The 488,508-nt window shown below is 36.3% G+C and overlaps 18 protein-coding genes, 1 long non-coding RNA gene, 32 other non-coding genes and 2 pseudogenes across 65 annotated transcripts; 22 read left to right on the top strand and 31 right to left on the bottom strand.

Moving 5' to 3' along the window:
* The first annotated feature begins 22,102 nt into the window (after positions 1-22,102).
* On the top strand, positions 22,103-28,038 carry LOC128209437 (uncharacterized). Its single transcript, XM_052913462.1, has 2 exons — positions 22,103-22,243; positions 24,926-28,038. The coding sequence occupies exons 1-2, from the start codon at positions 22,209-22,211 to the stop codon at positions 25,617-25,619; spliced, it is 729 nt and encodes a 242-aa protein (XP_052769422.1). The 5' UTR covers positions 22,103-22,208; the 3' UTR covers positions 25,620-28,038.
* Positions 28,039-30,130: 2,092 nt separating this feature from the next.
* Positions 30,131-31,988, top strand: LOC128208809 (uncharacterized). The gene is made up of 2 exons (XM_052912430.1): positions 30,131-30,269; positions 30,889-31,988. The coding sequence occupies exons 1-2, from the start codon at positions 30,235-30,237 to the stop codon at positions 31,547-31,549; spliced, it is 696 nt and encodes a 231-aa protein (XP_052768390.1). The 5' UTR covers positions 30,131-30,234; the 3' UTR covers positions 31,550-31,988.
* A 17,480-nt stretch (positions 31,989-49,468) lies between these two features.
* Positions 49,469-114,937, top strand: LOC128208806 (TNF receptor-associated factor 3-like). 7 transcript variants are annotated; one of them, XM_052912422.1, is made up of 12 exons: positions 71,800-71,858; positions 72,096-72,643; positions 87,522-87,831; positions 88,759-88,863; positions 90,190-90,360; positions 90,869-90,949; positions 92,371-92,445; positions 93,271-93,390; positions 93,636-93,728; positions 94,582-94,789; positions 107,167-107,405; positions 108,484-114,937. In XM_052912422.1, exons 3-12 carry the CDS (start codon positions 87,607-87,609, stop codon positions 108,817-108,819), a joined length of 1,653 nt encoding a protein of 550 aa, XP_052768382.1. In that variant the 5' UTR covers positions 71,800-71,858; positions 72,096-72,643; positions 87,522-87,606; the 3' UTR covers positions 108,820-114,937. The 7 variants fall into 7 exon arrangements, with proteins under 7 accessions (XP_052768383.1, XP_052768382.1, XP_052768385.1 ...); XM_052912423.1 differs by lacking the exons at positions 71,800-71,858; positions 72,096-72,643 and adding an exon at positions 49,469-49,653; XM_052912425.1 differs by lacking the exon at positions 72,096-72,643 and having other exon boundaries at positions 71,806-71,858.
* LOC128208808 (F-box only protein 44-like) lies at positions 112,136-123,175 on the bottom strand. 2 transcript variants are annotated; one of them, XR_008256893.1, is made up of 7 exons: positions 123,077-123,175; positions 119,180-119,515; positions 118,693-118,797; positions 118,300-118,426; positions 116,749-116,902; positions 116,304-116,564; positions 112,136-112,270 (listed from the first exon to the last, which is right to left on the bottom strand). XR_008256893.1 is itself a non-coding variant. In XM_052912429.1 (6 exons), the coding sequence occupies exons 2-6, from the start codon at positions 119,496-119,498 to the stop codon at positions 116,379-116,381; spliced, it is 891 nt and encodes a 296-aa protein (XP_052768389.1). In that variant the 5' UTR covers positions 119,499-119,515; positions 123,077-123,175; the 3' UTR covers positions 116,083-116,378. The 2 variants fall into 2 exon arrangements, 1 of the variants encoding a protein (XP_052768389.1); XM_052912429.1 differs by lacking the exon at positions 112,136-112,270 and having other exon boundaries at positions 116,083-116,564.
* LOC128208807 (protein farnesyltransferase subunit beta-like) lies at positions 123,168-136,726 on the top strand (annotated as a pseudogene).
* Positions 136,727-138,689: 1,963 nt separating this feature from the next.
* LOC128207188 (protein max-like) lies at positions 138,690-144,756 on the bottom strand. Of its 3 annotated transcripts, XM_052909973.1 has the most exons (6): positions 144,603-144,756; positions 144,431-144,493; positions 142,387-142,500; positions 141,963-142,058; positions 140,641-140,764; positions 138,690-139,883 (listed from the first exon to the last, which is right to left on the bottom strand). In XM_052909973.1, the coding sequence occupies exons 1-6, from the start codon at positions 144,639-144,641 to the stop codon at positions 139,723-139,725; spliced, it is 597 nt and encodes a 198-aa protein (XP_052765933.1). In that variant the 5' UTR covers positions 144,642-144,756; the 3' UTR covers positions 138,690-139,722. The 3 variants fall into 3 exon arrangements, with proteins under 3 accessions (XP_052765933.1, XP_052765934.1, XP_052765936.1); XM_052909974.1 differs by lacking the exon at positions 141,963-142,058 and having other exon boundaries at positions 140,641-140,769; positions 142,386-142,500; positions 144,603-144,755; XM_052909976.1 differs by lacking the exon at positions 141,963-142,058 and having other exon boundaries at positions 144,603-144,755.
* Positions 144,757-149,297: 4,541 nt separating this feature from the next.
* Positions 149,298-208,597, bottom strand: LOC128209415 (cytoplasmic dynein 1 heavy chain 1-like). Of its 3 annotated transcripts, none has more exons than XM_052913438.1 (85): positions 208,283-208,597; positions 203,528-203,630; positions 201,757-201,930; positions 201,267-201,522; positions 200,918-201,104; positions 200,522-200,742; positions 198,962-199,182; positions 198,540-198,693; positions 198,158-198,249; positions 197,749-197,965; positions 197,444-197,530; positions 196,070-196,225; positions 195,502-195,636; positions 194,490-194,696; positions 194,212-194,295; positions 193,799-193,978; positions 193,406-193,558; positions 193,046-193,192; positions 191,065-191,202; positions 190,417-190,517; positions 189,889-190,192; positions 189,399-189,638; positions 189,084-189,207; positions 188,414-188,559; positions 188,030-188,140; positions 187,635-187,844; positions 187,272-187,418; positions 186,822-186,988; positions 186,452-186,625; positions 186,004-186,169; positions 185,546-185,731; positions 185,138-185,338; positions 184,730-185,012; positions 184,372-184,472; positions 183,894-184,050; positions 182,000-182,240; positions 181,605-181,788; positions 181,203-181,415; positions 180,919-181,071; positions 180,637-180,722; positions 179,851-180,007; positions 179,399-179,614; positions 178,806-179,009; positions 177,568-177,735; positions 176,993-177,226; positions 176,629-176,803; positions 176,335-176,488; positions 174,865-175,030; positions 173,018-173,181; positions 172,556-172,742; positions 172,028-172,291; positions 171,614-171,826; positions 170,617-170,708; positions 170,152-170,437; positions 169,610-169,789; positions 169,271-169,424; positions 167,624-167,819; positions 165,414-165,531; positions 165,011-165,226; positions 164,587-164,725; positions 164,283-164,383; positions 163,905-164,089; positions 163,602-163,671; positions 163,250-163,396; positions 163,003-163,092; positions 162,412-162,726; positions 162,153-162,284; positions 161,580-161,674; positions 159,517-159,619; positions 157,716-157,787; positions 156,469-156,544; positions 156,061-156,221; positions 155,723-155,834; positions 155,219-155,517; positions 154,833-155,003; positions 154,491-154,592; positions 154,137-154,252; positions 153,784-153,919; positions 152,643-152,780; positions 152,327-152,341; positions 151,509-151,701; positions 151,204-151,343; positions 150,782-150,892; positions 150,419-150,573; positions 149,298-149,915 (listed from the first exon to the last, which is right to left on the bottom strand). In XM_052913438.1, the coding sequence occupies exons 1-85, from the start codon at positions 208,518-208,520 to the stop codon at positions 149,744-149,746; spliced, it is 13,935 nt and encodes a 4,644-aa protein (XP_052769398.1). In that variant the 5' UTR covers positions 208,521-208,597; the 3' UTR covers positions 149,298-149,743. The 3 variants fall into 3 exon arrangements, with proteins under 3 accessions (XP_052769398.1, XP_052769397.1, XP_052769399.1); XM_052913437.1 differs by lacking the exon at positions 167,624-167,819 and adding an exon at positions 167,216-167,411; XM_052913439.1 differs by lacking the exons at positions 152,327-152,341; positions 167,624-167,819 and adding an exon at positions 167,216-167,411.
* Positions 208,598-210,702: 2,105 nt separating this feature from the next.
* On the top strand, positions 210,703-210,784 carry Trnas-acu (transfer RNA serine (anticodon ACU)). The gene has a single exon. It is a non-coding gene; the product is annotated as a tRNA-Ser (tRNA).
* Positions 210,785-211,348: 564 nt separating this feature from the next.
* Trnas-gcu (transfer RNA serine (anticodon GCU)) lies at positions 211,349-211,430 on the top strand. Its single transcript has one exon. It is a non-coding gene; the product is annotated as a tRNA-Ser (tRNA).
* Positions 211,431-211,996: 566 nt separating this feature from the next.
* On the top strand, positions 211,997-212,078 carry Trnas-gcu (transfer RNA serine (anticodon GCU)). The gene has a single exon. It is a non-coding gene; the product is annotated as a tRNA-Ser (tRNA).
* A 555-nt stretch (positions 212,079-212,633) lies between these two features.
* On the top strand, positions 212,634-212,715 carry Trnas-gcu (transfer RNA serine (anticodon GCU)). The gene has a single exon. It is a non-coding gene; the product is annotated as a tRNA-Ser (tRNA).
* Positions 212,716-213,311: 596 nt separating this feature from the next.
* Trnas-gcu (transfer RNA serine (anticodon GCU)) lies at positions 213,312-213,393 on the top strand. The gene has a single exon. It is a non-coding gene; the product is annotated as a tRNA-Ser (tRNA).
* Positions 213,394-213,949: 556 nt separating this feature from the next.
* Trnas-gcu (transfer RNA serine (anticodon GCU)) lies at positions 213,950-214,031 on the top strand. The gene has a single exon. It is a non-coding gene; the product is annotated as a tRNA-Ser (tRNA).
* A 1,167-nt stretch (positions 214,032-215,198) lies between these two features.
* Trnas-gcu (transfer RNA serine (anticodon GCU)) lies at positions 215,199-215,280 on the top strand. Its single transcript has one exon. It is a non-coding gene; the product is annotated as a tRNA-Ser (tRNA).
* Positions 215,281-215,845: 565 nt separating this feature from the next.
* Positions 215,846-215,927, top strand: Trnas-gcu (transfer RNA serine (anticodon GCU)). Its single transcript has one exon. It is a non-coding gene; the product is annotated as a tRNA-Ser (tRNA).
* A 1,478-nt stretch (positions 215,928-217,405) lies between these two features.
* Trnas-gcu (transfer RNA serine (anticodon GCU)) lies at positions 217,406-217,487 on the top strand. The gene has a single exon. It is a non-coding gene; the product is annotated as a tRNA-Ser (tRNA).
* A 1,169-nt stretch (positions 217,488-218,656) lies between these two features.
* Trnas-gcu (transfer RNA serine (anticodon GCU)) lies at positions 218,657-218,738 on the top strand. The gene has a single exon. It is a non-coding gene; the product is annotated as a tRNA-Ser (tRNA).
* Positions 218,739-222,382: 3,644 nt separating this feature from the next.
* Positions 222,383-235,748, top strand: LOC128207337 (uncharacterized). Its single transcript, XM_052910189.1, has 20 exons — positions 222,383-222,743; positions 222,996-223,078; positions 223,368-223,488; positions 223,771-223,899; positions 224,143-224,265; positions 224,518-224,636; positions 225,225-225,329; positions 226,465-226,591; positions 227,474-227,675; positions 228,260-228,404; positions 228,618-228,782; positions 228,934-229,001; positions 229,274-229,367; positions 229,517-229,586; positions 229,987-230,215; positions 230,445-230,535; positions 231,331-231,453; positions 231,776-231,888; positions 235,303-235,419; positions 235,610-235,748. Exons 1-20 carry the CDS (start codon positions 222,399-222,401, stop codon positions 235,726-235,728), a joined length of 2,688 nt encoding a protein of 895 aa, XP_052766149.1. The 5' UTR covers positions 222,383-222,398; the 3' UTR covers positions 235,729-235,748.
* A 49-nt stretch (positions 235,749-235,797) lies between these two features.
* On the bottom strand, positions 235,798-246,475 carry LOC128207338 (uncharacterized). Its single transcript, XM_052910190.1, has 7 exons — positions 246,365-246,475; positions 245,648-245,751; positions 238,650-238,774; positions 238,108-238,248; positions 237,694-237,843; positions 237,235-237,330; positions 235,798-236,739 (listed from the first exon to the last, which is right to left on the bottom strand). Exons 2-7 carry the CDS (start codon positions 245,734-245,736, stop codon positions 236,174-236,176), a joined length of 1,167 nt encoding a protein of 388 aa, XP_052766150.1. The 5' UTR covers positions 245,737-245,751; positions 246,365-246,475; the 3' UTR covers positions 235,798-236,173.
* A 7,924-nt stretch (positions 246,476-254,399) lies between these two features.
* On the bottom strand, positions 254,400-254,485 carry Trnas-gcu (transfer RNA serine (anticodon GCU)). The gene has a single exon. It is a non-coding gene; the product is annotated as a tRNA-Ser (tRNA).
* A 774-nt stretch (positions 254,486-255,259) lies between these two features.
* Trnas-gcu (transfer RNA serine (anticodon GCU)) lies at positions 255,260-255,341 on the bottom strand. Its single transcript has one exon. It is a non-coding gene; the product is annotated as a tRNA-Ser (tRNA).
* A 769-nt stretch (positions 255,342-256,110) lies between these two features.
* Trnas-gcu (transfer RNA serine (anticodon GCU)) lies at positions 256,111-256,192 on the bottom strand. The gene has a single exon. It is a non-coding gene; the product is annotated as a tRNA-Ser (tRNA).
* A 769-nt stretch (positions 256,193-256,961) lies between these two features.
* On the bottom strand, positions 256,962-257,043 carry Trnas-gcu (transfer RNA serine (anticodon GCU)). Its single transcript has one exon. It is a non-coding gene; the product is annotated as a tRNA-Ser (tRNA).
* A 762-nt stretch (positions 257,044-257,805) lies between these two features.
* Positions 257,806-257,887, bottom strand: Trnas-gcu (transfer RNA serine (anticodon GCU)). The gene has a single exon. It is a non-coding gene; the product is annotated as a tRNA-Ser (tRNA).
* A 770-nt stretch (positions 257,888-258,657) lies between these two features.
* Trnas-gcu (transfer RNA serine (anticodon GCU)) lies at positions 258,658-258,739 on the bottom strand. The gene has a single exon. It is a non-coding gene; the product is annotated as a tRNA-Ser (tRNA).
* A 773-nt stretch (positions 258,740-259,512) lies between these two features.
* Positions 259,513-259,594, bottom strand: Trnas-gcu (transfer RNA serine (anticodon GCU)). The gene has a single exon. It is a non-coding gene; the product is annotated as a tRNA-Ser (tRNA).
* A 768-nt stretch (positions 259,595-260,362) lies between these two features.
* Positions 260,363-260,444, bottom strand: Trnas-gcu (transfer RNA serine (anticodon GCU)). Its single transcript has one exon. It is a non-coding gene; the product is annotated as a tRNA-Ser (tRNA).
* Positions 260,445-261,213: 769 nt separating this feature from the next.
* Trnas-gcu (transfer RNA serine (anticodon GCU)) lies at positions 261,214-261,295 on the bottom strand. Its single transcript has one exon. It is a non-coding gene; the product is annotated as a tRNA-Ser (tRNA).
* A 762-nt stretch (positions 261,296-262,057) lies between these two features.
* On the bottom strand, positions 262,058-262,139 carry Trnas-gcu (transfer RNA serine (anticodon GCU)). Its single transcript has one exon. It is a non-coding gene; the product is annotated as a tRNA-Ser (tRNA).
* Positions 262,140-262,908: 769 nt separating this feature from the next.
* Trnas-gcu (transfer RNA serine (anticodon GCU)) lies at positions 262,909-262,990 on the bottom strand. Its single transcript has one exon. It is a non-coding gene; the product is annotated as a tRNA-Ser (tRNA).
* Positions 262,991-263,752: 762 nt separating this feature from the next.
* Positions 263,753-263,834, bottom strand: Trnas-gcu (transfer RNA serine (anticodon GCU)). Its single transcript has one exon. It is a non-coding gene; the product is annotated as a tRNA-Ser (tRNA).
* Positions 263,835-264,605: 771 nt separating this feature from the next.
* Positions 264,606-264,687, bottom strand: Trnas-gcu (transfer RNA serine (anticodon GCU)). The gene has a single exon. It is a non-coding gene; the product is annotated as a tRNA-Ser (tRNA).
* A 775-nt stretch (positions 264,688-265,462) lies between these two features.
* Positions 265,463-265,544, bottom strand: Trnas-gcu (transfer RNA serine (anticodon GCU)). Its single transcript has one exon. It is a non-coding gene; the product is annotated as a tRNA-Ser (tRNA).
* Positions 265,545-266,312: 768 nt separating this feature from the next.
* Positions 266,313-266,394, bottom strand: Trnas-gcu (transfer RNA serine (anticodon GCU)). The gene has a single exon. It is a non-coding gene; the product is annotated as a tRNA-Ser (tRNA).
* A 769-nt stretch (positions 266,395-267,163) lies between these two features.
* Trnas-gcu (transfer RNA serine (anticodon GCU)) lies at positions 267,164-267,245 on the bottom strand. Its single transcript has one exon. It is a non-coding gene; the product is annotated as a tRNA-Ser (tRNA).
* A 762-nt stretch (positions 267,246-268,007) lies between these two features.
* On the bottom strand, positions 268,008-268,089 carry Trnas-gcu (transfer RNA serine (anticodon GCU)). The gene has a single exon. It is a non-coding gene; the product is annotated as a tRNA-Ser (tRNA).
* Positions 268,090-268,859: 770 nt separating this feature from the next.
* Positions 268,860-268,941, bottom strand: Trnas-gcu (transfer RNA serine (anticodon GCU)). Its single transcript has one exon. It is a non-coding gene; the product is annotated as a tRNA-Ser (tRNA).
* Positions 268,942-269,712: 771 nt separating this feature from the next.
* Positions 269,713-269,794, bottom strand: Trnas-gcu (transfer RNA serine (anticodon GCU)). Its single transcript has one exon. It is a non-coding gene; the product is annotated as a tRNA-Ser (tRNA).
* A 763-nt stretch (positions 269,795-270,557) lies between these two features.
* Trnas-gcu (transfer RNA serine (anticodon GCU)) lies at positions 270,558-270,639 on the bottom strand. Its single transcript has one exon. It is a non-coding gene; the product is annotated as a tRNA-Ser (tRNA).
* Positions 270,640-271,407: 768 nt separating this feature from the next.
* Positions 271,408-271,489, bottom strand: Trnas-gcu (transfer RNA serine (anticodon GCU)). The gene has a single exon. It is a non-coding gene; the product is annotated as a tRNA-Ser (tRNA).
* Positions 271,490-272,251: 762 nt separating this feature from the next.
* On the bottom strand, positions 272,252-272,333 carry Trnas-gcu (transfer RNA serine (anticodon GCU)). Its single transcript has one exon. It is a non-coding gene; the product is annotated as a tRNA-Ser (tRNA).
* A 2,097-nt stretch (positions 272,334-274,430) lies between these two features.
* LOC128209411 (two pore channel protein 1-like) lies at positions 274,431-292,845 on the bottom strand (annotated as a pseudogene).
* A 7,385-nt stretch (positions 292,846-300,230) lies between these two features.
* On the bottom strand, positions 300,231-304,479 carry LOC128209774 (uncharacterized). The gene is made up of 2 exons (XM_052913974.1): positions 304,323-304,479; positions 300,231-302,509 (listed from the first exon to the last, which is right to left on the bottom strand). Exon 2 carries the CDS (start codon positions 302,429-302,431, stop codon positions 301,073-301,075), a length of 1,359 nt encoding a protein of 452 aa, XP_052769934.1. The 5' UTR covers positions 302,432-302,509; positions 304,323-304,479; the 3' UTR covers positions 300,231-301,072.
* Positions 304,480-305,847: 1,368 nt separating this feature from the next.
* LOC128207157 (serum response factor-like) lies at positions 305,848-318,957 on the bottom strand. 2 transcript variants are annotated; one of them, XM_052909933.1, is made up of 9 exons: positions 318,594-318,957; positions 317,812-318,075; positions 314,755-314,887; positions 314,330-314,455; positions 312,550-312,657; positions 311,786-311,878; positions 311,332-311,463; positions 310,477-310,538; positions 305,848-309,910 (listed from the first exon to the last, which is right to left on the bottom strand). In XM_052909933.1, exons 1-9 carry the CDS (start codon positions 318,912-318,914, stop codon positions 309,821-309,823), a joined length of 1,329 nt encoding a protein of 442 aa, XP_052765893.1. In that variant the 5' UTR covers positions 318,915-318,957; the 3' UTR covers positions 305,848-309,820. The 2 variants fall into 2 exon arrangements, with proteins under 2 accessions (XP_052765893.1, XP_052765894.1); XM_052909934.1 differs by having other exon boundaries at positions 314,330-314,452.
* A 6,153-nt stretch (positions 318,958-325,110) lies between these two features.
* Positions 325,111-343,754, top strand: LOC128209727 (polypeptide N-acetylgalactosaminyltransferase 2-like). Its single transcript, XM_052913901.1, has 14 exons — positions 325,111-325,395; positions 327,027-327,169; positions 328,260-328,361; positions 328,933-329,000; positions 329,141-329,206; positions 329,703-329,909; positions 330,137-330,206; positions 330,464-330,567; positions 337,434-337,560; positions 337,946-338,038; positions 339,237-339,320; positions 339,606-339,732; positions 340,329-340,445; positions 342,117-343,754. Exons 1-14 carry the CDS (start codon positions 325,261-325,263, stop codon positions 342,285-342,287), a joined length of 1,614 nt encoding a protein of 537 aa, XP_052769861.1. The 5' UTR covers positions 325,111-325,260; the 3' UTR covers positions 342,288-343,754.
* Positions 343,755-356,949: 13,195 nt separating this feature from the next.
* On the top strand, positions 356,950-358,238 carry LOC128207160 (post-GPI attachment to proteins factor 4-like). The gene has a single exon (XM_052909938.1). The coding sequence runs from the start codon at positions 357,016-357,018 to the stop codon at positions 358,231-358,233; it is 1,218 nt and encodes a 405-aa protein (XP_052765898.1). The 5' UTR covers positions 356,950-357,015; the 3' UTR covers positions 358,234-358,238.
* A 3,706-nt stretch (positions 358,239-361,944) lies between these two features.
* Positions 361,945-366,838, top strand: LOC128209099 (uncharacterized). 2 transcript variants are annotated; one of them, XM_052912954.1, is made up of 6 exons: positions 361,945-362,016; positions 362,412-362,557; positions 363,885-363,912; positions 364,233-364,445; positions 364,853-364,965; positions 365,493-366,838. In XM_052912954.1, the coding sequence occupies exons 2-6, from the start codon at positions 362,417-362,419 to the stop codon at positions 365,646-365,648; spliced, it is 651 nt and encodes a 216-aa protein (XP_052768914.1). In that variant the 5' UTR covers positions 361,945-362,016; positions 362,412-362,416; the 3' UTR covers positions 365,649-366,838. The 2 variants fall into 2 exon arrangements, with proteins under 2 accessions (XP_052768914.1, XP_052768913.1); XM_052912953.1 differs by having other exon boundaries at positions 361,969-362,026.
* Positions 366,839-370,520: 3,682 nt separating this feature from the next.
* On the top strand, positions 370,521-387,192 carry LOC128207770 (MAM and LDL-receptor class A domain-containing protein 1-like). The gene is made up of 20 exons (XM_052910894.1): positions 370,521-370,659; positions 371,014-371,124; positions 371,458-371,577; positions 371,837-371,888; positions 372,233-372,367; positions 372,539-372,583; positions 373,520-373,690; positions 374,551-374,637; positions 375,221-375,493; positions 375,596-375,745; positions 375,881-376,035; positions 376,249-376,465; positions 376,753-376,902; positions 378,193-378,306; positions 381,264-381,413; positions 383,306-383,472; positions 383,708-383,906; positions 386,097-386,237; positions 386,504-386,664; positions 386,921-387,192. Exons 1-20 carry the CDS (start codon positions 370,567-370,569, stop codon positions 387,116-387,118), a joined length of 2,889 nt encoding a protein of 962 aa, XP_052766854.1. The 5' UTR covers positions 370,521-370,566; the 3' UTR covers positions 387,119-387,192.
* A 37,481-nt stretch (positions 387,193-424,673) lies between these two features.
* LOC128209156 (stAR-related lipid transfer protein 9-like) lies at positions 424,674-448,398 on the top strand. 2 transcript variants are annotated; one of them, XM_052913057.1, is made up of 7 exons: positions 424,674-424,809; positions 426,618-426,687; positions 429,981-430,094; positions 435,074-436,035; positions 439,386-439,502; positions 440,294-440,311; positions 442,411-448,398. In XM_052913057.1, exons 1-5 carry the CDS (start codon positions 424,763-424,765, stop codon positions 439,489-439,491), a joined length of 1,299 nt encoding a protein of 432 aa, XP_052769017.1. In that variant the 5' UTR covers positions 424,674-424,762; the 3' UTR covers positions 439,492-439,502; positions 440,294-440,311; positions 442,411-448,398. The 2 variants fall into 2 exon arrangements, with proteins under 2 accessions (XP_052769017.1, XP_052769018.1); XM_052913058.1 differs by lacking the exon at positions 440,294-440,311 and having other exon boundaries at positions 435,074-435,142.
* Positions 448,399-450,492: 2,094 nt separating this feature from the next.
* On the bottom strand, positions 450,493-453,476 carry LOC128209157 (uncharacterized). The gene is made up of 2 exons (XM_052913059.1): positions 452,560-453,476; positions 450,493-450,913 (listed from the first exon to the last, which is right to left on the bottom strand). The coding sequence occupies exon 1, from the start codon at positions 453,408-453,410 to the stop codon at positions 452,565-452,567; it is 846 nt and encodes a 281-aa protein (XP_052769019.1). The 5' UTR covers positions 453,411-453,476; the 3' UTR covers positions 450,493-450,913; positions 452,560-452,564.
* An 853-nt stretch (positions 453,477-454,329) lies between these two features.
* LOC128209428 (DNA-directed RNA polymerase II subunit RPB9-like) lies at positions 454,330-458,388 on the bottom strand. Its single transcript, XM_052913452.1, has 5 exons — positions 458,244-458,388; positions 457,848-457,902; positions 456,630-456,703; positions 455,780-455,906; positions 454,330-454,878 (listed from the first exon to the last, which is right to left on the bottom strand). The coding sequence occupies exons 1-5, from the start codon at positions 458,306-458,308 to the stop codon at positions 454,816-454,818; spliced, it is 384 nt and encodes a 127-aa protein (XP_052769412.1). The 5' UTR covers positions 458,309-458,388; the 3' UTR covers positions 454,330-454,815.
* Positions 458,389-458,564: 176 nt separating this feature from the next.
* On the top strand, positions 458,565-460,193 carry LOC128208747 (saccharopine dehydrogenase-like oxidoreductase). Its single transcript, XM_052912294.1, has 3 exons — positions 458,565-458,867; positions 459,241-459,347; positions 460,173-460,193. The coding sequence occupies exons 1-3, from the start codon at positions 458,696-458,698 to the stop codon at positions 460,191-460,193; spliced, it is 300 nt and encodes a 99-aa protein (XP_052768254.1). The 5' UTR covers positions 458,565-458,695.
* Positions 460,194-464,374: 4,181 nt separating this feature from the next.
* On the top strand, positions 464,375-481,444 carry LOC128207253 (uncharacterized). Its single transcript, XR_008256669.1, has 5 exons — positions 464,375-464,412; positions 478,169-478,288; positions 479,006-479,062; positions 479,998-480,203; positions 480,565-481,444. It is a non-coding gene; the product is annotated as an uncharacterized LOC128207253 (long non-coding RNA).
* Positions 481,445-488,508: the final 7,064 nt, after the last annotated feature.

The following is a 488,508-nucleotide window of genomic DNA, read 5'->3' as shown; positions in this document are numbered from 1 at the left end:
GCTGATCCGATAGTAAACTTGGCTCTTGAATGGTTTATGTAGAGCTTCCCTGCATAACCGATGGTCTTCCTGGTCCTCTTGTGTGGATTGAGTGCTGCTTCCCTGCAGAACCGATGGTCTTCCTGGTTCTTTTGTGTGGATTGGGTGCTGCTTTCCTGCAGAACCGATGGTCTTCCTGTTCCTCTTGTGTAGATTGAGTGCTGCTTCCCTGCATAACCGATGGTCTTCCTGGTTCTCTTGTGTGGATTGATTGCTGCTTCCCTGCAGAACCGATGGTCTTCCTGGTTCTTTTGTGTGGATTGGGTGCTGCTTTCCTGCAGAACCGATGGTCTTCCTGTTCCTCTTGTGTAGATTGAGTGCTGCTTCCCTGCATAACCGATGGTCTTCCTGGTCCTCTTGTGTGGATTGAGTGCTGCTTCCCTGCAGAACCGATGGTCTTCCTGGTTCTTTTGTGTGGATTGGGTGCTGCTTTCCTGCAGAACCGATGGTCTTCCTGTTCCTCTTGTGTAGATTGAGTGCTGCTTCCCTGCATAACCGATGGTCTTCCTGGTTCTCTTGTGTGGATTGATTGCTGCTTCCATGCATACCCGATGGTCTTCCTAGTCCTCTTGAGTGGATTGAGTGCTGCTTCCCTGCAAAACCGATGGTCTTCCTGTTCCTCTTGTGTGGATTGAGTGCTGTTTCCCTGCAGACCGATGGTCTTCCTGTTCCTCTTGTGTGGATTGAGTGCTGTTTCCCTGCAGAACCGATGGTCTTCCTGTTCCTCTTGTGTGGATTGAGTGCTGTTTCCCTGCAGACCGATGGTCTTCCTGGTCCTCTTGTGTGGATTGAGTGCTGTTTCCCTGCAGAACAGATGGTCTTCCTGTTCCTCTTGTGTAGATTGAGTGCTGTTTCCCTGCAGAACCGATGGTTATCATGGTTGTATGCAGCTTCTCTGCTTTACCGATGGTTATTGTGGTCCTCTTGTTTTGGTCTGGTTGTATTCAGCTTTCATGCAGAACCGATGCTTATCCTGGTTTTATGCAGCTTCCCTGCTGATCCGATAGTAATCCTTGTTCCTCTTATGTGGGTTGTGTGGAGCTTCCCTATAGAACCGATGGTTATCCTGGTCCTTTAATGTGGATTGTGCGCAGCTTCACTGCAGAACCGATGGTTATCCTGGTCCTTTAATGTGGATTGTGCGCAGCTTCACTGCAGAACCGATGGTTATTCTCGTTGTATGCAAATTTCATGCAGAACCATGGTTATCCTGGTCTTCTTGTGAATCGAATGTAGCTTCTCTGTAGAACTGTTGGTTATCTTTGTCTTGTTGTACTGGTTGTATACAGTTTCTGTGCAGAACCGATGGTTAAATGTGTCCTCTTTTGAGTCGTAGGCAGCTTCTCTGCAGAACCGATTGCTATCCTGTTCTTCTTGTGAATTGTATTCAGCTTTTCTGCAGACCGATGGTTACCCTTGTGTCCTTGAGCTGGCTTGTGCATAACCTATGGTTAAGTTTGTCATTGTGGGTCATTCTCTGCAAAACCGATGATTTTCCTGGTCCTCTTGTTTGCTGTGTACCGTGTCCTAATCCGCTCATGGGTTGTACGCAGTTTCTCTGCACAACCAATGGTTATTAGGCTCCTCTTGTTTTGGTTGTAATAAACTCCTTTGCAAAACCGATGGCAATCCTGGTCCTGTTGTTTGGGTAGTATTCAACTTCACTGCAGAACATATTTACTGTTGTTTTTATGAATGTTTGACATTGCACCAATACAACTTTTATTACTTCACCAATAAACTATTCGAGTATTACGGTAGCGACTAAATTCAGTCATGACATAGAAAGACAGGCGAACGGACCGACGGAGCTAGTTGACAAAATGTCGAATAGGGAAATACACAAATGACTTAAATGTAACTCTATACTAGAACTGTTTTCCTTAGTTCTTATTCCAAACAGATTGAAGCGATAAGTCCAGACCTAAACCAGAAACAGACGACCAGCAAGTTTGTGCTGAATAGACTCAACAAGCTCCGAGACTCTGATCATGGATGTAACTGGAACGTTCAGCTGATCAATTATTTCATTTTTCAGCAAAGGAAAACTACAAGAAACACAGACTGGTAATGTCATTATTTATTTTTAGGCTCTGATAAATGTAAATGATTACTTCAAGTTAAACTTTACTTATTGATTTTATTGGGATTAAGATAAAATGCTGTTCCAAGAAAAAAATACCATAACTTGATTTCATGAAATATATTTTTATTTACCAGATATCAGAACCGCATCAGCACGAGTTGACGAACTCTAGATTCACCATGCCAGTCTCGCGGACACTCAGAATGACTTTCCAAAACAGATCAACGAGATCAGGGCCCGGATGTGGGAGATGCAGCAAACATTGCTCGCTGTACAGACGGACGATTCCAAACTGCGGGAAAGGTCAGGACAGACAGACAATGGAACAGAAGCTGTATCTGAAAAACATGCTGCATGCGCCTGCTATACAAACGGTGCCGAACATTCGGAGCTGTTACAACTGGAGTTTGAAAACTCCGAGAAAAGCCGTAAAGCAGAACTAAATTTTAAGGCAGTGAAAGTGAACACTAAAACAAATACTGACTCTGGAACAGCACTGGCGGCAGAAGATAAAACGTTTGGGCTACTTTGAAGAAAAAAAACAGGGTCTGCTGAAGACTCTGTTACAAAAAAACTCACTTACACAGTCTGCTATGCTGAAGCATGTTGGGGCAGAATTGGTGCATCAGGGATTATGTACATAAGAGGGCCATCAAAAAATGCTCTAACCCTTTTTAAATAACTTATTAAAAGTATAATGTAAAAATAATAAAACAAATCTGAACCAAACTTTCAGAGAATCAAGCTTTTATTACCGAAATGAATGGTAGATTTGAATGACCCCATGTTATGGACGGAACAACATGTTTTATAATTAACCACAACATTTTTATTTCTGAAAAATGTTCTGCTCCAAAGTTCTATACATTTACATACAACGTGTTTATTCGTTTAAATGTAAAAAATTGTTGTTAGACAATTTCTGCTTTTGAGGATACCCCAAGTGCAAATTGAAAACATGACGTTTATTTCAGCGTGCTGTTGTTATTATATGCAAACATAATATTTTCTTAACAAAAGGAGCTGGGTGAAGGACAAACCTTTCGACAGCTATTTCGTTGAAATATCCTTTACTTTTTAGTCAACGTCTTAGTTAAAATTACAGAAAAAAAACTGTAAATTTTAAAGCTGAATAATGGTATGTTGGCATACATGAAACAACATCATCTGACGTCATAGGGTTGCACCGTCTTGCTCAACCTCAACTGTTTTAAAATATAATTACATCAAGAAAACTTAACAAATGTTAATGACACGTTGCACATTAAAAGAGAAGATTTCCGTGTTATGTTTAAATATAATCATTACCTCTATTCTTTTTATGTATAGTGTCAATGTATTTTTGAAATAGCTCTCCAAAATATTGCCCTCGTTTTATATCAAAAGCCGTGGCAAAGAATTTCTAGTTAAAATAATTATGTGTACTATTTTTCACATCTATTGGATGTGCTTGCTTTTTACAGTTCGGGGCACAAAATGATCAGTTGCCCAAATTTCCGCTCGAAACCAGTCCAGTCAGCAGAACAGAACAGAACAGAACATAACAGAACAGAATGTTTATTCAACTTAAGCTTACATAGCTCATCGTTATAAACACAAAAATAAATACACATATACAATAAATAAATATTGCATGCATGAAAGAACAAAATGAATAATTTTGCATTCTACTATATACAATAATGTTATACAATACCGTGAGAAAAAGAACAACAAAAAACACACTTAAGACTACTAATTTAGCAGTAGTGAATGTGATGTCAGCAACGGAGAAGGCTGGAAGCAAGTGTACAACTGGGGAAACAAACAAGGATGAGGGAACCGAAGGATTGCAAGGTTGACCATCCATTGCAATATATGTAAAGAATTTCAAGAATACACTCTTTAGTAAAATACTGATAACGTACATGTATACAGTAACCGTTTTTACTGTGGTATATATTACTGCCGTAAGATAACAATATAACGTTCTCGAATTTTCGTGTTAGCCACTTTATTTTTGCGATAATTATCTAGCTATCGTTAATATTCGCGAAAGTTTTTTGGTAAGATTAATATCATCAGACTAAAAACAGACTTGACGAAAGTGCCCAGAACTGCCACCTGTTACCCTACTCCTACTGTACAACACGAACAGGCCATCTAGTCATGATTTGCGCATGCAGTTTTATAAGTAACGTAATAACTGGTTAACTAGATAACAGTGTGTGTATACCACGTGATCAATTGCGTCATAAAAATATCATAAGTAGATAACCAGTTGTATGCATCTATTTCAAGATAAGTGGTAACACGCATCTCATCAAGTTAACCAGTTATTGTGTTATTTATGAAGAGGAATTCGCAAACCATAACCAGTGAATCTGTTAATGTTATACAGCTAAAAACAGGTAGCAGTTCTAAACAGCTAGATATGTATCGCGAAAAAAGTGGTTACCACGAAATAATTCGCGAACATTAACCGGTTATCTTACGGCAGTAATATACCACCATAGCCTGTCATTACGTATTACGTATTCATCGTGTTACTTGGAAATGTATTTATAATGGAACGCCATAGCTGGCTGATACTGAGGAACTTTCTATGGATGGTTCATATATAGTTCTCTGTATCTGCCACTAACGTCCGTAATTGGCAAATGGGTGTGTACACGTGGACGTGTGTATCAGTGTAGTTTTCCATCACACGAGCCGCATGGTAACCAAGAGACTGAAAGATGACAAGTCCATGTCAATAAATGGATCTTCATGGTTGTCATCTGTGTTTTCAGCAAAGGTGGTTTGCCAGACGCCGAAGGAGTTCGTGCTCTTGGGATAATCGGGCTTGGATTCGGTGGCAGAGACATTATTTGATGAAGGAAATTTAAAGTGGAAGCCATGTTGCATTATGTTTGACCCAGTTCACATCATCAGCAACAGCATCAGCAGCTGTAGCACAACCACCACCACTACAATCATCATTGTAATCATCAGCAACAGCAACATTAGAAGCAACATCTTGAGGGTAAGATATATACTTTTTTGTTTTGCCTTTGACCTCTGTTCGTCCCTCCGCCCTTATGTCTCCACCATCTTGAGGAGCAGTTATAAAATATTGTTGTTTAGTTTTCGACTAATGTCCGTTCGTTCGTCCGTCTGTCCCCATAACCTCATGGATTTTCATGATTGAGGCTTGTATGTATCCTAGTTAATACATAGTCATAGGCTAGGATATTTGACCTTCAACCATGACCTTGAAACAATTTGTTTCATGGTAAGGAGCTTATAATAAAAATTATAAGCCTTGAAAATGCTTGTCTTGCAATCCACTCAGAAACATTTTATATATTATTTATTTGTACATTGTGCATTTATTTTTTTGTATTTCATTTGACTGAATGATATGTTTAAACTAAATATTTTTTGGTAAAATTGCACATTAAAAGTGAAACGTGCAGAATTCTATTTTAAGTCACATTAAAAACACTGAATTTCACAGGAAATGTGTTGTGTAATATATGAGATCCTTTTGGTAAAATTGCACATTAATAGTGAAATGTGAAGAATGCTTTTTAAATTCACATCAAAACGTGCATCTAACGAAGTCTTGTGTCGTGATTGCTCTGTTTTTACCATCTTTATTTCAAGAATATACAATGACGGTCGAAAGCACTAACACGTTTTATAATATGAAAAAGTTGCGATTTGAAAATATAAATATTTGTTTGTGTGTTTTTTAAAAGGCATGTAACTATGGTGTTCGGGGATATTTTAACTATTCAGCGAGGTCGAAGATGAACGATTTAAAGGCTGTGAACGCCGTCATTCGCCTTGACATCTTTGATAGCAAGGTCACTGGAAACGCTTGAGCGCAGACGCGGACATTCGTTTGCAACTACTTAACAGGTGCGAAAGATTTTCCTACGAATTTTGCGAATCCGTTGTTTAGTGGTTACAAACAGGTCTGTCAATCCAGGATCGCATGTTCGATTCCCCGCCGCACCACTAAACATACTGATCATCTTCCGGGAGGGACGTTAAAGTGGGGTCCAGTGTCGCAGTGCTATACACTGGTGCACGTTAAAAAAAACCCAGGGTAGCTCTAACCAGGTTTACATTCGGTCTGTGCACTTTGCTCCAAAAACCTAATTTGACTAAAAATCTAAACGGTTCACTTGCCGAATGTGCTTTGCCCGAGTGCGAGTATGAATAAACTCAAAACCATCTTTCCTGCAATTTGCTTCCTATAAAACAACACGGTAGAACACGATATTGACAACGAATAAACAGTCATTAATTTATTAATTTATCAAAGAAATGATAAGAGGTCAGGTGACTAGTAATGACTATATGCAATAGCAGCGTTCTTTTATCTCTGTCCATCCTCAGGTCTTCAAGAGTACGGACGAGAGTACGCGTCACGAGGGCTTGAGGCAACGAGACCATGATCCAGACACTCTTCACCAGCAACTACAGCAACATCAGAAATATCCTTGGTACCTACGAGAATTGTGTTACAATTTGCGACGTGGAATAGTGCAAATAAGTGCATATAAGTGCATATTTAACTGTTTGCAGTCCTCGCAGTATGCTCGTATCAGTTTATTACAAGGAGAGAGGACTACACAACACATATTTTGCACATAGTGAAAGCAAGGGGTAAATGGAGTACCAAGTGGCTCAAGCGTACACTTCTAACAACATTAAGTATACACTTATAGCTACAGCTGTAATTTATAGCTTTAGATGTTTTTGAAAGTAACGCTGCAGCTGTTTATTTATATACAGTCTGTTTTTAAATGCATGTATACAGCTGTAGCCGTGTTTTTGCTCCAAAAGTATTTTCAGCTGTATTATATAGCTGTAGCTATTATGTTTTGGAATACAACAACAAATGTAAATTAAAATGCTATAGATATAACTACTCTGGTGTAGCTATATTTGAAATGTCACTATATATTGAAACTATAGACCATAATATGGTGTTTTCATCTTGACATACTAACAGAAATGATGGTGTTTCGGGCTTGTAGAAAAAGAGATGATGACACACGGGGTCATAGTGAACACGAAGAATATTCTGGTGACGGACGGGCGACCGACAGAGCTGTCGCTGTCGCTCATCGCCGGCCCGGATATGCCCTATAGCGACATGGACGCGGTAGGAAGGAGTGGAGGGTTGATGTTTAGTACATATTTTCCTACATATCTCAAAGCTGCATACTGGGAATAATTCTTCGCTGATAGCTTGTGGAGGTCAAGGTCATATTTGCGCACGTCTAGCCAAAGCTAGTTGCAATAAGGTAAAGTAAGAAACTGTGTTGTTAAATAAAGAACAATATGTTTGTCAAAGCTAAACATAAAATATGAAACCGTGTTTCAGAGGAGGACAAATATTCTGCGGACGATGCAGGAGTACAACCATCATGACATTGAGATGTTTTTATTCCCGCGGAAGACTGCGACAAGGTATGGCGGTGTGATGCCATATTAAAGAGTAAAAATGCCATAAACTATCTAAACTTCTGCACAAATTAATTGTCTTGCTTATGAAAGCGAATTAGAAAAAAATGTACGTGTTCAAAGACGTATTTCAAGCTACCTTTTCCTTTTCCCCAAATAATAGTACGTCAGAGACCAGACCCGAGTTTCTCGAGAATTCTCAAGTATTTACTTAATTGAGAACGAGGATCAGTCAAAAATAACTGAGCCATTGCTCATAACTGTTTATATTAGATAAACAGAACGCTCACTTGTTTATAATCCCTCAAAGTAATCTCCCTTGGACCGAAGTACTGAATTCCATTTTTACCGTGTATTAAATAATGAAATAAATCATGAGGTAGGGCTGAGTTATTTTTTTTACTATTCCTCGTAATAAATCCCAAATTCAATGTTAAAGCTGCACTCTCACAGATATACCATTTTTACAACTTTTTTTATTTTTTGTCTAGGGAAGGGCAAATTTTTGCCTAAATATCTGCAAACAAGGGATATAATATTGCTGACAAAATCGCCGATTATCATATTTTCTTTCAAAAAATAATGTTTTATGGCTTAAACCGTTAACGGTTTAAGAAAAATGCTTAAAACATCAATTTTGAACTTAAATATAAACATCTGTGTTCTAATTTTTGTCAGCAGTCTTATATAACTTGTTTCCATTGATTTTCGCAAAAACTGACAAGACAAAAAATTAAAAAGTTGTCAAAACGTTCAATCTGTGAGAGTGCAGCTTTAAGGGGAAGAAAAGTAATTCTTGTAGTATTTCCTAAGCCAAGAGGAAACATACAGTATATGATATAAAGATGTTAAAGGTACGACTATGAGTAAAATAAACCCGAACAAGCCAGAGTTTTTAGCTCAACCGTTTCTTATTTTTAGGAGTTCATCGAGCTGATGAGCACTGTTGCTGAGGGAAAGGTAAAGGACTTCACGTACGGTCGAAGTCTCGCTGGACGTTTCCTCTGTGTGAGTATTCCCAGCTGAAATATCTTAATGCCATAGCTATACAGGGATGGTAACAGAGCCAGGTTGCCAGGGTTCAGGGGACAGCTGAAGGCCGGGTCCTGGGCAAAGCCCTGGTGGAGGGCAAGGGTAGCGAAGCCTTCAGTATTTAAGGGTTTCCATACCCTTATTTGCCTTAAAATAGTGTCGATTACAGGAGACAGCCTCGACCAGAACAATTACCATGCAACTTAGCAGTGAAGGTCAACACCTTTGTCAATTTAAACAAAATTTAAAAAAAAATGTTTTTATCTGAAGTCACAGGCAGAGGACATGGACCTGAAGTGTTAATCAACTGTCGACTACCCATAAAACTCGAATGACTATGATTAGTCAACAGTCTACACTGTAGGATATTTAATGTATTAATGATAATGTACAACACGACAATTATCAAGCTTGCAAATGTTAATTGTACATGTTTTCACTGAAAAGTTTTATATATTTAATATCAATAATTATTTTATAAAAGTATTTTCCCATTAACTGCACATTTTAATAGCATATATGGCATTTAAAAAAATGATAACAGAACATTTGAAAAGCAAAATAATATTGCAATAAGTACATTATATTAGGCTAGTGCCATATCCACATCACATATTCAGCATTTAATATCAATGCATTGAATCACATGAAACAATACATTGTATATTTACTTGTCCACATTTAAATAAATCTTTAATCATATTTCATATTAGTTGGTATAATACAGCTTTTCAATAAAAAACACTAAATAAAATAGAATTCAGTAGACTTATCAATTCTGAATGTTTGAGTGGCAGTATCAAGTTTGAATGTTGCCATATATTGATGGTCATCAAAGCCCATGAACGTCTTGGGTAGTAGTACATAAGAGACCAGCTCGGATTCCTTTAACTTCTTCACAGATTTAGGAATCTTCCTTGGCCTAACAAAGAAAACTAAAATTTGTCCAGCAAGTTCACCTGGCAGTTATGGAGAGTGTGGATCATTGGCTGTTTTCCTTGAAACGGAGCGGGGTATTTGGGGCATTCCATGGCTGACATGTGGATGCCAAGGAGCATTCTGGTCTTTTTGCGCAGGTCAAAAAGCTTATTGGTGGCTTTCTGTTTCCGTTCTCTCCCATCTTTCGTCATTCTCGTTTTAATATCGAAACAAAATACAATAAAAGTGTGAACAAATATTCTGTTTTAAGTAGGGAGCGAAACCACGCCAGTTCCGTAAAAAAGTAGAAAAATGACGCCTTTACCACTCGACAACAAGGATTGATACAAAAGTTGACGGATATTTTAACCAACATCACGTGATAATGTCCATCAACCTACAACCTTTTGTTGAATCGCGTTACTAACAATTTTCCATAGTTGTGGTCTTTAAAGACACTATTTGAGCAAATATCAACATTTGTTGGTTAGTATCTTAGTTTTAGCACTTTTAATGATTTTCCACTCTTTTTTGTATTTTTGTTTTGGAAAAATAGTGCATTTTATAACCCACGAGCGTGCATGCATACGTGGACGTCATGAAAATAACCAATACTTCTACTAACAGGAGGATACGAAGGACATAAAAATGTGCGAAACGCAATCTCATGAATCTCTTCACCTCTGGGATCAAGTCGGATGTGACGCTGCTTGGTTTGGGCGCGGGGCGGCTGTCGGAGCTGCTATTCCGATTCCGCCCCCTCTCTGAGCAAGACAAGGTAAAAATACCAAATTTACTTTGAACTTATGATAAAACGTAACGGTGTTTCTCATCTCTACAAAACGAATGATTTTGGAATATTTCATCTTAGACTACTATTGCTGATTGATACACGCTGACATGTACATTTCGCATGCCAGTTTTAGAAAGAATATCAAACGTGCATGCGTACAAGCACATAACCAATACTTCTGCTAACATACGGATATGAATGCGATAAAAAATACGCGAAACGCAATCTCAAGAAGCTCTTCAGCTCTTGGGGCAGGTCGGACGAGCAGGACTAGCATAGAGACACGGAGAGCAAGTTACTTCCGGCAGTGGGGCCGCGGACCAGACTGGAGACATATAAGAAAACAATGCGGTCTTGCAGCATTGCATTTCCACTAGACGTTACCACTACGTCGATAACGACGAAATCTTTCAACAAAATGGGAAGTCACTGTATGATGCAAAAGACCCTTCTGGCATTCATGTAAATAATGTCGGCGCTGAGCGTCTTTACGACAACTTAGCCGCTTTTCTGGTAGATGATATGTCGGACGAGCTTGATCTCGCCACCCCCAGACCAAAGAGGCTAAGAAGTCAAGACTCTCATCCGTCCCCGTCTAATGATAGGCTCACCAAGCAAGGCAAATTAGATAGTATATATTAACTTTGATATTCCCTTATATTAATGTACGTGAAGTTAGCGGCCTAGCGGCCTAGCGGCCTAGCGGCCTAGCGGCCTAGCGGCGTGAAGTTAGCGGCCTAGCGGCCTAGCGGCCTAGCGGCGTGAAGTTAGCGGCCTGGCGGCCTAGCGGCCTAGCGGCGTGAAGTTGGCGGCCTAGCGGCCTAGCGGCCTGGCGGCCTAATTATTTTTTCTATGTCCAAGCAATTGTTAATGCGTTTTTTTTAAAACAATGATAAATCAAGGTTTTTTATTCATATAGTTACATAGCGGCCTTAAATTGTTATTTATTCAGAATATTTTTCTTTACCTTTTATTCTTAAACAATTTAAAATTAACTGTTTTATGCACAAATTATCACTCTGAAGCGTTTTTCAACTTTTTTTCAAAAAAGTCGATCAAGCACTTCAGCGGCCTAGCGGCCTAGCGGCGTGAAGTTGGCGGCCTGGCGGCCTAGCGGCCTAAAATGGTATCCTATTTCAAACCATGTATACATGCATTTTCTTCTAAAACAATGACATATTAGCTGTTTTTATGCACAAATTAACACTTTGAAGCTATTAGCGATTATCAACATTTTTTTTTAAAGCGTCGATTAAGCAGTCAGCTATTTCAAAGCATTACGCATGCCTGATCTTCTAAAACAATGATATATTTACTGTTTTATGCACAAATTATCACTCTAAAGCGTTTTTTATTTTATTTTTTCAAAAAAGGTTGATCGAGCACTTCAGCGGCCTAGCGGCCTAGCGGCGTGAAGTTAGCGGCCTGGCGGCCTAGCGGCCTAGCGGCCTAAAATTGTTTCCTATTTCAAACCATGTATACATGCATTTTCTTCTAAAACAATGACATATTAACTGTTTTATGCACAAATTAACACTTGGAAGCTATTAGCGATTATCAACAGTTTTTTTTCAAAAGTGTCGATAAAGCAGTCAGCTATTTCAAAGCATTAAACATGCCTGTTCTTCTAAAACAATGATGTATTTACTGTTTTTAGGCACATAATATCACTCTGAAGCGTTTTTCAACTTTTTTTCAAAAAGTCGATCGAGCACTTCAGCGGCCTAGCGGCGTGAAGTTAGCGGCCTGGCGGCCTAGCGGCCTAGCGGCCTAAAATGGTATCCTATTTCAAAGCATGTATACATGCATTGTTTTCTAAAACAATGATATATTATCTGTTTTAAGCAAACACTATCACTCTGAGGCGATTATCAACCTTTTTTTCAAAAAGTCAACAAGCAGTCAGCTTTTCAAAGCATGTGAACATGCCTATCCTTCTCAAAAATATGTTGATAATCGCCTCAGAGTGATAGTCTGTGCATAAAAACAGTTAACATATCATTTTTTTAGAAGAAAATGCATGTATACATGCTTTGAAATAGGAGAGCATTTTAGGCCGCCAGGCCGCTAGGCCGCTAGGCCGCTAACTTCACGCCGCTAGGCCGCTAGGCCGCTAGGCCGCTGAAGTGCTCGATCAAATCTGGAAAAGAATTGAAAAACGCTTCAGAGTGATAATTTGTGCATAAAAACAGTAAATACATCATTGTTTTAGAAGAATAGGCATGTTTAATGCTTTGAAATAGCTGACTGCTTTATCGACACTTTTGAAACAAAAAACTGTTGATAATCGCTAATAGCTTCAAAGTGTTAATTTGTGCATAAAAACAGTTAATATGTCATTGTTTTAGAAGAAAATGCATGTATACATGGTTTGAAATAGGAAACAATTTTAGGCCGCTAGGCCGCCAGGCCGCTAACTTCACGCCGCTAGGCCGCTAGGCCGCTGAAGTGCTCGATCAACTTTTAAAAAAAAAAAAAACGCTTTAGAGTGATAATTTGTGCATAAAAACAGTAAATATATCATTGTTTTAGAAGATCAGGCATGTTTAATGATTTGAAATAGCTGACTGCTTAATTGACGCTTTTAAAAAAAAATGTTGATAATCGCTAATAGCTTCAAAGTGTTAATTTGTGCATAAAAATAGCTAAGATGTCATTGTTTTAGAAGAAAATGCATGTATTCATGCTTTGAAATAGGATACCATTTTAGGCCGCTAGGCCGCTAGGCCGCCAGGCCGCTAACTTCACGCCGCTAGGCCGCTAGGCCGCTGAAGTGCTCGATCGACTTTTTTGAAAAAAAGTTGAAAAACGCTTCAGAGTGATATTATGTGCATAAAACAGTTAATTTAAAATTGTTTTAGAATAAAAGATAAAGAAAGATATTCTGAATAGATAACAATTTAAGGCCGCTATGTAACTATATGAATAAAAAACCTTGATTTATCATTGTTTTTAAAAAAAAACGCATTAACAATTGCTTGGACATAGAAAAAATAATTAGGCCGCTAGGCCGCTAGGCCGCCAACTTCACGCCGCTAGGCCGCTAGGCCGCCAGGCCGCTAACTTCACGCCGCTGATTATTTAGGTTATACAATTTCATGTCAAAAAGTATATCTAACGATACCAGATTTTGATTTGCGACACTAAAGTATGTATGCATGTGGCATACAGTCTTAACACACACACACACACACACACACACGCACACATACCAAAGTGATATTCAAGATAGTTTATCAACTGTCTCTTTAACATTGCCTAATGTGGATTCATTTTTGAGAACATCGCCGCTGTCCCACTCTTTCTTGCCCGTTGAACTCCCGTCTTTACCTATACCACAGTGTACATATATGTTGATTTCTCACTGCATTGTTATAAGTGCGCGTGTGTTTGCGTGCGTGTGTGTGTGTGTGTGTGTGTGTGCGTATGTGGTGTATGCGTGCGTGCGTGTGTGAGAGTGCGTGCGTGCGTGCGTGTGTGTATGTGTGCGTGCGTTTGTGCGTGTTTAGACGCTTTACTGTTGTTGAAGGCTAAATTAACTGTCGGTCCGTTCTGTTCCATGGCCTTTTTTGCTATATATCAATGGCATGTACATATCTATTTAGAGAGAAACGGAGAAAATGAGTGCTCTACAGTAATGCATAGTATACCAGACATGTTGGAAGGAAAAAAAACTACAAGGTCAACAATAAGTAAGTCGTAGTATCCGTTACTGTAGCGATATGAATCCGTTTGCATGTCCGCATCCCACTCAACCCATACCCGGGCGTCTGTACGAAAACAGGAGGATTCCGACATTATGGCGACTTCAATAAGTCATTTACCTCTATTTGTCTTATTTTTTTAAGAATATTCCATAGACATATCATTATCACTTATTTGTTAGTCATTTTTATAGACACATCATTTCAATAAAATATATGTCAACATTTCAGTGTTTTAACTCGAAGCTTAACGTTTGAAAATAGCCGAGGTGGTCCGACGAAATCTCGCATTGTAAACTGCACAAACATACAGTATCCGCAAAAAAGACTTTACTAGTTCCAACTCATATCATAATGTCAAATCGTAATTTTATATTTAATATATAATACTGTAATATATTACTGTAACTCAAATTGCATACTTATCGACGAGATATGATAATTACACTTATGCCGAGAACGTGTTGTAAACTTTACCACGACGATAACTGTCCTATTAAGGTTCCTGGTCCAGTGGTGGTGGTGTTTGTAGTTTATACTCCAGGTCCCGGCGTGAGCCAGTGAAGGGTCCCAGAGTGACAGTTCAACCACCGCACACCTATCCTGGGTAGACTATCAGGCGGTTAACCAGTACTAGGTGCCTTCACCTCTGCAAGGAACTGACAACTTTTGTACATGCCAGGCATGGCAGTGGTACAGTGCGAATGGAAGGATTTCATAACCAATCACAACAGAAGTTACCTGGTCCGCCCGGGAATCGATTCACAGTCCAACGCTCTACCGATTGAGCTAACCGGGCGGACTCTGGTTCCTGGTCCATCGTTGTATGTTTTCTTTTCTTTCTTTTTTTTTTCTTTTTTTCTTTTTGAGGTCTCGAGGACCCCTTTTATTTGCCCCGTAATAGGGACCATGGGGTCGGGGCCATCCCCATGGGCCCTTACAACATTCAAAAACAGTAATATTCAAAGTGCATGCAGTTATCAAGTTACAGTTTTAACAAAAATGTTTAGATATTTAAAATAGCAGTACTATATATTGCATATGTTTAATAAATCTGAGTTTGAAATGTTTTTACCTTCGAAAGCAAAAGTGGTAAAAGCATAGCAGCAGATACAATGCACTTCAAAAGTTCCTTTTTAATAATGGAGATCAATATAAAAATGTACATTGTACTCGTATGATTTTGTTTTTCTTATCCGAAATAAGATATTATTTTACTCTCGAAAGCAAAATGAGTAAAATAAGGCAACGGATGTTTATCAACAAATTACAAATAAGTAACAGCTAAAGCTTAATAGTAAAGCTGGTAAACACTTAAATAAGTTTACACATGACAACAGTCCTTAATGTGTCTGAAGTGTCATACATTCTGAAAAAAAGAGCCAAAATGCGACATCAAATAATAAAGTACATTTACTCTTTAACTAATTCTACTGACCGGTTATTGTCAGACCATTTTAATTGGTCTATAGTAGATAGTTTAATGTCCAGTAACATCAGCTTAATATCTGTGTATTTCTGTTCATAGTTTATGCAGTTTCTACTTTTCCACATACGCCACTTTGTTTCTAACAGTATAGTGTTTATTATTTTGCATTTTGTTGGAAAAATAAAGAGTCCAAGCAAGGCTGTTGATAGTTGGTTTGTTATTTCTATTTGTAATGTGTTTAAGGCTATATTTTCGACAATCGGAATTATTTCCTGCCAAAAGTTTTGCGCGTGCTTACATTTCCAGAACAGATGAGTTAAATTTTCTTGTTCACTGTTGCAGATTTTACATAGTCCGTCTGAATAATTCATTTTGCTAAGTTTTTGCTGCGTGAAAATCGTTTGGTGTAATATTTTGAATTGCAACTGTTTTGCTTTTAATGACGCTTTTGATTTGTATAGACAACTCCAAATTTTGGTCCACGGAAGGGAAATATTTAAAATATTATCCCATTTTCGTTCACTTCCTAACTTTGAAGTTTTACTATTAAACAGTTGGTGGATGTCTTTAATTTTAAATCATAGTAGTTTATATCTTTGCCTGTTTTTCGGCGTAGTTGGATGTTGTCAGCTATTTTTATTTGTATGTTTGTAGTATGTTTAGCTTTTTCGGCTTGTAAACATTTTGTAACTGCCGTTTTAATTGTGGTCCATTCTGATATCCAGTTTCGTTTGTATTTTAATTGCGTGTATAAATCTTTATCATCTAGAAATTTTTCCTGTTCAGTATTCCAGATATGTTCGAGATTTATTAATTTACTCTTTGTGAAGGATGAGAAAAATAACGGATTATTGCGAAAGGTTATTATATGATTTCCGAACAGCCGTGTATTCATGTTTGAGTCATTATTTGTCAATAGGTGGACAAAATCACACCAGTCACTAATAGCCTTTATATAGAAGGGATTATTTCCGAGTGACAATCTCATGTTTTTTAATGACGAGCATTTACATAAAAAATAGTTTTCTTCGTATCTGTCATCTTCTGATTGCAGATAAAATTTGCCTATTGTGTTCCAGTTTTGTGGTTCAGATTGAATTAATCTGTAAATAGATTTAACATTTTATGTCTTGCAAATTACGGTTATACTTGGCATGTTCAAGCCGCCTTGATCGCGTTGTAATTGACAAGTAGTTTTGTTTATTAACGGTTGTTTATTTTCCCATATAAAATCCGAAATAATTTTATCGATCATTTGCGAATACTTGTCCGGTATACCGTTTATTTCGATTTCATAAAGAAGCTGAGATATAACAAACGTTTTTACTATCAATACTTTCCCTTGCAGCATTAAGTTGCGTGATTTCCAAATGTTAATACAAGATTTTATTTTAGCGATGAAAGAATCATAAATAAGATCGTGGTTAATGTTATATCCATGGTGAATTCCAAGGGTTTTAACGTTGTTTTTTGTCCACGATATGTCCTTAAACTTCGGTGAGTTTTTTTAATCTACCTATAAGCAGACCTGTTGTTTTCGATTTATTTAGTTTAGATCCGGATGCCTTTTCATAGTCCGATAAATTGTGAAATATTTGCGGAAGAGATTTTTCATTTCTGCAAAAAAGTTGAGTATCATCTACAAATTGGCTGATTCGCGCTTCTCTGTTATCAGTATTGCGGGAGGGAAGTTTTATACCCTCAATATTGTTATCCTGGCGGATCGCAGTTGCCATGGCTTCCGCTTGGAGGATATAGATCAGGGGGAGGGGGGGGGGGCGATCGGGCACCCCTGCTTAATAGAACGAGACAGACTGAAAAACACGGAAATGAAACCGTTGGTTTTTATTGCAGCTTTGGAGCCGTATAGCATCATTCTGATGTATGACCTAAAATTTTCGCCAAAATTGAATTTTTCCAGGCATTTTTCCACCCATAACCACTCAACCCGGTCGAAGGCTTTGTTTTGATCGAGAAAGATTATAATGCTTTCTTCATTAGATTCATCGACGTATTTTATTACATCTTGTATAAATCTGTTCGCCTCACTAATATACCTGCCTTTTACATAACCTTTCTGATCGGTGTGAATAAGTTTTGGAAGCATCGGCTTAAGGCGCTCTGAAAGACATTTTGAAATTATTTTATAGTCAACGTTAAGCAATGTTATCGGCCGCCAATTTTTAAGCAAGTCTCTATCGCCGTTTTTATAAATTAATGATATAATACCTTTATATTGAGAGTCAGTAAGTTTTTAATTATCACATATTTCATCAGGAAATCTTCTCTTATAATATCCCAGAAAAATCGGTACCATTCGGCAGTGATTCCATCCTCCCCGGGGGATTTCCCACGTTTAAAAGTTTTAATAACGTTGTCAAGCTCAGTTATGTTTAAATTTGATTCTAGTTTATCTTTATCTGATTCAGAAAGTTTTGTTGGTAATTTGTTTATAAGTCTGCCCATTGAGACGGATTCAGTGCCTTCAGAATTTAATAGCTTTTTATAGTATTTTGTTTGTTCTTCTAATATCGATACTATACCATATTTAATCGTCCCCGAGTCTGTTTTAATGTGATGCCATAGTTTATTTTTGCCGCGTTGTTTCTCTAAACTAAAAAAGAAGTCTGACGACTTTTCGTTGTGCTGAATTAAATTAGCCTTCGAGCGTAATTTATGGGCTTCTAACTTTGAATCATAATAGTCCGCTATGAGCTGCTTAATGTTTGATATTTTCTCAATTATTTCGGGAGTGAGGTCTTCAGATAGTAATTCCGAGAGCTTTTGTTCTAGTTTTTTTAATATTTGTTTTGGAGCGGCTTTTTGACTGGGAATATTCTAAAGTGATAGCTCTAATTTTATTTTTTGACATTTCCCACCATTTACTGCAACTAGCATATGACGTTTTATTATGTGTCCATGATGATCAAAATGTTCTGATTAGAGAAGCATATTCTGTGTCGTTTAATAACCTTGTATTGAACATCCATAGTCCCGGTCCGCGAGCTACATTTTCGGTATTTATTTTTCAATTGTATTGTGGTCTGTAAAAATACAAGGTACAATTTTGCATTGTTCAATTTCGTCATCAATACTTTTTGAACTGAGAAAGAAGTCTATACGGGACTTTGCATTATTTCTTATAAATGTGAAGCACTTGGTGCCCTGATTTCTTCGACGCCAAACGTCTTCTAAGTTAAGTTTATTGCACAGGGCTTTTAATTCTTGACACCCTTCATCTGCTTTTACATCGCCAGTTGGAGCCCCTTTCCGATCGAGGCTATTATCGAAAGTACAGTTAAAATCGCCTCCAATAATATGGTTACAATTGTTTCCTAACGAGTGCTTTAATTAATTGAAAAAACATTTCCGATCATTGCCGGCATTTGGCGTATATACATTAGTAAGTTGATAACACGAGCCTTCCGAGAGAGTGGCTCTTAACGATATTATTCTACCGTGCTCGTCATTATAGATACTATTTTCAACTATATGTAGGTCAAAAAAAATTTTAATTAAAATTGCGACACCTCTTGATTGGCTACTGCCATTATTCCAAATAATATTTCCCTCCCATGATTTAGCCCATAGAGAAGCTTCGGATTCATTCGCACAGTGCGTTTCTTGCAAATATACAATATCATAAGACTTCTGCTTGAGATAGTGAAATATTTTCTCACGCTTAATTTTATTCCGTATTCCGTTAACATTCAATGAGCCTATGCGATAAGCCATTTAGTAATATAAGATGTACGTGAAGTTAGCGGCCTAGCGGCCTAGCGGCCTAACGGCGTGAAGTTAGCGGCCAAGCGGCCTAGCGGCCTAGCGGCCTAGCGGCGTGAAGTTAGCGGCCTGGCGGCCTAGCGGCGTGAAGTTGGCGGCCTAGCGGCCTAGCGGCCTAATTATTTTTTCTATGTCCAAGCAATTGTTAATGCGTTTTTTTTTAAAAAAACAATGATAAATCAAGGTTTTTTATTCATATAGTTACATAGCGGCCTTAAATTGTTATCTATTCAGAATATCTTTCTTTATCTTTTATTCTAAAACAATTTTAAATTAACTGTTTTATGCACATAATATCACTCTGAAGCGTTTTTCAACTTTTTTTCAAAAAAGTCGATCGAGCACTTCAGCGGCCTAGCGGCCTAGCGGCGTGAAGTTAGCGGCCTGGCGGCCTAGCGGCCTAGCGGCCTAAAATGGTATCCTATTTCAAAGCATGAATACATGCATTTTCTTCTAAAACAATGACATCTTAGCTATTTTTATGCACAAATTAACACTTTGAAGCTATTAGCGATTATCAACATTTTTTTTTTAAAAGCGTCAATTAAGCAGTCAGCTATTTCAAATCATTAAACATGCCTGATCTTCTAAAACAATGATATATTTACTGTTTTTATGCACAAATTATCACTCTAAAGCGTTTTTTTGTTTTTTTAAAAGTTGATCGAGCACTTCAGCGGTCTAGCGGCCTAGCGGCGTGAAGTTAGCGGCCTGGCGGCCTAGCGGCCTAAAATTGTTTCCTATTTCAAACCATGTATACATGCATTTTCTTCTAAAACAATGACATATTAACTGTTTTTATGCACAAATTAACACTTTGAAGCTATTAGCGATTATCAACAGTTTTTTTTTTCAAAAGTGTCGATAAAGCAGTCAGCTATTTCAAAGCATTAAACATGCCTATTCTTCTAAAACAATGATGTATTTACTGTTTTTATGCACAAATTATCACTCTGAAGCGTTTTTCAATTCTTTTCCAAAAAAGTCGATCGAGCACTTCAGCGGCCTAGCGGCCTAGCGGCCTAGCGGCGTGAAGTTAGCGGCCTGGCGGCCTAGCGGCCTAGCGGCCTCAAATGGTTTCCTATTTCAAAGCATGTTTACATGCATTTTCTTCTTAAACAATGACATATTAACTGTTTGAATGCACAAATTAACACTTTGAAGCTATTAGCGATAATCAACATATTTTTTTTCTTTCAAAAAAGTCGATTGAGCAGTCATCTATTTCAAAGCATTAAACATGGCAGATCTTCTAAAACAATGATGTTTTTGCTGTTTTTATGCACAAATTATCACTCTAAAGCGTTTTGTTTTTTGTTTTGTTTTTTTTTCAAAAAAATTTGATCGAGCACTTCAGCGGCCTAGCGGCCTAGCGGCCTAGCGGCCTAGCGGCGTGAAGTTAGCGGCCTAGCGGCCTAGCGGCCTGGCGGCCTAAAATGCTCTCCGATTTCAAAGCATGTATACATGCATTTTCTTCTAAAAAAATGATATGTTAACTGTTTTTATGCACAGACTATCACTCTGAGGCGATTATCAACATATTTTTGAGAAGGATCGGCATGTTCACATGCTTTGAAAAGCTGACTGCTTGTTGACTTTTTGAAAAAAAGGTTGATAATCGCCTCAGAGTGATAGTGTTTGCTTAAAACAGATAATATATCATTGTTTTAGAAAACAATGCATGTATACATGCTTTGAAATAGGATACCATTTTAGGCCGCTAGGCCGCTAGGCCGCCAGGCCGCTAACTTCACGCCGCTAGGCCGCTGAAGTGCTCGATCGACTTTTTGAAAAAAAGTTGAAAAACGCTTCAGAGTGATATTATGTGCCTAAAAACAGTAAATACATCATTGTTTTAGAAGAACAGGCATGTTTAATGCTTTGAAATAGCTGACTGCTTTATCGACACTTTTGAAAAAAAACTGTTGATAATCGCTAATAGCTTCAAAGTGTTAATTTGTGCATAAAACAGTTAATATGTCATTGTTTTAGAAGAAAATGCATGTATACATGGTTTGAAATAGGAAACAATTTTAGGCCGCTAGGCCGCTAGGCCGCCAGGCCGCTAACTTCACGCCGCTAGGCCGCTAGGCCGCTGAAGTGCTCGATCAACCTTTTTTGAAAAAATAAAATAAAAAACGCTTTAGAGTGATAATTTGTGCATAAAACAGTAAATATATCATTGTTTTAGAAGATCAGGCATGTGTAATGCTTTGAAATAGCTGACTGCTTAATCGACGCTTTAAAAAAAAATGTTGATAATCGCTAATAGCTTCAAAGTGTTAATTTGTGCATAAAAACAGCTAATATGTCATTGTTTTAGAAGAAAATGCATGTATACATGGTTTGAAATAGGATACCATTTTAGGCCGCTAGGCCGCCAGGCCGCCAACTTCACGCCGCTAGGCCGCTAGGCCGCTGAAGTGCTTGATCGACTTTTTTGAAAAAAAGTTGAAAAACGCTTCAGAGTGATAATTTGTGCATAAAACAGTTAATTTTAAATTGTTTTAGAATAAAAGGTAAAAAAAAATATTCTGAATAAATAACAATTTAAGGCCGCTATGTAACTATATGAATAAAAAACCTTGATTTATCATTGTTTTAAAAAAAAACGCATTAACAATTGCTTGGACATAGAAAAAATAATTAGGCCGCCAGGCCGCTAGGCCGCTAGGCCGCCAACTTCACGCCGCTAGGCCGCTAGGCCGCCAGGCCGCTAACTTCACGCCGCTAGGCCGCTAGGCCGCTAGGCCGCTAACTTCACGCCGCTAGGCCGCTAGGCCGCTAGGCCGCTAACTCTTCAAAAACGATATCTCAGTATTTCCTGCTCGGAGGAACCCGTTTGTCTTCGGTAAACATCGGTACTTTATGAGATATGCCGATAACTCATAGATTGTGCATTTTACCTCACAGTGAGATTGTGTTATTTGTGAAATTAACTTTTATGATAATAATTTAAGCGGACGTAATGTACAAACAAACATGAGGGTCGAAGAAAGCAGACTGCATATTGTCATGTAAGTTAACGAAGATTAAAATTAAACCAGGAAGTTGATTACTTTGTTGGTACATGTAAGACACAACGTAAGATATGCTGTTGGTACCTGTAAGACACAACGGAAGATATGCTGTTGGTACCTGTAAGACACAACGGAAAATACGCTGGTGGTACCTGTAAGACACAGCGGAAGATACGCTGGTGGTACCTGTAAGACACAACGGAAGATAAAAGCACTCACTTTCAGATTGGCAAGCAACTTTTGCGGGAAAACTACTAAAAGATTGCAGCAAACAGAACATTTCCATACAAGTGCTGTTGGTACCTGTAACATACAACGGAAGATACGCTGGTGGTACCTAAAAGATACAGCGGAAGATACGTATGCTGTTGGTACCTGTAAGACACAACGGAAGATATGCTGTTGGTATCTGTAAGACACAACGGAAGATATGCTGTTGGTATCTGTAAGACACAACGGAAGATATGCTGTTGGTACCTGTAAGACACAACGTAAGATATGCTGTTGGTACCTGTAAGACACAACGGAAGATATGCTGGTGGTACCTGTAACATACAACGGAAGATACGCTGGTGGTACCTAAAAGATACAGCGGAAGATACGTATGCTGTTGGTACCTGTAAGATACAGCGGAAAATACGCTTGTGGTACCTGAAAGATACAGCGGGAGATACGCTGGTAGTACCTATAAGATACAGCGGAAGATACGCTTGTGGTTCCTGAAAGATACAGCGGGAGATACGCTGTTGGTACTTGTAAGACACAGCGGAAGATACGCCCATGGTACATGTAAGATACAACGGAAGATACGCTGTTGGTACATGTAAGACACAGCGGAAGATACGCTGTTGGTACATGTAAGACACAGCGGAAGATACGCTAGTGGTACCTGTAACATACAACGGAAGATACGCTGTTGGTACATGTAAGACACAGCGGAAGATACGCTGGCGGTACCTGTAACATACAACGGAAGATACGCTGTTGGTACATGTAAGACACAGCGGAAGATACGCTGGTGGTACCTGTAACATACAACGGAAGATATGTTGTTGGTACATGTAAGACACAACGGAAAATACGCTGGTGGTACATGTAAGACACAACGGAAGATACGCTGTTGGTACATGTAAGACACAACGGAAGAAATGCTGTTGGTACCTGTAAGACACAACGGAAAATACGCTGGTGGTACCTGTAAGACACAGCGGAAGATACGCTGGTGGTACCTGTAAGACACAACGGAAGATAAAAGCACTCACTTTCAGATTGGCAAGCAACTTTTGCGGGAAAACTACTAAAAGATTGCAGCAAACAGAACATTTCCATACAAGTGCTGTTGGTACCTGTAACATACAACGGAAGATACGCTGGTGGTACCTAAAAGATACAGCGGAAGATACGTATGCTGTTGGTACCTGTAAGATACAGCGGAAAATACGCTTGTGGTACCTGAAAGATACAGCGGGAGATACGCTGGTAGTACCTATAAGATACAGCGGAAGATACGCTTGTGGTTCCTGAAAGATACAGCGGGAGATACGCTGTTGGTACATGTAAGACACAGCGGAAGATACGCCCATGATACATGTAAGATACAACGGAAGATACGCTGTTGGTACATGTAAGACACAGCGGAAGATACGCTGTTGGTACATGTAAGACACAGCGGAAGATATGCTGTTGGTACATGTAAGACACAGCGGAAGATACGCTGGTGGTACCTGTAACATACAACGGAAGATACGCTGTTGGTACATGTAAGACACAGCGGAAGATACGCTGGTGGTACCTGTAACATACAACGGAAGATACGCTGTTGGTACATGTAAGACACTGCGGAAGATACGCTGGTGGTACATGTAACATACAACGGAAGATACGCTGTTGGTACATGTAAGACACAACGGAAAATACGCTGGTGGTACATGTAAGACACAACGGAAGATATGCTGTTGGTACCTGTAAGACACAACGGAAAATACGCTGGTGGTACCTGTAAGACACAGCGGAAGATACGCTGGTGGTACCTGTAAGACACAACGGAAGATAAAAGCACTCACTTTCAGATTGGCAAGCAACTTTTGCGGGAAAACTACTAAAAAATTGCAGCAAACAGAACATTTCCATACAAGTTTAAGGCGTCTATGGACTTCGTTACTAACCCGATTAAATTAAAATTAGAATTTCACTCTTGGTAACGTGAAAATACTGTGGATGCTTCTGCTTAATTTGAAACGGGTTTCTCATCAGTCTTGGTTAGGTTTGCTGGAATATATCATCATAAACATTATTGTAATTGAGGACAGATCAATATATTATTTTTCAGTGTTCAATGTTTATTATATATTATCTAAGTGGGTGTTAATTCGTTTATTCTTTAATGATATAAACTTCTTAAGCCTGTCACGCTGAAGATTGTTCTTTATTTGTTGTCAAATCTAAGGCAAACAAAGAGTTATCGAAGGCTTGTTGACTTCTTTCGTTGTAAAGAAACACACTTTATGGGGCTTATTACTTCTTGCCATAATCTTATTTAAATTATTAATAATTACTTACTGATGTAAATGCACCAGCCCTTTTCAATCGAATAGCTGTAAGTGTTTTTTTTGTCCCGTATATAAAATGTGAGATCGCAAATATTATGACTATTCTCGAGAAAATGCTGGCTCATTTCAGACAAGAAGCTGTGCTGTACAGGGTTCTTCGAACCGACGAGAGTCCCCATATTGAAGGCATAATCGCAAAAGACCCGTATGCTCACTGTGACCTTGAAGATCATGTTGCGTCTGGGAGCAAGCGCGGCCATCGGTCCCAGTTTATCACCTTTACAACAGATTTCAAAGCAGCCATTGTATACGGAAAAAGAAATATTACAAACAGGAAAAATATTAAAGCAATAAGGGTCGTTGTTGTTGACCAAAACCAGTTACAAAGAGATTATAACCTCAGTATAAAAGATGTTTCCACCGGTGTAGGTTTAAACACTAGAAGGGCAAAAAACTTCGCCAAAATGGCCAAGGAGGTTGTTGTTGAAGGCTTTATCCAGCCTGAATACGTCATCGCTGAGTTAAGAGTTACTCCATGTGATTGGGGTATACTGGACATTATAAGTATCTATGAAAGGCCCAGCTGGGCGGTAACAATGGCGGATCCCGTGATACGTATTTCAAGGAGAAAGCCACACAACCAACCTACAAACTACAGCACATGGGGAAACGGTCACAGACAAGGAAATGGCGGGAAAGAAATTTTAGCTCTACTCGGCATCATGCTCTTTGCACTAGTAGTATGTGGTTCGTCAAATTCGGGGACTGTTGCCCTAACAGGGGGTCTCATATTTGCATTAATAGTGTTTATATGTTTAAATTGATTCATCAAAGATATCGTTTGAATAACTGCAATGGATTAATAATAGTATTACAAGTGTGTGCTTTAACAAACGTTGGGGAGAAACCTTCCATTGATAAGATAAGATAAGATAAGATAAGATAAGATAATCTTTATTTAAAGTCGGTTATGATAAACATAAACAACACTAGCTGATAGCTATTTTCCGACATAATAGATTATCCAGTAACAGACAAACAAAAGACCTGAAAATATTCAAGATCATAATATCACATGTTAATTAAAATGTTAAGACATAGGTTATAATGAGATTATAGGCTTCATTACCAGATACATCAAAAGTTACAAGATAAGACATTTTTATGATTGAAATACTGGTCCAATGCATTGAGTGAAATTTAAATAAAAGCAACAGTAAGACACAAAACATGTAATTTAAACAGCAATACATGTTTAAGTGATAAGATAGTTGTTAGCGGCTATTACAAAGCAATTCAACATATAGGACAGATTTTTACTATATACACAAATAAGATGCTGGAGGTGAACGCTAACCGTTTTCTAAAAAATATATAAGACGAAAAGAAAATAAGACACTGAAGAAAAATCACGCATAACGATGCATCTATAGATAAAAAATGGGTATAAAAGATCCTATCATCACCTCGGTCAGATCTGTGGTGAACTGATTAGCATTCACTTCAAGCATAGGAATAAAACCAGACTACAGAAAAGCAAAAGCTTTTTGCTAAGAAAAAGATGATGCATTACTTACATACTAAAACATTCTTCTAATAATAAAACAGGAACACACAGAAATAATATGGCTATAAGCTATGAAGAGGTTATTATATTGGTCATGCACATCATTTGGAGAGTATATAAACAGATAACAAAAGCACATAGTTCACATTTCATGCATAAAGCAACTAAGACACATTTCATCTACAGCTATACATTTGTTATACAAGCACAAGCAGTGGTTAGTAAAGCTTACACGCACATAAGGTAAAAGGAATAACAGAAAAGCGGTTAAACTATACACACATAGAGCATTTACATTTGCTGCCACTCCAAGCATGGATCAGTCTCTTAAATTCTTTGAAATCAGTAGTTGTGCGTAATTCGTTTGGCAGACTGTTCCATACTTGGGTGGCCTCAAAACGAAAGCTTTTCTTACCATAAGTAACTGTATTTACACTTGGAATGTCGAGCATGTTTTTATGTCTGAAAGAGTAATGTTTAGATTTAACAGAGACAAGTTCTTGTATGTAAATGGGAGATAACTTATGTAAGCATTTGAAAACTTCAACAGCGATTTGTCTTAGCCTGCTTATATGAAGGGTTGGCATATTTACCCTTTCTAAAAGCTGTTTATAACTCGATGTGTAATCATTAAAGACTAATTTCAGAGCTCTATATTGCAATTTTTCTAGTTTTTCAGTGTTTTGTTGATTACAGAAATGCCATACTAAAGGGCAGTAGTTAAAATTGGAACGGACAAAACATTTGTAGATAAGTAATTTTGTATCTTGTGTGAGATACTTAGACAATCTTGACAGGACATTTATTTGCCTGGCTGATTTCTTACAAATAGTTGCAACATGAGCATCAAAGTTTAACAGTGAATCAATTTCTACTCCTAAGAGTTTAACACTTTCTTCACATTGTATTTCTGAGTTTTCAATTCTGAAGGAATCTATTTTACTTAATGTGGACCTTCCGATACATATTGATTGAAATTTATCAGGATTTGCTTAGATCATCTTCAAACCACTTAATTAGGATAGCACTTTCAGATTCAAGAACTTGTTTTAGGTTGTTGATGTTGGAATCACAGTGAGATAAAGTAATGTCGTCAGCATAGTTGTAAACTTTGGCTTGATGAATGAAATAAAATATATCATTGATAAAAATATTGAAAATCAACGGTCCCAAGATCGATCCCTGTGGTACGCCTTTTGATATATCCATCCACTCACTATGAAAATCGCCCAGTTTTACTCTTTGCTTGCGGTTAGTCAAATAATCATGCATGAGGTCGGCAGCTTTTTCGGAGAGCCCATAGGCTTTAAGTTTTAGGACAATTAGATCGTGGGGGAGGCAGTCGAAGGCCTTGGACAGGTCCATCAGTATAGCCGCTACATACTTTTGGTTGTCCAGGGCCCTCTTCCAATCCTCCATTAATCGGAGTAGAGTAGTTTGGCAACCAAAGTTTGTTCTAAAAGCTGATAAAAAATTATGAAAAATATTTTCAAAATGAAAACAGAGTTGCTCACTAACCGACTGCTCGAAAACTTTGGATATAGTAGGGAGAATACTGACAGGTCTATAGTTTTTCTTTTGGAATGGGTCTTCTTTTTTAAATAAGGGTGTAACTTGAGCAAGTTTGAGAGCATTTGGGAAGTTTCCTGTTGCAAAAGATGTGTTGACAATATTTGTAAGGGGTTCTGTCAGTGAATCTGCACCTGCTTTTATAACCCTTGGTGGGAGATTATCCACACCAGTGGCTTTCTTAGAGTCAATACTGCATAACAGTTTATGAACATATTGTTGTCTACTGGTTTAAAATAAAAAAAAACATTAACATTTGGATTTTCTCTTATGATAGCTTCTATGCTGGGGTGAGTATTGTCTACAATAACAGAACTGTTAATACCAATATTGTTTGCTATATTGACATAAAAATCATTCAGAATATTACAAACAGATTTTGGATCAGATATGAGAGTGTTATATTCATTCAATATTACTTTGGCCTCTGATTTTTGAACATTTTTATTTGATAAAAAGGGTTTGATAGTAGGCCAAAAGTGCTTTGATTTTGGTCCGGGCCCAAACATTTCTTCGAAATATACCTGCATAGACTTTCTTTTAAGGTTTGTTACTAGATTTCGTTGTCTTTTATAAGCATTCCAGTTAAAATCATTTTTACATTTGAAAAAAGTATTTCTAAGTTGTTTCTTTTTAAAAATAGCATGTCTCAGAATTCCATTCATGAAAGGGGGTGACTGTTTTTTTACCTTACGTTTGTTTTAGAGGAGCATGTTCATTAACTACATCTTTCATTAACAATTCACTGGCCCAGTAAATGTCATCAATGCAGAGTGCCATTATTGCTTGCTACATGCGAACTGGAACACTCAAAGACATGCTTGGGCTCATCACTGGATACCCACTTGCGATCCATTTTCTCTATATTCCATACAAGAACTGAGTATATTTCGTGAAATACATTATGTTTGAAATAACTAGTGTAAACTTTTGACATGTAAGACTTGAACATGTGCGCGTTATTAAGCGACGCATTATGCATTTAGCACGGTAAATAATCGTCTCCGTGGCCTAATGGTTAAGGCGTCCGCCTACGGAGCGGGAGGTCTAAGGTTCGAGTTGCAAACGGGACTTGTTCTGACATGGCCGATTGTCGATCCATCAGCTAGTTAAATTGAGGGGTACCGATTGCCTTCTTGCCACTTTACATTAATCTTTTTTTTTTATCGCTGATGTAAATGAAATATGTATTCTTTGTAATACAAAACGATTTTTGTTTAAACATGTTTACTAAAATTGATACAAAACACCTAGCGAAGCCTCGTTTTTTAACTTAAGAAAACACGTTTAATACATTCCGTATTTATTGACCACTCATGTAATCTCCTCTATGCAAACGAATGGATAAAGCGCGGAAATCGGACGAACAAGGCCAAATAGTGAAACAACTCTCGATAACTTTAATAATAAACATTGATGTTCAAAGTCGGCGCAACAAAGATGTTTTAATAAAATATTCAATATATGGATGACAGGCCCGCACATTTAAATTCTTTTAACTACGCCCTTGACTGATTTGTGCTGATTCTTTTTTAACTACGCCCTTGACTGATTTGTGCTGATTCTTTTAAATTCATTTTTAAGATAGGTACATGCACATCAGAGAAGCTAAAACAGTTTCAGACCTAAATTTGATTCTCGCCAATAACCGTTCCAAGGAGCTTACCCCAATATTTAGGTTTAGACGAAAGCCGGTATTTGTTTATAAGTTGTAGCGGCTACAAAGTCTTTGTATGATTGGTCCTAGTGAACTCATCTGACTTCGACTGCTACCCCAAAATGGAGTGATTAGTTACTATATGCTTGCTTTGTTTAAGCGTTTTATCCATGTGCATTAAACAAGATCACAATAAAGTGTGTACTTCTGGAAAACTGCCATTTCCGTAACTGTAGGGTTCAAAGATAATCTAATTGTTATTTAAATATTTCCTCCGAAACTAGCAATGCTTGGTGAATATCAAAACGACTCAGACATGAAAAACATATACATATAACGCCTGGACCTTTATTGATTAATGGTAAATGTGCAGACATGTATATGGCATTACCACCTATTGTTCTTACGCCATATCATACCTTTTGTAACAAGTATATTGCCCGCTAGAGTTATCTTTTGATTGTAATCGGCCGACTTTGAATAGCTGATATTTGTATAGCACAAAAACCGACCTGAGCTATGCTCGTTTGCAGTTTATTTACAATCAGTTTGATCAAAATGGATGTCACATTGTTTAAGAGAAACTTAAATAGAGTTCTTAAGTTCTTATGATTGAAACAATAGAAGAGACCAAAATAATCAAACCATGATATTTGACGAGGATACACTTTATGTAGTAAGGTAACTATGCTCGTTTTATTTCAATCAATGTAATCTTTTCATTGTATTCAGAATATTGAAGTGACACTCTTATTCATAATCAATACACGCACATGTAGAACAAACATAACTTTTGAGTGCATTTATGGAAAATATTAATGACTGATAACAAGATTGTAACCGTGTATTTAATAGCTGGATACGCATAAATATTAAATGATTGGTGAATGCTATAAGATTTTCTGCGATCTACTACCATCTTATAATGTAGAAATACCGTGTTTTATGCAACATTCTTTGAAATTAAACTCGGTGACCTTTATAAGAAAACATGTTTTCGACATTTATTCATCCTTTTTGGTATATTAAAACAAATATGTTAATTGTGGTAAAATGTTTTTGGGAGTAATAGTACATCTTTAAGAATATTAAGAATTAATGTTATAATAAATGATTGACACAGGTAAACATAAATATGGTACTTGAAGTGTTCTTTGACATGTTTTCTTTTAGTTTATACCAATTCCTTCATCGCGAAGGTGACATCTGGGGTGAGAGGCGGACACAAATACCACTATGCCCCTCTCACCATCGGAACACTTGTAATTTATAATTATTTGTTCTGTTACCCCTTCATCAGGTGTGCAGAAGACAGGTTTCTGTTCCGGGTTCTGCGAGACGAGGAAAGGCCAGAGAATGACGGTATAGTTGCCAAGGATCCTAGCGCCGCCATTGGGTTGACGCAGCACGTAGAAAACGGAAGCCGACTGTCCCATAAGTCCCAGTACATCTCATGCTCGAAGAACTTTGAAGCCGCGATACAGATTGGGCTTCGAAATATTGAACATTATTACTCCGACCATATTAACATTGTGCTGATTGATAGAACAGGACTAGACAATGATAAGTGTGTAGTAATACACGATACATCCAACGGACAAGGCCTAGTGACTCAAAAGGCTCAGCACTATGCAAAGAATGCGAAAGAAGTGGTTATAAAAGGTCACGTAAAACGAAACCATATTGTTGCCATTTTATACATTAAACCCCGTGCATGTAATTCGTACATAACTGTTGAAAGATACATTCATAACTGGTGGTGTATGTCAAAAGCTGGACCTATAATTACAATTGCCCAAAGACCTGACATGCCATCCGTCAGAAAAACAGGAACCGCTAATATTACTATAAATATGTTACTTTGCATTTTTGAAGCTGTAGGTCTTGCTTGCATTTCCATTTATGATGAGATTTATCAAATTTTTGTGTGCATTAGAAAAAATGGTCGTGTACGTGATTAGAAGGTAATGCACCAGTCAATCGTAACCACGCCCCCCCCCCCCTCCAGGTCCGGGGTATACCGGTAGATAGCCGGGGAAATGGGCCGTGTTTTTACTTTTCAGGTGGCCCCGCACTGCCGGGTGAATGTGGTGGTTTTATCTTCGCTTAAATTATAGCGGGGAATGGGCCTTACCTAGGGTCCCTGGGGTGCGCGGGCATTTGGCGGGGATTTTACCATCTGTTCGTCCCCGCAGGGCGGGGATTTTAGCCGGGGTTGGCTGGACCGAAAGTCAAAGTCCCCGCTATTTCCCGGACCTGCGGAGGGGGGGGGGGGGCGTGGTTACAATTGACTGGTGCATAATTATTTGCAGTGTTAAATTTTGCGGTATTTCAATTGAAAGATAAACATACCAGGTTGTTTCTTTATTTCAATCGACAGCCTACTGGCGGTGCAGAATCCAAGCGGATCCACTATCTATCCAGTAAATATCAATTTTGTAAATAGTTGAAAACACATTACACCGGAATGCACCAGTACCCGGCATTTTTATAGCAACATCTAATAAACGTATTTGTGTCACTTTCATTTGACTGCTATTCCGACTTTAGCACCAATACACTCATTCCTAGTAAAACGAGATGATTACAGTGTATTTTGACGAGAATTAAACAATTTCACAGCGTTGTTTGTTGTGGACTAGGAAATAACGAGATTCTTGCTAGAGATCAGTTGTCTTTCTAGCCGAAAATTGTACACTTTTAACTAAATATCTAAATATTTGTTGTTTTCAAAACGTCCTGACCTTTAAGGCCCGGTTTAAGCCTGTATAGTACATGTTCTGTGTATTGATCTTAATCTCTATTGCCTTATACTGTCCATCAGATCTCGGATCTGAGTATCCTGCTGGGCAGTTTAAGGTTTATTATAAAAATAGTCAACCCTTTATGGCCCTGAGCCAATCAACAAATACACTGGAAATTAGCCCCTACTGTGACACCAGTGCATTTAACAGGGGATGCACAGCAGGGGATCATCATGCCAAACATTCCTTAAACTAGGCCTTTATACCGATACAAGATCGTTTCATTGGTGCGGGGTGGATCTCTCTGAGACTGGGCGTACGGAAGCAAACATGGCAGCATATTTGCTTAAATCTCGTGCTGATTGTACAAAATAAAAGAACTCGGTGTTTGAAAACAATATGTCTTTTGTGCTGCAAAGAATATTAAGGCATAACCTGCCAGTTCAACCACTGTAACTCTCTCTATATATGACATTTATTAGATCAAGGAAAGTGTGACGTATTATTTCTTCTGCAATATATGCTATAAAGTGAGTGCATTCAATTATCAATTTGGAGGATCCAAATGTTAAGTATCTGGGTGATGCAGCGAAGAAGCTTACATCTAAACCTAAGGGAAGAATTGACGTTATTGACAGTGTCTTTCTAAAAGTTTTCAAATGATTCACGTCTTACTTATGCATGAGATTTAGCAATGATATGCAATGCGTTTTAATGCTATGACGAGATTGGATTGTTCAGATATAAGGTTTTAAACTGATCATATTGTTATAAGAATAAGACGAAGCATGGCAGAAGTCTACTGAGAGGGTCGAGAGGTCTTAGTCTTGTTACATGCCCGCACAATATGATTCAACGCCATGTGAAATTAGCTAGTTTGTCAATTTTGCAATCAATATGCCTATTTTTCAGTCTAAAAGCGTACATTTCTTGATGTATAAAAACATGAAATTAAGTTACACTAGGATAAACGTATGTATCGTTAACACATTGTATTTTGTTGCACCCGGTTTAAAATTGGGAACGCACACTTTGCGTGCTAGTAGGGCAACCTGCAAAGGTTACATGTCTGTCTGATAGATGCATTAAAAGACATGGCCCTAATAAGATGGACCAGGCTATGGATGGCTATGTTATTATCTAGCAAGAAGTTCATGATAACATGTGGTTTAGACCTACAAGTCATTTTGAAAAATTTACATGACAGATTAATTGAATTTGAATGTTTCTTCTTCTAAAATGTTTTGTTAAGGGTGTGTCGAGACATTTGTTCTTCACGGCAACATCGTTTAGTGTATCTTTGTCTCGGCTTGGCTACTACAAAACTAGCCGTTTTGTCACGTGTTAATTCGAACATTCAAATTCATTTTCGTTTTTAAAACACTACTGAGTATCTTTATTAAAACATGTTTTGTTATTTACTTTGCTGGGCTGTGGACATATCCGTTGTCTTATTATAAAAAGAATAGTCTGACAAATGCAATTCGCGCATTTGTTACGGAGACAGGTATCCTACCTCACAAAAAATAATTCCCAGGCGGACAGTGTTTTGATGACATTAAATGACGAATAAGATCCCATTCGTTGTTTTATGTTTAGTTTTCCTTCTGACAAAATTTTGTGCATAGGATGGAAAGATTCGAAAAGAACAGAGAATAATGTTTATTTAACTTAAGCATAAACATCTTATCGTAATAAACACGAAAAGAAAAATAAGGTATGCCTGGATATTATATGCCATGCATAAATAAATAAAATAAGTAAAAATAAATAAATAAATAAATAAGAAAAAAAGAATTGCTAAAATAGTATAGTAAATAAATAAATAAATAAATAAATAAATAACTAAATAAATAAATAAATAAATAAATAAATAAATAAATAAATAAATAAATAAATAAATAAATAAATAAATAAATAAATAAATAAATAAATAAAATAAGTATAAAATAATTAAATAAATAAATAAGAAAAAAAGAATTGCTGAAATAGTTCCTTATTTTCAATAAATAAATTATAACTCATAGCTTGGAGTTTATGTTTCACTTCTTCATACAAATACAATGCTGAGTGTGTCTCCATAGCAGCCCTCCACCCTGTTATAGAAATAACTCTTTGTCTATTTCCAAACATGGTGACAAATGCTTTATATTAACAGACTTGGAAAGCCAATTGTCAACAAAACCGGCCAACTGAAGAATATCTTAACATTCAGATACCCAATTTATAAAAGGGTACATAGAAAGTTTTGCTAGAGCAAATTGAAAAGAAAGCGCCCCACTAATTCATGTTCACTTAATGGAGAGCGAGGTAGATTTCCATTGTAAATTGAGCGTTATATCCGTATTATCAAATACTTTATGAAATTTAACAATGACAAAAGTGGTAATTGTATTTCCAGACCAATGAATGCTACAGGATCAATACAGAGACTTAATACATTAGCCACTTTTTTCTCATACTAAATATTACACCACACTTCTGAGTTATAGTTTAAAATAAAGTAAAGAAAAGCGTCAAATAAATCAAAAATAATATCTATAGGGGCCTGGTTACACTTTATTAAGGCATTCAGTGAATTCATTGGGGGTGACTCATTTGACTTAAATGATTAAAACCAAAAATAAACAACACATGATTTAGGCTCGGATAAAAGTATATTAAAATATATAGTAACATGGCTACAAATTCCCCAGTTAGAAGAACGCCAAAATATCGCTAATATGAGAGCGTTATACTTTATTATCATCATAATCTCATTTCTTTACATCCCTTTATGTAAATTTTGCTATATATTTTTATGAAAATGATTATTGACGAATATACTTAAACTGAGGAATACATGTGCTTCGAAAAGTGTTCAGGATAAACGACTTCCACAGCGTTTTTAAAGACTCTTAGTGTAGTTTGATTTAAAAAAGTTGCAGATTGCCAAAAGTTGTTTGTTTTTTTTTCAAAAAAAAATCGTTTAGTTATGCTGTCTGTGTATTTAATATATACCCAATTATTTATTATATAATATTCTGCTTTTTTACAGGCGTCCGATTTCATGTCAATATTGTTGAAATTGTGTGTCAAAGCGGTTTCAGTACAAGCAGTTAAATCATTTTCAATTGTTTTTTAAATGATATATATTTTTATTTGTTGCAGTTTTTCAATCTAATTTGCACAAAACCGTTTTGACACACAATTTCAACAATTTTGACATGAAATCGGAAATGCCGCTTTTGTAATGACTTAATGGAATTTGAGCAGGCTGAAAATAGCTTTCCAACTCATGACGGAAAATCTTAATGCCGCGGTAAAGGTTTATCTTGTTAAAATTTTCATCGGCAGTGTTTTTCATCAGTAAATACTGAATGATGTACTTTATTTTTTTCAAATTTAACATACCAGTTATGTACAAATAAAAATGATTATATTACTCCACGACTATATCAAAAGCCGAACAATTTTGGACAAGTGAATTGTGAATCCGCCCGAAAAAGAATTTCCAAATATACATAGTTGAGACTTTCACTGTTCATACCCGGTACTTTATTTGTGTAATGATGTTCGAATTTAAACAATTCGACCAATTTAACAGTTTTTGTTTCTAAAATAACATGTACATGACCGATATTGAAGTTTCCAAAACATTATTTGCGGACGACTAATGTGACGCCAGCTTTATCCTGTACTTGACATCGGTCGGATAAAACAGCAGCCATGTTGGCTTGTACGAAGAACGAAACAGAACAAAGAAGCATTTAGCATGAATTTATACAAGTTCAAGAATCAAGTGAAGTTATTCAGCATAAGCAGATATTGAGTTTGGCTGTCCATGGAATGATATACATTATCATATGGTTTAAATTACACTTACTGTGAGTAACATGGGATAAATGACACGAACAATTTCATGCAATTCAATTTCGTGGCATGCAGCATTGGATATTGCAAATGGAAGTCGAACGGAATTGGAATAGAATTGACTACTTATGCGTACGCTTTCTGACATGCAAACTTTGCGCATGCATTTCAAAGAGAAGCTTTAAGTATCATCCCTATCGTTGTGTACTCGTTGAGTAAGACGCGTTTTTATCCAAAGCGAACGTTTTTTGTTGCGGTATTTCTACTTTCACTTTGGACAACATTTGAAGGCTTTTCCAATTACATCATTTAAACCAGGAAAGTCAACGATAGCCATACAATGAAAACGCTCTTTGCATTTAAGACATGGTGCGAGAGCGCGGTCAAGGTCCCAACTTGCAAGAGGTTGATTCGAAGTGAAAATAGAAATACCGCAACAAAAACGTTTGACAGTTATACACTTTAAGTAGGTTATGTCATCAAAACACCTTTATAACTCCCTGATCAGCAGCAGAATTAGTCATACACGCTTGCCAAATGGTAAAAATTAGTTGATCATCGAGCCTGCTATTGCAGAGGTCAAATTGTATGACGACAGATGTTTTACGATTTGTGATATCTCAAATCCTGAATAAGAAGAATCTCGTATAACACATCTATTATTTTAGATTAATGAAGAAACTTGCTTACAGCTATACTGCCTGGTAGTGTTCTCGTTTGGTACATCAAAGTAGACTAAATCACTCCCATTGGCATGACATAATGCGAGAGAGTTGTCTTGTGTTATGTTGTGGAGAAAACTGTAGACAACTCACTTGTCCCGCTCGATGACCAACCAATTCAGCCTCATGTAGTGGTCCTTCACCAAGGTTGTAAAAAAAAAAATTGCCTGTGGTCAAAAAAAGTCCCTGTCTAAGCGGTCCCTGGTTTCCGTTTTATTTTATTAGTAAGAACTTTCCCTTAAGCACATGACCAAGACTTTTAATAATTTGTTATATCCTAATGAAGTGGCTGTTAATTAAGACAGTTCAAATTATGTTCCTGTGGTCGAAGTGTGCCTTGCCTTGGGGGTCCTAGGATGGTTATTTACCCAGTTGGTTCAAATGTTCTTAGGGTCCAAACTGGCCCTGCCACTGTGGCACAAGGTTTTCTATATGCTTCTATATACTAATAATATTAAAGTCTTATTTTAAAAATATTTTCTTATTAAAACTACATTTCCCAGACCAGTCTGATGTTGTGGCTCTTACCAAAAGTGTTAAAAAACTTCCTCAGCAGGCAGATAATACTGAGCACCAACTTACTTACTGTATATTCAGTATCATTAACAAACCTATCGACAACCACTCACATCCTGGACAAGCTAAAGAACCTTAATAGCCAATGATCTCAATAGGTCATTTTCATTAGGTGAGCGATATAGTGCCATTTTGACACTCTTGTTTTTGTTACATGAAAGTTGAGCTGAAGCGACATACAACATTTCACACTAAGAATCAAAGAGATCGCGGCATCGAATGTTGAAACTACAACATTTAAATATGTACTAATGGCGACATTATAAATTTTGTATTTTGTTCTTTTCGAAAGATGCTTTAACATTTTTGACAAAATTTCCTTAACAAATACAGTCGAAACCCATTGCCAATGTTAAATTGTTGTGTCTACAGAATTTTCATAAAAGAATATCGACTCAGTCAAAATAATACATATTATTGCACATTTGAAATTCTGATGTCGCCACTTGAATCAAAGGTTTTCATGATGAAAATTTTATGTCAATATAATTTTCACTTTTAGTAATCAAACAAATAAGAAAATCAAGGCATTGCCGCATTCAGCGCTTTCAGTGCTTTGATTTTATTTATCGCCATGGTTTGATGGGATTCCCCGAAAATCTAATAATAGATTCACTGTTGTGATGGAATTCCTGACTGATGACGTTCCCGCTTAGTTCTACTTTCGTTTTTGGAGTTTGCAATAAACACTTTTATCAGAAAAATGTATGTGCGAATAATGCAATGTTCATGTGCGTAATAATATTTCGTCCCTTTTATATATTCGTTATTTTGCTACATACTTGTGTGAATATGACTCAAGCCAGCAATGAAAACGAAAACAAAAGTTTGATCAAATTAACAAAAAATCAACTAACTAACATGTTTGACGCTTTGTCAAATTTAAGATTATTGAAGAACTTCACGAATAAACGGCGTTTAGTCAACTTTTAATGCGTATTTGGTGATACCAATCTAGTTTAGTTTTAGTTTCAAGGGTTTGGAAAACTATTTTGGAAGTTAAGCTTGAAGTAACAAATACATGGTTTTGTGTAGGGTTTAACAACATGGTGGAGCTTCTGCATGAAGCCATTACTTCTTAATTTCTTTAAACCAAGAATACCGTAGATGGCCGTTTGCTTGTTTCCACTAAACGGTGTTTCAACACTCGTGGCGATGTTGTGTTTTTTTTTAATTGAGCTTGTTTTCAAAAGGAAGGAACCGCCGAAACCACCTCGGAGGAACGGTTTCAAGAAATACACAGTTCGTGAAACAAAAATATAAGCAAAACTTGTTTATTACCAACAAAATGCCCTTAGTGTCATATTTTCACTATTTGCTACATATACATGTATGTGTAAATAAAATTTAAGTCAGATTTAAAAACAACAACAACAACAACAATAAGTTGAACAAATCGATGTATTGCCACTTTTGACGTTAATACAAATCTAGAAGTATTGAAATTAATACTAAAATCCTTTATCAGAATAGGCCTCTGAGCTCGTGCACATATTGCCATATGAATGCAATAATCTATACACCTAAACTATTGCTTTGCTTGATGCTTTTGAAACAATCCTCAAAAAGTAAGAAAATTTCGTATGGGATTTCTTCAAATCTATTTAGGAGGTTTTCTCATTCATTTCTATAAATATCAAACTATAATATTTTTAGACCTAACGTACTATCTAAATATAATATATTCTAAAACAAGCGTGGATGGTTTTCCGATATTTTTGCATGGGACATTATCCTTAAAGGGACTGTAAACCAGATTGGCACCAAAAAAAGTTTTTTTTCTTTAATGAATCTCAGGACAATTATTTAATAGAATGTGTTATTTGCTTTGATATCATAATTGTAAAAAAAGTACCAAAATGTAAAACAAATGTGTCGGAGACCGGGTTCGAACACATGTCGCCTAAGTGTAGTATCCACTGTGCTACGAAGACTTAATTTGAAAGTGTGGTATATTTAAGCTTTATACCTAACTTGGTAATATCACGTGATAACATCGACCTTCCAATCACGCATAAGGAATGAATTCTACTAGGTAGACATACCCAGTAGTCGTTTTTAATGGAAAAATACGAAATAACTGCTAAAGTTAGATAAATTGTAAACTATGTGGTACTTCAGTTAATAAGTTTCAATGCATTGTACACATTAATACCAAGTTAATGTCAGTTTTCGACAATTTTCTTTTTTTCTTACAAAAGACAAACCTCAATCTCAACCTCAACTCATTTTACTACAATAAAGCATAGTATTATTTAAAATTTTGCATTTTTTTTATACTTTTTGGAAACATATCTTTTCATAGAATGTGTTATTGAAAGATTTTGACAATATTTCAAAGAAAACTAATGGTAGAGCAAAAATATACATGAGAAATTGTTTAAAGGCAATAGATTGCACTCAAGTACATTTTTGACTGTAGAATATGTTTCCCTTGGAATCTAGACTCAAGGTTCAGTGATAGAATGCAGTTTATAAATGTGTAAAAAGCATAAAAGCAATTCGATAAATTTTGATGATATATGGTAAAATAAATTGAGATTGAGTTTAAGATTAGACTTAAGTGTTTTCGTGATATCGGGGCCTGGTGCACAGTTGCTTTTAAAGCTTTACACGAAAGGAAGGTTTGGTAAACCACACAATTATACTTATATCATAAGATTGTCGCTAGCGGGTACTGACGCTTGTCTTTTTTTCTTAGTCAACCAAGGGGTTCACCCCAATATGCCTATTGAAATTACCTTTCCGAATATACTGGATGCTGCATTTATGTTCACATGTTCCATGACGCGATGACAGCCCCTTTAACTGTGTTTTATGATTATTTCTTTCAAATTCAACTCGGTAACCATTGTTCGACAATTATTCATCCATTTTGGAATATTTAAACTAAAGTTTTAATTGTTGTAAATCTTACATGGGAATAAGAGAGCATCTTTAAGATACGTGCGCGCGCGTGTGAACATATTCATAAAACGTTACTCGGAGCTTGGAATATATGTTTTATTTCCCCATTCAAATACAATGATGAGAGTGTCTCCATGGCAGCCCTCAACCCGGTTATATAATATATCTTATTCTATTTCTAAACATGGTGTTTCTATTCAAAAAGTCATTTTGTACGTATGCTTATGATGTGTATTTTTTAATTTTAATGTTTTATTTCTTGTTTAATTCATTTGTTGTTTTGTTTTGTTTTTATCATTAAAGTCAAATGAGTTATACACGATAATGCATTACAATTATAAAATTTATTTTATTGCGAGCATTTAATTCCCTATACATTTCTCCTTTTCACAGCACAGGGGCGGTTCCAGGATTTGACGTTAGAGGGGCGTAGGTCAGGGAGTGTCACCTTTTGACTTGCACCCCTCCGAAATGCTGCACCTGGTGTATTTAATTACTCTTTTTTGTTGCAGTTGGTTTGATGGAAATTCTCAAAAATCCTAAAAATTGATTTACTGTTGTGATGGAATTCCTGACTGATGACATTCACTGTTTGGATTTTTCGCTTAGTTTTACTATCGTTTTCAGCATGTTTATGTTTTGTTTGTATTTCTCTAGCTATATGACGCTATAACCCTAACCCTCTTTAAGAAGTTTTGTGTTTGCAATAAACCCTTTTACCTGTAAAATGTATGTACGCATAAGGTAATGTTCTTGTGACTTATGATATTGCTGTCGCTATATAACAGTGTGTGTATACCACGTGATAAATTACTTCAAAATGCTACATCGGACGGCAACGTTTTGCTTTGAATGATGACTTAATACAAATATAACTTCTCATTATCTCAGTTACCATTTTAAATGAAACAAAGGGCCACGCCTTCGATTTATTACCGGAGTTTGGTTAGTTTATTAGTTCCTCAAACACTTCGACAAACCTTTTTCCAAAATTATGTTTTGACAGGCGGCGGTTTTGTGAAAAGGTTTGTCGAAGTTTTTAAATAAACACAACTCTCAATCAAACTCTAATGAAATACAGAAGGCATGCCTATGTAAGCGGCGTAGACTATACGTCGTGTTTTATTTGTTAGGATGAATAAATAGTAAAGTTATCTTTTTAAAGGGGCTGTACTCCGTATGATAAAATAGCGAAAAAAAAAATTGTCGAAAACTGACATAAACTTGGCATCGATGTGTACAATGCATTGAAACTTACTTACTGAAGAACCACATAGTTTACAATTTATTTAAGTTTAGCCGTATATGTTGTATTTTTTCATTAAAAAGGTTACTGGGTATGTCTACCTGGTAGAATTCATTCTTTATGCGTGATTGGCTAGTCGGTGTTATCACGTGATATTACCGAGGTAGGTTTGTAGCTTAATTAGGTCACCCAATTTGATTAAGCCGTCGTTGCTCAGAGGATATGACGCTGGACTGCACTTAACTCAACTCAACTCAAAACTCGTTTTATTTACTAATTCAGGTTACAATGTATGCAACAACATGGATATGATATATATAAAACGCATGTTAAATTGTGTAATTTTGGCGACACGGGTTCGAAACCGACACATTTTTTTTACATTTTGGTACTTGTTTTACAATTATGATATCAAAGCGTAACACATTCTATTAGATAATTGTCCTGATACTCGTTACAGAAAAAAACTGTTGTTTTTTTACCAATCTGGTGTACAGTCCCTTTAAAGTCTGTTTTGGAAGACAAACTTTGCTTTCCGACGTATTGTTTATACATATAAGCATATTTTCGATATTTTGCTTCATACTTGTGCGAATTTTAATCACAACGAAAACAACGATTATAAAAAAAAATACATATCGACATGTCTTACGATTCGACAGATTTAAGATTATTGAATAACATTACGACTTAAGATTATTTCATGAAACTTTCCGAAGGGGCCGTTTCAATAAAGATCGTTGTGGATTTTAGCAGTATATTGAACTTACCTTAGTCACTTTTTTGCTACATATATGTGAGAATTAAACTGAAGTCATCGTTAAGAATGAACAAAAAGTTGAAAAAATTATAAATCGATGTATTGCCATTCGTGACGTTTATACATATTTTAGATTTAATGAAGTTGAGAAAAATATCCTTTATTAAGACGCACTTCTGAATTCGAGCACACATATTTGCTTATGAATGCAATAATGTATGCACCTTGATTCTTTTTAACACCCACAAAAAGTAGACAATTTTTGAATGAGATTCCTTGATTTCTATTTTTGGGGAATTATCTAATTCATATCTATAAATATGAACTTATATCATTTTAGACCTACATTATATATTTAAATAGATTATATTCTAAAACGAAAGTAGGATAGCTTTCCGACATATCTAAGCGTTATTAGCAAATTTACGGAAACTGGTTATCAAAGCATCGATTTGCACGAAAAGTAGTTTTACACAATAACATATAGATAATAAGATCGTCGTAAGCGGGTACTGACACTCGACGTTTTATTTTCTCAGTCGACCAAGGGACATAAGTTCACTCACAAATGTTTATTGGTACTACGTTTCAAAATATATTGAAAATCAGCAAAACGCACAGTAAAATGTATGTTTATATCAGCATGTATCAGGGTTGTGTGTCCGAACTTAAACTTTTAATATTCTAATTGTTTGAACATAATGCGCGTTTCTTATTATATTTTTTTCAAATTTTATTTAAAGTCAACTGCATTACTCGTAAGAAAGGCGAAATGTTATTTAAGATGAATTTCGGATGCCTGATATTTTTCCTCGGCATTGAAGATATATGACAATTTAGTAAATTCTGTTGAACCCATTGGAAATAAGTTGTAACACGTTATGGGCTATCCTATAAAAAATATATGTCTTTATGTTGATGTTTGTCCCATTTTAATTGTAAATCATAATAACTCTATGAAAATATCTTCCTTTTGTGATATTTTTGTGTGTGTGTTTTTGTGATATTTCTCTGTTTCCGAGTTCTTACTTAGGCCAATACAAATAAATTGCTATTTATTCATCCAGATTTTTTTTAAATGGAGGAAGGGGATAACATTTTATTTCTTATTTTTTCTTAGATGACTTTTTAACTCTGAAATTTGTGTTCATGCGTATGCTCTTTTGTAGTGTATAAGGAACCATATACAAATATTTCTAGATTATAAAAACCCGCAAATCATGTGTTTTGCTGCACCCTATATATCATCGGTGAAGAACAAAAAAAGTCATGTTACCACAATTGCAAACGCAAGTAGTATTTTGGCTCGATTGAATCCATGTAAGTTTCTTATCGATATTTTTGTTATACGCGAGAGTTCGTTAAAGTGACTGAGCGCAAAAAAGAATGCATTGTTTTATCTTTCGATCGGTGTATTGGTCACTATTCATGCTTGCATAGTTTCCAAGAACACTTCGATACAAATAGTGTCCAGGAATGTAAACGCACGTAGCTAGTGTAAAAATGTCATAGCTTTAGACAAATAACCCACATCGTTTTCAAATGTATTCCTTTTAAATGCTCAGTATTTATTTGTTTTAATTGTTATTGAATATTTTATACGATGCAATTTGTACAAAAATGCATTTTTGAGGTATTATAAATTTGGCAAACGCACGTTGGTATTTTCATGAGGCAAACGTACGTAGTCTACCTAAAAAAAATCTAAAGACTAAAAGTCTTATAGTAAGGAGTTAACGTATTTGTCGTTAGCCTTTAACAACTAAAAACGTGTTAATTATAACATATCCATTGTAAAGAAAATTGTATAAAGTAATGATACGTTACAAACATTGGCACGATATTGTGCAGGAGTGTTGGGCCATTTTTTATTAATTGGTTAACGGATTTTTTTTGAAAAAATGTTGGACGGGTGGTGTGAAAAAAATAACAAAAAAGGATTTCATACTCATACTATTTTTTTTACAAATAATGTACATGTTTTTTTCATAGCAATTGTGGACAAACCCAAAATCAAAAGATCAAAATAACAACAAACAGGAAAGACATGTTCATAGATACATGTGAATGACATTTGAAATGCTTAAGTACGTTTTGATTTCTATGCAACGAAATGTCTTCAATGCCTCAATATTATAATGAATATTGATATTTTGGAGTTTCGAAATAATTGGGCGGCGGATCCATTAACCAATTTATTAAAAAAAGGCCTTGTGGGAAATATGAGTTCACGAACAAACTCACATCCAGCCATACCGGTGGTATACAGAGAGTCAAATAACTATGCAACTAAACAGTGCTTGTTAAATGTTCATCTCCATCATTCAGCTTTTGTAATGTCACATTACAGGAACCACACGTTTGATACAAAGAGCCGGATTACAATAAAAAAACGGGCCTGTTTCGATAAATAGACAGAAGAGGACCCTTTATGTGCGCTGGGAGCGAGCCAGACGCAAATCTTCTAAGATGCTCGTAACAGATCGCATGGGGATAAACGTTTAAACATATTTAAACATGTTTGATGAACTTTTTATTTTATCATCCTTCATGTTTTGTGATGATTATACTGTCATGATAATTGCTAATGACAGATATTGTGATAATGATAACCATAACAAGTCTCATGCAAACACACGCTTATTAAAATCTTAAAATGATGACTTATCTGGTTTAGTAAAACTACATTAAGCGTTTCACTTTCCCTTATGCTTATGACCATAATCATTATGATAATAATAATAATATATAAATTAAAAAATCTTATCGCAATAGTAATGGATATTAGAATTAGAAGAACAAAAATCCTTACTTTTAAAGGCCAACGACAAATACCTTAAAATATTTATTATAAGACGCCTACGCGCGTTTGCCATTTTAGGTAGACTACGTACGAAAATGCCAACATGCGTTTGCCAAATTTGAAATACTTTAGAAAATGCATTTTTGTACAAATTGCATCGCACAAAATACTCAAAAAACAAACAAATAAAAACCACTACAGAGCATTTAAAAGGAATACATTTGAAAACGATGTGTGTTTTTTTGTCTAAAGCTATGACATTTTAACACTAGCTACGTGCGTTTGCATTCATTGACACTTTTTGTATCGAAGTGTTCTTGGAAACTATGCAATAATAATAATAATAATAATAATAATAATAATAATAATAATAATAACATCTTTATTTTAAGAAGGTTACACATTATGACATAATTACAGTGTCAACTATAAAACATCATATTTTCAATATGGCCTTCTAAATCAAAACATAATGACATCTTTACACAATTCACTCATGTATACATACTAGTATTCAAATATCATCAAATACGATAAACAACAAGTAATATAAAGCATTAATGCATAATTAAACATGTTAATTATGGTAAACACATGTATACAATTCACACGTGTATACTATCATTCAAATAGCAAAAGGATAAAATAAATCATCATATGAAACAGTAATGAAAAATAAACTGTGGTAATTACCCAAATTTCAAGCCCTTACCGACAAACACCCAATTTATTTTACAATAAGTTAGAATTATAATAATGAATATATATATATAACGTTTAAACAAAGTGTTTACATATATTCAGTCGGAGTTCAAATATTAACTAGAATGTTTATTCAAAAGGAAAAATTTATACTTAAATTTAACGTTACCAATTTATGGACATTTCTTACTTCTACAGGTATTTCATTCCATTCCTTTTTGGAAACCGAACTAAGAGTATAGTATTCATCATTTGAAAATGTTAAAAGATCTGACATGTATGTTGGTACCATATCATGTATGGTTTTATAAACAAGAACGGCAGTATGATAGTAACATATATTTGTTAAAGTTAACCATTTTAACTCGTGCAACAGTTTAAAAGATGAAGATCGCTTTGGTCTTTTTAATATTATTCTTGCTACTCTTCTTTGTAGAATGTTTATTTCATATACATTTGAACCATTGCCTTTGCACCAAATATGACAACGGTAATCAAATAACGGAAGTATATGTGAGTTATAGAACATATATTTCATTTCATCAGTCAGATAATAGATAACCTTTTTAATAGCGATTTTTTTTAATTTACCTTTTTACAGATAAATTGTGTCTGGGAATGCCACTTGAGATTATTATCAATGTAAATACCAAGAAGTGTTTTGGCATTAACATTTTCTAACGAAGTTCCATTTATTAACAAATGCAAGTCAGATGATCGTTTCGTTTTAAATGATGTTCCAATGACCATGTTTTTTTATTTAATTGGATGCAATAACATACTATTTACCTTGCAGCATTTTTCTATGCAATTTAGATTAATTTGAAGCTTATGTTCAATTTCTAACATTTTCAGGATTGGCAACTTGGCCCTGTTATCATCCCTGGTAACAGAAAACAGTTAGTCAAAGTCGGAGATCCACAATCTCCAATTACTCACTGTTACTTCTGGTGTACCTCAAGGGTCCATATTGGGTCCATTATTATTTGCATTGTATATATCAATGTTATTGCTACATGGAATGATAAGATATATATATATATATATATATATATATATATATATATATATATATATATATATATATATATATATATATATATATATATATATATATATATATATATATATATTTATCTTATCATTCCATGTAGCAATAACATTGATATATACAATGCAAATAATAATGGACCCAATATGGACCCTTGAGGTACACCAGAAGTAACAGTGAGTAATTGGAGATTGTGGATCTCCGACTTTGACTAACTGTTTTCTGTTACCAGGGATGATAACAGGGCCAAGTTGCCAATCCTGAAAATGTCTGCGTGGGGTTCAGGGGGCCGCTAAAGGCCCCCGATGGGTCCCGGGCAAAGCCCTGGTGGGGGGACAAGGGGGGCGAAGACCCCTTGAAGCTTTCAGTATTTCAGGGTTTCTAATACCCTATTTTGCCTTAGAATAGTGTTCAAGGAGTACACCTTTCGGTTTGGTAGATATAATTATGTCCAACAGGAGACTTCCGCAATCAGAGCAATTATCAGAAATGAAACAATATCTGCAATTCCAGTCGATGGGTCACACTCCCTTTGATCGCACTTACTTCCACAGGAAAAGGCACGGGTACGGGAATTAAATGCATTGTTTGCTATGGACGATTTGTATTACCAAATTAACCCGACAAAATTCATTGTAAAGGTCAAGCAGTGTGTGCTCGCCCGAAGATGCACATTCACACTAGTCTATAAGAAATGTGTCCTTTTTAGACTTGAATCACCACGAACACCATTGTAACAATTCTACTTTTTTTACATGTGAATACATCGACACTGGCTGATATGAATAAATGCCGTTCCCGGACAATACCGGACCGATACGCAAATGCAGAGCCCAGTTCAACAATTTAAGTTTAGTCAATTAATTAAAGGGGCTGTGGGTAGAAGAAGAGGCTCGGGCGGCGATGAAATTCTAGCAATTTATTTAAAGTTGCCTAAAAGAAACCAATTAAAAGCACTTTAAAACATGCGGTAAATTACGAAAAAGTAAACTGTAAAAACGATCGTCTAAACCACCATTTTTATGCAGATGACTCCCAACTCTATCTTTCGTTTAAACCAACTGACCAAGCATCAAAGGTAGTCACAATCACGCGAGTTGAACAATGCCTAAAAGAAATCATATCATGGATGAATTCAAACATGTTAAAACTGAATGCAGACAAAACTGAATTAATTCTTTTTTCAAGTCAAAAACACTCCAAACTTGTTGAAAATCTAGAACAGGAAATTGGCGGTACGAGCATAAAACCATCAAAAACTGTTCGAAACCTTGGTGTTACGCTTGATTCGAACATGCACATGGACCAGCATGTTAATTCGGTGACTCGAACATGCTATGGTCAGATACGACAGATTGGTCACATTCGGCCATATTTGACCGCTGATGCCACCAAGACTCTCATAAACTCGCTTGTGACATCACGGTAAGATTATTGCAATGCTCTCTTGTATGGCGTGCCAAAATCAACAACGAACAAACTGCAAATTGTTCAAAACACAGCTGCACGTATCATTACGAAAACAAGCCGTTTTGAACACATAACACCAATCCTTAAAGACCTTCACTGGCTTCAAATACAAGATAGAATTAAATATAAAATTATCATTCAAACTTTCAAGACCTTGCATGGTCAGTCAACGGTTTACATGAGCGACTTAGTAGAGGTTTACGTGCCAACTAGAAACCTGAGATCAGCAAGTGCAGCAACCACCCTTGTGCCACAAGAATGTCGACTGGTCTCTTGCGGTGATAGGAGTTTCAAAGTTGCTGCCGCAAAACTATGGAATTCTCTCCCGGACACTCTCAGAAAAGAATCATCACTTAATTCATTCAAAAGAGCTCTCAAAACACAACTTTTCAAAACTTCATACAACGTATAGATAACAACTGTGACTGTTTTTATCCCTACTTATTTTTACGATACAGAACTACAGTAACTCTCTCTCTCTCTCTCTCTCTCTCTCTCTCTCTCTCTCTCTCTCTCTCTCTCTCTCTCTCTATATATATATATATATATATATATATATATATATATATATATATATATATATATATATATATATATATATATTTGGTTTCATGTTGTTGATTTCTTATTCTTATTTTACTTTTTTATGCTTATTTTATTGCATATAACATTTTAAGACACTTTATGTGTGTGTGTGTTGTTTTTTTACAACATATGAGTTTCACTTGAATTGGTTTGATATGTTAAAATATGTCACTTTTGGTGATTTCCACATATCTGCGATATGTCACGTGTTTAATTGTAAAGCGCCCTTGAACGTATTTTTTTATGAAAAGGGCGCTCAACAAATCTGGTATAATAATAATAATAATAATAATAATAATAATAATAATAATAATAATAATAATAATAAATAATTTGGAATGTGCGGTTTTAAAAGGGAAGAGCAGGTGATAAACAATCTGAAATGATGCTCATTTCAACATCGCTCGAAAGATAAACCGAACTAGAAAAGTTTCAACAGTCTGGAAATATGCAGATTTATTGTAATTTAATATAGATGTTAGTTATAGTTCAGATATTTTTTCAATCCTGCGTCTTACTCTCTTGTTAAATTATTTATTTTCGTTGCTTTGAGAATTGTACTTTCGGTTTGTTAAAGCCAATTGAGTCTTCACTTTGCTGCGCTATCAGTTATTATTTCAATCGTGAATTGGAGGCATACGCTTAAGGTAAGAAATTCTTACGCCTAATGTTTTTTTCAGCGTGAATAATTTTCCATACGCCGTGGTTGCGAATCACTACTTGTACGGGTACGTGTATATGTGCATTATGTCATTACGGCATGTATCCATTGTTCAATATTTAATATGACATGTACGAAAGCATGAAGAAAGTGATCTATGCCAGTCTCAGACAAGTACAAGTTTGAAGTGAAAATTCGCATGCACGTGTAGCTACATGTAGAAGTTCACGTTCTCGTGATGTTTCGCAACCTCTTTTTAAAAATTAGATATAGCAGTATTATGTCTAGTAAGATACCATCATCATTTTTGACAGAAAACCGTTTCATTGTTTAAAACTAAAATTATGTTTTTTAATTTAGACTAAATATAACAAGGTTTTCACGATGAACGGATATCAGCACGTTTCAAAAGATGTATACATCCATATTTTATTTAAAGGATGCTGAACCTTTAAATAAAATATGGATTTATGCACAATTGGCACCTAGCGTAAAACTCCCCATTGCATTAGTGAATAACTGCAATTGAAAATTTTGAATCCAGTAGGTGCATTTGTTCAAAATTTACATACCTCGTTGCGTGTTACCTATTGCTTGTATTCATATGGATTGTTATGCCAATACACTGAAACGGCTTTCGAACATAAATAATTATTAATTACCTCCATACCGATGGTCTGACGAGTTAATAATCTCCGTCACTGAGAAAACCACATGGAAATAGCTAAACTGGTTTGTACGAGGTGCAGTCAAAAAGTTCCCGGACTATTTTTGTACTGTTGTCAGTTTTTGGATTTGAAAAAAATAAGATCGCATCGAACGAAAGCAGAAACTATTTTCTACAGGACTGTACATATACTACTTTTTAATCACACATGAAACAATCATTTTTACATAGCAAATAAACATAACTCACATTGTACGGATCATTTCTTACGGAAATGACGTACTGTTAACGTTCACTAATGAAATTATGTCAGCGTAGGCGCTTGTATGCTGGTCAATGTTTTTCAAAGTATTGCCTTTGAAATTCAATACCTTTTCTGTGTCAATCTACCCACTTATTAAACATGTCTGCGTACCACGTATTAATCTAAATCAAACGCCAGTACCGATGACAGGTACCAATATATTCGTTCTATATATAGCCAAAATAAAGCGGAAATAGAAATATAATGACATCACTATCACCTTTGACATCAATATAACTGTTCGGCCCTCATCGATGAAAGGGTTGGTTTCAGCACAGGCACACATAAACTGTATGTATTGTCATAGTGTTTTGTTATTCGCCAAGATTACAAGAAGCGTTTGGCACATTTCCAGTTATAACCTCATAGGAAAAAAAACCCTACGAAACATGGCACTGACACTGGTATAGTTTTAAACGCCCCTCGTAGGTAAATGTTGAAATTACCAACTACGCACTTAGTATCTAAACGTAGTATTATTGCGTGTTAATTTGGAAAACCAACAACGCACAAGGATAACGTAGACTAGTACATGTATTATTGCGTGTTAATTTGGAAAACCAACACCTCGATACTTACTTTATTACGTGTTACATGCCATAACAACCTACATGTAAAGTCAGTGGAACGGTAAAACGGCTATTAAGTACTACGCTTAATCGTTTTAAATTGCAGATATTAAGCAAAATCTAACTGGTTAATACGTGTCTTAATAAATAAGATGCAACGTAATATCTTTTAACTATGTAAACAATACAAACGTGATACAACAGGTAGACGAAAACATTACTGAAACTAAAACAATATAAAATATATGACAATACCAAGTCGTAAAAATACAGTCGATCAATTCAATTACAAAGGAAAGGCCAAAATACTGTCTGCATTCGGATTGCGCTTGAAAAAATCATGACATCTCGATCTTAGCAGCACAATTATTTTTTGGTCGTGGTTCTTCACGATCCACCAGGGTCACATAAGACTACAACAATACACGCAGATGTTGTTAGGCCTTTTTACATAAATTGGTTAACGGATCCACCACCCATTTTTTTTTCGAAAACTAAAAAACATTTTTTTTTGTTCTGCGGACGTGGAAATAGATTTATATTCATGTAAACCCTGTTGTCTGCTCTATTGTTACACTCAGTAGGATGCATTTTTGAAAATTGTTTTCAAAATGGCAGCCTGGAATGAAACAGAGATCGTACATACAATTAATTCTCAATTTTAACACACCATCTGCATTTACACGAAATTTTGTAATAACTGGCAACTCAACTGTAAGCGATGTAATCGCCTCAGCCGTAGGTGAAGCAAAATTACACACTATTCATGCTTCAACCGATGAAAAAGACTGGACGGAGATATCACCAGAGATGAACTGCCAGGAAGTCTTTGATTTCGGAAACCGGTTCATCAAGGCTGATGTCGGTATCATTGGTAAGAATATGCATATAAATCAGTGTTATTATTTAAATATATCGGCCTGTGTTGTTATAATATGCCATATATGCACATTTGTTGTTTAAGTGTTTTCTTGTATCAAACATTATTCAGAGTTTAAATGTATAAAAATCTATTTTGGAATTGACCAGATCAAGTGTATTGCTTTATCACACAGGACTTCAATTAAACATACCTGTCAAAAACGTGTTTTTCTTTTTCTTTTGCAAAGCTGGAAGCCAACAACTCACGGATTGACAGTCATTGCGTGTTATTACTAGAGCACAACTTGACACTTGTAATACTCATACTCCTTTGAATGAGGATTGACTTTTATAAATGAGTATAATTTAATGGGCTTCAGATGCACCAACCCTCGATCATGACGCAACTGGCTAGAACGGAGCATTCCCAGCATCCACAAGTAATTTAAAATATTTTATTTTTTAAATTGTAGAGTCGAACGCTGGTGAAGCCAAAGATAAGGAGTCTACAACTGATGCCTTTTAAACCCGTATGTCGGTCCTGAAGGTTTACAACAACTTGCCAAATGAAAGGTACATTCTCTCACTACTCATTTTGAGCAGGTTTTTTAATAATAGTTGAATAACCAGTACTTGTTATTAGCCTGGATGTTATTATCTTAAGACTTTTGATATTTTTCATTTACTTTGGATGATCAGCTGAAACCAGATGGAACAAAAAACACATAAACAAAGGTTTATATATATATTTGTATATTAACAGTTATAACAGTTCTAAGCAGGCCCATTTAGCACAGTTGGTAAAATGCTAGTATACCAATTCAAAGACCCCAGGTTCGAACCCGTAGTCTGCAGGCGTCAGTCACTGTCGTGATTTGATACATTTAAGTGAAGCCGAGGAATGTGCTGGTTGTGTAAGCCAGGTAGACCTGTGACCTTACATGTTTTAGTGTGTTTACCCCACTTTAACTTTTAAATTCTTATTGCAAATTTTATTACTACTTTCTATGTATAAATCTGTTCTTTAATTTGTGGCCCAGGTTCAAAGCTTCACTCTCTGTTCCAAATATGGATAAAGGCGTGTTGTTTATTGTCAGCATCACCTCGAAATGAACCAGGCGAGACGCTGGTTGGTGTTAAAGAAAAATTAACCTAATCGTTTGGAGCTACCCTATTCCTAGACCCAGGCCCATGCCGCGACACCGTGTGGTCCGAAAGGGCATTATTGTTGAACATATATGGAGCGACATACTATTCAAGTAATCAAAATCTTGGTTTAGTAAACTTTTGCTAAACCTGCAGAAAATAAATATCTTAACTTCGAAAATGCATTGCAGAATACCAATTCATTTTAATCATTTACATTTCCTTATTCCATTTAAAATATAATTGAGTCTGGGTGCAAAGTAAACTTTATAAATAGTATGTTTTATTCTGAAGATATGGCAGTGAAATTTGCTGCAGAGTGCTTTTCTGTGGAAGAAGATATAGTTTGAGGAGCCAATTGCTGGTCAAACACAGGCATATTTCATTGTTGGGTCGATGTTTGGCAACTGTGATGCACATGTGAAAACTCTTGCAGTCAGGAATGCTCTTTAAATAAACAACAACATAAAGTGACATTAAAACTGAAATTTTGTAATTATGTGATTTTATGTGAAATGATTTCAATGTGAAGTGAATGAAATGCTTATAGCAATATTACATTAATTTAAATCTGAAATTTGTAGGAAAATTGGAGTGTAGAGCCAAACCCTTGTGTATGACTAAGTGAGCATTTGAACATATCAATATGTATTATTATATTGAGGCATTGAAGACATTGTGTTGCATAGAAAACATAACATATATAAGCATTTTTTTATCCTCAAATGTCATTTATATGAGTTTTGAACATGTTTTTTTCAGTTTGTTGACATTGTTGTTTGTGTTTCGGGTTTTGACGCCAACACTATGATAAATACATGTATTGTTAAAAACTGAATAACTTGTCTGGGTTCCTTTTTTCCTATCACCAATCCATCTTTTTTTTTCAAAATTATCCGTTAACCAATAAATAAAAAATGGCCTTATGAATGTATTCACGATTAAATTATAAGCAACCGTAGGTCTGTTTTTCGTATTTTCCGTCGTGGTACATTAATATTTCTTATTCTCACCGTAAGGTAATCGTCAGCATTCGTACACAAATTGATAAATGGAGCCACATATCCCCGATCCATCACAATTAATGCCTAAGTTTAAAACAGGGGAGAGGGTCGCGATCGGAGTTTAACAGATTAGTGCCGGTTCAAGCAAGAATCTCCCAGCTCTCAAGACGTTATGGCATATCATCTTTCTAGCATCGCTTTATCCGTGCAGTTTGTTGGTTTGAGGGAGGCATATTCCATGGTTGGATGTTCATAAGTCAATAACATCAGATGAGCTTGAGCGTAATTTCAAGCGTTTTATTTACACACTAGTAATCATCAAGTATACCCTTTCAAGTAAAACCAACATTGTATGGGGTTACCATGTGACAAAATGTAACGTTATTGTTAAACGGAGACATCGGTAAGAATAAAACCTATACTTTCTGCCAATAAAAGTTTAGATCGACAATACTAAGTACTAGGCTCAATCATTATGAATTTCACTCAATCGATACAAACTCTCTGTGTCAGAATTCGCATCGACAATGTATCAGCCAATGAGGTTGTATTCTAAGTCAGTCACTCCACCCACTCTTAATTATTCAGAGTTTACTTCATATCATCTAACAATTATATAAGCTCATTACTTTCAACAGCCCATTGTATAAAACTTTGATAAGTTGTCCACAGCTTATCTTTAGGCTTGTTTGCACATTTTATTAATTCCATTGCTTTTCATTAATTTTCGGATATATATTATATTGACCAAGTATATATTGACATCAAAACGTGAAAATTGTAAATATATCAAAACATATATTGACCTAAAAAAACTTTGACCAAACCAAAGGCTGAACATTAAAGCATTGTGGATAATCACCTGACCCTATATTTTGAATATGTAGTATAGGGCAATGAACACATAGTTGCATTTTTGAGCATCATCATCATCATCATCATCATCATCATCACCACCATCATCATCATCGCCATCGCCATCATCATCATCATCATCATTCACGACATACATACCACACATGCATAATGAAATTATTAAATTATACCTCCCACTTGTCCAAACGTTTGTCAATAATTGAAACTTTATCAAAGTACGGAAAGTTCTGCAGGGGACAGTTGGCAAGATGACACAGTGCTTTGTCATGTTGCGTGGAGAGGCAAATTGAATTGCTACCAATGGTATGGATCTATTCACAGCTAATGAAATGTAACATTATATAATTTTATAATGTTATAATATTTATTCAACTGGCTATTGAACGCCCTTACAGTTACTTTTTCTGCAATGCCATAAACGTTACTTTTACACATACTCATAATAAAACTACTAAATGAACATTTTCGCAATACCAATTTTTATTTTGTAAAATGCACTTTTTGTGTATGGAGTAATAACGTGTTGCAAATCATTAGGAGTGTTAAAACTTAGCTATAATTTGGAACCCTTCAGCAAATGTTGATAATTGCTCAAATATCGTTTTTGAAGACCACAATTTTCACATTATATAGCGTAAAGAGGTTTGTTGTTGTGTAATTGGCTGATTGACATTTTCACGTGATGTTTTCAATGTATTTGGAAGAAATGTTTAGCAAATACATGTCGTGTTTTTATTTTTAATAATGTTTTCTTTGTTTGTTCCCAGTTTAAGTACAATGAAGCTTTTTATTATGAAACACTATGATCACACATTTTTAAACCTTTTAATTACTAAGACAGACTTTGTGTGAGGTGCATAGTTTCAAACAATAACTGCATCGTATCTTTTAAAAGTTTTTGCATTAGGTACTCTAAATTGTATTCCTTCTTCTGCAGATAGAGTTGGGATCCCTAATCTTTGAAGTCCTTGAGGTTCACCTATTAGTTTATTATTATTTGTTTTATTATTAAGTTTCCGCAAGTTAATGTATACCTTGATAAGATTTTTACTTTATTCTGGATTGTTGGGATAATAGTGAGCTTGTACACGCCAAATGGTTTAAACTCCCAGTAAATTTAAATTTTACTGACCGTTCCAATGCGATAACTGACAATCCTTGATAAACACACATAGTTGTTTTTATATAGTATATATGCACTGCGTTGTTTGTGGAGTTTTGTGCTGTTGTTCCATGTTTCTCGTTTGTGATTTTTTGTTTTTTGTGTTCTATGTATTTGGCGTTTACCCCGTGCCGGGGTTTATGTTATAACTTTTGGCTACTGAGCTTGTTTCTGTAGTTTTTCACATAAATATAATCAATATGTAGCACAGTAGGCGATTTGAATAATATCGCCAAGCTTGATTAGCAGTGAAGACAACGCAATGGTATAATGGCCGATCTCTTAAACCCTTAATTGGCATGGTCATTTAACTGTAATAAAATAATAATATAATTATAATTGGATTATTTTTAATACTTTAATGTCACTTGTCTAACAGCCATTACATGCAAAATTACGGGGACTGTTTATAGTTCCCGACGATCTATCCGATATGACGCGTGTGTAGTGTCATCAAGCTCACACCTCTGGCAATAGGGGACAATCGTTGTAAAAACAAGACAGATGTAGGCAAAACGTTTATTAATTTATTATTTCAAAATCATCGAATATTCGAATACCTATTTTGACATTCGAATACTAAACGTTCGATCGAATATTCGAATATTCGTTTGCATCCCTAATATGTACCAATATCGCCATAAGCGCATGAAATTCGTCTTGGTCTAGTAGATCACATAATGTTTTCCATTTTCTCTTCACTTTTCCGGCGTGAGTTCGCAGCCTACTAAAACCAAAATATTTTTATACTATAACTGTTGTTTTTTTTCTGCAATTTCGATATCATAGAGTAAAAAGGATAAAATAAGTGTTTTCTGACGCATAACCGGGAAAATTATTTAAAGAAAAAAACTTCTTAGTTAAAAAAATGCAAATCATAGAATTTTAGGCATTTAGAAAGTCACGTGATATGCAAAATTGCGATAAATACATGTTGTTTTTTTATTATTCTCGGGGTAAATAAAGGTCAAAGGGTTAACAGAAGTCATTTTGATATACATACAAATAAATAAGTTTACATTTCTAAAACTTAATGAGACTTTCATAATGAATAATATAGAATAGAAAAGAGTAAAATTTAAGTCTTACAAAATTCGGCTCTGGAATGGAGATATTTTGACAACAAAGAAGTTGCAGTAGAACGAAAACAAACATAGAAACGGAATATATGCGTTGGCTATGAGCAGATGTACACAGGGAAGAAACTTGTGATTGAGAACTATAAGAAGTAAGATTTTGATGTTTTGAACTTGATGTAATGTTTTACACGAGGTTATTTTTGCTGGGTTTACATATATTGAAACGCACCAGAAATGACTTTTAAAGAACGATATATAAGTAATGTCAACTTAATAGATATCATATTAAACAGTTGACCGGTATGGTAAACATAAAAAAAGACGAATGCTCGGATTCCAAGTGATTTATTGTTTTAGTCTGAAACACTCTTTATTTGAGTTAATGCTCTAAAGAAAACATCAATTTAAGTTAACACGTTGGTTCTTTTTTATTTCCACAGATCGCTGTGCTATATGTCAGAGGACCAATAATCTCATCTCTGATGACTCGCCGTTCGCTTCATATAACATTTTCTCTACTGATGACACACATATCCTGCGAATTCTTCTGAAGGTTGCGTTTATATGACGATGCTTTGGAGGAGACATTAATTGTAAGTGGTTAAAAGGATAATCTACTCCCTTTTGTAAAATGATTTTTTTCAATTCTTTAATACAGCAGTTTCAAGTCATTTAAATTGTCATGAAACTATTTCCAAATTCTAATATTACAATATTTTGGAATTTATTTTAAAAGTTGTGTTAATTTTTTTTTAGCTCAAATGTTAATAATAACGGTTATGTCACCCTGTAATTTATATCTTTTCTGGCATGGTGGATATAGAAATACTACAGTGGCATGAAATTGTGAAAATAAAATTGCTTACATTAATGAATAATGTCTTCTCAACATATTTGAAGTTTTTCATAAAATATAAATCATAGCTGTGAAAGTGTTCTCAACCATATTTTATATAGAGTTAAGTGATGAAACACAATGCTACAAAACTTTTTCGAGATTTGAAATTCTTAAAATCCAAGAGTCAAATGAAGAACACAAAAGACAAAACCACAATTGTTTATGAAACACATCATTATATTTTTACTTATTACAAAAATAAAACATAATCCAAATTAATAAAGTACACCTAAAAAATGATGTAGAAGACCGTGTTTTATCACTTACCTTCTATAAGTTATACTTGCTAAATGCACATTTTTTTATTCATTTTGTACTAAGCCAACTTCTTATACAGCCAACAAAATGTTATCATAATACCATGGCAGCTACAGTGAAAAGCAAAAAAGCAAAATAACACACCAAAGTCCCTGTTTAAAGGCACAATGCTAATAATGTATAATTTTGATTAGCACATGGTATTATGCATGTACATTCAAAACGTTAACAAAGAGACAAAAATGTCATACATTTAATTAGCACAAGATAACATTAGAATCGTCTTTAGGTCATTTATGTGTGTCACCGGTACCGTTGCCGGCACTTAGCTGGCGATTCTTGCTACTGAGCGAAAACTGTTCGTTTTTAATAGTGCCGGAGTTTTACCTTATACACCGTACATAGGGACAGATCTTGCAATATATTGAACACTTATATGTTGAAATCATCATCGAATGCTTCATCGATTGAAAAAGAGACTTCTGTCCAGTGAAGTGTAAGTATTCCAATATCGGGCATTGTTTTTTTAGAAAGCTTGTATTTACCGTTTAACCAATATATGTATTTAAAGGTTTAAAATAACAGACGTAATTTTCAAACGCAGTTCTTTACCAATGACACTGTTACAGTTTACAAAAAAAATCGATTAGACTTATTAGTGGCATGTAAAATCATAATGTCCTTCACTGAATATAATGAATGTTTAGCCCAACCTTGTTACACGTTACTGGCAAATGTACATGGTATTAACAGCAGGGAGCGGTATTTAAAATATAATTTTAGCTTGTTTTAGATAACTTCCATATCATAACGCCTGTTATCTTGATGTATGGATTGGATACACATCACATAAAACACTTATAACACAATACATCTTGAATTTTGATCTAAATAAAAAAATGAATGTAACAATAGGAACAAACACATATCAAACTGCCATGTATGCTTACACGCTGTGTTGGTTGTAATATAAAAACTTTCTATTATCATTTCATTTTAGTGTCCAGGATAGAGATGCATTTACAGAAGCGTATTAATGCGCAATTGAAAATGGAGTCACCAATGACATCAATGTCTGTAGAAACTTGTACTTGTACTGAAAAAGTGTCCGAGGAGTACGGATTGGGGCAAGACGAGATTGTCGTAGATATCGATGACAACAAAAGATACGGAAACACCAAACCAAGTTAAGAGACAATCAGTTCAAGCAAGGACAAACGACTGAAGAGCGGACATACATCAACTCTATTTTTTGGCCAATTCGTTAGATTCGGGACAAATGATAAATAACGATATGAAGATGTGGAGTATATTGTCAATCTGCAACAAATTCTTCGACCAGAATCATTCCCAATGTCGCCCTGCTCTTCTGTCACAGACCACAGCAGAAATTGAAGATGGCAATGCTTCTAAAGCCAATTATTTCACTTCACCCGGTTCGATACTTAGATGACAATAAAATGAAGACGCATTAGCGTTGACGTTTTACATGTCATCCCATTTGATAATGATATCTCTGATGTTTCTGTCGACGCACTAATGATAAAAAGAAGATTATCGCTAGCTTCAATTTTTAATCATACTGACTGGCACATCCTTAATCAAACTTAAGTCACCCACCTGCAGACCATAACAGGTAAATTTTTGTTACTTCTTATGTAATGTTACCTTTATAGAATAACGATAGAAGTCGTGTCTTCATAATCAGTACTAAGCAACTATCATATTGACGTTATCTAAATGATATGTGTGGCCGCTTCTAAAAATTGCCGCATGCTCGTCCAAAATGTAGTCAATCATGTCTGTTCTCGTTCTCCAAGTTTGTAAAACACAGAGATGAAGATTGTACATGTTCAGCAAGAAATCACGTGTTAGATACTGTCCACCATGTTTGTTTAATTACAAGATTTATCTTATCAAGGTCATTTCATTTTTGACGACATTAAGGTATGAACACAGTCCGAACGGAATCTCCGAGGCGACCTTTCTGATTTTAAAGCAATTAAGTATTAAAAATAATTACGACATTATGACAACCTAAATAAATCAATGCTTGTTTCATATTTGGAACAACGAACACTGTTCCTATGGGACAACAAGATGCTTAATGTCAACAATTCATACACTATATGGTCAAACGCCTACCAGTTATAAAGAGGCGGATGCAATCTATTTCATGTTGTAGAGCAACAAAATTTGGTCATGGTTAATGTTTTGTGCCATTTTAAATCTGTATTGTTAAAGCTGCGCTGTAACAAATTGACCGTTTTGACAACTTTTTTTTGTTTTGTTTGTCTTTGAATGAGCCAACCCTTGCAGAAATGTCTGGAAACCGGTGATATAAAACTGCTGATAAAAGATCAGAGAGCAAGTGTTGATATCTACGTGCGTAAACTGATGATATGGTCTGAAAGCAGAACTTACGCTTCAAGAAAAGTAAAAACATCGGAATTTTAAACCATTGAGATTTGTTCTAATGTGTGTTTTCCTATATAACTGCTTAGAAAGCATTTATGCCAAGATCAGCTGATTCTGAGACAAAAAAAGTTGTCAAATCGATCAAGCTGTGAGAGTGCATCTTTAAAGGCCTAGTTTAAGCCTTCTTTGAGTGACCCCCTCCCCCCCATCCGTGTATAGTACACAACTTGTGTGTATAGATCTTTATCTCAATTGCCTTGTGCTGCTTATCAGATCTCCTGTCCAGCTGTGCATTTATAAAAGTGTTATTATTGAAATGGACAATACATCTTGTCTTTAAGTTGTTGTTGTTGGATATAACAATGGTGACAATACATTTATTATGGATTTAAATATATATGTTATATAAACATTTAAAAACTTATCACTCTTATTTGTTTATTATCTATTACCAATCGGTTTAACTAATAAATACATAAGCTGTGCATATTGTTTATATGGATTAGTGGGACAATGAGATGATCTACTCGAAAAGTGTAAACCCTAAATGGCCCTGAGCCAATAAACAGATACACAGGTAATGGCCCCTACTTTGAGACCAGTGCAATAAACAGAAGATGCACAGCAGGTGGTTATCATGCTAAACATTCCTTAAACTAGGCCTTTAAGAAACAGTATTCATGCAAAAACACATAGCATTTGAATGATGAACTACCTTGTGACTCTATACATAAAACGTGAAGTAAACATATACATCAATATTTTCATCATTACATTTTTTAGTCACATGCAATGTATGCGACAAAAGGTTGACAAAGTAATCATTAACTCAGAAATGCACTTGCAGGAGGCCCAGATCAAATTATGACATGTTGCGGTCCAGTCCAGTGTCAGGTGACTTTGTGACAATCACAGACATAGCCACCAACACTCAAGGCGGAAGTGCCCCTTTTAACCACGCCCCGATCCAAAATGCAGGTATTTTTTTATTAGCCACAATCTGCCACACTATTTTTCCTCCCATATATTTTCAAAGGTACCAATTTCAATATATACATATGCTTTATCCATTTGTGTTTTTCCCTGTTGCAAATTGTTTAGAGCCATTATCAGATTTAATAAGTTTCATGTTCACCTCTAACACATATATATGAACTGTTATTGAATCCATAATTAACAAAAAAAAAAACAATATTAAAATATATTTTCTTAATGAACTTGTCAAACGCATTGCCAGATAAAATACACAAGTTGGGGTTATTTTTATCTTTTAGTGTAAATTTACATATTTGTTATAAAATAACTTGTACGTGGGAGGGTAGTGAAATAAAGCATTTATTAAAGCGTTAATGTTCTGCATTCATAAGTTTTCTATAGATTCATGTTTGCAGAAAATGGATGCTCCTCCCACTAACAAGATGTTTGTTGTAGAAACTAGTCTGTTAGATGAGGGCATTGCTGTGTGTCTTCTCGCAGATGACACTATGGTCACAGATGCAACCAAGACTTTAAAGAGGTAAAACAGCTGACAGCAGATGGCAGTACACATCAAAATTGAACGCAAGTCATCCAAAGTGACAAATATTGTCAGACTTTGACTGACACTAATTATTCAAAGTATTTGTAACACAATTCCTACAAAGATCTCTGATGTGAATATGTTTACCTCGTGCCAATTACACATGCAACAAATTACATACAATAACTAGCCACCGTGGTCACAGCTGCAACTGAACTCCTGCTTCCCAGACTTTAACAAAATAAAACAACTGACAGCAGATGACAGCGTATGCATCCAAATTGAACGCAAGGCATCAAAATGACAAATATTGGCAGACTAGGGATTTAGTCGCCTCGACCACTGCGACATCGCTATTTTCAAAGATCTAAGTGAAGCCAGATCCGCAGATATTTGCGATAATCAAATGCTCTGCGATTCAGAGTTAAGAAATTGAAACTGGAAGTATGAACTGACTTACCATCAATATTGGAAATCTTTCGCTGTAATAACGCTTTAACGGAAACCCTGACTGAATGTTCGTTTATTCAATTAATGTTTTAACACCTGAATGTGCTACAGAAAAGAGAAAAGGTGCTGAGGGACAAAAGGGCACATTGTAGCGGGCAGTGAATAATTAAAGCATTATGAATTTTAAATAAAATGTTAGAAATCCAAAGTAATATTAGGTTTCAATTACAATTATTCTTTGAAGGCAGGAGGGGGCACATTCCGGTCCCAATGAGGGCAAAATGGTGCTTTCAAAAAGGGACACGGTGCAGCATTCCCCCATAATCCTCTAGCTTAAACCCTGAACTAGAGTTCGGAAGTCTTCACTACTTACAGTACTAGTTTTCCTTTCAACTCTTTTACTGTTTTGAACATGTTTAAGCAATAAATATTGGTGGTGCAAAAAATCCATTTTTATTTTGCTATATCAATGTCTGTAAGAATTTATACTTTATTTATTTATTTTACCTAGTCGGGTCCACATGTTTTGGTTTTGATTTCTATGGTGATATTAAGTTTAAGTTTGTATTTTTTACTCCTTAGTTATGTTTGTGTGAACATCATTATTATAAGTGCAATCAAATTGCCTTACATATGCATAGTACATTTCCAAGTCGCCATTGTTTGCATTACCTCTCACTGAGTGCCATTAAATGTTATTTACAGCATCACATCAAACTTGACTTTGAAAAAGCAGACAAGCGTTAACACCCACTACACCGCCCTCTTGTTCACCTTTACAACTGGGAGCATTTCACTTTTACTTTTCGTTGAACGAGCAAAAAAACATATTTCTTTCTTGCTTTTCGATAAAATATGGAGTTTTATCAGTTAAATAACAACAGTGAAAATATCAATTTGATATTTTCACTGCAAAATAAGGAGCGAAAATATCAACTTTCAGAACTACTTTTAAAATTCATTGTATTTACTTCCCCTTAATCAAAACAGAACACTTCCATTTGAACCAGAAAATGTTGGCAAATGAAATATTTAAAATTTAAAGAAATGTTACATAAGTTTGAATAAAGATATATTTGGAAATTAACAACTTTTCTTGAAGCTATTTCTTTCATACCAAACAAATTACAGACGAAAACAACTGTTCGGACATAAATAGAATGTAATATCATCGTTCAAATGTATTTTGAACTGTTTGTCGTTGTAATACGTACTACAAACTTTCCGGAAAATTCACACAACAATTTACAGATTTACTACTACCCACGCCTCAAAATTCGTCAACAAACTAGCGTGGTTCTGGAAATCAACCTGTCTTCAAGCAAAACAGACTGGTCTCTGACAATAAGATGATTGAATGTCCATGTATCATGAAACACACTCTAAAACTAAGAAACATGTTTTATATCCAATGATCATTTTGTTAACACATATGAACTTTCAAATTTTCATTCAGTAAATGGCGGCGTTGTAATTCGGTTATGTATGCATGCCCGGCTTAAAATAAAAGTTTTTCGTTATCTTTTTGGAACAATGATGAACATTGATGGACTTTAGTACTTCATTGATTACTGTTCATAAAATCTTTTTGAATTTGTCTGTACTAACTCTATTGAACATATTTTATACAGAATCATAGCATACTTAATGTTTTGGCACATCATATTTAGTTAAACGTGATTTTTGGGGTAAAATATTAAAAAATGTAAACAAAAGTATGAATTTCTGGAATTTGTCTACATTGAAACAACATTTAGCAATAAAAAAATCCAGAATTACTGTATTTGATAGATAGTATACAGCACCAAAACATACATAATGTGTAGATTCATTATTTATAATGAAAAATGATATTTTAGGTAAAATGTTTCAAAATGTAAACAAAAGTATGAATTTCTGGAATGTGTGCATTTCAAAATTGTATTTAGCAATAAATGTACCAGAATAACTTTAACAAATATTTGTTATACAGCACCATAACATACCTAATTTAATGACACATTATATATTGTGAAATGTGATTTATGGGTAAAAATTAAAAAAACAACAACAACAAAGAAACAACAAACAAATTAAGGTTGGAATTTCTGAAGTTTGTTAATTACTGGACGAAATTAAGCTGGACAGATACCTAAGTAACTGTATTCAACTTATATTAAACTGCTCTACACCAAACCTAAGGTGCAGATTATCATAAAATGAGATGTGATTATTTGGCAAGTGTTTTTATAAATAAATTTAAGAATTTCTTGAATTTGCCAAAAGTCATAATGGAATTTAGCATTGACATATTAGAATTACTGTATCGTATAATCTGATACAAGGATATCAATTAAAATAGGTATAGTAATACTGCTAACTGTGAAATTACACTTTAAGGGAAACACGTTAAAAATTTAAGTGAAAGTTGAAATTTCTGTAATTTTCTAATATTCAAATATAATATAAAAATGTCATAACTACGTTTATTATTATTATTATTATTTATTTATTTTTTTTTTTTATTTTTTTTTAATTTACTTTTTTATTATGATTATTATCATTTAATAATTTTCATCATTAGATTATCAATCATAGAAATGATGTGAAGTCAACGTCATACAATGTTTAATAACGTCGCATCGTTTTGCAGCAAACCAATGACGTTGATTTAAACAGAAAATATGATATGACACAAAAAATCGGACTTATTTAAAGGTATTATGGATCACAAGTGGTACAATAGCCTATACGAAATGGTGTAATAAAAACATTGTAATAGGCAAACATAATACAAATATGTTTCTCAATTAAATAGCATATAGATATTATTACTGAGAACGTTGAACTATAATAAACTTCTATAAGTATGATATTTAATTATGAGGACTTAGTAATTGAGCAGATGCTTATGTGGAGTGAGCAGATGTTAATGTGAAGTCTGAAAGTGTTGGAGGTTTGACAAGGGGTCGGGGTATGAATGAGATTTAAGATGCTGTTGAAATTCTGTCGCAACCTACATGCTCTGACATAAAAGAAGATAGAAACTTGTTACATTGTACTTGCAAGAAAAAATGTTAAGCAGTTACGAAGAGTAAAACCAGTGGTATTAAATAATATGAGAGTAATGTTAATGAAGCAAAACAGATTGGTGAAAATGTGGTAGCTAGAGTGGTTGGCAAAAGTATGAAGAATTCAAGTTTAGAAAGAATTAGATCGTTGTGCTAATGGATGACAATGCTGGGGTCAAAAGTAATGGTGAAGTACTATGTGTTAAGTATTACAGTGTGCGGGTATTTCTACAAGTTCAGGACTGGAAAGGACACACTGTTTTGAACCCAGTAGAATGGGGTTGGGAAGTAGTGAGTAACAAACTACTCTATCCATTCAAAATTGAAAACTGAAATACATTGCTACTCTAATCAACAAAAACATAGCTTAATATATGTAAGAAATACCAAATTATACATATGTTACACAATTTGTACAGTGTCTGTATTCACTTTTAGGATAAAACATGAAATATAAAAAGCTACATATTTGGGGCTTGTATTCATCGTTTGTGATCAAATTCCGGAAATCAACATTTTTATCTCAAACCCACTTGTCTTGTTTGATCTGATAGCTTAACGTTTTCCAATGTTATTTTCCACGAAATGTTGCTCAAGTCAGTTGTGCTGAAAAGTCATTTTTTGTGAAATAATTGTTCAAGTCCTTGATCCAGGTATAGGCAAATACCAGAAATTCGCAAATATATTTCTTTCTTTTTTCATTCATTTTTTGGTAATATTGAACATAGTATTCAGCAATATAAGCTGTTTCTATACTTTAAAGTAAATTATTTTTCAATATATGGCATACATTAAAATTAACTATTGTGAAAATTGTATTTGTTAATTTAATAGGCAAGTGATTGATTCCAAATAGTCCATGTTCTGTTATGTTTTACCCTAAAGATCGCACTGCATACAACACAATGTTTCCATATTTAAGGTATGTTATACTATGATATAAAAACTATATAATACAGCAAATCTAGCAATTGCGTTGCAAATTTGACGAAATTCAGAAATTCATTATTACCGCAAAAATACCTTTACACAATATGATGTTTCTATACTTAAGGTTCATTATATTGTAATATAATACCTATTTAATAAGTAATTCTGAGTTTTCTTTCAAAATTTGGCTACATCATTGGCAAATCCCGGAACATTTCACTTTTAATTTTTCAAACATTTAAGCCCTTAAATCTCATTTCACACTCGACAATGTTTTTTATACTTAATGTTTGTTATACTGTACTATAATATCTATTAATGACAGTAATTCTCGCAATTGTATTGAAAAAATTGACACAATTTTTGGCAAATTTCAGAAAATCTCATTTTTATTTTAGTTTTTAAACATTTTACACTAAAACTCATATTTCAACCAATATGTAGTGTCTTAACCTAAGGTATGTAATACTCTAGTATAATATATATTAAATACAATAATTCTGGTAATTTTGTTGCAAAATTTGACAAGTTATTGGCAAAATGCAGAAATTCTCATTTTCATTCCATTTTTCAAACAGCTTACCCTAAAAATCATATTTCATTAAATTACTTAGTTTCTATACTTTAGGTATGTTTTACAGTAGTATAATATCTATTTAATACAGTTATTTTGGTAATTTTTATTGCAAAATTTGACCAGGATATTGGCAAAATCCAGAAATACTCATTTTCATTTATTTTTTCAATCATTTTACCCCAAAAATCATATTTCTCAAATAATGGTGTTTCTTAACTTTCGGTATATTAAACTGTATTAAAATATCTATTAAATACAGTAATTCTGGTTATTTTATTGCAAAATTGGACACAGTTATTGGCAAATTCCAGAAATTCGCACTTGTATTTACATTTTCCTACATTTTACCAAAAACACAATTTACACCATGTGATTGTTCTTTACTTTTAGTATGTTAGATGTGCAGCTTGATATGATACAAATCCACCCCCCAAATATATGTGCTTTCTTTTCCCCCATTTTTTTTTTATTTTCCTTGGACTAATATACTTATGTTCAGGAAGTTACGTACCTGGCACAGGTTTAATTGATTGTTGGTATGTAGTATGACTCTGCCAAATCGCTGCATCAATCATAACTGTTGACCAAATTGTCTTTACAAACCTTAGACGCACAACTTACTATCATAATATGTATTTTGTGTTATGTTTAAAATGCTTGTTTTCTCCAAATTACATATTTATACCAATATGTCTTTAATTGCAACAGTTTTTTTGTAATTGACACCCCATGATCCTTTTTTATGAACTGCATTTTATATGTAATGTTGGAAAATTTTACATACATACATATTCCATCATTTCTATTTTGTACTTACGAGCTTTGATTTACTTGAAATGATTCAAGCGAGAAATAAGCGTAACGTTATGTATTATCGGCCTCCTACTAGGTTGCGTTGACAATTCTATGCTTGCTTTGCGAAAATACTGTATTTGTGAATTTTTTAACAATCTGGTGTCTAGCCCTTTTAAAACATAACAATGATATACACTTTTGTGTACCTTTTGCATGTATAGACAGTGATCTGGTACTGTTGTTGTTGATGTTGATGGATTGTCCAAATTGCTGCATCCCATGTACATTTACTAAATATTAATTGCATTCACATTGTGTTTTTTGTACATATGTATCTATGTTCTTTGCTCCTTCTCGTAACATTTCATTTTCCCTATGGTTGCCATACTTAACCAGTCACCAGCTAGCACCAATTGATGGTTTAGAGAAAAATAATTACTTTGTAAATATAAAAGCACATGCTTAATTAACACATTTTTTATCGAAACAACTCGCCAAACAGTCTGCTCACATCGAAGTTGCTTTTAGTAACTGTCCTCTTCCCAATAGAGAAGAATATGTCTAGGTATTATTTGCCACGCAGTATTGCTATATTTCTTTATATCTGTGCCAGTTGTATTTGCCTTGTTCATACTATGATATACTGAAGTTTTATGTAAACACCACTTACTTACATGTACCACATGGTAATAACAGAACAACCTTGTCATTCCATTTACTACATGATTAAATAGCTTTTGGGGTGCAAACTTCATATACATATCGATCTCATTGACGAGAAGTGCAGTGTACAAGAACTTTAACTCTGGGCCATTATTTTTTGGTTATGGCTCTTTGTAAATTTGCATACATTTTTCTCCGCACAACTTTGAAAATCATTAAGGTATTGACTTCAAACATCGTATACAGATATATTTCATTATGGAGAAGTGCAGTACACAGGAACCATAACTCAGGGGCACTATTTCAGTAATTGCCATTTTTAATTTTTTATACATATTTTTTTTAGCTTAACTTGAAAACCATTGAGGGATTGAATGCATGTGCAGATAGATCACATTAAACATACGTGTAGTTCAAAATAACCATAACTCTGAATGCAGTTTATTTTGTGTTATTGGGCTTTGTTTACTAATACTTCCAATGTTATACTTTGTCGTAAAGCAAAGTGTATACTGTTCTTAATTCGATGTAGGATATGGCAGTCTGTGACTGCTTTTTATATTCCCATACTTGTACATAAGTCGGTGCACACCTGATTTTGCTGTTTTACTTCGTCACTGTAAAATCATGATGTTACGTAAAAACGTTTTTTTGTCAATGGTGAGCAATTATTTCTGTATTTCATTTTCGTATGTTTAACTCAAGCACTCTTAAATGACGTGCAACTTGTAAACCATTTAAAGTACCAACTGACACATGGTAAATATAGACAGTCGCCTTACCTGTTACAGTAAGGTCATGTATTAAATTATTCCCTTATACGTTTACATATCGTTGTTGTTTTTTTCTTGGCGTTGCTCTTGCATATTACGAGTGTACGTTACAGCATTTGTATAAGACTCCGTAATGACTGCTTTTAAAACTACCACCAGTTCCGTCCTACAGCACTTTCAGTGATTTGATATATATCATACCCAGTTAGTTTCGGCTTGATCTTACGTGTCATAAATAAATATTTCATTACTTAAAAATAGCTAATGCTTATTCAACTATGATTAATACACTTAAATTTATACAACGGGCTGTTGGAAACTATATGTAAATAAGGCTCTTTTAGCATCATGGCTCAATTAGAGCATGTGACATTAAATAAACAAAACAAGGAGCATTGTACAAATAAAAACATAGTATGAACACATAAAGGAACGTTAATTATCAAACAATGCATATTAATTATTGCAAAAACTTGTTGAAAGTAAACGAAGAGTTATTTGAGAAAATATAATATATAAGATGAAGAAATTAATTTATATTAAGCAATATTAAACAGTTTATGTTACATCCCACATTCTTCTTTCATATAAATCCAGCTTCATTTTGATGCTGTGACATGCTTTAATCGCCTCAGATCTTTGTTTGAGTCGATATAAGTTGACCTACTTGAGCCATCTCATATTTTAAGCTAAATTTTCCGTTCCACTTTCATGACATACTTTTATGAAACGCCATCAAATATGTACGAATATGAAAATGTCTTAATATTGTTTTCCTCTTTCTAGCTATTATGCATATGTGTCATTTATACATTTATGTTAAAAACGTTCTGTGGGCTCATGTGTATCATATATTGTGTTTCCGATCTTATCTTCTTAGGACGGGGTGTATAAAGGTTGCTGTCCCAGAAATTATAATGCGCCGTTGAAATTCACATTCCAGTGGTCTAGAATTTGTTTTCACGGTTCAAGATGACAGTTCACCAGGTGTATTATATTTTGGTTGCACTGCAGAAATAACTGTAATTCAATGATTCAGCAGGATATTCGTTATGATGAATCAAACCATCTGTATCTGTTGCGTGGCATGCCGTTATTTTTATGTGTATATAAAGTGCTTTACAAGTACCTCATTCATTTTGATACAGGTATATATTTTTCAGAAAATTAAATTATTCGCCGAACTACAACTATGACCAGAAAGCAGCCAAACAGAGAACAGTCGCACAACATATGTTGCAACATTCATAGCCGGTGTTTAGCCGTATCATCTCTGCTTTTTGCAGGGCAAGTATTATTTTGAAAGTAAACGTATATACATATATTCTTTAAAAATATGCTTATTTCAAAGCTTTATCAATTTATGGAATCGGTGGTGTGCCCGTTTCCATACCTAATCATGTGGTGGAGTCGGCTGTATGCCCATTTCGGCAGATCATCAAGTTCAGGAATCGGTGGTGTGCCCATTTCTAATCCTTATCAAGTTATGCGGGTGGATTTTAATTGCCATATTGCTTAATAAAAGTAACGTAGCGTTCTTTCCGTCGGTTGAATCTGAAATTATGCGATCGAAATGACGTCACTATGTTTTGTTTACCACGCAATTCCCTATTTTTGTCAATTGAATTGACAGTGCATGAAACAGAATATTTGTTGAATTTCGGTATATTTATATTTATCTCACTCTAATCTTTTGATGGCAGCCAACGGAACCTGAAGCATTTATTGGTAGCAATGTTGAATACATCTTTAAGATCCATAACTCGTGTAAACGGTTGTTCCCTATCTTGCTCCCTTGGCAATCAAGGATGTTTGAAAATTTATTGGAAATTTGTTGTTATACCAATTTCAAGAACCATTTTGCATGTAAGTCAGATAGTACACAGCGACAGAATTGTAACATTTTGACGAATTCTTTTAAACATATTTATGTTTATGCCCATCTTCTTTTATTTAAATGATTAGTTTATTATACATAAACGAGTTGTTATATCAATACTAGAATTAAAAAAAAACTCAGAGAAAATGTTTATTATCTTAGAAAAATTTCTTTATACCATGACCCATTTGCATATTCAACCTATTTGACTTTTAACATACCTTCAAAGCTTGTAAGATTTTTTTTTTAATTCAGGGCTTATTAATACGTCACCACAAATGTGTGCGACCACGGCTGAGTGGACACAAAAAAGGTATGTTTTTGTTATTTTCTTTTTTAACGGTAATCGAATATAAATAAATAAGCCGTAATAGGTCACTTGATTTGGGCTTTTATCTGTTATATTTTTCGTCATTCTTGGTAATGTACTTTTCGAGAACATTTAAAACATGCTTGGAATCGGCGATGCAGACGACCGCATTTGGTATAACTTGCGGATAATAATATTAAAACGGACATTTGCAACTCTTGTTTACGTTTAATGGCACAGGGCACTGACCTTGACCTTGGAATACAAGTGGCTGATCACAAACTCTCTATGTTGATGTATGCGGACGATATAGCGCTCATGAGTGACACAGCAGAAAAACTACAAACTATGCTGGACACGGTGCATAGCTGGTGTAAGCGCTGTCCGGTTTTAATTAATTGCAACAAGTCAAAGTGTCTGCATTTTCGTCAAGGTAGATCATAGAAAAGCGATGTCGTACTTAAAATTGGTTATAATGTTCTTGTAACTGTCGATCGATACATATTTAGGGGTCATATTTCACGAGAAAAGTGACTTTTTCTACAATTGTCGTGCGCTAGGCGGCATTATCATCAAAGTACATGACTTGAAAGACCTTGGTTTTATAACATATGTGAAGCTCTATAGCTCGTGCGTCATTCCAATCATGGATTATTGTTCATCGATATGGGGCTACAAGAAGTACCAGCCTATCGACAACGTCTAGCATAGGGCCATGAGATATTTCCTTGGTGTTCACCGCTTCACGCCGATACTCGCCATGGTCGATGACACTGGTTGGCTCCCAAGTATGTGTAACGTGCCGGCTGTATGTTCAATCGATGTCGTAGAGTTTATATGGATCGCTCTTAAATATATTTTCCTCAGGCTACTTTGATTGAAACAAATGATTCGAAAAATAATTGGTAAGTTAAAACATAATCAACCAAATAATCAGGGTTCAAAGATTATGCATTGGTTTATTGAGTTCAATAACTTTAATGATGAATGGCTTTCTCTTACGGGAGCTTGTTTATTGGCGATGCAAAATACCTGAACCTTTGTCAGCGCACAGATCGCAATGCCCTGTGGCCAACGCAGATGCCAGGTATGAGGCTTACAAGAATTTCTAGCCACCAGCTCCGTTCACCAGACTTGATCGCAATGCTCTATGTTCTGCATGGCTACTTGAACTGGAACGCTAGATAACCCTATATATGTCAAGTTCCTGGTGCCTTTATATCCCACAGATCGCAATGCTCTGTGTTAAATACTTAACAACCAGAAGGTCAAGAATCTAAGTATTTGCCTTCAAAAGACTATTTCCGTTTACTGCTTGATGTTACCTCGACGGCGGTCAAACACAGAATGAATCTTTCAGCTGAGTGATGCGCTTATATAATCCCCGGTCGGACGTGATCATTATTAACATGTGTAAAACGGGTATATTCCATTTCGCGAAAACTTGAAGGGAGACAGCTCAGTTTTGACTAATATTCTTCATGAAACAACTCTCGGTTAATAAATAATGTTTAACATGATTCCTTAGATTATTATTGTCGCTAATAAAATAATTGTATGGAATAAATAAGTCTGAAATATAAAACTAACCGTTGAAAAACACCGCCAGACATTTAACTTTGTAAATGCAAATGACCAATTTATAACAAAGGGCGGTAATCGTGCAATTATGCGGTTACGCTACATTACCCACGCCTTCGAGTTCGTGCGTCCCAGCATGACTTATAAAAATGATTAAACAATGCAGTTTTTAATAAAACAAATCATGTGTAACCACAAACAACATGATACAATATGCAATTTCAAAACAATGTCAATAAAGTTCAACAATTTCTCCTCTTAAAAAATGTTTCGTAAATGTTAATGCCACAAATTCACAGTTACTTCAACACTCAAAAGAAACAAACATTTTCACAACTTAACACCCTCATCTAAACAAATGTTATTCGGATTCCGTTTCTACTTGTGTCCCCAAGTCAGATGAACATAGATGGATTGGCTGTCCTTCTGATCCTGCCCACAAATGTTGCATCTAAAACAAATGTTGCATCTAAAGGGCGCATTCATAGTGTGACAACCAGCATGAGCGCAATACATGACGTAGTCCCTAAACTGTATGCCACAATATTTGCAAACAAATTGCTTATTCTGATATATGTGTTCGTCTGGCTCGTCATTTTCCGTCTGCATCTCCTGATCCCTTGATCATTTTTTTACCATTACCAGATCTGTTTGTCCTTCAGTCACAGACGTTCTGAAAACAGAACTTTTTGGCGTAAAGTTGGAAGGCACGTCGTTGCACTTCCTCTTGGAAGGAAATATTGACTGGAACGTTGGTTTCCCGAAGATTCTGCCCTTGAAGATAGCGTTGGTCTTCTCTATCTTCTGGATGTTAAACTTCCATTTCTTTGCTACCAGCTTAACCTTTTCAACTTTCTGAGCTACTTTTCGCTGTAGGCACACTTGCCTTCTGCTTCTCACTGCTGTCTCTTCCTGTGTGCTCTTTGGCTCTTTTTCGCCCTCCATGAAAACATCTGGTTTACTTTCTAACGACCGATCTGTTTCCCATTGAACTTCAGTATCCTTCCCACGATGTACTTTCCGCACGTGTTTTAGCATGTATGCTCTTCTCTTGGACACTTATGTACAACTCTCACAGGTGCTTCCGGTCCTTTTTACCCATCCCATGTCCTTATCCCTTTTCTCAGTTGTCTTAGTTTTCGCCATTGTCCAACTGAACATTGACAGAACATAATCTTTTGTCCATAAAGGTTCTTTTCTCTTACGCTCACCCGTTTTCGCATGGGATTGAGAAGCTTTTAGTTTGTGGCAATTCCTTCTCAAATGGTACTTTGACACAATTTCAAAATATCTTTTCCCGTTGTTCCTGTTAAAACTCCAGTTTCGGTTACAGACGTTTCCACTACAGCCGCAATTCATCTGTGAATGTGACGGTCTCTGCATTTTCTTTGATAACTCATCAATAGTGCATTGCATTACCTGTATTTTATTCTGTAGCTCCTTTACCTCATAAGCTATTGTTGGACTTTCGTTTGCGGCAAGGCACGCCATACCCTTGCTCTTTTTTCTGCTCTGTAGAAAGCATCCAGCTCTACAGCATGACACACTGCGTCATTTAAGTTCACAGGCCCCGCCTGTTTTATCTTCAATCGCATTTACGAATTCAACAGACAATCCACAAACTGCTCATTTGCCTATGTCTCGCGCACATCTACGGGTGCGCTTGGATATGCAAGGTTCGTCAGACGACGAATATCTTGCCCTAGCCCAGTCATCGACTCAGTAGCTCTCTGTCGCCTGTCCTTTAACTGAACTCTGTATAGTTCAGTCTGGTTCGGAAGAGCGAACCTCTCCTCAATAGCTTGAACTTATTCTGTGTAATTAGTCGTTTTCGTGGCCAAATTGCCATAAACACCTTGTGCCTGTCCTCGCAATGACACTGACAAATAAAGACCCTTTTGGGTCTCATCCCAGCCATTTAACATAGCACCAGCTTCAAAATGTGCAAATTTAACGCTGATTACAACAATCATATGCATATAGGAATAATTGGATAAAAGAAATAAAGGAAATATTCTATGCAGTGGGACTTTCAAATACGTTTGACAATAAATCGGCTGTGAATTTACCCCAGGCAAAAGACATTAATACATTCCCATTATGCAGATGTATGGAAGAGAGAAATCGAGCACGTCCCCAAACTACGAACATATAGACTCTTCAAAACGTCATTTAGATTAGAGGAATACATAAGCCTTAACCTGAAAAGAATGAAAGATCATTACTATGTCAATTTAGAACTGGAATTTTGCCATGGAGAGTGGAACCTGGACGTTATATTGGGGAATCACTGGATCTGATAATATGCGGATTGTGCCAGCAAAAATATATTGAGGACGAGAAACATTTTCTTTTTTAATGCATTCGTTACAGTGATCTTCGTTTGTTACACCTGAACGAAATAATTTCACGTCAACTTGTCAACCATGATATAGACAGTAAATTACCCATTCTAATGTCCCATACCCTAGGAAAATATCCAAATATATTGTAAATGCCTACCTGAAAAGACGAACTATTATGTACTCTTAATGTGATTCTTAATGTGATATTTGATCATTTTCTATCGCTCTTGGAACTCACATTGTATCTGTAATACCAACTTTATTATGTAACTAGTCAATTTATGTTATATGACTTATGTTACTTACATAACACTTTAGATCTAGATATGGTGACCTATAGACCCAACGGATCGGGTGCAAATGTTTGTATATATGTTATTACTACTCTGTTTGAATTGCACATGTCACAATAATAACCAATTGATTTACTTGCTTGTATTACTTATTCAATATAAAAAATAGTAATTAAACTAATATTACAAGGTTTTACATAAACAATATGGTTTTATAAAGGCGAAGATACAAACTTTAAGTATACGCATGTACTGAAATAATAGTCATGAAATACATATATATACATTGTTTCAATATTATATTTAAAACTATTTTAATTGTATTTTAAACAATGTCTTAAAGACGTATATTTACAACAGTGACAACGAAAAGTAGATGAAAATGGTAATTAAACTGCGTATAGAGAACATATAAAAGCACAATTGAAGTTGAGTCTTATTTAGACAATATCGCGTTAAGGAATCTACAAAACTACGTATAATTTATAATAATTTAAGAATGCACTCTTGTACAGATGATAGACTAGAAATGAAATTGCGTTATTGTCAAATATGTGATTCTAATGAATAAGAAGACGAGTACCACTTTATGATACGAAATAAGATATTGGACAAAATTACGAAAATAAGGTTAATTTTCGCGAAAATAAGATTATAAAAATGTGTTATGAAATAGATTGTGATGTTATCAAAAAATAAAATCTGTATATTTAGATGATAATTAGATAATAGTTACTCAGTTTTTTCAGTCTGTTGCAAAAAAACTCACCAGAAGACAAGAACTCTTCAAAGTATTGACACTATATATCTTCAACCTATATTGTGTGCCTTTAATAACACATGTTTTATGTTAAAACAACGCGAAGAGCAGAGTAGATACATTTCACCTTGGTGGACGGACACTAATATATTTTTAGTGTAGCTTGGCAAATTTGTGGATAACTCTGTATTTTTCAAAGCACGTGGTTTGATATTATTCTGTGTACATTTCAGGAATTTTCCATTTATACTTGAATTACTAAGTAATACATTTTTGATACAAGCCATCGTTTTAGACAAATGATTGCTTTAAATATATTAATAAGGCACACATAGTTTCTTCTTTCTATTATCGAAATACTGCATTAAGTGGTTATAAGTATAAACATATTATCCGAAGTTGAAAACCCAGATCTGTACTTTAGAAAAGTAATTTGCCTGACACGTGCACCTTCAGTGACAATACACGAGCATTAAACAGTAGCAGCCTCTTATAAAAGTGATGACATACACGCCTGACAACAGTAGCCAAGTGACAGCGGTGGAACACTTTGAAGTGTTAATTGTTAATCATTGTCTCGGATGACAGAATTTATATAATACTTTTTATTCTAAGTTAAATTATTTGGCTATTATTTTAAATAAAAATATATAAAACAATAAACTTGGAACGCATGAAACGTACATTCCGCATATCAAAAATAGTCAGATTTAGTAGCAGAAGTAAAAATAGGTTAATCTTCTACAGAATATGAGTAATACTAAAATAAATTTAATTTCGAACCATTAAGCGCTTCTCTATTTTTATGATTTCCTATATTTATGCAAAACATTTTATTTTCGCCTCTACTTACGTATTTCCTAATTTCTTATTTTCGCTAAAAAATGTTCTCGCTAAGTCTTATTTTCTTGATACAAATGATCAAATTAAAGAGTGTTCAGTTTCATTGCGTAAGTAGTGTAAATATTTAAGATATTGAATATAAACAGTGAATAATAGATATACATGTTTTCACTCAAACTACCTTTATTACTATTACTATTAATTGTCTTAAAACTACCCAGTCTTTTATCAGTCAGGCTAAATAAATGATATCGACTAAATTCGAAAATGATATATTTCATTTCTTACTTCTATTAAAAGCAAACAGTTGTCGATTTTGTTTACCAAACATCGGCAACACATTCGATTTTGTTTACCAAACATCGGCAACACAATCCGGTGCCTGAAGCTACCTGAAGCCACAAGTTATTTCAATACCTAAAGGGATCGGTAATAAGGAGATCGGATGAGACCGGATAGTACGGTGAGAGCCGGAAAATAGTATCGTTCCCCCCCCCCCCCCCCCCGATACAAGCGTCTAGATGATCGTGACCAGTGTGTTTTACAACCTCAAGTTTGAACCGAGGAGTTCCGAATGAAATTTGAACGCCCCCCCTATAAATATAAATACATTTAGCGACTGGGAACCCATTACATCATAAAAATACCGTTTTTCAAAGAATCTGATCTATAGGCAAGTTATTCCATTGTTGCGTCTTTACCCGTACACTATATATATTTTTTTGTATATTTGGCTAAGTGATTACATGCAGAATATTTGAAATAGTCAATTTAGTGACATTTTAGTGAATCATGTTATGACCGGCCATCCCCGAAAAAATTGAAGCACAAGTACAGTACTAGCACGGTTCAGATAACATTTTTATCTTCCGGTTTCGAAGAATGCCCACGTGTTATATGTGATGCACATGTGTTTTTGGTCTACACACATTTCTTTGCAGTATAAATTTAGCTGTTTAGTGTAAGATCTTGTTTACTTTTCATTTTCCTTTATTAATAATATTTTAAACAGCCCTAATGAACCAGAATGTTTGAATGTAGAGCTAATCACTTTCATCTTATCATCAGGATTCGAAGACCAGCAGTTAGCAGAACTAAGCAGCATCGTCGGAATTGACCACTAAATGAATTATTCCGCAGAGTCTAAATAATTTAATCTTACTTATGTGATTTGTAGCAACAAACTGCAAAGAACATTTTCATCATTTCTGATAATTGATGCTTGAAAATGTTGAGTTTTGTGTTTTTCATAGCCGTATTTTGCCAAAATATGATCAGTGGGAGGGGATCCGTCCTGACTCAAACCCTGTGTTGTGATCTGGCAACCAGTCACTTATTTACTTTTAATGTACCAGTCTAATAGAAGCTGATGACTTAAATCTTTTAAGAAAAACATTGACATGTCAGGGCTTATTCTATAGTAACCACGAGTCAGACTTTCGGACCGATTCCCAAAGCAAAATATATGATTTTTTTCCCAATCTTCAAAAGCAAATCCCTATAAAAAAATAAAATAATATGATTGTTTTTACCTGTACTGGTTCATTCAACATCCTAATAAAGTATGTGATGTAAAGTTTTGGGGATAGTTGAATTCAGAAATCATTGATTTATCATTGATTTTCATCACATATAGTGATTGGTATGAAATATTATCTGTCATGATTTATTGCAATAGATATTTACACCCCAAGGATTGATATTTCAGTCATTTTAGGTCTTTTTGAAGGGAAAAGAAACTAGTATTTAATAATTCTTTTAACTGTAAAATTTCCTAATTTAGGCATTTTTGCTAAACAAATTTCCCAAAATGGTCAGAAAAAACTAAAGCTTCGCAAAAGCGGTGCTTAAAGCTTCGCAAAACTCAGCTAAAAGCTTCGCAAAAGCTGCCTTTTTGGTTTGAAAAAGCGCAGCTTTTGCAAAGCTTTGTGCGGTATTTGCCAAAAAAGCACAGCTCTTCGCAAAAGCTGTGTTTTTGGTTTGAAAAGGCGCAGCTTTTGCGAAGTGCTGCACTTTTGCGAAGCTTTGTGCCTTTTAGGGAAAAAAAACGCAGCTTTTGCGAAGCACTATGTTTTTCCTAAAAAAATATTTTACGAACCTTTGTGCAGTTTTAGCCAGAAAACCCCCCACAACTTTTGTGAAAAAAGCTTCAGTTTTTTTTTTTAATGCAGTTTTAAGAAGCCATTTTTAGCTCGACTATTCGAAGAAAAGGTGGGCTATACTACTTGCCCCAGCGTCAGCGTCGGCTTCCGGTTAAAGTTTTAGGGCAAGTTGGGATTTTCACTTATAAGTCCAATACCTTTCATTCAATTGAGTTAATACTTCACACAGTTGTTCATGGCCATCACATGATGAGGTTAGATAACTCCATATTATTCTTTACACAGATTATGGCCCCTGATTGACTATGAAACTTAGGTTAAAGTTTTAGGGCAGGTTGGGATACTTATAAATAACTTCTATACCCTTTGTTCAATTGACTTAATACTTCACACAGTTGTTCAGGACCATCACACAATGAGGTTACATAACTCCATATTATCCTTAATACAAGTTATGGCCCTTGATTGACTTAGGTTAAAGTTTTAGGGCAGATTAAAGTTTTAGGGCAAGTTGGGATTTTCACTTAAGACTCAAATACCATTCATTCAATTGACTTAATACTTCACACAGATGTTCAGAGCCATCACATAATGAGGTTAGATAACTCCATATTATGTTTTATACAAATTATGGTCCCTGATTGACTATGAAACTTAGGTTAAAGTTTTAGGGCAGGTCGGGGTATTTATTAATAACTTCTATACCCTTCATTCAATTGACTTAAAACTTCACACTATTGTTCAGGACTATCACCCAATGAGGTTACATAATTCCATATCCTTAATACAAGTTATGGCCCCTGATTGACTTAGGTTAAAGTTTTAGGCAAGTGAAAGTTAATGTCAAGTTGGGATTTTAATAAAAAAAACTTCTATACCTTTCATTCAATGCACTTAATAAAATTCAAAATTATTTACGACCATCTTACAACAAGAAACATAACTCCATTTTAACTCTAAATACAAATTATGTCCCTTGCATTTTTTAAAGTTTTTTTTATTTCTTTTGACAGGCACATTTTTACATTCTTAACCAGTTTTGTACCAAGGGAAAACAAGGAGGGCTATACTATACGGCCCTTGAATTTTTTTATTAATTTTTTTTTTTTTTACCACATTTTCATAATGGGAAATCAAGTTATTTGAATGACTTGTGTCATATTTCGGGTGGTGGGAAGGCAGCATCAAAGTCACCTTATGTATTGAATAATTTTAGTTAGGTTTGACATAAATAGACCAAACTTGGTAATATTACAAATTGTTATCGTAATCACTTCTAAGTCAAAGCGGTTAAGTCGAGCTCGCTGTCTTATGACATCTCTTGTTTTCAGTATTTGCCCTCAAAACTGATGTCTTCCCCCCCCTAACAACTTCTGATGTTATTTAAATCTTAACAAAAACATAGATTTTGATAAAGATAGATCACATATATAGCAATCAAGTTTACTCTCATTACTTTTATTGCAAAACTTCCCCAATAAAGAATTAAAAAAACATCATTAGGCCACAACAAATTGATCATTTGTTCGTCGGATTTGCCGCACCTAAAATTCGAAAAACGAAAAAAAAAAAAAAAACCTTTTTTTTTGCGCCCGCACATACTATTTGGCCGCGCATATTTATATTTTTTGTTGACTTCTAAATTTCCTCTATTTTCTGAAATTCTTTTACTTAGAATTTAAACCTGCAACGTCGACCTCGCCTTTTTGAAGGTAATTCCATGCTTTACATTCTTCGCGAGCAAACTTTCCTCGTGTCAGGACAAAATAAGGTCCGGGTAACCGCAAAATAGCCGATATTTGTTGACAGTCTTTTTTGTCGGGAATATTTTGCAGGACGCACCGTTGTTATTCATTTCCGGTATTAAGTTTCAGGTTACTTTCAGTATTTGTAATGTAAAATACACGTTTTAAGTGAAAATCGGTGTCATAGTCAATGGATTATATTCAGTAAACAACAAGAGTTTCACAGCGTCGAAGGCAATAATTATTTAAGTGTGTTTTAAGTAATTTATTGTTTTGTACTCAAAATTTAGTGTTAAATAATAACTAAATCGGATTTTGAGTGCAAAACTTATATTAAAATACACGAACACACGACTTACGGAACAACCATTGAACATGTTTTCGTGAGTTATTTTTTTAAATTCTTAAATGTCACAGTTTTCATATAATCATAATTGTTTAAAACAGATAAAAAATAGAAGGACTTGTAAATTTTTTAGAAACATTCTGTATTTATGCACCAGTCAATTGTAACCACGCCCCCCCCCCCAACCCCCTCCCCTCAGGTCCGAGGATAGCCGGGTAAATGAACCGTGTTTTAACCTTCCAGGTGGCCCCGCAGTGCCGGGTGAATGCGGTGGATTTGCCCGGCGGGGTTGGCTGGACCGAAAGTCCCCGCTATTCCCCAGACCTAAATGTTTAAAATCAATATTAATACTTAATATTATTATTTTTGTTTAGATCTTCTAATTATTTACACCATTAGTTGGTGTAGAGGCAATTATAACAACCTTTTTATAGTATGATTCCTAAATTGTAAACTATTTTTTTTAATTTGTCAACTACATAGGTAAATGACTTTTTCCATACTTTGCCTTATGTTGCCATTTTGTTAAATTTAGAGGTTCCTAACAGCTCTGTAATTAGTTATTACACAGTGTGAACTACCAGATTATTAATTAACACTTTAAATAATTGATCAATCCAATTTCCAATAGCTGGTAGGCCATCAGGCGGATGGCAGTTTTATAACCCCTTGGAAAACAACACTGATTCTTATCAGATGTACATTTAATGGAAAAACATTCTGCAAATTTTGATAGATATTCTAATAAATCCATATAAGGGTAAAAACAAGAAATCAATGAGTTTTAAAACTACATCTTATAAATTTCATTGTGTTTTTATGAGCTGGATATCATTTTGAAATACAAGTCCAACATGTTAAAGAGTGGCATAGTTTTAAAGAAAGTAATCATTGAGGTTATAAAGTAATTGATAAACAACTAAAATAAGTATAAGATCATAATATTATAAGAACTCACCAGTATTGCATGTCATCTTTTACAAAACATCAAATAATTGGATTGTCATATTCCAAATGATAGTCCATGTTCATCTGATCTTATGATAGTTATATCATAAATTTATTTAATTTATCCCTTTAATTATCAATGGTTGTTATTTGTGTAAATTCATTAATTTGTTTAAAAACATCCAACCCTTCCTGCTGAGAACCCAACAAAATGGTTGCCTCTATTTCAAATTTGGTTCTGAGATTCTGATTGGTTGTTGTACATATATGGCTTATCATGGGAATGGCTTATGAACAAAGCATTAAGATCTATGATAATAACATGTATAGAAATTAAAGTAATATGAATACTGTGAATATTCAGTTACATGCAATTAATAACTGTTTATTTGGTAAGTGTATTATTTTGCATAATATTATAAAATTATGATTTATTGCATTGATTAATTAAAAATATCCTTTTTAATTTTTTTTAATCATTACTTGATAATTCATTTATTCATCCATTCATTTTAATGTAACTAATTAAGTAAATAAAATAATCAATTTATTTTATTAATTTATTATGCCCCCCTTCGAAGAAGAGGGGTATATTGCTTTGCACAGGCATGTCGGTCGGTCCGTCGGTAGACCAAAGCTTGTCCGAGTGATAACTCAACAATTCCTGGACGTATGGTCATCAAACTTGACATGAAGGTTGGGCCTGACCAGTAGATGACCCCTTTTGATTTTAGGGCTCATCGGGTCAAAGGTCAAGGTCACAGTGACTTTTAATGGTAAAATATTTTTAAAGCTTGTCCGAGTGATAACTGAACAATGCCTAGACCTATGGTCATCAAACTTGATATGGAAGTTGGGCCTGACCATTAGATGACCCCTAATGTTTTTGGGGGTCATCGGGCCAAAGGTCAAGGTCACAGTGACATTGAATGGTAAAAAGTTGTCCGAGTGATAACTCGACAATGCCTGCACCCTTGGCCCTCATTCTTAACTTGGAGGTTGGGCCTGACCAGTAGCTGACCCCTATTGTTTTTGGGGCTCATCGGGTCAAAGATCAAGGTCATAGTGACATTGAATGGTAAAAGGTTGTCCGAGTGATAACTCAACAATGCCTGCACCCATGGCCCTCATAATTGACTTGGAGGTTGGGCCTGACCAGAAGATGAATCCTATTGTTTTTGGGGGTCATTGGGCCAAAGGTCAAGGTCACAGTGACCTTGAATGGTAAAAGGTTGTCCATGTGATAACTCGACAATGCCTACACCCATGGCCCTCAAACTTGACTTGGAGGTTGGGCCTGACCAGTAGATGAGCCCTATTGTTTTTGGGTGTCATCGGGCCAAAGGTCAAGGTCACAGTGACCTTGAATGGTAAAAGGTTGTCCGTGTCATTACTCGACAATGCCTGCACCTATGGCCCTCAAACTTGAATTTGAGGTTGGGGCTGACCAGTAAATGAACCCTATTGTTTTTGGGGGTCATCGGGCCAAAGGTCAAGGTCACAGTGACCTTGAATGGTAAAAGGTTGTCCATGTGATAACTCGACAATGCCTACACCCATGGCCCTCAAACTTGACTTGGAGGTTGGGCCTGACCAGTAGATGAGCCCTATTGTTTTTGGGTGTCATCGGGCCAAAGATCAAGGTCACAGTGACCTTGAATGGTAAAAGGTTGTCCGTGTCATTACTCGACAATGCCTGCACCTATGGCCCTCAAACTTGACTTTGAGGTTGGGGCTGACCAGTAGATGACCCCTATTGTTTTTGGGGGTCATCGGGCCAAAGGTCAAGGTCACAGTGACCTTGAATGGTAAAAGGTTGTCTGAGTGATAACTCGACAATGCCTGCACCCACGGCCATCAAACTTGAATTGGAGGTTGGGCCTGACCAGTAGATGGCCCATATTTATTTTAGGGGTCATTGGGCCAAAGGTCAAGGTAACAGTGACTTTGAACGATAAAAGGTTGCCCGAGTGATAACTCAACAATGCCTGTGCCCATGGCCCTCAAACTTGACTTGGAGGTTGGGCCTGACCAGTAGATGACCCCTGTTGACTTTGGGGGTCATCAGGTCAAGGTCACAGTAACCTTTAACGCAAAAAAGTTAACAAATCTTCTCCCAGTGATATCTCAACAATGCCGAATCTATGATCATCAAACTTGACATGTAAGTTGGGCCTGACCAGGAGATGACTCTTATTGATTTTAGGAGTCATTGGGTCAAAGGTCAGGTTCACAGTGACCTTAAATGCGAAAATGTTTCAAGTGATAATTGGACAATGCCTGCACCCATGGCCCTCAAACTTGACTTGGAGTTGTGTCTGACCTGTAGATGACCCCTTATGATTTAAGGGGTCATTGGATCAAAGGTCAAGGTCACAGTGACCTTGAATGAAAAATGCTTGTCTGTGTGATAACTTGTCAATGCCTGCACCCATGGCCCTCAAACTTAACATTTAGATTTTTGGTGATCAGCTGATGACTACTATGGATTTTGAGGTCATAATCTTAAAACTGTCTCAACGGCATACAATGTTAGCGACAAATCAGCTGTCATTTCGGTCCATGCATATTTTATTCAATTGTCCATATAATCCTGACAACATGGCGCCTAGGGGGGGGGGGGGGCATAATGTTTGACAAACATCTCTTGTTTATTCATTCCTTCAGTCAATTATTTATTCAAATCTTCATTCATTTATTCATTCATTCATTCATTATTCATTCAATCACTAATCAATCAACCAACCAATCAATCAATCCACCAGGCAATCAATCAATAAATCAGTAAATCCATCAAAAATTCACATGCATTCATCATTTATTCATTCATTCATTTATTATGCCCCCTTTTGAAAAAAGTGGGGTATATTGTTTTGCACATGTCGGTCGGTCGGTCGGTCTGTCTGTCGGTCGGTCGGTCGGTCGGAATACCAAATGGTTTCCGATCAATAACTTGAGAACGCTTTGACCGAGGGACCTCATACTTGGTATGTGTATTGGTCATCACCAGCAGATGAACCCTATTGATTTTGAGGTCAGTGGGTCAAAGGTCAAGGTCAGTGTGACCTTTACATGAAAAACGGTTTCCGATCAATAACTTGAGAACGCTTTGACCCAGGAACCTCATACGTGGTAGGTGTATTGGTCATGACCAGCAGATGAACCCTATTGATTTTGAGGTCAGTGGGTCAAAGGTCAAGGTCAGTGTGACCTTTACATGAAAAACGGTTTCCGATCAATAACTTGAGAACGCTTTGACCCAGGGACCTCATACTAGGTAGGCTTATTGGTCATGACCAGCAGATGAACCCTATTGATTTTGAGGTCAGTGGGTCAAAGGTCAAGGTCAGTGTGACCTTTACATGAAAAACGGTTTCCGATCAATAACTTGAGAACGCTTTGACCCAGGAACCTCATACTTGGTAGGTGTATTGGTCATGACCAGCAGATGAACCCTATTGATTTTGAGGTCAAAGGTCAAGGTCAGTGTGACCTTAACATGAAAAACGGTTTCCGATCAATAACTTGAGAACGCTTTGACCCAGGGACCTCATACTAGGTAGGCTTATTGGTCATGACCAGCAGATGAACCCTATTGATTTTGAGGTCAGTGGGTCAAAGGTCAAGGTCAGTGTGACTGTAAGCTGAAAAAAGGTTTTCTGATTGTCCATATTTTATTTTCTTATATAGTAGACAGTAGAAATTTATATGTCACTAAATGCATGAGTTGAAGTATCAGTTTTCAGTGAACATCTAGTTTAATTATGCCCCCCTTCGAAGCAGAGGGGTTATATAATTGCTTTGCACATGTCGGTCGGTCTGTTGGAAGACCAAAGCTTGTCCGAGTGATAACTCAACAATTCCCGGACCTATGGTCATCAAACTTGACATGAAGATTAGGTATGACCAGTAGATGACCTGCCTCATATGCATCCAATGACAAATCAGCTGTCATTTCAGTCCATGCATATTTCATTCAATTGTCCAAATATTTCTGGCAACTTGGCGCTCAGGGGGCATAATGTTTGACAAACATCTCTTGTTTATTCATTCATTCATTCATTTGCTATCAATAAATAAATAAATCAATCAATCAATCATTCATCCACATATTAATTTATATTTGGATTCAACCCATTTTTTTCCATATTTCAGTCATCATCAAGAGATTGAATACTTCATTCAATCAGGAATAGAAAGTATGAATTTGATGAATGACTGAATATTTTTTTATGTTATCGTAGATTTACACATGGATAAACTGAAACAATTAAATTACTGCTGATAAAAGAAATCCTTAACTTAAACATGAATAATTGAGATGAAATGCAGAATTTTTAATAGAAAAAATTCTTCAGCTAAGAAAAAGCACTTATTATTTGAATAATACACCTAAAAGTGCACCTACAAACCAATAGATACAAAAAAATAAGCTTCGTCTTTTCTTTTAATGCTTCGTCTTTGGTTGAAAAGCTTCGTCTTTTCACATAAATATTTGCCTGGTCCACTTTACGATAATTGTGTTTGTATGTGATTAACATTATGTATTTCAACTGACATTTTTATCTTTTTATGAAATTTTCCTTTTGAGGTGGTGAAGTAAACTGAACTAAAGTGCCAACAAAATAGCAGAACCCATTATAGTTTTATACATTTTTTATTTTAAGGATAATACCCTTAAACGTGATAACTTTTTTTTTCAGCATGGAAATTCGATAAATGTCACTAGAGGTCATGACATCGTCGTTAGGAGGAAAAGGGGGTTGATAATTGTAACATTATCTTAATATGTCAATATCGTCCATTGTAACACCGGGAGACATTCCTCAATTTGTTCGCCTTGATTCGAAACATCAGTGCTATATATGTCGCCATGTTGTTCGAAATTCAATGCAAACAAGTTGCGGCCACCGAATATGTGAAGAATGTGCACCCAAATTGTTTGAAGGAAAGGAAGAGCCTGTGAAATGTCCAGCTGGTGAAGTCGATTGTGAAGATCTTTATAGGAAAGATGTAAGGAGCATATTTAAATTTTACCAAAAATATTTATTTCGCTCAATTTAATGTACTAAAAGTATAACACTGTGACTAATGGTTTAGACCATTATTATTATTATAATGTCCTCATAGACATGCATGCACAGTGATTTTTAAGCTTACCTCAAGCACAAAGTGCTTAAGGATGAGCTGTTTTGATAGTGGTCGGTTAGAAGATCTGAAGTCCATCGTAATCGTCGTCAGCATTTTCCTTCACACAAATTCTATGCCTTAAATACTAGACCAATTGCAACTAAATTTCAGATTGCTTAAATAAAAGTGTTGCATGTACAACTCTGGTTGCCATGGCAACCAAAAGGAAAACTTTACCAAATTCCTTCCAAACTTCTCATAAACATTTGGCCAGATTTCAAAATAATTTAATAGAAATGTTCCGTTGGCCCTTTATCAAATTCAATCAAGCCATGTTGGTTAATTAAAACTTTAATGACGAGGGCAGGGTTAGTTTTCACTATATGGCTTTATACCAGTAGTATATGTAGACTTTGGGATTTGTTTCTAAGATGCCCAAGTATCAAATTCATTCAAGCAATGTTGGCTTGTTAAAAGACTTGGTCTGCAGGGGACAGGGCGAGTTTTCACTATATGACTATTTAGAAAACTTCTCTGCAGGCCAGATTTTAATTTCACAGAAATGCTAGTAGGAGCGCGAACATTAAAATATTGTTACTTTGTTGTCAGAAACCACTGTCCCTTATGAAAATGCTTGCACAGAGATGTTTCTTTGTTCACCCAGAACTCAGGTGAAAATAAAGGGCCATCTTGTCATAGTGAACTGATTCTGGTATCGCAAAAATGCTTAGTTTAGTAACATTTTTAATGTAGTACAATTAACACTTGCCTTCTTGTAATGAATATAAAAGTCTTAGTACATTAACATAGATAACACCAGACCCAGGAGGACGTCGGGAAGTCAGAAACTTACTTGTTTACTGCAATAACAATCAGCTCGGATGTGTGAAGCAAGTCAAATGGATCGAACTGGATGTAAGAACATCAACTAATTCATTATGTACCTACAAATTGTAAATGAAATGATCTTATATTTCAAATTTTAGTAAGTAATAATTTTACACATATTTATTTGTTTTGCTTCTTATCAATTCTGAACAAATATTTATGACAAGAATGAAATTATGCAACACTTATAGACCTTAGCGGCCCATATTGTTTTTGAGGTTTATAATTAAAAGCATATTATTTTTATTAGGGATGCAAACGAATATTCGAATATTCGATCGAACGTTTGGTATTCGAATGTCAAAATAGGTATTCGAATATTCGATGTTTTTGTTGAATTAATAAATTAATTAACTTTTTGCCTACAACTGTCATCTTCGTCTGTCTTGTTTTTACAACGATGGACCCCTAATGCCAGAGGTGTGAACTTGATGACACTATACACGCGTCATATCGGATATATCGTCGGGAACTATAAACAGTCCCCGTAATTTTACATTTACTGGTTGTTAAACAAGTGACATCAAACACATTCTAATTATTTTGGGTACATTTAAATGGCCATGCCAATTAGGGTTTAAGAGATCGGCCTTTATACCAACGTTTTGTCTTCACTGCTAATCAAGCTTGGCGATATTGCTAAAATCACCTTGATGATATGAAGGACATGTGCTAGTTATGTGCTTTAAACTGTTTTCCAGGTTTTCGATATATCGCTCTTGCGTACAAATTAACTGTATGGTTTAACGTTTAAGGATATATGTCCTGTATTGTTGTACAATACATCAGTCAAAATCGACGTTTTGCCATGGTGTCGTTCTCTATAATTATAGTTCGTAAACATCAATCCCAGAACGAGGATGCAAATCCGGGAAAATACGCAATTACCTGATCTTATTTTGCATTGTTTACAAAAATGAACGCAGAGGAATTGGTATAATTCGGGTTTTTTTATAAAGATATATCGCTTTTTCTTGGGATATATATCTTAAAAATAGGGAAATTCAGAGGCTAATTTGTGGAACAATTTGTGGTCCGTCGCGTGTACCGTATACGACACAGAAGGGTAACAGGGCCCCGGCTATTACGTTAGTGAATACTAGTTTACTACAATTCTTAAAGGTTCATTTTGGTATTCGAATATTCGAATATTCGATCGAAAGAATTACCGAATATTCGAATATCAATTTTGCCATTCGTTTGCATCCCTAATTTTTATACAATTGGAATGAGTAATTCTGTTATTAGTGTTGATATTTTATACAGTTGGAACTAATTAGTAACCATCATTGCCCTGTCTTCAAATTTTATGAATAAAAGAAAAATTTGAGCTGTATTACCTGCTCATTCCAGAGACATGCGGAGTCCTGTGAGTACAGGCCTGTCTCCTGCCCCCATGAACACAGGGGCTGCACAGAAAAGCTGCCCCACAACAGTGTGGAGAGACACGCCAACAAGGATTGTGAATTCAGGCCCTTTCCCTGCAAATACTGTGCCATAGATGTACCTCTGAAATACACACAGGTGAGTTTATCCTCTGTTTTTTGTTAAACAAGTATGAATTAAAATTAATGATATATTTTACATAAAAATACACAGACAGAGATTTTAAACATGACTGTTACTTTGTTAGTTAAGGTTGTACGTAGAACAACTTGGACAAGTTCAATGAATCCATCTCTAATGTACACATTAAAGGTTATAGATTATATCTATTTTTTGTTGAATTCAAGGTAATGATGTATAAATAGAACTGTTTTTATAAACATACCTCTGATATACATGCACATTTGATCTCTTTTGGCTGAAAGCAAATAAATGCAGCAACAATTCTTTCAAAATGAAACAAATACTGGTATTAGGTAAAGAAATATACAAATATAGTAAGCTCGGATTTCTAGTGTATATTTTTAGATATGTCTGGTATTCCAAGTTAAAAATTTACACTTACATGGATATCTCAAAGTGACCTGTTTTTATTGATAACATTTTTACAAGTAAATACAATCTAGGATAAGGCATATTGTTTCAGGAACACCTACAAAAGCAGTGTGAGGAGGTTCCACTTGACTGCCCATACAAATGTGGTGCAAAGCGATTGAAAAGACAACAGGTAATACTTCATTCATTAAAGTTATGGATTCAGTATTTTTTTTATCAGTTTTTTTTTTAATTTCCATAAATAACATGTATTACATGTATCTATTTATTGATAATACTGATGATATCACATATTTTTTTTCTACATGTTTTTTTTCTACATGGTTTACCGACCACTTCAACATTATTATTGTATAGTATTTATAGTTTTCGATCCTCTACCGTCAACATTTCATTATATTGTGTTGGAAACAGTGATTTATTTAGCTGTAAATGGTTACATTTGCCTCATGAATATGTTATTTTGTTGATACTTAGCTGCAGTATGTGTGTAATTATACCCCCTGACAAATAAAGTTTGTGGGAGCATATTGGAGTCACTCTGTGATTGGTCAATAGGTCTGTGGCAATTTTTCTTGTCAGGAGCATAAAATGAAAATTACTGGATTGAATTTAATTAAACTACAAAATGGTAAAGCACAATGAGAGGAAGTGCAGTGTACTACAAAAACAATAAATCCGTTCCAGCAGGTAACAGAGTTATAGCCCTTAGTTACTTTTTCTTCTTAAGGTCACTGTTGCTAAAAATAGAAAAACAGTTGAAACTGAATAACTTTAGTAAGGGTTGACATATTTTGACCCTACTTGGTATAAAGGAAGAGGTTATGCATACCTTTCATGGGATTGCGTTTGTCGTTTGTGGTTCCTAGAGTCAAGGTCTAGGTCACTGTTACTAAAAATAGAAAAATGGTTGAAACTGAATAACTTTAGTTAGGGTTGACATATCTTGACCCAACTTGGTATTAAGGAAGAGTTTATGGATACCTTTCATGGGATTGTGTTTGGGGTCCCTTGGGTCATGGTCACTATTACTAAAAATTGAAAAACAGACACAGACTGAAGTCCTTCTGTCAATTATTGAAAACCTTGTTTCGTCGCATTGCAGCGTTTCTTGTTAAACTTAATACTTAATCTATTTTAGGGTATTGCCCTTTGTCAGTTTTTCTTTTCCGGAGCTTAACTTAAAAAATGTTGGATGGTATTGAATTAAACTTCACTCAATGGTAAAGCCAATGATAAGAAGTGCAGTGTGTAAGAGCCATAACTCTATTTAAGTTAACTACAGAGTTATTGCCCTTTGTGAGGTTTTCTTGTCAGAATTGTAACTTCTAAATTACTCAATGGATTTTAAATAAGCAACATATATTGTTTAAACATGATAAGTGGAAATGCAGTGTACAATAACCTTGGAGCTATGGCCTCTTTTCAAAGAAATAGTTTGCCATTCTTGTGTCCAGGTGGAATTAAGGGATATTCATCACTCTTGTGACAGCTCTAGTTCTTTCAAGCTTAATGAATCATTGTTGTTGAGAAGTCAAACATTGTTAATTAAACTGTTACCTTGCTGAATGTACATGTATTTCATTTATGCAGCTGAATGCCCATATGGAAACATGTGGAAGACGACCTAAAGAATGCAGTTTTAATGGAATAGGATGCTTGTATCAGGTAGTATAGATTAAATACAATTTTTCTTGAAAATTTACTTTGTTCATTTTCCTGACATTAAAGCTGCACTCTCACAGATTGAACGTTTTGACAACTATTTTATTTTTTGTCTTGGACGAGCCAATTTTTGCCAAAATCCATGGAAACTAATTATAAGACTGCTTACAAAAATTATATCGCAGATTTTTATATTGAAGTTCAAAAATTGATGTTTTATGCATTTTTCTTAAACCGTTAGTAACGGTTTAAGACATAAAACTACTTTTCAATCGGAAATATGAAAATCTGTGATCTGATTTTTTTTTCAGCAATCTTATATCATTGGGTTGCAGATTTCTACGCAAAAAATTGCCCTTTCTCAGACAAAAAATAAAAAAGATGTAAAATGGTATATTTGTGAGAGTGCAGCTTTAATATGTATGCCATTGAACAGATTAACATTTCAATATACAAACATAAAAGGATACATTTTCATTCACAAGGTACATGTAACTGTTTTCCATGTACAATAAAAGTCCATGACTAATCTAGCAAAATGTATAATGAACCTTAAACCTATTCAAAAAGATGTTCTCTGAATATTGGCTGAAACATGCAATATAAAATAACCAAGAAATTGCACTGATATTTTAAACAAGTATAGGGAATTCTTTCCACTTGAAATATAAAATATTTAAACCATTAACATTTGAGGAAGTCCAGTTTGCCTTCTACAAAACTTGAAAGTTAGACAAAAAAACTTACTGTTAAACTTTCACAATTGTAGCTGTAGAAGTGTTTAGTCTTCTGTGTAGAGGTAACTGGGTTGCATGTTACTGTGTACAGGGTACAGAGGTGGAGGTATCAGCCCACATGCGTGACCAGACGGACCACCACCTCCAGAAACTAACACTCTTCACACAGGAGATGGACTTGAAACACCTAGAATTCCAGAGAAAAGTCACTGTGAGTTGAACCACTTCGATACCTGTACTTAGCTGCATAACAGCAGAAATGTTTATGAAACTTATAAAGTATAGTAAACTAAAGGAAACCCTTCTAGAAGTTATATACTTCAGATGAGACAGTTGGCCACTTACACATTTGCTTGTTTTTTCTTCCAGAAAACTGAAGCCTAGTTTGATAAAGATAACAATTTTTTTTAATAAATCAATGAGATATGAATGACAAGCATAAATATATTTGTTTAGGATATGAATGATGAGCAAGAAAAAATGAAAACTGATGTCAGAGAATTAAAACAAAAAGTGGAACGAATAACCAATTCGAACAAAGAGGGAAGGGTAAGTTGTTTATCTCTAAATGATTGTTATTAAAAAAGGTTTGGTACAACTTCAAGCTTTATGTTACTAGTTCATCTCTACATCAAATAAATCTGACCCTTACATTTGCCTGCATGCTCAAATGCAAGGCAAGAGGTAAAGAACATGAAGGGTAAACAAGGCTTATTGTATTTATGAGTTTTAAAAAGTTACTCCTTTTTTATAAAAGAAACACTCAGCATATACATAACTTGTATTAATTCACCTGGTTTTATGTTATCTGTTTGAATAAGTACTAAGAAGCAGAATTAGAAAGACACGTTTAGTAACAATAGTGCCGATTCTTTATAAATATTTATTTATGCTTATTCTAAGTACATTATGTCAACCCTGTTCTATCTAGCACAGGGCTCTCATGAAACTATTACATTAAAATGGGCTTGTGTCATATACTGTAATTGTACAGAGAACTTTCACTGTGGAACATTGCCCAGACAGCTATTCAATGACATTCTGATTTATATTTGCAGAAGTTTGTCACCTCAACTACTGTTATCTTAAAAGTTCATACCTAGAGAAGTTTATCCACGCTCAATTTGTTGTTTTTAAAAATGGAAGCTAAACCCATTGTGATCATGATAGAAGTCGACACAGTTGTCATATCAAAGTGGATTTTATCTTGGCATATTGTTGAAAATAGTACAGTATGCTTTAGTCAATCCAAGACCCAATAACCACATCTGAGCTGAGATTGATTGTAACTAAGTGTCTCATTATTATTTATGTGGTAAGTATATGTATGTGACATTGTTCATATATGAATTCTGAAGTGTTGTACTGGACAAAATTATCCATTAACCTGTCTGCATCTCAGCTGAAAATGGTGAACCTGACGGAACGTGTAATCCACCTGGAGAAGGTAGCTACAGAGACGGCACGGAAGGACGTGGTAGAGACACAGGGTCGGGAAATAGTGGAGAACCGGACAGCCATGGCCCAGGTGCGCACCCAGCTCACCGCAGTCGAGAGACTGGTGCAGGAACTTAAACACAAGGTGGAGACTGGTGGCGGGGGCGCAGAAGGTATGTTAGCTACTTAAAGGTGGAAATAGGGTTTATTGCCAATGATTTTAAACATGATGAACTCCCAATTTTGAATTACTTACATATTCAAAATTTTTGATGATATTTTAAATTGTCACCAACAGTATAAATAACTGATATCGAAGGTTTGGAAGATTAAAAAAAGAATAATCTGAGGTTGTTCTCTACCATCTTTTGGATCATTCATTCACTTGAAATTTATTGATAGTTTTATGCATTAAGTTCTCCCTTTACATTGTTTACTTTCACAAAATAATCTTTTTAGAGAAGCTAAATAATTCTACTGAAGAAGTAGTATAGTAAAACATTGTAATACAAATATATTCTGCTGAAACATTGTAATAGATAAAATATCTGTTCATTTTACTTATTATTGTCAAGTTATGAAAACTGCTTGTTTGTTAAGTTTTCAACTGTTTATTGTAAAAGCTGTAAGCTGGCCATTTTTATAGATAATGCAATGGGTTTTCCCAAAAATTTCAGGAATTTTGTGATAAATTTAGTAAAACTTGGTATTCCAAAAAGGTTAATTTTGGTAACAGTATGAATTTACCTGTACAAAGATTGAACATACCCATTTTGTCATTGTTCTTTAACATAACAAAACCTGTAATAAGCTGTATGTAAAATTGCATGAAGTAGTACATGCAGTATATAAACCAATATAGAGTATTAAATACGGTAAATATTGTGGTATCCATTGAGTTACAGAATGTAAACCTGTATCTGAAGAGTGAGAGTGGTCTACTGGTATAGGACTCGAGGGCTCAACGCAATACTGTCGTAACTCCATTTTTTAAAATTGTTCAGGAGAAGGAAAAAACTTTCTTAATTTATTTGTGTTGGATATATTTAAAGTATTTGAACATAACAATGCTCTACTGTATGTTAGTTTTAAACCAAAAAATATATTATCTTCAAACATTGAACACAAAAGATGAATTTGATGAACTTACTACAGTTTTCCACCTCAAAAGTCAGATTTCATCAAAGTATATATTTATGCAACACTGTCGTAACTTGACTTACGACAGTTTTCCACCTGATATTATTTCAATTTGAGAAAATATATTTATGCAACACTGTAGCACTTTTTATTTTTGTCATTATCAATGAGAAATATGGTTAATAACTAAATGCTGGACAACTTTTATATATGAAAATTATTACGACCCCGTCGTGCATCATGTTTGAAATTGTTTGTTATTCGAGTTGAATAGAGGTCTAACTTTAAACTTAAATAATGGGAAAGGGCCAGGCTATCAATAAAAATAAACAATAAAGCAATAATCAGAACATAACACATCATGACTATTAATTTTGAACATGTAATCACTCAATAATTTAATTTTCACAACAAGATTTTGTTCATCCTGTATCTCAAATTTAACAACAATGTTTAAGCTTTAACAAAAGATACATGATTTAAACATAAATTAAAAAACAGCTCTATTTAACATCATTTTCGCAAAGCTAAGCACACTTTCAATACTGTCATTAAATTTTGAAATACTTTCATTTTATATGCTTTATTTTTATGCCCCCCTTCGAAGAAGAGGGGTATATTGCTTTGCACAGGCATGTCGGTATGTCGGTCCGTCGGTAGACCAAAGCTTGTCCGAGTGATAACTCAACAATTCCTGGACGTATGGTCATCAAACTTCACATGAAGGTTGGGCCTGACCAGTAGATGACCCCTATTGATTTTGGGGGTCATCGGGTCAAAGGTCAAGGTCACAGTGACCTTTAATGGTAAAATAATTTTAAAACTTGTCCGAGTGATAACTCAACAATGCCTGCACCCATGGCCCTCAAACTTGACATGGAGGTTGGGCCTGACCAGTAGATGACCCCTAATGTTTTGGGGGGTCATCAGGCCAAAGGTCAAGGTCACAGTGACCTTGAATGGTAAAAGGTCATCCGAGTGATAACTTGACAATGCCTGCACCCATGGCCCTCAAACTTGACTTGGAGGTTGGGCCTGACCAGTAGCTGACCCCTATTGTTTTTGGGGCTCATCGGGTCAAAGGTCAAGGTCACAGTGACCTTGAATGGTAAAAAGTTGTCCGAGTGATAACTCAACAATGCCGGCACCCATGGCCATCATAATTGAATTGGAGGTTGGGCCTGACCAGTAGATGACCCCTATTGTTTTTGGGGGTCATCGGGCCAAAGGTCAAGGTCACAGTGACCTTGAATGGTAAAAGGTTGTCCGAGTGATAATTCGACAATGCCTGCACCCATGGCCCTCATATTTGAATTGGAGGTTGGGCCTGACCAGTAGAAGACCCCTATTGTTTTTGGGGGTCATCGGGCCAAAGGTCAAGGTCACAGTCACCTTGAATGGTTAAAGGTTTTCCGTGTGATAACTTGACAATGCCTGCACCCATGGCCCTCAAACTTGACTTGGAATTGGGCCTGACCAGTATATGACCCCTTTTGTTTTGGGGGGTCATCTGGCCAAAGGTCAAGGTCACAGTCACCTTGAATGGTAAAAGGTTGTCCGAGTGATAACTCGACAATGCCTGCACCCATGGCCCTCAAACTTGACTTGGAGAATTGGCCTGAAAAGGAGATGACCCCTATGATTTTTTGGGGTCATCTGGCCAAAGGTCAAGGTCACAGTGACCTGGAATGGTTAAAGGTTGTCCGAGTGATAACTTGACAATGCCTGCACCCATGGCCCTCAAACTTGACTTGGAGGTTGGGCCTGGCCAGAAGATGGTCCCTATTGATTTTAGGGGTCATTGGGCTAAAGGTCAAGGTCACAGTGACCTGGAATGGTAAAAGGTTATCCGAGTGATAACTCGACAATGCCTGCACCCATGGCCCTCAAACTTGACTTGGAGGTTGGGCCTGGCCAGAAGATGGTCCCTATTGATTTTAGGGGTCATTGGGCCAAAGGTCAAGGTCACAGTGACCTTGAATGATAAAAGGTTGCCCGAGTGATAACTCAACAATGCCTGCAGCCATGGCCCTCAAACTTGACATGGAGGTTGGGCCTGACCAGTAGATGACCCCTATTGATTTTAGGGGTCAAAGGTCAAGGTCACAGTGACCTTGAAAGCGAACAATATCTGGACCTATGGTCATCAAACTTGACATGAAGGTTGGGCCTGCCCAGTAGATGACCCCTATCGACTTTGGGGGTTATCAGGCCAAGGTCATTGTCACAGTAACCTTTAACGCATCTTCTCCCACTGATATCTCAACAATGCCTGAGCCTATGATCATTAAACTTGACATGGATGTTAAGCCTGACCAGTAGATCACCCTTATTGATTTTAGGATTCATAGAGCCAAAGGTCAAGGTCACAGTGATCTTGAATGGTAAAAGGTTGTCCGAGTGATAACTCAACAATGCCTGAACCCATGGCCTTCAAACTTGACTTGCGAGTTGCATCTGACTTGTAGATGACCCCTTATGATTTAAGGGGTCATTGGGTCAAATGTCAAGGTCACAGTGACCTTGAACGAAAAAATCTTGTCTGTGTGATAACTTGACAATGCCTGCACCCATGGCCCTGAAACTTGACATTTAGGTTTCTGGTGACCAGCTGATGACTCTGGATTTTGAGTTCATAGAGTCAAAGGTCATGGTCATAACACACTCTATCCTCACACTTTAATGGTCATAATCTTAAAACGGCAACAAAACAGCTGTCATTTCGGTCCATGCATATTTCATTCAATTGTCCATATAATCCTGACAACATGGCGCTCAGGGGGGGCATAATGTTTGACAAACATCTCTTGTTTAACAATCATTCCCATATAACTGACAAAAATTGGTAAAATTTCTTGATAATTCCATCTGACTGCCCAATAAAATTTCATTAAAAAAATCAGCAAAAACGTTTTTGAAAATATCAATATTGACCATCGTTTTCAAATATTTGGTTTGTTTCCATAAAGGGGAAGTTCTTATTAATATACACAATTTCAATTGTCTTATGAGCCCTACTCAACTGGTTCAAAAACACTTTAGGTCATTGCCAGAAAATATGTTTTAGTCAAAGCAGCATTACACCAAGTAAAACAAGAAAAACAAATTAACTATTTTTTTTTTCGGATGACTGAAAAACTTTTTTCATACTATACAATGTGTGGAATGCATGTGTTTCAAGCACCCAAACAAAACAGTAAAGTTTTCTTATTTGCGATGGCTACCCTGGACTTTGATTCTGCAGTGTCATGTTAGAGTAGGAGAAAAAAGGGTAGGTGGACGTCTGGAATGATCTGCTTTATGCACATTTTTAGCTTAATAAATCTGTTTATTACATTGGTTGGTTTCTAAATTTGGCTTTGACTTTCATTAGCTAATGAAATTTCCCCTTTGTCATCATCAAGATAAATCAACGGTATTAGAATCATCATCTTCCTCAAAAAGACCACCATCATCATAAACATCAGCATCATTGCCATCACCCCAATCAGCACCATAATTATAACATCACCCACATCATCATCATTGCAACCAACCACATCAGCATCATAACCATTAACATCATTCCCATCAACATCTTTGCCATCAACCACATCAGCATCATAACCATTAACATCTCCCCCATCAACTTCATCAGCATCATAACCATTAACATCTCCCCCATCAACATCTTTGCCATCAACCACATCAGCATCATAACCATTAACATCTCACCATCAACATCTTTGCCATCAACCACATTAGCATCATAACCATTAACACCTCCCTCATCATCATCATTCTTATCAACCCCATCAACAGCATTCCCACCAACCACATCAGCATCATAACCATTAACATCTCCCTCATCATCATCATTGCCATCAACCCCATCTACAGCATTCCCACCAACCACATCAGCATCATAACCTTTAACATCTTCCCCATCAACAGCATCAGCCACATCAGCGTCGTAACCATTAACAGCAACCCCATCAACAACACTGCCATCAACCATATCAGCATCATAACCATTAACTTTTCCCCCCACCGTCAACATAATTGCCATAAAACCATCAGCATCATAACCATTAACACCTCCCCCCATCAACAACACTGCCATCAACCATATCAGCATCATAACCATTAACTTTTCCCCCCACCGTCATCATCATTGCCATAAAACCATCAGCATCATAACCATTAACACCTCCCCACATCAACACCATTGCATCCAACCACATCAGCATCATAATCATTAACATCTCCGCCATCCACATCATTGCCATCAACCACATCAGCATCATAATCATTAACATCTCCCCAATCAACATCATTGCAACCAACCACATCAGCATCATAACCATTGACACCTCCCCCATCAACATCATTGCAACCAACCACATCAGCATCTTAACCATTAACACCTCCCCCATCAACATTGCAATCAACCACATCAGCATCATAACTATTAACACCTCCCCATCATCATCATTGCCATCAACCATTTCAGCATCATAACCATTCACACCTCCCCCATCAACATTATTTCCATCAACCCCATCAACAGCATCTAGGGTTTGAAAAGCCGACTCCATATGCTTTCGATAATCGAATCGAATCGGACCAAGTATTTCGATTTACTATCGGACAATAATCGAAAGCTAATAATATCATTTAGGAATACATTCTTTATACATAGTATAATCATGTTCATTTAAATGGTTTAACCTTGAATGAGTATGTGTGATGATATAGTCATGCTTTTTGCAACAGTAAGTAAATATCCATAACCTTTTTCTCTCTTAATAACTTAACGACAAAACATAACAACAAAACGCATACTTAATAATTGCAGATCAATTGCAAAATGATGCACACCGCATTTACCGGAAAGAAAAATTGACATTTACTTTACTTTTACCGCATAACAAAAGATGCGTAGTTACCGGAGGTTACATTAGCGACATCGATTTTGGACAACCACTATCGATTGTCGCCGACATAACATTGTCAGCGACGATTTATCGATTGTACTCGATAATCGTTTCATCACTAACAGCATCCTCACGAACATTATTCAAATCAACAACATTACTATCCATACCACTCCTTTCAACATCATAACTCTCAACATCACCCCAATCAACATCACCAACTTAACTATCAACATCATAATCATCAACATAAGCTCATATCATGCCAATCAATGCTGTCATTCATGATGTAAACTGTCACATCATCATTGTACAAGCTTTCACAAACATTTACATTATTTTCACAAGTATCTCTTAAAGTATTCAAATCAAATGTTTGAAGGAATTCTGAAATGATATTTAAGTCTGTCATTGCCTCATTTAGATACAAGTCATCTTAAATGTAGCTGTCTGTGTCCTCATCATCTAAACAACCACATTCTTCACTGCTGATGTCTGATACATCTGACACTTCCTGAGCCATGACTTCGCAAACATGCTCATTAGCTAAATATGGTTTGCAAGTTATTTCTCCCTCACTCATCTATCTAAACCCGACCAATCATTTTGACTCTGAGTACTTCAAACTGTACATTTCCACATGTCCCAGGCTCAAGAGACTCGGTTAACTGGTCTATAAACTATGTCATGCTCTCAATATCTTCATGACCTATCAGGACAGCGGACCCATCACATACTGGCATTCTTTTATTAGACCTACTATGTGGATCAAAAAAGAAGATGCTTTTTCTGCTTTTCATGATTGTGCATGTGTATTTGGACTGGAACACCCCATGGAAAATATGCATTTGGAAGATTCCAATTCTAATGTATCTGCTTAAGGGCATCTTTAAGAGACCAAAAGGGAACTTGGGTACTTTTTCTATCTAAAGTTACATGCAGTGGACGCTCCTTTACAATGTTAATGAAGTCCAGAACATCAGGAATGTCATCTGTTGACCAGTCTGGCTTTTTCAAATTGACATTGCTATAAGTTATGCACCAGTCAATTGTAACCAAGGCCCCCCCCCCCCCCAGGTCCGGGGGTTTACCGGGGATAGCCGGGAAAATGGGTCGTGTTTTTATCCCCTGGGAGGGGGATATTGAAATGGCGTTGTCTGTCCGTCCGTCCTTCCTTCCGTCCGTCCTTCCTTCCGTCCGTCACCTGCGTTTTCTCAGTAACTAGCCGGTATAATTTCATGAAACTTAAAATAAATATGAACCACTATACTGGAATGATGCCCGTCCCAAAAAAAATTGATTTGGTCAATTGTCCTTGGAGTTATTGCCCTTTATTTTTTGAAAAATGCACATTCACAGCCATTTCTCAGTCAGTAGCTGGCAGAATTTCATGAAACTTAAAATAAATATGAATTACTATACTGGGATGATGCCTGTTCATTTTTTTTTTGGATTTGTCAATTGTACTTGTAACTAGTTGGTAGAAATTCTTGAAACTTGAAATAAATATGAACCAACATACTGCGATGATGCCTGTTTATTTATATTTTGGATTGTGTAATTTCTATATGAGTTATTTGCCCTTGATTTATTAAAAGATCCATGTTTGCAGTCTTTTCTATGCAACTAGCTGGTAGAATTTCATGACACTTGGAATAAATAAGAACCAACATACTGTGATGATGCCTGTCTATTTTTCTTTTGGATTGGTCAATTTTCCTTAGAGTTATTGCCCTTGATTTATTAAAAAATCATTGTTTGCGATATTTTATAATTTGGCTCGGAAAGGGATAAACCAATGTGCTTATCTTATTCTTTCTGAGATTTTTTTTAACCTTCAAGCACAAACAAGCCATCAAGCACAAACAAGCCATCGTTGGCGGGGGATATCTTTTCACTGAAAATGCTTGTTACCTTTCAGGTGGCCCGGCAGTGCCGGGTGAATGCAATGGTTTTGTCTTCGCTTTAAATATAACGGGGAATAGGCCTTACCAAGGGTCCCTGGGGTGCAGGGGCATTTGGCGGGGATTTTACCATCTGTTCGTCCCGCAGGGCGGGGATTTTAGCCGGGGTTGGCTGGACCCAAAGTCAAAGTCCCCGCTATTCCCCGAACCTGGGGTTACAATTGACTGGTGCATTAATCACCCCAAAATAAAATTTCATCCATCGTTTCCTCATTCCAGTTTGTTGGTTGAATTGTATAAGATGTTACTAATGCGCACACCAAATTTGCTACACAGTGTCTCCCTCTGCTACAAAACACTTTGTTTCCTTGATCCCTAGTAGCTTTTGCTTGGAGCATGATGTGAAATCTAAAGATTGATTACAAAAAACTGACAAGAACTGTATTTGAATCAGCATTATTTGATTCACAACCATTTTGACTCATCAACTTCAGGAAGCAAAAATTATTATCCACAATATTTTGCCTTAAGTCTTTTTCTTCTACAAATTTCCAATACCACATTAAAAATGCAAGCTATTTTAACTACTATTTTATAGAAGTATTAGAAAGACTCATTTATTTATCAAAATGCTACCATAAATATCCTATTAGTTTGATAAGTAAGTTATGAAAAAAGTCAGTTTTATTAGGATTAGACTTCATTCACTGAAGATGCTACTGCAATAACTTGTATCGCCTCAGAATATCAAATATTAAGGTAATCATTTAACTTCTTTAAGCACAAGTTACAATACATAACTAGGATAAGGAAAGTTTCATAAGTACTTAAAAAACAAAACAAATAAAAACACCTAAAAACTGTTATCTTCAAATGTGGCGTAAATAAATCTTTAAAATTCTTTGGATTTCATAATTTTTAACACGTACTAATAATATCTGTCATGTGTTCCCGTTTTGGATAGAAAAATCCGACCCGAAGGCACCTGCGTTGCCAGGTAACGAGGCTTGCCGGCTACGCAGCGTGCCCGAGGGTCGGATTTTTCTATCCGGAACGGACACACATGATAGATATTTTTTCTAGCATGCCATAAATAACATTTTTTGTGAAGAAAATATATAAGAAAGCGCATTTTCATACATTTCACCAAAAAGCGCGTGCGATGATGTTTACTGACGTCATGACGCGCAGTAGTTTGTATTCACTGCATACGTCGATAAGTTCCTTCGCTATCACGTCTTTTAAGTGTTATTTTGTTTTGTTTTTATGCCCCGAAGGTGGGCATATTAAAATCGCACCGTCAGTCCGTCCGGCTCTATAACTTTCCCTTGTATGGACAGATTTTAAAATAACTTGCCACATGTGTTCCACATACTAAGACGACGTGTGGCGTGCAAGACTCGTGTCCCTACCTCAAAGGTCAAGGTCACACTTAGTGTTTAATCACAATGGAGTGCTGCATATAAGGACATAGAGTATAGGTTGTCGTGTCCGGGCTGTAACTTTCTCTTGTATGGACAGATTTTAAAATAACTTGCCACATGTGTTCCACATACCAAGACGACGTGTCGCGTGCAAGACCCGTGTCCCTACCTCAAAGGTCAAGGTCACCCTTAGTGTTTATTTACAATGGAGTGCTGCATATAAGGACATAGAGTATAGGTTGTCGTGTCCGGGCTGTAACTTTCCCTTGTATGGACAGATTTTAAAATAACTTGCCACATGTGTTCCTTATACCAAGACGACGTGTGGCGTGCAAGACCCGTGTCCCTACCTCAAAGGTCAAGGTCACACTAAGTGTTTATTCACAATGGAGTGCTGCATATAAGGACATAGAGTATAGGTTGTCGTGTCCGGGCTGTAACTTTCTCTTGTATGGACAGATTTTAAAATAACTTGCCAAATGTGTTCCACATACCAAGACGACGTGTCGCGTGCAAGACCCGTGTCCCTACCTCAAAGGTCAAGGTCACCCTTAGTGTTTATTTACAATGGAGTGCTGCATATAAGGACATAGAGTATAGGTTGTCGTGTCCGGGCTGTAACTTTCCCTTGTATGGACAGATTTTAAAATAACTTGCCACATGTGTTCCACATACCAAGACGACGTGTCGCGTGCAAGACCCGTGTCCCTACCTCAAAGGTCAAGGTCACACTTAGTGTTTATTCACAATGGAGTGCTGCATATAAGGATATATAGTATAGGTTGTCGTGTCCGGGCTGTAACTTGCTCTTGTATGGACAGATTTTACAATAACTTGCCATATGTGTTCCACATACCAAGACGACGTGTCGCGTGCAAGACCTGTGTCCCTACCTCAAAGGTCAAGGTCACACTTAGTGTTTATTCACAATGGAGTGCTGCATATAAGGACATAGAGTATAGGTTGTCGTGTCCGGGCTGTAACTTTCCCTTGTATGGACAGATTTTAAAATAACTTGCCAAATGTGTTCCACATACCAAGACGACGTGTCACGTGCAAGACCTGTGTCCCTACCTCAAAGGTCAAGGTCACACTTAGTGTTTATTCACAATGGAGTGCTGCATATAAGGATATAGAGTATAGGTTGTCGTGTCCGGGCTGTAACTTGCTCTTGTATGGACAGATTTTACAATAACTTGCCATATGTGTTCCACATACCAAGACGACGTGTCGCGTGCAAGACCCGTGTCCCTACCTCAAAGGTCAAGGTCACCCTTAGTGTTTATTTACAATGGAGTGCTGCATATAAGGACATAGAGTATAGGTTGTCGTGTCCGGGCTGTAACTTTCTCTTGTATGGACAGATTTTACAATAACTTGCCATATGTGTTCCACATACCAAGACGACGTGTCGCGTGCAAGACCCGTGTCCCTACCTCAAAGGTCAAGGTCACACTTAGTGTTTATTTACAATGGAGTGCTGCATATAAGGACATAGAGTATAGGTTGTCGTGTCCGGGCTGTAACTTTCTCTTGTATGGACAGATTTTAAAATAACTTGCCACATGTGTTTCACATACCAAGACGACGTGTCGCGTGCAAGACCCGTGTCCCTACCTCAAAGGTCAAGGTCACCCTTAGTGTTTATTTACAATGGAGTGCTGCATATAAGGACATAGAGTATGGGTTGTCGTGTCCGGGCTGTAACTTTCCCTTGTATGGACAGATTTTAAAATAACTTGCCACATGTGTTCCACATACCAAGACGACGTGTTGCGTGCAAGACCCGTGTCCCTGCCTCAAAGGTCAAGGTCACACATAGTGTTTATTCACAATGGAGTGCTGCATATAAGGACATAGAGTATAGGTTGTCGTGTCCAGGCTGTAACTTTCCCTTGTATGGACAGATTTTAAAATAACTTGCCACATGTGTTCCACATACCAAGACGACGTGTCGCGTGCAAGACCCGTTTCAATACCTCAAAGGTCAAGGTCACACTTAGTGTTTATTCACAATGGAGTGCTGCATATAAGGACATAGAGTTTAGGTTGTCGTGTCAGAGCTGTTACTTTCCCTTGTATGGACAGATTTTAAAATCACTTGCTACATGTGTTCCACATACCAAGACGACGTGTCGTGTGCAAGACCCATGTCCCTACCTCTAAGGTGAAAGATACACTAAGTGTTTATTCACAAGGGAATTCTGAATATAAGGACATAACAGTGTAGGTTGTCAAGTATGGGTGGTATTTTTTTATGTTCAGAGGCAATTTAAAATAACTTGCCATATGTATTTGAAACATAAAGGCAGGATCAACTTTTCATGTACTGACCTTGTTCGTAGGTCAATGTCACATTCGGGGGCATTCGTCACATACTGTGACAGCTCTTGTTAAGGAATATTTTTCTAAAGTTAATGTTAATGGGACTCATCTATTGAAATCGCATAACTATGGTTACATTTAGTGTTTAATAATAGAAATTGAAAGTATTACGTCACAGCGCGTGACTCATCTGGCATGGGGGGATGCCAGATGGAGTTTTCCAGCACGGCCGACATCACCGGAAATGCCTATACGGTGTGCTAGAAATGTAAATGTTTACTGTTGTTATTTTCTTTTTATGAGAAAAGTAAAATCACAGCACTATGGCATCATTATTATGACATCACTTTGTTGAAATTCATTGAGTTACCACAGTGTTGCACATTTTTTAAAATAGAAATTAGCATAGTTTTCAGTGCAACACTGTATGTAACTCAAGTTACGACGGTGTTGCATAAATGAAAATAGTCAAATTATGATACGACTTTTGGACAACTTTATTTTAAGCACTTAAAAATAAATATTTTTCAAAAATATTTTTATGACAGATGGAAAACTGTTAAAGCATGTGAAAAATGCAAAAACATCATTTTGTGAAAAAAAATGGAGTAATGACACTATTGCGTTGAGCCCTTGAGGTGTCTGCCCCTCACCCACAAGGTTGTGTGTTGTATCCCCTCCAGGGCTGAGTGGTCTACTGGTATTGGTGTCAGCCCCTCACACACAAGGTTGTGGGTTGTATCCCCTCCAGGGCTGAGTGGCCTTCTGGTATTGGTGTCTGCCTCTCACCCAAGAGGTTGGGGGTTCTATCCCCACCATAATGAGTATTTATGTCTTACAGTTGCTGAACTAACACGTAAGGTTGCATCCCATGAGAGTCAGTTTGCCAACATCGACATCCAGATGGCCGAACTGGACCTGCGTTTCCAGATTCTAGAGACTGCAAGCTACGATGGCCTGCTGCTGTGGAAGGTGCGTGACTACACACGCCGCAAAGCTGACGCCCTTGCAGGGAGAACTCTGTCCCTCTACAGCCAGCCGTTCTACACTCACAGATATGGATATAAGATGTGTTCACGGGTGCGTTATGGGTTTAAATGTCACTATTGTGGAACTTCGGTTTTGGAATAGGAAAATTGTTACATTGCATTAATAATAAATTAATGTCAGCATTGTCTATTTTCTATGCTAACTTTCCATTCTTTTATTATTATCGCTAGTATGTGATATTTTTCTTTCAGGAATACATAGGGAATATTATGTTAGTCGGTTGATCCGTGGTGTTGTATCACTTCGAGTTGCTTGTGAAAGAATCCGTATCGCACAAGACTGAAGTGATACAAACAACACGGATCAACAGTGTTTACGTTTTAATTTCATCGAACCCACAAACACGTAAGCAACAAGACAAATTTTTTGAAGTATACAATTCAAAATATGAATGGCATTTGAATATAAATAATTCACATGACTATGTGTGACATCACTTATGAATTGACTTGAACGAAAGTAAACGTCCGCCATTTTAAAACAAGTATAAACAAGTATAACTGTTGAACTGGTAAATGTGAGTTTTATTCATGGAACTTATAACTTTAAGGGCACTCTATCACTGTCACTATCGATCACACGAATCCGTCTACATTTGTTCTTCTGTGGCGATCTGTTGTAGTGGTTGATAGTGATGTGACAGTTGAGTAGCCGAACGTTTTGAAGGATTTGTCTCGATAAAGTGTTTGTGGAAATTATATCGAACATGCAGTTTGTGATATTGGATTGCATTATGGCGGCGATGTCATCCGCTCAAGCCGGTACTGCCAACGAGGTTTGTCTGGCAATATTTGTAGTATTTTGTTTGTTTGGATTGTCAATGATAATAATAATACCATTTCAACGATTCATTTATGTTATAAGTAAGCCAGGTCAATCTAGAATGAGAATCATAATGGCGGAAAAAAGTAGTCGAGGGCTAGTGCGTAAAACAGAAACAGAGAGCTGCAGTGTGTAATATTGGATTTTTCGTTTGATAATTTGTATTTTTCAGTTAAAAAATGCAGTGTTTTTGACAGAATATTTTTAGGTTTATAATAAATTGAGTTATTGTAGTTTCTTTACTTGTTGTACTGAGGTCATGTAAATACATCTACATGTATTGCAGGTGTATCTGAATGGTGATGGTATGGGCAAGAACAGCCACATGAGCCTCTTCTTCGTGATCATGAAGGGCGAGTTTGACAACCTGCTGCCATGGCCTTTCCGCCAAAAGGTTACCATGCAGCTGCTGGACCAGGACTCAGGACAAACTAACCTGACTGACTCCTTCCAGCCAGACCCGACCAGCTCCAGCTTCAAGAAACCTTCGTCTGACATGAATGTGGCCTCTGGATGCCCACTGTTTGTAGCACACACTGTGCTTGAGTCTCCAAAATATATCAAAGATGACACTCTGATTTTGAAAATTACTGTGGACCTGTTCAATCTTCAACATCCTTGACTTTTCTTTTTATAGACTTTAAGATTTGCTAGCTTGATCATTTCAAACTCATCTTAACAACTTTGCCAGCCTATATTATCCCGTTGCTGAAAGAATGACATCAACATTGTTTTATTTCAATGAATGGGAGTTTTGGTTTGTGCAACATGGATTTATTTGATTAAGCCAGTTGATAAATTAAGGTCAGACGAGGTTCTATCATCTTTCTTTAAATCATTCAAAATTTTTCAAGCAGTGCATGTAAAAGTAATAGGCAGTGATTTATTATGGGAATGACATTTTTCAGAGTAATTCATCTTGCTGTGTTTTTCACCTTTTGTGGAGACGTAGATGAACCCATCAGTTGCTGTACCAATCTTTCCCTAATGCATTACTTAGGGTGAGAGTTATCTAGTGGTATAGGTGTCCATCTCTAACACATGAGATAAAGTGTTTGATTCATTCAAAGGGACATATTCGTTTTGCATCTGAAGAAGACTGCTAGTGCTGGTTCCTATCTGGAAACAGACACAAGAGTGATTCATATTGAATTTAAAGGGGCTAGACACCAAATGATAAAATTGCAAGAAAAAAAAAAATTGTCAAAAACTTACATAAATTGACATCATGTACAACGCATTGAATCTAATTTGCTAATGTATCACACCGCTTATGACACATGCATCTCTTGCAGTTTTGAGCATTTTTTTCCAATTAGAAATTTACTACATAAATCCCAGTTTTAGGTAGTTTATAAAAATAGCGTTGGTATATTTATCTGTACTCATAAACATGATTTAAACTAGGAAACCATTGTGCGCTATTTTTAAAAAGGGAAAGTGAGATAAGACGGCATCATGATTGTTGTGTTTATATTTTAATCATGTAAAATGATATACTATCGGCTTACATGTAGCTCACATTGACAATTCTAGGCTTGTTCTGAAGAAATACTGTGTTTGGTGATTTTTGGACCATTGGTGTATTGCCCCTTTAAGTCTTACTCACAACTGAGCTAAAATAAGTTTGTATTAACCAATGCAGTACTTTCAGGAGGTAAGGTAAAATTCACTGAATATGCTTGTTTAAAAAGGGCATGACTCTTTTTTCTCTTTAAAGATGATCCTGTCATGTTGTCATTATCACAACACTTTCTTGATACATGTTTAGTGTATATATATATATTACTTTTTTTACAGTTGGTGCTTAAGATATGAGTTTATATATCCATGTAAAAAAGTATTCTTATTTTCGTGAAAATAACATTTGAGGTATGGTGCATCAGTATTGAGTGTTTAAATGATTTAAATGGCAGTCAGATGTTGGATGCATATGATTGTCTTAGTTTTTAGAGTAAGATTTTTTAAAGATATTTAGAGTTTTTACCAAGGAAAAGTCATAATGAGGGAATGTATTAAGCCAATTTATTTTACACTGAGATTTCTCAATAATAATTTTCATTCAGGTTCTATCAAAAGCTTACTGTGATCAATTGCCTATTTATCAAGTCGTTATCGTAGAACAAAAGAAATTTTAAAATATTTCATTAGCATATTAGAAATATTTACTTTACAAATGGTACATGTTTTATCTAGCAAACATTTTTACATTCATGTATTTTATACAACCAGAGGCTGATTTAGAGTTATTGGAAAGTTGTAACAGTTTGGGGAAAGCAAGATAAATGATCATGATCAAATCAAAGATTACAAGCTAATCTTGTGCCTGTTAAAAGGTCATGAATTAGCTGTATAATGCAGGAATACACCCAGTACATTACAAATAAAGTTGTGTAACATTTGAAAGAGAAAGAAAACAAATTGCTATTTGTAGTTCTAAGGAAGGAATGGAACCGAGTAAATGCTGTGTATTTTTTATAAATGAGCTTCAAGGTATTCAGAATTAGCAGATTTATGAAAATAGGATACACCGTAAATGTTCTATTAAACAGAATTGGGCATGTGTCTTTTTGAGAACCCTGCGGGCTAAATAAAAACTATTTTATCCCATTTAGTAGTTTAGAATCTGCTTAATTTCTTAATGAGTCATACATAGATTAAAAAAAAGAGAAGAAATACTGACTAAATTTGTCACAATTACCCATCACCCATAGTAGGCCGAGTCAAAAGCCCAGTTTATTTCTTTGAAATATTAAACTTACTCAAAGTCTTATCTACTGAAATCGGTGCCACATGACTTTGAATACAGGTAGTTGTTGCCTTTCATTCTACCTGACAACACATCACATGACTTTTATTGTCCAGACCTGTCCTTGTATACAATAGGTAATGGGTTTATCTTGTATGCTTCAATAACACGAGCAGGTGCTCTATAAAACAAATTGCTATTTAGGGGTTTTGGAGTTATGGTCAGCCTTATTCATGTCACAGAGTCGGAAAAAAGACCCCTGGTGCCTCTATTAGGGCATGTATGTTTAATAGGACTTTTACGGTATATTTTTAGTGCAATGTAAATGTAATGGCACATGTAACTCCCAGCCGATGAGTTCTCGAGAACGAAACACTGTATAATATGTTCCCTACTTACAAATGTGTAACATGTCCTGCATTAGTGTTTCATCAACATAATTGATCATAAAACATAATCTTGAAATTGTTATTGCCAATTTCATTATAGTCAATGATAAGATCACAAGTACCAGATTAATATAAATTACCTAATAAAAACGAACAAACAGCATAGTAAGATCATCTTAAGTAATCTTTGCTTCAAATAAATCCTTTATTTTAACCGTGTGCTTAAATGTACCTTAAGTTTGAAGCATATTACATATTGTCCTGGGATGAGACATTATTCACAATATGCATCTCATTATTTCATTCTTTTAATCATGTGCACATATAAACAAATTGTGCAATACTTTTTTCTTTACTTTACCTGTACATGTGTTCTTGTGAAAAACAAATGCATGAAGAAAAATAAATGTACAGGATCAGACATAATGAAAGTGATTTGCAACTAAAAATGAATATTATAAGCCCAACATAACATGAGAATAAAATGAGTTACTTGATGTCATTTGCCCTTAAAGGCTTCTCTGGAAATAATATAAAAATAACTAATGAAGATACCAAGATATCTACTGTTAATCATTCAAACAAAGACCAATTTTAAGAACATGTGGAACTAAAAAGGTCATGGCTCGACAATTTGACAAAAAAATAACACCCATGTTACAAATGACATCAACATCAAAATCTTACATTGAGACACATAACCTTACAAAAATAAAGTTATTAACAGGCGAAGTAAACAGACTGTTCGTCAATTAAGAGCCATGCGTTCAAAATGCATGTAAATATTAATGGTTTCTATGCTAGATCACATGACTTTCAGTTCAAATTGTGCCTGACAAAGGGTTGATCACTTTACACAATATAAGGTTCGGATTGCATGTTTCTCTTCAAGTTCTTGCAAGGTAGTGGATCTTTAACCATACAGGAGCCATAAGCTGCAAATGACAGAGGTTGAATTTCAGATTTGGTAGTTTAGTTTAATATTTACATGAACAAATTTATGTAAAATAAAATTGAATCTCCAAATAACCTCACATCTGTGATGAAATCTGACTTCGAAGAAAACGATTTAATGCCAGACTCCTTCCTATTTCAAACATAATTTTGATGCTATAAATGATTAATGAATAGTATTTACCTACATGTTAGGGTAGGTAAAAGTTTTACATTATTCATACATCATCTATCATACATGTCATTCCTGCATAATTTGCTGTTTTCTTGACCAGCTCTGTCATCAACGCGGAGGTGCAGATGGAAGGCAAACCAATCTTGTCTAATTTTAGTCATCTTTCATGTAGTGCAAGAAAACAACTTTGAATTGAAAAAATGCAAGCACAAGCCCAATGGCAAGGAAACATCTAACATGTCACGAGTTTAATGCTAAAAAAGACCACATGGCCATATATTTAGAATTTGGAAATCATGTGTTCTGAAGCTAATTATAAAAAAGTAACCAAATTCAGCACCTTAAGTGCAAAGGACAATAGTTGATGATAGTGTTTTGCCATTTTGAAAGTAAACTTATGTTTTGTTTACCTTGAGTTAATACTTTGGTGAATATTCACCACCTAATGTATCCTTGGTTAATGTAGAAGTATGCTAGAATATTATAACATGGTATATAATGAATATTCTGATGCACCATGTGATTTTGTGAAATGAGGACTGGCTCTGCATATCTGGTAACTGTTGCGAAAAGCAGCAAGATGGTCTAGGTTGGCAAAATTTTTACTTTGATGCTGTTGAGGAAATCTTAGATTTAATACATACATGCATGCATGCACAGAGCTATTCACAAAGCTTTGCCTTGTGTTAAAACAACAACAAAATCATTTGTACGGCTTTGATGTCAAATAATATGCCTTGCTGTGTGTGAGCTTGTGTGATGCTTTATGACTTTATCATTGTCAGAGGCAACATTGACCAAGTTATGCGCTCAGATTATTTTCAAAATCAGAAAGGTGTCCAGCATTAGCAGAGAGTGTTTTATCACATTTTGAACTATTTAGTTTACTTCGTAAATGCTGTATACAGGCTTGGCAGTAGGGGTGGAATTTATTGTTTTTTTAACAAATACCATATGTTAATGTGTATTACATGGAAAGAATCCTGTTATTTTTGTATGTTTTTTCCATAAATTTAAAATGTATATGTCCTTGTAGATTTGAAATAATAATTTTATCTTATGTTATTACTATGTTTTTCATTCTAATATCCAAAAAAATGGCTAAATACAGTCAAACCTGATTTTCATTTTAAATAAATAGTCAATTTTAATAGTGAATTTCTGATTGTAATAATCAGCCTACATTTTGAAAATAGGAGGATCATTGTATGAACACATTTTACAATGAGTGTTTTTTTCTGATTTTTTTTAGCTTTTTTTTTTTTTTTGCCTATTTCTTACATTAATTAAAATAGTCATCAATCTCATTTTTTTTTATGAATATTCATAGCCTCACTCAAAAGTCTATGTCTTTGAATAGCCCTTAATAAGATGTGAGATGTCGTTTTACTTCATATTGTGGTTTCTTTGTTAAATATGTTTATAAACACTGAAGGAAGGACATTGTAACAACATTCTTAAACACAATTGAATTTGTACCAATTCAGCAATTTTTTGAAGTAGTTACTGAAACATATTTATCAGAAAAGATGAGTATTTATGAACCTCATTTATACTTCCAACTCAACGCCAAAACAATTTTGTAAGAATGATTCATTATGAAGAAACAGTTTTTCTGAAAATAATCAAAGGTAAGATTGATTTTTTTTTAAATGCCCGAAATTGCATTTTTTTTTAATCTAGCAGGTCTTTAATGGCGGAAGAATCGCCTTGTTAATACAGATTTTCCCATAAATTAAGACCATTTTTTTTGCTATATTTTTTTCACCCCACTGAGTGAGCATTAAATCGATTTTTTTGGCAATGAAAAGTTCTTGATTGAGTTAGTTGTGAGGTCCAATAGTACATTTCCTCGAAGTCTTGTGACAAAGTATTGATTGAAATTTTATTTTCATATTTTCAATGGGTGCAATATTTAAAATTGGCTCTTAACAAGAATATTCAAAGTTCTTAAAGTAGATCAAGCATTCAGAACGGAATCTTTTTTCATCAAATTGATAGTATGGCCTTAGTTTGACTATGAATATTTCTTTGAGTTTCCATTTATTTGAAGTTTGTCTTATAATTTCATAATTGTTTATTTTTATTCTATCACACTATTGTATGCAGGCATTAGACTGAGCTCAACATAATGATGTATATATCACATCTTAAGCAATGTTTTCAATATATTTTTTTTCTATTTATACTGTATACTTGTCCATATATCTTGTCAATAGAATAACAATTTGCTAATATGTGCTTCATGTACAACAAAATATTATGTTTTTGCACACCAATGTGCTAATTAAATGCAATTTAATATGCTTAAACCCCATCAGCTTCAGGGGGCTTTGCCCCATCTAAACACCCTCATGGGCACGGCTCTGGACTCGTAAGGGGGCCTTTCGTGGTTGAAGTGAGTGAACACTTGTTTAACATTTTATTGTACATCGCCTGAATGATATTGCCAATGAATAAATGTGTGCCTTTATAGTTTGTTTTTTTAATAGGAATGTTGGAGATGATAATAAACATAAATATTAAATCCTAAACAAGTAAAGGAATAAAAGGACTCATAAATGACAGACAAACAAATCAAACGTTTGCTTAAACTTCAATATAATGTAACAATTTTCAGAAGGTTTATCTCCCCTAAATGTGATAACATACTAGAAATGTTATCTTATATATAAATGGCTTCCAGTGTCAACCTGAGAAAAAATACTGTTACCCGAGGCAAAGCCAAATGTTGACAGTATGTACTGTGATACTGGTAGACATGCAATATTTATTTTATTACACCGAACACAATAACATTTATAGTCCTTTTAGCATTACACAACTTTCAAGTTTAATCAATTTATTTCGTTATTACTTTTTTAAAAATTGATAGAAGTATAAAAAGTAACAAAGACAACAAATCAGCAAATTCACTGACATAAATTTTGAAGCAAAATATTTAATAATGATATAAACTTAAATATAAATGTAACAGTAAACTTTTGAAAATAGATTTCTGTGTTAAAAGAGATGCAAAGATCTAAAAATAGAGATTTAGATGAACCAGCAACAGTTTATCATATGACTTGATACTGATGCCAGAAAAAATAATCACCTCAATGTCAATATGCTCTTGTTCACTCCTTGCACAATCTCAGACGTAACAGTTGTAATCATTAGTTGTTCATATAATAAAATAAATATCAGATGCCATGAAGGGTGAACATATATGGAAATTACTGATTTACAACACATTTTTATAAGCGCTTTTCAACCAACTTTGGAAAACAAATTTAACTATTTTAAGATGCACATAATATGTGACAGTATGAAATTGCCCATGGTATGGGTATATGAGAATTTAAGATAGGCAGGTCACATGAGGTGTAATTATGATCGTTATGACATGATTTCCTATATAAATCATCAAACAATGTTTTTTCCTACATGACCAGTCAATAGTTTGGTAGCCGCTTGAACGTGATGAATTGTTGTGCAAGTTAAACATTTTCTTTTGGTGTCTTGCATATTCTTTCATTTTGCTTTGTTTAGTAAGTATAACAGAGAAGTTAAATAGTAATTATACAAAACTACTTTTCAATTGATTACAAGTAATATAACTTTTAATGTATCACTACTTCTTTCATTGAAAATCACAGTTTTAAAATTGGCCTTAATAGTTTCGACTATTGACTGGTAATCCATTCAATTATTAATACTAACATAGAATGTACTTTTGATGTTTTCTTACTAAGAACTAGTATATGCTTTGATTTTCCTAAATAAAATTTCTTCAAACAGAACATGTATTGTCATCTTTGTCAAGCAGAGCTGTAAGGTAAGGGTTACAGGTTTACCTATTACATGATGCGGATGAGGTAGAGCTAACTAGAACACACTTTCTTTCTTCAAGTCTTCATATATCCTCAATCTCAAGATTGTTTTGAACCACCATCACATGAATCTGCCAGACCAGTGACATGTGAAAAGTCCAATATCACAGATGCAAGGGTCATTTTGGCCCCAAAATGACCTGCCCAGAATTGCGTGTCCTTGCCCTCATGGTAAAAACCTACATATCGTATGCCCGTAGGATAGTCAGTGAACGTCTGCTTGGCCTGAATGGGAGGGACAGAAAGTCAACATTTAGGTCTAAAAATATTTAGGTCAGGGCATTGGTAGTAGTGCAAACATTGTACGAAGCAATGCATTCCATGAGTAAAAAAATATAAAAATCTTTAATTGGCTAACTCCAATTTAATGTCCAATACATAACTATTTTCTTCAAGAAATGACTTTTACCTGAAACCAAGCTCTGCCAGGCGGTAAAGTTTCTTTAAAAGAGTATCTGCAGTTGGTATCTTTTGGTGAAGCTGACCAAAACTCCTCTGTCTTCTCTGACATGAGCACTACCTTCATCTTGTACACAGCCCCACAGTCAAACCGAGCAGCATACCTGCAAACACCATGATGTTGTATTTTCTAAGACTATTGGGTTACTGTCATAAACATACAATTACGGTATACAAAACAGAATTCTATATACTAAAGTTAAATATAAACATAAAGAGTGATGGAAGAGTGCTGCACCATATCCTGCTCTTATGGAGATCAGCATGAAATGCTTAATACTGTCAAATATGTTTTTACAAAGCTGCAATAATGAACAGTTCTGAGAAAGAATGCTCTTTGACCTTGAATTGATTGTGGAAAAGTTGACCCACCTATATATCGGAATTGCATGCTACATGCCCTTTTCTCATTCAAGCTGTTTAATTTAATAAATTCCCTCAATGCATGGCCAAGTTACAGCCTGGGTAAGCCCAAATAGAAGGCCAAATGACCCTTGAGTGTGACCTTGACCCTTGACATACATGTATTTGTCTTGCACACGACGGAATGTCTTCTCCTGGTAATCGTTTGTGCTATGCTATGATATTTAAAAATCCACCTCTGTGCGTATCGCATCAACCTTCTCATTGGGAATACATCCATTCTGCATTCCCTAGCTCACTTTCCCACTCTCATTTTTCACATACAAATCTCCAAGCTGACACAAACAATTAAAAAGGTTTTTGCAAAATAACTCTTTGAGTTAAGACTGTTTTGCTAAGCAATGTCTACTAAACTCGTCGGGGTCACTCTTTTTAGAATTGATGTGTCCTGTGCCGTCTTTTAACCATCGGGCACATCATTGCTTAAGACCTCTCTTGGCATTATTATCCAAAACCCCACATCCCCAATGATGGTCTTCAGCAGCTGCATCCTGATTGGTGTAAAGGGAGTGCTAGGCATCCTGGGGGTACTAGATGTAGGTGCGAGAGGAATGTCCTCAAACATAAAATGTCCCTCACTGGAGGCTCCCTCCTGGCTTCGAAGTCAGGCAATCTTTCCATGATTTTTTGGTCCCGGTCCTGCTCTAACAACTTTAACTCCTGCATGTTTAAACCCCCTTAAAACTGGGATCATCCAATATGAAATGTGTACACACTGTACAACAAGAAATGAATCAACAGATCAACCATTACTTTTTGGCAGATTTTACATGGCACTTTCATTTTTGTGATTGGCTATCAATGAAACCGGTTTTCCTATTATTCTACAGTTTGCATCTGTATGGTACAGTTAGAATATATTGTGTTACTTCTTAAATGATAAAGAATGTGGAGAGGGTGAAGCCAGCTACCCCTTCCTGGGTCTGATTTAAATTACAATATTTTATATATATTATATATATATAGCAGAATTTATGTTTATAGAAGGCAGAGAACCTTATTATTATTCAATGGCTGGAAATATAGGTTATAATCTAAGAGAAATCAAACTACTAGTAAAATTGATGTAATGACTGACCACTCAGACACATGTATTGCTGGCCGGATGTGGTCCAACACATATTCACTGCAGCCTGCGGCCATTAGGTCTACCACCTGGTACTTGGCACATTTGCCATATGAGGATACCCAGCATCCAACCGTACCTGTAAAAATAACATGACAAATGAAGACAAGACAGCTTTCAGTCAAAGCAATGCATTCATAGTTTATCATACTATAAAGTAGTTTATTTAATTTTTACTGCTGTTTTTCAACCCAAATCAAGAAATACCAAGCAATTTTTACAAAGATTCAACTCTTCTTGCTTATGGTCCCAAAAATAAATCATCAAACCCTTACTTTGTCTGCTTAAAAATGTAATTGAAATCCCTTGCTAAAATTGGCTGTGGAATTGTTGAAAGTAACAAACCTTTGCATTCATCATTGAACCGAGAGACAGGGTCGGATCCAATTGGCTCGGTCTCCATCCTCCAGCCATTCCCACCATTATAGACTACTTGCCATTCCGAAAATTCTTTAATACATAAAAGAATTATCAGTAAGTAAAGAAGCTAAGTAACCTGAAATTCATTTAAATAATCAATCTTAAATGCATGGTCCATCTATTTACAAAACATTGGTCAGACATATGTAATTAATTTATACATTTAAACTTTAATATTCTGATTCAAGAAAGCCCATTATTTCCTAACCCTTACAATCATATTAATATTTTAACAGTGAGTTATTTAAATCATTGATTTAAAAAAATAGTTTATGTTCTTTTCATCTGTTCATATGGTAAAACTATGACATACATACCATTTGGTATGTAAGCTACATTTGCCACACTGATTTACCAATACATATTTTCTCATTTATGTCTTAATAGGATGAAAATATTTGTATTTGCTTGCCTTTCGAAGCATCTGGATTCTTTATTAAATTTCTTTCATATGGATGTTTAATGTAAAGTCTCTTATAATTTTCATCACGGTTGCCTAAATGATCCCAGCAGTGCTGTGAAAAAATCCTGTCTTGAATACATTTTTCCTTCCAAAATGACCTGGATGCAATAGTGTCATGCCACTGTTTGCACACATAGACACAAGACTTCACAAGGTCTCTGGTGGGCACCCTTAACAGAATCTCAAACAAAATGTCATCAGGAAAATTGTTAAGAATCTGATCCCACTTATGTGAGTCACTGGGTTTACTGGATGAAGCCACGCCCATGGTTATCCACCGCTACACTGTAAAGAAAGCTAAAATAATTATATAAATAGAACTTATGTTTAAAGGCATAACTCAGACAAGAACACTATGAAGGCCTAGTCGTTTTTGTTTTTTACTATGTTTATGCACTTAAATGCTTTGGCTTCTTACAGAGTCATGAATTAACTTCTATAGGCTGAATTAACATGCCAAAAATCAAAAAGATTCATGTATATAACAGAATCAAGGAAGACATGCCTACTACAAGACTGTTATATGTTTTATTATATTTTGATAATGAATGATTTTTAAACCAAGTGTTTGCCCAAAATGTGTCACAAGCATTATTAAGAACAAGAGCTGTCATAAACACACGCCAAATGGCCCCGATTTGGCCTTGTTGAATTAATTACCATTTGTATTATATGACGATGGACCTGAAGTTGGATGATTTTTGACACACTTTCTGAGATAAGGTCACAGCTGAGACACAAATTATTACCATGAAATCCCTATTTGGTTACCAATGACCACTCAGTTTGATGTTGACCTTTGTGTTGAGAGTACACTTGCTATGCATGACTCACCTTTTCATGTCGTTCTACGAATATGTGAAGTTTAATTGAAATCCAATTAAAAGTAACAACTAAATAATCCCTAAACCATTTACAATTAAGCATGACCTTGACCTTTGCAGAGGGAGCAACCATGTTATGCGCATATTTGATCATTTTGATTGAAGGTAACAAAGTAACATTTGAGGCAAAAGTTATTCCTATAAAATCCCTATCAGATAATTATGACCACTAAGTGTGGCCTTGGCCTTTGAGACAGGAGATTGAATGTTTCTAAGCTGCACCACTATTTTTAAAAGTTGATTAAAATCCTATTAAAAGTGACAAAGTTGCAGCTGAGTCTACAAGATACAAGAATCTTAATTTAAAGTTGGGTATGTGTTAACAAGAAACATTAGCTCAATGAGCTATTTTCCGACATGAATAACAAACATACATAACATATCAAATACAATGTAACAATAACAATGAGCTTGTGACCTGGAAATAAAAGTACATATATGTTAAAATGAACACACATTGGAGCATGCATACAAATACAAATAAGAAAATAGGATTAGAGCATCATGAACAGTGATAACACCAACAAGTTTTACCGGCTTGAGGCCAGTCCACACGCACACGGTTCCACTAGTTGATATACCACTGTAAAATGGTTAGTTGTTTCAACAGTATAGCTTAAAGGGTAATCATATGCATTGAAGTAGCAAAATTGTAAGTAGCAAAATATACAAGGGAATAGGAGCTTTGTACATCAACGTGTAGTTTGTAAAAAAAAAACACAACAAAAACTTATAATTAATTTAGCATGATAGGAAAAATACTTTGCAAGTATTGCTTAGAGGAGGTATGATATGTATCATGTTATTTTGATATTACACCTATTGGTCACTGTAAAAGAATGTTAATTGAAAAAATTGAAAAAATAAAGTCATAACACCTAAACAAAATACTTGCCGAAAGAAAAACACACATAGTTGTATGTGTTCAACACAAATTGTTACAATAGAAATCCATTATTTTACCTCTAAGTAATTGCTTTATGAAGCAAAAGCAGGAATGGCAAGTGAAAAACATTCCCAAGCTGCTGTAATATTCTTCGAAGTTTGATCTTAATCTGATTGAAAGTGACAAAGTAAAACTTCTGATACAGTAACAGATCATTACTTCCATGAAATCCCTGTAAGCCTCACTAAACTCTTAAATGTTATCTAAAAATATTACATGCAATACTGTTTGTGTGCTGCTCTACATTATCATATCTGATTTACAGCTGAGACACAAATTATAACAATGAAATCCCTAAAGGCTTAATTCAGACCTCCAAGTGTGACTTTGATTTTAAAGGGGCACAATATCCAGGTTGATGTGGCGGATCTCACAGTTGTCTTTTGGTAACACACTTGACTGTCAGTCAAGCGGTTGCTGGTTTGAATCCCGGCAGCACCACTCAAAAATACTAATCATCTTCCAGGACAGGTCCCAGGTGACAGTGCTATACACTGGTGCAGGTTAAAGAACCAGGGGCTGACTAATAGGCTGAATGGAATCATTGAAGCATGTCTAATGATAAGGATAAGATCAATATTAAATACTTGGCCAGGGTCATTTGTAGCTAAAACCAGGGTTACATTCTGTCTGTGCACTTAATCTAGTCCACATCAACAGCCCCTTCAGAGCCTTTGAAGATTTTTTTATTTGGTGACTACGCTAAGAGAATATATTGAATGTCTAAATGTTAAGTAGTTCACTTAATGCCCATTATTGTCGCTAGACTTTAAGGCCGGGTCATAATATCCTACCGGACAGCAATTAAGCCTATTTGGCAGAGAAGGCGTGGTTAATCAGGTTTATGAGGTCTGTTCTGGTCAGCAGTTGTAATTGTAAACATTTACATGGCTGGTGGTGTTTTATGATTCTTATAGAGTGGTACAGAAGAATTTGTCCATTGGTTTCTCATTTGAGATTAGATAAATAAAGTCTCATATACCTTTAGTTACATACTCATACTATGATAGTAAACCTGTAGTAAACAGGAATTGGTAGTGAAATTCAGTTGGCTGCTAGAGGGTCATGAACTTTCAAGATCTGTCAATCAACATTGCTGGGAAATTTGAATTTGTTTGACAGCTATGAAATTTTTTATTTGAAAGTAGTATTTATAACTGTTTGTGATACTTGAATTTCACCAGATATGTATATGATACATTCAATAAACCATCTTGCAGGTTTTAGCAATATATTTGTTTGTTAATTATTTGAATATTTGAAAAAATGTACTGGCAGTCTGTACTAGCAGACAGCTCTGTGAGGTCAAGTGAAGTGGCCATTTTTCTGACTGTCTGCCTTTTATACTATTACCCTGGCTCCAAAACCTCATATGAATAACGATCTTATCTGAACCCTCGCTGAACTGGGTCTTGCTCAAGTTCAAGTATAAAATAACTAAAAATCACCTGATGCTAACTTTTTTTTCGAAATTTTTATGCACCAGTCAATTGTAACCATGGCCTCCCCAGGTCCACCGAATAGGGGGGACTTTGAATGGGTAAGGCCCATTCCCTACTATTTTTGGCACGAAGACAAAACCACCGCATTCACTCCAGCACTGCGGGGCCACCTGGAAGGTAAAGACACGGCCCATTTCCACGGCTATCCCCGGCATACCCCCTGACCTGGGAGGGGCCGTGGTTACAACTGTCTGGTGCATTAATGCATTATTATGTTTAACTCATTTGACTTAAATGATAAAACAACAGATTAAAAAAATATTAGCCTTTATAAAAAAATTTTTTATTAATATTAAGTACCAAAATATCGCTTTTATTACCTGTGACCAATATTCTTTCTCTCAGATATAACCCAGGGCTACATTTAGTTTATACAGTAACGGTGGTTTTAAAAATTAAATGTTATTTTTTTGCATTTTTTTTAACAAGAATTAAAACTAAAAATGTTTACAAGTCATTATCAAATACTGTACATAAGAACAACACTGAATAAAAAAATTGAATCAATACATACCTGCTTTTCAGAATCAAAGTATTACAAAATACTCAAGTTACAGATAGAGAAAGTAGATTTTCCCATTAGGGCTATATTCCTTCTTCCGTCATTTTTGAGACGGTGTGCAAGCATCTTTTGACACAGACTTTCCAGCTGAAAACTTTACGTCAATAGCATGGAATTGCATACTTTCAGGTGTTGTGATTCATCTTTTGAGGAGAAAAATAAATTCAATGACGATAAAAATCAAACACTTTCATCAGAAGAGCAGGTAATGACTCCAAATGTTAATTGTTTTATTTGTAATATATTTTCGCGACCCGTTGTTTTGTGGAGAAAGCTCAGTCTGAATCAGTAATATCAATATCTTGGACAAGTTCGTGAACCAGCCAAATCGCTCAAGTCACTCGAGGGTAATAACCCTGTAACTCAAGAAAAAAGCTAAAATTGGTCTTGTCCACTCATTAAATGAAGCTTTTGTCCAATTACACGCAAATGTGTATTGGTATAAACTAGCCACAGTAATGCGCGTTTTGGGAACTTTTTTAACATTTGGATATTCATTTTGTTCCCTAAACGCCACAAGTCGACTGATCCATACCAATGTAAAATATATTCATCAACTCACTGTTACTCCACATTACTTAATGCTAGGTTTACATTAGGCCACGATTACCAAGATGTTCCCGATTCCAGAGCATCGTGGCGAACGTAACAGAGCTGAAGTCGAATCGGGGTGATCGTGGGGGAGCGTAACGGAACGTGGTTGAATCGGGGACATCGTGGGCATCGGGACAGATTTTAAATCAAACTTAAATTTCACCACGATTGCCGCGATTCATTTTCTAATCGTGACAGAGCGTGGCCTTCGTAACAAAACGTAACGGAACATAACGAAGCGAAACAGAACGTGGAGTACGATCGCAACAGATCGGGACCAGCGTGGACACATTTTTTTCATCCCGCTTCGCTGCGACGTCTCACGATAGCTCCACGCTCTGCTACGATCTACCACGATCTGTTACGATATACACTTTTCTATCATTTATTGCTCCACGTTGCGTCACGCTCTCCTACGGTATCCCCGATTGTCGTTCACGTTCTGATACGCTCTGACACGCGCCAACACGTTTCCTCACGATAGCCACGATTTCCACGCAAGCTGCATATACATAACAGCTTTATCTACTGGTACTCTATCAGTTTAATCATGCCAGCGAAACGAAAAGGTTCCAAAACTTCAAGAACTGTTGTGTTTGATGTTTATCCGCCACCACCCCCTCCCCCACCTCCACAACCGGAAGAAATTGAAGATGCTCCGACATCCCGACACCGGAGTTCGGCGTTTAATAGTTGTGTGTAATGTCCATATTGAAGCCTACTTTCAACACTTAACCATGGCTTAACCCAGCATGACCTAGGCTTTCTATTTCTTCTTCTGACTTCTAATCCGATATTTATATCACGTGTATGCTGTGACCTTTTCTTTCGTTCAACAATATATGCGTAAATTAAAACAGCCAATTCAGGATCGTCTATACCCAGCTGGTTCATTGTTGCGAATAATAAACCTAAAGTGAATTATTTCTTGTTTAAATATCAAATCGTGACGTAAAACGTGGTCATTTGTCTCAAATCGTAGGTCAAATCGCAGGAGATCGCAATAAAGCGGGTTTGTCGTCGGAGATCTTAACAGGACGTAACGGAACGTGGTGGAGCGTGGAAGCCAATCGTGTTGATCGCAACAAAGCGTAACAGAACGTGATGCAAATCGTGGGCTCGATCGTAGCAAAGCGCAGTAGAGCGCAACAAAACGTGATGATTTCGTAAGAAAGCGTAACAGAACGTGGAGTAAACCATTTAATCGTAAAGCTCCCCGATTTTTTAGCCTCTGGCTAATCGGGGAGATCGTGGCCAGATGTAAACCTAGCATAAAGCTGCACTCTCACAGAAATACCATTTTTACAACTTTTTTTATTTTTGTCTTCAAAATGGCAAATTTTTGCGTAAATATCTGCAAACCAATGATAAAAGATTGCTGAAAAAAAATCAGATCGCAGATTTTCTTATTTCCGTTTTGAAAATTAATGTTTTATGGCTTAATCCGAAAATGCATAAAACATCATTTTTTAACTTTAATGCAAGGATCTGCGATCTAAATTTCTGTCAGCAATCTTATATCACTGGTTTCAATAGATTTTTCGCAAAAATTGGCTTGTTTCAAGACAAAAAAAAAAAGTTGTCAAAACGTTCAATCTGTGAGAGTGCAGCTTTAACACTTCACTGTTAAATAATTTAAACACAAAAGTTACTCTTAAATTATTTTAGCCAATACCTTTAGCTTATTACACTTAAGTGTTTAATGAAACACAAATGATTAATTTAATTTAGATCAACTTCTGTCAATAAAGCATCCCCATTTTGAAACTTATTATCTAGCAGGTGCCCGTTATCTTTTCGCTCAATATAATTAGCACTGGGATCTGTCATTCTTGGCTAGGAAAACAACAAGTGGGATATAGACGCGTAGAGTCGCCAAAACAAAAATCGTCAAAGACTCTGAGGTGGCTGTTTTATATTGACTAGGTATAAACTATAATGCACCAGTCAAATGTAACCACGCCGCCTCAAAACTTGGCCTTGTCCGCTCAAAAACTAGAAGTCTTTTCCCATTCATCACCAAATTTGGTCAGAATGTGTATGGACGTAATTTCTTGGTCAGGTTTGATAACCAGCCATGTCGCCTTAATCACTCCAGAGTTATTACACTTGAATTGGCAAAAAGTGTATTTACAGTGCCCACTCTCTAAATTTGGCGTAACTTACAACCACTTATCACTAAACTTGATGTCCTAAATTAGGGCGGGCATATTTTGTTGATTTATGTTTTTGCAACCAACCTAAAACCTTGACGGCAGCATCAAAACTTGAGTGTTTAATTCAGTGTAACCCTTAGTACTGCTGTCCTGGGGATGAATTTCCATTTTGTTCGAAAAACATTACTCACTGGCAAAGGTCAGAAAGTATGTCAGGCCAGGTAAGCTGCAGTGGCGTAGCTACATATAGGCCTTGTAGGCCCGGACCTACAATTTTTTTTGGGAAATGATAAATTTGAATAACCCAAAAATGCAACAAAAATTAATAGCTGCTCAAACACCCAACAACTCAAAATATTGTTTTATTTTAACATCATTGCAAGATTTATCGAGTGTGTGAAATGTGCATATACATGTAACTGTCCCCAAACTCACATAATATTTATTATATTCATCGGGCCTACACATATTTTAGGCCATAGCTACGCCCCTGAGCTGAATTGCTAGAAACTTGAAACTTGTAACATGTTTATTTGCTTAAACACCTATTTCTACATATAAATACATATTCAATGGTGACCGTGTTGTACAATAATGAATTAGAAGAAAATAAAAGCAATACAGCAATACAGAATTGACGATTAAATAACCAGTAATCAATGAAAAAATCATGAATATTAGCACACAGTACATTATATACATAGTTCAATGCATAGTATACAAATGATGTACAACATGTATATACATAATAGGTGTTCACCAACGTATAAACAGACAACAGCACATCAATATATTAAAGAAATATTACACACCTCTGAGGGTCATATGACATTATAAGGCTGGCAAGTCAGCCCCCGAAGGTGTATATGGACCGAGGCGTTTTATTGAACAAATCTAATAAAATTTACTTAGTAAAAAAAATGTCGTTTGAAAATTGCAAGCAGCGCTCGCCAGTTTTATGTCATCAGCGGTCCATATTATATGAATTATATTTTTGGCGTTATCCCGACTGGCCAAAAACATGATATGGACCGCTGACATAAAAAAAAACTGGATTTTTATTAAAATACATTGATATACAGACCGATCGACTTTATATACACAAAGAAGGGACACATTTATGTAAGGTATAATATTGGTAAATAGTTCATGGGTATATGTTTTAGAGCAATGCATAATAATCTCTGAAAAGGTGAGTTTTCAAATGTTTCTTGAAGATGTTTAGTGACTCACTTTGTTTAAGGCACAGAAGCAGTTTATTCCAAAGCTTAGGGCCAAAAGTACTAAAACATCTGTCACTGAAGGTCTTTTTCTTATTTAAAGGCACAACGTAGCATCCTATTGATGATTCCAAGGATCGTAGTGTGCGTTTTAAATCTTTACTAGGCTAAAGTTCAATAAGGTATTGAGGAGCATTTCCAACAGAACAGTTGTACATATTTTTAAAGTGAGGATCTTAAAATTAATTCTTGCCTTTATGGGTAACCAGTGCAGATCATATAATGCCTGTTTTGAACTATCATGCCCACAAACTTTCCTTAGCCTTTGACATCTTAGTGCAGTGACCTCATGGGTTCAAAAGTGAAACAACTTACAGGTAGAAGAAAAGTTTGAGCGATACTGACTTTCTTTATTGAAATAATACTTAAACAAATTAAAGTATTTTTTATTTACAATCCTTTACATAATCCTTGAACATATTCAGACATCCAAATGTTCATTCGGACTACTAAAACTGCATTTAATTTTGTTCGAATGACTCCTAAAATACAAACATATTTCACAGACTGTAACTATTCTCTGTGCTTGCCCTTATAGTAGAACAATATCTACATACAATTAAACAATATTAAAAATAGAAATATACAAGTACCAAGTATCTATGGCTTGTGGTGTTTGAAGTAATTTCTTGGTTAAATCTCATCAGAAACTGATTTTGTAAAGACTATTGTAAATTTATGTAAAATTAGTGTATGATGTGACATTCTAGATCAAGTGTTATGATATGTAACAGACTTTTGGCATTCATACTCCTTGCAGTCTATTTAATATATACAGTAGCCCATAAATGCAGTCTGTGACTACCAGAAATTGAGGCTGACTCATATTTTCTTTTGTTAGTCCGGCAGATGTTTTGGTTTAAAAACCTAGTCCTACTGTAAACTTTTAAGCATAATGCAAATGGGAACATTTTTTCTATGTGTTTCATAGACTCATTTCCAAGCATTTTTACTGTAATGTTTAATTGTATAAAAAATTTTTGTCCTACTGTGTGTCAATGTTTTTTTTTTTTTTTTTTAGATTGAAGTAGAAGAGTCAGTGAAAAAACAATACACTCATTTCAAACACAGACTGGAAATCGACCATGAGTAAGTTTTAAATGAATCATCTGGAAATCGACTATGAGTTAGTTGTAAATGAATCATCTGGAAATGTACCATGAGTAAGTTTTAAATTAATTGGCCGAAAATCGACCATTAGAAAGTTGTAAATGAATAGTCTGGAAATTGACCATGAGTAAGTTGTAAATGAATCATCTGGAAATCGACCATGCATAAGTTGTAAATGAATCATCTGGAAATCGACCATGCATAAGTTGTAAATGAATCATCTGGAAATCGACCATGAGTAATTTGTAAATGAATCATTTGGAAATCGACCATGAGTAACTTATAAATGAATCATAAGGAAATTGACCATGAGTAAGTTATAAATGAAACATCTGGAAATTAACCATAAGTAAGTTGTAAATAGATCATTTGAAAATGGACCATGAGTAAGTTGTAAATGAATCATCTGGAAATCGACTATGAGTTAGTTGTTAATGAATCATCTGGAAATCGACCATTAGGAAGTTATTCATTAATCATCTGGAAATCGACAATGAGAAAGATGTAAATGAATAATTTGGAAATCGGCCATGAGTAAATTGTAAATAAATCATCTGAAAAAGAGACGCAATAATATCATTCTTTGTTTTTCTAATCAACACATGATTTTTTTTAACCATCATACCAGACTTGGTGTGACTGCCCTAAAAATAAAACCTGCATATTTTTTAGACATTTAGTTTTTTTGCTGGTTGGAACGGTATTGAAAATTATAAAATATGTACAAACAATTTTCAATACCGTTCCAACCAGCAAAAAATCTTCTATATGTCTAAAAAATATGTCATATGATTTTTGATTATATCATTTTGTACAATGAAACCCATATCATTATAATTATTTAATTAAATCATATTAGTGTTGCAATTCTCATTGGGTTAAACATAGTAACTTGATAAGTGTTGAATGGTTGTATTGCTAACATGCTAATTGTTGAATGGTATTATTGCCTCTTGTGCAGAGCATATAACATGTATTGACTTGATTGAAAATACCCATATATATGAAATCACCATATTGACCGAAACTGCTCTAGACAATATATCACAACATCAGGCTGATAAATCATCATATCGAGTTGACCTCAATGGTATGCAGTAATTGTTTAATATGATAACGCTTTTGTTTGTCAAAGCAGTAAGTATATATATTTCCAGGTGTATTTTGCCTGTACTTGACCGAGAAATGCATTCAGCCTTTCTTCAGAAAGGGCTTTCCAACCTGTCATCATCTTATGAGGTACAAACCTTTTCATTGTATCAATATGATCAATCAAATGTAGAAATTACTGGTTATCAATAGTTATATCAGAACTAATGGAATTAACTGTAATTAATTAGTTATTGTATCTGTGTCTAAGACTATCAATGTTATAATAAATTGTAATTTATTTCAGTGTTTGGATGCCAGCAGGCCATGGCTGTGTTACTGGATTCTGCATTCTCTGGAACTCTTGGATGAGCCATTAAGTGATGAGACCATATCTCAGTGAGTTGGGTCAGAAATGTCTACATTCAGGGACTTTATGTTCCAGTGCCTAAAACATGTAAAGTGTCTGAAATCAAGAAAATATCTCTACTCTTGAGGCATGGTTATAGTGCATGTAGCAATTCGAATAGATATTGAGACTAAAAAAAAAACTAAACAACAAGGTTAAAAACGAGTACAAACATCTAGGTGTACAGTTTCCAACTTTATCTCTATATGCCATATGATGATCAAGTGTATATATACAAATTACATTATATAATATACAAGTTCATATGTAAGTAAACCTTGAGAAAAAAAACACAGCACAGCTGTTTGTACTTATTATCCTAAGAAAAATATTTTTGTATATATATAAACTTGTACCATTTTTTTTTTTTTTTCAGAGTTGCAAAATTCCTTGGAAAGTGTCAGTGTGAAACTGGAGGATTTGCAGGTGGGTATTCTGCAGTCAATATCCATGTACATACTGTTCTGTTTGTTCTGTTTTGTGTTAGTGGTATAAGTTTGAACTACTGGCTTTGATTCAGCCAATAATTTTAAACACATACAGTCACTAATAGTCACCTACTGTTTATGTGTGAAGCTCTATAGGTATGATACTGTTTTTGTTTTTTTTTGTAGGTGGGCCTGGGCAGCATGCCCACCTAGCCCCGACTTATGCTGCTGTGAATGCTCTGTGTATCCTCGGGACAGAAGAAGCATTCCGGATTATTGACAGGTAGGTGGGGACTGTATTAAGTCATGTGATAGAAATGCTTCGATTGCATGATATATTGAAAATGAAAGCTTCATTTGTTAAGGGTCTTGTTGTATGATTTAAGATTTTCTTCATATCTGTTATATTTATGATCACTACCATTGCATGAATGATGTTAGTTTTTCACTTATTTTGTTTCATTTCAAAGTAAAGATCACTTATAAAGTTTATAAGGTTTAATACTTGTGTTGTTACACCACTACTTCTGTAGTATAACCATTCTGTACAAGTTTCATGTATTTCCTGTGTTAAGGGAGAAGCTGTATGACTTCCTGATGAGTATGAGGTCGACACAAGGGGCCTTCAAGATGCACAAGGGCGGGGAAGAGGACATCAGGTATGCACACGCCTCTTATTCTAGATCACCGCATAAACATCAGTGAAATCAGCTGTGCTGGAAAATTGGCACCCCCCCATGCTAGATTACCCACGCGCTGTGATTCAATACTGTTTATTTCTTTAATTATACACTTAAGTATAATTTCAATAGATGATTTTCATAAACCTTAACCTTACAGAAATATAGATTCAAAACAAAACAGAATAACCCTAAAAGACATTTTATTGAAGGAACTTCTTGATGTACACAGGGAATAAAAATTACTTTGCGTCATGACGTTAGTAGAAACATCATCGCACAAACTTTTTGGTGAAGTATACAAAAATGCATTTTTCTGTGTCATTCTTTTCACACAAAAGTTATTTAAGGTATGATAGAAAAAATATCAATTGTGTGTCTGGTCTGGATAAAAAAATCAGACCCTCGGGCAAGATGCATAGCCGGTAACTCGGCTAGCCTCGTTACATCGTTATCCTTGTGCATAGGAGTTGTACTCTCACACAATCCTGCACTACTTTCATTGAATACTTTGTCAAAAGATAAATTTAATATACTTCCCTCATGGGTACATTACCAGTGTGTAGTCACACAATAAATGTACTATTTGAAGCTATGTCCCTTTATGAAATAAACAAATTATTTATATAGTTATGATTTTAATCATGTAATAATTACTTTACAAACTTATCCTATAGTTAATTCAAATACAATTTCAGAGGGGCATACTGTGCTGCAAGTGCAGCCAGACTGACTAACATAATGACCCCGGAATTGTTCGATGGAACACCAGAATGGATTGTCAGGTAGGGCTACTTCTTTTGTCTACACAAAAAAATAAATATTATTGGATGGTAACATAGGTTTGAAGGTAAAAGTTTATTTAAAAAAAAAGTGACTGTCATTTAAATTCAGTTCTATTAAAGTCTGTGAAACAAAAATGATCTTCCAACAGTTTTTCTTGTAATGTGATTCAAGTTAGTTAACCTGATCAAGTGTAAGATATTGCAAGGATGCATTTATTCAGATTCATTCTTCACCATTGATATCAAATGTATGTGGGTTCATGTAGTGGTATACATGTGGATGACATCTGCTCACTCAAAATAGTAGTTTAAACCATACCAAGGGTTTCATGGCCACTCAAAATGGACTACCGGTATGTGACTAGTTTCTACTTTAAAAACAGCTTGACCAGACATTCTTGTGCACAGTGGTCAGAAATTTGCTTAGGGCGAGCAACATTTGATAAGTATATAGAGAGCTGATTTTTTTCTACCTTCTGTACCCTGTGCATAGAAGTGTTGAAACATAATTCATATCAGCTCAAAGTTATTCTCAAAGAGAATTCTATATATGTGTATACTTCAACATTTGCCAGGTGTCAGACATACGAGGGTGGTTTTGCGGGCTGTCCTGGGATGGAGGCCCATGGTGGATATTCATTCTGTGGGCTCGCTGCACTTACACTCCTCAATAAGACCAACCTCTGTGATGTCAAAAATGTTCTGGTATGCACAAAGTTTAGTTTAGTTTGAACTTTTCTCATTGTAAAAGATGAAATCCAATTGAATGTAATACTTGTAATTAAAATTTTGATTTTTTAGTTTCTTTGCCATTATAATTAAAATTGTAAAATTGCGTCTTCATTGTTATTTTGTTTTAATCTTATTCCTGCTTAATTAATGTCTGTATGTGTATGTAAAAAATGTATGAGGGTTTTCCATTTATATTCCAGCGTTGGACGGCAATCGTCAGATGCGTTACGAGGGAGGATTCCAGGGTCGTACGAACAAGCTAGTGGATGGCTGTTACTCCTTTTGGCAGGGTGGAGCCTTCCCCCTCATACACATGATCCTTACCATGCACAGCACCAAGGGTAGGTTGCATAAGCTGGAATTTCTGCTTGATTGATCATCTTGCTCTAATACATTTTCAAAGGATTACAATTTATTGTTGATAGAAATGTCATTGCCAACAAACAAAAAACATTATTGTCAATTGAATTCAGTCTATATTACCCATGTATAAATGTTAAGCCAATTGATGACCAAAAAACAACATTGGTTTATAGAAAACCTTGTACACATAACATATTCTGTAAAACATGTCCAGACAGGAAGAGCTATAATTTCTTGTGTCGGGATAATAATACGGCGTACGAGGTACTTCAGTGAATTATGTCAGCAGTTTTGAAAACCAATATTTATTGCACATTTGAATGCTTAAATATCCCTTGTGTGCTAGATGACAGCAGCCTGAGTACATTCTGAATGCTTAATTTATCCCTTGTGTGCTAGATGACAGCAGCCTGAGTACATTCTGTATGCTTTAATTCCTCCCTTGTGTGCTAGATGACAGCAGCCTAAGTACATTCTGAATGCTTTAATTCCCCCCTTGTGTGTTACATGACAGCAGCCTAAGTACATTCTGAATGCTTAATTCCCACCTTGTGTGCTAGTTGACAGTAGTCTGAGTATATTCTGAATGTTTAATTTCTACCTTGTGTGCTAGATGACAACAGCCTGTGTGCATTCTGAATACTCAATTTCCCCTTGTTTGCTAGATGACAGCAGCCTGTGTGCATTCTAAATGCTTAATTCCCCCTTATGTGCTAGATGACAGCAGCCTGAGTACATTCTGAATGCTTAATTCCCACCTTGTGTGCTAGATGACAGTAGTCTGAGTACATTTTGAATGCTTCATTTCCCCTTGTGTGCTAGATGACAGCAGCCTGAGTGCATTCTGAATGCTTAATTCCCCCTTGTGTGCTAGATGACAACAGCCAGTATATACTCTGATTGCTTAATTTCCCCCTTGTGTGCTAGATGACTTCAGCCTAAGTGCATTCTGAATGCTTTAATTTTCCCTTGTTTGCTAGATGACAGCAGCCTAAGTGCATTTTGAATGCTTTAATTTCCCCTTGTTTGCTAGATGACTGCAGCCTAAGTGCATTCTGAATGCTTTAATTTCCCCTAGTGTGCTAGATGACTGCAGCTTAAGTGCATTCTGAATGTTTTAATGTCCCCTTGTGTGCTAGATGACAGCAGCCTTAGTGCATTTTGAATGCTTTAATGACCCCTTGTGTGCTAGATGACAGCAGCCTGAGTGCATTCTGAATGCTTATTTTATCCCATGTGTGCTAGATGACAGCAGCCTGAGTACATTCTGAATGCTTAATTTCCCCTTGTGTGCTAGATGACAGCAGCCTGTGTGCATTCTGAATGTTTAATTTCCTCATGTGTGTTACATGACAGCAGCCTAAGTACATTCTGAATGCTTAATTTCCCCTTGTGTGCTAGATGTCAGCAGCCTAAGTACATTCTGAATGCTTTAATTTCCCCCTTGTGTGCTTGATGACAGCAGCCTAAGTACATTCTGAATGCTTTATTTTCCCCCTTGTGTGCTAGATGTCAGCAGCCTAAGTACATTTTGAATGCTTTAATTCCCCCCTTGTGTGATAGATGACAGTAGCCTAAGTACATTCTGTATGCTTAATTCCCACCTTGTGTGCTAGATGACAGCAGCATAAGTACCATCTGAATGCTTAATTCCCCCTTGTGTGCTAGATGACTGAATGCTTTAATTTCCCCTTGTTTGCTAGATGACAGCAGCCTTAGTGCATTCTTAATGCTTTATTTTCCCCTTGTTTGCTAGATGACTGCAGCCTAAGTGCATTCTGAATGCTTAAATTTCCACTTGTTTTCTAGATGGCAGCAGCCAAAATTCAGTCTGAATGCTTTAATTTCCCCTTGTGTGCTAGATGACAGCAGCCTAAGTGCATTCTGAATGCTTTAATTTCCCCTTGTTTGCTAGATGACAGCAGCCATTGTATATTCTGTTTGCTTTATTTCCCCCTTCTGTGCTAGCTAACAGCAGCCAAAATACATTCTGAATGCTTAATTTCCCCCTACTGACCTAGATGACAGCAGCCTGAGCGCAGAGAGCTGGCTGTTCCATCAGAAGGCCCTGCAGGAGTATGTGCTTGTTTGCTGCCAATACCCCGGCGGGGGTCTCATTGACAAACCTGGCAGGTAAAACATTCTAGAATACTCAACTCAGCCATACATTTATATATGAGTAAGGTTGAGGATCTCTACTCTTTCAAAGAAAGAACCGCAAATTGCAATTTTAATTTGGTTCTTACATATTAATTTGTAGTTTGTAGCCTGAACTGAAGATATATTAAGGCATTAAATTGTTCTGAGGTCATTTTTATTTATTTCTCTTTTCATCAGGTTGAGAATGACACTTCTGGAAATTATATTTCATTTTCAGATATTTTCAATAAAACAATGGAAACTATAGGGACAAGCCAAGTAGCAAAAAATGTAAGGAAGACCCTGTTTAGAGGCACAAAGTCAAATTTTTTGTGCAACTGGACAGTCACAAAGTGATATTGTATGTACATTGCAGGGCCAGGGACTACTACCATACATGCTACTGTCTGAGTGGACTGTCCATAGCCCAGCATTTCGCAGGTGGAAAACTGAGCCATGTGCTTAATATAGGACATGAAAACAATATAGTAGTAAGTAGATCTATCTTATTGTCGAAGAATGTACTTTTCGGCATATAGAGTTCAGTACATCTTTTCGCTTATTCATGTACTTCATTGTCTCGTCCAATCATAATGTGTATTTCATGGGTGGAGTGAGGATCAATTGGAAGTCCCTGATGTAGAGTCTAACCACTCGGCCATAGCCAACGTGTTGTTGCATAGAAAATCTGAATCTCAAATGATCTTTTGAATTCACATGATCTTTGTAGAGGTGGTACTTTACCTTTTCCTGCTCTATGTATGTTGGTTAACTAATTCTTTAAACCACAAGCACTTTTGATAAGTTTAACTTGAAGGTTACTGGTGTCCTTCAGGTGTTCTTTTTACTTCAGACTATTTTACAGCAAATGTCAATTGTTCAGACACTTAAATAACAGTAGGAAGTACCTTGAAATGAATACCAATGATTTTGGAAATAATTTCAAATTAGGCCCATTTACCCTGCTTTGGTCATGAATGGCTCATACTCAAACAGACCAGTATGGTTGTTTTTCAGGGTTTACAATTATCAGCTGTAAGAACCCTGATTCTTCTGTTTCTTACCAAAATAGTGCTCAGTCTACGGGACTCGCCCCGGCTACCCATGCCAATGTACATATTATTTTATAACCAGTTATATACTTTATATAATATTAGGTGCACTAATTACATGATTATTACATTTCAGCGCCCCACCCACCCAGTGTACAATGTGTGTGTAGACAAGGTTGTCCATGCCGACATGTTCTTCAAACAATTGCCACCACCCAAATCTGCTTCTAAATCACCCAACACATAATACAAAACACCACTTTAAACTCTTTTTTAGCATAATAATTATCAATTCATGGGCTGTTAAAAATATTGAACAAAAAAAGTGTTACTTTCTTGCTGGTTATACATGTATTTGTCCTTATAAAATTGGATTACAATCATGGTTGTCTGTAATGGGAAGACAAGACAATACTTTGTGTATCAATTGAATGTAATGTACATTTGTGCCAGTTTTATGATTTAATCATGTAAACAGTAAAAATGTAGCATATTGAATTGGCAAGATAATCACATTAAAATGTGAAATAATAAACAAGCAATGTTTAGAAAATTGCATTTTTGTACGCATCTTTTAATCCTATAGTCTATATTTTGTTACATCTAATGTTAGCAGATATGTGATTTGTAAGTGATATTTGTAAACTATTTACAGTTCATGTGTGTAAGATTGTGCTTCAATTGTATTTCCTCTACTGTTTTAAACTTTTTTTATTAATACAGATTTGTAATCTCTCATATTCATGTACATTACTTTAATCAGGAATAAAATATGAAAATTTCAAGGTGTGTTTGAGACATTGTGCTTCCGTGCACCAAAAACGTTTCAAATGGTGCACCAAAATGATTATGAATAAAATATATTGTGTATGCAAGACATTGTGCCCTTGCAACCAAAAAGTTTAAAGTGGTGCACAATGGCCATATAAGGTTTACAAATATAACATTTATTGTGATCTTTACCTGCAGACTTTAAATTCATTTTTTGTTATTACCAGACTCCTTTGAAGTGTTTGCTTGTTCTTTGAGCATGATATTAATCCAAAGACCATCTATGCTGAAAAACAACTTGCCGTATCTGTCCTGAATCATAATGCCATTCTTTATCACTTACGAGTTTCCCTTGACCTTCAGCAGATAAGCAATGTTGTTTATAGAGCATTGTAAGACAAATGACTCGCACAAGGTATGTTTACTATCTTAGATTCTAGTAAATACAAAGAGTAATAATTCTGCTCCTCGGCACAATATTCTTCTATAACAATCATCTTCACAAGATTGAAGTCCCTCAAATGGTGTATGAGAGTTCTTTACACAAAGTTTCAGGACGAACAGACAAACAAAAGCAACTCTACATTCTTAGCTCAAAATTGTGAGGGCATAAATTACTTAATCTGGAAATGTATGAGACAAACATGATGAGGTGTCGTTTTCTTTCCAATGGGATCCTTGGTTTCTATTCCCTGTAAGGGGACCTGTTTTTGTCCTTTTGTAATGAGCACCATAGCTGATTTCTACCCACAATGTTTGACAATTTAAATACTACCTTTAAGAGTTTCAAAATTCAAAGCAATATGTGTTTAGCTATTTCCATTTTGCCAAATTTTTATCAAATGTTCAAAGGGCAAACAACTGTTGCTGAGGTGCAAAATAAATAAATTTACCGTCATAATATTACACCATTTCAAGCAAATATGAAAGCAATTATTTTTACCTTAGTACAAAATGTATCAAAGTGCATGCTAAATCCAACAACACACCAACAAACAGCAACTAGGGAAATCATGTCTCCATCTAAATATGCCTTCCTTACAGGAACTTCACAACTTTCAGTGATTGCTGGCCATCGGTTGACAATTCAAACCCATTAATGGTCAAATTAATGCGTAAAAATAATACCTTATTCAACCATCTTGAATCCTATTGATAAAGTAGTCATGTCAAGCACCAAACCAGCTTAAGATGATGAAAATGTGAAGGTACTGTATCAAAAACCTGCAATGATGCAGCATCAAGTGTGGAAGTAGTTTGCTCTACAAAATCCAATATGACTGCCAGTCAGCTATCTTGAATGCGATTGCAACATGTCGAGTCACTGTGCCTTGATAAAAATTAATCCATGCATTCATGTTCGCGATATATAAACACCGTTAAAAATTAAAGGGCCTTAACTCTGTGAAAATTACCCAGAGCAGAATATACCGATACTAATGCACAAGGCTTGATCCTCATCACTGCTGTTGTTTTGTCAGTTTTAGAGATTTTGCGCTTAAGAACTAATCACTATGGGCACTATTTCAACATCAAAGGGTCGTAACACTGAAAGATTAACTCTGCAGAACATACAATATGAATGCACAACTAGGCTTGGTCCTTATCATTTCTGTCGAGTTTCATTAAAATCCCTCTGGCAGTTTCGCAAATTTTGTGCAGATATTCTAATCTCTGTGAGCACTGTCTTACATTAAAGGACCATAACTCTACAATACACCTTGGCAGAGCAAGCCATGTAAATGCTCAACTAGGCTAGTACTGATCAGTTTTGTGAAGATACCTTTGAAAGGTCATCAAAATCCCACCAGCATTTGTGAAGATTTAGCTTGCAACAAAGTTGGTTGCATCCATCCATCCAGATGGCCAGCACAACATCAAAATGTCTCCTTCATGGGGTCAGACAATTATTCCTCTATTGCTTTTAGAACTTGTTTGCTGGGGTGTATAAAATACATATTAACTAAAAACAGAAAAATCATTGTGATTCTTCACAATTTAATTAAAACATACAATTATTATATAACATAAACAACTAGAAAAACATAGTCAATAATCAATATAAAATGGAAATGATGAATGAAAGTAAACAAATGAAGACTACCAGCCCCATATAGTTTCAATCTTCTGTTATTTTCCAATTGCACAAAAACTCATACAAGTTCAAAGATATGAAAGAAATTGTTCAGAAAATAACCTACTCAGTATATAGAATGAATTAGGTGTTATTCCAAGCTTCATAACAAAATGAATGATCTTGACCTATCCATTATTCTTTAGTGTACATACTGTGGCAAGACTACGATGATTTAAAACTTTTATCACAGAACTTTTAATTGTTCAAAGCCTTTTTTTAATAATATCTGTTCAAAGTTAAAACACACATATTCTATGCAGAATACATATACATAGTTCAAGGTAAAATTTCACCATAAATGCCAGAGAAGAATGAAAGTACACGAGGCTAGGTATTGTGTCTACAGATCAGGCCAGCCCAGTATCTGGATAGTTATGCATTCCCCTTGCTTCCTAATCCTTAGTTGCACCAGGTCAACCCAGGTCAACAGAGTTGACTCACAAAAGTAAACAGAAAAATATCCAACGACATATATACACATGCTCTGGATTATCTCGATCTAGACAAACAGGCAGTACAAACTGCAGAAATGGCACAAAATTATTTCGCTTCAATGAAGATATCATCCATTCAGAGGTAATCTTTTTTCAAACAATCATTATTTATTACCAAAGAAAATTTAGAAATTAAATCTAGTATTACGATTCTCATATCTCATAAACTGATTATTCTTTTCATTACAACTGCCCTGAAATATACTGAAATTATTTCTATTCAATTTAATATCATAATTTTGCAAATAAACAGAAAACAAACTACAAAATATATCACACGGTGACTTCCTGCACCATTGCCGATCATTAAAACTTCCTGGTACACCAACCACCTGGCCAATGAAGGTAAAATCTCCTGTTCATTATTATGCACACGATATCAGTCCACAGACAGTTTAATTTTTTTTGCAACAGGCACTTGTCCATTTGTTTCCTCAGAATCTGATCCAGAGACATCAAATCCCAGCCCAGCACCTCGAGAATTCACAGAGCCTGACACTGCAAACTGTCCTGTGCTCTTGGCTTTCTCAAGTGATTTAACTGAAAGACAAATTATAACCATAAATACATGATTAAAAAGCTTTAGAACACATTACTGTTCTTAAAACCCTATTGTGGTACTGATAAACTATTATTATCAAAAACATGCATGGGGATCTTAGTTGATTCATCATAATGGCATTACAACAGTTACATATATTACATGATCCCTGCCTAGCAAACCGGTTACCCATGTCTGTTTTAGATTGTTCAGTTGAACAAGCCATTATCAAAAAATAATACAACTCAAGTTCTGTGCTCTGCTATTTATGTGAGCATTGTCTCCGACAACGTGTGAACTAAGGCCACTTAAATATTGAAGGTAAGTCAAAGTGCAACTTTTGCACAACAAGTGCATGCTCGCTTTGTCAGGATTTTTCAGATGAAATAGGGTATAACTATATATTTACTAAAGCCAGCGTTATGAGCCTTGCTACACATATGTATTGTATCTTGAAACACGAGTTTGTAGCCCAATTGAATTTCTTAAATGTTTTTTTAGTAATGTCGAAGGTTGAAATTAATTGCACAAGAATGACGCTGATGACACAACAGTAAAACCATCTGAAAAACAACAATAGACAGCTAATCAACAGTTTAAACTTACTAAAGATATTCATTTGTTGAAATTACATAGAGCTGTATGTCAGGGCAAAAACAGGAGCTGTATTTCAACTGCATTGATGCAGACTGCAGTTATTTTTCAAACATGACATAATCCACATCTATAATTTCATTATTTGAATATGGTTCTTACTTTGTTGTTCTAGAACTGTGTTATGTCTTTTAAGCTCATCAATATCTTGTTGATGGCTGTGATTTTTTCTTCTCATGTATGTTATGTAATCTGCTGCTTTTTTAAGAATCTGTGCTCGAGAAACCTGAAATTACAGAATAGGACAGTTACTGGCCGTATCTTTGTTCAGTAGGAACATGTATTAAATCATTTAGAATTTTAAACTCAACAAAATAGGATTTTGAAAAAAAAATCAAGAGTGGAGTAAGAAGGTGCATAATCAGACAGGCATGGACCTGGTTTCAATAAAGAATTTTGGTTTGTACCCTTTATTGACCTTGGTATTAAAGGTCAATAAAGAGTACTATAAATGATACATTTGAACACTTCAGGGCTTTTTCTGACCATTTTGGGAAAAAGACCCTAGACATTTTGGGAAATTTTGCGTCGTGAAAAGAAATAGCTGTCTAGTCTCCTGTGAATTAGGAAATGATTTAATATTAGTTTATTTTCCCTTTAAAAGACCCACAATGGCTGAAATATCAATCCTTGGGGTGTAAATATCTATTGCAATAAATCATGACAGATAATATTTCATATCTCTGAATGTAATGAAAACAATGATTTCCGAGTTCAATTACTAAAAAAAACTTCACATCACATAATTTATTAGGATGTTGAAAATGAACCAGTACAGGTAAAAAGAATTTCCGAAAAAAAAAAAAAAAAAAAAATTTTTTTTTTTTTTTTTTGGTTGTGATTTTTTTCTGAAGATTGGGAAAAATATCTTATATTTTGCTTTGGGAATGGGTCCGATAGTCGGACCCGTGGGTACTATAGAAAAAGCCCTGCACTTGTTCAGCTTAATTTACTTTCAGTGTATTAGCAGATTTATATATGTATTTCAGTTTAATAGTTCACAAGATTTCAACAGTAAGTTAAAGTATTCAAATAATATCTTAAAATCCAAGACATTTATCAGTAGAAAACAAAATTAGGGTATTAGCCAGGGTTTAAAAAGGTCAGGGTGCTGCAGAAAAGGGACAGGGTGCTAAGATAAGTGGGCACATTTTGTCCAGCTGTGAGGAATTTGAACATGACATTTCACAAATATTAAGAATTGTGTTAAGTTGAAGTAATAGTAGGTTTCAACTGCAAAATATGTCAAGTATGAATGGCTTAATAATCTTACTTTGAAATTTAAAACAAAAAACATAACAATTATTTGATTATCTTGAGCATTCAATTTTATAAAGGCCGAGGGTGTTACCAAAAAGGACAGGGTGCAGCACCCTTCCATTACTCTTAAGCTAAAACCCTTATAATAGTATATATTTTCAGACTGAGCCATTTTGGTTCTGGTCCTTTCCGGTACTGGTCCTTTTTGGAAGTGGGCCTTTACGACCCTCATTCAAGAAATCATGTGTTCTCACCTGAACCTGTAAGAAGACAAAAGAGATCAATCTTACAAATTCTGCAAGTCATTTATACATGTAGATTAAACTAAACTTGAAAATAACGTGAATTCGCCAGTAAAAGTGTGAATCAAATGATAAATGAGAACCCTGGAGATATTGCTCATAAAAGTGTTAAATGCAGTTAAATTGCAAGTAAATTCTTAGATCATACAGGAAGTAATATCATATAAAAAAAAAATTACTTGAATTATGAAAACTTTTCTGATGATCATTGTAGACAAAATTTAGAAAATCTAGTCAAATTACAAAAGGAAAAAGCAAGACTTGTTGAAAGTTTTTTTGTGCAAACCTTAACCTTTTCTCCATGGAGTTGCGGTACAGAGTCTCGTAAACTAGTAAAGCTTTCTTTTATGTGGTCCCTTCGCTTTCGTTCCAGGGCATTATGGTGGGCTCTTCGTTCAGCCTGAAGGAAAAAGAGTGCATTCATTTGAAAAAAAGGAAAAGCAAAACCAAACTTCTTATGATATTAGACCAAGCCTTAATTAAGAATCCGCTCTAAAGCTCTAAAGGATTTTAAGGTGAAACTCAACAGCTTTGTGGCTGTAATTCAGCCATACTTATATTAAACCAGAGGCACAAGGGCTGGTGATGACCGCTCAAATATTCTGTGGAGCGGCGAAATATAAAATTTGCCTTTTTATGAACAAAGAAACAACAATGGAAAAAGACTGTTGCGGTCCATGAAATTATAAATGTTCACCAATTATGGTGTAGGTCACCTTGGTAACAGAATACTGTACACCACTGAGGATCTCTAATACCTCTGAAACTTCCAAGTTTATATGACCAGAAGGATCAGATTATTGGCTATAATTGTCAAACATGTCTGTGAATGTGTTAATTGCTTTTCAAAAGAAACACATAAAATAAACTTGGAATTAATAAATTCTAAATATTCTGCCTTCAAGGGTTAGTAACTTTCTTGAGAAGAACACAAATCTTTTGATGTATTTAACATAGTCCATATAATTGAAAATATATAATTGTTTAATAATTAATGCTCTTTTAATTAAATTTAATCAGGACTAAACTTATGGAAAATAATGGGAAGTGTAAACTTATAAATGTTAGACCAATGTATTATCTTCTAAACTGATAGATTTTATAACTGTTAAACACATTCTTTACCAAGTATTAAAAAGTTTTAACTCTAAATCAAAACCTGCTTTAATGTTTCAATAGGTTATCGTGTTACTTTTAAACCAATGACCAGTGCTCCAGCTAGTCCTAAATAGCAGGTAAGCACACCGTTCCCCATTACCATCACCCTGCATTTTTTCTACATGCTATGCCCTTTTATTTGACAAGAGTCAATTTTCAGAAAAATAATAAATATACATAATTTTGACTATTAAAAGTAAAGATAACAGCTAAGGTATTCATAACACACTACCAGTATTGGAAGTAGTACAACCAATACACAAGTATTGAACATTGTCCCTTGCAAGAACCCAAGGCTCATTCAAAGCACATCAAAACTGCCCTTTCTGACTTAGCACCCTTAATGCTATGTATAGCCTGCCAAAGCATCAAAGGCTTCAACACCAGGCCTCGACAAATCCACTCTCACCCTCAAATTTGCGAGTGAATATCGAGGTTGAGCATGTCAGCGAACCATTTTGTTTTTCTCAGGCTGTTCATGCTCTTTAGAATAGTGGCTACATGGAGAAACTTCATTGTTGATATTTTTAAACCTCTGTGAAGGCCAAAAAAAACCCAGAAAACTTTCACACATATATTTTCCAAAACAAAATGATTGCGAAAAACAATCCAGATGTAAGCAGTCAAATTGAAACCTCATGATGGTCAAGTATATTTATATCGAATGAGGAAACCTATCATAAATAGATTTTCGGATAAACAAATTTTTCGAGGTCTGAACACGAGACCTGGAAGTCATGTACAATTTCATACACACAATAAAGCAGTTGTCAATATCATCACGAGCCTGCATGGCCTGCAGTTTAAATGCTTTCAAGGCTTGCTTGAATTCTGGATTTTATGTGAGCATGTGTTTGCTTGATGCCAATCACTAAGCAATAATTTTTGATCGCTTGTTGAACCAAAGCCCAATTCAGACGACAGATTATACAGTAAAAACTATTATTGTTTTACTTGAATCCTTTTTTTGGAGTTTGTGCCAGTTATTTAAGTAAGTTGCATATACATGTGTATTTGTTGACATCATCATAAGAACATGTATACAAAACATTGCGCATGCGCAAACGATTCTTGTTGGGACATTGTAACGCCCTAAAATACAGGATTTAATAAATATACAATAGGCTTGGTTGTCTAAATTGTCGATTTAATCCCTATAAAGTTTAACTAACCGGTGTCATATAACTCGTGGAGCTCTGGGTTCCCATGCTCGCAAACCCATCTTCGTCGTCTTCCTGTAAAAAAACGATCGAAAGTTTAAACACCAAATAAACAAGTATTAGTATCGGAAACATATGAAAATATGTCAAATAAATGTAAAGTGAAAAATGTTTTAATGCTCACATCACTCTCGATATCAACATCTCTGTCTTCGTCGCTCATTATCGGTGAAACTTGAAAGCCTGCTTGCTGATTCAGAGAAAATGGCGACCAAACAACGCCACGAGGTCATTACCCACGTGCTGTCCTGTCAAATAAACACAACTATTTTTGGATGTCTTATATGCTCAAAACATGTTTTTTAAAACAGTTCAATGAGTCGAAAATAATCCCATTTAAACACGATTTCTGTTTAATTACAATCATAAAAAGGATAGTCATTTTCTTTCAAATATTATAAAGGAACTACTTTGTTAATAATGTATTGATTCGCATCCATAGCAAGTACTTTAGCTTTCAAAAGTGCTAAACGTCACTACCATCTCCTACGCAGTGACTTCCCTTGACTTTCAGAAAATATCCCTGCCTCCACGTTAAAAATATAGCTATATTTCAGCTTTATTATTGTTTTAAAATGTCACATTATTTTATCTCGTTTCCTTTGTTGTTTTATTTATATTTTGTGCACTATTTCCAATGTTTACCAACATTGCAATAGATTTTGTGTGTGTATGAGCTCACACACATATAAAAAAGAGTCATGTAACTTGATAAATTAAGTATGATGGATGGTTGAGAAGCCTTGTATCTTGTATAAAGGTTTAATGCAATATATGAAGTTCTTGCTGAGATATTTAATAATTTAAATAATAAAGGGAAATCATCATATTTGATCAAGTTTCAATGCAATACATCAAGCATGGTCAAGAAGTTGCTGTGATATTGACTTAAATGTGCTCATATGCAAATGCTTCCTAGTCAAGTAGCCCCCAAGTCAAAAAGCCCCCATTTTGGTCAAATAGCCCCCACTCACATTTTAAAATTGTTCAAATAGCCCCCCCAAAACGCCCCCACTTTTTCATTTTTTTATATGTATGTATGCATACTTATGTTATTCCAAAACACTTTTTAACCTTTATTTTTACAAAATATAGTGCAACTAACATTATTTGTATATTAATTAGTCTGAAAATTTTACCAAGTAAGAATAACAAACGTTTTAAAATATATCTTATAATTAATATATTATTACATCAAATCTACATTTTAAATGTTAAACTTTCTAAGTCATAAGTTTTTTGATTTTTGGTGTTTTTCTTTATTTTAATATTGATTAAGCATCAAACATAAAGCTGCACTCTCAGATTTACCGTTTTGAAAAAAAAATGTCTTGGAAAGAGCAAATTTTTGCGTAAATATCTGCAAGCCAGTGCTAAAAGATTGCTGACAAAAGATCAGATTGCAGATTTTCATATTTCCGTTCAAAAATTAACATTTTATGGCTAAAACCGAAATGCTTAAAACATCAATTTTTGAACTTGAATATAAAAATCTGCGATCTATTTTCTGGTCAGCATTCTTATATAACTGGTTTCCTTGCATTTTCGCAATAATCGGCTCGTTCCAAAATAAAGGAACAACAAGAATATATAATTTAACTTTTTTGTTTATTTTGAAATAATTTTCACATTATTCACATCTTTTAAATACACATTTACAATGTATGGTAAAATGTATTATGCATTCTCATTGTACAATACAATATACATTAACATAGATGGAGAATGTTATTATATGTTAATACATAGTTATGCAGCTGTCACTAATCTTGTTTCATTTGTTTTTGGGACGGTGTGCACATATGCAGGCCGGTCTCGGTCAGATCGCCAGATCTGTACATGTCCCATGCAGCGAACACACGTGACCTGTACGCTGCCTTCTGGTTACGCTGCAAGCGTTGTTCTGAGACCAGGCGGATATATATACACGTATCTTAAAAATATTACCACTTACCTTCAAATATACATTCAAATTAAAAAGGAAGTGGGGGCTTTTTGACCAAAATGGGGGCGTTTTGACCAAAATGGGGGCTATTTGACTTGGGGGCTATTTGACCAGGTTCCATGCAAATCATTGACCAAAATTTCTAGGTCAAATAATAAAGGGGCAAAATTGTATTATATGCAAGATTGAGTAATCATAACTTAATTTATTAAGTAGGTTGGATATGTAGATATCCGTATCCAATACAGCTTAGCATTTTTATGTTAATAAATAATTAACTTGAGCTCATCTCGATGTTTGCGATCTATTGTAATCAGTTTTACATTAACTTATCCGAGAATTATACAAAGATCTAGTATTATCATATTGATTCTATTTTCATCTGATTTTAATATCATGTCGATATATATTTAACAATGTTCGCCTATCATTATAGCATTCCTCAGTAGTCCAGTAGTTGTCGAGATATTGAAATGTCAAAAAATAAAGAGCCATGATTTACATTATATGCAAAATAATTACCTAACTTGATCAATTAAGTAGGTTTGATAATAGGAAACACCTGTCTAAAGTTTCATTGCAATACATGAAGTATTTGCTGAGATATTGACTTAAATGTGGTTACATGCAAAACCTTCACCAGAAATTCTAAATCAAATAATAAAGGGCCATAATTTGCATAATATGCAAAATACAGTTACCTAACTTGTATTGTTGATGGCTGAGTACGGTTTTATAGTCTCAATGAAATACATCACAGTTTCTGAGATATTAACCTATGTATGCTTACATGCAAAACCTAAACCAAAATGTCCAAGTTGAATAATAAAGCGCCATAGCTTACATTATATTCAATATGCTGTTATCTTACTTCATTAAGTAGGTTGGATATTGGGAACTCATGATGTGTTTGCTGAGATAATGACTTAAATGCAAAACCTCAACGTTGACGCTGATGCTAGGGCGAGTAGTATAGCTTCCATATTCTCCGAAGTCTAGCAAAAAAAAATGCATAGTAATTTGACTCAGATTCTGCACATTGCCTCAGAGTAGATCATAATGAACGATTGTTTAATATACAGGACTATGTGTACTGAACACGTGTGGAAGAACTTAAATAGGCAGAAACTTGACCATGTAAGCTGGTATGGCTAACAGAGTGACTGTATGCCAACGCATTGCATATAGAAAGTGATCCAATTTTTTTAAACATCCTTTAATGGTGTTAAGTAGGAGATATGGATGGAAACAAAACAAAGATCCAACTAGATATTGCTTTTTTGAAAAAGTGCTCGTCTCCCCAATGGTGTGGTCATTATGCTGATAATTAATCAACGATGGACATGAAATTTGAACTTTTTGACTGTAGAGGAACCAACAGCAAGCTTTATTCAATTATTGATCGGAAACCATGTTTCAGCTCAAGGTCCTCGTGACCTTGACCTTTGACCTACTGATCACAAAAGCAATAGGGGTCATCTACATGACCAACTTTGCATACTAAGTATGAAGCTCCTGGGTGCAAGCGTTCTTAAGGTACTGAGCGGTAACTGTTTCTTCACCTCAAGGTCACGGCAACCTTGACTTTTGACCTACTGATCTCAAAATCAATAGGGATCATCTACTAGTCATGACCAACTAGCATACCAAGTATGAAGTTCCTGGATGAAGCATTCTTTATTTATTGAGCGGAAACGAAGTGCGACGTATAGACTGACGGACTGACCACAAAATCAATAGGGGTCATCTACTAGTCATGACCAACTTGCATACCAAGTATGAAGTTCCTGGGTGCAAGCGTTCTTTAGTTACTGAGCGGTAGCCGTTTCTTCACCTCAAGGTCACGGCGACCTTGACCTACTGATCTCAAAATCAATAGGGTTCGTCTACTAGTCATGACCAACTAGCATACCAAGTATGAAGTTCCTGGGTACAAGCGTTCTTTTGTTATTGAGCAGAAACCATTTTTAAGCTTAAGGTCACCGCCAACATAATGTTTTTTACCTGAAGGTAACCACGACCTTGACCTTCGACCTTTTGATCTCAAAATCAATAGGGGTCATCTACTAGTCATGAACAACTAGCATACCAAGTATGAAGTTCCTGGACCCAAACGATCTTTAGTTATTGAGCGGAAACCGTTTTTTCACCTCAAGTTTACAGCGACCTTGAACTTTGACCTACTGATCACAAAGGGGTCATCTACTAGTCATGACCAACTAGCATACCAAGTATGAAGTTCCTGGGTCTAAGCATTCTATAGTTATTGAGCGGAAACGAAGTGTGAGGTACAGACTGACTGACTGACAGGCAGGGCAAAAACAATATGTCTCCCCATGAATGGGGGAGACATAATTACAATGTACTTGACCTAGCATTGCAAAATTAACCCAGCGATGTTACATCAGTTGTATTATGACCTTGACCCTGTTTGTAGGTTAAAACAAATATTATACACATCACATTAATGATTTAAACATGTGACCAGTTTTATAAAAAAAGATCCTTGCTCATATAAGCATCATGTGGCGCGGACACGAAAGAATGCCTCAAACGCTGGATACATAGTATTGTGACCTTGACCCATTGAGGTTCCTACATAGGTTCAACACACATTTTGTATGGCCTTTAATGTGACCAAAGTTTTACGATTTGAGTTTCATTTAATCATACCAGTAGGTACGCAAGATATGGAAAGGACAAGTTACGCAAAGCTTAAACCATTGAGCTCTAATATGGTCATCTTCACATATACAAGTATTGTTATCGCATTCACAGAGTGCATGTATATACACTGTACGTGATAAAATACACCTAGAGTAAAACAAGACTAAACTAAGTAAGAGAACTTCAAATGTTAAAATAAAAACAAACTTAAATTTTGAGGATTTATTTCTATCTATTTTATATCCATTCTATGGGAGAAGGGCACAAGTTTACCTTTGTTAAAAACACTTTCTATCATAAATATTTTGGAAAAATGTTTATTTCTTCAGTTTATTATCTACTATTCTGATGGTAAGATTTTTAACAGTTTTTTACAAGGGTTGATGACCAGCATATTGATATACACTGTTAATCATTTATGAAGTAAGGGATACCACATTTATTGGAGTTATAAACCACTGTGATAATAGATAAGGAATCAAAGTGTGTCACAATTAATTTCTGGTTGGTTCATCATGTACTTGTTCACATTCACTTTTAAAACATAGAAGTCTGGTGTAAGCGCAGAAAGATAAGTCCAAAATCAGAACTATTCTTTGTAATAAATTCCACTTTTAAGTTATGTGAATAAAGTCAGTTCAGTGTGCGAGAATCTATCCGAGGTCAGAGGAGACTAGAGCGACACCCCTCTCATAGAAGCTGTGACCTTTGCCAGAACCCTGTCCCTCCGTCTCAAAGTCCAGGGTGAAGAGAAGCTGGGCGCGTGTTGCGTTCAGGTACACAGGCAGTGTCACTTTAGAGTCCATGTGCTTTTGCTCATCCAACCTAGAATAGCCACATTAAAAGATTGTACTTGTAACAAATTCACATAGTGAATACATGATTAGTGAACAAATGCATATAAGCAAAAAAAGTGTTATAATATTTAAGTGCAAATGTGTTTGTCTTCATAAAAAATATAAACCACGTAATTGTGAAAAAGTAACTGTAACTGAATGCTAATAATAGTCATACAATGAGCTACAAATAAAAGATAATTTTACTGAGAATTTGTCAAAAAGGTAAAAAACCATTAGAAGGTGGTCGAAATTAATATAAGCCCAGGACTGGTCAGTTGTTTGCTAGGGTTGCTCAAAATTTGATATAGCTGGGATTGTTTCAATTCTCTTAAAGAAAAAGTATAAGAATTTAGGCTTGTTCATTTAAAGCCCTAATTCTGATAAGTGCTTAATACGCACGTGGGATGACCACATGTTACATGTAATTATATTTCCATCAGTTTAAACACACAAAGGAAGTTAAGAAGCACATCAGAGAGGTTGTCCTACCTGACCCATCTAAGCAAGGTGAGAGGCAGGTCTGTGGAGATGGTGGAGGAAAGCTGCAGCTTGTTCTGCTTGCACACAGCTCCCTGCAGCTTCAGCCCTACTGCACAAAAACTGCATGCATCTGGGGTTCCAGATTTCCCATCCGTCACAGACACCTAAAGAAGATGTACAACATTTTCAGATTCCATATGACAATAGTACTACAGAATCACGTAGCTATCATACAATCAGTTATGCAAAATATGCTCCATCATGAACTCATGGAGTTGTACAGAGCGCCAACTTTACTCATGTTTTGTGACTGCTTAACATTTAAATAGCTACACACATGTATATTTATGTATAAACCAAGAAGCTACATACATCTAGGTAGAGTTCCTCGAGTGACCAGCTGTTGGCCTGAGCCACATACTGCCTGGTGGCTGTAATATATGCCTCCGCTATAAACAGTCCTCCCAGCCACACCTGCAGGTTCTGGAAATTTATAGGAGTCAACTATATATACATGTAAATTATTAAATGTTATTTTTATGTTGTTCAGTTTCTGTGTTCTGAAAATAATAAAATGCAAAAAATTTGCATTTAATACCTACGATACTGAGGGCATAACATTTCTTAAACACTGAGCAAATGCCAATGCTTGTCTGTGGGGGTTTTCAGTCCAAAAAGGGGCATAAGTCACAGACATTTATGTCAAAAGTAATAAGCCTTACTGTAGTTGTGCATTCAGTCTTTGGAAACATATGTACCATGTTTCATTTAAATAGTTTGTAAGCTTTGGTCACCTTGAGTTCCTTGGCCCCACCCTGGGCCACCTGTACAACGGTCTGGAGCTGTTTGATCCTCTGGCTGAAGTCGGTGATCCACTGTATGACTGTTATCCCCCCAGGGACAGTGTACCGCCTCCAGGACTCTGGGATCATACCTGAAAGCAAACAGTGGTTTTATCTACAGCATAAACTGTTCCATTACCAATTTTGAAGTATTTGATCTTAAGGCTATTGGAGTAAAATGTTAAAGAGTAATATTCAAAAGAACAATAAGTATTGAGCATTATATGGCAGAGTTAGAAATGACCATGGTTGTTTACCTTTAGCAAGGTCAGCCATCATGTTTCTGTGGTGATTGGTAGGCTTCTTCTCCCCAATGCATACCTGTAGAACGTCACCAAGGTCACGTCTTACGTCATTCAGCAACCTGCCACCTGCATTCACCTCACGCTCGAAGAAGCGGAACAGAGGGTCCTTGATGTTCTCTATGGTACGCTTCATTGCTCCCACAGACTGCAGGGAGCATTATGCACATTTTAAATATTTACTATAAAAATAGATTTATTGAAGACCTTTTGTTTGCAAAACTACAAGTGCATGGGACAGAAGTTTTGAGTGTTTGCAATACTCAGCAATGCCAAACAATTACACTGTATTGTTAAGTACTAAAACTGCAAAATTGCTATTTACATTCATTATGACATTTATCATTCTTTAGTTTATCTCACCTTAAATGCAAAACAGAAATTGCCATATATTTATTTGATATACCTCGTTCCCAACCAAAGCATCATACAACAATCATACCATTTTCATAAAATAACATCTACACATATTCCCGCAATATGTCTAAACATATTTCCCAAGTGTATCTATAAACAAAGAATTTCACCACTTACACTTATGAAAACATATCAAGATGTTTTATGTACTTTTTATATATATTCACAAGCAATTTAATGTACGTTTAAATTCAATTGTAGTCTTTCAGACATGGTGAAGTTCAATGTCAAGCATCAAAAAAGCAAGGACAATATGTATGCCTGAAATGAACTTTGGTCATAGGGAACTGATGATAACTATGGCATGGATGGGACAACATGAAGGACGGAAGGGCACAAAATACCACAATACATACCACATCTTCGTAGCCCTGATAAACAGCAGTATAAACTGTTAGTAACTACATGTTCAGTGTGGTAATGAAATTGTTAACAAAAAGTCAAATACATAAAAACAACATGTAGTGGAATACTGGCACTACAGCATTCCAGTACCAAATACACAACTAAGAAGTTACAGCAAAATGCAAGGAGATGAAAAACATAACAACATTAAGAATGTATTTACACTAACTACATTATATTGAAAGCAGAAATTGTCAGTTTTTATATCTAAACTATGAATGGTGTTCACACAATCTGCTAGACTAAAAGACTGTCTACATATGTTACCTTAGGTACGAGGTCTAGCCAGGTCCTGACGGAGGCATGGAGGGTCCTCATCCATGCGGGGCGGCCATCCACCACCAGCTTCTCATCATCATCCTTTCCTGCTGTATCCAGGTCATCATCATCCTCCAACAGCTCCACCTAGGGACAGGAAGAGGAGCATTGTGTACAGGCTTAGGTCCCGTGTCAATATTCATTCTTATTTTATTGTGAATAGGGCCAGGGCCCTTTGAATTGTGACAATAGCAACATTGAATCATGAAAAAGCCAGATGATTATTTAAACATTTTAAAATTGGACTAAATATGACATTGCTTTCTGTGATATAACAAACAGGAAGAATTTCACCACATTCTGTTGACAAAATGATGGAAGAAAAGGTTATAATTAATTAAAATATTCAAAATTGTAAATATTTCTTCCACTTGTGTGAATTTTTTTATCACAATCTTAAATGATATACATAATATGCAGAATCAGAAGATATGGGCTAAATGAACGTGTGATGGACGGTCAAGGGTAGATCTACATGCTCTATTTGTTCCACTATCTTAAACTAGACCTTTTTTAGAGAAACGTCAACAATGTTGAGCCTGTCGATCAAAAGAAATGATGAATTCATTCTATGAAAGGTTGCTAAATTAATAGCAAAGTGAATATTAATAGCAAAGTGTTTTTATGAAAATGGAACTCAATATTGTTTTACCAGCTATGTTCCTAGACTGAATGTATAATAAGTGAAATGCCAAACAGGCGTAAATACAAGAAAATCTGACTAATGTGCCCCGAATGAGGAGTTCACATGAGTTTAAACATTGTCTTCTCATGGTGAACATTGGTGCAAAGTTATTTTAAAATACCCAATGCATGCAAAGTTACAGTCTCGACAAGCCAGAAGAATACAAAGGAATTTTGACCAATGACCGTTAAATTTGACCTTGACCTATTGCTACGAGTCTTGCACCAGACACATGGCCATGATATGAATAACACTCCTGTCAAAATATTCTGAAATCCAACGATGAACAACAAAATTACAAACTGGCCACAAATCTCACTTGCTGACATGACCAAATCTAACAACCTCTTTTATCAGTAATGAATGATCCATGTGCCACAGAGAGGTTTATATCAAAAAGCTTACCTTCATGAGTTTAGCGCACATATCGGCCCCGTGTGTGGTGAGCAGAACCTTTTCCGCATTGTTGGGCAGGCCAAGCCAGGCAGGTGTTTGTCTTTCTGCATCCAGGTGCTCCGCATACGTAACAAATTCCTCACGCCTGCAGAAAATTATTTGTTAAAATTATTTATTTTAGTTTTAAAATGATACCTTCCCATTTCAGCAAATTTATTTTAAAGAATATTGGCTTCTTACAGCTACAATAAGACCGACTTATGAAATTGCAAAATTTTCATCTCTATAAAATTTCACCTCAAATAGTCATAGAAATAAGTTTCATTTACAAAAAGCGGTTAAGAACAGCGTTCATATGTTACCTGATGCTGTCTGGCATGGCTATCTTCTTGCAACCATCAATGCTCGCCACCAAGGTGAAGTCACTCTCAAAACTCTTCGGTGAAAACAGCTTGTCTATAAACGTGTTCAACAGACGCTGGAAGACAAAATGCCAACTTCTTTCAATACATTGTCTTTTGCCAATTCAGCATGCCAGTAAACATGGATTCTGATCATAATACACATAAAGAAGCACTGAAGTATCTACATGTGATCATTTTTTTACAAAAAAACATGGATGTGCAAAAGGTAACCATATACATGTTGATCCTTTTACATAAAAAAAATCATATTAATACCTCAACACGACAAAACTAGAAGAGAATTCCTCTAACCTGGTCGAAGCTATTGTCAATCTTGCCCCCATAGATGCACTGTGAGAGCAGGGTCTTTATGGCGTCCCATGGCACCTTCTCTGGAGACAGGTTGGTGCGGCCCTGTATATATTTATAAGTATATGATCAGGTTGGTGTTATTCATATTTATGAAAAGGGAAAAACAAACCTGTCCACTTATTGACTATAAAAATTTACACTCTCCATTGATTACATTTTTTTCAAATTAATGTTTACTAGATGAAAGGAAAAAGTTCAATAGTTCATTTAAAAGCTGCAAGTTAATATTTATACCAGTAATACAAATGTGGTGATACATTCATTGTAAATAATTTTTTTTACCAAGGCTACACTGTCAATCCAGGTGTCCAGCATGTCACAGGCCACCTTCAGGTCAGACTCGGTGAACTCGTACTTCTTGGCCCAGCCTAGCGGCATGTAGCGCATACGTTCCTGCACTATAGCATGGAACCAGGCAAGCAGGAAGTAAAGTCTTGCTCGCTCATTGGGCTCCTAGTAAATAAAATATATAATCAAAAATTTAAGACAAGCATTTTTTTTTAAATAAATATCATAATCATGTCAATTAACCATTCATACTTGTGGATAATCAAAACTAATGCAAACAAATATGAACATAATTAGTAAATCTTTATTTCACATTATGCACTGAACACTGTGAGTCTTATAAATATAGTCTAGACCAATAAGGCTACAAAATGTTGTACCCTGCACATCCTTGTGGCTGGAATAGAGCTGAACGTCCTCAGCAGGTTGGCCGAGACGCCTGGCGGGGGCTCGAAGGTGAACACACGGCCGGCGCGGAGCAGGTTGGTTGGCAGTTTGGGGTTGATCTCCATGGTGAGGAAAAGACGGAAGTTAGGATGAGGCGTCAGGTTGTGCAGCTTCTTCTCCAGCTGAACCAGCCACTGAGGGGCCAGGTGAACATTTTTCAGCATCACCCAGCGGCCAGACTTGCTCGATGAATTGATCACCTTGTCCGCCTGCGTGAAACCCTCAGCAGAACCTTCAGATATATGGTGAAGATTTTAATGTTGGTTTATGAGACTTGTTGATTATAAAAGATATGATCATGATGATTTGGTAAAGAGATGAGAATTTTGCTTAAGAAAGTAGTAAATTGGACAGTTTTACAACTAACTAACACATAATTATGCATTTCTCTAATTCTGATCATAGTAACTATACACAAAAAGCAAACTAAACCCTACCAATGGCAATAGATGTCAACTGTTTGCCAAGTTCTGTGGCCAAGTCATCCACTCTACCGCTGGCATCATATCCTGGCACAGAGCACATCAATACTGGTGTGCTAGCTTTGATCTAAAATAGTAACACCTCTTTAAAATGAAAAATTATCAACAGCATTGCAAAAGGATACCACATAACTCAACATTGATGTTTAACACTTGCTACCTGTGTTTTGTTATTATCTTGTTTGGTGTTTCGTAAAAAAATAAATTGTAGTATTTATTTGAATTTTAATGTAAGCGCAATTGTGATATACTTAAGTTGACATAAATAACTAGAAAGTAGATCCTGCTCTCACATCTGACTCCACAATCCCACCCAGGTCAAGTTCCTTGTCGGCAGCATGTGCAAACGTTGTGCCCAGGACTTTCTCCACAAAGATTCGGGCCATGGAGGTGAGCCGGTCTGGCCGGAGAGCCTGCACAACCAACATACCATTCACTGCCTTACCCACCGCAGCTGAAAGTTTTAACAAAATTTATGAGTCATTTTTTTAACTTCACCAAATATTTTGTTTGCAATGGAACACATCAAAGTGCTACCTTACTGTAAATTAAATCATATCTAAAACGTCAGTACCTGAATATATGAAGTGATTACACAGATTTACCAGCAAATGAAACCTTCAACATCTCTAAATATATACATGTGCAAGTTAAATCTTCAAGGGCAAGCACTATTGAGGATATATCTAGAATGTACATACAGAGTTCCCTATCCTCGGTCCACATCTGGGGAATGTTGGTCTCTGGGCTGGCACTCTCTAGCCACGCCTGCAGCTCCTGCAATTACAATTGTACATACATCAGGGGTTCTTATAGCCAATCATGGTCAATCCTGAAGAGAAGCTGGGGGCTGTGTTGTATGAGGGATTGGACCCCTTTTGAAATTTTTTCCAAAGTCATTTATATTCATTTCAATTTACTATCTACCATTTTTGATGCAAATGTCCAAGCAAAAAACTTTATAATTGTACAATGGTCTCAAGTTGAAAGCTGTCAATCCTAATATCAGGATTATTCCTGCCTTGTTAAGAGATAAACTATTTGTCTTGAATGTTGTCACGTCATTGCCAAAGCATTTGCACAACACCGCCGACGACAAACACTTTAAGTCATTTCTCAACTTGATTTCCAAAAAGGATACTAGTCAAATTAAAAGAAAAGTACCGTATTCTGTTTTTAATATTCAAGTATGCATTCTTTATAAAGGCAATGAAATAAATATAAATCAAAGGTATTACCAGATATATCACATAACTATCGAGATACTTAAATCAGAAAGGGACTTAAGTTGAAAAATGACTTAAGAGGTTTTATGAATTCAGGGCAGTTCATTTTTCATTGAAAAACAGATAAGCTTGATGAGTATAGAAATTATTCATGTATAAATCAAATATTGAGTTGCATCATAAATACAGACTGTATAAAGCAACAGTATTTTCATACAACACATGAGCGAACATTTTCAACTTGTCAACGATTTTTGAAATATCCTGTTATTTTCATAAAATTAATTCATATACATAAGTTGAAAAATTTCACTTGGATGCTTTATGAATATAGCCCCATATTTACAAAATGTTCGATGCAAAACAGCTACAACATCCAAACTCGTGCGGACCACAAATCTTACCTTTAACATTTTCTGATAGCACATAATGCAAAAGTGAATATATTCTAAAGGTGCATGACCACGAGTGATACCGTGTACAATACTGAATACAGCTTTAATGTAGAACCAATACCTTACTATTCATTCATGCCTTAATCAGTCAAGTATCCCTTTATTTATATTCACAAATAAAGGGTCTAACTCGAGATAAAGAATAATCAACATTTCAATACGGATATGAAAAATATCATAACATAAGCCCTTACTTCTACTATCAAGTGCGGTTTATAACGTGTTTCTTATACATATACTAAACACTAAGGCTAGAGCTGTACATACCCCATTTTTCCTCATCTCATCAACAATGCCCTTGAACTGCCTCATCTGGGCCAGCCTCACCAATGCCTCTTGCTGCAAAGGCAATATGAATATTCATTTTAGATATCACTTTTATTTAGTGTTCCTGTATACAAGCAGTATTTTTTCATAATTGGAATTGCTTTTTTACTGCATCAATTCAATTATACAAATGGTAATTAAATATATTCATCTATAAAAACTTCTTTAATTCTGTTCAATTCAACATTAGAAAACTAGATACCACTTAATTTCATTAATCACCATCCATGATGAGTATACAGAGCCTGTGTAAGGCCCTGCTAACACTCCCACCATTTACTAACCTGAGGCTGTGTGAGGCCCTGCTAACACTCCCTGAGTTATATATCTAATCCTGTGTGAGGCCCTGCTAACACTCCCACCATTTACGAGCCTAATCCTGTGTGAAGCTCTGCTAACACTCCCACCATTTACTAACATGAGCCTGTGTAAGGCCCTGCTAACACTCCCACCATTTACTAACATGAGCCTGTGTAAGGCCCTGCTAACACTCCCACCATTTACTAGCCTAATCCTGTGTGAGGCCCTGCTAACACTTCCACCATTTACTAACCTAAGCCTGTGTAAGGCCCTGCTAACACTCCCACCATTTACTAACATGAGCCTGTGTAAGGCCCTGCTAACACTCCCACCATTTACTAGCCTAATCCTGTGTGAGGCCCTGCTAACACTTCCACCATTTACTAACCTGAGTCTGTGTAAGGCCCTGCTAACACTCCCACCATTTACTAACCTGAGCCTGTGTAAGGCCCTGCTAACACTCCCACCATTTACTAGCCTAATCCTGTGTGAGGCCCTGCTAACACTCCAACCATTTACTAACCTGAGCCTGTGTAAGGCCCTGCTAACACTCCCACCATTTACTAACATGAGCCTGTGTAAGGCCCTGCTAACACTCCCACCATTTACTAACATGAGCCTGTGTAAGGCCCTGCTAACACTCCCACCATTTACTAGCCTAATCCTGTGTGAGGCCCTGCTAACACTCCAAGCATTTACTAACCTGAGCCTGTGTAAGGCCCTGCTAATACTCCCACCATTTACTAACCTGAGCCTGTGTAAGGCCCTGCTAACACTCCCACCATTTACTAACCTGAGCCTGTGTAAGGCCCTGCTAACACTCCCACCATTTACTAACCTGAGCCTGTGTGAGGCCCTGCTAACACTCCCAGAGTTATATATCTAATCCTGTGTGAGGCCCTGCTAACACTCCCACCATATACGAGCCTAATCCTGTGTGAGGCCCTGCTAACACTCCCACCATTAACTAGCCTAATCCTGTGTGAGGCCCTGCTAACACTCCCACAATTTACGAGCCTAATCCTGTGTGAGGCCCTGCTAACACTCCCACCATTTACTAGCCTAATCCTGTGTGAGGCCCTGCTAACACTCCAAGCATTTACTAGGCTTATCCTGTGTGAGGCCCTGCTAACACTCACCCCATTTACTAGACTGCTCCTGTGTGAGGCTCTGCTAACACTCCCCCCATTTTCTGCCCTACACTCCCCTGGTTACCTACCAGAGTCTGTGTCAGGCCCTGCTAACGCTCCCCCCATTTTCTGCCGAACACTCCCCTGGTTACCTACCAGAGTCTGTGTGAGGCCCTGCTAACACTCCCCCCATTTTCAGATGAACACTCCCCTAGTTACCTACCAGAGTCTGTGTGAGGCCCTCCTAATGCTCCCGCCATTTTCTAATCTGAGTCTGTGTGAGGCCCTGCTAACTCAAAACAGTTACCTACCTGTGTTTGTGTAAGACCCTGTATCTGTGGCGGGATCTTTCCCATCAGCAAGGTTTCCTGGCTCCTCAAGAACTGATGGAACTCACTGTCATAGGTTGACTCACTGCCGCAAAAAAGAGGGGAACTCAAGGTTATATTTGAACATAAAAACCATTTTCTCTTAATAACAATCTGAAAAAGCCCTTCACAAGCATGTTTTATAAACAAGAGGGCCATGTTACCCCTACATCGCTCATATGATTGGACAAAGGGTTTTAAAGTTATGGATGTCACCTGCCCAAACGCTCCCCTCTACAAACAAGAGCTGTCATAGTATGTGACGAATGCCCCCGAATGTGACATTGACCTATGAACAAGGTCAGTACATGAAATTTAAAGATCAAACAAATACATACTTAAAGTTATTTTAAATTGCCTCTGAACATAAAAAATATCACCCATACTTGACAACCTACATTCTTATGTCCTTATATTCAGCATTCCATTGTGAATAAACACTAAGTGTATCTTTCACCTTAGAGGTAGGGACATGGGTCTTGCACGTGACACGTCGTCTTGGTATGTCCAACACATGTGGCAAGTAATTTTAAAATCTGTCCATACAAGAAAAAGTTACAGCCCGGACACGACAACCTATACTCTATGTCATTATATGCAGCATTCCATTGTGAATAAACACCTAAGTGTGACCTTGACCTTAGAGGTAGGGAAACGGTTCTTGCACGCGACACGTTGTCTTGGTATGTCGAACACATGTGGCAAGTTATTTTAAAATCTGTCCATACAAGGGAAAGTTACAGCCCGGACACGACAACCTATACTCTATGCCTTTTATATGCAGCATTCCATTGGGAATAAACACCTAAGTGTGACCTTGACCTTAGAGGTAGGGACATGGTTCTTGCACGCGACACTTTGTCTTCGTCGTCATGTGGCAAGTTATTTTAAAATCTGTCCATAATATTCTGAGTTATAGAGTCGGACGGACCTTTGGGGGCATAAAAAAAATTAAAAGATACAAATGGCCATAACTTTTACAAAATTTAAGTTGGATTTATATACCTTGTCACAGAACTTGTCCCATAAGAGCACATTTTTACTGTGAATAAGTTCATTAAGTTGGAAGTTGAGATCTTCAATAATTGTAAAACAATTTTTCACATATTTCCCCCCTCTCCACTCCTACTACTGCAGACTCCTTAAAAGCCCATATTTCCCCTCTCCCCTCCTACTTCTGCACCCTCTTTATAAGCCCAGACTATCCTCTCCCCTTCTTCCTCTGCAAATTTTTTAGAGCCCATATTCCCCACTCCTCCTTCCTTTGCACACACTTTATAAGCCTATATTCCCCCCTCCCCTCCTACTTCTGCCACTTTTTATAGGCCCATATAGGCCCACTCCCCTCCTACCTCTGCCGCTTTTTATAGGCCCATATAGGCCCCCTCCCCTCCTACCTCTGCACACACTTTATAAGCCCAGATTTTCCTCCTCCCCTCCTACCTCTACACACACTTTATAAGCCCAGATTTCCCCCTCTCCTATCTCTGCACACACTTTATAAGCCCAGATTCCAACCCCCTCCCCTCCTACCTCTGAACGCACTTTATAAGCCCAGACTCCCTCCTCCTCTCCTACCCCAGCACGCACTTTATAAGCCCATATTCCTCCCCCCTCCCCTCCTACCTCTGCATGTACTTTATAAGCCCAGATTTTCCCCCGCCCCTCCTACCTCTGCATGCACTTTATAAGCCCAGATTTCCCCCCTCCCCTCCTACCTCTGCACACACTTTATAAGCCCAGATTTCCCCCTCTCCTCCTACCTCTGCACGCACTTTATAAGCCCAGATTCCACCCCACTCCCCTCCTACCTCTGCACGCACTTTATAAGCCCAGATTCCCCCTGCACACACTTTATAAGCCCATAATTCACCCCTCCCCCCCTACCTCCCCATTCCCCCACTCCCCTCCTTCCTCTGCACGCACTTTATAAGCCCAAATTTCACACCTCCCCTCCTACCTCTGCACACACTTTATAAGCCCATATATCATCCCTTCCCTCCTACCTCTGCATGCTCTTCAGGTAGATCCTGGCCAGCTGGATGGCAAACGTGATTCTGTCCTCATGTAGCATACCACGTCCCACATGGCTGTATGTGTCCTGGATAAAACAAAATGTAACTTAAACATTGTCCTGATTGTTCAGATCTTTGTTTAAGTTAATAACATTGTTGACGGCATCATTGTTAACTTTTAAAGGTGAAATATAAAATGATATGATCATATATTTAAACAAAACGAGCTCACTTGTTGATAACAGTTGTCTCAACATGTGTAAGAAGTACTGCAGATCACAAGTGTGCCCACGAAACTTAGAAGTAATGATTTGAAAGTTGACAATGATGAAGTTAACAATGTTTTAACAATGTTATTAACTGTTGACTTCAACAAAGTTTTGAACAATCAGCACATGACAAGGCAATTTGCACATAAACAGACAATAGTTAAAAATTCAAATTAAACGGAAAATCGAAGACTAGATTTTACCACATTTGGCCCTGATGGTGGCTTAACTTTCAATGGAAGAACTATAATTTGCTTCATTCTAACAGGCCCAGTTCTGTACAACAATTTCATACCAGGAAGAGTTCCTGTGTGATGATGTCAAGACGAGGGGTATACTCCTTCACTCCGGACAGTTTCTGGCTGGCCAGAACAGCGTGGAAGATCTCCAGGAAGAACTGCAGCGAGTACTGGTACAGGAAGTGCACCTGCAACACAAAAGGAAATATGTTACTATTTTAGTATGAATAAGTTTAGTACTTCCATCAATTAAGACAAAAGAAACTGAAGGTATCAGTTTTAAAGACACTCTATGTGGTACACAACTGTGTTTACCTGTTGAAGGGCCTCCAGGGTGAAGTAAATACTGGAGCAGCTAGTGGCAAGAGGCAGGTATTGCTGGGAAGTGGTCTCCACCTCGGCCATCACAACATCTGTTTCCTCCATTTTGCGAGCCACTTCTGCAGCCTCTTTCTTCAGCGTCTCGAGGTGCGAGATGATGCTGTCGTCGTCCAGAATGCGACCCTTCACGTCATTGAGAGCCTGTAGCAGAGATTTCTCCAGCTGTCGCAGTCGCACCTGGAACTCTCCCTGCAGCTTCAGGAGGTCGGACCTCTTCTCATCAACATCTGGCCTTTCAGCCTTCAACACCTGTAAAGGACAAACAATTCTCAATACTGTATTGGTATGGCTCTATGAATTGAAAACAGCTGTTCGATACATGAAAAGAGTTATGTGAATTATTATTGAGAGTAACTTGCTACAGCCCAGTATTTATAAAACTATCTTAAAATGGTGTCAAGCCAAGAAAACATTAATGGTTTTATAATCAGCGAGACATACATACATGGATGAGGAAGGGTAAAATAACAGGGAGGTATACTTTCATGTTTGGCACAGGGTAAAATAACATTGAGATATACTTACATGGTTGAGGCACTGATCCTGCAGACTGCTGCGGGTGACAGTGAAGTTGACAAACGTCACCCTGGAGCACAGGTCTGGGGGGAACTCAACCTGTAGAGACACATTTATATTCATTTTCAGATCTGGAAGCAGAGTATATAAACTACTGGTATGTTACTTAGCTAATTGGTCAATTACAAAAAAAATTAAAAGTGCCAACATAAAACCTCGACAACAAGCTCATTCCTTGCTAAGCCTGCATACTCACATTAGGGTCCCTGGTGGAGAGGAAGATGGTAAAGGAAGGTGAGAGATCAATGTCCTGGTCGCCAAGGGTGATGAGGACACGCCCACCTGTACGTCGTAACTCGCGGTTCAATACTGGGTTAAGGATCGGGTCATAACTCTCCACATCCTAAAATACAAAATGTGTATGTTGTCCCAATCAAGATTTCCAATGGACCTTGAAAATAAAGCATGTGACTGGGTGAAAGTACTCCCATTTTAATGAATATTTAAAAGTATTTTATTTACATGTTATTAGTACTGTACTTCTTAATGAATACATATTGAGAATATCCATAAAAGTAACATAATTAGCAAAAAAAAAACATACAAACCTGGACCAGCAGAGGGTTGCCAAATCTGAGTGCACTCTCAAGATTCTTTCTGAACGAATCATCAAGGAAACTGAAATAAATCAAGTGAGGTATAAGACATAACGTCTTTCCAACATATCCAACAAAAGTTAAATAGAATACATTAATCTTTCTGATGCAGTAAAATTATGTTTTAAACGTTTCAATGCTTGTTTTCATAACTTCTTACAAAAACAAATGTTTGATTGTCTTGAGGGAATTTACATCAAAAAGTCTATCAACGATACTTGAGCCTTACTTCTAAGAGTTATGCCTGTAGCTTACCTGGTTTTGGTTATCTTCCTGTCCCTGTACTCGTTCATGATGAAGGCAGTTGCCTGGCCTGAGGGGTCAATGATCAGGGGGTACCGATTGTACCTCTTCAGCATGATGGCATTCTCTGCACACAGGTCATCAGTCGGCAAGGCATTAGCCGTCCATCTCAGGCGCTCATCAGCATTAGACAAGTACTGAAGGTAAAATACATACAGCATCAAGTATCACATAACAAAACATTTTCCTTTGTATAGATAGTTTAAAGAAAAGGCATTATATTTATATGTAATTTGAATGCATAATGTAGGTTGTACCAAAGCATTCCTTTTTATATGAGTATCTGATAGATTACATATAGAATGTTCACATATTTAAAACTGCGCTTACCTCGACCCTGGCAAGGTCCGATCTGAACTGGACACTGGCCTTCTGCAGGTGGGTTGACCACACTGTGAAAAGGTTGCGCCTCATCATCTGATCAAAGTATCCTGAAACACAAATGTTCGGCAAATGAAGAATGTTCTACACAGTAAGCTAACTCTTGATGAAATAGAAAATATATTTTTACCAAACAAGATTAAGAGTTTTCATGGGGAAAAACTCAATAACTTAAATATGACAACCACATCTTTTAACAATTGGTCAAACACCATTGGAATGAATTTACACAATTAATGGCCCCAGCACATACCAGCATAAGCCATGAAGGCAGATGAAAGGAGGACGTCTCCTATGATGGTGGCCATCTGGTTCTTGAAAGTAAGACTGCCCGCCTCCCAGCGACCTTTCTCAGCTCCCAGGGAGTCTAGAAGAGCTACACTCCGCTCAACCTGCAGGGGAAAGCAACTTGTTAAGAAGAACAGAAATGAGCATATTAAGGAGTGAAACAAAAAACATTCTAACCACTTCATTATCTTGTGTTAATTAGAACCATTTTGCCTTCACCCCTCCATATAATTGTATAGAAACTCCTACAAACATACACATAAGTTAGAGACAAATATGAACATATAGCTTCCTACAGCTCATGCCTATAGTCAGACATAAGAATTTATGAAAATCTTCCAATGGTACAGAATAATGACTATCAACTTGGGGATAATGTCCACACTGACCTTCATCTCGACAGCGGAGAGGTCAGCCTTGATGGCCTGTGCCTGAGAGATGAGAAGGGCGTACTCCTCCTTGTACTTGGAGATGGAGCGTTCCAGGTCGGCAATCACCTTCATCACCTCGTCACCCTTCAGCTTGTTCTCCTCAGCCTGGCTCTCCAGGGCACCCAATTCATTACGTAGTGGCTCCACACGCTTCAACATGTCAGCATAGTTGATCTGTGGGATAAAGAGTTAAGCATAAAATTATAATATTTTCCAGTACTGTACTCTTCATAGCCAATGGGTTACAAGATTTGATGACTGCATGAAAATGATTGTTCTGTTGTCTTTAAAAGGTATCTTCATTAATTTTAAGATATTTTATATGCTTTAATCTTTGGTATGTCCATATCAACCCACTTACCTGAGCAATGGCCCACTTGACCATGGGACCGCATGCCAAACTGGCCCTGTTCACCTTTTCATAGTTGAAGTCAGGGTTGCTCAGGTACTTGTTCTTCATCTTATCACGGATAGCGTCCCTGTTAAACATTGTATTGGTGTAAATTTCAGTACAGGGATTTCAGTGACACATTCATACATGCATATCAATACAGTCAATAAAACACTGGTCTTACAAAGAGTATCTTCATTCTGAGAATATTTCAAATACTGCTGAGATACTAGTGATGTTCAATGTCAGGTTATTAAGGTTCCAATCATGATGATTAAGTGTCAAATCTTTTTGAAATTTACCAGCTTCTAGAACCATCGTTTGGGTATTTAACGGTAATACTGTTATTTTAAAATTATCTCCGATATGCAATTTTGGATGCCTACTCAAACACCATGGCTTCATCAAATTGTAGCAGTTTCAATTTATAGAAATAACATCCTTAAACTGATCAATCAAAACAGATTAAATTTTGGTTTACTTTAAAGAAATCTTCCGGCTGTTAAGGAAAGAAACAAAATAATAGCACTCTAACAAATTCTACAAACGTCAATAGCTTGAATATTATTGAACATGTTTTTAAATTTCATTGACAAATACCAAACAAATATGCATAACAACCCCAATTCAAACCAAAATAAAACCATTTCAAAATGCTTGGACTAACTAGCTCAGGAAAATAATTGTTTATATCTTATGCTCATTTTACAAATATATTCACCCACTGTAAATGTCTGATTTTTGGATTTAATCCAAATGATTAAGAAACAATACAAAGCTAAATTGGCTCCATTAAAGTGAAGAATGTCCCTGCGATTTTACCCCATGTATGATAGGCCTGTTATACAAAAGCACATTTTCACAAGATGTTCTAATTATTGTTGTCCTGTGATACAAAAAAATGTTTTTTTATATAATATCAAACATTTCTTTCTTTAAATAATTTATACCAGATATAACATTTGATAACATTAGATACTGATAAACATAACACTTTTACATAGCACAAACAAAACAATCACAAATCATACCTGTCAGTTTAAGGAATGCAAGGTAAGGCCTATTTTTTTTAACCGAGTTAAGGGAAATGGTCTGAAAAATGTTAGGTAGGGTGGGAACAAAGTTCTTTATTTTTTATTCTGTAAGTCCAATCAAAATAGCAAAGGCAGTCGTGAATGCTTACAATGACATTTCTGTGTATAATGTTTGAATTTTTTTAATCAGCACAAATGATTTCGCGTTCAAAAACAACTAAAATCATATTATCTTTATATCTGGTGTCAAAAATCTTTGGATCAAGGGATTTTGCCAGTAAAGGTTGCCCTAAACAAAGGTGTTTTTTTAGGCCTTACAAGCATTTTTTCGCAATATTCAACAACAGATATTTCAAAATACAGATCGAAGCATCATGGAGTTTCTACCAGGTAGTTTTTAAACCTGAATCTTGTGTTCTCATACAAGCAAATCACATGAACCAAAGAGTTCACAATCACCTCATTGCAAGAAACCAAACCTGAACAAAAAACCTCAGTAACTTATCTAACAATATTCTAAATGATCAATTCATTCTATATCTTGTTATTTATAACAGGGGTAATTAAAATCAGCAAACACAGGTCCTGAACACTATCAAGCGTAAACCAAATTGTATTGGAAATAGAAACAAGTCATTTATAATCTGTAACTAACCAAAGCGTTTTTCACAGCAATCATTTGGTATCAAACATGATAACCACAACCAGGATAACCCAGGGTCTCCATGCTACACTTACGTCATATCATCAGTATTGAGGCCAACTATTTTACTAATGAAGTCATCCTTGACAATTATGCCCCTGATAGACTTCCAATCAGTCGAGTTTTCTCCAAGCAGGAGACATATTGACTCCAGTGTGTTCTTCACAGCCTGTGGAGGGTTCGCCATTGAACGAATCTCAACCAAGTCTTTCTTCTTGATTGATTTAACAGCTACAAACCAAGATGACACAATTTTAGGTTAGCTATTAAGAAAGCAGAAACACTCAGTGGTCCCTACTGGCCTTGTGATCACTGTTTTTCAAAACTTTTCAAGCTAATATTTAGAAGAAAGTGCTCACACTTTTCTATCGTAAATCCGCACATGGCCAGATATTTAACCGCTGAATGTTCCTTGTACATGAACATTATAAAACACTACTTACGTAATGTCATCAGTCCTAAAGTTAACAATGCTTGAGATGAAGTTATCTCCCATGATAGCAGATCGTATTCCCTTCCAGTCTGTGTCGGACTTGCCGAGCATCATGATGATGGCCTCGAGGGCAACTTTAACAAGCGGTGGGGGAGTGGGCATGGCTCGGATTTCTGCGAGGTGCTGCTTCTTTATGGATTTGACAGCTGGTGGGGCATGGCAGGGGAGGGAAGAGTGTGCAGATAAATACATTTTACAACAACATGCAAGAATAGAGCCAATACACTATGAAAGGGAAATCAAATCTTTTTTTTTTAATGAATTGAGAATTTTGTAAACAATTTCATGATGCAGCTGTTTATTTGTTGCATTCATTCCTAACATTAAGAATGATTTCCCTTTCTAACACCAAATAAACAAAGGCAATGATCGACAGGTTTTATACAGTCACACTCACACGCAAAGTAACATTTTTCTAGCAAAATCACATTGTTTCAACAGATTTATATGCATTGCCATACATTGAATTATTATGCATGCTGTTGACAGTACAAAACCTGTTAAATCAAGCATCAAGAGAGAAGTTTCAAATATATTGGGTGTGAATCAATTAATAGATATTAATAATTGCGTTAACTTTGAACGTATGAACATCAGTACAATGTATAATAAAGTAATACAATCCTAAAGCTTCACGACCTAAAAAAACATTCCTTAAAATACTAACAAATATGGAAAATTGATTAATGCTATAAGTAATTGTTATTGTTTTAATCAGTAATTAAACTCGGGCATTTTAACACTGAAATTCTCTTGCAAGTTAGTATGGTATATTATGTTACTGAAATAATCCTTTCAAACCCAGATGGTAATCAGATGATATTTTGTGGACTTGCAAGACGCATACATGATATGTTAACATTTGTGGCAACATTCTTAACCATCTTTCCGTTGTATTATGATTGGTATAAGAATATATGGATATAAGTAAAGGGATAACAAAAGCCATGGGAGCAAGTAATGTTTGGCTTATAAGATTTACTGGAAACACCCTTCCAAAATAATAGTAATGGCGTTTTAACTAAAGTATATTAAGAAAACTCCTGAATGATTTTGCACAAAAAAATTAACTTTATTTGGGTTAATAGTTGGGCATTTTAAATGTCCCCTCTCTTAAAAGCATTTACAGTTCCACAACATAAAAAACTAACCACAAAGCAAATTAAGGAAAAAAAGGAAGCAAACTGAAAGGCACACTTCCCCCAGACCCTTGATGTCTTACGTCCGATGGTTTTATACTTTACTGTTCAATGAACTGCTTTGCACAACAAAATTCACTCAATGTCAATGAACCATGTAGATTGGGAGGCAAAACGGGAGGGAATTTCAGTACATGTTATTTGACAAGCATCAACAATCATTGAAAAACAATATAACTTCTGTACTTAATGAATGCATCAACAAACGATATGATGAGATTATTTGTACTGTAAATACGAAGTTATTACAAAACCCATTATTTTGCAATCTCAAAAAGTGTACAGCTTCCTTTTAGAATACCAGGTAGCTGACACTTAATGAAAAGCCTTCAACAGACAAACCCCCAATTAAAACCACCGTTCTAACTATCCCGACCACATGAATCTCCCCCACATACCTTGCTGAGCCTCAATGACAGCCGGCTCCACCTTATCCAGATCCTCTTTCACGAACACCTGCTTATCCTGTATAACGAGGGTTTGCTCCGCAATGGCTTGCTGAATCTCCTGGGATGTAACCTTCTTACGTTCAGCCTCTTGCTGATCCTTCACCTATACATAGAAAAAAATAAAACATGATTAATGATTGATAATTTTGATATTCTTCCTATGAGTTGTTTATGTACTGCTATTTGTTTAAAACAATGAACATCATAATACAGAATCTGAACCTGTGTGTTATCTTATATTGTATGTACCTACAAGATTGCCAATATTGTTCAAATCAAAGTCCTCACCATCTGTTTGAGTTTGGAGTTTGCAGCGTTGTTTTTCTCCTCGAGCTCAATGCGTTTCACGGACAGAGACTTCTGTAGCTCTCCGACCTGTTTCACAGTGTCATGTATCTTTTGGAGGCCAATGTTCAGATGAAGCTGCTGCTCTTCCAGGTCTGAACGCTTCTCCTGGTACAGCTTGGCCTGCAACAGGGGGTTGAAAATATATGAGTTTGTTTACTTACAATTATCACAAATTTACTAAGTTAGAGTACATTATATAAAGGACAATTGTTTGTTTCCCTGTCAGATTGTGATATAATTCACTGAGTGATCACCAAAAGTATAATCCACTAATAAAATACTTACTTTTGGTGATCATAAGGTGAAATATATTGCATCTCGCTGTAAACTTGCTAAAAAACAAAATCCTTCAACAAAAAGCATCGCTTTTACCTATCTTGCCCCTTAGAATAAGCCCTGGGCAATAAAACATCTCGTTCAAATCTTGTCATCTAATGTAGCCTGACACTTCATTTTCAAATCAGTAAGAACTCAAAACTCACAAAGTGGTTGATGAAGTCCAAATAGTGTCTGGGTGTGATAGCCATTGTGCGGCCGCCACGTTTTTGGAGTCGGGCATTGGCCTGGTGAAGGGATAGGTGCACAAACACGAACGCGTTGATCACCGCATCACGGTGGCCAGGTGGCATGGGCAGGGATGGGAAGGCCACTGGGAAGTTCTCCGGGGCAATGTACTGTCCCTTCTCAAGGTCGACTTTGTTGGTGAACTCGCGGCCCACATGGTACAGGGCACGGGTACTCCAGTCTCCTAGCCAGTTCAACACACACCTGAAAATAGCAAAGGGGATGTACAATATCTCTAGTTTGTTTATTCTCAAATAAACATGCTTTGTATATATAGATATGTACATATATTCCCCGACATTACCTAACACCATGTTCACTTAAGTTTAAATGAATACATTTGACTTATATAGTATAATGTGATAAATATTGAAAGCTTATACCTGTTGAAGAGGGCAGGGGAAGTGGCAGCTCTATCCTTCAGGCCCTCTGAGGATGGATTCATGGTGAACACCACATGCAGGTTTTTCATCACCTGTAATATACACACATAACCTTGGTTTGCATGCATATACATCTTATTACAATTCTTTTAAACCTTCACCAGAATAACCATAACTTGTTTCTTGAATGGCGGCTATCTTGCTCTTGTTTTTACAACCACTAGTACCTGTTGTGTGAACCACTTGTATATGTTAAGTGAACCACTTGTATATGTTGTGTGAACCACTTGTATATGTTGTGTGAACCACTAGTACCTGTTGTGTGAACCACTTGTATATGTTGTGTGAACCACTAGCACCTGTTGTGTGAACCACTTGTATATGTTGTGTGAACCACTTGTATATGTTGTGTGAACCACTAGTACCTGTTGTGTGAACCACTTGTATATGTTGTGTGAACCACTTGTATATGTTGTGTGAACCACTTGTATATGTTGTGTGAACCACTAGTACCTGTTGTGTGAACCACTTGTATATGTTGTGTGAACCACTTGTATATGTTGTGTGAACCACTTGTATATGTTGTGTGAACCACTTGTATATGTTGTGTGAACCACTAGTACCTGTTGTGTGAACCACTTGTATATGTTGTGTGAACCACTAGCACCTGCTGTGTGAACCACTTGTATATGTTGTGTGAACCACTATTACCTGTTGTGTGAACCACTTGTATATGTTGTGTGAACCACTAGCACCTGTTGTGTGAACCACTTGTATATGTTGTGTGAACCACTAGCACCTGTTGTGTGAACCACTTGTATATGTTGTGTGAACCACTAGCACCTGTTGTGTGAACCACTAGTACCTGTTGTGTGAACCACTTGTATATGTTGTGTGAACCACTAGTACCTGTTGTGTGAACCACTTGTATATGTTGTGTGAACCACTAGCACCTGTTGTGTGAACCACTTGTATATGTTGTGTGAACCACTAGTACCTGTTGTGTGAACCACTTGTACAGCTCCTCAGATGTATCCAGCATAGATCCCTCTCGTGTGGCACCCTCCTTACACTGTGTCATCAGGGTCGTGTACTCATCACCCTCAAACAGACCTGGCACCTCACCGTTTGCAAGCAATGTATTCATACGCTCCAGGAAACTTGAATCCAGCACATTAGACTCATCCATGATGAACGCAATCTTCTCACCCTGCAATAATAAATGTTATATAGTTAAGCTAGGCTTAGTTTGAAATATTTAAAGTACTGTGTTTTAATTATTTGTTGTTAGTAATTATATCTTTAGCAATCATCTGCCTTGTTCTGATTACAATATAATATGTTATGTACTATACAGTTAATCATCAACTATAACATAAATTATACTTTGATAATGGATTGTAGTACCCACCTTACAGCCTGACCTCCTCAGCACAATTCTTAAGTCCTCGTCAAAGTCAGCGGCCATGTACTTGTTGTGAACCTTAATCTGGTAGACAGAAAGACCGTTCATCCAGGCGACAAAACGTGACAGAGTTGTCTTCCCTGCCCCGCTCACACCAATGAGCAGCACGTGACCCTGGGGCTGGCGGAAGATCCGGTCAATACGGAGCACATGATCCAACACCTCGTCAAACAGTACAAGAGGAACATCTAGCTCTTCCTCATAGAATACCTGGCGGGGTACAAGCAATCATGGGTTATGCAACAGATATTTCTAAGAACAGAGCGCAGGACAGAGAAATGTTAATGCAACAGCCTTTCACTGTAATCTTCTGTGTTTGAATGAATATTCACAGGTTTTATGCCTGAAGTTTTTCTGTTAATATATGTTGCCTTATTTGAATAACTGCATGATGAACATTTTTTTTCTTTTAAACCCATGTTATATTCCATACAGTTTACCAGGCCAAAAATAGTTTAAGGATATATGACCTACCTTCAGCCTGGCCTTGGTGTATTCGCGGAGCTCCTCTCTATCAACAGGGCTGTAGTCCTTGGAGAGCCAATTGGAGAAGAGGATGGGGCGAGCGATCGCCTCCTCACGGTTGATGCTAGGGAAGTGCTTCAATGCCACCATGTCCACGTTTGAGTCAGTCCACTGGCGCTCCTCATCCTCTATCAGCCTAAAGAAATAAAAACATGTTTGAGAGTTAGCCATATCAGCGAAGTAAATCTGTTCAAAAGTTTTTCTATTAAAAACATGCATGTTCGTGTAGAGCTCATCTAATCAAATTTGCCAAAATGATTGCCATACTTGATCATATTACATTTTTAACTGTTTATAATGAGGGTTTAATCCGAGAAGCACTTTAACAAACTGTCCTTATCAATAATTTTAGTAAATCATTGTTTTTTATATATCTATTTAATCCCAAGATGCCATTTTTAGCCATTTTACCTGTCCTGGAAGAGTCTGAGAGCCTCATGCGCCCAGATCCTGACTAGGCCTTCCACTGAGAGGCTGTCCAGGGGCCGCAGGGCCTCACAGATGCCCCGAACCCACCGCGTCATCTCACGGGGGCTGTACACGTAGTGGGGCTGCATATCTTGGGTGAAACGCTCCTACAAGGGAAGTGTTACAAAGTTGATGTTATAGAAGAAACCAACATGTTAATAATGCAGTTAAAACAATACTGGCAGTTACTTTGGATTTTAACAAGCATATTCGTTGAATTGATATCCCCCGCCTAATTGGGCTAAGTCAAGTAATGGAAATCAATTGTTAGTGAAATATATATATATGAGTTTGAGTTTGATTGCAACTGTTTCAAATAAAAAATATTGTATATAATGTAGCATTTAGAATTGACCAAGAAACCTAGTTTATGACTCCATGTTACCCAGTTCCAAACTAATCTAAGATATCATCAAGGCAAACATTCTGATCAAGTTTCATGAAGATTGGTCCAGATATATTGCAAAAAAATATAGCCTCTAGAGTGTCCACAAGTTTTTTTTTAAGATTTGACCCAGTGACCTCATTTTTTACCCCACATGACATACTAGTTTCAAACTATTCCAAGATTTCATCGTGGCAATTATTCTGATTAAGTTTCATGGAAATCAGAGCAGATGTATTGCCTCCAGAGTGTTTCCAAGATTTCTGTAAGATATGACCTAGTCACCTAGTTTTTGACCTCATGTGACCAATTTTAAAACTCTTGTAAGATTTCATTAAGGCAAACATTCTGACCATAACTGACAATTCAATGTTTGGTTTGGGACACAATTTTCAAAGATTTCACCTACTGACCTGGTTTCTGACCCCATGTGACTCAGTTTCGAACTATTCAACAACAATCAAGGAAAACAGTGTGATTAAGTTTCATGAATATAAGATTGTCTCTAGTGTGTTCTCAATATTTTTTTCTAAGATTTGACCTATTGACCTTGTTTTTAACCCATATGACCCACTTTTAAAAGTCAGTCGAAATTAAACCCAAGAGAACATTCTGACCTTGTTTGAACATAATCCGACCAATCACCACCATAAAATAGTTTCGGTTGTCCTTTAAGAAAGATTTGACCTAGTGACCTAAACATGTCCAAGATTTCATCAAGGAAATCATTCTGATTAAGTTTAATGAATATTTGACCATGTATAATGCCTTTAGTATGTTCCAAAGATTTTTCTAAGATTTGACCTAGTGACCTAGTTTTTGACCCCATGTGACCCCCTTTTTTTAGTGGCCTATCTCATCAAGGGGTACATCATGACCAATTTTGAACATAACTTGACCAATCATAACCATGATATGGTTCTGGACAAGATTTTTCTAAGATTAGACCTAGTGACCTAATTTTCGATTATATGTGACCCAGTTTTATTTACAACCATGAGTTCAAGAGGTGTATAATGCCTCTAGAATGTTCCAAAGATTTTTCTAAGATTTGACCTAGTGACCTAGTTTTTGACCCCATGTGACCCACTTTAACAAGTGGTCCAGATTTGATCAAGGGGAACATTCTAACCAAGTTTGGACATTTTCTGATCACGGGAATGACGGACAGACGGACAACGCCAAAACAATATCCCCCTCCCCAAACCTTCGATTCGGCGGGGGATAATAAACTAACTGAAAATGCATGTTAAATTATCCTATGAATTTAATGTTGAGTTATGAAAGATTTACTTTTCATAACAATATGAATAAAGGCATTTTGTCTACATACTTATACATATATACCAACATTTCTATTAGAAAAAAGTCTTAAACCAAAGGCATTTGAAGGCCAAAATCTAACCTGTGACATAAGGTAGAACTCGACCATTGCGCTTGTGAGTGGTTCAGCATATGGCTTGAGACTGGGAACGAGTCTCAACATGGCACGGTTGAAGGTGCCGTAAATCTGGGTGAGGGAGATCTTCCCGGGATAGTCCACATACACCACAGGTACATGGCGGAGGAACCTGTAGTGTTGGCCGGAATTAATTGTACATGTATATCAAAGTAAGTTACAGTTTAGTCAGGTGTATAGCAATTGAACAAAGAAATGGACTCTACACATAACTAAAATTAACTAGAAGGATTTTTCACAACATTGCTATTTCCAAGTACAATTTTTTCCCTAAATTTCAATAAATAATTATCTTCTGATTATTAACATCCACTGAATGAACTAGTATCTATATTAGGGATGCAAACGAATATTCGAATATTCGATCAAATGTTTGGTATTCGAATGTCAAAATCGGTATTCGAATATTCGAAAACAAATGTTGAATAAATAGAATAAAAAAAACTTTGACCTACAACGCTGCTATTGTCTATAAAGTTTGTTTGTCATGTTTTTACAATGATTGGCCCCTAATGCCAGAGGTGTGAATGTGATGACAATACATTAAACACGCGTCATATGTCATTTAGGGACATATTGTCGGGTACTATCAAATGTCCCCGTAATTCTACAACTGGCTATTGGACAAGTGACACCAAAAAAATAAAATATTTTCAGTAAATTTACATGCCTTTGCCAATTAAGGATTTAAGGAATCGGCCTTATCACCAATGTGCTGTCTTGGTTGCAAATTAAGCTGTGAAACATAGCTCAAATCGCCGTGATACTATGTATGGCATGTGCTACAATAATGTAGTTACATGTATGTGCTGTTAACTGTTTTCCATGTTTCGATGCACTGTTCTTGCTTTGAAATGTAACTGTATAGTATAGCGTTTTAGGATATATTTCCCATATTGATGTACAATAGAAGAATCAAATTCATATTTGTTTTTGTTTTATTATTTTACTAGTTCCCGAGTTGGTTTGGTATATTAGGTAGAGGTCTATCCCAGAACGAGGCTGCTCGTCCTACGGAAATACCCTCCATTGGCTCATAACGCCATTTGATAAGGAATCCATCTAATTTCACATTGTTTTACACTATGAAGGCAGCGGAATTATTCGATTTTGATTTTTGATTGTTCATAATGTATTACCTTTTTCTTTGTAAAAATGGGGAATTTCAGAGGCTCATTTGGGGAAATCAGGGTCCGCCGCACGTACTTGCTACGACAAAGTAGAATTAAAATGCCTTGGCTGTTACTTAAGCAAATGATAATAATAGTTTACTACAACTTCTAAAAGATGTATTTTGGTTATCGAATAATCGAATATTCGATCGAAAGAATTACCGAATATTCGAATATCAATTTTGCCATTCGTTTGCATCCCTAATCTATATAGATCTGCTTAAATCCCAAATTTTTAACCTACCTGTGTGAAAGGGGTTTCCTGCCAGGGTCGGTGGGAGGGTTACACGCCCCAACAAATTGGATTCTCTCAAATTTCACCCATGTCTGGTCTGACGTCCGAAAGAACCCTCCATACTCCAGCATCTGACGAAGGAAGGAAATCACACGCTGGGTGCCTGAAGAAATACAAATACAATTGCATCTTCATTGGCTGGTGTCTTTGAAGCATTACATATGCTTATGTTTGTTCAACAGCCAAATCTTTTTAGTTCAAATATTGAACAGTTCTCAGTTATCAAATCCATGAAAACCCCACCATATCTATCCATGTCCGGCAGATTGATCTCGTCACAGAAGAGTACGAGCCATTTGTTGAGCTGCACAGGTGCGAGGACCACACCATTGGGGGTACGTCTGTACTCGCAGTAGTGGTCAAATGTCTTCAAAAGCAACTCAGGGGTTGTGGCACTGGAGAAGTTCAGGCCTACAACCTACAAACAGGAGGGGTGTTAACATTTAACAAAAAAATCTTAGTTCTTTTGATGAAAATGTCCCAGTAAAAACCAATCTTTACAATAGTATGAAGTTAAAAAGACCTCAATCCTGATTAAGGACCAATCCTGAATCAAGAACCCTCGTTTTACTTACATTAAAGCATGCCAGAATGTTAAGAAGTGTACCTCCATATCAGGCAGCGATCTCAGTGCACTGAAGAGGGTCATTGTCTTGCCAGAGCCAGGAGGTCCACACAGCACCAGTGGCTTGTGCTCACCCAGCCAGGTGAACAGGAGGCTCTCGTGGCGCACAGTGTCAATAGTGGGGATGACCACGTCAGGGGAGGCAACCTTGTGGGTCTCCACTTCCACCTGGGGCACCTTGTTTTGCCATGGGGACCACTCCCCAGTGATCAACACCTATAACATTAAATGGTACAAGTACATGCAAGGCTATGACAGACTGAAAATATATCCAATTTTACTCTCTATGAAACTGTTCTTTTTTCTTTTTCAGTGCAGACCATTTTGTCAGTAGCAAATTAAATTTGAATATGTCTACATTAAACACATTAAAGTCAATCTATAACATTTGAACGTAAATGTTTTAATTATTATCCCTACAAACAACATTCACCTGCTTTTCTGACACTCTTTAATCAGGCTTATGATAAGTACCAGTAGCTTGATACCTGTAGACCATAGTTTATGTCTAACAGATTAAAATCAAAGCCAGAAGGCCAGCTTGGTCTACTGCATACCTCATAGTCGATGATCCTCATATTATTCTTTGGTGGGAGGGGTATTGTGGTTATGCCCCTGATGAACTGTCCCATCTCTTCCCGGACCTTCAACTTGCCGTCTCCTGAGAGTGACCACAGCAGGCTGTGCACCAGGTACTTGGTCATGTAGGACTCCAACTGGCTTTGCTGAAATGTAATGAGGATGTCAATGTTTGGTCATGTCTTATAGGGGGAGGCAATAATTTATAATTTTCCTGGTATAAGGGAGCGTGTCTTTTTTCCCTAATTTGGACCCCAAAAGGGTTAATTTGCTTCTGTAGGGGGTCTGGTGTAATTCAAAAGTGCCTTCCCCCCAGGCGTTATATGTTTAAATGAAATAGACCTCAGGGAACTCATCACACACCATAAATAAGCATTTTGTTTCTAAAGTGTTTCAGGTTCTTAGTTCTTTAAAATCAGTGTATGGTATATTGTGGCATATCATTTTACAAGTATTAATCTTGTTGTGCATATCATAAAATCTCAAACATTGATACAAAATAAACGGTTAAATTTTTACAACAATATTAGTGAAAGAAGAAAAATTGAAAAAGTCCAAAATGATGACAATTTTGATTAGACTGTACAATTAATTGCCTTAGACTTACGGACTGAAGGGGAATCAGTGAGGCACTTTTAAGGATAATATTGAATAGTGGCCCAGGCTGACAGTAAATAAAAGGGTGCCATTAGCAGTGATCTGAGTTTGACCTTCAGAGGTTTATTAGGAATTGAGAATCCCTCCATTCACAGTATACTACATATACTTTATAAATGAAAAAGATGAAATATGATGACAGTTTTGAGACAAAAGCACACCAAACAACATGCAAAATATTTTGATTATAAATCACATCAGCCATTTTTATGTTGTGATAAAACATTGGCATATGTTGCTTAGAGTAAAGTGGATTGTTTAGTTTTTTGAGCAAATGCCTTTAATTTTCAAAGTCAATTGCATTTATAATGTTTTAATACATGAATTCAGAAAATTTTAGGTCAAATCCCAATTTAACTTTGTTCATAACAACAAATATTTATGATGTTTAGGCACAACCCTGGTATGTCAAATACATTTTCCTAGTGTTTTTTTTTAAGTTAAAATATTTTGTTGAAGCTCTTGCACTGATCACATAAAAATCAAACAATCAAGATATATTTCTATAACTCTTTTTTTCATTGTAGAAAGGAACCAATCTTATATTAAGCACACTTACCGACATAGGGAAGTCAGGGTGTCCACTGTTGTATGTAAGGATGTTCCTAACCCCCTGGTTCAGCATGGAGAAGAGGGAGTTGAGGGCTCTGAGTCTTGTGAAGTCCATAATGTGCTCTAGTGACACGGCAAACTCCAGGCATCGGTTCACCAGCCCATCCGACGTCAGGTCTGTGCTTAGCGCAACTGCACAGTCCTTCTGGACCTGTATGTGTAGAATAGAAGTGGTAAACAACTAGGCTGAACACCAGAACATCCTAAGCTGATGACATCAACCATCTACAATTTCAAATGATTTTTAAGCACAAGTGAGGACTAAATAATAGAGATAACAAAATACAGTTCAAAAGGCAAAACTTCCATTTAAGGCAGACATTTTCCACTGGAGAATCACATGGATGTAATCTGCACGTTGTGTATCAGCCGAATGGCAGTTGAGATCTATTCTGCGCCTACAGAAAGTCCAGTTAAACAAGGTTGTTCTTTATGGCATTGAAGAGAACAGAACTGCTTGGTCCATTAGATATTCCTTCCAGCCTGTTCATTTCATTACTTGCAAATTTCTTCTGCACAAACTGATTCAATTCCACCCACCTGCATATTCGGTGAGATGATCTCCTCTTCCTGTTTCCCGGTCGGCTTGTACTCCATGTCTTCATCCTCCAGGGGTATGTTGCGAAGCCGGAGCAAGTAGTTCTCAAACACCATCTCTACAGAGAGTACATCCTCGCTGAACCACACCATACCGCAACGACTAACTGTGGCCAGTGTCGCGTATCGCAGGTCCTGCACCTCGAACATGACCCGCACCTGAATTATGGAGCAATAGGTTCTGTTAGTGTTGTACATACAAAGACTTGATAATTTTTACTCATAATATGATCACATGTAAGAAGGGTGCTAATGTTCTTCTACCCTCATAAACCAGATTTTGCAGATTAACAAGTTTTATATGGCAATAATATGGGATTTTTTTTATTATAACTAGATTGAATAACAATGTTTTCTGTGAATGTTTCTTTATTAATCCCTTGCACTTCACTCACATTTGGTGGGATTCCTAGACGTTCTCCGTTGGGAAGGGTGAGCAGCCTGCTCTCGTCGAGGACAGTATTCAAATTCTCCACCCACTCAGGGTCCACGTCACCATCAAATATAATCCACTGACGCTTCTGGAGCTCCCCACGAACATTGTCTATGATCCTGAAATATTAAGACATTTACATGGTTGTTATGTGTACCAAGTATCAGAGTGCAGACTTCCTGAAAGTTAACAAAATGTCAGACGTTTGGTTTGAAAACACAAAAATCTGTCAGACCAAAAGAAAATCTGTCCGACCAAAAAAGATGGAATAAAAATAAAGAAAACATTTTTCATTTGAGTAATACAAACAATCGCTGATAATTTCTTTTTTTGTCTTGCTCGGCACCTTCATTAAATACAAACAACGCCATGTTTGCTGTGTTGACAACTGGCGGTATATTACAAGCAAAGGGATTGTTTTTTCAACGGGCAATGTCGAAAGCAAGCAGCACATTTTTTTTAACGCATTTATGCTAAAACACATTTACTGGGTGGGCCTTAATGCTAAAACCTGGTTATCAAAGAATTAAAACTGGACAGTAGGACTGATTTCTGTTCACTAATTGTCGGACCGGATCAAAATTTGCCAGCCATGTCTGTCTGACCAATGGTTTTCAGGAATACTTCAAATCTTGTTTGTTGGGGAATGAATATGTTACATATGCAGTTATTTATTTACAATTCTTGTTTTTTGTTTGAAAGATTTTCCAAGAATTTTTCAGAAATTAATTTCTAAAAATAAACCTACTTTCGCAGTGTATGAGTGAAAAGACCATCAGTCCATTCTCTGGTATTTGGATCCATACTTCCGTACAGTGCAGCCTTGGAGATGGACTGAAAAATAGTGCATAAACTTAGCAAGTCTTAATCATGCAAAAGTTCAGTAGAAACTTTAATTAAAACCTCATTGCAATGCCTTTCAAGAAAAATGTGCAAACGAAGATCTATTTTCTACCAAAGCGAAAGCATTTTCATTTCTGCAATAAGCTAGAGAGTGGCAATTGCTACACTCGATTTTCTCAAATTGTACCTTTGGATCTATGACATGGGAAACTCCTTCTGTGCCCTCCAGCCTCTCCAGGGCCTTCAGAAGTACACGCCAGGCCATCGTTTTCCCGGATCCGCTGGGGCCCACCATCATCAGACCGTGGTGCAACTGTGTGATCTGGTACAGCTGTAATACCTGCAGCAAAACATATATGTTAAAGGTGTTTCTACATCAAGATGGCTATCAAACCTCACCGACTTCGCAATCCTACATCAAACATGTACATTTAGTATGAAATGCTCATTTTTGTAGTAATTGCTACCTACCTTGTCGACCCAGAGTGTTCCCATCTCATCTCCTTCCCCATACACGAGGAACATCTCTTCACAGACCTTCTTCACCTCGCGTCGGAGGTCGGCCATGATGGCGGGAGTGTACTCGACACCTGGGAACACGTCGGACAGCAAGCTGTGCAGCAGTGGGATGTCCTCCGCAACCAGTTTGGGAACCACTGTCTCCATCACAGACTGGATCAGGATCTGGGTAAGGGGATAGACAATGAACAGGTTTAACTCTGAACATCCCACAGAATATTGTTTATAATTCTACATCATTTCAAGCACTGAAACAAGAATGTAAAAACTCTCTTTTTCACCAACAGTTCCTATGTATTCATTTTTACAGTGAACAATAATAGCAACACAATTGGATTTCTTTAATTATCAGACCTCTTGTTCAGGTAGGTTTTCAGCAATGTGTGTCTCTTCAACAGTCTGTCCCTTCTCCTCGAGTTCCTCTTTCTTCCTCTTTATGTGGTCTCTCTTCACATGTCCAGCAGAGACAAGCACTGACTTAAGGGCTCGCAGACCAAAGTCGTAGTGGGACTGGGGTGACAATTGCTCATGGCACAACCTGCAAGAGGAATGTGAGATTCCAGTTATTGATATCTTTTTTAATTAAAACCCGACACACATGTTCATTTCACTTCTATTTTTAACAACAAGGAAGTATAATTTACACAAAATCTTATTAAGCCTGAAAAAATGCTGTTCGAATCACTAAACACTTAAATCTACAAGAACTTAAAAAACATCCAAGAATATGCTACTGTAACAATACTTACACAAAGAAGGGTACAATCTTGTTGGAGAGTTTCTCTGCAGTGCGGAATCCCTGTGAGTACAGCATCACTTGGGCAATGAGCTGTCTGTCAGGTTGGGTCATGGCCAGACTGCGGAACAGTTTTTTCAGATTGTCAGGTAGGTTGGAGCGACCAGCATAGCCTGGGTTCATTGTGATAAAGATGGCCATGTCAGGGTTCACCTTCACTTGCTTCCCGATCAGGTCAATCACCATTGGCTGGCCTGCAGGATTGGGAAAGTGCAGGAAATGTTAAGCATTTACTTTTACCTTGGTGAGATTTAAAATATTCCTTTCATGTACAATAAAAGTGTTTTTACCCTGGCAATGGAAGTCAGTTATACTGGCCAGTCATATTTTGAAAAACTGATAAAAATAATGATGTTAGGATTCCATGTTAACTTTATTGAGAGCTGGAACAGTGGTCCAGTAACTTTGAAAACCTACCAGACATGACCTAAACCAAACTAGACCTTAGTGTTTAATTCATCATACCAAAAGATGTTAAATAAAAATAATAAAAAATAAAATAACATATAAAGTCATACTTAGATTAAGAGTACCATTACTTCTTATTCACAATTTTCAATAAACATTTGCATGCATTTAGCATAAATTTAAGAGTGATTTCTATCATTTTGTAATAATAATTATACAGATAAAATTAAGTATGAATACGTTCATTGTTTAAAATGTTTCTGTCATCTGCTAAGCACAATGTTAACAACCAAATCAGAATAAATTGTAATGATCTTTAATTCTAAATATTGTTTGGTATTTTAACCTCAATGCACCTTAAATAATTGAAATTTGATAATAGCTATCCCAAAAAAGAGAAGAAAAAAAACATTAAAAAAAGTTCTCAAGCCTCAGACATAGCTACCCTAAGTGGCCTAGTTTGGGCCTTAATGTCGAACCCTGGACGTCCAAATGTTTGTTTAACAAGGGTGCCCTGGAGTGCATGCTTACGCTGTTATTTTGTTTTTAGCCCAAAAAAGGGGCATATAACTCAACATTTATAACAGCTCAAAATATGGTTTTGGCCATACATGTGCATATAATCTCTGGCAACCTCTATACCAAGTCTTTTTAAATATCTTGAACGACTTCTGAGTTGAACCATGTCAAACACAACAAGGCTATAATAATTCCTAGATCTTTTTTCGGAAGAGCTAAAAACTGAAACTGACAGTAATGTATGCTTTTGTTAACTTAAGGAATTGATTAAGCTCATTTATACATGTATGAAGTACAACAATATTCAATAAACACATGAAAAACTTGATATTTCAACACTGAAATAAGTTACTATTATAAGAATAAAGTAAACTTGAGACATACGCAGAAAATTCTACGAACACACTGAAATGATACTATACAGAAAAAATATTGCTCTACATGTACAAAAACAGAGTGGAGTGGTGTGAACATTTTGGCTGTGAAAAGAAGAATGAACAAGTGTGCATTAGTTATTACATAGTAATAAACCCAACTGTACTGCAAAATACATAAAACAAGGTTACAACACATGACATTGAACAAATTGGTGGTGTTAGTACAAACAACAACTCCTACCCTTCTTTCTTTTGCCATCTGAGCATTCCAAAAGCAAGCACAAACAAATCATTTAAGCTTCACTTCACAAATCCAAACACCATTTTCATAAATCTTTTTACAATGACATATAAATACTACTGTTAATTTGACACATTCATTATGTGTAAAGTTGATGGTTAGTAATGAATTAAAGTACAGTTAAAATTTAGTACACAGTGCTACTCAGCCTAAAAAAAAAATTAACCAGACACCATAAAAATCTTATTTAATCCAAAAATTCAAGCAGCACAAAGCTGACATGTACACGAATCTCCACCCACCTTTGTCCTTGCGGCCAGCCATGTCCTTGAGGGCCTCCTGGATGGTCTGTATCTGCTGAGAGCAGGCAGACAACATGCGCTCCTCCAGACGGTTAAACTCGTCAAAACAGCCCCATGCACCCACCTGGCACAGACCCACGAAGATACGACCCATTGCCTGGAATTGCATGGTCACACAGTGTTTGAATATTTTGTGTGTTAATATGAAATTACCGAAGTTTGTAATCATAACAAATGCTCTAATTTGAAATGTCAGATTAATAAATGACTACTATTCACAATTGAACTAATCTTTGTCCCTTTGACTTTCAACTACATTATAATTCACGTGGTAGAAGACAAGCAGAAGTAGGTCCTAGTTTTAATCTTAAAAACATGTCACATCATGCCATTTTTCACAGGAAACTATGTGGGGGTATCTCATAGTAAGACTCATGTGAGTTTGTTGTGGTTTATATGGATTTGTGTCCAGTTTTACCTGGAAGTCGAATGTCTCGTCACAGTTGAAAACAAGGACAAATCTTCCTAGCTGATTACCCAGGGCCTTAACAGACTCAGTCTTGCCTGTACCAGCAGGACCTAAAAGCAAAAATACAACACATTAACAAAGTCATAATGAAACAAGTATTTTCATCTTATGATCTAATGACCAAATTAAAACCATCAATAAAAGAGCCTTGAATACAATTTTCACCACTTTCCATTATCCTTTAATTTTCACAATAGTGACATTTAAAATTTCAAAATTGAGTGACTATTCCATTTAACTATAAGAATGAAAATCAGCCTTGAACATTTTATAAGAAAAGGCCTTAGCAAAAGGCTCATCCACCTACCAAATGGTGATCCCCCAAGCCTGGCCTCAAGTGCCTGTGTGAGTGTAAGGTAGCACCTGTCTGTGAGTGGCGTCTGTACCAGCTTGTCCTGCACACCCAAATACTCAAACCCATAGTTGAACTTGGCGTTGGCCATCTGGATGGACAGTTGTTGGAGCACATCTGAGTTCTTGGGGTCGAAGTAGAACCTCATCTGGCACAGCCAGTCAAATGACTTGGGGCTGTTGATCTTGTCTGTGATCATGGTCCTTGTCACGTCCCTCTGGTGAACCAGCTCGGTGATCTATTTGGAAGTATTCAATGTTAAATCATCAACTGTTTATTGAAAATTCTTTTAGCTATGCAACAATGAAATGAAAATCCATTTAAGTATTACAAAATCTTCTAAAAAAAAATATTTTCACTTACCAGGTGCTCAAGTTTCTTCCTGCGTACTGGAGGCTGTTCATGAAGCACGGAGTCTGCCAGGATATTGAGTGTGGACTCCACAGTGGAGAGCACTTCCTGTACAGGTCCCATGTCTGACCCGCCCTTTCCTGCCACCAATGTCAGTGCACCATCCACACTCTCCGACCAAGAGATCTGGGACGCTAACACCACAAGCTGGGCCTGTTACGTGGTGGACAAACAAGTTAATTTCACTGAATTTTCTCCACAGTCATTTACCATAATCTTTACATCTACAGTTTTAAATTGGTGTACCCAAGAACATAATTATGTATTTCCTTTATCATTCCCATTACTTCTATTAATTTCTTATTTCTCATGCTTCAAGCTACAACACCAGATTATCCTTTCAGACCTTTCAAATTGTACCTGGTATTTGTCCACCCAGTTGAGGTACTGCTGCGAGTCAATCTTGCCAGACTTGAAGGCAGTCACGTCCTTCACGGAATCAGCAAGCAGCTTGGCTAGAGTGACTCTCATCTCCTTCTCCACACAGGTCAGCCATTCATTGATTTTCGGGTTTTTGGTTATGGACACTGGTGTGGCAAACACAACCTATGGGAACAAAGGCCGAAAGTTTCTTCATCACTTTATATTGCAATAACAGACACTTTGACAGGATGAAAATGCAGTACATATGTACATACTTATAGTGTTTAAATACTTAAATAAGAATATTAGAATACCAAAAACAGATACCTTAATTGGCAGTGCTAAGGTGAATGCGTCTTAATTATGAAGACATCTCAATAATAAACAGATTTTACTTGTATTTATAATAAGAAAATTTTCCATTTCAAATCCATGTTATAAGATTTGGCACTGACCTCCTCCCCCTCCTTGGAGAGCAGCCCCAGGACCTGGGAGTTGTCATCGTTCAGTGTAATGGTGGCCACCCCGGCAAACATCTTCTTGAAGTGCTTCTGTAGGCGTGCCACATTCTTACTGTTTCCTATGATCTCCAGCAGGTCCTCGTCTCCAACAAAGTAGAACCTGCAAACAAATAAGAGAATGTATAACATGTTCAATCTTGGACTAGGGCAATGCTTGACATTAAGTTTGATATGGTGTCATGGATTCTAACATACAGTTTGTAGTAAAACTAAAAAAATAACATTCAAATATATGCAATGGGTAAACCTAACCATCAATAAAGATTTGAGATATTCTCTTCAAGCGTTTCAACATTTTCACATGTGGCCTTTTATTGAGTTTAGTATCTGTAATAAAGTCTTGCAATGTTTCTGAAATACTCTTTTGGGCATTTAACAGTACCTGGGGAATGAGGCTCTCTCCCTCTCCAAGTACTCTCCCAGAGCCTTCTGGATCTTGCCCAACAGGTCGGCCAGCCTCTCCAGCTGTCTCTGACTGTTTGGGATGTTTAGGACGTCCATCACCAGCGGTGACTTGGCCACCTTCTTCATCAGGGCCAAGAACTCTGTACTCACACTGGAAAAATAATGACATCATTGCAAAACACACATTCAAGCAATCAGTCAAATATTTCTAGTTTCTCAAAATTTACATAAAAACTGCAGAATTCATGTCATTCCTTGCCCACACTTAACTAGACATTCATAAAGCAAATAACAACCTTTGGAAACCATTATAATCTATTTTGTACAAAGCCAATGGGCATCCTTACCCCTGGAATCTCTGGGTCTCTACAGGCAGGAGGTGCTGTATGTCTGCACTGCCCGTGAAGATGCCCTCCAGGTACACCCAGCGTCTCTGTACATCTATCCACACATCAAACAGTGCGTTGATACGGTTCAGCTTGTCCTCCCATGACAGGGCATCTTCCTCAAATTGCTGAAAGAGCAAAAGAATGTTTGAAATGCATTCCCTATGAGACTGAAACCCAAACCTTGAACTTTTAGTGGTAAAATCAATCCCAACAACTTCCAATTTCATTATCTTTAAAAATGGGAAAGTGAACAGTAATAAAATGTTTTAAAGTAACTAATAGGAAGACATACATAGTTAAAAGCAATTTTGAAGTATTGAAGTTGTATTAACTAGACATTTGTTGCGTTATTGTACCACACATTTGCATCATTACATAAATCACTACACTTTTTACACGGATACCTACCTTGTAGTAAGGGGAGAGTTTCATGGCCATTACAGAGTTGATGTGTTCCTTGACCTTGTTGAAGAGGTCGTCCCAGCCCCGAATCAGACGGCACCGACCCTGGTAACTAATCATGTCCAGCTCATACGCTCGCCACGTCTCACTCACCTACAAATAAAATGGGACATATTGTTCGGTACATTACATTTTGGGCAAAAGCAGGATACAAACAGAAAGTTAAGAGCTGGATTAAATATATCTAAATACTGTGCATAACTGACAACTCTTTAGAATCCAATAAACTAACATAATATATCTTTCATTAATTCACATACATCAACACAGTCTAAATTCTCTCTTTAAAACATCACAGTCTCCACTTACTTGTTTTAGGAACTCCTCTAGAGCCATTTCTCCCTGAGCCACAAGGATGATGTCCTTAACAATGTGCTCATTTTTCAGCAGGTCAATGTCCCACACGTGCCCCAGGGTGAGTTCAGACAAAACCCACTTCACCCCAAGTCTCCTCGTCAACTGCTTCCAGTGGCGCTCTTTCAACGCCTCAGACTTCAACTCAACAATCAGCATGTTCACCTGGTATGGAAAGTATATTTACATGCCTTGATATTTGCACAAGTTTCTTAAATAAAATATATGAATCTAGTACAAAGCTCATAATTTCAAAAACCTTTACATCAACACAACAAGGACTTAACAGTTGCAGCTCTTCATTCAAAAGTTCATTAAAGGATTAATAGCTAAGAAAGCCGAGTGTGTACCTTGGCAAATCCTTGCAGCAGTCGTTTTACAAATTCGTACGAGGAATAGGCTCTCAGTCTGGCTGGTAGCTCCTTCATCTGGTTCAGCAGACCATCAATGCTTTGTCGAATCTGCAAAAGAAAACAAACACTGAAGCTACATGTATAGGAACAAAAAAATCATGACCTTTAGTTTAGTTCACAATCCCTCAAATATATTTCTGCTAAAAAAGACAACCAAAAGTAGATTCACTTACACCAGCATGCCACGTTTATTGAACATATATAATTTCTTTCAGAATATGGGCAGAAAAAGTTGCTTACTTGTTACAAAATAAAATTCTATATATTTGATCTCTTCCACAGTTTTCTTAGCCTCTAAACAGTACAGACATGTTCATGTACCTTTCTAGGTTGCACAGAGAGCCATGGTTTGTCCTTGAGTTCATAGATCTGGTCCCAGATCTTGCCAAGCTCGGTCCATACTCCCTTCAGATCCTGCAGTTCCTCCAGGGACACCTGTACACGCTCTTCACTCATGCTCAACTGACCTTTTTGGCAGATTAACATGGATGTCAATGACGAGATAAAGGAATAAAACAGATAATACTAAAGGAAAGATGAGATTGATGCAGAGTACGTAAGTGCCAAGCCGTTGGAAATCAGACAAACATCATAATAGATTATCATCAACAATCTGAGATGTCATTTTGATCAACCATTGACTTCATATTTGAAACTGAATCATCCAGAATGCATGAAATTAATATCCCAATAAAAAGTAACCAATTATTGTAATATTATCGTATATATTTTATATATTTATACTGTTAGGCACTATCCAATTTTTTTAAACCAGAATCAATTATCAGGGACTTCAGAGGCATTCCCCCGCAAACAATCAATTTCCAACAACATTCAATCACTGTACAGTTCCTACATGTATACTACAATTCTAAATTGGAAAGCTACAATCTCTTCCACTTGTCCACTTGTTTGAATGTTCAACCTGAATCACAATTCTCTTGCTAATTGCTTTTATTTCAAACCCTTTGATCTATTTAAGATTTTCTACCTGGTTCAGCCAGTTCCAGGGCCTCTTTTGCCTTGGATACATTCTCTCTTTCCTCCTTCAGCCTCGAGAACTTCCCTTCAAAGATGGTAATGGCCTTCAGGGCCTCATCCGGGGGCAGCTCACCCTGTCATGATTGAAAAAGGTTATTTATCATATTTATTCAACTCTTTTATTTAACACAAATGTAAGTATAAATATTGTAAGTCACTGATAAAATGATTTGGTTTACAATATGGATAATTGCATAATTATGTTACTGCACATGAACTTATTGAATTTTGACTTCTTGTATCAAATAACCTATGACGGACTTACACCGACAGGCTTATCCTTCTCCCAATCAACGAGGAGATCGGAGGTCTTGCCCTCAACAATCTTATCCTCAGAGACGATCTTCATCTGTAGACTGGCGACCTGTGTCTGAATAGAGCCGTCCTTGCGCTTCATGATGTCAGTGAAAGCACCCCACTCGCCCTCTATGTTGTCACTGTACAGCCAGTTAGTTGGGAACTGGAACCTCTGACGCTCCAGAATACGCTGGCCTTCCTTGTACATCTGTCAGGAGATACATGTACATCATAGTTATGCAGTATGTACATGAATCAAATCAGAATCCTTAATGTGTGAGTAAATTTACATGATAACATTTAGGTATATCAATTGGAATTTCATATTATAAGGTTTTCTATAACAAATACATAAAATACAATCGAAAGGGTAACGTACATCCAGCACCTCTTTTTACTCACTGTAGGGCAGAGAAACAATTATCAGGTTAAAGTATAATTTGCAAGTGAATACTCACATCAACTTGTTTTTCCCAGGTCTTCATCTGGCGTTTTAGGGCCTGCACCTGGGTGATGAGCACGACAGCCTCCGACGTGTTTGCTGTGTCAATGGATTGCTGCTCAAGGTCGGAGCGCGACTTCTGGATGTGGACATGGAACTCCGTCATCTCATTACTCAGCATGTTTCCGAACCTGCTCAGCACTTCCTTGTGCCACGAGTCATACTTGAGGGAGACCTTGGACTGCACTTTGCTGAACTGCACAACAATTGGACCAATTTCTTTCTGTGACTCTGACGTGTCAAATGTCTTCCTAGCTGATCTGAAAATGGAGGAAGCTGGTGTTTTAATAAAGTTTAAATATAATTACTTTTTTCATTGTGAAGCATATATGCAACATTCCATGAAACACTTGTTGGACAAGTAGCAATGCTTTTCAGAATTAGTTTGTCTGACATGAGGTATATATGCAAATTACTGAATGGATGAAAATTGATGAAAGAACCTACATTGCCTCCCATACAGACAAACATGTGATATACTAACTTGATCTGCTCCAAGGTTCTCATCCATGAGGCAAGGTCTCCCATACGGTTGTATAGGCCATCAGGGGTCAGATCCCATAGAGCCTGGTAGCGCAACCAAACCTGATAATGGATGAAAGTACACATAGAAACTTGTCCTATTGATTACTTCCTGTGATGGTTTGTTCTTATGATTGAAAAATCACAGATTTTGAAACTAAATAAAATGTTTATTTAGATAATAACTAATAAAGATGTAAAGATGTAAACTAATACTCAGAATTGTGTCTTTTTAACGTGTTGCCTTCATGTTATTAAGTACCAAACCACTATGCAATGTTATTTTTTTTTAAATCCCCCCCTTGCATGACAAAGAAAGTGCCCTGACACAACCACCTATACTTTATTTGCATATATGCAACAATCCATAATGAATAAACTGTAAGTGTGACCTTGACCTTTGAGGTAGGGAAGTGGGTCTTGCACATGACAGGCAGTCACTTTTGTGTGCTGTATATCTGTGCAAGGTTATTTAAAAAAATCCCCAGTTGCATGACAAGTGTCAACCCGGACATGACCCCTAATAATCCATGTGCATGTATGCAGCATTCCATATATTGGTCTTTTAGTTTAAACTTAAATAAACATTCCGATAAAACACTTTATGTACCATAATGTAGTCCTCCAGCTCCTTGACTGTCTTTTGTATGGCGGCGTACGACTCTTCCACCACCTTCATACCGCTTGGCAGCTTTGTCAACAAGTTCTTGTATGTCATAGATGACTCGGACTCTACATCCAGACCAACCTGTAAAATGGGTTTATCCATGATTAAGTGTGCATTAAAACTACCAGTGATAAACATATACCTTGACTATTGTTCCAAATCTACAATGCTTACAGTTGCCTCCAAGAAGCATTTTTATATCTCTACTTACAATAGATACAGGTGCCATATGCCTGGTTGTTGATAAATCAAATTATTATTGTTCCATTCCATCATCTTTGTTGAACACAACCATTCAGTTCAAAATTTCTTATGTGAATTTGTATCATTGTTATCAGATAAATTTATTGAAAACAAACTGTTACAATATATATAAGTTTTGCTGTTCTATTATATTTTGTGGTGGGCCTGTGGCCTTTGTGAAATAAATATACAATATTGAAGATCAATGAAATTCTAATTGAAGATCAATGAAATTCTAAAACTCTTATAACGGTACTGTATACATCCAACAACTATCCAAAGTCATGTTTACCCCACCTGGTATCGCGAGTCATGTTTACCCCACCTGGTATCGCGAGTCACGTTTACCCCACCTGGTATCGCGAGTCACGTTTACCCCAACTGGTATCGCGAGTCACGTTTACCCCAACTGGTATCGCGAGTCACGTTTACCCCACCTGGTATCGCGAGTCACGTTTACCCCAACTGGTATCGCGAGTCACGTTTACCCCACCTGGTATCGCGAGTCACGTTTACCCCAACTGGTATCGCGAGTCACGTTTACCCCACCTGGTATCGCGAGTCACGTTTACCCCACCTGGTATCGCGAGTCACGTTTACCCCACCTGGTATCGCGAGTCACGTTTACCCCAACTGGTATCGCGAGTCACGTTTACCCCACCTGGTATCGCGAGTCACGTTTACCCCACCTGGTATCGCGAGTAACGTTTACCCCACCTGGTATCGCGAGTCACGTTTACCCCACCTGGTATCGCGAGTCATGTTTACCGCACCTGGTATCGCGAGTCACGTTTACCCCACCTGGTATCGCGAGTCACGTTTACAGCACCTGGTATCGCGAGTCACGTTTACCCCATCTGGTATCGCGAGTCACGTTTACCCCACCTGGTATCGCGAGTCACGTTTACCCCACCTGGTATCGCGAGTCACGTTTACCCCACCTGGTATCGCGAGTCACGTTTACCCCACCTGGTATCGCGAGTCACGTTTACCCCACCTGGTATCGCGAGTCACGTTTACCCCACCTGGTATCGCGAGTCACGTTTACCCTACTGTTTACCCCACCTGGTATCGCGAGTCACGTTTACCCCACCTGGTATCGCGAGTCACGTTTACCCCACCTGGTATCGCGAGTCACGTTTACCCCACCTGGTATCGCGAGTCATGTTTACCCCACCTGGTATCGCGAGTCATGTTTACCCCACCTGGTATCGCGAGTCATGTTTACCCCACCTGGTATCGCGAGTCACGTTTACCCCACCTGGTATCGCGAGTCACGTTTACCCCACCTGGTATCGCGAGTCACGTTTACCCCACCTGGTATGGCGAGTCACGTTTACCCCACCTGGTATCGCGAGTCATGTTTACCCAACCTGGTATCGCGAGTCACGTTTACCCTACCTGGTATCGCGAGTCATGTTTACCCCACCTGGTATCGCGAGTCATGTTTACCCCACCTGGTATCGCGAGTCATGTTTACCCTACCTGGTATCGCGAGTCATGTTTACTCTACCTGGTATCGCGAGTCACGTTTACCCCACCTGGTATCGCGAGTCATGTTTACCCTACCTGGTATCGCGAGTCATGTTTACTCTACCTGGTATCGCGAGTCATGTTTACCCCACCTGGTATCGCGAGTCATGTTTACCCTACCTGGTATCGCGAGTCATGTTTACTCTACCTGGTATCGCGAGTGTTTGATGCGGGGCAGGCTGGCAATGATGGCCTCCCAGCTGAACAGCTCCTGCATGATGTTCACACGAGCCTCCTCCACTGGTGGGTTCACGTAGATTAGCTGGTTTGTGATGCGCAACTCATGGACAAAGGTCTGAAAAAGATGTACCACTGAAGGTTATACATCAAAATTAACTGAAAAGGGTTCAATCATGAGTGTTCAACACGTATATGCTGATTGCCTTTGTTTGTAATTATTAAAAAAAAATTCTATGACTTCATGTACAAACAAATGTCGACATGATTGTTTACGAAATGCATGTTGTTGTTTTTTAAAATGACCATATAATGCTTGTAATAATGGCACCTTGATGTTAGGTTCCCCGCCTAGTTTCTGTGTAGGTTGGGTGGGGGCATCTGTGTCCATGCTGTAATCCACTTGGTCTTCCTTCTTCCCCAGCAGACATTTGTTCCAGGCATTCAGGGCCACCTCCAGCCGCTCAGCCAAACGCTTCTCCACCTGGTGACACATGGAAGAATTTAGGATAGTCCATAGTTACCAAACAAATCTGCATAATGTGTGTACGGATAGATGGGTCTATGCTTTTATAACCTTTTAACAAACAATTGTTGAAAATCATATAGAACATCATTTTCTAGATAAAATACTAATGCAAAAGAACTAAAATAAAGTTATGAATATATTTATATTTACATCAGAAGTGTATACCTTCAGAGTTATTTATTTGTTTGCACGTACCTCTTCATCAAGCTTTGCGACCCACTGTGGGAGGTTGGAGTAGGAGTGTAGAGAGAGATTGTCCACGGCCTTCTGTATCTTGGCCAAAATCTCCCTGAACGTGGTGGAGCTGTACGAGCATGTCTCCAGCGACTTCACCTCCAAGTCTATCTCCTGCTCCATCGATAGCAACTCATCAACCTGGGATATGGAAATTAATGGTTAAGTTCCATAAATATAATGAAGATTCATACACAGGTCTAAGCTTCTTTGGCTTTTCTGCATCATAATTTTATTAATTAGATATTATTTTAAGTTTAGAAACATTTACAAGCTATAACCTTCTGGAATCTAAACCGTCCCGCAAATCATTTTGCCATTTCCTGTTCCCACATTTATAAATTCAAATAATAATAAAACTACAAAAATCCCACCTTCTCCTGAAAGTTGATCAAGGAATCCGCCAGTCTCTGTACATATGGATCTAGCTTGTACGATTCCCACACCAGTTGGACACCCTGAAATATGAATGACAAATCAATTGATTGTATTTAAATGGCCATCTTTGACCTAAACTGCTTTTACTCAGTAAATGATCTTCAGCTAAATTTCTCAATTGAACAAAGACGACAGTGAAAGATAATCTTTCATGACAACTAAATGAAGTTCAAGTATTTAGTGAATATTTTAAACAGGTGAGAGCATGCCTTACCTCTGCAATGAGATTCTGGACCTCCTTGTGTAGCCCAGCCACCAGGAGGTGAATGGACGGCCGCTCATCCACCTTCTCCAGGGTCTGCTGGTACGTGCGCACGCTCTCAAACAGCGACATTGCAAACGGGTAAAGCTGGTTAGCCTGGTGGGCCTTGTTCACGATTGCCAATGGCACACGGAATCCCAGCCACTTCATATTACGCACCTGAGTAAGATTTTGCAAAGTTAAAGTAAATCTTGATTTGAATTTTCAATTAAGTATTTTGCATCATAAAGCAACTATTTATAACCAATTTTCTAATGAAAAAAGAAGGCAAATTACTCAATACAGGCATGTATGAGCCAATATTTTGAATAGCAATTGAAGTTGGGCCCTAGACTATTTTACCCATGCTATTAGTTTTTCTGAAAACTCAATACCCATTCTTGACATGGACACTTAAAGCAGTGTTTGATTAACCAATGATAATTAGCTTTACAAGCGAAAAGCGAAAACTTTGAATGTCCCCATTAAACATGATTTGAAATAGCTTTCCTAAATAAATGTTGAGGTCTCCGAAGAGTTTCAACATAAACAACATTGAACAAAAGGCCTGCAATGCATATTGTTCCAATTTCATCATTAACTGATCAATAAATAAATAAAAGCTACAGAGCATTGAAACATTTGAATATGGAAAATAGAAACAAATAAAATTTGTATTTAAGCAAAAAATAATGAATGCATGTTAACCCCCCAGTATCTAATTATATTTTCTTAACTTCATGTATTTTGAGAACAGTGTTACTGGAATTATATAAGCATTTCTGAAAAATGATGCTACTGAAGTGCTAGAATTTGCACCTTTCATAGCAGAGTTGTGCTAAATTTATGGGTGGGGCCACCCCTATCAGTGCATACCCCATCTAAGGCCCCAATGTTCAATACCTATATATATATGTCTGAAATAGCTGTAGCAAACTATAATGTAATGGTTTATGTTCTAGTGGGTCAGTAAACATGTCTTAACCTCTTTAGAGAGTGTTATGATGTCCTTTTGGAAGTTGACTCCAAGCTTCAGTATGTTGGGTTTGCCCGGGATGCGCGACTTCACACTGGTGATGGTGAAAATCCTGCCAGACACCTGCAGCTGTCTTTGGGTCACCTTTGATGAAACAATGAGATCAACTGATGCACATTCATATTAAAAATATGTATGATTAACATATCTTTTGATTATGTATCAAAAAAGACTTACTCATGTAACTCTTGAACAATGAAGAACCGAGGAATCAGTAGGTATCAGGGAAACAAAGTTGAGTATTGATTAGCAAATTATCATGACCCAATTTCTCAAAACATCTTAGCTTAACAGGCTTACGTAGCTTATTTCACTTGGCCAAAATAAATGAAAAACTGTAAACTGTGATTGTCATAAGCATATTTCCTATTTAAAGTCTAACATCTCTAAAAAATGAAAATATTACACAAATTATAGGGAAACAAAAAAAGTGAGATTAGCTTAATCCTGTTATAAGGGACTTAAGAAGTTTCTAGAAATTGGGCCCTTTTCATTTAAGTTGCAATCATGTACATACTTTTCTGGCCCACTCTTCAAAGAGCTCCTGCGTGTTGAGCTTATTTCTGAAGCTGTCTCCGTCATTCTTCAGTTTCTGCCCCTCGACATGGCTCTCCCAGCCCTTACCCAGCACATCCTCCACACGACGTAGGTATGCTGTCAACTGACGCTCAATCTGTAATGCACAGCAGACAAGTGCATATCAGAACAATATTTTGAAGAAAATAACATCAGTTTGGTAAAATATCAAAAGTCTAAAGATCAATTAAACAAGAGGCTCAAAAGGGCCTATGCTCTACTGGCATGGCTTTTGTGGTCATATCAATCCAGAGCATGTATGTATGGGTAAAAGGCAACAGACATATAGTTTGTTTTGTGTTTGGGTTACCTGAAAACGTAGCACGTTCAACATCTGAGCCCAGAAAGTATTGTAAGCAGATTAGTTGCATGAACTATTTTAATATGTGCCAAGTAAAAGTCATCTGACAAAAAAAATGCTTTCAAAACTGTACTCATAGTAAAAATTTCTGTAGTTTTAAAAGTTAAAAAAAGTTGGTCAAAAGGTCAAAGTCAAGGGCATCCTAAGACAACATTAATCAATTTGAACAAATATTCACAATCAATTGTGCTGAGATGGATGCACAAACACACAAAATGATTTTCAAACTTTTCCAGATTTATGTTTAACAAACCTGTGAACCCTGGGTGTGGCCAGTAATGACACCAGGTGCATAACTTAAACATTCACAACCAATTTTGTTAAGATGAATGCGCAAACTACAGAACTTAAAGCTAAAAAATGGCCTTTGTGCTTTCAACAAGAACAAGGCAAAGTAATTCACAAAATCAACTGCAGAAGCAAAAAGTAAATTGTCTCTCAAAATCCTAGACTTGCAAGTTGTCTCCCTTAACTCTAGACTAGAATTTACATGTACATGTAAACTTGGCTAAAAATAGAATTCGCTCATGAAGACCTGACTAAAAATAGAAAGCATTTCTTTAAAACTTTCATGGCCCATAATCTAGGCATTCATGGGCGGATCTTGCTGGTTTTCGAAAGGAACCAAGCTTTAATGGATATCTAGATACTGTACAAGTTTCATCGAGATACAATCAAAACTGAAGACTGTATCGTGTTCACAACCAATTGTATACACAATAGCATTTTTTTATACTATCAAGGGCCATTATCTAGGCATGCATGGGCATGGGATTCATCGAGATACAATCAAAACTGAAGACCGTATCGTGTTCAGAAGTTATTGTTTACAGACGCACGACCGCACGGATGCACATACTACGTACACATTACCATAGCATAAGCTCTTCTGGCCTTTGGCCAGTAGAGCTAAAAATTAACAATTTTTCAAAATGAAAAGTAACATAGGCTTACCTGTCTAGCAAAGATAATACTGCCCGATACAGAGGGGAAATCTCTGGCCTTGCTCATCCTGCACGTCTTGCTCTGGGGATACTGCACCTATTTAAAAAAAAATGACCAAGTAAATTTTCAGTTACCAGTGCAACAAAAAGTAAATAATAAAATAGTATACAGAATAATATTCAAACACAAAACATCAGGCAAAATATTAAAGACGAGCATCTACTTTAACCTTATAAACATTCTTGCACAACATCTAAAACTGAACAGTATTAGCAAAAGCAATTTTAAAACAAAAATCATATTATCAAACCAACCTTGAATTTCTCATGCAATGACTCAATGTCGTCCTTCACTCTCTGCATGAGCTGTGTCTGGTACTCCCGAATGGCTCCTCGGATGTGGGGCCGCACAAACAGGGCGTTGAAGCGCGAGAAGATACGGAACATCTCGTTTGCGTTCTTAGCGGTCCCCAGCTGGTCACGGAGTCTGGCTGTGATTCTTGTCTCAACACGATCTATCCTTTCATCATACCTTGAAAGATATGTGAAATCAAAGGTGAAGAATGTATTTAGAAGTAAGTGATGAAATGTATGAAAGAATTAGTGTAAATGTTTATACAATGTTTTTAAAAGGGAAATGAAATAAATTAAACAAAGGTGTGAATCAAATTTAACAAATTATCATTATGTTCTACCCTAGTAGTCAATAAGATTAGAATCCAACCTTTTAATGGCTGCCTCCCAGGCATCAGATCCCTCCTTGGACACATCGAGGCCATCAACCTCCTTCACATTTTCATATGCCAGGTTCACCTCCTGCACAGAGAACACAAATTGTTGTATTTAGGAATTTTCAAAACAAACAATCTTTATATTTCAAACACAGCATATTGAACAGTTCGTTTTATTTCTTGCAAAATATTCATTGAAGAAATTTTGTTTCTTTTCAACCCTACTGAACTGTGCATGTTCCATCAAAAATCACTTTATTTCAAAACTGAATGAATAAGACTTCAGAACTGTGAACAACTTATAATCAAGCACATGTATCTTAAGAGTTGGATATACAAATTAGGTGTGATCAATGTGCTGCAAAGCCAACTCACCTCAATGGCGTTAGCATCAGCAGCCTCATCGACGACAGGTTCCAGTTTTGGTGCTGTCTCCTCCATGGGAGATCCAATTGGCAGCTTGGCGCTCGTCACTGGTCTCAACACTCGCACAATAACCTGTCGCAACTGCTCATGTTGGCGACGGAACCTGCACACAGCAAAAATAGAATTATGCCAAACTCTGATGTATTAAGAGAATCACACTGAAATATCCATAATTGCTAAGGAAACTACAACAATATGTTTCTAAATACATAAATGTTATGTGTACTTTCTTTAATACTGACTCAAGAAATTAACTCAAATATTTGATTAACTGCAATTTTCACCAATGTTCTCTAAGTGCAATTCATTACCAATACAGGTCAATAACCTGGCAGGTGGTAGTCTAAGTTTTCATGCCATATTTCACTCACTTCCTCATGTGGTCAAGGCGTCCCTGGAGGCGTTTGTGTGCAGGGTTTACTCTCCAGACCATACGTAGATGCTCCTCTCTCTTCTTCTTCACAAGGTCCCTAAGCAGACCCTGTAGCTTGTCATACTCATCATCCCAGGTACTGAACACATCAAAACACGCAGATATCACCTTCTCAAACTCTTCGTACGGGATGTGCATCAGCCGTCTTGTTCCAAGAACCTGTAATGAAACAAAAATTCCATTACTCACAATAGACATGATATACCAAGGGATACACATGGTTTTCTTTCACATCCAACAAACGTTCACTATCATAAGCCTAAGCTTATCTGTTTAAATAGAAATTATTCATCAATGTTAATAATCCTTTTATTTTAGGCAAACAAAAAACCCAGACAGAAGAAACCTCAAGATTAATAAGGAAAAAAAGGGGGAAATGTAGAGATATTAAGAACAGCAAGAGATGTTTGTCAAACATTATGCCCCCCTGAGCACCATTTTGTCAGGATTATATGGACGATTGAAAGAAATATGCATGGGCCGAAATGACCGCTGATTTGTCACTGACATTGGATGCCGTTGAGGGAGTTTTAAGATTATGACCATTCAAAGTGTGAGGATAGCGTGTGTTATGATCATGACCTTTGACTCTATGACCTCAAAATCCATCAGGAGTCATCAGCTGGTCACCAAAAACCTAAATGTCAAGTTTGAGGGCCATGGGTGCAGGCATTGTCAAGTTATCACACAGACAAGCTTTTTTAGTTCAAGGTCACTGTGACCTTGACCTTTGACCCCTAAAATCATAAGGGGTCATCTTCAGGTCAGACGCAACCCCAAGTCAAGTTTGAGGGCCATGGGTGCAGAAATTGTCAAGTTATCACTTGAACAAATTTTCGCTTTCAAGGTCACTATGACCTTGACCTTTGACCCGATGACTCCTTAAATCAATAAGGGTCATCTAATGGTCAGGCCCAACTTCCATGTCAAGTTTGATTATCATAGTTCAGGCATTGTTGAGATATCACTGCTAGAAGATTTGTTAACTTGTTTGCTTTAAAGGTTACTGTGACCTTGACCTTTGGACCCAAAGTCAATAGGGGTCATCTACTGGTCAGGCCCAACCTTCATGTCAACTTTGATGACCATAGGTCCGGGAATTGTCGAGTTTGCTGTCAGGGTGACCTTTGACCCCTTAATCAATAGGGGTCATCAACTGGTAAGGCCAAACCTCCAAGTCATGTTTGAGGGCCATGGGTGCAGGCTGTGTTGAGTTATCTCTCGGACAAGCTTTAAAATTCTTCTCATTAATTGTCACTGTGACCTTGACCTTTGACCCGATGAACCCTAAAATCAATAGGGGTCATCTACTGGTCAGGCCAAACCTTAATGTCAAGTTTGATGACCATACGTCCAGGAATTGTTGAGTTATCACTCAAACAAGCTTTGGTCTACCAACGGACGGACCGACAGACCGAACTACCGACCGACCGACATTTTCAAAGCAATATACCCCTCTTCTTTGAAGTGGGGCATAATAATAGTGGATTCAGCCAACCTTGAGTAACTGAGTGCTGAGGTCCCTGGAGATGGCCTCTACGAGCCTGAGGGCCCGCTGTATCGGATACTTTGTCGGCCGGATCTTACGCAGGTGCAGAAAGATGGACTGCAGGGCCACTCGAATTCTGTCCAGCTCTGTTGCTGACAGCAGGTCGTTCAAAGGGAAGTCCTTCATCAGCTGGTTGTAGTCATTCACTGTCATCATTGCTGTCTTTAGTCCTAGAACATAAAGGTTATGTTTTACATTTATTGATTCAAGTGATTTTCAATAACATAGAATAAAGTTTATGAATTCACAGCGAAAGACCAGTGAAATGCAGATAAGTCTTTTTTCATTCTTAATGTATCAGAGACACACAAAACAGTAAAACAAAACAGTAAAACGCAAATTTACCTGTATCAGTGTCAAAGCTGACAGTGGCATGGAAGCGCTTTCCATGTTTGAGAATATCAAGGGTGAGGACGATGTCGATGCTCTCTCTCTTCTCCTGGATGCGAAGCAAGGCTCGTTCCAGGTTCAGCCAGAAACTGATTTCCTGCAGCGCCGTTCCTGATGCCGGGTCTCGGTCCAACTTGGTCACCTGAGGGAGAGATGAATTGATTAGATAGTAAGTATAACATGGAAAACATGGGTTTGTTCCAATATCTATTCTTATTTGATAATATTTGATCAATATAAACCATGGCTTTCTCTTTTAATTCTGTGATGATAAACAAGAAAAATGTTATCATTCCAACCATACCTTCTGTATTTCTCTGATCCATCTGTTGACACCACTCTGCAGGTTATTCAAGAACTGGGGATCCTCAACTTTGTCTCCGAAATCCTCCACCTTGGGCTTTCGTCCCTCCTCGGAGCATTTCTTGATGATAGTAGAGACCGTGGGATGGATGGGCAGACTTATCTCTGGTATGTCAATGTTCTGTTGCAGATGTAGCAGCCCCATCTCCAAGTCAACAATCTTTTTTTCCACAGCAGGAGCCATCTTATCTCCATCTCTGCATTGTTTAATGTATGTTCATAAACAAAAGGAAGTAAATACAATGTTAATCATATTTATACATGAATCATTTATTAAATTAATGATATGTTGCATTTGATTTCACATTTTTTAGGGGAAGACATAATTTATTTTTGTGAAGTCATTAATTGATGAAGTTTTCTCCAAAAGTATTATATTTGTCTGCTAAATGAATGTTAACAGTAAAAGCACAGTCCATCTTATTCCTTACCGTTCTGCTTTGCCAGTCTCCCTTATGTAGGACTTGAAGTAAGGAGAAACAGCATTACTGATGTAAGAGTGCAGTGTCTCGTACGGCGAGCCATCATTGATGTTCATCACCTGCAACTGGGAGGACAAAGACTTGTCTGCCTCCACAACACCACCACGCTTGATGAAAATCAAACTGAAAGAAAATTTCAAATCTTAACAAATGTCTTGCAAAATATTGTGCAATCTAATTGGAGTAATCTAACTTAATCTGAAAAGTTTTCCAAGAACAACAATGGCATTGGTTGTGACAGAAAATGAAATAGACTTTTATAAGCAGAATCTTTGTTAATGTCATATTAATATCTAATCAGATCCAATCCTGTCCAAATACTTGACTTGAATAAGTTGAATCTTTAAAAGCCTAAGGTTGTTTTAATGACATGTTAATGTGTAAACAAGAGCGCCTTGCAGTGGGCGCCAAGTGTCCCCTACCCGTTTAAAGCCTTGTGAAAAGGATGAGCCTGTCGCAAGAGAATCTCCTTACCGTTTAAAATACCAGATCACCTATGTCTACTTAAGAAATATTGCCGTCTATCCACAGTCTGGGTTTCATGGACCTAGCTTTGATACTTTTTGAGTTATCACAGGACCAAATTGGCTATATTTCTTATGTCAAGGGCAATAACTCTGCATTACCTTGTCTGGCGAAAAAATTAACTTATGTGCTGCATCTCCATATTGCCCACGTTCCTATACTTTGTTTCATTAACCTAGCTTGGATACTTGTCTTCCCAAAATGTGCCGGTCCGCCGGACATTTCCGGCAAAAATTTTAAGGGTCCGGCAGGTCTTCCGTAAATGACGGTCCGTATGACCGACATATTTTGAGACCACTAAATAGTGAAAAGGTATCTCAAAGCAAAATGTCTCTAAAAACTGTTCCCTGATTATTTTGCCTTAGTGGTAGTTAGTCAATCCATTACTGATTTTGACGTCATATAACATCGCCAAAGTTGGCCATTTTTGATATGCAATCATGATGTAGATTGCCTGAAAATACGATACAGCAGTAACAGCATTGTATTACAACTGTTTTGATTTGTTCTTGGCTTGCAACAATGTACAATCAAAATCGTCAGCACTCAATATGCTTCGTCCTCGGTCAAAATGGTGGCGGTTTGTGGAATTACCGGAAGACCAAAAAACAAGAAAGCACCTAATGTCGGTGGTGTTTAAATACTTATTGATAGACTTAGCGTGTTCATTTTTACTAAACGACATGTAACAGGCAGAATTTTTACAATTTCGGGAAAACTGGGATACTTTATTTGTTATCCCAGGATAGAGATTTTTTCTTCGTCTACAGCTATATTTTTAATAAGTTAAGGGCCATAACTCTGCATAACTTTGTCTGAAGAAAAAAACACACAACTAATGTCACAGTGCGTAATCCCCAAATTGCCCTATATCCACATACTGTGTTTCATGAACCTAGCCTTGATACTTTTTGAGTTATCACAGGACCAAATTGGCTATATTTTAAATAAGTCAAGGGCCTTAACTGTGCATTACTATGTCTGACAAAAAAACAAACAAATGTGCATAATCTCCATATTGCCCACTTTTCACATACTTGCTTTGATACTTTTTTAGGTCCGGGATTTTTGTGGACGGACAGACAGACGGATGGTAAACCATAAGTCCCCTCTGGTGAAACTGGTACGGAACTAATAAAACCATCAGACATAATGAAATAATTTCAACAAATTATGTGATCAAATATGAATTAACCTGGTAATTTTTGAGCTGGTGAAGTGCACATCGCAAGAGATCTGGTAGGACACAGTTCCCTCACTGTCCCCTTCTCCAACCTCGGCCACCAACTCCGTGTCATCTGAATAAACATAATATCACAAATCCAGACTACGCAATAGACCATAGAAATTAACAGGCATGAGGGTCGGATTACTTTGAAATTTTTACGAGAAGAAACCAAACTTTACCAGACCAAACAAGACTTAACCAGACCAAAGAGTTTCACCTTTCATGACACATTCAATTTTTAAGATGGCATTTTCACAACTTTTTGCCACAATACACAGTAATGTATTTCTATGAATTATTGAATAATGAAACAAATATCTTTAAATAATAATATAAATATTATTTTTATTTCAAATGGTTTGAAACAACTTTTTTCCACTTAAAGACAAGCAGAAAACAAGATTACAAAACAAGAGCTGTCACAGAGACAGCGCGCTCGACTATTCCGCCGCTTTTCAGTGTAAGGATTGAGAAGTTTTAGCAAAACATGGATCACTGTAAAATTAGATTAGATTCCAATGTAATAGATGATGTATTTGCCGAGATATTATCATAAATGTTGTTACATGCACAATTTTAACCAGAATTTCTAAGTCCAATAATAAAGGGCCATTATTTGCAAAATACAGTTATTTAACTTGATTATTCAAGTAGGCTGGGTGGTTGAGTACCATTGTATAAAGTCTCAATGCAATACATCAAGCAGTTGCTGAGATATTAACCTATGTGTGCTTACATGCAAAACCTTAACCAGAATTTCCAAGTGAAATAATAAAGGCCTATAATTTGCATTATATTAAAAAAAGGCCTTATCTAACTTCATTAATTTAATAGGTTTAAGATAGTTGGGAATACATATCTAAAGTTTCAATGCAATATATTATGTATTTGCTGAGATATTGACTAAAATGTGGTTACATGCAAAACCTTGACCAGAATTTTGAAGTCGAATAATAAATGGCATTTATGTTGCATTAAATGCAAACTAGAGTTATCTAACTTGGTTAATTAAGTAAGTTGGATGGTCGAGTACCATTTTATAAAGTCTTAATGCAATACATCAAGTAGTTGCTGAGATATTAACCTATGTGTGCTTGCACGCAAAACCTTAACCAGAATTTCTAAGTCGAATAATAAAGGGCAATTATTTGCATTAAATGCAAACGAGAGTTATCTCACTTCATTAATTTAGTAGGTTGGATGGTTGAGTACCATTGTATAAAGTTTTAATGCAATACATCAAGTAGTTGCTGAGATATTAACCTATGTGTGCTTACATGCAAAACCTTAACCAGAATTTCAAAGTCAAATTATAAAGGCCCATTATTTGCATTAAATTCAAATAAGTGTTATCTAACTTCATTAATTTAGTAGGTTAGATAGTTGGGAATACATATCTTAAGTTTCAATGCAATACATGATGTATTTACTGAGATAATGACTTAAAGGTGCTTACATGCAAAACCTTAACCAAGGTTTGACGTCGACGCCGACACTTGGTTGAGTAGTATAGCTCTCCTTATTCTTCGAATAGTCAAGCTAAAAACCGAACATTATAAACAGTTGTCTTTCAAAAATAATATCCAAATACTGTCTATAACAAGAGCTGTCACAGAGAGAGCGCGCTCGACTATTCCGCCACTTTTCAGTGTAAGGATTGAAAAGTTTTGGCGAAATATGCATGGATCACTGTTAGATTAGATTTCAATGCAATACATGATGTGCGGAGATATTAACATAAATGTGGTTACATGCAAAATTTTAACAAGAATTTTTAAGTGTAATAATAAAGGGCCATTATTTGCAACACACAGTTATCTAACTTGATTATTCAATTAGGTTGGGTGGTTGAATACCATTGTATAAAGTCTCAATGCAATACATCAAGTAGTTGCTTAGATATTATCCTATGTGTGCTAACATGCAAGACTTTAACCAGAATTTCTAAATTGCATAATAAAGGGACAAAAATGAGTTATCTGAGAATTTCTGAATAATAAAGAATTTTTAAGTGTAATAATAAAGGGCCATTATTTGCAACACACAGTTATCTAACTTGATTATTCAATTAGGTTGGGTGGTTGAATACCATTGTATAAAGTCTCAATGCAATACCTCAAGTAGTTGCTGAGATATTAACCTATGTGTGCTTGCACGCAAAACCTTAACCAAGAGGTGACGCAGACGTCGACGCTGACTCTTGGGTGAGTAGTATAGCTCTCCTTATTCTTCGAATAGTCGAGCTAAAAATGATAAGTTGACTTTTGCAAGTTTAAATGCTAGATGAAAAGGAATTCAGTTAGTGGAGAGGGAATACACTTTTGCGAGGGGAACCAGTTGATATTTGGCATTCAAGTTGACAAAAAAGTGACTGCAGAAAAGAGTTCCATTATTGTTTGTACATGAAAAAATTGCCAAATAAACAAGAGCTAGCACAGAGACAGCGTGCTCAACTATTCTGCCGCTTTTCAGTGTAAGGATTGAAAAGTTTTGGCGAAACATGCATGGATCACTGTAAGATTTGATTTCAATACATGATGTGCTGAGATATTAACATAAATGTGGTTACATGGAAAATTTTAACCATAATTTTTAAGTCTAATAATAAAAGGCCATTATTTGCAAAATAGAGTTATCTAACTTGGCTATTCAATTATGTTGGGTGGTTGAATACCATTGTATAAAGTTTCAATGCAATACATGAAGTAGTTGCTGAGATATTATCCTATGTCACATAATGTCGCAAGAATTTCTAAGTTGCATAATAAAGGGGCAAAAATTATATAGTATGAAAGATAGAGTTATCTTACTTGATTAAAAAAAAAGGGTTAAATGGTTTGAAGCCTATGTGTAATGTTTCAATGCAATACATGATGTATTCGCTGAGGTATTGACTTAAAAGTGGTTACATGCAAAAAATGGTAAAAAAAACCCGGGCCACATACAATTATTTTGCCTAAGCCTCCAGGCCCATTATCACCCTAACAATTAACAAAATACAATGCTCAGACAAACACTGTAAACAACTATTAATGCTCTATCTGCTAGATGATGCTACAAAATCTATTTTACCGCAAGGAAAAACACTAACCAAAATGGACCTCAGATGGGATACCTTTAAAAACTCCCAAAATGCTATTAAATCAATTTAAAACTGAAGCAGTAGTGTTTAACAAAGAAGTTAAATGTTGAATAAAGTTCATTTACGAATTGCAGACAATCTTTTTATTTAAGATGGCTGATTTTCCTAGAATTCTGTAGGTTAACCAAGATTGCATAAATTCATTTCTGCATATTTCGGCTAAATTCAAAAACATCCTTAATTATTTTTTTTCCATCTGTCATAATTCCATAGATGAAAGAACTTGTGGTGAGAATGACAATCATCTACAGCAATCAGTGCTATGTCATATGATTACATTTCTTAGTTTCTATCTGTCTATTGTATCATATTAATTATTACTATTGCTCATACACTGCAGTGTGCAATGGTTACCAAAAAGCCAATGGTGACCAAAGCAGGCATTGGGCTATGAAAAAACTAACTGCTATAGGCTTGCACGGTTGGCTATCATTATCAATAATATTTGGTAAAAGGTTGGTATTGGATTGGTTCGGCTATGAAAAATTTGCACTAGCTATGAAAAAGCCAAAGACTAGCCTCATTTGCTATGGCATTTTAAAAGTTAACTTCTACACTGCTCATTATAATTTCTAATTAATCAAATGTGAATGTGGACAGATATATCCATGCCTTGTAATAATCTAATCATCCATTTAGCTGTTGACCCCAATTTCAATTTACTTAAGATTCAAAATATATAAGGTACATTGATAAATTAGTATGTTACTGTCAGCCATCAATGGAAAGACAACAACAAGTGAACATATGAGATAAATTATGTATTATTAATGCGCAAAATGATGTAGAAAAGTCAATCAGTTTTTACTGTTTTTAAAACGTATGTGGTCTAGATAGATAGATACTGACCAATTACTAAGTTCTTTATCTTTAATATTTGATTTTTCATAAATTTTCCAAGCAATATTTAAACTACTCTTTAACCCAATAAAGGATGGTCTTATATTTGAAATGATGTAGAAATGGTCAACATACAGAAAGAGTGTTATCATAAAAGATAGTTGTTTTTTTTAATTTTCACAAATTCAAACTCCAGGTTGAGTTTTAGTAAAAAATTAAGGATTAATGCGTTTTTTAAAAAAGGTTGTGTTGTTTGGGCTTAAAATATTCGTTTTGTTGGTGGAAGTGAATTGAAGTTGTAATTTTTCTGAAACTTTATTATGTTCTGAGAAGAATGCAAGTTGTTTGGAGACAATTGTTTGAAAAATGAGCTAGTTACAAGCTTTACCAAAAACCATCATCAAGGGCTACGAGGGCTAAACATGTCAACCTTTAATTAGAATATAAGCATTTGTTGGTATTTTTTTTGCTTGGAATTTTTGATTGATATTTAGGGTTTTGTGATAGATGATCATGTTTCAATTAAATTTTGTCTTTATTTTTTTTGACTGTATTTTTAAAGGAGGAGGTTGTGGCCATCAGATGGGTCATGTCAACGCAATTGCTGCCTGTGATTTACTATACAATATGGCCTATTGTCAATTTGGAAATTCTTTTACCATCTCACTGGTCACACACTTGACAGGTCAGATAGATTTGGCGAAATAAGAACACATATCAAAGATACAACATTCTCTTACCCTTTGTTGACGATCTTTGTACTAACAGTGCTGGTGACTGAGGGTCTCCCAAAAACTTCTTTATCTGCTCTGTGCTGGCTTTGTCAAACAGGGCATTTTTCAAGGCCGTCGACGCCTCCTCTCGATCATCCAACAAAACTGGCACCACTCGAAATAAATACGTGACAAACTTGTCAGGTTCCGCTACTACTTGCACGGGTTGTGCCGGCTGAGTGTCGGGGTCACCCGGCTCTGCCATGGCACGGTTTTAGTTTTCTGGAAAATTTTATGATTCCAGACGAATAAATTATTTTACTTGTCCCAATGAGTCACGGGCGGAAGTGACATAACATACGGGGACTTTGTCTCGTACTATATACGCCGAAACACATCCTGAGGCAGACAACAGTTTCGTTCTAATTTTTATTGAGGTTATAGATCACTAATTCACGTTTCCAAAGCCTCCGATGTGTTTTCTATTTCCGAGCCTTCAGAGCGACGCCCTGCCATCAAAAAGATACATATCCCTTGAAAGCTAGCATTCGACAAATCCAAAGCAGAAACTTAACTCTTATCTTACCTTGTTTAATGTTAAGTACACACGTGGGGCTTTCTACCCATATATGGTGTTGGGGGTCGTGAAGCTCAACAAAATCAGTGTTATCTAGCTTACAAATTTAATTCCACATTCCAATATATAGGAAATTTCGTTAGTGGCCCCTGAAAGCAGCAAAGTAAAGATTGGTATCAAGTGGAATCTACGTAAGAGAGGAGACGGGGAATTTCTATGCGTTAAATTTATGTGCCGATGATATTGCTTTTTTCGCTGATACTGTCCGAAATATGCAAGCTCAAATACACCTTAGCGATAGGTTTTGTGACAGCGCTTGTATGAACATTAATACGGACAGATAATAAGTAATGGTATTATGAAATGGGGACCCGTTACGGCATTATTAAAGTTGTTGCTACAGGGAAATACAACTTGTGTCGTCATTTAAGTACCCTAGCTGGCTCATTTTTATGCCTAAACTAAGGTTTACTATGACGTGTGATTAACTACGAAATTGTGTAAGATATTGGATCAAAATTATATACAGTGTGGTATGCTTTTGAATATGGATAATGCAGGTCGTATTAGTTGGGCAACACACCTTAAAAATATTATATTTGAACACGGCCTTTGATATCATGACATGGATAACACAATATGTTCGCCAACCAAACATATTTATGAAAATGTTCACGAACAGGTTGAAAGGCTGTTTCCTACAAAAGTTGCATACAGATATAGAGTCGTCACCGAAAGCTAAACATGATAAACTGTATAAAAATATCCTGGATATAGAGCGCTATTTGTCAATAGATCTACCTAATCCAATAGAGGACTTATTTTGCAAACTTAAGATGCTCAGGACATACGCTTATGATAGAAAAAAGACTACACTTGAACTTCGATTATGTCCACTATGTTAGAGACCAGGATACACTGTCGTAGAAGACGAGTTTCACCTGCTACTTGACTGACCTTCTTACCTTACGATCTTCTACGACTTGAATTGTTTCGGACTACCTGGCTCACGCATTCTAGCTTTAATCAAACTATTTTACTCAATATTACGATTTGCTGTATGTGTTTTGGGCTGTTGGCCTTAAATAACATTATCCAATAGTATGTCATGTTATATTATATTATGCTATGTTGTGCTGTGTTGTGTTATGTTATGTTATGTAATTTTATGTTAAGTTATGTAATGTTGGGTTGTCTGACTTGTATTGTGTTGTGTAATGTTATGCTATGTTATGTAATGTTGTGTTGTCTTGTCTTGTATTGTGTTATGTAATGTTTTGTTATGTTATGTTATGTTACGGTGGCTGCATGATTTTCAGTTATGGGAGATGTAAAAACCATGTTTATTATATGAGAATGACCGCCGAAAACGATTGATTGAATACGAACATTCCTGACGCGATAACCGCGTTGTCTACGTTTCACAGCTTACGAGAAGGTGAGAAAACAAAAGGGAGGTAGTGGTGTTGGTGAAGTCCGCCTTATAAGCGGTTATGATGGTTTCGGGGTCATTTCGTTGTTTTCTGCCTTTTAGTTCACATCTACAAACATTTCAATATCTACTTCTTTAAGTACAATAGTTAAACACAAAAAGAACCACACGTGAATTAACGGATTTATAATATCCTTTTTTTGTGATTACCTTTGTAAACAATGTAGTTCATATGGTCCATCATGTATATCTTTTCTATCTTTTATACATTGTTTACCGAAATAAATAATTATATCTATCTATCTATTTTCATCAAAGGTAAATTCAATGCCATATGTATGAAGTGTGCATATGAAGCAACTCAAAAAGCATGTGTTTTATTGCACAATGGAGCTATTTTTAATCTAAATAATATGATGTATTCTAAAATGATACAACGACGAGGTGGCCGAGTGGTTAAGGCGAAGGACAACTATTCCATTGGGGTCTCCCCGCGTGAGTTCGAATCTCATCCTCGTCGGAACATTTTACTTCGAAATTAAGCAGTCGTTAAAATTAAGAAAAAAAACGAGCAAAAGAATCTTCAGATGTCACACAATAAGATCCACGTGGCTAAGGCGAGGAGTGCATATGCATTTGTGTCTCGCCGCCTGAGCTCGAATCTCATCCTCGTCAAAGAAATCCAGTTTATCGCCTGCAATATTTCCATGTGCTTTATGAAAAGTTTCATTATATTAGAATGAACCCTTTATTTTATACCTTTTTAAATGATATATGGTTAAAAACGAAAATATCACAATGGAAATAAGTGAATAATAATATATTGTCTCTGATATCCTTTATGTATAATGTTGTTGACATGGTCTTTAAACTTATGCTTGATTTTACACATGCATACTGTTTCCATGTTGTAAACATTGTTTACCGAAATAAATATATATATCCATATAATTTCATCATAGGTAAATTCAACGCAATATCTTTAAATGTGCAAATGAAGCAGGAACAACTTAAATCAACATATGTTTTTATTGCACAATGGTATTTTATCTATATTATATGAGGTCCTCTATTTGGAAATAGCGACGAGGTGGCCGAGTGGTTAAGGCGATGGACTGCTAATCCATTGGGGTCTCCCCGCGTGAGTTCGAATCTCATCCTCGTCGGAACGTTTTACTTCGAAATTAAGCAGTCGTTTAAATTAAGTAAAAAAAACGAGCAAAAGAATCTTCACATGTCACACAATAAGATCCACGTGGCTAAGGCGAGGAGTGCATATGCATTTGTGTCTCGCCGCCTGAGCTCGAATCTCATCCTCGTCAAAGAAATCCAGTTTATCGCCTGCAATATTTCCATGTGCTTTATGAAAAGTTTCATTATATTAGAATGAACCCTTTATTTTATACCTTTTTAAATGATATATGGTTAAAAACGAAAATATCACAATGGAAATAAGTGAATAATAATATATTGTCTCTGATATCCTTTATGTATAATGTTGTTGACATGGTCTTTAAACTTATGCTTGATTTTACACATGCATACTGTTTCCATGTTGTAAACATTGTTTACCGAAATAAATATATATATCCATATAATTTCATCATAGGTAAATTCAACGCAATATCTATGAAATGTGCAAATGAAGCAGGAACAACTTAAATCAACATATGTTTTTATTGCACAATGGTATTTTATCTATATTATATGAGGTACTCTATATGGAAATAGCGACGAGGTGGCCGAGTGGTTAAGGCGATGGACTGCTAATCCATTGGGGTCTCCCCGCGTGAGTTCGAATCTCATCCTCGTCGAACCATTTTTTTATATTGAAGATCTAAGATAGACAAAATATAAGTAAGGAAAACAAAACATGGACTTCACAGAAATCACACAATATTTTATATTAGTGAAAAAGATTGAAATCGACGCAATATAAATGAAATTTATGCGAAATTTATTCAGGAAACACTCCAGTATATACTTATTTATCTATTGCACAATGGTGCTGTGCCTATCATAATTATATGAGGTACTCAATATGAATAAAACCACTAGGTCGCCGTGTGGTTAAGGCGATGGAATGTTTTTTTCTTGCGGACAGCCGGGTGAGTTCGAATCTCATCCTCATCGACAGTTTTTTAATCGAAGAACTTAACATTGACAAATATCAATTGAGGACACGAAAATAAAAAAGGTTTTCACCTAACACTCAATAAATGTGTTTTAAAATGAACGAAAAGATGAAACGTACGCAATATTCATGAAATGTTCAAATTACTCAGGAAACACTCCAGTCGACATATTTTATATTATACATTGGTACTGTTTCTATGTCAATTATATGATGTATTCTAACATGAAACAACGACGAGGTGGCCGAGTGGTTAAGGCGAAGGACAGCTATTTCATTGGGGTCTCCCCGCATGAGTTCGAATCTCATCCTCGTCGGATCATTTTACTTCGAAATAAAGCAGTCGTTAAAATTAAGAAAAAAAAACGAGTAAAAGAATCTTCAGATGTCACACAATAAGATCCACGTGGCTAAGGCGAGGAGTGCATATGCATTTGTGTCTCGCCGCCTGAGCTCGAATCTCATCCTCGTCGAATAAATCCAGTTTATCGCCTGCAATATTTCCATGTGCTTTATGAATAGTTTCATAAAATTAGAATGAAACCCTCATTATCTTCTTTTTTTAAATGATATGATTAAAAACGAAAAAACACAATGGAAATAAGGGAATAATAATTTATTGTCTCTGATATCCTATATATATAATGTAGTTGACATGGTCTTTAAACTGGTCTATGCTTGTTTTTACACCCATGCATTCTATTTCCATGTTGTAAACATTTTTTACCGAAATAAACACACATATATATATATATATATATATATATATATATATCTAATTTCATTATTGGTAAATTCAACGCAATATCTATGAAATGTGCAAATGAAGCAGGAACAACTTAAATCAACGTATGTTTTTATTGCACAATGGTATTTTATCTATATTATATGAGATACTCTATATGGAAATAGCGACGAGGTGGCCGAGTGGTTAAGGCGATGGACTGCTAATCCATTGGGGTCTCCCCGCGTGAGTTTGAATCTCATCCTCGTCGAACCATTTTTTTATATTGAAGATCTAACATAGACAAAATATAAGTAAGGAAAACAAAACATGGACTTCACAGAAATCACACAATATTTTATATTAGTGAAAAAGATTGAAATCGACGCAATATAAATGAAATTTATGCGAAATTTATTCAGGAAACACTCCAGTATATACTTGTTTATCTATTGCACAATGGTGCGATGCCTATCAGAATTATATGAGGTACTCAATATGGATAATACTTTTAGGTGGCCGTGTGGTTGAGGCGATGGAATGTTCTTTTCTTGCGGACAGCCCGGGTGAGTTCGAATCTCATCCTCATCGACAGTTTTTTAATCGAGAAACTTAACATTGACAATTATCAATTGAGGAAACGGAAATAAAAAAGGTTTTCACCTTACACTCAATCAATGTGTTTTAAAATGAACGAAAAGATGAAACGTACGCAATATTTATGAAATGTTTGAATTACTCAGGAAACACTCCAGTCGACATATTTTATATTATACATTGGTACTGTTTATATGTCAATTATATGAGGTACTCTATATGGAAATAGCGACGAGGTGACCGAGTGGTTAAGGCGATGGACTGCTAATCCATTGGGGTCTCCCCGCGTGAGTTCGAATCTCATCCTCGTCGAACAATTTTTTTCATATTAAATATCTAACATAGACAAAATATAAGTAAGGAAAACAAAACAAGGACTTTTCAGAAATCACACAATATTTTATATTAGTGAAAAAGATTGAAATCGACGCAATATAAATGAAATGCAAAATTTATTCAGGAAACACTCAAGTATATATTTGTTTATCTATTGCATAATGGTGCTGTGCCTATCAGAATTATATGAGTTACTCAATATGGATAATACCACGAGGTGGCCGTGTGGTTAAGGCGATGAAATGTTCAATTCTTGCGGATAGCCCGGTTGAGTTCGAATCTCATCCTCATCGACAGTTTTTTTTAATCGAAGAACTTAACATTGACAATGGTCAATTGAGGGAAGGGAAATAAAAAAAGGTTTTCACCTTACACTCAATCAATGTGTTTTAAAATGAACGAAAAGATGAAACGTACGCAATATTTATGAAATGTTTGAATTACTCAGGAAACACTCCAGTCGACATATTTTATATTATACATTGGTACTGTTTCTATTTCAATTATATGATGTATTCTAAGATGCCACAACGACGAGGTGGTGGGTCTCCCCGCGTGAGTTCGAATCTCATCCTCGTCGGAACATTTTACTTCGAAATCAAGCAGTCGTTAAAATTAAGGAAAATCAAAACGAGTAAAAGAATCTTCAGATGTCACACAATAAGATCCACGTGGCTAAGGCGAGGAGTGCATATGCATTTGTGTCTCGCTGCCTGAGCTCGAATCTCATCCTCGTCGAAGAAATCCAGTTTATCGCCTGCAATATTTCCATGTGCTTTATTAAAAGTTTCATTAAATTAGAATGAACCCCTCATTTTCTACTTTTTTTAAAATGATATATGATTAAAAACGAAAAGATCACAATGGAAATCAGGGAATAATAATATATTGTCTCTGATATCCTTTATGTATAATGTTGTTGACATGGTCTTTAAACTTATGCTTGTTTTTACACATGCATACTGTTTCCATGTTGTACACATTGTTTCATGTATATATCCATCTAATTTCATCATTGATAAATTCAACGCAATATCTATGAAATGTGCAAATGAAGCAGGAACAACTTAAAGCAAAGTATATTTTTTATTGCGCAATTGTATTTTTATTTACATTATATGAGGTACTCTGTATGGAAATAGCGACGAGGTGGCCGAGTGGTTAATGCGATGGACTGCTAATCCATTGGGGTCTCCCCGCGTGAGTTCGAATCTCATCCTCGTCGGAACAATTTACTTCGAAATCAAGCAGTCGTTAACATTAAGAAAAAAACGAGTCAAAGAATCTTCACATGTCACACAATAAGATCCACGTGGCTAAGGCGAGGAGTGCATATGCATTTGTGTCTCGCCGCCTGAGATCAAATCTCATCCTCGTCGAATAAATCCAATTTATTGCCTGCAATATTTCCATGTGCTTTATGAAAAGTTTCATTAAATTAGAATGAACCCTTTATTATCTACCTTTTTAAATGATATATGGTTAAAAACGAAAAGATCACAATGGAAATAAGTGAATAATAATATATTGTCTCTGATATCCTTCATGTATAATGTTGTTGACATGGTCTTTAAACTTATGCTTGATTTTACACATGCATACTGTTTCCATGTTGTAAAACATTGTTTACCGAAATAAATATATATATCCATATAATTTCATCATTGGTAAATTCAACGCAATATCTATGAAATGTGCAAATGAAGCAGGAACAACTTAAATCAACATATGTTTTTATTGCACAATGGTATTTTATCTATATTATATGAGGTACTCTATATGGAAATAGCGACGAGGTGGCCGAGTGGTTAAGGCGATGGACTGCTAATCCATTGGGGTCTCCCCGCGTGAGTCCGAATCTCATCCTCGTCGAACCAATTTTTTTATATTGAAGATCTAACATAGACAAAATATAAGTAAGGAAAACAAAAAAAGGACTTTTCAGAAATCACACAATATTTTATATTAGTGAAAAAGATTGAAATCGACGTAATATAAATGAATTTTATGCGAAATTTATTCAGGAAACACTCCAGTTTTTATTTGTTTATCTATTGCACAATGGTGCGATGCCTATCAGAATTTAATGAGGTACTCAATATGAATAATACCACGAGGTGGCCGTGTGGTTAAGGCGATGGAATGTACTTTTCTTGCGGACAGCCCGGGTGAGTTCGAATCTCATCCTCATCGACAGTTTTTTTTTATTCGAAGAACTTAACATTGACAATGGTCAATTGAGGGAAGGGAAATAAAAAAAGGTTTTCACCTTACACTCAATCAATGTGTAAAATGAAAGAAAAAAATAAACGGACGCAATATTTATGAAATCTTTCATTTATTCAGGAAACACTCCAGTCGACATATTTTATATTATACATTGGTACTTTTTCTATTTCAATGATGTATTCTAACATGGCACAACGACGAGGTGTTGGGTCTCCCCGCGTGAGTTCGAATCTCATCCTCGTCGGAACATTTTACTTCGAAATCAAGCAGTCGTTAAAATTAAGGAAAAACAAAACGAGTAAAAGAATCTTCAAATGTCACACAATAAGATTTGGCTAAGGCGAGGAGTGCATATGCATTTGTGTCTCGCCGACTGAGCTCGAATCTCATCCTCGTCAAAGAAATCCTGTTATCGCCCGCAATATTTCCATGTGTTTTATTAAAAGTTTCATTAAATTAGAATGCAACCCTCATTATCTACTTTCTTTAAATGATATATTTTTTGAAACGAAAATATCAAAATGAAAATAAGGGAATAATAGTATTTTGTCTCTGATATCCTTTATGTAAAATGTAGTTGACATGGTCTTTACACTTATGCTTGTTTTTACACCCATGCACAGATGTCACATAATAAGATCCACGTGGCTAAGGCGAGGAGTGCATATGCATTTGAGTCTCACCGCCTGAGCTCGAATCTCATCCTCGTCGAATAAATCCAATTTATCGCCTGCAATATTTCCATGTGCTTTATGAAAAGTTTCATTAAATTAGAATGAACCCTTTATTATCTACCTTTTTAAATGATATATGGTTAAAAACGAAAAGATCACAATGAAAATAAGGGAATAGTAATATATTGTCTCTGATATCCTTTATGTATAATGTTGTTGACATGGTCTTTAAACTTATGCTTGATTTTACACATGCATACTGTTTCCATGTTGTAAACATTGTTTACCGAAATAAATATATATATCCATATAATTTCATCATTGGTTAATTCAACGCAATATCTATGAAATGTGCAAATAAAGAAGGAACAACTTAAATCAACATATGTTTTTATTGCACAATGGTATTTTATCTATATTATATGAGGTCCTCTAGTTGGAAATAGCGACGAGGTGGCCGAGTGGTTAAGGCGATGGACTGCTAATCCATTGGGGTCTCCCCGCGTGAGTTCGAATCTCATCCTCGTCGAACCATTTTTTTTATATTGAAGATCTAACATAGACAAAATATAAGTAAGGAAAACAAAAAAAAGACTTCAGAAATCACACAATATTTTATATTAGTGAAAAGGATTGAAATCGACGCACTATACATGTAATTTATGCGAAAAATTTTCAGGAAACACTCCAGTATATACCTGTTTATCTATTGCACAATGGTGCGATGCCTATCAGAATTATATGAGGTACTCAATATGGATAATACCACTAGGTCGCCGTGTGGTTAAGGCGATGGAATGTTCTTTTCTTGCGGACAGCCCGGGTGAGTTCGAATCTCATCCTCATCGACAGCTTTTTTTTATTCGAAGAACTTAACATTGACAATGGTCAATTGAGGGAAGGGAAATAAAAAAAGGTTTTCTCCTTACACTCAATCAATGTGTAAAATGAAAGAAAAAAATAAACGGACGCAATATTTATGAAATGTTTCATTTATTCAGGAAACACTCCAGTCGACATATTTTATATGATACATTGGTACTGTTTCTATGTCAATTATATGATGTATTCTAACATGATACAACGACGTGGTGGCGGGTCTCCCCGCGTGAGTTCGAATATCATCCTCGTCGGAACATTTTACTTCGAAATCGAAGCAATCGTTAACATAAGGAAAAAAACGAGTCAAAGAATCTTCAAATCTCACACAATAAGATCCACGTGGCTAAGGCGAGGAGTGCATATGCATTTGGGTCTCGCCGCCTGAGATCGAATCTCACCCTCGTCGAATAAATCGAATTTATCGCCTGCAATATTTCCATGTGCTTTATGAAAAGTTTCATTAAATTAGAATGAACCCTTTATTATCTACCTTTTTAAATGATATATGGTTAAAAACGAAAAGATCACAATGAAAATAAGGGAATAGTAATATATTGTCTCTGATATCCTTTATGTATAATGTTGTTGACATGGTCTTTAAACTTATGCTTGATTTTACACATGCATACTGTTTCCATGTTGTAAACATTGTTTACCGAAATAAATATATATATCCATATAATTTCATCATTGGTTAATTCAACGCAATATCTATGAAATGTGCAAATAAAGAAGGAACAACTTAAATCAACATATGTTTTTATTGCACAATGGTATTTTATCTATATTATATGAGGTCCTCTAGTTGGAAATAGCGACGAGGTGGCCGAGTGGTTAAGGCGATGGACTGCTAATCCATTGGGGTCTCCCCGCGTGAGTTCGAATCTCATCCTCGTCGAACCATTTTTTTTATATTGAAGATCTAACATAGACAAAATATAAGTAAGGAAAACAAAAAAAAGACTTCAGAAATCACACAATATTTTATATTAGTGAAAAGGATTGAAATCGACGCACTATACATGTAATTTATGCGAAAAATTTTCAGGAAACACTCCAGTATATACCTGTTTATCTATTGCACAATGGTGCGATGCCTATCAGAATTATATGAGGTACTCAATATGGATAATACCACTAGGTCGCCGTGTGGTTAAGGCGATGGAATGTTCTTTTCTTGCGGACAGCCCGGGTGAGTTCGAATCTCATCCTCATCGACAGCTTTTTTTTATTCGAAGAACTTAACATTGACAATGGTCAATTGAGGGAAGGGAAATAAAAAAAGGTTTTCTCCTTACACTCAATCAATGTGTAAAATGAAAGAAAAAAATAAACGGACGCAATATTTATGAAATGTTTCATTTATTCAGGAAACACTCCAGTCGACATATTTTATATGATACATTGGTACTGTTTCTATGTCAATTATATGATGTATTCTAACATGATACAACGACGTGGTGGCGGGTCTCCCCGCGTGAGTTCGAATATCATCCTCGTCGGAACATTTTACTTCGAAATCGAAGCAATCGTTAACATAAGGAAAAAAACGAGTCAAAGAATCTTCAAATCTCACACAATAAGATCCACGTGGCTAAGGCGAGGAGTGCATATGCATTTGGGTCTCGCCGCCTGAGATCGAATCTCACCCTCGTCGAATAAATCGAATTTATCGCCTGCAATATTTCCATGTGCTTTATGAAAAGTTTCATTAAATTAGAATGAACCCTTTATTATCTACCTTTTTAAATGATATATGGTTAAAAACGAAAAGATACTCTATATTATACATTGGTACTGTTTGTATGTCAATTATATGATGTATTCTAACATGATATAACGACGAGGTAGGCGATGGACTGCTTAGAATTTTAAGTCTCCTCGCGTGAGTTCGAATCTCATCCTCGTCGAATAAATCCAGTTTGTCCAGCAAGATTTTCACGCGCTTTGCGAAATTTCAATAAAATGGAATCATCACTCATTATCTACTTCTTTATAAAAATTCTGTGACACAAACATGGAGACAATGACTTTAGGAAACCGACAGTGTTGAAGAACAATAGATGATCATTTTCTACCTAATGTGCCATATATAGAGGAGTTTAAAGAATTCTTTCTGTTATAGTATGATGTATAATTCCAAGATGATTAGTCGGCGCCCAGAAGGGCGCCGACTATATTTGATATTACTTTAGAAATATTCCAACTAAGGGACTAGTTCATAAATTGCAGAACAATGCTTTAATGCTTTCAATAGTTTCCACGTTGCATGATAAAATATTAAGTTTAGTATGTTTTATAAAACTTTACATTGATAATGAAACCTTAAATTATAATAGCCCTGCTTATCATTTTGAAAATTTAGATTTTAAATACCAACTCAATCATAACAACTCGCCCATCTCCGAGATAGATACAGGCCGAGGTGTTCCGATTGATATCAACTCTACCAAATAGATGAAGGTTACACAGTACTATTACAATATCCTTTATATTTGTAAACCTCCTACGCAGTAATCTCCCTTGGTGACAGCAAAAATGCCGAGTTTTGAAAAATTAACCTTGAGCTTAATTGTTTGTTTTGAAAATATCATTCGAAAGAATAAACTCCAGATAATTCCCTCTTGAAGTATAGAATTTTTATCCCCGTTCTATATACTCCTATGAGTGAAATGTGTTACAAAAACTTATACACAATATAAAGCAAGGAATTCACATAACATGCCGGTACAAAAAAGGTGAATTCCATGCTATTGAAATCTATGTATTAGACCATTGACTCTATTTCTTCCGAAGAAACATATGTATATTTTTGTTATAATTTAGTTTTAACCGAAAAAACAACAACAACAGAATATCTATAATTCCGGGCTTAAACTATTGTTACAATGTTATTAACCATAATGTTCTTCGAGCATATGTACACAATCATAAAAAAAATATCATCATTGAAATAATAACCATTTTTGATTATCTGAATGCACGTATTTCTTCTAATTTCATTGCGCCGGCTTGATGCTATGCACCAACTTTTTTCTTGTTTGTAATTGTTTTCAAATATTTTACTGACAAGAAAAGACGATTACTTATCACACCAAAGAAAAGCTTTCAGGGAAAGTGTCCAGAAAAAAATTAATGAAAACAAACCACTTGGTTAAATGCTGGAAACATTAAGAACGCAGAATGTGCTGGGAATACAAATACTACCTGGGTCCGCCATGTTTGAAGTGATGTTGTTGTCCAGCGTTGGTCTGGGTGATTGTATTTAAGTTTAATATGGGGGTGTTGTCCAGCGTTGGTCTGGGCGATTGTATTAATGTTTGATGTGGGGTGTTCTCCAGCATTCGTCTAAGTTATTGTATTTAAGTTGAAGTGGGTGTGTTGTCCAGCGTTGGTCTTGGTAATTGTGTTTATATTTGATGTGGGGGTGTTATCCAGCGTTAGTCTGGGTGATTGTATTTAAGTTGAAGTGGGGGTGTTGTCCAGCGTTGGTCTTGGTGATTGAATTATGTTTAAGTAGGGGTGGTATCCAGCGTTGGTCTTGGTGATTGTATTTATGTTTGATGTTGGAGTGTTGTCTACGGTTGGTTTGAGTGATAAAATTTATGTATGATGAGGGGGTGTTGTCCAGCGTTGATCTTGGTGATTGTATTTATATTTGATGTTAGAGTGCTTTCCAGAATTGGTATTGCCTGTTGTTTGAGTAATAATGTTTGATGTTTGATGCGGTATTGTCGTATTTTTGACTTGTTTACGTTTGGAAACACAAATTTAAAGGGCACGCTCATGTTTTTGTTAAATGCATTTTTGTATGACGAAATAAAGTGTGGCAAATCATAAGGAGTGTTAAAACTTAGATACCAAGAGCTAGAACCCTCCAGCAAATGTCTGTATTTGCTCAAAAATCGTCATTGCATACCACAGTTTTAATTAGCGTTAATAATGGCTATGAGCGATTCGAAGTGCGTCATTGGTCGATTGACATTATTACGTGATGTTTTCAATGCATTGTCCAGAGGTCAACCTATCCAGCACTTTTTGTATTTAAGTCCTGTTTTCTATTTCTTTCTTGACGTTAGCGGCGTTCGCTCGTATTCCCACTAAAACCAAAATACTTATGTATACTTTAATTATATATTTTTTCCAAAAACCATGAGCGAGTCCCTCTAAGGCCTAACAGAAACGTAACAAGAACACACAACGTGACAATACAAAGAATACTGATAACATATGCATTAGAATATCTTGATTAAGAACTATTTATTAATTAATTATATTCAAATTGTCAAATCTTGTTAAAATTTTAATAACGCAAACTAATGTAAGAACGTGGCACATTAAGGATGCGACTGCCCCAAGTTTATTTCCTAATAACGAGAGAAAATTTCCGGTCTTGCTGTAAGAAAAGATTTCAGCACTGATATGCCATGAAAGATGAAATCAATATCAATATCAATATGAATAAGGAAGTATCAGTTTTCGTCTTAAATTTGACCAATTTTCTGGTAAAATTTGGACTGAGTATTAATGTGTGAGTGGATATGTTTATTTATTTGCAATGTCGACGTTAGATCCACAAGCCGCCAGTGCTGCTGGGGCCATTAAAACTGTTTCATTTACTGAAAATGACCTTGAAATAGAAGATATTCCTTTAAATCATATAACTGGAGAAAACCCAACTCGTAATTATTACAAAGAGATCCCAACAATTGTTATTGACACAACGGACGAGAATAAAGATGATGAACCGGTGACGCTTCACCGAAAGGATGCGCGCTTCTGTGAACCGGCAATGGCGGAGGCGGTGACGGACGACGACTTCCGCTACTCGAAGTACCTGCAGCCACAGAGCACCTTTCACCGGAAAGAGATGTTAGGCAGCGAAAAGATGATCAGTGACGAGGTAACTATCAAATGCGTCCATGAAAGCATTCTTTTAAACTTGTAAATGTCTGACCTCAGATAACCTACTGATAGCAAAAATATATTTTGTCTTTGAAGAAACTTCTGAAGGACCCGTCTTACGATATGTATATACTATGGCATAAGTATTTGTATAACACACGTCAACATAATTTTCTCGTTTACGATTGTGATTTTCATTCCATTTTTGGTGCATGTTTAACGATTTATCACTCGCCTTTAAATCAATTAGGAGCTGCGTTTTGCGTCCACTCTTGTCCACGACGCAATGGAGGGTCGCACCGTGGACATCAAGACGGAAGCGAGATACGTCAGGTAGTCGGTGTTTATATAAAAGCATAATAATTTTAACAGGTCAATCTGGGTTGGTCATGTGCATAATTCGCTAGCATCTTGCATATGACCGTAATGTAATAAGTCGAAGAAAAATGTAGTGCCCGAAAAATATTACATTTTAGGCAACATAGTTACTACCTTGGCAAAAGAGGGTTTATAATTATTTGAGTTTTGGTCTACTTTGCTCGTTTATGTATTTTCCTTGTATTATTGAAACACTAGAATCTCACACTTAGCACTATGACGTCACGTTTGTGTCTTCTCACAGGTCTTACAACCTGTACAAGGGCTGGCCGTTGACGTATCTGCTATATGTGGCCATCTCCATCAACTTGTCCCTTGTGATATTCGAGGAGCCAGCCGACCCCGCCCTAAGTCTACCCATACACGTAATGTGTCTACAAGATAAACAATATAATTATTATTTATACAGAATTATTCATTAACATGTTTTTGTGTTCCCTTTGGAAGCATTTTGAACGTGTATTCAAATTGAATTGCCCTCGCTGTATATATTGTATCAAAGGCAAATAAAATAAATAATTAATAATTATAGAAGTATTAAGATAAGTTAGCTATGAACGCTTTAATAGCGTCACATAGTTTTATTATGTCTCAATAAAATATTTGCTTTTATGATCGCTAAAAATGTGCGGCCCTCTGTACCGCAGGTGACGATGCCTGTAGAAGCGCTGTGTCTTATCTACTTCATCATCCGTACAGTCCACCACTATCACTGGCGAAGAACTAGCCGCTTCTTCAGGGACCTGAAAAATATCTGCATCATCGCCATCATTGCGGTCAGTATACATACTGTATAGTCGGTGTTATATGCAGTACGTGCACAATGTTATTTCCAATATAATTGTATTATGATGGTATGGACGTTATATAAAGTTGTGAAGGTGTAACTGTTCTACCTTCGACCTCAGTATAGATACTTTCTTATGACCCCACAATACCGTGAGCGGCATCAAATTCGACTCGGAACAGCCCACATATGCTCATAAAATAAATAAACGAGCAATTATATAACTTTACAGTTGATTGTGGTAGACATGATAGTGTATCTTATCTGGTTGAGGGCAGTCCCGAACGGACATCATGTCCGGTTTTCCCGTATCCTCCGGCCACTAGTCCTTGTCAACTTCTCCGACGGCAGACAGGTACGCACACGATTCTTAATCGTCGGAGCTGGTGTATTTGTCATTGTTTCATGGCTTTACAGGACGGATTGATTTCTCAATTAGTGTCAATAACGTGTCATCATTCCATATGCAAGTGTATGTGTCCGATAGTAACAAAATTTGCATAAACATTCTTTTTCACTTTGCCGGGAGTTTAGTTTAAACTGAAAGAGAAAAATACTCGGTTGCCGAGACCTAACTATTCCTCGCAAATGTTCGTCCTTCTCGCAGATTCGAAGAGCGTGGAGGAATATGCGGCGGACCATTAAGGAAATCATTCACGTCATAGTTCTCTTCTACTTCTTCATCTTCGTCTTCGCTGTAATAGCCCTCCAGATCTTTTCGTCAAGGTAAGTTTTAGTATAAAATAAAAGATGCAACGAATAATTTGAGAGGAAACTGAGGAAATAACGAGAAATTCACACATTACGGAACAAGTGATTAACACTAGCAGATGTCATCCAGCGAATTTGATATACTGGTTCTGTAAGGAATTTTGGAAAAAAACAATGATTCGGACATATGATAAAAGCGTTTCCACTATACCCATTCATAACAGGCACTTTATTTAACATTGTAGTCGCAATTTCAGCGTTGCGTCGTTCTTCAAATTTCCGTCAAGTTGAAATTGTGGCCAAGGAGTGCATTATTAAAATACAAGCAAATCTAAAATATTTCACGTGTGTAGAAGCAGAAAATAGGATAGTTCTTTATAGGCTAAGAAACTTTTTCATATCTTTTCTGTGACCCGTGGTTACACATGTGAGAACCCCTTTGAAGTAACCTTGCAAATATACATATGAAAAACCTCCAAACGAATCCGGAAATACTTACTGAACCAGTAAGAGAATGGAGATAAAGAAGGTTGGACAAAATTGAACATTGCTGCTATTGAACATTGCTAAGAACATTTGTACCTTGTTCCGTTTCGCCCTCAGGTCGGACATGCAGTTCCCGGACGGACGGCCGTACTTCAAGACGTACTTCGAATGTGTGTGGGAACTATATGTCCTCGTCACCACCTCAAATAATCCAGACGTCACGTAAGAGTTAGGTCATGCATTGGACAACGGAAAATGTTGAAAATACTCAATAATTAACCATATTATATAGGATCTAGCACTTGTTATCAATTAATTCAAGATTTTATTAAACGAGTTCATGAAATTTGTTAGTAAGCGTGCAGACCAACAAATTTCATGGACGAGTATAATGAAATCTTGAAATAAATGACAACGAGTGTCAGATCGTTTTTATCACATGCTTAAAACAGCGTTTTAAAGATATTACCAATTTAGTAACACTTTCTGAACCCGTTGTTTGGCAGCCAATGTACTCCGAGAGGAATGTCATCGATGCGCAATGGAAAAAAGTATTAAATGAAAATGACAAAATAGCAAGTAGTTGTAAGTTTCAAGTTCAAGTTTTAATTCTGATTAAGCCGTTAACAATTCACAAAGATAAAAATGAGTAGTTAAAAATCCAACAACATGAATAACGAACAAAAAACAATGATTAAAAGTACATAACTTGATGACGTCACACTGAGAGTACATGTATTGATGCAATTTGTGACCTACATAGGTCTGTCAAGTTTTTCTGTGTGCACGGATTTAAAAGTTATTCGCTGTCGCTTTCTGCGATGATTATGTGGCATTTTCATGGTGTAAATCACAACATGCAGATTATGATGGCGAAGCGGTACATGATGTTGAAAGTTCCACCAAGAATTTTTCCAGTGAACATGTTGTTCAAGCCGCTGGAATGTGTACTGAGAAGCCTTTGCTGCGGCATTCGTTTTTGTGTTTATCGTAAACGACAACTGATTAAACTGGCAGACTAGTAGACGCCATTTTAATTACAAACAATGCGGAGGGATATCTAGGTCACGTGTGATAGGTCTAGCCAATAGAATAGTCTGATAGGTTATCTTACACATGTGTCAGATGAAAACTATTCGTAATGGGTATATTACACAGAAATTAAGGATAAGCATGTGATAAATTGTACATTCTGCTTAACACTATTTTAAATATATGAAATTATATAAGCAAAACGAATTTCATAAAAAAATATTCGATTTATTGCTTGATTCGTTTACTTATTGATCAAACAATGGATTTCTTCCTCTATATCGACTTGTTTATTGATTGGTTAATGAAACATTTTTGACGTTAGGATCCCAGCGCTAACAAAGAGCCGCTTCTACTGCATCTTCTTCTCTGTTTACATCGTGGTGTGCTTCTATATGTTGCTCAACGTCTTCCTCGCCGTCGCTTACCATAGCTACAACGAGAACATGAAGGTAAACCAGTAATGCAGTTGTGGAAACCTATAACGTCAAGTGTTCCACGGATGGATATTTTAAGTTTTTCTTACCGTGTGGCCTTGTGGTTAAGGCTTCGGTTTTCTAAAAAAATCTTGACTTTACTGCCCCCCCCCACTTAAACTGAAATATTTTGTTATACTGTCATTTAATTTTTTCTGCAATTTTAGTATCATAGACTTAACTAGTGATAAAATAATGCATTCAGATGCTTTGCTGGGAAAACTAATTTTTGGTTTAAAAACATGAGCGAGTCCCTTCAGTTGCTGTTCAGAAATTGAAATAGCTCACAGAAAAAACAAAGAATCAGAATTAACCAGATAAAACTGTTTGCGATAATAGCCTTAACAAATCTAGAAATCAATATTAAACGTCAATACTGTGAGTCAACTTTCAGAGGAAGTAACTTGGACTAGATAGCCGTCACAAGTGTTCTATTAGCGATATTTTTTCTCTAATTTTTCTTGCATTTTGTTGTGCTTATTTTTTTTATTTTTACACTTTTAACGATTTGAGTAGTGTGAAACTTTAGGCGTGAATCCAAAGGTTATTTAAAAGATATATTTTTTACGCCGATGATGTACTTTTTACTATGAACTACAGTAACTCAACACTTTCTCAGTAAACATACTTGGCGTTTATAACACATGTAATTAGCATTTTTGGAATTTACCATTTCATAACGAAACGATTGCTTTCTGGTGAACTTTATTTTGTCATGTAAACCTGTTCAACACTGTTTTGTAAATAATTCACTTTTCATATTGAATGAAAATACAGATGAATATGTTACGTTTGCGTGGGGGTATGACGGTAAATCAGTTAATGTAATGGCTTTTTAACCTCGGGGCGTTTTTGTAGAACGAAATTAGACGCAGTTCCCGAGAGAAGAAAAAGAAGCTAGGACAGGCGTTCGATGTGATCAAGATTGACCACAATGGAATGGAAATGGTTACCTATCGCACGTGGAAGCGCCTCATGGGGCTCGCAAAACCGGGCCTCTCGAAGAACCAGGTCGATCTTCTCATGTTGATTTTGGATATGGACAGATCTGGTCATATAGGTGAACACTCTCATATTCTCTGGCTTATTTTTTCCTTTAAAAAACACAACAGTTTTCACATTGTATTTAAACTCGTAAGTATTTAACAATGACGATTTTTAACAGTACATTGGAAACTCCTCGGCCATTTTGCATCGAAAACAACATCGGATGTATGCCGTTACATCAGTAGAAGTAGTTCATAAAAATAAATAAGAGTATTGATTAATTGTAGTATTTAACGTGTACTTTGTATATTAGTTTAAAATGATTGCCAGTGCAGCGAATTATTGAATAAATTATTCAGACTCCCAAGAATAAAGTGATCAAGTTTAACTGCTAAATTGAAATTACTGCGCGATCTACTTGCAGCGTAGTTAAAACGTAAAGACTTCTGACATTGCAATCCGTCCAAATACATCCGAGATTGCTTTTGATGAAAAATGGCCGAGGAGTTCCGAATGATAACAGTATTATGATAAAACAATTAAACCGACAGCTTTTTCACGAAAATTATTGCTTATTTAATTTATCTTCAATCGTTTATGTAACACTTGATTTAGCAGCGACCTTAAATATTTAATCAAAGAATTTCTTCCGTTCAGGTCGGCGCGAGTTTATGAATGTCGCCGATCTTCTCAATGTTCCTGTGTCTGAAGTTGAAGACCGGATAACTTGGTTGGAGAAAGTAGTTCCTCAATTATACAACTCGAGGCCCAGTGAATACTTGAGGTCATTTGTAGATAGCGTGTAAGGAATTAATCAATACATTTCTTATTTTTTTATTGTTTAAATTTATGTATAGTATATACAAATTATTATGCTAAATAAATTTAATGGCTTTAAATATTCGCAATTCTGTTTATAACATATATGTAATGACCTTCAGCAATCAATCCTGATTGTATCGTTTCATTTCTTCTCATAAAAAATGAGAACTTCTCGATATGTAATTATTTACAGGTTTTTCAAACTGATGTACGATATCATAGTTCTGATTGAGATATTCCTGATTGGTTTCGCAGTGGAAGGGGAATCCGTGCCTTTCTGTCTACTCTTTAGCATTGAGATATTACTCAAGGTGTACACGTTCGGGCCTAAACAGTACTTTCGAGATTCAAGCAATTGGTACGAATTTAATATGACTTTTATGAATAAATAAATTGATTTAATACTGATGTGAAGTGACACATAACAATAATCACTTTTCAAATTGAAACTTGAAATATGTCATAAATGTCATATGTCTAAGTTCATAACTTTTCGGATAACATTTCAGGTTCGACGTTGCAATAACGTCGCTCGCTTTGGTGTTTCTCGTTATCGGCTCTGCTTATTCTCCGAAAGGTTAGTATTAAGATTTCTTTTTAAATTTCAAACTATCCTTTATATTTCACAATTTAAAAAACCTTGGACAAATTAATTCAGGATAAAAAAACTGTATATTTTGAACTTGATGCAGATTGTTAATTGCACTGTATAGCACATTCTGAAAAAAAAGCTCATTCGGAAGCAAAATATTCATCCAAAGTATGAAAACAACATCCTCTGTTCATTGATTGTTTATCGGTTCATTTTATGGAAACTAGTTATTAATACATTTACTCATCCTTATATAGACCAGACCAGCGTCGTTGTATTGCGAGAAATATCTCAGACTGTCAAGGTTATGCGGATATTCCGAATTCTTCGCCTCCTTGTTCAAATCCAAAGGTACACTGTTCTTATTTAACGGTTAACGCCGACACATTTGCATGAGTAATGCAAATTCATTCAAATGCGCAACGCCGTATGTGTAACAATTGTATAATGTATTGATTTTTGTTAGAATTCCTTAGTTAATCAAACTGTTTCTGTTTCAGATTCAAAATCATAACAAACACGCTAGTCAACATTTCCTTGGCCATTTTGATGTATTGCGGCATACTTTTCGTAAGCCAATTAACATTAGTTTTATTCTTCCGAAAGAATATTCATGCAAAAAGCTACAGAAACAAGCTCAGTAGCAGAAAGTTTTAACATAGTCCCGGTTTAGTGGCACTGGGTAAACGCCAAAGACATAGAACATACAATCACAAACAAGAAACATAGAAGAACAGCACACAACTCTACAAACAGCACAGTGCATACATACTATAAATAAAAAATAGGTATGTTTATCAAGAATTGTTAGGTACCGCCTTGGAACGGTCTGTAAAATGTAAATAAGACCCACTCAATAAGATCAGTTTTAGAATAAATTATTTTTTATTATAATTTCTTATACAATTCTGTAAATCCAGCCTTTCAATAGAGGTATGGATGCGAATTTTATTTTCTATACACATTTCAGATTATATTTTACATCTTCGCTATCATCGGGTTGGAATTGTTCAAGGGCAGAATTAAGACGTTCAATTCGATCCCGACAAACACAACTGACCCCTCATTGCTTTACTGCGGAAACGAAGTCCTAAAAGACAGCGCCTTTCATGAAAGCAACTATTGTTATCTGAATTTTAACGACATCGGCAGCGCTACCCTTGTCCTCTGTACTATCTTGTTCGATAACAACTGGGACAGTAAAGAAATAATTTATTATATTTTTTAATTATTCCTTCTAAATTCGGCAGAATTTCACTTAACTTTGAATAGTATCGCATCACACCTTTAACACTCGGTAAAACATTGTCATTGCTTGTAAATTCTAAATTCTAACGAAATTAATGATATATTACTGAATTTTTATATACGTCGATTATACTAAAAGTAAATTAATTTAATTTCAATTTATGTTCATTATTATTTCAGTTGTCACCAACGGGTTCGTGCTAGTGACAAATAAAGCGACCCGGGCGTACTTCGCCATCTTTTACGCATGTGTCACCGTAGTCGTTATGAAGTAAGATGTGCAGTCATTCCATATTTTTATGCGTATGTGGTCTGTTTGTGCTGTTCGAACGTGTGTATATTGTGTTTTAACGTTTGTGTCTCTTGTTCAGTGTAGATTAGGCCATTGCCTTGTGCCTCAAAACGGGGTTTGTATTTGAATGTTGTCTATTGTTAAAGGATTAGTTCGTTACTGTTAAAGGATTAGTTCGTTACTGTTAAAGGATTAGTTCGTTATTGTTAAAGGATTAGTTCGTTACTGTTAAAGGATTAGTTCGTTATTGTTAAAGGATTAGTTCGTTATTGTTAAAGGATTAGTTCGTTACTGTTAAAGGATTAGTTCGTTACGGTTAAAGGATAAGTTCGTTATTGTTAAAGGATTAGTTCGTTATTGTTAAAGGATTAGTTCGTTACTGTTAAAGGATTAGTTCGTTACGGTTAAAGGATAAGTTCGTTATTGTTAAAGGATTAGTTCGTTATATGGCCTGTTTCAATAAAGACATTAAGGCTTGTAAATTTACAGGCATTTGCCAGTTTGGCGTTAACTGCGTTTCAACAGAAATATCGTTAGCACATTTATCACATAGATTCTGCCCTTAACTGTACGTGTTTCCACGAGCACTCTTAAGCAGCAGAAGGTTTACGACCAAGATATCGGATTGAAACATGGCCCAGCATTGCAGTATCTTTTTTTCTATTAAATGATTTGTAACTATTAGATAGTCTAGCTGCTGGATAACTTCTTGTAGTTTCCATGGCAATATAACAAACTTGTTACTGTGCTCTTTTACCTTTTGTCCTGTTTTAGCATTATGACGGCGTTTATCGTGGACATGTTCATGTACGAGTACACGATACAGAAGGATGGCAAAGTCGACTCCACCGTCGAGAAGAAGATCAAAGAACTGGGACTTGGCATCGACGCCGAAACGTATGCTAATCAATTAAGCGTATTTCCTTAAACTATATTCTTATCAACATTTGTATAATTTTCAATCGAGTATCAAAAAAACTATTATTGTCCCTTGTAGAGAAAGGTCGAACAATTTGATGAAAGTTTGTTGTGAGCCGAAACTGATACAGAACTGGAATCATTTTTATCAATTTTATTTTTTTAACAATCTTATAAATAACATATATATAGTTTTTCAATCGAGTATTTTTATCCCTTGTCGTATTGGATGAACAGTTGTAGTTAGCCGAAACTGATACAGAACTGTTACCTGTACAACTTTATATGTTTTTCCCTCTAGAGGCTTAGAGATATCACAGCCAATGTCAGATGAGCAGATGTCCGAATTAATGGAGGGTAATAATATCAAACTGCCTCCTGTCCACCCTTGGATTGAGAAATCAACACCCAGAGGTATTTGCCGTACGTTTAAACTTATTTACAATAACTCGAGGTCTTCGATTTAATCGGCAATTTTGGTTATGGTTTCTCAAAACTATTTGAAACTCTGAATAAGTTGCCTGTGTTATTGCGGTAATGACGGACGGGGGACGTAGATGATATACACGTACATGAAAGATTTATACATCAAAATGGAGCACATTACATTATTTATTAATAAAACCATGCCAGTTGACAAACCATATAATAACATGAACAGCAGAAGATGAAAATATTTCACGAACAAGATGAAACTTTTATTTCAACGGTTACATCACTTCATTCTTAATTTAATATGTTCTGTATTTTTTACGTGAAAAAATATACTTTCACTTAGTTTTTGTAATGCCTCTCTTTCGCTGGATGTTAACTCTTCTGAAACTGTTTGTGACGATCCTGATGTGGTGTTTTCACTGGATACGACTGTCTTTGGCCACATTAACCGTGCTCGAGAATTGAAAATAGAAAGCATACAGCTGGGAATACTTGAAGTGTTAATAGCCTCTAAATACACAGGTAAAATTGGAACATTCGATGACAATGCCTGGCGTATCTCTTTCAAACACCATTCACTTCTTACAAAATGTTCAGAAATGACACAAACAGTGACAAAGCTGTTTTGTACAGCTTTTGTTATCCCTTCATCTAAATATTCACCGATTTGAAAATTCCTATCGCTAAATACTATCGTTTCGTTGAAATCATTCGAATTTTTTTCGAGTTTCCTTTTAAGATTTGGATACAGTTTTCCTATAACGAACTCCGTGTCTTCAGATGAATACGAAAGAAAGACAGCATGATTCAGTGTGTTATTCCTGCAGTAGTTTATTGTATAACTGCTAATGGCCTGTTTACGTCTCAGTTTGCAGACTAGAAACACAGCAATACCCGCCAGAGCAATAACGCTACATCCAGCTATCAGGAATGTTTTCCAGTAGACCATGGCTTGTTCCTCATTGCAAATATTTTCTATATCCTCTGGGATAGTTTGAACAGTTTCGGGAGTTAAAAAATACGATTTTTCACTTTTGGTACATGTAAGGGAAAAGTTTAAATTCTGGACAGAAATAAATCTGATTACATTACAGGAACAATCAAGTTGATTTCCATTCAGCAGTACAGAAAGTGTGTTTGTTTTGGTGACAGCAATAACGTTTGTTATGAAACGAGGATTGATGGTTTTGAAGTTGTTGTTACTCAAGTCAATCGTCTTTAGAATTTTATTTCCCGCTATATCTACGTCAAAGTCAGTCAATCGATTATGGGAAACGTTCAATAGCTGAATGTTTGGGTTATTTGTGATGAATGCCACGGGTAGCTTTATAATACCGTTGGCCGCAATATTAAGCTCTCGTAGATGTGGTATGTTGGTAACTAGAGTCGATAGCTGATATTCAGTAAAATATTGAAGCTTCAAGTCTTCAATTAAAAGAACTTCAACCTTCGGCATGTCGTTAAATGAATGTGGGTTAACCGCTGGTCCATCGGGTGTAACCTTTAGATGTGAAATATCAAAATAATGCAATTGTTTCAAACCGGAAAAAGGTCCCAGAGGGTTTGAAGTTTGGCCATGCGATGCTAGAAAATATTTTAAATGGTTCTGTTCATTAATACAAAAGCCCTTGGAAGTATGCCAGAAAAATGCTGTCAACATTGATGATCGCATGAAAAGCGATGTCAATTGGCTTGGTACTAGCATGCATCCTCTGTCGTCTGTATTTTGCCACTTTTGACATATTTCCGATCGTTTTCTAAAAGGAAGTGGTTCTTCGGGATACATTGCACCTTCAGAAGCACGGGCAAAACTAGGCCAGTTATCGAGCTTCAACACCTCTAATCTGTGGAGAGTCAACATTGTTGACATGCAGTTAATGGTGCCAAACATGTTAGTCCCGGACATATTTAAAACACGTAAATGTTGAGTTTGTTCAAACGAATCTTCTATAGTCCGTATTCTTATCCAACTGATGTCTAAAACTCTCAGGTATGTTGTATTCAGGTTTCGGAAAAACGGATATTGCAAACTGGCGGACTTCAGCAGCTTCGCATTATGTATGCCACTAAGATTTAACGTGTGTAGATGAGGTGTCGTCAAGTTTAGCAAACTATCTGTTACTTTCTGCAATGTTAAGTTGCTGTTCAGAGATAAATCCAGTTTCTTTAACGAAGACAAGACGGCGAACGCTTTAGGTTCTATGTCGACAATGTTACAGTTTCTAAATGTCAAGTTTTCCAATGATTTCATCAAGGAAATGAACTGGGACGTAATTCTCTCACCAACTCCAGTGTCTGCAACTTGAAGCTCAACAACATGGCGAAAAGGTTTATCAATGTCAAGCAAGGACCGCCATGCACCTTTTCCGAACAGATGAAGGACGACAACATCATCGAAGAAATGTTCGTTCAGCTCATTTAAAGGCAAATGTTCTTTCGTTGTGCAATATAAAGAAACATTTTCGTGACTGTTGTAACATTTACAATCGCCTACTGACAGATTTCTCATGAGTCTATCACAGCTTTCTGCACAAACACTATCATATACAGTCATATACATAAAAATAACTAGTGTCAAGTTCTCTTTCATTTTAGCCCTAATTATCCTGTCACATTACTTCCTTAACACGATTTTTAACTTATGTAAAAACACATCATGTTTATCATTAAAACCAAAAACACATAAACAAAAATGAAAGAATGAACTAATCACTTTTATAAGTTATCCCGTTATTATCCTAACATGAATCATACACAACTACTTTGAAAGGTAAAGTATATCTGAAAGTTAAACCCATAAACACTTCCAATTATCTACATGCACACGATTGACGAAAACACTTGCGTATCATCTTACCCTGGCTTGCCAACATGCAGTGTGATCATGACTTTCACTTTGTATAACCAAATACTGATCATGGTTGATCTCACTCAAAATAATTAACTGGGGGGGGGGGGGGGTAATGTTAGTAGTAATGTATACAGAAGCGTACTGGTATCTTGTATACATTTACATTTACCAAGGTGATATCCCATCATTTATCGGTAAAACTATTTTGATGCGTATTTGTACTGTGGTGTTTGTTATTGTGTATGTGGAGTTCATACGTTTGTGTTTAATTCATTGTTTGGTCCCTTGCATGGTGCACCTAGACAGGTTTATTTTAGAATTTTTGACTTCTTGGATTGTCCCTGAAGTTTTCATTGTATTATTGTGAAACCCATGGTTTCAACCTGAAATGTGTCTCAGGAATCTGAAACCGTATTTCATCGATATGTGTCCAGTACTGAATCCATCAGTACCACAGAAGGCCTGTATTGCTCAATGTTTTCATTTAAACTGTGAAGTGAGTGATATAATTTTACTGATGTATTTATATATGTTTTTGTCAGGTTTTCGTAACGCCGAAATAAGATTTTCAACATTCAGCTCGTACGTAAATAAGAGAAAGAGTTCTATCCCAACGCTAAACAAGTTTGACGGTATACGATTTCACATCAAGAAGAAGGGTATGTGGTATTATCCCTTTATTTTAGTCACAGCAAACAGATATACATAATTTATATTCACCATGATTTAATATATATATGTAATTTTCGTTCTCAATTCAATGCGATCGTTTCTATACATTTTTCTTGGACCTGACAAGTCATCAGGTGATTTTTTTTTTCATGAACACGTACACCTATCTTATTTCAGGTTGGACGAAGATCGAGGTTCTGCTTCAGCAGTTATATGATGGGGAAGGTGATGTTGATACCACCATCGACTTCAAGGACAGGAGCGAGGAGAATAAGGCGAAGACGATGCTCGCGTAGAAACACTCTATTAACGGACAAACAAGCACAGGGTTTAAATATTGAATTGGATATGATGAATGCTTATAATCGTTTTCAATTTATTTTATTGCGGTTTAATAAAACATCTCAAGCAAACCTTGAGAATATTTATCAAAATAAACATTATTACGTATTAAGTGGACACTTTTGGTTTCATTGTTAGCATTTTAAAATGAATCATTTTATCAATGGTTACCATGCATTGAAATACAAAGTATGAATATAAAACAAATCGGTTTTTTAAAAGGAGAGTCAAAGTTCAAAATATTTTCTTAACAATACGATGGAAACTAAAGAGACCAAGCATATTTGGGTTAGACATGGATACATAATATGTCAATGCATGGATACTTTTTATGTCTATGTTAGATATTACTTAAGGACTTATACACTAGTAGCAGTTAGAATGTCATTTTGGTTTGTTTTACTCGACTAACAAATCCTTTAGCTTGTTCTTCACGAGCTCCTCCAGCAAATTCCTTTCCAGCAAAAGGACACGCTTCTTTTCCACATCAAGGTTCCCACTTGATGAAACCAGACGTTGATCGGGCGATTTGGGCATTTCGCCATTAGATTGACTACCACTGGTGGTAGCATCAGGAAGTTCGGTGGTCGTTTGGGTTCCGCCACTGTCACCATCAGACACTTCGCCATTAAATTGACTACCACTGGTGGTAGCATCAGGAAGATCGGTGGTCGTTTGGGTTCCGCCCCTGTCATCATCAGACACTTCGCCATTAGATTGACTACCACTGGTGGTAGCATCAGGAAGTTCGGTGGTCGTTTGGGTTCCGCCACTGTCACCATCAGACACTTCGCCATTAGATTGACTACCACTGGTGGTAGCATCAGGAAGATCGGTGGTCGTTTGGGTTCCGGTACGGTCACTATTAGACACTTCGCCGTTTGATTGAACGCCATCATTGACGTCATCAGGCATATTGCTGTCAGGCAGTTCAGTTCCATCTGGTTTCTCGCTATCGGTCCCCGCTTTAAACATCAATATCATTTTGAAATAAATAGCATAATTTTATGTATGTATTGCCTAAGAAACGATCTCATGCGTGCCATGATACATATATAGACGCTAAAGGTGTCGTACTGTATAGTGTATTTATAAGGTTTGACTCATATTATGGTTGATGAAGCCTGATTTGTTTGATACACTTAGTGAGTGAGTCAAGCGTAGAAAAGGGTCCATTTTTTCAAACGCTATTAGCCAAATTTGTTACTTAATGTAGATTTTTCAACATAAAAAGAGTTTATCGTGATTGCCTTAAATATGACTTCTTTAAAATGTCTTAAAATTTCTCAAAACTAGAAGCTTACATAAATAAAAGGATGTTTTTATCAGTTTAATAAATAATGGACTTATAATGACTTAAACGATCTGCAAAACATTTGGGCCAGATGTACATTTTAATTTAACTGTTTAATTTTGCTATTATAATTTAAACCAAGGCAGTGTTGCTACAAGGTATTTACTTGGCTCATCTTTTCCTTGCTCGACTTGTTCATCTATTTCTTTAAGATTTTCCAACAGGGAATCTAGAGTCGCTCTTATCATTTGAAAACCCATTCCTGTAATTATACAACAAATATAATTTTAATGAACAAAACGCAGATATAAAATATCATTTTTGGTTTGCACAATTTGTTTTATTCCAATATTGCACTTATATTTAGGGTAATGCTAAATCTGAAAGCAGCTGCAGTCAATAAATAAAACTTGGTCTTTTTTAATAAGGATAATATTAGCCAAAATATTTATTGATTGGTCAAAAGCCATCCTGTACTTACTATTTATGAATAAAAATGGTTTGTCATACAAACTAGCCAAAAGTAAACTAACAAACAACCGCTCAAAGTTGTATACAAATCACTGCACGTGTTTATAACACAAAGTCCATTTTAATGCATTATCACGATGCCTAAAAGACATACCAAGCATTTCCAGTTTTCCTACGATGCCTTGTCCTTCACCCTCGGCCTCCCCTATTCCCCCCATCACCGTATTTGCATTTGGGTTAAATGCGTTGAGCATCCGCGTTATTTCTGTCTCCTCATCGTCCTCGTCTGTGTCCGGCAAGAGACCTGGAACAAGTAGCATTGTCATTCTCTATTGATTGACCAAGGGAACTCCTGATTTATAATGGTGCATCTTCTTAAAACAAAAATGCATGGTTAAGTTTTCAAATTGTGGTTCACCCCTAGAGAATTCCTGTGCAGTAACAATGACCGTAAAATGTAATTTTGCGTGGTCATTATCGTTCTAAACACAGCCATGGTACAGTCTGTCCATGGTAATGTTCCTATTTACGATATATAATACATCAATACAGCAAAGAAGAGTAATACCTCCGTGTTCAGAAATAATTTCGATTGCTCGGTGTTTGACACCATCCACGAATTCTCGTATTTCATTATCTGGAAGAAGCAGAGAGGCAACCAGTTCAACGATATCATGAGTCGTCTCCGCGATCCCTTCTTCGTGGTTCGCTTAAAAAAGAAAGCTATATCATTGAATGAATTAGTTCAATATAAACGAACTAGATTCGTATTCACCAAATGTGCGAGCATTTCGTTTCGTTTATTCCATTTTTGGCCACTCAGTTAAGTAAATTATTTCGTCTTTTTCGAAATACTCGCTGCAAACATTTCATTTTGTTGCGCAAAAGCCATTAAGAAAAAAACATGCATTCATCTTATTTTTTATCACTGAGTATTTGTTCATACGACAATCGATATATAAATATATTCGAATACAACATATTATTGAATAAATATCTCTATAAGTGAATGTTTTTGATAATTTTATTCATGATTGCAAGGTTGCAATAAGTGGAAGATCGACACTAGTTTGCAAAGACTTACAAAGAGTAAAGCAGAAGAAAACTGACCTAGTTCATTCAATATGCGCACAATATGCAGCATGGGACGACCATTGTTCTCCTGTAGTTTTGTCTTGTCCGCGGATAATCTGTTCAAGGGCAGTTCTCCCCGTTGGCGACTGGTTGAGTCCAGGCTATTATTAACAATATTCAATCACTTTAATTTTTTCAGGTTATTTCTAGAGAAATAATTGGGCCTGGCCTCCGTAAAAGAACACCAAGGTTTACCGAGGCCTACTGGACATGTCGTTGATGTTTGTTTGAATAAATAGAAAAGATGTAATAAATACATGATCGAAAATTCTTAACGCGTTGAGATGAAACCACTGTTTTAGTATAATTATCTTATTATATAATAATATGAAATGTGTCTTTAATATGATATGGGTTAAATTTAGGCAACTGGTGCTGTCTGGGCAGTTTTGATTGTGTTATTATGGCATATCTAAACAAGATATCAAGAAATGCTTCATTCCGAATCAAATGAATAAACAACAAAATAACAAAATTAAGAAAAAAAACTAAGAAAGCATGTACTGTACAAACAAGTAGTTATATTAACTAAGAGTTCTCAGGACTGAACAACAATATATAAATATATATACATCAGATGTGGATATAAAACACGCACGCCTATACAGAACTAACACAGGCATCAAATGTGGATATTAAACACGCACGACCTATACAGAACTAATCCAGGCATCAGATGTGGACATTAAACACGCACGACCTATACAGAACTAACCCAGGCATCAGATGTGGATATTAAACACGCATAACCTATACAGAACTAATCCAGGCATCAGATGTGGATATTAAACACGCACGACCTATACAGAACTAATCCAGGCATCAGATGTGGATATTAAACACGCATAACCTATACAGAACTAACCCAGGCATCAGATGTGGATATTAAACACGCACGATCTATACAGAACTAATCCAGGCATCAGATGTGGATATAAAACACGCACGACCTATACAGAACTCATCCAGGCATCAGGTGTGGACAGTAATCTCGCACGACCTATACAGAAACAACACAGGCATCAGGTGTGGATATTAAACACGCACGACCTATACAGAACTAACACAGGCATCATTTGTGGGTATAAAACACGCAATACCTATACAGAACTAACCCAGGCATCAAATGTGGACATTAAACAAGCACGACCTATACAGAACTAACCCAAGCATCAGATGTGGATATTAAACACGCACGACCTATACAGAACTAACACAGGCATCAAATGTGGATATAAAACACGCACGACCTATACAGAACTAACACAGGCATCATTTGTGGGTATAAAACACGCACGACCTATACAGAAATAACCCAGGCATCGGGTGTGGATATAAAACACGCAGGACCTATACAGAACTCATCCAGGCATCAGGTGTGGACAGTAATCTCGCACGACCTATACAGAAACAACACAGGCATCAGGTGTGGATATTAAACACGCACGACCTATACAGAAATAACCCAGACATCAGGTGTGGATATAAAACACGCACGACCTATACAGAACTAACCCAGGCATCAGGTGTGGGTGTAAAACACGCACGACCTATACAGAAATAACCCAGGCATTAGGTGAGGATATAAAACACGCACGACCTATACAGAACTAATCCAGGCATCAGGTGTGGATACTAAACACGCACGACCTATACAGAAATAACCCAGGCATTAGGTGAGGATATAAAACACGCACGACCTATACAGAAATAACACAGGCATCAGGTGTGGGCATAAAACACGCACGACCTATACAGAACTAATCCAGGCATCAGGTGTGGATACTAAACATGCACGACCTATACAGAACTAACACAGGCATCAAATGTGGACATTAAACACGCACGACCTATACAGAACTAACCCAGGCATCAGGTGTGGATATAAAACACGCACGACCTATACAGAAATAACCCAGGCATCAGGTGTGGATATAAAACACGCACGACCTATACAGAACTAACCCAGGCACCAGATGTGGATACTAAACACGCACGACCTATACAGAACTAACACAGATATCATTTGTGGGTATTAAACACGCACGACCTATACAGAAATAACCCAGGCATCAAATGTGGACATTAAACACGCACGACCTATACAGAAATAACCCAGGCATCAGATGTGGATATAAAATACGCACGACCTATACAGAACTAACACAGATATCATTTGTGGGTATTAAACACGCACGACCTATACAGAAATAACCCAGGCATCAAATGTGGACATTAAACACGCACGACCTATACAGAAATAACCCAGGCATCAAATGTGGACATTAAACACGCACGACCTATACAGAAATAACCCAGGCATCAGATGTGGATACTAAACACGCACGACCTATACAGAAATAACACAGGCATCAAATGTGGACATTAAACACGCACGACCTATACAGAACTAATCCAGGCATTAGATGTGGATACTAAACACGCACGACCTATACAGAACTAACACAGATATCATTTGTGGGTATTAAACACGCACGACCTATACAGAACTAACCCAGGCATCAAATGTGGACATTAAACACGCACGACCTATACAGAACTAACCCAGGCATCAAATGTGGACATTAAACACGCACGACCTATACAGAAATAACCCAGGCATCAAATGTGGACATTAAACACGCACGACCTATACAGAACTAACACAGGCATCAAATGTGGACATTAAACACGCACGACCTATACAGAAATAACCCAGGCATCAAATGTGGATATTAAACACGCACGACCTATACAGAAATAACCCAGGCATCAAATGTGGACATTAAACACGCACGACCTATACAGAACTAACACAGGCATCAAATGTGGACATTAAACACGCACGACCTATACAGAAATAACCCAGGCATCAAATGTGGACATTAAACACGCACGACCTATACAGAACTAACCCAGGCATCAAATGTGGACATTAAACACGCACGACCTATACAGAACTAACACAGGCATCAAATGTGGACATTAAACACGCACGACCTATACAGAAATAACCCAGGCATCAAATGTGGATATTAAACACGCACGACCTATACAGAACTAACCCAGGCATCAAATGTGGACATTAAACACGCACGACCTATACAGAAATAACCCAGGCATCAAATGTGGATATTAAACACGCACGACCTATACAGAACTAACACAGATATCATTTGTGGGTATTAAACACGCACGACCTATACAGAACTAACCCAGGCATCAAATGTGGACATTAAACACGCACGACCTATACAGAACTAACCCAGGCATCAAATGTGGACATTAAACACGCACGACCTATACAGAAATAACCCAGGCATCAGATGTGGATATAAAACGCGCACGACCTATACAGAACTAACACAGGCATCATTTGTGGGTATTAAACGCGCACGACCTATACAGAACTAACACAGGCATCAAATGTGGACATTAAACAAGCACGACCTATACAGAACTAACCCAGGCATCAGATGTGGATATTAAACACGCACGACCTATACAGAACTAACACAGGCATCAAATGTGGATATAAAACACGCACGACCTATACAGAACTAACACAGGCATCATTTGTGGGTATAAAACACGCACGACCTATACAGAAATAACCCAGGCATCAGGTGTGGATATAAAACACGCAGGACCTATACAGAACTAACACAGGCATCAGATGTGGACAGTAATCTCGCACGACCTATACAGAAACAACACAGGCATCAGGTGTGGATATAAAACACGCACGACCTATACAAAACTAACCCAGGCATCAGGTGTGGATATAAAACACGCACGACCTATACAGAACAAACCCAGGCATCAGGTGTGGATATAAAACACGCACGACCTATACATAACTAACCCAGGCATCAGGTGTGGGTGTAAAACACGCACGACCTATACAGAAATAACCCAGGCATTAGGTGAGGATATAAAACACGCACGACCTATACAGAACTAATCCAGGCATCAGGTGTGGATACTAAACACGCACGACCTATACAGAAATAACCCAGGCATTAGGTGAGGATATAAAACACGCACGACCTATACAGAAATAACACAGGCATCAGGTGTGGGCATAAAACACGCACGACCTATACAGAACTAATCCAGGCATCAGGTGTGGATACTAAACACGCACGACCTATACAGAACTAACACAGGCATCAAATGTGGACATTAAACACGCACGACCTATACAGAACTAACCCAGGCATCAGGTGTGGATATAAAACACGCACGACCTATACAGAAATAACCCAGGCATCAGGTGTGGATATAAAACACGCAGGACCTATACAGAACTAATCCAGGCATCAGGTGTGGATACTAAACACGCACGACCTATACAGAACTAACCCAGGCATTAGATGTGGATATAAAACACGCACGACCTATACAGAACTAACCCAGGCATCAGATGTGGATATAAAACACGCAGGACCTATACAGAACTAACCCAGGCACCAGATGTGGATACTAAACACGCACGACCTATACAGTAATAACACAGATATCATTTGTGGGTATTAAACACGCACGACCTATACAGAAATAACCCAGGCATCAAATGTGGACATTAAACACGCACGACCTATACAGAAATAACCCAGGCATCAAATGTGGACATTAAACACGCACGACCTATACAGAAATAACCCAGGCATCAAATGTGGATACTAAACACGCACGACCTATACAGAAATAACACAGGCATCAAATGTGGACATTAAACACGCACGACCTATACAGAAATAACCCAGGCATCAAATGTGGATACTAAACACGCACGACCTATACAGAAATAACACAGGCATCAAATGTGGACATTAAACACGCACGACCTATACAGAACTAACACAGATATCATTTGTGGGTATTAAACATGCACGACCTATACAGAACTAACCCAGGCATCAAATGTGGACATTAAACACGCACGACCTGTACAGAAATAACCCAGGCATCAAATGTGGACATTAAACACGCACGACCTATACAGAAATAACCCAGGCATCAGATGTGGATATAAAACGCGCACGACCTATACAGAACTAACACAGGCATCATTTGTGGGTATTAAACGCGCACGACCTATACAGAACTAACACAGGCATCAAATGTGGACATTAAACACGCACGACCTATACAGAAATAACCCAGGCATCAGATGTGGATATTAAACACGCACGACCTATACAGAACTAACACAGGCATCAAATGTGGATATAAAACACGCACGACCTATACAGAAATAACACAGGCATCAAATGTGGACATTAAACACGCACGACCTATACAGAACTAATCCAGGCATTAGATGTGGATACTAAACACGCACGACCTATACAGAACTAACACAGATATCATTTGTGGGTATTAAACACGCACGACCTATACAGAACTAACCCAGGCATCAAATGTGGACATTAAACACGCACGACCTATACAGAAATAACCCAGGCATCAAATGTGGACATTAAACACGCACGACCTATACAGAAATAACCCAGGCATCAAATGTGGATATAAAACGCGCACGACCTATACAGAACTAACACAGGCATCATTTGTGGCTATTAAACACGCACGACCTATACAGGACTAACACAGGCATCAAATGTGGACATTAAACACGCACGACCTATACAGAAATAACCCAGGCATCAGATGTGGATATTAAACACGCACGACATATACAGAACTAACACAGGCATCAAATGTGGATATAAAACACGCACGGCCTATACAGAAATAACCTAGGCATCAGATGTGGATACTAAACACGCACGACCTATACATGACTAACCTAGGCATCAGGTGTTGATATAAAACACGCACGACCTATACAGAACAAACCCAGGCATCAGATGTGGACATTAAACAAGCACGACCTATACAGAACTAACACAGGCATCAAATGTGGATATAAAACACGCACGACCTATACAGAAATAACCTAGGCATCAGATGTGGATACTAAACACGCACGACCTATACATGACTAACCTAGGCATCAGATGTGGATGCTAAACACGCACGACCTATACATGACTAACCTTGACATCAGGTGTGGATATAAAACACGCACGACCTATACAGAACTAACCCAGGCATCAGATGTGGACATTAAACAAGCACGACCTATAGAAAAATAACCCAGGCATCAGATGTGGACAGTAATCTCGCACGACCTATACAGAACTAACCCAGGCATCAAATGTGGATATTAAAACGCACGACCTATACAGAAATAACACAGGCATCAGATGTGGATATTAAACACGCACGGCCTATACAGAACTAACCCAGGCATCAGATGTGGATATTAAACACGCACGACCAATACAGAACTAACCCAGGCATCAGATGTGGATATTAAACACGCAATACCTATACAGAACTAACCCAGGCATCAGATGTGGATATTAAACACGCAATACCTATACAGAACTAACCCAGGCATCAGATGTGGATAATAAACACGCAATACCTATACAGAACTAACCCAGGCATCAGATGTGGATATTAAACACGCAATACCTATACAGAAATAACACAGGCATCAAATGTTGACATTAAACACGCAATACCTATACAGAACTAACCCAGGCATCAGATGTGGATATTAAACACGCAATACCTATACAGAAATAACACAGGCATCAAATGTGGACATTAAACACGCAATGCCTATACAGAACTAACCCAGGCATCAGATGTGGACATTAAACACGCAATACCTATACAGAACTAACCCAGGCATCAGATGTGGACATTAAACACGCAATACCTATATAGAACTAACCCAGGCATCAGATGTGGATATTAAACACGCAATACCTATATAGAACTAACCCAGGCATCAGATGTGGATATTAAACACGCATGAGTATCAAACACACGAGTCCTTGTAACAATTGAAATATTAAATTGCAAATTTAGAGTTTAAGTGTCAAAGTACTTACAACCGTTCTCTGGAAATCATCGCTGATGTTTCCGTTGCCATACCAACAACAGCTATCATCATCATCATTAATACAAACGACGTATCCATGGTTAACTGAACACTCTGAAATACACAAAACTACTTAATTTGCAAAAAAAGTCACTTTAGATCAGAAATATACTAATTAATTTTGTAGTTGGTGCCTGGATAAAGCTGTTATTTCAAAACTAATAAACTATTGATCAAACTGTGCATGTTTCACAATAAAAGAATACTGCGGATAACTTTATACTTCACGCGTTTTACAGGAAGATTTCATTGGCAGTAAAAAAAGTTCAAAACGTATTCGTTTGTGTCTCGAGCAAATGGCGTTTTCGATTGAATGAATTAAGTACGCGTCTCTTTATCAAAAATATGTTTACTTTAACTATAGTTAACTTGCTGATTTTTGTAAAACACGAAGAATAATTGCCTTTCTTTAAATTAATCAACTGGTACAAGTATTATGCATGTATACAATAGCTCATTTTGCAATTACATAATTGTCAAAATTTACAAAACTGATAAAATCTACAAAAAGTGAAAAAATAAGTAAAATTAAAGAATTAACATTTATGAATTGTATGATTTCCTCATATATGCATTTCAAAGTATAGTAATGAATGCTTAAATCTGTTCCTCTAAATTGTCTATTAAAACGATTACCATAAAAACAACAAAAATGTGTTTTACATACCTAATGTCGTAATGCAAATGTTTACTTTATCCGTAAAACTAGGGTATGAGCTTGGTTAGTGGGCCGTGGACGTTGAATCAACTTTTTCAGTTTCAAACATCAACTTTTGTTATTGGTGAACAGCAATGTCATTTAATGTGCTCAATTAAGCATGAGGTAGATGTGAAGATTTAAGACTATCAAAATATGTACAGGTTTGAAGTGCATTATGGAATTGTCTGATTATGCATGGTTTCACATATCATAGAAAAATACATTCGCTTCAGGTACAAGGTATAACACCTACACTGAAAACATTAGAACACATAACAAGAATATTTAATTGTATTAAAACTGTTTGAAGTCAATAGTTGTCATTCAAGCAAGCACATTTAATAGTAAACGCATTTTCATTTAACAAAATTTTATTCCAACCGGGTCGAGTTTACTTTTTGGCCTCAAAGCTTGAGGAATGACAATTATGATGTAAAAACTACTATCATATTTTTGCAATAAAAGACACTAAGACTTTTCAGGAACAAAGCGTTTTCAATGTTTGTAAAAAGTAGAACTAAAATCCTTCAAAAACTTACTGTCATTTTACAGGAAAAAACATTTAGATCTGGAGACAATCCCAAGATCTAAATTATAAAAGTAACAATTCACATTTAACTTTTCATTTAGCTGACCGTTCCGTTTGTGGAGGTTTGTGTTGTTGTTCCATGTTTCTGGTTTGTGATTGTTTGTTTTAGTGTTCTTTGTCATTGGCGTTAACCCTGTGATATTAAACGATGTTCATGTTTAAACTTCCGACTACTGAGCTTGTTTCTGTAGTTTTTCACATAAAAATTCTTAAACTTTCTAGTCTAATTTATCGAAAAGTACAAGTGTTTTTAACATAGCATTATGTATGCAAGTGCTTTTCGTAAAGCTCGTGGACAGGCTTTGTACTTTTAAATATTAATATAGTTATGCAATGTTGATCTTAGTCTTCGAAAAAACCCGGATCATTTAAGAAACAGGTTATGTAGATATGACAATACCGTATCGTAGTAAAAGTTGTTAAGAAACTAAGGGTTTGGAACACGGAACACTTTGAAATGTTTTGTGTTAACAATGCACTAAACAAAGTTTGCATGAAACAAAATTCAAATGAAACATAACTCAACATAAAATTAATGTTTATGATGCTTAACAACCCGAATAACTCTCGAAAAAATGTGCATGTGATAATAAACGGATACGACTTGTATGGGATTGTGAAACTCATGGGCGAAATTACAAAAAAAAAACATATTGAAAATAAAGTATTTTTAGATTTTATTGAGTAATTATATATCAAGATACGTATTTATGAAAATAACTCAAGATGTTTTATGAATACCGGTCCAGAGTATAAGCACCGTATTGGTTTAAAGCTGCACTCTCACAGATTGAACGTTTTGACAACTTTTTTATTTTTTGTCTTGGAACGAGCCAGTTTTTGCGAAAATCAATGGAAACCAGTCATATATAACACTGCTGAAAAAAATTCGAACACATATTTTTATATTTAAGTTCCAAAATTGACGTTTATGTATTTTACTTAAACCGTTAGTAACGGTTTAAGCCATAAAACATTAGTTTTCGAACAGAAATATGAAAATCTGCGATGTGATCTTTTGTCAGTAATCTTTTATCAATGTTTTGCATATATTTACGCAAAAATTTGCTCTTTCTAAGACAAAAAAATAAAAAGTTGTTAAAATGGTAAATCTGTGAGAGTGCAGCTTTAAGCAAATATATTAAGAGCGATGGAGGACTTGCGACTTATTCTCTGTTCTTTATCTTGATAACAAAGAGTTTTATTAAAGAACTCGCTTTCATCGAAAGGCATTAGGTCAGCAATTTGTGCTCGTGTCCTGTTCTTGATCTATCTTCTGGGATGCTTTTCGACGCAATAGGTAAAACAGCTTGAAAATTAAATGGAATTTGCAGGTTAATTAAACATACAAATGATAATGTAAGATAATTGGTCAAGTGCCTTACATATCATATATATTGCCGTACCAACACTGATTCTAGATTCGCAATTGTTTCCCTTTTTATTGTTCTGCAAAACAACAATACACCAGAAGACAATACACACATTACACATATTTCGGAGCTATGAGTTTATTATAGATTTGGTAAAACATATAAACTTCAATAACTGATATTATTCAATCTCTCATCTATGTATTCAAAATGCTCGTAATAAATAAATAAATAAATAAATAATGTTCTAAATTGATAAACAATGAACACTACTGATACAACGTTCATAAATTGTAAACAATCCATGTGACCCGATATGAGTAAACGAGTGAGTATGTTCTAAAACTGTGAACATATGTAAAGTATGGAGAGGCAATATTTACTAAAAAACAGGAAGGAGATGGAAGGCTGGTCGAAACACTTGCCTCTACGGTTGGCTGGTCCTTTTTGTGTCGCCTGTTTAAGCTATATGGCCATATGGATTAACACGTATTGCGTCAGCGAGTGGACACAGAACCACACTAAGGAGTCGATGTTCGGCAATGAATCACTGCAGAAGTCTGCATCATGTTCCAACGCGACGAGTCCCGACTATGAAAAGCTGCAGCACGTCCAGCAGGAAACGGCTCGCTGGAGTATGTACAACACGATGACTATCAAGTCAGTGTCGTTGGTTATTACGTTTCTACTCACCGTCTACACCGACATATTCGGACGCCGATTTTTGCTAGTTTTGTGCTGCGTCAGCATACTATTGAATCATTCTCTAAATGCTCTTATCATCTATTTCGATATGGAAATATTTTATACAGTTATTGCAAGTGCGATATATGGACTAACAGGTACATCGTATGGCCTATTGGCTGGTACATACGCGTACGTGGCAGATATTACAAGCGAAGGCCAGCAGAGATCACTGTGCTTATTCCTTGCAGATGTTTCCATTTCGTTGGGAGGAACAACAGGTGCCTTCATCGCTGGGGAATTCATTCAAGCATACGGTTTCGCATACCCTGCTTTGACTTCCGCTGGGATTTCTTTAGTTGCATTATTAATTGCCGTATTGTCAATACGGGAATCCCTACCAAGGGAAAGACGACCAACGAAAACAAATAGACCACAGCTTATTTCCTCAATCAAAACACCGTTTAAATTTTACGTCAGTAAGGAATTTTACGGGAAGCGTCGTTTATATGTTTCTTTATTGCTTGCGTTTGTTTTCTCTGATATGACAGGAGTTCACAGAAAAACGATAGAAACGTTATATCAATTGGGTATGCCGTTTTGTTGGAGTCCCTCCAAGATAGGAATTTTCGCAACTATTAATTCACTAGCCGCAAATACGTTTGGACTTGTTGGCATCAAGGTGTTTCAGCGATGCATGAACGATGCAACAATAGCTCTTCTCAGCATGCTGACAACGGCAGGGGCATTTGCACTGGAAGCACTGGCGAGAACCGACGTGCTCCTTTACCTAGGTAACTATCAATAAATTATTTTTTGCCCCGCTTCTTTAAATCTGTAAATGAATAGTTAATACTCTTAAGTAGATTTATTATTTAAGCTTATTATTTTACATTGGTAATCCTTAATTCTTAATTTTGGTGCTATAATGATAAACAATAGAAGTGATAGCGATGTATATGAACGTGCTCGTGCTGATTGCCATTTTAGTGGCTGCTCCAGCATGTTTGTCGAACCTGCCAACGCCCATCATTCGCAGTGTGATGTCCACAATGAGCCCGGTAGACAAACAAGGTGTGTTTAAAGGGGATGTGGCTGCGTATCGTTAAGTTCGAATAATTCATAGTGTTTTTAATATGTATACGAGACTTCCTCATTTTAATGAGAGAACGGCTAATTTACTGACCCACATTATGGAAATAACTAATGAATAAATGTTAAACGAATTTAATGTATTCAACTCTCTTTGAAGAAAGGACGACTATTCATATATCGATACTTAATTTCGTAAATAGTAATCGTTGAAATGATAATTGTATAGTATTACCAGTATTTTGAAAAACAAAAACAACACTTTGTCACACGATGGCTATGTGGGGAAGAGACGCAAGAACATGATACACAGTTTTATAAGAAAGATGAGTATAAAAACGTTTAATAACTTTAGCATACCTCCTATAAATTGCACAGGTGCGTTGTCAGCGAGCCTGTTGGTCGTGCAAACGTTGACAAGCTTTGTGACGGGAATCCTCGATAATTCGGTGTACGCCGCAACACTGCCCATCTTCAACGGCTTTGTCTTCCTCGTGTTTGCCTTCTACTGTCTTATGTCCGCATTCTTTCTTGGGTATGATTATACTTTCTCATTCGTAATTTCTCAAAGCAAAACTAGTATAGTTAGAATTTTGTTTATAAGTGCACATGTAGAGTACACTGCAAGTTTCGTACCTGTACTATGGTCGCAGTTGCAGAACAGTAAAAATGGAAACAAATGCCAATCTAGAATCAGTGTTTGTACGGCAATATATATGATATTTAAAATTACTCACTTGAACCAATTAGTTTATATAATCATTTGTATGTTTAAAGTGCCAATATATTTTATTTTCAGGCTGTTTTACCTATTGCGTCGAAAAGCATCCCAGAAGATAGATCAAGAACAGGACACGAGCACAAATTGCTGACCTAATGCCTTTGTTTCATGCAAACTTTGTAAAGTGCATTGTTCACTCAAAACATTTCAAAGTGTTCCGTGTTCCAAACCCTTAGTTACCTCCACTTTAACTACAATACGATATTGTCATATTTACATAGCCTGTTTCTTAAATTATCCGAAATAAATGTGTTTTGTTAGAACTAAGATCAACATTATATAACTAAAAGTACAAAGCCTGTCCACGAGCTTTACGAAAAGCCCTTGTATACAAAGTGTTATGTTAAAAACACTTTTACTGTTCGGTAATTTAGACTATGAAAGTTTCAGGAATATTTATATGAAAAACTACAGAAACAAGCTGAGACCCTAACAGGACGTGGTAAGATCCTGAAACAAACGTGTCTAAAACGTGTCAAGCACCGAAATAACGTATTTACAACAGAACGAGGTCATCTACAACGTGACATGAGCATACCATAGTCGTAGTAAAAGCGTGGACAGGTTGTGGTGATAACTCCATTGACGTAAAAAGAACGCAACGACAGCCTAGCAACAACGCGATGAGAACGCCATTCAATATTTCCCGTCCAGTATGACGCTTGCACTTCGTCGATCAACTTCCTACTATGTTTAGTTACGCCGTCACTACGTCCTTGCCGTCGTTAATACGTTCGTATTAAGTTCTTACTACGTCCTGATTCGACCACGTCCTCACTACGATGTTTTGAACACGCTCACGTCCATCACGTCCCTAAAGACCATACCACGTCCCACGTGATGAGGGCGTAAACACATCAAGTAACATTTTAAAGATTAAGAATGGGTGGAGTTAGCGAAGCGAACGAGCCTGTCTTAATCATTAAGATATTTCTTCAGGTCATCTTACTGTCTTAGAATACTGTCTCATTGGCTAACCCATTGTCAACGTAAACCTGACACAGGGAGTGTGTTTCGGATGAGTGGTTAGGGCGGACCTTAAAACACCCGCGAAAGTTGAAATTTTTAATGATTAAGTTTAGAACATAATGATTGCCTATCTGTAATTTCATTGGCTGAAAATATAGGTTGTATTCTTAACCTAATAGAAAAGTATGTCGACTCGCAGGGTGCACTTTCTCATCAAACTTATTAATGTTTGCCACTTGAAATCTGTTAGTTTTGTTTTTCGGAATTTAATCCTGTCAAAATTTCGTTAGTAATGTTTTTAAATGGTTCGACGAGGATGAGATTCAAACCCACGAGGGGAGAAATCAATGATTTGGCAGTTCGTGGCCTCCTCGTCCTGATAACTATATAGATCACCTTATATAATTAAGATAAAACATCACCATGAACAATGGATATATATGTCGACTGGAGAGTTTCCTGGTCATTTTGCGCATTTCTTTGACCTCACGTCGATTTCAATTAAAGTCTGATTAATGAAAACACCTATGGTACGATTAAATGCAGGCGACAAACTGCAATTATTTATTTTCCTTTGTTAGTATGAACAAAGATTTATTTGTTATTAACGTTTATTTGTTAAAAAAAACCCACAACAACTATGTGTAATCTGAAAACTATGTTAATGTTGTTTTTTTTCAATTTTAATGAAACTTCTCATAGGAGTCCATCGCCTTATCCACTCGGCTACCTAGTCGTATTATCCATATTAAGTACCTCATATAATTCTAATATAAACAGCACCAATGCGCAATTGATAAAACATGTCGACTGAAGTGTTTCCTGAATAAATTCCATATATATTGCGTCGATTTCATTTATTTTCACGTCGTTGTCTCCTTAAAGACAACAGCATATAATTTACATAGAAACAGTACCAATGTTAAGTATAAAATATGTCGACTGGAGCGTCTCCTGAATAAATTCAACAAATTATAAATACTACGTCCGTTTTATTTTCCTATCATTTAAACATATTGGTAGATGGAAGGTGAAAACTTTTTTTATATGTTTTCCCATTTTATATTTTGTCAATGTTAGTTTTCCATTACAAAAATGGTTCGACGATGATTAAATTCGAACTTATGCGGGGTGTATCAAATGAATTAAAACTTCATCGCCTTAATCAAACGACCACCTCATCGTTAAATCCATAAAGAAAACCTCATACTATTCTAATATGAACAGCACCATTGTGCAGTAAATAAAAATGTCGACTGGGGTGTTTCCTGAATAATTTTTACATTTCATTTATATTGCGTCGATTTCAATTTTTCTTTCACTTAACTTAAAGGGACTGTACACCAGATTGGCACCAAAAAATATTTTTCTGTAACGAATCTTAGGACAATAATCTAATAGAATGTGTCATCATTTGATGTCATAATTGTAAAAACAATACCAAAATGTAAAAAAAAATTGTGTCGGAGACCGGGTTCGAACCCGTGTCGCCAAATTGCAGTCCAGCGTCGTATCCACTGAGCTACGACGGCTTACTCAAAATGGGTGACATAATTAAGTTATACACCTGCCTCGGTAATATCACGTGATAACACTGACTAGCCAATCACGCAAAAGAAATAAATTCTATCTGGTAGACATACCCAGTAATCTTTTTAATGGAAAAATACGAAATAACTGCTAAACTTAAATAAATTGTAAACTATGTGGTACTTCAGTTAATAAGTTTCAATGCATTGTACACATCGATGCCAAGTTTATATCAGTTTTCGACAATTTTCTTTTTTCCCGCTATTTTATCATACGAAGTACAGCCCCTTTAATTATGGACTGAAAACGCCTCGTTTTGTTTTCATTATTTATTTATTGTTAAAATTAGTCGATTTAAAAAAATGGTACGACGAGGATGAGATTCGAACTCACGCGGGGAGACCCCAATGGAGTCCATCGCCTTAACCACTCGGTCACCTCGTCGTTGATTTCATACACATACAATTTACATTGAGACATTACCAATGTATATTATAAAAATAGTTCGACTGGAGTGTTTCCTCAACAAATTCCACATTTCATAGATAGTGCGTCGGTTTCAAATATTCTTTATTAAACATATTGATTGAGTGGAAGCTGAACACCTGTTTTTATTTATTTTTATCACTTATATTTTGTCAATGTTAGTTTTCTTTTTAAAATAAAATGGTTCGACGATGATCAGATCCAAACTTACTCGGCGAGACCCAAATGAATTAGAACTCGATGGCCTTAATCACACGGTCACCTCGTCGTTAAATCCATAAAGAGAACCTCATATAATTCTGATAGGAACAACACCATTGTGCAATAAATAGAAAAATGTCGACTGGGGTGTTTCCTGAATTAATTTTACATGTTATAGATAATGTGTCAATTTCAATTTTCTTTCACTTGACAGAATAATTGCGTGACTTCTGAAAACGCCTTGTCTTGTTTTCATCAATTATATATTGTCAATATTAGTTCATCGATTTAAAATATCGACGAGGATGAGATTCGATCTCGAGCACGCGGGGAGACCCCAACGGATTAGCAGTCCATCGCCTTAACCTCTCGGCCACCTCGTCGCTATTCCCTTACCTCATAAGTACCTCATATAATTAAGATAATAACACCATTGTGCAATAAAATCATATGTTGATTTGAGTTACACATACCTAGTTTTTTATATAGTATATATGAACTGTGCTTTTAGTGGCATTTTGTGCTGTTGTTCCATGCCTATTGTTTGTGATTGTTTGTTTTCTGTTTTATGCCTTTGGCGTTCACTTAGTGTCATTAAACAGGTTTTATGTTTAAACTCTTGGCTACTGAGCTTATTTCTGTAGTTTTTCACATAAGAATAGTTTTTCACATAAGTACTGTTCCTGCTTCATTTGCACATTTTATAGATTTTGCGTTGAATTTACCTCAGATTAAATTAGATGGATAGATAGATTTATTTCGGTATACAATGTATAAAACATTGAAACAGTATGCATGAGTAAAACCAAAGATAAGTTAATATACCATGCCCACTGCATTACACAAAAAGGATATCACCAACACCATATTAAACATCCCTTGTTTCTATTGTAGTCTATTGGTGATTGACCATAGAACTTTTAAAAGAAGTAGATATTGTTGGGTCAAAAAACTTCTCATAAAGCATGTGGGAAAAATGCAGGCAACAAACTGGATACATTCAACGAGGATGAGATTCGAGCTCAGGCGGGAAGACCCAAATGCATATGCAGACCATCGCCTTTACCACGCCTTATTGTGTGACATCTGAAGACTTTTTTTATTTTTCCTGCTTTATCTAATTAACTGGAATTCCTTGAATAAGAAATAAAATGTTTCGACGAGGATGAGATTCGAACTCACGCGGGGAGACCCCAATGGATTAGCAGTCCATCGCCTTAACCACTCGGCCACCTCGTCGCAATTTCCATATAGAGTACCTCATATAATTAAGATAATAACACCATTGTGCAATAAAATCATATGTTGATTTGAGTTACACATACCTAGTTTTTTATATAGTATATATGAACTGTGCTTTTAGTGGAGTTTTGTGCTGTTGTTCCATGCCTATTGTTTGTGATTGTTTGTTTTCTGTTTTATGTCTTTGGCGTTCACCCAGTGCCATTAAACAGGTTTTATGTTTAAACTCTTGGCTACTGAGCTTATCTCTGTAGTTTTTCACATAATAATAGTTTTTCACATAAGTACTGTTCCTGCTTCATTTGCACATTTCATAGATTTTGCGTTGAATTTACCTCAGATGAAATTAGATGGATAGATAGATTTATTTCGGTATACAATGTATAAAACATTGAAGCAGTATGCATGAGTAAAACCAAAGATAAGTTAATATACCATGCCCACTGCATTACACAAAAAGGATATCACCAACACCATATTAAACATCCCTTGTTTCTATTGTAGTCTATTGGTGATTGACCATAGAACTTTTAAAAGAAGTAGATATTGTTGGGTCAAAAAACTTCTCATAAAGCATGTGGGAAAAATGCAGGCAACAAACTGGATACATTCAACGAGGATGAGATTCGAGCTCAGGCGAGGAGACCCAAATGCATATGCAGACCATCGCCTTTACCACGCCTTATTGTGTGACATCTGAATTATTTATATTTTTTTCTGCTTAATTTAATCGACTGGAGTTCCTTGAATAAGAAATAAAATGTTTCGACGAGGATGAGATTCGAACTCACGCGGGGAGACCCCAATGGATTAGCAGTCCATCGCCTTAACCACTCGGCCACCTCGTCGCTTTTCCAATATAGAGTACCTCATATAAATAAAAGAAGAACACCATTGTGCAATAAAATCATATGTTGATTTAGGTTACACATATCTTGTGTTTTATATAGTACATATGAACTGTGCTTTTAGTGGCATTTTGTGCTGTTGTTCCATGCCTATTGTTTGTGATTGTTTGTTTTCTGTTTTATGTGTTTGGCGTTCACTTAGTGCCATTAAACAGGTTTTATGTTTAAACTCTTGGCTACTGAGCTTGTTTCTGTTGTTTTACACATAAGAATAGTTTTTCACATAAGTACTGTTCCCACTTCATTTGCACATTTCATAGAAATTGCGTTGAATTTACCTCAGATGAAATGAGATGGATGGATAGATTTATTTCGGTATACAATGTATAAAACATTGAAACAGTATTCATGAGTAAAACCAAGGATAAGTTAATATACCATGCCCACTGTATTACACACAAAGGATATCACCAACACCATATTAAACATCCCTTGTTTCTATTGTAGTCTTTTTGTGATTGATCATAGAACTTTTAAAAGAAGTAGATATTGTTGGGTCAAAAAACTTCTCATAAAGCATGTGGGAAAAATGCAGGCAACAAACTGGATACATTCAACGAGGATGAGATTCGAGCTCAGGCGAGGAGACCCAAATGCATATGCAGACCATCACCTTTACCACGCCTTATTCTGTGACATCTGAATTATTTATATTTTTTTCTGCTTAATTTAATCGACTGGAGTTCCTTGAATAAGAAATAAAATGTTTCGACGAGGATGAGATTCGAACTCACGCGGGGAGACCCCAATGGATTAGCAGTCCATCGCCTTAACCACTCGGCCACCTCGTCGCTATTCCAATATATAGTACCTCATATAATTAAGATAATAATACCATTGTGCAATAAAATCATATGTTGATTTGAGTTACACATACCTAGTTTTTTATATAGTATATATGAACTGTGCTTTTAGTGGAGTTTTGTGCTGTTGTTCCATGCCTATTGTTTGTGATTGTTTGTTTTCTGTTTTATGTATTTGGCGTTCACCCAGTGCCATTAAACAGGTTTTATGTTTAAACTCTTGGCTACTGAGCTTATCTCTGTAGTTTTTCACATAAGAATAGTTTTTCACATAAGTACTGTTCCTGCTTCATTTGCACATTTCATAGATTTTGCGTTGAATTTACCTCAGATTAAATTAGATGGATAGATAGATTTATTTCGGTATACAATGTATAAAACATTGAAGCAGTATGCATGAGTAAAACCAAAGATAAGTTAATATACCATGCCCACTGCATTACACACAAAGGATATCACCAACACCATATTAAACATCCCTTGTTTCTATTGTAGTCTTTTTGTGATTGACCATAGAACTTTTAAAAGAAGTAGATATTGTTGGGTCAAAAAACTTCTCATAAAGCATGTGAGAAAAATGCAGGCAACAAACTGGATACATTCAACGAGGATGAGATTCGAGCTCAGGCGAGGAGACCCAAATGCATATGCAGACCATCGCCTTTACCACGCCTTATTGTGTGACATCTGAATTTTTTTTTCTGCTTAATTTAATCGACTGGAGTTCCTTGAATAAGAAATAAAATGTTTCGACGAGGATGAGATTCGAACTCACGCGGGGAGACCCCAATGGATTAGCAGTCCATCGCCTTAACCACTCGGCCACCTCGTCGCAATTTCCATATAGAGTACCTCATATAAATAAAAGAAGAACACCATTGTGCAATAAAATCATATGTTGATTTAGGTTACACATATCTTGTGTTTTATATAGTATATATGAACTGTGTTTTTAGTGGCATTTTGTGCTGTTGTTCCATGCCTATTGTTTGTGATTGTTTGTTTTCTGTTTTATGTCTTTGGCGTTCACTTAGTGCCATTAAACAGGTTTTATGTTTAAACTCTTGGCTACTGAGCTTGTTTCTGTAGTTTTTCACATAAGAATAGTTTTTCACATAAGTACTGTTCCTGCTTCATTTGCACATTTCATAGAAATTGCGTTGAATATACCTCAGATGAAATGAGATGGATGGATAGATTTATTTCGGTATACAATGTATAAAACATTGAAACAGTATTCATGAGTAAAACCAAGGATAAGTTAATATACCATGCCCACTGTATTACACACAAAGGATATCACCAACACCATATTAAACATCCCTTGTTTCTATTGTAGTCTTTTGGTGATTGATCATAGAACTTTTAAAAGAAGTAGATATTGTTGGGTCAAAAAACTTCTCATAAAGCATGTGGGAAAAATGCAGGCAACAAACTGGATACATTCAACGAGGATGAGATTCGAGCTCAGGCGAGGAGACCCAAATGCATATGCAGACCATCGCCTTTACCACGCCTTATTCTGTGACATCTGAAGACTTTTTTTATTTGTTCTGCTTTATCTAATCAACTGGATTTCCTTGAATAAGAAATAAAATGTTTCGACGAGGATGAGATTCGAACTCACGCGGGGAGACCTCAATGGATTAGCAGTCCATCGCCTTAACCACTCGGCCACCTCGTCGCTATTCCAATATAGAGTACCTCATATAATTAAGATAATAACACCATTGTGCAATAAAATCATATGTTGATTTGAGTTACACATACCTAGTTTTTTTATATAGTATATATGAACTGTGCTTTTAGTGGAGTTTTGTGCTGTTGTTCCATGCCTATTGTTTGTGATTGTTTGTTTTCTGTTTTATGTCTTTGGCGTTCACCCAGTGCCATTAAACAGGTTTTATGTTTAAACTCTTGGCTACTGAGCCTATCTCTGTAGTTTTTCACATAAGAATAGTTTTTCACATAAGAACTGTTCCTGCTTCATTTGCACATTTTATAGATTTTGCGTTGAATTTACCTCAGATGAAATTAGATGGATAGATAGATTTATTTCGGTATACAATGTATAAAACATTGAAGCAGTATGCATGAGTAAAACCAAAGATATGTTAATATACCATGCCCACTGCATTACACACAAAGGATATCACCAACACCATATTAAATATCCCTTGTTTCTATTGTAGTCTTTTTGTGATTGATCATAGAACTTTTAAAAGAAGTAGATATTGTTGGGTCAAAAAACTTCTCATAAAGCATGTGGGAAAAATGCAGGCAACAAACTGGATACATTCAACGAGGATGAGATTCGAGCTCAGGCGGGAAGACCCAAATGCATATGCAGACCATCGCCTTTACCACGCCTTATTGTGTGACATCTGAAGTTTTTTTTGTTTTTTTTTCTGCTTAATTTAATCGACTGGAGTTCATTGAATAAGAAATAAAATGTTTCGACGAGGATGAGATTCGAACTCACGCGGGGAGACCCCAATGGATTAGCAGTCCATCGCCTTAACCACTCGGCCACCTCGTCGCAATTTCCATATAGAGTACCTCATATAATTAAGATAATAACACCATTGTGCAATAAAATCATATGTTGATTTGAGTTACACATACCTAGTTTTTTATATAGTATATATGAACTGTGCTTTTAGTGGAGTTTTGTGCTGTTGTTCCATGCCTATTGTTTGTGATTGTTTGTTTTCTGTTTTATGTCTTTGGCGTTCACCCAGTGCCATTAAACAGGTTTTATGTTTAAACTCTTGGCTACTGAGCTTATCTCTGTAGTTTTTCACATAAGAATAGTTTTTCACATAAGTACTGTTCCTGCTTCATTTGCACATTTCATAGATTTTGCGTTGAATTTACCTCAGATGAAATTAGATGGATAGATAGATTTATTTCGGTATACAATGTATAAAACATTGAAGCAGTATGCATGAGTAAAACCAAAGATAAGTTAATATACCATGCCCACTGCATTACACAAAAAGGATATCACCAACACCATATTAAACATCCCTTGTTTCTATTGTAGTCTATTGGTGATTGACCATAGAACTTTTAAAAGAAGTAGATATTGTTGGGTCAAAAAACTTCTCATAAAGCATGTGGGAAAAATGCAGGCAACAAACTGGATACATTCAACGAGGATGAGATTCGAGCTCAGGCGAGGAGACCCAAATGCATATGCAGACCATCGCCTTTACCACGCCTTATTGTGTGACATCTGAATTATTTATATTTTTTCTGCTTAATTTAATCGACTGGAGTTCCTTGAATAAGAAATAAAATGTTTCGACGAGGATGAGATTCGAACTCACGCGGGGAGACCCCAATGGATTAGCAGTCCATCGCCTTAACCACTCGGCCACCTCGTCGCTTTTCCAATATAGAGTACCTCATATAAATAAAAGAAGAACACCATTGTGCAATGAAATCATATGTTGATTTAGGTTACACATATCTTGTGTTTTATATAGTACATATGAACTGTGCTTTTAGTGGCATTTTGTGCTGTTGTTCCATGCCTATTGTTTGTGATTGTTTGTTTTCTGTTTTATGTGTTTGGCGTTCACTTAGTGCCATTAAACAGGTTTTATGTTTAAACTCTTGGCTACTGAGCTTGTTTCTGTTGTTTTACACATAAGAATAGTTTTTCACATAAGTACTGTTCCCACTTCATTTGCACATTTCATAGAAATTGCGTTGAATTTACCTCAGATGAAATGAGATGGATGGATAGATTTATTTCGGTATACAATGTATAAAACATTGAAACAGTATTCATGAGTAAAACCAAGGATAAGTTAATATACCATGCCCACTGTATTACACACAAAGGATATCACCAACACCATATTAAACATCCCTTGTTTCTATTGTAGTCTTTTTGTGATTGATCATAGAACTTTTAAAAGAAGTAGATATTGTTGGGTCAAAAAACTTCTCATAAAGCATGTGGGAAAAATGCAGGCAACAAACTGGATACATTCAACGAGGATGAGATTCGAGCTCAGGCGAGGAGACCCAAATGCATATGCAGACCATCGCCTTTACCACGCCTTATTCTGTGACATCTGAATTATTTATATTTTTTTCTGCTTAATTTAATCGACTGGAGTTCCTTGAATAAGAAATAAAATGTTTCGACGAGGATGAGATTCGAACTCACGCGGGGAGACCCCAATGGATTAGCAGTCCATCGCCTTAACCACTCGGCCACCTCGTCGCTATTCCAATATATAGTACCTCATATAATTAAGATAATAATACCATTGTGCAATAAAATCATATGTTGATTTGAGTTACACATACCAAGTTTTTTATATAGTATATATGAACTGTGCTTTTAGTGGAGTTTTGTGCTGTTGTTCCATGCCTATTGTTTGTGATTGTTTGTTTTCTGTTTTATGTATTTGGCGTTCACCCAGTGCCATTAAACAGGTTTTATGTTTAAACTCTTGGCTACTGAGCTTATCTCTGTAGTTTTTCACATAAGAATAGTTTTTCACATAAGTACTGTTCCTGCTTCATTTGCACATTTCATAGATTTTGCGTTGAATTTACCTCAGATGAAATTAGATGGATAGATAGATTTATTTCGGTATACAATGTATAAAACATTGAAGCAGTATGCATGAGTAAAACCAAAGATAAGTTAATATACCATGCCCACTGCATTACACACAAAGGATATCACCAACACCATATTAAACATCCCTTGTTTCTATTGTAGTCTTTTTGTGATTGACCATAGAACTTTTAAAAGAAGTAGATATTGTTGGGTCAAAAAACTTCTCATAAAGCATGTGAGAAAAATGCAGGCAACAAACTGGATACATTCAACGAGGATGAGATTCGAGCTCAGGCGAGGAGACCCAAATGCATATGCAGACCATCGCCTTTACCACGCCTTATTGTGTGACATCTGAATTTTTTTTTCTGCTTAATTTAATCGACTGGAGTTCCTTGAATAAGAAATAAAATGTTTCGACGAGGATGAGATTCGAACTCACGCGGGGAGACCCCAATGGATTAGCAGTCCATCGCCTTAACCACTCGGCCACCTCGTCGCTTTTCCAATATAGAGTACCTCATATAAATAAAAGAAGAACACCATTGTGCAATAAAATCATATGTTGATTTAGGTTACACATATCTTGTGTTTTATATAGTACATATGAACTGTGCTTTTAGTGGCATTTTGTGCTGTTGTTCCATGCCTATTGTTTGTGATTGTTTGTTTTCTGTTTTATGTGTTTGGCGTTCACTTAGTGCCATTAAACAGGTTTTATGTTTAAACTCTTGGCTACTGAGCTTGTTTCTGTTGTTTTACACATAAGAATAGTTTTTCACATAAGTACTGTTCCCACTTCATTTGCACATTTCATAGAAATTGCGTTGAATTTACCTCAGATGAAATGAGATGGATGGATAGATTTATTTCGGTATACAATGTATAAAACATTGAAACAGTATTCATGAGTAAAACCAAGGATAAGTTAATATACCATGCCCACTGTATTACACACAAAGGATATCACCAACACCATATTAAACATCCCTTGTTTCTATTGTAGTCTTTTTGTGATTGATCATAGAACTTTTAAAAGAAGTAGATATTGTTGGGTCAAAAAACTTCTCATAAAGCATGTGGGAAAAATGCAGGCAACAAACTGGATACATTCAACGAGGATGAGATTCGAGCTCAGGCGAGGAGACCCAAATGCATATGCAGACCATCGCCTTTACCACGCCTTATTCTGTGACATCTGAATTATTTATATTTTTTTCTGCTTAATTTAATCGACTGGAGTTCCTTGAATAAGAAATAAAATGTTTCGACGAGGATGAGATTCGAACTCACGCGGGGAGACCCCAATGGATTAGCAGTCCATCGCCTTAACCACTCGGCCACCTCGTCGCTATTCCAATATATAGTACCTCATATAATTAAGATAATAATACCATTGTGCAATAAAATCATATGTTGATTTGAGTTACACATACCTAGTTTTTTATATAGTATATATGAACTGTGCTTTTAGTGGAGTTTTGTGCTGTTGTTCCATGCCTATTGTTTGTGATTGTTTGTTTTCTGTTTTATGTATTTGGCGTTCACCCAGTGCCATTAAACAGGTTTTATGTTTAAACTCTTGGCTACTGAGCTTATCTCTGTAGTTTTTCACATAAGAATAGTTTTTCACATAAGTACTGTTCCTGCTTCATTTGCACATTTCATAGATTTTGCGTTGAATTTACCTCAGATTAAATTAGATGGATAGATAGATTTATTTCGGTATACAATGTATAAAACATTGAAGCAGTATGCATGAGTAAAACCAAAGATAAGTTAATATACCATGCCCACTGCATTACACACAAAGGATATCACCAACACCATATTAAACATCCCTTGTTTCTATTGTAGTCTTTTTGTGATTGACCATAGAACTTTTAAAAGAAGTAGATATTGTTGGGTCAAAAAACTTCTCATAAAGCATGTGAGAAAAATGCAGGCAACAAACTGGATACATTCAACGAGGATGAGATTCGAGCTCAGGCGAGGAGACCCAAATGCATATGCAGACCATCGCCTTTACCACGCCTTATTGTGTGACATCTGAATTTTTTTTTCTGCTTAATTTAATCGACTGGAGTTCCTTGAATAAGAAATAAAATGTTTCGACGAGGATGAGATTCGAACTCACGCGGGGAGACCCCAATGGATTAGCAGTCCATCGCCTTAACCACTCGGCCACCTCGTCGCAATTTCCATATAGAGTACCTCATATAAATAAAAGAAGAACACCATTGTGCAATAAAATCATATGTTGATTTAGGTTACACATATCTTGTGTTTTATATAGTATATATGAACTGTGTTTTTAGTGGCATTTTGTGCTGTTGTTCCATGCCTATTGTTTGTGATTGTTTGTTTTCTGTTTTATGTCTTTGGCGTTCACTTAGTGCCATTAAACAGGTTTTATGTTTAAACTCTTGGCTACTGAGCTTGTTTCTGTAGTTTTTCACATAAGAATAGTTTTTCACATAAGTACTGTTCCTGCTTCATTTGCACATTTCATAGAAATTGCGTTGAATATACCTCAGATGAAATGAGATGGATGGATAGATTTATTTCGGTATACAATGTATAAAACATTGAAACAGTATTCATGAGTAAAACCAAGGATAAGTTAATATACCATGCCCACTGTATTACACACAAAGGATATCACCAACACCATATTAAACATCCCTTGTTTCTATTGTAGTCTTTTGGTGATTGATCATAGAACTTTTAAAAGAAGTAGATATTGTTGGGTCAAAAAACTTCTCATAAAGCATGTGGGAAAAATGCAGGCAACAAACTGGATACATTCAACGAGGATGAGATTCGAGCTCAGGCGAGGAGACCCAAATGCATATGCAGACCATCGCCTTTACCACGCCTTATTCTGTGACATCTGAAGACTTTTTTTTATTTGTTCTGCTTTATCTAATCAACTGGATTTCCTTGAATAAGAAATAAAATGTTTCGACGAGGATGAGATTCGAACTCACGCGGGGAGACCTCAATGGATTAGCAGTCCATCGCCTTAACCACTCGGCCACCTCGTCGCTATTCCAATATAGAGTACCTCATATAATTAAGATAATAACACCATTGTGCAATAAAATCATATGTTGATTTGAGTTACACATACCTAGTTTTTTTATATAGTATATATGAACTGTGCTTTTAGTGGAGTTTTGTGCTGTTGTTCCATGCCTATTGTTTGTGATTGTTTGTTTTCTGTTTTATGTCTTTGGCGTTCACCCAGTGCCATTAAACAGGTTTTATGTTTAAACTCTTGGCTACTGAGCCTATCTCTGTAGTTTTTCACATAAGAATAGCTTTTCACATAAGAACTGTTCCTGCTTCATTTGCACATTTTATAGATTTTGCGTTGAATTTACCTCAGATGAAATTAGATGGATAGATAGATTTATTTCGGTATACAATGTATAAAACATTGAAGCAGTATGCATGAGTAAAACCAAAGATATGTTAATATACCATGCCCACTGCATTACACAAAAAGGATATCACCAACACCATATTAAATATCCCTTGTTTCTATTGTAGTCTTTTTGTGATTGATCATAGAACTTTTAAAAGAAGTAGATATTGTTGGGTCAAAAAACTTCTCATAAAGCATGTGGGAAAAATGCAGGCAACAAACTGGATACATTCAACGAGGATGAGATTCGAGCTCAGGCGGGAAGACCCAAATGCATATGCAGACCATCGCCTTTACCACGCCTTATTGTGTGACATCTGAAGTTTTTTTTTGTTTTTTTTTTCTGCTTAATTTAATCGACTGGAGTTCATTGAATAAGAAATAAAATGTTTCGACGAGGATGAGATTCGAACTCACGCGGGGAGACCCCAATGGATTAGCAGTCCATCGCCTTAACCACTCGGCCACCTCGTCGCAATTTCCATATAGAGTACCTCATATAATTAAGATAATAACACCATTGTGCAATAAAATCATATGTTGATTTGAGTTACACATACCTAGTTTTTTATATAGTATATATGAACTGTGCTTTTAGTGGAGTTTTGTGCTGTTGTTCCATGCCTATTGTTTGTGATTGTTTGTTTTCTGTTTTATGTCTTTGGCGTTCACCCAGTGCCATTAAACAGGTTTTATGTTTAAACTCTTGGCTACTGAGCTTATCTCTGTAGTTTTTCACATAAGAATAGTTTTTCACATAAGTACTGTTCCTGCTTCATTTGCACATTTCATAGATTTTGCGTTGAATTTACCTCAGATGAAATTAGATGGATAGATAGATTTATTTCGGTATACAATGTATAAAACATTGAAGCAGTATGCATGAGTAAAACCAAAGATAAGTTAATATACCATGCCCACTGCATTACACAAAAAGGATATCACCAACACCATATTAAACATCCCTTGTTTCTATTGTAGTCTATTGGTGATTGACCATAGAACTTTTAAAAGAAGTAGATATTGTTGGGTCAAAAAACTTCTCATAAAGCATGTGGGAAAAATGCAGGCAACAAACTGGATACATTCAACGAGGATGAGATTCGAGCTCAGGCGAGGAGAACCAAATGCATATGCAGACCATCGCCTTTACCACGCCTTATTGTGTGACATCTGAATTATTTATATTTTTTCTGCTTAATTTAATCGACTGGAGTTCCTTGAATAAGAAATAAAATGTTTCGACGAGGATGAGATTCGAACTCACGCGGGGAGACCCCAATGGATTAGCAGTCCATCGCCTTAACCACTCGGCCACCTCGTCGCTTTTCCAATATAGAGTACCTCATATAAATAAAAGAAGAACACCATTGTGCAATAAAATCATATGTTGATTTAGGTTACACATATCTTGTGTTTTATATAGTACATATGAACTGTGCTTTTAGTGGCATTTTGTGCTGTTGTTCCATGCCTATTGTTTGTGATTGTTTGTTTTCTGTTTTATGTGTTTGGCGTTCACTTAGTGCCATTAAACAGGTTTTATGTTTAAACTCTTGGCTACTGAGCTTGTTTCTGTTGTTTTACACATAAGAATAGTTTTTCACATAAGTACTGTTCCCACTTCATTTGCACATTTCATAGAAATTGCGTTGAATTTACCTCAGATGAAATGAGATGGATGGATAGATTTATTTCGGTATACAATGTATAAAACATTGAAACAGTATTCATGAGTAAAACCAAGGATAAGTTAATATACCATGCCCACTGTATTACACACAAAGGATATCACCAACACCATATTAAACATCCCTTGTTTCTATTGTAGTCTTTTTGTGATTGATCATAGAACTTTTAAAAGAAGTAGATATTGTTGGGTCAAAAAACTTCTCATAAAGCATGTGGGAAAAATGCAGGCAACAAACTGGATACATTCAACGAGGATGAGATTCGAGCTCAGGCGAGGAGACCCAAATGCATATGCAGACCATCGCCTTTACCACGCCTTATTCTGTGACATCTGAATTATTTATATTTTTTTCTGCTTAATTTAATCGACTGGAGTTCCTTGAATAAGAAATAAAATGTTTCGACGAGGATGAGATTCGAACTCACGCGGGGAGACCCCAATGGATTAGCAGTCCATCGCCTTAACCACTCGGCCACCTCGTCGCTATTCCAATATATAGTACCTCATATAATTAAGATAATAATACCATTGTGCAATAAAATCATATGTTGATTTGAGTTACACATACCAAGTTTTTTATATAGTATATATGAACTGTGCTTTTAGTGGAGTTTTGTGCTGTTGTTCCATGCCTATTGTTTGTGATTGTTTGTTTTCTGTTTTATGTATTTGGCGTTCACCCAGTGCCATTAAACAGGTTTTATGTTTAAACTCTTGGCTACTGAGCTTATCTCTGTAGTTTTTCACATAAGAATAGTTTTTCACATAAGTACTGTTCCTGCTTCATTTGCACATTTCATAGATTTTGCGTTGAATTTACCTCAGATTAAATTAGATGGATAGATAGATTTATTTCGGTATACAATGTATAAAACATTGAAGCAGTATGCATGAGTAAAACCAAAGATAAGTTAATATACCATGCCCACTGCATTACACACAAAGGATATCACCAACACCATATTAAACATCCCTTGTTTCTATTGTAGTCTTTTTGTGATTGACCATAGAACTTTTAAAAGAAGTAGATATTGTTGGGTCAAAAAACTTCTCATAAAGCATGTGAGAAAAATGCAGGCAACAAACTGGATACATTCAACGAGGATGAGATTCGAGCTCAGGCGAGGAGACCCAAATGCATATGCAGACCATCGCCTTTACCACGCCTTATTGTGTGACATCTGAATTTTTTTTTCTGCTTAATTTAATCGACTGGAGTTCCTTGAATAAGAAATAAAATGTTTCGACGAGGATGAGATTCGAACTCACGCGGGGAGACCCCAATGGATTAGCAGTCCATCGCCTTAACCACTCGGCCACCTCGTCGCTATTTCCATATAGAGTACCTCATATAAATAAAAGAAGAACACCATTGTGCAATAAAATCATATGTTGATTTAGGTTACACATATCTTGTGTTTTATATAGTATATATGAACTGTGTTTTTAGTGGCATTTTGTGCTGTTGTTCCATGCCTATTGTTTGTGATTGTTTGTTTTCTGTTTTATGTCTTTGGCGTTCACTTAGTGCCATTAAACAGGTTTTATGTTTAAACTCTTGGCTACTGAGCTTGTTTCTGTAGTTTTTCACATAAGAATAGTTTTTCACATAAGTACTGTTCCTGCTTCATTTGCACATTTCATAGAAATTGCGTTGAATTTACCTCAGATGAAATGAGATGGATGGATAGATTTATTTCGGTATACAATGTATAAAACATTGAAACAGTATTCATGAGTAAAACCAAGGATAAGTTAATATACCATGCCCACTGTATTACACACAAAGGATATCACCAACACCATATTAAACATCCCTTGTTTCTATTGTAGTCTTTTGGTGATTGATCATAGAACTTTTAAAAGAAGTAGATATTGTTGGGTCAAAAAACTTCTCATAAAGCATGTGGGAAAAATGCAGGCAACAAACTGGATACATTCAACGAGGATGAGATTCGAGCTCAGGCGAGGAGACCCAAATGCATATGCAGACCATCGCCTTTACCACGCCTTATTCTGTGACATCTGAAGACTTTTTTTATTTGTTCTGCTTTATCTAATCAACTGGATTTCCTTGAATAAGAAATAAAATGTTTCGACGAGGATGAGATTCGAACTCACGCGGGGAGACCCCAATGGATTAGCAGTCCATCGCCTTAACCACTCGGCCACCTCGTCGCTATTCCAATATAGAGTACCTCATATAATTAAGATAAAAACACCATTGTGCAATAAAATCATATGTTGATTTGAGTTACACATACCTAGTTTTTTATATAGTATATATGAACTGTGCTTTTAGTGGAGTTTTGTGCTGTTGTTCCATGCCTATTGTTTGTGATTGTTTGTTTTCTGTTTTATGTCTTTGGCGTTCACCCAGTGCCATTAAACAGGTTTTATGTTTAAACTCTTGGCTACTGAGCCTATCTCTGTAGTTTTTCACATAAGAATAGTTTTTCACATAAGAACTGTTCCTGCTTCATTTGCACATTTTATAGATTTTGCGTTGAATTTACCTCAGATGAAATTAGATGGATAGATAGATTTATTTCGGTATACAATGTATAAAACATTGAAGCAGTATGCATGAGTAAAACCAAAGATATGTTAATATACCATGCCCACTGCATTACACACAAAGGATATCACCAACACCATATTAAATATCCCTTGTTTCTATTGTAGTCTTTTTGTGATTGATCATAGAACTTTTAAAAGAAGTAGATATTGTTGGGTCAAAAAACTTCTCATAAAGCATGTGGGAAAAATGCAGGCAACAAACTGGATACATTCAACGAGGATGAGATTCGAGCTCAGGCGGGAAGACCCAAATGCATATGCAGACCATCGCCTTTACCACGCCTTATTGTGTGACATCTGAAGTTTTTTTTGTTTTTTTTCTGCTTAATTTAATCGACTGGAGTTCATTGAATAAGAAATAAAATGTTTCGACGAGGATGAGATTCGAACTCACGCGGGGAGACCCCAATGGATTAGCAGTCCATCGCCTTAACCACTCGGCCACCTCGTCGCTTTTCCAATATAGAGTACCTCATATAATCAAAAGAAGAACACCATTGTGCAGTAAAATCATATGTTGATTTGAGTTACACATACCTTGTTTTTTATATAGTATATATGAACTGTGCTCTTTGTGGAGTTTTGTGCTGTTGTTCCATGCCTATTGTTTGTGATTGTTTGTTTTCTGTTTTATGTCTTTGGCGTTCACTTAGTGCCATTAAATGGGGTTTATGTTTAAACTTTTGGCTACTGAGCTTGTTTCTGTAGTTTTTCACATAAGAATAGTTTTTCAGATAAGTACTGTTTCCACTTCATTTGCACATTTCATAGAAATTGCGTTGAATATACCTCAGATGAAATTAGATAGATAGATAGATTTATTTCGGTATACAATGTATAAAACATTGAAACAGTATGCATGAGTAAAACCAAGGATAAGTTAATATACCATGCCCACTGCATTATACACAAAGGATATCACCAACACCATATTAAACATCCCTTGTTTCTAGTGTAGTCTTTTTGTGATTGACCATAGAACTTTTAAAAGAAGTAGATATTGTTGGGTCAAAAGACTTCTCATAAAGCATGTGGGAAAAATGCAGACAACAAACTGGATACATTCAACGAGGATGAGATTCGGGCTCAGGCGAGGAGACCCAAATGCATATGCAGACCATCGCCTTTACCACGCCTTATTGTGTGACATCTGAAGTTTTTTTTTCTGCTTTATCTAATCAACTGGATTTCCTTGAATAAGAAATAAAATGTTTCGACGAGGATGAGATTCGAACTCACGCGGGGAGACCCCAATGGATTAGCAGTCCATCGCCTTAACCACTCGGCCACCTCGTCGCTATTCCCATATAGAGTACCTCATATAATTAAGAAAATAACACCATTGTGCAATAAAATCATATGTTGATTTGAGTTACACATACCTAGTTTTTTATATAGTATATATGAACTGTGCTCTTTGTGGAGTTTTGTGCTGTTGTTCCATGCATATTGTTTGTGATTGTTTGTTTTCTGTTTTATGTCTTTGGCGTTCACTTAGTGCCATTAAATGGGGTTTATGTTTAAACTTTTGGCTACTGAGCTTGTTTCTGTAGTTTTTCACATAAGAATAGTTTTTCACATAAGTACTGTTTCCACTTCATTTGCACATTTCATAGAAATTGCGTTGAATATACCTCAGATGAAATTAGATAGATAGATAGAATTATTTCGGTATACAATGTATGAAACATTGAAACAGTATGCATGAGTAAAACCAAGGATAAGTTAATATACCATGCCCACTGCATTATACACAAAGGATATCACCAACACCATAATAAACATCCCTTGTTTCTATTGTAGTCTTTTGGTGATTGACCATAGAACTTTTAAAAGAAGTAGATATTGTTGGGTCAAAAAACTTCTCATAAAGCATGTGGGGAAAATGCAGGCAACAAACTAGATACATTCAACGAGGATGAGATTCGAGCTCAGGCGGGAAGACCCAAATGCATATGCAGACCATCGCCTTTACCACGCCTTATTGTGTGACATCTGAAGTTGTTTTATTTGTTCTGCTTTATCTAATCAACTGGATTTCCTTGAATAAGAATTAAATTGTTTCGACGAGGATGAGATTCGAACTCACGCGGGGAGACCCCAATGGATTAGCAGTCCATCGCCTTAACCACTCGGCCACCTCGTCGCTTTTCCGATATAGAGTACCTCATATAATTAACATAAGAACACCATTGTGTAATAAAATCATATGTTGATTTGAGTTACACATACCTAGTTTTTTATATAGTATATATAAACTGTGCTCTTAGTGGAGATCTGTGCTGTTGTTCCATGCCTATTGTTTGTGATTGTTTGTTTTCTGTTTTATGTCTTTGGCGTTCACTTAGTACCATTAAACAGGTTTTATGTTTAAACATTTGGCTACTGAGCTTATCTCTGTAGTTTTTCACATAAGAATAGTTTTTCACATAAGTTCTGTTCCTGCTTCATTTGCACATTTCATAGAAATTGCGTTGAATATACCTCAGATGAAATTAGATAGATAGATAGATTTATTTCGGTATACAATGTATAAAACATTGAAACAGTATTCATGAGTAAAAACAAGGATAAGTAAATACACCATGCCAACGACATTATACACAAATTATATCACCAACACCATATTATAAATCACTTGTTTCTATTGTAGTTTTTTTTTCTAACCATAGAACTTTTAAAAGAAGTAGATAATGTGTGGTCATGAAACTTCTCATAAAGCACGTGGGAACCATGCAGGCAACAAACTCGATTCATTCAACAAGGATGAGATTCGAGCTCAGGCGGGGAGACCCAAATGCATATGAAGACCATCGCCTTTACCACGCCTTATTGTGTGACATATGAATATTTTTTTATTTGTTCTGCCTAATTTAATCGACTGGAGTTCCTAAGAAATAAAATGTTTCGACGAGGATGAGATTCGAACTCACGCGGGGAGACCCCAATGGATTAGCAGTCCATCGCCTTAACCACTCGGCCACCTCGTCGTTGTATTCATAGATAGTACATCATATAATTTACATTGAGACATTACCCATGTATAGTATTAAAATAGTTCGACTGGAGTGTTTTCTGACTAAATTCCACATTTCATAGATAGTGCGTCCGTTTCAAATTTTCTTTTATGAAAGATATTGATTGAGTGGAAGCTGAAAACTGTTGCGTTATTTTTCCTTACTTATATTGTCAATGCTAGTTTTCTATTTAAAATAAATTTATTAGACGATGATCAGATTCGCACTCACTCGGAGAGACCCGAATGAATTAGCAGTCCACCGCCTTAATCACACAGGCACCTCTTCTTTAAATCCACAAAGAGAACCTCATTTAATTCTGATATGAACAGCGCCATTGTGCAATAAATGAAAATTGTCGACTGGGGTGTTTCCTGAATAAATTTTACCTTTCATTTTATTAATATCATGTTGAAAGGCACATTTTAAATAACAGTTTTCATACATTTAATCTATTTTGAATCGACATGTCTAGTAGACTTCGGCCAACCTAGGTGTTCTTTGACGGAGGTCAGACTCAAACCATTCACTACAAATAACCTGAAAACATTTGACTATTGTCAATAACAGCCAGGACTCAACCAGTCGGAGATAACTGCCCTTGAACAGATTATCCGCGGACAAGAGAAAACTACCGGAGAAAAATGTACGTCCCATGCTGCATAGTGTGCGCAAATTGAATTAACTAGGTCAGTTTTCCTTAACCTCTGCTTTACACTTCGTATATCTTTGCAAACCAATGTCGATCTTCGAATTATTGCATACATGCATTCATAAATTAAGTTATCAGAAACATACATAAAATGTTCACTTATAGAGATATGTATTCAATAACATTTTGAATTTAATCTATTTGTATATCGATTGTCGTATAAATAAATGCTCAAAAGTCAGAATATGAATCTGAAATATTTCGTTTATATTTAACCAATTCATTCAATGATATAGCTTTCTTTTTATAAGCGGATCGCGAAGAAGATCTGTTTGCCTCTCCTTTTCTTCCAGAGGATGAAATACGAGGATTCGTGGATGATTTCAAACACCGAACAACCGAAATTATTTCTGAACACGAAGGTTTCACTCTCCTTTACTGTATTGATGCAATATATATCGTACATGGGAACATGTCCAATAGCCAGACTATACCATGGTTGTGTTTAGAAGGACAACGATCACGCAAAATTATTAACAGACGAAAGAACAAGAAACACACAAGTCAACGCGCACATTCTACAATAATAATTAATAAGATTAATTTCCACCTTTACGGTCATTGTTACTGCAGTAAGTCACTAGGGGTAAACCACCTTTGAAATACTTTACCTGACATTTTTGTAGATGAAACACTCCAAGTCAAGAGTTCCCTTGGTCAATCAATAAATCATTACTTCACTCCAGGTCCCTTCCCGGAAAAGACGAGGACGATGAGGAGTAAGGAATGAACGGATGCTCAACGCATTGAACCCAAATGCAAATACCGTGGTAGGGGATATAGGTTGATGACAAGGCATCGTGTGAAACTTGATAAGCATGGTATGTGTTTTAGGCATCGTTATAATGCCTTAACAAGATTTTGGATTATGAACATGTGCAACGAATTGTATACACCAGAAGTTGTTCGGTAGTTTACTTTTGGCTAGTTTGAATGACAAAAACATTTTGACTGATTAATAGAAAATATAGGATGACCTTTGACCCATCAATACATATTTTGGCAAACTTAATCCTTACCAAAGAAATAACCAGTTTTATTTAATTGACTGCAGCTGTTTTAAGATTTAGCATTACCGTTAATATAAGTGCAGTTCTGGATAAAAAAAAATTGTGGAAATCAAAAATGATATTTTATATCTGATTTTAATTAATAAGAACATATTTGTTGTATAAATATGAAAATGGGTTTTCAATTTCAAATCATAAGAGCGACTCTAGATTCCCTGTTGGAGCATCTTCAAAAAATAGCCGAACAAGTCGGACAGGGAGGAAGAAGTAAGTTTATTCAAAAGAAATATACAACACAATACATATTTAAAATAGGCCAATATGACCCTTGATCAAAGTACTGTAATACAATGGCTTATATATATGTATGGCGGAGCATATTTATAAATAGTTTTATAAATATCACAATGTTAACAACTATATTTCTATAATTCAATATAATTTTAAAGTATGACACTTATGAAATCGTCCTCTGCTGTATGTAGGTATAACTTACGCTTGTACATACATATTCGATTAAGAATACATAGACCATGATCAAATTCATATGAAATATATGTTCGTAAGTAAAATATTTGGCGAACAAATGAATGATTAAACAAATAAACATATCATAAGACAACAGTTTTATCGTATTTCAGTATACCAATCTGATGATTATACTAATGTTTATAACCTTAATAGTGAATTTCCATGTTTCTGAATCTGGTTATATATTTTGGTCGACCAGCATGAAAGCAATTTAGGTCTCCCTTAATTGGCCTGGATATGGGTATGTGTCTTTCTTATTTCAAAAACATTTAAGATAAATACAGCTAATTTATTCCCAACATTTGCAATATTAAATTTTAACAAATGAAAAGTTTTGTACATATTTGGTCTTTCTCTATAATATCTCTTAATACTATATTTACCTCGTATATCATTATACAATATGAATTCAAGTAACAAACACTCGTCTTCTAACTTATAACATGTTGCGCTTTACCGTTCTTTTCTTGGTACGTTTCTACATCAACTAGTCTCAATACCGAGCCAGTGTGAAGACAAACGTAACTTTGTAAGTGCTATCTGTATTATACTTGGTTAAGATATGATTGCATCACAAAATTTGAGAAAAAAAAACTTAATAAAAACTTGCTCTAGTGGAGTTTTCTAATCTGCTGTACCAATTTTGAATTAAAGCATCCGTAACTCGACGCTTAAATATGCAAAGGAATCAAGTTTTGTAACCAACATCCTGTGCTATACAAACGTCTTGAAAACCGAAATTGCATATCACATTCATATCATTAGTTGTTTTACTAGGGCTATTTTCAATTTCACATAACATTATTTTATATATAATACTTATGCATTTTCGTTCAGTATAGTGCAATATCTTAAACCATTTTTTTAAAAGCTGTTATTCTCATCGAATAAAAACAATTATACCTAGTTCTCTATAAATCAAATCGTTTTGGGTAGACATTTGAATACCAAGTAAATTCTTACAAAACATAGGTTGTAGTCTTGCTACATTGTTTGCACGGGAAAAACCCAAACTTCAAATCCATAAAATATAATTGGCCTAACTAATTTATAAAATAAATCTAATACAGTTCAGTGGATATGTTAACAAAGCTCTGAAGATATTTATTCATTTTACAAATTTCCTGATGTGCTTGTTCTGACAATGTTTTCAGACATTCAATAAAGGAGCCTCCAGACGTAAAAACCATTCCCAAATAACAATATTTTGGTACAATTTGCATCACCATAATGAAAATGAATATTTTGCGCAAATCTACTGCCTATTCTGAATACAACAATTTGGGTCTTTTCTTTATGATCCATCTACTACAGTAAGTTTCTAAAACTGTTAAGATTAGTTTGCCTTATTTATTTCAAATTAAAATTGATGTTTAAAGCAGGGACATAAAGTTCCGTTATTTTTGTATTGGTAAAATGGATGTAAAAATCCTTTTATTTCTGTAATTTTCTTATTTTTGGAAGTATTAAGACATTTAAAAGGAGTCATATTTACGGGAATCACGATAAAATCTTTTTATGTTGAAAAATCTACATAAAGTAACTAATTTGGCTAATTTTTTAGAAAATTGGACGTATTTTCTACGCTTAACTCAATCACAAAATGTATCAAACAAATCAGTTTTCATAAGCCATTATATGAGTCATAATTTCTGAATACACTATAAAGTAAAACACCTTCTGTGTCTACCATAACAAACATTAAATCGTTCTTAGGCAATACATACATATGATATTTATTTCAAATTAATATTTATGTTTAAAGCGGAGACAGATAGCGAACAACCAGATGGAACTGAACTGCCTGACAGCGAATTGCCCAATGACGGCGGTCAATATAACAGATAAGTTTCTGATGCTGACAGTGGCGTAGCCCAATCAACCACAGAACTTCCTGGTGATACAACCAGTGGTGGCCATTGTAATGGCGAAATGCCCGAATCGCCCGATCAACGCAAGCGTGTCCTTTTGTTGGAAATGAATTTGATGGAGGAGCTCGTGGAGAACAAGCTAAGATATCTGTTTGTCGAGCAAAAGACAGAAAAATGACATTCTTTCTAACCAAGACATAAATAATATCCATGCATTAAAATAGACTATATCAATGTATAGCCCAAATATGCTTGGGCTTCTCCCTCTAGTTTCTATCGTGTAATGAAGCAAGTGGTTCGAACATTGACTCTTTCTTTTGCCGAACCGATTTGTTTTATAGTTATAATTTATATTTCAATGCATGGTTATCATTTATGAAATGTTTCTAATTATACATTTTAAAATTCTAAAAATGAAACCAAAAGTTTAGACTTAGTACGTAAAAATGTTTATTTTAATAAATATTCTCAAGATTTGCCTGAGATGTTTTATTCATCCTCAATAAAATACATGGGAAACGATTAAAAGCATTCGTCAGATCCAATTCAATATTTAAACCCTGTGTTTGTTTGTCCGTAAAGAGAGTGTTTCTACACGAGCATAGACTTCGCCCTATTCTCCTCGCTTCTGTCCTTGAAGTCGATGGTGGTGTCAACGTCACACTCCACATCATACAACTGCTGAAGCAGAACCTCAATCTTTGTCCAACCTGCAGCAAGATATGTGTACGTGTTCATGGAAAAACAAAACATCTGATGTTCTCAATTCACTATCTATAAAAAATTACAAGATAATAATAATAATAATAATAATAATAATAATAATAATAATAATAATAATAATAATTAATTATATAATAATAACAATAAATAATAATAATAATAATAATAACTATAGAAGCACAATATCACATACCTTTCTTCTTGATGTGAAATCGTATACCGTCAAACCTGTTTAGCGTTGGGATAGAACTCTTTCTTTTATTTACGTACGAGCTGAATGTTGAAAATCTCACCTCGGCGTTCCGAAAACCTGGGAAAACACAAATGAATTCATCATCGTTATTTGCAGAACTAAATATATTTGTTTACTATGGAATGCTGCATACAATGCCATAAGAGTGAAAGTTGTCAAATATGGATGGCATTTTATGTTTCGGGCAATATAAATAACTTGCCGTATGTATCTGACATAAAGGAAATGCCCCATTTGCAAGACGCACGGTGTATTGTTGTCAAGCATAGAGGAGTTTTAACCCTACGGCACAGACATAATGCCATCTGGTATTGGAAATGCACCGACCATGTCGGTTAGACATAATGCAATTGGGTCTTGCAAAAGTACTAGCTATAATGGTTCGACATAATGTCATGTGGTCTTCAAGGGCACTAGCCATATTGGTTAAACATTATGCAATAAGGTAAAGCAAATGCACCAGCCATGTTGGTTAGACATAAAGCCATGTGGTCTTGCAAACGAGCTATGTTGGTTAGACATAATGCAATGAGGTCTTACAAACGCACCAGCCATATTGGTTAAACAAATTGGACTTTACATTTTCTTTCATTCCTTTTTTTATGAACTGATATTGTTTTAAGGTCAATGTCACATTTGGGGGCATTCGTCACATACTGTGAAAGCTTTTGTTTCTTTTTTGTTTTGGTTTCAATGATAAACATAATGCGTTTTTACATAAGTTAAAGATCGTGTTCAGCAAGTAATTTGACATGATAATTAGGGATACATTGAAAATGAACTTGACACTAGTTATTTTAATATGCATGGCTGAATATGCTTGTATTTGAGCAGAAAGCTGTGATAGACTCATAAAACTATTGTCATTAGGCGATTGTTAATGTAACAACAGTCAAGAAAATGTTTCTTTAAGAACAATAGCCTTTAGATGAGCTAAACGAACATTTTGTCGATGATCGTGTCGTCCTTCACCTGTTCGGAAATGGTGAATTGCGGTCCTTAATTGACATTGGTAAACCTTTACGCCAGGTTATTGAGCTACATGTTGCAGACACGGGAAGTGGTGAGAGAGTTGCGTCCCAGTTCATGTCCTTGATGAAAACATTTTGACATAGAACCTGAAGCGTTCACTGTCTTGTCTTCGTTGAAGAAACTGGATTTATCTCTGAACAGCAACTTAACATTGCAGAAAGTAACAGATAGTTTGCTAAACTTGACTGCATACCGTCATCACACACTTAATCATAGCGGCATATATAATGCTGAAGTTTGCAATATCCGTTCTTTCGAACACATGAATACAACATGCCTGTGAGTTTTAGACATCATCTAAGATGTAAGAATATGAACTATAGAAGAATCGTTTGAACAAACTCCACATTTACTTGACTTAAATATGTCCGGGACTAACATGTTTGGCTACATTAACTGTATGTCAACAATGTTGGCTCTCCACAGATTAGAAGTGTTGAAGCTCGATAACAATTTTGCCCGTGCTTTCTGACGGTACACTGTATCCAAAAGAACCACTTCCTGATAGAAAACTATCGAAAATATGTCAAAAGTGGCAAAATACGCACGACAGAGGATGCAAATAACCACTCTTTTCATGCGATCATCACTGTTGACAGCATTGTTTTGGTATACTTCCTAGGGCTTTTGTAATCATGAACAGAACTTTTTTTCTAGCATCGCATGATAAAATTTCAAATCCTTTGGGCTCGTTTTCCGGTTTGAAACAATTGAATTATTTGATAATTCAAATTAGAAGGTAACAGCCGATGGACCAGCGGTTGTCCCACATTTATTTAACAACATTCCGGTAACACGGTATACATTCTTTTAATTGAAGGTTTAAAACTTCAACATTTTACAGAATATCAGCTCACGACTCTAGTTACTAGCATACCACAGCTACGAGAGCTTAATATTGCGGCCAACGGTATTATAAAGTTACCCGTGGACTTCATCACAAATAACCCAAACATTCAGCTAGTTAATGTTTCCCAGAATCGATTGACACACTTTCTGTACTGCTGAATAGAATTCAACTTGATTGTTCCTGTAATGTAATCAGATTTATTTCAGTCCAGAATTTAAACTTTTCCCATACATGTGCCAAAAGAGAAAACTCGTATTATTTTCTAACTCACGGAAGTGTTCAAACTATCCCAGAAGATATACAAAATGTTTGCAATAAGGAGCAAACCATGGTCTACTGGAAAACATTCCTGATAGCTGGTTGTAGCGTTATTGCTCTGGCGGTTGTCGCTGTGTTTCTAGTCTGCAAGCTGGGACGTGAACAGGCCATTAGCAGTTATACAGTAAATTATTGCAGAAATACCATCTTGAAGCATGCTGTGTTTCTTTCATATTTATCTGAAGACACGGAGTTTGTCATAGGAAAAAATTATCCAAATCTTAAAAGAAACTCGAAAAAGAATCCAATGATTTCAACGAAACGATAGTGTTTAGCGATAGGAACTTTCAAATTGGTGAATATTTAGATGAAGGGATAACATAAGCATTACAAAACAGCTTTGTAACAGTTTGTGTCATTTCCGAACATTTTGTAAGGAGCGAATGGAGTTGAAAGAGATACATAACATAACATATAACATATCTTTATTCAGCATTAAACGGCATATGCACATTTATAGCCATATAATAAAGTACAATATGGAACAATGAAGACACAGATTATTTACAGAGAGGTCAAGGATTCAAGAAAGTAGGTGTCATGTTACAAAAAGACATAGTAACAATTTACATATTTCAATACGTTAAGATTTACATTCAGATAAATGATCAATAATGAAGTGTTATTGCTGTAGCATTTGTTCTAAGGCAAAATAGATAATCTTCGCTAAGTTGTTAATACAGTGAACAGATGTTATTGACAAAAGATTGTCAAAATTATTAAGATTAGGCCACGAGTTATAATATGGTTTGAGATATTGTTGTCGGAGGATTTTGTATTTAGGACATACGATTAAGAAATGATACTCACTTTCTACGACATTCATGTTACAGTGTAAGCATTTACGTTCCGATCTTATAATGTTTATATACCTTCGAGTTTCAATGGCTAGGTCGTGTGACGAAGGTCTTAATTTTGTAATAGCTATTCTATATTTATTTTCATTAACGCAGTTTAGATATTTTTCAAACTGAAAGTCATGCTTAAACCTTGCGTATGGTGATAGTCTACTAGAGTTGTTAATGTTTGCATACCAAGTTTGCTTATATATATCGACGATGCGTTGTTTAATTAATTCAAAGCTGATATCAGCAGTGTATTGATTTTGCCAGATGTTTGTCATTCCTATTTGGTTTAATATTACTTTAATTTGATTAGCCCAATTTTTACCTCCATATATGTTATTGTTATCATCGTCAGTCTTGAGAAATGTATATGGATTTACCAATAACGCATTATTTGATTTTAATATTTTAATCCAATATTTTATCATTATTAATCGCCTAGCTATTATCATAGGGAAGCGCCCAAGTTCACCGTATAATCCGTCTAAATTGGTCGACTTTTTTACGTTTAAAATTTTTCGGAGAAATTTACAATGGATTATTTCTATATTTTTAGATTCGTGATTTCCCCATACCTCTGCACTATAGTTAATAATTGGTGAAACAAGACTGTCGAATAGTTTTCATTTATCAATTGAATGTAACTCGATTTGGTTGAAAACGATAAATAAGTTATGGAGTGCGTATGAAGCGTGCTGTGCTAGTCGCTTTTGTGTTCGAAACCAATTGCCATTTTTAAAAAAGTGGATGCCCAAATATTTGAAGGATTTTACAACGTCTAGTATAGTATAACAGAGTAAGAATTCAAAGTTTGTGTGACGTCCATTTTCAAATATCATAACTTTTGTTTTGGTGGTATTTATTTTTAGTCCCCAGTCATTGCAATATCGTTCCAGGTCATTTAACATAGACTGTCATGCTTCTGGTGTTTGAGCAAATAACACCGCATCATCTGCAAAGAGTAACAGAAATATCTTGATTTCATTTGCTGTAAAAATACCAGCTATATCAGCGTTAATATTATTTATAATGTCGTTCACGAAAAATAAAAACATCAGACTGGAACTTGGATCCCCTTGTTTAACACCGATATTTGATTCAAAATACCGTGATGTGTTCGAATTATACCGTACACAAGATTTGACAACGCTATACATAGCTTGAAGCGCCTTTACCACTTTTGAACTTACATTTTCGTTAAGTAGTTTTTGCCATAGATGTAATCTATCTATTTTATCGAAACATTTTTCATAATCTAAAAACGCACAATACAATTTCTTTTTCGAGCTAAGTGTTTTAGAAATAATGGACTGTAAAATGAAAATACAATCAACTGTAGACTTTCCCTTTTGGAAACCAAACTGATTCGTTATAATTTTTTTCATGTTCTTTTGACCATTTTGTGAGCCTATTTAATAGTACCTGTGAATATATTTTTCCTATAATATTTATCAGAGTGATTCCTCTGTAGTTTTTGGGATCCTCTATGTCCCCCCTTTGAAGATTGGTACAATTATACCCAGTCCCCATGAGTTTGGATATTCGCCGTTATTAAATAGAGTATTAAACAGTTTGAGTAGAAATCCAGATGTTTGATCGAAAGAATGTTTAAAAATTTCTGCGATTAAATTATCATTGCCCGAACTTTTATTATTATTTTGTGAAAAAAACGGCGTGTTTAAGTTCATCGTAGTTTATATCTATGTCCAATTCGTCGTCATAATTAATAATCGGAATATGGGTATCATTGTCAGCATTAGTATATGATTCAGTACCAAATAAGGTCAGGCATTGTCATCAAATTTCCAATTTTACCAGTGTATTTAGAGGCTATTGACACTTCAAGTCTTCCCAGCTGTATGCTTTCTATTTTCAATTCTCAAGCACGGTTAATGTGGCCAAAGTCAGTCGTATCCAGTGAAAACACCACATCAGGATCGTCACAAACAGTTTCAGAAGATTTAACATCCAGAGGCATTACAAAAACTAAGTGAAAGTATATTTTTTTCACGTGAAAAATACAGAACATATTAAATTGAGTATGAAGTGAAGTAACAGTTGTAATAAAATGTCATCTTGTTCGTGAAATGTTATCGTCTTCTGTTGTTCATGTTTTATATGATTTGTAAACTATACTGTTTTGTTGTTGTTGTTTCAGAAAAAAAATGTACTGGGCTCCATTTTAATGTTTTTATCTTTCTTGTACGTGTATAACAAACTTACATACACGTCCCCTACCCACCATTGCAGCGATAACGCAAGCAACAATTTCCAGGGTTCCAAATAATTTCAAAAATTTCAAATGTACCTCTGAGTGTTGATTTCTCAATCCAAGGGTGGACAGGAGGAGGCCTGGTATTATTACCCTTCATATATTCGGACATCTGCTCATCTGACATTGGCTGTGATATTTCTAAACCACTGGAGACAAAAACATGCACAGGTTACAGTTCTGTATCAGTTTCGGCTAACTACAAATGTTCATCCAGTTGTTACTTTACACGGTATAAAAATACTCGATTGAAACACTTATATATATATATATATATATATATGTTAGTTATAACATTGTTAAAAAAATGATAAAAAATGATTCCAGTTCTGTATCAGCTAACTGGACATGTTCATCAAATTGTTTGGAACTTTCTTTACAAGGGATAATAATAGAACTTGATTGAATATCTATATAAATGTTGATAATAAGATTGTTAAAAAAAGAACGCTTAGTTGATTAACATACGTTTCGGCGTCGATGCCCAGTCCCAGTTCTTTGATCTTCTTCTCGACGGTGGAGTCGACTTTGCCTTCCTTCTGTATCGTGTACTCGTACATGAACATGTCCACGATAAACGCCGTCATGATGCTAAAACAGGACAAAAGGTATGAGAGCAAAAACAGTTAAGAGTTTGTTATATTGCCATGGAAACTACAAGAAGGTATCCAGCAGCTGCACTATCTATAGTTACAAATCATTATTAGAAAAGATATTGCAATATTGGGCCATGTTTCAATAAAATACCTTAGTCCTAATCCTTACACTAGTTTACAAGAGTGTTCGGGGAAACACGTACAGTTACGGGCAGAATCTAGGTGATAAATGTTCTAACGATAGTTCTATTAAAATGCAATTAACGCCAAAATGGGAAAAGCCTGGAAATGATCAAAACAAGCAAATATGAGAATGTCCAAAACGAAAGATTACTTCAGTTTCAATTCAATGTCCAACTCAAACGTTAAAATTCCATTTAAAAGCACAAAAATAATGCAATGAAAACTTACGGGATAGGCCAAATAGACAACATTCAAATATAAACCCCGTTTTGAGGCACAAGGCAATGACCTAATCTACACTGAACAAGAGACACAAACGTTAAAACACAATAGACACACGTTATTGAAAAGGGGCCATGTAACTAACTAATCTAAACAGTAACGAAAATGTTAAAAAAATTATGAGCCAAACATGCAATTATGAGACTGTCCAAAACGAACTTGTTTCATTTCAATGTCGAACTCAAATGTTAAAATTTCTTTTAAAAACACAAACAAATAATGCAATGAAAACTTCACGGACATGCCAAGTATTTCACATTCAAGAACAAATCCTCGAGGCAGAAGACAATGGCCCAAAAGACACTGAACTAGCGACACAAACGTACAAACACAATATACACACGTACAAACACCACAAACAGACTTCACACGCATAACAAATATGAAATGAACGCAAATCTTACTTCATAACGACTACGGTGACACATGCGTAAAAGATGGCGAAGTACGCCCGAGCTGCTTTAGTTGTCACAAGCACGAACCCGTTGGCAAGAACTGAAACAATATTGAAAATTAATTGAAAATAAATTAATCTACTTTTAGTATAATCGACGTATATAAGATTCCAGTAATAAATAATATATTTCGTTTGAATTTACATTTCCAGCAATGGTAATGTTTAACCGAGTGTTAAAGATGTGATGCGATGTCATTACTATTCAAAATTAAGTAAAATGCTGTTGAATTTAAAACGACTTATAAATGCAAAAATATAATAAATTATTTCATTACTGTGCCAGTTGTTCTCGAACAAGACAGTACACAGGACAAGGGTAGAGCTGACGATGTCGTTAAAATTCAGATAACAATAGTTGCTTTCATGAAAGACGCTGTCTTTTAGGACTTCGTTTCCGCAGTAAAGCAATGAGGTGTTAGTTGTGTTTGTCGGGATCGAATCGCGCGTCTTGATTTTGCCCTTGAACACTTCCATACCGATGATAGCAAAGATGTAAAATATAATCTGAAATGTGAATATGTGTAACGTGCAACTTCAAACAAACAAACACCAGATAGCCGAGCTTTCTGGCGTAATGAAACAAACACCAACAGATCCCTTCAGGGAAAAGCATGCTCGACCTTTAAGGGGTCCACTGGTCTTTATACACACTAACTTTTCTATTCTCACATAGCCCGGGATTTGCTAATTTGCATATTACCAACCAAGTTTACATCCGGTATGAACGTACTTCCGTTTTATACGGAATATTATTATGAACGCACCTCCGCCGCTGTAGACCTCTGCCGCCTACAGGGGACCGTGACACTTCAACCATCAGGAAAGCAGAGCTTTAAAGATTGTTGAAGTTCCATTTTACTATGCCTCACAGGACAGCTGAGCTTTCTATCAAGTGCATAGAAGTGGAGACTATGAACGCACATCCGCCGCATACAGCGGACCGTAATTTGATATGCAAATTATGTATAGAAAATTAATTCCGCATCCATACCTCTATGAAAAGGCTTGATATAAAAAAGTGTATATGAAATAATTATAAAATTCAATAAATTCTAAAATTGAGCTTATTGAGTGGTTCTTTTCTTAGAAAAATAAAATTTAATGGGCTTACGAAGAGTATGCCGCAATACATCAGAATGGACAAGGAAATGTTGACTAGCGTGTTTGTTATAATTTTGAATCTGAAACAGAAAAATATAATTACAGATATATACTTATTGAGCTTGATTAACTAAGGAATTATAACAAAAATCAGTACATTATACAATCGTTACACATACGGCGTTGCGCATTTGAAAGTATTTGCATTACGCATGCAAATGTATCGGCGTTAACCGTTAAATAAGAACAGTGTACCTTTGGATATGAACAAGGAGGCGAAGAATTCGGAATATCCGTATAACCTTGACAGTCTGAGTTGTTTCTCGCAATATCACGACGCTGGTCTGGTCTATATAAGGATGAGTAAATGTATAAAGGACTAGTTTTCAAAACAAAAAACGAACCGATAAACAGTCAATGAATAGAGAATGTTGTTTTCATAGTTTGAATAAATATTCTGCTGCCGAAGGAAGTATTTTCCAGAATGTGCTATACAGTGCAATGTACAATTCGCATCAATTTCAAAATATACAGTAACTCATCCTGAATTGAGTTGTCTATGTATTTTGAATTATAAAGGATGGTTTGAAATAAAAAATAAATTCTTAATACTAACCTGTCGGAGTATAAGCAGAGCCGATAACGAGAAACACCAAAGCTAGCGACGTTATAGCAACGTCGAACCTGAAATGTTGTCCGAAAAGATATGAACTTAGACATATGACATTTATGACATATTTCAAGATTCAATTTGAAAAGTGTTTATTGTTATGTGTCACTTCACATCAGTATTAAATCAATTTATTTATTCATTAAAGTCATATTAAATTCGTACCAATTGCTTGAACGTCGAAGTACAGTTTAGGCCCGAACGTGTACACCTTGAGTAATATCTCAATGCTATACAGAATGCAGAAAGGCACGGATACCCACTTCACTGCGAAACCAATCAGGAATATCTCAATCAGAACTATGATATCGTACATCAGTTTGAAGAACCTGTAAATAATTACATATCGAGAAGTTCTCATTTTTCGATGAAACGATTCAATCAGGATTGTATGCTGAAGGTCCTCATAATGTGTTATAAACGGAATTGCAAATCTTAAAAGCCATTGAATTTAAAGTATAAGAATTTGTATGTGCTTTACATAAATTTAAACAATAACAAAATAAGGAATGTATTGATTCAATCCTTACACACTATCTACAAATGACTTCAAGTATTCACTGGGCCTCGAGTTGTATAATTGAGGAACTACTTTCTCCAACCAAATTATCCTGTCTTCTACTTCAGACACAGGAACATTGAGAAGATCGGCAACATTCATAAACTCGCGCCGACCTGAACGGAAAAATCTGATTAAATATTTAGTGAGGCTGCTAAATCAAGTGTTACACACAAGCTAAAATAAATAAGCTTCTATTTTTCGTGAAAGTGCTGTCGGCTGAATTGTTGTACCATAACACTGTTATAAATCTGGGTTCTATTGAAAGAACGGAAAAGAAGGTGTAAGAGATATTCAGAGTGCTCAGTTGTTCATGAACGTTCACCTATATGTCCAGAATTATCCATATCCAGAATCAACATTAGTAGATCGACCTGGTTCTTCGAGAGACCCGGTTTTGCGAGTTTCATGAGGCGCTTCCACGTGCGATAGGTAACCATGTCCATTCCATTGTGGTCAATCTTGATCACATCGAACGCCTGTCCTAGCTTCTTTTTCTTCTCTCGCGAACTGCGTCTAATTTCGTCCTACAAAAAAGCCCAGAGGTTAAAACACCATTGCATTAACTGATTTACCGTCATATCTGCATTGCATTAAATGATTGACCGTCATATCCGCATTGCATTGACTGATTTACCGTCATATCCGCATTGCATTAACTGATTTACCGTCATATCCGCATTGCATTAACTGATTTACCGTCATTGCCCATTGCATTAACTGATTTACCCTCATGACCCATTGCATTAACTGATTGACCGTCATATCCCCCATTGCATTAACTAATTTACCGTCATGACCCATTGCATTAACTGATTGACCGTCATATCCCCCGTTGCATTAACTGATTGACCGTCATATCCGCATTGCATTAACTGATTTACCGTCATATCCGCATTACATTAACTGATTTACCGTCATATCTGCATTGCATTAACTGATTTACCGTCATATCCGCATTGCATTAACTGATTTACCATCATATCCGCATTGCATTAACTGATTGACCGTCATATCCCTCATTGCATTAACTGATTATCGTCATTTCCGCATTCCATTAACTGATTGACCGCTATGACCCATTGCATTCACTGATTTATCGTCATATCCACATTTCATTAACTGATTTTCCGCCATGGCCCATTGAATTAACTGATTTACCGCCATGACCCATTGAATTAACTAATTTATCGTCATATCCACATTGCATTAACTAATTTACCGTCATATCCGCATTCCATTAACTGATTTACCATTATACCCCCACGCAAACGTAACATATGCATCCGTATTTTCGGTCGATATATTAAGTGTATACCTTTACAAAACAGTATTGAACGTGTTTACATGACAAATGTGCAACAGAAAGCACTCGTTCTGTTATAGAGTTTTCAAAAATGCTAAATACATGTGTAATTGACGCCAAGTACGTTTACTGGGAAAGTGTCGAGTTACGGTACCTAATACATGTAATATTACATAATCTGCGTTAAAATAACCCCTTATAGTTAACACTTTTCAAATCGTAAATACTCTAAATATCACAGAAATAAAAGGAACAAACAGGAAAAATATCGCCAATGAATAACACTTGTGACGGCTATCTGGAACAAGTTACTTCCTCTGTCAGTTGACTGCCACAGAGTTGACTTTTAACATTGATTTCTAGATTTGTTAAAAACAGTTATATCTGGTTAGTTCATTCTGATTCTATGTGTGGTATGTGCGCTATTTCAATTTCTGAATAGCATTCAAACGGACTCTCTCATATTTTTTAACCGAAATATAGTTTCCCCGGCAATACACCTGAAAACATTTATTGTATCACATGTTAAGGAACCGAAATTGCAGAATAAAATTACAGTTTGTCAAAATATTTATATTTTATAGGGTAATGTGAACCAAAGCTATTAAAGTGAAGGGAAAAAATAGAAAATCGACGCCTTCACCACTTAATAAGGCCATCAGGATTTACGGTATAAAAATCTTAAATTAAAATATCCAGCAGTGGAACACAAGACGTCTTAGGTTTCCACAATTGGATAACTGGTTTACCTTCATGTTCTCGTTGTAGCTGTGGTAAGCGACCGCGAGGAAGACGTTAAGCAACATGTAGAAGCACACCACGATGTACACAGAGAAGAAGATACAGTAGAAGCGGCTCTTTGTCAGTGCTGGGATCCTAGCGCCAAAACGTTTAATTAACCAGTCAATAAACAAGTCGATATAAAGGAAATAATCCATTTATTAGTCAATAATTCAACGAATCAAGCAATAAATCGAATATATTTTTGTTATGAAATACTTACTGATAATTAGTTTATATATTTAACATAGTGTTAAGCAGAATATACAATTTAATGGTTATTTGTTTTACATGACTCTTACATGACGTCTGGATTGTTTGAGGTGGTGACGAGGACATATAGTTCCCACACACATTCGAAGTACGTCTTGAAGTACGGTCGTCCGTCCGGGTACTTGATGTCCTCCCTGAGGGCGAAAAGATAGACGGTACAAATGTTATCAGCATTATTCAAAAGCAGCGATGTTCAATTTAGTCAAACCGTCTTTTTCTTCATTCTCTTACGGGTTCTGTAAGAATTTTCGGACTGGTTTGGAGGTTTTTCGTCTGTATATTTGTGAAGTTTTTAACTGTTAAAATACTAAATGTCGACTGCCATGTTAAGTCCCTACTTTTCCGTTTTTGGACACGATTTAAACCTGCTTATTTATGTATTGTCCAAGGTCAAAGTTACATTATGAACAGGGAAGTCGAATTAGTATGGATTGAAGGAAACCAAACACCGTTTCAATGAAAAACGTGCATTTATTAAAATGCCATAAATGTTGATATTAGTTACTAAGAAGGTATTTTAGAAAAGTGTTCCGAAAAAACATATCTGGGTGGACATTATTTCTTTAAAGATTGCAGTTTTACATTAGGGTTGGAATTCACATGACTTCAAAGGGGTTCTCACATGAGTAACCACAGGTCACAACCGATGTAAACAAACAAGTGACTTTAATTTCTGAATTACTTTTTGACAGAAATGATATGAAAAGCTTCTTAGACTATGCTATTTTCTGCTTCTATACGTGTGAAACATTAGATTTAGTTGTATTTTAATGATGCAATCCTTGGCCAAAATTTCAACTTAGTGGAATTTTGTAGAACGATGCAACGCTAAAATTGCGTCTTCAAGGGTAACTTACGTGCTTGTTATGAGTTTCAGTATAGAGGAAACGCTTTTATCTTTTGTCCGAATCATTGCATTTTGTCCGAAAATCCTTACAGAACCAGTATAGGATATAGTGTTAATCACTTGTTCCAGTATGTGTGAATTGCTCGTTGTTACCTCAGTTTTCAAGTAATTCATTACATCTCTGTGTTTTATATTGAAGCTCACCTTGAAGAAAAGATCTGGAAGGCGATTAGAGCGAAGACGAAGATGAAGAAGTAGAAGAGAACTACGACGTGAATGATTTCCTTAATGGTCCGCCGCATATTCCTCCACGCTCGTCGAATCTGCGAGAAGGACGAAAGTTTGTATGGAATAATAAGGTCTAGAAAACCGAGTAATACCCTCTATCAGGTTAAATCTAACTCCCGGCTTACAAGACATAATAAAGTGGAAGGGAATGTTTTTGCAATGCAATCGGGCGAAAAAAAACGCGTAGTACGTAAATGACACCATTTGAGAAATCAATCCGACCTGTAAAGTCATAAAGATAATCCTTTATTTTTCGTTTTAATAAATCGTTTTTTTTTACTTAGGTAAATCTTTTCCAAGTGAAGCAAATTTTTGTTTTTGAAGTTTTATTGCAAAACTCTGAAGATTTTTACAGCACTTTGAAAATAGCAACCCAACAGTCAAAATCGTGCTTTTGTGTATAACAAAGTAAAAATGTTATTTATTACATATTTGCACTCGAAATCACTTTTACCTGTCAGTCTTAACAGATTTCAGGCATTCAATGATTGAAATTAAAAACATAATGTCATAAAATCACAATATTCCAGCTCCGACGATATAGAATTCTTCAAGAAACGGATGCGTACCTGTCTGCCGTCGGAGAAGTTGACAAGGACCAGAGGCCGGAGGATGCGGGAAAACCGTACATGATGTCCGCTCGGGACTGCCCTCAACCAGATTAGATACACTATCATGTCCACCACAGTCAACTGTAAAATTAGATAATTGCGCATTTATTTATTTTATAAGCATCTGTGAGCTGACTCGATGCGAGTTCGATGCCACTTTCGGTATATCAACACGTGTAGGGTCATAAGAATTAATCTATACTGAGGTGGGAGACAGAACAGATTTATAGAATGCATCAGTGGCTATTACAATTGTACTGGAAAAAAGCTCTGGTTACCAAGTTAAAACCAGGACACTTACAAAATACATTCAGATGGCGAAATATTATAGACTGTTCCAACGATGTTATCACAAACGAGAAACGATGATATTACAAATACATTGGAAATATACAGTATGCATATGCTATACAGTATGTATACTGACCGCTATGATGGCGATGATGCAGATATTTTTAAGGTCCCTAAAGAAGCGACTCGTTCTCCGCCAGTGGAAGTTGTGGACTGTACGGATGGTGAAGTAGATAAGACACAGTGCCTCTACCGGCATCGTCACCTGGATTAGGGTGGGCAGCACATTTGTAGCATTAATAAGATCACTAAATATCCGAGTTAATGGAATAACTTTCCCGGTTTTATGCAGACATAATAAAACTATGTAACACTATTAAAGTTATCTTTATACTTTGAATTTGATTTGTTATTTCCTTTAAGCTAGTATGCATACTACATTTTACAAGAACACATTTAAATTATTAATAATTGTATTTGCCTTATATAAAAATATATATCGCGGATGCAGTTCCATTTTAATAAACGTTCCAATTGCTTGGAAAAGAGAACACAAAAACATGCTTATGGATTATTCTGAGTTATATTGTTTATCTTGTAAACACATTACGTGTATGGGTAGACTTAGGGCGGGGTCCGCTGGCTCCTCGAATAACACAAGGGACAAGTTGACGGAGATGGCCGCGTACAGCAGATACGTCAACGGCCAGCTCTTGTACAGGTTGTAAGACCTGTGAGAAGACACAAACGTGACTTCATAGTGCTAGGTGTGAGATTCTAGTGTTTCAATAATACAAGGAAAAATACATTAACGAGAAAAGTAGACCAAAAATCAAATAATTATAAACCCTGTTTTGCACAAGGTAGTAACTACATTGCCTTAAATGTTATATTTTAAGGGCACTACATAATATACACTATATAAATTAAAAATAGTAATTTTGGGCTATTGTGCTTGTCCCTATTACTTTACGGTCATATGTAAGATGCTAGCGAATTAGACATTGACCAACCCAGTTTGAACAGTTTAGAGTAATATGCTTTTATATAAACACCGAATACCTGACGTATCTCGCTTCCGTCTTGATGTCCACGGTGCGACCCTCCATTGCGTCGTGGACAAGAGTGGCCGCAAAACGCAGCTCCTAATTGATTAAAGGCGAGTGATAAATCATTAAACTTGCACCAAAAAGGCAATGAAAATCACAATCGTAAACGAGAAAAAATGTTTTGACGTTTGCTATACAAATAGTAATGCCATAAGATATACCTATCGGAAGACGGGTCTTTCGGAAGTTTCTTCAATATATATTTTGCTATCAAAAAGGTTATCTGAGGACAGACATTTACAAGTTTAAAAGAATGCTTCCGCGGACGCGTTTGATAGTTACCGCGTCACTGATCATCTTTTCGCTGCCTATCATCTCCTTCCGGCGAAAGGTGCTCTGTGGCTGCAGGTACTCCAAGTAGCGGTAGTCGTCGACCGTCACCGCCTCCGCCTGCTCACAGAAATGCGCCTCCTTCCGGCGAAGCGTCACCGTTCGATCATCTTTATTTTCGTCCGTTGTGTCAATAACAATCGTTGGGATCTCTTTGTCATTGTTACCATTTGAGTGTTCTCCGGATTTATTATTTAAAGGGCTATCTTCTTTTTCGAGGTCATTTTCAGTAAACGAAACCGTGTCAATGTCCACAGCAGCACTGGCGGCTTGTGGGTCAGACGTCGACATTACAAATAATTAAACATATCCACACACCAACATATAACCACACATACATTAATACTCAGTTCAAATATTACCAGAATCCTAGATAGATTTTCGACGGAAATTGATACTTCGTTTCATACTTCATGGCAAATCAGTGCAAAAATCTTTTTCTGAAAGCAACACCGGAAATTTTCTCTCATCATAAGGAAGTGCGTTTGGGATAGTCTCTTCTTAAATATGCAGCGTTCAATATTAGTGCGCTTTATTAAAATGTAAAAAACGTACTTTATTATCCGACATTTGTACGATTTTTACATCACTAGGGACATTTGCATTTAATAACCTTAAATGAATTTGCGTTGACAGGGTTCCATCTCGTATTACTTTCAATATGAATAGTTTCAATTGAAACGAAATTTCTGAGTTTAAACATTTAATGTATTAAGACTTTCGAATGAACTCACTTTCAAAAATTAATCCTCTAACTTCATATTATTCTGCGTGTTTCTGTGTTGTCCCATTTATTAATCACAACTCAGAAAACACAGAAGTAAGGCAATGAAATGCAAGTTTAGTATTCGAGTAAAAAACATGTTTGAATAACATTGAACACAATGATACGTTTTATTGAATTTTTAAACATGTATGGCAAAACATTTTGAAACATGCAATGCTTTAATAATAACAAGACAATTGTCAACTTAAATTGTAAAATGGAATGAAAGATATGAAAGTTCACTTATAAAAGCTTAATATCACATGATAAAAGACTAACCCCAACCCATCGGACTAGGATAAACAGTTTAGACCAAATGGAAAACAATTCAATCAAACAAACATGAGTAACAGATGGCAATTATAGGCGTGCTTTTATTGACTAGTTGCTACATAGTTTATTTATAATTGTATTATTAATATGCATGTTGCGAACACTGGGGCCAAACTAAGAATACGTATTCTGTATGCTGCAAATGCTGGAGCCAGACTCAGAAGCGGTAGCACTTGTCTTGTCATATGTATGCTGAGACCACTGATGCCAGACTAAGAAGTTAGAACACGAGTTGTCATATGTATGTTGCGAACATTGGCGCCAGACTAAGAAGAGGTAGCACTTTTCTTGGCATATGTATGTTGCGAACATTAATGGCAGACTAAGAAGAGGTGAACTTGTCTTGTCATAAGTATGTAAGTTGCGAACACTGGTGCAAGGCTAAGAAGAGGTAGAATCTGTCTTGTAATATGTATGTTGCGAACATTTATTGCAGACTAAGAAGAGGTAGAACTTGTCTTGTCATAATTATGTAAGTTGCGAACACTGGTGCAAGACTAAAAAATGGTGAACTTGTCTTGTCATATGTACGTTGCGAACATTGGTGCCAGGCTAAGAAGAGGTGAACTTGTCTTGTCATATGTATGTTGCGAACATTGGTGCCAGACTAAGAAGAGGTAGAACTTGTCTTGTCATATGTATGTTGCGAACATTGGTGCCAGATTAAGAAGAGGTGAACTTGTCTTGTCATATGTATGTTGCGAACATTGGTGCCAGACTAAGAAGAGGTGAACTTGTCTTGTCATATGTATGTTGCGAACATTGGTCCCAGACTAAGAAGAGGTGAACTTGTCTTGTCATATGTATGTTGCGAACATTGGTGCCAGACTAAGAAGAGGTGAACTTGTCTTGTCATATGTATGTTGCGAACATTGGTGTCAGACTAAGAAGAGGTAGAACTTGTCTTGTCATATGTATGTTGCGAACATTGGTGCAGCCTTAGAAGAGGTAGAAGTTGTCTTGTCATATGTATGTTGCGAACATTGGTGCCAGACTACGAAGAGATAGAACTTGTCTTGTCATATGTATGTTGCGAACATTGGTGCCAGACTAAGAAGAGGTGAACTTGTCTTGTCATATGTATGTTGCGAACATTGGTGCCAGACTACGAAGAGATTGAACATGTCTTGTCATATGTATGTTGCGAACATTGGTGCCAGACTAAGAAGAGGTAGAACTTGTCTTGTCATATGTATGTTGCGAACATTGGTGCCAGACTAAGAAGAGGTGAACTTGTATTGTCATATGTATGTTGCGAACATTGGTGCCAGACGACGAAGAGGTGAACTTGTATTGTCATATGTATGTTGCGAACATTGGTGCCAGACTAAGAAGAGGTGAACTTGTATTGTCATATGTATGTTGCGAACATTGGTGCCAGGCGACGAAGAGGTAGAACTTGTCTTGTCATATGTATGTTGCGAACATTGGTGCCAGTCTAAGAAGAGATAGAACTTGTCTTGTAATATGTATGTTGCGAACATTTATTGCAGACTAAGAAGAGGTGAACTTGTATTGTCATAATTATGTAAGTTGCGAACACTGGTGCAAGGCTAAGAAGAGGTAGAATCTGTCTTGTAATATGTATGTTGCGAACATTTATTGCAGACTAAGAAGAGGTAGAACTTGTCTTGTCATAATTATGTAAGTTGCGAACACTGGTGCAAGACTAAAAAATGGTGAACTTGTCTTGTCATATGTACGTTGCGAACATTGGTGCCAGGCTAAGAAGAGGTGAACTTGTCTTGTCATATGTATGTTGCGAACATTGGTGCCAGACTAAGAAGAGGTGAACTTGTCTTGTCATATGTATGTTGCGAACATTGGTGCCAGGCTAAGAAGAGGTGAACTTGTCTTGTCATATGTATGTTGCGAACATTGGTGCCAGACTAAGAAGAGGTAAACTTGTCTTGTCATATGTATTTTGCGAACATTGGTGTCAGACTAAGAAGAGGTAGAACTTGTCTTGTCATATGTATGTTGCGAACATTGGTGTCAGACTAAGAAGAGGTAGAACTTGTCTTGTCATATGTATGTTGCGAACATTGGTGCCAGACTAAGAAGAGGTGAACTTGTCTTGTCATATGTATGTTGCGAACATTGGTCCCAGACTAAGAAGAGGTGAACTTGTCTTGTAATATGTATGTTGCGAACATTGGTGCCAGACTAAGAAGAGGTGAACTTGTCTTGTCATATGTATGTTGCGAACATTGGTGTCAGACTAAGAAGAGGTAGAACTTGTATTGTCATATGTATGTTGCGAACATTGGTGCAGACTAAGAAGAGGTAGAACTTGTCTTGTCATATGTATGTTGCGAACATTGGTGCCAGACTAAGAAGAGGTGAACTTGTCTTGTCATATGTATGTTGCGAACATTGGTGCCAGACTACGAAGAGATAGAACTTGTCTTGTCATATGTATGTTGCGAACATTGGTGCCAGACTAAGAAGAGGTGAACTTGTCTTGTCATATGTATGTTGCGAACATTGGTGCCAGACTACGAAGAGATTGAACATGTCTTGTCATATGTATGTTGCGAACATTGGTGCCAGACTAAGAAGAGGTAGAACTTGTCTTGTCATATGTATGTTGCGAACATTGGTGCCAGACTAAGAAGAGGTGAACTTGTATTGTCATATGTATGTTGCGAACATTGGTGCCAGACGACGAAGAGGTGAACTTGTATTGTCATATGTATGTTGCGAACATTGGTGCCAGACTAAGAAGAAGTGAACTTGTATTGTCATATGTATGTTGCGAACATTGGTGCCAGGCGACGAAGAGGTAGAACTTGTCTTGTCATATGTATGTTGCGAACATTGGTGCCAGTCTAAGAAGAGATAGAACTTGTCTTGTAATATGTATGTTGCGAACATTTATTGCAGACTAAGAAGAGGTGAACTTGTATTGTCATAATTATGTAAGTTGCGAACACTGGTGCAAGGCTAAGAAGAGGTAGAATCTGTCTTGTAATATGTATGTTGCGAACATTTATTGCAGACTAAGAAGAGGTAGAACTTGTCTTGTCATAATTATGTAAGTTGCGAACACTGGTGCAAGACTAAAAAATGGTGAACTTGTCTTGTCATATGTACGTTGCGAACATTGGTGCCAGGCTAAGAAGTGGTGAACTTGTCTTGTCATATGTATGTTGCGAACATTGGTGCCAGACTAAGAAGAGGTGAACTTGTCTTGTCATATGTATGTTGCGAACATTGGTGCCAGGCTAAGAAGAGGTGAACTTGTCTTGTCATATGTATGTTGCGAACATTGGTGCCAGACTAAGAAGAGGTAAACTTGTCTTGTCATATGTATTTTGCGAACATTGGTGTCAGACTAAGAAGAGGTAGAACTTGTCTTGTCATATGTATGTTGCGAACATTGGTGTCAGACTAAGAAGAGGTAGAACTTGTCTTGTCATATGTATGTTGCGAACATTGGTGCCAGACTAAGAAGAGGTGAACTTGTCTTGTCATATGTATGTTGCGAACATTGGTCCCAGACTAAGAAGAGGTGAACTTGTCTTGTAATATGTATGTTGCGAACATTGGTGCCAGACTAAGAAGAGGTGAACTTGTCTTGTCATATGTATGTTGCGAACATTGGTGTCAGACTAAGAAGAGGTAGAACTTGTATTCTCATATGTATGTTGCGAACATTGGTGCAGACTAAGAAGAGGTAGAAGTTGTCTTGTCATATGTATGTTGCGAACATTGGTGCCAGACTACGAAGAGATAGAACTTGTCTTGTCATATGTATGTTGCGAACATTGGTGCCAGACTAAGAAGAGGTGAACTTGTCTTGTCATATGTATGTTGCGAACATTGGTGCCAGACTACGAAGAGATTGAACATGTCTTGTCATATGTATGTTGCGAACATTGGTGCCAGACTAAGAAGAGGTAGAACTTGTCTTGTCATATGTATGTTGTGAACATTGGTGCCAGACTAAAGAGAGGTGAACTTGTATCGTCATATGTATGTTGCGAACATTGGTGCCAGACGACGAAGAGGTGAACTTGTATTGTCATATGTATGTTGCGAACATTGGTGCCAGACTAAGAAGAGGTGAACTTGTATTGTCATATGTATGTTGCGAACATTGGTGCCAGACTAAAAAGAGGTAGAACTTGTCTTGTCATATGTATGTTGCGAACATTGGTGCCAGACTAAGAAGAGGTGAACTTGTCTTGTCATATGTATGTTGCGAACATTGGTGCCAGACTAAGAAGAGGTGAACTTGTCTTCTCATATGTATGTTGCGAACATTGGTGCCAGACGACGAAGAGGTGAACTTGTATTGTCATATGTATGTTGCGAACATTGGTGCCAGACGACGAAGAGGTGAACTTGTCTTGTCATATGTATGTTGCGAACATTGGTGCCAGACTACGAAGAGATAGAACTTGTCTTGTCATATGTATGTTGCGAACATTGGTGCCAGACTAAGAAGAGGTGAACTTGTCTTGTCATATGTATGTTGCGAACATTGATGCCAGACTAAGAAGAGATAGAACTTGTCTTGTCATATGTATGTTGCGAACATTGGTGCCAGACTAAGAAGAGGTAGAACTTGTCTTGTCATATGTATGTTGCGAACATTGGTGCCAGACTAAGAAGAGGTGAACTTGTATTGTCATATGTACGTTGCGAACATTGGTGCCAGACGACGAAGAGGTGAACTTGCATTGTCATATGTATGTTGCGAACATTGGTGCCAGACTAAGAAGAGGTGAACTTGTCTTGTCATATGTATGTTGCGAACATTGGTGCCAGGCTAAGAAGAGGTGAACTTGTCTTGTCATATGTATGTTGCGAACATTGGTGCCAGGCTACGAAGAGGTGAACTTGTCTTGTCATATGTATGTTGCGAACATTGGTACCAGACTAAGAAGAGGTGAACTTGTATTGTCATATGTATGTTGCGAACATTGGTGCCAGACGACGAAGAGGTGAACTTGTATTGTCATATATATGTTGCGAACATTGGTGCCAGGCTACGAAGAGGTAGAACTTGTCTTGTCATATGTATGTTGCGAACATTGGTGCCAGCCTAAGAAGAGATAGAACTTGTATTGTCATATGTATGTTGCGAACATTGGTGCCAGACGACGAAGAGGTGAACTTGTATTGTCATATGTATGTTGCGAACATTGGTGCCAGACTAAGAAGAGATAGATCTTGTCTTGTCATATGTATGTTGCGAACATTGGTGCCAGACGACGAAGAGGTGAACTTGTATTGTCATATGTATGTTGCGAACATTGGTGCCAGACTAAGAAGAGGTGAACTTGTCTTGTCATATGTATGTTGCGAACATTGGTGCCAGACTAAGAAGAGGTGAACTTGTCTTGTCATATGTATGTTGCGAACATTGGTGCCAGACTAAGAAGAGGTGAACTTGTCTTGTCATATGTATGTTGCGAACATTGGTGCCAGACTAAGAAGAGGTGAACTTGTCTTGTCATACGTATGTTGCGAACATTGGTGCCAGACTAAGAAGAGGTAGAACTTGTCTTGTCATATGTATGTTGCGAACATTGGTGTCAGACTAAGAAGAGGTGAACTTGTCTTGTCATATGTATGTTGCGAACATTGGTGCCAGACTAAGAAGAGGTGAACTTGTCTTGTCATATGTATGTTGCGAACATTGGTGTCAGACTAAGAAGAGGTGAACTTGTCTTGTCATATGTATGTTGCGAACATTGGTGCCAGGCTACGAAGAGGTGAACTTGTCTTGTCATATGTATGTTGCGAACATTGGTGCCAGGCTACGAAGAGGTAGAACTTGTCTTGTCATATGTATGTTGCGAACATTGGTGCCAGACTAAGAAGAGGTGAACTTGTATTGTCATTTGTATGTTGCGAACATTGGTGCCAGGCTAAGAAGAGGTAGAACTTGTCTTGTCATATGTATGTTGCGAACATTGGTGCCAGACTAAGAAGAGGTGAACTTGTCTTGTCATATGTATGTTGCGAACATTGGTGCCAGACTAAGAAGAGGTGAACTTGTCTTGTCATATGTATGTTGCGAACATTGGTGCCAGACTAAGAAGAGGTAGAACTTGTCTTGTCATATGTATGTTGCGAACATTGGTGTCAGACTAAGAAGAGGTGAACTTGTCTTGTCGTATGAATGTTGCGAACATTGGTGCCAGACTAAGAAGAGGTAGAACTTGTCTTGTCATATGTATGTTGCGAACATTGGTGTCAGACTAAGAAGAGGTGAACTTGTCTTGTCATATAAATGTTGCGAACACTGGTTCCAGACTAAGAATAGGTAGAACTTGTCTTGTCATATGTATGTTGCGAACACCGATACCAGAATAAGAAGAGGTACAACTTGTCTTGTCAGATGTATGTTGCGAGCACTGGTGCCAGACTAAGAAGAGGTAGAATTCGTCTTGTCAGATGTATGTTGCGAGCACTGGTGCCAGACTATGAAGAGGTAGTACTATACTTATCATGTTAAGAGATCAGTTTTAAGTATTGAAAAACTCTTCTTTTGCATTCGTTGGTATATTCAGGATTGTCTTCTGTACAAAAATGTGTATATGAAATGTTCTTTGTATCTTAAGTCTATCCTCCGTTAAACCTAATGGAAAGTCTTTATACCACCAGGTTTATCATAACAAGATGCACCCCCCCCCCCCGTACTTAAGCTATCCAAGAGGACATTTCATGTCAATATGGTAGATAAATAATGCATTCAATTCAACAAAAAGAATATTTTACACTGAAATTAGTCATCTGTTTCGTGAGGCATACGCATGGCCCCGCGTTGCGCCCTTCAAGTGAATCACTTTAACGTTAAGTCTTTGGCCCAATCCTGAGTTGTAGATACATTGTAACGTACGACCAGAAGTAGAGAGCGAGAGAGAGAGAGAGAGAGAGAGAGAGAGAGAGAGAGAGAGAGAGAGAGAGTGGGATTGAACATTTCTATGGCTAGGTACTTACTAATTTCTCTGATAGAAGAAGAAATGTATGTGTATAGACGAGGTATACGTCATGTGTTTAACACGACGTTCTTGCTACGGCTATTCGCATAAAGTTCTAGGTTACGATTAACATAGTCTTACGTCTTTTCTACGGCTAAATATGGTAAATGGGGTTTTGGAATGTCATAGTTATTATCGCAAATACAAATGGTCTTGAGCAGAAATATGTCAAGTCTTAGCTCCGACCATCATCTGAGATGGAACGTGCGTAACCTTTCAAAAGTGCGTACTTGTATGTAACAAACATCTCCAACTGGCCTGAGTGATGTGCTATCGTGAGGACATGTGTTCTGGGGAGCTCTACCTGAGAAGATACCTGTCAATTCGCGCAAACGTACAGGTGACCGTAATATCTGGCCAATATATTCCCCCCGACAGCACAACTGGAAACACTTGAACTGTGACACACTGTGTAAGTTTTCTTGGATACTGGAAACCCATCTGCATGACCTTGGTGTTAGCCTCGGCTTTCTCGACGGCACTTTCTCGACGGCCGCGTATTTATCCGTATAAATTTATGAAGATTTAGGACACATCTGCTCTGATATCTCGACGGTTAGCCTGGCGACCTCTGCCTCGTCCACGTTTGTGCTCTCTTCCATCACCTCACGTTCGTAGTCCATGTTCTCCCAGTTCCGGTAGTGCAGCCCTCGCCAGCCCGCCATCGCTCGGAAGTGGCGGTTCTCAGCCGTGTAGTACATGCTGAACATTTCTAGCAGTCCACTATGCTTTGGAAGAAATAATGTATGACTTAAGCCCGCACCGTGCATTCCAATCAGAATGTCAGTTTTAGCTATCATTTGAAGCTGTTTCTTCATTGGATATTTATCTATTTGTATTCCCCTCACATTGTGCGTCCGGAAGGTTTCCTGCATTTTACTTAGTAGTTCGAATTCATTATTTATTTTTCTGGACACTTTTCCTGAAGGGTTTCTTGGGTGTGCTAAGTAATCGTGCCTCCAAATCAGTAAAATATTTAAACGTTTACAATTCAACTTATACGAAGATGATACATCATAGTGGAACAGAAAGAATTCTCTAAACTCCTCTATATATGGCACATTAGGGAGAAAATGGTCATCTAGCGGGCTCTCATAACCGGCCATTGACCATATCATGTTCTTAAACAAGGTCGGTTTCCTAAAGTCGCTAACACGCTTGACTTTCCCAAACAAATATCTCCAAGTAGCGTCTAGACCACCACTAGGATGGCCATCTATGATCAGAATAGTGACGTCCTTTGAATTCAATCGGAACATTTTCAGCATTAGAAATGCGTTATAGTAGTCAGTCATTGTGTGGTATAAATTTGCGTACTCGTATCTTGTGATGGCGATTGTCCAGTCAATGTAAATACCAGCCTCTCGACTGAAAACCTTTCCGTCCGTTTCAAGGGCGTTTTCGATCCACGAATTCAGGTGGTGACTATCGCCAATAAAGTTATACTCAATCGGTTCCTTGCATGGAAGCTTGAAAAATCCCGGCAGGTATTTGTAGAATTCTTCCTCCTCTGGCTGGTTTATTACATCAGAAATGTTCTCACCACCTTTTTGTCCTCTCGCGAATTTAAAGTCAAGCACGACATTTCGAAGTATCGCAAGAAGACGGGAGTAACCGATGAAACGACCATCACAAAACGCTGTGCTGTGATTCCAAAAATTTGATGTATAATTGTCATATCCATAGGCGGGGTCGTCAATCGCTACACCCGCCGCTTGGACATCGCGAACAATGCTGACGGTTCGGAGGGAGTGTCCTTGTTGTAGGGTGCTGTACATCCCGTAGTGGAGCTTGCTCGGTCCCCACCAGAAGAGCATCATCCCGGCGAACACCAGTACGTACACCAGGACGAACATACGCATCCGGTAGCGCATCCTGGCCCGCGAGATTCGGCCTCTCGGCCGGCCTTTTCAGGTTCGATAACCTCGCCGGTCACGCGCCATATCAACAACCTTCAAGAAATCGGAAACATAAACTAAATTAACTTGAAATATGTAAGTTTGTTGCTTCATTACATGTTTTTTTTCACAATCATATAACGTTCTTTTCAGAATGAAAATTATTTTTATCCTTGTAACGATTGACCTGAACAAAGCGATTTGAAACTACATTTATTTAATGTACGGACTACTTTCAAAAGTGAACTAAAATGTGTATGTACATGTAGTTGTGTAAATGTGTAGACTGATATGTGATGTGTTCTGTTTATGCCTTGTATCAACATTTATCTAATGTATTTTATTAATAAATTTGAATTTTTTGTTATTTATCTATACAAATGTATTTGTATTCAACCTTTTTCAATAATATTGATACAGATGTCATTGATTGTGGTGTGAGGTGGTTAAGATACATACTCCATCTCTGAATAAAGCTTAAGTGGCGGAAATGTCAAACCTGGATTAAGTGGCCACCTGTCTTAAGCAGCCACTTTGATCATTTCCCAAGGGTGGCCACTTAATACAGGTTTGACTGTAAATCGTCTTTAAGCCTATCACGACCACGACAATAGAAGATGCATATTTATCTTCGATTGCTCTTAATGTGATAAACATCTTATCAGGCAAATAATCTACTCATCAAATCGCAAATTATCTTTCAAAAAAGGCTTGTAAGTCCGGATTTTCAACTAACGTTCGATATTTTATATAAATATAAATGCAAACAAACGACATTTCGGTTTGTGTTCACTCGAAAGATGATGTGTTCCAAATAGAAATGCAGTTTGTGTTTAGAATAGCTACATGTGTGTAACATTCACCATTGCCGTCTGCTCTATGTGTGACTTCTGGTGATAAGTGGTATAACATGGACCCAAATTTGTCCTAAATTCTGTATTTGTAATGTCAGGTCATGTACAGACTCGTGAAAAACTGACTACGGATAAATTGTATGTAACGACCGAGTGAGCTGTAGACTCCCAAGTCACTTGAAATACTCCAAAAAAAAACTTTCTAGCAGGAGGATTAATAAGTCGAACAACGGCGTAAATTAATTTACAATAATAAATAAGCCAAATGCTAAAACTAAAGCGAACGCTCAGTATTTTAAGCCTATCATACACTACGATTATCAACAGGAACCTCCTAATCTGACCCTCCCCCCTCAATAAATCATTCATATTTAACTTTTCAAATAAAAATAATCGTGTAAAATTAGAAATCATTTCCGATGAAAGGCAAATATTGATTGATACTGTGCACAAGTGTACAGAACTAACGTTTATTGATATATCATTTACCAAACTGCACCGATTAAGTATCCAGCAATTAGAAACACTACATAATACAACACATAATAATGGAGTTGGCGCTATTTACACAAGCCCTGGGAAATATGAATAAAGACAACTGATTAAAGAGTCAACGTAAGCATTTATTGGAAAGCCTCTGGATAAACAATTCTCAAAAATCAATGCGTAAACAAATAGAAAGATGATCTTGAATTGTTTGAACAGTAATTAGTTTCCAATTAGATACAAAGGTCCGGACTGCTAATACGTTCGAAAGACAGCGTTTGATCGGTATGAGTGGTGTACATTTCCGTAGTAAAAACTAGTTTGAGAGGCCCTGAAAGAGAGGCCCTGAAAAGGAGGCCATGAACGAGCCGCTGGTGCTGCTCCAGACAAACTAACTCTTTAGATGAGATATGGACAAAATAACATCATTTTTAAAATTAACAATTGCTTCATATGAATTATTTCGGATTTAAATTGTTTTAGAAGATAACTAGAAGAATAAAACATAATGTTAGTAAGGTGCTTACCCTATGTTAATTACTTCATCCACACAAGAACTTCATGTGTTTCCATGGTGTATACTGGAAAACAATCCATATTAATCATGAACTCGTATAAGGCGGTGTTACAACTAGACGTCCACTTTTCAACATTCTGTTATCAGCCCTTGTTTAAGGTTTACGCTTTTATCATCCCTGAGCAAACATTATCTTCCATTTCAAATACCGCCATCGCGTTGTACGCGAACGATATGTGTAAATGACTTAAAGAGATGGATTGTTTAAGTAGTATTCGACACATTTTTTCAGGAAACAATTGTAATCATCGGCCGATACATTTGTTTTTCAAATAACCAAAACACGCACACACATAAACAACAATACGTTTAAACACAATGGCTAAGTGCGGACCTCCCCCACCCCCTCCCACACACACACACTAAAGCCGTTTTTTTTCATTTTTGACCTATGCGATTTAGCAGCAGGATGTATGTTTATTGAGGAAAAAGGGGGATATTTTGACGTGAGATTCTTGAAGATTGGTGAAACACTTGATTTTATGAATGGATTATTTAAAGAAAGTTAAACTCAAAACAGTGTCCTAATATTTGATCTAGTGGCCTATTTTTACCATATTAACACTGGTTTTATCTATATACTGACGAATATTCTGACCAATTTTCATAAAGATTGTATAGAAACTGTTGTATTTGTGTCACTGAAAAAATAATTGCACGTAAAATTAACGATAAATGAACACACGCCACCCCCACCCCCGGGGGCCCCGTTTTTCGCCAATCTGTTACCAGGCATTGTTCGATGACAAATCTAGCTAAAAAATATCAAAATAATACGTTTTATACGTTAAATGCGACTGTATTTTACCGATATGAAAGTGAAAAACATCGCATATTTAAAGCCGCACTCTCACAGATTTACCGTTTTGACAACTTTTTTATTTTTTGACTTGGAAAGAGCAATTTTTTGCGTAAATATCTGTAAACCAAGGACTGCTGACAAAAACTCAGATCGCAGATTTTCATATTTCCGTTCGAAAATTAATGTTTTATGACTTAAACAGTTACTAACGTTTTAAGAAAAATGCATAAAACATCAAGTTTTGAACTTAAATATACAATTCTCGGATCTGATTTTTTGTCGGCAGTCTTATATCACTGGCTTTCACGGATTTTCGCAAAAATTGGCTCGTTCCGCGACAAAAAATAAAAAAGTTGTCAAAACGTTCAATCTGTGAGAGTGCAGCTTTAAAGAGAGAAAATGTATTGTGGTCATGTGGTAAACCTAGCGATGTTTTAATTTGGTGGTCATCATGCCTGCCGTCTATGACTTCTCAGAAACCACAACGACGCCACACGATCAACCTCACTTTGCCTTGCATCTGAGATTCAGCAGAAAAAAGGACTGTATCATAGTCCAGTGTTGAACTCCTGTCAAGGTCATTCTTAGTTCATTTTGTTTCTAGGAATCATATTAACTAGTAAATACGGAATGTTATGACACAGTTTTGAGACACATGTAAAACAACATGGGGAATTCTTCTCAGGATTTTATTTTATTCAAATTTGGTCTCGTACAAAAATAGTGACATCATGTAGTATACAAAAATACATTAGTTCCAGAAACATAATGCTAATTAATGTACCATTAAGCTCCCAAGAAATATGATGAATGGCAGGAATAATAACAGACATAATGGTCAACACATACTTTAAATGTGCCTTTCAACAGAGTCACACGTGTAGAAAATAAATACAAACATAGCTTAACAGCTGAAATTTCACTTAACGTTAGATGTTTTGTCCATTTTGCCTGCATTAAAACTATTCAGATTTTATGGACGAAAGATATCAAAAGATATGCACATCTATTTATATACATACATATAATCAGTATGTCTGTCTGTCACTTCTATCAGCATTCAAAACATATAAATGGTACTCAAGACCAGTAAAAGCCAGTAAACCTCTTGTTCTGGTAGTGAATTGGTTGAACTTTCAAATCGTTGTCTTAACACACACATTTTAGGACATTGCACTTTTGCAACAGTAAATTCTAAACATTCACATTAACAAGTCATATGAATCATCTCAAAAAACAATATACAACAATCATTAAAACATACTCCATAAATATATATATAAATGTTGGCACAGGGAGAATCTCAACAACATACATGTAACTATGAACATCATTAAAAGAGTCAATTAAAACAAGCACATTTACACATAATGTAAGCTGTCGATGAATTGAATGGAAAAGGCATCTTGTTGGCAGATTACATTAACATAATACATGTATATAACAACTAACAAAGCAATTATATGTGGACCCTAAAAACTGGTCATTTCAGGTATGGGATTATAATAATATAATTAATGAGGTCTGAATGAGGGTTGTAACCCTTACATGTAGGTCTCAATGAGGGTTGTTACCCTTACATTCAGGTCTAAATAAAGGTGGTAACCCTTACAAGTAGGTCCTTAATGAAGATTGTAACCTTTACATGTAGGTCTCAATGAGGGTTTTATTCCTTCCGAGTAGATCTAATGAGGGTCGTTGACCTTACATGTAGGTCTAAATAAAGGTGGTAACTCTTACAAGTAGGTCCTTAATGAGGATTGCAACCCTTACATGTAGGTCTCAATGAGGGTTTTGACCCTTCCAGGTAGATCTAATGAGGGTTGTGACCCTTACATGAAGGTCTGAATGAGGCTTATAACCCTTACATGTAGGTCTGAATGAGGCTTGTAACCCTTACATGTAGGTCTCAAATGAGGTTTGAAACTGTTACATGAAGGTCTGAATGAGGGTTGCAACGCTTAAATATAGGTCTGAATGAGGCTTGTAACCCTTACATGTAGGTCTGAATGAGGGTTGTAACCCTTAAATATAGGTCTCAATGAGGATTGCAACCTTTACATGTAGGTCTGAATGAGGCTTGTAACCCTTACATGTAGGTCCAAATAAGGGTTGTAACCCTTACATGTAGGTCTGAATGAGGGTTGTAACCCTTAAATATAGGTCTCAATGAGGATTGTAACCTTTACATGTAGGTCTGAATGAGGGTTGTAACCCTTAAATATAGGTCTGAATGAGGCTTGTAACCCTTACATGTAGGTCTGAATGAGGGTTGTAACCCTTAAATATAGGTCTGAATGAGGATTGTAACCTTTACATGTAGGTCTGAATGAGGGTTGTAACGCTTAAATGTAGGTCTCAAATGAGGTTTGTAACTGCTACATGAAGGTCTCAAATTAGGTTTGTAACCATAACATGTAGGTCCAACTCCAAATGAGGGGTGTAACCCTTAAATGTAGGTCTAAAATGGGGGTTAAAAACCCTCTTACATGTAGGTTTTAATGAGGATTTTAACCTTTACATGTAGGTCAAATGAGGGTTGTAACCCTTAAATGTAGGTATCAAAGGAGGGATGTCACCCCTACAAGAAGGTCTCAACCCTTACATCTTGATCTTAACAGAGGTTGTTACCCTTATGCACCAGTCAATTGTAACCATGGCCCCGTCAGATCCGGGGGTATACTGGGGATAGCGGGGGAAATGGGCTGTGTTTTTACCTTTCCGGTGGCCCGCAGTGTCGGGTGAAAGCGGTGGTTTTGTCTTCACACCAAAATAGCGGGGAATGGTCATTACCTAGGTTCCCTGGGGTGAGGGGGCATTTGGCAGGGATTTTACAAGCAGTTCTTCCTCACAGGGCGGAGATTTTACCTGGGCTTGGCTGGACCGAAAGTCAAAGTCTCAGCTATTCCCCGGACCTGGGGAGGCCGTGGTTAAATTTGACTCGTGCATTACATGTAGGTTTAAATAAGGCTCAGATCATTTCTAGTTTGAGCTAATAAAGATCTTTCAGAAACATAATTACTAAAATATATCAAGAAAGAAAATGATTATTATATCAACATTTGATCAAGATTACTTATTAAAATGAACATTTGAACAGATCTAGCACGGACACAGACAGTACCACAATGATCCATTTAACCGTTCATAAAATTAAAGACAAAAAGGAAAGTTTATCTATTTTCCTAATGTTAAAGATCAATCAATAAATTTAATCTTATTCCCATTTAATGAGCATTGAAGTGCAAGTGGATTGCAAGGTTTTATAGCTATTTTATCTACAACCATAAACTGCTTATAAAACCACAAGTATTAGCATTTAATGTTAAAATGGTAAAATCCTCATAATATTTAACAAAGCAATAAGTTTTTGCCAATTTGTAAAATACAATATGAAAATGCATGTATGAACAAATACATACCACAAGCACTGTGGGCTGTAGCCATGCCAGCAGATGTTATCGCTGGTTCAAGTTTCACATGCATTGAAATATTAAAGACAGGGACTTCCTTTAGGCCTAAAATAAAAAATTTCTTGTTTGGAGTAACGCGACCGACCCATAAAAATCGTTGCCGACTCAAAATTTTTTTTGGCATTTTGATCCGCGAATTTTTTTTTTCAACGCCTTTCCACTACTATTTTCTGTTTCTGCTCTTTTCTTTTGTTTCGGTTCTTTTCGATTTGTAGACACACTCGTAGAGCTTCGGTTTTTATCTCTGATCGCAATGAGCGTTTCGAAAACATGGCTGACTGCAAGTTTGTCGAACGTGAACCGAACGAAATTACGTTTTGTGTGACAATAAATTACTTAAATAAAAAAATTAAAAACAACTTTGTAAGAAAATTCAATGTCGACTTCACATGGTACGATGTATTTGATATTTTAATGGAGAATGATGAAACAATCCCGGAGAGCTACTAAAGGATCAGAAGTTAAGATGTTTGTTGTTCAAAAGTTTATTACAATGCCTTGAATAACTAGTGTTATGTAGTGAATGTACTGTACACAAGATCCAGTTGTCGTTGGAGAAAAAAAAAAAAAAAAAAAAAAAAAAAAAAAAACCTACCTACCTACCCACCTTAAAAAATCTGGGTAGGGTTACTCCAAACAAGAATTTTTTTAAGGTTGGCCTTATATATGTGTGCTCATTGCAAATGTGTGAACCAACTTGTACAAAAATATAATTTGATTGTTTGCAAGTTATGACAAAATCAAAATACCAAAGTGGACAATGGTACATGTCACCATAATCAAGTAGTTTTAAATATTGCAAAAAAATAATAAAAACTGTAATGCATCTTGATTAATAAGATTAATTTATGCAGCAGTGTTAAAACAAGTCTCATATACAAATGTTACAATGTAGCTTTAGGGTCATGGCATTTATAATGTCACTCAAAGCAATGTATTTACACATCTTGACATGTTTTAATGCATAACCATCAGCCATTTGTTTTGCAAAATATACATATTAATAATTTATTATGTCGTGTATTTACATTTGATCCCATTGCACACTAGCCGACTCTTGTGCCAGGATTGGCCTTCAACTTATTAACCATCACCTTCCCCTCTCACTTGTCAAGCTTGGGAAGGCTCAATATAGCACCATGTGAAGCCCCTCCCCCTGGGGCAGGGAACCAATCAGACCTTCCTTTTCTTTGCGCCAGTCGGCTGTGATAGAGGAAGCTCAGACTTAATCGGGTGCTCAGGTGGTGGAGAGAACTGTAACACCTATAAAAACCACATACATTTGTACGTGCAAGTAGTGACAAATATAGGGGAGGCAACTACTAAAGGAACTGATAACAGAGTACAAGCATTGCTTCCCTTTCAATTATTATTTCTAATATGCTAACACTATTCGGAACTCCTCGGCCATTTACCATCGAAACAACCTTGGATGTATATGGACAGTTTACAATATCAGAAATCTTTACATTTAACTAGGCTCGGCTGCAAGTTGATTACGTAGTAATTTCAATTTTGCAGTTGACTCAAATCTTGAGATATCAATTATTTAATTATACACTTCACTGGCAATCAATTTAAATTAAGTTATACAAAAAAACAACATTAAAACACTACAATTAATAAACAATAATATTTAAATTTTACGAACTACTTCAACTGTTGATGTACCAGATTACATTCGAGGTTGTTTTTTGATGGAAAATAGCCGAGGTGTTCCGAATAATGCTTACACATCACAAGACCACTTTGATTATGAATTTTAAGGACTAAATTGTTAAGTATGCAAAACGCTGCTCAATTTGTAACAGAATGCGAGTATGGCCTACCTGTTGAGATCCGGCAAGGGAGACGGGGATAGGGATGATGAATGGCTGTTGTTGTTGCTGACCTGCAAAACACGTACATACAACATGGTCATTATCTACAGGAAAACATTTTTGGCCAATAATTAGTGTTCATATTTTTCATTAAAAGAAATTATTTGGCATAGAATATCTTCATAACATAATTGCAACATGTATATTCTTATTACTTCACAGATAAATGATGCTTAAAAGGGACAGTCTGCCTTCAGTCCTCAAGGGGATTTTTTAACAAAAGAATCTAATGAATTCAACTCCATTTGTCATTTTGCTTGTAACAACTAGGTAACAGTTTTACATTTTCATTGGTTTAAGTGTGAAATATTAAATTAACACTTCATTGGTTAAACATGTACTGATATATTGTTGCGGATCCCAAGTTTAGTGTTAATACACTTGACTGTCAATCCAGGGGTCACAGGTCTGATTCCCCGCCACACCTCTAAAGAAATACTAATTGTCTACCAGGAAGGATGTTAAATGGGGAACCTTTGTGACAGTTCTATACACTGATGCACTTGTCTGTGCATTATGCTCCAAGAATCTAATATGACTAACAATCTTATCGGAACACTTGCTCAATGGGCCTTTTCCATGTGCAAGTATAAATAAAGCTATCTTATACTGATACATTAAATTTACACTTTCATTGGTTTAAATGTTAAATAAAAATCATCACAATGATTTTCAGAATCACGAACTTTGGATTGTTTATTTAATTTGAGTGGAAAAAATCCAAACTTTCACTAATGTCTCATATAAAATCATTAGTGACTAAATCAATAAAATGTTATTGTGCTGGCTTGTACACTTTATTACCATTGTTATCATTGGTTGAAGGCTGCAAGTTGAAGATTGTCTTATCCTGCATTGTGCCGGTGGCCGGGGCATACACAATACCCTGGGGTGTCTGGTACATAAATACACTCGGTGTCATTGCCTGCTGACCACCTGAAGAGGAAACACCAACTAGCTTTTATCTTACTGTCTACATAATAGCAAACAGTTATGTTAATGTTTTAATGTTACACTGACTAAAAATATCTGACAGTAATGTTAATTGTAATTTTAAAGTCACATCAACTATAATAGAACAAAGCTCAAACAAATTATCCATTCAAAATGGATGGCACTGAATTAAGGTAGACAGTAAATGGAATATGAACTTTATGCATTTCCTAGTTACTATTAATTAACATCATTAGCTAGGTTATTTAATAAATACTGTATGGGTTGGGAAGTGGTTGAAGCAGCAAAAAAGAGCCCAACTTACTCTGTGTGACAACACTGACAGTGGGCTGTGAGACAGTGGCTGTCCCGTTGGTTTGTAACCTCTGACTTGTGTCTGCCTGTACTAGGGAAGCACCTAAAATACACCAGTAAGCCCGTTTATACATGTAAGTGTTTAATAATTCATGAAAAATGACAATTTAAGATTAATAAACAAGAGGTGTTAGTGATAAATGATCTCAAAAAGCCATTCATTTCAAATGCATATGCAATTACTAATATGCCTATATCCACAAAGAGCTATATTATGAGACTATGAGCAAATGCCGGCCCCCATGATGGCTGCAGTCAAGTGTGGAGGAGTGATGCAGTAAGAGGCAGGGATGAGTGCTTTGCACCCATCTATATATTCTGAACAATTGTGCAAAGTAATTTTGATTTTTTTTGTGCATGACAAATTACAGCACAAAAATGACCATCTGTACTCTTTATGCACAATTATATGCAGCATTCCAAAATACTTTAACCCTAATTGTGACATAATTATGAGCAAAGTTATATTAAAATCCCTTAGTGCATGACCGAGTTACAGCCAGGACATGGAAAACCAGACGGCCGGTGCAATTTTAATATGCCCACCTTCGGGTGCATAAATATGAAGGAAATAGCTCATTGAACAACACATACCATGCAGGGAAGATTATGAATCTTGTGAACAGAAAAAGCTAATAATGTGAATATTTTCAAATTCTTCAAAAAACAGACTGCGATGGTCTGTACTGCATGGAAAAGCTTTAAATTACATACTGGTCATCACTGGCTGTGTTGAACCCGGGAAGCGGTACGTGGCCTGTTGCTGTGACGATTGGGACTGAGACTGCTGTGAAGTCTGGACTGGGATTGTGAATGACATGCCTGCAAATACACACACAAACAATATCAAATTAAAAAAATGCAATTCAAAACAATATACTATATTGAATCAAAAGAAAAAAGGATATTTAAAAAAATCAACCAACTGATTCACAGTTTCAACAATGCAAAATGCTTTTTAATACAGTATAGCTTGTCTCAACCTCTACACAGCATCCTTAATTGACAAGTAGCAGTAACCACTTAAAAAAGAACGCCCCTTTAAACAATATAAATCAGTTGATTCTCAAGCTGTGTACGATAACTGGGATGGACCTAGCATTTCCAACAATCCTACAAAGTAGTGTGAAACAAAGGACTGAAAATGTAATAATGTACATACTACTTCAAGCCCTGAAAACTGTTGATCTTTGGATATAACTGAAGATGCATATATTCACTTCACACTAACATCCCTGATATATATACTTCCATAAATGACAGCAAAAAGGGAGGACGGGTGCTACCAAATCAATCAACGAGTATGATGCTCATTTTGAACTAACAACATTCCCATTTAATAATTTATACAACAACAACAACATTTATTTAGCATTAAATTTAATAATTTATACAAACTATTTCTTGTAAGTCTCAACTCCTGTTAATACATTTTACCCACTGTCTCAAATGAACCCTTGCTCTAATCATTCTGTTCAGGAGCTACATGGCTGTTTATTCAGTCATAACTCTAACAAGGCTTTTTCAGAGGATAAAATTAGGGTTAAAATAATGAAGTATCTTATCTATGTTGGTCAAATAGCTGAATTGAAGGTATCCCATGTACAATCATGTTAAATGTTGATGCCTGGCTAGCCATATTATTTGAGTAACATTATAAAGTGTTTAGTATGATGAGGAAGAATATGCAATTACTAAAACTTATAAGTAAACAATAAATATATTGTAAGTAACACTCAGTTTTAACCTTGAAACTAGTCATTAGGCTTCTGATTTCAGTTTAAATAAAGACAAAAAATACAAACTTCCAAAACTTCACCTGTAATGTATGTTGGATTATTTATTTAAAGGCCTAGTTTAATCCTTCTATAAGTGAAACCCCCTCCCCCCCCCCCTCCCACCCACCAATCTGTGTATTGTACACAACCTCTGTGTATTAATCTTAATCTAATTGCCTAATTGTCTGATCTGAATATCCTGCTGTGCAGTAACGTGGGTTTTGAAGGTATATAGAAATGAACCCTAAATGGCCCTGCGACAATAAAGCAATAAATGGGAAATTGGCTCGTACTGTGGCATCAGTGCAATTAGCAGGAGATTGTCATGCCAAACATTCTTTAAACTAGGCCTTTAACTTATTAGATTAGTATTGAGTAAGCAATATCCTTACAAATAATACCACAATTATATGGTTCACCATGCATCGACAAGTAACATTATTGCCAGATGAAATGACAGTCTTTTTAGAACATCAGATACCTTAAAAACATACTGTTAATTAAGAATGGAAAAAGATGAGCAATGAACCTAACAAGAATCAGTTTTACTTTGACCATTTACAGTTTTCTCGCATATTTTCCTCTATAAAGTGTTACAGGTCAATCATATCTTCCTTAAATTGAAAGGCTAGGCTTCTTTTCAATTTATGCTGAGAAAACCCTGGCTTAGCATTACCTAGACAGAAATATACAACTTCATTTGAGAGGAAGATTACCTGGTTGAAGTATGAAGCCTGGCGGTAGCCCGGGCAGCTGGACAGCAATGGAGCTCGCCTGTTGTGTGGTAGGGCTGGGTTTAACATGGGTCGGCTGTGGGGTGCTCACTTGCACTACCTGGCCTGCTACAACATTTAATGATTAATGAGAGGTATAATGGTTATTATAAAAAGTTTGTTTTTATTATACCACATTTACAGGTGTTAATTTTAAATATCACATTGGTTTAATTATTAGTTTGCAGAACTAAGTTCAGTGTTGCTTTGCATGGCTTGCAAAAGACATTTCATTAGCAAATTGCATTTGTCTGATCAAATAACTGTAAGATCTCCTCTTTTTAAAATACAGTTAAGGTTATTAAGAAAAAATAAATATCCAAACATTCCTTATAAAACATCCTTAAGACAATTAAGCAGTTGCATACTTAAGTTAGATTGTGTATGCGCCTGTGGTGGGGTTGTGGCCTGGATGTAACCCTGCGCCTCTTGGGCCATGGAGCTGGAGGCTGTCATTGTGTAGACCGGTTTCACACCACCGCCACCAGCCTCCATCAATGACTAGAAGGGAAAGGATCCTCATTTAAATAAATGACTGTTTAATAAATTGACCAAATTCAGTTTGAATTTACATAAAAAATAATAATGATATGCAAAACATCATCATGGATGTCACATGCATTGTCTTTACCTTAAAAACTAAAATACATTTTAGTTAAAAATGGTGCCAGTCAGAGGGGAAAAGGGCAGAGTTTTGATATGTAAGACAAAAAGTATGTTACAAGTTGGTTTTTTATTAAATTGAGGATTAAGTAAATATAGTCTACGTTCTTTAAAAAATTAATCATAAAATATTAATCATATCAGATCTAGGGCAACAGGTTCAAATATATTGTAACTTTCTACACACAGCTGCCACAATTGTTCATGACAGCTTATACTTTTCCTATATGTTTTGTACAGAATTAGGAATGGAACTACTTTTCTCTGACTAACACATAAGAGAATGTTCCAAATCAAGAACTGCCTTTTCTCAGACTGGTGCCATAAAACTCATGGGAACTTTATCATTTATCATACTCATACACAGCAGCTCTGATTTCTGGAACTGATAAGCAATAGGCTTTCTTCTGAATTTGCAAGAAATCCAAATTATCTCAAAAACAGAAAAAAGACTGGGTGCTGGCTATATATGTTGCAAATCTTACAAGGGCAGAACTAATTAGCGTTATATCCAATTTCATGTTTCTGGTTAATGGGGGTGATGGAGTAGTCTTCAATGCATGCATGAATTTGTTTTTTTCGGTAAATCATCTGTGTAGTATGATTAAAAACTGTTATTGCTTTTTTTAGTTACACTTCAGTTCTTATAACCTGAAAATCTTTCATAAATGACAAAATAAATATGTTCTGTGACCTGGGTGCCAGTCTAAAATTCCAGGTAAGGGCAGCCAGCCAAATTAAGCTGCTGCCTCCTCATCTCCCACCCTAGCAGACATACATCAGCTACTGAATCCTGGACTAACATATGTACATGCTTATAAGCCCAGCCACATGATAAAATATTTCAAATGGAAGCCATTCCCATAAAATACATATTATCATATATAAACATGACCATTGTGTATTGATTTGCATGCTTTTATTCTGATAATTCAGACAAAACAGTTTTAAGCACTGCATACATACTGAAGAGAGAAACAAGTAAAAAAATCAACAACAAAAAGATGTTCACCTAAAATCAAATCAAAACATGTATCCAATAAGGTCCTTTTATATACAACTTTTTATTATTTTTTATTATTGATACTTTTTCTTCATATTTTAGCGTATGTTTTACCATATACCATATAGAAAACCATTATCTGTAAGTTTGTCCCAAATACCATACAATACAGGGCTGCTGTATGTACAATGACCTTTTAGAACAATTTGCAAACTCTAGGCTGGAAAGCAGGTAGGCAGGTATAGGCAACAACCAAAAGAATGAACATTCCATAGAAATGAGATTCTGCAATGGTTCTGGTAGGAAATGAGGTTTTTTTCTAGAGAACTAATCTTGGCATCTCCTGACATTAGCCTCTACAGAACTGTAAATTCATAATACTGCCTTGCTTTAGCAGGATATAAACATACCCCTCTAACCAATACATTTCATCTATGGAGATAGAGTACTATACTTCTAAGATTAAATGCAAAATTAATCATTTTTGGCACTCGGGTAGAAAATTCCATTTTGGCTGAGAGAGATGCTAAACATTCAAAAATACAAACCTAATGCAGTTAATTACCCAAAACTTAGCATAGCTTATCAGATTTAGCAAAGGGTGATACCAAGAGCACCACCTTCCTCATAAACACCCAATATATGCTCTAAATATGGCAAGGGGGGTATTGGGGTCCCCACATGATTTGTTTATGCTAACTTTAGTCTAAAATGGTGCATTTTGGTGTTACTTATGCATAGTTTCTTTACAATTGACATGAAATGTTCACTTCGACAATTTAAGAAGATGCCCTAGTGCAAATGTTCTAACAGCCGATAATTGTCAATCCACAAAAAGAGCCTACATCTATGGGTGGAGGTCAAGGGACGGATCTAGATAGAGACCCTGTGAGGGATGAGACGGGCAGAGCGCCTTGACGAAAAATAGTTGCAGGAATTCCAGAGATCTTCTAAAATCAATCTCATCACAACATTTTGGCATTTCAAAGTCCTCAAAAATCATCACAGCAATAAATAAAAGGATTTCAGAGTCCTTCAGAGTCCTTCAAAGACCCACTACCCACCCCCACCCCCTGAAAAAATCAAACCTTCTAAAATTTCTGGATAAATCTGAAATTTTCAAGCCACTGTATTGATAAATGGGCAAGATGTTAATGCTAAGAGTTACCTATTAAATAAAAAAGAAGCAATAAATTTAGAGTAAATGATAGAAAATACCTAGTATAATGATTATAATGGAATATGGCATCAAACATGAGAGAAATGTGCCATATAAATTGTGTAAATGACACTAAGCCAATCATGATGTTTTTCAGTATCTTTGTATCTAACCATATAAACAGAAACCTTATGCTTTCCTTTCTTGGAACAATTCCTATAGGAGATCAGATCTCACAAACATGGTGTGCCCCCTGCAGGGACTGCCACATGTGGGAATGATTAAACAGCTGATGGCTGCTCCATGGCCTCTTTGTTTACACCCATAAACACATGTGCAACTTATTTGGCACACTCAGCTGATAAGCCAGAACAGAAATGTCTTTCTCATCCAATTTATATAGCTACTGAAGTTAAAGGTTAGACTGGCTACCCCCTAAAAAGATACTTTGAAACACAATTGTAAACTGTCTTAGATACAGTGATCATAAAACAAAAATTCAATAACAGAAAAATAATACTTACAGGAAAGCAACAAAAGAGTGAAAACACAATTACATTTAGTTTTATGAAGATAATCAATGTTTAACGTGATGTTTACCTTCTCATTTTCATCGTCCACAGCATAAGTCAATTCAGTCTCCTCAAAGCCGCCTGGATTCATCCTCTGCTCAACTGCCTGTTGCTGGCCTGGGCCTGCTGGAGGGGGATCGGGAGAGTTTAGGCAGGTCTGGATGAGGGCCTTGCCACTTTCGCTTGTTATCATGGGCTGCAGTTTGCGGGTTGCGAAGGTGTAAACATGGCCAGTCTCACTGGCCACAAGTAGCATTACCTGGGTACCAGTCAATGTTGAAAGTTCATAAGCCTGGAAATGAACAAAATAGGTAGAATGAAATAAGTCAGGATTGTACTGTTCAGCTTTTAAAAAAGGAAAAAATATGAGAAAAAAAGAGGAAAAAATAAGAAAAAAAGAGTAATTATTCATTTTATTTGAAAGTTTATTATGATTTTTGGACCAATTAAGATTTTAGTATTTAACGTAAATACAAGTGATAATCAAAAAAAGCTAATACTGTGATAGTCCAAAAAATAGTTACATCATTCAATTTTAAAGCCATTACTTTTCATAAGCAATTATACTGGTATTATTTTTAAAGTAGGTACAATATGACTCAACATTACAATTATAACGATAATATCTATAATTCATGAATTAAATCTAATATAATATGAAGCAAGTTGTCATAAAATTTGGTTGCATGCCTATATTTCATTAAATACACACAACAGCTGATCGATCAATAAACAAGCCTTGGGCGTGTAGTACAATGTCCAAATATGGGTCAAGCTACTACGAGCATGTTTATTGAATGGCGGACATACCTTTTTCATTATCCCAGTTTTTCGTTTGCTAAATGTCGTGTATCTTCGCAGTTTATTCTCAATGAACTCCATTTTAATCTTAACACGTCCTTTCGTCTTCTTCCCCGTTTTTTGTACGTTTGCACTAAAACCTTCGTCGTCGCCGTCGGAATAGTCGCCGTAAGTTGACGGATCTTCCTGTTCAAATTGAATGGATTTCCCTTGATTAAAGGGTTGTCCTGGAAATGCCGGCTGGCCACTCAAGTGTCCACCATTCATCACATCCATGTTGTATAATTGAGGCGCTGTTAACACCTTCAAATCAGGAGAATTAGGTTCCATAACTTCTTAGAGCGAGGTGTTTACTCAAAGAATCCGTGTTTGTTCTGACCGTCCAAATTGGGCGACCAAAGCACTCATTTCCCTAAGTACGCGCGCTAGAAATAGTTCTAGATTCACTGAATAAGTTTACAAATATCTGCCATGACAGTTTAATCAAAATAGCCACAACGATCAAAGGTATAAATAGGATGGATTGATTAGTATTTTTCAAGGAAATAGACACATTATCCATTTTCGTTGAAAAACACACACAAGAACGTATGTTTACTGCGCGAAGGTAAAAATAGTTCATGCCATGTATGGCAACATCAATCAACCAAATATGGGTTATATTTCCATATATGGTAGACAGTTTGACCCAGTTTCAGGGGACACTGTATGTACCACAGGATCAGTGTGTGTGGTTATGCCATACCCCTACAGCACCCCGCCTCATATCAAATATACATGGCTATAACACTCATGGGGACAGTATCTATAGTACTAAATAACAATAACTTTATTGTTGAAATAAATTATTGTTGTTCTGTAATATAACTATCGGCCATTATGCACCAGTCATTTGTAACCACGCCCCCCCCCCCCCCCCAGGTCCGAGAAATAGCGGGGACTCTGACTTTCGGTCCAGCCAAGCCCGGGCAGAGTAACCGCCCTGCGGAAACAATCTGCTGGTAAAACCCCCGACAAATGCCCCCGCACCCAAGGGACCCTAGATAAGGCCATTTTCTCGCTAAATTTGGCGTGAAGACAAAATCACCGCAGTCAACCGGCACTGCGGGGCCACCTGAAAAGTAAAAACACGGCCCATTTCCCCGGCTATCCCCGGTATACCCCCGGACCTGGGGGGTGGGGGGGGGGGCGTGGTTACAATTGACTGGTGCATTAGGGATTGAAGCGTTCCTATATTAACCATTAATATCATGTTCCAGAAGACATTTATAACTACATTAAATCTCAACAAAACTCCATCATTTTAGGGCATTACTTAGAAATTTAACAAAAGGAACAAATTTACCAATTTTAATGCCATACTTTGAACTCGGTTAGAGAAGAAATGCATACAGCATCTTATATTAGCTACCCGCAATTATCACTCTTGAAAATTTTCCAAGCTCAAAAATTAATATAGTTGATAAATGATGGTAAATTGATGTATCTAGTGCCTTGATAATTAAACAGTCACCAAAATGCTGATGCCTTTAATTCTGAGTTTGACTATATACCAGCAGAGGTTATGTAACTGTAGGCAAATTAAAGGACCGATGTTGGGCTCGGTCTGCATCAAACTAAATTTGAGTGGAAATTAATTCGGGCCGTAGGAGCGTAATCCAGCATATCTTGAACACCGTTGGAGCGCAATATCAAGCAAACCTTGAGCAGACTACACACAAGTATTCGTATATAATGTGCCCGCAGCTGAATATTACAAGTTGTGTAGCATGCAATCATTTTTATTTTATTTTAAAACAATAAGTTGATACACTATATGTGCTAAAAGGTTACCACATTTTGTTAAGACAGCAGCCTCAGTCTATTGGTTGAAAATTGTAAATTTGTCAGAAAAGAAACCGCTCTCATTTGCTCGGAGTCCTCTACCCGATTTCCTAGAAACACATTTTTAACACTCAATTAAGATATCCCATAATGTTACTTTAGTTCATGAGATTAGTCGAGCTCGGCTCCATCATGATCATCTTCATGCTCAAACCAGAATGGGGGTAATCCACGTCCTCGCAACATTGTGTGCAAATTCACCGAATTCAAGGATCGCGAAACGGCCCGAAAGCAAGGTCGGCACAACCTTCTTCATAAGTGAGCAGTTCCCTGCTGAAATCATGGAAGCACGACGGAGGCTTCTACCTAAACTAAAGGCGACCAAGCAAGCCGGAAAACGGGCCTGGCTAGTGTATGACACGCTATACGTTAATGGGAAGCCCGGTAACATCTGATTTGGATACATCGGAGAATGAACTAAAAATACTTGTCTGGAATTGTAATGGTCTAACGGAAAATAAACTGTCTGACGAAGATTTTCTTAAGATATTTACAAAACATAATGTTGTAATTTTATCTGAATCATGGACTAATTCTTGCTCTAGTTTAAATTTTGAAGGGTTTAAGTGTTATAACTTTTTTAGAAAATATAAACATAAAAAGGCAAAAAGACACAGTGGCGGCATAGTTATTTATGTAAAAAATGAAATAAGTAAAGGAATATCAATTGTTAGGAATCATTTTGACACTATTGCATGGTTGAAAATTGATAAAAATTACTTTTTATTGGATGATGATATATATTTACAAATGTATGTTGTCTGTATTTATGGGCAGACGATTCACCAATTAACTCTGTATATGATGTAGATTTGTTCGATATTGTAAGTGATGGTATGTATCATTTTGAAAATCAAGGGAAAGTATTGCTAGTCGGAGACTGGAATTGTAGAGTAGGTGATAGGCCAGATCATATTTTGCACGATAATGTAATATCTGATTTAGACTCGGAGGACTATTTACCTGACGAAACTAGAGTACGGGCCTCTCAAGATCAATTATGTAACACACGAGGGACTCGCATGCTCGATTTTTGTAAGGCCACTAATATGCGCATTGTAAATGGGAGATTAGGAAAGGATAATAACAAAGGATCATACACATATTTCAGTCGTAATGCATGTAGCACTATTGACTACTTAGTGATGAGAGAAATCGATTTTCCAATCATAAGGCATTTTGAAGTAGGTCCGTTTAATGCTTTCAGTGATCATGCGCCGTTATTATTTGAGATTCGAGTTTATGAGCGTAAACTAGATACTACCCCGCGGCCTAATATTGAGACAGGTCATACATATTATAAATTAAGTGGTGTGAAAACAATAAACCCCTATTTAGAAGAGATTTGATAGCGAATCTAAATACTATTAATACTATATTCAACGATTTGCACTCTTCACGGCCATGCGACATTGATAAATTGGTCGAAGCATTTTCGTCTGTCGTGCTTAAAAGTGCAGACCCGTATTTTAAGAAAACGTATTAATTGCAAAGCAATAGTAATAGTTACATAAATAAATCCTCAAATGCATGGTTTGACCACGAATGTTTTACGGTCAAAAAGGCGTATTTAGAGGCACTAAATAACTTTAACGTATATAAATCTGAATTAAATAGATCAGTTTTGAGTGATAAAAAGTGTGCATTTCAAACGCTTGTTAAAAAGAAAAAGAGAGCGTAGAACGCGTAAAGCTAAAGAATTGTACGAGTTGCGAAGTAAAAAACCAAAAGAATTCTGGAACCACTCTAAATCTAAGAAACCCAGTTTTTCAGACAATATTGACACCGAAACATTTAAGGAATACTTTGCCGGTCTGTTCAATGATATACGCTCTACACAAATAGACGAAATAGATAATTTTATCAACGATACTGATTTTAATATCGATGATCCCACATTTGAGGCACTTAACGCTGCCATAACTCCTGAGGAAATTCGTCTTGCTGTAAAAGGTATTAAACGTAATAAATCCTCATGTCCGATTGATAATTTACTAAATGAGTTTTTTATCGATACTATAGATATTTTAGTCGGTCATTTAACGGACTTGTTTAACATCATTCTCGACGGAGGTTATTTCCCTTTGTCTTGGTCATACGGTTTCGTCGTACCGATACATAAGAAGGTTGACGTTAATGACCCAAACAATTATAGAGGCATTACCTTAGTTAGTAATCTAGGAAAAATATTTACACGTGTGATCACTAAAAGAGTCGAAAATTGGTTCGATGAAAATAACTTGCTGTCGGATGCCCAGTTTGGTTTTCGAAAGGGATCTAGCACAGAAGATGCAATATTTGTTTTACATAATGTTATCGAAAATGCCATTTTTAATAAGTTACGATTACCATGCGCATTTGTTGACCTAAAAAGGCATTTGACTCTGTTTATAGGAATGCTCTGTGGTACAAACTCTTTAAAATGGGGTTGGATGGGAAACTACTTAATATATTTAGAGCAATGTATTCTGTGGTAAAATCGTGTGTCAAACATTGCAATTCAGTCTCCGATTTCTTTGATATTTCTATTGGTTTACGCCAAGGACAAAATAATTCGCCGGTTTTGTTTGCATTATTCCTAGAAGATCTAGAACTGTTTCTACAACAGAACGTTGACTGTGGTATTAACCTATATGATTTATGTATTATGATATTACTTTTTGCAGACGATATGGTAATAATTGGAAACTCAGTAGAAGACTTACAAAGAAGTTTAGATCATCTTTACGAGTATTGCCAAACGTGGGGCTTAGAAGTTAATATAGCCAAAACTAAGGTTGTTGTATTCCGTAAAAAAGGACCGGTTAGGGCTAATGAAACTTGGGTATATAGTGGCGTACCACTTGAAGTAGTTGACAACTTTAACTATCTAGGCACAGTATTTAACTACACGGGCACTTTCGTTTTAAATAATCAATTTTTAGTCGGTAAGGCTCTAAAGGCTATGAACGTATTAAACAAAAATATTAACAAATATGACGTACCTCCGAAAATTGCACTTCAATTGTTTGACTCATTTGTAGGTTCGATCCTTAACTATGCGAGTTCTGTCTGGGGGTTTTCAAAATCGAAAAATATTGAAAGGATCCACCTTAAAGTTTGCAAATCGCTTCTAGGAGTTAAGCAAAGTACATGTACAGCGGCTGTTTACGGAGAATTAGGGCGTTATCCAATATATATTAACAGATACGTGCTAATTATTAAATATTGGTTCAAAGTACAACAGTCCAATAATATTTTATTAAATTTGTTATACCGTAAATCAGTTGATTTAAGCGAGGAAGACCTTACAACTTGGGCATCTAACGTTAAATGTTTACTTGAGGAGAATGGGTTTTTAGATGTCTGGGTTAATCCGGGGAATTATAATGTCAAACTCTTTGCTCAAGTCTTTAAACAACGTCAGCTCACTGGTTACGTATTGAAACTGGCAGGTACGGACAAAACAGACTGCTAAGAAATGAAAGATTATGTTTATTATGCCATACACAGGAAATTGAGGAAGAATTTCATTTTGTTATAAAATGTAACTGTTTCGATGACCTACGTAAAAAAATTATTAAAAAGTATTTTTATGTAAAACCCAGCATGTTTAAATTTACTCAACTAGTTGGTAGTAATAACAAAACAACTATTGTAAATTTATGTAAATTTTTGGTACAGGCAAATAATAGAAGAAACCTATTAATCAATGATATTGTTTAAGTCGTAACCGTACAATCACTGTCGTGACCACTAATCATCTGCATTTCCATAATGTATCTAAATAACTAGATAAACAGCTTCTTATATCTTTTATTATCAATATTGTTATACGTGAACATTCTCCATATTTCTTGAGCTATCTTGAATTGTTATTGATATTGGCTACCTTGTAACGATGATCACACGCATGAATATTTTGCTTAATTGTATATATTTGTTTGATGAGATGCTGTGTTGCATAAGTCGAAATAAACTTCTGTTCTGTTCTGTTCTGTTTTGTTCTGTTCTCAAATTTGCATCTTCCCTTCCAAAGCACCAAATCCTTGCGCCACATACATGTATGATGCAGTGACATGAGTAAGCCAGTATCTTTTGCAAGCCGTTGGAACTACGGCTCCACTTATCTTTTATTTCTTAAATTATCCAAACATATAACGACGATAAATAAGCTATAGCACATAATTTGAAAATGGAGAACTGACTAGGTCACATTACCCGTCGGCTTTCCCCTCCTCATTACACGCCCTAACCAAGACCCATTGCGCATCAATGTTTGTACTAGGTTCCAAAAAAGAGCTCTCATTCGCTCAAAACTGGGGCGATACTATTTCCCGGTCCCGGTCTCATCCGGTCTCTGTTTTCAAAATTTTATAGTAGGTATCGGGCGGAACGCGGGGGGTAATAGGATTGCAAAAGATTACAGTTAATTAACGTTGTAAAAGAAAACAAACATTAGATATTTGATGATAATTATTTCATATTTTATATCAATAAAACAAATAATAAATTAAGGTAAAGATAAAAAAATATATATTTAACTGTAATCTTATGGATAAGACCGGGACCGGGAAATAGTATCGCCCTCAAAACTGTTGTGTGTTTAATAAGAATTTTTCGTAATTACCTCCCTTCTCCCGCCAAATGTCATGTCCACGTTTCGATGTAAACAAAAGAATAGTAACTTGATACTAATTGATATTTGCATTCCTATAATTGATACAATTATCCTTTCACGATAATAAAAGTTACCACTTGATAATGAATTTTCAATCCAGTATTGTTTGAATGAATGACAGTAAACTGAAAGATGCACTGGAGAAAGAAGCGGAAATTGTTTTTGTGGATTTTTCTGTTGACGGTTGCTGTTTGTGGAGTATGGACTGTAAATTTCGTTCGCAATTATCTTGCTGTTAGAGAGTTGGTGGCGGACTTAAAGACAGGGGTATGTGACCTTGTAAAACGTCCTTAACATAAACAAGAGAAAATATCCGCTTTTATTGGGTTAACAAAAACGAAACAAGGTCCGTCTAACCACAGCCTTGAAAAATGTAAATTGTAACTAATGCATATTATTTATTTTCTTATGGGAAATGAAAAGAGATGCATTTGACTGCCTAGCATGTATTTTTATTAAAAAAAACTACAACAAAGTTCCACTACCCCAATGTCGATGAGGTAGTGAATGTCGATCCTAGCCCAGCAAACATATGATGGCACCTCGACGTCAGACCCTGACAATAGTTTGACGTGGGATTTTGGTGAGTTTTGCGAAGTGGTGTAAAATTTCCACTGATGTTAAATTTAGATCAGCATTTTCTCCATTTAGCAATGCACTCCTACATGTTAGCACAAGGTGCAGAAGGTAGTAAAAATCGGCTCTTCATGTGCTTATCAAATATTGCTCTCCTTTATCAAATTTAGGACAACTGTGCGCAAGAGTGAATGTAAATTATTTAAGAAATATATGAACACATTTCTCTACACTTTTACCACAGTGGACTTGACGAGCTGTGCCAAACGCTTAGAAGCAGGCATGAAGCTCAAGCTTAAAGAAACTTAATTATAATTAAAAGTTACGTGAAAATATTTGTAGAAGCAACTTATATACAGTTTTAATATTTGTTTTCATTAATTACATTATTTGATCAAATTCAAGATTTTAAGATATCTAAAATGAAAGTTTCAAACATATGTATGAAAAATCAAGTTAATTAAAATCAAGGGAGGTTACAAAAAATCAAGAAGTAAGATTTTCACCAACCTTAAGGGTAATGGTCCTATATCGTTTTGAATATCTATATAATATATACATGTATATCGGTCAGATATTGGACCATTATATTTTCCAATCGGTTAAAATATTCAGCATTGTCTTAATCCCCAAGTTTCAATATGCGCCAAAATAAAATGCAGGTTACAGGATACTAACAATGTTTCCTAAAGGTTATGGAACACCAAACTTATTTTGCATTGTTAACCTAGAAATTACAGATGGTTAGTGCGATTCAATTTATGGAAACCATATATGTCAAATGAAAATTCATTTAGATGGGTGCCGATGTCAGGGTTTCCATGTTGCCTCATTGTGTGATTATGGACGATTTTGGTTGGCCATGTCATGATCAGAATCCTATGTCGAGCAACGTTGTAATGACATCTGTGTTTGCTGAGTGGGTCCACATAAATGAGGGACAATGAATTGCAATTTTTGTATTGGTTGGAATATTTTAAACATTCATTATTCATTCGTTACTTTGAAGTCTTTTTCATGAATTTTAGTGTCCATATATGACATACATAATTGACGGACCTATAAACCCTAATCCAAGCATCCTTATAGTTGTCATGATTGTATGTCAAGTGATTTACCGTTTTTAGCAAACACTTCATAGATACAGCCATTTTAAGAATCCCCCCAAAACTGTCAAATTATCTAGGCTAGGTGCCTAAGAATGTTAAGGTTAGCTCTTGTGCGCTTCATATTCTATTTCTTTGCAAAACTTGATGTTACTTGTACTCTGAAATAACATAATAAGTTTATAAAAGAAACATTACAAACTAATTTAATTTCAGGAGTATCTTTCTGATCTGGGGAGGTTCAGTGTGGATGACTTTCTTATGAAGTTGGAACCTGATGTTTCTAGTTTGACGAGTGACTCCTTTCCCAACATCAGCATTCCTCTTGGAAGGCAGCTTCCTGATACGAGGCCTGCAAGGTGAGTGCATCTGATGTACATAAGATTTTCACAATATTTGTCTACCAAAAATGAACAAGTGTTGCGAGGCAGTAGGCTGAGAAACCTGTTTCAATTTTCTGTAGGATGTCATACTTGACTCTCACATGGTATTTTGGCGCACCTCCCAGCATCTCGCTTCATTAGGTCAGTGTTAGGCAATGATAAATAGTCACAGAATAGTGAATTGCAATTGAAATGGATTTATTTTTTACAAATAAGAGGGAAAGCACCTTGAAACAAAATATGGTTTGGGTGTGTTTTGTAAATTGTAAAATTGTGAATGTTTGGATTGTTGAAAATATCGAGGTATGTTTGCATAAAAAATGGAAACATAAGAATTAATTATTTATTTACTGTGATGGCATTATTAATTTCATGATTGTTTTTGTTCTTTTTACTTATGCTATTCAGATCTATTATCCCTTATGAATGAAAGATATACAAATAGGTGGATATCTTGTCACAGAACTTTGTTTGATTGCGTGTACAGTGGACAAATACAATGGACACATTTTTGGAAAAAGAAACATCAGATAAAAATGTGATAGAGTACAGCAGATGCTTATTTTAATTTAACATTCAAATGTTGAATACTGTCGCATGAATCATGTTGATATATACTGAATTTTTATCAATATGATTTGATTTACAGCTTTCTTGTTAACACATCTATTTTAAGGTTAGGTTCATGATGTTAGCCCTAAATGGCATCAGACAACCACATCTTAACTGTAAATTAAAGTTACTAGAAAATGGGCAGAGGGCAGAGGATTTATTAAAAATAAACAATAACTACATCACATAAACCGAAAGAAATCTGGTCTACAAAAATTAATAGCTGTCTCTACTGTCAGAAAAGGTCTACATGATATTGAGCTATGAAAAATTTGACAAAGCCCTGAATGTTGTCTCCCCATAAATAAGTTCAAACACCAAAATTAAAAAAAGGCCCAGGACTATAATGGCTCTAGCAATTGTTGCTCAGTTATATTAAATGTTATAAATGTTTAAAGGGCCATGAAATTATAATTTCCCCAAAAATGCATATCATTTTGCGTATAAACCATAGATGTAGTCCAAACCCAGTCCAACTGGTCAGATTACCAGACACAAGTGTGGTCACAGTGGTACAAGGGGAGCCCAGGCATGTCATTCTGAGGACAATATACACGTGAGTTTTAAGACTTTTGGCTATCTGCATTATTTATGTATTTATGCCACATGCTTGAAAAAGTGTATGCTGCTTGACTGAAGATTGAGCCTGGCACTACACTGCCTGCTTGCAAGTCAGGCATTTTCCCAACTAAACTACATTATAGCTGGCCTGTATAACTCAGATACTCTACAACTTCTGCACCTCACTGCCAAGATACATTAGTAATTTTCATCCAAGTGTTAAATAATACTACAATGTATATGTTTTGATATTATCATGTGTACCTTACTTTCAACAACAAAATGTATTTAAGCATCATTCTCCCTACAATATATCTCCATAAACGGGTTTTAGTAACATGATTAAAAGTCATCAGGTTCTAAATTAACATTTTTTGGGCCATATTAAAAGGGTACACCTATGGAGCAAGAATGGTAGTCAATATAAAACTCTGCATCTATTTCAACTTATTGACAGACACATTAAGAGTCACATTAACAATTATGTACACATTAGTCATGAGCAGTATTAACTCAATTTACTCATCTGCAGGTAAAATAGTAAAGTTCTTGTACATGTATTGCAGTGTGCTGCTGAGGACACCACCAGATCTGCTGAAGGAGATCATTGTTGTAGATGATGGAAGTGAAGATGGTAAGTACTATTCATGATGCTTGTTATACTACTAAAACTACCAGTATCATTTTTTCAGAAGTAAAAAAAAGAATGATTGTTTTTTAAGGTAATTTGAGGACCTGTAGTTTGCTGTCATGGATAGTGTATTTATGTTGCAGTAAGTGCAGGTCAGCAGTTGATGTACATTCCAAAGGTTAAGGTCATCAGGACTGACAAACAGCAAGGTCAGTGTGATGATTGTTTTTTTATCACAATGGAATAAACAATGTAATATATTAATGGCAACTAGGAGACATTTACTCTTGATCAAAATAAATGCACTTTTAAAGTAAAATTCTGCATAAATCTTTCATTCTTATGCTATTGTACCACATTTCTAGAACTTTTTTTTTTCTTTTTTCTTTAATGCATTTATTGTCATATCAGAACTGTAACTGTTTGTGGTGCAAGTTACTGTGCATGTAGGTTAGCGTGTGGATAAGTTACAACAATATTTCAATACACACTTACATCTTATTGTATGGTTAGACTTCTTGTTGTATGGTTCAACTTCTTGTTGTATGGTATCCTAGAGAATATGGTACATAACCAGTAACTACACCCAACCGTTCTGATTGAAATGATACATAACTCATGCTTTGGGCTCGCTGCAAATACCTTCATAAACAGGGGAAGTGGTTGCAATATTTATAAATATGTTAACTTGGATAACTTAAACAGGTTTGATACAGTCCTACAACCTAGCAGCTGGTATTGCAGAAGGAAAGGTGCTCACATTTATCAGTGTCAAGTGTGAAGTGAATGTCGGCTGGCTTGAGCCCATGCTGCAAAGACTGGTACAGAAGCCAGCAGCAGTTGTCTCCCCTGTCTTGGACAGTATCTCCCACACTGGAGAGTATTTAGCCACTGCAGATGCTCTCAAGGGAGGTAAACTATAACGCAAAGCTAAAATATAAAAATAGAAATAGAATTACATTGTACATGTCACATGTTGGAAAGATTTGTGTCCTGTGTGTACTGTACGTGACTCCTTCATCTTGTTTATCTTAGTTGCATTACCATCTTGTATGATGCCCAAGGTTACATGACTTGTACATTTAATCAGATGCAATATTTTACCGTTACAAAAATAAAACTATAACTTTCGATTTCAGTCTTTGACTGGGGTCTGATGACATCTTGGGAGAAGTTGGAGAGATTGCCAGAGTTAGATACAGTTGTAAGGTACATTGTACAATAAAGGACCTCTCAGAACAAATATTCAAAAACATTTTGCGATGGGAATCTCTTGTAATGTGTTTTACTTTTTCATTATTGCACTGTGTAATGTTAGGAAGGTGTTGTTTTTCAGCTTATTTGTACCTTAATGTACACAAGAATTTGGCTCTAAACAAATGTGTTATAACACTAAGCATTGTAATTTATCAAATCTTCAAATACCGCACAAATATATACTGCAGTGTGGTATGGAATGTTTTCAGGACCATTGTGTATCGGGGCCAGGTGTTCTGTGTTGGACGGGAGAGATTCCGACAGCTAGGTAGACTGGACCCAGGCTTTGATGGGCAGGGAGGTGAAAACATAGGTGGGTCAATTCATTCTGGATTGGCAGACTAATGTTTTCAGGAGTGTTTTTTAACAATGACCTTGGACTTTATGTCTGAAATGTTCAGCTTTACCCTATCCTGGAAGTGCAGGAAGGAGAAAAAAAAGGTGTATGAACACATTCTTTGTTAGTTTTCTGTTTTCAAGACTCTAGTGTACTGGGTCATGGCAGTGAAAGAGGTTGCAACCACTGGACAGGATTGATATATGTGAGAGGGTCCAACCACTAGGCAGGTTTGATCTGTGTTAGGTGTTCCGACCACTGGGCAGGATTGATATGTGTGAGAGATTCCAACCACTGGACAGGATTGATCTGTGTGAGGGTTCCAACTGCTGGGCAGGATTGATATGTGTTAGAGATTCCAACAGTTGGGTAAAATTGATGTGTGAGAGATTCCAACAGTTGGGCAGGATTGATATGTGTGAGAGATTCCAACAGTTGGCCAGGATTGATATGTGTGAAAGTTCCAATTGCTGGGCAGGATTGATATGTGAGGGTTCAAATGGTTGGGCAGGATTGATATGTGTGAGGGTTTCAACAGTTGGGCAGGATTGATATGTGTGAGGGTTCCAACAGTTGGGCAGGATTGATATGTGAGAGGTTCCAACGGTTGGGTAGGATTGATATGTGTGAGGGTTCCAACAGTTGGGCAGGATTGACCTGTGTGAGAGGGTTCCAACAGTTGGGCAGGATTGATATGTGTGAGGGTTCCAACAGTTGGGCAGGCTTGATATGTGAGAGGTTCCAACAGTTGGGCAGGATTGTTATGTGAGAGGGTTCCAACTGTTGGAAAAGATTGATATGTGTGAGAGGGTCCAACTGCTGGGCAGGATTGATATGTGTCAGAGGGTCCAACGGTTGGGCAGGATTGATATGTGTGAGGGTTCTAGCTGCTGGGCAGGATTGATATGTGTGAGAGGGTCCAACTGCTGGGAAGGATTAATATGTGTTAGGGGTTCCAACTGCTGGGAAGGATTGATCTGTGTGAGAGGGTCCAACTGCTTGGCAGGATTGATATGTGTGAGAGAGTCCAACGGTTGGGCAGGATTGATATGTGAGAGGGTTCCAACAGTTGGGCAGGATTGATATGTGTGAGGGTTCAAACAGTTGGGCAGGATTGATATGCGTGAGGGTTCCAACAGTTGGGCAGGATTGATATGTGAGAGGTTCCAACGGTTGGGTAGGATTGAAATGCGTGAGGGTTCCAACTGCTGGAAAAGATTGATATGTGTGAGAGGGTCCAACTGCTGGGAAGGATTGATATGTGTGAGGGTTCCAACCGCTGGGAAGGATTGATCTGTGTAAGAGGGTCCAACTGCTTGGCAGGATTGATATGTGTGAGAGGGTCCAACTGCTGGGAAGGATTGATATGTGTTAGGGGTTCCAACCACTGGACAGGATTGATCTGTGTGAGAGGGTCCAACGGTTGGGCAGGATTGATATGCTTGAGGGTTCCAACAGTTGGTCAGGATTGATATGTATGAGAGGGTCCAACAGTTAGGCAGGATTGATATGTGTGAGAGGGTCCAATGGTTGGGCAGGATTGATATGCTTGAGTGTTCCAACAGTTGGGCAGGATTGATATGTTTGAGAGGGTCCAACAGTTGGGCAGGATTGATATGTTTGAGAGGGTCCAACAGTTGGGCAGGATTGATCTGTGTGAGAGGGTCCAACGGTTGGGCAGGATTGATATGTGTGAGCGCTCCAGCTGCTGGGCAGGATTGATATGTGTGAGGGTTCCAACAGTTGGGCAGGATTGATATGTGTGAGAGGGTCCAACGGTTGGGCAGGCTTGATATGTGTGAGGGTTCCAACTGCTGGGCAGGATTGATATGTGTGAGAGGGTCCAACGGTTGGGCAGGATTGATATGTGTGAGGGTTCCAGCTGCTGGGCAGGATTGATATGTGTGAGGGTTCCAACAGTTGGGCAGGATTGATATGTATGAGAGGGTCCAACAGTTGGGCAGGATTGATATGTTTGAGAGGGTCCAACAGTTGGGCAGGATTGATCTGTGTGAGAGGGTCCAACGGTTGGGCAGGATTGATATGTGTGAGCGCTCCAGCTGCTGGGCAGGATTGATATGTGTGAGGGTTCCAACAGTTGGGCAGGATTGATATGTGTGAGAGGGTCCAACGGTTGGGTAGGATTGATATGCTTGAGTGTTCCAACAGTTGGGCAGGATTGATATGTATGAGAGGGTCCAACAGTTAGGCAGGATTGATATGTTTGAGAGGGTCCAACAGTTGGGCAGGATTGATCTGTGTGAGAGGGTCCAACGGTTGGGCAGGATTGATATGTGTGAGCGCTCCAGCTGCTGGGCAGGATTGATATGTGTGAGGGTTCCAACAGTTGGGCAGGATTGATATGTGTGAGAGGGTCCAACGGTTGGGCAGGCTTGATATGTGTGAGGGTTCCAACTGCTGGGCAGGATTGATATGTGTGAGAGGGTCCAACGGTTGGGCAGGATTGATATGTGTGAGGGTTCCAGCTGCTGGGCAGGATTGATATGTGTGAGGGTTCCAACAGTTGGTCAGGATTGATATGTATGAGAGGGTCCAACAGTTGGGCAGGATTGATATGTGTGAGAGGGTCCAACGGTTGGGCAGGATTGATATGTGTGAGAGGGTCCAACTGCTTGGCAGGATTGATATGTGTGAGGGTTCCAACTGTTGGAAAGGATTGGTATGTGTGAGGGTACCAATTGCTCGGCAGGATTGATATGTGTGAGAGGGTCCAACTGCTGGGCTGGATAGATATGTGTTAGGGGTTCCAACTGCTGGGAAGGATTGATCTGTGTGAGGGCTCCAGCTGCTGGGCAGGATTGATATGTGTGAGGGTTCCAACAGTTGGGCAGGATTGATATGCTTGAGAGGGTCCAACAGTTGGGCAGGCTTGATATGTGTGAGGGTTCCAACTGCTGTGCAGGATTGATATACTTGAGGGTTCCAACAGTTCGGCAGGATTGATATGTGTGAGAGGGTCCAACAGTTGGGCAGGATTGATATGCTTGAGGGTTCCAACAGTTGGGCAGGATTGATATGTGTGAGAGGGTCCAACAGTTGGGCAGGATTGATATGTGTGAGAGGGTCTAACAGTTGGGCAGGATTGATCTGTGTGAGAGGGTCCAACGGCTGGGCAGGATTGATATGTGTGAGGGTTCCAATTGCTGGGCAGGATTGATATGTGTGAGGGTTCCAACAGTTGGGCAGGATTGATATGTGTGAGAGGGTCCAACGGTTGGGCAGGATTGATATGTGTGAAAGGGTCCAACTGCTCGGCAGGATTGATATGTGTGAGGGTTCCAACTGCTGGAAAGGATTGATATGTGTGAGGGTTCCAACTGCTGGGCAGGATTGATATGTGTGAGAGGGTCCAACTTCTGGGAAGGATTGATATGTGTTAGGGGTTCCAACTGCTGGGAAGGATTGATCTGTGTGAGGGTTCCAACTGCAGGGCAGGATTGATCTATATGAGGGTTCCAGCTCTGGGCAGGATTGATCTGTGTGAGAGGGTCTAACTGCTGGAAAGGATTGATATGTGTTAGGGGTTCCAACTGCTGGACAGGATTGATATGTGTGAGAGGGTCCAACTGCTGGAAAGGATTGATATGTGTGAGGGTTCCAACTGCTGGGAAGGATTGATATGTGTGAGAGGGTCAAACTGCTGGGAAGGATTGATATGTGTGAGGGTTTCAACTGCTGGGAAGGATTGATATGTGTGAGAGGGTCCAACTGCTGGGCAGGATTGATCTGTGTGAGGGTACCAACTGCTGGGAAGGATTGATATGTGTGAGAGGGTCCAACTGCTGGGCAGGATTGATATGTGTGAGGGGTCCAACTGCTGGGCAGGATTGATCTGTGTGAGAGGGTCAAACTGCTGGGCAGGATTGATATGTGTGAGAGGGTCCAATGGCTGGGCAGGATTAATATGTGTGAGGGTTCCAACTGCTGGGCAGGATTGATATGTGTAAGGGTTCAAACTGCTGGGCAGGATTGATCTGTGTGAGGGTTCCAACTGCTGTGCAGGATTGTTATGTGTGAGGGTTCCAACTGCTGGGAAGGTTTGATATGTGTGAGGGTTCCAACTGCTGGGCAGGATTGATATGTGTGAGGGTTCCAACTGCTGGGCAGGATTGTTATGTGTGAGGGTTCCAACTGCTGGGCAGGATTGACCTGTGTGAGAGGGTCCAACTGCTGGGCAGGATTGATATGTGTGAGGGTTCCAACTGCTGGGCAGGATTGATATGTGTGAGGGTTCCAACGGCTGGGCAGGTTTGATATGTGTTAGGGGTTCCAACAGTTGGGCAGGATTGATCTGTGTGAGGGTTCCAACCGCTGGGAAGAATTGATCTGTGTGAGGGTTCCAACTACTGGGCAGGTTTGATATGTGTGAGGGTTCCAACTGCTTGGCAGGATTGATATGTGTGAGGGTCCATCTGCTGGGTAGGACTGATCTGTGTGAAGGTTCCAACTGCTGGGCAGGATTGGTTTGTAATTTTAACACCTAAAAAGCCTCCTAAAATGAAGACATTTTAACCCATAATAAATGCCTGAATTTCTCACCTTTGGAAAGATAATAAATAAAACAATCATCAATTTATTTCTAATTTATTTTCAAAATGAAAAAATTATTAAGAATAAAAAGGCAGTAAAACAAGAGCAATCACAGACTGTCATATCACCTGCTGATTTAGAACAGTATCAATTTCGCCTTACCACAAAACATGCCAATAACTTAAAAAAATAGAGTGCCTGTAGTTATGGTTCCTTCGCATAGCACTTTTGCTAAATGAGATCTATCTGTATATACACTTTGAAGTGTAAAAAATAAACAAAGGGCAATAACTAAAAAAATGCTGCACCCAGAGTAATGGGTCTTGCTCACTGCACTTCTCCTAATGAGATTTATCTGTATATAAATTTAAAGTTTGTAGTCAATACCATACAGACTTTCTAAGTTAAGATCTCTGCAGAAATAAGTATTAACATTACCAAAGGGCAATCACTAAAAACATACTGCACCAAGAGTTATGGTTCTGGTGCATTGCACTTCTCTGGACTTGGGAGGTAATCCGCATTATCATCAATGCCAAGCTGGACCCTTGTGATCTCCACAAAGGCAGCAAGGTATGAAAAGTGCTTGGGAGGTCAGCAACCTACCCACCACCTCCACGCTGCATACATGTGATCCAAACACAGGCAGCAATATATGTAAATTACTTGGAAAGTCAGCCATGAAGCAACCTACCCACCATCTCCTAGCTCGACCCCTGTGATCCCAACATAGGCAGCAATATGTGTAAATTACTTGGAAAGTCAGCCAAGCACCGACCATCTCCAAGCTGAACCCATGTTATCCACACACAGACAGCAAGGTATGTAAAGTACACGAGAGGTCAGCCACGTATCCACCATCTCCAAGCTGGACCCCTGTGATCCCCACACAGGCAGCCAGGTATGTAAAGTACTTGGGAGGTCAGCCACATACTCACCATCTCCAAGCTGGTCCCTGTGATCCTCATTCAGGTAGCAAGGTATGTAAAGTACTTGGGAGATCAGCCACATACTCACCATCTCCAAGCTGGACCCCTGTGATCCCCATTCAGGCAGCAAGGTATGTAAAGTACTTTGGAGGTCAGCCACGTACTCACCATCTCCAAGCTGGACCCCTGTGATTCCCATTCAGGAAGCAAGGTATGTAAAGTACTTTGGGAGGTCAGCCACGTACTCACCATCTCCAAGCTGGACCCCTGTGATCTCCACACAGGCAGCAAGGTATGTAAAGTACTTGGGAGATCAGCCACATACTCACCATCTCCAAGCTGGACCCCTGTGATCCCCATTTAGGCAGCAATGTATGTTAAGTACTTGGGAGGTCAGCCACATACTCACCATCTCCAAGCTGGACCCCTGTGATCCCCATTCAGGCAGCAAGGTATTTAAAGTACTTGGTAGGTCAGCCGCATACTCACCATCTCCAAGCTGGACCCCTGTGATCCCCATTCAGGCAGCAAGGTATGTAAAGTACTTTGGAGGTCAGCCACGTACTCACCATCTCCAAGCTGGACCCCTGTGATTCCCATTCAGGAAGCAAGGTATGTAAAGTACTTTGGGAGGTCAGCCACGTACTCACCATCTCCAAGCTGGACCCCTGTGATCTCCACACAGGCAGCAAGGTATGTAAAGTACTTGGGAGATCAGCCACATACTCACCATCTCCAAGCTGGACCCCTGTGATCTCCACACAGGCAGTCAGGTACCTTACTTAAAGTACTTGGAAGTCAATACCTCAAAGGCTTTTTGAGTTATGCTCCAGACAAAATAGTATGAAAATTAGCAAAGGGCAACAACTAACTTTTCCTTAATAATAAATATCTGTATATAATGTTTGACGTCTAAACCTCAAAGATTTTTCAATTTATGCTCTGGACAAAAAATAAGTATGAAAATTAACAAAGGGCAATAACTGATACTACACCTGCTGGGCAGGATTGGTCATAGTTATGGTTCTTGAACAGTGAACTTGTCCTCAATGAGATACCTCTGTATATGAAGTATGAAGTAAATACCTCAAAGACTATTCAATTGATTTACTTGAAAGGTTTAGACAGCTAGGCAGGTGTGATTGGAGATTGGGAGGTAACTCACTCCTTTTTATGTAGATGCCACTATTATTTTTTGTTTTCCTGCGTATATCATTCATCACCAATCAATATATGTATATGACTGGAATACCCTTTCTGAATTGTTGCAACATCTATGAGATATTTATAGAGCTTGTGTGGTATATCTGTAGATCTCTGTAGAGATGGTTTTGTGTCATAGAGCTTGTATGTGTATTTCAGAGTTGTCGTTGAAGGCGTGGTTGTGTGGCGGTTCGGTTGAGAGGGTACTGTGCAGCCGTGTTGGTCAGGTGCATTTGGACAAAGAACTAACTGGCATCCAGAAAGGCAGAGAAAATATCTACACAAGGTAACTTATTTGTCACAACTCAGTGCCGATCTGGAAGAAAATATATTTTTATTGTGTATCTTGAAATAGATTTTTGTTAAATGATAGAAAGTTTTTTTCTTTAAGTTTTATTTGTCATGAACGTGTTTATTTTATTTACTTTTACCTAAATGTTTGAATCACTTGCATTAAACAACTACCAGTTAACATTGTTTATTGCAAGTATTAATAACATTTAGTTGAAAGTTGACTTTAAAACATGCTTGTAGGTCTTTGGCGATGAATCAATTATTCTTTGCCCAAATTTATTTCCTCATTTGTTCAAAACTAAATAACTTGTTTTGTTAAGAGAAAATGTCAAGTTATGGTAACAAAGAAACTTTCAGTATTTTACTTGTGTATACAGGAACGTAAAGCGGGTGGCAGAGGTTTGGTTGGATGACTACAAGAGATTTTTCTATCACATAAAACCGTCAGCCCGCATGGTCTCAGTTGACAGGTACAATTGACTGTCCTTATATATTTAAACAGGGTTCATCATAGACAAAAATTTCAGGGAGACATCTGAAGTCTGATATTCATAAAGCATCCGAAGTCACTTCCTAACTTAAGTCACTTTCCTAACTTAAGTCACTTTCCTAACTTAAGTCACTTTCCTAATTTAAGTCACTTTCCTAATTTAAGTCACTTTCCTAACTTAAGTCACTTTCCTAACTTAAGTCACTTTCCTAACTTAAGTCACTTTCCTAACTTAAGTCACTTTCCTAATTTAAGTCACTTTCCTAATTTAAGTATCTCATTGGTTATATGATATAAAAACTTATTAATTTTTAAAAAACATACTTAACTGTTAAAACACAGATATATTTCTTTTAATGTCACTTTGAAATTTTTAAGAAATCATCTTAAGTTAAGAAATGACTTTTAAGAAGCTTTATGAATAAGGCCCCTGTTATTTAAGAGAAACATTCTTATTGGTTTTCATCTTTCAAAGGCTTTAAGATTTTTGTTGAACATGAATTTATAGAAGAAAAGTCTACAATTTTGCACAAATCATCTATCTAGATGAGCCCTAATAAGACAATGAAGTTATGAATTTGTGTGTTGTGTACGAAATAACCCAGGTTTGCCTGCAGAGGCAGTTTGTAACAATGTTACTTGTTTCTTTTTATTGGTTAGAATATGATGTCAAATATTTGAAAAGAATTTCAAAAAATATTGTAAAGAAAGTCAGAAATTAAGTTGTAGATGTTATGCAATCTATGGGTCCCTTTGAACAGGCGCCAAGGAAGGAAATTGACATTGAGGCTGCGGAAGGGGTGGGCTCGGATTTTTTCCATTTTAAGCATTTAAAGACTATTTCCAGTGAGTTCAGGCCAGCTTGTACGGGCCTGTTGAATGAGAGTGACAGTTGTCTAGTGGCTAAGGCGACCCCCTTTTACTACTAACTGTTGGTTAAAGCTCAACCAGTAGCACATATATGGACATTCTCCCATGCTCTCAAAAGCGATACCAGTACTGATTTTATCCCTGAAACAGACACTATCCATATCAACCCATGCATGTAGTATCCTTCCATATCCAATACAAATAAATTAGTATACACTAATGATAAGATTCAGTGTGACTGTACCTATTGTTTATAAAGTTGTGTGTTACCAATGAAAGTATGGTTGTAATTATAACTGTGTGTCCAGTGTGGCAGAGAGGAGAAGTCTACGGAAACAGTTGCGATGTAAGACGTTCAAATGGTTCCTGGAGAATGTCTACCCAGAACTCTTGTAAGAACCTTGGAAAATATCAGATTATTTTTTTCCATATGAATGTATGCTGTAGTTGGACCTCATTAGCACGATTATTATACAAAGAAAGCTTTCACAGTCATGTCTGATCAAGTTGCAATTGCATTTATCTAAACTTAATATTGTTTCAATATTGGTAGCACAATAAAAGATAGCGTTTGGAATTAATGCACAAGTTTAATGTTCATGAAGCTTTTTTTTCAAGACATAGGTATGAGTTGATCTTGCTTCTTTAGACTGTCTTTGTTTTCTTCCGGTGTACAGGCCTCCTGTTACAGATGAGGTTATGTATGGTAACCTTCGCCAGGGCAACCAGTGTGTGGACATTGAGGTCGGCCATGTACCCACTATCTCTAAGCTGGCCCCATGTGATCCCCATACTGGCAGCCAGGTATGTACAGTACTTTGGAAGTCTGTAAGCACGTTTTCCGTGATCCCACAGGTATTATTTAAGCCTAAATTTCAACAGTAAAACATTATTTTTAAATACACATAAACATATTCAATACATTAAACCTGCTGATAATACAGTTTGTTATAAAAGATTGATCTTTTTATAAATATGTCTTCATTGTTGACACCGTGTAGGTAAACGTTATAACCATAAAGTCCATGTGGCACTGGCTGGAGTTAACAACTGGACGGCACGATCTGCAAATGCAAGAAATCATATAAAATTGAAACCTAATTGTATACTCGTCTATTTATGTGACTAGAGATCGGCCGTGTAGGTTCATTGATCATTGGAATATTTTGGAAAAATTAAAGTTAACTGTTTCGGAAGAAGTTGTTAAACTTTTGTACAAGCACAAAATGGTTTAGTGGTATTTGCTGATTGAAACCTTTGAGATAAGGCCTTTGTTGGCAATACTCACTGGTGAGCCATAAGGGATATTTTGGTGAAGTCAGTTAGCCCATTGCAAAATTAACCATGTTTTAAGGATGATCTTCATTTGTAAATGTGAATGACTGTATATTTCCTAACAGGACTGGTCATTAAAGCAGTCTGGGGAGGTTATTAGTGGAGGGATGTGCCTTACAGCTGATCCTGTAGAGACTCATGGCTATGTGATGGTCCACTTCTGCACAGGGCTCAAATCTCAGGTTAGCTTCTAATAGGTGAACATGTTCAATAATAGTTTTAAGTCTTACAGAAGTTAAAAGAAATTGGTGTGGATTCAATTGAGTGGTTTCAATCATATTTATCTGGACGTAAACTAGTTGTCAATGTAAATAATACAATGTCTGAATTCATGAACATCTCTTGTGGCGTTCCTCAAGGAAGCATACTTGGACCGTTGCTGTTTTTATGCTATGTCAATGATATGAGTATAAGCATAAGTGAAAAATGTAAATTAATATTATATGCAGATGATAGTGCTATCCTTTTCTCACACAATGATCCGTCTGTTATTAGTAATGTACTCAGCAAGGAACTTGAAAACTGTAGTAAGTGGTTAGTTGACAACAAACTGTCTTTGCATCTTGGAAAAACAGAATGTATTTTATTTGGGTCTAAAAGAAAAATAACAAAAGTTGATAGCTTTAATGTAAACTGCAATGGCCATATCAAAAAAACTAAACAATCTGTTAAATATCTTGGAAGTATACTCCAGGACAATGATCTCAGTGCTGCATCTATTGTTAACAATATTGTCAGTAAAGTTAATTCTAAGCTAAATTTTTTATATAGACAAAATCGTTTTTTAGATATGAATCTAAGAAGATTGTTAAGTAACTCCTTAATACAATGTCATTTTGACTATGCATCGACATCTTGGTACAGTGGTATATCTAAACAATTCAAGAACAGATTACAGGTCACTCAGAACAAAGTTGTCAGATTTATTTATGGCTATGATTGTAAAACTTCCCTGAAAGTCTCGGCTTTCAGTGATATTGGATGGCTTATATAGAAAATAGGATAAAGCAACTAAGACTAAACCATGTACATAAAATCTTTAAAAGCAAATGCCCATCATACTTACATGAACATTTTACTTTAGTCTCATCCACACATTCTTACAACAGTAGACATAGTGCTGGAAATTTTAAAGTGTCACAGGCTGACAGTTTTATATCAAATACTTTCTTTTATCAAGCAATCCAGGACTGGAACAGTCTTCCAATAAAGTTAAAAGAATTGAAAAATAAGAATACTTTCAAAAAAGAAGTGAAATCACATCTCATTGTTGGAATGAAATGTGCAGAAATGGAAGATTTCCTATTTTATTAATTGTTATTCATTTAATCTTGCATATCAGTTCGAAGATTTTTGTCATATTATGCTAAAGTGTCATATGGTTTTAACAGTCAGTTGCATTATAACTGTAAAAGTTCGACATTTAATCATTCTTTAACTGGTCAAGAGTACATGCATGTTATTTTTGTATAAGAAAACCTAATTTTAAACAGCTTACAACTGAGATCTTGAAATAATTATATTTGTCATAAGGACCCCATTGGAAATAAGTTGAATAACTTTAATGGGTTATCCTGTTAATCTGTCTGTGTTATAACTTTATGGTTTGTTACTATGACTTACATATATGCACGAATAAATCTATCTATTACATGCTGCAGCATAGCAAAAACTGAATATCTCCTCATTTTGTAACGGCCCTGTGTGCACAAACTCATAACAAAGAGATAAAACAGATATACTTCTTCTCAGTATGGAGATGCACACATCCTCCCAACTTTTTTACAAATCTTAAACTTTCTCTGGAAATAGGATTTTATAATATATTAAAATTAATAATTCTCTTCTTTCAGAAGTGGGAGTTAGTAGAAGGTCAGCTGGCAAGACAAGACAGTGGTCTGTGTCTGGACAGTCACAAAGCAGAGGTTGGACTGGTCATCTCTGAGTGTGATGGTGACCTGCCCAGCCAAAAGTGGTCAGTCAGCTCCAAACAAGCCAAGTCCAGATCCAGGGATGAGGTATGAATGTGAAGGTCATCAACTTGGCCTAAATCAGGATGTATGATTTGATTTATTTGATATGTTTATTCCATAGCAGGTAATTAGTCTTTTAACTTGACACCAGACTGAAAGACTTGTATCATGATATTGTTGTTACATATGTATTGTTCATGTATGATGTTTGGACACAAAGTAGTTTCTTGATGTTAACAAAAATTTTAAGCCGTTGTTTGGCTGGAATAAGTAAAACAATATTCTTTAAATATGAGACGAACAATTTTGTATTTATTTGCTGCTTGTGGTAGTGTATGATGGTATGATATAATAGATGTAATTTCAATAAGGTCTATAGGGGAAATATCTATGAGATGAGTATGGACAAAAGGATTATAGAGTACTGTCAAAAATAGATCTGTTTCAACAAGGTTGCCAATATTTGATTCCATTATTTGGGAAACAATGATAGCCATGTTGCCAATATTTGATTCCATAATTTCAGAAACAATGATAGCCATGTTGCCAAATTCTGTAATGTTCGAAATGTACAGTAGAATGTGATTACCAGATTGAACATTTAAACCAGTTATGGCCCTGCAGTTGTCAACATTTTTAAGAAACTTACCCTGCCTGCTCTATGAGAGCATACATTCCTCAGAGGTGTTTTATAACCGGGCTTAGTCACTTTAGTAACACCAGAAATATGGTCCCTATGCGGTAACAAGTGGACTATGTTAAGTGTGTCTTCTCTCTTACTTGACCATTTCTTATGAATCTCGATTTCTGTTAAATATCTCGTACATGTAAAACACAATTATTTATTTTTTATCCGTATTTATGGATCATATATTTTGAACAAGTTTAACTTTAATTATCATCCAATTATTTTAGAAATTGATTGCAATATATATGTGGAATTTATATTATAAGAATAATTTATGAAAGCAGTCACCATTTATGGTATGTTCTGATTTCTTTTAAATTCATTTTGTCTAATCTGTGTTTATTTTAATTTGTTTTTGTTTAAAATGTTATTTACAAATGAAGTGCCAAACTGTTCATTTTGTGCAATGTTTTTCTTTTGAAATTTTGTTTTATTGTTTTTGTTTTTCTTTGAATTGTGTTGGTCTTATATATACATGGTTGTTTATTATAATAGTGCTTGGATTGTTTTGTAAGTTATTTTACTTGATCAACACCTGTCTTTCCCAAAGAAAGTGAAATAGTTTCCATAAGAAATCACACATTTTACTGAATTTACTGAAACCTATAGAAACCAAAAACAGGACAGTATACTCACACATTTGGTCTAGTATTAACCATATTGTAAATTGTTTCTACCCAATTATATTTTAGTTGACCCTTTTCAAGGTTGATACATTCAGTCACAGCATGAGAAAAATCATTTAAAGCTGCACTCTCACAGATTAAACATTTTGACAACTTTTTTATTCTTTGTCTTGGAACGAGCCAATTTTTGCGACAATCCATGGAAACCAGTTATATAAGACTGCTGACAAAAAATTAGATCGCAGATTTTTATATTTAAGTTCAAAACTTGATGTTTTATGCATTTTTCTTAAACCTTAAGTAACGGTTTAAGCTATTAAACATTAATTTTCGAATGGAAATATGAAAATCTACGATCTGATTTTTCGTCAACAATCTTACATCATTGGGTTGCAGATATTTACGCAAAAATTTGCTCTTCCCAAGACAAAAAAATGAAAAAGTTGTAAAAATGGTAAATCTGTGAGAGTGCAGCTTTAATAAATGGGTTTTACCGTTATCATTGCTAATCTTTCTGACGATATTTGCCATTTTCTTGTTTATTTTGTATTTACATGCTTTATATACTTTTCACATGTTTAAATAATTTCTTCTGTGGTTCCCTTCTGTACCCGGTCAGAAAATTTCAAACCAGCTGAATATACGACAGTTTTATAAAACTTGGATAAGTTGTCCACTGGTTATCTTTAGGCTACTTTGTTCATTTAAATGATTTCATTGGTTAATACATGTATACATTGATTGGAATATTGGCCAATCAATAAACATTTTGTATTAATCAATTGGCTGCTGATGTTTAACTTCTGTCGTATATTCAGATGAATAATGTCATGGTTGGGCACAGACAAGCATTCCAGTAATGTCACTCTTGTTATATTTTTGTTTAGTAATCTCAGAACGATAAGTTAAACAAAATGACTTAATGAGATATTAACTTGTATGACTTTGAAATGTTGCTTTATTAATTGTGTGTGTCTAGGGATATGTGTAAACAGTGGTAAAGGTTGGCCAGCTTCAATGTGTGTGTCTAGGGATGGGTGTGTACAATGGTAAAGGTTGGCCAGCTTCTGTGTGTGTGTCTGGGGATGGGTGAGTACAATGGTAAAGGTTGGCCAGCTTCAATGTGTGTGTCTATGGATATGTGTGTACAATGGTAAAGGTTGGCCAGCTTCTGTGTGTGTGTCTGGGGATGGGTGAGTACAGTGGTAAAGGTTAGCCAGCTTCTGTGTGTGTGTCTGGGGATGGGTGAGTACAATGTAAAGGTTGGCCAGCTTCTGTGTGTGTGTCTGGGGATGGGTGAGTACAATGGTAAAGGTTGGCCTGCTTCAATGTGTGTGTCTGGGGATGGGTGAGTACAGTGGTAAAGGTTGGCCAGCTTCTGTGTGTGTTTCTATGGATGGGTGTGTACAATGGTAAAGGTTGGCCAGCTCCTGTGTGTGTGTCAGGGGATGGGTGTGTACAGTGGTAAAGGTTGGCCAGCTTCTGTGTGTGTGCGTGGGGATGTGTGTGTACAATGGTTAAGGTTGGCCAGCTTCTGTGTGTGTGTCTATGGATGGGTGTGTACAATGGTAAAGGTTGGCCAGCTTCTGTGTGTGTGTCTATGGATGGGTGTGTACAATGGTAAAGGTTGGCCAGCTCCTGTGTGTGTGTGTGTGTGTCTATGGATGGGTGTGTACAATGGTAAAGGTTGGCCAGCTTCTGTGTGTGTGTCTATGGATGGGTGTGTACAATGGTAAAGGTTGGCCAGCTTCTGTGTGTGTGTCTATGGATGGGTGTGTACAATGGTAAAGGTTGGCCAGCTCCTGTGTGTGTGTGTGTCAGGGGATGGGTGAGTACAGTGGTAAAGGTTGGCCAGCTTCTGTGTGTGTGTCTATGGATGGGTGTGTACAATGGTAAAGGTTGGCCAGCTTCTGTGTGTGTGTCTGGGGATGGGTGAGTACAGTGGTAAAGGTTGGCCAGCTCCTGTGTGTGTGTCTATGGATGGGTGTGTACAGTGGTAAAGGTTGGCCAGCTTCTGTGTGTGTGTCTATGGATGGGTGAGTACAATGGTAAAGGTTGGACAGCTTCTGTGTGTGTGTCTATGGATGGGTGAGTACAATGGTAAAGGTTGGCCAGCTCCTGTGTGTGTGTGTGTCAGGGGATGGGTGTGTACAATGGTAAAGGTTGGCAAGCTTCTGTGTGTGTGTCTATGGATGGGTGTGTACAATGGTAAAGGTTGGCCAGCTTCTGTGTGTGTGTCTATGGATGGGTGTGTACAATGGTAAAGGTTGGCCAGCTCCTGTGTGTGTGTGTGTGTGTCAGGGGATGGGTGAGTACAATGGTAAAGGTTGGCCAGCTTCTGTGTGTGTGTCTATGGATGGGTGAGTACAATGGTAAAGGTTGGCCAGCTTCTGTGTGTGTGTCTATGGATGGGTGTGTACAGTGATAAAGGTTGGCCAGCTTCTGTGTGTGTGTCTATGGATGGGTGTGTACAATGGTAAAGGTTGGCCAGCTCCTGTGTGTGTGTCTATGGATGGGTGAGTACAATGGTAAAGGTTGGCCAGCTTCTGTGTGTGTGTCTATGGATGGGTGTGTACAATGGTAAAGGTTGGCCAGCTCCTGTGTGTGTGTGTGTCAGGGGATGGGTGTGTACAATGGTAAAGGTTGGCAAGCTTCTGTGTGTGTGTCTATGGATGGGTGTGTACAATGGTAAAGGTTGGCCAGCTTCTGTGCGTGTCTATGGATGGGTGTGTGCAGTGGTAAAAGTTGGCCAGCTTCTGTGTGTGTGTCTATGGATGGGTGTGTACAATGGTAAAAGTTGGCCAGCTTCTGTGTGTGTGTGTCTGGGATGGGTGTGTACAGTGGTAAAGGTTGGCCAGCTCCTGTATGTGTGTCTGGGATGCGTGTGTACAGTGATAAAGGTTGGCCAGCTTCTGTGTGTGTGTCTATGGATGGGTGTGTACAGTGGTAAAGGTTGGCCAGCTTCTATGTGTGTGTCTGGGGATGGGTGTGTACAGTGGTAAAGGTTGGCCAGCTTCTGTGTGTGTGTCTGGGATGGGTGTGTACAGTGATAAAGGTTGGTCAGCTCCTGTGTGTGTGTCTGAGATGGGTGTGTACAGTGGTAAAGGTTGGCAAGCCTCTGTGTGTGTGTCTGGGGATGGGTGTGTACAGTGGTAAAGGTTGGCAAGCCTCTCTGTGTGTGTGTTTAGGGATGGATGTGTACAGTGGTAAAGGTTGGCCAGCTTATGTGTGTGTGTGTGTGTCTGGGATGGGTGTGTACAGTGGTAAAGGTTGGCCAGCTTCTGTGTGTGTGTCTGGGGATGGGTGTGTACAGTGGTAAAGGTTGGCCAGCCTCTGTGTGTGTGTGTTTAGGGATGGATGTGTACAGTGTAAAGGTTGGCCAGCTTCTATGTGTGTGTCTGGGGATGGGTGTGTACAGTTGTAAAGGTTGGCCAGCCTCTGTGTGTGTGTGTGTGTCTGTGGATGGGTGTGTACAGTGGTAAAGGTTGGCCAGCTTCTGTGTGTGTGAGTTTAGGGATGGGTGTGTACAGTGATGAAGGTCGTCCAGCGTTTGCGTATGTCTAGGGATTTGTGTGTACAGTGATTAAGGTTGGCAAGCTTTTGTGTGCTTGTGTCTGGGGATATGTGTTTACAGTGGTAAAGGTTGGCCAGCTCCTTTGTGTGTGTTTAGGTATGGATGTGTACAATGGTAAGGGTTGGCCAGCTCCTGTGTGTGTGTGTCTAGGGATGTGTGTGTGCTTACAGTGGTAAAGGTTGGTCAGCTTATGTGTGTGTGTGTGTGTGTGTGTGTGTGTGTGTGTTTTTTTGTGTGTAGGGAAGGGTGTTTACAGTGGTCAAGGTTCGCCAGCCTCTGTGTGTTTTTGTCTTGGGATGTGTGTTCACAGTGATAAAGGTTGGCGAGCTCCTGTGTGTGTGTCTAGGGATGGGTGTGTACAGTGGTCAAGGTTGGCCAGTTTCTGTGTGTGTGTCTAGGGATGGGTGTGTTCAGTGGTAACGGTTGGCCACCATCTGTGTGTGTATGTCTGAGGATTGGTGTTTATAGTGGAAAAGGTTGGCCAGCTTCTGCCGTTTCTTCCTGACTTGCATTTGCTTAATCATAGAGTCCCAATTTTATTTACGTAACTGTTTTATGTAACTGTTTTATGATTTCGGTGTTTGTATATATTGACATATGTGCCAAGTGCCTTTGACAATCTCTGGCTTTAATTTGTTATGAAATTTTTCCTTACATTTAGTGTCCATTTCTAATATATTATTGTTTACTGATTATTATTTTTAAATCTCAGTTATCATATTTGTTGCTTAACATGTTAAACTATTTTAAAAACTTATATCATACATAAATTATACATAAAATATGCATATTTAGATTACGTAATGCTTTTCAATTTGTATCCATTTAGTGGCTTTATATTGAAATGTGAACTTTAAATTATAAAGGAAACACCTTTGTTGTTGTTTTTTCTCTTATTTCATTGTAATGTCGTCGTTGAGTCAATCAAGGTAATAAAGTCATAAAAGGTGATGCATCAGGACAAAATCTTAAAATTCTATTATCACATTTTTACACATTCTTCATGATTATGATCAAGAATGTGTGTCTTTAAAAACGTTTATAGACGTCAGTGTCCGTGCTACAACATGAAGATGAATTGAAAAAAAAGACTAGGAAATCAGTGCAACAGTGCAAAAGTCAGTTATAAGGACCAAAACATAACAGCTCCAAACGGTCATTTTTTTATTTCAAACCGAAATTAAAATTTTGGACTTTGAAATTTGTGTATAATCGACTGCCTTATGATATAAAGTCTTGTCCAGGAAATGTTCAACGTACCATGGAAAAATGCTGCAGGGACTGTAACGTTTTATTGTGAGAGTTGTCGACATTTTAGTCACATGACGTACAGAAAAAGAACATTTGCAAAATCCGGCATGTGTGTTAGAACGGCTACAGAAGCATGGTGTCAGGCTTTTAAAACCCGAAACAAGTTTGTTTAAACTTTTCTCAACAAACGCGGTTATTTATCTAAGATACATGCTCACAGAAAGGGAAGTTGCATCACTACCAGAACGGTTAAAGGCTATATAGGAAATGCCAGCATCCTGAAACAAGAAGCAGCTACAAAGTTATCTGGGACTGATTAACTTTTATCATATTTTCTCAAGTTCTAAACATGATAGAACGAGATGGAGAATTGCAGAATAGGAAGCTAATATATTGAGTAAACATGATCCTTGAGTACAGCTGGATAAAACTGTAAAGCCGCTTTCTATTGTTTTAAATAGTAAAATTAAGTAGCATGGTATAAAATTAAATATAGCACTAAAATCACATTTATTAAACCCAATGAAGAAAGTTGGTTACTTTCAATCTAATGCTAAACGGTTTATTTATGGAAACAATACAGTTAAAACATTAAACGATATAAACAATAAACTTTAAAATAGAATGGCGGATTGGATTATAGAAGGATCTGGTCAGGACATTTTAAAGTGTTCATCAACATATAATAATCATTGTTAGGTATAAGACTTTAAGAGGCTTCGCATATCTTTCCCTAGCAGCAGTCATTAAAAATAGACAAGGACTTATAAATATTAGTAATGAAAAGGACTGAATGTTTTCGCTGGTGTCATTTGGCATATACCTTTCCCGCACAAAAATCCATAAAGAATAACTAGATATAAGAAACACATAGAACAACTTAACTATGAAGGTATTCAGTTTCCAGTCAAGATAAAAGATATCACATAAAAGAAAGATCTAATGATATTAGATTTAATGTCTATGGAGTAAACTGTACCAATTAAAGTAGCCCAATTTATCCATTATATATTTCAAAGACTATCAAGCCCAAAGCCGGGACTTGTAATCTTCAATTGATCGAGCAAAATAAAGTATCCCATTATGTATGGATAACAGATTTTAACAATGAATACACAGTCAAGAAATCATAATCATTTCCAGGAATCTTGGGTTCTTTTGTAAATAATGCACCCAGCACTTTACAAAAGAAAGAACACTCAAAGCTCATACAGATGTTTGTTTAGCTATAAATGGTGCACAAAGATAAAATGACCAACTCCAGGAAAGAATAAACTAAGGTTTGAAAATTATCACAAGCAATTAATGGCTTTATTTGTTATTTTTGCTGATTTTGAGGCGATAGTTGAACCATCTAATAAACCATCAGGAAACTCAATCACTGCTTATCAAAATCATATTGCTTGCGGATATGGATATAAACTAGTTTGTACTTATGATGATAAATATTCTAAGCCCGTAAAAGTGTATCGTTGACTTAATTTATCGTTTCATACAGAACATGTTAAAAGAAAAAAGAATTGTGCCAAAATAATGAAGGACCATTTAAATAAAGAAATTATGATAACCAAAATATGTATAAGAGAAAGATTTTAGGAAAGCAACATCTTGTCATGTTTGTAAAAAGAGTACAAAGAATCAGGCTATTGAAACGATAAGCACAGACCAGTTAGAGATCACTGTCATGCCACTGGGTTATATAGAGGGTCTGCTAACAATTCTTGCAATAGATTAACCAAAAAGATCCCAGTAGTGTTTCATAACTTACGTGGATATGATAGTCACTTCATTATGCAAGAGATAGGTAAAATAATGAAGAAAAATGAAGAAAACAATAAAAAAATATTGAGCAGGAAATGGAAGAACTTAATTCCCACTTAGTTCAGAACAACTTAATAACATTACAACAAATAAAAAAGTTGGAAGAGAAAAACGAGAAAACAAGAATTAATGTAATCCCAAACAACATGAAAAATAACATGGCATTTATGGTAAGTGATTTAATGTTTATTTATTTTAGTTAACAATTTCTTAATAAATCTCTTGCAAATCTAGTTAAAAATTTCGGAGGCATTTGTTTTTACAAGGCAGTGCTTTCAATATTTATGCAAGAAGCTACAGAAACAAGCTCAGTGGCAAAACGTTTAAACATAAACCCGGTTTATTGTCACTGGGTAAACGCCAAAGACAGATAACATAAAATCACAAACAAGAAACATAGAAGAACAGCACAAAACTCCACAAACAGCACAGTGCATACATGCTATATATAAAAAATAGGTATGTTTATCAAGAATTGTTAGGTACCGCCTTGGAACGGTCAGTAAAATTTAAATTTACTGGGGGTTTAAACCAGTTTAAGTGCACAAACCTCACTCTTATCCCAACAATCCTAAATAAAAAACGCAAAAGGTAAATCTTATCAAAGTATGCATTAACTTGAGGGAACTTAACAATAAAATAATAAATTAAATTAAATTATAGGTAAACCCCAAGTTCTTCTATGATAAGAGATCCCTACTCTATCTGCAGACGGAGGAATACAATTCAGAGCACCTTATGCAAACTTCGAATTAATGAAATGAAAAGGAGTTTACTCATACGATTATATGAATTAATTTAAAAAGTTTAATAATACCTATTTACCACCTTTTTATTCCCAACTAACAGATGAATCTATATCCGATGATGACTACAAACATGCAAAGAATGTGTGGAGATTATTAAGTTGTAAGACAATGGAAGATTATCATGACCTTTACCTACATACAGATGTCCTTTTATTAGCAAATGTATTTCAAAAGTTTAGGAAGTCTTGTATTGAGTACTACAGATAAGATCCATGTCATTACTTTATTTCTCCTTGTCTTGCTTGGGATGCAAATCTTTAAATGACAAATGTGCAACTAGATTTGATTAATGATATTGATATCCATTTAATGATTGAAAAAGGACTACGTGGCGGCATTAGTTACATTTCTAACAGATATTCAAAAGAAAATAATAAGTACATGAGTAATTATGCGAATGAAGATGTACATTAGTGTACCTTGATGCAAATAATTTATATGGATGGGCTATGAGCCAACCACTTCAAACAGCTAACTCTAAAAGACTTAAAGGATTTAAAAGAACATTATTGAATGTGATCTTGAATACCCAAAGGAGATACAGTTAATAAGTTGGTCTTCAAAACCAATCACTGATCCGAATTTGGAGTTCCTTAAATCAAGAGTAAAATTGCTGCTAATGGAAACAAGACATTTCAAACTTGATAAGTGAACCTCAATCACTCAATGGTTATTGGGCTTGCTTCATCTGGTTCTACGTCGCCATTAGTAATTAACGTTTCTTTTATATAATTATTTACATTGCCTGACTGTAATTGCCACTGTCAAAAACATGTCTTTAAGTTTTTTACATCAAGTTTACCAAGTTTACCAAGTTTATTTAACATCACTCATGTCATAAGTACATGACAAAAAGCGCATGAGTACATATACAATACAACATAACGAGGCATTACAAAATATATTGGACATTATAATACAGATTGTCTAAATATGAATAGTTTTTATGTTATTGAAACTTTAATATCAAACATATATAAATATATGTGGAGGAGAACACAGTGTTACATTCTTATACTAAATTTGTTAACAATACACTTGAGGAATTTACATAATTTTATCAATTTTATATCATAATTGGGATTGATATTCACAGTTCCTTTAAATTTCAAAACAATAATTAGGATTGATATTCACAGTTCCTTTAAATTTCAAAACATTAGGATATCGGTATAATGTCTTTTAATAAATCTTATTCTATATTCGACAAAATAGCTACATTCTAATAAATAATGAAATTCATTACCAATACTGTTTTATCGCAAACTTCGCATTTTCTATCATTCAGTTCTATATTGTTCCAGCTTCCTACTTCAATTGGTGGTCTGTTATTTCAAATATTAAATATTTCAAAAACTAAGTAGGTGTTTTAACTAAATATTCTTCGAATTCAAAATTCTCTTTAAACAGTCTATAGCTACAACATTTTCTTGACGTACGTTTTTAAAGTAGAATACCACTCGTTTTTTAATAGATGAGATATTTTCATTTGAACGGACCTTTTAAGCCATAATGTGTTTCGGAACTCATGACTTTCCCAAATATTATTCATACCACATTTAACAAATATATTTCGTATATGTTTTATCCATTGAAATTAATTGTTTCTAATTCTATTGTCATACATATATCTACTTAGCATAACATAATATACAGATACTGAAAGTTTTGTACAGTGTGGAACTATCAGCTAATCAATAACCGACCAATAACTGATAATTTGAGTATCAATATCTATTTGCAATGGATTTACACCAGTTTCGCCATATACCATACAGTCTGATGTACTGCGCTTAATATTTAGTACATACTTAAAAAAATGCAACTGTACTTTTTCTAAAATATGATTATTTCCGTTGCCCCACACCTCACATCCATATAATAAAATCGGTTTTACAATTTTCTTAAACAAATCAATCTGTAGGTCAATAGCTAGACATAATGTTTTTGTTTTTTTAATAGACTAAACATGGCCTTTGTTTCTTGCTTTGCAATATGTTCTTTAGCTTTACAAAAAGAACCACTTCTACCAAATATCACTCCTAGATATTTATATTCAGACATTACATCAATATTAGCATTACAAAGAGTGAAATCATATCTAGGCAATCTACCTCTGGAAACAATACGAATTTTGGTTTTTGAGGTATTAACTGTGAGTCTATTTTCGTTACAATAATTTTCATATACATGTAGAGCATTTTGTAAATCGTTAGCACTTTCTGAAAAAATGATTGTATCGTCAGCATACAGCAGTACAAACAATTTTAAGAGATCTATTAGTCTTTGATCACCGTCGTGTTTTGTAATATTCAAGCCTTTAACAACTGTGCTATTTTGAAAATATCCATGTAGATAATTTACCAGAAACGAAAACAATAAGGGGGATAAACTTTCTCCTTGTCTGACCCCTATACAACATTGGAAGTAGTCCGAGCATGTTCCATTTACTCGAACACAACTTTTAGCCTTTTCGTACATATTTTTTACAACATTAAAAAACTTTCCTTGAATACAATAGTTCTCTAATTTTAACCATAGGAAACTTCTATTAATAGAATCAAATGCAGCTTTCAGATCTATGCACGCACAGGATATTTTTTTGCGTGAGATATACAGGTAATCTATAAGCATTTTTAATACGAATATATTATCAACTGTCGAGAACGTAGTAATAATCGTTGTGATATTTTACTACTGATATTTTGTAATCTGGATTATACGTATTGTACCATGAATACGTCATTGTGTTGATTTTATCTAGCTCTAAGATACTGCTTAGTGTTTATTGTTATCCAAACATTTTGTTATATTTATATTAATGCTGATAATATGCTTTCTTTACGCCGGATATTTGAACAGTCTTATCTGTTGTGAGTTCAAGGTTCGAATGATAGTAGCCTGCTTCAAATAATCTTGACAGATTATTCCCTCGCTTGCTTGATTTGAAAAACTAAATATATGCATTATTCGAGAATCATTAAATGATGGTAATGAAACAATGCTAACTCTATAACTGAGTCAGGGGTTGTTAAAAGCTCAAAATATAATGTTAAAGGTATTGGCACATTAAAAGGAAAACAAATATATTTATCATCGTAATCGTAATACAGAATTTCGGGATTTACATAATCTTTGCGTGTAAATGCGCCAATTAATCTTTCATAAACTTGAGGTATTCCATCTGACAAAGATGAATACCTATCAAAAGATGTCCTTATTATTTTTTGTCATCTATTTCATACTTTGAAATTAATGTATGCATCCCAAGTAGGAAAGTCAATCCATTCATTTGCTGTTTTAGTTCAGTATTTACCTGCTTTATTGTATGCAGTGACTGTGAATAAGTTTCTGAATTGTTCAGTTGTTGTTGTTTATCTGATAAATGTACGCCTCCATCAAGATTTAAATCTATCTTTTCATTATTGTTTATGATTTTTTTTAGATTCAAAACATGCGCAGCATTTGCTGATGATAATAGCTTGTCTTTAAGTAAAACCAATTCATCTATAGCGTTCTTTTGTTTCATAACCATTTTACGGAGCTTATTTAATTGTTCGTCTTCAGTACTAATCAATTCTCTCACATCCTGTATTTCAGAATAATTAGCATTCATTTTTTTATGTATTTTCCAACGTGAAGGTACTGAATCACAGGCTGGGTCGAACTCGTATGGATGAAGAGAAAACGTAACACAAGCTTTGAATGAAAATAGGGCATTTACTAATGCTATAAAAGTGCTTTTACGAAATATCGTAAAATAAAACATCAGAGTCAATAGCATGTGCATAATAACATTTCCCAAAATACATATCTGGGTGGACAATCCTTCCTTCTAGAAATATTGTTTTGTAAAAATAGTGCCTGACAAAACTGGTGAAGGGAAGAGAAACAAAGAACTGTGACAATACATATGGTAAGAAAATATGAAGAAAAACATGGCCGTAAACGATGTGTTCACATTCAAATATGACATGAAAACAGTTAGATCGGCTCATTTCTAGACCTTGTTAACTGACAGTTAATTAAACGGAAGGTGGTGGAGATGGTGGTTGTGAAAACTAAAATAAAATGCCGAGGCTTTCGCCCATGCTAAAAATATATCATTTATGGCTACAAGGTCACAAGCTGGGTCGATCACGTATGGATGAAGAGAAAACGTAACACAAGCTTTGAATGAAAATAGGTATTTGTTAATGCCACAAGTGTTTTGACGAAATATCGTTAAATAGCATGTGTATAATAACATTTCCCGAAATACATATTTGGATGGACAAACCGCCACGAGTAGAATCCTCCGCCGCCAGTTATTTTTATATCTAAAGCATTATATTGTGCATCTCGCTGAGAACGATGTTGGTTTGAAATTACTCATCTGTGTCAAATACGTCTTCCGTCATTTGTTGAAAATGTTCTATTAAGTTTTCCTTAACCATCCCAGTGGTTATGCCTACCCTGAATAGAGTGTAACGTGCGAGCCAACAAACACCAACAGATCCCTTCAGAGCAAAGCATTCTCGACCCTGAAGGGGTCCACTGGTCTTTATATACACTAAGTTCTCTATTCTCACAGAGCCCGGGCTTTGCTAATTTGCATATTACCAACCAAGATAACATCCGTTATGAACGTACTTCCGTTTATAACGGAATGTTATTATGAACGCACATCCGCCGCCTTCAGCGGACCGTTACACTATGAACGCACATCCGCCGCCTACAGCGGACCGTTACAAAAGTAATCAATATATGTTTTGATTTTTCTCGCAAACATAATCATGAAATATTACTACATTCTGCTGATCACAATTCGTAACTGTAACAGGTAGAATTCCATCGCTCAATGTGTGTATTATGTCTTCTAGCAATATTTTAATCTTTCTTGTAACATTGTCCATTGTATTAATCAAGTGCTGATATTTTGACTGCTCCATATTCTTTACATACAAGTAAATCTTATCATAATAAAATAATGGTTAGTAGTATATGAAGACGCGTATTAGTCTTCCTAGAACCACTATTGCCAGATATCAATAATCCAAAACAAGACTGTGGCATGCAGTCGTAGTACCTTAAAAGAATCATGTTCTTGTTTAACATCATAATTCGGAATTTCCATCATATATCTGTTGTTATTTTTATGAAGCGACCCTCTTTTGTAACATGTTTACCATATGTGTCAATCAATATTAAGTAAATAGAAGCGTTAAAGTCAAACAGCTCCAATCAATACAATAAAATACTATCTGCTACAAAATAGATACAAGTAAGGGATAGCTAACTGATCGCTCAGTGGTTTAATAAATAAGTCATTTTTTCCATTTCATGTTGTCATAATTTCCAGTTTTACAGAGACCGCGAACGGTAGTCTTTAGTGTACATAATCGTAGCCTTGATGAAGACCTTTGACCAATTTGGAATTCACTTGTGTTGAACGTTTGCGAGGGCGATTTACAAAGCATTACATGATTAAGTACCAAAATGATTGAACTAGTCAATGTATTGCAGATTCATTTAAAATCTACTCGCAACGCTCCATTCTAGTAAGGTCCGAATTGACCATCTGCGTCAGGACGAATACATTACATACTGCTGCAGTGTTTTATCTCGTATTTGTTGGTCTAAGTTAAAATTGATTGCCAGTGAAGTGTGTTATTGCAAACATAATTAAGACTCCCAAGAGTTAAGTCATTAAGTTCAACTTCTAAAATAAATTACTACGAGATCTACTTGCAGCAGACTTAAGAAGACCCGATTTCTGACATTGTAAACCGAGGTTGTTTTCGATAAAAATGGCCGAGAGTTTCAAATGATACCATATTGTACAACTCAGAGTGGTTTCAAGTAAAGTGTGTGATAAGATAAAAAGCAGGAAGCATAAGGAAAATATTCTCATTTTTAAAAGATAACGTTTAGGCCACATGTGAATCATAAGCGAGTGGGAAATGATATTGTTGGAATAACAAAATTGAAATGAAAGGATGCGTTTTTAAAAAGCTCTAGGGAGTAAACAATGTATACCCGAACCTTTGTCATATTTGTAGCCACTCTGGCATGTTCTATGTCGACTGTCTATGTTTCAAAAAACTTGCCATTTTCACTAATATTTAACTACTTCAACAGAAACAATTTGCTACAGATCGTTGAAGACTCTAATCAGAACAGACTAATCAAGGCGAGGGGACATCTCAAAAGCATGAAAAGCAATAGGCCCGTAGTGGCGGATTATGTCTCGTCAGATGTTTTAATTCTCATTGTCACTGTGACGAGAAGAGGAAACAACCATTATTTGACGCAAACAGTTGCAGCAATGGACAGCGCCATAGGGCGGAGCAGAGGAGATCGGGAGTATGGTCTGCTCATCTGTAACGCTGACAGCCAGCCGGGCAAACATAAGGAGGCGTTAGAACTTCGAGATTTCGCCTTGTATGTGGACAAAGAACACACCAGCATTTTTACTGGCCAACCACCCAGAGTCCCTCGAGCCATTAACTCTGGACTAAAAGATACGGCAAGGATTCAAGAAATAAGTGACTACGTTTTCTGTCTGAACGCTTCGATGGCCTTGAAATACAAATATGTTTTAGTGTTAGAAGACGATGTTCTGCCAATCAATAATCTTTTACAGACATTAGACTTTATAATATTAAGAAGACTTCGTTATACAGCAGACGATAGTGCATACTATGAAATGACGAAGCCCTTTTTGTACTTAAAATTGTATTATCCACAGAGATGGCAAGGGTTTGCTTACGAAATAGGTATCATGCTAGAGTTTCTGAGCATCGGCGTAGTGGTGGGAGGGATTGTTGTATGTTTGGACACACTATGTGGAAGTCGTAACAGACGCAAGGGACACACACTCTTTATATTTGTGTTATACACAGCCTTTGCCTTGTGCTTGGCCAAGTGTCTTGGTCGTGTAAACATTAACGATGTCCGGCGTCTGTCGCCCCAGTTGTATCGCTTTGGACGAAGCGCAGCGTGCTGCACACAGGCTATGTTGTACCCGAGGGGCGCCATATATCCGCTTATGGAGCATCTGCTTGTCAACAACAGTCTCAATAAAGATCTTTCCATTCACAGATTCTCCGAAATTAGCGGTTACCCGGGGTACCAAGTAGAGCCAAATTTGTTTCAGCACATTGGAATGCACACGTCATTATCGGGTGGGTCAGATAAGAATCCGGAAGAGTTTTTGTTTAAACTCCATGAAAGCACGTTTAAGTGAGAAAGTTATACGCATGTTTTCGTTTTGATATTAAAAAATATGTGTAGTTATGAATAAAAACTTGAAATTATATCTAGTCGTAAGTTTGTACATAAAGCGTACATTTAACAAAACTGTTTCAGGACTAGATTTCTGAGTACAAGCTTGGTAGTAATGATATCTAAGCTTGGACATGTGTTGTATTCCAAAAGGTACATCAGGATCGTATATCAAACTAATCGATTTTAATTGGTGACAAGGCTTATGGGTTATCAATCTGGAGCAATACAAACCATATAGGAGTCAAATGTTCAGTATTTGAGATAACAGGCTGTCGTAAACGGATGTCAACGTTTGTTCCCTTTCCTCAGTTGCTTTATATCAATCGAAAATTATTTAAACCATGCAGAGTAACCGGCTTTGCAAAACAAATGCATACTCCAATGAGTTTCATGTATATATCAACTTAGAAGTTTTTAAGCTGTGTTTAAATCAGGGATACTCTTCACGTGTAACATTCAATCAGACACGACGCCAATTTATTGCCTATTTAATTTTCAATTCGGTGGTCAAAGTTCATTGAATTTAATATCATTTTGAACGTTTGGTTTAATTACCGTGAATGCCGCCTAATATCAATGTCACGTGGGGGGGGGGTGCGAAAATAGGACTTAAGAAAGCTTTATTGTGATCTCCGACATGTTGCCAATTTTGTTCATACTAGACTAGAACACATCCGACATTTTGACAATTTTTATGCTGCAGGGTTGGGATTCAGACAACTAAATTTGCATTTTGTCTGCATCACTCGTCCATCATTACACAGCTTTCAAGATAAGCTTGATATACCCCCCAAAATAGTTGAACATAATATCCTTAAAAATGTACAAAAAATGAAGTAATTTTTAAAGGAGATAATTAATCAATCTATACCAAAACAAAAAAACGTGTGCTTAGCTTGATCCTGTTGCAAGCGGTTTAAGAATTTTCTAGAAATATGGCACACCAAATCCACATACACTCAATTATTGGAAGAGCCCATCAACTAATTAGAGACTTTTTCAATTCAATGGAATCAAGCATAACTTGAATAAGAGACCTCTCCAAATCATATCAAGATTTCAATTGGAGATATCTCCAAGTCAATCTTTAATATATTATAAATAGAACAAGAGCTTGTGACCTGGAAATAAAAGTATATGTGTGAAAATGAGTACATATAAGAGCAAGTATTTACAAAAGCCGTTCGTTATCTGATGATATTCATGCATACAAATTCAAATAGCAAAATTGGATTAGAGCATCGAAAACAGTGGAAACATCAACAAGTTTTCCAGGCTGTACGACCAGTCCACACGCGCACGGTTCCACTAGTTGATATACCACTGAACTCTATGGAGAAGATTTTCGTAAGTTGAGGTGTAATCTTTAAAAACAATTTTTAAAGCTCTGCATTGAAATTTTTCTGTGTTGTTTTTGCTACAAAAATGTCAAACGACAGGACAGTAGTTGAAAATGGATCTGATAAAATATTTAAAGACAATAAGCTTAGAATTGGTTGTCAAAAATTTGCTTAATCTTTGAAGAATATTCAGTTGCTTAGCTGCTTTTTTGCACATTTTAGAAATCTGGGCATCAAAATTTAATAAACTATCTACCTCAACACCTAAAAGTTTCACTTGCTCTTCGCAAACAATGGTGTAATTAAGTATATTGAATTGTTTTATTTCTTTAACAGACTTTGAGCCAATTGAAATTGCTTGAAAATTGCTTGCATCTGATAGGAAGTAAACCAGTTTATCAAAATGTTACTTTCTTCTTCAAGAGTGGTCCTAACAACATCAGGATTTTTATCACACACAGAAAGAGTATTGTCATCTGCAATTATACAGAGCTGCATTATTGATAAAGTAGAAGATGTCGTTTAGGAAGATGTTGAGAACTAAAGACCATAATATTGATCCTTGTGGTACGCCTTTCAGGATGGAGTCCCACTCACTGGTAATTTGACCAAGTTTGACACGTTGCTTTCTGTTCGTAAGATAGCTGTGCATAAATTTACATGCTGAGGCTTAGAGACCATATGTGTTAGGCTTATCTAAGATGTGATCATGGGGCAGGCAGTCTAATGCTTTTGAGACTGCCTGCCCCATGATCACATCTTAGATGTTATTACATTGTATTTTCTGTTGGTGGCAACCAATTCTTTTCTTCTTTTTTCTAAAGTAATTACCGTTATCTCTTTTTTCTAGTTACGTTTAATCATAGCTTTAAACGACATTGACGCTATATTGACGCCTGGGAAGGGCTGAAACTAATGTTGTAATAACTTGTAGCCCAACCCATTTGTTCTTTTTGTTTTATTTGATTGTAAATGTACATGTAAATTGTATGCAAAATAATTCTTTACAAAAGAGCAATAAAATATGATTAAACTAATGCTTTTGAGAGGTCCATTAGAACTGCGCCTACATATTTGTTCTCATCAAGGTTTTATTCCCAGTCTTCCACCAGCCTTAACAAGGTAGTTTGGCATCTAAAGGTGGTTCTGACTACTATCAGGAAAGGATGAAAAATGTTATCAAAATGACTAATCAGTTGCTCACTTATGACCTGTTCTTATAATTTGGACATTGATGGTAAAATACTGACTGGTCTATAGTTCTTTTCACTAAAGGGGTCATCTTTCTTGAAAATAGGGGTAACTTGTGCTAGCTTCAGATTATTTGGAAATGATCCTTCGCTAATAATTTCATTGGCCATGTTTCGGATGGGAACCTATAAAGTATCCTTGCCAGCAATGATGATTTTGGGAGGAATCAGATCTATTCCAGTTGCTTTTTTTATTTAACCTGTCAATGTATTTTCCAATATCTTTATCGGTGACCAGGGTGAAGTGAAAGTCAGGTGACATTTGGCAGTTTTCCATTATTTTGTTAAGACTAGGGTGTTTATCTTTAAGCTGAGTTCCAGATATTCCAATATTTTTGGCTATATTAATGTAAAATGAGTTCATTGTATTGGCCCCCAGCTTTTTATCAGAAACCAATTTAAATTCCCTATGTTGTCTTAGAGTACTATTGGGTTATCTTATTTATTTGTAGGTTTCTGTGAGAGAAAATGTTTAATTGTCGGCCAGAAGTCCTTAGAATTGGGTCCTCCACTACATCGTTCTTGGAAATAAACAGCTATAGATCGATTCTCTTTACACGTACCTTGGTTTTGAGATTTTTGAACTTAGTGTAGTTTAACCAGTTAGCCATGTTCTGATTTTTGTTATACATGTAGGTGTTTCTTGCTTGACGAGCCTTGTAAATAAGCTTACGGTACCTAGAGTTCATATAAGGTGGTGGATTCCTTTTTGGGGGTTTTGTTATACTATGGCATGCTCGTCAATAACTTGTTTCAATAGGTGTTCGTGAGCCCAATAAATACCTGCACACTATGAAGACACTTAACTGTTTGCAATTAAAAAGTACAAACTATCTGCATCATAAACGCACAATTTCATAAATAGCAATCATGGGTAATTTAAATATGTCACGATGATGATTTGGGGTACAATTGGTAGATAAATAATTCCGTACACGCTATTAGTACCATTATGAAGAGAAATGCCATTCAGAACCATGCTAGTGAAAAACACTTTTAGCAGACTCAAGCGACAAATGATTAAAGAAAAAGCACGTGACTTAAACGGCTATCATATATTCCGCATCCTTCAAGAAGTACATGTAGATGTCGTTTAAATTCAAAACGCTATATAACTGTTGACTGTTGACCGCTTCGTTGGACATTGTACCGGTCAGTACAGGTGAATTATTAAACAGATTGGTAACAACTTGCATAGTTTTCGATCGTGATGATCACACAATTCTATAAATACCAAGATTCATCACTTAAGGAGGTCGTTAGAATTGTGTGTTTTTACATTAAAAGTAATATCACTCATTCCGCGTATTGTTCATATTTCGGATATGTGATTTCGGACAATTTAATGTTTTGAATTTATTGAAAACGCGTTTTCCTTATATTTATTAATTTAAAAGTGTTCGTTTATATGATTTAATGATGTTTTTTTTTGTTTAAGTACACTTGTTTTACCCATAAGAGAATAATACAATTTCTCAGTTTGTACAATTTGCCTCCCCATGACATGTCAAGCCAGCTAATACAACTTCTCTGTTTGTACTCCCCAGGAAAGATGTCAAGCCAGCTGTATATCCTGACTGTAAATGTCAACATTGGGCTGCAAGGTGGCATTGATCTGCCTAGTGCTATGAGCAAGCTACAAACACTTCTCTGCTCCTACCCTGATGCTACCCGTTGTCTCCACACTTACAAGGTTTGTCTCCACTCTTCCACTGAAAGGCTTTTACTTCATGTATGTATGTACAATTATATACTGTAAGTGATGAAAGAAAACTAGTCTTAAAGTAAGATTAACTTTATGCAACAATGATGACTGATGAGCATATCACTTACATGTAAGCTATGAAGAGCTTTTCGAGGGGAAAATAAATGTTCAGTTTAAAATCAGCTAAATACATAGTATACAGGTAATTGTTCATTAACTTTATCCATGACAAACAAAGTAAATTTATTCCAAGGGGGTGACATGTGTTTTGGATTTGTATATGAGGAACAACGGCTGTGATGTTTCTATACTGAGTTGAATCTTTATTATAGCGACTAACTACATATGGCTAATGTAGAGTATATACATTTACATGTATCTCTGAGCATGCAGATCATATTACATTTACAGCTTTGCAGCTACAGAGTAAATACATACACGAGAACAACAGGACCCACTGGAATAACTTAGTTTATTTGTAATTAATGGCTTTGAATATTTATAATATTTTTGAAACTTGGGTTAGTACATATAGATCATTAAGTGTGATGTGGCTGCCCAATATATTAATCTGACAACTTAGTCACCAATAGCCCAAATAGAATGCACACAATCTTTGGCCAGTTTGAAGCGATGAACTATTAATGTGATTATATTAAAGATCCACATGCCATATCCTTGAAGTTCCTCCCTTGGTCAAACATGTGTTTTTTTCTTCTTTTTTCCGCCTATAATTCTTGACGGAAAAAACTATGTAAAAGTATGTGAAACAACTGCTTGTATGCATAAATGTATGTATTTCATGGCTTTTGTTTGAAAGTGTTTAAAGGATTGCCACAATACAAAAGTGGATCAGAAGGATGAAAACACTTTCAAAATGCCACATTATATGTCTTTTTTTAGCAAGCATAGCACATGTATCCTTTCATACATAATACATAGCAGTGATTTAGTTCTAATAGCATTTTCATTTAAATGCAACGGTGATATAAGAATAGGAATATTTTTAGGTGGCCAAATGGACACCATCAAAGAACAATCTTATGTGTAATTATGATTATTGCAGAGCATGTTCATGGGGTGATCAAAAGCATTTTGGCACAAAAACATATTGTTGGATGGACTTTTGTTAGGCAGCTTTTGAATAAAACTGTAAAATTGGCCCACCTCACATACAAATTATACATGTTAACAAAGGGTATCAATTTTGGCCTGTCCCCACTCACCCACCTCTCCCCACTTGTTTGTTTTGTGGAATAGCCTTAAACATTTATAGCATGTTTCACTGGTAACTGAGATCTGTTTTGTTGTCTAGGTAACAGGAGAAGCAAAGGTGGTGGCAGGTATGTTTTACAGCGTAAATACATGGTATTGTATGTTTTAAATAATACATTTTACTGTTTGTTACTGATGTTTAATGTACAAATTTGCTTAATCTGTGCTTAAAATGAAATCACGATAATTATGTGTTTTGAAATTGAACACAATCACAAAGTCCTTTCTTTTTGTGATGTAGTGCTTGTAATATAGAAAATTTGGCATTTTTCTCCTTTGAAAATACATGCAAATATAAATACTCTTCTTAAAAACAAATTTTGGTTTAAAACAAATGTCATTGAATGTTAAAAAGCACTATAAACATCTTATTCTTCCACATTTACAGTGTTTGAGGTGACCAATGTGATAGGCCTTGAGCGGATGGTGTCTGGAATTGCTCGAGTTGGCAATATGGACGTCACCTGCAAGCCCATATTCCCATACAGGTTTTTTGCTGAGTACCTCAAGGTGAATGGTGACGTTCTCCTTGGGAAGGGAGAGAACACGTTGGCTGGAGACAAGCAGGGATACTGGCTAGAAATTTCTGTGGAGTATGCAGGTACATGTATTACTGTTAGTGTTAAGGAGTGGGGCTGGTTGTAGAGGGAGGGGGAAAGGTAGGGTCATACTGGCTGGGGACAAGCAGACATACAAGTAGTATTGACAGTGTTTAAGGTGAGAGGCAGGGGGTTGAGTGAGGGAGGACATCATGACTGGGGACATGCAGGAATACTGACAGGAAGTTACTGTACATGTAGAGTATGCATGTATACCTGTCAGTGTTGTGGAAAGGGATCACATTTGATTGGTGAATTTTTCCTATTTAAAATGTATGCCAGATTTGGAAATTCCAAATCAAAAAAGGGCCTTCAGAAATCATAACACTTACTATTTTTAGTATAAATATTATTTGTTTTCTGTTATATATTAAACGTGTCAAATGTTCATGTTGATCATGTTTAACAGGTAAGAGTACATCTGAGCTGCTGGAGATATGGAGTCGCGAGGCTGTGGCTGCGCTTACTGCTCGGTCCTCTGGTGGACACATTGAGCTTTGGAAGAGTGTTATGGAGAGGAAGGTATGAAGCGACTTGTATACTACTGTTTAGTTGCTTTTAGTATTTTCACAACATGCATGTACATTAATCTGTTTTATATTTACAGTGTTTTCTTCCACTTTGTTTGGAATGGGGCTGGTGCCTTTCTGATCGGGAAAAATATGTTGTTTTTACTAAAACTTGGAATTCCAATTTTGCCTAGAAATGACAATATTATAATGCTTTTAAAATAGACAGAAAAGATAAAAAAGACTGATGTTTCTTTTAGATTACACCAAATTTTCCATTCAAATAAGTTTGCGGGTTTTTAATGTTTTTAGTGTTGTTTTTTTAACACTAGAGAAAATGCATATGCTTGCATTTGGAATGGGGCAGATCTTCAGCCCCTAATTGGTCAGAGAAAAAGAATGCTGTATATAAAACCCATAATTTAGGTATTTTCATAGACATAGTGGATAGGGGATTGCTAATTTTGAACAGAAATAATCTTTAGATTAAAAAAGAAGAAGTTAATTTAATATATTAACCTTTTTGTGATGAAATTTTAGGTACACATGTTTATAGCAATGGACCCGGTTGAGCTGGATAAACTGTCATTCGAGCTGCCGATCATGAAGGAAAATGGGTGCAATGTAAATATACAGGCCTTGGCGATACACGATCTTGAAGACTACTGTGCTCGCATATCATCTGATACCATGTGATTGATGGACTGCTGTTAATGGCAGGAGTGGCCTAATATGGCATGAAGCGATGACGACTGTTGGGCTTAGTTATAGTTTAAATATATGGCAGCAGGGTTTGCTAATCAGATAATTATTATTTGAGTAAAAGAAAGTTTCAGTGGCAGTGTAGTTTGGGTAAAAGAGAACATTTCACTCATATTCCATGACTGGCTCATGAAATTTACTATTAAAACGGGGAAAAACCTTGAATTAGATTGATGTTCTAAAGAAGATTGAATCTTGTGTCTTGTGTATGTAAGGGTTTGTATAAGATCATGTTTAAAGCAGAACATGCACATTCAATGTGCCATAGACATGGTGTTGGCTGTTACAACTATTATAACAGTCTTGTTTTTGAATGAAATACAAGACGTCTTTCTTAACAACTCAAAAGATTTTGGTGAGAATATAAATTAAAGAAACCTTAAGAAAAAAGCACTAAATGTATTGAATTTTTGGTGATAGCTTTAACAATGAAATGCTAACTACGAGCACAAAATATGGAGTTATGTAAAGATTTTGGTGATTAAACCAATATACTGGAGTATAATGCTACCAATCTGCGTGTGAATGCACTGTATTATTGGTTAAATGTAAAAATAATAAACAAATCTGGTGCAGGTGCAGCAATACCATTTTATTTTTAATGTTACAGTTTAGAATAGAAAATTACTATTGTTACTATTGTTTTGACATCAGAAAAACTATGCCACCAAGCATGAGAAAAATACATTAACTCAGTGTGCTGTGCTTAATATGATACCATGTTAAAACATAAATAAAATAAAAGAACTGTATGATCGATGTTATTGGACAGTTGTTAAGACATCCTTTACTCTGTATTCATTAGTATATTCAAAGATAAAGAAATCAGCTACATTCATTTCAAAGATGAAAAAGTGTTTTTTTGCACAAACGAATAAGACGTCATTTGACCTTATAGGGATGTCCAATGTTGCACTACTACAACTATTTTAAAATATAACTTCATCGGGCAAATGAATGTACCTGAAATTAATTTTGCACATGAAAAGAAACGATTGCGATGATTTGTATGATATTTTTAAATGCAATTATTACGTTTGATGAACAATGGCTTTGTAATGGCCCTCGTGTGTGGAACCTTTTTACTTGTTATGTACATTGTAATGTTATTAAACAAGAAAACCTTAAAACGTATCTTCGTGTATATCTCAACAGAGCATTGTGAGCTATCGTTATTGGTTATTGTCTGTTATTTGTCATTAGCATTGACAAAACATTGCTTATTAACACTTACCAAATCTTAACGAAAATTGGTCTGAACATGTCAATAAATCCACATTACATTCGATTATGTGTCACTTTGGGTAAAAAAGGAAGTCATTGTCAACCATTTGAAAAAAACAACATTGATATCTAAACTTTCTACCAAATATATATGAAAATATAAAGAAGATCAATCTTAACGTATTTAGATTTTTCTTCATGAGTTGGAGAGCTACTTGGCCTCGTACTGAGATGCGTGCAGTGGCGTTTTCAGCCTGTTTAAATTCCATGTAGTCAATTGTTATAAAAGCGTCATAACCACAAAAATCACATCGACATCTTTGTATGAGATTTCATCTTAATGTTTGCATATGCAATTCATGTGATATTGGTTATATCAGGTAGGTAATTAGATCAAATGTAAGAAAAATGTAGTTTTTAGCATTCAAGGTTACTGTGACATTGACCTTTGACCTGATGACTCCTAAACTCAATAGGGGTCATCTACTGATGAGGCCCAGCCTCCGTGTAAATCTTGATGATCATAGGTCCAGGCATTGTTCAGATATCACTGGAAGAAGCTTTGTTAAATTTGCTCACGTTTAAGGTCACTGTGATCTTGACCTTTGGCCCGATGACTCCCAAAATCAATAGGGGTCATTTACTGGTCAGGCCCAACCATCCATGTTAAGTTTGAGATCATAGGTCAAAGAATTGTTGAGTTTTCCTTCAAGGTCAGTGTGACCTTGACCTTCGACCCCTAAAATCAATAGAGGTCATCTACTGGTCAGGCCCAACCTTCATGTCAAGTTTGAGATCATAGGTCAAAGAATTGTTGAGTTTGCCTTCAAGGTCAGTGTGACCTTGACATTCGACCCCTAAAATCAATAGAGGTCATCTACTGGTCAGGCCCAACCTCCAAGTCAAGTTTGAGGAACATGGGTGCAGGCATTGTGGAGTTATCACTCGGACAACCTTTCATAATTCAAAGTCACTGTGAACTTGACCTTTGACCCGATGACCACCAAAATCAAAAGGGGTCATCTACTGGTCAGGCCCAACCTCCAAGTCAAGTTTGAGGGACGTGGGTGCAGGCATTGTTGAGTTATTACTCGGACAACCTTTTATCAATCAAGGTGACTGTGACTTTGACCTTTTGCCCGATGACACCCAAAACAATAGGGGTCATCTATTGGTCAGACTCAACTTCCAAGTCGAGTTTGAGGGCCATGGGTGCAGGCATTGTCAAGTTATCACTCGGACGACCTTTTATCAATCAAGGTTACTGTGACCTTGACCTTTTGCCCGATTACCCCCAAAATCAATAGGGGTCATCTACTGGTCAGGCCGATCCTCCATGTCAAGTTTGATGACCATAGGTCTAGGCATTGTTGAGTTATCACTCGGACAAGCTTTACCATTAAAGGTCACTGTGACCTTCAATAGGGGTTATCTACTGGTCAAGCCCAACCTTCATGTAAAGTTTGATGACCATACATCCAGGAATTGTTGAGTTATCACAGGGACAAGCTTTGGTCTACCGACGGACCGACCGACCGACCTACCGACGGACCGACCGACATGTGCAAAGCACCTTCGAAGGGGGGCATAACTATATATTGTAAATGATGTTTATCAAGCAATAGTCAAACGAATAATGGCAGTATATCTCTCGCTACGCTTGACCAACCGCAAACAGTTAAGGTGTATAGGTGTATAGGTACTGTTATTTGTTAAACTTTTTTGCAAATATGGTTTTTAATGAGATGATATTGTTAGAGGTATAAACTACCTTAACTAGTTTTCTACGCTCTGGCTATAATAATCTGACGCATAAATGAATGCATTGCAAGTTAAATTGCAGATGCGACACATGATAATATGAAACTCAGTAATAGATTCAATGTTTATTTCAATGATTACGATAAACGTCTTTTCAAAGGCATGGAAATGACACTGCGACACAAATACCTTTATTAGGGTCAAAGGTCAAGGTCACAGTGACTTTGAATTATGAAAGGTTGTCCGAGTGATAACTCCACACTGCCTGCACACTGCCTGCACCCATGTCCTTCATAGAGTCACTAGTATTAAACTCTCACCTTGGTTGAGTGAGAGGCGGACACCTATAACACAAGACCAATCTCACCTTGGCTTGGATCGAACTCACAAACCCTTGGGTGAGGGACGGGCACCTATACCAATAAATTACTGTCAACTTCAAGAGATCGAACCGACAACTTCTTGGGTGAGAGGCAGACACATATATCACTAGACCACTCTCGCCCTGGTAAAGTTCAAACCACTCAACCTCTTGGGTGAAAGGCGGAAACCTAAACCATAAAATATCTGCCCCTCCTGGTTTGGATCGAACCCATAACCCTTTGAACGGGAGGCTGATACCTATACCACTAGACCACTCTCCCATTGTGTTTGGGATCGAGCCCACAGCCTCTGGGGTGAGAGGCGGACACCTATACCACTAGACCACTCTCCTCTTATGGTGGGGATCGAGCCAACAACATCTTGGTTAAGAGGCGGACACCTGTACCACTAGACCGCTCTTACCCTGGTGGGAATAGAGCCCACAACCTCTTGGGTGAGAGGCCGAGACCTTCACAACTAGATCATTCTCATCCTGGTGGGGATCGAGCCAACAACCTTTTGGTGAAGAGGCGGACACCGATGCTTCAAGACCACTCTCCTCTTGTGGGGATCGAGCCCACAACCTCTTGGTTGAGAAGCGGACACCTATGCCACGAGACCACTCATACCCTGGTGGGGATCGAACCCACAACCTCTTGATTGAGAGGCGGACATTTATACCACTAGACCGCTCTCACCATAGTATGGATCGAACCCACAACCTCTTGGGTGGGAGGCGGACATTTATCCCACTAGACCGCTCTCACCCTGGTGGGGATCAAACCCACAACCTCTTGGATAAGAAACGGACTCCAATGCTACTAGAACGCTCTCACCCTGGTTGGGATCGATCCCAAAACCTATTGGGTGATAGGCGGACACCGATGCCCTTGTTGGGATCGAGCCCACAACCTCTTGGTTGAGAAGCGGACACCTATGCCACGAGACCACTCATACCCTGGTGGGGATCGAACCCACAACCTTTTGATTGAGAGGCGGACATTTATACCACTAGACCGCTCTCACCCTGGTGGGGATCAAACCCACACCTCTTGGGTGAGAGGCGGACACCTATGCGACCAGACGACAATAACCCTCTTGACAAACAGGCCCTAAGTTAGATAAAACATAGAAGTTGGAACCTTTGCACTTCTCCTCATGTCTTGGTTTTAACAATCTCCAAAGTTGTTAAAAAAACCCAGTCAGTTTGGCGCAAAAGGTTCTGAAACATTTGATTCATGATATCTGTAATAAATTGAGAACAAGGGTTTGCATATGTGTTTGTTTTCTATCGATAATCATATTAGTATTTTGTTTTAAAAATGGGCACGCCTTTTTCATTATGTTACAACAATGTGTTTACTGTGAACGTCTGTTAGAGGAGCCACAAGATAAGAAATGTTGAATATAAGTACAACATGTACTCCCTTCCCAAGTCGCCATTATCTATACCGTGAACTTCGTATGAACGGAGACTCCACGACACCGAGCAGCAGTTATATACATGATGAAAAGTTCGGACGGACGGACAGTGTGTGTGCTGGCCTCATTTTTAGGTCTGGTCACCACCCTCTTCACCGTCGTCACTGTCCTACAGGTATGCCTTTCAAGTTTTATAAGTGTTTTTGTCATATATACCAGTATAATAACGCAAGGTCACTGTTTATGTCGAAATGACTTATTAATTAAAAATTATTAGCGCAAACGATACATAAAATTATAGATCGTCGACATCTGGAAAACTTCCACTCATGTCACATAACGTACGATAGTTAAACACACACGTTGTGAAAACAACCTAAGCAGAGTGTGCCTTTTTCTCCATATGCAACAAATTGTACACTGCCGTATCTTGACCATGCTTTAAGCTATTTATCAGTGACTTTTTTTGTTCAGCTGTTAGCTACTAGGAATGGGAAAAAGTTAAAACAATTCTGCCATGTCTATTCAGGTGACGTGGACATGGCGGTTGCAGTCGCGCTATGAGGAGAGTCAGCGGCTTGTGCTGGAGCTGCGAGAGCGCTGTGGACAGACCGAAGGACTCCCCGGAAACGCTTTCCTTGTAAGCATCGCTACCACATGTGTTTTACCCGCACGCAGATATAGTACCCTCGTCCACGTTCTAGTACATTATTCCCTGTAGCCCGTAACTAACATCAACTCCATATATACAATTATAGAAATGTGTACAGACTTACTTTTATAGAAACGGATAATATTTAGTTAGTTTATACAACTATAATTTGAACGGGTTTCCTTTGTTTTTAAAGATGGATGTTCAACCAACGATGGAACTATTATGGCAGTCTAGAAATGAATAAAGTTGTCCACTTACCTACTAAGATCCAATTCTCATCTGTATTAGATGTTTGCTTGTTTGATTTTTGTTACCCAGTCTCAGTTGCTTAACGAGCATGGTGCGGACGAGGCGACGGAGGAGACGGACGGTGGCCGCGACAGACGCGCTCTCTCCGGAAGTCTTCAACAAATGCTCACGGAGATGATGATTAAACAGGTTATACAGAATGAATATCATTTCGAATAATACTATTGTTTGGATTATGCCAACTTCAATTTTGATGACAGCCTACCGTCGCATGAGCCATTTTCTTTAACCATTGCTATTGGCATTTATGCTGCCACGTGATATATGACAAATACAGCGTTCTTTCATCAAAATCCACCCTACACGAAAGGTGTTTGTTATTTAACACGAATATAACACATTGTGTACGAAATTTTAATTATTTTAAATCACGTGATTTTCTTTTCAGGAGCAAATTTTATTGTCCCACTGCTTAAACAACTCAAAGTTGTGCGTACCGGGTATTATGCTTATTTTATACATAATAATAATAATAATAATAATAATAATAATAATAATAATAATAATAATAATAATAAATAATAATAATAATAATAATAATAATAATAATAATGATAATGATAATAATAAATCTACGTCCAGGCATTTAAGCATATAACTCTAAATAAGAGTTTATTTCCACATTAAAAACCATCATCCAACTGACGCAACAGATAAAAACACACATTAGACTTATGAATAGAACAACCACTTTTATTCTCAACGATCAACATTACTTATTTTAGTAAAATGCTCGTGATCTCTGTTAGGGATAATTACTAATGATAACATGTCATATCCGCAGGTCCTAAGGGTGTCCCCGGATTTAATGGCGCCCCTGGGACCCCGGGGACGGACGGCCCTCGCGGACCCCAGGGCCTGCCCGGGGACAAAGGAGACATCGGATTTCCTGGGGCCAACGGCACTAAGGGTGATCAAGGTAAATCAGTAGAGTGGTAGGGCGGTCAACACAAATTTGTATTAATAGTTTCAGAGATATTTGGATGTTTCCTAAAAATTTTCATCTCATATAGCAGTTTACATGCAGCGCTTTATGTTTTTGATGCAATGGACGGATTTCTTTCACCATTCATGAAATATTGCATTTCAGGATACAACGGGACAAAGGGTGATACAGGACTGTCCGGACCCAAAGGTAACCATAGATTGAATACTAGTACTATATATTGTAATGACCCTGTCATTACAGGACATGTTGAATTAAATATTAAGAATTTCCCTGTTGATAACTTGGACACTTACCTGTTCATACATTTGACACTTTTTAAGCCAAGGGACTTTCACTTAATAACCTAACATATTTAATAATAATATGAACATACATGATTCAAGTAATATTTCTTACCTCATTATCCATTAGTTGATACACGATGAGATGTTGATTTAAATATGCAAAGTAGGTAAAATCCCCACTCTCCCATATTTTTTATTCTATATCATGATGGTAATTCCTGAGAATATGTTTACTCCATTGTTAGAACTATAACTAATATTTAATTCATAATCATATCATTTGTCTTCCGTCGTTCTAAAAGTTGTTAACTTGTTTGTTTACATTTTGGTCGCTACCCAAACTTTCATGGCTGCCTGCCAGGAACGCATCCTTGGACCTCCAGGGCGGTCAGCCACTGATTGGTTGGCGCCCAGGTGGTCAGCGACTGATTGGTTGGCGTCTGAGCGGTCCTCCTCTCGTAGGATGGGCGCTCTCCGGGCAGAAAGCCATCGTCTTGTTTGGGTCACGTGGTAGATCTGGACATACTATATAAGAAGCGCGTCCGCTGCATGAGCTTTTAGCTTTGAAACTTTGAAATACTTTTAAGACTTGAAACTTAACTTAGAACTTTAATCTTTGAGCTCGGTCCACTTAACACAGTAAGTGGTGTGTTTTGAATCTTTGTGATTCTTGTTTTACTTGACTGTGTGTCAGTAATATTACACGATCTGTTGTAAAGTAACAATCGATCATTAAATACTAGTCCAGACGTACCTCGTATTTCCAATATAGGAGACGTGTAAAGTGACAATCGATCATTAAATACTAGTCCAGACGTACCTCGTATTTCCAATATAGGAGACGTCGGTCTAAAGGGTGACCCCGGCGCAATGGGTTTCAATGGCACTTCCGGAAACCCTGGACCCAAAGGTGACCCCGGACTGAAGGGAGAGAAAGGCGATATCGGACTACAAGGACCGGAAGGACCGACAGGGCCGTCGGGAGCAAAGGGCGAAAAGGGAGATCCCGGTACGGAGTTTAATCGTATTTTATTGTAAAAAATAAATACATACGGTATACATATTTTCGACAAACAATATTATTGTACAATTGGGTTGGGCCACAAGTTATGACAGCATTAGAAAATGGCTCTCCCCGAAATGTGTCAGACTATCGTTAGAATTGAAAAGTTATGACAATGTCTATTTGCATGTGAATACATAAGTAACTTATATTTGTTACATATTTTTAGTTCGAATAAGTACGAAATTGGCTTAAGAAATAAGTAAGCGAGAGAGAGAGAGAGAGAGAGAGAGAGAGAGAGAGAGAGAGAGGGAGAAAGTTTGGAAGAGAAATGGTATCTGAAACGAATCCGTTGTCGCCAAGTCCACTTGGGCTTATCCTACAAGTGTTTAGTAGACAGGCATCCTATTGAACTTCATGTATCTTAAATCGTTTAGATGGAACAATATATGTATGCACTCTTTGAAAAATATATGTATTCTGTTCGTCACTTAGATTACTGTAGCCGTATAGTAATTTATAGGCATTCGGTTGGTGATATTGCCTATTCTGAAGGAATAACTGACGCCTTTGTGTTGTAAACGACTACATTTGAAAAGAAAGTGTTCAGCATCTTCGATTTCAGTACCAAGAACACAGTTAGGAGACGTTGCGGTATGATTATTGTAAATGTCAGAATTAAAGTTGCTGCAACTGTTACGGAGTTATTGTAATACCTGCCATAATATCTACACCTGAACCTGGAAACTAGCTTATTTTCATAATGAATTACATTTTAAGAGCGTTATTCGAGATTCTCAAACTCATTCCTTCAAAAAATCCGGAACAAACGCAGTGGTCGTTTAATGCTAATATTATGTTCCTAGGTCTGAAGGGGGAGAAGGGAGACCTGGGACCGAGCGGCCCGCCAGGGTCCAACGGCACACAGCTCGACTCCGACTGTGTCTGCATCAGTAAGACAAACATAGACTTATAGTTATTACTCGGTATTGTTTTGTCTTTTTTCGTTCCCATTGTTTTGCGAGATAAACCATCCCTGGAAAATTGTCGAAAGTTAGGAGGTGTTTTTAAAGCTGCACTCTCAGAGATTGAATGTTTTGACAACATTTTTATTTTTTGTCTTGGAACAAGCCAATTTTTGCGAAAATCCATGGAAACCAGTTATATAAGATTGCTGACAAAAAATTAGATCGCAGATTTTTATATTTAAGTTTAAAAATTGATGTTTAATGCATTTTTCTTAAACCGTTTGTACGGGTTAAGCCATAAAACAATAAATTTTCGAACGGAAATATGGAACTCTACGATCTGAATTTTTGTCAGCAAAAGCATATTATTGGTTTGCAGACAAAACATTAAACAAACTTATAAAAATGGTAAATCTGTGAGAGTGCATCTTGAAAAGCAAATCTGATTATGATTTTTTTTTTCAATTCGAAAAGTAAAAACAAAAACAAAACCAATCAAAGGCGTTGCTGTCTTTTTTTACAAGAGTGCAATTGATGAAGTGTTTATACACTTTTCATCTGCCAACAGAAACGCCCAAAATCGACATATTTGATCCCCAAAACTCAACGGTCCTGGTGGATATCGGCTCCAACAGAGTCCTCCATTGCGACTCGAACACCACCTCCCCGGGGACAGCCATCCAGTGGACGGTACCGCCTACCTCCGCCTGCCTCTATGGCAACACAAGCAGTCCCTATCTTGACGTCAACAACATACAGCCGTCACAGGCCGGCAACTATACGTGCACAGTTAGCAATAAGTTCGGCTCCGCATCCCGAACATTCACGGTCGTCACAGAACGTAAGTTTTAGTTTTCTTATTATTTCAAAAATAATTTATAAATATGATTTTTATCCGAAACCCGCTCATCGTAATATATGTACCTTTAAATGTTACTATTAGCCGATCCGTTGGACTGCAACTTCGATGCGGCGACGTTGTGTAACTGGTCAACGAACAAGACAAGCCTAGGAACTTGGTCTGCGCACAAAGGGCCAACCAATACCGGAAGTACCGGCCCCGATACGGACCACACGACCGGAACCTCCAGTGGTAAACTCGATTTACTAAACACGAAACGAATACTGTGTCGTAATTTGCAAGTTTGTTACCACCCAAATCCAAAATGAACGTTGAACTTAATTACGTGATGCCATGTGATGTGTTAAGGTTCGCATCTACCGCCAGGTTATTACGCGTACGTGGAGACGAGTTTCGACAAGGTTGGGGACAAGGGCCATCTTATCTCTCCGCAATTGCCGCCCTCTGTCCAGCCCGCCTGTGTGGCCTTCTGGTACAACATGCATGGCGCACAGATCGGCTCCCTCAAACTGGAGATCATGGTATTAAGATACAGAATATTTGTTTCATCATTTTAGGATACTTAATATGCCCGAAAATCGGGGGTCACAGTTTCTACACTTTACATTCAGATATAGCTTTTGTCCCGCGTTTTCTTGGTTATCATTGAATTAGGTTATCTACGTTACCCGATCTCTATACAGTGCACTTTACTTGTTTCCATGACAATGTGAGACATTTTTATTGTCTTGTAGGAGGAATCTGAGAACCCTGTAGACCACACGTGCAGCGGTCAGGAACGCGTGCTAATCACGATTCCTGGCGACCAGGGTTCCACGTGGCACCTCGCCCAGATCACTGTCCGTCCGTCTGCGCAGCCCCATCGCCTCGTGTTCACGTCGGTACATGGGGATGGTAACCTTGGGGACATTGCTCTCGACGACATAAAGTACACACAGGGGCAATGTCAATGTAAGTACCGGCGTAATCAGCCTTATAAGACACGACCCGAGAATGTATGTACTTTAAAATAATATTTTCCCAGGGTTATTTACCCGGAAACATAGAGTATCATTTAAAGCCAAACCAATCCTGACCTATTCAACTATGTATTTTATTCCGTCCAACGTTTTTAACAAAATCAGAATCATTCGTTAAGTTATACGTGTGACAAAAATGTAAAAAAAAAAAAACACAACAGCATTTCAATTCTCAAACTTCCCCCAAAACACTTGCTTGATACCTTTCTCTCATCAAAGCGAGTCTGCAGCTGCAGGGCCCGAATCCCAACGACTTGAATATTGGCGCCAATAAACCCCTCGACCTTACGTGCGCCATTTCCGGCCAACCAAGCACCGTTTACAGCTGGACCAAGGTGGGGTCCTGTGGCGCTAGCCTTGCCGCTAACGGTTAGTTCTTTTCTCCGCACATAATATCAATCTATAGTTATCTTTACAAATAATCTTAAGGTGACATAACGCTTATGCGCCATGCAGCGTGAAGAAGACAAAATATCTCTTTCACAGGGACAAGATTGAGTTATTTCCTTAATAACTCTGATTTTAGTTGGTTTAGCTTTGTTATCGTTGTTGGTTATCAAATTATTTACTCTTAGTACACGATAGATGTTGAACATCTACCATTAACTATTGATTAAATTATATGTGTTTGTATATTTCTTCTATTGCATACTTTTCCATTAAGCCTGTATTTTTCACTAAAGACATTGTGCGTTTACGGTGATTCAACGTTTAAGAAACTAGTTGGGAAAGGTACACGACTCATAGTATATACACTTGCTCGGTCGGATTTCGAAAAATTGCTGCTTTTCTGTCAAAAAGATACACTTTGATATGTTTTATTCAAACGACTAACGTATCATTGAACATGACGTATCATTGAGCATGGTTTTATCGTTGAACATGACGTATCATTGAGCATGGTTTATCACTGAACATGATGAATCATTGGACATGATCAATCATTGAACATGACGAATTATTGAACATGACGATTCATTGAATATGACGTATCATTGAACCTGACGAATCATTGAACATGACGTATCATTGAACATGACGTATCATTGAACATGACGAATCATTGAACATGACGTATCATTGAACATGACGTGACATTCTCGAGGTTATGGAACGCATCTTATGAGTGAGATATGTTAATGTGTGTCTTTTAATATATAACACGAGTTTTTTTTTATATCCTTCGAACGACTATTGTTTTTATATTTTTATATTCAAAGTTGCTTTGGAATTTCTTAAAGGTGTGCAGATATATGCTGCTTTGTTTGTAATGGTAAGTGCGGACATGCAATTGCTTTGTGCCTACATTTGTATTTGTACTTGTTTACATCAGTTGTCTTTGTGCACTTTAAACTACTTTTAGTTGCCTTTAATATACTGCTTTGTGCTATTTTCTAAATGATAAGTGCCATGTGTCAATTGTTACCTTTAACTGATTACTGTATTCAGTGTATTCTGCAACTGCGGTAGTCAATTACAAGTAGGCACAAAGCAATTGTATGTAGGCACTGACTGGCACTTACCATTACACGAATTCACTTGCAAACAAAGTAGCGACAAGTCATAAAGCCGCATGACTTATCTGGCGGACAACCCCTTCCATACAAGTTCCTGACCTTAACCACGTGTAACCCTCCCTGTATCATTTACGTCCTCCAGGCGCGAAGCTGCATGTGGCCGACCACGTGACGTCTGCAGACGCGGGGACGTACGTGTGCACGGCGCAGGACGGCGGCTCATCACTCACACAGACCTTTCATGTCACCGTCAACAGTAGGCGCTTATAATGATTAAACATCTTAGGTGTTATAGAAATATTTATCTAAAACTTGTTAATTTAAGAAATCACGGGGCGGTAATTTCGTTTTCTGGTGAACGTGTTTTACATAGCTGGTCAATGATTTTACGAGAACCCAAACTTTAAAAAAGTGTTTAGTTGGTATGTAACATTAAACCATTTAGATGGTGTTGCTTATGTTAACTTGATAACCCACTTAAGACAACATTGTCAAATACCCTGTACAAGAACATGTCGGAGCATGTATGCAAGTTTCCGAGCTTCGGATCATAGTTTAGCAATACAAGTAGAACGTGGTCGTCATTTGATTCAATCGCGTTTTAGTCAATATTGTAAAGAAGTTGTTGAGACGGAATATCATTTCATGTTGGTACTATACGAATAATAGCCAAGGATAGGTATAAATTATGTTAACCCTAAAATATGAATAGTGTAAATCATTGAAGTCTGGTAAGATTGAAAATGCTGTAAAACCAACGGATAATTATTAATTTTCTGCACTGCACTGTAAATCCAAGTGTTAAGTTTTAGAACATGATTTGAACACCCAAATGCAACAGATATTGAACGCGTCTTTCCGTTCAAAGAGTGTTCTAAACCTTAACACTACTGTTCAATAATTGAGCATCATGTTCAATATTTAACACTCCAAGTGTTAAAAATTGAACACCTCAAGTGTTCTATAAATGAACACCGGACGCGTTCAAATTGCATGCAACAGATATTGAACACTTAGAACACGTTCAAAGGCAAAGTGTTCAGCTTTGGAACACATAATGTGTTCAAAATTGAAGTTTTTGTAATCTTGACAAAATTGGAAGTGTTCAAATCATAACACCAGTGTTCAAATACATTTAACACCAGTGTTCAGATGGCATGGTTATAAAAGATTGAAATAAAACATATAACATAAAAACAATTTTATTCAAAGGGATTGTTATAACAGACACAAACAAACCCTCAATGATATTTCTGAAATCATCACTCAACAAACGAAAATCCACATAAATGGCAGAAAAATAATACTCAAACAATACTTTATAATTATTCACGCAGCTTGTTTTAATACATTTTACAATAAAATTGACAATTTCACAGTGATACTGAAATGTTTCATTTATTAGTTAAAGGTCAACAGGTTAAGCAGCCTATAATAAAGATCCAAAAAGTATATATTTTATAATATATTATATACACTGTATTTCAAAAATATATGACAATACATGACCAAATCTGCATATCCTTAGAATCAAATTGTTAGTATCACTATGGCATTAAAAACATAATGTGAAACATTTTGTAAGATAAATGTCAACTCAAACCAAACAGTAACAAATTATTGTTCATTTGATGCCTCAAAAATCGGTATGAACAGTTTGAGTGATACAATTATTTCTCTGACATGGACTAAGTGACATTCATTTGAAACATTACGCAGCACAGTCCATTTTGACAACTTATGGTCGATACACAGTTCGTTGTTGACATACGAATATTGCCTTGATTTCAAATTCAAAGTTTAATAAGGCTCATGCAAATTCACATGTTTTTAAAAGATTCATGGTGAATAATTAAATGGAGATTGGGGAAAGACATTCTTTTTGCATTTGGAATATAACCTAAAACAGCTATACAAATAACCATGAATATATAGAGAGCAATCATATAGAGGATAATTGTTTGTTTCAGTGTAAGATCATAATATATTTCACCTAGTGAGCACCAAAAGTTATATTTTACGAGTGGCTTAGCGACGAGTGGTATATTCACTTTTGGTGTCCCAGCCCTGTGCATGCTGACACGTTTGTTTAGGTTTGTAGAATGGGCTAAACTTTCAAAACCTTCAGTTTGAATTATCTCAAATTGATATTTGCACTATTTTCAACATTGCCATATTGTTTAATTCACTAACTTATGTCTGTAAAGCACCTGAAAGCATATAATAAATATATTCAGGGTTATTTTTATTGCTGTTATTAGATTATATATCGTTTATCAAAGTGTTAGATGGCTTAGCATGTGTCCTGTCCTGGGCCTTGATTTTATCGAAGAGTGGTCTGATTTTCTTGCAAAAGAACTTAAATGTTTTAGATGTTTCTCTCAGAAAAAGTTCATTAACAATGAACTGTTGAAGGAAGCCCAGGAACATGGCAATAGGTCTTGGGTAATCAATGTCAAAAACATAGTGTACAGCCAAAAGCTGTATAATATAAACCATATAGCAATCTCCATAACATTTTATGGTTACATCGTCTCTTGTGATGTAAGCACAGTTGACATCTCCTTTTAGGATCGTTAATGTAGGGGCTGTGCCGGTTTTCGATTTCTGCAAGACATCTATTTCTGTGTCCGCTTCACACTATAAAAAATGAGGAACACTGCATATCAATTTAACGAGTATGTTTCAAAATAATCATTCATCCATAGTTGACAGCAAATTCTAGTGATCAAATTATTGCTGTTCATTCTTAAAACAGCAACAAATGCCACCAGTTATTCCAACTTGGTTTCTACCAATGCTATAAATATATATATATAAACATGTTGATGTATAATATGGACTCATTTCCCTAATTTAAGCTGTAATGTACTGAAAATTGCCATAATTACCAGGGGTTTCAAATGACTCAGCGGGTCTATAGTTGTAGGACTACCTGGATACTTTCTTACAGTCCCTTCTTCATATCATGGAAAAGAGACAACTATATTAGGGCACGAAATTTTGTTATAATTTTGTCTTTTAGGCAAAATGTTTTCGGACACATTGGGAGGCCCCAAAACGTTACTATGATCAGAAAATGCGTTCATGTCTTAGAGTAAAATAATTGTTGAGCATGATCTACAATCTTCCGTCCACGTAATAACCTTCTTTAAGTTCATGTACATACAAACCTCGAAACAACAAACATGCACTATTGTTCTCTCCGAGCAGACACTGGCTATGAGGACAAATGCACGTTCGAGCAGGGCCTTCTGTGCGGCTGGCGACAGGACACCAACGACACACAAGGGTTTGATTGGACATTCCAGGCCGGAACCACGCAGTCCCAGGACACCGGCCCTCTCGCTGACCACACATACGGTCAGTTATATACACACGACACATAACTATTTTCTGGAAACGTAATGTAAATAAAATTTAGTGGTAATTTCAGTGACATACGAATAATAACCGTCACCATATTAGAGTGGATATAGTTGTATGTATTGTTGGGAATCGGACAGAAAAAATACTATCGATAATCGGTTTATGACACCGATCAATGATCGATTATTAATCGATTGAATCATTATTTAATAATATTAGGTCATCATATTTAAGGCATACAGATACAGTACATGCACCAGTTTTAATCACCAATGTTCCCTTACAATAGTGTTTGTACATTTATTTGGATAAACTACATTATTCATTCAGAACGCAACTATTCTTTAGTGTTTACAAGTTATTATTACAGAACATGAGACCACAAGCTCTATTATTTTTAGCTTACATTGAGAAGTGTATACATGTGCAAAATAATTACAAAGAAATATATCAATTTCTTTTTAATAATTAGTCAGTAACAGGTACAACACGCAGGTGAAAACTAATAAAATATTTTCTTTCAGAAAACTGCAAAAACTAAATTCTTACATGGTAAGAAGTAAACGGTTAAATGTTTTAAAAATCACTTTTAAACCACAAACATGAGAAGTTGAGAACCAATCCTTTAGCAGATAATTGACAAAGAAAATGTGCCATAAGGTACTATAGTGACTTACTGACTTGATGAGAATATGACTAGATAACTTAACATAGTAACACCTTAACATTTCAACATTAAGTAGCATTAACCAGAAACAAAACATATTTGCATGACAAAATCTTTACTGGTAGTCGGTAGCGGTTGCGTCCCATGTTTATATAATCAATTGTTTAAATTTCACTATCGATTGTCGCCGACGTAAGCTTTTCCGATCAATTGTCGATTATAATCGATCATCGGCACAACACTAGTTGTATGGCATCTACTTAAACAGGAGATACATTGGAGTGTGTGTTAGCTTATGTATACTCGCACTCGGGCAAGGCCCATTCGGAGAGTGGTTTTGGAATGTGTGCTAACATTGAACTATAAATCAGTACAAACAAGTATTATTATGGAACTCATAGTAATACATTAAACAAACAATAATGTAAACGAGATTTATTCATTATGTAAATGGCGGGTGAGCGAGAGGAGCAGGACAACTTGAGATGCGACCGTAGGTGTGTGAATATCATACCCTGACATATAGTGCTTTGCATTTGATGGTTTGTATGAACTTAAGGCTCAGTCTTGTCGTTTCTAAAAAGTGTGCAGGCCTCCATACCCAATAAAGCTACATACAAACAAGGTTACATAAAAGTAATGCTACACCATTGCTAGACCAGAAAATAGAATCACCATCAGCCATAGGCTGCGTAGAATTCCTATATGTTTTGGTTTCCTATTAGATAATATTGTTAACGCTATCAAATTGTATAATTATACAATGTTCACATTCTTTTGTGAGCAGTCGAGTTTCATGTATATTCCAATACTCTTATATTTAAAACACATTACTAGCGGCGGTACCTAGATTTGATGTTGGGTATCGAATGGTCGGAGAACTTTGAACATAACCCCTTTCATGGGCCAAACAGTATAGGTTTAAATGTGCTTATATATTTTGCATGTTTGCCGTAATGACGATGTTTTTTTTTCTAAATGAAAGTCATTTTATATCTGTCATTTTTGTTTGCTATTTTATTTATGAAATCCGGCGCCGGTTTGCTTATTTGTGGAGTCCGGCGTAACTAACCTCAGCATCCGAAAGACCGCCCAAACAGGAGTGATATCCTCAACTCATGCTAATTAGTACACAAAACTTGTAATTAAAGGATTATATAGGCATGAAGAAGTTTTTTCCGTGTATTTCATATTGATTGTAAAAGTCAACTCCCCTCAGGTACCGCCAATGGTAATTACATCTACATCGAGGCATCCTCCCCGCGCGTGGCGGGGGATAAGGCGACACTTTTGTCTCACACACTTCCGGCCAACTCGACCAAGTGCTTGAACTTCTGGTACAACATGTTCGGGGACGGAATCGGCGACCTGATAATCGACGTCAAGGTAGAACAATCACAGAAGTATACGACCCTGTGCCATCTTAATGAACTTTGCAATTGCATTCGCTTTTCAGTGATAAATAATGAAATGTGATTATATTTCTACTACACTAAGTACATTCATTCTGAGATGATATAAGTGGTTTATGATTTTTCTATATACCGTCATTTCACCGTCCGAAATCCTGATTCCTCATCAATGATGTTTGTCTAAATCTAAGAGCCTATTCTTTCTCTAGGATCTGTGCACGGGCGCCACGAAGACCCTGTTCAACGTGTCGGGCAACAAGGACCAGAAGTGGCTGGAGGCGACCATGGGGATACCAGCGTCCAGCGTTCCGCACGATTACCAGATCCGGGTTTCAGCTACCGTAGGGCCCACCTTCCATGGCGACCTGGCGCTCGACGACCTATTCATCCAGGACACGAGCTGTGCCGGTAATGCACGTACCGCGAATGCGCATGCTGGTGGCCGTTTACAGAAGGGTGACAGTGCTTATGCTTTTAATGTTTAGTGAGTTGGGTGTCGGGAATTTATAATCTTATCTAGTTAACCAGTTATATGCTACTTATTAAGCGGAATTCGCAAACCATAACTAGTCAACATGATAGTTTGTATAGCTAAAAGGGTACTAGGTGGCAGTCGTGGACACTTTCAAGCCTGTTTTCAGTCTTATGATTTTTATTTTACCAAACGAGTATCGCGAATATCAACTAGATAGCTAGATAATTATCGCGAAAGTTAAGTGGTTAACAAGAAACAATCCGCGAACGCTATCAGGTTATCTTACGGCAGTAATATGCCACCATAATGTTTAACACATATTTGGTACGCTAGTTTGTGTGCAGTGCGGGATTGGTAGCATTTGATACGCTGTTTATGTACACAGGATATACGTAATTTGAGAAATATTGGGAATGAATTCAGAGTTATACCACGCTTTTTGCTTTTTGTTTGCTTCAACAATGTATTATAATTTTTGCATGCTATTGCTAGTTTAGTCAAACGGGCTTGAGCAACTGTAAATGGTAAATGCACCATTTTATCAAGAAGCTTTGCAACTGAAGGCGCACATTACATTGCAGAGTAAGACATGTGGTTAGGTGGCGTTTGTGGTTAGGTGGCGTTAGGTGGCGTTTGCTTGAAATTGCTTGTGCATTTTTAGCTCGACTATTCGAAGAATAGGTGGGCTATACTACTCGCCCCAGCGTCGGCGTCCGGTTAAAGTTTTAGGGCAAGTTGGGATTTTCACTTATAAGTCCAATACCTTTCATTCAATCGAGTTAATACTTCACACAGTTGTTCAGGGCCATCACATGATGAGGTTAGATAACTCCATATTATTTTTTACGCAGATTATGACCCCTGATTGACTATAAAACTCAGGTTAAAGTTTTAGGGCAGGTTGGAAAATTTATAAATAACTTCTATTCCCTTTGTTCAATTGACTTAATACTTCACACAGTTGTTCAGGACCATCACACAATGAGGTTACATAACTCCATATTATCCTTAATACAAGTTATGGTCCCTGATTGACTTAGGTTAAAGTTTTAGGGTAGGTTGGGATTTTCACTTAAAACTCCAATACCATTCATTCAATTGACTTAATACTTCACACAGTTGTTCAGAGCCATCACATAATGAGGTTAGATAACTCCACATTATCTTTTATACAAATTATGGCCCTTGATTGACTATTGGACTTAGGTTAAAGTTTTAGGGCAGGTTGGGATATTTATTAATAACTTCTATACCCTTCATTCAATTGACTTAATACTTCACATAATTGTTCAGGACCCACCCAATGAGGTTACATAACTCCATATCCTTAATACAAGTTATGGCCCCTGATTGACTTAGGTTAAAGTTTTAGGCAAGTAAAAGTTAAGGCAAGTTGGAATTTTAATAAAAAAAAACTTCTATACCTTTCATTCAATGCACTTAATAAAATTCAAAATTATTTACGACCATCTAACAACAAGAAACATAACTCCATTTTAACCCTAAATACAAATTATGTCCCTTTAATATATATATATATATATTTTTTTTTTTTTTTTTTTGACAGGCACATTTTTACATTCTTAACCACTTTTTTACCAAGGGCAAACAAGGAGGGCTATACAATTTGCCATTGAATTTTTTTTATTTTTTTTTTTAAATTTTATTTTTATTTCTTTTGAAAGGCATATTTGTATATTCTTTACCACATTTTCATAATGGGAAATCAAGTTATTTGAATGACTTGCATCATTTTTCGGGTGGTTGGAGGGCAGCATCAAAGTCACCTTATGTATTGAATAATTTTAGTTAGGTTTGACATAAATAGACCAAACTTGGTAATATAACATTGTTATTGTATTCACTTCTAAGTCAAAGCGGCGAAGTCGAGGTGCTGTCTTACGACGGCTCTTGTTAAAATACATGTATGATTAAAATCAATAAAATAACAAAAAATTATCAATTGCAGGCATTATTTTAGCTGAACAAAATCTATCACAAGTACACGTTTCCAAATTTAAGCCAGTGAAGAGTAGTGTTTAGACATGTTTAAACTTTGTAAAAAGATATACGTGTGATATGTATGATTCTTAGTCTAAACATAAGGCCTTACCCTGTTGTAGCATCTAAGATGGACTGCGACTTCAGCGTTGACCTGTGTGGATGGAGCCAGTCCAAAGTGGATGATTTTGATTGGACAAGATCTCGGAGCACCACCAGCTCCAGCAATACTGGGCCCAACGGCGATCACACGGATGCACAGGGTATGGCAACGCGAAATATGCGTGTTATCGGCCTTGGTTCGATGTTTTGCTCTCTCGGGACGCCATCAAATTTGATAAAATGTACTAAATACATGTTAAATACTTACGATATAAGAGTTTTAAATACGTTTCCAACTTTTCACGTTTACTCGAAGGGAATACAGATATTACACTTAAAATATATCAATATATATATAGTTACGGCCACATGAAGACTGACAACGTTATTGTTTTGATTAACGTTTTATTTATTTATCTGGTTCCAGGAGGCGGCTATTATCTGTATACAGAAGGTTCATCCCCCCAGCAGGTTGGCCAGACGGCGGACCTCGTCTCTCCAGAGCTGCCTGCCGGCACGGATTTCTGCCTCCACATATACACAAACATGTTCGGGGCGACCATGGGCTCCATTGCCGTCCTTGGACAGGTTGAGCTGTTTTGCATCCCATTTTAAAGAAATATGTAAATAGCTGTAAAGTGTCGAGTATCATATTGGTAACGCCACCTTATCCTCAGATTTTTCGGCACAAGCAGTCAATAATTATTACGTTTGCAACTGTTCATATAATTTTCTCTGTCAAGTGACATATTTCTTGGTATATAAATTACATGTTGTTCTTTAAAACTTCGTAAACAATGTACCTTAAATACTTTATCTCAACGATTAATTTTTCCTTTTCCAGAGAAGCGGTGACAGCAGCCCGAGCCAGTCGTTTGCACGGTTCACCCAGGCGACAGCCACACCAGCGTGGGAAGAGCACAATATCAACATTCCCGCACAGCCATCTAACTTTAACGTAGTCGTTCGGGGCATCATCGGCTCCGGCTTCGCCAGTGACGCTGCCATCGATGACCTTAGCATTCATTCAGGGCCCTGCTAGTCGCTGAACAATTCTACGTGTTCTATACTTATATAACTCTGTAAAATTGCTTTATTTACTGAATTGTTACTTGATCATTGTGTTATATTTCATGACATTTACTTTAAGCCCGAGCCCCAAATGTAAACGTTTGTCCATCTTTCACAGTGCCTTTAACTCAAAACTCGTTTTTATACTATTACTACATGTAATTCAGGTTGCATGATATGCAAAACCATGAATAGAATATACATATAAAGTGCATTTTAATTATTGCCAGCCGTCATCGAAATTGGATTTATGAGTAAGCAAGCCCGCTCTTGGCAATTTCTTCAACAAGCCCTGCTAGTTAAAGTTTAGAACTACAGTAAATCCTCAATGCATTTTATCAGTGCAGGACATATGGGCTCACAGTTATTTCGACCACATACTATGCCATAGGACATTCGTCAAGCAATGCACAACCCTTTGCTTGACACTCGTTTCACCATGGATATTAAATCGTAAAAGCTACGTTTACGATAACAAAGTTGTTCGAACACTTCGACCAGTGCTATACTTTTTAAGTCACCATTGCCCATACTCGAATCTGACCTACAGGAAGGTTTTGCAGAAAACACTAATATATAAGTTACCTACAGGTATATTTAAAAGATAACATAATTGATCAAGTTTCAACGAAACTGGGTAGATATTTGAGAATCTAAAGTGAAAACAATTGTTTTTGATAATTTGACCTCGGTGTCTGTTTTTTTGCCCATCATAGCCAAAACTCAATAATGACTTAACTTTGGTAATTCTGTTGTGCGTACGTTTAATGAGCGTTTTACCTCAGTCTTGTGACCTACCTTTTAAGAACCAGAACCCTAATTCAAACGAGAGATGTTTGTCAAACATTATTATGCCCCCCCCCCCCCCTTCGTGCCATGTTGTCAGGATTATTTGGACAATTCAATGAAATATGCATGGACAGAAATGACAGCTAATTTGTCATTGGCATTGGATGCCTTTGAGGTTGTCCTAAGATTATGACCATTCAAAGTGTGAGGATATATGGTACAGGTTTTAATCATGTTCAGATGATGACTGATATTTGCATATAAACAGGTATCCTCTTAGCAGAATAAGTAAATATGACTACTGGTAACTTCTAACCTAAATGTCAAGTTTGAGGGCCATGGGTGTAGGCATTGTCGAGTTATCACATGAACAAACATTTTTCATTCAAGGTCACTGTGAGCTTGGCATTTGACCAGATGACACCCAAAATCGATAGGGGTCATCTACTGGTCAGGCCCAATCTCCATCTCCAAGTTTGATGACCATAGGCCAGGCATTGTTGAGTTATCATTCGGACAAACATTGACAACCCTTTCGCGCTATAGGTCACTGAGACCTTGACAAGATGACATCTTAAATCAAAAGGGGTCATCGACTTGTCAGGCCCAACCTTCATGTCAAGTTTGATGACCACATGTCCAGGAATTGTCGACTTATCACTCGGATATCCTTTGATGTACTGACGGACGGACCGACTGACTGACCGACATACCGATCAACATGTGAAAAGCAATATACCCCATCTTTTTCGAAGGGGACATTATAAACTAAATTTAGATTCTTGTCTGGTCGAACACATCAATCACTATTCAGGAATATTGGGCAGTAAAGATGGCTTTCAGGGTAGAATGTTTTACTATATTTTTTTATTTCTAGAGTATTTCTAAACTTGTGACCTATCTTAAAGACTTGAGAGAAAAAACAATACCAAATTCGGAAGTAATTTATTGAAACCATGAATATAAATATTTGACAAGACAACTCATACTTTGACATAATAATAAAAATGAATCAGTTTAACGAACAATCATTAAAGAACATCATATGAGCCTATTTGTACTGCAAAACATTTCATTAACCAAAATATACATAAATACACAATATATACACAAATACGCCATAATATCTGCAGCCAATTGTTTAAAACTTAAATAGGTTGCCCACATGTTATCTTTGTGCTTATTGGTATATGGAAATAAATGATTGGGTAAATAGTATTTCTTTTGGGTAAATATTGACCAATTAATTAATATTTTGGCATGCATGCTATAGACAAATGGCTGCAGATATTTTGACAGGATGATTACGGAAATGTTACACATTTATAAGACCGTTGTAATATAGATCAACATAAAGTTGTAAAATATGTTACAAATACCAAACAAAATTAACAAAATGTACCAGTAAATTCTCACCAATTAAAATCACTACGAAAACACATGTCAAACGGTAATGTTGGTAGGTAGTTGGGGACTCCAATATCCAACAACCTACTAGTTAGTAGTGGATTATTCGAGTATCAACTACCTGCTAGTTGCCATTTGGGTATACGGATAATCAACTACACAGCAATTATGTTGATGTTGGTTTTAGCTACTTGACCATTTCCTGTAGGATATTCGCGAGTAATCAACCACTAACCAGTTAGTAGTTGTGGATTCATTGTCTTGTTTTATATTTAAAAGGTACATACGTAAAGAAATCAAACAGTTATTGTATTTTCATACACATATGCATCTTTGTAACAACCACTTTTTATCACTACATTAAGCACAGTGTGAGTTCTATGGTACGTATGTCTATAAGGAACTGTCATGGATGAACTGCAAATCCTAAAACTCCATTTAAGGACAACAACTGTCATTGATGATGTTTTTCTTGTAGTAGAAATTGAAAAATAACAATGTGCATCAGAAGAGATGGATCCTTTCGGGTATTAACAACATACAGAAGTCTGAACATAATAATTCATGGTCCTGATCAAATAAATGGCATTAATGATAGGGACGTGATGCTTGGTTGTCTTACGATGATACAAAACCAAGTTGCACTTCACCAGTGGTTTCGGGATTGGGAGGTGTTTGTGAAGAGCTCGATATGTGTTTGCTCCTGGAAAATACTCAGGTATGTAATTGAATGGAAAAAAGTATATGAATGGTGAACAGTATATCGTAATGGAACACTTGTCAGTAGAACCACAGCAGTTGCAGGTTTCATCAGACTATATTAAACAATCGTTTGGTTCCGCACTTCGTACCAAACAGTTGACGGTTTCATCATACTATACTGAACAATCGTCTGTTCCTCACTTCGTACAAAAACAGTTGCCGGTTTCATCAGACTATACTAAGGGCGCTTTTGTTTGCAACAAACGTAGTTCGGTTTAAAACTGGTTTATGAAACTTTCCATTTGTTTTGTAAAACCAGTTTGGATCTAAAAAAGGTTTGTACCATTTAATTCGAAAAATCGCAATCCGGTTTGTCGAACCGACAAACTGCCCCCAGAGGCGGTTTGTCGGGTTTTGATTTGTGCAGTTCTGAAAAGAAATGGCGGACCTCATGGACGAGAACGGCAACAGGTAAAAGAAAACGTTGAAATTAGTATATTTCGGATCGAAACTCGTGTCAAATTTTATTCCTTTTAATTCGTTTGTCAAATACGATACATTATCTTTGGTTGGGATAGAATCTGTCAACCAGTTTATCTACGCATCAAGTGTAATCCAACTCGTACCCAAGATTATTCGTCCCAAAGTTGCTCAAAAGTTGATTTCGGTTGCATAAGTAACAGTTGTCGCTTGTTTTATGTTTATATACAGTATATATATTTAATTTGGATATTTGTAAAACTCTTCTCATGAAAGAGCTCAAATATCTGCTATGATATATCGTTGTAGAAGCAAACAGGTGTTTGTTAAAAAATACAATAGCAGAGCTTACTTTTTTGTTCTTCTTTTACTTATGTAATATTTATTTCTTTAAAAGTGTGTACACTGAACATTTCGTAGGAGTATCTTTCTGATATCAAATGATTTGCCTAGTTTACGGCCAAACTTGAAACTACCCCAGGTGAAAACGTGACAAGTCTCGTGTTAGAATAGTGGTTTGTTAAAATGCTGTTATTGGCAATGTATTGCTTTTTCTTTGGTACACTGTATTCATGTATAATGTGATTATGGGTATAAAATTAGCAGAATACAGTTCGACAGAGGTATTACAAAATGCAATGTACAAACACTGCTTCTATAATTGAAAGACATATTTTGAATAAAACTATTTATAAATCTTGATAGATGGAAGATTCGAAAATTGTTACAAATAGAAAACACTGTTTTATTCTTACTTTATTTAATTTATTTAATAACTTTTCTACATTACAGGATAATGGCTATTGGGCCTTTGAGCACTGCAATGCCGCTACGATTTCACAACCATGTGTCGAGGGACATTTTGAAATCTTATTTAGCACATAATGAAGAGTACGGAAACAAACTCCAAAAACAAACATTCCCTGCAGATATACCTGTTATTGTAAAAGAATATACTAATGAGGTATACCCTGTAGTATTAAAAAAATTAAATCACATTGGTGAAGACGCTGTAAAGGAAATTCATCCTTGGGTCTTGTGTACTTTGATTGATTGGAGTCACTTCGACAAAGTGATATGCTGCACAGCGAATCTTACAGGTAAAAGGACTCTTAAAGTGTCAGTTGCAACCTAAATGGGATTCTAAAGGCTTTTTAAAGAGTTAGACCTATCAAATGAACCTTTTATTGTAATCTTTTTCATTTGACCATTGGAAACGTGGCTGCAAGGCTCTGAAAAGTTTTACTATAATATGAAACGCAAGCATATATTTTTAAAGCTGCACTCTCACAGATTGACTGTTTTGACACCTTTTTTATTTTTTGTCTTGGAATGAGCCAGTTTAGTATAATTGTTTGGAAATATGTGATATAAAACTGCTGACAAAAAATCAGATATCAGTTTTTCATATTTATGTTCGAAAATTGTTGTTTATTGGCTCAACGCGTTACAAACACTTTAATTAAAATGGCATTTTTGGCAGTTTTCAAAATAATTGAGATCTGTTCTATTGTGAGTAATCTTATATATTAAACTGAGATGAAGGCACTGATGCCCAAATTAGCTGATTCTGAGACGAAATATTTTAAAAATGCCAAAACTGTCAATCTGTGGGAGTGCAGCTTTGAGAATGCTGCAATAATTGTATATGATTAGAAATATTTATCTTGAAATATTGTTGAAAGCTGAGTTAAACCAAATTTTAAGATATGATGCACACTGCATATTAACTTGCTATTAATAGGAATTGTGTGTGATTTTTCTTATTACTAATTTATACATGTACATTTTAAAATTTCCAAAATGTGGGATATAAACATGAAAACTTTTCTTCTTCAGATGACAAAACAGAGTCAGAAACATCAACCTCAAGTGTAATGCCACCTTTAAGGTATATCAAAATATGTTAATACAGTTATACTTAGGGATGAAGTATCCTGTGGGTAAAACCTTTGTTTGAGCACTTGTGCTGTCATTATGACTTTCATTAGTATAATATATTCCTGTTGTCATGATGAAATATAAGAAACTGTGTTTTAAGGAATCCTACCCACAGTAAAGTAATTTTTTTATGCCTGGTGACCCCATGCTACTTTGGTATCATTTGAAAGAGTTTAATGAGTATTAATATTTTAAACTTATGATGATCAAATATTGCAAAGTTTGAAACATTAACTTTTGGCCTCGAAATATTGCCAAAACGTCATTTTGCTCCAAATTTTAGTTGAATGAAGAACAAAAATACAATCTGCCATAACTTTGTCAATAATATAGTAAACCCATTTTATATACATATTTGTAATCAGCGGACAATACCTTTTCAAATAATACTAAAATTATATAGGGTCACTTACCATTAAGGTCTATGGAGGTATCAGAAAGCTACATGTAGCTCAATTATGGGTCAGATACCTGAAAGCTTTTTTTTGCAATAAGTTCGTCGCTGTAGTTTTTAATTGAACAGAAGATGCATTTAGGCAAATAATAGGTACATAATATTTTCTAAGTTCGTGGTCATTTCAGGAAATTTTTGGCTGAAATTTAGGGAATATTGTCTCTCTCTTTCAATTGGATAAAGGTCCTTTAACTTGTAGCAAATAAATAGGAAAACACCAGTGACTATGTGTGAGGCAGTGGAATATGATATTTGACATTGTATGAATTGAATTTTGATACAATTTCTTTTTTAAATGTAACGGTACTAAACCACACTGGTCAGAAAGCATGTGATTTAACCCAGCCGGTTAGCTCAGTTGGAAGAGCATTTTACTTGTAAGCAGAGGGTCCTGGGTTCAATCCTGGGACTGGCCACATACTTTTCTGAGTCCGTGATGTAATGTTTTAGTGTTGTTGTTTTTTCATTTCAACTATTCCAAGAATAAGGAGAGCTATAGTACTCACACTTGCGTCGGCGTCTGGGACTGGCCACATACTTTTCTGAGTCCGTGATGAAATGTTTTAGTGTTATATGCAAGTAGGATAACTCTATCAAGTACTTAATGAAAATTATGGCCCTTTAAGTTTATACTTAGAACGTCTGGTTAATGTTTTGCGTGCAACTACATTAAAGTCCATATCTCAGTAGCCACTTGATTTATTACAATGAAATTTTATACAAGGCGTCTCAACCATTACAACAACTGAACTTATCAAGTAAGATAACTCTATATTGCATCTAATGAAAATTATGCGCCTTTTTATTGTTTTTTACAGGCACATATTGCATGGTTAATGCATTCATTTCTAAGACAAAGCTGTGTATAGTCGAGCGAGCTGTGCAATGACAGCTCTTGTTATTTGTCCGAGTCCTAGCCAAATTTAAGGATTTCTTTGGAATCCTAGCTTTGTCATATCTTTCAATGTAGACTCCCATATGTGCATTTTGCACTTGAAACAACAATATTTCTTCATTGTCAATAATGGACAGTGTAAACCAAATTCAGACAGGGTCTATAATCGCCATTAGACTGACTATATTTTGCCATGTGACAGCTCTTGTGTTATTTTGTAGAGAAGAGATTCAGGTGGAGACGGTTGAGGAGAATAGAGGCCCATTTAGCAGTCAGCCTAACACAGAGGATCCATCCTCTGATAGTTCACAAGTATTGAATAGTGACCAAGCTAATGGAAAGTCTTTCTCCTCTTCTGATGCAAGTGGTAGGTTACATCTTTAGTGATACTTTTCTAGTACCATTCATGATCTGTCACATAAGTCAGAGTATGATGTTACTATCTCTTTATGTCCGTCATTGTCCATGGTGTGTAAACATTTTCTGTAAACATGAAGACTTTATAGGAATTATCTTATAATTTGAATATGCTTTGTTTTAAAGATGTTAAATCAAGAAAATTGATAATCTGTAAATATATTTATTAAACTGGTAATTTCAAATATCTTGCTGAAACATCTGAAAATAAATATTACAATTGTACACTGATTTAGAAGTATAAATGTAAATATGTACAAAAAGATCAAATTCAAATTGAACTTTTTTAAGTTGTTCTTTGTTCATTATATATTATAATACCAATTACCAAATGTTTTTGGTATTTTTTACTTTCAGGCACAGCTCCAACCAAATGGACAAAGAAAATGTCCTGAAATTAATTGATCTACATTCACAGCATGAACAGATGTTCAATAAACCAAGCATGAAAAAGAAACACGTTTGGAGTATCATAGCAGCAAAACTGCGTGATAAAACATTTGAAATAACACCTGAAAAGGTAGAGCAGAAATGGAAAAATATGACTAAAACCTTTCGGGACACAGTTGACCATAACAATAAGAGTGGGAATGCACCAAAGCAATGCCCCTACTTCGAAGAATTACAAGAAGCATATGGATACAGACCAAATGTGAAACCAGAATTTACATGTGCTGCTGGCTGTAGTGACAGTTCAAATAGTAAGCTTGATTCATCGACTTCGACGGAAACAAGTGCAGAAGAGGGGTGCAGAAAAAACAAAGGCAAAGAAAATGAAAATGAGGCAAATAGAAATGATGTTGTTATAGATTTTTTAAGAGAAATGAAGAATGACATGGTTAGAGACCAGGAAGTGTTACTTGAGACTTTCAACAAACAGCATCAAGATAGAATGAAAAATGAGGAAAAGAAATTAGAATTGATTGGTGAGCTTGTCAAAGTGGTGAAGAAGTAAATTAAACAGACGTCTTGTCTTAAGCATACATATATATATATCAATTCATCAATATTGTTGAGCCATAGCCTATGGCATAGGTACATGTATACTGAAAAACACAACTTTTAAAGCAAACCTTAAAAAGATATGCTGTTTTTTGCATGACATACATTGTACTGACAAACACATATTCAAACTCCCATTTTCTAAGTACAATTAAAATGATAATTTAAAGTCTGTAAACATGGTTCTGGTACTAATATGTAACATTTTAAGAATTTTAATTTGCCATTTTAAGATATATTTGTATTAAAACTTACCTTTGACATTACTTGGGAACAGTTGCAGATATTCCATCAAATGTTGTTACAAATGTGGCTAGCTAGAAACAGTTTGAACGTTTAAGTGCAGTGTATAATCCTTGCTGTTATTAGGTTTTGAGTTAATCTCCTTTTTACTTTAATAGAAACGTCTGCAGAAAATTTCATCATGGCAATATATAAAAACTGATACATATTCACATGGAACTGTATTAACAAATTTCCAAAGACAGTACACTTGTGTATAGCAAAGAGGATTACCGGTAATGATTTATGCCCATTTTTCACCTTTGATAAATGCACAGGAATGGGGCTCTTGTTTATACTTTTGTGCTGACTTAATGCTGATTATTTTAAGAACAAGGAAAGCTATACTACTCATTGGTATCACATCTTGGGCAATGTTGAGCGTGCAAGTACATATATATCATTAATTGTTTTGCATTTAAACTTAGTACAAGCTTTCACTACTATGTAAACAATCAATTTGGATAACAATATTCAGTATATGCATATAATGCACATTCTTTTTATGGCCCCTTTTTATTCCACTTCTTGTTAACTTTTTCTAAAGCCATATCTCAATAACCACTGGCACTTAATAATTAAGAAAGATAACTTAATGAAGCCAAAAGGCAAATATTGACCCTTTATTCATTGATATTGAGACTCGGGACTTAAGTTCTGTGTTCAACTTTATTAAAGTTTATATCTGGCCAACCAATTCTTCTTCATTGAAATTTAATAGAACACTTCTAGATAGCCGCCATTAATCTCCTATGAATGCGTATAGTTGAGAGTGCTTTCTCTGTGAGAGTAATGATATCTTTTTTAAGACATAAATATCTAGTCTGGAAACTAGTTTGTTCCATTATACATATGATTGTGCCTTTATTTTTTGTATAACATTTGTTTTATGTTTGTGCAGATCATGACATTGCATTTCTCTTTCTAGTTAAGAAACTGAAGAGTTGGTTTCATTTATAGTTTTAATTGCGCTAGTCTGGAAACTAGTTTGTTCCATTATACATATGATTGTACCTTTATTTTTAGCTCGACTATTGGAAGAATAAGGAGAGCTATACTACTCACCCAAGCGTCGGCGTCACCCCTTGGTTAAGGTTTTGCGTGCAAGCACACATAGGTTAATATCTCAGCAACTACTTGAGGTATTGCATTGAGACTTTATACAATGGTACTACTCAACTATCCAACCTACTTAATTAACCAAGTTTGATAACTCTACTTTGCATTTAATGCCAATAATAGGCCTTTATTATTTGACTTAGAAATTCTGGTTAAGGTTTTGCGTGCAAGCACACATAGGTTAATATCTCAGCAACTACTTGAGGTATTGCATTGAGACTTGATACAATGGTACTCAACCATCCAACCTACTTAATTTACCAAGTTAGATAACTCTAGTTTGCATTTAATGCAAATAATTGCCCTTTATTATTCGACTCAGAAATTCTGGTTAAGGTATTGAATGTAAGCACACATAGGTTAATATCTCAGCAACTACTGGATGAATTGCATTGAGACTCTATAAAATGGTACTCAACCATCCAATCTACTTAAATGACCAAGTAAGATAACTCTAGTTTGCATTAAATTTAAATAATGGCCCCTTTTTATTCAACATAGAAATTATGGTTAACGTTTTGCATGTAACCACTTTTAAGTCAATGCTTCAGCAAATACATCATGTATTGCATTGAAACATTACACACAGGCTCCCAACCATTTGACCTTCTTATTTAATCAAGTAAGATAACTCTATCTTTCATATTATATAATTTTTGCCCCTTTATTATGCGACTTAGAAATTCTGGTTAAGGTCTTGCATGTTAGCACATATAGGATAATATCTCAGCAACTACTTGATGTATTGCATTGAGACTTTATACAATGGTATTCAACCACCCAACCTAATTGAATAATCAAGTTAGATAGCTGTGTTTTGCAAATAACGGCCCTTTATTATTACACTTAAAAATTCTGGTTAAAATTTTGCATGTAACCACATTTATGTTAATATCTCCGCACATCATGTATTGCATTGAAATCTAATCGTACAGTGATCCATGCATGATGCGCCAAAACTTTTCAATCCTTACACTGAAAAGCGGCGGAATAGTCGAGCGCGCTGTCTCTGTGACAGCTCTTGTTTATATAACATTTGTTTTATGTTTGTGCAGATCATGACATTGCATTTCTCTTTCTAGTCAAGAAACTGAAGAGTTGGTTTCATTTATAGTTTTAATTGCGCTATGATTTAATAAAATTTCTAAGTTTCTAAGGGATTTTGTTCGTTACTAGGACTTTATTTTCAGCTCGATTATTCAAAGAATAAGGAGAGCTATAGTACTCACCAGGGCGTCTGCGTTTTGCATGGAAGTACCAATTACATTATATCTCAGCAACTACTTTATGTATTGCATTGAAACTTAATACAAGGCTTCCTAACAATCACACCAACTGAAATAAGCAAGTAAGATAACTCTTCTCATGCATTTAATACAAATTATGGCCCTTTATTTTTTAATTAGAAATTCTGGTTAAAGTTTTGCAGGCAACTTCAGTTAAGTCCGTATATCAGTTACATCTTAATTTATTACATTGAAATGTATACAAAGTGTCTCAACCATTACACCTACTGAAATAATCAAGTAAGATAACTCTATCTTGCATTTTATGCAAATTAGTGGCCTTTATTATTTGACTTTGAAAGTCTGGTTAAATTTAACATGCAACTAAATTAAAGTCCATATCTCAATAACCACTTGATTAATTACAATGAAACTTCATACAACGATTCTCAACCATTACACTAATTGAAATAATCAAGTAAGATAACTGTATCTTGCATTTAATGCAAAACTGGCCCTTTTGATTCGACTTAGAAGTTCTGGTTCAATATTTCTTGACTCTTTTCTTCGATTGTTTTTGACAGGCACATATTACTTCATTAATGCATTCATTTCAATGACAAAGCGGCGCATAGTTTTCAAGTGATATTTATCATTTGCATCATCAAGTTCCAGTTTACTACATTCCCAGACAAAATGAAACATCAAATCTGTATTACAGTTCACTATTTTCACAGATTATGGTCGGTAAATAGGAAATTGAGGTTGTAGCACCCTTAGTTTTTTACAGTGATTTCTGATAAATTAAAAACTGGAAACTGTGACCTGTATATGGCTCATATCGTCAATGGCTGCATAAAGGCCAGTTTGTTGCATGACTAGGCTAATGCTATTTGATAGCAAATATGGTTTTCAAACATCTTTAGTTTTGTTATTCTTTCCGATCATTGCAAATGTCACTTAATGTTATTTCGATATTCGATAAAGAGCATAAAGGTTCCGGCCAGATTGGTAATAGAAGCCATCTCGAAGTCAACTAAATAACTGGAAACATAGTTATGATTCTCCAAAACCTGATCATTACTTAACTGATCCGATATCTATTATGGTCACACACACACACACACACACACACACACACACATACGCGTTTATATATACTTGTGAGTTATATAGAGCTACACCGACGTACCGAGGTCTGCCCTTTCTGTTGAAGATAGAGCAACCATCTTTCAAATTAATATCGTAAATGGGGCATATATTGTAAATTGCTGTCGAGAATTCAAATAACATCAATAGTTTGTTCTTCAACTTTTCAACATCATTTAGAGGCATCTCCATATATGGTATGACATGTGTCTGTCATCTCCTCGTTTGCATATTACACACAACTGCCTCATAATGTTGATGATTAGTGAATACTTGTTTTAACTCATAACGTTGATGATCAGTGAATACGTGTTTACTCACCGAGGTAAAATATCGTTGTGTTAAATCATACATTAATTCTCGAGTTTACTAGCACTCATCATGAAGTTTTGACCCCTAGGAGGATTTTACCTCAAGTGTTCATCCTCCAGAGCAAACCCAATCTATCCCACTTGGGCCTTTTGTTTCCTTCTTCTTCTTATTATTATTATTTATTTAGCATTCGTAAGCTCCGCCCATTCCTTATCATACAGATTTTACTTCATGTCATCTAACCATAACATTTTGCGTTCGTGTACTTTGTGTGTGGCATTAACGACTTTGAACAAGTATTATGCTGCATTTGACACATTATTGTACACGGTTTTTTTCTTCCCGCTTCATTATTTTCAGAATTGTTTGATGACTCTAAAAATATCCGTGTTTTGCCCCGGAGGGTGGGTAGAGCGCACACCATGAAATTTAAACAGACTGCGTTGTTTTGTTTCCTGTCACGGAAACTTGTCAAAATTCAATCATGAGGCGGTGTAACCGCGCCAGTCAGAATCCGCTTTCTTTAGCTCTTAAAGGCCTAGTTTAAGGAATGTTTGGCATGATAATCCCCTGCTGTGCATCTCCTACTTATCACACTGGTTCCACAGTAGGGGCCAATATCATGTGCATTGGTTTATTGGCTCAGGGCCATTTAGGGTCAATTTTTATAATAAAACAATGAAAACTGCGCAACAGGATACTCAGATTGGAGATCTGATAAGCCAATTAGGCATTAAGATTAAGATCAACAGAGGTTGGGTACTTGGAGGGGGGGGGGGCACTTATAGAAGGCTTAAACTAGGCCTTTAAGGTTGTTCGGTTAACGCACTCCCGGGTTTGGTTCCCAGCCTGGGCGCATGTTGGTTTGGTTTGTGGTCACCAAGCTGGACTAGTGGTATTTCTCTTGGCACTCAGGTTTCCCGCACAACACAACACCACACTATCGCGTAACAACTTGAGTGATTAATCGTACCAACTTTGTTTCACAATCGTTGCAAACAAAAATAAGTAAATAAACTAAACTAATACTTCAAACCTGGGAACAATGCCGTGATATCGTTGATTATTGCTCTTATATCAAATGCATTTTGAGACTTAAAAGGTGCATAGCAAACATTTCTACATTAATGTATATTAATACTGACTTGAAAGTACAGATACAAGTTCAGTAGTCGAAAGTTTAAACATAATGACATAGGGTTAAAGCCAGAAACACAGAAAAACAACACAAACATGCACAAACGACACACAACATATATAATGTATAATAGTAGGGGACTGTTTATCAAGGATTGTTGGGTTAAAACTTTGGAACTTCAGCAAAATGTAATTTTACTGGGGTTGAATTAGTTTGCGTACGCACAACCTCGTAAACAAATTGTAAAAACAAGCGGCACCATTAATGTCATTTGGAATGGTAAATGATAGACGCCAGGAGTCTAAAATCGTTTTCTCTTTTGTATCGGCGGACTATCAGACTACTTTGACATCGAGACTTCGATTTAACCAACTGTTCATCTGTCCGGAGACCGGATAGACATGTAACACGTGTTCCAGTGGTGTTTCTTTCATCAACTTAATCACAATTAACAAAGACGAGCTTTGTACTTAACCCTTGATCGGCCTTTGCCTTATTCTAACCAAACACAGCCGACGGAAATAAAATTAAAACTAAAAATGATACCTGCATAGTTTTGCCTAAGTTTATGTTTCTTCCTTTATTTATACCTATGTGTACCCATGGAGCTTATTTTCATCTTATTATTCACATTGCGTATAATTTGTTGGCTGTCAAATCTAAAAGCGATGATGCAAAAGAAATCGGATATAATTGTCAAGGGAAATAACTGAGTAAGAGAATTTGACATATTTGTCATTCGGAAACTCGGACTTGTAGGTTGGCTGCTAATAAGCGGTGCTAGAGTAAAAATATACTTCATAAAAAACGTCTAAATTTATTTTGGTTTTGAAATGTGTCCTCTTGTTAATGTAAATCTTCATTATTTCACACGTAACGTTTCAAACTGACCACAATATTAAACGGTTACCCGAACTGTGTTGGCCACTGGCTTATAGTATAACTTTTTGGCTACCATTTAGAGCACAAAGAGCCAATTCCCAGCAGCGGATCCCCCTTAAAGCCACTTCAGGGTTTCATCAAGATAATGACGTAGTATTTTGTTCCTCAAGTCCATTATATAGATCGCTCAATACATTGTATACATTCCATTCTGTAGGTGGAACTCCGTGAAGGAACTTTTTGTTCACCATCAGTGTAAAACAAAGCATCCTTTTAAGGCAAATTTATTTCACGTTGAAGTACATGTATTTTATACATTTCATTAAAAAATATAAGCAAAAGAATTGGGGGTCATCATTTTGCTTCAGAGCAAAAATAATCTAAAAACAAACAAACAAGAAGCGCCGTGGAGCGAGCCCTCACCTTTTTTCGAAGATTAAAACGAGTAAAATTAAATATTTTAATAATTAATAATGCCAGGGGATTGCCCCTTGATCTACACTTGAATATTGCAGAGACTGAGTCGAGTTGCCATGATTATGGAATTTTAAATAAATCATGGACATTTTATATACAAGTCATTTTTGGTTACATGCAGAGGGAAATAAAATAGTGAACGAGGTTAACAAGCACATATGTGAATACATTGTGCAATGAACAATGTTAATCTCTCACATTCATCACATACATTTGCCATCTTTACATGTCAAGAATATGTCACAAAATACAAGTGAGAAACTACAAAGTAACATGAACTGCAAACCAATGACTGACACCATGAAATTACACATTAACTGTGAATGTGTATAAAATACACTTCTCCATAAAATTCAAATGAGAAATTACTGTTTGAATAAAACAATCGGCAACTCTAAAAATCTATTTGTGACAAAAATTATTATGACATAATGTCACCACTACTGAGAACATTGTATCAGTGTTGTACATGACATACCCATTTTGTTAAATTCTATTTTTCATTTACAATGCAGTAGACCTTGGTCCCAGTTTTAGTTGTGACAAAATATAAATTCATTGTGGTCATTGTGTCAAAACTGTTTGAAAATAAAGTTAATTTATTGAAATTATTATTGTATAGAAACAATCGACAAATTCTTATCCTGGTAAACTTTCTGCAAATCAACTGAAATTATATTTATTAACCTAGATGATAAACAGTGCAAGCGAAAATAAAGTGCTTGGACAAGCCTTTTCAGCCATTTTGAAGTTTCCAAGGCCTATTACTCTGACACACAAAAATGAACTCTGAGCAACTTTTGATAAAAAGGCTGGGTCATGTAACACTCGAAATGTGCTTATGATCCCATTGGCTGTTAAAAATATGCTCTTCAAAACCTCCGGAAATCTAAAAATGATTGAATCTAATTTTTAACAATGTAGAATAGTAACGATGACTTCATCATGATGACATAATAGATACATACTAAGAATAAAGCCTTAAGCCAGAGAAAAAATATTTTAGATTCTCATCCCAGCCCGCCCGTCAAATAAAAAAAAATAAACATGCCATTCAGCCCCATTTTTCTTCTTCAAAATACGGATGAGTATCAAAACATATTTTCCTCTTGCCTTTTGCTGCAATCCACTGTAAGATATAAAATAACCTCATATGCAGTGAACCATTGGCTTACAGAGACATGCTTGGACACCTTGACACTATGTACAAGATGTACTAGCACTTTGAACACTTATTATTGTTTCAGTGTGCAATCTGTCGTTATCCAACTGTGTAATGTGCTTTTTATTTAATTCCACTTCAGAGAATTCAAACACTTGTGGCTTTTGATTGAATTAATACAGTCTATCATCTTCAGTTCCCGTCTCCAATAGTAATGTTGAACACTTCGACATTTTCTTAGGAGTTGGCCTTGCTCCTCTGTTAAACGCTGAAAGTTCCTGGCTGAAATGCAAGAGAGGATTTAAGCTGGACAAAAGATAAAGGTTAAATAACATGAATAAATCACCAAGCCAGGAATATCGTTACACTTTAAATCATATATATAACTACCAATGTTATGAGCAACAGAAGAGTTCGAAGATATGTGCAAACTGGTTTGAGGAAATTGGAACTAGAGCTTGAAACTCTAAATGATCATGTGAATGTTGGTCTCACCATTCCACAAGTGGATTAAAAAATCACAAAATCGGCAAAAATGTATAACATTTCATGATTGCAACATCATTTGTGAGATATAAAATATTTGCCTCATGTACACAACTTTAAGTTGTATACAAGCATTCAGAGTAGAATTTTTAACAAACAGCAACACACCAATTTTAGAAAGCTTTTTGCATACTTAAGGAGGTAAAAAAACCTCATAGAGACTTGTCTTTAGAAAGCCTTTAAAACAAATATGATTGCATTTGAGCTGTGTTGTCTAAACAATGGTCAATCTCACGATTAATACAATTATGGAAAACAAGTATCAAATTTGTCCAAGATTTTGTCAAGGAAAAAATTATGACCAGATTTATCAAGACAGTGCCAAAATGTTCTCTTGAGTATAACAGGGCTTTTTTAAGTGACCTAACAAGTTAGTTTTTCGACAAAAGATGACCCAGTGCACACTGATGTGCTTCATTTCAACACCCACATTTCATCAGTAACTGGAAGCATACTTTGTCTATATAACAGACAGCAACATTGCTGCAAATCTATTGAATCATAAATAAAACTCTTTTTTTAAGCGAACACTTTTAATGAGAAACAAGATAAGTCTACATCTGCAAGCAACATACAAACATGAATTTACCTTCAGGCAGCCCTTCAGCATGTTCAGAGATGACAGTGGATGGGGCAACTGTACCATTGTTCCCTGTAGCATCTGAAAACACACAGTTAAGTTGAATGTTAACTGCTACAATATTATGAAAGCTTACCGGTATTCAGGTACAAAATTAACACATGCAATTATTAACTTACTGGATACATAAATTATAAATGTTACAAAAATTATTAGATCTAAATGTATTAATCAAGAAGTGTTGTCATTTTGGGCAACAATAAATCAAGGTGAACAAACATCTGCGGTTAAACTTCAACACACACAATTCATTACACACTTTTAGCATACATCATGAGGTACTAAAGTCAATGCATGTCTAGGTGCAACATTAAAAAGTATGTACCTATTTACAGATAAAATGCTCAATTAAGCCTGCAGTTTACCAAGATAAGCATGGTCCACTTCTGATCTTCTGTTGATGCACCAAGAGCATCTTGAGATGGTTCCGAGATCTCTGTTGTTTCTGCAACTGTATAATCGTCTTAACAGCATCTGAAATGCATTGAAAGTGTTTCAAACTGCAACATTCTCGGTTCAGTCTATATTATATACCTGTGTTATAGAGGGTTGGGTTGAAGTCATGGGCAAACAGAACTGTAATAGCATTAAATAGTCATTCTAAAAAACTGGCGCCAGTTTTCTAGTAATTTTGGAAATCTCTCTCTATATATAAATATTGTTGAATAATGAACACCATATTTCCAAACAACATTATGATGCAGAATACCATAAAAAGTTAAATTACAAGTGCAGAGCTCCTGATAATTCTGTAGGGTTAATGGTACTGTTTGCTGACCATTTTGGACCAAGCATATTGTTCACTTGTGGTTGAAATTAGCACAAGCCTACAAGCGCCGCACTCGTAAAATACGTTCCGGGCTGGCTTAGATCCTGGGTTTTATACAGCAGGGCTTGTTTAAAATTGTATTGCCAAGCAGAAGTATAAGAATTCTGGTTTCCTCATTCAAAAGATAAGGTTTTAATGCAAAAAGTTATTTTACTCTACTGGTGTTTGGGTGTAAAAGATATTAAAATACAAGGAATAATAATGTGCATACTTTTTGTGTTGTTTGTTCTTTATTTTAACTTGTATTTAGGAGGGAAAATTCAAGAATGTATTTATGGCATTATACGATTAAAAAAATCAGCTTTGTCAACTCCTGGTTGTGAAAGAAATGGGAAATATGAATTTTGTTGCTCCCGCTCCTTGCTTCAACTTTTCTTGGTCACAATCGAACAAATAAACAAATATTTGGTGTGGCCTAAAGTTCATACATTACCCATAAAAGTACAGTGCATTTATTCCTGAAATTGTTTTGAGCTCATAAATGCCTTACTTTTGCTTCTTCCTTCCTGCTTGAATGCAATATGTCTCTCGCAGAGAATATATCCTCCAAATATTTTCCGCAGATGCCTCTCACTCTGATCAACCATATCCTGTAGCTGCTCCTGGGTCAAATCTTGAACATTGCTGCAAAAAGAAATGTACAAAAATAGAAAAACATGTCCTGCAAACAATTGCTTAATATTACTAAGTATGCTTACGGTACATAGCATTGTTTTATATACCGGATAGGTAAAGTTTAGCACAAGTCACCTATAGCTGATGTAGAAGTGTTTCACAACTCCATGGAAAGGTGTCTGTTGTAGCCCTTTCCATTGGCGAAGCAGTCACCAGTGTTTTTATTGTTTATAGTAGTACATGAAAGAAACTAACATTATTCATAATATGTGCACTGAACACATCCTTAATCAATAAAATGAAATGACAAAACAAGATTCCTTGAGAGCAAGGTTAATTATCTAGTCTATGTGCCGGTATCTCACTCAAACAGTTGTGGGTTCATTCTGTATCAGGGATACATGTAATGATGTATGTCTTTCTGACAAGCTTTTAAAACAGACACATTCAGGTTTGACCGGTGAAGGAAACAAGACCTTTCCGGTTACCTTATACATTTAATCTCGATCTTGAATTCCATTATTTTTTCTCCATGGTCATTTCACTTTTACAGAATCAACTTCATCATTCTCTTCAGATATTGCCTGGTTTTCATTCCCTTTGTTCATTATGAAATGATTATCAATGTTTCAACCAAGAAAATATGCTAATATGTTAACAAGAGGGCCATGATTGCCCAAAGAGTTGTAACTTTATTTGAAGATTTTTCACTCCCCCGCTGACCAGGCACCATGGTGATATTTTCTTTGAAAAACAGACATGCTAAAACTGATAGGATTGTATGTAAACAAACATATGTCAGATGTCCTAAAATCAATTTTAAGTTACATACAAACATTCTGAGGTACAAGTTGAACACACAACAAGTGAGCAATACACAAATCTTGAGAAGCTATTAGCATGCTTTGTGAGGTAATCAAACCGCAGTATAGCTGATGGTATTTTAAAATTTATAACATTTTGTAAGGAACACACACACACACAAACACACACATTCCGAGGTATATCTTAATAAGCATTGTGTCTACTTTATGAGGTACCTTTTGACAGAAAAAGTCTTTCAGTTATGAACATGAACAGACTGTGATCACCAGCGACAAATAATTACTCAAAGAAAGTTGGTTTCGTATTCAATTTACCTTGAGGCGGCCCTTCAGCATGTTCAGAGACAACTGTGGATGGTAAACTATCCCTCTGATTTCTACAGCATCTGAAACACAAATTTAAGTTGAATGTAAACTGTTACAAACTCATTAAAGCTTAAAACTTCACAAAAATATACTGATATTCAGGTATAAACAAGAGCTGTCACAGTATGTGACGAATGCCCCCGAATGTGATATTGACCTACGAACAAGGTCAGACAGTACATGAAAAGTTATACATATGGCAAGTTATTTTAAATTGCCTCTGAACATAAAAAAATACCACCCATACTTGACAACCTACACTGTTATGTCCTTATATTCAGAATTCCCTTGTGAATAAACACTTGTGTATCTTTCACCTTAGAGGTAGGGACACGGGTCTTGCACACGACACGTCGTCTTCGTATGTGGAACACATGTAGCAAGTGATTTTAAAATCTGTCCATACAAGGGAAAGTAACAGCCCGGACACGACAACCTATACTCTATGTCCTTATATGCAGCACTCCATTGTGAATAAACACTAAGTGTGACCTTGACCTTTGAGGTAGGGACACGGGTCTTGCACGCGACATGTCGTCTTGGTATGTTGAACACATGTGGCAAGTTATTTTAAAATCTGTCCATACAAGAGAAAGTTACAGCCCAGACACGGCAACCTATACTCTATGTCCTTATATGCAGCACTCCATTGTGAATAAACACTAAGTGTGACCTTGACCTTTGAGGTAGGGACACGGGTCTTGCACGTGACACGTTGTCTTGGTATGTTGAACACATGTGGCAAGTTATTTTAAAATCTGTCCATACAAGAGAAAGTTACAGCCCGAACACGACAACCTATACTCTATGTCCTTATATGCAGCACTCCATTGTGAATAAACACTAAGTGTGACCTTGACTTTTGAGGTAGGGACACGAGTCTTGCACGCCACACGTCGTCTTGGTATGTGGAACACATGTGGCAAGTTATTTTAAAATCTGTCCATACAAGGGAAAGTTACGGAGCCGGACGGACGGACAGACAGACTGACGATGCAATTTAATATGCCCACCTTCGGGGGGCATAAAAATAACACATGCAATTATAAACTAACTAGATGCTTACATCACTAAATAACAAACATACAATATCTGGATGTATAAATCAACAATTGTTTGTTGTTCTGAGAAATAATGTCCCTGAGGTGACACCAAATAAGTGACAAAATAACCCAGACTCTATGAATCTAATAATTTAAGAACAAGAATAAGTTTTACTAAATAAAGCTTAAAAAACATTCTGAGGTTTAACTTCAACACACACATTCCATTACAAACTTTTAGTATACATCATGAGGTACTTTAAAGACTGTGCTGGTCTAGGTGCAACAGAAAAAAGAATGTACCTGTTTCAGTCATAAGCTCAATTAATGTCAGGATGGCTCAGAGGTAGAGTGTCCTCCTCACAACCAAGAGGTGAGCACTAGGTTTGATTCCCGCTCAGAAAATGTTCTAGTTTCCACTCATATGTACACTGTCTTAGTACTGAATTTGACTAAGGAAACCGACTGGAGTGTGTTTAAAATTAGCTGTTAGCTTTACACAATCGGGCTTAAATAAATTAGTATAAACTAATGAGCACTCAAGTTTACCATGATAAGCATGTTCCAAGACTTCTGCTGATTCACTGAGGGCATCTTCAGATGTTTCTGTGACCTCTGTAGTATCTACAGCTGTATGACCATCTTTAACAGCATCTGAAATGTATCAAAATTCTATACCACGCGCACATCTGCCATGTCACAATGCCGTGAGATAGTATTTAAAGTATTTGTCTTATGTTCACAAACATAGGTTTCAGGAGATGTAAGTTTAGTTTTAAGTTACCATACAAGCACTCAGAGCTACAATTTTGACAAACAGTAACACACCATTAGTTTCAAGCTGTTGGCATATTCTGTGAGGTAATAAAACATAGAAATATGTCTTTTGAAAACTTTCAAATGAAGTATGATTGAATTACATCTGTATGGTTTAAACATCTGCCAATCTGATGATCAATTCAATTATGTTAAACAAGTATAAGAGTTGTCCAAGAATTTGTACAGGGAAGCAATCTCACCATGTTTAAGATAGGTAAAAAAATGGTTAAGACGGTATAAATAGGCTATTTCTTATGTGACCTAACAATTAAGTTTTCCGACACAAGATGACCCAATTCACCAATATTTTTACGCATACTTTGTCCAAATACATGTTAAAGAGTATAATAAGCCTGATTTTAATAGATGACAAGATATCTAACATTTGTAAGCAACACACACACACACACACATATTCCATGTTCATCTTTACAAGCATTATGTCTACTTTATGAGGTACCTCATCACAGAAAAATAGTCTTAAGTAATTAACATCAACAGATTGTGGTCACCAGCGAGAAATAACTATGTAAAGAAAGTTGGTTTTTGTATTCAATTTACCTTGAGGCGGCCCTTCAGCATGTTCAGAGACAACTGTGGATGGGGCAACTGTCCCACTGTTCCCTACAGCATCTGAAACACACAGTTGAGTTGATTGTATTCTGTTACAAACTCATTAAAGCTAAAAGCTTCACACATATATACTGGTATTCAGGTACAAAAATAACACAAGCAATTATTAACTAACTAGATGCTTACATCGCCAAATTACGAACATACAAGATCTAGATGTATAAATCAGCATGTGTTTGTCATTCCGAGAAACAATGTCCCCCAAGGTGACACCCAATGAGTGATTAAATAACCCAGACTGAATAAATCTGTTGATTGAGAACAAGCATAAGTTTTACTGAATTAAGCTTAACAAACTTTCTGAGGTTTGACTCCAACACACACACACACACACACACAATTCATTACAAACTTTTAGCATACATCATGAGGTACTTTAAAGTCGATGTTTGTCTAGATGCAACAGAAACATGTATGTACCTGTTTCAGATCATAAACACAATTAATGTAAGGATGGCTCAGAGTTATAGTGTCCGCCTCGCAGCCAAGAGGTGCTAGGTTTGATCCCCAGTGAGGAAAATGTTCTAGTTTCCTCTCATATTTACACTCAGTACTGGTGAGTTTGACCAAGGAAACCGACTGGAGTGTGTTTAAAATAAGCTGTTAGCTTTTACACAATCAGGCTTAAATCAATTAGTATGAACTAATTAGCACTCAAGTTTACCATGATAAGCATGTTCCAAGACTTCTGCTGATTCACTGAGGGCATCTTCAGATGTTTCTGGGACCTCTGTAGTATCTGCAGCTGTATGACCATCTTTAACAGCATCTGAAATGTATCAAAATTCTATACCACGCGCACATCTGCCATGTCACAATGCCATGAGAAGTATTTGTCTTATGTTCAAAGACAGGGTTTCAGGAGTTGTAAGGTCATTTTAAAATTTTAAGTTATATACAGTCATTTATCACACAGCAACACACCATTATTTAAAAACTTTTGGCATACTTTGTGAGGTAATAAAACATAGACAAGTGTGACCTGGATCTTTTACAAAGGGAAACAGGTCTTAAAGGCTGTCTTTATGTGGTTTACAGATGTGCAAAGTTATTTTAAAATCTGTCCAAACATCAAAAGGTTACTGCCTGGATATGACCACCTATACTCAATGTACGGTATGTATATTGAACAATCTATAATGATCAAACACAAAGTGTGACTTTGACCCTGGAGGTAAGAACACAAACCTTGCACGTAACACATGCCTAAAGTATACTAAACATGTGTGCCAAATAATTTCAAAATTTCCATACATGTGAAAGATAGAGTTCGGACATGAACAGATATACTCTATGTCATTAAACGCAGCATTCCATAGAAATCAAACCATAAGTGTGACCTTTGAGGTAGGGACACGGGTCCTGCAAGTGGAATGTCATCTTTGTATGCAAAACAGCAAGTTACTTTGAGAACTGTCTATACATGAAGAGGATACAGTCCGGGTTATATAGTGTAATTTTGACTTTGGAGGTAAGGACATTGGGCTTGCACACAACATAACGTCTTTGTATGCATAACACATTTGCAAAAGTATTTTAAAATCAGTCCATAGATGACTTCATAACAGTCCAGACACAACTGGGAGGGACAAAGGACACACGGATGATTTTAATTAGCCCAATTGGGATTCATAATCATTTATGAGATATCATAAAAGTATCTGTCTTCAGCACACAACCATGTATATCAAGCACCATAAAATCATTTTACAATTTAAAATTATGACAAACCTTCTGAGGTACAATTCTAACACACTAAGGATAAATGAGCTGGAGGTAATTTTACATAATGATGAACTGCAGTATAGATGATTGTGTGGTCTTGACAAAGGCCAATCACATAATGAATTAATTATGGAAAAAACTATTCATTTCAACAGTTTTAAGATTCCCACAAACGTTCTGATGAACAACTTTTAAACACAAAATTCTAACAAACAAAAAAACAAGACACAGACTGAAAAAGTAAAAAAACTATTGAGATTTTTTTATTACTTTGTGGATTTTTACGGCAATAGTAGGACAGGGCTTTCCGTAATCTTGTTCAAATGGAGAACAAAATTATGAATATTCAAATGGTTGGGCGGAAAATTAAGTCATATAACTTTTAGATGAAATTGGAAAATAAAATAATGTAAGGCAAATACAGTGTACATGAAATGAGTCAGAGAACATGACTTTGCCAGGCTTTTATATATCATATGTCATGTGTAAATTCGAACTACGACAGAAAAAAATTGTCTCTCTGTATTTAATAATACAAAAAGAATTGTTTGCTTTAAATTTTTTAAGGCAATATGATTTTTTTTTATTAAACATTAAATCCCATGTACATGCTTCTTAGAAACAGTAAGTACCAAATGTTTTAATAATCAATATTTTTGAACGCTAAAAGACTTTTCATGTACACTGAATATGTAGTTCTCAATTTTGCATATTCAGAAAAACCATGCAAATAACAAAAACAATTAACAAGGAACATCTCGATATTACTGAATTGTTCAAAAACCACAGGCTTGACATCATTTTTCTGCAAAATATTGTATACAAGTTTGTAAATGCAGAGACATTGATGTCAACATTATGATTCAACTTACTATCATAAAGTTGCCGATAGTTGTCTGGATTCAAGTTAAGTCCATTTGAATGAAATAGCTTTGATTGTGTGCACCTTGCTAATAAAACAATTTCATTTACAAGGAATTCAATTGATTAAGTCATGTCTGTATCTACACCATAGGCTATGTAATAAATTATAACTTACATTTCAATCAAGACAAAATAGTAGTATATATCCGTAAGTTTTTATAGGTTTTAAAGGGAATAATTCATAAAAACAAGCAATGAAAGAAATAATTCAACACTTAACGAAACTAGAGGTTGAGGTTGTATGATGGTCTATTATTAAAATTTGTGACGTCATAAAGCTCACACCAAATTGGGGTATCAATAGGGGAAATCAATAATACAAATTGTACCCAAGTGAGATGCAATACCCGTCAGACTTTATTTAACATCCAACAGAGTTTGAGTACAATGCATTCAGTATTTTGACTTCAATTAAAAAGAAGAGAAAATTAAAACATTTTATTTACCTTTCGCTTTCTCCAAGGTACATCAGCAACACCATAATCGTACCTCAATTCAGTGTCTTTGCTGATCATTTCAGTTGCATACAGACAGAGTCTTGGTTGATGTCTGTCATCAACAACTTTAACCATTTTGCAATTAGGCTTTGTGTATCGGTCCAAGTCGTTGACCATGCGTGCCAGACACGTGTCTTTTGAGGCATCGATGCTATTAAAACAATTGAAACATAACATTACTACAAAGAAAGGAAATGTATTATGACAAATGTCCCTATGTGTTTAATGTCCCTATGTGTTTAATGTTCCTATGTGTTTTTTTCACCACTTTGGGTGTCATTAGATTTTTTTTTATTTTGTGAACAACAATGCTTCAGTTTAAAATATTGAAACCAAGAAAACTATTGACTTTGATAATGTTTTTTTTTGTTTGGAGAATGCACCCGACATGGCTTAATATTTTAAACCACACATATTTTCCAGTCATGGGGAAAATGTATGTTTTTTGCACTGGGAATAGCGCTGAATTTTAACCCAAAATTACCGCCCAGACACGACAAGATATTATGTCAATGCATAGTTTTACAGAATAAAACTTAACTGTAACCATGTAATCTGAGAGAGAGTTTTGGTACGACCACAAGGACATCACACTATCCAGACTTTATCAATGGACAAAAAGACAAGCTAAAAAAGTAGTGTATAAAAGAAAATAAATAGCAATTTATTACTACAAAAATTATAGCTTACACAAAATCTATATATACATACCAGTATTCCTTGTTGTTATGTCTGAAATGGTATTTGAACATTTCATCACCATCAGACTGCTGTTTACATAGTTCTCCTCTGTACTCGAGAATAAACTGCCCCTTCAAGAGCTCTTGCCTAGCAAACACTCCATTACCTGGAACCAGTAAATAGTGTTTTAGCCAGGAATTAAAAAGGGCAGGGTGGGCCAAAAACATGGTGCTTTCTTAAATGGGAAAACAATGCATTGTATTGATATCAATGTACATGCATGTTCATGCACACATTGTAGTAATATCCCAGACAATGCGAATGTCCGTCGGACAGTCGGACATGTCCGGTATATTTCCATTTTGACCGACGGAACTTTTGTTTTGGTCGGTCACAATGTCCGGTGAAAAATTACAGTCAGCACCGTTTAATTTTCGGAAAATTTACTTTCAGTTTCTAAATAAATGGTCAGAGTTATTTGTAACTATTATATCATGACTATTCAGCCTGTTAATCCGTGTATCACTATTTGTAAACCACGTTTTGCACATGTTTCCGTAAAAGCCGAAAAAACACGTAAGGTTACGATTTCAGTTCGTACTCTACTACTTTTTAATAGACGGAATTTTACGGAAATGTTCGGACCTTGCTAAATTCCGTATGTATTTTTTTCGGCAAAGTGGTTCCCGGCAATCGTGTTAATTTAAATATGATGAATATACCGAGCTGACACTCTTTCCGCTCTGTTTAACATTGCCAATAACAAGAACTCTACTTTTGTTGTGTCTGAGTTTGAATTGTAGTAAAATTCGTTATATTTTTTAACTGTACTGTATCTTTAATTTAAAGATGAATTAAAAGAGTAAGATCTGGCTGCTCCATGGGTAGACGAACCGGATATGAGTTTTTTTGGGAGGAAAAAATAATGACTTAAGATCCGAAATATTGATTTTTTTGACCTGATGTTTAGCTTCTTTTTTGTAATTTATAATAGTACACATCTAACCAAGTAGATCTAAACCTGCTATAATGGGGAGTTACAAAACTTATTTAAAAAGAGGCTTAAAATCAAGGTTTAGGCTGATGTAACTGAATACTGTTTGTAACATTGCGACAGGTAAAAATTTGGTGCGACAGGTAAACTTTCAGTGTTTACCTGTCGCAATGTCCTGTGAAGAAAAAAAAGTTTTCGCGTTGTCTGATATCCCGACCGATTGCTCTTAATTCTTCTTTCTTGTTCATTTTCACTTCAGACACTTTCTTTACCATCTCGGGTTGTTATCACCAGGGCTCTCACAAGGCTGAATTTTTGGGGAGAAGTCACTTCTCCCACCAGTCAAATTAGGGAGAAGTGGGGGGACTTTAAGGAGAAGAGATACTTATCGTAAAACCTGAGATAAGTATTGTGCCATGCCACCAAATTTTAAATTCACATTTACTTTGATTGCTTTTTCTAGATGGAATGTTAAAAAAGTGTTCTTTTTTGGCCTATCAAAAGTGTACTTGTCTAGAGTCTCCTTTTTGCAATGTATAGTTTACCTCCAAAAAAAAACAAAGACAAAAAAAATTGACAGCAAAAAACAACAAATAAAGGGCAATATTTATATATCCAGTAGTTTTTAAGTTATACTCCAGACAAGGTAAATTGCAACGGACCGACCGACAAACCGACCACAGGGTGACTCCAATATACCCCCTTCAAACTTCGTTTGTCGGGGGTATAAAAATGCGAGTGAAAACTCTTGAAAAAGAGCAACTTTCAATTTGTTTACTTTCCATTTCTTGTAAACACACAAAATGATGACGTATACACAACTCACACGTTGTAGACTGTTATTTCGTGCTCAGATTCTAGACGGCAGTATTTGACTTATATCAATTTTGAGGCACAGTCCATCATCATGAAAAGCAATAATATTTTTAAAGTTTTTTATGCATTGATATTTAATATCTACGAAGGCCAATGGTGATGATCAAACTAATCCGACATAGCAGCCAAAATTAACAAACTGTCCAAAGAAACTGTTACTCAATGGGAGACGAAACTCCACCTAGAATTAGACTTCAATACAGACAATGATGAGAACATCGGCAAGATATTTTGTGCAGACTGCATATCAGACCTACTCAAAACATTTTTTGTTTTTACAAACCTTATGCTTTGATTATGACACAGAAAACATTGTTGTTGTTTTTAAGTACAAACATTTTTCTAACAAACACAAAGGGGTGAGCAGTATTTTTTTCTAAATTCAATTCCCTGACTAAGTCCACAAATATGCTGCTAATGTATCACGACAAAATCATACCTATGTATTGATCGATATACTGCATATAGCACAAATTCAGCTCAATTTCAGCCGTGTTTGTCTGAAGGTAGTTTTGGTTGGCTTTTTTCTGCAAGGACGTTGATTCTGGCCAAAAACATCTGCAATTGCAATAAAATGAGGCTGGAACAATGACAACATATCAACAACAGTCTGATGTAAACAGCCACCAGTCTGCGAAATAACTTTTCAGATGAACTTGCCCTTTCGGGCATCTCCCTGGCAATTTTAACTTGCCCGGACCAATTTTCACTTGCCCGAATAAATTTCAAATAAAATATAAGCAAAGATCACATCAGAGTTGTCTTTGAAACGCTTGCATCGGACTGGTTTAAATCAAGCGTCCAATCGGCTTTCAATTTTATACGCATAGTTATAAGCGTCTATTGATTCGGACTGCGGAGTAAGTGTACCAGTCGATACAGACCGCGTAAAACGTCATCAAATTTAGCGACTTTTACAAAGTCGAGTAATACGTCATCAAATTTAGAGTATTTACTTTGTTTGTTGATTTTCGGATAAACGATTTCGTTCTCTTTTTCACTTGCCCGATCGGACAAGCAAATACGATTTTCTACTTGCCCGGCGGGATTTTTACTTGCCCCGGGCATCGGGCACATGGGTTATTTCGCAGACTGAGCCACTATTCAATCCACTTACTTCTCGCGCCAGTTAATGACATAACCATCTGGGTTTACACAAATGACATGCTTAATCAATGCTGTGTATCAAAGTGTTTCATCTAGGCTTTTTAGCATAGCTCCCAATACTGCCCTGTGTGATTGGTGCTTTATGAGCAGACAATGTGTTTGCATAATTAGACCCTAGCTTATCTCATTATCAAATAAGTAAGTCATAATGAATCAATGTAGTCTAAATAATTTCGTGAATCTACTTTTCCCATAAACATATTAACTAGATGTTGTCAAAACAGCATTCATTTAAAAAAAACGGGCAAAAGTTACTAATGAAGGTTTTCTGAAGTCAGTCTGTGAAATAGCATTTTTAACCAAAGGCCACTTGGACAAAATCCATATATCATAAGGCCTGAAAGTTCCAAAAGAAATGAGGAGTACATGGATGTGTACTGAGTCCTATCTCGATCTGCTATTACTGTGGCAGTCATTGAAATTAGACTTTCGGATGAACAAGTCCGAATTCTTATACTATTGCATGGAATCATGTTTTTGAACAAGCCCTGCTATATAAAATTCAGAATTTGAGCAAGCCTTGAAGACATTTTACCAGTGCAGGGCTTGCGGGCTTGTGCTAATTTCGACCACTGCTGTGGAAAATATGAAAAAGAAACACATGCTCTCATTCTTCCGATATTTCGACATCTTCTGAAATGGATGGGTCTTTTTACAATCAATAATAGGATCGTTTTTATTTGAAAATAAACAATTGTATTACAGCCATTTAAATTTCAAAGATTAACAGAAAGACAAATTTGAAAACATGGTTTGGCAGCCTTTTAACATCTTACTTTTGCTTTCACATTACGATAAAGATCGGTGAAAGCTTATAGTTTCCATTTAACTGTATTAGTATTATGCAATAATATACTTATATTCTATATTTCACACCTGAATTCATCCTTTTTAAAACAAAGGCAATAAATTTAATCAGATCAGTTATGCAATAAAACTTTAATACTCCAACAATGACTGTAAAAATGACTTCTGACTTAAACAACATGCACATGTTGCCGCACATTTAAGACCATGATTTAGGAAATAAATTGATATTAATTTTTGTTTTACTCAAATCTGGGGCATTTATTCTGTTGATGTTTGTGTTGTCAATGTATATATATACAAATCATACTGCATCGATTGTGGCTGCACATGCAGATTCTTGCCTAGTCTAAAATAATAGACATGTTATATGGGATTCTTCCGATCCATAACTTATATACGGGTTTGTGCAAAAACAGGGGGGTTTTGAAAAATATTGAAATTGTATTTAGAGAAGCATTTTAGGTTTGAAATAGATAATAAAGGTTTATATTCATATTTTACAGTGCAAGTGCAAAGATATTTTGCACAAAACAAGCATTAGATGCATTAAAACAAAGGATTTACCTTTCCAACAAAACGAAACTTGACCGACACAGACAACAATTGTACCAAGCTTAAAACTTGACCATCTTCGGCAAGCTTCGAGAAAGACCTCTTATATACAATCGTTACAACTCGGCCATGGCTGAAGTGTTCCAATTGTTGTTAAACTGTGAACCGCAGCCTTGCAGGTGTCATTCATGTATTGTATATTGTTATGTTTTGACAGTATGAAATGAAGAAACATGCATCAAACTCATAATAATTTGTTGGATATTTGTTTTTTTTGTGTACAGAACTATTATTTAAGTAACATTATCTGGTAATATTTCTTGTTTTTAAGATATTTTATAGATGCAATCGGAATAACTACCCACATTCGATACAAAATAACTTGTACGTGAATGATTTGCCATATCAAAAATCGTAAAATATATCACTGTCAATGTATAATTATAGTGGTCAATATTAAATATTGACCACTATAATTATGCATTGACAGATACTGTCAATGTATAATTATAGTGGTCAATATAAGCACAAGCCCTGCAGCCCTGCACTGGTAAAATATCTTTCGGGCTAGTCTAAAATAATAGACGTGTCATAAGGGATTCTTCCAATCCCTAACGTCTAAACGGGAATGTGCCAAAAACGGGGGTGTTTTAAAAATATTGAAATTGTTCATATTTTGCCATGTAAGTGAAATATTATTTTGCACTAAACAAGCATTTAATGCATTAAAACAAGTTGTTTACCTTTCCAATAAAATGAAAGTTGACTGACACAGATAACAATTATGCGAAGGGGAACAACTTGATACAATCTTAATAACTCGGCCTCCTACGATAAAACTTCGAGATAGACCTCGTTATACAATCGTAACAAGTTGGCCATGGCCGAAATGTTCCGAGCGATTTAATACTGTGCCCTGAAGCCTTGCAGGTGCCCTTCATGTATATATCGTTATGTTTTGACAGAATGAAATGAAGAAAAGCCGTCAAACTCATAATTACAAGTTGGATATTTTTTTGGTATGCGTACGGAACTAATATAAAATAACATTATCTGGTAATATTTCTTGTTATTATATTGTATAGACGCTATATGCTTTAACCCGGAATCCTGATCGGAACAACTACCCACTTTTGATACTAAACAATTTGTACGTGAAGGATTTGCCATATCAAAAAACTAAAAAAAATCTGTCAACGTACAATTATTTGGACTACTTTCGGGCTTGCTCAAATTCTGAATTTTAAATAGCAGTGCTTGTTAAAAAATTTGATGCCAAGCAAAACTATAAGAATTCAAAAGTATAATTTTCACGACTGCTAATTCTTGCCTACTGGTAAACCACAAAATGTCAGTTCTTGAGTTCTAACTGCATGATCAGGCACCTCGCATCTGTTGCATGTTTTCGATATTGAGAGAGCCAGTTTTCACACACTATTATCTCCTTTAACCACCACATAAGCACGTACTAAACACCGTTAAAACCTTACTATAAAGTGTATATATATATGATATATCATTATACAGTACAGGTATGTGCCATGTGTAGTCATTCTAAAATGACTAATGTCATGTGCTGTGTTACGAAACAGTCTTAAAACAATGGTACAGAACGAAGTGTTCTCCGACATCCATTACTTTCCATAAAAAGGTATTACAATAGAATTGATACGTACACACTTCAAAATCCAACCAATTTGCAAAAATCCTACAGCAGAAAAACTGTCCGCCATCATTAGAATCGATAATACACAACTTACCTCGGCAAGCCGCCATGTTGTTCCCACACCACGTGAGGTGTCGATGGTAGTGCGCATGCCCAATGCGCGAATTAAACAGGTGCCCGCGGGGGCGGACTAGGCATGCGCAGCGAAACGGAGAGCCAATGCGCATGCCCGACTTTAAACTTTTTCCGCGCCCTGTTTTCGTATATGTCAATGTGTGCAAGCACACTCAAACACACGACACACTATACAACGTTATTTAGAGGTAATCTTCATATTTAACCAGGAGAGTCTGGTGCACATTATAACGCTGTTCAGAGGTTTAAACTTCCGAGGTAACGGGACAATTAACCTCGGAAGTAAATTGTGCCTCGGAAGGTTGCTGTGTACTCATATGATTAACCTCCAAAGGATATAAGCGCAAACGCACACACACACACACACACACACACACACACACACACACACACACACACACATATATGATCATATATAATGATCAGGTTTTGGAGAATATACATATATATATATATATATTGTTCAAGGCAGTTTTGGTTTTAACTGAAAATGTAGCCTCTGTGGTGCAAACAAGCAACTTATGGCAAACAGAGTATGACCATCTCTTGCTTCTTATGGTGACAACAGGACCAGAAAGCAATAAAGAAAATATTAAGAAATTATTCGTACTATTATTTATTCTTTTTTAATCCCTTTTCAAACAATATTAAAGTACCCTGTATTATAATTCGTACTGTTACAGCAAATGAACCATGTGAAAATAAAGTATTCAGACAACACATCAATATACGATAAAGTTACTCCTTCTACCCTCCTCCAATTTTTTAACACCAAGCCAAATAGCACTGTCAAATCTTTTCTACATGTGGTATCATATCTTACATCACTATAGTCTGTAGTTGAAATGATCCGTCTTTTGTATCTATGACTGAACCAGGTCTACAATAGCATTTCTTTTCCTAAGTCCACTCTTTGATTCACGCATAATGACATTGCAATAATTCACTTCTTCCGTCTCTGCGATACCTTCCTGAATATACTCCTGAATGTCTTCAAACGTAGATAAGCAGATTTGGTGAATGGCACAACTTAGTATTATATGCACAACAGTTTGAATATTATACAGTTCAACACATTTCAAACGCCGAAAACGACCATTTAGAGCTCCGAATGCACGTTCAATGACCATTCTTGTCGAACTGTGTTTAAAGTTGTATACTTTTTGTGCTTTGTTCAAGTTACCGAAATCTTTAAAGGGCACTAGTAACCACGATGCTATCGGATAGGCAGCGTCTCCGAGGAGATGTGTGTCATGTTGAAACATACCGTCAGCGTTGTCATCGGCCTTCTCACAAAGGGGAGAATTTCTTAAAACGCGTGCATCGTGCACGGAACCAGGCCAACCACAGTAGATGTCGATGAATCTCATATTGTGGTCACAAACTGCTTGTAAAATCACAGATGGAAAACCTTTCCTGTTGATGTAATTTTCTGGATATTCTGTGGGTGTTCTTATTGGGATGTGGCTTCCATTGACAGCTCCGATGATCCCAGGAAATCCTTGCATTTCTTTAAAACCATTCTCAATAGTTTGAAGTGCACGCCTTGAAGGCCATGTTACAACCATATGTAGTAAATGAGAGGAAATGAGTCGTGACACACCATGCACAATATCGTGTACAGAAGTTTCACAAATACCAAACATATCTGCAATAGCCTGATAGTGTAACTGGGTTGCAATATACTTTAAGAATAACAAAAGTTTCGTTTCAATGCTGATTTTCTGATGCTGACGGCTCATATGCGGAGTCATATAAACTACTGGCTTATCAAATGTCTCTCTGCTAATGCGGAACCTGTCTTTGAAATCATCAACACTGTAAGCGTGGTAAAACAGTAACTACATAATCGGACACTCTAACTTTCTTGTCACGCATAACGATTCTTGTAGCTGCCATGCTGTTCATAAGAAATGCATTGGACCTCCGCTGCGTTAACACTGTATTAATTGTAGAACTTGAAGTACCATGATCTTCAAAACATGAAATGAGTTCCACCAAAACACCCCATATTTCAGCAGTCGCCATCTTGTTAATACCAAACCATCTGTTTGTTTACTACCTCTTTTAATGGAAACCAGTTCAAGTTTATTGTTGAATTTTTAGTCAAACCAAAACCTTGAACCCAAACCGGATTTTTTCAAACAAAAGCGCCCTTAGTCAAACCAAAACCTTGAACCCAAACCGGATTTTTTCAAACAAAAGCGCCCTAATATCAATGTCAGTTTTTTAATTACGGGAGGTAACTACTCGTAATACGATTACAGTCCACTAATTTTGTGCGTGGCGTAGTAACATCCCCTTGACATTACAGCTAAATGAATGACGTTTATTAAGTTGTCCGAAAACAAGCAGTCAGGGGTCAGCCTTGTTTTTACCTTTGGTCGAACATACATTTTTTTTTACTATTATCACTTTTGGAAAGATTTATAATAAAAGCATGCGCGTGCGTTAATGTATATAATGACTGGTATTTAAAATCGGAACTGTCGGACTAAAATGAATGTTGTGTAGAGCTTCAACCTCTTTTCTGAGTGTATAATATTTATAAATACATGCAAATCAACGAACATGGTTCGTGCTATGCTAGTTTATTTTGCTGATTCCACGATTTCAAACCGGGAATCCGTCTGGTCAGAAGTGATTAGCCAAATGAGATGACTGTCTCGATGGTCATACTTTGACGTGTTGGAAACCGGTGACCAAATATCATCCCGAACACCACGACAGGCGCATCTTGTAGGTTAGAGCGTGCCCTAAATGGCAAAATTGGTCCCAGCCGCGGCAAGTGCAGGGATGCTGATATATATTCGTCACCGCCCAACCCAGTTTAGGCATTTTTCGCTGCATTTAAAGTGTGAAATAGGCTTGTAGGCGGATGGAAACGGTGACGCAATGACGTCAGAAATGCACCGACGGTGGCGTAGCGTAGTTAATCGAGAGTGCTAGATTTCAAGACCAGAACCAACCTCCTATCATTTGTGGTTCCGGAGAAATAGTCGAGATTTCATTCCCGTACCGGGTACGTTGGGGTACATTGTACGTTGAAAAGTACGAAATGCCGCGATTTTGGTCATACTTTGACGCGTTGGAAACCAGTGACCAAATATCATCCCGAACACCCGACAGGCGCATCTTGTCTCTCTGACTGGTTTAACTTGGGACGTGCAACCCCTTCCACATTAGACAAAAACATTGGCTCTAAATTGTGAAAGATATTCTATGGGACCACACCAAAACGCTTTATATCTTTATAAGTCTTACATGGCGCATTCTGGTGAAATGTTCGCATTTTACCATTTTGATATAAACAGTTCACTTGAAACAAAAATATGGTTGCAAGGGCGATCATCTCCCCACAACCCCACTACTCCTGATCCAGATAATGAATACAAAGTTGTGGTCATGTAGCTATTAATTCGATTGTTTGTTTTTCTGTACACAAATAATATCGTTTTATTGTATGTGTGTGTTTTATCATTATCAATACGGAATGCCGTTAGGGCAATCATCTATGAATGTGTTAATCTGAAACACGATTCTCGATGATGAAAACGCTTAATCACGAAACAACGATGGTGAAAACGCATCAGTACGGTGATTAAAACGCGACAGTACGATAACGAAAGCGCGATAAGCACCACCACCACCACAACGAAGGGTATCACATATTCGCGATCGTAATGCTTCGGTCGACTGATTAGCTGCCGAGGGCCGAAAACACAAACTCCGCGGAACGCGGGCAGTCGATATTTTGTTTTGATTTGTTCTTCCATCATCTCGAGACGGAGTACCCCTTAAAATGCCATTAAATACCGTGTATCCGCGAACTTATATCGTCCCGAGACGGAGTACCCTTAAAATGCCATTGAATACCGTGTATCCGCGAACTTATATCGTCCCGAGACGGAGTACCCCTTAAAAGGCCATTGGATACCGTGTATCCGCGAACTTATATCGTCCCGAGACGGAGTACCCCTTAAAATGCCATTGAATACCGTGAACCCGCGTACTTCCATCGTCTCGAGACGGAGTAGCCCTTAAAATGCCATTGAATACCGTGTACCCGCGTACTTCCATCGTCCCGAGACGGAGTACCCCTTAAAATGCCATTGAATACCGTGTACCCGCGTACTTCCATCGTCCCGAGACGTTCCTAGTACTTCCATCGTCCCGAGACGGAGTACCCCTTAAAAGGCCATTGAATACCGTGTTCCCGCGTTCTTCCATCGTCCCGGGACGGAGTACCCCTTAAAAGGCCATTAATACCGTGTTCCCGCGTTCTTCCATCGTCCCGGGACGGAGTACCCCTTAAAAGGCCATTGAATACCGTGTACCCGCGTACTTCCATCGTCCCGAGACGGAGTACCCCTTAAAAGGCCATTGAATACCGTGTACCCGCGTACTTCCATCGTCCCGAGACGGAGTACCCCTTAAAAGGCCATTGAATACCGCGTACTTATGGCGAAGAGTAACAGCCTTTTCCCGGACATATGGTCAATATGGCCGTGGCCTCATGCATAACATTCCGGACATTAAAGGGACTAGACACCTGATGGTCCAAAAGTCGTCTAATACATTCCCTTCTGTGTTTCCCCGTTTAAAAAGCGCAAAACGGTTTCCCAGTTTAAATTATATATGTTCATGTGTTCAGATAAATATAATGTCGCTATTTTAAAACTTACTTTGAATTACGTGGTAGACAACCGTAGTAAATTTCGAAATGGAAAATGCGCAAAAACGTCGAAAGATGAATGTGTTGTAAACGATGTGATACATCAGTGAGTAAAATTGAATGCGTTGAAAACAACAATGTCGATTTTATGTAAGTTTTTGACAATTTTCATTTTCTCTTGCAAACGTATCATCTGGTGTCTAGTCCCTTTAAACTTATAGTTTGGGTTTGAACAATGACTTTATTCAAAGTTTTCTTATTAAATTATTATTTTTACCAGCAATAATTATTGTTCGGCGGAATAATTCGTTGAAATATTATTTATTCTGGACATCCTTAACATGAAATGCACGTGGTGATTTGCTTTACCCGCCATTTACAAAGCACAGTCCAAAACACATGTAGGAATAATAATGGGTTATACCACCTAAGGGTTAATTCATAAATTACATATCGGAGTTTTAACTCTGTTAAGTTTTCGTTCATTAATCGCAAAAACGATATAATTTTATTGGAAATATAATTTCTTAGCTGTTTATTGCTTTATGTTGGCATTTGTTTATCACATTTCTGTATCGGATAACCCTATAAAATAAATGTGTTTATCCCAGCCGCGCGTGCAGCCTAAATACTACACCGTACTATAGCGTATATTGACAGTTGTGTGTTGTGAATCAGAGTGTAAACTTAGGCATACTTGAATGATGGATATTTTAGTGTATTCGCAAGGATTTTAGCTACAAAATGTATGATACTGGATAGCAATGTCAAATATTCGTGTTGCAGTCAGAGTTCGACCACTAAGTAACAAGTAAGTTAAAAGTTAAATACTGGGTTTATTCAGCAAGTCTCAAAAACAGCATGCTAAATCTGTATATTTATATCAAAGTATACATGTACATGGCTGAATAAATATACATGTTTGTTGTGATTCTTTATGAGATAAATAAACACAAGTACTTAGCTCATTTGCAGAAAAAGTACAGTTCTGTAAGTACATGTATGTACGTACTTGGCTCCATTTATTACAAAATATTCTGTTTACATGCCTATGTATTTTACAGTGTGTGCAAATCATTTAAAGATGCTGGTTGCATGCTTTGAGTTTATACTAAATTTTAACTATTTTTTAACATTATTATTATTATTATTATTATTATTATTATTATTATTATTATTATTATAGAACAATATTTAAAAAAAATGTGTTTTAAAAGGTATGATATTTTTAAAATTAAGTAATTTAGCCTTAAATTATTATTTTTGAAATATAGAAAAGATATATATTTGTATGAAATTATCAAATTCATTCGCTTAAGATGCTTTTTAATTATAAATTTGACTGTTTCAAGTTCATTGATTGTTTTATTAATAGATCCGTTAGAAAGTTAAAGGTTTGTACATGTGTGCTGTGTTTCAAAGTTTCAAACAATTCAAATATTTAAATGGACAGGATTGTCAATATCGCTTTTCAATTAGTCATTTTGCTATTCTTTGGACTCTGTAATTTAAACGCCGTAATTGTGAAAAGAACTGTCTGTGTTATTCTAGTGCAGTTGTATTGGCTGGTCATAGTGAGAATTCAAATATTGAAAGTCAAGTTATACCACTGAAATATTAAATGTCAAGTATTAAGTATAGCTTAAAAATTGAGTCAAATAATAATAGTGAAATATTGAAATCTTGCCGTTAAAGTTGCACTCTGACTGATATACCGTTTTTACAACTTATTTTTTGTCTTGGAAAGTGCATTTATTGCATAATTAAATATCTGCAAACCAATGACAAAAGATTGCTGACAAAAGATCAGATCGCAGATTTTCATATTTCCGTTCGAAAATTAATGTTTTATGGTTTAAAGTGTTATTAACGATTTAAGAAAATGCATAAAACATCAATTTCTAAACTAAAATATAAAAATCTGCTATCCAATATTTTGTCAGCAATCTTATATAACTGGTTTTCATAGATTTTCGCAAAAATTGGCCGTCCAAGACAAAAAATTAAAAAGTTGTCAAAACGTGAATCTGTGAGAGTGCAGCTTTATTAGGGACCATTCTTAATTATAGTCGACTTTGTTTATGTTTTTATATTTTATTCATTTTTAGTACTGCATTCCGGTAAAGCAGATAAAGGGGTTGGGGTGACAGTCAGCACACTATAAGACTCATTTCTGGGGCATATCCAGGATTTGACATTAGTGGGGGCTGCATAGCTTAGGGTCGTAACCATTTGACATCCTTTTGACATGCTCGTCTCCTCCATGAGAACTAAAATTTATTTGGTTTACAAAGCTGGCAGCGGGGGGGGGGTGCGGGGGCGGAGGGGGATGGTTACTCCCTGAAGAAAATTTGATCAATTTTTAGTCCAAAGTGATGCATTTGGATCATATTTAATATATATTTGTTCTCCTAAGTATTGATTTCATGCATGTATTGAATTAAAAGGTTAACTTGGACGATTTTTGGGGGCGGGGATGCTCCCCCAGCCCTAACATCAGCTAGCGCATCTTTAGTCTCAAAACTCATTATTGCTCACAATCTAGTTCTAAACAATTGTTTGTAATCAGATGTGCGCAACTTATAATATAATTATATTTCTTCATTTGTTTTGTTTCAGAGAACAAGAGGATGGCAGCCAAGAAATAGTTCAGGTCAATGAAAATGTAGTCCGGATCGAAAATATTAAGGTATTTTAATAATTTCATGAGAAAAAAAAACTGGTGTCAACTTTGCATAACTTCTTTAACGCCACTTGAAAGTGTTTTTCTAATGATTTCATGCTTTACAAACTCTGGTAATAGACCTATATAGGATCGGGGTAAATATTGAATTAAAAACTTGAGATAGCTCAGAATGATAAAATTGAGCTATGCCTTAAGTTGGAAGGTCAGTTTTATACAGATGAAGTACCATAAAATAGTTTATCATGTGAAAATGTTTGTTTTAAGGAAGATTTGTTATTTGATAAAATGGCCTTAAACCATCTTTTTAAGCATTTAAAGGTACCTGCGGATTTTCATGTTTGTTTTGTTTTCACATATTGGGCAATATGTCAAAAGTATATGACAAAATTAATATGGGGCGGGAAGAACATGGATGTGCTTTAAATCTCCCACGTAATAGAGTCAATAAATATTTGACGTGCATATACATCACATGCCTTGATTAAACTTGAAAATTACAGTTTGGTTTATAAAAACCTCTTTTGGTGTTTGGTGTTCTTGTTTATTGACACTCAGAAACCCCAGTTTTTGGTTATCAGTATTAAAGAGTCTTTTACAGAGTACTCGAAACTGATAAATCACCTGTGTATATATATAATATATATATTAGGATTGAAACTTTTTTTGGGGTAAGCTGAGTATTCATGGGTCTTTTATGGAGTACTCAGAACTGATAAATCACTTGTTTATTGACATTGAAACGCCCTATTTGGTATGCAGTAACTAAGGGTCCTTTACAGAGTACTCGATAAGACCCGGCTGCTGGTCAAAATGGGCGGCTCAAATTGCGATTTGGCTGGTTAATATTTTGTGAATTATTTATAATTAGATTAAGTAGTAGCGTTACGGTTATTTTACCATTTGAGACAGTTCAACCTAAACTTATTGAGAACTCTAAGAAAAAGGAGTATTTAGTACCGTAATTCACCTAAGAGTTCGGACACCTTAAATTAATTATTTTTTTCGCTGTCCGAATACATAGAAAATTACCATTTTTACATTTTATTCACATGTTTGTTTAACCTGCCTTTTTTCTTCATGTTTGCATTTTACCACTTATTAATTTATCCGTAGTAATCAATGGTCATAAACTTATTTATTACGCCTATAAGTGTAAATCCTTCATCAAGTTAATTAAAACACCATTTTATACATGAACTGAATAAACACATTCTATCAGCTTCAGATCAAAGAGTCACACTGTGTGACGTCACACAACTTACAGTTATACCCACGAGGATCTCGTGGAGAGCATGGACATTGCTATGCAGGATTAATGTATAACTGTACATTTATTGCTTCATACAGTCTTTAAGTGTGGTACTAGTTTGAAAGTTTATTGGCAGATCGTTTTACAAACATGTCTTGTCTATGTTTTCTTAATCCCTTGATTGCCCTTGTTGTTTCTTTAATCCTCCAATAAATATATCACACTTCCTTAACTTGTCACAGTGGTGTATACGGTTAGGTAATCTAGCCAGGCATTGTAAAGATAAAAATCAATAATCTTCGTCTGTGAAACTTGGTAATTGTAAAAGTTATGATTGATGTCCTTTGGGTGTCCGAAAATTAGGTACGCAAAATAAATTATTTTGGAAAATAATTATGGGTGTCCGAATATTTAGAGTGTCCAAACTCTTAGGTGAATTACGGTACTCAAGGCGGTAACACCCTCGATAGCTTGTCCATGAAGGAGTATTTAGTACTGAAGGCGGTAAACATCTCGATAGCTTGTCCATGACTTAATTAGCCCACAATAGCTTGTCAATGAAGGAGTAGATGGTATTCAAGGCAGTTACAACCTTGATAGCTTAAATTGTCCATGACTTAGCCCCTGATAGATTGTCCATGACTAAAATAGCCCTCGATAGCTTGTCCATAAAATAGTAATTGGTACTCAAGGCAGTTACAACCTCGATATTTTGTCCATGACTTAGCCCTCTATAGATTGTCCATGACTAAAATAGCCCACGATAGCTTGTCCATGAAGGAGTATTTGTTACGGAAGGCGGTTACACCCTCGATAACTTGTCCATGACTTAGCCCTCGATAGATTGTCCATGACTAAAATAGCCCACGATAGCTTGTTCATGAAGGAGTATTTGGTACTCAAGGCGGTTACACCCGCGATAGCTAATGTCCAAGACTTATCCCTAAATAGATTGTCCATGACTATAATAGCCCTCGATAGCTAGTCCATGAAGGAGTATTTGGTACTCAAGGCGGTTACACCCTCGATAGCTTGTCCATGACTTAATTAGCCTTCGATAGATTGTCCATGAAAAAGTGTTTGGTACTCAATGGGGTTACACCCTCAATAGCTTGTCCTTGTCACTTAGCCCTCGATAGATTGTCCATGACTAAAATAGCCCTCGATAGCTTGTCCATGAAGGCGTGTTTGGTACTCAATGGGGTTACACCCTTAATAGCTTGTCCTTGTCACTTAGCCCTCGATAGATTGTCCATGACTAAAATAGCCCTTGATAGCTTGTCCACGAAGGAGTATTTGAAACTCATAGATATAGCTGTAATTTCTAAATGTGAGTACATTGCAAGTGGTTAAAATACTTTTAAAAGGAACTACATGTGAGTGACAGTCTGAGAAGGTTTTTGAAATATTACTTCAAACCCAAGTGATTGGAATTAAAAACTCGAAAAATAATAGGTGGCATTTGCCCCACGCCTTTTTTTCAAAGGGTATTCTTTACAAATTGTGACCTCATAATTAAGGAAACTTGACACCTTTAGAGAAAATTGAATTAAATGTTTAAATGGCCTTACCTTTTAAAGTACAGATATGATAAATCAATTTGTTTACAAACTATTTAAGTCACTTGACAAATAAACCATGCCTCCGTAAATGATCTGTGAAATTTGACCCATTATCATAATCCATGTAGTCACCAACTATTGGGCGAAATCCCAAATTTCAGGCATCATCTTTACCCTTTGAATTTACAAATAAAAAAAAATGTCCCTTAAATGCTCCATCTGCGGAAAATTTTGCCATTCAGATTTTTCTGCAATTGATATATATATAGCAGACAATGTGAAAAGTACACAACTTCTCAAAATAATTTTTCGAAAGTGTAACAATTGTTTTCAATTCGAAGTAAATATTTAATATGGTGGATATTTCATCCCAATGATACTCCGTAAGTGAATGTAATTCCTAGTATTTTTTTATATCCGTTTTGGTAGGGGTTGGATTGGGTAGGGTTTCATTCACTTTTGAAATATTTTTTTCCTCTTTTCAGGTCCGTGGAGTTCCAGAGTTTGGTGATACAGCTCGTGCACGTGCCCGCGACTTCACATTCGACCATGTGTACGACAGTGTACAAGGCAACGCTCCATGCGCATCGCAGGCTCAGGTGAGTGTTACAAGTAAGAGTAGCATAAAAACCTACGCAAGGAACTGTAGCAATAAGGGTTGCGAAATGGGCTATACAAACTTCTATAAGCATAGATCTATTGAATGAATTTATTGTGGTAAATTTTAGTGCAGTCTAGCCTTGTATATCGCAGTTAAAAACAACAACATTTGTCGTAAAAACCTAATTTTGGTGACACAATGAGTCATTTTCTTAAAACAAACGTTTTTATGGTTCCATTGAAGAAAATCTAAGGTTTTTAAATGAGAATGATCTTTAAACATTGAATTTTGTGTGACTTTCTTTCGTGAAGCAAATTCAGAAAACCATTTCGCATGACCTCCATCCTGATCACAGTTCAACCCCGATCCCAGCCATTCCATATCCCACAAGAACAATTTAGTATAACCGTGAAACAGGGTTAAACATTGAAAACTATCATCAAGACATTTTTTAATGTTTATGAAGCAAATATGTGACATTTCATACAGAAATTCCCCCCATCCCCACCCCTGCCACAGTTCACATACATTAAGAAACTATACATAAAATTTGAAATGTCAGGCCATTTAAATGTATTTTATTAGTTTTAATCTGATTAATTTATTTATTTAGATTATTATTAAGACATTTATCCAGATATCATTGATGCTATTAATATCTGGTGTGAGAAACCTGCTATGGGTTGCACTTCAAAGACTGTTGAGGTGTCTTATTCCATTGAATTCTTTATTCTTAGATTATCTTCTTATTAAAAATCTTATTGGGAAAGTATAATAATATTGTATTTCATAATGATCACACATTTTCAAGCAGTTTCCAATACATCTACTGCCTTGAAACTCTCAGTTTAATATTGATAGCAGGTTTTTGAAATCAAAACAATAAATCTAACTTGGAGGTTAAAATTGAACTTAAGGTTAAAATTTTATTAGAGCGACAGAAATATTGCTCTTTTTTAGGTTAGTGGAACAGATCCATATGACATGTTCAATATATTAGTTTTCAGTCAAAAAAATTATAGACTTATAATACTGATATAATTTTTTTTTTAAAAACTGACATTAAAAATTGAAAGAAATCTTTGAACCATATTTGATTGCAGAGGATATTTTTTCCACATAATTTTTAATCTCAAAGAGAGATTTTCACAAAAATTGGACCTGGCGCCCTCCCCCCCTCGCCCCCCCCCAAGCTCGTTCATGATTACTATAAGTAATAACATATATAACATACACCTACAATGCACCATTTCGGACTAGATATTGTTCCTGAACCCCCAACCCCCCTGAGAATTAACACTTTAAATGTTCATTCTCACTGATATAACATTTTACAACTTTTTTTACTATTTTGTCTTGGAAAGATCAAATTTTTGCGTAAATATCTGCAAACCAATGATTCAAGACTGCTGACAAAAAATCAGATTGTAGATTTTCATATTTCTGTTCGAAAATTAAGATTTTAGGCCTAAACCGTTAATTACCTGTCAATTAGACAACTTACGTAATATCTGAACAAGTTCTATGTGAAAATCCCCGTCAACCTTTGATAGAAGCATTAAATGGAACAGAAAAAGAATGTAAAACAGCTGCACTTAAAAACTATTTCTAGACTAGTAGACTATCCTAAGATTGGCTGTTGATGTTTTAAAGCTGGTTACTTATTGGTTCTTAACCAACCATAGTTTTGAACTCTTAAAAAAAGACAAATTTATTGATTTTTTTTATATCATATACCCCATTTATATGGCCAACATTTGCCCCGGGGGCAACCATACCCACAAGGGCAAATCTTTCAGTGGTCATTTGTTTGTATATGCACATGTTGACCTTGGGGCACCCACACCCTCAAGGGCAAATCTGCCAGTGAGTATTTGTGTATATGCACATGTTGCCCCTGGGGCAACCTTACCAACCAGGGCAAATCTGCCAGTTGATATTTGTCTGTATGTGTGCAAGGGCAACCATACCCAACAGGGCAAATCTGCTAGTTGGTATTTTCTGTGTATGTGCACATGTTGCCCCTGGGACAACCATACCCTCAAGAGTTAATCTGCCAATGGGTATATGTGTGTATGTGCACCTGTTTGCCCCTGGGGCAACCATACCTACAAGGGCAAATCAGCCAGTGGGTATTTGCCCCTGGGGTACATCTTCTCATATAAATGGGGTAATATGAATGTTTTATCTTACAAATAGACTTCTTCCACTTGAAATACTTAAGAAACATGGTTATTTTTTCCGTCAAACATAAAGATTACTCATAAAACTTCCTGGGAGTTGATTTTATAACAAGCAGATTAACTTTATTCTTTCCTTATAAACGAAAACCTTATTTTATCTTTTTTTTCCAAAGTGCTCAGACATTAAGTGGTGATACAAATGGACTATTAGCACTAGGCTTCTAATGTTTATATATATGTACTGAACAGGATTATTTTATTCTGATCTTGTATAATGAAATTAATCAAGATGAAAAAAATCATATCATTTTTTGGAAACAAGAACATAATTATACTCACAATTGAGGCTAGAGTTTACCCCCTCTACTCCCCCTCCCTCAAAAAATTAAATAAATAATATAAATGAAATAAAAATATATATATATAATTAAAATAGTCCCAAATCATTGTCTGCAGGGCTTTAAGAAAAAAAAACAGAAATAATGCCAGTTTTTTTCAGTTGTTATTTTAAAATGTCAATTGGATGACTTAGTGCTTATAATTAGTGTTAAAGCGTTCTTCAAATTATATATTAAAGTTGGATTACTTTGTTATAATGCTTTTTTTTTATTAACCCCAATTTTATACTCAATTTTTTAAAGTTTTAATATATATAAACAACAAGAAAATGTGAAGAGTTGAATCATTGAAAACTGAGATTCTGGACCATGGCTTATCTGAGTGGTATTTAAGTTATGTTCCAACATAAGAAAATCAAATACTTAAAAAGGCGTCAAGCCTTTCTCTTTGACATTGCCTTTAAATTCCTGCAGTTTCAGTGTTCGCCGTCTGATAAGCTTTTATATTGAAATCTTATCTAAAGTCAAACAAATAAAACAAATATTAAAGATTTGATAATAAAACCACCATTTCATTTTTTATTCATTTTTACCGATGATATGGCATTTTGGTACGAACCTGTTCAAAATTATATCTTATATCGGAAACTGATGTGGGCTGTGCAAATAAAACCACCCTTACACACAAGTGTACTACCTGTAAAACGCTTTTCAATTGATTAAACAACTTGTGATGGAATTTATGTTTGATTGACATTTGATGAATGCCCTTTCCAATATAATCGATGCTGCAGTGACCATAGAGTTTCAAGCAAATACTCTCTTTTCTAATTTCACTACCCCCACAAACCATCCCGGCCAACCATTTATTGTTATTGTTCTTGAAGTGAAACTGGTCCTTTCCCTCATTCCCCCCTCCTCACCTCTGGCTCTGAATCACTTGGAGTTTTTAAAGGGCAGTTTAGTCAACTCCTGTTAATATGCTACTAGGTTGAGAAATGCTACTAGGTTGAGAAAAACAATATAGTGTTTATTTAAATACCGGTTGAAAGTGATCATTAAGTTAATGAGGCATTTCCGGGCTGATAAGCACTAAATTGTTTTATGATTGACCTGTCAATACTTTTTTCATAATCGGAAAACCACAATGAGGCGGAAATGTCACTCATGTACAAATATAAGGGTCAATTAAGGTAAACTATAATGGTATTTTCAGCTAGTCAGTTTTATTGGAGAACATGTTGAGATTATTGTCATAGCTCCGTGTCGTTTTCGACATCATTGTGCTAAAGCCTTAAGGTCATAATTTGACAAACACTGTTCAAGATATTTAAACTAATGGCACACATATTGCCAGAGACAATACACACGTATAGAAAGGCCCATAACTCTTGTTTGTATAGTTGTTTAGTTACGGCCCTTATTTAACTTTAAGAAACAACACGGTTCGAGCACTTAACGGGGCAGAATAAGACTGGTTTATTGTGTTTTCCTAAGCGCTTCATAAGGTCTACAGAAAATTGCAAGTTTAAAATGTCTTTTTCCACATGTTTTAAATATCGTTTTTAACTACAACAATTACATATTTGAAAGGGTTTTACATGTTTTTATTATCATATATATGGTGATTGTAATTTACCACACCCAAAACCAAAGATACTTACTCGTCAATAATTGAGGTCTTATGGCCCAGTCACATAGCCCGGCCGATGTCCGGCATCGGTAGAGCTCGGTGGATTTTTTTGGTGCCACCGAGCTCTCCTCATCGGAAGCAGAGCTCGGTGACGTGAACGGACTCCGTCCGGACATCTTCAGGCGACCGACCGAACACCGGCCGGTGACCGTACGGAGTCTGTCTCAAAATGAGTTTTTTTTCTGCCGATGTGGCAGCAACTACCGGCCGGAGGTCGGCCGGACATCGGAAGGAATATGGCCGGTACCCGAGCAGGTAACAGGACACCGTATGATCGCCGGCCGGGTTGTTAACGGGCTCTGAACAATGACCGGCCGATGCTCGTCCGATGTAACACGGACTTGGGTGCCGAGCTATTCCGTTCTTCCTACCTGACATTGTCAGTTCATCACTATGGCTGCACCGAGGAGACTTCAAATGGCACTGCTCGAACACGAACTGGCTCAAGCAAGGTTCCAGTACAACCTGGTCCTGGCGGCAATACTAGAAGCCGCCGAGAGGGAGCGACAGAGGGCCCGCAGAAGAGAAAGACGCTGGTGGGTGCGAGAGTGGATCCTAGACCAGACCCCTTTTCGGCCAGTACGATACTCTAATGAAGGAACTCGAGGCCGAGCACGCTGCCGACTTCAAAGCCTTCCGCCACATGGAGCCACAGATGTACTATGAGTTGCTTAACCGAGTTGGCCCCCGCATTACCAAGAGTATAACGTACACATTATATTCTTGCTAAGGTTTAATCATATTTCATCCTCTTCTGTTGCAGGCATCGAACCCCCTTGGACCCTGGGCTGAAGCTGGCAATCACCTTGAGGTTTTTGGCGACCGGAAGCAGGTACCACGATCTTGCGATTGCGTTTCGTGTCCCACACAACACCATCGCACTTTTCAGCCCGAGGTGTGTCAGGCCATCTACGACGTATACGAGGATGAGATGTGGGCCACTCCCCAGACAGAAGATGAATGGCGCCCGGTGGCCGAGGGATTCGGAGACAGGTGGAACTTCCCCCACTGTTGTGGCGCGATCGATGGGAAGCACGTCGCAATCAAGAAGCCCCCCAAGAGTGGCTCACTCTACTACAACTATAAAGGCTTCTTTTCTATCGTCATGCTTGCGGTGGTAGACTCGAACTACAAGTTCATCTGGGTGGATGTGGGGTCACCAGGGTCGTGTTCCGATGCCGACATCTTTAACCGGTCGCGGCTAGAGCCAGGTCTTCGTGAGGGAACGATCGGACTCCCCCAACCGGATTCCCTGCCTAATGACGACCGGGACACACCCTACAACATGGTCGGAGACGACGCCTTCCCCCTTCGGCAATACATGTTAAAGCCCTACCCTCATCGTCACCTGGCACGGGACGAGCGGATCTTCAATTACCGGTGTTCCAGGGCACGCCGTGTGGTTGAAAATGCGTTTGGTATACTTGCCAATCGCTTCATAAGTCTTCTAACAACCCTGGGAATGAGACCGTCGACAGTTACTAAGACCGTCATGGCCTGCATGACCCTACACAACCTCATGAGGACTCGTTACCCCAACATTCAGTATGCCGATCTCGACCGGGAAGATGAGCAGGGCCAGTTCATCGCGGGTGCATGGCGAGACCAAGCCGTGCTCGAAGATGTGCAAGCAGCAGGGAACGAACCAAGATTGACCGGACCAGGCAAAGAACTGCGCGCATACCTCAAGAATTACTTTTGCAGTCCTGCCGGGAGTGTGCCATGGCAAGATTTTGCATCTGGTCTTGGGTGATCTCCTCTATCGGCACACCAACGGCTCGCCGCGACGCAGACGCCGACGAGGACTTGGACTTGGACTTGGACTTGGACGAGGACGTGGGCTTGTACTGCGACGACTTTGACGCCTGGGACGCCTGGGACGCCCGGGACGCCATGGACTCAGCATCGGATATCTCTGATTGCTCCCCCTCCGTACCACTGGCACCGCCTTCTTCCTCTTGTATCCTCTTTCGGGGAGATTTTCTGGTCTTCACTGCTAGCGTCTTCTGCTTCTTCTGGCCCTTTTTCTTGCTGCTAGCTGGCTGCTGCCTCTTCTTGCCGCAATTCTTCTCATCTCCATCACTTTCCTTGACTAATTTTGGCATCCTGTTTATAAAGTCTGTCAAGAGTGAATCGTGTGGATACAACTTGCTGAATGCTGTACACAGACAGGAGCGAACAGTATATATACTAGCAGAGATATCCGGCCGGGTAACGGCCGAGTTTCGGCCGAGTTCCGGCCGAGCATCGGCCGGTGTCCCTTACATCGGTCAGCCACCGGTACTATACTTTCCAAGGCTCTGTCCCACATCGGCCGGAGCTCGGTCGGAGCTCGGCCGGTGTCCGTTAAAAAAACCTCGTCCTCTGGTTGTCTCAGATGCACGGGACACCGGCCGATACTCGGCCGTGCACCGGCCGACGTGTTTTCCGATGTGGTTACGATGGGGCTGCGATGAGGGAGCTCGGTGAGAGCCCGGTGAAATTTAGCTCCGAAGTTAAAATTTCACCGAGCTGCCACCGATGCGGTTTTAAGCAACAAACGCCACAGATGTCCGGCCGGTGTCCGGCCGGTGTTCGGTGAAAATCGCATCGCTGGCTCATCGGAACCTCATCGGCCGGGCTATGTGACTGAGTCATTAATTTTAAACTTGACGTCATTAAAATATCCGGTCTCATTCTCAATCAATAGATATTTTCATGTGATTGAAAATTGATTGTATTACATAATTGAACATGACAATCCTAGTATGATTCATAATTCTCAGTTGGAACAGAAATGTATTATTAAGGCCATCAATAAAAAAATGTTGGTTTGCGGTGCTCCTACCCACAATTTTTGGGGTGGGTAGGTAGGGAGGGATTTTTTTTTCTTTTTTACAGACGACAAAGACAAATCTATATGACCCTAAGTCTGATGTAAGGGGCATGCATATTTTAGATAACAGCACTGAGAATTCAACCAGAGAACCATTGCAGGGTTTGCAGATTGGCAGTACAACACGGTTGTAGTCTGTAGAGCATCAAAGGACCAAACGCAAAATTGACCCAAAGAAACGAAATGAGACAACAACAAAAAAATAATAAAAGAATAAAAATTTCAAAAACAAAACAAACAAAAAACGGCAGCGGTAGCGATAAAAAAGATTGGGTCGGGGTTTATTTCGATGAGTCGGTCGGAGCACAGCAAACCAACATTTTTTTAATGATGACCTAAACAGTTTAATATTCTATTCAATATTGTCATTACAAAGCCTTTAAAATGAGACTTCTGTAATTATTAGGTATTCTTTTTTGAAATTTTATTCTTTTCCATGTGAAGGTTTTCATCATACTGTGTTTAGAGATCACGCTTACCAGTTGTAATTTAATTGATCAGTGGTGATTATTGATGAATTATTAACCAATTTGTTGTCAGTTGAATGTAGCTTTTGTTCTGAAGGGATACCTATTTGTATATCATTGTTCTACACTTAAAGCCCCAGTCACATTGACCTTCCGTACTGTTAAGGATCATCCCCGACTTAAATTTGGCCAATCCTAAGGGTCAGTTTAGTGTGTAAGATCCGCATTGGATCTGGGCTTGTCTGACACTGGTCCTGGATGGTCTGGGACACCACCCTGGTAATATTAAAATTACAAATAAATGCTATTCAGACGTCACGGACTGTCCAGGAGGAGTTTTCAATTTGGGGTAGTCCAGGACAGTCCGTGTAGCAACCCTGTTGGAACAGGGTGAGTCCGTAGTGACAAAGTGTTGATCCTTGGCGATCCGGCATGTCGTGTTGAACAAGGATCCTGGAGCACTCCGGACCATACACAGTTAATAATGGGCAAAAGACAGATGAACACGGATGGATGCCGTGGTGGTACCGCAGTGTTGGCTCCATGTTGCTCCATGTTGCTCCAACGATTATTCATCTGTTGACTGGTGCCTAAAAATGTTGGGTCTGTGACTATGTTTTGCAACTGTTAGACTTAAATTCACCTATGATCATCCCAGATTGAGATATCTTTTGATCCGGGATGTGAGTGTAGCTTAAAATTAAGGCTTTACTTGAAATTCTTTTTGTAGAGATCGGAATTATTTTGTATGGAAATAAGCCTATTTTATGACATAAAACAGTATCATGCACAGTTACTTCAGCAATAACAATGTATATAATTGTTTTCCCTAACATTTTGCAAATTTTGTCGTTTTAATCTGCATTGAATGGATGCTGTCCTCGGTAAATATATTTTTAGTAAAAAAAAATATGAAAAAGAGACTTGTCCACATATTTTATACTGACGATAATTAATTTTATTTTCAAACATTGATAAAATTGATGGACTTTACTTGCTATAATTGCTGAACAAAAGCCCAAACTGTAACTGTCAGATACTTATTTAAACAGAATTTTGTAATTTTAAGCCTAAAATCATTCCATTTTCAAATGCATTACTACATAACGACACGGTACGCCTCTCGGCAGAAAAGAGCATTTCATCTTTTAGTTACATTTTACAATAAATGTAAACGGCGCAGCTTTTATTTGGACATGTGATGACGTTTTATCATTGTTACAACTATTTTGTTCACATTTCACAAAATTAATTTTTATTTACTGTCTTACCCTATGGTAGGCATGACTGAGTCCTGTAAAGGACGGGAAAACAAAAGTGCCAAAATGGATTGTATCACGCTAATGTGTAAAAAAACAATAACATTTAATCAACTCTTCTAGTTGATTTAGAGGGGGGGCTCACCAGGCGCACAACCCCTCTAAAATAGTCCAAGTTTACTTTTTATGTCAATATTGGAGAAAAAAAAGTAATACGCTCATTATCATTTCCGACTACAAATTGTTCAAATTTTCTTGATGGAGTAATCCCAAATCCCTATGCAAACAGTTTATACCATATACTTTCGGTTCTGAGAGAGGGGCGCATGTCAAAAGGATGCGCCCCTAAGTTACGCCCCCTCTAACGTCAATTCCTGAATCCGCCCATGTACTCATATAAAATTCCAAAAGTATTGTTAAATTTCTCTTTAAAATATTCAACCCTCGGCAATGTGTGATTACAAACTATTTCAGGTCTTCAATGATCTTGGTGCACAGGTTCTCCACAATGCGTTCGGCGGGTTTAACGCCTGCGTGTTCGCGTACGGGCAGACAGGCTCTGGCAAGACACACACAATGATGGGATATCCGGTAAGTCAGCTTACAGCATAAATAACAGAACGTTTTGTCTTTAGAAAATTTCAGCTTACAATTATAATTGAAAAACAATATCATAGAATCAAAAAAGAATGAATCCAGTATCCAAACCAGCTTGTGGCCCACTCTTAAGAGTCGGTATATATGTATCTGTACTAATAAAGTGACTTTCACTTGCAAATTAAATCTACACATTATTATATATCTGGGCAACCATTATGCTCTTAGTTTAAAACAAGCTACAAGACAGCAACAAAGTTAATTACTTAAATCTTGAAATATGATGTATCCTCAGCCTCATACTAGCTCCTATTGACAATTTTGGCTCCTTTTGTGGAAATATTATTATTATGTATTTGCCGATCTGGTGTCTAGCCCCATTAACTACGTTCTGTTGGAAAATAATCTGTTTTCAAGGTTTATATCAGAAGTTTACCAGCAACATGCCAAAATTTTCTTAAAATGTGCTTTTATGTGTCTGCATGTCTAGGTTTTCATATTTCTGTCCAAAAAAATATGTTTTATGCATTTTCCTAAAGCGTTACTAACGCTTTTAGACATATATTATTTATTTTTAAACGTAACTATGAAAAACTGCAATCTGATCTTTTGTCAGCAGTCAATAATATCACTGGTTTTAAGATAATAACGCAAATTGGCTCTTTCCAAGACAAAAAATTAAAAGTTGTCAACACGTTAAATCTGTGAGAGTGCCACTTTAATCATTTAAGAAATTGTCATTTTGTAGGTAAGATTAATTTTCACTGACCTTCATATGATTTTAGATCTGAGTCAGGGGTCAGGTATATCACTTTTTCAAGTCAAACTTGCTTGGTGAAGCACACACTTTTTACTTAAAAAGAGCAACAGTTACTATATTCTTGACAATTAGCGAAGATTGCAAATATTAATGCTTTATATTTTTAACATTCGATTTTCATTTTTGCAGCTGAATTGCAAATGCTCTTTTACATCTATATATATAAAAAAAATTAACAACACAGGAATGTTTTTGTTTTGATAATAATTTTTAATTAACAGGACGCATTCAATTGATTATCATCAATAAATAAATGTACAAAGGTGCATAATCCAACGGATTAATTGACATCTCTGACTAACAACCTTTAACTATTCAACTGACGAGGCCCTGTGAGGCTCAAGTTTGCGTCATGTTGATTATGGAATTACATAGTTTTGAACAGAACAGAACAGAACACTTTTAAGGTGATTGTGCATGCTATTTTCAACTGATCACAATGTTATATTTTGTCTACATCTAGCACAAGCAAGTTTATTTGGGGCACTTTATTCTGTTATGATATGGCATATTTTTTTGTTATACTTTATGTTAGGTTGAAAAGTTTTTTCTTATCTTCCTTTAAAATTGATTCTTACTAAAAGTAAAACTTAAAGTTTTTCTCATAGTGGCAAACATTGAAATTGTAAATTTACTTAATGATAAGCTTCACAGTTCTTTAACAAAAACAACAACAGAAGTATCGTTATAGCCTTTGTTTCGTTTACTTGTCCTTGTGGCTTTTTTATTTTGGTTCTTTTAAAAAAACTGTTCATGATGTTCATTTGAAACTTGGTACACAAGTTCATATTTAAAAATATGCATACTAGTACCCACTTTGTATTAAAGAAGTGTTCATGTGGAGTTATGGCCCTTGGTAACCAGAGAGGAATGGACAAGTGTTAGCATATTCATTTGAAACTTGGTACACATGTTCAAATGTGACAATATGCAACCTAGTATTTGATGTGAGCCAAACCACATTGAAGGCAATTCTGGTCAAGTTATGGTCTCTGGATAAACTTAGGGTAACAGACAAGTGTTTGCATATTCAATTGAAACTTGGTACACATGTTCAAATGTGATAATATATGCAACCTAGTAATTGAAGTGAGCCAAACCACATTGAGGGTAGTTCTGGTAGAGTTATGTCTCTTGATAAACTTTGTGTGTTGATAATGACTGCTGTTTTGCTTTTACCATTTTTAAAGATGTTTGCATTTTTATCATGATACAGAATTTAAGAGTTGTTGAAATGAGACATGCTTTTGAATGATACAGACAATAATGACCTTGTGATCTGGATAGTTTGAGTGGAAGTTAGCCTAGAATACTTGTGGGAAATGTATTTTGGACTTTCAGAGCAAGCAGCTTGAAGATGGGAGGAGATTCATTGCTAGCACTTGATATTATAAAGCTAACATGCTCATGTCTGCCATTGTATGAGTCCAATGTAATTTTGATTTATATACGGTCAACAAAAGTTTCATGTCTCGTTAGGTTCTGATATGATCTGGAGACAGAAAACTTCTGTTGATTTAAGCCGGTCAGTTTAGTGTTGTGTTTTACCCATTTAAAATTTCTGTTCAAGTCAACATTTCGGCATAGCCTTTAAGCACAAATGAGGTCAAGGAAATCAAGAAATTCACATGAAACTTGGTCCACTCTTTAACAATTACAGTGCATATTTATTATAGCAAATCACTTACTTTGGGTCACACAATTCTGAAGTTATGACCTAAATTGATCTTTTGAGAAAACCAGTCAAACCTGAGAACTATATATATGTGATTCTCTTGTTCATTTTTTTGTTTCATGTCTTTGGTTCCTTTGTAAATTCTTTTTCCTTTGTCGCGTCTTGAGATTGGCAGACATGAGTTTGATAGATATCAGCATGATTTTAAGTGCACAATCATGTAAATTATCCCACTGTGTATCAAATATTATGTTGCTTTGAACTTAGTTTGTTTACTTTCAGAGTATTTTCCTAATATCAGTGTTATGTGCATTTAGCAAGGTAGTATATTTATCATGAACAAGAAACTTCGATTTTTTCATATTTTAAAACGCAGTGTTTAATGTTTTCTTTTTATTGTGTTTCAGGCGTCTTCCCAGAGTAGCTTAAACGAAGCAGGAACGGGAACATCAGTGTGATATGGTTACCATGACAACAATTAGCTAGTGACCACCTGTTAAAACGAGGACGAATTTTTTTCTGAATCTAAAGACGTTTGTAAACTCTGGAATGTTATGATCCCAATTTGTGAATGAGCTAGAAAATTCTGCTGTTTAAATGCACCTGAATGAGTTGTGTGTAGGTAACTGGTTTATGGAAATTGCACAGGCCCTTTACATTGTTACAGATTTTGTTAATTGTGTTACAGATTCTGTGTGACACTGTTACAAATTTTATTAGTGTTCTATTCTAATTGTGAAACAGATTCTGTGTGACATTGTTACAGATTTTATAAGTGGTCCATGTCATGTTAACCAATAAATGCATGTAGAAATGCCATATTTATGTCCACTATGCAAAGAAAAAAAATTCTTTTATCATAGAAAATAGCGTCAAATAAATCATTTTGATGTTTAAAATACATATATTCAACCACATTAAATAGAAAACACTGGACTTCTGATTTTTGAATACTAATTAATCAGTGATATAATTATGGTTTGAAATTGTCTAGAAATTAATCGATGAAACAACTGTAAGGGCTATGAAACATTTAGTTTTATTTACTTAATTGGTAATTTTCAACCTGTATTGGGACCAAAAAATTCGGGTATGGAAATTTTAGTTCAGATTTGTTTCTATTGCAAGGAACATAACAATTTTATGTATATTTTGTTACATTTATTCTTTTGTTAGAGGATACAATAATGTCTGTTACTTAGTTGGCTCATTTTTACGCATCATTTTGTTTTGTTCTGTCTTGTGTACAAAATCGTGCAGTTACGCCATTAACCTGGAAACATGAATTTTGATATATATATTTGTTATTGATTATTGTCACAAACTGTTGCGATATAAGTTTCTGTTTATGATTTATGACTTATTACATGTAATGATTTAGTTATATGTTGCTGGCATGATGTTGTTTGGCATTAAATTTAAGGACTTCAGCATGCGTTGCAAACAAATTTAGAAAATCCTTATTTTAATTTGGTATTAAAGGGACTAGACACCTGATGGTCCCGATATCGGCCAGTAATACATAATTTCACACGATTCAAAGGCTATTTTGTCATTGTCTTACCTGTTTAAAATTAGCGCATAATGGTTTCCCAGTTTAAAGTGTGTATATTTTGCATGCGATAATAACAGTTGCATATATTGGCGCTATTTTAAAATTTATTCGGATTTACGTGGTAGACAAAGCCAGTAAATTTCAAATCGGAAAAATACGCAAAAGGCGAAAGATACAATCATGTTTTGTAAGCAATGTGTTACACCAGTAAGTTTTAATGTGTAGAATCAATTTTTTTTAAGTTTTTGACAATTTTCTTTTTCTTGCAATGGTATCATCTGGTGTCTAGTCCCTTTAAGTGTTCTGTTTCATAAGCAATATCCATTGAGTACAGAATTGTACTGCAGATAGTATGGGGTTAATTGTCATAGAATATTCTAATCACTGCCTGCATGCTATAGATCATGTTATGTTTCTTGACAATTGCTCCCCAGTCCATTTCAGAAAGATCATGAAATTCATTTTTTTTTAAAAGGAAATCATACTTGACCTGAATTATTTTTCTGTGCATTATCTGTCCTAACATATCATCATCCATTGAAAATTTGATATGAAAGTGCATGATGAAAGCCATATTCACTGTACCGATTTTCTGTTGATAAAAATTGACATGTAAAAATAATCGTGTAGGTATTTGAATTTTTTTGCTTATAAGATGATGAATACGCTTCAAACAATATGGTAATTGAAAATATTTTGGATTGGTGTTATGTAGTTTAACTTTTTATTTATTATAGATTAAAAATATTTATGTAGAAATGTTATAGACAAATAAAAATATAAGTTAATAGTGACACATGCTAATTTTAATTGATACAGGGTGTTTTTCATACACATCATCAAATAACGCAAGGTTAATGGCCTGAAATAAAATATTGAATTTTCTTCTCCCATGACCAAACTGCAAAAATCAGCTTGACCGAAATGATTTTAATCCTTATATTTAAAGATAAGATTATTTATTTTGATTTTGTATTCTTGACCAAGCTTGTTTAAATTCAAATATTTGTCGACTCTGACCAACACAGTATATCTCTCTGGGTCGTGGAAGTAAACCAAAGAACATATTGCATCTTGCCTTACAGATTCTTTTCAAATTTGTACATATCTCAGATTTGTCATAATCTTTATGTGCCACTGAAAATCTGTGATAAATTTAAATCTCGTCGAATTTCTGTGGTATATCTGTCATATAATGTGAATTGTACACTTAAACCTCATATTTTCAAATGATAAAGACCACAATTGTAGTCTTCAGTGTCAAATTCAATGTGTTTGCCTTCAAACTAATGATTTATTATTGGCTAAGAACTACCATCCTCTTTATTGTGATGACTTTTGCAAGTATTCTTTCCTCTTTTGTTATGAAGTTGTACACAGGGATGATGATCGGAAACATGAAAATAATCTGGAATTCTATCCCGAAGCAGGGTGAAATTCTATCCCGAAGCAGGGTGAAATTCTATCCCGAAGCAGGGTGAAGGGGCTAAGATCCTTGATGAAATATTGTTTCCAAGACCCTTAACATTCATTTCTACGAACTCCTTACAATTTTGATGCAAACGTCCAGCATATTAACCAACTTTACGACTCTATGCTAGCATTTAAACAGATTTAGGTGGTAGAAATAAACACATGCCTGCAAGCCCTGGACTGTTAAATAGTAGGGCTAGTTCAAAAATTTGATGCCAAGCATAAGTATAAGATTTCGGTCTTGTTCATCCAAAAGTCTAATTTCGATGACTGAGATTTCAGGATTAATTCTGGATTTTATCATTCCTGTGTACATGTTGCATAAACAATTTTTTGTCTACTGTCTTACTATTGTACATTAAGTCGTTGAAATTGCCTTGCTTTCTAATGGTTACCTAAAAATGTTGTATCCTGCTTAATTTTACAACCAAATGGTTCTCAAGATAAATCCATCAACCGGAATCATGACTTCCTAATTATGTGGCTGCAGTCAACATTTATGCTTTTGTGGCAGTCAACAAGTTCAGACGCACAATAATTATGTTGTTTTTTTCTATTTTCTCCATGTAAGCTGCACAGAAAGTGCCTAAACTATTTTATTTCATACAACCAAAGAAATAACCTAATTTGTATCCTATTGTTATCACAAAAAGGTTGTTTTCTGGCTCAAAATTGATTAAATAATTAATATTATTATATATATATATATGTTGTGTACTTGCTATAGAAAAATGTATACAAGATTAAGTTGTTAAGTTGCGAAACACAATGTGAACATTAACTTGTAGCTCTATGTACATAAAAAAATGCAGTCACGTTTTAAGTCACTTTGCAAATTAGTATTTAAACTTCGCTTAAAGTCATTTGCAGAAAAAAGAATTGAATCAACTTGAAGGCTTACTGATTATTGCATAACCCATTCTGTTGACCAAACAAATAATTTTCCATGAAATAGTTCTTTTTGCAAGTACATAATATTTGTAAATGACATGTACTGATCACAGGGTCTCCCAAAAATTAGAGCAATTTATGCAAAAGTATAAATAAAATAATTCTGGTAAAAATCAAGTCTCTCAGTAGCACTGTGTTGATTGATCAAAATTCACTGGTCTAATGTCAGAATCCCCTGGAATTCTGGTGAAAAAAAGGTTAAAATGCCCTGGAATTCTGGTAAAAAAATGTCAAAATCCCCTGAAATTCTGGGTGAAAAAAGGTCAAAATCCCCCTTTTCTCTGGGAAAAAAATGGCAAAATCCTCTGGAATTCTGGGGGAAAAGTCAAAATCCCCCTTTTTTTCTGGAAAAGAAATATGTCAAAATCCCCTGGGATAGTCTTCAGGAATTGGCATGTAAACATTGTGCACTAAAAGTAGTCTACAAGTACTCGTACAAGAAATGTTTCGCAACCTCGATTATAAATAACTAAATCTCAATAACATTTAATTGCTTCTTCGATTTAAATTAAGTACATTTCGGCTAAAGTGTTTTAAGGTTAACCAAGTTAGACAACTGTGCAATATTAACACTACAAAAGTAGGGTATAAATGTGTTACACTATTTTTATTTACACTTGTTGTTTTTCTTTATATTACAAGGTATTGAAAATACTTAATTAATTTATATCTTTACAACTATAAATGATTAACAATGCTGTGAAATTCTTTTGAATTATATTATTTTAAGTTGTTTCTGGTATTTCTCACTTAGTCATACATAAATTTCATGTATTTATATTAGATGCTGTTGTAAGTGGACTATATTATGTCTAGCGGACTCAAAATGAAGTTTATTTTATCTTCAGTTTACGCAGACAGCAACTGTAGAATGTAGTATTTAGGTTATATCATTAGTGCTTGTTTAAAATTTATTTAATCGTCAACTAGTGTATCTTGTAGCCCCCACTAAGGGGGGAAAAAGCTTAGAATAAAGACTTATTATATGAAGGATTCGGGTGAAATTACAAATAGTTCTTTATGATTACACGTCTGTAACGCATGCATTATTGTGTTTAATTTTCCCTTAAGTGTCTATATAATATTGTTTCTGATCAAATAAGACTGGAAAACAAAACCACATCTGTCCTAATCTCCATCATCTTTAGAGCCTTAAGTACTTTATTAAAATCCCATTTTAATGCAGTGTAAACGTGTGCAACTGAATACACTGTACATAAATGCAACTGTTACTATGTCATTAATATCTACTATTATATGATACAAAAAAAATCATGTTTAATTATAAAACATTTTTTTGTGCTATTGGGGTAGTCCACGTGTAGATAATGGATCAGGGTCAGGCATAATAAGTATGTTGTTTAAACGAACACGTATTTATACTGAGTTTCAGAAGACATGTTCTCGGTTAGAAGTGAAGCCAGTCATATTCACTACAGGTTTCTTAAACAACAGGCCCCAATTTCTCGAAACTTCTTAAGGTTAACAGCTAGGCTTAGGTAGCTTATTTGAATTAGATAAAATACATACTGAAATTGAATTTTGATACATGAAAAATGGTAATTTGCGATCATCATAATCATAATTCCTATTCAAGGTATAAAAACTCTTAAAGAAGTAAATATTATGCAAATTATTGAAAAACAAAAATAGTGAGCTTAGCTTAACCCTGTTATAAGGGACTTAATGAGTTTCGAGAAATTGGAGCCAGGACTGTCCATCTATATTTATATGGGTTTCTTAAATCCAGGATTAATTCTGAAAATTGAGAGCTTTTGACTTCGTACAATTCAGTTGTAAATACTATTTTTAGCTCAGAAATGTACATCAAAAGCAGTAGGAAATATCTTTAAATAAATATAAACAATTTCAAAGGGGTCTAAGCCTCTTGACCCTGCTATAGGCATTAATCCCTCATACCAAAACAGACTCCCTTTTTTCAAGATTGACATTTAACAGCTGTTAGAAACCACTGACATAAGCTTGCTGCATGTACATAAGGCATATTATCAATAAATGAAAATGAATTGTATTCATAACATATAAATAAACTTTGAAGCTGCTCATGACTGTACAGGTTAGCTTTATTTCGAGTGATAAAGTGAAAAGTGAATATTTCAGTATGTCAAACAATTATGAATGGACTTGTATGTAAAGAATTTAGGAACAGTGAATTGATATCATTATCACAGAGTTGTGTTTGTTACATTGAATTTCCTTATATAGATTATGATTTATGAATATATACTAAACATAGATATTACTTATGTTGCTGCTTCATGTTCAATGCCATACTGGTGTTAAACTTATTGTTTGCTAAGGATAAGATTGTCGTTCATTTGAACAGTGTTTTTTGTCATCTGTAACTATATGCATCATGCCGCTTTCTTCATGGATAAATAAATCTTCAATCGCTTGAACGAGTTGTAATAGTTTAAACTTTATCTAATAATGTATTTTACAATGATCGTGAAGAAAGGTACAGTCGAATCTCAAAAGCTCAAAATCGCTTGGTCCGAAATCCTCATTGGCTCGAATTTGATGTAAACTGTAACCGATTGCTTTTTACTGTAGGTAAGCAATCATGCTTGGCTCGAATTTTCATAGGCTTAAGGTGTTTTTGCCGGTCACATTGTTCAAGCCAACAGGATTCGACTGTATAAAACATATGTTAAGTGATGCTGGTTGGCACGATGTTTTGTGAGCGTGGGATCTCATGTTGTGGGGGTAACTGGTGTGGCCGTTGAAAACTCTCTCTTCCCACTTGGTTAGTTATCAACCAATCTAAAATACATGGAGGGAATCAAACCAAGGATACTTTAGTGTTCAGCTGGGGCTGTGTTCACTTACATCAGAGATTAAGATGGAAGGAAAAAAAAAACTGCATGCTTAAATTTTCCAAAATATCTATGCCATGACTAATTTTGACAAAAGATGCGTGACCGATTGTAGGACATATTATTTATAACAGTTACAGCACTTTTGACCATATTTACTCCTGTAAAAGCATTTTAATATTACAACAAAATTAATGAGTCAAACTCAGACTCGCTATATTTGTGAAAATGGGCCAATGAGCGCTAACTGGACAATCGTATGTTGTTTGTTCGTGCTTCAGTTGTGTCTGTCAATTTTGAAAATCCATTTATGATGCTATACAAAGACAAAATGTCCAACACCAGAGGCGAGTTGCAAGACCTGTTTCCTATCCACCAACCAACTCCTACCCAGACTTGAAATCGACTGATGAATGAACAACTGAATACTTACTTTTTTGCTCAACATAAAATTCCCCCAAACAAACGAGACTTACCTGTAAGTAGAAGTTGGGTTGGGATTCTATTAGTCATATTTCTATTGAGGGGATCAAATGAGATGTGCAGTGACCGTATAGTAATCAATCAGTATTAACCGCCAAAGCGCAAGGAATATTTGTCCCAAACCATTGAGGGATCAAAAATAAATTAACTCCCTTTCCCAACAGTAAGAGGTAAAAAGGGGTGGGTTCAGATCAAAAACCTTCCAAGAACCTAATGCGGTGGGCATTTGATCCCCTCAATAGAAATATGACTAATAGAATCCCAACCCAACTTCTACTTACAGGTAAGTCTCGTTTGTTTGGGGATTTCTATTACGTCATACTATTTCCGGAATCAAATGAGATTTCAACGCAAACAAAAAATGACTTGCGCAATCTCGTACAGGCACTTATTCAAAAACATCGAATATTCGTAGAAAAATGGGTACCTGTTTACTGTAAAACAACAACCTGGAAGGAGCAACAACTTTCTCTCTCCAGGGGCTTGTCATATAATCTGGCAAACGTTGTATCTGTGGACCAACCAGCTAATTTCATTATTTTTTATTGGAAGTCCGCTTGCTTTCACTTTCGATGAAGCAGCACTTCTTGTGCTGTGAGAGCTATATTTATCAATATCAATGCTAGAACTTTTCAACACAAATTTTATCCACCGACTTATAGTTGTTGAAACCACAGGTTTGTGTGGTTTAATATAACTTATTATCAACTGTCTAACACCATTACGTAACCCACTAGTTTGTTCAATATATTCTGCAATAGTACTATATACACAAATTTCGCTATCTAGCGTATATCTGTTCAATTTTAGGATCGGATTAACTTTTCCTTTCCTTGACTGTTTCAACAGCCCAAAGTAGTGTAACACATAAGACTCACTGTCTTTCATCATATTATCAAGTGTCAACAAAGAAATAGAATGGCTTCGACTTGCCTGAGTCAAAGCTATAAGCATAACTAGCTTGTAAGATAGCATCTTTAATGACAACTGTCTTGCTGGTGTCAGAGCTTTCAAATAACACAGAACTTTTGACACATCCCATGTCTCTTTGTATTTTGGTTTAGTTGGACGCAAGTTATAAACACCACTGAGAAAACGTATAACTAATGGATGGCTTCCCACATTATAACCATTTTGTTTTTTACATAAACTTGATACAGCACTTCTTGCAGTATTTAATGTTTCATATCTCAATCCTGAATCATATAGTTCAGTTAGAAATTCTATGCAGTACTCTATAGGGGTTTGAAGTGGATCAATTTCCCTTTCACGACAGAAGTGAATCCATCGGTTAATGTACGTGGAATATTGCTTCTGTGTAGTCTTTCTCCATGAGGCCATGATGATATTAATATACTTTTCAGATAAGTTTCGCTTTTCATAGGATCTCCGGATATACGACATAGCATTAGATGTAGTTTGTTGACTAAAGGATGCACTTTCAATGTTTGTGGTAATTTCAATGTGTCCTGGTCCACTTTCAGAATGAATGGATCGTGAGTCAACATTTCCAGAATACTGGTGAAAGAATTCTGTGTTATCCAAAAAGGTGCCACCAGCAAGGCCTCTGCTCTGTCCTGCCTCACTTTCTGAATTACTTGTGCCACACACCTGAAAGGAGGAAAGGCATATATGTATCTACCATTCCAATCCACAGAAAAAGCATCAACTGCTTCTGCATCTGGATCTGGTTTCCATGAAACAAATCGATCCAATTGCCTATTCAAACGAGAAGCAAACATGTCAATTTCCGGCAAACCAAAACAATTCACGGCTTCTGAAAAAACAGATTCTGCTAGTTTCCATTCAACATTTTCATTAAAATGTCTTGAACTAAAATCTGCCTCGTTTGCAATTCCAGGAACATGTGTTGCTGAAAGCCAAATTGCTCTATCCTTACTCCAGAGCCACATATGCTTTGCAATGTTGTTAAGTTGTTCTATTTTACCACCTATATGACAAATATATGCAACAGTACACGAGTTGTCAGAACGTATTTGTACATGGATGTTTGATTTTGTCTTACAAAATGACTTGAGAGCATGGCTTGCAGCAAACAATTCCAAGACATTGATAAGATTCTGAATCTCAGTATCATCCCATCGGCCACCAATACTTTCATTCTCTGAAACAGCACCCCATCCAAAAGAACTAGCGTCTGTGGTGATTATGAGATCTGGATTTCCATGTATAATCTGTCTATTTTGGTGAGAAAGATTTTGAATCCACCATGAGAGTTCATTTTTTATACTTTCTGTGATAGACATCATAGACTCATAATCACCAGCATGGTGTTGAAGTGCTTGAATTTTTGCACATTCAATAGTTCTGTAAAACAATGGACCAAACTCAACAGCCGAAAAGGATGACACCAAAAGACCCAAAATCCTAGCAACATCTCTAATTTTTGCTCTATCCTGTTTTTGCAAATCTGTGCATGATTGGACTATTTTTTTCCACTTTTTCTGATGGTAACGTTACCACCATTTTTTCTGAATCAATATCATTACCAAGAAATGTTATTTTTCTAGTTGGAACAATTACCGATTTTGTTTCATGAATCATGAATCCTAACTTCGCCATGAGATTGACAGTATCATGAACATTTTGCTCACATTCAGAATATGTATCACCCATTAACAGTGAATCATCAATATAACCTGAATTTTTGTGTCCCATCATGCGCAGAGATGCATAAACTGGCTTCATCATTTTTGTGAATTGTTTTGGCGCACAGGAAATACCATTTGGCAGGGCTCGATACTGGTATATCTTACCAAGATGAATAAATCTCAACTTGACTTGATCTTCAACTGCAATTGGTACACTGTAATACCCATGTCTGATTTCAGTGCTAGCAAAAAACGTATTTGGTTTTACCAATTTTAATGCAGATTCAAAGGTGTCCATTTTAAAATGATGGTATTCAACATATTTGTTGAGATTTTTAAGATTGAGAATCATCCGGTATTCACCAGAACGTTTTGGTATGACAAAAATTGGAGAAATATATTCATTTGGATGGTGACAAACCTCTACAATGACTTGCATTTCCAATAAATTTTCAATTTCTTGGCTAATCACATGCTCTTCTGTTTTCGAAAAATTACTTCTGTAACAGATTGAGTTTTTTGGGTTTTCCCCTTTTATAAATCAATATGGCAATGTTCAATAATATCTAAAACATTCTCATCACTTGTAATTTTTCTCCAATTTTTGACATAATCTTGTAATCTACCTGCACGAAAGGTACTGACCTGATCTACTTCTTCTGTGGAAATTTGCCGTTTTTTGTCATGGATTGGGATTCTGTGCGGGCTTGAAAACCACCACGACCACGACCACGGAAGCCTCGGCCTCTCAAATTGTATGGGTTAAACCCTCTTCGGCCCCGTCCTCTCATCGGACCTCCACCACGGCCTGTGGCTTTACCAATTCGGTTCATGTTATTGATTTCTCTGACGTTATTATTCACGTCATTGTCATTGCCGTACAGTAAATCAGTGTAGGGCAAAGATGCCGAAGTCAAATAGTGGTACTTATAGTCCAAGTCTGCTTTGTGAAGTTCTTTTCTCTTTGAATTTATCATTTTGTTAGCGTGGCCAAGGAGAGCAATGGCTGTGGTGCCTAGTTCAACATGCTCAGAGTCTGTTTCACTTTCAGCTGTTCCCAGCTTTTCCACAAGCTTTACAACATTCACCGATGCCTTCAAAAGTACACCTTGAAGTGAACTTAACCTACTATCTTCTGCCTGTGTGAAACTTTTAAGCAAGCGCCAGATACCTTGGTTTACCCGCGTCTTTACAAGAGAGTCACAATTTTGCGGTCTGTGTATTTGTTTGAGAATTTCTTCTAGATTTTCCTCCGACAAACCATTTCTGAATGAACTGTTTACCAGATTTGCTAAATCTGAATGTACCTCCGCATCTACTACTTCACTTTGCTGAAACTTGTCAAACAGTTTCTTGAAAATAGATTTCGACTGATTCTCTGTCGTTTCACTGAAACTTTCCCCGAAGGATTCAGACTGAAATTGTCCCTCAAACTCATCTTGTTCATACGGAACATCAATGTCATGTTGACCCTCATCGGGCCACTCAGAGTTCATAATGTCATTTATACACTTCTCTTGCTTATCAAGACGGGCATTTTGTGCATTCACATTCGAGTTGAGTACTCGCAGTATCTCAAGCACCTCATTCATTTTTCCGCCATTACTGTCTTTCTGAGAGGGTTTTGAGCTACTTTGAGTAGTTGAAGAGCCCGCTTTTTCAAGTGGAATCTTCGTCGACATTGTCGACGTTTTCTTTCCACTAGAAACGGCCGAAGCCGCAGCATTCTTCGAAATTTGGACTTCTTTGTCCGCCATTACACACGAGGGGATATTTTCGGCAATGCCGGAAATAGCAAAGAAACGATGTCGTAAAATTTTACGATACGTGTTAAAATACTTCTGCGAACAGAACAAAATTAAACTAATACGAATATTAGTTATATATCTTGAAAAACTTCTATTCTTTAATAAAAAAGAAACTACCAAATAGTTTCAAATATTAGAAGTATAACTGTATTCCTAAGAATACATCGACGAAGCAAACTTCGTCACGGTCGAGTGTAACTCAGTGAATAGGTCTTCACTGTACGAGTTACAACAGCGCACTGATTGATTACTATACGGTCACTGCACATCTCATTTGATTCCGGAAATAGTATGACGTAATAGAATTAAAAAAAGGCCCTGCTTCATAAATTTCGGCTTTTTTAAAGCCCAAAAGCATTTTACAAGTGCAGGTCATGCAGGCTTGTTCTGAATTAGACTACTGTGTACCAAGACAAGCATGATTTATAAAATCATGTGACCATTTTCTCTCAATTTGACTGTTTCCTTGACCTTGGATCTACTGATAAAATGGGTGATCTGTTGATCACACGGAGTAATAAATACAAACAATATCATTCAGTTTCATTATTCTATATCAGAATATGTTTATTTCCATGAAATTGCCCTTACAGTTTTAAAAAATAACTTATAATAAAAAGGTGACCCCTAAAGCCTCTGGTCAACCTTTCATGCATTATGATCTTTTGTGATATTACATGTACTCTCCTTCACTGCCCAGATCATATCGTCACAAAAAAAAACAATTCACTACAAGAATACCATTCTGGAACCAAAACCTTCATTTTTATTTTAATACACCAACAAAAAAGGACTACAAAACGTTTTACATGTATTATTTTTTTAATTGACTCAATGAAAATGGAATTTGTTTTGTTTCTTTCCATTCCAAAAATTGTTTCATTTCAATTTTACTACTATCGGTGATGAAAACAATAAAACAAAATAGTAAAAAATAGGACACATTTTACAATTAAATGACAGTCCTCATTTTCAATACCAAAAATCACAACTTATGTAATTATTATCATTACAGATTAGAAAACAACATGACAAATGCTAAAATGAAACTGTCTGTGAGGAATAATGAACAATACAAATATCCACAAAGCGATCATTCAGTCCAGCGATGAATACATTGGCTGTTAGTACACACATAGTAGAGCCGCATTCCCTCCTGTAAAAAACACAAAGCTCATTTGAACCTTCAATTTAAGCCTTAATTCATAATAGACTATTATCATAAATTAAAAGCCAAATACATGCCTTAAGCTCAAAAGCTAAATAATCAAACTTTTAAATCATCCTGAAAAGTCAAAGATGATTTTCTTAAAAAAAAATTAAAGGTAAAGTTCCAGACTAAAATCAACAATCTGCAAACCAGACCAGCACATTCATTTAACTTCTGGAATGGCAACCGGTGGGTTTTGCAGGTTGTCACTGAGACATTCTTTAAGACAGTTTTTGAAGCTAGAATAACATGATTTACCATAGCAATTTATTGTTTCTAACAAGAAGAGTAGTCATTCTAAAATGCCGTTTTTTGGTTGCCTGGACATGCATCATTAAAAAAAAAGAAGCCTGGACAGCATTTTAGAATGACTAACAAGAAAAACAAAGTCATTAGTTTGTTTTCGAAAAAGGGCACAACTGAAGTGTGTCACTGTCTACACTTTCATCAAAGGGCACCTTAGTCATATATATCTGACATATCATCTTTGTCATGAGTTAATAGCGCATAGGAAATTTGGGATGCACCCCCCTCCCCCCCCCCACACACTCCCACCCACACACCTCTTATATTCTCATATAAACATTGGTTTAAAATGAGTCCTTTGTTAAGGCTGTTTTTTCCCATTTTTTTTGGAAAAATGACTTATACCCTTATATTTTCATGAACATTAAACTACAGTCTTAAAAACAATTTTTTTTTAAATTCCAATTGTGGAGCCATATATATGGCAGCTCTGGGTAATTTAAAAAAGCCTTGTAAAACACTAAGGCACAATTTTGTTTAACTTGTTTCATAATCCATGAATGTAATCCATACCATATTAAGATTGGATTAACAAACAAACCTCAGCACGGGTACTGTGAGACTGGAAGAAGACGGATTCCTTGTGACCGCATCTTGGACATGGATGGTCATCTGTCCGAGGCAGTGTAGGGTCAGCGATAACATCACCGATAATCTGGGTCAGCTCACTATAAAACATAGTTTTACATTTACAACTAACCTGTCACAGTTTATAAAATATCAATGCCTATATGCTTTCAAAATATCTCGATTATAAAAATGATGCCTTCAGTTTATCCAAAAACAAAATATGATTTGTATTAGACAAAAAAACCATTAAATTCATTGATTAAAATTTTAAATATTAACAACCAATATGTTGTTACATTTTTCCCAAGAGATGAACGGCCAGCAAGACCTTAGAAAATGTGAGTCATTCTTTAATTTCCTTTAGTTAAAACATTACTGCCAACACCCCTAGATTTGTAACAGAGTCTATTTAAGCAGGCCTTAAGGAAGTCATTAAGAAAAGTTTATAAGTATATAACTCCCTAAAATGGACTTAAAGTTCCAAAATTGAGTCCTTGGAAGTATAAAAACTTCCATTATTTTGGGTAAAACTTCAAAATGTGAAGATATATCAACCCCTTAGTAGCCCCAATGCTACTTTATTGCATTATTTTGCAATAAGGCTTGTATTAAAAAGAATTGTTTGAAATAAATTTTGGTTGCACATTATTTGAATTCTTATCATAATAAACGGAAACGTTCTTAGTGTTTATGAGATTTAAACCACATTTCAAAAAAAAAATCTAAAATTCATGGCAATAAAGTTCAAAATTCCATTCTCAAATTCTAAGTGGAAGCCCTTGGTTAATAGGCAAAATATGTGACAGTTTAACAATACTTACTCCACTTCATGAGTGATTTTGTTCACATATATGCAAGGGTTTTCTGCAATTTGTTGGTAGTCACAGTTTCTGCACTGAAAAAGAAAATGTATTTCAAATATATATGCTTAACATTTTCAAATGGTCTTACTCTTTAATTAAATATTTCTTTGGTCTTAATTTTTAACCTTTAACCTAGTTAGGGTTTTTTGATGTACCATTAATTCAATTTGGGGCTCATATTATTGTTGATACTTTTCAAAAATTAAGCAACGATCAATCTTTTAAAAGCCTAAATACCTGCTATAACAACTGTAAATAAACTTGTCTAGAAGCAAAACCCCTTTTTTTTGTTCTTGTTACAACACAATAAATATTATTGATATGTTTTAAGAGACAAGAGAAAATATTTAAAGAGTCAAGAGAAAATATGTAAAACTTAAATAAACTTAAACCATTTACGGTCTTTAAACTTTGCAAAATAGATAACTTCTAAACCTTTTTTCAGAAAGATATAAATAACTAAAATATGAATTAATCTATTTATTAAATTTAATAATAGTATGCATACTGCAACTTTGGCTGATTTTTTTGTCTGAATCATATGGATTCAGCTGCGTACTCGCGTATAGGCAGGTACACGCTTGCATATTGTAAATCAGCAAAGTTTATGTAAAATTCAATGTTATTTACAATGGCTAAATAAAATGAAAAAGCTTAATTGTACATTGGCAATGAATTGCATAAAACTGGTTAGTTATATGGATCAGTGCAAGTTAGCCAAAATGTTTATTGATTGAACCTTTAATGGTCAATATGTATCGTCAAATAACCTAAAATGAACCAATCCAAACATTTAAATAGATCTGTTAACATACCAAAAGTTAACCTGTTTACAACTTATTGTGTTTTTTTATATTTATATATATTTAACGGAAATGGATGTTTCGGATATATTGGATTAGGTGGAACTAAGGGATTGTTGGATTATTATGGACTTATTGGATGTTACGATATATATAAAAGGAGAGGACTATGTTTTGAGAGTAGAATAGTTTTTGGATTGAGTAAATATACATCATGACACTCTGTTAGGGGATTACCAAATAAAACGTGATTGAATGTTAGACTGTATTTCTCTTGTGTATCCTGCCAAGAGATTTTTAGGTTATACATATATGTACATACATGTATCTGGGGTCAGGGGATAACTTGATAATTCTTAATTAAAATACTTACAGCATACAGAAGATTTCGGCTCTCTTTATCTTCCTTTGGATACAGCATGTTATTGCTAAAATAAAATGTACAAACCTAAATATTTATAGATTAAAATACAATGACTAATTTCACTAAATGAGAGTGTTGTGCAATACTTTATTAAGAACAATACATTTTCATTTAGTATATAAATGTTCACATAAAACAACCAAAGCAGAAGTCAAAACTATATGTCAATCAAAAAAACATTTATATATTTTATATGCAAAAATTACTATTCTGCCCATAAATATTACTTTACAATTGATTAATAGACAAGTTAACCCATTGGATATGACGTATCGCGAAATTGTGTGACATGGCAATCGGTGGCTAATAATCTTCACAAATATGTGACAGAAACTAAATGAATACCATTCTTTACAAAACTTGATTCCAACGAATCCAGGACCATCATCGTGTTGATCATATAGATCCATTTTTAACTACAATTAGGTGTTCTTCTTTCTCCAAAACAAAACAGAAATGTCCACTTCCGGGTAAATACTGTCGCTTACGATAAAAACGTTAATTAATAATTCAACTTTGTGGAACAGGCACCCACAGATGAAGAAAGTATCACGATATATAATTATTATTTCATTGATCATCAGCAGAATTTGTGTTTTGTTGTGGTTTACCGATTTGGGCATCTGGACATCTTTTTTACGTCAACTTGTGAACGTAAGCGATCTCTCCAGGTTCCAGCCGGCAAGCTACACGTCTGTATCCGTGGGCCGTATACGTGAGTCATTCAATAAAATAGCAAGCAAACATTTAAACGCGCAATTGTGTAGCCTTGACCAGGTAGCGGATAAACGAAAAACATGTCTGACGAGAGATATGACTTTGTGGTTTTGGGTGCCACCGGGTTTACGGGGCAGTTTGTTGTCGACGAAGTAGCAAGAGTTGCAGACCAAGAAAAACTCAAGTTTGCAGTTGCAGGGAGGTCCATGGAAAAACTGCAGAAGGTCTTGACGGAATCGTCACAAAGGACAGGTAAAGCAGATCACAAGTGTTTTGTCTAGTGTCCCTGTTAAACTGCATGAATTATGCATGTTTCTAAATAAATATCCTTAAAAGAATAAGAGAGAACAGATCAGTCATTAAATGTTACATGCTAAGAGTAAAGACATGTCACATCATTGGGCAACCATAAACTACTACTCTAATTATTTTTAAATATTTTAATCTAATTATTTTTAAATATTTTAATCCAATTTGCAATTCTTTTAATTTTAAGATCAGTCTTAATTGTCAAACTTTTCTGTAGAATTTTGCGCAAAACTGACATGGTTACATGTATGTTACAATGGCATATTGGCATACCTTTATTAACCATTTGTTATTTTCCTTATTCTTTATGTTTTAGGCAAAGAATTAGAGGAAACCCCCATCATTATTGCTGATGTGAAGAATGTTTCTTCCTTGGAAGAAATGTGCAAAAAAGCAAAAGTGGTTCTCAACTGTGTAGGCCCTGTAAGTCTCTGTATTACATGTATGCACTAGTCAATTGTAACCGTGGCCCCCCAAGGTCAGGGGCATACATGCCATATCCCCCGGCGGGGGGAAAAATCCCCCGGAATTTCGACCCATCCCCTGGTCCCCCGCCGGGGGATTTATGTCCCTTGGAATTAAAAAAAAAAAAAAAACTTGCTTAAGGTTGACAATGGAAAGCATCAATAATATTATGAGTGTGAAATTCCATGAAGGACCATGATGACCAGGTCCAAAAATTATTGTAATTTGAGTGTATTTTTGTATTTATTCTTATAGCATAAATGCAGATATAGAGCAAATTTCGTCGCGTAAAAATCCCCTGGTGTAATATCAAAATCCCCTGGAATTCAGACCAAAATCCCCTGGGAAGCCTCTCAGAAATATGGCATGTATGGTCAGGGGTTATATTGGGGGGAAATGGGCCGTGCGTTTACCTTCAGATGACCCTGCAATGCCTAGTGAATGCGGTGGTTTTGTTTTTCCCGGTGAAAATAGCATGGAATGGGCCTTATCTAGGATGTGTCCGGGGTGCAGGGGCATTTGGCGGGGATTTTTACCAGCAGTTTTTTCCCGCAGCGCGGTGATTTTACCAGGGAGAAGGTGGACTGAAAGTCAAAGTTCCTGGTATTCCCCAGACCTAGGGGGGCAGTGGTTACAATTGACTGGTGCATTATTATAATATGGCACTTGCTTTCCATTGATTAGCATGTAGTTTGAAACAACTGATTCAAAGTTTATTCAACCCAATAATGCTTTTGTATGTCTAATGTTTGACTAGTGTTAAGTTGTTATTTCATGAAACAGGAATCAAGTGAGATTGCATGATTTAGACACATTATGCTACCTACAAGAAGTTTCTTAATCCCTTTCTAATTTTTAAGTCAAAAACAATGATGGACATAATGTTAACAAAAACTTGATGGTTGTTAATATTTTTAGATATTACGAAAATACGCTTTAAATACGTCATGACTAAATTTGTTCAGGGTCTTGTCAAATATCAATGTTTTACGTCTGGCTAGTGAAATCTCAAGTTTATATTAAGTAGAGCTCTTGATAATTCAATCAGACTGCCAAACAGGTCTAGAGTAGACGACTGCAAAATTGTGTATGTTAATTTTCGAATAGTAGGATGCCAATTAACAAAGAATGCTGAATAGTAGGATGCCGGTGGATGTAACTCAGCAACGATCTCGGCCTAGGTGTCAAGTTATTTGACAGGTTGTTTATTGCACCATTTTCTTAAAATGACAGATTATGCGGTATTTAGGCATGGTTGATATATATTGAGAGTTTTCAAATGAAATTTTAAGGCCAAAAATTGATCAGATTATTTTTATCAAGAGCGGTAGTTTCCGTCGGATGAGCAGTAGAGCGGTAGTGGGTCTCACATACTGTTGATTTTACATACTGCTGGTAGAGTTCACATGTCTGCAATTGAAGATGATGGCCATTTGATTATAGAAATAACCTAATTTCAGTCTTGTACGATCAATAACTTTAGAAGTCTTTGTTAAATCATCACCAAATTTGATCAGAATGTGTATGGACATCATAACTTGAAAAATTTGGCACACAGCCATATTGCTCAAGTTACTCGAGAGTTATCACCCTTTGACTATAGAAACTCTCTAAAAAGGCATAATATCCGTAAGTATGATAAACCTCCTCTTTGGCACTGCATAATTATAACCCTTTAATTGGGAAAATGTATTTTAAAAAATCATCATTGTATTTTTGGAAGAGGTCTTAATTTCTATCTGATCCCAGTCACGTTTAAAAATGTTGAAAACCACTCGGTGAATCATTAAGGCCGAAATCTTTGTTTTTCCAAAGATTGAAAGAGCACAAACGAAAAGCAATTTTGTATACGTACAAAGTTGAGAAATAAGCCAGCATTCTAAAATCTTGCATTCATTTCAACTCATTACATAGACAACAAGTATGGGGAATTCCCTTTGAAACCAGATCATTATATACATTATGGGCATGCCTATTATACTTAAAATAATTTGAATACAAGATTTGAAATTTGATCTCATTTAACAATTACCTTTTGAAACTCATGATCTTACACACAAGTAGTTTATGTATCAGAAATGAAGTCAAATAAATGCTTGATTTAAACATGTGTATATTTTGAATAAGAAAGTAAACAATAATCGACTACAAGATATATACATGCAATATACATCTTAAAGGAACTATTAATTCCATAAATTTAACCCATTTTAAAAAAAAATCATGGATAGGGATGACTGTTTGTGCTGTCGCTGGCTGGTATGATGGGGGTAAGGATGATTGTTTTCCCTGTTTCTGCCTGTTAAAATGGTGGTAATGGGGTATGGGTGCCTGTTTTCCCTGTTTCTCCCTGTTATTATGGTGGTAATGGGGTATGGGTGCCTGTTTTCCCTGTTTCTGCCTGTTATTATGGTGGTAATGGGGTATGGGTGCCTGTTTTCCCTGTTTCTGCCTGTTATTATGGTGGTAATGGGGTATAGGTGCCTGTTTTCCCTGTTTCTGCCTGTTATTATGGTGGTAATGGGGTATGGGTGCCTGTTTTCCCTGTTTCTGCCTGTTATTATGGTGGTAATGGGGTATGGGTGGCTGTTTTCCCTGTTTCTGCCTGTTATAATGGTGGTAATGGGGTATAGGTGCCTGTTTTCCCTGTTCCTGCCTGTTATTATGGTGGTAATGGGGTATAGGTGCCTGTTTTCCCTGTTTCTGCCTGTTATAATGGTGGTAATGGGGTATAGGTGAATATTTTCACTGATGCTGCCTGGTATGATGGGGGTATGTGGGTAGGGAATGACTGATTTCGATGATTGTTTCTGCCTGTTATAATGGTGATATGGGGGTAGGGATGACTGTTTTACTGTAGCTGCCCAGTATGATGGGGGTATTGGGGTAGGGATGACTGTTTTTGTTGTAGCTGCCCGGTATGATGGGAGTATTGGGGTAGGGATGACTGTTTTTGCTGTAGCTGCCCAGTATGATGGGGGTATGGGGGTAGGGTTGACAGTTTTTGCTGTTGCTTCCCGGTATGATGGGGGTATTGCGGTAGGGATGACAGTTTTCGCTTTTGCTGCCCGGTATATTGGGGTAGGAATTACTGTTTTCGCTGTTGCTGTCTGATATGATGGGGGTATTTGGATAGGGATGACTGTTTTCACTGTTGCTGCCTGGTATGATGGGGGTATTGGGGTATGGGTGACTGTTTTACCTGTAGCTGCCTGGTATGATGGGCGTATTGGGGTATGGGTGACTGTTTTTACTGTTGCTGCCTGGTATGATGGGGGTTTTGGTGTAGGGATGACTGTTAGCTGTCGCTGCCCGGTATGATGGGGGTTTTGGTGTAGGGATGACTGTTTTCGCTGTAGCTGCCCGGTATGATGGGGTATTGGTGTAGGGATGACTGTTTTAGCTGAAGCTGCCCGGTATGATGGGGGTATTGGTGTAGGGATGACTGTTTTAGCTGTAGCTGCCTGGTATGATGGGGGCTTTGGTGTAGGGATGACTGTTTTAGCTGTAGCTGCCCGGTATGATGGGGGTATTGGTGTAGGGATGACTGTTTTAGCTGTAGCTGCCCGGTATGATGGGGGTTTTGGTGTAGGGATGACTGTCTTAGCTGTAGCTGCCCGGTATGATGGGGGTATTGGTGTATGGATGACTGTTTTAGCTGTAGCTGCCTGGTATGATGGGGGTATTGGGGTAGGGATGACTGTTAGCTGTCGATGCCCGGTATGATGGGGGTATTGGTGTAGGGATGACTGTTTTAGCTGTAGCTGCATGGTATGATGGGGGTATTGGTGTAGGGATGACTGTTTTAGCTGTAGCTGCCCGGTATGATGGGGGTATTGGTGTAGGGATGACTGTTTTAGCTGTAGCTGCCCGGTATGATGGGGGATTTGGTGTAGGGATGACTGTTTTAGCTGTAGCTGCCTGGTATGATGGGAGTATTGGTGTAGGGATGACTGTTCGCTGTCGCTGCCTGGTATGATGGGGGTATTGGTGTAGGGATGACTGTTTAAGCTGTAGCTGCCCGGTATGACGGGGGTTTTGGTGTAGGGATGACTGTTTTAGCTGTAGCTGCCTGGTATGATGGGAGTATTGGTGTAGGGATGACTGTTTTCGCTGTTGCTGCCCGGTATGATGGGAGTATTGGTGTAGGGATGACTGTTTTCGCTGTTGCTGCCTGGTATGATGGGGGTATTGGGGTAGGAATGACTGTTTTCGCTGTCGCTGCCCGGTGTGATGGGGGTGTGATGGGGGTATTGCGATAGGTATTACTGTTTTTGCTGTTGCTGCCCGGTATGATGGGGGTATTGGGGTATTGGGGTATGGATGACTGTTTTCACTGTCGCTACCCGGTATGATGGGTGTATTTGGATAGAAATGATTGTTTTCGCTGTCGCTGCCCAGTATGATGGGGTAAATATTTGGAAAGTTGATAAATGTACATGATTCTTTAAATTTAGTAAATTTATAATTTTACATTTAATACTTGCGATGAAATTATGTTCTTAATATTCTTACCAACATATAAGCTAGTTTTTTTATAAACAATGTTAATTTATTTTGCCATTTTAATTTTTAATTAATTAAAAAGCTATTATTGCTTGCTGGTATATTTTATATTCGATACATGACTAAAAGTCATTTTAATATAATTAATTTTTACATACTGTTATTGGTATTTTTGCCAAGGATTTCAACTAAAATTGGACATGAAATGACATATGTGTTTAAAAATAATATGGGGTTTCATATAAGAAATTGTAGGTCATATATTTTAAAGAAGAAAAGCTGAATTTGAGATAAAGATGACCAATAAGTAATTATTTTACAATATACTGAAAAATATATGGTACCAGGTCTAATAAATTTGAATGGCAAATAAGAAATATGATTTGTATGTAAAGAAAGACCTACACACATGCACTATAAATGATAACATACATAACAGTTACTATGCTTTAATGCTTCCTTTTTGACAGATGTATATATAGACATGTACAAGATTGTTTAAATTCTGAACCGTAAAGTAAATTTCAATGGCAGATAAGAAACTATGATTTCAATGTAAATACTTGATCCTCTCCAGTATATGGTTAACAGCCAATGAAGTGGGATGGGTTAAATATTGTGTTTAAAAAAGAAAGTAGACCTTTCTGAATTAATAGTTTACATTTTGTCAGCAACATGATGAACATGAAATAAAAAATATTTTGATTTTATGTGCCTTGCTGCTGGACTCTTATAAACTAAGTTTAAAACATCAAGCTATGGATAGTGATAGGGAGAGTGAGAGCCTGTTTTCACTGCGGCTGTCCCGGGTGATGGGTGATATAGGGGTCAACAGATGGGTTATAAGAAGGAGGAGGAGAACACATTTGAGGATAGAGACTATGGGAAATGTTGATTGCTTGTTACCTGATATAAATGTAACTACATACATATTTGGTAGTCAGAGTGAAGGCACCACAACACCTGGGATGGAATCTGATACTGACTTCTTGAATTGTGATAACAGAGAACATGTGGCTCTTAACTTGGCAACCTGGCAGTATGGAAAGCCAAATCTGCTGGTGTTAAAGAATGAGTTCACTCCTCCTCAACACTGCTACTTGCAGAGACTGAGAAGTGACTGTCCACTGCCAGCAGTACAAGCAGTAGGTCCTGATGATGTTCTAGATGGGGAAGGGAGAATAATATTGACTAATATAAACGTGAAATACCAGGACTTTACACAGCAACAAAGTGAATCTGGTGAAATAATAAGACATGGCCCATCAATGTCATATGATGAAAGGGTTGACATAGTCGATGGATACCATTGTAGCAAACTGCCAGAAGAATGCAAGTTCATGTTCCACAGAACACGCCCTGGACACTGGCCAAGACCTGAAATATTGGCCAGTGCCAGGGAGACTGGAGTATTCCTAGTGCCACAGGGCTACACAGAGAGCCCACCTAAACAATCATTGTGTAGATCTAAAGCATTAATGATCCCTTCAAAGTTAACAAGTTACCCTTATTCAAGATGGCAGTGGAGGTTTTCAACTTCATTAATGGAACGGCTTTTAATGTTTGATTTTAACACTGTTCAAGTGAAGGTATATACACTGACAAAAATATTGAGAAAAACGTGTTTCAAACCTTGGTTTGGTGACAGATTCAGCACATTTCATATTAAAACAGCAATGCTATTTACAATAGAAAACTATCCTACAGAAATATGGAGGGAAAACAAGATTGTGAAATGTGTGTGTCTACTTCTGACAACACTGAACAGATGGTTTAAACAAAAATACTGTCCCCATTTCACAATATCTGGAGTTAATCTGTTTGTTGGAAAGTTGCATAATTGGGAACTTCCAAACATATGCAGCATTATTTCACATCTCATCAACACAAAACTGCAGTGTTTGTTTTGCATTCATATGGACAATATTGATGTGAGATTGCTTCAATGGTCAAATCTTGAAAATGTATCATATGAGCATGTGGGCACAAGAACCCAAAACGATAGTGTTCTACAGAAACTACTGTTTGATGAATTAGATGTTTTGACTTGTTCAGCTGATGACATTGAAAGGCACTATTTCATTCTACAGAGTATGTCTGATTCATCAAGTGACCTTGAACAGGAAGTAGTTTCTATGCTGACCCCATTCCTATGCAGCACCCTTGCTTCCATGCTGGCTTCAAGGTGCATCTATCTTGGACAACCAATCACACAGGATATCTTCAACTGGTACCAGCGGTCTCTTGACTCGGACCTTATGTCCAGTAGGTTGAAATTTGCCTCCATGTTGTACTGCAGAGGGCAGTATGAGGAAGCTGCAGAAGTACTGACTTACTGTGAAGGGCTGCTGGGGCCAGAAGTGTGGCAGTGCTGTACACATTATGGAAGGAAATACCTGGAACCAAGCACTGAGTATAAGAAAAAGTTGATAGTCAACTCAAACACAGAGATGCGGAAGAAATACACAATGATGTGTATATCCTTCACAAAGGAAGAAATAAACTGTATTCCACAACATCTTGCATTTGAAATGCTGAGAAGGATAGAAGGTGAAGACAGATTAGGACATGAGAAGTGGAAGAACAATGTAGTCACTGACTGTGTCCCATTCCTTTATTACTTACAACATCTCACATATTGGGAGCTACACCAACCTAGGAGAGCACAAACAGCCCTACATAACCTACATGAGTATACAATGGGACCACCACATGGCCACATTGACACAGCCCACAACATGCTGGGCCACTGCTTTGAACTTCAGAACAGGCTGGACCTGGCGTGGATGTGCTACAACAAATCAATGGAAATCTATGACAGAGACAATGTCTCCATCTGGCATGCAGCCAAGATCCTACATCAGTTTTTACAAAGCTGATATCCACATTGACACAGCCTTAACCATTCTTAGACACGAGTTTCATAACATGCAATGCTTAGATGTGCTACAGCAGATCATTGAAGATACCTAACAATGTCTCAATTTGGCATGTAGCCAGAACACTCAAAAAGTTTTTACATTCAAACATAACTGCTACTTTTAAACGTGTTATTGCATTGCCTTAATGTGTTATTTCACCACTTACCGGTAATACATGTTTACAGATGTAAAACTTTATTTTGTTTGTGTGTTTTAATTGTATGAAACCCCACTTAATAGTGAAAGATGAAGAACAACATTTTAGAAAATTGTTCACTTATTTCTAAGAAAAAAATGTTGCCACAAAAAGAAGTCTTTAAACAGACAATATAATCTTGTGGGTAGATGACGTTAATATTGTAAAGTGGTAAACACTCTCTTGTGCGTAGACTAAATATTGATAATCAAAAATTATTAGTAAAAGATTTCATTGAAAATACACCAAGCAGTAGTAGAGTGTACTAGTACACTCTGTCATGTGACAAGATGTATCAAGTTTTAGAACAATCTCTCTTTAATTGTAGAAGTTGCTTGCTCCAGAAACTTCAATAGTAATCTGTGAATTAATTTAAGTTAAGGGGCACATTTCTCTTACATGGCTTTGCTGAAACTGATTGAAACTTTATTTAGCACTCGAACCCAAGGTGAGCAAGTGTACAAAGCATAGAAACAACTCTTCTAAACTGTGGAAGTAGTTTGCGCCACTCATATTATAGCCGTAAATGTGTAGATCAACTACAAGGGCAAGTTAATTTAAACCACATTGCCGCAATTTATGAGACCAATGTCAGACACTAATATACTTCATGGTGAGCCTGTGTACTAAGTTTCAGACCATCTCTTATAATCTGTAGAATTAAACCTAAAACACCTATCGCCATGGCGATAAAACGAATTGATCATGCAACTAACACAAATGTTCAAGGCACTTGCTTCTTTGTAATTTGTTGCAACAATCCATTCAATCTGTTCGCAGAAGTAGTTTGCTCAACAAATGTTTGCAACAACGTAAGGCCGACAAACTGAAATGCTAACTGCCAAACAGATAAACACGCCCACCCACACGTGCGGTAATGCGCACCCACACGCGCGAACGCCCCCCCCCCCCCCCAAACACACACAGACACGCACACACGCACACACACACTTTTGCCTTTCACTGACCTTCACATATGAGGCACTTATAATGCAATTGTTTTGTCTAGATGTTTTAAATTGTCAATGGCCAAATGTTATCACAGGTTTGATTTGAAAATGAAATAACACCTGTACATTGATTTCTTTTGATACTGTATGATTGGTCAATAAGTACAAAATGTCTCTTGAATAGAATTTTTGTGTAGTATCTGAACTTATGATCAATCCTGTAGTAATATTAGTAAATCATTAAAAAGACAAAACTTTTCATAAGTTAATGACACAGCAATGATGACTAATTTACAACTAATTCATAATAAGCATTTAAAGCTATCTGATAACCAATTTTAAAGCACTCAGTATATAACCCCAAGTTTAGATTGCTACTTGTATAATAGCCAACTGCACGTAAAGTGACATAATTTTCCCCGCTTAATGTAATCTAGCCTGTATTTGTTTTAATCTTGGTGTAAGATTATGCTTCGATTTTCCATAGATCTACATTGTATCACATTGCTTTCAAACAAAGGGTGTTGCTGTTTTCAAAAATGACTGCCATACATTTAAACATAATGTTTGATTCACACGGTGATATACTAAATTCTTATACTAATACATTCATTTGTTCTAAATCACATTAAAGAATTCTTGATCGATAATTTGCATTGTTTGCTAAAACTGGTCATACTCCACCTTGAATAAAGCGTCTAATGTAAAACAAAAAGGTTATTCTTACATAATTCTCACTTAAAACAGATTGACTTATGACAATTGGAATGACGCTAAGTCACCCGATGAAATATAATGCAAACATGTATATAGTTTTCATTGTTAGTTGCACAAGGTCCATGTTAATAATTGCAGCATACTAAGTGAAGCAATGATCAAGCACATTAATTTTTGAGTCGCCTGACTAGGCGACATATAGGGGTTAAGGGGTTACTTTTGTCCGCGGCAGTGGTGGTCGAGTCCCGTTTTCACTCGTCCGGGGCATATCTCGTAAACTATGAGTGGTGTCATCTTCAAATTATATATGTAGATAGATCTCATGGAGGGCAAGAGCATTGCTTAAGAACTGTTACTCTTGCTTTCATATTTTCAGAGTTATTGCCCTTGGTTTATTTTCATGTTTTAAGTTTTGTCCAGGCCATATCTTGTAGAATATAAGAGTTATCAACTTGAAACTTCATATCGCGGGATTAGCGCAAAACGGTTGTAACTGACTTTTTTTCCAAAGGTGATATTTTCATATTTTTTAACCTTTTTTACAAGCCTCCATAATATCCCAAAAAAATAGCTCTGTAATAAGGATAAATGTATATAAAGCCATATTTGTCAAAAGTTTGTATCTCGAGGGCTCAACGCAATAGTGTCGTAACTCCATTTTTTTTCACAAAATGATGTTTTTGCAATTTTTTTACATGCTTTAACAGTTTTCCATCTGTAATAAAAATATTTTTGAAAAATATTGATTTTTAAGTACTTAAAATGAAAAGTTGTCCAAAAGTCGTATCTTAAATTGACTATTTTCATTTATGCAACACTGTCGTAACTTGAGTTACATACAGTGTTGCACTGAAAACTATGCCAAGTTTGATTTAAAAAACTGTGCAACACTGTAGTAACTCAATGAATTTCAACAAAATGATGTCATACTAATGATGTAATAGTGCTGTGATGTCACTTTTCTCAGAAAAGAAAACAACAACAGTAAATATATACATGTACATGTTAAAAATTATGAAATCCAAAGAATTTTGAAGATTTATTTAGGCCACATCTGAAGATAACAGTTTTAAAGTGTTTTTATTTGTTTTTGTTTTTTAAGTACTTATGAACTATTCCTTATCCTAGTTATGTATTGTAACTTGTGCTTAAAGAAGTTAAATGATTACCTTAATATTTGATATTCTGAGGCGATTTAAGTTATTGCATTAGCATCTTAAGTGAATGAAGTCTTATCCTAATAAAACTGACTTTTTCCATAACTTATTTATCAAACTTAAAGGATATTTATGGTAGCATTTTGATAAATAAATGAGTCTTACTATACTTCTATACCATAGTAGTTCAATTAGCTTGCATTTTTAATGTGGTATTGGAAAACTAATATTTGTAGAAAAAAATACTTAAAGCTGCACTTTCACAGATTTCCCATTTTTACAACTTTTTTTATTTTTTGTCTTGGAAAGAGCAAATTTTTGCGTTAATATCTGCAAACCCGATGATAAAAGATTGCTGGCAAAGGATCAGATCGCAGATTTGCATATTTCCGTTCAAAAATTAATGTTTAATGGCTTAAACCGTTACTAACGGTTTAAGAAAACTGCATAAAACCTTTTTTTTTAACTGAAATATAAAAATCTGTGATTTATATTTTTGTCAGTAGTCTCATATTACTTGTTGCCATGGATTTTTGCAAAAAAATGGCTCGTTCCAAGACAAAAAATAAAAAAGTTGTCAAAATGTTTAATCGGTGAGAGTGCAGCTTTAAGGCAAAATATTGTGATTTGGATAAGAATTTTTGCTCCCTGAATTTGATAAGTAAAAATGGTTGGGAATCAAATAATGCTAATTCAAATAAGTTTTTGTCATTTTTTTGTTATCAATCTTTAGATTTCACATCGTGCTCTTAGCAAAAGCTACAAGGCATCAAGGAAGCAAAGTGTTTTGTAGCAGAGGTACACAATGTGTAGCAAATTTGGTGTGCGCATTAGTAACATCCTATACAATTCAACCAACAAACTGGATGAAATTTTAATTATGGGTGAATAAAATAAACCACACAAACACGTGGTGGTGACAAACTTTATAGGGATGTCAATTTGAAAAGGCTATAGTGGTTAACTGATGACATTCCTGATGTTCTGACCTTTGTTAACATTGTAAAGGAACATTCACTGCATGGAAGTTGAGATAGAAAAAGTTCCACAGTTCCCTTTTGGTCTCTATAAGATGCCCTAGCAGATACATTAGAATTCGATTTTTCCAAATGCATATTTACCATGGGGTGTTCCAGTCCAGCATACACATGTGCAATCATAAAAAAAAAGACAAAGCATCTTCTTTTTTGATCCCCATAGTAGGTCCAATAAAGGAATGCCAGTATGTGATGGGTCAGCTGTCCTGATAGGCCATGCAAATATTGAGAGCATGACATAGTTTATTGACCAGTTAGCCGAGTCTCTTGAGCCTGGGACAAGTGGAAATGTACTGTTTGAAGTACTTAATGTCAAAATGAAATGGATACTGAAGAAGATACTGATTCAGATTGGTCGGGGTTTAGTGAGATGAAGGAGGGAGAAATAACTTGCAAACCCTATTTAGCTCATGAGCATGTTTGCTAAGGCATGGCTCAGGAAGTGTCAGATGTATCAGACGTCAGCAGTGAAGAATGAGGTTTTATAGATGATGAGGACACAGACAGCTACATTTTAGATGCGTTGCTTCGAAATGAAGCAATGACAGACTTAAATAACAGTTCAGAATTCTTTCAAACATTTGATTTGAAAAGAGATGCTTGTGAAAATAATGTAAATGTTTGTGAGAGCTGGTTCAATGATGATGTTACAGTTTACATCATGAATGACAGCATTGATGGGCATGATATTGAGGGAGCTGATGTAGATGGTTATGATGGTGATGTTGATTGGGGTGATGTTGAGATTTGTGATGTTGAAGGAAATGGTATGAATAGTAATGTTGTTGATTGAAATAATGTTGGTGGGAATGCTGTTGATGGGTTTGATGGCAATGATGTTGATAGGGGAGGTGTTAATGGTTATGCTGCTGATGTGATTGATGGCAATGCTGTTGATGGGGTTGATGTTAATGGTTATGATGCTGATATGGTTGATGGGGGAGATGTTAATGGTTATGATGCTGATGTGGTTGATGGCAATGCTGTTGATGGGGTTGATGTTAATGGTTATGATGCTGATATGGTTGATGGGGGAGATGTTAATGGTTATGATGCTGATGTGGTTGAAGGCAATGCTGTTGATGGGGTTGATGTACGTGGTTATGATGCTGATGTGGTTGATGGCAATGCTGTTGATGGGGTTGATGTTCATGGTTATGATGCTGATGTGGTTGATTGGGGAGATGTTAATGGTTATGATGCTGATGTGGTTGATGGCAATGATGTTGATGGGGTTGATGTTAATGGTTATGATGCTGATGATGGGGGAGATGTTAATGGTTATGATGCTGATGATGGGGGAGATGTTAATGGTTATGATGCTGATGTGGTTGATGGAAATGTTGTTGATGGGGTTGGTGTTAATGGTTATGATGCTGATGTGGTTGAAGGCAAAGATGTTGATGGGGTTGATGTTAATGGTTATGATGCTGATGTGGTTGGTGGGAATGCTGTTGATGGGGTTGATGGCAACAATGATGATGATGGGGGAGGTGTTAATTGTTATGATGCTGATGTGGTTGATGGCAATGATGTTGATGGGGGAGATGTTAATGGTTATGATGCTGATGTGGTTGGCAATGATGCTGATGTTGATGATGAAGTGGGTTTTTTTTTAAGAAGATGATGATATACCATTAGTTTATCTTGTTGACAAAGGAGAAACTTCATTAGCTAATGAAAGTCAAAGCCCAATTTAAAAACCGACCAATGTAATAAACAGATTTGTTAAGCTTGTGCATAAAGCAAATCATTTTAGATGTCCACAACCCCTTTTTCCTCCTACTCCCATATGACACTACAGTGACAATGGTCCGGGTAGTCATCGCAAATAAGAAAACTTGATTGTTTTGTATTGATGCTTAAAACACATGCATTCTGCACATTGTATAGTCTGAAAATAGTTTTTTTAAAAAGTTATCCGAAAAAAAAAGTTAATTTGTTGTTCTTGTTTTACTTGGTGTAATGCTGCTTTGGCTAAAACATATTTTCTGGTAATGACCTGAAGTGTTTCTGAACCAGTTGAGTAGAGCTATAAGGACAAGTGAACTTGTGTGTATTAATAAGAATTTCCCCTTCGTGGAAACAAACCAAATATTTGAAAACAATGGTCAATATTGTAATTATTAGATTCCTTTGAAGGTCATTTTTTTCTGATAGTTTTAAAAACATTTTTGCTGACATTTTTTTTAATGAAATTTAATTGGGCAGTCAGATGGAATTATCAATAAATTCGCCAATTTTGTCAGTTAAATAAGGGAATGATTGTTATAAAGTAAAAAATATAAAATAAATGTACATTATTTCAAAATTGAATGATTATAAGTATTGAAAATGTGCTTTACAGCTTTGCGAAAATGATGTTAACTATAGCTGTTTTGAATTTATGTTTAAATCATGAATCTATATGCTTTGTTAAAGCTTAAACTGTCTTCGTGGCCTAGTGGTAAAGGGTCAGCCTTAGTTGTCTATTATCTGTTTAATTATAAACCATATTTCTCATTAATAATGACAAAGACAAAAAGTGCTACAGTGTTGCATAAATATATTTTCTCAAATTGAAATAATATCAGGTGGAAAACTGTCGTAAGTCAAGTTACGACACTGTTGCATAAATATATACTTTGATGAAATCTGACTTTTGAGGTGGAAAACTGTAGTAAGTCAAATTTTCATCAAATTCATCTTTTGTGTTCAATGTTTGAAGATAAGATATTTTTTGGTTTCAAACTAACATACAGTACAGCATTGTTATGTTTAAATACTTCAAATATATCCAACAGAAATAAATTAAGAAAGTTTTTTCCTTCTCCTGAACAATTTTGAAAAATGGAGTTACGACAGTATTGCGTTGAGCCCTCGATCTGAAAATGGCAATTTATTTTAGCGCAAAACAGTTGTAACTGCACTTACAACTGTTTTGCACAGAAAACTTTGAATCAATAAACCATTGGGATGGGATGTAACTCCAATATCATGATGACATCATTGATTACATCATGATTATTTAACATTGTTTTTGAGGAGAGACAGTCATATTGATGAAAAATGATTTGTTTTTAAAATAAACTCCCAATAAAATGAAAAAAATGCATGTTTAAACATCACAATTACGAACAATATCTCATGTTTTATTCCTTTAGTCCTATTTTTTCATTTATATTAATAATGTGTATGATATATTGTCCGATAAGATTAAAAAGTCATATATTTAGGAAAAAGAATTGAAGAATTTGATAGTATCTTTAGGCTCTTGCTTAAGAAAAAAATATGATTAGGAAAGTTAATTTAAGTTTAAAATTAAATATCCCTTTTTAAAATTTTATTTAGTTTTCTGTGTAAAGTTCGGATATGATTTTAAAACAGGAAAAGAATGTGTGTGTTTTACAAGAATATTGTTTCTCTTAGTAGTTTTTATTTGTAAATATTAATTATTTATTTATATTTCGTGGGCTTTTTATGGTAAAATAAATTTGCATGTTAAAATTTTATATTTTGGCAATATTGACATGTTTTGTACACAGAATCATAACTTTTATAAACTAATGAAAACCAAAGGCAATTGATCTAATTATTAAGGTACATCATTATTGGTGAAAACACAAATTAATTCCCCTACCAATTCTAGAATAATGTTATATACTTTAACTGAATATTTCGTATCCTATAACACGCTTATTTCCAGCATAAAACTTTATCCAATGGAAGCTATTTTGCAACCGATTTTTTGCATTTCTTGACACTCTCCGAGTCAAAAATAAATTCCTTCTTTCTTTTTGTTCATGTGATATTCATGAGCTCTCGCTTGATTGAATGATCTTCAATAGCAAAAAAGTAGATCTATTGAAGTCATTTCGACATTCGTGAGTTCTGAAGATTGAATCAAATCTTATGGATGAAATTCTGATGTTCATGAGCTATATAGTTTCATGCCATTCTGATGTTCATGAGCTATATAGTTTCAAGCCATTCTGATGTTCATGAGCTATATAGTTTCAAGCCATTCTGATGTTCATGAGCTATATAGTTTCAAGCCATTGTGGTGTTTATGACTAGCGAAGATCTAGTGAAGTCATTTTGATATTCAAGAACTCTGGTGTTTGAAGTCATGCTGATGATTTTGACTAGGAAGAAGTAGATCTATTGATCATTTGAATATTCATGAACTCCGTAGTCAAGTTCATGCTGGTGTTTATAAATTTCGAGAAGTACCTATGTAAAGTAATTCTGATATTCATGAGCTATACAGTTTGAAGTCATGCTGGTGTGTTTATGACTGGCGAAGAAGTAACTCAATTTAAGTCATTTTGGTATTCATAAGCTATGTCAGTTAAGCCATGCTGGTGTTTCTAACTGACTGGGTAGGCAGTATGAATAGTTGTAAAATAGTAGGTATTTGGTGTAACTATTATGATCATTCTTTTTGCATTATATTTTGTTGCAAAATATTAAATAATAATGTTTTAAGTACAATAAAAAATAAACATTTAAACTTAAAATTGGCCTATCATATTTAGTGTAGAAATGATTGTCTATTGATATAGAATTGACTCAGATAACTTACAATATCATAACTTGATATTATAAACATTATATATTATATTTTGTATTTTTGTCATCATATTTGCAACTTGCATAACTTCAGTAATTTCTTAAGCAAACACTTAATTCTTATTTTTGACTGTTGTCACTACATTTTAGCACCTTTTTTGTTCTATGGTTTTGCTAATCATAAGAATAAGGCTTTAACACCTATGCAAGTTGTGATAAGCATATATTAGATCAAAGAAACAAAGATTATCTAAAGGAAACTCTTAATCCTTAGCCGAGTAAAACTCTTAAGATGACAGTGCCAGTTGTTGGCAACTTAGCCTCAAATTTAGTATTTAAACCCATGACTTTCCAGTCCAGGTTGTCATTTAACCTTGGACAATAAACATCGGAAGTCTGATTTGGGTACTTGTCATCTTATAATATCACAGGGACGACCCCCTCTAGCAATCTTCGCTGTGCCGTCGTCGGGTTGTAGTCCGACACCGAAATAGCGTCATAAAATAATCATTGTCATGGTTGTCATGATGGTTACTACTGGTCACTACTACAAGTAACTACTGGATAAAAAATAGATAGAAATCAGATCTGATGGAAATCATTCTAATTTTCATAAACTAAGTTAATGGAAATCATGCTGGGGTTAATGATTTTTTTCGAATGGATGGAAGTTATTCTGAAATTCATGAGCCAATTAGATGGAAAACATGCTGGGGTTAATGATTTGTTTAAGAGTAGATGGAAAGTATTCTGATATTCATAAGCCAAGTAGATGGAAATCATGTTTGGGTTAATTATTTGAGAAGATTGAAGACATTCTGATATTCATGAACCAAGTAGATGGAAATTATGCTGGGGTTAAAGATTTGTTTCGAGAAGATAGAAGACATTTTGATATTCATGAGCCAGTTAGAATGAAATTGTGCTGGGGTTAATTTGTTTAGAGTACCAGATGGAAGTAATTATGATATTCATGAGCTAACATGGAAATTGTACTGGGGTTGATGACTGGTTTAAGAGTAGATGACAAGTATTCTGATATTCATAAGCCAATTAGATGGAAATCATGCTGGGGTTAATAATTTCTTTCGAGAAGATGGAAGTAATTCTGATATTCATTAGCCATTTAGATGGAAATCATGCTGGGGTTAATAGATTTGTTGAAAGTAGATTGAAGTCATTCTGATTATCATGAGCCAAATAGATAGAAATCATGCTGGTGTTAATGATGTTTAGTGTAGATGGAAAGTATTCTGATATTCATTAGCCAAATAGATAGAAATCATGCTAGTGTTAATGATGTTTAGTGTGGATGGAAAGTATTCTGATATTCATGAGCCAAGAAGATGGAAATCATGCTAGGGTTAAGGATTTGTTAAGAGTAGATGGAAAGTTCTGATATTCATGGGGCAAGTAGATGGAATTTGTGCTGAGTAAAGCAGTACTGGAAGATGGAAGTCTGATATTTATGAGCTTTGGAAATATCTTAGCCCTTAAATGATTTCATCGGGATATGATGTTTTGGTACCGGATTTGGTCATTGTCAATTTAAAAATAGCTTTCATTTATTACCTATGATTTTACTAAATGATTATTTTAAATTTCAAGTTCTTGTATATTTTGTACAGATTGATGGTCATTATAAGAGCTGATATGTCATGAGAATGCTATGATGACTTATAAAAATGTTTCTGGATATCATTTTAACTTAAAAACTAGAAATAAGAAATATACATGCATATCTTAATTAGTGAATGAAATTGCTATTTTTATCACAATTGTACTTACAAAATGCTGATATTCATCATTAACAGTTTGAATTAAGCTGATTATTAACTTAAAATATGATGTTGAAGATAACTGCAGTATATATTGTTGTTGTTTAAATAAATTTATTATTTAATTGTCTTTCATATATATAATAATTTAATTGTTTTTTATGTATTATAAATGTGATATTAAACTAAAATTTTACCCAAACCCCTGTTTGTGCTAAGTATATTAACAAAAATATTCATAGAATATAAGATGTTCTATACACAACTAAATTTTCAAAAAAAGTGGAAAATATCATAGCTATTATCCTCAGTTGATGTATTTAAGTATAATTTACATTGCAAGTAATGGTGCTTTAAAGTCAAATATCTTAAAGCTGTCAAAGAAATTTTAATAAAAAAGATTCAGTTACAACCCTTTTGCGCAAAATGTATTTAGAAATATCTTCAATTTTTCAGGCAAAACAGTTGTAACTGACTGTTACAACCCTTTTGCGCAAAAATAAATTTAGAACATTCCTCATTTTTTTGTGCAAAATGGTTGTAACTGACTGTTTTACAAATATCTCTTTTAGAAATTGAATGCAAAATGTTATTGTGATTTATTCATGAAAAGTACACAAATATAAAGCTTTAATAAAAAAAACAAAGTGAAAATGATAGGAACTAGGAAAATAAATCAGTTTTTATGCTCTCCTGAACAATTTTAAAAATGTCAGTTACAACCGTTTTGCGCTAAGCCCGCGATATGTAGATAGATTTCATGGAGTGCAAGTGCAGTGCATATTAACAGTAACTCTTGCTTTCTTAGTTTTAGAGTTATTGCCCTTTGTTAGTTTTCATGCTAAAGGCTCACTTAATAAATATTTCTTGAACTTGTTACATAAATATGTGTATTTTATGACAACTTAAAACAGATTATATGTATACATTAAGGTATACTGTTCGTTACTGTTCGTTTTTTTCCAGTTTGAAGTGGCAGCTTATGCCTGTGTTCCGAATTTCTTCTATCTGGCGGTCACCCTGCTGTTTGGACTCATCGTTGGCATCTTGGCAAAGTTCAGCTTTGGACGAGCTCTCATTCTGAAAGTAAGTAGTCTTAAGCTGTAAGTACACTGTGCAGCATGGCGTAAAGCTGCAACTTTGTGTTGGATTAGCTCAAATTAAGCATGAACGATTAGAGGAGTTCTATTTGACACATTTTTTGAAATACAGCACTGTCAACATTCCCTGTCTAAGGTAGATATTAAGCAATTCATTTCTTACCTTGTGTGTGTTTTAAAGGAAAGGGTTAAGATGTTGTCTTAGAATACAACCTAAATTTACAGCGAATGAAATTGCAGATAGGCAATCATTAAGTTTTAGGCTCAACCTTTAACTATCACAGGTGTTTAAAATCCGATTTTGTGTGGACAATGTGTCGGCAAATGAGGTTGTATTCTAAGTTCTTTAGATGACCTGAATTTGCAACGTTCACTCTGACCAATTTTTTCATTAAGATTTATATGCATGTCATCAAACTATTATGTAATATTGGTTTTATCATCGTTGGAATTGTTGTCGAAGATTTTAAATTAGGTTTTAAAATTTGTATACCCATGTTGCCAGAGACATTTGCACTTGTATAGCAAAGCCAATATCTCCAGCTTTTATAACTATTGAGTCAGATCCCTGTTTTTACTGAAAGAAAAATACTTGGTTAGTCAGCTGTATTTATATCCTATCCTATGTATGAATAGATAGTACTCGTGTAAAAATATATTATGATTAAGGCTGGTCATTAATTATTTCATTTTCTTTCCACAGTATCCACACATATTTACCTTTGGTGTGTTCAAACAAGGAGGACCTTCAAAGAAACAGGTAAAATGTGATATTGGTAGCCAATGAGGGATATGATCATTTCAGTGATATAGTTATAGAAACAAAGGGTCATAATGAATATGACTATATATCCAATACATTAAATGTTTCCTTATCTTGTGCATTACGAAGGTAGAAAATTAATAGTTGAGTTCAAATTCATTATAAAATACATCCATTTACAAGGCCTCACGTGTATAATATGCAAGTTATAGAGTGAAGGTTTGGGCCTAGATTCCTACTAACGAAATCAGAGCCTGCCTAACTATAACGTTTATTATGCAACAATTAATAAATAGTTCAAATGAACTATCTTATAAAAATGGCGACATGAACCTGTTTTTAAGCTTCTCCTGTGGTCATATTTTTTACATTTTTTATGTTGGTCGGATAACAGGACATTATTCATTGATGAATATGATAATGATTATGATGATGATGATGATAATGATGATGATGATCTGTTTCATGTCTGTTGGTGAGAAATGTACATGTAGTAAATCTATCAGGTAAGTTGGTAAGCATGGGTAACCAGAGATGTTTCCCTTCTTTGGACAGTCTGTCTCTGGCATTTATCACAAAAAAATACCACACCATGATTGATCAACATTTAACACCGATCCTTGAACAGTTTCCAAAGATTGACTAATGTTGTATTGTTGTCAGGGTCAATTTTGAATGTAGAACATGACCTCACATTAATGTAGCTTTCTTGTCTGTCATGATTATCAATATAAAATGCTCATAGAGTTTGCCTTATATCAGAAGGACCACGGCTGTAACTTCATTAGAATGTGCAGCAATGCCCCTTATTCTGGCTGATCTGGTTGTCGAAATTTATTACATTGTCTATTAAAATAAGATTGATGGACAAAAAGTTTTATCTCCCTGGTGTTCTCTTGTAATAAAAAAAATGATTGGTGATTCCCCGACAGATGGAGACAGGAACATTTAGCATCACAGTGGTCGGCAAGGGTTGGAAGGAGAAGCTTCCTGATGCAGACACAGAGCATGACACAGCCCCCGACACCCAGATGATTGTGCGGGTGTCGGGCCCGGAAGCGGGATATGTTGCCACGCCAATTGTCATGGTTCAGTGCGCCTGTACTCTGCTGAAGGAAATCTCTCAAGACAAATTTAGGTATGATTAAAGCTGCGTTCTTACTATAAAATAAGCAGTACCATAATATATGCAACTGTTTAAATATATTACAAATGATGAATATTTGTGCATTCTAGCTATTAAATACACGGTTACAATCTTGTTTTTAATTAAGGGGAACTCAAAATTTTGTTATATTTTTTCTATAGTTTATTTTCTAAGGCAAAGCGAACAAATAAAAGCCTTTTGTAAAGCAATGAACGTTCAACACTATAATTGTAAAATTTATTGAAACTTTGTAACTTTTATACATAATATTCACTCTAATATAGATTCTAATAGAAGCCATTTAAAGACCTTATTACAGATTAGTATTTTATGTATTTTAAATATATTTCAGGGGTGGTGTGTACACAACAGCCATGCTTTTCCGAGAAACAAACCTGATTGAACGACTCATCAAAAACAACATCAAGTTTGAAGTCGTGAAAGAACAATTCCCTCTGTGAACAATAGATGGGCTCAAATTCCTGTCCATATGTGAACAATAGCTGGGACCTCACTATCAAAACTAGCTTTATCTTTGCACTCTAATGTCATTTGCCATGACATTATGTCATGTGAGACTTTTGTATGTAATCGTCTATTTATACAAATTATGACATGCCTTTGTAAACAAAACAATAAAGAGTATGTTTATATTACTTAAGTAAAATAATTGAGGCTCTTCAGATTCATAAGTCATAATTTTATAGCTTTTTCAACCTATGCTTTGATGTACAACATAAGGTACCTGTACGCTAAATTATACACATTATATAATTACTAATATATGTAATATTAACTACATGTATATTCTAGTAATTATTGCAATCAAAAGTCACACCGTAATTCAAAAGCTTTCTGATCATTTACCTTGAGTTATAATATAAGCTACCTGTGTATTCAAACAATATGGGCAATCAAAAGTTCTAATTTAAAAGCTTTCTTAATCTATATAGTTTGAGATACACTATTTGCTTCATGTATATTTTTGATAAACCCAAAGATAATTGCTAGTATCTACATAAATCAAGTCACATGATAATTATGATGTAAGTGGTAAACACCGAGTCCCAGTTTTCTGTGGCTAAATATAGAATGGAGGCACAGATACATGTGTGACAAGTACTTAAGTGCTAGATATTAGATGTACATTTTAGTAGGGGTTTCAATAATTTGTATCTTATTAGATCTATCGAAGATTGGATGCACACTTGTGAATAAACATGTTAATATTATTCGTTTGTTTTTATGAATAACTTGAACAACTTGAATTAAATAACCTGCCCAAAACTGATTATAGTAGTTCAGAATAGCAGAAGACCTGATAAATATCAACCACTTGACCTACTGAATTTTTTTTTCGGTATTATAATTGCGAAATGTACACAAAAACATGCATAGTATCAAAATATTACATTATTTTCCTTGTATAATGTTCGAACATTATTTGTTGTAATTCTTTGCATTGCACATTGCTTCCTTATTTGTTCATGTATTTGTTTTGTTTTTACTGTATATGACTTTCTATATAACGATTGCTCTTACTTTTACATTTATTAGCTAAACGTACTATCTTTGACTTGCAGCTGTTAATAAAGTATCGCTATAAAGAATGCAATTGGAATAGTTTTTATTGTTTTGAGTTTGTGAAAACAATTTATTCTAATAGTCTTGGGATAGAGTCTGAGTTGATCATGACTTGAAAAATGTTGAAGCTAGTTGAACATTGTGTTATTAACTTTAACTTGGAATCCACATGCAATTTCAATTATGCACATACTCGCCAGACACAACGTATTGGATTATACAGGCTCTGAAGTCAAACAAATGATTTCCGACAATACTCGATCATCGTACAATCCCTACCAGCCACTCATGAAACGCATAACTCTGACTGAAATACATGTTCAGTTATGACCCTTGATCAGCTGTTGAACAGAAAAAATGTTTTGCACCCACTTGAAGTGCACTTGTGTGCAGTTTATAAATTACTACATCGCTATGACTTTATTATACATTTGTCCTGCTCGCGAATCATGCAATTAAGACCATGTAGCAACTTACAAGTCAACTTACTCTGACTGAAAAACCTGTTGAGTTTTCCCCTTGATCAACTGTACAAACAGAAAGCATTGGCAACTGCTTGCAATACTCTAGTCAATAACCTGGAGAATTACATTGTCATACTGCTTAATTATACATTATTGCATGAAGTTATACATTCTTACTTGTTGCATTAAAGAAGTAAGATTTAAGACGTTTTTCCTTTATCAAAGGGAATGAGATCCGCCATCTGGCTCAAGACCACAGTTATCTGCCCCCCGTTGACCAAGATCCGGATGTGAATACAGAAAAAAGAGTGCTTGTGTTCAAGTATCAATATTTTATTTAATAATTGAATGAAAAAGAAGCAAAAAATGTCCTTTTTGCAGAGAACTTGACTGAATTTGACACTCTTCTGCAGAAATTAATAGTTTTCAGTGTAAATATTGGAAAAATCATAGCTTGTGGAAGTCTGAAAATTAGTTGTTTGTAGCCGATTGACTCCTTGCCGGAAGGGTTATGTATTTGAACTCAATTTTGACAGTCAGCTAGGTCAATGGTCAACATGGTGTTTTCTTGTGATTATATTTTGTGTCTTAAATTGTTCTAGAGATGTCATGTCCTTCTTTTTCAATTGAGGTGTGAGAAGTCGAAAGCCAGGTTAGTGTCTATGAAACATAAAGTAAAAATAACTGTGGACTCACGCCATCTTGAAACGACGGCATGTCGGAAACATACTCTGGGATTTCTTACATCATATTGTGTTCCCACCATCTTTAAAACATGCGCGCGTATTATTCAAATTTTAAATGAAAACTTGACATTTTTTAGTTTAAACCTTAATGGTACAGCGTTATACTAGCGCGAAAGAGATTTATCAGCTGTATATTTTAGAGATTTACTTGTAATCATTTGATTCCAGTAGAATCAATCAAATATCTAGCCAATAGTTTGATATTTCATTTATGGCTTTAATAGAGTATTTTACCAAAGTCACCGTTAAATGTGAACAAAAAACCTGTTGATAAGATAAATGAAGTCAATTTGATATAATACAGCAAGGGAAATAACGCTGTAACGTGATGCGGAATACGGAGATAAGTTATTTGTCCAAACGAATATATATGATTCGTTTTTGGAAAATACAACTCAAGATAAAGATGAGCGTACTGCCACCATACTAGAGGAAGTTGATACCATATCATATTGTCTATGATTAAAATAGAAGGCGAAACTGATTAGTTTTCTGATATTCATAATTGTTGCTTATTTGTTTGCTCTAAACTGTGTATTACCTTCATTCCTTTAAAATAAGTTCAGTTCAGTACATACCTATTTATTTTAAAAAATTACGCAAGATAAACACCGGTTGATAAAAAGATTTGTACGCTGATTTATGAGGCCCAATAAAGCTTATTTCGTGCGCTCTCAAGTTCGTTTTCAACCCAACGATCGATCGTTTTCTCCCGCTTAACACAATTAGGTTACATTACTCCATATTATCCAATAAATGTTGGGCCTTCATTGACCAAGGGTTAAAACACACCAAAAATGGTTAAGTTTAAGGGCAACTTTTGGTTCAACTGAGATCTTAAATACAGTTCATCCAATGGACTTTATACATCACACAATTGTTTAAGGCCATCACACAATTATATTACATCAATCCATGTTATAATAAAAACAAGTTATGGCGTTTGATGGACTTACAAAGTTGGTGAAATTTTAGGACAATTTGAGATTTATAATCAGTTCTCAAATACTATTCCATCACAGTTGTTTAAGACAATTATACAAATAAGTTACATCACTTATATCAATTTTGGCTCTTCATTCAGTAAAAGTTTTACGACATTTTTGTATGTTAAAAATCATTCACTCCATGGACTTCATACTTCACACAGTTGTTCAAGGCTTTCACATAATTAGGTTACATACCTCTTTATGAACATAAAGGCCAAATAGTATTTTTTTTTGATAATTGTGTTGTAAAAGCTGAGATAGCACTGCAAAAACTTTGCTGTAAGTAAATGACCATTCAAGATATTCACAAGGAACTTTGTATACACTTACCAGTCAGATTGTGCATATGTGTAGGAGGCCCACAATTCTTGCTTCTATATGTGTCAATTTATGCCCCTTTGATGAGGGAGAAAAACACGCTATATGGTTCGCTTCAGTGACATCAAGCTATATTCATTCAAATAGGATAACTGGCTGGATAAAATGAGAGGCTTGTTTATACATGAGATTCATAAATAATTAAGCATTTTTGGACTTTTATTGCGTATATGAAAAGAGCAATTTTAAATTCTGGTATAAATTTATAATAAAAACTACAATAATATTTGTTTTCTTTGAATATGAATAATATGTTTTAGCATTTGTATATGGCTGTTTATGAAACGTTTTGTATGCGCCTGTTCTTAGAACAGGACATATTTTAGTTTCACCTGCATTCAAAGAGCGGGACATATCATAGTTTCATCTGCATTCATAGAACGTGACATATAGTTTCACCTGCTTTCAAAGAACGGGACATATAGTTTCACTTGCATTCATAGAACGGGACATATAGTTTTACATGCATTCAAAGAACAGGACATATAGTTTCACCTGCATTCATAGAACGGGATATATAGTTTCACATGCATTCATAGAACTGGACATATAGTTTCACCTGCATTCATAGAACGGGATATATAGTTTCACATGCATTCATAGAATGGGACATATAGTTTCACCTGCATTCATAGAACAGGACATATAGTTTCACCTGCATTCATAGAACTGGACATATAGTTTCACTTGCATTCATAGAATGGGACATATAGTTTCACCTGCATTCATAGAACAGGACATATAGTTTCACCTGCATTCATAGAACAGGACATATAGTTTCACTTGCATTCATAGAATGGGACATATAGTTTCACTTGCATTCATAAAATGGGACATATAGTTTCACTTGCATTCAAAGAACAGGACATATAGTTTCACATGCATTCATAGAACTGGACATATAGTTTCACCTGCATTCATAGAACGGGATATATAGTTTCACACGCATTCATAGAATGGGACATATAGTTTCACCTGCATTCATAGAACAGGACATATAGTTTCACCTGCATTCATAGAACTGGATATATAGTTTCACATGCATTCATAGAATTGGACATATAGTTTCACTTGCATTCATAGAATGGGACATATAGTTTCACTTGCATTCATAGAACAGGACATATAGTTTCACCTGCATTCATAGAACGGGACATATAGTTTCACTTGCATTCATAGAATGGGACATATAGTTTCACCTGCATTCATAGAACAGGACATATAGTTTCACCTGCATTCATAGAACAGGACATATAGTTTCACTTGCATTCATAGAATGGGACATATAGTTTCACTTGCATTCATAAAATGGGACATATAGTTTCACTTGCATTCAAAGAACAGGACATATAGTTTCACTTGCATTCATAGAACGGGGTATATAGTTTCACATGCATTCATAGAACAGGACATATAGTTTCACCTGCATTCATAGAACGGGATATATAGTTTCAATTGCATTCATAGAACGGGACATATAGATTCACTTGCATTCATAGAATGGGACATATAGTTTCACTTGCATTCATAGAACAGGACAGATAGTTTCACCTGCATTCATAGAATTGGACATATAGTTTCACCTGCATTCATAGTACGGGACATATAGTTTCACCTGCATTCATAGAATGGGATATATAGTTTCACCTGCATTCATAGAATGGGACATTTAATTTCACCTGCATTCATAGAACAGGACATATAGTTTCACCTGCATTCATAGAATAGGACATATAGTTTCACCTGCATTCATAGAACGGGACATATAGTTTCACCTGCATTCATAGAATGGGACATTTAATTTCACCTGCATTCATAGAACAGGACATATAGTTTCACCTGCATTCATAGAACGGGACATACTATAGTTTCAGCTGCATTCATAGAATGGAACATATAGTTTCACCACTCGCCTTAGGGCGTTGTCAATTGGTGTCCAGTATGTTGTCTCTCCTTAGAAGCAATTGTCCACTTATCGCCAAATTTGGCCAGAATCTGTATGGGCATAATATATGGGACACCTTCAATCCAGCCATATTAATTAAGTCAGTCAAGATTGATAGCTCTTTAAATCAAATAGATAACCTAATATCCGTCCTGAACGATCAATAACTTTTGAAGCCTTTGAACAATCATCACCAAATGTGATAAGAATGTGTGTTGGCATAATATCTTGGACAATTTGGCACACAGCCATTTGGCTGAAGTCACTCTAAAGTTATCGCCTTTGCTGTAGAAACTCCCTGAAAAGGCATAATATCTCTTTGATGAACATTATCTTTGGCACTGCAGTTTAATAACCCTCTAATTGGTAAAATTTGTATTTGAAAAAAGCATTGTAATTAAAAAACAGTATACTTCTTGTAATAGGTCTTAATTCAAATCTTATTCCAGTCAATTGAAACCATGTGATTTAAACACCTAGTGAATCATAAAAGATCTAAAGAGCACAAACTAAAAGCAAGTTTGTGGGTAAAATGTTTAGAAATAAGTCAGCATTCTCAAAACTTGCTATCATTTCAACTTACTAGTATTACATAGACAACAAATGTTGGGAAATACCTTTTAAACCAGATATTAATAATCTTTATGGGCATGCCTACTAAACTTAAAATAATTTGAATACAAGATTTGAAATATGATCTCATTTAACAGTTAACTTTTGAAACTCATGATCTTCCACACAAGTAGGTAATGTATCAGAAATGAAATCAAATCAATGCTTGATTTAAACCTGTTTTATTTTGAATAAGAAAGTAAACAGTAATTTACTACAAGATATATCAATGCAATATACATCTTAAAGGAACTAAATTCCAAAAATTTAACCCATTTTAAAAAAATCATGTATAGGAATGACTGCTTTTGCTTTTACTGCCCGGTATGATTGGGGTATTGGGGTAGGGGTGACCGTTTTTCACTGTCGCTGCCAGGTATGATAGAGGTAGGGGGGTAGGGGTGACTGTTTTCGCTGTTGCTGCACTGTATAATAGAGGAGTGACTGTTTTTGCTCTCGCTGCCCTGTATGATGGGGGTATTGGGGTAGGGATGACTGTTTTCGCTGTGTTTGCCTGGTACGATGGGGTATTTGTGTAGGGCAACTGTCTTCGCTGTCCGGTATGATTGGTGTATTGGGGTAGGGGTGACTGTTTTTGCTGTCGCTGTCTGATATAATTGGGGTAGGGGTGACTGTTTTTGCTGTCGCTGTCTGATTAAATTGGGGTAGGGGTGACTGTTTTTGCTGTCGCTGTCTGATATAATTGGGGTAGGGGTGACTGTTTTTGCTGGCGCTGCCTGGTATGATGGGGTATTGGTGTAGGGATGACTGTTTTAGCTGTAGCTGCCCGGTATGACGGGGGTATTGGTGTAGGGATGACTGTTTTAGCTGTAGCTGCACGGTATGATTGGGGCATTGGTGTAGGGATGACTGTTTTAGCTGTCGCTGCCGGTATGACGGGGGTATTGGGGTAGGGATGAATGTTTTAGCTGTCGCTGCCTGGTAAGATGAGGGGATTGGGATAGGGATGACTGCTTTTGCTGTCGCTGCCCGGTATGATGGGGGATTCGGAGTAGGGATGACTATTTTTGCTGCTGCTGCTGGGTATGATGCTGGTATTGGGGTAGGGATGACTGTTTTCGCTGCAGCTGTCCGGTATGATGGGGGATTTGGGGTATGGGTGACTGTTTTTGCTGATGCTGCCTGCTATAATGGGGTATTGGGGTAGGGGTGACTAGTTTGGCTGTTGCTGCCCAGTATGATGGGGTATTGGGATAGAGGTGACAGTTTTCTCTGTTGCTGCCCGGTATGATGGGGGTAATAGGGTAGGGCTGACTATGTTACCGACACTTTCCGCTATAAAGGGGGTTTTGGGGTAGGGATGACTGTTTTCGCTATGTTTGACTGGTACGATGGGGTATACCGTATTGGGGATGGTATGGCTGTTTTTGCTGTCGCTGCCCAGTATGATGGAGGTATTGGGGTAGGGATGACTATTTTCGGTGCCCGCTATAATGGGGGTATTCGGGGTAGGGATGGCTGTTTTCGTTATTGCTGCCTGCTATGATGGGGGGTATTTGTGTATGTGTGACTGTTTTTTGCTGTCACTGCCTGCTATGATTGGGGTATTGGGGTAGG

This window comes from Mya arenaria, chromosome 11, assembly GCF_026914265.1.
Source record: "Mya arenaria isolate MELC-2E11 chromosome 11, ASM2691426v1".
NCBI lineage: Eukaryota > Metazoa > Mollusca > Bivalvia > Myida > Myidae > Mya > Mya arenaria.
Note: the sequence above shows the minus strand (reverse complement) of the source record. Positions and strands in the feature narration are given on the sequence as shown.

Excerpts from the sequence above, each read along its gene's own strand:
- LOC128207338 (XM_052910190.1), bottom strand. The coding sequence starts at position 245,736 with ATGGATACGTCGTTTGTATTAATGATGATGATGATAGCTGTTGTTGGT. Across the intron at positions 238,775-245,647 it reads ATGATTTCCAGAGAACGGTT|CCTGGACTCAACCAGTCGCC; the intron begins GTAAGTACTTTG and ends TGTTAATAATAG. Across the intron at positions 237,844-238,107 it reads AATTATTTCTGAACACGGAG|GTCTCTTGCCGGACACAGAC; the intron begins GTATTACTCTTC and ends TACTTGTTCCAG.
- LOC128207188 (XM_052909973.1), bottom strand. The coding sequence starts at position 144,641 with ATGAGCGACGAAGACAGAGATGTTGATATCGAGAGTGAT. Across the intron at positions 144,494-144,602 it reads ATGTTGATATCGAGAGTGAT|GAAGACGACGAAGATGGGTT; the intron begins GTGAGCATTAAA and ends GTTTTTTTACAG. Across the intron at positions 142,501-144,430 it reads CCACGAGTTATATGACACCG|GCTGAACGAAGAGCCCACCA; the intron begins GTTAGTTAAACT and ends TTTTTCCTTCAG.
- LOC128207157 (XM_052909933.1), bottom strand. The coding sequence starts at position 318,914 with ATGGAACCTAATTCTCCTGATTTGAAGGTGTTAACAGCGCCTCAATTA. Across the intron at positions 314,456-314,754 it reads GCATACACAATCTAACTTAA|CAGGCCAGGTAGTGCAAGTG; the intron begins GTATGCAACTGC and ends TAAATGTTGTAG. Across the intron at positions 311,879-312,549 it reads AACACAGCCAGTGATGACCA|GTGCTTCCCTAGTACAGGCA; the intron begins GTATGTAATTTA and ends GGTGTATTTTAG.
- LOC128207770 (XM_052910894.1), top strand. The coding sequence starts at position 370,567 with ATGATGAAAAGTTCGGACGGACGGACAGTGTGTGTGCTGGCCTCATTT. Across the intron at positions 372,584-373,519 it reads AGGACTGTCCGGACCCAAAG|GAGACGTCGGTCTAAAGGGT; the intron begins GTAACCATAGAT and ends TTTCCAATATAG. Across the intron at positions 381,414-383,305 it reads TCTCGCTGACCACACATACG|GTACCGCCAATGGTAATTAC; the intron begins GTCAGTTATATA and ends AACTCCCCTCAG.
- LOC128207337 (XM_052910189.1), top strand. The coding sequence starts at position 222,399 with ATGTCGACGTTAGATCCACAAGCCGCCAGTGCTGCTGGGGCCATTAAA. Across the intron at positions 223,079-223,367 it reads ACGGAAGCGAGATACGTCAG|GTCTTACAACCTGTACAAGG; the intron begins GTAGTCGGTGTT and ends GTCTTCTCACAG. Across the intron at positions 230,216-230,444 it reads GTTCGATAACAACTGGGACA|TTGTCACCAACGGGTTCGTG; the intron begins GTAAAGAAATAA and ends TTATTATTTCAG.
- LOC128209156 (XM_052913057.1), top strand. The coding sequence starts at position 424,763 with ATGTCAAATATTCGTGTTGCAGTCAGAGTTCGACCACTAAGTAACAA. Across the intron at positions 426,688-429,980 it reads TCCGGATCGAAAATATTAAG|GTCCGTGGAGTTCCAGAGTT; the intron begins GTATTTTAATAA and ends TCCTCTTTTCAG. Across the intron at positions 436,036-439,385 it reads CCTGCCGGGAGTGTGCCATG|GTCTTCAATGATCTTGGTGC; the intron begins GCAAGATTTTGC and ends AAACTATTTCAG.
- LOC128208809 (XM_052912430.1), top strand. The coding sequence starts at position 30,235 with ATGATATTTGACGAGGATACACTTTATGTAGTAAG. Across the intron at positions 30,270-30,888 it reads GATACACTTTATGTAGTAAG|GTGTGCAGAAGACAGGTTTC; the intron begins GTAACTATGCTC and ends CCCCTTCATCAG.
- LOC128207160 (XM_052909938.1), top strand. The coding sequence starts at position 357,016 with ATGTATACCCGAACCTTTGTCATATTTGTAGCCACTCTGGCATGTTCT.
- LOC128209774 (XM_052913974.1), bottom strand. The coding sequence starts at position 302,431 with ATGCGCTACCGGATGCGTATGTTCGTCCTGGTGTACGTACTGGTGTTC.
- LOC128208747 (XM_052912294.1), top strand. The coding sequence starts at position 458,696 with ATGTCTGACGAGAGATATGACTTTGTGGTTTTGGGTGCCACCGGGTTT. Across the intron at positions 458,868-459,240 it reads GGAATCGTCACAAAGGACAG|GCAAAGAATTAGAGGAAACC; the intron begins GTAAAGCAGATC and ends TTTATGTTTTAG. Across the intron at positions 459,348-460,172 it reads TTCTCAACTGTGTAGGCCCT|GAATCAAGTGAGATTGCATG; the intron begins GTAAGTCTCTGT and ends TTCATGAAACAG.
- LOC128209437 (XM_052913462.1), top strand. The coding sequence starts at position 22,209 with ATGAGGGTCGAAGAAAGCAGACTGCATATTGTCAT. Across the intron at positions 22,244-24,925 it reads AGCAGACTGCATATTGTCAT|ACAAGAAGCTGTGCTGTACA; the intron begins GTAAGTTAACGA and ends GGCTCATTTCAG.
- LOC128209099 (XM_052912954.1), top strand. The coding sequence starts at position 362,417 with ATGTCAAGCCAGCTGTATATCCTGACTGTAAATGTCAACATTGGGCTG. Across the intron at positions 363,913-364,232 it reads AGAAGCAAAGGTGGTGGCAG|TGTTTGAGGTGACCAATGTG; the intron begins GTATGTTTTACA and ends CCACATTTACAG. Across the intron at positions 364,446-364,852 it reads AATTTCTGTGGAGTATGCAG|GTAAGAGTACATCTGAGCTG; the intron begins GTACATGTATTA and ends CATGTTTAACAG.
- LOC128209428 (XM_052913452.1), bottom strand. The coding sequence starts at position 458,308 with ATGGATCTATATGATCAACACGATGATGGTCCTGGATTCGTTGGAATC. Across the intron at positions 456,704-457,847 it reads GCCGAAATCTTCTGTATGCT|TGCAGAAACTGTGACTACCA; the intron begins GTAAGTATTTTA and ends TTTCTTTTTCAG. Across the intron at positions 454,879-455,779 it reads CTCACAGTACCCGTGCTGAG|GAGGGAATGCGGCTCTACTA; the intron begins GTTTGTTTGTTA and ends TGTTTTTTACAG.
- LOC128208806 (XM_052912423.1), top strand. The coding sequence starts at position 87,607 with ATGTCAATATCGTCCATTGTAACACCGGGAGACATTCCTCAATTTGTT. Across the intron at positions 90,361-90,868 it reads TACCTCTGAAATACACACAG|GAACACCTACAAAAGCAGTG; the intron begins GTGAGTTTATCC and ends ATATTGTTTCAG. Across the intron at positions 93,391-93,635 it reads AATTCCAGAGAAAAGTCACT|GATATGAATGATGAGCAAGA; the intron begins GTGAGTTGAACC and ends ATATTTGTTTAG.
- LOC128209415 (XM_052913438.1), bottom strand. The coding sequence starts at position 208,520 with ATGGCAGAGCCGGGTGACCCCGACACTCAGCCGGCACAACCCGTGCAA. Across the intron at positions 155,835-156,060 it reads GTGGGATTGTGGAGTCAGAT|ATCAAAGCTAGCACACCAGT; the intron begins GTGAGAGCAGGA and ends TTACTATTTTAG. Across the intron at positions 150,574-150,781 it reads TCGAGGAACTCTACCTAGAT|GTGTCTGTGACGGATGGGAA; the intron begins GTATGTAGCTTC and ends CATCTTCTTTAG.
- LOC128209157 (XM_052913059.1), bottom strand. The coding sequence starts at position 453,410 with ATGAACTCTGAGTGGCCCGATGAGGGTCAACATGACATTGATGTTCCG.
- LOC128209727 (XM_052913901.1), top strand. The coding sequence starts at position 325,261 with ATGCACTGGAGAAAGAAGCGGAAATTGTTTTTGTGGATTTTTCTGTTG. Across the intron at positions 328,362-328,932 it reads ATTCTGAGGACAATATACAC|TGTGCTGCTGAGGACACCAC; the intron begins GTGAGTTTTAAG and ends CATGTATTGCAG. Across the intron at positions 339,733-340,328 it reads ATCCCCATACTGGCAGCCAG|GACTGGTCATTAAAGCAGTC; the intron begins GTATGTACAGTA and ends ATTTCCTAACAG.
- LOC128208808 (XM_052912429.1), bottom strand. The coding sequence starts at position 119,498 with ATGGGCGTGGCTTCATCCAGTAAACCCAGTGACTCACATAAGTGGGAT. Across the intron at positions 118,798-119,179 it reads GAATCCAGATGCTTCGAAAG|AATTTTCGGAATGGCAAGTA; the intron begins GCAAGCAAATAC and ends TATGTATTAAAG. Across the intron at positions 118,427-118,692 it reads GTTCAATGATGAATGCAAAG|GTACGGTTGGATGCTGGGTA; the intron begins GTTTGTTACTTT and ends TTATTTTTACAG.